Source organism: Diabrotica virgifera, chromosome 4 (genome assembly GCF_917563875.1).
Source record: "Diabrotica virgifera virgifera chromosome 4, PGI_DIABVI_V3a".
Lineage (NCBI taxonomy): Eukaryota > Metazoa > Arthropoda > Insecta > Coleoptera > Chrysomelidae > Diabrotica > Diabrotica virgifera.
The window spans coordinates 172,510,173-173,065,311 of NC_065446.1; the positions used below are offsets into that span (position 1 = coordinate 172,510,173).

The window sequence follows — 555,139 nt, forward strand, 5'->3', positions numbered from 1 at the left end:
ATCGTTTAGTGGATTTTTCAGATCAGCTAGAATTTTCAGATAGAACTTAGCGCAAAGTATTTTTCTTCTTGCATCTAATGAAATTTCTCCACTTTCTGCTAACAAAGCATTAGTGGGGGTAGATCCATACAGCCCGTGATGATTCGTAAAGCTTTAAACTGAATTTTATCTAATGTTAAGAGTGGGGACTTACTACAGGGTTTTAATATTGCACATGAATAATCCAAATGGGGTCTTACGATTCCTTTATAAATTAATGAGAGTGTATGGGGGTTTGCTCCCCACCAGGTTCCACATATTGCCCTCATTATATTCAAACCTTTTTGAGCTTGTGTTTCGATACGTTTAATATTTTCAATCCAGTTAAGTCGATTATTGAATATTGTCCCTAAATATTTAATCGATTCTCTAATAGGAATTTTCTCTCCCTCTATTTTTAACGGAATAATATTGGTGATGTTTTTCTTTTTGTTAAAAATTACTGCAGAGGATTTACCATGGGACAAGGGTAGTTTATTTTCTGTTAACCATTGAGTTATGTGAGTAAGACATATTAGTTAATCTTATGAGATTATTTATATCTTCACCAACTGTTATGAGGGCTTAGATCATCTGCATATTGAATTAGCCTGAAATTAGATGGAATAATGTCATGTAGCGCTTTGGTATATATGTTGAATAGTAGTGGGCTCAGGGGCGATCCCTGAGCCAGCCCTTTATCAGTGATGTTGGGTCCAATTATTTGGTATTCCCTATCTCGGATATAAATATTTCTGTTATTTAAGAATTCAAAAATGAGGTTATTATATGTATGTGGTATTTTTAAATCCACCATTTTTCTATATAAAAGGTAAATATCTATATTATCATAAGCAGCTTTTAGATCAAGGAAGACCGTTAAAACCGCTTTCCTCTCAGTAAAAGCATTAAGTACTATGTGGGAAAGCGCTACATGCGCATTACTACATCCAGTTTCTTTGCGAAAGCCCAGCTGGTAGCTAGGTAAAACACTATTATGCTCTACGAACCATTCTATTCTATTTTTAATTATGTTTTTTAGAATTTTACCTACACATGAAGGCGATTGGTCGGTAACTTTCAGGACTGTTTGGACACTTAGTAGGTTTTAGGAAAGGTAAAATTAGTGTTTGTTTCCACTGCCATGGTATCTTACTTGTTTTTAATATATTATTGAAAATTTTTATCAAATGGGATTCTGCTATTGTGGGTATGTTTTTTAACATCGAATAAGATACTGTAGCGTGATTAGTGTAATTACTTCTAATTACAATAAAACTAGCTGTTCGTAATTTATATACGACTTTATTTTTATTTATACAAGTTTACTTTACAAACTTTAGCTTAAGACTAACTCTATTCACAAAAATTATGCCTTATATATCCTAGTCGTTATTCTCGATCATTCCGGGCTAAGCCAGCTCTCCGACTATCGTGTGACCTTCCAACAACCGCGCATCGGTTCCACGTATAGCGTGCTTCGATCTAGACTTTTCTCGGCTTACGCCTTGCGGCTGGTGACTCATTGTTTTGCTACATTGCTCCCCTCTTAAGATCTGAGCGTCCCGATCAGCAACTCTAGATGAAGGCCCAGGATGGCGGAATCTACACGACTCTCCAGCTTTGCATACACCCTTCAAGAAGAAATAACAGTCTACTGTCTTTGAAGGATCCGACATCTTCGGGTTCATGCAACACACAGTAATTCGTACGCCAGTTTCTCTGAAGACCACTTCAAGCATGCTTCTCACAATCTTCCAATCCAGATTTTCTACTGCATGGCCTATTTTTGGTAAAGCCAAATCTTTGATGTCATAATTACACACGATTTTCTTCAAATTACATAGAGCACGCCATATGTTCTCATAGCTTGGCGTGTCCGTATAAGACTTCCTGGTCACTATATACAGCAAAGATCGAGGACCATCTTCCAATCGCAATACTCTTCCAATTTTAGGTTGTTGATTCCTTAACTCGTCCAGGCGGCCGAACTTTCTATTGAATACGGACGAGATTCCTTTAGTCATCTCGAGGTCTTGGGCAACACAGTGGGCTAGAGAGACGTTTTCTGGAACACCAAACAGATCTTGCTGAACTTCTGTGGTCACGCCGAATCTAGCACTCTTTCTTTCTGCGTAATTTGACATAAATTCCTTAAAACTTGGCTGTGGTGCATCTTTCATCTCCTGTTGGAGGACTCGGGCTTCCTCTGTTTCATTTGAGCCAGCATATGGTGCAAGACGATTTATGTGAATAACTTTTGGTTTACCGTTTGGTAACTTCTTAATTCTGTATATTACGTCATTTATTTTCTTCTTAACTTCATACGGACCTTCCCATTGTCTTTGCAGTTTAGGACACAGGCCTCGACGACGTTGTGGATTATAAAGCCAGACAAGATCACCTACTTCGAAGCTTTCATTCTTGCAGCGAGAATCATATTGATCTTTCATTCTGTCACTGGCTATCTGGATGTGTTGTCGGGCAAGTTCATGAATGTTGTTCATTCGTAACTTCAGGCGGTCTACGTATTCTTCGCCTGCAACATATTCCTCGGAAGGTCTGTAGCCAAACTCTAGGTCGCAGGGCAAACGAACTTCACGACCCAACATCAGGCAGGTTGGTGTTTGACCTGTAGTTTCATTCACGGCCGAGCGGTAGGCCATCAGGAATAAATGAATGTGTTGGTCCCAATCTCGCTGATGTTCAGATACAACTTTGGACAAGTGTTTACCCATCGTTCGGTTCATCCTCTCGACCATTCCATCTGATTGAGGATGCAGGGGTGTTGTTCTGGTCTTATTGGCACCAATCAATTTACAAACGTTTTGGAAAAGAGCTGACTCAAAGTTTCGCCCTTGGTCGGAGTGGATCTCCAAGGGAACACCAAATCGGCTGAAGAATTCTTCAACAAGTACCTCTGCAACGGTAGCAGCTTCTTGATTCGGTAATGCATAGGCCTCGGTCCATTTCGTAAAATAGTCCATGGCTACCAGAATGTATTTATTTCCAGCATCGGTTTCTGGAAATGGACCTGCAATGTCGATTGCTACTCTTTCCATAGGACTTCCAACATTGTACTGTCTCATGGGTGCTCTCTTTTTACCAACTGGACCATTACCGGATGCACACAGTTCACATTTCCGGCACCATCTTCTTACATCATCTTTACAGTTCACCCAATAGAACCGTTCTCGAACCTTTTGCAGAGTCTTCGTAATACCAAAGTGTCCACCTGATGTACCGTCATGCAACTGACGCAATACTTCTGACACTTTACTTTTAGGTACAATCAACTGAAGCTTAGATTCTGTACCATCATCGTTCTCAAAGGTTCTGTACAGAAGATCATCTTTTAGTATCAGGCAATTCCATTGGCTCCAGTAGGCCTTGACTTCCGGACTACATGCACTAATGTTTTGCCAACTAGGTCTCTCACCTCGACGCATCCAATCCAATACTCTTTTTATACATGGATCGTCTTCTTGGGCTTCTTGTAACTGTTGTGGCTGCCATTGCTCATTAACGACGGTGGTTCGTCTCACGGGGCAAAATCGTTCCTCTAATTTGGCACAGTGATTACAATTTGCACTGCATGGTCGTCTCGAAAGGGCATCAGCATTTGAATGAACTCTTCCGGCCCTGTGTTCTATCTCATAATCATATTCTTGAAGTCGTTCCAACCATCTTGCCATCTGGCCCTCTGGATTACGGAATTGTATGAGCCATTTTAGAGCAGCTTGATCTGTTCGAAGAAGGAACTTTCTGCCGTACAAGTATTTATGGAAATGTTCGCAAGCCTTCACTACACCCAGCAGTTCTCTTCTGGTAACGCAATAGTTTCTTTCTGGTTTCGACAGGACTTTGCTGAAATAAGCGATGACTTTTTCCTGTCCATCCTGGATTTGTGAGAGAACAGCTCCTATGGCACTGTTGCTAGCATCGGTATCCAAAACAAATTTTCCTGCCTGTCCCGGGTAGCTTAATATCGGTGCACTGATCAGAGCCCTTTGTAGTTGTTCGAAAGCTTTTTGACACTCCTCACTCCATGTATATTCTTTGCCCTCCTCCGTCAACTTTGTTAGGGGCTTGGAGATATTGACAAATCCTTTGACAAATCGTCGGTAATATGTACATAGGCCAAGGAAACTTCTAATTTCATGTTTATCTTTTGGTACTGGCCAATCTTTAATTGCATCAATCTTTTCAGGATCAGCTGTTACACCATTACTCGATACAATATGTCCTAAGTACTTAACTTCTCGTCGAAACATGTGACATTTCTTCGGACTTAACTTCAAGTTCGCTGCCCTCAATCGTTGAAAGACGTCTATTAGATTCTTGGCATGTTCATCAAAGGACCTTCCAACCACAATTACATCATCCAAGTAAACCAGGCATGTTTTCCATGTTAGACCTCTTAAAACTGCCTCCATTAATCTTTCAAATGTGGCAGGGGCATTACATAAACCAAACGGCATAGCCGTAAACTGCCAAAGCCCTGATCCTATCGAAAATGCGGTTTTCTCCCGATCGGCTGGCTCCATGTCTACTTGCCAATATCCACTTTTTAAATCGAGTGTGGAAAACCAACGAGAACCGGAGAGAGTATCCAATGTATCGTCTATTCTGGGCAAAGGATAACTATCTTTTTTTGTTACCGCATTGAGCTGGCGGTAGTCGATACAAAAACGCGTTGAACCATCTTTCTTCTTTACCAGAACTACTGGTGATGTCCATGGACTGTTCGATGGTTCAATTACCCCTTGTTTGTCCATATCCTTGATAATCTCTTCGGCTTCATCTCTTTTCGCAAATGGAAGTCGTCTAGGCCGTTGTCTGATTGGCTGAGCGTCTCCGGTATTTATTTTATGCGTTACTATGCTTGTTTTTCCCTTATCCTTCGTGTCAATAGCAAAAACATCTTGATACTCTATCAGCATAGATGTCACTTTTTCCGTTCGTTCATGATCAAGATCTTGGCATCTTTCAATGATCATCTCAACAAGCTCCTTTGGATACTTCGCCTTCGATGATTTCTCATTGGTATTCACAGAGCAAATTGAAGCCACGGGAACACACTGCCCGATCAAAGCTCCTCTACTTAACTTGATAGCAGTTTCACTTAAATTCATAACTCTTACAGGGATCACATCTCGAACTTTTACCAAAGTTTTCGCCGTTAGGAACTCGACATTATCCACATCTTCGACCATCCTTAAACTTCCCTCTCGGCAGTGTCCATCAAGCATGGTCATCAGAATTTTCTCACTATTACCGGGTATGGTTACGTCGCATGTAGTAAGTAAGCGGATGACATCTTCTTTGTCGTCGTGAAAGGGCAACTCTTCACCATTGATCTTGAGAACTCCATTTTGAACATCCAATATTGCCCCCACTTTCCTTAGTACGTCCATCCCCAATATGAATTCGTCGGAGATCTCGGCAATTAATACTTGATGTTCAACTGTGGTCTGGCCAATGGATACTGACATATTAGCCTCGCCATATGTATTAATTAGCTCACCAGTCGCTGTTCTAAGCTTTACTGTTGCAGGTGATAATTTATTATGGTCTCGTACTACATCTGGACGTGCGATAGTTCTCGTTGCACCTGTATCCACCAAAAATGATCTACATCTATTACTGATACGACCTTCGATGTATAAGTTGTGGATTCCACCGGAGGACGTAAGGTTGACAGTTACTATGGGGGCTCTAGTTCTCGAGGTCGGCAGTTGCCCCTTGGTGTCGACCCGCTCTAGTTTTCCGACGGCTGTACGATCTTCTTACAATTACGACGAATGTGGCCTACGTCTCCACAATTCCAACATCTAGGCTCGCGTCTCTTTGGCATCTGATTACTTAATACTCTCCGTATCATTTCCTCCAGACGTTCATCGTTGTGTTCGTCACTTTCTTCAATGGTTCTTACTCTATGGCCTCGTGAAGTTTGACTAGCCGTTTCGTGTTCCAATGCAATAGCAAGTGCTTCATCTAAAACTTTCGGTCTTGCTAGTCGTAAAGCTTTCTGTAGTTCATTATCTTTCAGCCCATTGACGAAGGTATCTACTGCAATTTCTTCTAAAACGCTGTCTGGCACCTCTGGATAAGCCAACCGCACCACACGAGCCACATCTGCTTCAAATTCTTGCAGATTCTCACTTGCTCGTTGACTTCTACTTCGCAGTTGTGCTTTGTATACTTGTTGTAGATGGGCATCTCCATAGCGTTTTTCTAGACGAGTGAACAAGGTCTGGTAACAATTTTCTTGACCCTTGGGAATTGACCTTAATATATCTGCAGCATCACCTCGTAAAGCAGCAGTCAAGGAAACAGCCTTTTCTTGTTCGGTCCAATGATTGGCGGTCGCAATAGCTTCAAACTGTCTAAGATATATGGACCAAGAGGACTTTCCATCAAATGGAGGTAATTTGAATCTCATATTATGCGACGTTTCGTCTCTCGGTAGTTCATCTTTCACTAAAGGATCTAACGTTGCTGCATTAACTGATGGTTGTACTTTTGTATCGGTTATCCTGCTCTCTAGCTGTTTGATCTTTTCTTCTACGGTCTCTACACTTTTCTGCATCTTATCGAATGTTCTAGAAACTTCTTCAAATTTCTCATTGTTCTGTTTACAAACTTCTTCTAGTTTTTCGTTGTTTTGCCTACAGACCTCTTTAATTATTTGAGAAGTCTCATCGAATCTTTTAGCAACATTTTCGAATTTCTCGTCGCTTTTTCTACTAACTTCTTCAAGTTTCTCGTCGCTTCTTCTACTAACTTCTTCAAGTTTCTCGTTGTTCTGTCTAGAAGTTTCATCGATCTTTTGAGAAACACTTTCAAATTTCTCGTTGCTTATCTTAGAAGTTTCATCGATCGTTTCAGAAACAGTTTTTAATTTCGATAAGATTACTTGTTCTGCTGACTGGAAGTGGAATGTCTTTGGGTCTTCTCCGTTCTTCGTGAGGACATCCTCGAGTCGTGCTTGTAGGACTATCTTGAGCCCACTGCTGTCCAGATCCCGTTCCTCGAGCTGTTCACGGAGCTGTTTTACTGTAAGTTCTTGTAGCAACATCTTTGGTCGGCACACACGTACTTTCCAAAATGTCTTTTAACAGTCTTTCCGAATACCGAACAATCAACGCACTTTAACTATTCCCGACGAATAAAGTTCAAAAGTCTTTTAAAGTCTCTCTGTAATTCACTTATTTATATCGCACTAAGTTAACCGAACACCGACACCAACTGTAGCGTGATTAGTGTAATTACTTCTAATTACAATAAAACTAGCTGTTCGTAATTTATATACGACTTTATTTTTATTTATACAAGTTTACTTTACAAACTTTAGCTTAAGACTAACTCTATTCACAAAAATTATGCCTTATATATCCTAGTCGTTATTCTCGATCATTCCGGGCTAAGCCAGCTCTCCGACTATCGTGTGACCTTCCAACAACCGCGCATCGGTTCCACGTATAGCGTGCTTCGATCTAGACTTTTCTCGGCTTACGCCTTGCGGCTGGTGACTCATTGTTTTGCTACAATACCTTATCCATACCAGTGGCCTTATCTTTTTTTGAGTATATTATATTAGTGTACTCAGTGTAGGTTATTTGCTCAACAGTTTCATTGCTAGGGGGTCAGAAGTTTAAACCAGGGATCTACATTGCATGAAGTTAAGTTATTTAGAATTTTTATTGAGGTTTCGTTATTGGGAAAAGTTACATGGCTATTAGAAAAATGAGTTTTAAATTTTTTAATTGTGTTCCAAATTTTTTTAACTGGAGTTTCCCTCGTAAGTGATCCACAAAATCGTTTAAAACTAGATTTTTTTTAATTTGTAATTGTTTTTTTACGAAAGCTTTAATTCTATTACAGTTTATGTAATTTTCCATGGTTTGGTTATCTACATATGTTTTGATTGCTTTTCGTCTATTTTTTATTAACTCATCGCATTCGTTGTCCCACCATGGTGCCCCCTTAGTTTTATTTCTAACTGTTATGTAAGGGATATTATCTTCTGCACTAGAGTTGACAATATTATGCCATTCATTATAATCCACTTCATGTCGATCAGACAGCTTAGTTTCTATAGTGCCCATGTATTTTGGCCAATTTGCTTTTTTGAAGTTTCTTCTGGTACCTAAAGACCGCGTCCCACCATCAAATAATTTGATCAAACTGAAAGTGACAGTTAGTGACGTCACATCCTGAGTGTTCATTGTGGATAATAGGGCTTTTCATTCACAGTCATTTGTTTCGAGCTTCTGTCATGTGTCACTAAATATTAATATATCTACGTCATACGTTATTGATATATCCAATGATACAAACCAAAGACGTACGACGTAGATATATTAATATTATGTGACACATGACAGAAGCTCGAAACAAATGACAATCGATGAAAAGCCCTATTGTAACGTCCCTGGTTTTATGGCCGTCAGCCGGGTGACTGTTGTTCGTCGCGGTAACAAATTCTTTCCGTGTAATTCGATATGTTTTTCGTCGGCGGCTGATAATAAAAATGTTTATGACACGCGATAGGAGCAGGTGCATTTTGGAGGATAGTAAAAGGGATTTATGATTTCGTTTGTTGGGTGTTGAAACTTCTAAGAGACGAGAGAAAAACAGATTCGAGGATTTTATGGTAGTGTTATTTTGTTCTTTGGGGAGTGCGCTGCGAAGAACGGTCAAAATAAAAGACGATTGGAATGTTTTTTTTGCTCGGCTTGTGTGTAAGCGAACGAAGGGTAATTTTTTTCTTGTTACGGATTAATTCCTTGAGGAAAGGGGTGCGATCGGAACTACTAGTGATCTGCGGAAAAAAAATACGAATTCGCGTAATACAGTACTAACTATGTCCGAAGTTGTCGTCTAGAGTGTAGACTTGGAACACTAAATGGCGGATTAGCTGGGACCCGGGAGCAGTAAGACAGTGGCGGATACTAGAGGTGGTGTCTCATCGCCATCGCAGAGGACGTCAACCAGTTCGTGTGTTTGCTGAGACTTCGGAAGTCGTAGATTTAAGGTAATTGACTTTTCTTATTTCTTAGTAGGACCTTAGAACATTATAGACGGTATCGTACAATGGTGGCAGCGGTGGGATAGATTAGTTATTAGTTGTCGTGGACATTGGGCTGTCTACTCGGGGTATAGGTGTGACGAGAACCAAGCGAAAGGCACGGTGCCGACGGGTGTAAGACTGGGGTTTTGTTTTGTCTCTAAAAACCATGGCGGAAGTTGGTGACGAGGTAGATAGGTTGAAACAAGAGTTAGAAAAGGCGAGAGAGGAAGTATGCAAGTTACAAGATGAGAGACAGAGGGTCGCACAAAACGAACTGAACTATTTGAGGAAGGAAATGGAAGAACTGAGAATGGCCGGAAATAGGAGGGTGGAAATGATAGGTGCCAGAGAGGTGAAAGAATGGTGTGGTAGCGAAGGAGAGATGAGTGTAGAGGAGTTTGTTGAGAGAGTAGAGATGTTGCAGCAAATTAATGGGTGGACTGAGCAGAACACAGCTGATTTGGTGAGACGAAGAATGATTGGCGAGTCGGCAGAATTTTTGCGAAATGCGACGAGTCAGAAGCAAGAGGGATGGACATGGAAGGAGATAAAAGGGCTGCTATTGCAGCGGTTTGGGGTGAAAAAAGACAGAGTGGAGGAAATGGCGAAACTAATGAACATCCGACGGAAGGAGGGGGAAAATTATCGGAGATTCGCTGATAGGTGTAGAACAGCGGCGCGCTATGTTGTGAAAGAATATGAGAAAGAAGAGGAAAAGCAAGTAGCGAATGAGATTCGAGAGGAGATGATCTTGGGAGTATTCATGGAGGGTTTAAATAGCGAGGTACGACGTGTGGTGAAGGCTAGGAAGGGAGTAAATACCCTGACGGTGGTATTGGATATGTTGAAGGACATAGGAGAGGAAGGTGACCGGAAAAGAGTAAGGAAGGTGAAGAAGGAACTAGAGGAAGAAGAAGCAAACAGCAGCGGTTCTGAGGAGAGCTTTGCGACGATAGTAAGCAATAGCAGCGAGCGAAGAGGAATTCGGCGGATCGAAGGTGGGAAGAAGGAAGGATTTGTAAAGATGAACCGCGCAGATGCTATAGTAGCGGGCGGGAGTAAATGGCATGATAGGGCGAATCCGGCTGGAGAAGTGCAAGGAGAGCGGCAGAGATCACTGCGCAGAGTACCGTACACCCCATGTAGAAGGTGTGGACAGGTTGGTCACTGGACACGGGAGTGCACGATACATCTGGGCAACCAGAAGAGTGGAGAGTCACGTTGGAAACCGGAAGAAGGAACACGGGTGGGGAAAAGGGCGAGCAACGAAGAATGCTTTCAGTGTGGGCGACTGGGGCACTTTATAAACACATGTCCACAGACCATATGCGATAATTGTGGATATGGCGGTCACGTGTGGAGACAGTGCCAAAATACTGGAACATCCGCGAGGAGGGGCCCATTTTCGCGGCGACAACGGCCATGGGAATCAGATAAGTCAGACAGGGGGGTGGAAGATTATGCGAGCCTAGCCGGAAGACGGGCTGAAAGCCGTAGCGTTTCCCCAAACTAGGTGGCCCTCCAGGTTCCCCTAGCTTGGAGATGGCCCAGAAAACTGGAGGGGGATATATTGGGAAAGCGACCGTAACCGCAGGGGGAGTAACATCCTTGATAATTACCGCCGATTTTCAAGGGGCTAATAGAAAAGTTTTAGTGGATACGGGAGCCGATGTAACCTTACTGCGAGAAGCTATGGAGGGTGTACCAGTTATCACCGGCCGAAGCGAGACCATTACGGGGGTGACGGGGGTATGTCAGCGCATCCAGGGTAAGCAGAAGCTAAACGTAACCATCGGTGATACCGCAGCCATACATGAGGTATGGATAGTCGATGTGGACTGTGGAACTGAAGGTATATTGGGACTCGATCTGATGAAACGACTTGGACTGGTGATCGACGTTAATAGAAATGAATTGCGGACGAAGGAGGCCATGATACCTGTTATACGGAAAGTCACTCACGAGATACTGGGAGGTAAAAGGAGAAAAGTAACATTTGATTTACAGCGAAACGAAATCAAGGAGTATCATGTGGAGACAACAATGAAAAAGCTAGGAAATGACGGTAGGGGGGTTAACCGTAAGGAAACTTCTGCTCGACGAACATTAGTGATCGCAGCGGATAGTCATGGACGCTTCCTGAAACCACTTCTTCAGCGATGGATTGGAGATGAATGGGAAATCGAGGAAATGGTTTGGCCAGGTCATGGTACTGTAGATATTATTAATGGTATTATACTGTAGATATTATTAACGATAAAGCGTACAGCTGATGAAAGTGGAATACGTGGTGGAATAGAATTGAAGAATCGTTTTAAGTTACTTGAGGCAGAGGAGGATAATATCCCCATTATTTCGCACCAAAGTGAAGAGCATAGAGAGAACCAGAAGAAACATGTCGAGTTTGTACGGGAATATTTCAAAGAAACAAAGGAAAATGGAAGGAGCAAGGAAGACGAATTTGTGTGTTTGCAGAGGACTCAGATTCAGGGAGATCATATGGATGAAGGAGAGTATTTTAAAGTAATAGATGGCGAGATTCAGCGGGCACCAAAGGATCGGCGAATAAGAGCAATTTGCGGCGGAGTCTGTCAGAAAAATTGGGAGCCAGCTGAAGTGGTACTAAAAAGTAGGGCCCACCTGCCAGCCTGGAGCGAAACTATACTAAAAGCCAAAATTAGAGGACCGAACCAACCAGAGGAAATAATTGTCGAGCAGTTTGGACACCTACCATCAGGTGTTAGAGTGAACCGAGTGATGGCAACGCGAATGGGAGATAATGTATGGGTGAAGTTCATAAATTGTAACCAGGAACCCGTGGAGCTAAGTTCGGGAAGAGTCGTAGGAAAGACGGCAATAATCACTCGAGATAATACCAAGATGGTGAGACAGGTGAGAGTTGAATCTCAAGGGTCCGACTTCACAGAGGAAATTCACGAGAAGTTGGCCCACTTGTCAGTTGGGCAGGAAAAAAATATAGGGGAGATATTGCTTGAATACCGCGATGTGATGGATGCAGAGACGGAGGGGGAATTCTCATGTACTAATCAGGTGCAACATAAGATCATCACGGGGGATGCTGCCCCGATAGCTAAACCGGCTTATAGAGTGCCTTTCCGCTTGCAGGACGAGATGAGACGGCAAATACAGGATCTTCTGGACAAGGGTATAATTGCACCGTCGACTTCACCATGGGCAGCGCCAGTGGTGTTGGTAAAGAAAAAGGCTCTGGAGGGGGAAGAGGCAAAGTACAGGTTTTGTACTGATTTTAGGGGGTTGAACGCGGTGACAAGGGCGGACACCTATCCCCTTCCCAACATAAATGAAACATTGGATCGGTTGGGAAAATGCCAGTGGTACACGACCATTGATCTAGCCAGCGGGTACCATCAGATTGAGATCAGACCAGAGGACCGAGAGAAGACTGGGTTCAATACGATTGATGGACACTATGAATATAACCGGATGGCGTTTGGACTGTCAGGAGCACCAGCGACGTTCCAGAGATTCATTGACGCGGTACTAATGGGAATAAAGGGGACGGAGTGCTATGTTTACTTGGACGACGTAGTGATCTTTGCAGCGGATGAGACGGAACACAATAGGCGGTTGCGAAATGTTTTACAGCGGCTACGTGAAGTAGGTGTTAAAGCGAACCTTAAGAAATGTCAGTTCATGATGAGTGAACTGATATATTTGGGTCATTTAGTCACCAGCGCAGGTGTAAAACCTGACCCACAGAAGGTTGTAGCAATACGTACATATCCGCGGCCGAAGACTGTGCGAGAAGTACGCGCCTTTCTGGGGTTGACGGGATATTATCGGCGGTTCATAAAAGGGTATGCGGAAATAGCTAAGCCGCTAACGGAACTAATAAGAGTGGAAACTACGTTTGAGTGGACCCCAACTAGAGTGGAAGCGTTCGACCGACTAAGAGAGAGTTTGTCGAAACACCCCGTATTGCGCTATCCAGATTTTGAACTGCCATTCATCCTAGCGACTGATGCGTCGGGACTAGCTTTAGGTGCGGTTTTGTCACAGCGACTTGGAGGAGAAGAGCATCCGATAGCCTACGCTTCAAGGCAACTCAACACGGCGGAAAGAAACTACTCGGTAACGGAGAAGGAACTTTTAGCGATGGTTTGGGGAATCGGTCAGTTTAGGTGCTACTTATACGGGCGGAGGTTTAGCGTAATCACCGATCATGCGCCGTTACGTTGGACGTTGCAGGTGAAAGATCCGTCGTCTAGACTAGCGAGATGGCAAATGAAACTGGCCGAGTACGAGTATGAGGTAGTGTATAAGCCGGGAAAGAGACACGTAAACGCGGACGCTTTAAGTAGAGCCGTAGCAAATGTTAGGCGCGATGAAGATTACTCAATAGATCGGGAGTGGATCAAAAGAACTCAAGAGTCCGATAACGAGTGCCAGCGCTATGTCAACAGTGGTAGCGAGGAATATCGAAAGGATTTGGACGGCGTACTATACAAAGTGACGGGCGGTAGGTGGCGAGTCGTAGTACCCGAAAAAATGAGAAATCGGGTGTTGAAGCGGACACATGATGAACCGAGTGCGGGACATTGTGGGGTACAGCGGTCACTTCAGTGGGCGGAGTCGCAGTTTTACTGGGAAACCATGCAAAAGGACGTAAGAAAGCATGTTGAGGACTGTAGAGAATGTGGACGGACGAAAAGTGTAAATAGGGTGCCCATTTGTGAACCATACCATACGTCTAGACCTCTCGAAATGGTAGGAATGGATATAGTGGGTCCTTTGCCACAAACGCAGAGAGGTAATAAATATCTCTTGACGTACGTAGACCACTTTACGCGATATGCTGAGGCGATACCCATAAAAGACTTATCGGCCGAAACTGTGGCGCGTGTTTTTGTGAACGAGGTCGTCCTTCGGCATGGAGCGCCGGAGCGGTTACTGACGGATCAAGGGACAAATTTTGTTTCGGAGCGAATGAAAGAAGTTTGTAGACTATTGGGAATCAAGAAGATTCAAACCACGGCGTATCGGCCCCAAGTAAATGGACGGGTGGAGCGATTGCACCGAACACTTATTGGAATGGTGAAGCATTATGTGAACAGTAAGGCACGGGACTGGGACGAACATATAGGACTGGCGCTAATGGCTTACCGGAGTGCGAAACATAATGCTACGGGCTTTACCCCAAATTGGTTAACCTTTGGGAGGGAAGTACATATTCCTTTTGACTGTGACGTGGGACCGAGAATAGATGACCGAGGAGAGTTAAGCTACCCAGCGGAACTGCGAAGGCGACTGGACGAGGCTTATATATTAGCAGCAGAACAAGCGCGGAAACTAGAACAAACTAATGCCGAGAGAATGAATCGGGGAAGGCACGAGAGAAATTTAAAGGAGGGTGATTATGTATATATTCAAAATCCGATCGTGCCCAGCGGAGTCAGTAAGAAGTTTTTCAAACCATGGAGTGGGCCATACAAAATCATAGAAAAACGCGGGGCTGTGAACTACGTGGTAGATAAGGGCGACGGTAAGACCCAAACTTACCACATAGATCGGCTAAAATATTATAAAGCCTGGGAAGATCCAGACGTATCGGAAGAACAAATCGGCAACCAAGCAAAACCTACGTTATCCCTTCCGCGAATAATAGAAGATGGAGTAGAAGAGAGACCCAGAATGACCGACGACGAAGGAAGCGACGAGGAAGGAGAAATTGTATGGGGTTATGCAAGAGAACCAGAAGTTAACGACGATGACTTAGGGGGTACGGCAGATATTGGAGACGTTCCGGACGAATCGAGAATGATAACCCCAAGAACGAGAAGGCCTCCACAACGATACACTCCAACCTCCGATGGAATTAACGAAAGTGAGTTCTGGACAGATGACTCCGGTCTCAGTGAAGAACTGCACGACTTACAGCAGCTTACGGACACCAACAGTGAAGAAGAGCAGATGGTAGCGGCAGAAGTAGGGGAAAGTTCGGGTGACGAGGAAATCCTAGACATAATTAACGAAGCAACCGTGGAGGAACCTGGGTTATCAAGAGGAGGCCGGCCTCAGCGAGAGAGGCGAAAACCCCTTAGATATCGTATAGAGGATTGAAAAGGATTACCCTTGGGGCAATCTTTTTATGTGGAGGGGAGTGATGTAACGTCCCTGGTTTTATGGCCGTCAGCCGGGTGACTGTTGTTCGTCGCGGTAACAAATTCTTTCCGTGTAATTCGATATGTTTTTCGTCGGCGGCTGATAATAAAAATGTTTATGACACGCGATAGGAGCAGGTGCATTTTGGAGGATAGTAAAAGAGATTTATGATTTCGTTTGTTGGGTGTTGAAACTTCTAAGAGACGAGAGAAAAACAGATTCGAGGATTTTATGGTAGTGTTATTTTGTTCTTTGGGGAGTGCGCTGCGAAGAACGGTCAAAATAAAAGACGATTGGAATGTTTTTTTTTGCTCGGCTTGTGTGTAAGCGAACGAAGGGTAATTTTTTTCTTGTTACGGATTAATTCCTTGAGGAAAGGGGTGCGATCGGAACTACTAGTGATCTGCGGGAAAAAAATACGAATTCGCGTAATACAGTACTAACTATGTCCGAAGTTGTCGTCTAGAGTGTAGACTTGGAACACTAAATGGCGGATTAGCTGGGACCCGGGAGCAGTAAGACAGTGGCGGATACTAGAGGTGGTGTCTCATCGCCATCGCAGAGGACGTCAACCAGTTCGTGTGTTTGCTGAGACTTCGGAAGTCGTAGATTTAAGGTAATTGACTTTTCTTATTTCTTAGTAGGACCTTAGAACATTATAGACGGTATCGTACAATAATAATGAAAAATTTTAATTTTAAATAAAGTACAAACAAGTTAGACAACTCAATACAAAAATTTGATCAAACTAGACTGATAGTGAGAGAACAGATTTTTAGAATTTCAAAAAAACTGCAATTGTGACGTCACTTTGACGTACTTCCTCAAGTACGTCAAGTTTGCTCAAACTGTTTGATCAAATTATTTGATGGTGAGACGCGGCCTTAATGTGCTGCCTCCATTTGAGGATTGTGTTTGGTTAATTTCACATATAGTTGGGAAATGGTCACTTTGTCCAGTATCTGGGTGTACCCACCAATGACACTTAGATGCTAAATCTTGAGTTACTATGGTAAGATTAACTGCTGATGGATTCTGCCCTGGTTGTACCATTCTGGTGGAGGTACCATCATTCATTATAACTAAATTGTTCTTCATCAACGAATTCCATTATTATTTTCCCATTATGGTTGTTACCAGCACATCCCCATACCTGATCATGTGCATTTAAGTCTCCCATGATTATATAAGGTTTGTGAAAATCTTTTTTAATTTTATTCCATGTTGATTGTTTTATTTGCTGACCTGAAGGGTTGTAGATATTAATTATATTTAGGCCAAATTTTGGTAAGTTTATACCTATCACCTGCATATTTGATGTTCTGTCAGAGTTGCTCACTCGTATACTAGTGTGTTCAAAACTATCTTTAATTAGGATCATAATGCCACCATATCCATCATATCTATCTTCCCTGTATAAGAAATAGTTTTTTATATTAAATATATACGTGTTATTTGTCCATGTTTCATTTAATAAGGTTACATCTGGTTTAAGTTCTTTAATGAAGGTTTTTAAATTATCATAATTTGGTTTAATACTTCTAATGTTCCACTGCATGAGAGTGAGACAGCCTTGCATTTGGAATTTTTTATTTTTATTTTGATCCATAAAATGATGGGGGTGATGAGTTAATATCTAAATAGCCTGTGTCAAACGTATGTGAGCCTGTGCTTTTAAAATTACAAATTTGTGCAATAAAATTGAGAACATGTTCTATGTCTGAATTATTTAATTTACTAGCCATATTCATAATATCTTGAAGGGACTGAGAGCTTTCTCTGAAAACGTTTTCAGAGGTTTGTTTATTGGTTTTATTAAAATTTGGTGAATTTGGGGTACTGTATGCCATGGAGGAAGTGGATGCCAACCTACCATTGGGGTTTAATATATTTTCGTTGTGTAGATCTTTATCATATGTCCCATTATCTTGTGCTCGCCTTTTATTTCCTTTAAGTGTGACACTATAAGTGCTGGATTTTTGTTGATTACTGACGTGTGTCGTTCTTCTAGAGTTTAATGGGATACTTTGTGGTTCCAGGTTTTTAGTGCCTTGAAAGGCAGGGAAATCACTCGGATGGTTAATGAAATTATTGTTTTTTGTTTTTGGAATTTTTTCAGAAGCCTCAAAAAAAGATAGATTTTCTAAAGACATCATCTCTCTAATTTTTTTTTGTCTCGTAAATTCGGGACATTGATGGCTTGTGCTATTATGCTCAATACTATTACAGTGAACACATTTCATAACACACGTTTCATTTGGTTCATGTATTTTAGTACAGTTAATGCATTTACTATTTTTTGTTTTGCACAGATTTTTGGTGTGCCCGTAATTTAAGCAGTTATAACACTGTATAACTGGCATTATATATGGCAAGACTCTATGTTCTATACCGCAGATCAATACTCCCCTCGGTAAAGTAGTCCCTGTAAAGGTATAACAAACAGTTCCAGTTGGGAGAAGTGTAACCACCTCCTCACTTTGGCTGCCCTGTTGAGATATCTCATCCATTTTTTGCTTAATTCTTCTATTAAAACGTTTGACATAAATAATTTTACAATTTTTTGTATTGGGTTCTGAGTATTTCAACAGGGTATCCTCTGTGAAGTCTCTATTGATGAATTTCACAATACCTTTACAGGTTACATTCTTATTAGGGATGAACAAGTCATATCCTTTATCTTTTAACGTATTTGAGTCCAAAAAATCATTTGCCGCTTTTCTGTTTTTAAATTCCACACTGATTCTATTTATCCCCTTTTTATGAGTTTTAAAGATTTCATTTAATTTTAGATCATAGATTTCTCTAGCTATGGCCAAATAGTTATATTTCCCGATATTTAAATTTTCATTATTGGATTCTATATAGACTTCAAACGGACCTTTATCATAAATATCATATCTAGATGGGATGTTATTTAAATTTATACTTTCTTTTTTATCATTCACAAGTATTTGTTTTTTGTTATTTCTTAAATTATTATTACTTAGATTGCCTATATAACTCGTATCTGTAGTCATTGGAACATCAAAGTTATCATTTTTTTCGACTAAATTTAAATCTGGGGGCTTATCACCCCCAGACGTGTCCCCCATTTTTAAAACTAGTTTGCTTTATTTTTTTTTTAATTATTCTATTAAAATGTTTTAATTTAGGCTATTAAAATTATAATTTATAAAGGATTTTATTAAAATACCTGACTTTCAAAAGCTGGCAGCAATTCAAATTCTGACACCACTACCTTGTCAAAAAATCAATCAAACTTTAAATTCCAAATTATTAGTTATTTTTATCCAAATTTTCTCAGAATTAACTTCGGAATATAGTTCTTGCAGCTACGTGACAAAAATTATGGCAGTACTACTTTTTCTGTCTCAACGAAACGGCTTTTTCAGAGAACTCTGATATAAAAGTATTTCATTCAACTTTGACAGTTTTTCCAATCTGTAATCTGCTACCTAGTAGCCAGTGTTGCCAACCCGACCAATATAATATTTGCCAAACCTCTGTTAAAATTTTGCTAAAATTATGCTAATTGCTTTATAATAGGTGCGTTCGCGGGTACAGTTGACAAATTGTCGCCGACAATTTCTAACCTCACTTAATATAAATAATATCGTTAATAGATAAATAAACAAGGTATATTTACTTTTAATTAATATTAATAACTAATTATTAAATTATAATAGGTAAATATACCTTGTATATTTATCTATTTACGATATTATTTTATATTATTTTAAAGTGCGCATGCGTTTTCTGACAATTTATCCAATTTTCTGACAATTTCAGGTACCCACGAACGCACTTAGTAATGCTAAAAATTATGCCAATATTTTTTAATACCTATCAAATAAAATAATAACACGTCATTTAACTTCAAATGTTTATTAATCAAGGAAACGAACGAAAAATAATATTTTATTCTTTAATTGATTATGTTTTCAAATAAAATGTTGATAGGTATCTTGGTCTTCATCCGCAACTGATGTGCATGTAGACGTGGAAGCCTGATTATCCAAACTGTAACTCTCCCATAGAGAAATAAAACAAGTTGATAAAACAACTTGTTTTATTTCTCTATGAACTCTCCTTGGTACCTATAGACCGCAGTACGTTATCAGGAACTGTATAAGAGTAACAGCATTTCCCTGCTCTCTTCAGGCCGAACTTGATGTATAAAATGGCATTTAAAGTTTTTACAGACAACCGGTTGCAAAGCTTGGTTTTGACAACATGCATTTCTCATTTGACTGAAAACACATTCAATTTCCGCATTGGAATATGGCAGTGATAATAAGGATATTGCTAGTTGAGATAATTCTTTAAAGGGGTTATTACCAGCTGCATCTTTATAATCAATTACTTCATTTCAGAATTCTACGGTGGAAGATGTGCATTCCCATTTAATGTGAACTATGTTTCTCCATTGAGACAAGAGCCTATCTGTTGTAGATGCATCCTTTTTGAATTCTTGTGCAATGTCGATAATAGAAGTGTTTGTAATTTGTTTTAACCTTTAACTACCCGCGCATCAAGTTATAACATAACTACACGCGTGGCGTACTTTGTACGCCACAAGAAAATACACTTAAAAACAGCGGATTGGTTTAATTTTTTTTTTGAAAAAATACACTTAGTTGTTTGTTATAAACCTTATTCGGCATCAGTGAATACTTGGAGTTCCTTTTCAGTAAGCCAATTGGGATTTATAACTGGAATCATGGAATAACTGGATTCCATGATAAATAAAATTACTAATAAAAATTTTTTTTAAATGTGATTTTTTACAGGAGAAAAAGTATTGTTTACAAAGAAAAATATATTTTTTGCCATAATGACTAAAAAACAATTAAAATATGTACTTATATTACGACTTATAGTAATATAATCCTGGGGTATATTGTCCACCACCGGAAACAACAAATAATAAAATGTAAATTGCGATCTTTCCAGAACGCCGATTATAACGAAACTAAAACCAAATTGTAAAGCACATTCCAGTGATAGGTTAGAAAAATAAGTAAGGTCAAAAATTAAATTTTTAAATATATTTCCAGTAGAATTCTTATATCTGGCGTACAAAGTACGCCAGTGCGTGTCCCAACAAACATTTTAAGTTGATTTAACGTTTCATCAGCTAATTTTAGAAGCTTGCATGTTGAACAAAGGTAGTCGATTAGTTTGTTTATGCATCTGTTCAGTTTCTAAACAGGCGAAAAAGGAGAGGATAATCAGCTTAAAGCTGAATAAAGTAGCATTTATAAGCGCTTCTTCAACTTTTATATGGCTATTCATATTGCTACTGTACCACTTCTGAAAAATGAAGAAATATACTTATTCAGTTTCTAAACAGCTTTACTTTCAGCCTTTGTTCAGCTGCTTTTGGCCAATTTTCACGTGTTATATAATTTGTTTCCTTGCTGAAAAGTAGCTTTTGCAGATATTATACAGTCTATTTTTCAACTATTCTTCAGCTTTTTATAAATAAAACAAAAATGTTTTTTTTTTATATATATTTATTACGATTTATTATCGACATTATAGCTTTCTTTTAACTTCAATTTCACACTTATTTTATTATTTTATTTAAAATCGTAATACTTACTTTTTTTATTTTATAGTGTCTTCTGTGCGATTTGAACCTGCTACCTTTCGATCCATATATCACTGCCTATCCCACTGAGCTAATCTGGCACTTACCAAAAATGTGTATTTTATTGTATAAATGAAAAGCTTTGGAAGCTGAACAACAGCTGAAATAAATTTGAAGAAGCGATGTTTATTTGTCGAACAAAAGCTGAAAATAATTATCGGAATTTTAGTTGAATAACTTCTGAATACTTGCTACAAAAGTAAACAACGCCACATTCACTAAATTTTAGCTGAATTGAGATTGATTATTAGCAGAACAAAACACTCCTGGGATTTACCGCGAAAATACTGTCTTGTCTGTAAACGGAGATCAAAATTTATTTGTTTTTCGTATTTTTATAATGATTTTTGCGTAAGTTTTAAGTCAAAATGAATAATTGTAATCCAGGTAAGTACGTTGTTTATTATTTATTCTTTAAGTATATAAAGTGTTTGTAAAAATGGATATTAATAATTATCAATATTATACATTTAAAAAAAGTTAGGTTAATTATTTTTTACATTTAGTATTAAACTTATTTTATTATGAAATATTTTGGTCTTAAATAATTAGAATAAACCTGGGATATATTTATTTATATAAGGAGACTGATATTAACAAACTACTAATAAGTTACAAATCTTCTTATTAAAATAATGGGTAAATAAAAAGTATGTATACTTTTATTATTATAAGAACGTAATATGAGTTGCCTATGCATTGGATGAAATTTAAATCTTCTTTTTTTCTACTTATGTATGTAATATTGTAGTTAATATTTGAAATTTTAATTAGTTTAATTTATTACAGAACCCCATTTTAAAATCATTGAGACGATAGAAGCTGGAAGGTCGGTCTTAACTGTTGTTCCACACAAGTGGATAAAAAACAAACTTTTATTTTGGCCACCAAAAAACGTGAAAAATCTGATAAAGGATGTCAATTCTACTCCAGACATTACGTGGAATAAAATAATATGTCGCATCAAAAGAAATTATTATAAAAATCGCATTGCAGCTGAAACTGAACTTTTAGAAATGTCGGGAGGTTCGGCAACGTCTTCAACTGATTCCGAGGTTTTAGGAGAAATGAAAGAAAAAAATAAAGTAAGAAACACAAAAAAGGTCACTAGTCAACAAAATTTTGAAACTTTGTTTGCATCATCATCGTCAAAATTTTGTTCGTTTCAACCAATCATACCGGAAGAAACTCCTGAGCCTGTTGTTGAAAGCGAAAATATAATTTTGGAAACCAATTTTTCGGATGAGGCAATTATTTCTCCTGAAGCAATTGCAAATGCGCAGTTTTTAAATGTCATCGAACAGGTAAGTTTTTATTGGAAACATTTAAAATTATTACTTTAATTACTTTTTTTTTGCACCCTTAATTATAAGCCTTTGATTGGAGAAGAAAGTAAAAACGACATTATTAACAAGTTGAATGACATTCAGCAAAAATTTAATCAGTTTAAAAATGATATAACAGAGTGCGTAAAAGATATGTTGGTGAAGGCAGTTGCGGCAATTAAATCAGATTTTGATGCCAAATTATTGTCAGCAATGCAGAATTTTAAAAACAATCATCAGGATGATGACAATATTCAATTTGAATTTCATGCCGTTTCAACCTCACAGGAGTTAAGTCAATTAGAGGAAAATCTCAAAGATCCAAATTATGAAAAGAAAGTGGAAGTTATATTATTTCAGTTTTCATTTAATCCTTTAAATTTAATGTTGATATTGTTTTCTAGAGAAATTATTTTAAAAAAATTATTGGTAATATTCCTGATACTAGTAATGGTTTGGATACCTGCTATATAGTATTGTAGATTATTTTTTTGAGAAAAAAATTATGGTGCAGTGTTCGTGGACGGGAGGAAGTAGAAGCAACACTGAAAAATGTTGTATTAAAAATTGCAAAAATATTTTAGAAGTGTTTTTTACAATAGTCCAAAGTTCCAATAAAGATTTTTCGAAGGCATTGTTGAAAAAATTTATAATTGGAATTACAAGAAATGCAAAGAAGCGTAGTTTAACTGGAGGCATCCGCCAATCTTCAATACAGAGAAGAAAAAAATCAATGGTTAAAAAGCAACGTGTAAGTGGAAACAGAAAAGGTGTTGCTCAAAGACAAGGTAAAGGTACCTATATTAAAAAAATGTATAACATAAAAATTATTATTTCAGGCGAAAATGAAATTTTTAATGAAAATGAGCAATCATTTCATGAAGAAAAAGAATATGATGAAGATAACGATGAATATGGTATGGAAGAATATGAAGCTGACGGTGAAGATGCTATAATAGAACATGACGAGGTTGAAGAGGATGATAATAATGATACAGACACGGACTAAAAGAACATTTTTATTAAAAAAACTTTTTAGTTTACATTCAAGTTTTGTTTATTTTTTAATAGTGTGTAGAAGAGGAATAAAAACAATTTTACTTTCATTGTATTTTATAACAACCATTTTACAAACAACATTCTCTAGCAAATAAAGTTTCATATTATTTAAATTTGTAATGTTGCAAATATATATGTGTAAATTTGATGATCGAATGGGATAACTAAAGAAATCTTCTTTTTTCTTAACAGATTTTCCATGTATGAATATTTTACCACCTGTTTCTGATGCAGAATTCATTTGAACAATGTCATTGTCATTTGTTAAAAACCATGAATTTTTGAAAACATTACTTAAACAAAAATTATGAGAATAAATGTAGCACTTGATAACATTCCCCCTTTTCTTAATTTCTGGCTGTAAACTTGTCTTTTTTGTATCATTGCTCAATATTAAATTTCTTTCTCGAATTCTATTAACAATTTGCTGCAAACTGTTATTTCCTTGGCGCAATAATTTTTTTAGTTGAAATAATGTATTCTCAAATGGGTAGGTACGTAGATATTGTAAAAAGTTGTCCAAATCTATTAACATCATCAACCACATATTCTAAGTTATGAATGTTGCTTGTAATAAATTGTACGCCATAAATAATCTTAAAATCATCTATATATTTTTCAAACATTAATTGGGCAACCGAACGATTTTCAGCATACATGTCAGAAGAACATATTCTAACAGCACCAAAAAGAAGTAAAAAATGTTTATAAATGTCAGTGTTCAACACATCTTTTAAACAGTGGAGTAACTAATCTGACCTGCGCCCCAATGTAAGTATTCCTCGTGCGCCCCTATTCCCAGACTTATTCTCCACCCCCCCCCCCCCCCAACCTCCAACGAAACTAACAACGACATTTCTCCAGAGAAAGATTATACAAAGAAATATAACAGTAATTTTAAAGTTAATTATTAAAAAGTTATTACTCAAAAAATTAATTGAAAGTAAAATTAAGCGGCTATCTTAGTGTAAAAGCACGAAATTCGTATTTTTACACTAGGATGGCCCCTTAAGTTACTGAACATTTCCAAATACCAATAATATAACTGAAGTAAGGATCACATTATATACTTACAATTAATTAATGTACTTTTTAGGACGACAAAATATACACTACTTACTTTACTCAACATTTTTTATTTATTCAGTGCCCTATACAGTATCGTATACATGATATCGCAAGCAACAATATAATGTTTATGTTCCGTTTCTCAAACTTTGATTAATTTTACCAGATCATGCATTCTTATAGTCAAACCTACCTACAGCTCATAGGAACAACACTGTACGTTAATTCCTATTCCCTGACAAAGCCCCTGCGGCTCTTTGTTTCTAGGAACAGTTTTGCTAACTTTTCTACATCTAAAGACCGAGCTCTTTCATGTTCAATACTAATTACACTAAGATCACACAGTCTAGTATTGGACATAGAGTTCCTTAAGTAGTTCTTTATTATTTTTAGTTTAGAAAAAGTTCTTTCACTACTTGCAACAGTTACGGGTAATGTAAGAAACATTCTTAATGCTGTACTTACGTTTGGGACACTTGATGCAATAAATTTATTCCTAATCAATAGATAATCAGCCAAGTGGCTGATTTTGCTTATTTTATTACTTTTGATATCGTCTTTGACTACATTTCTAAAGCAAATTACTTCATTGGTCAAAGCATGAGTCACATCAGATTCATATTTTTTACAAAACTCAGAGGCTGACTTTACAAGTTGTTTGTCAGAAAAATGTAATAAATTATCTTGGTTTAAAAAACTGAACGTGTCAGTTATACATACCATAGATTTAAACCTTTCGTTTAACTGTGAAATAAGAATATCAACAGCTCTCAAAAATACCTTAACTTTAAAGCAATGCACAGGATCACTAAACTCATAGTCACTAGAAAGTTCGTCAAAAAAAGTATTTACTTTTCTTTTGCATTTGGAGGTCATTGAGGAATCAATATTCCACTTTGCAGCTAACTTTCTGGCTTGATCCAGGACATCGTCGAATTCTCCTCGCAGTTCGCTCACAGTCTATAAACACTTCTGAAGGAGATTCTTTGCATCATCTAGATTAACATCGGATCTCTGTAGGGTTTTCGATGTAATCTGGATTCTTTCTAAAATTCGACTTTGAAACACTAACATCAAAACAAAATCAAATGAAGACATTTGCTTTATAAGATCATTTGCTTCTGCAACTTCATTGTTCTTGTTCTAAGTCAAAATTATTTTTGTTGGACTGACACATGACAGGGACACGTTGTCCTAGTTACTAAAATAATACTAAAATATTTTACCTGAATAAGCTAACAACGATAAATAAACAAAAGCAGTTGTGATGAGAAAGCCATAAACACAGATGTGCATCGTCGCGCTGAGGAGATAAGATAACGATAATAGTAAACAAAAAAATCACCAACATTCTGTCGTGATTGAACGGAATAAAATACCACGAATATTTTTTTACATTTTTTATTTTTGGGAAGCTACAGGGAGTTTTGCTTCAACATATTTTTTAGCTAAAATTTTTCCAGAATATCAGTTTTTTGCGCCCCCTAAGGCCTGCGCCCCAATGCACCGCATTGGTTGCATTGGCGTTAGTTACGCCACTGCTTTTAAAATAACAATTCCAATATAATTAAGAAAATTGCGCCATTCTACTCCTTTCCAGTATGCCAGGCAATCTAATCCTCTTGTGGAACGATGAATTTCAGATGGAAGTTTCACAGATATTAAATGTTTGGAGATCCTCTCAATATCACGAGCACATAGCTTACTTGAGAAACCCATAGAACCATCTTTCCATCCTGTTAGACAACGCTTCATCACACCTAGCTCTAAAAGATGTAGTTCATCTGCTACTATAAAATCCTGCACCATGTCAACTTCGGAAATTTTCAAAATTGGTGACTCTTGCCCTTTATGGTGCTTACCATAATGTTTACTTTTGAATTTTGCATCAGTTCTAAGAGGACATTTTATATCAGGAAATACAACAGTTCGAGAAAGATAAGAATATTCGCCTTCAGTAGTGCATTTAAGGCATCCATTAATCCCATTGAAATTGACTACACCTGTAAAATAAACTAGTCAATTTAAGCAATAATTTAAAAAAACAGATACCTTTAATAAATGCCCGTGCAGGTGAATCGCAGATAAAGCATCTAATTTTTATGTGAATCATATGCCCATTAACACAGAGTCCATTTGATTGCAGCCGCTTAACATCCTCAACAAAAGGCTCCAAAAATTCATTTATATCTAGAGGCTTGTTATTTCCATGGAAAATGCCAACAATAATAAGTTGTATATCAGGCATTTCATATATGCTACATAAAATTGGCCAAAACTGACGTTTGGAACTTTTATATATTGGCAACCCATCTATATTTACATTGAGCTGTATTAACATGTCTTTTGACAAGTTTTTAAAAGTGTTCGTTAGACAAACGTCAAGACCTTGATGCCAATATTCTCCACCCTGTATAACTTTACAACTTTTTTTCGTATTTTGTGGCGTTTTTAATAATGTTCTAGCATCGATAAATAAACTAGAATCATACTGTCTCTTGATTATTTGTAGGAGATCTTTTAGAGCTGCATGTGTAATATTATGTCGGATTGCCCAATTTCCTAATTCGGTACTTGAACAAGGCAATAATTGCGTTTCAGTATCTTCTGTTTTAAAAATGTCTTCATCAATAAACTGGTCACCATCATCTGATGTTTCACTGGTTTCCATTAGATTATCGTCAAGATCACTTGATGTGCTAGAAATACACTCCTGTTCTTTAGAACCTATGTAACAAATTATTTTTTATTTAAAATATACTCACAAAATTAAAACAAAATTAAATGATCCTGATGCTGTGTCGTTAGCTTTTGAATGAGAAGAAACACTACTTGGTGCATATAGATTTTTTTAAAACTCTTCATAATTTGAACAGTTTACCTTTAATTTTCGGTAATAATGGCCAGATTTTTTATTTTTTTTAAATTTTGAATTGATTTTTTATCCATATTTTTTAAATATTAGATAAGTAAAGCACAGTGTATATCTTTTATCTAAATAATTAAAATTATATAGCAAATATAAGCAATTGTATAATACTTAATAATCATCAGCTGCAGAAGCCATTTTTCATCGAACTTAAGTATACACCTTTTGCAACGAATATGAACGATTTAATTAAATTAAAGCTCCTTTTCAGCTTTATATCAGCTTTTATAAAGTTGGTGATTAAAAGTACTTACAAAAGTTCTGGACAAGCACTATTTCAGCCCAGAATATAACTGAATAGAGAGGGTTGAATAATGTATTATGAACTGACTTAAATAGCGCTTCCCCAGCCTCTTGTTCAGTTTTTTTTACATTGTTGATCAAAAGTAGACAAAAATTCTGCAGCAGCGCTAGTTCAGCTTAGCATTCAGCTGAATAAGAAATGCTGAATACTATAATACAAAATGCCTTAAATAGCGCTTCTCCAGTCTAATATTCAGCTTAAGTCAATTGGCTGCAAAAGGGCTTACAAATAACCTGAAGCAGTGTTTGTTCGACATATTAAACAGCAAAATAGCTTAAACAGCCTTTGTCACTTTTATCATTATAATTCCCTATAAATAAACACAAAAATACCACTTGAAGCAGAATGCTTGTGCAGTGGTCAATTTGGTTCATTATGTAACAAAAATATCCTGAGTAGGTACACACTATCTTTTCACAGGCAATACAATAATATAATATCTATTACTTAATAATAAGAGAACAAAGAAAAAGCAAAGAGCATTACATTGTTTTTTGAATAATTAAATAATTAAAGAAAATAATTATATTTCAAAATCTGGAAAAAATTTAAAAATACAGCATCCCTACGATGTATTTATCAAAAAATAACAGCAACAAATGAGAAAAAAAAACACAATTAAGTACAACAACTATGAGTCCAATATTCAAACACTTGTTTTATTTTCTAACTTCAATTAATTCATGTATTACTGAAAGAGGCGTACCTATAATATATTTCTTTAATTTATTTTTAAATTGTTTTATATTCTTGACATTCTGAACATTTATGGGTAAAACGTTAAAGGACCTTATGCGACTACTAATCAGCTGCAGTACTCAGTATTTAGCTTGACCAGCTATTATATGTTCGTTGGGGTAGTTAAAGGTAAACAACATAAAAATATGCCAAATCTAGCATAAAATAAGCTAAATTGGCAACGCTGCTAGTAGCTGCTACATAGCTACTGTCACTGTCATAGATAAATAATACAGTAATCCCTCTTCAACCGCGGGGGTTACGTTCCGAAGAGAAAGGTGTGGTTGGTGAAACCGTGGTTGGCGAGGGATCCACGATCCAAAGAAGAATAATATTCTTATGTCATATTATGACATATACATAATCCCAATTTGGATACGTATATTAGTACATAGAAAGAAATATGATGAAATTGCATATTTATCTGTGAAATAGTATTATCATATCAACAAAAATGAAGACGCTGAGATCTGCGTCTACATTCGCCGGTATTTTAAACCTTCCAAACTATAAACTAATTGCCATAATATTACTACTAAGAACAAGCGCCAGTGGCGTATCATGAGTAATTTAACGCGACTGGTCAAATTATAAAAAATGTGTAAAAATAATTCGCGAACTCAGTCGACTATAGGTGGCAGTGCAGTTGCATGAAAATGGCCGATGTAATTGGGATATCGTATTTTTCTATAATTAATATTGTTATTGATGTAATTAATTAATATAAATAAATTATTTATTAAATGAACACATCCGACAAGCTTTCAAACGACGTCCATACATAGGTTAACGGATGATTGGTTTATATTTTGATCCCAATTCCTCTAGTTCCAAATAAGCGGCAGCACCCTCGCTTGAGCTCGCGAATAAAACATTCTCATTAATGATTCAACAGATATCGCAACCGCGGATAAATGAAACCGCGGTTGATGAGTCCGCGGATAACGAGGGATTACTTATATTTACCGTATTTTGGCTTTGGCTACTGTAGCCTGTAGCTGTGCTGTAAAGTGTAAACCGGTCAATATTCATTTTGAGTCGTCTAGCCATCTTTGTCTCCGTCATATGAGCGGTATCGCTTCGTAAAAAGAGATAGATAGACCACCGATAAGTGCGTTCGCGGGTACCTGAAATTGTCAGAAAACGCATGCGCACTTTAAAATAATATAAATTATATCGTTAATAGATAAATATACAAAGTATATTTACCCATTATAATTTAATAATTAGTCATTAATATTAATTAAAAGTAAATATACCTTGTTTATTTATCTATTAACTATTAATTTTCGGCAATTTATCCATTAATTGTCGGCGACAATTTGTCAACTGTACCCACGAACGCACCTGAAGGCTGTATGACACTATGCATTTTCTTGTATCATTTCTAATATCGTTTCTGATATGTCAAAAAAATGTCTAGTTTCATACACAGATACAAGAAACGATATCAGAAACGATACAAGAATTTGTGTCAGGCACAGATTCTTGTACAATAATTGCGCCAATTTCTGCGCAAAGAGCAAAAACGTAAAACCTGCTGGTAAAACTTCTAAATCTCATAATGGCGGCTGAAAATGAGATCATACGATTTATGTCTTGATAAATTTATTTGTGTTTTGTAGGTATTATTTATAAATATTTTATTGATACTTAATATACCGTTTGGTATGGACTACTGTTCTACTAATAACCATATATTTAGAATAACTTTATTGGGTTTCATAATTGCATAATTTTTTAATAGAGGAAAAATTAAAAAATTATAATGCAAATATTTTAGCACAAATATCAAAACAAAATAAAAAACACAAATAATCAACAGTCAACGTAAAAATTCTAGTTATTATAACATTAAAATATTTGTTTTTAAAAGTTTATAAATTTTATAAAATCCTTAAAATCAGCTGTAGACGCAGTACTACCATACCAATGTAAGGTGACAGGGTGACAAACAAAATTTCGACCAATCACGTGCCGAATTTCATACAGTTTTCGATACAAGAACTTGCATAGTGTCATACAGGGCACAAATGTACATACAAGAAATGATACAAGAAAATGTATACAAGAAACGATATCAGAAACGATATTAGAAATGATACAAGAAAATGCATAGTGTCATACAGCCTTAATGATCGACTGCCCGCGCGTTATGCTTTTTTGCTCAGTATGCCTTGTCTACGGTTAACATGTCTCTAGTTTTACGACAATTCTTCTGTGAAAAGATTACATCTTCATTCACATTCACAACAAGTTAACAAAACGGCAAACAAAAATAACGAAGCCAAAATTATCAAATCTGACGAGACAAACCCATCTCTACTTCCATGAGGTTCCGTGTCCGTGAATTAAGACGTAAACTTTGCAAAACTGTGCTCTGTGTGCGGTGTCTGTGCTTTACTGCTTCTTACTTCTTACTTCTAACGTTTTGCTTTTGTCAACGTTCTAATTCTAACCTCAATCAATAGCTGTATGCTGTATTATTTATATGATAAACAATCAGAATCAATATTAATATGATTTTAATATAATAATTAAAATAATTTTGAAATAGTATATAGACATCAAAAACAATTTTACACTTATTACCAAGTGCTAATTATCAAATTTAATATGACTTCAATTATAAAACTGCAAGCTTTGTCAGGAGCCAAAGATGAATCTCCCCCATGCTATATTCTTCAAATTGACGAAGTGCGAATACTTTTAGACTGTGGATGGGACGAAAAATTTGACATGGAATTTATTAAGGAAATAAAAAGGTGTGTATTTATTTATCATTTAAAATCTACAGTGCCAGTTGGCCTACATATTTAAAATATTTTCAGTTGAGTCTATCAGAATTATTTCAGTAGATTCAGATTTTATAATGCTTTTTATAACTCATTAGGAATATGTTATCCGCGTTCTAAACTTACTATCTACTATCTATTTTTCATTTAAGCGCTTGTTCACAATGGACGTAACCATAAGATGAATGTAAACCGTTATAATTTCGTAAACCGTAATTTGTACATAATTTTATGCAGCGTTCACAATAGTCTATTGTGAATGCTGCATAAAATTATGTACAAATTACGGTTTATGTTCATCTTATGGTTACGTCCATTGTGAACAAGCAGTAACAGGTTCAGTACCAAGCGGCTCTTATACTGCCGTGCTTAGCAAAAACGCTGTATCTGCAAAAATGTTTTTCTAACCCAAATGTACATATCTATCTTATTTGCTTACTAAAAATGACGTAAGTTAAGAGGAAACAGTAGCGATCAACAGGTAGCGAAAATGCATTCCAAGATTGCGGCTGTAATTTTGAATATTTTTTCGAGATATTTGGCAATATTCGTAACATAATAAAGATTGGCGGTACAGAGCCCAATTTGAAAAGTATATTAATATGTGGAAATTACTCTGTAATTAAATACAATATTAAAAAAATGAGCCTGTACCGCCATTAAGAAGAACAAAAAAAAAACACTTTCTTCAAATAAACTTTTTTATCTGACGCCTAGATTTTGTGTCATTTTGGAACTACTAATGAAATAAAAAGAATGGCGGTACAGAGCCCAATTTGAAAAATATATTAATATGTGGAAATTACTCTGTAATTAAATACAATATTAAAAAAACGAGCCTGTACTGCCATTAAGAAGAACAAAAAAATACACTTTCTTCAAATAAACTTTTTTATCCTATGCCTAGATTTTGTGTCATTTTGGAACTACTAATGAAATAAAAAATTTTAATAGTTCCAAAATGACACAAAATCTAGGCATCGGATAAAAAAGTTTATTTGAAGAAAGTGAATTTTTTTGTTCTTCTTAATGGTGGTACAGGCTCGTTTTTTTAATATTGTATTTAATTACAGAGATAGATAGATAGATAGATAGATATTTATTCATTTAAATAGGTTACCCTAATATACAATAAATGTAGAGAATAGATATTACAAATCATTTACAAAAATCAAATATAACTAAGCAACATCAAATGAAATTAAACAAACTTTAAATAAATTTACAACATATAATACCATACAATACCCACCCATAAAATTAACATAATAAAGTATTACATCACTTGTTTCTAATATACAGCTTAAGTTTGGTTTTAAAAGATTTTAGTGACATTGTATTTTTTAATTCACCTGGTAGAGCGTTAAACTCATTAAAACCCCTGAATACTAATGAATTCATCGTCATTCTATAATTTGTTTTTGCTATGTAAATATTCCCCATATTCCTTGTAGAATAATCATGCACATTTTTATTGTACACTATAAACTGCTTAAAGTAATCTGGAGCTACATTATTAAGTATTTTATAAACCAAAATCATTGTATAATAATACAGTTTCTCTTCAATTGTGAACCAACTTAAAGCCTGTAGCATATATGATACAGGTGTAAGTCGATTTGTTTTCAATATAATTCTCATGCCACGATTTTGTAGTTTTTGTAGTTGATTGAGTTTATTTAAATTAAACATATACAATATAGTTGCGCAGTACTCAAAATGTGGCTGAATAATTGAATTAAAAACTGTAATTTTAGCTGGAGTCGATATATTTTGTGATATTCGGCTAAAAAAATATAGTTTTTTCGTTATTTTACGGACAATATAATCAAAATGATGATCAAAATTCAAACAACTGTCAATTTGAAACCCCAAATATTTAACACATCTTACAATATCAATCTTTTCATTTTTTACTTGTAGCAGAATGTTATCCTTATTTAATTGGCTATATTTGTATTTTGTTGTAAAGATCATTGCTTTAGTTTTGGAAATATTTAATTTTAATTTATTTGATGCCAAGTATTTAGCCATTTTTTCTAATGTATTATTCATTTTTTGAATCGCTACTTCAAGGTTAGTATCACTACAAGCTACAAAAGTATCATCCGCAAAAAGATTAATAAATTCACTTTCTACATATAGGTCTATGTCATTTAGATACAATATAAATAAGAGAGGCCCCAATACGCTGCCTTGTGGTACCCCAACATTGATATAATGTTCAGAGGATAATGCCCCATCAAAACGTACTATCTGCTTCCTATCACTAAGATAATCACTTAGCCATTTGTGTACTTTACCTACAAACCCATAATTTTGTAGTTTTGTTAGGAGTATTTGGCGATCAATGGTTTCAAAGGCTCTTTTAAAATCAAGAAAAACACCTACTATGTATCGGTTTTTATCAATATCGTTTTTAAGTTTACAGAGAGTCAATTGTAAAGCTGACTCACATGAATGTTTCTGTCGAAAACCGGACTGATTATTTATTAAAATTGAATTTTTTCCTACGTGTTCTAGTAGTTGGTCATAAACTGCTATCTCTAATATTTTACCATATATTACCAGATATCTCTAATATATACCAGAGTAATTTCCACATATTAATATATTTTTCAAATTGGGCTCTGTACCGCCATTATTTATTATATTACGAATAAGTGTGACAAATATCTCGAAAAAATATTCATAATTGCAGCCGCAATCTTGGAACGCGTTTTTGCTACCTGTTGATCGCTACTGTATCACCTTACACACCTCGTCTTATGCCGTGTCCTGTGTAAATGTATACGAATTCTTAAACTAAAATCGATTTTACTCGAATATGATGTCTCTGCAGATACAGCGTTTTTGCTAAGCACGGCTATATAGTTGCCGTTCAATTATTACGTAACACAGGTTGGGGGGTTAAAAATCTTCAAATATTGCGTTACGTAATACGTGAACGCCCCATTAACGCGTTACTTAGGCATGGAGGGGGGTCAAAAACCTTCAAAAACCGTGTTACGTAATATGTAATACATTTTTCCCATAGACCAGCACCTCACCCTTGAGTCGAGGATTGCACTGCACATAATGGCAATTTAAATAGCTGTGGTCTATGAGTATGAAACTTAAATAGTCCCTTAGTAGCTAACGGGTTAAACTAATTTTTTGCAAGTTTTTCTAATTAGGTTATATGCAATTACAGTTGAACTCGCTTATTGGAATAGCCTTCAAGCTATAACCAGTCATTTGGGGAGTAAATAGAAACGTTTCGGGACCTCAAATTTATATTCCTTAAACTGGGATATTCCTATAACCGGTATTCTAATGAGAGTAATGAGCAGATTCGGCTATACCTACTACTTATATTTATTCTCTGATATTTTCATCAATCTTGGACACTTTATCATTTTTAAATTTTTATTTAACGTAACTTTTGGAACGTCGAAGGGAGCCAATAGAAGAAATAGGTAAAGATAAGACAAGAGAAGGTAGATAAGAGAAGAGAGAGAAACAGATAAAAAGATAGATAGGTAAAGTTACCTAAGATAAGAGAAGAGATACAGGGCGCCACTTAACTTTTTGGGGTTGAAAGGGGAAAATTAAGAAACCTTAGAAACGAAAACAGGTAGGTAAGAAAAGATAATGAGGTTCTGAGACCAAATACAAGAAAAGATATAGACAGTTAATTAGTAAATATTTAGCGGTAATTTATTATCAGGGAATTTATTATGAGTAGATAAATAAAACTAGTAAAATAAATAAAAAACAATATATTAAACAAATGGCTCACCAGAAGGGTGAGTCCAAAAAAAAACACAAGAAATAAAGAGAAAACAATGTATATACACCCATCAAAACTGCACCAACAATTAATGTGTTGTGGTGTACAGTTAGAAATAAACAAAAATTATGATGGAATAAATACAAGTAACATATTATAACAAAAACATGCACAATTAAAAACACAGTAAAGAGAGCCTGGTTATGAATTAAAAAAACAAATCAAGCATCTATAATGAGAAATCTCTCTTTACTGGTTTAGGGCTTATCTCGAGATAACGGATATGGTAACCTTAATGATTGATAGAAAATATAACGTACAAAGATATAATAAAATTGAATGCAAAGCATACAAAGTTAACAAACGTTTACTGTTCAAAAATCAAAAACCACCCTGCACTTGGTTTCATAAACAAAAAGCCAATCGCAAAGCTATTAACGAATTAGTGAATGTTTGTACTTGGTTTTGATAATGAAAAGTTTTATTAATGAATAAAAGATTGTATTGATGAAATCGCTGATGAGATTCATCGGAGGTTAGCCTTAACCACAGATGAAGATATGTTGAGGTAGATAGCCCTTAGATTGCTCTATTTTTGGAAATAGTTTTAGGTAGAATTATTAAGACACTTACAGTTGCTCTGCCTCTTAATCTGCACTGACTATATTATTTACTTTACTTAGTAAGCAAACACTGAAGTTATTTGGTAATTGAATCTAAGCGGATGTTAGATCCAATTACAGATACGATACGAGAGTGAATATCACTCAGATAAGATATATTGTAGGTAAGGTAGATTGTAGATAAGGTATTAGATACTAGACAGACGTCTGTACCCCACGATACTCAGCCACGAAGTCCTCTCGCAATCTTTTCGATGCTTCTTCCTTAACCCGCCATTACACGCGCTATGAGGAAATCCCTCACCATATTTGTTTATAACCAATGAAATTGTGTAAACTAATACGATAACCTTAAGCACCCAGGAATGCCTTTAGCATGGTTTATGAGAGGGTATGAAAAAGTTATAGAATATTTCAGGCGGCCAGTGTGCTGTGTGATAGTTGAAAGAAGAGACATCCCTCTTCAAGTGAGGGAATTCCTCACTGCGCGTGCAATCACAGTGAAATCACGTTTCTATTAACTCAAAGAAACTTTTAGGTTTTTATTTAATATTTAGGTAGGTTTAATTAAAATATTATTGTTTGGATTAGGTTAGGAACAGTGGCACACCGAGGGGGGTTTGGGGGTTAAACTCCCACCCAGAGCATATAGAAATATATATAAAAGAAAGTAGGAAAATGTAACTTGTCTTTCACAAATAATACAAAAAACTTTCGGTGCCCAAGACAGAGGAAAATTCTAGGTGCGCCACTGGTTAAGAACCCATTTTTAAATTTACCTATTCTAATTGGGAAATAAGCCACAATTTAACTTGAAAAATTGATTTTATTGACGTTTCGAATTCCACCTCGGACGTCGTTATCAAAATACAAAATATTAATAGTTAGTTACATAAATGCCACAAAGAAATAACTTCAGAACAGTTTTTAATTTTAATTTGTATTTTTAGTAAAATGAATTCGCGTAAAGAACGTTAATTTCTTCAGTGGCTTGCTGTCCTTGCTGAAATTGAAAATTAAGAAAACTTGCTTTTGATCTATATTATTTTTACTTTTGTTTTGTTAAATTAATAAAAAAAATTGGTTTACGAGACTTTCTATAATATGTGAGTACAACCCATTTTATATTTTTACTTGTTGACATTCATTCTTCCTCGAAATAAGTCGAATTTATGTAGGTGAGGGCGACGCTCGTACGCGTGCAACCACGTCACAATAGAAGACGCGTGTAACGGCAGGTTAAAAGAAAGTGGGGATATCTCCCTCTCAAAAAATCGAACTTCAAAAAAAGGATCCGACCTATTTGCGTTTTTAGGTAAATTAACGGTACATCATACAGATAGTGCAAAATGAAGTCAAAAGACCTAACAGTTGTTTTCAGAAGGGAAAGTGATTTCTTTGAAATATCACCGAAACGGAAAGTAACCAAAAAACCGGGTAATGCCCTTACCGCTTTGAATAGGATGGAATACCTAACGGAATTTTGGTAGTAAACCTTTGGGGAGGTTTCTTAACGGAACCTCTTATACTAACAGATAACAATAACACCATAAATATGATGCTCTGCGTCTATTTCCAAAACATTGTGTATCGGCAAAAATGCAATAAAAAAATGGTCCCGGTTATAATAATGGATCCAGTTATTTGCGTTTCTCATACCGACAACGAAATGTGCTAGTACCGCTAAGTTTCTACCGTTATGATAGCCAATTTTAGCTAAGGGTAGTTATTTACGGAAACGGCCATAGGCGTACCTGTAATGAGTACTAGTGGGTTTAAAATTTAATCCAACGGGTAAATTAATTATTAACTAATCCTAGTATATAAAAAAATGTTACAATTTGACTCACTACTACTGTCCAGTGGCGGCTCGTATCACTTTAAGTAGGTAGTGGCAGAATTCGGGCAGCTGCCTAAATTTTTAGTGACGGATTCACGATATTGTCAAAAAAGGTATAAAATAGAAATTTAAAAAAATAGGTACGGATACTTTTAAATTATGTAGGTATATACCATTTCTGGGGTGTCAAGAAATTTAAACATTTAAAATGCATTCAGTGATTGATTTGACATCATGTCTGTCCAACAAATAAAATCCAAAATCTCTCAACTTATCGCCCTTTGCACAAATATCGGAAAACTATAACCAACTGAAATTCACCAGCAACGCGACGTCTGTCGTTTCATCTACGAGGCACTGAAGGAGTTCATTTTGTGTTGTTTTGAGGTACATGCTTTTAAAGATTTGGAACTTTGAATATGAACCTAAGTCGTTGTCTAATTCGGCTAACATTGAACAATTCCATAAAGATGATTCTATTTTCTGAATTTTCCTTTTCTTCGTGATTTCTCAAAACTAACTCGAAAGCTCCACAAAACCATATAGATATAATTTTTAATTTGATTCAAAACATATCGATTCTTTATCCACTTCTTGTTCATTGTGTTTAATTAGACTATCACGATAAGCTGAATTTAACTCGGGTTTTATTAATAATAAAAAAATTTTAAATTACTTAAAAATATAATAGTTTATAATAAAAAGTTTAATCATTAAAAATGTAATAATTATAAATACAAAAACGAGCGAGCGAGCGCGTAAAGAAACTCGAAAATATAATGTACTACCCTGTACGAGAATCTTTTTGCATCTACGATCCACTATTCACTATGATAACGCTATGATCATAGTAAAAAATATTAGATCTTCCTTGTCGAGCCAGGCACGAATAGTCTCATTTAAACGTGTATTAAAAGTGCAATATAGCTCTATCTCTGTCACTTACATAGAATGCCCGTAAAAACTTTCTCTTTTCAGCTGAGCCATCTAAGCTTTTGGGACTGGCACGATGCGATCATCGTGGATCATCCCGTCCGCTGTGAGTGGCGAAAGTTGTACTACACTGCACAGTTGCCAGATTTTATATAATTTATAAAGAGAAAAGAAATACGCACAAAAAATGAACGGCCATTAAAACGGTTTGAAGATAAAAAAAATATGTTTCTGCATAAAAATAAGGTAGTGCCATGGCTCCATGGCTCTACCTCACCGGCCGCCACTGCTACTGTCTTGGTTTTAATTAAAATAAGGTGACTGGTCTCCAATTCAATATATTGTTTTGTTTTTGTTCTATTTATTTCTTATTATATTGCATACAGGGTGTTTGGTAAAGAATGGGCCATAGCTTAACCTCAGATTCCTTAGGTCAAAATAGGTTGATTTAAGCTAACCTACCTTAGTACGAAAGTTGATAATAACCGAAATACAGGCTGTCAAAGTTAAACTTTGGTAAACACCAAATTTGGTAAACGGGGGTTTTTTTGATGTGAAATCTAAATTCGCCACCAAAAATAATGTATTACCCAGAGGGTGCCACATACGCCTTTCAGCACTCATTGAATAGGTTCTTTTCCCAACCCTGAAGAGGACAAAATCCTAAACGGGGACAATCATTGATCGTATTTCCACATAGCAATTTCTCTATACACGCAAATCAAACAATGATAGTAGTAGTAGTTCTTTTCCCAAAAAACCCCGCTTACCAAATTTCGTGATCCCATGTCTGTCAGGAAATATTTAAGAATAAATAAAATAAAAGTTTACCTTTAACACCCTGTATTTCGGTTATTATCAACTTTCGTACTAGGGTAAGTCGGCTTAAATCGACCTATTTTAAGCTCAGGAATCTAAGGTTAAGCTATGGCCCATTCTTTACCAAACACCCTGTATATGTTACAGTTCAAGTTGATTATCCAGTTGGAGTTGACTATTCCTAGTTCAAGTCAACTCAAACGGCTGGTTTTAGTAAGAGTTGATTATAAATATAAAATGAAGATTTTTATTCAACATTTACTAGTAAAAATAGACTCCAACTAGAAAAAGTATACTCTTCCCAATGCCATTTAGTAAGAGTTGATTCACACAAACAACCGATTCTAGAAATTAAATGTTACTGGATGTGTTCAAATCGTGATAAGTAGTTTTTTTTTTTGGCTTAAACTATAGTCATTCAGCCAGTCCCAATCAAAAGTAAATCTATTAAAGATATTGCCAATTAGTGAAACATGGTTATTATAATAATATTACAAAATTTTTCTTCTTATTTACCTACTCATTACAGCTAATGTATATACTATGTTAATAAATATTATTATACTACTTAACCCCTTCGGTACGGTGATGCACCCGTGTGCATCATGCTTGACTGTCCGCTCAGTACGGTGATGCACACGGGTGCATCATGAGTTTTCGTTCGCCATATACGGCAGGCCACCATCTGAATCATATTTCAGTTATTTTTGTTCCATCCGAATTACCTTATTCAAATCTAAAAGTGGGTAAACCACGCCCAAAAGTGGGTGATGTCCAGAAGGAGATTAGATTTAGTTAATTTGATTGGTGATAAAGTGATAAGGTTGTTTGGATGTTTGACTGATGGGATTGTGTGGGAGGTGAAGTTACTGTGCTGCTATTTACAACTTACCTTACTATCCCTTGCAAGATAATTCGGATGGAATTTCCCAGATTAGGAGACTGGGGCGATATCAAGCACAAAATAATCTGGGGAATTCCATCCGAATTATCTTATTTATCTTTTTTAATAATTTTTGTTTAAAATGGCATTTTATGAATAAAATTTAATTTAACTCACATACTATGTAGAATAATAAATTTAATAAAAATAGTTTTATTCCTAAAATTAGTGTTATTATTCCATTAACTTTAATTAGTTGTAGTGTGATACTGTATTTTAAACGACCGCGCGAAGCCGCCCGGTAAGCGCTCGAATACGTATATAGGAGCCGACTTGCCGAATGACGATCCGGCACGAAGGGGTTAATGTTTATCAAGAACACATAGTGTATACATTTTACAAATAAAAATATTAATGTTAATATTAAAATAAATGCAGTCTTTTTTGTATTTTTTTTTGTCACTACGATAAGATGTCAACCCGGTTCAACCACTCGGAGGTTTAAATCCTCTTAGTAATTTTTTTTCTTTAAATTTTTTTTTATTAATTTTTTTTTATTTTTTTGTTTCATTTTTTTATTATTTTTTCTTTTTATTTATTTTTTATTTTTTTATATTTTTTTTAAACATATTTTACAAATATATATATATATATATATATATATATATATATATATATATATATATATATATATATATATATATATATATACATACATCCTACTATCAATTTGGCATCGATACATTATGCATTTACCATCGATTTGGCATCGTCTTGCAAAGTGGCATCTGTATATCGATGCCACTTTACACTACCTTAATAACTTTATTCCTGTACTTGCTACCAGAAGTCTAATCAGCTCGGTAGTTAGAGATTTGATTCCTTGATGTTACTTTAATATATCAGCTTTCCTTGTTTACCTCTTACTAAGTTATATAAGTTTATTCCATAAAATGTTTGAGTCCAAAATGATCGTACAGTGAAAATATTATATACATTTAGTTCAGTGTTTTACCGTTTTGTCGCTGCCGTTATATACATGAAAACGTATATCCCACTTTCATTATCAATCATTTTGGCATCAGAAATTTGGCATCACTGTTGAATACAATATTATTCACAACGAAAAATAGACAATTTGAGAATGTATATATTATTTTCATAAAGAAATCAGTCTGGCATCATGTTTTATTGTTTTCACCCAATTTTGAAAAAATGTGAAAACTTTGTATTATCCACGTCCGTCTGTCTGTAACCACAACTCCTCCGTCAATATACCAGCTAGAATGACAAATGAGGTATCAAATGAAAGCTGATAATCCAAGGATGGTACTAAAGGTGAGATATTTGACCTTGGCGGTCTGTCCGTCGGTCTTTACGACCGCGAATATAACTCCTCCATCATTATACCAGGTAGAATGACAAATGAGGTGTCAAATGAAAGCATATAATCCAAGGATGGTACTAACGGTGAGATATTTGACCTAGGCTGTCTTTCCGTCGGTCCCTCCGACCGCAAATATAACTCCTCCGTCATTATACCAGGTAGAATGACAAATGAGGTGTCAAAAGAAAGCTTATAATACAAGGATGGTACTAAAGGTGAGATATTTGACTTAGGCGGTCTGTGACTCGGTCCCTCCGACCGCGAATATAACTTATCCGTCATTATACCAGATAGAATGACAAATGAGGTGTCAAATGAAAGCTGATAATCCTAGGATGGTACTAAAGGTGAGATATTTGACCTAGGCTGTCTTTCCGTCGGTCCCTCCGACCGCGAATATAACTCCTCCGTCATTATACCAGGTAGAATGACAAATGAGGTGTCAAAAGAAAGCTTATAATACAAGGATGGTACTAAAGGTGAGATATTTAACTTAGGCGATCTGTGCGCCGGTCCCTCCGACCGCCAATATAACTCCTCCATCATTATACCAGGTAGAATGACAAATGAGGTGTCAAATGAAAGCTTATATTCCAAGGATGGTAATAAAGGTGAGATATTTGACCTAGGCTGTCTTTCCGACGGTCCGTACGACCGGGAATATAACTCCTCCGTCATTATACCATGTAGAATGAGAAATGAGGTGTCAAATGAAGGCTGATATTCCAAGGATGGTACTAAAGGTGAGATATTTGACCTACATGGTCTGTTCGTCGGTCCGTCCGACCGCGAGTATAACTCCTCAATCATTATACCAGGTAGAATGATAAATGAGGTGTCAAATGAAAGCTTATAATCCAAGGATGGTACTAAAGGTGAGATATTTGGCCTAGGCAATCTTTCTGTCGGTCCGTACGACCGCGAATATAACTTCTCCGTCATTATACCAGGTAGAATGACAAATGAGGTGTCAAATGAAAGCTTATATTCCAAGGATGGTACTAAAGGTGAGATATTTGACCCAGGCTGTCTTTCTGTCGGTCCGTACGACCGCGCATATAACCCCTCCGTCGTTATACCAGGTAGAATGACAAATGAGGTGTCAAATGAAAGCTGATAATCCAATGATAGTACTACAGGTGAGCGATTTGACCTAGGCTGTCTTTCCGCCGGTCCGTACGACCGCGACTATAACTTCTGCGTCTTTATACCAAGTAGAATGACAAATGAGGTGTCAAATGAAAGCTGATAATCCAATGATGGTACTACAGGTGAGCGATTTGACCTAAGCTGTCTTTCCGCCGGTCCGTACGACCGCGACTATAACTTCTGCGTCTTTATACCAAGTAGAATGATAAATAAGGTGTCAAATGAAAGCTTATAATCCAAGGATGGTACTAAAAGTGAGATATTTGGCCTAGACAATCTTTCTGTCGGTCCGTACGACCGCGAATATAACTTCTCCGTCATTATACCAGGTAGAATGACAAATAAGGTGTCAAATGTAAGCTGGTAATACAAGGATGGTACTAAAGGTGAGATATTTGACCTAGGCGGTCTGTCGGTGGGTCCGTCCGACCGCGAATGTAACTCCTCTATCATTATACCAGCTATAATAATAAATGAGGTGTCAAATGAAAGCTTATAATCCAAGGATGGTACTAAAGGTGAGATATTTGAGCTGGGTACTCTTTCTGTCGGTCCGTACGACCGCCAATATAACTCCTCCGCCATTATACCGGGTAGAATGACAAATGAGGTGTCAAATAAAAGCTTGTGGGTGAAAACCTAGGACTTACGAAGTCCAATTTAAAAATAGGGCATATCAGAGATATGCCTTAGACATCATAGAAGACAATGACACAGAAAAATCAAACAAGCAATATGTCAAAAGGGCCTTAGTTATGTATCTTCGGTCCTGTTGGTCCAATCGTGATGTATAGCACCTCAAATGATAGGATTTGACAAACAGAATACAATGAGAGAAAAATCAAATACAACCTCATGTCAAAAGGGCCTTAGTCGCGTATCTTCGGTCCTATAAGACCAATCGTGACGTACGGCATCTCAAATAATAGGACTTGACAAATAAAATACAATGACACAGAAAAATCAAATATAGCAACAAGTCAAAAGGGCCCTAGTTATGTATATCTAGTCCTATTGGTCCAATTGTGACGTACAGCAGCTCAAATGGTAGGGTTTAATGAACAGAATACAATGACACAGAAAAATCAAATACAGCAATATGTCAAAAGGGCCTTATTTACGTATCTTCGCTCCTATTGGTCCAATCGTGGCGTACAGCACCTAAAATAACTGGATTTGACTAATATAATACAATGACGTATGAAAATCAATTACAGCATCATGTCAAAAGGGCCTTAGTCTTGTATCTACGGTTCTATTGGTTCAATCGTGACGTACAGCGTCTGAAATGATGGGATTTAACTGGCAGAATAAGATGGTGTAGACAAATGAAAATGACGGCATGTAATAACACTTTAAAATTGTAGAAATAAAATGGATTAACACACATGGTATGACATATTAGGTGAGAGTATTTAACAAATAGAATACGATTACATACGTCCAGTTTTTGACAAGCGAATTCTCTACATATGATAAACGCGAAAGGGCCCCAACGTTCACTGCTCGACATAGGCCTCCCGTTCACTGCATATACCCACTGCTTTCTGACGCTGTGACTTGAGAGGATAGGATTTAACGAATAGAACGACAAAGAAGACTAAACAAGGCAGCTCACGGGAAAAACACAACTGTCCGTTTTATACTCTACAGGGAAGCATCAAATATTCAACGTAAGAATATATTAGAGTATAACGGTATGATAAATCTTTTTCTTCTTTTTTTCATTTTGTGCATTCCGTACGTTTTTTAAACATAATCAGGAGAAGTTGTTGAATTTCTGAAGTCTATAAAAGAATTTCTTAACAAACCTTTTTTTAATTGTGTTATGGATTATTTTTAAGAATGTGTTTAAAAGGCAGTTCGCAGGCTTATTGTTCAATGGTCTTATCACTTTCAAGCGCCTGTCTTTTTTGTAGGACTATTAATTGTTACTTGTGATTTCAACCATTCTAGCGGGGCAATGCCTTTTCTATAACTGAAATGAATATTGTTATCCATTTAATTTTTTTCCTCAATTAATTGAATGCCTCCTACTGGTGTTTGGTCTAAGCTTACCGCTTTTCCCCATTTAAGCTAAACTGCTCGTCAAAAGTTAGGGATATAGAAAATTATGCTCATTTTCATAGCTAATTTTTTCGAGAACAGATTAACGGATTCCACTATTTTTTTTTAATATTTTAGATTTTTCTTTAGTATTTACACAGTTGTGCAAAGGTTTACACAAACTTCTTTTTTGTACTTATACCGAGTGGTAGGTATAAGTACAGAAAAGAAGTTTGAGTAAACCTCTTGATAGGTATTAGTTACGTATCTTCACTCCCATTGGTCCCAACGTGTCGTACGGCAGCTCAAATCATTGGAATCAGCCAACAGAATACAATGACTAGGGAGCGGATTTATATGCGATCAATTTTGATGAAATATTCGCATATATATGCGGTAAAAAATTACGAAATATGCGCAAGATATGCACAAAAATTCAAAAAATGCGCATTTCGGGAAACCACAAATTTTCTGTCTTATTTAGTAATCTTATTTATTATTTTTCAAATAAAATCATTTTTTATATATGCAATTTATTCACAGTTTTTACAAAAACTGCTACCAATAGTTACCTATTTAAAATAAAACAACAATATCACTATAAATATATCTTCGATTATAATTCACTACAATGTGTTTTTCCAAATTCTTTACGAGGAAACATATTCTTTGATCAGACAAAATATTTTTATAACTTGAAAAACTCCTTTCAACATCGATAATTGGTGCGTATTTAAAATAACTTGTTAATTTCCGTTAGAAAATCGTAAAACTTTGGCTAAAGGTGTAAATTCTCTTAACAATAGAGGATTTAAAAAATCACCAGAATTATAGGTAGGTACCTACCCTAATAGCACAAGGACGTCCAATGGACGTCCTTCACGGACTTTAGGGACGTCCATTGGACGTCCGTTTTCGTCCGAGGAACGTCCTTTATACGTCCTATTTTGGTCCAAATGTCGCGCTACCGAACGTCCATTGGACGTCCATCTAATGTCCGAGGGGACATATATTGGATCTTAATCGGACGTAAATTGGACCTTAATCGGACGTCCTAGGGGACGTAAATTGGACCCTAATCGGACGTAAATTGGACCTTAATCGGACGTAAATTGAACCTTAATCGGACGTAAATTGGACCTTAATCGGACGTAAATTGAACCTTAATCGGACGTAAATTGGACTTTAATCGGACGTAAATTGGACCTTAATCGGACGTAAATGGGACCTTAATTGGACGTAAATTGGACCTTAATCGGAGTAAATTGGATCTTAATCGGACGTCTTAGGGGACGTGAATTGGACCTTAACAGGACGTCCAATTTTGGTCCAAATTCCACGTTGCCAAACGCCCAATGGAGGTCCACCTAACGTCCGAAGGGACGTTCGGTGGACGTCAATTGGGCCTTCATAGGACGTCCCAGTTTGGTCCAATGTATTGCTGCCGATCATCCATCTAACGTCCTGGGAGGACGTTCGGTGGACGTCTAGAGACGATATTTATACCTGTGGAGAATGTATTGTGGGAAATAAAAAATATATTTTTTAAGGAACTTATATTACATCTTATATTAATTTACAATTATTGGATATTAGATTATTTACATTAAATTATAATTACATTTCTCCAAGAAATTAACGCACCACCTTAAAAATGGGCCATTTTTGATGTCTCGAATTTCCTAAAGCCATTGTCCCATCTAAGTGATTTTTTTAATAATATTATAGCCTAGGCTATATGGGCTACCTCCATAAGCTTGTCATGCACGGGGAGCTATACTGTAATAATATTATATCACATCGCTGAGGGAACTCTACATTACATATACTTCTCGAATCAAAACTTTTATTCTCTTAATATTATTACTTAAAAAATATATACTACATTCGTCTCGCTAAACTCGAAAAATAACTTATAAACCATAAAAATGTCCAAAAATATAAATGACATAAATGAGAATTGGCACAATTATTATTATGGTTTTAAGTTGATTTTTCGGATTTAACTACAATATTATGCAAAAAATTATGTTATATCGCAGATTTAAAATGGGTTTATCTCGAAAACAGTTATATTAAGTTTAGCGAGATGATTGTAGTACACTTTTTTTAAGTAAAAATATTAAGAGAATAAAAGTAGACTGGTACGCAGTCTGATTTTTGCATAAGAGTTTAATGAAATGGTAACAAATCAATTGGAAGTTCTGTCCGACAAAATACATGGAACGTTTTCGGTAGTCTGATGTTCCAAGTTTTTAACCTGTTCCACAATTAAAACTTCCCCGGTTCCAGTATTCCCGTACATCAAAGTTTGTCCGACTAGACACCGTGAAGCTATTAACAAATTTTCAGCTTGCTGTTAATCAACTTTTTTTATTACGCGGGATCCAGGTCTATAAATGAATACAATAAATAAGTAGGTAGGTACATATTATACACTTATTTATACGAGTACAATTAATAGTAGAGCTGGTTTTTGGGATGTTACAAGCAGCATTTGCATTTCCACAGAGATACTTATGACAGAAATAATAAAATACCGAGACGGACTATTATTATAATAATTTACAATAGGACCCGAGGGCCGACGCTATAGGGACAGGTAAAATTTATGACTGAACAATTCACCGAGCATCGATACAAGCAATATGTACCGGTCGAAGGTTATTTTTTATTGTGCCAAATGGACGTATATAGTACCTACCTTTAAAAATCGAATACACAAATTAAAAGATATTTAACAACCATAAAGATTTGTCAAACTCTATCACCGACTTCATGAAAACAAGTATTACTACATTCTTTGATGGTTTTTGCTGTAAATTTTAAAGGATTGACATGAAATTTGGCATACGCATAGCTAACATGCCAAAGAAAAAAAGTGATATTGTGCCAATGTGTGCTATTGCCCTGGGGTGAGTTTCACTCTTTCTCTGGGGTGAAAAACGTTCAAAATAAGTCCGGACTTCGATAAACTGATTAATATTAAGCAACCTTTATTCCATACTTACAAAGTATGTGTACTTACAAATTAGTATGTGAATTTGGGGGGTGAGTTTCACCCCGAGGAGGGGTGATATACAAAATATAGATAGATACACAAAAGATATACAAAAATGTTTCAAAACATCGAAAAAATGTGGTAAAATGCAAATATACATATCATATTATGATAAAATTGCGATTTTGGCGATTTGCCTTTTTGGATAGAATGATGATGATGTTGATTAGGATAAAACTGCGAAGAATTTTTTTATCGAAATATAGTAAAAAATATGAAAAATATACCAAAAAGCTTGAAAAAATATGTAAGTATGTAAGGAAAAACATAAATAATTAAATAAACTTTTGACAACACAACACAAAAGTTTGAAACACTCACTATTTGGATTGGTTGTCCTGGCTTGTGATTTTCTTCTTTGCAGATGACGCTCACGGATCGATGTCAATGTCCAACGGACGTCCGAGCACGGACGTCCAATGGACGTCCAAAGGACGTTCATATTTATTCAACACGTAAGTACGTCCAACGTCGGACGTCCGAAGGACGTTCATTTATAGTCCATCCGCATTAGGACTAAAACTGGACCTATTTTGGGCACACGTACGCTCAACTTCAAAAAGATGCTCTCAATATTCATCTGTAGTAAGGATATAAGGATACATTGATAAAAATTATATTTTTGCTTATTAGAATTAACCACCAAACTTCTATCATCTTGGTAACGGGAATAATAAAACATTATAAAGTCCACTTTACATCAACAATAATTGAACAAGAAATTGACGACAAGTTATTCAAGGTCAAATTTGGCTTATACAAAACACAATTCTACTTCCAATTTTGCCGTGAATAAACAGAAAATAAAGAAATTTGACAAAATAAAACATATCCAATTGTTCTATTTCATCAAATTCCTTCATTTTCTTTTACAAATCATACATTTTGTACTCGTCAAATTTGGCCTTGAATAACTTAGTCAATTTCTTGTTCAATTTATTGTTGATGTAGAGTGGACATAACGAATAATTTACCGATCAGATTTTCACACTTTACATAAAAACAAAAACATGTATTAGATATTAAACTACATATACAGTTTTGAATTAAATATGATTTATAATCTTTTCCATTTAAACTATTTTATTAACATAATTAAGTTAATATTTTATTAAATAATTTTGCTGTTTAATCCCCTTATTGGTAGAATATGTCCAATATGGACGATTGGAAAAGGTCCGTATTTCGTCCGAGTACGGACGTCCAAAGGACGTTCATATTTATTCCACCCGAAGGACGTCCAACACCGGACGTCCGAAGGACGTACATATTTAGTCCACCCGAAGGACGTCCAACGCCGGACGTCCAAAGGACGTACATATTTAGTCCACCTGAAGGACGTCCAACGCCGGACGTCCAAAGGACGTACATATTTAGTACACCCGAAGTACGTCCAGCGTCGGACGTCCAAAGGACGTCCGTTTATGGTCCATGGACGTTAGGACCAAAAATTGACCTATTTTGGACGTCCAAAGGACGTCGTGTGCTATTAGGGTATTAAATATAACAAAAGTATATAAAATTCGGATTTCCGGGTAAAACATCCTTCGTCATTTTAACATCCTACAATCATTTCATAACGGCGGCGTATTATCCTATAAGTACTTTGTGTAGAGATCGTTTATTTTCTAAGAAAAAATGAAAGGCGGTTAATGAGCTGTCTCTCTTGGTTCTCGAATTAATACAGACCACAGCCTGTGCGTGGAAATATTTTGTCGAATTAAAAAATTTAAATTTTGTTTTGGACTAATGAAATAAAACATTTTAGTAGTTCCAAAATGACACAAAATCTAGGCATCGGATAAAAAAGTTTATTTGAAGAAAGTGTATTTTTTTGTTCTTCTTAATGGCGGTACAGGCTCGTTTTTTTAATATTGTATTTAATTACAGAATAATTTTCAAATATTACCTAATATATTTTTCAAATTGGGCTCTGTACCGCCATTCTTTATTATATTACGGATACGTGTGCCAAATATCTTGAAAAAATATTCAAAATTACAGCCGCAATCTTGGAATGCGTTTTGGCTACCTGTTGATCGCTACTGTATCACCTTAAACAATTTTTTAGCCATCGGAGACATATGTCAGACGACCTCCAAAAAAAAAAAATAAAAAAAACAATTTTTTAAACAAATTCACAAAAATAATTTTTTCATTACGAACGATTTTTTAGATAAGTTGGGTTATTCTGAGCAAAAAAGGTATCTTGAGATTTTTCTCTAAAATTGATTTTTGTCGAGTTATATGGCCATTTTCGCATTTTTCAGGTTTTAAATCGCGTATAACTCGACAACAATCAATTTTAGAGAAAATTGACAAGAGACCTTTTTTGTTCAGAATGTCCAAAATTATCTAAAAAAAAATTGTTCAAAGTGAAAAAATTATTTTTGTGGATTTGTTTAAAAAATTGTTTAAACAATTTTTCGACCACGGCACCTTGTGAATATGTTATAAGGACCTCTTTTTGAGTAAGTTTGTGCAAAAAAATCGAATCGGAATAATTTCAATAACAGGGGCGACGATAAATCCGGGACTATAGCGCTAATTATTAATAATTAAAAATAACAGCTTTGTAATAAAATAATGACAAAAATCTCTTAAGGACCTTGAAGCAAGGGTTTGAAACTTGATCTGCTCACTTTTTAATTTCATAATAATAACTTTTAATCGAGTTATTAAGACTTAAAAATGGCCATTTTCGCATTTTTCAAATTTTTAATCGCATATAACTCGACAACAATCAATTTTAAACAAAAATGGCAAGACACCTTTTTTGCCCAGAATGACACAAGTTATCTAAAAAAAATTGTTCGAAATGAAAAAATTGTTTTTGTGAATTTGTTTCAAAAAAATTTTTTAAACAATTTTTCGACCAATGCACCGCCCGGCACCCTTTGGATATGTTATAAGGACCTCTTTTTGAGTAAGTTTGTGCAAAAAAATCGAATCGGAATAATTTCGCTAGCGGGGGCGACGATACTGCCCGGTCTACTTTTGATGCTGATGGTGATAGAATAGATACTTTTTATATAACAAAAATAAAACTTTTTTTAAACTCTTTAAAAAATTTGTGGCGGGTTTTCCCCGAAAAGTGCGTTATTTTTTGGACATTTTACGTTGAACTAGTCGATTTGGAATTTGACGAATAAGAACCAACTTTTGATTAGCTCCAACTCTGTTTTTATTGTGTGTCCAGACTTCATACATACATCATTTTTTTTACTGTTTTATAAGCTTTATATTTGCTAGGAATAGTTTTTCGATCAAATACTTACTTTTTGATTTATTTGCGAAAAACCATCTAAAAACAAAAGTTACAAGGAATTTAATTAGTTTATCCACTTACGGACTTATTTGGACCTATATTTTTTCACACTCGAGAAGGGGGTGGTACTCATCCCCAGAAAAAAAGCACACACTGGCACTCTGATGTTCATTTCGCGAAATATCGCAGGGTTCGTATTTAAAATTTTTAATTTACTCCTCACCCCTTTCCGTGGGGGTTCGTTTTTGGTATCATTCGATAGACTTTTGAAAAATATTGAACACGCATTTTTTAGTTTTTCGATCTGACGTTCATTTCGCGAAATATTCGCTTTTTTGTGAAACTTTGTGACTCGCCCATCATTTCTTCAGATTTGGGAACACTTAATAATCGGAGGGGGCCAAGTCAGGAGAGTAAGCCGCATGAGAAAGTAATTAGAACCCCAACTCGAATTTTTGCTACTGTCACAACGCTCTTGTGAGTCGATGTATTGTCTTAGGTCTTGAGAACACTTTTTTTTCTGCTTATGGAGTCGTTTTTCATTCATCACATACCGGAACTCACCACATAAATTTTGAAGACCCTGACATCAAAACTGTATTAAATTATATGTGATCTAAGTAAGTTAATGAAAAGTCAGAATAGAGTAGAACACTTATAAAAAAAATTGTAACAAGCAATTGGACATCGTAAGTTCTAATTTTTCACAAAAAGTGACCGGAAGTTGAACCGGCAGTCGATATTTGAACCCTTCGTGTAACTTTTTGTCAGCTGATATGACGGATGAATTTTGTTCACCTACAGATATGGACGAACAGACAGGCATGAAACCGGAAGTATGTATTTGTTCTGGTCTTTCTTAGTCGTGTTGACCAATAGTTTGTACTATTTCGACGAATTTAAAACAGTACTTTCGGTTGCAACTCTGGAACAGGCAGTCCGAGGTCAAACTTCTCACATGTAATATCATATTTTGGTTATAGGCTTTCATTTGACACCTTATTTGTCATTCTTTCTGTCCTACTAATAGACGAGTTGTGTTTATTGACGGACAGACATGGATAATTCTAGGTTTTCACATTTAATGATAAAAACAATAATTATACAATTCAGTTAACCTGACTATATCATTGTGATAATGACTTCTTATCTAAAAGTGACAACGGCAATAATTGCCGTTGTAATAATTATTATTCCATTCACTCACGATAAAATATCGCAAAACCTCCAGATTTTAAAGAACCGCTTGGATTGACATAAAATTTGGCACACACGTAGCTAAAATGCCAAAGAAAAAAGTGAGATTATACCGATATGTTCTCTTGTCCTGGATGTGACTTTCACCCCTTCTTGGAGGTGAAAAAACATACGTGCAAAATAAGTCCGGAAGTGGATAAACTGACTAATTCTAATTCTAAGCAAATTTTGTTCTATAAAAGTTTTAGGTCAATACTTTTCGAGGTATGTGCGAGTGAATATGTTTATTTTTCATAGAAAAACACGTTTTGGACGGATTTTCGCAAATAACTCAAAAAGTAAGTATGTACATATTTTATCGAAGAAAATATTCCTAGCAATAATATAGCTTATGAAAAAGAGGTGTCAGTATAAGGTCTGTAGACCCAGTAGAAGCAGGGTTGCAGCTAATGAAAAATAGGTTCTTATTCGTCAAATACCAAATCGAATATTTCAACGTAAAATAACCAAAAAAATAAAGCACTTTTCGGGAAACACTCATCATAACTCTTTTAAAGTGTTTAAAAAAAATTTTTTTTGGTGTTTTTAAAACAGTTTCTAGCGTGAAAAGTAAGCAAGTTACGCTGAAAATAAAATCGTTCCCTTTTTTTGGCAAAAGAAAGTCATGAAAATTAATTGTTACCGCTTCACACGTTACTTTAGATAAATGTATTGTTTATACAGGGTGTCTTCGAAAATAGTGCGTTCCTTTAAGGTGTGGATATAATACACAATTTAGAACAAAAAGGTGTTGTAACATTTTTTCCTAAAGTTAACCGTTTCAACAAAAATTACGTTGTTCTCCATAAGAGTAAATTTTTATTTTCATAAATTTATATGACCTGGCAACATGGCGTAGAAGAACCTGTGACTGTGAAATTTAATCTAATGGGACGCCTTGTTTATTTACTAATTGAGTATCAATTTGCATATCAAAATGTATTTTCGTTTTTTGGTCAAACGGCTGAATTTAGAATAAAATGTTATATGACTTTTTTGCTCTACATTGTGCTTTCTATCTATACCTTTAAGGAACGCACTATTTTCGGGGAAACCCTGTATATGATCTGTAAGTTGCATTGGTTCAAAATGCTTATTTTTGAAAGGGGTTTTGTTGAAAGGCCTCGAACGAATCACTAGTCACGAGTATGTATATGCAAATTTTGAACAGCCATATCTTAACCAATTTTTGTCTTCCAGAAAATCAAAAAATTCCAAATATTTAAAAAAGCAACACCTACATTTTTTACTCTTTAAGATATTTGGTATCACTAATAATTTTTAAGTTATTTTGACAAAAGTCTTTTTTTCAAAATTAAAGATTTAAAAAAATTTACTTTAAAACCAAATTTTTCCACAAATAAGCACTTTGAACTGATGAAACTTACAAACACAAACAATACATAAAGTTACTTGTGAAGTGGTAACGATTAATTCCATTTGGGCTGTTAATTAGAGGGAGTTTTTAGAATATTTTTAACCAAAAAAAAAGGAACAACTGTATTTTGAGCGTAACCTGCTTACTCTTGCTGCTGGAACCTTAAAAAAAAATAAACGTTTTCTTAAACACTTTAAGAAAGTTGTAATAAGTTTTCCCAGAAAAGTGTTTCATTTTTTTTATTTCACGTTAAAATATTCGATTTGGAATTTGAGATATAAGAGATTATTTTTCACTATAGTCTGTTTTTAAACAAGAGGAGTCATTCAAATTTCCCGCGCCGTACACCTTGTTTGTAATTGGTACAACCTCAGGCAATTTTACTCATATCAAATTTTGACACTATTGGCATTTCATAGGCTAGTTTATTTATTTTATCAGCAATTTTTGTATTTTCTGCGTTCTTCCTTTTATTTTTAGATTTTTAGTCAAGATTACCGTCAAAGGCCGATATGATCAACCAAAAAAGAAGATTTATCTGATGATATTTCTAGTGACTTTCTTGGGTGTGAATCTGCCATTTAGTTTACCTACTCCTCTTGGTTTTAAAACAAAGCTTAGCAATAACTCTGCTTCTACTGGGTCTACAGACCTGACACATATACCATTTTTTCACTTTTTTATAAGCTATATTTACTATTTGCTAATTTTTTTTCAATAAAGTACCTACTTTTTGAGTTATTTGCGAAAAACCGTATAAAAACGTTTTTTTTTTTGTTGAAAAATGAACATATTCACTCGCAAATATCTCTAAAAGTATTGACTTAGTGAAAAACGCTATAAAATAGAAGTTGCTTAGAATTAGTCAGTTTATCCAATTCCGGACTTATTTGAACGTATTTGTTTTCATACCCTATAACCGACGAAACTCACCTCCAGATCAAAAGCACATATCGGCACAATATCACTTTTTTTCTTTAACATATTAGCTATAGGTACGTGTCCCAAATTTTATGTCAAACCAAGCGTTTCTTCAAAATTCTGACCAAAAACCCTAAGTAAATTAAACGAAAATATAAAATGAATTTTTCAAACAAATATTTTAAGTCGGTATGAGAAATTTTAATTTAACAGATGAAATCAAATAAACACAATTCAACTCGTAAAATATTTAGACCCTTGCTTGGTAATCCAGCTGAACAGGTAAAGAACCTACTTTTTATGTAGTTTATAATCTGAGAGGATGGAATATTTTACCAAAATATTCCATCCTCTAAGTTTACAATAGACCTTTTCTACCTGTCCTCAAAAGATCGGTATTTTTAACTCGTGGCAACGTCGAAAAGCGGCAAAATGATGGGAAATACACATTTTTATGTGGTGGAAGTCAAAATGGTTATGAAGTGTAAAAATTTTTGTATATAATTTAAATTTTTAAAATTAAAATTTTAGAAAACTGAGAACGATACAGGGCGTTAAAAAATGCGCTCAACAAACATACACGAATTAAAATTCGAAAATGATAGTATTTCTTGGTGATGCCAAATGACTGCAACATGAAAAGATGACATAATGATAGCGGGATGTATATATATATATATATATATATATATATATATATATATATATATATATATATATATATATATATATATATAGAACTGGATTCGAAATCCGATGTATTTATCGACCGTGCAAGTATATTCTATAACACTATAAAACAGTGTTGAAATTATCGGGAATTGCGGTCTGTGGCTTAGATTTAAGCCACAGACCGCAATTCCCGATAATTTCAACACTGTTTTATAGTGTTATAGAATATATATATATATATATATATATATATATATATATATATATGAAAGGAAACGGCGATTGCATTTTATTTCACTTCGACCACCACCGATATTCTACACGACGTGTTTCGAGCTCATGTCAAGCTCTCGTCAGGAACATCTAGGTGGATGGTCGAGGTGTAAGAAAATGCTTTTGGCCTTTCTGGTAATAATAAAATAACCAGACTTCAGTACACTTGGTACGACATCTATATGAATTAAACGAAAAGATTTCTCTGATATACAGAAGAAATCCTTTCCGTAGCGGACGCGAAAATGTAAATTTCAAAGTCTTCATAAAAGACGATGAACAACAAAAGACACCTCTTTGTGTCACAGATTTGTCTACAAAGCCACGTTATTCGCTACACATTCTTCAATAACGGAGAAAAACCGTGATATGAAAGGAAACGGCGATTGCATTTTATTTCACTTCGACCACCACCGATATTCTACACGACGTGTTTCGAGCTCATGTCAAGCTCTCGTCAGGAACATCTAGGTGGATGGTCGAGGTGTAAGAAAATGCTTTTGGCCTTTCTGGTAATAATAAAATAACCAGACTTCAGTACACTTGGTACGACATCTATATGAATTAAACGAAAAGATTTCTCTGATATACAGAAGAAATCCTTTCCGTAGCGGACGCGAAAATGTAAATTTCAAAGTCTTCATAAAAGACGATGAACGACAAAAGACACCTCTTTGTGTCACAGATTTGTCTACAAAGCCACGTTATTCGCTACACATTCTTCAATAACGGAGAAAAACCGTGATATGAAAGGAAACGGCGATTGCATTTTATTTCACTTCGACCACCACCGATATTCTACACGACGTGTTTCGAGCTCATGTCAAGCTCTCGTCAGGAACATCTAGGTGGATGGTCGAGGTGTAAGAAAATGCTTTTGGCCTTTCTGGTAATAATAAAATAACCAGACTTCAGTACACTTGGTACGACATCTATATGAATTAAACGAAAAGATTTCTCTGATATACAGAAGAAATCCTTTCCGTAGCGGACGCGAAAATGTAAATTTCAAAGTCTTCATAAAAGACGATGAACGACAAAAGACACCTCTTTGTGTCACAGATTTGTCTACAAAGCCACGTTATTCGCTACACATTCTTCAATAACGGAGAAAAACCGTGATATGAAAGGAAACGGCGATTGCATTTTATTTCACTTCGACCACCACCGATATTCTACACGACGTGTTTCGAGCTCATGTCAAGCTCTCGTCAGGAACATCTAGGTGGATGGTCGAGGTGTAAGAAAATGCTTTTGGCCTTTCTGGTAATAATAAAATAACCAGACTTCAGTACACTTGGTACGACATCTATATGAATTAAACGAAAAGATTTCTCTGATATACAGAAGAAATCCTTTCCGTAGCGGACGCGAAAATGTAAATTTCAAAGTCTTCATAAAAGACGATGAACGACAAAAGACACCTCTTTGTGTCACAGATTTGTCTACAAAGCCACGTTATTCGCTACACATTCTTCAATAACGGAGAAAAACCGTGATATGGAAGGAAACGGCGATTGCATTTTATTTCACTTCGACCACCACCGATATTCTACACGACGTGTTTCGAGCTCATGTCAAGCTCTCGTCAGGAACATCTAGGTGGATGGTCGAGGTGTAAGAAAATGCTTTTGGCCTTTCTGGTAATAATAAAATAACCAGACTTCAGTACACTTGGTACGACATCTATATGAATTAAACGAAAAGATTTCTCTGATATACAGAAGAAATCCTTTCCGTAGCGGACGCGAAAATGTAAATTTCAAAGTCTTCATAAAAGACGATGAACGACAAAAGACACCTCTTTGTGTCACAGATTTGTCTACAAAGCCACGTTATTCGCTACACATTCTTCAATAACGGAGAAAAACCGTGATATGAAAGGAAACGGCGATTGCATTTTATTTCACTTCGACCACCACCGATATTCTACACGACGTGTTTCGAGCTCATGTCAAGCTCTCGTCAGGAACATCTAGGTGGATGGTCGAGGTGTAAGAAAATGCTTTTGGCCTTTCTGGTAATAATAAAATAACCAGACTTCAGTACACTTGGTACGACATCTATATGAATTAAACGAAAAGATTTCTCTGATATACAGAAGAAATCCTTTCCGTAGCGGACGCGAAAATGTAAATTTCAAAGTCTTCATAAAAGACGATGAACGACAAAAGACACCTCTTTGTGTCACAGATTTGTCTACAAAGCCACGTTATTCGCTACACATTCTTCAATAACGGAGAAAAACCGTGATATGAAAGGAAACGGCGATTGCATTTTATTTCACTTCGACCACCACCGATATTCTACACGACGTGTTTCGAGCTCATGTCAAGCTAAAATATATATATATATATATATATATATATATATATATATATATATATATATATATATATATCCAATCATGTTACTCCGTGAAGGAGCATAGGGCATCCACGAAGCTTCTCCATTCTCCTCTATTTCTGGCCATGGTTGCTATTTCTCCCCAGGTTTTCTTCATACTTTTGTGGTCTTCTTCGACGGTACTCCTCCATGTTTTGGTCGGGCGTCCTCTGCTTCTTCGTCCTACTGCATTCCATTTGAGTGCCTGTTTTGTTATGTCTGCATTTTATTTCCTCAGTGTGTGTCCCAGCCAGTTCCATCTTTTCCTCTTTGTTGTTGTTCTGATGGGTTCTTGTTTAGTTTTTTTCCATAGTGCTACATTTGTTATGGTATTGGGCCAATATACCTTTAGAGTTAGTTATTGCCCATGTTTCACTCCCATAAAGTAGCACAGTTTTCACGTTACTATTAAATAGCCTTATTTTAGTATTTTGGCTGATCTGTGTTGATCTCCATATATTTGCGAGGGTTCCAAAGGCCTGTTGTGCTTTTCGTATTCTCTGTTTAATATCTGCTTGAGCTCCACCTTTTGCACTGATTATACTGCCTAGGTAGCAACATTTTTGAAACGGTTTTATTTCTTGTTGGTTGATGTATAGTTTGTCACAGTTAGTTACTCCTATTCTCATCTCTACTGTCTTGTTCGTGTTGATTTTAAGACCCACTTCTGACGATTTCACCTCTAGCTTCCTTAACATGATCTTCATATCATCTATTGTGTTCGCTACGAAAATAGATATCATCTGCGTATTCCATATCTGCTAGTTTCTTGTTCTGAAGGTAGTTCCAAGGATCCCATTTTTTCTTTCAATTGTTTTTTCCAGTATATGATTAAGACATATATTGAAGAGCAAAGGTGACAGTATGCAACCTTGTTTTAAACCTACTTCAATTGGTATTTTATCTGTCATTTGCCCTTTATGCAATACCTGACATGTTGTTTGCTGATACATCATTTTTATTATTCCAATGATCTTAGGAGGTAATGTATTTAGCCTTAAAATTTTCCACAGGGCTGTATGTTTTATGTTGTCAAAGGCTTTATCAAAGTCTATAAAGGCCATTATCAAGGCTGCGTTCTTCTCTATAGTTTCGTTAATGATGATTCTTGCCGTCGAAATTTGGTCTATACAGGATCTTCCTCTTCTGAAACCCGCTTGTTCTTTTCTGAGAGTTTTGTCTATTATATTGTTGATTCTTTGATGAACAATAAATGCTAATATTTTATTTAAGGAACATAACAGCATTATTCCTCTCCAGTTTACGCATAGCTGTACGTCCCCTTTTTTTGGAAGCTTGACTATAATTCCATTATTCCATTCCTTAGGTAGGATTTCTTCAGCCCATATATCTGCCAACAGTGGTGCTATTAGCTCCACGGTTCTCTCAGTGTCCGCTTTCCACAGTTCTGCTGGGATATCGTCCATTCCCGCTGCTTTGTTGTTCCTCAGGTGCCGGATTGCTTCAGCTATTTCTTTTTTCGTTGGAATTTCCTCGTTTATCCTTAGATCATTTTCATTTGGCTCTACGTCGTTACGGTCTTGGAACGGCGGCTTATTTTCTTCTTCTGTCATAAGTTCGCTATAGTACTTATGCCATCTTCGTGTTTGCTCTTCAGTTGTTGTAAGCGGTTGTCCTTGTTTGTCTTTTAGTGGTTTGTCACTGTTGAAGTTCTTATTTGCAAGACGTTTAGTGGTTCTATATAGCTCTCTCTGATTATTTGTTTCGGCTGCCTCTTCTGCTAAGCGCTCCATCTTCTATGTCCATTTTCTTTTGTCATTTCTAACGCTCTTTTTTACTTGTTTATTTGTATCTCTGCATACTCTTTCGGCTTTTAAGTCTTTCCTCTTTTTTATCAGTTGCCATGTGTTATCACTTAGCCACTCTGATTTCTTTTCTTCGTTGTAGCCCAACACTTCTTGTGCGGTTTGGTGTACAGCCTCTTTGATCATCTCCCATTTGTTTGCTATATTTGTCTGTGTATTGTTTACAGTTTCTGTGTTCAACTTTATTTTGTTACTCCACATTTTTTGGGTTTCACTGTCTTTCAGTCGTATATTGTATCTTCTTCGTTTGTTATATTGTTTACTCCCGCGTTTTGCCTTAATTTTTACTTTTATTTCTGCTATTAGTAGGTGGTGATCACTTCCTACACTGCTGATCTTTTATTTCGTACATCTAGAAGGCTACTTCTCCATTTTTTATTAATCAAAATGTGGTCTATTTGATTTTGCGTTTTATTATCTGGTGATATCCAGGTTATTTTGTGGCAGTCTTTGTGTGGGAAAATCGTTCCTCCAATGACAAGATTGTTTTCTAGGCTAAGTTCTATGAGTTTCTCTCCCTTGTTGTTTCTATTCCCTAGTCCATGTGTTCCCATGCATGTTTCCACTCCCTTGTTGTCTTTGCCAACTTTCGCGTTCAGATCTCCCATGACTACTAGTATATCTCCTTTGTTCACCTTTCCGATAGTATCTGTTAATTGTTAATAGAAATTTTCTTTCTCATCTTCTGCGCTTACCTCTGTCGGTGCGTAACATTGAATAATGGTTATCTTTCTTATTTGAGAATTGAATTGCGCTACTATTAGTTTGTCTGATATAGCATGCCATTTTATTAGTCCTCTTTTTGCCTCTTGACTTAGAAGGATCCCAACTCCATTCCTCCTGTCTTCTTTTATATCGTTTCCTGAGTGTAACAGCACTCCTCCGTTTGATATTGTTGTCTCTCCTTGCCCAGGCCATCTTATTTCAGATAGCCCCATAATGTGTATCCTTAATTCTTCCATTTCTTTTACTACTTGCGATAGTCTTGACGCTTCATACATGGTCCTGACGTTCCAAGCTCCGATTCTGTAACGTTTTTTGAGATGAAAGGTATTATTGGGTTTGTTTTGCTTCGCTTCAGTTTCATTGATTTTAAAGTTTAAGGTGAGTGAGTAATCAGCTCTCTGCACTCGAGAGTCCGTTTCTTCTTCTGTTTCCTGATTGTCCTCTTCATTTTGCCAATAATCTGTTTTATTTTTGTATGATTTTTGCATTCTATCTGATAATTCATTTTCTTCCTCGTTTTTCCAATTTCTTTGCCTAATCGTCATCATAGTTCTGGGTTTCGTTTCGGCCTTTAGTTTTTTAACTTGTTTGCCTCGGTGAGTTTCTGGGACCTATGATCCCACTTCATTTTCTTCCCGTTCACTTCTAATTTCTGATAACCCACTTTTACGATAGCACCTTTTTTCTTTTCTTCTCTGGCTATATCTCTTATACTTTTCTGGATTTTTTGTTCATTTCTTGTAAGTTCCGAGTCTATGAAAACGTCTTTCCCCTTTAGCTTTGCTTTTCCTTGGAGTATCTTTATTTTGTCATTCCATTCTACCATTTCGACTATGCATCTATCTTGTCCTATCTTCTGCGCTCTACGTATCTTTGTTTTCAAAAGAAGTTCTGTCTGAAACATTTTTTTAAAGCTTATTCGAGTGTATCTTCATTATCGGTATTCGTTGTAAGTCCAGTTATTGTTAGGTTGTTTCGAATTTTTTGTTTTTCCATCCTTTCCATCTTGTCCTCCACTTCCTTTATTTTGTTATGTAGTTCTTCTTTTTCTCTCGTCCATTCTTCCTTCATTTGGGTGATTTCCTTCGCCATGCTTTTCATTTCCTCTCGGTTTTTCTGCAGCTCTTTTTTGGTGTCCTTTATGTCCCCTCTCATTTCCCTGATGTAATTTTTAATTTCTCTCTTTATTTGTGCCATATCCTCATGTAGGTCTTTTTTAAGATCGCGCAGCATTTGTTTGATTTCATCCATGCTGGATTCTGGATGTTTTGCCTTTTCTTTATGTTGAGGTGATCTGGCTACTAATTTGCTTTCTCTGAGAAATTCCTGCTCTTCTTGTGACGAGTTATGCTCGTTCCTGCCCCTCTTCATGTACTAGTAAAATACCTAATTAAATGAAGAGAAGAAATGCCAAAATACTAAAACATGGAAAAACAGATTTGTTTATTTATTAATTTGTTAATTTATTATTATTAATTATTAAGCTGGCCCTGTATCTGGTTAACAATGTTTGTCTATAGTTTTAACTTCTTGGCCGCTTCGTAAATTAGGTACTTTTTTCTACAAATTAATCGCAAATTAATTACTTTTATCTAAAAAATTTTTACACTTCGCAAGCGATAATGTCACCTCTCCGGTCGACCCGTCAGAAGAAAAATGACCTTCTTTTGCGCTTTTATTTATATATGAAATTGAAATTATCAAAATTGTTGTTTACTTAAATATAGACTTTTAATGCACATACTCTAAGGCTTTTACCACTCACAAACTAAGCGTACGTTCAGAGTGGAGCGTAGAAAGAGTGCGAGCAAAGAGCAAAGCGGAGAAATCAAACTACTACTGGCAAACAGAGGTACACAGAGTGCTAGCAAAGAGCAAAGCGGCGAAACTAAACATGTTTGATTTCTCCGCTCGCACTCTTTGTTATTTCTCCGAAAAATGAATCTCGATGTCCTGATAGCTGAAGTATTTCAAAGAAAGCTGTTATTGGATCAGAAAAATTCCCTATTCAGATGACGACGATGACTTTTTAAATTTATAACTTTATGCAATTTTATAATTAAATAAATATTATGTAACGTAATAATTATTATTAGTTCTACAGTGTGGCAAAACCAAATGGAATAAATTCATTATTTCGTAAACCGACGACTAAAAAATCCGGAAACAGGTCGATTTTTATTTTTAAATTATGATTTTTTGGCATTTACACACTAGTGACGTCATCCATCTCGAAGCTGAAATAAAAAATATACATGTGGACCAATTTAAAAAAGGTCATTTCATTGTTGTCTTCTTATCGGCGTGAGAAATACAAAATAAGATTTACTATTTTATTTGGGCATAAGCCATAATTCGAGTTTGAAATCAAGTTTACTTGACGTTTCGACTTTCACTTAGGAAATCGTTATCAATATAAAAAAAACATTCATAAATTAAAAATTTAACTTTGTTTCTGCTGAAGCAACGCAGTTGGAACAAGCAGAATATTATAATTGTCACCGGAAAGCGAAAAAGGTAACGCACAACTTGGAAGAACCTATAGTTTTCTAACTTCGTTTCTGGTGGAGCAATGGAGTTGGAACAAGCAGATATATTATAACTGTGTCACCGGGAAGCAAAAAAAGTAACGCACAACTTGGAACAACATATAGTTTTCTAACTTCGTTTCTGGTGGAGCAACGCAGTTGGAACAAGCAGATATATTATAATTGTATCACCGGAAAGCGAAAAAGGTAACGCACAACTTGGAAAAGCCTATAGTTTTCTAACTTCGCTTCTGGTGAAGCAACGGAGTTGGAACAAGCAAATATATTATAATTGTGTCACCAGGAAGCAAAAAAGGTAACGCACAACTTGGAAAAACCTATAGTTTTCTAACTTCGTTTCTGGTGAAGCAATGGAGTTGGAACAAGCAGATATATTATAACTGTGTCACCGGGAAGCAAAAAAAATAACGCACAACTTGGAACAACATATAGTTTTCTAACTTCGCTTCTGGTGAAGCAACGGAGTTGGAACAAGCAGATATATTATAATTGTGTCACCGGGAAGCAAAAATGTTAGAAAACTATAGGTTCTTCCAAGTTGTGAGTTACCTTTTTCGCATCCCGTTGACACAATTATAATATATCTGCTTGTTCCAACTCCGTTGCTTCACCAGAAGCGAAGTTAGAAAACTATAGGTTCTTTCAAGTTGTGCGTTACCTTTTTCGCTTTCCGGTGGCAATTATAATATTATATCTGCTTTTTCCAACTGTGTTGCTTCTCCAGAAACAAAGTTAAATTTTTAATTTATGAATGTTTTTTTTTATATTTTCAACTCAGGTGCGCCAAAACCAACAAACCACTCGCAAACCCGTCCAAATACGTATTGCGAACCATCAAAGCTTTTGTTGAAAAACCGACAGAAGTTAGATTGTGGTGCGCCGCGCCGTGTGCGTGCCGTTTGTGCGCCACTTGAAAACACGTACTAATCCGACGCACATGCTGCTCGCACACCGAGAAGAGCGCATATGTATACCTACCTTTACGATAAATTCTCTAACATTTTCCGCGAGTTAGGAAGTACCACGTTTTCATTGAGGAGTTTTCGAAAAAAAAAAGAAAATAACTTTCCATGACTGCCGAGTGGGAAAGAACTAAACTCTCGTCTCGCGAAACTACCAGCTCCCACTCTGGTTTAGCACTTCTTTGCTCTTTGCTCGTACTCTTTCTTCGCTCCACTCTGAACGTGCACTTTTTGATGTTGTTCTGAACTATTTTCTTGTGGCATTTTTATAATCAAGTATATTCAAATGGGAAATAAGCCACAATTTTACCTAAAAATGATTTTACCTAAAATCATTTTTATATGTACAGTATAATATACTTATGCACTTTTTGCTCTTTGCTCGCACTCTTTCTTCGCTTCACTCTGAACGTACGCTAAGAGATGATGTTTAAATTTTCGGATTTGTATTTCCTACGTAATTTACACTTTAAATCAGAGCGATTTTACTTCGAACTTTCCGTTTCACTGCTAGTGCCGGACTCCTATTTTACAAATACCTAGAACTAATTACAATAATATTTTACTATCCAACAAGAAAGATACCAAACAGTCAAAAAATTTCTTTTTATTCAGTGACAGAATAAAGAGAATATTTACAGGGAGTGGGATGTTCTGGTCTATAATTCTTTTAATTAGGTGATTGATTAGGTGTTTATGCTTCTTGCATTCAAAAAATATGTTGTTCGAGTCACTTTTAACCTCACATTCTTGACAAATATTAGAATCTGATATGTTTATTTTAAATAAATGTGCAGAATAACATGCATGTCCAAATCTAATTCTACCGATGGTGGATATTATGTATTTGCGAGGGAGGGTGAAATTCTTATACCAAGGTTTTTCCGGAATAATCGGTTGTATCAAACTGTATTGCAGTTTGCTATGACCATAGCAAGTCATTTGCTACCAGACTTTCACCATGTAATCTAGTCACACCACAGCTCAGATGTTACCTGGGGCATAATTTTAAAATAGTTTAAACATCCATGCTTTAATTGGCATTTTTAACTGATGTTTCCTTAACGGACCACTTATACAGGGCTATGACCCACATATTTTTGTACTATATCTTGGTGGTTAGCATGTAAACTTCACGTAAGCACTGATGATGACTGGTAAATCAGTCGAAAACTAGTTATATGATTGTGATGTAGCCCTTTTTAGGGATTTTAAATATATACCTTTTATAAAGGATTTACTATTTTTTTTATGGTTATTTTTTTTTAGCTTAAGTTTCTGCTTCTCATATGTCTACTCAGTCTAAAATAGCATTTGTTTGCTAGGATTATCCTTCGCTTGATTTCTTCCATCATAACGTTCTCCTCGGTGATGAGGAAGCCTAAGTATGTGAATTTGTCCACCACTTCAAAGGTAGAGTTATCAACCGTGAATTGGTGACCGATGTTTCTGGCTCTATTGTTGGGTGTTAATGCCATCATCTTAGTTTTCTCCTCGTTTACTTGCAGGCCCATATTTTTTGAGGCATTTGAGAAGGTAGTATACATTTCTTCTAGCTTGCATGTTGTGCGGACAACTAGGTCCACGTCATCTGCATATGTCAAAATTTGGGATGATTTATTAAAAATATTTCCTCTGTTGTGTATTCGGGCTTCTCTGACCACCTTTTCCAGAGCTATGTTGAAGAGGAGACACGCCAGCGCATCTCCCTCTCGCAGCTCAACATGTGTTTCAAACGCCTGTGATTGTTCGCCCTGTATTTCGACTTTGCAAACAACTTTACGCATTTTAGGCTTAACCAATCTTATCAGTTTATCAGGGATGTGGAATTCATCCATGGCTTCATACAATTTATTTCATAGGCCGATTTAAAATCTACGAAAAGATGGTATGTGTCGATATTGAATTCATTTGTTTTTTCCAGTATTTGCCTTAGCACAAAGATCTGGTCTGTTGTTGATCGACTAGGCCTAAAACCACTTTGATATTCTCCAAGAAGCTCCTCTGAATGTGCACTTAGGCGACCATAGAAGATACTCGAAAATATTTTGTAAGCTGTGTTAAGGAAGGTTATTCCCCTAGAGTTTCTACATTCCAATTGATCACCCTTTTTGTGTAGCGGGCAAACGATTCCAATACACCACTCTTCCGGGATTTGTTCCTCATTTCAGGCTCTCAGTATTATTTTATATACAGGGTAGCGAGAAAGTATGGAAACACGATAATTTCTCGGAAACCGCTAGAACGATTTTTGTAGATTTTGGTGGGTAAGATCTTCTAATGCGGCCGATATTATAGTGGTAATTACATTGTTGTCAAATTTTCCATTTTTCTGGAAATATAATGAACTTTCTTATTTCAAATGGAATACCTGTAATTTTTTTGCGTTTTGACGTCCTTAAGAAATAGTAATTATTTTTTATGTTATATTCCCTATACCTAAATGCCATAATTTCGAAGTTATGGCTACATTTATTAAAAAAAAAATTAAACAAATTATAAAAATCATTTTTTTCGGCCCGGGTAGACATTATTTTAGGTTCTTTGGATCATTGGGAACAAAAAAGGTCTTTTGTAATTTTTCTCTAAAGTTAATTGTTTCCGAGTTATAAACAATTTAAAACTAAAAAATATTATTTTTGAAATCGCGAAGTGCCTAAATTAAAATTCAAGCCTTATTTTATCAGATACCGATAAGTAATTTGGCATGATTTTAGTTTAAAACACTGTTTTTTAGTTGTTAAACCAGTCCGATCGCCCGTCCTCTCATATGCGCTTCATTAACAATTAAAAAAACAATGTTTTAGAATAAAACGTGCCAAAAATTATTATAGGTACCTGACAGAAGAAGGTTTGAGCTTGAATTACGGTGTTTCATAATTTCAAAAATTATTTTTTTTACTTGTGTTATTAAACCTTGAAAATCGTTTTTTTTTTCAGTTTTAAATTGTTTATAACTCGTAAACCATTAACTTTACAGAAAAATTACAAAAAATATGGACAAAGCTTACATACAGTCAAAAGAAAAACATAATATAAATAACAAATAACAACTACAATTTACTAAAATTAGATAAATCGTCAATAATGTACAGTATAAGATATAAAAGCCAAGACAAAAACAATTTATAGCAAAATATATATAAATTGCAAATTGAACATACAACAAATAAAATAAAATAGGTACAACATAAGAAACTGACAAGTTTATGCTACTGCGTATGGAACCCAATTTTCTTAGTTATTCATTAAGAAATTCTTCTATTGAATAATATGGTCTTTTGGATAGATAGGCTTTTGTCATTTTACGGAACTTTGGGAAATATGTTGCAGATTTAAGTTGTAACGGAGGATGATTGTACAGTTTCTTTGCGGAATATAATATACATTTCTTTACTAACTCAGTGGATGGAATCGGTAAATAAATATCAAAGATTGAATTTCTGGTGGAGTAAAGATGATTGGGCCTTGATGGAAAGACATGAAGGTGTTTTCGAATTAAACAAACCGTTTCTAGAATATATAAAGATGGAAGTGTTAAAATTTCGTGATCTCTGAAGTAACTTCTGCAATGTCTAGATCTTCTGAGGCCAAACAGATATCTTATTGCTCTTTTTTGCAATGTAAAAAATGACATCAAATTGAGCAGCTGTACTAGAACCCCAAAAAGGATGACCATATCGAAGATGAGACTCGAACAACGAAAAATATGTTATTTTAGAAGATGCTAAATTGAGTTCCCTTGAAACAGATCGTATTGCATAGCAAGCTGAGACGAGTTTCTTACTTAACGAATCGATATGAAGGGACCCTTTGAGGTTGCTGTCTAAAAAAATACCAAGAAATTTTACAGAATCAACGGTACTGATCTGGCTGTTATTAAGAGGCAAAGGTTGAAGAGCTCCTTTATAGGATAATGCTACTGTTTTATTTACGTTAAAAGAGAGTAAATTAGAGTCAGACCAGGTCTTTATCGTCAGTAGATCCGAAGTTATAGTTTCATGAAGAGATGCAATAGTTGAGTTGCTCCAAGTGATACTGGTATCATCAGCAAAAAGAAAAATTTTCCCATTGATTTTTAATGTTCCCAATGTTCCAAAGAACCTAAAATAATGTGTATTCGGGCCGAAAAAAATGATTTTTATAATTTGTGTAAAATATTTTTTTTAGTAAATGTAACTCCTAACTAATATAACTCCGAAATTATGGCTTTTAGGTAAAGGGAAAATAACATGAAAAATAATTAGTATTTCTTAAGGACTTCAAAACGCAAAAATATACAGGGTGTTCCATTAGAAATAAGAAAGTTCATTAGATTTCCAGAACAACGGAATATTTGACAACAATGTAATTACCACTATGGTATCGGCCGCATTAGAAGACCCTTACCCACCAAAATCTATAAAAATCGTTTTAGCGGCTTCCGAGAAATTTCCGTGTTTCCATACTTTCTCGCTACTTTCTCACTTCCTGGAGATTTATTATTTTTTAGGTTTTTTATGACATCCCGTACTTCTTGAATTGATGGAGGCTCTAATGGTGTATTGTTGCTTGCTCCTGGGGGTGGTTGATTTGGATCTTCTACTTCGATAGTAAGTAGTTCTTTATAGTGTTCCACCCACCTTTTCAATACACATATTTCTTCTTTTGTATTGAGTATGTGCCCCTCCTTATCCTTACATAATCTTAGCCTTGATTTGAATTCCTTGCATTATTCAGAGTTTTATAGAATTTTATTGTTTGATTTTCCTGTTTTAATGTCTCAAGTTCTTCCAGTATTCTATTTTCACAAATTCCCTTTTTTCTTCTATGAATGTGCTTCTATTCTCTTTTAAGGTCTTTATATTTTTGTTGTTTTTCTCGGGTTCTTCTTTGCTGCATCAGTTTATATGCATCATTCTTTCTTCTTGTAATGCCCTCACACTCAGCATCGAACCAGTCATTGTGTGATGGTGGTTTTTCTGGCCCTAGAATATTATTTGCTGCGTCTTTAATATTATTTTTACACGTTTCACAAAGTTGAATTACATTCTTCAAATCAACTCTTACTGCTCCTTTTAGTTGGAGTTGACTCGAACTAGGAAGAGGAAAAAAATAGTCTTATAAATTGTAAAAGTCGCAGATTAAGGATGTACCAGAAAGAACTTTCAACAAGAAAAGTTTCAGATTTAAATAACTATTTACCATTTTAATTTTATTATAATGGTAAATTTAAAATATTTTCAATTTGTTTAAGAGATGTCTCGGGATCGCGTCCCAATGGAAATTTCAATGATCTTTGAAATTCCCCTTAAATAGATGGTCAAGCTGTTTTTCGATTTAGAGGTGTGCACGCTAGCGCTATTGAGGAAGCCTGCAATAGTGGAAACAGCTGTCCAGCGATTGTGCATCCCTTTGAATCGAAAACAAGCAAAACCATCTTTTGTTTAGGAATAGTCAACTCTAACTGAGAATCAACTTGAACTGTAACATATACACTGCGCGTCAGAGATCATTTTTGATGTCTCGAATTTCCTAAACCTGTTGTCCGATTTAAGTGATTTTTTTAATATATTATAGCCTTATTCTTTAACAATACCAGTGTAATAATATTATTTCTAAACAGGTAAATTTTCATTGTATACCTATTGGAATATGTTTTTGTAATGTTGTCCATCTAAGCTTTAGGTTCTTGTTTTGTTTAATTTTGCTGGCCTTGATGTTATAATAGTAATATTTGAAAACCAATTGGCAGCAATGAGAATATGATATATGATTGTATAAAAAAATATAAGTAGGTTGTAGTTGTTGATAAAAAATATGAATATAGAAGTTGAATAAAAAAAGCAGTTTTTGTTCGAAGTCAAATCCTAGTTCTTTCTTGAATTTAAACAACATATAAACTGTAATATTGGATGTACCAATCAAACTGTGTTTTTTCTTAATGTTCACAATACCCTGTGGAATATTCTAGCCTTTATAAAGTACTGAAATTAAAATCCAACTATAGCATCAGGTTTTCTTAATATCCTGTTTTTTGATTCATTCGCTTATGTTGGATAATAAAAAAAGAATGCGTGTGTACTTTGTACGCACGTAAGAAGTTATATTTCTATTATATGATTCCAACGGAATTAATATGTACCTTAAACAGTTTATTTATATTTTATTTCAATATTAAACTAATTTTACTACTTACTACTTTCCAAAAATTTTCGAGTTATTTGCGCGTGAATATGTCCATTTTTCAACAAAATAACTATATTTTTAGACGGTTTTTCGCAAATAACTCAAAAAGTAAGTATTTTGTCGAAAAAAACGTTCTTAGCAAAAATGTAGCCCGTAAAAAAGTAAAAAAAAGTACGCGTTAGGTCTCTGGACCTCGTAAAACGAGAGTTATAGCCAATGAAAAATAGATTCATATTCACCAAATTTCAAATAGAATACTTCGAAGTGAAATATCCAAAAAATTAAGCACTTTTTGGGGAAAAACCATTATAACTTTTTTAAAGTGTTTAAAAAAAGCTTTATTTCTGTTTTTATAAAAAGTTTCTAGAATTAAATTTAAGCAAGTTACGCTCAAAATAAAATTGGTCGCTTTTGTTTTGGCAAAAAAAATCGGGAAGACCACCCCCTAATTAGCAACTTAAACGAAATTAATCGTTACCGCTCCACAAATTATTTTACTTATGTTGTGTTTATATGATCTGTAAGTTTCATCGATTTAAAGTGCTCATTTTGGAAAAATAAAATTTGGTTTTAAAATAAAATTTTTAATAATTTTAATTTTGAAAAATATGCTTTTTTTCAAAATAACTTAAAAATTGTTAGAGATACCAAAAATAAACATTGCTTTTCTGAATATCGTGTATTTTTTTGTTTTTCTGTTAGACAAAAATTTATTGAGATTTGGTGTTTCTAAATTTGCATACATTCGTGATGAGTGACTCGTTCAACCCCTTTTAACTACAGCCCTTTCAAAAATAAGAATTTGCACCGATGAAACTTACAGATCATATAAACAATACATACACGGGTCAAGAAACTTGTGAAGTCGTAACGATTAAGTTCATTTGAGATACTAATTAGGGGATGATTTTCCCGATTTTTTTACCAAAAAAAAGGGACTAACTTTATTTTGAGCGTAACTTGTTTACTTTTGATGCTAGAAATTTTTTTTATAAAACAAAAATGAAGCTTTTTTTAAACACTTTTAATAAGTTGTAATGAGTTTTTCCCGAAATGTACTTCATTTTTGGTTATTTCACGTTAAAGTATTCCATTTGGAATTTGACGAATATGAACCTATTTTTAATTAGCTATAACTCTGCTTCTACTAGGTATAAAAACGTGATATATACACCATTTTTTAAAATTTTTTACATGCTATATTTTTGCTAGGAATGATTTTTCGACAAAATACGTACTATTTGAGATATTTGCAAAAAACCGTTTAAAAGTGTGGTTATTTTGTTGAAAAAAATGAACATATTCACTGGCAAATAACTCGAAAAGTATTGACTTAGTGAAAAAACTCTATAGAACAAAAGTTACTTAAAATTAGTCAGTTTATCAATTTCCGGACTTACTTTGGACGAATACTTTTTCACCCCCAAGAGGGGGTGAAAAGCACCCCCGGGGCAAAAGCACATATCGGCACAATATCACTTTTTTTCTTTGACTTGTTAGCTATGTGTATGCCAAATTTCATGTCAATCCAAGCGGTTCTTTAGAATTTAGAGGTTTTGCAATATTTTACCGTTAAAGAACGGACTAATACCAAAAATTAAAAAAATAAAATAATAAAACACACAAACACATTGAAAAATGCCCCAAAGAAATGATTTCTGAACAATAATTGTTGGCAAAAATTTTAAATAAATACACATTTTCTGAAAAAAATTATATAACAAATATTCTTACAATCATAAATGTATAAAAAAATAAAAAAATAAAAACTTGCGTTGGGATTCGAACCCGCGTTATTCGGCTGCTTAGGATTTGAAGTCGAAGCCTCTACTCATTTAGCCACTTACACGTACCTGTCATGTGCGAAGATAGGCCAACTGAACGTTTTACTGTTTGACAGTTCTAAATTTAATATAATTAGTTTGATTTTTGTGGAATTAAAATACAACAAAACATAGAGTAAGAAAACAATATATTAGTAGATGAAGATTGGTAGAAATTTTATTGGTAATTAATTTATGTAAATCAAAGCATTCCCTACTAGATATGTACATACATTTTCCAAATAGGTAAGTACCTATGTAATTTTTATTACAATACATACTGAAACATTTATAATAATTACGTACCTGTTGCTTTTAAATACTATTTAAAAAGTCACTACAATAAATTATAAACTTGCTTGTTTCTCTGTCCTAACAACAATAAAAACTAATATACACAACATTTGTTTACCCATAACCGACATATTGAACAATTGTTGATAGGTCATTGTAATTACCCAATCAGAGCCCGTATAACGTTTGAGCTGCGCTCAGGACCAAGACTTTTGATGAATTCGCGCACATATAAATTTACTTCCGACGTGCCTAAAGAAGTATAACTTCAAAAAGTTAGGAACTTTCCATGTTCTTCATCAATACAGGGTGTTTCTAAATAAGTGCGACAGACTTTAAGGGGTAATTTTGCATGAAAAAATAATGACCGGTAACTTTATAAACATATGTCCGCAAATGCTTCGTTTAGGAGATATGGGATGTTGAATTTTTTCTTACAAACTGACGATTTATTTATTGCTCTAAAACCAGTTGAGATATGCAAATAAAATTTGGTAGGTTTTAAGAGGTAGCGTAATTGTGCATTTTTTGACATACAATTAAGAATTTTATATTCACCATTGGCGTGCATACGGGTCATATTATCCGGCCACATTACCGCTTGTACCGGGTTGTAGCTCAATAATCTAAATGCGCGTAATTTAACAGTTTATTCTTAAAGTGTATACGCTATACGACTTATATCCGCAATATGGTCTATTTTACTTTTTCTCTAAGTGTAAGCAAGTAAAGGGTTGTTTGGGGGTGATCGGGATGAGCTCAAAAATCGGAACTATCACTTCGAAAGCTCGTAATTCTGCCACAAAGATTGATACAATATCCCTATTTGTAAGTAGTTGGGGGCTCAGCCCCCCCCCCCGAAATTTTTGACTTGCGGGGGGGGGGGCATCTCAACAGCGGTTCATAATTTGCAGTTTCTCGAATGTGCTCTCTTTAATCACAATGTCGTTTTATGAATAAATGTTTTTTATTTATTTATGAACGATACACTAATCCCGCAACCTCTGGTTTTGAATTGTGCCGGATTAGTGAGATGCTACTGTATTCCATAGTTTTAAAATATTTTTTATTTTATTTTTTAGGCATGTTCATACTATAGACGCAGTGTTACTGTCTTATCCAGACATATATCATTTGGGAGCCCTTCCCTATGTAGTTGGAAAACTGGGTTTAAATTGCCCAATTTATGCAACTATACCTGTATACAAAATGGGACAGATGTTTATGTATGATTTATATCAATCTCAGTACAATATGAAAGAGTTTTGCATTTTTTCACTGGATGATGTTGATACTACATTTGAAAAAATTATTCAATTAAAATATAATCAAAATGTACCATTGAAAGGTATGTATAATATTCATAAATTAAATCACCCAACATTAATTTGACTTATACATATACCTACAAAGTAAACTTTGGTGTAAATAAATAACATCGCAAACATATTTAATTAAAATGGCAGCAGCTCAGTATCTGATAAAAAACCTACAGTATTTTTTTTCAAAGATTTTTAACGACCCCTTTCATTAAAAAACCTAAAAATTATCCACATTAAATAACCATATTCCACACCTTGATATTAAAATATCAGATATATTTAGTAAACTCTCTTCTTTGGATGCTAACAAAGGGCCTGGACCAGATGGGCTATCTACCTTATTCTTAAAAAAATGCTCCTTTATTCTTTCAAGACCTCTGTACCACATGTCCCATTTCAAGCTCTCCCTCCAAACTGGAATCTTCCCCGACTACTGGAAAGACAGCTTTCTAAAGCCCATCTTTAAATCCGGTGACAAAACCTGTGTAACAAACTATCGTCCCATCACTATAATCAGTGCAATCCCCAAGGTATTTGAAAGTCTGGTATGTGACATTCTAACCCCTCTATTTGAACCTCTACTAGTACAACAACAGTTTGGGTTTAGACCGCGAAAATCTACAGAATTAAATCTTCTTAGTCAGGTGGACTTCTTGCTGGACACCTTGGAGAAGGGGTATCAAGTGGATACGATATACACTGACTTCTCCAAGGCATTCGACAGAGTACCACACAATATTTTGTTGCATAAGTTAAAACTGATTGGCATTGATGAGCCTTTATTGTCATGGTTCCAAAGCTACTTATTTGATCGTAGACTGATAGTTAAAATTGGCACTTTTCTTTCTAAAATTATCCAAGTTCCATCAGGAGTGCCCCAATGCTCTCACCTTGGGCCGCTCTTGTTTAATATTTTCATAAACGACATAAATGAATGATTCGCAATCACTTTATTTTTGCTCTTTGCTGATGATCTAAAATTAAGCTGTGTGATTAAATCCCCAGAGGATTGTGAAAAACTACAGTACGATTTAAATAACTTGCTAGAGTGGTGTAAAAGAAATGGCATGGAACTTAATCCAACTAAATGTAAAACTATGACTCTTTCCCGTTCCAGAAATGCTATTGTTTTTGACTACAATATTGGTCACTATACCCTCGAAAGAACTTCCCTTTTTAAAGACTTGGGGGTCACCCTTGATACAAACTAACAGCTTTCTCATCATCTGGAAAATGCTATTAATAAGGCTTTCCAGATGCTTGGTTTTATTAGAAGATGCACCCTGGACTTCACAAATATTACAGCTTTAAAAACCCTCTACTGTGCCTTGGTCCGTCCCCATCTTGAGTATGCCTCCTGTGTATGGTCTCCTTTTTATGGAGTCCATACTAATGCTCTTCAGTTAGTTGAACATAAATTTTTAAAGCAAATTGCCTATAGACTCAATATCTTGGACAACTACAATGATGCAGATATTCTTAATATCCTGAATATGGCACCGGTCACTGCTCGTCATAAGAGAAGGGATCTCATCACTTTCCACAACATCCTACATGGAAAAACTGGAACTCCAGAGCTTCTTCAAAAAATTAATATTCATGTCCCACTAAGAACAACCAGGGCTACAGTTAGTTTCCATTACCCAATCCACCGTACTAACTCTAACTATGGGCTTAACAACTTCCTCACTAGAACTGCCAGACTAGCAAATCAGCACCTTAATAGAGATGTTGAAAAAGTATCTATTCATTACAAAGTACTCGTTACTTACGAATACCGAAAGTAACGATTACTATACAGAGAGGCAAATCGTTACTTTGATTACTCTGATTACTTCGTACCAATCGTATCAGAGCGAGTAACGACTATTGTATCTACTTTGATTACTTCGTACAAATCATATCAGAGCGAGTAACGACTATTGTATCTACAACCAGTACACTTGATTACTTTCTACCAATCGTATCCCAGCGAGTAACGGACGGGACCGGTAATTTACGAGTGTTATCGAATATCGTTATCGGTATGAAGCGTTTTAAGGGTGTGAGCCTCAGAGCCTCACACTGTGAGGGTGAGGAGAAGATAGAAGATGAAACAGAGGGATGTATAATGGAGGTAAAATATGTAATGTATGTCATTAACAAAGATCGAATGCGACAACCCTACATTTTTATCTAGATCTATATCTATACCTAAACAAAATACCTACCTACTGAGAAATACGATTCTCGATATGATTACCGGTACTCAAATACAAAAGTAATCATAGTAATCAAAGTAACGGATACTGTAAATGATTACTTTATACAAAAGTAACGATTTATAACGAATACTCGAAAGTAACTATAATCAACATCACTACACCTTAACATTGACCTTTTTCAAACTTATAGCAAGTTCCTGAGTCAGGTTTTAGTAAACATTAACTAAGACTTATTGTGCTGTAAAAATAATAATAATAATAAACTCAAAAGTGACTTATGTCCGCCGACCACACTAATTAATGCCCTTAGGTATGATTAATTATTTGTGTAATTTGTATTGGTAACATATTTTATTTATATTGATAATATGTATTTTTGTTCTTTATATTGTATGTAATTTATATTTTAATCTATTGTTTTTTTTCTGTAAATGGTTGTAACCGTATATAAATAAAAAAAATACTTTAATTCAAACGGCAAAGAGATAATAATTTATGTATCTGCACTATCCATAGATCTGTACGGATCTAGAATGTACAAACCCTGTAGGCCCCAGGAATTCTTAGTTATCCCGATTGTTTCCAGGTGTTCCTGACGTTCTTCTAGCCACTGTTTCTGTAGTTGTTCTCTTTTCTTCTCTTCATCCCCTCTCCGCAGCGAATCCTTTGCCCACCTTCCGTCAGCCATTCTCCCAATATGATCTAATCAACTAAGTCTCTTTGTTCTGACGATCTGGCTAATTTCTGTTTTCCGATACATCTCCCTGATCTCTGCATTTGTTCGTCTCCTCCGAATGTCTTCGTCGTCTTTTATTCCCCCAAATATCTTCCTTAGGACACTCCGCTCCCGGATGTTCAGCATATTTTCGTGATTTTGTTCATATCATTACCCATGTTTCTCTTCCGTAAAGGACTATCGGTTGGATAACTGTTCAGTATAGTCTCAATGTTGCCTCTCTGCAAATGTTTTTTGCTCTTAGTAGTTTGTGTGGAGCTCCGACAGTCTTCCTTCCTCTCGAAATTCGCTTTTCAGTTTCTTAACATTCTTCCACTTTATCTGTTAAAGTTACTCCTAGATACTCAAACTCCGTCATCTTTTTGAAGCAATACGCTTTACTTTCGTTGCTTGTGGTAATCTTCCGTTGTGTCTTCATACAGTGCGGTGGAATAAGTGTTACCCCTCCCCCTGTTAACTTGTTTATTTTACGAATATAAGCAAAACGCTCGGACAGGTCGATTTTAAACTAACCATAGTATATTATAGCATCAACGTTTCGAACTTTACGCGACTCCTCTTCAGGTGACAGCCATAACTTTGATTTTTTTAAATGGGAAAGTACATCATGTGACACCTCATTTAACCTTCGGATGACCAAGCGGGAGAAATTGTGACCCCAGCGTATGTTTTTCTTTAATAAATTCAAAAGTATTTTTAATTTTTAACTCATTTTTTTTTATTTGACTTTAATATCATTCTAGATATCCTCATATTTTGAAATAAAATAATTCCCTATATTTTACGAATAAAAAATATATTCTGAAGTTGATGTTTAGTAAAATAGCGTCTATTATGTGTAATTACAAGTAGTTTTACGCTAATGACGTCGACTTTGCAAAGTAACAAGGCACTTACTCAACATACACACTACACATGACACTAATACTCATGTTGTGACTGGCTGAATGACATAAAGCCCATACCAAAAAAAAAATTAAAAATAAAAAAAAAAACTTTCTTTTTTTGTTAATTGCCATTTTTGACATTTTTGACCTTTGGTCATTTCCCCCCCCCCCCCTTGGTCATCCGTGTAACAAAAAAAGGTTGGTCATCGGAAAGTTAAAAGCTCTTAAAATACTGATTTCAAAAATGTATAACACTTTAATCCTGTTTGAGAGCGTAGGCGCAAAATTTCGGTCGAATTCTTTGTAAATGTAATTTTTTTCGAATCCTGAAAAAACTAATAAATATTTTTGAAAAATTTAAACGCAGACTGAAATATTACAGTATTCTCGATAGTCCAGAGTCCCTGAGAACTCCTATAATGTTTATTTTAATAAGTGACAGTGCTGAAAAAAAGAGAAAATTTAGTGTGATTTTTAATTTCAAATATATCATTCAAAAGAAACTTTTTGTTTATTCTAAGGGACTGTCAGCCCTCGGTAATAATCTAATCTTTCATTCTGCGTTTAAATTTTTCAAAAATACTTTTTATCAGTATTCGAAAAAAATAAATGCGTTTAACCTTCGGATGACCAAGCGGGGGAAATTGTGACCCCAGCGTATGTTTTTCTTTAATAAATTCAAAAGTATTTTCAATTTTTAACTCATTATTTTTTTATTTGACTTTAATATCATTCTCGATATCCTCATATTTTGAAATAAAAAAAAACCCTATATTTTACGAATAAAAAATATATTCTGAAGTTGATGTTTAGTAAAACTGGTAGATTAACTGCAGGTCCCTTCTCTTGCAAGTAGGAGAAAACAAAGGGACCTTTTGCTATTATTCAAGATCTTAAATGGTATATGCAGTTGTTCTCAACTACTTAATAAGATCGCACTGTTTGTACCACCTCGCACCACTAGACAAGTGCGAACATTTTATGTACCATTCCACAGGTTTAATTATTCACTTTTTTCGTTCGTACCCAGAGTCTTGAATTTAGCAAACTCCCTTTACAATTTACAACTGTTCGACAACTCCATCAGTCGTTTTAAAAGAAATTTACATGGGATCAATATTTGAGTGAAGCGTCTGTAATTTGTTAACTTGGTTTTATGATATTATTTCATAGTACATATTTACTTCTAATATTATATTTATATTTCTGTATGTCTGTTTTTTATATTATATTATGTTATTGTTTTTTTTTTCTGTACACTATGTATTTTTGTAGAATTGGGCTTGCCCGTAAAATAAATAAATAAATAAAAAAAAATACCGTCTATTATGTGTAATTCCAAGTAGTTTTACGCTAATGACGTCGACTTTGCAAAGTAACAAGATACTAACTCAACATACACACTACACATGACACTAATACTCATGTTGTGACTGGCTGAATGACATAAAGTCCATGCCATAAAAATAAAAAAAAATAATAAAAAAAACTTCATTTTTTTGTTAATTGTCATTTTTGGCATTTTTGACCTGGGGTCATTTCCCCCCCCCCCTTGGTCATCCGTGTAACAAAAAAAGGTTGGTCATCGGAAGGTTAAAAAGAGTTCGACCGAAATTTTGCGCCTACGCTCTCAAAAAGGATTAAAGTATTATACATTTTTGTAATCAATATTTCAAAAGCTGTTAAATGAGGTGTCACATGATGTACTTTACCATTTAAAAAAATCAAAGTTATGCCTGTCACCTGAAAAGGGATCACGTAAAGTTCGAAACGTTGATGCTATAACATACTATGATTAGTTTAAAAATCGACCTGTCCGAGCGTTTTGCTTATATGTATTCTTAAAATAAACAAGTTAACAGGGAGGAGTACCACTTATTCCACCGCACTGTATATATCACTCTGTCCCATTGCCATATACTTTGTTTTTTGCTCATTAATACTCAGTCCATAATTCTTAGCCTTCCCTTCAAAGAGTTTGAAAATCCTTCCCTTTCAGTTCTTGCCATTAACAACACATCGTCCGCAAAGGCCAGAACCTGGTTTCTGTTGTCAAAGATCATACCTTTCGTTCGTATTCCATTCGCTCTCAATATTGATTGAAAGAGTACTATAGTCAGCGGATCCTGAAGAGTACTGTAGACAGCGGATCCCCCTGCTTTAATGCCCTTTTTTTCAAATTTTCCTGTTAGGCTTCCTTATATTCTTACTCTATTGTCGGTCTTCATTAAAGTCATTTTTACTAGTCTGATCATCTTTTCCGGAATTCCAAGTACTCTTAGGGACTGGTATAGACCTTATCACAGAATCGTAAACTTGTTTGAAATTTATAAAGAGGAGGTTTAGCTTCAACTGTTGCTCGTACTGCTCTAAATCATTTTCAACACGAATTTTTGATCGATGGTGGATCTGCCCTTTTTGAAATGTCCCTGGCATTTACCAGTCTTCTTCTTATGACTCTAGCGAGTATGTGACATCTAGAAGAGTGATAATTCAGTCAATTTGTACTCTACCAGCGTAGTGGGAAAGTGTTGGGAGTAGTTCTGATTTCTTTCATTATATATGTATTTTGGGCTGCTGAATCCGAATATGAGGTTTGCGGACAAAATTTCGTGACGGAACATTGAGTAAATCGCGAAAAAAGCGAAAAATTTCTGCTTTTTCCTGCCTTTTTGCTTAAATCTTGAAAACTATTAACTTTTAGTAAATGGTCTGTTAACAGAAATTAAAGTACTTAAAATTCTCTACAAATATCACTATCTACTTTTTTTTCAGACCAACCGTTCGGTCTACAGTGCAAGTTGAAAATTGACAATTTTTAACGGTCTCTGCAAAACCCACTTTTTACATTTCAAAACTTTATTTTTTATTAGAAAAATCATTTGATAAATTGCTCCTAATTTTCTGCACAAATAATTAAAAAGAAAAAAAAGGTCGAAATTGTACAAATTCAGTATCACAAAACTTCACAATCACTTTGATGGCATCGTGTCCTGGTTCAGAGTCTGATTGCTCCATCGTCAGCTTCAGGGGTCGTTCTCCTGGAAAATAAAAGAGGTAGTGAGATACTGACTTCTGATCATAATGAGATGAATGGAGAGATGAATGATTACGAAATAACTTACGAGATTCTACATACCTCTGTCTTTTTCTTCAGTCTCTTCTACGTCTATATCAAAGCTATTTGCCGGGAGCTCAGTGTTGTCACACAGTCCTTCGCATGATGTGCAAATTGGGGAACAATGGAGGCCCGCCTTCCTGCATCCACAATTGCGTTGGCAGCCCTTTTTACATTTACAAGAAATATACCGTAGTAGTGAGTTTGGTGCAGGATCCAAAGTGGTTGGCACTGGCACGAGACCACTAGTAGTGTTTTTCCAACCCCACTCACTTGGATCTTTTTGTTGCTCGTCAGGTGTGGCTTGATTTAAAGATAACCATTGCTGCACCTGATAGTAAACTCTAAGTGAATGTTCTCGTGCAGCAGATTCGGTAGGGGGTAATGAGGCAATGTTGGTCTTATTTTTGTATGATGAAGATACTTATTGCCTGTATCTCAAATCGTTCAGACTCGGGGTTGCAAAAAAACATGTTTTTTTAATTTTAAACAAAACAAACGTTTTTTTTTTGTTTTAAACGCTTTTTTTTGTTTTAAACATATTTTTTTTTTGTTTTTAGATTGTATGTTTTAAACAAATAAAACTTGTTTAAATCACATGTTTTTTTGTTTTAAACGTTTTTTTTGCTTTAAAAATGTTTTTATTTTTAAATTTTATATTTTAAACAAATAAAACTTAGAAGAAAACATTGTTTAAATCATATTTTCCTAAACATAATATTAATTGAAAGTGTTTGATCTATTACTATTATTCTACTAAATAATAGATAAGAAAACCAATTGCAAAATTAGGAGCTATTGCCTAAGGAACCCCAGACTATTTACTATTTATAAATCCGCATTACAAGTTGGCTATTGCAATAGCGTCCATTGTCAGTTATTTTGTGCTGTTTCTGGTGGTGCTTAGTGTTTTTTTTTTTAAACATGCAAGTGATTTGGTGACCCCAGCTCATTTTTTGGCAAATTTGCTTGATCATCGCTGTATTAAAAATAAACTTATCATCCATCCATTATAAATTATCATCCAGAAGCATTTCAGATTATTATTATTACCAGGCAAAGTGTGTACCCTTTACTCCATATGTTTTCTAAAACCTATATTGAGAATGTAAAACCATTGGCATGGTGGCGTTCTAAGAAAAATATAAATAGGTATACTACAGCATTGAAACTTGCTCAACAGCTTCACACAGCTGTTGGATCGTCAGCCAACATAGAAAGACTCTTCTCATCATAAGGTTTACCATTCCAAACTACGTAATCGGCTAGGCAATATCAAAGCTGCTAAGTTGGTTTCAATTTTTAAAGAGCTTAATTCCATCAGTGATGACGTGACTGATTTAAATTACAAGATTACTATGAGTCTGAAACAGTTTTGAGAAATTGATTAACTCTTCTTTGCAAAATATTTTCAGTTATCCAATTTTTTGTGTTCAGATTATTAATAAATAAATAATATATATGTTAAAAAGTTTATATAATGTATTTGAGAATTTTTTTGATGTTATATTAATAAAGAAAATGAAAAAAATCACTTGTTTAATTTAAGTGTTTTAAACAAAAACTGTTTTAAACATAAGCAAACGTTTAAAACAGTTGATTAAAACAAAATGTTTAAAACAAAACAACCCTGTTCAGACTGGTCTCTTTTTCCTTCCATATAGAGCTATGCCATATGAGAAACATGTTTCCTGCTGTAGCAACCGCATCCTGATGTGCATTAGGGTATTTAAAAGCCTCCATGGTTTGGTGCAAGTCTTTGTTCTTCTGCAGGACTTTAAGGAATTTCAGTTTCCCCTGATTAAACAATGCGGAAGTAGTATCACAACCACTCATCGCACGACATGCGATCCTACATTGTAGGAATAAGATATGGTCCTTAGGATTTTTTCAGCAGCCAGATGAGGGTTGTAGAAGCTTTGCGAAACATTTCCTTTTCCTGGTTTCAGAAAAAATATATTTTTGTGTTAGGACTACACAAGCCAATCAAAATGACCAGAAGGTCGATATCTTCCCCCACCACTGTCACATGTCCACTTGACGGTGGCATCTCAAGAGCTGTCGTAATAATTAGAATATCAGCATGCTCCACAGGATGGAGGATGTAAATTTATCAAATGACAGCATTCTAATAAAAAATAAAGTTTTGGAATGTAAAAAGTGGGTTCTGTAGAGACCGTTAAAAATTGGCAATTTTCAACTTGCACTTTAGACCGAACGGTTTGTCTGAAAAAAAAGTAAATAGTGATATTTTTAGAGACTTTTAAGTACTTTAATTTCTGTTAACAGACCATTTACTAAAAGTTAATAGTTTCCGAGATTTAAGCAAAAAAGCCGGAAAAAGCAGAAATGTTTCGCTTCTTTTGCGATTTACTCAATGTTCCGTCACAAAATTTTGTCCGCAAACCTCATATTCGGATTCAGCAGCCCAAAATACATATATAACGAAAGAAATCAGAACTACCCCAAAACTTTCCTAGTCAAAACACAATTTGATTGAATTATGATACCGCTGCAGTTTTCGCACAATGCTTTATCTCCCTTCTTATGAATGGGACATACTATTGCCTCTCTCCATACCTACATCCGGCATTTCCCCTCGCTCCCAGATTTTCGTCAGCAGGCTACATAACCGCATTATAAGTGCTTCTCCTCCACGCTTGATTAATTCTGCAGTAATACCATTGCTGCCTGAACTTTGATTGTTTTTCATGCTATGTATGATTTCTCTTATTTCTTCTACGGTTGAAGTCTCCATTGTTTCTGCTGGGTCGTTAACTTCCTCTACCATTTCCACTTGCCCCTCGTCACTTCCATCCGGTTCTTGATTAAGCAGCTCTCTAAAATGCTCGTGCCATCCACCTAGTTTCCCCTGCTTATCTCCTAGTAGGTACCCTGCTTTACTCTTGTAGTAATTCTGTTTTTTTCCACATTGGTCCCTGCTCCTTTTCACCAAATATTAGATTTTAAATAATTATATTTTCCAAATAAGAATAGCTTTTCCAAAGTGTTTCGTAAATTATAAATGTAGTCAATATAACTAATTACCCAATATTTGTAGGTAAAGGTTATGGTTTAACAATTACACCCTTACCAGCTGGTCATATGATTGGAGGTACAATATGGAAAATAATGAAAATGGAAGAAGATATAATATATTGTAATGATTTCAATCATAAGAAAGAGCGACATTTAAATGGTTGTGAGCTCGATAGACTGCAAAAACCTTCCTTACTTATTACTGATGCGTTTAATGCTACTTATCAACAAGCCAGAAGAAGGGCTAGAGATGAAAAACTAATGAGTAAGTCTATCATTATTTTTATTTCTTAAAAATATTTATGAATAATTTTTAACAAATTTGTGAGTATTTTTTTTTCTTTTTTCTCCTTAACGGACTGACCATTTTGACCAGAGTAATTATTCCATTCATTCTTATATTTTTATAAGGTTATTTTGATATTCTTCCCCTTTTAAACTCATGATAAACTGAGTAGTTTATCATGGTTATACAATTATTCCTTACAGTTCATCCCAAACTGAGTAGTTTATCCCAAACTGAGTAGTTTATCATGATTATACAATTGTTCCTTACAGTTCATCCCAAACCCTTTTTTCAGTGCGTCATAGATTATCGAATTCTCTCTAGCGCATTAAAGTTGGAAGTGACAGAAAAAAATTACCTCCGAGCATAAATCGGAGCAATTGTGGAGGAAGTAGAAGAAATCCTCCACAATTGCTCCGATTTATGCTTCTTTACCTTTTCATAACCCCAGTTATCTGAAAGAGTTAAATATATCATCACCAAGTCCTGTGAAAACATAAAAATTTCATTTAAAGTAAATAACACCCTTAACAAGAGTTTAACCAATACTATGGATCCAATCCATTACGTGAACCGTAGTGGTGTATACAAACTCTCTTGCGCAGACTGTGATGCTACCTACATCGGCAGAACCTACAGATCTCTTGCCACCAGATCCCTAGAACACAGTAAGAGAGATACTACTTCATATTTTTCGCATCACCTTAAAGTCAACAAACATGAACTTAAGATTCCTGAGGGTATCCAGTTGATGATACACAATATACAGCAGAAAAATACTATCCGATTAGACTTGTATGGAGATTTGGAAATTATCAGGGACTTGAAGACCAGTCCCAATAAGACAAACTTCCCTAAACTGAAATTTTACTCCCATTCTCTGTCAGCTATTTTCTTAAATTCTTTCACTGCATCATTTTATTCTTCATATTTTAACCTTTTCTTATTTTACCTTTATATTTTTCAATTTAATCTTCAATTTCTTCTTTCACTCCCCTACATCTCCAAATTCCTTTACACATTAATCAATTTTAACTCTACAAACCTCCATTAACATTAACATAACTGTCATTTTCTTATCCTCTTATTCCTTCCTTTCTTCCCTTACTTATTATTCATTGACATTATCGGTTTGATTATTTACCACGACGGTTTGCTTTCTTCATTCTTTGGTCGTTTCCAAGTATTATGTCATTTTCCCCTTAATTTAATCTATTTTTGTATATATAATCTTTAGACCTTCTACCCTCTCGGGTGTAGGTATATTCTATTTTTGTACAATTCTTTTATTTGTTTTTACTTATCTTTAAAATTTAATCTCAGACATCCCACTTTTTAGTTATTTCAACACTTTTACATTTTATAATTTCATTCACTTCACTGTTTATTTTTTAATTTTTTATATTCAGTTTGTGTATTTTGTATCTGGCTGGCACACTTCTTGTAACCTTTGGGTTTATTTATACATCTTTCTCAACTTTGAATTTCCAAAAATTTAAATAATTCCTTGTCTTTGCATTTTATAATTTTTACAATACATTCCTATATTTGACTATAACCACACTAGAACCCCCCACATTTTCACATTCCGTTTAATAATTTTCACCCCATAATCTCGTAATGCATTATGTTTTATTCTCTAGTATTCTCAAATATACTTATACCGTTGACTAATAAATATACTGTATTTATCAATCAACGCTTATACACAATTAATTTCCCATTAGATTTATAAAACCAACATTACACTTAAAATAAATATAATTTTGCATACTCTGATTTTAACTAATTTTTCTTTTTTAATTCACCATTCAAACTTTCACTCTGATCTCTATAGGTTCCGTTTACTCTTACATAATCATACTCACTTAATAATTATCATAATGATAATTAACATAATTGACTACAATCAACTGATTGGCGTACGAATGAGGGGTGTTGTTATTTGATGGTTGTTAAGGGGACTTAATTATAATCAACTTCTTGATTAGCGTTCGAACAACCGGCCCTTATAGTAATAGTCACAATAATTAAAAGGAAAGATTTTAAAATTTCTAAAATCAAAATTAAAATATAATTTACTTTCATTTCAATACATACTCAAACTTAATTTTCCATATTTACATTAGATCCTAACCTTGGTCAAGACAATAAAAATTGCCTTCCTGGATGTCAATGTCATCGACATTTAAAGTATTTCCGCATTTTTAAAACATTTGGCAGACTAGCGTGGTCCAAAGCAGACGTTTAAAACTATGTAAAAGTAGAGTATTCACATGTTTCTAGAGGCAATCCATTGCCATCAGCTTTAAGTCGCATTATTTTCTTTTATTTATAATGTAGATTGAACATTTAATCCAACCAGTATTTGGCATTGTGGCTATTTTGCAAGGACATGGAAAAGTAATCTTAACCACATTTTTCAATTTTTTTAACAGTCAAAATTTCACCCGTTTTCCAATTTTGTTGCGTGAAATTACTTGCTTTTAGGTTCAGTGATGATACTCTGATTCGGAATGAAGTCCGAAAACGTTCGATCTGAACAATGAATGTAATCCTTTTGGATTTTTAAAATTGTAATTCTTAATTAAATTTTATACCAACTACAAGAGCGAGTTTTTACTTCACATTAAAAGTTACTTAACTAGATGGTATACAGCCAACTTTCGGGAACTATCCCCTTTTATTTATTTATTTTTTACTTACATATTAATTTACACACGAAATATTGTTACAGCCAATATTCTTCAAACTCTTCGGAACAATGGTAACGTACTTATAGCAGTAGACACGGCAGGCAGGGTTCTGGAGTTGGCTCACATGTTGGATCAGCTATGGCGTAACAAAGAATCTGGCCTATTGGCCTACTCTTTAGCGTTTTTAAACAACGTCAGTTATAACGTTATAGAATTTGCCAAATCCCAGATAGAATGGATGAGTGATAAGTTAATGAGAAGTTTTGAAGGCGCCAGAAATAATCCCTTTCAATTTAAACACTTGCAGTGGTGTCACAGTTTAGCAGAATTAAGTAAAGTTCCTAGTCCAAAGGTTGTTCTTGCAAGTTCACCCGATTTGGAAAGTGGGTTCTCCAGAGAGTTGTTCCTGCAGTGGTGTTCTAATTCCAATAACAGTATTATATTAACAACAAGGTATTTATGTTTTAACAACTACTTTATGTTATATACAGTGGTGGTGCCTTCATAAGTGCACATGTGCACGTGCACTCTCCTCCCACAATTATTTTCATACATTTATATTTAAAAAACTCATACAGAAGTAAAAACTTCAAATTGTATACTGGTATAAAATCGTTTATTAAAAACTCTAAAATGTCATCAAATGGATTGCAAAACGTTTTCGTTCTAATTCAGAACATCTTCAGTGCCTAGAATGAAGTATTTCCACGTTACATTAAAGCAAAAAGGTTAAAATTGTGACTGTTAAAAAGAAAAAAACATGTGGGAATAATTACATTCTGCTGAGTATTCCTACATGTTTTTTCTTTTTAACAGTCACAGTTTTAACCTTTTTGCTTTAATCTAACGTGGAAATACTTCATTCTAGGCACTGAAGATGTTCTGAATTAGAACGAAAATGTTTTGCAATCCATTTGGATGACATTTTAGATAGTTTTTACTTCTAGTAAACTTCCAGTATACAAAGTTTTTACTTCTGTATGAGTTTTTTAAACTATGGTATACAGCCAACTATTGGGATTTTCCAATTGATTTTATTTATATTTAAGATCTACCATTTTATAAATAATATTTTTATAATCATAATAATAGTAATTGAAATCAGAAATCACAGATTCGAGAATTTATAAGTAATAGGCAATATTTGCCCACAACGAGTTGTGTATCTACAATACATACTTTGACTACAAAGAACAACATAAATATACATTCACTAACACAAGGGGCCATAGATCGATGATTGACTATATGATAACCAACAGAAAAATTCACCCACGGGAAGTACTTGACGTACGCACAATGACGTCTGCGAATGTGGGAACGCAACACGGAATAGTCATCTGTAAGTACCGCCACGCATACATAATAGAGAGAAAGAAACCACCTAACTACATCACCAAGTTCAACATAGAATCCCTACAAGACGAAAGTACTAAGTATCTCTACCAAAAAAGACTTGAGGAAAAGATCAATCTTAACCCTATTGAAATTACAGACAATATAAACGAAGCATGGGAAAAAATAAAAAATCATATAACTATTAGTGCAAAAGAATCCATTGGAGAAAGAAAAATTGACTTAAACAGCGGCAGAAACCAAAAACCATGGTTCACACAGGAATTGAAAGATTTAGCAAAAGAGAAGAAAGATGCATACTTAAGATATTATATTAACAATAGGACCCCAGAAGAGTATCAAAGATATAAATCAGAAAGAAATAGAACAACTAATAGAATCAAAGATCTAAAACAAATATATTGGGAAAAAATATCAAATGACATGGAACATGATTTACGAGGAGGTCAAAGGAAGGTATGGAACATGTTGAGTAACAGGAAACAGCCGGTTACCGAAGAATTACAAATTAACGCAATAAAACCAGAAGATGGATAACTCATTTCGAGAATCTATACAAAGATTTTAACGATAATAATGAAGTATGTACAAAGAAATGACCTACAAAACATTCACCAAGAAGAAACAGAGAATGACAACATCACCCAAGAAGAAGTACACGAAGCAATCAAAAAATAGAAAATCTCCAGGTCTGGACAATATACCCAATGAATTAATTAAATACGGGGGTACAAAAATAATAGAAGAGATAACGACATTATTCCAAAAAATTTTAACAACATGACAGTACCAGAGGAATGGAGAGAGAGTATAACAATACTACACGAAAGGCGTAAAGACAGATCCTACGAACTACCGAGGAATTACACTACTCAATTCTACATCAAAACTATTGACAACGATTCTATCCCAAAAAATATACAAGAAAGTCGGTGTATCGGAAGAACGACAGGGTTTCCGCCCAAGCAGATCTACAATAGACACTATTTTCATCATACGACAGTTAGTTGAGAAATCAATAAAATTTGACAAGCCCATGTTCACATGCTTTGTAGATCTGAAACAGGCATTTGATAGAGTACGATTGAAGGACGTGCTCACTATCATTGGAAAGAAAAACGTAGGTCAGAGGTATAGAAACATAATCAAAGAGCTCAATAGATCCAACAAAACACGAATAAAAACCACACACGGGCTCACGGAAGAAAGCAAAAGCAATGTCGGCATTAGACAAGGGGACAGCCTCAGTCCATGTCTATTTAATTTAATAATGGATGAAGTTATAGGTAGTGTTAACAAAATGAATCAGGGATACAAAATGGGTAACCGAACCATGAGAATACTTTGCTTCGCAGATGATGCAATCTTAATAGCCGAAAACAAAGATGGCTTACAACGCCTACTACAAAAATTTAAAATAACCGCCGAAAAGTATAACCTGACACTGTTCACAAAGAAAACCCAATCCATGGTAATATCCAAGAACCCAATTAGATGTAAATTAGTAGTGGACGATCATATAATCGAACAGGTAATGGATTGTAGATACTTGGGTGTGGAAATATCTAGCGACAGGCATTTGTGGCAAGAAGCAAAACAACAGGCAACGAAAGCAGCGAGAATATCTGGTTTCCTGAGGGATATAATCTGGCGGAATAAATATATGAGCACCGAAAGCAAAGTCCGCATTTATAAGACATGTGTTAGACCCGTACTGACATACTCAGCTGAGACAAGGGTCGAGACAACAAAGACCAAACAAATAATGAGAACAATAGAGATGAAAACTCTAAGATCCATAAGAGGTATCACACTCAGAGATAGAATACGAAACGAAGACACATTGAGAGAGCTAGACGTTCAAGACGTAGTGAGATGGACAAGAGCATGACGACACATGTGGAGAGACCACTTAGATCGGATGGACCCTTAACGTATGGCGCAATGGGCGAAGATACAGAAGCCCAACACCAAGCGACCCATAGGAAGACCCAAAAAATGATGGTACGAGAGCTGGAGCTCTGGATCGCAGCAGAGACTGTAACAGAAGAAACAGGACATAGTCCTATTACAAGAAGAAGAAGAGGTAATATTTAATTATTTTTCCAAATAGCCTTCGACACAATTAAAAATGATAAAATAGCGACAGCACTTGCCCATTGTAGAATAGATTACAGGTACATTCGTTTGATCCATAATATCTATAAACATGCAACAGCGAGTGTGCAGCTCCATCAAGAAACTAACAAATTCAGAATCGAGAGAGGTGTTAGACAAGGAGACACAATGTCATCGAAGCTTTTCACGACTGTCTTAGAATATGTGTTTAAAAAACTGTTCTGAGCCAACGAGGTATAGCGGTACGCTTTAATTACTATTTTTGCTAATTTTATTTTCTTAATTTTTGATAACTTTTCTCAAAACGAAACGGCATTGATCATTTAAAATCCACATGTGATATACAAACCATATGCCGTTGATTTCGAGAAACGAAAGGTTATCCCTTAAACGGATTGTGTAAGATTAATGTTTCTTTCAAGGAAACACTAATAGGTTACGATGCCCCAGATCGCCACACTCTTTATGTCAACTTCTTAAAATACAAAAAAGCTTCTCATCTCTTAAAAGGCAGAGGTAGTAATTTATGGGCCATCTGGCCATTATAGCAAAACCAGTTGACATAATGACATAAAGTTGTTGGTCCGGCAACACAGTCACTACACAGCATGCAAACTATGCAGACAAACCCTCAGCTCGCTGACAATCAACCCTCGTTCGAGATATAAGCAAACACACCGCTTGTTCACCCTAAATAAATAAATATATTACTGTTCGTCGTTACACTTATTTTCATTACTTTTAATTAATTCCGTCAACTCACCTACCGGAATAGAGGGAATACGCATAGATGCAAAGCAACTCAATAATCTCCGGTTTGCTGATGATATTCTCATAATCGCTGACGACATCAACGAAGCAAACGAAATGCTCACAGACCTTGCGAAAGCAGCTGAAGAAGTTGATTTGCAAATAAATAAAGACAAAACCAAAATGATAACTAACTTGGTGTTAGGAGGATCAATAAGACTCGAAGACAATATCATAGAAGAAATAAGTCAATATTGATATCTCGGACACGACATAATTTCTAGAGACAATCAGACCCACGATATAGATAAAAGGATTGGTCTAGGCTGGGCAGCATATGGCAGATTGAAAGACGTATTCAGCAGTGAAATTCCTTTAAGCCTTAAGAGGAAAGTATAGAATCAATGTGTTCTTCCAGTCATTACGTACGGAGCTGAAACACTACCATTAACCAAACCAAGGGTGTCAAAGCTTAGAATAGCACAGCGAAAATGGAAAGATCCATACTAGGAATAACACTTGCAAATCGAGTGAGAAATTTAGAAATAAGGCAAAGAACGGGTGTGCAAGGTATCATTAAAAGAATTACCAGATTAAAATGGAGATTAAATTGGACATATAGCGAGACTGCAGGATGACAGGTGGACAAAAAGAGTGTTGGTCCACTGCATGGACAGAAGAAGCAGAGGCAGACCACCAACGCTGGACAGACGACATAAAAAGAATAGATGGTAGATGGATGCAATTAGCACAAGATCGAACTTCCTAGAGATGTGCTGAGGAGGCTTATGTCCTGCAGTGGACAAGAGAAGAAGCTGGATGATGATGATGAATTATTTTTACTCTATTTCGACATGCGTAAGCTTCATGGATTCGAGACATGAGACACAATCTCCCGTGCACTGCTCTTGTGTGCTATTACGAGTATAGCAATGAATTTTCATAGGCCCAAATACCACGTCCAACTTCACCGCAATAGTCGATCGGTTAGGTAGACGATGTGCTCAAATTCGCTGTGTTCCTAGATCCTCTTCTGATTGTAACGCATACGACACATTCATTTATATTATGCTGTGTTGCTTATAAAGTTCGAAATAATATTAAGAATGAAGGGATTTGTGAATATTAGCGTGGAATATTTAAAATCAATAATTGAATTTTCTTCACTATCTTTAGAAGAAGAATTAAATAGGAAATATACCGAGACAACATTCACACCAGAAGAGAAACCGAGTTAGAAGACATTGACGATAATCAATCCAGGAATAGACGCAAGAAGATGGCGCAAGAAGTTGGCAGATTATTCAAACTAAGGAAGTTTGTGATATTATACTATCTAAAATTAAAAGAAGGTTTTTGTTTACACGACAAATTAAAAATTGAATTGGAATTTATTTATAGGATTTTAAAGAACTTAATAATTTTAATCTTTCAAGTATGTACTTGTTACGACGCCAATGACAACCGCAGAAGCAGAACGATGTTTCTGTACATTGAAACGTATCATCATTTTCCTTAGAACTACCAACTACACTCGCAATGTTGTCAAGAAAAAAAAATGATGAAAGAAATTCCAAATTTTAATGAATTGGTTATTGAAGAATTTATCTCCAAAAAAGGCAGGCGACTTGACTTTCAATACAAAACTTGCTTGTAACATTTAAAAAGTAAATTATAATTTTAAGTTAATAAAATACATTCTTTATTTGATTTCTTAATAAGGTCCTTTGTTTTTGACAATTTGACAACAAATTTTTGTCTACGGAAATAGGGTTCAAGCGGAGGCCCACGGTGTTATCTATTTTATATATCTTAAATGTGTGCACTGCCAATACTTTACATTAGGCGCCGCCACTGGTTATATATTATGGTACTTCTCAGAGCTTTCTTTCAGTGCGTCACTGTTTTTCGATTTCGTTATAACGCATTAAGTTGGAGGTGACAGAAAAAAGATTCGTCTGTGATTATACACATTTATACGACTTGTGGATAGGTTTCGCTATAATCGAAAAAAATAATTTACCTTTTATTATACAACTATTATAATATATATGTTACAGTTCAAGTTGATTCTCAGGTAGAGTTGACTCCAACTAGTTGGAGTCAACTCCAACTGAAACGAGCAGTAAAAGTTGATTTTAAAAATTTAAATCAACTTTTACTAGTTGGAGTTGACTCTTCCTGGATCGATTCAGTAAATGTTGATTATACGTATGTTCATTTTTGATGAGTGTGCGTTTCTTTGTTTTGACCGTTTCAACTACTTATTAGTACAGTCTGTATCGTCGCCCCCGTTAGGTAAATTATTCTGATTCGATTTTTTGCACAAACTTACTCAAAGAAATACATCCGTATAACAATCCTTATAACAAATACACAGGGTGTCACGCGGTACCGCGGTCGAAAAATTGTTTAACCAATTTTTGTTAACCATATTCACAAAAATAATTTTTATCTACTCTATCTCATATTATGTAAAGGTAAAGGTTTTATTGTGTGAAAATTGTAAATATAGATAGCAGTACATGAAGGGTTTAAAGTGTGTCTGCAGTAACAATGTATTTTAAACGGGTTTTACTTTTTCGCACTGTTTTTTAGCACACTTTCATATAATTAAACATCCTTAACTTTCGCCTTCGGGAGGAAATCAGACACGCCCTTGCAACGGCAACTGAAATGCTCACAAAACAGCGACCACAGAAGCAAACATGGATGACAGAGGAAATATTGGATTTAATGGATGAAAGAAGAAAATGCAAACAGCACAAAGCAATGTACAAAGTATTAAATAGAACCATTAACCCTTAAACGCCCAACCTTTTTTAGGTTCCATGTACGCCCAAGGGTGGGTAAAAAATGTCCACCTCGAAAATAGCTAATATTTTTATTGAGAGTTGTTGGAAATGGATTAAACTTAAGAATCTTATGCTTAATAAACACAACATCTTCTAAAATATTAATATAAACAATTTACAAACCTTACAACAAAATTACAATGTACATCAAAATTAGCATACCAGTAAAATCCAGTAATTCAGATTTGTCGATTTTCTCCACATTCTTCCTTTCAGCCTCCTCATTGGCGGATAATTATGTCGATTATGTAATTATACATCGATAATTATATCGACTATGTTCCTACCAACGAGAAATTATATAGAAACCTTTAGTAATAAGTTTTACCAATGGTGTACTTTTTATGCTCACCCATATTTAACTCAAGATAATAATTTTATTTTCAAAAATATCGGTGGAACCAATTTAACATTCGATAAAAGGCTGTCTTTTTGACAATAAATAATTTTTGGAAAATTTTTAAATACGTAATAAATATGTTACAAGGGAATACGCATTAGGTGGACATTTTTTACCCACCCTTGGGCGTTTAAGGGTTAAACAAAAAATAAAAATTGCAAAAGAAAAATGGATAACAGAACAATGTGAAGAAATCGAAAACTTATATAAAAAACATGATGACTTCCATCTGTATAAGAAACTCAAGGAATTCACAGGCACGACATACTCACAAGGACCAAATAATCTAATCAACGCAGAAGGCAAACTGATTTCAAGCCCTGAAGAACAAATAAACATGTGGGAAGACTACATAAAGAAACTCTTCTATGACATCAGAGAACCTCCTACATTAAATACCGAAAACGACGAAGGTCTTCCAATACTGAAGTCCGAACTAAAATATGCTCTACGTCAACTAAAAAACAACAAATCTGTAGGAAAAGATGAAATACCAGCTGAGCTATTGAAGTTAATCAACGAGGAAAACTTAGACCTTCTTCTTGGACTATTTAATAATGTTTACAATACAGGGACTATCATTAAAATATGGCTTGAATCAGTCTTCATACCACTGCCTAAAAAGAAGAACGCCAAATTATGCCAGGACTTCCGCCTTATAAGTCTATTTTCTGAAGCTTTTCTTGCGTATCATACAGAACAGAATATATTATAAAAAATGTGATGAGGTCACCGGTCAAGAACAATTTGGCTTCAGGAAAGGTCTGGGGACACGAGAAGCAATATTCTGTCTTCAAACTCTGGCACAAAGATCAGCAAGCAGACCTTTTTATCTGTTTCATAGATTTTGAGAAAGCGTTCGATAGGGTGAAGCACAAGACCTTGATAGAAAGATTGAACGACATCGGAATCGACAAAAGAGATTCTAAAATTATAGAGGCTATTTATTGGAATCAGACAGCAATCGTAAAGACCAATGGTAATACGTCAAGGCCAATTGAAATACAACGAGGTGTTAGACAGGGTTGTGTGCTATCACCCATACTTTTAACGTCTACTCTGAAGTAATATTTGCGAACTCTTTATCGCACTCTTCAGAAGGAATCAGGATAAACGGTCAGAGAGTAAATAACATCCGCTATGCAGACGACACAGTATTAATGACTGATTCGGACCATAGTCTGCAGATACTGTTGGATAGGGATACTGAGAACGGCTTACTAATCGCGGCAGGTAAAGTAACATTCTTCTTTCAATACAACAAAGTGTTACTTTACTGCCGATAATGAGGGCAAATGAGTACAATAATGAATGATTTTAGTGACGTTTGGCGATAAACAATGATTTTAAGCAAATTCGCAAAAATAATTTTTTCACTTCGTACAAAATTTTTTTTAGATATTTGGGGCTTTTTTCTCTAAAATTGACTGTTGTTGAGTTATTAGCGACTTAAAATTTGAAAAACGCCAAAATAACCATTTTCAAGGTTTAATAACTCGGTTAAAGATAATTATTGTGAAAGTCGAGCGAGCGGCAGTGGAGTAACGGCATAATCGCTGGCCTCATACGCCAGTGCACGTGGGTTCGAGCCCTGCCGTCTCACCGGGGCTGGGAGAGCACGTTAAGCCGTCGGTCCCCCTGGGCTAGTGTACATCGACACTAGTTACTTGAAACAGGGTTAAAGATGTAATTGGCGCCGGAACTGTCCGAAAGGCAAAAATGCCATACGATATTATATATTATGAAAGTCTGAAACTAAATAAAAATCAAAGATTAAAGCTACCTCTCTAATGCCTGGTTGCACCAACAGATCTTAAGCTCCAGCGTAGCTAAGCTCTACTTATAGATAGGGCCTCCTTGAGTATCACGTAAGTTGTACCATAATTTTAGATTCTGACCTTATTATCAATTATATCTATTATTATATTATGGCATCTTTATTGTAATATATTATAATTATATTATATTAATTCTAATGATATTCTCGACTTAAGCTTAAGATCTGTTGGTGCAACCGGGCATTAGATCCTGAAGAAATTTTTGTCATTATTTCATTAATAAGATATTATTTTTAATTATCAACAATGAGCGCTAAGCGTGTATTGAGGCGGCCGTCAATGTGAGTGCGAGTGAGATTTACCATTGGACGGCCGTAATGATGCATCTCTTTAGCACTCACCATTGACGGCCGCCTAATACGCACTTAGCGCTCATTGTTAATAATTAAAGATAACAGCTTAGTAATAAAATAGTGACAAAAATTTCTGCTGGATCTTGTAGAGGGGGCTATAAACTTTGATTTGGTCACTTTCTGACTTTCATAATAATGGATTTTAACCGAGTTATTAAGCCTTGAAAATGGCTATTTTCGCATTTTTCAAATTTTAAATCGCGTATAACTCGACAACAACTAATTTTAGAGAAAAATCACAAAATACCTTTTTTTGCTCAGAATAACCCAAATGATCTAAACAAAATTATTCGAAGTGAAAAAATTATTTTTGTGAATTTGTCTAAAAAAAATTGTTTAAACAATTTATCGATCAAGGTACTGCCTGGCACCCAGTAGATTTGTTATAAGGACCTCTTTTGAGTAAGTTTGTGCAAAAAATTCGAATCGGAGTAATTTACCTAACGGGGGCGATGATACAGTCTAGACTAATTTGAACATATTCAGTAACATTTAATTTCTAGAATCGGCTGTTTGTGTGAATCAGAATCAACTTTTACTGAATGGCATTGGGAAGAGTATACTTTTCCTAGTTGGAGTCTACTTTTACTAGTAAATGTTGAATATAAATCTTCATTTTATATTTATAATCAACTTTTACTGAAACCTGCCGTTAGAGTTGACTCGAACTAGTAAAAGTCAACTCCAACTTGAACTGTAACATATACAATCTATACGACTATACAAATCAGAGAACACAACTTTTTATAAATACGATTAACAATATTGATTTGTTTTTATACCAAATTGCAAATAAAAGAGTTATAATGCAAAGACCTTTTCATATTTGGCTGATTACGATTCTGACAACTGCCAGATTTAACTAAAATTTTCCGACATTCTTAAAATCGTATATGACGTCAAAATCAATGATACACTGAAATAAGGCTCTGAGAAGAACTTTAATAACTTTAAACGGATGCACTTATACAGTGTGTCTGCGTAACTTGGAACCATATGGGAAACTTTTTTAATATCAATTTTACGAAAAAAAGGTATTCATCATAAAGTGCTCTGCATAGTCTAAAAGATGCAATCATCAGATATCAAATTTTACCAATAAAATTAAATTTTGTCAAGTTTATACGAGGTATGTCCAAAATATGAATTTCGCTCAAGAGTAAAGTGCCTTTATATTTCACAATATTAAAAATTATTAACAAAAGTTGTTTGTAATTAAAAATTATGTTATAATATGTATTTAGACTCTTCTGATTGCAAAAAAAAATTTGAAAATTTTCCTCAAATTACGGATACCTAACATCATTTTTATTTAAGATAACTCCGATATTATTAATTTTGCGAAAAAAAGTTTTTCTTTATAAAAATGTCTGGATAGTCGATAAATTAAGATGCAATTATAAGATATCAATTTTTTCAATTTTATACGAGGTATGTCAAAAATATGAATTTCGCTCAAGAGTAAAATACCTTTATAGTCTACAATATTTCAACTAGCAGGATTCAATTGCATATTGAAACAGTTTTTAATTCAGAACAACTGTTTATAATAACAAATTTCAATATTGTGAAAAATAAAGGTACTTTACGCTTTAGCGAAATTCATATTTTTTTATATACCTCGTATAAAATTGACAAAATTTAATATCTTATAATTTTATCTTAGTTGTCAGACTATGCAGAACATTTTATAAAGAATAACTTTTTTTCGTAAAATTAATAATAACGGAGCTATCATAAATAAAAATGATGTTGGGTGTCCGTGATTTGAGGAAGACGTTCAAAAAATATTTTCAATTAGAAGAGTATAAATGCAGATTATAACATAATTTTTAATTACAAACAACTTTTCTCAATGGCAATTTTCGATATTGTGAAATATAAAGGCACTTTACTCTTAAGCGAAATTCATATTTTTTGACATACCTCGTATACTGTTGATAAAATTTGATATCTGATGATTGCGTCTTGGGTTTTAGACTATGCAGGGCACTTTATAAAGGATAACTTTTTTTCGTAAAATTGATATTAAAAAAGTTTCCCATATGGTTCCAAGTTACGCAGACACACTCTATATAAATTTAAATAAAAAATGCAAGTGTAGCTTTAATTTATATAAAAATGATTCTAATAAATAACTTTGAGTAGACTCGTAGTTATTAAATACACCATCTAAATATTTAACTTAGACATGCCACAAGAAAACAGTTTCAGAAGCTTATTAGGTAAATAGATATTGTATCCAATTTAATTTCTAATATTTACATCAGAATTTTCTTTTTCTAGAACATCCCCTGGTACTTTAGCTAGAGACTTAATTGACAACGGAGCAGAAAGAAATATAGATTTAACGGTAGAAAGGCGAGTAAAACTCGAAGGCGTAGAGCTTGAAGAATATGAAAAACGACAACGAGCGCGAGGTCAAAATGTAGAAAAGGAGTAAGTAATAATGTTATACTGTATCTTTATATGTATATTAAATAAAATAAAAACACGGGATATGGCACTCCGGGAGAGACCGAGGAGGGGAAGCATAGATTTTTAAATTTTATTTTATTTACAAGAATAAAAAACCGCTAAACGCCGTAAAATGAGTGGCGCATACGATATTCCAGCTACAAAGGAGATGATATGAATATTAGGTACACTTCCCGTCATATAAAACTGGTACACTTTTTTCCCAATGTAAACCTGTGTTCAAACTGGACACAATGGTTCGTGAATAACTTCATTGTTGCCTTCACAGATACCGGAATTGCACTAAATCTAAATACAAAAAAAAAATAACGTTTAAAAATATATAAAGTTTTGAGATAAGTATTATTTTTATCATTAACAATTGACCATCATTGAAGAAACCTGGGAAAGCTTGGCCGAAGATGAAAATTTATCACTAAATTTAATTAACTCAGTGCCCAGAAGATTACAAGAAGTGATTAATAATAATAGAGCTATGACAAAATATTAATATTTCAACAGTTTCGAATTGTAATACATATACTTAAATTCCGCACTTGTTCACTGTAAAAGTTATTCATTTTGTATTAATTTCAAATTATTTTTTTTATTTTTCCAGTGTGTTTTATTTATTCTAGTATCCCACAACTCAATACGGTTTTGTATTTACAGTACAATTTACGAGAAACCACTTACGCTTCTCGATTTGAAATTAAACATAATAGTTTAAAGTTATGTTTAGATTTATTAATTATCATTATTTTTAAATTGAAATATTTTCATAAATTATAATAAAACACGAATAAATGTATGGGTATTTAATTGAGATGGCTAGCAACGTTGCCCTAGAAATTAGAATGACATATTTGACAAGATCAACTTACACAACTTGAAAAACGCGATTTTCGGTTATAAGAGTTGTACCAGTTTTTTATGACGCGAAGTGTACGTGGCGCGAAAATATATTTTCATTTTGGTGAAAAATGAAATTCTATTTTTATTTTAAAAGGTGTTTCCATAATATTTACTAAATTTGAAGTAAAACGCGCCACAAAAGAATAACTTTGATAGAGTTTGTATTTTGAAGCTCTTTTGTGGCGCATTTTACTTCAAATTTAACAAATATTATGGAAACATCTTTTAAAATAAAACTAGAATTTTATTTTTCACCAAAATGAAAATACATTTTCGCGCCGCACGTACCTAGTATTCATATCAGCTCCTTTGTAGCTGAAATATTGTATGCGCCACTCATTTTTACGGCGTTTAGCAGTTTTTTATTCTTGTACCAGGAGTTTTTCAAAGTTATTTATAAATTAAATGTATGAAGTTGAATGGAATGTTTCTGGATTCCACGTTAAGCGTTATAAATGGTCGCCTTTATAGCATTATCTCTTAAATGATCTAGTGTCCATCGAATGTACACTAGATTTTTTAAATATATAACACCAGTTTATAGTGTCCTGCGCCTTCAGGTTCCTATTCTCCAGCAGCGTCGATCTGTCCAATCTCCTGGTCGGAGATCTCTCTCAGACATGGCTTTCTGGATTCCACTAATCCAGGTTGTTTTCGGTCTGCCCCTTTTCCTTCTTTCCGGGGGTGTTGCCATTCCATTATTAGCTTTGGGAGTCGATGTTCCTCCATTCTTTGTACATGGCCATACCAACAAAGTTGTTTTTGTTGGACTTCTTTATTTATGTTTATCTATGTTTTTATGTTTTTCTATTCATAATATCTCGTACCCGTTCATTCGTTATATGTGAGAGTCTGGAGATGCAGGCCGATCTTCGCCAGAAGTTGCCAGGTTTCACATCCATACAGTACCACGCTTTTAAAGATGCTATTATAAAGCTGTGTTTTATTTTCTTTTGATATGGTTTTTGACCAAAGTAGTGAGTTCAAAGCTGCTATTACCTTCTTTCCTTTCATAATTATTCTTTTCTCTATTTCGAATTCTGTCCTTCCACTTTGTTGGATTCTCGTTCCAAGGTATGTATACATAATCAGAGCTTAACTCGATAACCATATCATCCTCTAGTTGTAACTCACTTTTCTGTCCTCCTATACACATATATTTGGTTTTCTTTATATTAACGTATTGGTCCCATTTTTTGTGTTCTCGAAACAGCCGGTTTGTCATAAATATTAGATCATCTTTATCCTGGGCAATCACCACCTGATCGTCAGCAAAATGCAGTGTGCATAGTGTTGAGTCGTCGTTTAGCTGTATCCCCATTCCAGAACACGATTTCCGCCACTTATTCAAGACCTCATTTATGTAGATTTTAAACAGTGTTGGCGATAAGCTGCATCGCTGTCATAGTCCCTTATTCACCATGAAGCTATTGGATAATCTGCTGTTGATTTTTATGTAGATTTTACACTAGATTTTTTTCTATTCGAAATACATAGTTTGAAAAAATATTGGGTTGGCTGGTATATGAACTCGGATTGCCCTATCAATTTAGCGTCGTAACCACTACAACTACATAAACCATTTCGGCGATAATGGTTAAATGGATTATACCTTTGAAGCTCTTTCTGAAAGGCTTAACCGATTTTGATTATTAAACATGAGTTTGAAACGTATTGACAAGTAGTATCTGATGTATCTAAGGTCAAGTATGATAACTGAAGGTATTGCAGGAATTATTGAGCTTGAAAAACCGTTTTTCCCATAAGAAACAGATTTGATCATACTTATGAAGCCTATAACTTAAAAATTCGAATTTTATCCAGATATGTGGTATACACCGTTAGATGCGTCTGGAGTCCCCTTACAAACGCTCAGTTATTGGCTCAATTCGTAGGTTGAAATTTTGAGTAATTGTCGAAATATCAAAATTTTCAAAGTTTAGTTCTTCACTTTTTCGGCTATACTGAGCCGTGTGTAGGTATGATCTTGACCGCTTAGGCACCATTTGAAAGCTTAACTCAACGCTATTGATTTGGTGTATTTGCGGTTTTCCTGTCTCTCCTTGAACCTAAGATATATACGCCCAAAAAATATGCCATTTTTTATGTACCTAGCCCTATAGCTGGCTTATGGGTGGTCAAAAGTCACAAACTACACCGGTTTTGAATCGGCCCTGACCCCCTCTTGAAACATAAAAAAAACCGGATCGGTGTAACTTTTCCACACACATACATACATACGTACATATCCACAAACATTTTTCCCTTTTTAAATAAAAATTGAGTCATACTTCTGAGTTCGGTAAAGTTATACTTCTGAGTATTTTCCTAAACTAAGATGGGATTTGGCCCAATTTTCAATTCAGTCAGATTTAGAAAATCGAAAATTTCATGTATATTATAGTGTCGCATGTAGGGGTATTGTGCGCCACTGGCGAGAACTGCCGTTATCTGGTAATTGTTTTGTTTTATTTTATTTTAATTTAATTTATTTTAATTGATTTTATTTCTTTTAGTTTTATTTATTTTATTTTTTATTTATTTTGTTATATTTAGCGTAAGAATCTGTATTTTTAGAAAAAAAAAAATTTCAAATAAGAAATATCTCTTTCTCAGAGGAACCTTTCAGTGCGTCACAGTTTTTCGATTTCTTTCTAACGCATTAAGTTGAAAGTGACAGAAAAAAGCGTACGTCCGTGATTACAGTCATTTATAACATTTATTCTAGCTGTTGATAACAAAAAATGATTTACGAATTATGTATATACGATTATAATCTATACAGTTTATAAGACTATACAAATCAAAGAAAATACCATTTTATAAAGGCAATAAACACAATTGATTTGTTTTTATATGTACCAAATTGCAAATAAAAGGGTTATACTGAAATACCCTTTTCATATTTACGATGATTACGATTCTTACAACTGTCAGCTAAAATGTCATGTTATAAATGAGTATTATCACGAACTTACCTTTTTTTCTGTCATTTGTGACGCACTGAAAAATGCCTCTGAAAAGGACCATAGTTGCGATACTTTGGAACAAAAATATTTATCAGTTTTTCGTAAAATGACCCGTTCTATCAGAAACACTGTTTGAAGCGACCGGCGATTGTGAATGTCAGGCGCGCGAAATAAATTTTTTTATAAAATTTGTATGAACTCATCGGTAAAAATTTGATATCTTTTCGTGCATTTTGCCGCAAGTGAAATCAGTTTCTATAAAGCTGTTATGCAGGGTGTTTCATTGAGAAACGGAAATACTTGACTGGGGAATAGAGGTCACTGAGGTGGTTCTAGATTTACTAAATTTATTGCCTCACCGGTTTTTTAACCGAGTTACGATTTTGCCCATTTGTTTCTGGGCCCATAACTTTAAAACCACCACACCAAACAACCCAACTAATAATGAGAAGAAAAATCCAGATTCGGACTAAAAAAAATTATAAACTAATTGTGACCTTGAAACAACACCCTGTATGTTAAAATTTTCAAAATCCGTTTGTATATTTGAAAAAAGCACAAAAAACTAAGTTTAATAGTTCGCTTCAATTTTTTGGCCAGACTTTGATTTGAAAATTATATTGAAATTCTTAAGAACGCTCGAGATTAAAAAGCAGGTATTATTAACTTTTAACAATAAATTATTAAAGTTAATGAACAAATACTCGTTTTAAAAATAATCAATACTTATTTACTACATTGAAACGACTCATTTTGTAATTACAAGAAAAATACAGGTCCGGATTTACAATTTACAAAAAAAACACCCTGTATATTGAAATTTTCAAAATACGTTTCATATCTGAAAAGAGCACAAAAGTGCGTTTATAGGTTAAATATAGAATTTTTCGCAGAAAATTTAATGACTTTAATTTTGAAATTAAATATATTGAACTTTTTAAGAACTCTGAAATTAAAAAGCAAATTTTTAAAGCACTTGTAATAATAGATTATTAAAGTTAATGAATAAATACTTATTTTGAAAATAATCACTAATTATTTACTTGATTGGAACGACCCACTTACTAATCGCAAGAAAAATTCAGGTCAGGATTAACAAAAAAATATATAACATGAAATTTCGATTTTGAGTTGAAAAGAATTAGCTAAGAGAATAGCTAGCTGAGCCTTGAATCGTTGCTGGAGCAGTTCGGACGGCTGTGTGAAGTGAAACACCAATTCTCAAAGATACAATTTAATTTAACCACAAGTTAAACCATAAACCCGGAAGTGATACAAATATGTTACCAGTTACACAGTATGAAAGCTAATTACTTTATTGAAGCTACATATTGACTGAATGAATGTATGAGAATGAATGACAATAATAAGTGCTTTTCTTAGTGGCAACATGATTCTGGGTCAGGCCCCACACACGTCATGTTATTACAAAACTAAAGATCAAAAGATTTTTATTAAATCATCAGCATTTATGTGCAATGTCCAAAATATATTGTTTACGTTTCTTAATAATTAACTAAATTAGCAGGCCGCCGCACATGCAGAATACAATAACAAAATTGCGTTAATATGGTATTGGGACCGTGCAAGTTCGGAAGAGCGACATCTGGTTTCATAGCTCGGCAACATTTATAGCACTTTTAATTATATTGGCCAATTATATTAGTCCTAGTTACTGGATAATTGTCAAGGCCATAGCCCAAAAAAGAATAAGAAGAAAAAGTAAGATTTAGGTTATGTTATTAAAAGGTAAACAGCGTACTACAAGCAAAATATCATTAATTAAATTCACTTTAATAATTGCATAATATCATACCAATATATAATTTTTACAATTTATAACATATCACTTGCGAAATCCCATTTTCTTCAATGACAGTAGGTATGAAATATACATCAATTTGACAATTTCAATTAACAATATGAATTATTATTTAAGAAAAATTTTAAGAAACTTACAAGATTTCTCCACTATTAGCGCAAGATCGTTTCTCGTATCCCCTCCAAGTACTTGCACACCGCGAATACAGAGTTTTAGCAAAAAACGTTGAATTTAAATTTTCACATTACAAACAATCACAAACGTGTAAAACTGTTTCTTTTCTATTGCACAAGTACATTTTTCGGAACACAACTTCGGCCACAAACTCCACCTATTTCCTTCTTCGTGTAAACATTTCCCGTATCATGAGATTGTTTGTAATGGGAAATGAGCATTTTTTGGTATATTTTAAATGCCTCATACTTGTTGCCAACCTCAAAATCGAAATTTCACAGCGACCAGTCAATGGAAGTAATAAAGTTTATTGACCTCTGACGAGAATCGTAAAAAGGCAAAACCCGCGCAACGTTTATTTATTTAACAGCTTTAGATAAACATTTGCGACAAAATTGACATTCAAAATCGCCGGTCGCTTCAATCGTTGTTTCTGAAAGAACGGTTCATTCTACACAAAAAGTACTTATAAACATTTTTGTTCAAAATTATCTCCGTTACATGTCGTGTTTAAAACATTTTTTTCTAGTCGTACAGATTCTTGATAATCCGCTTCCCCCCTCTACGAGGCCGAGTCACAGCATATAAAACGCAACAGAAGTGACACACTAGAAGGCGGGAAATGTTCGCGCACTATTACTGCGCAGATCGTCGGCCATTTTTCGCCAAAAAGTGTAGAAAATCGACAGTGTTGCCGATTTGTACATAATTTTCAGATTTACTTAACTTTTATGACATTCTGATAATAAATATTTTTTAACGTAATTTTATACGTATGCCTGTGGAAATTATGTCAATAATTGGGACATAACACAAAATATTGACGATGAATGGCGATTGTATTGTTAATCTTTTTTAGAAATTCCAGAAAATATTCAAAAAGAATCTCTTACGGGTAATAAAGTTAGTGCAAAAACTGATACTGCAGCAATGCAGAAATAAAAAAAAAATCACGTTTTCTTAGATATCGTTGTCTGTCGACGTTTAAATGCGATCTGTGAGCAAATATTAAATTAGTGTTGGCAAAAGTGAAGGAGTAAAAGAATGTTACTCCTTTCAAACAGACAAAAAATGTTAAATTATTTTAATCACATAAAGTCTTTATTTTTACAACATGAGGATGAGGAAATTTTATTTGAAAGCGTTCCAGATGTAGTTTTATTATATTAATATATTACATATAATTTTGTTACAAGTATTTTTGAATTAACAAGTTGAATAAAATAACTTTTTTCTTAATGTATTTTTATTGCCCTTAGAGACTACCAAGATCATAAATTTTAACATAATTTTTGGCAAAATCTGATCATTTTAGCAGTGGCTTAATATAATTTCATATAGTGACATCGGCAACCCTGATGAACGAACACATCACATCACCACTGAGATGTACTACGCGAAAAATGGCGACTCTGTACTTTTCAACTTCAAAGGCGGCATCGGGGAGTGTCCTTGCTGGTCTAATTTATTATGCTGTGGCCGAGTTTTAGAGAATAGGCCGGGTGTGGAACTGGCAAACTTTTTGCATCTTTTTTGGGGTTCCCGAAATTGACATTCTCAACAACACTCAGCTTGTTCGTCTCGTTTTTAGAGATTAAATATCTGACGATTGGACTAGTTATATGTATCTTTCTTTTTAATAATTTTATAACAACAACTAACCACTACCTTAGGGAATAAGCTAACATCGAGAATAATGTCTCCAATAAGCTCTAAATAATATTGTAACCTCTAGTTAACATTCGAACACAATTACAAATAGGGGTGGCAACGATGTATGGATTTGGTGGATATTGATGTTTGATATTTAATGTACCTATCGCCCACAGAGGATTAAAATACCATATTTGCACGTTATAAACTTATAATAAAATTTTAACATATAAATTAAATCCGTACATTTCTTAAATACTCAGTATACTAAACTAAAGAAATAATCTACATAAACAAGATGCTTCGACCAGTCTTATCTAATTTGAATAATATTAAAATATTTATAGGTACTCTAAAATGTTTTCCAACATTCCAGGTAGTACAATATAATCTTTTTACAATTTTGTACAATAAGACAAGCTGCCTCAAACCTCATAAAATTGTTTCAATTTTAATATTTCTCACGTAGTAACCATTATGTGTGAGCAGATTTGGGAACAGTATAAATATTGTTTTGTAGTTAATAAAATGTGAAAGAATAATGGCTCCATGCAAAAACAATTTATTTTATACATTTCAAAGTAGATCTAATAAATAAATCTACTCTAAAATGTATAATTGTCTGAATTGTCAATATGAATGAGTCAAATAAAATTAAATTATTAGAGAAGAATTTTTTACCAAACAACAAAAACAAAATTTGTTTAATTGCTTAATGTTCAGTATTTTGATAACGATTTCCGAAGTGGACACAGGGCCTATTTTACCACTAGGCCCATGAGGCCCCTGCCTCGAGCCCGCATTTTAATGGGGCCCGAAAAGATCACCAAAAGAATATTTTTATTGAAAAAAACAAATTAAATTTTCAAAATTCTTTAATTTTACGAAAAGGAAATGATAACAAATTTGGTTAGTTATATTCATAAACCATAAACCATTCTTGTCATAAAACTGCAATAAGAGTAAGTAGATTGCCTTGTCGGAATTTTAAAAATAAGCAAAATTTAAACACCCCTCCGAAGGATTAACAAGAGGTACGATTTACAAGAGTTGTCACGTATTTGTCGTAATATTTATTCAAAATGCACTTTTAATTTAATATACATACATATGGTTTGATGTTTGATGCCGTTTTTTGCAAAGATAAAGTATTGATTGCTTGTATTAGTTTTCAGTCCTGTTCTTTTTAAGTTAGCTCAACTAATCTATTCATTAATCAGTACCTAGTCGTTTGATTAAATTTCTTTGAACACTTATTTTTCTTAACTAAGTAATCGTTTCGTTATTATCATGAGTTACAAACATTTAAGTGGCAGTGAAAAACGAAAAAAAAACAAAAATCAAGAAAACAGGAACGGCTGGCACAAAAAGATGCAATATTATCATATTTTACAACCCACAACAGTGTGCAAAAAGGAAGTTCATCCTCCCATCCTGTTCTTCTTCTTCTACGGCACTACAGCCAAATTGAGCCTTGGCCTCCTTTATTTTTCGCCTCCAGCCTTGTTTATCTGTCGCTGCTCCCCTCATACATGGACTCCTAAAAATGCTTGTGCATCGCTGCTTACTGTGTCTTCCCAGCGCTTTCTTTGCTTTCCAACCGGTCTCTTTCCCTGCATCCAAGCGTTCAGTGCTCTTTTTGGTAGCCTAACCTCTCCTATTCTTATCACTTGTCCGGCCCATTGCAATCTTTGTTTTCTGATGAAGTTTGACAGGGGTGTTTCCTTATAAAGTTGATAAAACTGGTTGTTGTATCGAATTTACAGGTCCTAGTTTTCTCCTCAGTACTTTACCTTCGAATGTGTCGAGTTTGTTTTTGGATATTTCTTTCAAGACCCATGCTTCACTGCCATAGAATGCTATTGGTCGAATTAAGGTTTTATAGATTCTTGTCCTTGTATGTCGGTGGACACTTTTAAACCGAAATATATGGGAGAGGGCAAAATAAGCTCTGTTTGCCTGTGTTATTCTCCTCCGTATTTCTCTATCTTCTAATCCATCGGCATATATTTCTACTCCCAGGTATAATAATAATAATAATAATAATAATAGCTTTATTGCCCAACAGTTTCCCATTTATAGGACAAATACAGAAAAAAAATCACATAATTCATTAGTATAACATCTACAAAGTAATAGTAGAGACCTAATCTAAGTAAAGAGAAGCCATTTTTAACAAATCATTAAGAGAGCACGAAAAAATATCACAATGATTGCAAATACTATTATAATTCTTACACATGACAAAAAGAGGCGATTTAACTAATATATTTGTTCTTGCTCTTGGACACTTAAATAAAACGTTTGATCTAGATCTAACTCGAGGAACGTTGAAATTAATTTGTGCTAATAAATCACTACAGTCAATACTGTTATGTAATAATTTATACAAAAATGTTAATGAACTAATTTCTCTCCTTAATTCTAAACTAACCATGTCAACTCTACAACATAATGTATTATTATCACATCCACGGTTAGGATAGATTCCATCAATTTTAAATATCAGATATTTTATAAGTTTTCTCTGTACTTTTTCAATATCTTTTGTATAACAATTATATATAGGATACCAAACTAAACTGCAATACTCTAATTTTGGACGTACTAGAGAATAGTATAATAATTTTATTGGTGTTATGTTGGTGAAGTTTCTGCAATTCCTAATAATGAAACCGTACATTCTCATAGCTTCAGAAACTTTTTGTTCAATATGCAAATTGAAAGTTAACTTGCAGTCAAAAATGACACCTAAGTCTTTGAGGCTATTACATTTTTCCAAAACAGAGTTCTGAATTATATAGTTAAAGTTAATTGTCGTCAATTTCCTGCAAAAACTCACTACTTTACATTTTGCAGAATTTAATAGTAGTTTGTTATTAGTACACCATGTATCAATAGCAGTTAAATTACGCTGAAGTTCTAAACAATCGCCAATAGTATCGATCTTACAGAAAATTTTCAAGTCGTCCGCAAAACACAATTTTTTACAGTTAATTTCTTGAAACAAATCATTAATATAAAGTAAAAATAATAACGGTCCTAGATTGGAGCCTTGCGGAACACCAGACTTAGACAGAATTAAATCTGACTTAAAGCCATTATAGAATACATACTGTCTCCTTCCTATTAAATAACTACCAAAGAATTTAATTAAATTAACAGAAAATCCTAAATTTGATAACTTGGATAATAAATACGGATGAACCACCTTATCAAATGCCTTCGAGAAATCTGTATATACGACATCAATTTGTCCTTGTTCATCTAATACTTCAGAAATAAATTGTGTCATCACTACCAGGTTTGTGACGGTAGATCGTTTATCTATGAATCCGTGTTGAAAAGGTGCAATATAGCCGCGAACACACGGATATATACGATTATACAGAACAATCTCGAAAATCCTTGAGAAGTTACACAACAGAGAGACAGGTCTGTAATTAGATATATCAGATTTAACTCCATTTTTAAATATAGGACATACTTTTGACTCTTTCCATATTTCAGGATATTTTCCAGTTTCCAAAGACAAGTTAAACAGTTTTTGAAGCGGTTTGACAAATATTCGTGTACAATCTTTAACTAGAAATGCTGGAATCTTATCTGGACCAGTCGTCATTTTATTTTTTAATCTTTTAAAAGCTTCCAGAATTTCATTTTCTTCAAATTTCAAAAAATTAATGGTTGGTAAATTAAAACCCTGAACGCTGATGTCCTCTGGTTCATTATTGTCAGTAGATACATATACTTTTTCAAAAAATGTTTTAAAAGCGTTGACAATATCCTGGGGATTATCAAAAGTATTTCCCTCATAGCACATTTCACCTGGAATTCGCGATGACTTATTTTTAGTATGTACATAAGACCAAAATGATTTTGTTTCAATGGTAATACTGTCTTGAATGTTTTCAATGTAATTGTTATATGCAGTTTTAATTTGCTGTTTAATAACTTTGCGCAATCTTTTAAATTCTATGTGATATATTTCGTTTCCTGTTTTTCTATACTTTTGACGGTTTTTGGCTTTGAGTTTAATATTTTTAATAATATCTGAGTGATACCAATTTGGATACTTATGTTTATAATTTTTGTATACCGGAACATATCTATCAACTATTGTATACAATATATTATAAAATTGCTTTAATGCTATATTTACATCATCGTAATTATCTAAAAAGTCCCAATTAGTTTGTAATAGTTCAGAATACAGAGAAGTGAAATTTGCTTTCCGAAAATTATACATTTTCGAATTAGAATTGGGTAAAAACCTAATTTCCTTTTTTCCCAAATTATTAATCTTTATCATAAGTGCAGGATGATGACCATCTTCTTTAACCAGTGAAGAATTATCATGAATAATATCACATTTCTCTGATGACATTACTAAATCCAACAAACGACCTAAGTTATTAGGCACATCATTGTATTGAACTAAATTAAATAAACTTAAAAAATCTAATACAGTTGATGTTTTTTTATCTAATCTGCTTTGATCTACAAACTTGGGTACATTGAAGTCACCTAATATAACAATGGTTTCATTAAATATATCCAGTTGTTCTAAACATTCAAAAAAGTATTCGAAGTCTTCAGAACTTAACTTATCAATAATATAAAGAACTAAAACATAAAATTTTCTATAACCAACACAACATTTTACAGCTAACATATCGATTAGGGGAAACTGTAGATCGTATGTGGATACATCGATAACAGACGATTTAATCTCCGTCTTCAGCGCTAATAAGACGCCTCCCCCAGTGGTTTTATCTACAACATCAAATTTTCGATCCTTTCTATACACATCGTATTGATCAGGAAACAACTCTAGACTGGACACATCCTTGTTCAACCAGGTCTCACTTAAAGCAATAATGTCATATTCACCCTCACTTACACTAGTATAAAACTCTGAAACTTTAGAGTTAAGACCACGTACATTCTGGTAATAACATATAAGTTCACATCCTACAACACTGTCGGGCTCTATTGGTTTAAAGGCACTACCTTGGGTATACCATTGATATACTTGATTTTGAAAGATCCATTTCCACTCGCATTCATGTTGTTTAGTTCAACCTTTACATTGTTGTAATAATTAATTTGATTTCTAGTTCGATCAAATGACATTGACACATTTTTGTAGTTCCCATTTCTTAGAAATTTAGCTTGCCGTATTAAAGCAAATACATCATTTTCATCATCTAATATGACCTTAATTGGTCGAATTCGCCCTTGGTTAACTTGCCCAAGTCTGAAGAGCTTAATGTTGGCAGTATTCACATTAGGACTTACGCTTGAGATTATTTTTTGAACTTCAGACTTATCGCTAATCTTACGATGATCCTCAGATAGTTTTTGATCCTGTTCCGGCACACCAAAGAAAATAACATTTCGTTTTCTTTTATTTCGTTCGTTGATTTCTTGTATTATTTCTTCCATTTCTAGTGGGTTCGAAGAAGATTTCAAAATCTGGTTATCATTTTTTAGGGCTTGTATTTCAGCCTGAAGTGAGAGAATTAATGATTTTAAGTCCTTAATCTGATTACCAATTTGTCTACAATTTATGCAAGACCAGTCACATCCCTTCTCTTCATCATTAATCAGTTCAAGCTCATTTGCACTAATGTTAACACAAGTATGTCTAAATACTTTAGTACACACCGAGCATTTTAACATTAAATTTGGTTTGTATGATTTGCTGCAGCAAGAACATATTAAATTTGGCGGCATATTTCCGAAAATACAGCTAACGATACGCTTATGTTCCTCCAAATACTTTAAAAAACAACAAGAAACAAAAAACAGACTGGAATGTGTTACCTTACTTTATGAATTCTTGTAATTAGCAAGCAATTAAAAATTATAATATACCTGTTCCAAAACACTAATTGCAAATCACTTTTTAGACTAGTAAAAAGAAATCACAACAAATATCAAATATTAATACGTTGATTCGGTTATTAAAGAGATTCGATGTTGCTTCGATCGTGTCTCAACTGGTATGTAAACTTTCCAGCCGTTTCAATGTCATCTTCATGTATAATGTTTTGTGAGACTGTAGTTCTTCTCGTCTGTATCATTATTTTTGTTTTTTTTTCTGTGTTAATTTCCAAACCTAGCCTTTTCGTTTGCGTTTTTAACTCTGCGTATGTTTCTTATGCTCCTGTTGATGTTGTACTCATAATATTAATATCATCGGCATAAGCGGCCAGTTGAACGGTTCTGTTGGTCAGTAGCCTAGCATGATAATTTGCCTAACCGCATACTCAAGTGCCAGGTTAAACAATGTTGGGGCCAGTCCATCTCCTTGCTTCAATCGCTGCGGGATTTTGAAAAAGTCTGTCAGGTGGTTTTGTGCTCATACACATGCCTGAGTTTCATCCATTGTGTCTTTAATGAGCCTAATTAGCTTATGTGGTATTGCGAATTCAGCCAAAGTAGGTATAGTATCTTCCTTTCGACTAAGTCGTATGCCTGTTTGAAGTCTACAAACACGTTGTGAACATCAATGTCGTGTTCCCATGATTTGCTAAAGACCTGCTTGACTGTAAATATTTGGTCCATTGTTGATCTTCCCCGTCTGAAGCCCGTCTGAAACTCTCCAGTAATATTTTCTATTAGTGGTTGGAGCCGCTGGTTTATAATATACTATACTTACGTGAGGACTTTATATTATGCTGTATATAGTATAGATAGAGAAACTTCACGGTAGTTTTTGCACTTCAAAAAATTTTTAATTATTGGAATATAAATTTTATTTATTGCAATATATATTAAATATTAAAAATGTTATTAATTAAAAATTGAAATTTTAAAAATTTAAATTTTTGGTGCAACTATATTTCTATTAAATAATTAATACAGTTAAAAAAGTTATTATTATTACTATTTACATAAATTTTTGTTAGGGGCCCGAAAATTAAGTAGTGCCTCGGGCCTGATTTAAAGTAAAATAGGCTCTGAGTGGACACAACAAAATAGCTTCACAACAATTATTATTTTTTATGCTATTTAATTACACAAGAATATATCGATATATTTTTCCGATATATATCGTATATCGATATCTTCATTCGTTGTATCATAATGGTACGACATCGATGTATAATTTGTTTTGGTCATCCCTACGCACAAACAGTGTAGTACAGATTTAAATATTTTTTTAAGCCGTAACTGCTACTGACAAAAAGTTTTCTCGCAACTGCTATTGACGGGTCACTGTGACCCAGTTTTAAAATTCTGTAATAAAGAAAAAACATTAAATGCTTCATTTATTTCAAGTCGTAAACACTTTTTTATAGTTTTTTTATTGTAAAATAAATTATTATTTACAACTTGGGCATATTTTCAGAGCACATTGTAAAAATATAGGTAATTTGCCCACAAAACACTAAGTATGTAATATGTAACTATTTGTTGTCCGGTAAAACCGGTTGTGCATATCTTTCTTTTAGATGTATTTTGGACTGGCAGTGACGTAGGTGTGTCGTTATATCTACTCTAAGGATATTCGCAGCGAGGCATCGAAATTTCCTGAGTACATTTAGGTTGTAAAGTTGGGCTACTCGTTTTGACCCAATACGTAATTATTTCGAATTTGACAAGTTCAACAAAACTACTGACTTTGCCTTTATAGGTACTATACACTGACTGACCAGAGAATAGGTGGACAGATAGCTCCCTCACCATCAAACTTAAATGGGTAGGGTGTATTAAAACTATTACTGGGTCACGCTGACCCTGTCGGTAGCAGTTACGGATTAAGAAGAATATACCAAAATTGTAATTCTAGTATTCTTATAATCTAATGTAATTTTTTTTTTATTGGTATGATTTTCTTAACGTTTTTTACGAAAAAACTTCATTCATTGTAAGGATCGTTCTTATGTTTATATTACTTTCAGAGATGCAGATTCGGACTCTGATTCTGACATAGAAATGTCTGTTATCACCAAAGGTAGACATGACATAGTTATTAAACAAGAGGGAAAAATAAATGCCGGTTTCTTTAAGGTCACGAAAAAAATGTATCCCATGTATCCCTTCCACGAAGAAAAAATTAAGAGCGATGAATATGGAGAAATTATAAAACCTGAAAATTACAAATTGGCAGATGTGGCTGTAGAAGGAGAGGACAATAAAGAAAATGTATTGATAAAAAAGGAAGTGGAGGAAGAAATCAGTAAGTACATACACGGCTTTTCAAAAATTTCTTATAATGTTTACTGTTGTGTGAAATAGTGATCTACCATACGAAAATTCTTTAGTAATAATGGTGTTTTTCTTGTGCGTCGACCATGTTTATCTTAAATTTCAAAACTAATTCTTAGTTTCAATATTCCTATTTTTTATTTCTCATAATATGGCCTAAATGTTCAACTTCCTCTTATTGATAATGTTAATAACTGGAATTAGTCCAACTGCTGTACCTTTCAACATTTTTTGTAGTGCTTCTGCAACTTGCTAATTTGTTACGTTGCTCAGCATTGGTGTTCCTATTTCTGATATTTCTACTGGTTTAGTGTCATATTCTTCATTTAATAAATTGTCAAAATATTCCTTATTAACCCTAGGATGCATACGCAAATTTTTCTACGTTGTGGCATAACATGAGTCTCGCAGACTCGTTTTGTAAATAAAGTACTAAAATAGATATTTTCTTTAATTGTTGTCAAATATTTATTTAATATTTCTTTATGTATAATAATATAAGCATAAACAAATAATAAATACCTTGTAAGGAACTACTCAATACAATTCTTGCATATTAAAACACTGTGTTCTTTGCAAATTGGACACTTACACTTCTGACAAATTTGTGTGCTCGCAATGTGTGAAGGACACTCGGAACATCTCCTTTTCTTTCTATGAGCCAAATCTATCTCTAAATTTTCTTGAGGAAACTCTATAAAATTACCCATATGTCTTCGGATTGTGTTTGTAATTTTAGAGTTTCTAGCCCTTCTTTTCATAAATGGTAAAACTAACTCATTTACTAAATCTTTGAGAAAGTATCGTCTTTTATTTGTTTTTCCTGCAGCAAAATTTTTATTTTGATTTGTATAAAGTAGAAACGCGTTAAGAGCTGCTACATCCATAATATTGTACCAAACGACAAGAGGCCAACGTCTAGTTTGACGCTTTACCGTGTAGTTACCGATCATCTGGTCCATTTTATCAACCCCACCTTTTGTTTGGTTGTAAAATTTGATAATTTCGGGCTTCTTTGCATGACTCTCAATATCTACAGATTGATCATGGTGCGTTGAACTGAAAAGAATGACAGCTTTATTTTTCTTTGGCACGTAACTTACCAAAGTCAAATTATCATTGAATCCAAAAATAGAGGAAAAAACGCATCTTTCTTTTGAATCTTGAAATTCGTAGCTCTTTCTTATTTTTTCGTAATGTCCCAACACAAGTTATTCCTATAGACAGTAAATGCTGTGCTAAAGGGATGCTAGTAAAAAAGTTGTCAATTGTCAAGTTGCGACCAGAACTTTTTATGGAAGCGGTCAAGGACCTTACAACATTTTCCCCCCTACGTTTTGTTGAATATTTTCACCAGGTTGACGACCTAAGTATATCTGCCCATCAACTGCATATCCTGTTTTATTTTCACAAAGCCAAAAAAATTTAATGCCATATTTTGCAGGTTTCGATAGCATGTATTGAATAAAATTACAACGACCTCTAAATGTAAGTAACTGTTCGTCAATGGTTACATCCAATTCTGGTACCATAACTGTTCGGCACTGTTTCACAAACAACTCCCATACATACCGAACATAAGTAAATTTGTCAGTTTCCAACCTAGTTGTAAAACGATTTACTGCCATTGTAGCTTTATACAGTGGATTTGATGATTTATCTAAGAACAACTCTCTGACAGGCGTATCCCATTTCTTCTCGACACCAGCCAGTAGCAGCAGGCCAAAAAATGCGTTCATTTCGTCTTTTTCAATTTTTGGCCATACCTTTCCCTTGGCCTCCAATATTCGGTTGGCTTCTCTATTGGTACATATTATTATTTCTTCAACCGTTTCAGCAGTCACAAATTTATTCCAAGCATTTTTCGGAGACAACATTTCGTTTCTTACTTTCGGTCCCGCCGTGAAACGATATAGATTGTGAATTTCTATTCTTCCTTGCAAAGGAGGCGTGGATCTCCATTCAAAATTGTTTCTGCTAATAAATGATGTACCTGCTGTTTCAATTGTTGAATTATTTTGATTCAAGTTCATATCATCACTACTCGAAGAATTTTCGGAATACTCGTCTGAACTATCTTTGTATACTGCAGGCTGCTCGTATTCTTGATCAGCTTCCGATACTTCACTTTCACTAGTTATGGAATCGTTGTCATCCTCCTCATACCACGTACGTAGGATTTCCTCATAACTATTATCGTTGGGGTGAACGGATCTTTTTCTACTCGAGGATGCTATAATGCTGGCCTGAAAATATAGAGTATTTTACTTAAAAGCCAACTTTTTGCATTTGAAAATACAATTTTTGTATACTACTTCTGTTTTGATAATCTGTAAAAACAAAAACACAGAAGATATAACATGATTTTCCCTTTTTGATGAAATGTGTAAATGAATTTTTGTATACTACTTCTGTTTTGATATCTGTAAAAACAAAAACACAGGAGTCTATCGCAAAAGAGCACTCGTTATATAAAATGATTTTTCTAAAAAGTAAGCTCAAAAAATATTTATTATCAATTTTCTACTACCTCACTTGTAAAAATAAATTTTACTTTTTTATAAAAATAAAATTGTGGATGAAAATATTGACTAAGTAATAAACTGATTAAAAATTAGCGCACTTGAATAATGATCCGAATAACACAAATATAAACTATGAAAGCAGACAACGTACTAACGTTAATACCTTGACACTTCAAAACGTGACTAAATTCCTTTTTCTTAGCTTTACTTACAGTTTAGGCAATAGATAAATATGCGTAATGGAATAGTACCGAAGGATCGCGGTGATTCACGACAAACCTTTGACCACTAATTCGATAAGAGTCTCCCGGACTCATGGTATGCATTATGGGGGTATGAATGGAAATTATTTTTTTTTAGTTTTTTTGTGCATACTATTTAAATTTTTATACACTAACAAACAGTCATACATGTGAAAAACGAATTCCTAAATCGGCAATGATTGGTATGAATTTAATCACATTTTACGAAGATGTAAATGTACGCTCGAGTCTCTTAGACTCATGTTATGCATCCTAGGGTTAAGTAGCTCTGTATCATTGTTGTCTCTGATAATTTAGTCCCATTACAATCTTTTGCTTTATTTGTATTTTTGATATAATAATTTCAGACCTTTTGTATCAGACCTATTTTCTCTTCACCCTTTATACAGTTCTCGTTTATTTTTAATTGGACTGCGTTTAACCATCATACTTATTACTAATATTTTTCAATTGCAGCGTGTCCAATAATACTAGCCATATTTCTCTAGGTTATATTAGGCCACCTGTATTCCAACTTTTTCAGCTTCTATATTTACACGGAACACACACACCTACTCATTCACTTTTTCTTCTTTATGTGCTTCATACTTTAAGGACATTGGCTCATCATGGCTTTATCACGGCCCATTTTTTAGCCGATGCAGCGGTTCTGAAGAGTTCTATTATTTTTCCACTCCAGTGCTTTAAATGTTTCTAGGACGTGTGTCGTCTCCGTGGTCGTCGTTTTCCTTCCACTTTCCCTTGTAGAACTAATCGCATGAACTCACTATTTTTCATTTCTTAGTATATGACCAAAGTAGCTCATTTTTCTTTCCTTCATGGTGTTGAGTATTTGTTTTTCTCTTTTTAATATTTCTTAATGTTTCCAGGAAGGGAAAAAATTGTACATCATAGTGTGTAATAGTTATTTTTTTACGACCGTTTAATAATATGCTCATTATTCACTATTTTTGAATAGATAATAACACCCCTTACCTTACCCGTGAGTAATAGTTCATTACTCACGGGCTGAAGTTACTCAAGGGTCATTACTCATGGGCTGAAGTTAGATTCAAGTGGCGCATGCCACTTTTAATATTAATCCTATATAAACTCCAAATAAAAGTACTTAAATTTGTTTATTTAATACAATAATCATTGATTACCTTCGAAAAATGTTTAAAAGTATTTTAACTGTAACAATATCAGTATATTCTTAACGTTTATATCTTGTTGACTGAAAACTTTGACGTTTATCATTTATTTTAGGGACAGTGACATTAGCGCATTTTTGTTTGTGTTAATTGGAATTTATAACTGATATTGTGTTGTGTTTATTTCTTAAGCTATATTATATTAAATAGGTTATAACATATTATATATAGTTATATTATTATATTATCTATAGTTAAATGTAAATATACATTATAACTTTATGAAATGCGTCCACCGATAATAGCCACTTCCTATTTATTAGTATTAGATCCATTCACAGTAGGTACAAATTTATGCTCATAATTTTTCGGAAACCAATATAATTTGGATTGACTATTTCTTGTTGTATTTTTACAATACTTTGGTAATAGTAGGCAATCAATTATTTAGCCACGTACTAGGGATAAACAGCATTTAAGTATTTTTTTTTTAATTATTATAATTTAAATCTCGAGTAGTTGATAATTATATTTTTCGCTAATTAAAATAAAAAAGGTCGTAGAAAAAGTATAGTATTCTACTTGCAAGTAATAGCTATTACTCACTCTAATGAATTACGACACTCGCCTACGGCTCGTGTCGCAAACTTCATCATCGTGAGTAATAGCCATCACTACATGCTCGTTAAATAATATACTATTATGTACCAAGTCAGTAAAGTTACTCTTTATCGAACGAGTCTAATATTATGAGCAGAGCGAACCTAGCGAGCGAGGCGAATAACAGACGAGTTCGATAAAGAGTCTTTACTGACGTGGTGCTTACAAAATTTTATCGCCAGCAATTTGATATTGGTTTTAATACTTACTTACAATTTAGGAATTTTTTAAATTTTAGACGTAATAAAAATTTCATGACAGTGATGACAGGTGACTTCTGCATGATGGCCGCTTTCGATGTTTAATCGATAGTTATCAATATTGAATAATTCTAAATTCTAAATAATTCTAAATTCTAAATTTTTAAACATTTTTTTAATCGATATTTATCAATATTGAATAATTCTAAATCATATAAGTGTTGATTTATTTTATATGAATATAATTACAAAATGCTACAGAATTTCACTTTTCGGCATCAATTTAATTAACAATGTCGTAAATGTTGTACAATATTTTTAATAATTAAAGTAAATATGTAAATTGTAAGTTAACTCAAATAAATAAGCGATTACTGCCATCGACCACTTACATTCAATTCCGATTAATCGCGGCAGGTAAAGTAAAATTCTTATTTCAGTACAATAAAGTGTTACTTTACTGCCGCAAATGAGGGCAAAATAATGAATGACTTTAGTTACGGTTGGCGATAAAAAGTATTTATTTCCTTAGCTAAGCGCTTTCGACAAAATTGTCATCATCGGAGCTAATTGTCAATAGAAAAAAGAATGCCTATGTACGCTAGTTGCCATCCGTGTATCCAAAGTAATCCGTGTAATCCTTCTAAAATGAACGGTTCCAAAGTTCGGAGGTAGTATATTATAATTGGTCCAAGAAAAGGCCTAACCCAGACATCCAAAGTAAAAGTTTTCCTCCAACACCAAATTGTTCTATATGGTCCACATATTGTTCAGTAAAAAATTACACCATTTTGAGCGTCCGGTTTGGGGGGGAGATGGGGGAGAAGTCGGTAAATTAGTAGTTTCTTTACGTTTTTCGTCAATATTTCTAAAACTATGTTTAAGCGTGAACAATGTGCGATACAAAACCGTTCTACATCAAATTTAAAACAAAAATGGTCCTATCCATAATTGTTATAAAATCAACGGTTCCAGAGTTACGGAAGGTGAAATGTGGAGGTTTTCGATACTTTTTATATTTTTTGGGCAATTTATGATGATTTTGGCTGGTGAGGCTGACGTTTCTTCAAAGGCTTATCACTAACATACCATCGGCCACTGCAAGTAGCAAATCCTTTTAAAGAAAATTTCTTTCAATCAATAAAAATATAAATTGCCCAAAAAATATAAAAAGTATCGAAAACCTCCACTTTTCACCCTCCGTAACTCTGGAATCGTTGATTTTATAACAATTATGTATAGGACCTTTTTTGTTTTAAATTTGATGTAGAACATTTTTGTATAGAACATTGTTTACGCTAAAGCGTATTTTTAGAAATATTGACGAAAAACATAAAAACTACTAATTTACCGATTTCTCCCCCCCATCTCCCCCCCCCCCCCAAACCGGACGCTCAAAATGGTGTAACTTTTTACTGACCAATATCTGGACCATATATAACAATTTGGTGTTGGAGGAAAACTACTTTTAATGTCTGGGTTAGGCCTTTTTTGGACCATTTATAATATACTACCTCCGTAACTTTGGAACCGTTCATTTTAGAAGGATTATGCATAGGACCTTTTTGTTTCAAATTTAATGTATTTTTGTATAGAAGGTTGTTCAAGCTAAACCGCATAGTTTTAGAAATATTGACGAAAAACTTAAAAAACTACGAATTTACCGATCTCTCCCCTTCCCCCCAAAACCCGATGCTCAAAATGGTGTGACTTTTTTCTGAACATTATGTGGACCATATAGAACAATTTGGTGTTGGAGGATAACTTTCACTTTGGATGTCTGGGTTTGGATCTAGTTATTACCATACTATTAGTAGTATTTCAATACAATATAAATAAATATACAATATAATACAGTATACAAGAACCTCTACAAATTTACTTGACCCCATAAGACCCTGCATATTTTACGCTTCTATGAACCTGTATAAATCAAAATGGAGAAAATGAATGTGTCTATCGCTACTTTCACCATCCAACGCGCACCCTGGTCCATAAATTTTGGACAATTCGTTCTATGTCGACAGTCATATATAATTCTGGATTAATTTGTTATAATATACACTGAGGGACAAAGTTATGGAATACATTTTTTTCGATAATGGGCATTTTTAAGACAAATCCCGAAATTTTTTAATTCTATGAAGTACTTGAGTCGTTTATTTTTTAACTTTAATTTTAAACTATTTATGGAAAATTAGCCCATTATATAACCTTTTAACTTTTATATTAACGATAAGACATAAGCCGTAAATCATTTTCTTCTTCCTCCTTATAATCAATTCTGCTTGTTCATTTGCGGATTGATATCTCTATGGAAGGTTGTCGCTCCATCTTTTGCGCGGTCGGCCGATACTTCTTCTAACGATTGGTGATTTATCGCTTTGCTATTTTGACCACACGTGTCGCCTATATTCTGCTTATGTGGTTATTCCATTCCTTGTTTCTATTTACTATTCATTCGTTTATACACTGTACGTTACACTGTCTTCTAATGTCTTCACTTCCCTTTCGATCTTTCAGCGTATTTCCTGTAATTCTTCTCAGTACTCTCATCTCTGCAGTTTCTAGTAGTCTTTTTGTTGTGACTGTATCGGGTCTTGTTTCTAATGCATTGTGTCATTATTGGTCGTACACTGGCTTTATAAATTCTTGACTTCATCTCAGTCGATTAATATGTCGGTTTCGCCATATATGTCATTGGCAGGATGTCTATCCTGACAGCCTATTTGCTTTTTATACTTGATTTCTCACTTCTTTGTCCAGGTTTCCGTGGCTTGACAATGTAATTCTAAGGGTATTTTATTTCCATTACTAGTTCAATACTAATACCATAAATTTCTATTTTACATCTGATTGGTTATTTACTGATTACCATTGTTTTAGTTTTCTAAGATGAAATTGTCATATTGAATTCTTTGCTTTTATGTTAAATCTGTGGACTAATCTGTGCAGACTATCTTCTTCTTGAGCTATCAATATTGCGTCGTCTGTGTAACAGAGTATTTTTAAAAGTAAATGATGGTTTTGCTTGTTTTTGATTCAGAGGGATGCACAATCGCTGGACAGCAGTGGCGGCTCGTCAGAGGAGGCAAGGGAGGCTCAGCCTCCCCATAAATTTTTTACACACTCTATACTGTTTTGTTTATCATGAATCGCGAAAACAACAATTACTCCCACTATTATACAACGTGTAAATTCCATATTATCACTAATTATCCATACGTACGGAGTATTAGCATTAGAACGCATGATCGCGTCTCAGTTTTATTACATATTATTGTAGGCAGGACCCTGGGTTATCCCGAGATGCACGAACGGAGCCGAGAAGCCCAGCATTCTCCGTTGCTAATGCTCCGTGCAGCGCAGCAGGCGTTTACGGAGACCCGGTCTCCTAACAGTGGCATCTACGGCGCCATCACACGCTGCCCGGAGATATACCAAGGGAGGCAGAACAGCTTCTCAGCTCCGTTGGGTGGTTGGGTGCGTCTCGGGACAACGAATTTTAGGATCCTGACTAAAAATAATGAAAAATCTAAAAGTGCGAATTTTGTTATGAAATTTGGTATGTGGGGTTATACTAATATTTGGAACAACTTGCTCAAATAACTTTTTCCGATATCTCTAACTCAAAGCAAAATATCGGTAATTTATCGTGTTTTTGAATTTGCAGTAGGCCGCGTTTAGAATTAAAAAAATTCAGTTGAGTATCTTAAAAAATTTGAAGCTTCATTATGTATGGACTGCAAAACTTCAAATCTGTATTTATTTTGATATGCATAGGTATCTATTTACAAATAGATGGAATTGTTAATAAATAAACGACACAAACTTTGGTATTAAACTTTTACTATTAGACTAACTATTTTTAAAATGATGATATCATGAAATTATGAATTAGGATGATATTATGAAATGTAAATAAAAAATGGTCAAAAGATGGGGCCTTAAATTACATTTTTTGGCGCATTTTTTTGCTAGTGCAAATTTGTCTAGATATTTTACAGTTAGGTATAGCCTCCCCTATTGTAAAAATCACGAGCCGCCACTTCTGGACAGCTGTTTCCACCGTTTCAGGCTTTTTCAACAGCGCTAGCGTGCACTCCTCTGAATCGAAAAACAGCTCAACCATCAATTTAAGGGGAATTTGAAAGATCATTCAATGCTAAGCTAATGAAAGATCATTCAAATTCCCATTGGGACGCGATCCAGCGACATCTCTTAACAAATTGAAGAGTCTCAGATGCAGAATCCACCATTAAAATGGTAAATACTTATTTAAATCTGAGACTTTTCATGTTGAAAGATCTTTCTGGTACATCCTTAATCTGCGACTTTAACAATTTATAAGACCGCAGACGACGAATATAGAAAACAAAAAGGATTCCTTGCAATCACATTCCGTTTTCACCATTTCCGTTTTCACCAGAAAGAACTTTCAACATGAAAAGTCTCAGATTTAAATAACTATTTACTATTTTAATGGTGGATTCTGCATCTGAGACTCTTCAATTTGTTAAGAGATGTCGCTAGATCGCGTCCCAATGAGAATTTGAATGATCTTTCAAATTCCCCTTAAATTGATGGTTGAGATGTTTTTCGATTCAGATGAGTGCACGCTAGCGCTGTTGAAAAAGCCTGAAACGGTGGAAACAGCTGTCCAGCGATTGTGCATCCCTCTAAATCAAAAACAAGCAAAACCATCATTTACTTTTCTATCTTTACTCAGATTTGAGTACTAGAAAGTTCCTCTTCTGTCCTTTTCCGAGACGAATGAAAACGGAATGTGATTGCAAGGAATCCTTTTTGTTTTCTATATTCGTCGTCTGCGGTCTTATAAATGGTTAAAGTCGCAGATTAAGGATGTACCAGAAAGAACTTTCAACATGAAAAGTCTCAGATTTAATTTACTATTTACCATTTTAATAGTGGATTCTGCATCTGATACTCTTCAATTTGTTAAGAGTATTTTGACTTCTTAGTTTCCCATTCTGTATCCTCCTATTCATTTATAGATCATTTTTTGTGATAATTTTTACTTATCGATTTTTTAAATAAATTTTAATGAACAACTTTTTCAGCTGAAATACATGAACAGCCAACAAAATGCATAGTACTTCAGAGAACTGTACAAGTTAATTGTCAGGTACATTATATCGATTTTGAAGGTCGCTCAGATGGAGAATCCCTTATGAAAATTTTGTCGCAGCTCAAACCTAGAAGAGTAATAGTCGTTAGAGGTGACGAGGAAAATACATCGGTCATAGCAAAACATTGCGAAGGTATAAAAGCCAGAGTTTTTACGCCATCTCGAGGGGAAATTGTTGATGCTACGAGCGAAACACATATTTACCAAGTAAGTGTTTTTGTGTATTTATGTATTTTTAACATAAAAAAATAATACAAATGTCCATTGAGTATCACATACCATTTGAAGGGTTCATGGGAAAAACATGATAAGCGCCAATTTAATAATTTTGAGATTATAAAAAATTTTAATACGTCTAACTGGTCCCTACAAAATGTATAAATTTTGCTGGAAAATAAGCTGTTAAATACCACGATATTGCCTCTTAAAAATATGTATACAGGGAAAGAACTTGATATTCACCAGCCTTCCAGGGAAATAACTTGACAAGTCCATTTGATTGCGTCAACGTTAACATTCATGTTTTATCCATGTCTTCATCTTCAGAGTATTTTTCACAACTCCTCCACAAATAATTATTTTATATTCGAGTGTATTTTGAAAATAATGTTTTTAGTTTGTTACATATTCACTTTAAATATATGAATATCATTTTCTACATAATCATTTATATCAATTTTCATATTAAAATATTTCTGGTTTCCAAAGTTTAGTATTTATTTCAAATCCTATTTTCATTAGTAAACCTAGAAACCATAACTATTCCATGTTAATATAGCAGTTTTCAGTTTAAATAAGTATTTTCAGAGTTTTCTTAAATGGAACACCCTGTATTTTAGTATTATAATGAGATAGTATTTTATGGTATTTTTTTATTTCTTAAGAATTCCCTATACCTAAATGCTTTAATTTGTGAATTATTTGTGATTCTTTATGGCAGGGGAGCCCAAGCGGGGATTTTTGCAGTTACTCGAGCGGGCCAGATTATCATATGGGGAGAAACTTGGTACCCTGTAGATGTACCTCTACCATATATTGGCTCTAAACACAGGGGAGTTCGTTAAGGGGGCCTGAAAAAAAATTTATCCTTAAAAATACTCGAAATTGTCAAATTAAGGTAAGGTACATGCACAATAGTGTATATTTCAAAAATCTGACTATTTGAGAGGGGTGTAAGGAAATGGGCGAGTCAAAATTTTCACAAAAGAAATCGAATATTTCGCGAAATGAACGTCAGATAGAAAAACTAAAAACTACGTTTTCAATATTTTTCAATAATCTATCGAATGATACTAAACGTGACCCCCACGGAGAGGGATGGGGGGTAAATTTAAAATTTTAAATACAAATCCCGCGATATTTCGCAAAATAAACATCAATCGAAAAACTGCAAAATACATTTATTCAATATTTTTGAAAAATCTATCGAATGGTACCAAATACGAGCCCCCATGGAGGTGGGGTGGGGGGTTACTTTAAAATCTTAAATAGGAGCCCCAAATTTTTATTGCAGATTTGGATTCTTTACTTAAAAATAAGCAACTTTTATTCGAAACATTTTTTCGAATTATGGATAGATGGCGCTATAATCGGAAAATACTCGGAAAATAGAGAGACGGCTATTGAAATACTTGGGAAAACGTCAGGAGAGAAGTTTGAGGATAAAGAGACTTGGTGGTGGTCAAATGAAGTACAAGGAAAAATAAAAGAGAAGGGAAAATTATATAAAAAGTGGCAAGAAACCAGATCGGACATAGATCTTCAAAACTATATGGTCGCCAAAAAGGAAGCGAAAGTAGCAGTAGCAAAAGCTAAAGCAGAAGCGTATTGAAACCTATACGATCAACTTGATACCAGGGAAGGCGAAGCAAAGATATATAAAATAGCCAAACAGAGAGCAAAGAAAGCAAGAGATTTTAATCATATTAGATGTATCCGAGATGAAAATAATAAAATACTAATTCACGAAAAGAATGTCAAAAATAGATGGAGAAAGTATTTTGACAGTTTATTAAATGAAGAATTTGACAGACAGGCTGTGGAGTTAGCGGAGACAGTAACAGCAATGGTTACCAGAATAACAAACGAGGAAGTGGCTCAAGCGCTTCAAAAAATAAAGAAAGGAAAAGCAGTCGGACCAGATGATATTCCTGGGGAAGTATGGAGAGCATTGGGAGAGACAGGAATAACTTGGCTAGCAGGTATATTTAATAGAATTATGGAAGTTGGACAAATGCCAGACGAATGGAGAAGCAGAATATTAGTACCTGTCTACAATAACAAGGGAGACGTACAACAATGCACAAACTACAGGGCTATAAAACTACTTAGCCACACCATGAAAATATGGGAGAGAGTAATTGATAGACGGATACGTGAAGAAACCGAAATATCCGATAATCAATTTGGCTTTATGCAGGGCAGATCAACAACAGATGCAATTTTCATTGTAAGGCAACTGATGGAAAAATACAGGAATAAAGAGACCAACGCTCATATGGTATTCATTGATCTTGAGAAAGCATATGATAGAGTTTCTCGAGAGATTCTGTGGTGGGCACTCAATAAGAAAGGAGTCCCTGGCGAATATGTAAAGATTGTGAGAGATATGTATGAGGGAGTAACGACTAGTGTTAGAACAGGTGTGGGAGAGACTGATAAATTTCAGGTGAAAGTAGGATTGCACCAAGGCTCGGTGCTTAGTCCTTATTTATTTTCATTAGTTTTGGACCAGATAACAGCGAAACTACAGGGTAGTATTCCATGGTGCCTAATGTATGCTGATGATGTAGTGTTAATAGGATATAGTGAAAGAGACTTAGAACAAAAACTGGAACAGTGGAGACAAGCTCGGGAGGAAAAAGGTTTAAAACTTAGTAGGACAAAAACAGAGTATTAAAACAGAGTATTTAAAGATAGAGTTACTACAAATAAAATGGTATCTTTGGATGGTGAAATGATTGTGAAAAGCACTAGTAATGGAGAAGTAGACGGAGATGCATGCAGTAGAGTTAGGGCTGGATGGATGCAGTGGAAAGAAGCGAGTGGTGTGTTGTGTGACAGAAAAATTCCAATGAAGCTGAAGGGAAAATTCTATAAAACAGCCATAAGACCGGCTATGATGCACGGAACTGAATGTTGGGCAGTGAAGAAGAAAGAGGAACAACGAACGCATGTGGCGGAAATGAGAATGCTTAGATGGATGAGTGGAGTGACAAAGAAGGATAAAATTAGAAATGAGTATATTAGGGGAAGTCTAGGTGTGGCACCAATTGATACCAAAATGAGAGAGCATAGGTTAAGATGGTTTGGTCATGTTCAACGTCGAGACGTTAATCACCCAATACGAAGAATAGCTGAAGTGCAGATTCCTGGGAGGAGTAGGAGAGGAAGACCAAAGAAGACCTGGGGGGAGACGATAAGGCAGGGCATGTTGGTAAAGGGAATTAACATTGATATGACCCAAGATAGAACTGTGTGGAGAAATGCAATTAGGAAAGTCAACCCCGCATAGGGATAAGGCAAAGAGAATGATGATGGCGCTATAATCGGAAAATGTTGGAAATGGAAAATTAAATAAAAAAATGGAAAGTCCCCACTAAAATGGAAAATTTTACTTAACTTTTTTTGGTTTAAGGACTTAATAATCACAACCTAATAGGTCCCCACGGCGCTTGAGTGATTGCACATTTAGCATACTTTGCGGCCCTCCCTACCATTAAGGGGAACGGAGCAAAATGCAAAATTCTGACGCATGTCAAAATTTTCAATGTGTTTTAAATGTATTCATTTTTTCTAACCCTGAAAAAACTATAAATATTTTTGAACAATGTAAACGCAGAATGTGAAAGATTACATTATTACCGAGGGCCGAAAGTCCCCGAAAACTTCTATGTTTATTTTAAGAAGTTGCAGGGGTGAAAATAAAAGAGAAAATTTAGTGTGATTTTTAATTGCAAATATATCATTCAAAAGAAACTTTTTATTTATTCTAAGGGACTTTCGGCCCTCGGTAATAAAGTAGTCTTTCATTCTGCGTTTAAATTTTTCAAAAATACTTATTAGTTCTCTCAGTTCTTCTCTAAAATACATTAAAAATTTTGATATGTGTCAAAATATTGCATTTTGCTCCATTCCCCTTAAGCCAAACATTAATTGCTACAAAAATTACGTGAGATTTTATTAGGTAGCCGTGAAAATATTCAATCAAAAATAATTTTTCGAAAAATAATACATATTAATCTAGACTGATCCCTAATGTATTAATATTGAATGATATATCAAAATACCTACGTGGTTACGAACATGTTGGTGCGTAAAATATTAATAAAAACATACTATATTCTACCTAGTTGGCTATGACACTAAATTTGCTTAAACATTTGACATTATACTATTTTTATAGGTCCAGTTGCTTTGTTACCATTACTAATATGAATTTTTTCAAGAAAAACTGATTAATATGGTTTTTTTTTCTAGAACTGTATAACAAATATGTGCCGATAGCAATAAGAATTTATCATTAGCAATTTCCTGATAGACGACATCAAAGAAGAGAAACTTTTGAAAGTTAACTAGAACGGTTTCAACGGACTGTACAGTTAGATTACGAGAATGAATAAAATGAATTAAATCTAATCCTTATCGTCACTGAGGCTCTGCATAGTAGTACGACCGTTTTAGTACACTTTCAAACGTTTCTCTTCTTGGTTGTCGTCGTCTATCAGGGAATTGCTGATGAAAAATTCTTATTACTAGTAGCACATTTTTGGTTTTGTGTATGTTTAATATGTTTTTAGTATCATAAAATGGGTTAATGGAACTGTAATATTACTGAAACATTTTTAGGTTAGATTAACAGATGCACTAGTATCACAGTTAAGCTTTCAAAAAGCCAAAGAAGCAGAGGTAGCTTGGATTACAGCGAACGTAGTTCTTAAAGAGAGTCAAGCAGACGCTAAGCGTGTTTATGTGGATGATGAACCAATGGAAGGTAAACTATTTCTTTTGAAATATCTTATGAAAATTCATTTAATCTAACAATAAAACACTGAAAACTTTTGTTTTCAATACTTCTTCTTATTGCGCGTCTCCTTTCGAAGGTTGGCGATCCAAATGGCAATTATAGCTTTGGAAACTGCTGCACGAAAAATTTCTGCGAGTGAGCGGTCAAACCATATTCTCAGGTCCTTCGGCCACGAGATATGGCGTTTTCCATACTTCCACAAAATTTATTATAAATTAATGTTACTACAGCTGTTTCGGCAGAATGACTTTCTCAATTGATATATTTTACTACGCGTCGGCGTCGACTTGCACTTTAAAGCAGGGGTGGGCAAAAGCCGGATGCGGCCCTTTCGCTTACTTTATTCGGCCCGTTGAAAAATCCCGCAAGCAATTTTTTTTAAACTCGTAAATGCAATTTTGTTGAAATCGACAGTGTTAGTGCGACAGTGTTAGTGTGCGTGGTGTTCCTATACATAATAAAATATGTAAATAATAAAGAATATTATAATTCCGAAGAGCTGTAGCTGTTACCCTCTCCCTACTCGAAAGTATGCAACATAGTTTCACAAAGCCAGATTCTACTGACTACATAGAATTGAATGTGCACTTCTCACACTATTTGAGACAGTGATGTTTTGGTTTCAGCCAGGATATTTGTTGTCTCCAAGGAACCCATTTTCCTTCGATTTTATCCTTCACATTCGGCTGCAATAACTCATACTTATTATTTTTAGGTATGTGCCCCAAATATGCTGTCTTTTTCCTTTTAATAGTGGTCAAAAGTAATCTGTCTCTTCCCATTCTGTGCATCACCATTTCGTCCGTAATATGATCTGTTCGTGATATTTTCAACATTCTCCTAAAACGCACTTCTCTAAAGCTTTCCATCTTTCTCATTAAGTCAACATTAACAGCCCACGCTTCGGCACCATAAAGAAGAATATGTAGTTAACATTTAACATAACAGAGAAGGATAACATTTTACTATTAATTTAAGCTTTATTAATTTAACTAATTTTAATAAATTTTACAAAAAATTTAAATTTATTTGATAATTACAATTTTTACATACATTAGATTTAGAATATCGTTTACAAGTGAATGCACTACATTTTGTACATTTCGTAGACGTATACGATTTAGTTTGTTCACTGTAACAATTATTGCAGCATCTACCACGTTTAGAAGGATTTTCGACTTCTTGGCGAGGAACTGGTTGCTTCGGAAACATTCTGAACAGAAACTCGGTTATACCACCTAGAAGTATGCACTATTCACAACAAAGTGCGATAACTAACTAATTGTACGTGAATTTCATGAGACGATGATGGGACTCAATTCTAAATCCTGACCCACTACTTTGTGCCGTGTAATTTGGGTTGCTTATATGAACGTAAATCGGCGAAATGGGCATATAAAGGCCGCGTTCCACCATCAAATAATTTGATCAAACTGGTTTGAGCAAACTGAAAGTGACAGTTAGTGACGTCACATCCTGAGTGTTCATTGTCGATAATAATGAAAAATTTTAATTTTAAATCAAGTACAAACAAGTTAGACAACTCAATACAAAAAATTTTATCAAACTAGACTGATGGTGAGAGCACAGATTTTTAGAATTTCAAAAAAACTGCAATTGTGACGTCACTTTGACGTACTTCCGGAGTTTGCTCAAACTGTTTGATCAAATTATTTGATGGTGAGACGCGGCCTTAATGATTAAAGTTTTGCTGTATTAACCACTTTAAAAATTCACATTGTTAGGCATGAATGAATCAAATTAATATATAGTACCTTTTTTGTAATATGATTAATTTGATGAATATGATATGTAATTTAAAAATGAAACTGAAAAGTTATTGTATGTACTATAAAGAGTGATCTGTAGGTACCTATAACTGTGGCTATGCTTGACTTAAATAAAACAATTAAGTAGATATAAAAAATCACAAATTTTAGTAAAGGGAAAGTATCATAAATAAAAATACCAATGTTGAAACGTACTTAAATAACAAATATTTAAATAATAAAAATGTACCCAAATTCTTGGGTAAATTTTTTTCTTAATCATTCACCTTTTTTGTACATTTCATATTTTTAACTTGGTATCGGAGCTAATGGGCCGTATTTCAAAATTTAAATACTTAATTCTAGGTATTTAAATACTTTAGACTTTAGAGCATTTAAATACCAAGTATTTATTTATAATTATAGAGTATTTAAATACTTATCAGTTAAATACTTACTCTAAAGTCCAAAGTTTTAAGTACTTACAACAAAGTATTTAAATTTTGAAATACTGCCCATCAGCTGTGATACCAAGTTAAAAATATGAAATGTGCAAAAAGAGTGGACGATTAAGAAAAATTGCCCAAAAACTTTCCCAAATTTAATAAAATTTGGGAAAGTTTTTATATATCTAATCATTGTTTTATCAAGCATAATAGCCACAGTGTAGGTAATACAGATCACTCTTTATAGTAATAACTTTTCAGTTTCATTTTTAAATACATCTACAAAAAAGGTACTACATATTTGATTCATTCATGCCTTACAATGTGAATTTTTAAAGTGGTTAATACAGGAAAACTTTATTATGTATATGCCCATTTCGCCGATTCAAGTTCATATAGGCAACCCAAATTACACGGCACAAAGTAGTGAGTCGGACGCTAGACACAACTGATGATGGGTACCCACTGAGGATTAACCAATAAGGGGATTTTAAAAAGATCACGTACATAGCATATCCCGTTAACACTTTACCTGGAAAAATTGAGTTTACGCAGCAAATTACTGCGACTCGTACGGCTTAAGGTTAAAAGAATGATTATTATGAGCTAGGTGAAGTACGTAGTAGAATCTGTTTTAAAGCACTTTTGTGTTCAAAGTTCATAGAGTAGAAGGTATTGGGTTTTTCTGTGGTGGTCGGAAGACTCAATTCAGGGCTTTATTATGCAGCTTATTTTGGTTTAAAATCTTGTTAATTGTTTGTTCGTTGTACACATTGTTTACTGCTATTTGCTTAACAATGTTCAATTCTATCTCAAAGTTATTTTTTGACATGGTAATTTCTGTCAATCTATGTAACATGCTATGGTAGACTATTTTATGTTGTGTAGGATGGAATGATTAAAGTGCAGATACATAGTAAAATACATCACTTCTTCTCTACATCAGAAAGGCACTCTGTCGAAACAGCTGTAGTGATATTAATTTATAATAAATTTTGTGAAAGTATTGAAAACAAAAGTTTTCAGTGTTTTAATCTTTTATAATCTAACTTATACACTAAACATCAAAAATTAACGCACCACCTTAAAAACGGAACATTTTTGATGTCTTTTATTTCCTAAACCTGTTTTTCGATTTTAGTGATTTTTTTAACATGGTATAGCTTTATTCTTCAAGAATATCGATGTAATAATATTGTTGCCAAACAGATAAGTGTCATTGTATACCGGGTGTAACAATGATAGTGTGGTTTTTCCTCACAGTTTCTAACACCCTGTGGAATATTCTAGCGTATATAAAATATTGAAATTAAAACTCAACTGTAACCTTAGTTTTTCTTATCATTTTGCTTTTTGATTCATTCGCTTATGTTGGATATTAAAAAATTTAGGTACTTTAACAACTAGCAATGTTCTCCATCAATACAGGGTGTTTCTAAATGAATACGACAAACTTTAAGGGGTAATTCTGCATGAAACAATAATGATCGTTTGTTTTATAAACATACGTCCTCAAATGCTTCGTTTCCGAGATACGGAATGCTCATTTTTTTTTCTTACAAACTGACGATTTATTTATTGCTCTAAAACCGGTTAAGATATGCAAATTAAATTTGCTATGTTTTAAGAAATAGTTATTGCGCATTTTTTAGCATACAAGTAAGAATTTTATATTCACCATTGGCGTGCATACGGGTAATATGACCGGGTAATATGACCCGTATGCACGCCAATGGTGAATATAAAATTCTTAGTTGTATGTCAAAAAATGTGCAATAATTGTATCTTAAAACCTACCAAATTTCATTTGCATATATCAGCCGGTTTTAGAGCAATAAATAAATCGCCCGAAAAAATTCAATATCCCGTATCTCGGAAACGAAGCATTTGCGAACATATGTTTATAAAGCAAACGATCATTATTTTTTCCTGCAGAATTACCCGTTGAAGTTTGTCGCACTTATTTAGAAACACCCTGTATTGATGAAGAACGTTGCTAGTTGTTAAAGTACCTAACTGTTTTATTATCCAACATAAGCGAATGAATCAAAAAGCAGAATGTTAAGAAAGCCTAAGGCTATAGTTGAGTTTTAATTTCAATATTTTATATATGCCAGAATATTCCACAGGGTGTTCCAAACTTTGAGGAAAAAACACACTATCATTGTTACACCCGGTATACAATGACACTTATCTGTTTAGCAACAATATTATAACATTGATAGTCTTATAGAATAAAGCTATAATATTAAAAAAATCACTAAAATCGGACAACAGGTTTAGGAAATACTAGACATCAAAAATGTCCCATTTAGGTGGTGCGTTAATGTTGATGGTTTGTGTATTTTATATTTCTATTTAATATTTTAGTCGAAGATGTGGACACAAGGATTTTGACGCTGGAACCTGTACTAGAAGGAGATTGTCATGATCCAGTTTTTATAAACGAATTAAAATTATCTGAATTTAAACAAGTTTTAGGAAGGCACAACATTACTTCGGAATTTTCAGGTGGTGTCTTATGGTGTTCCAATGGAACAATAGCTGTGAGGAGGGTAAGTTGAAAAAAAAATAAGAAGGAATAAAACAAATGGGTTACATTTAGTATTACTCGTTTTTTTTAAATAAAACTATTATTTTCACAAATAATGTAATAAGTTACGTTACTAAATAATTTTAAAATGATAAGTAATTATTAGGATTGAGATATTCATCTTGAATTATTTGATTAACTAATTGATTAACCTTTTCACTGCGGCTAGTTATAAAAGTAGTATGGTCTCTGGTACGGCTGTTTCATGCCTGTGCTGATCAATCCGGTTGCCGCAGTCAGTCGATGTAGTACTATGACGTATACATACGGTTCGCGCAGTGTATCAATACAGTGTATTCAGGACTGTATTTGCAATTTTGTAGAAGTAACTGTTAATTTGTTGCTGTTAGATTATTGAAAATTAATAATTGGTCCACGTAACAGACCTTTTTCAACAGTTTCAACATTTTGTTTTTTGAAGATTTTTCCGACTTTTATTAGGAGTGGCAAAACCGGATATATGTTCTGCAATTTTCGGCCCTCATTTGCAATTATTTTTATGGTAAATGCTACACACACAAAATCTTGAAAATGCAGCCCAAAATCTCAGATTATTTACTGTTACATATTATTTTTATTAGATTATTTATCAAATTACCAGTCATACTCTTGTGCTTTTTTCAAAGTCAATAATAGGTTTATCAGCAGCTGTAATTCACACAAATGACTTCTTAAACTAAAATGAAATAAGCTGATAAACACTATCCTACATAAATACGGCCAATCGGAATCCTAAGATTTTACAAGTAAATCCTCCAGAGTGCGTGCCTGTATACAAAGGTGCGGATTTGTACGGCTCCCGCAGTAAAGTATAAAATTTTTAAATGTATTGTAAATTTTGATATATTATGCCTAACTCTCTTCTATAGGCAACTTACAATACGTAAACAATATCTGATTCATACGGTTGCCGCAGCGAATGCCGAAAAACGTTACGCGTATTTAGCCGGTTCCCGTTGTACGGACACGAAATTATTTTACGTATATGTCCGGGTCCCGCAGTGAAAAGGTTAAGGATTAATTAGGAATGAATTTTTCCTAATTTTAGTATTGATAATATGTGTATTAATGTTTCAAAACGATATCAGCTTCTCACACTAAGATTTTTAAACGAAATGTAATATTCAATGTTTTTTTTTGTAATAATACCTTTGGCATTTTTAACTAATACACTATGGTCAACTGATTCCAATGCGAATTCATCTTCAGAAATCACATGCTATGATTTTTTTCTGACAGGTATTCTACGTTAAAGTTGATTTCATGTATGTAATTGAATTACTTAACTTCCAATAAAGTCGTCCCAGGAACGTAACTCAAAAATATTGACAATATCATTTTAAAGTCATCTACTTTAAAATATATACAGTGCACTGGAATAAGTGTTACCCCCCTTATTAACTTATTTATTTTTAGCATATAAGCTAAACGCTCAGACAGGTCGATTTTTAAAATAATCATAGTATATTATAGCATCAATGTTTCGAACTTTACGCGATCCCTCTTCAGGTGACAGACATAACTTTGATTTTTTTAAATAGGAAAGTACATCATGTGACCTTATTTAAAAGCTTTTGAAATACTGATTACAAAAATGTGTATTACTTTAATACTTTTTGACAGCGTAGGCGCAAAATTTCGGTCGAATTATTTTTAAATGCATTAATTTTTTTCGAATCCTAAGAAAACTAATAAGTATTTGTAAAAAATTTAAACGCAGAATGAAATATTACAGTATTATCGATGGTCTAAAGTCTAAAGTCCCTGAGAACTTCTATAATGTTTATTTTAATAAGTCACAGGGGTGAAAAAATGAGAAATTTTAGTCTGATTTTTAATTTCAAATATATCATTCAAAAGAAACTTTTGTTTATTCTAAGCGACTTTCTGCCCTCGGTAATATTGTAATCTGTTATTCTACTTTTAAATTTTTTAAAAATACTTATTAGTTTTCTCATGATTCGAAAAAATAAATACGTTTAAAAAGAATTTAACTGAAATTTTGCGTCTACGCTCTCAGAAAGGATTAAAGTATTATACATTTTTGTAATCAGTATTTCAAAAGCTTCTAAATGAGGTGTCACATGATGGACTTTGCCATTTAAAAAAATCAAATTTATTCCTGTCACCTGAAGAGGGATCGCGTAAAATTCGAAACGTTGATGCTATAATATACAATGAATATTTTTAAAATCGACTTGTCCCAGCGTTTTGCTTATGTGCTAAAAATAAATAAGTTAATAAGGGGGTAACACTTATTCCAGCGTACTGTATACTTCTGAATTATCAATATAAATGAATCAGACAAAATTAAATTATTAGAAGAATTTTTTATTAAGTAACAAAAAAAATTGTTTAATTTATTGATGTTTTCTATTTTGAGAACGATTTCCGAAGTAAATCGAAAACTCAAATAAACTGAATTTTAAAGTAAAATTATGGCTTATTCCCAACAAAAATAGTTAACTTCATTAAAATTAGATTAAATATTGGTGTATTTTGTTTTAGGTGGAGTCTGGAAAGATTATGCTAGAGGGCTGTATATCTGAAGATTATTATAGAGTTAAGGATTTATTGTATGAGCAGTATGCTATATTGTAATTTTTAATTAAAGGAATACATTCTATTATCTTAATACATTATTTATCATCAAAAGTTGCCCTTGTATATAGTGTTGCCCAAATGCAAGACCAAAACGAGACTTGGTTTTGGTCTTGCGCCAGTACACCTGGTCTTGGTTTTGGTATTGCGCTCCCTTACCATTACACATCCTTTTCATAGATTTCAAGCAAGCCTTTGACAGCTTAACAAGACCCGACCTAATAGAAGACATGAAAAACCTAGATATACCAATGAAACTTATAAAACTTACGAATATGACAATGGAACGATCGACTGCAGGAATAATTATAGATAACGGTATCACCAAAAATATGGAAATAGCAAGTGGAGTACGACAAGGCGACTCTCTATCAACGTCACTATTTAATGTCGTTATAGAAGGAACAATAAGAGCTACAAAAATAAAAGGTACAATTATAACATCGACGTCGCAACTTGTGGCGTATGCTGACGACATAGCATTAATTGGCAGAAACCTGAACAGTTTAAGGGAAGAATTTACGAAGTTATGTAAGGAAGCATCCAAGAGAGGTTTAGAAATAAAACAAAATACCTAATATGCTGAAGAAAAAATCCAGTTCATGTGACAAGTTTAAATATTGGTGAATATGATTTTGAAAAGGTAGAACACTTTAAATATCTTGGAGTCTCAGTTAATGGAACTAATGATAGAAGCATCGTAATCAGTGAAAGAATCCAGGCAGGAAACAGAGCCTACTATGGAAATACAATAACTTCCTCAAAGATAAGAAGCTTACTCAGAATACAAAACTGAAAATTTACAAAGCAGCAATTAGACCAGTCATCACATATGGTGCTGAAATAATTGTGTCTGTCCCAGAAAGAGGAAGAAAGATTGAGGATCCTAGAGAGGAAAATAATTCGGAGGATAGCAGGCCCACTAAACTTAGGTAATAATGAATTTAGAAAACTCCTGAACCACGAAGTAAGAGAACTTCTGAAAGGAGAAGACATCGTCAGATTTATCAAGGCATAGAGACTCAGATGGATGGGACATATAAAAAGGAGAAATCCAGAAGCCGTCATCAAGAAAATTTCCAAATGGAGACCTGTATTAGGCAGAGCACAAGGAAGACACAATACTAGATGGGAGAACCAGATAGTCGAGGACCTTAAGAAGATGGGAGTCAGTGAATGAGTTTGGGTAACCATAAGCAAAAACATGAACGAATGGAGAAAAATTGTAGAAGATGCCAAGTCACACAACCAATTGTAAAACCAAAATGTTAATGCGGATTGATTCATCGCGACAAACGAATCGAAAGAGCCCAAAGAGGGCGGCAATCACTCCTCTAGGAGTGTGGATGCCATGATGATGATTATAGAGTTAAGGATTTATTGTATGAGCAGTATGCTATATTGTAATTTTTAATTAAAGGAAGACATTATATTATCTTAAAACATTATTTATCATCAAAAGTTGCCCCTGTATATAATGTTGCCCAAATGCAAGACCAAAACGGGACTTGGTTTTGCGCCAGTACACCTGGTCTTGGTATTGCGCTCCCGGTCTTGGTCTTGCAGCCAGAGTCTTGCAAGTCTCGCAGTTGCCCATTAGCTTATTACATAACGAGCGATCCACAATTATTGGGATCAAAGCTAGCCGTGCAAAAAATTACGTATGTCTTGTTTTAATCTGAATTTATATCATTGGTTTATCAATTAATTTTGATTAACATTATAAAATATAAAAAATCAGTCAAAACCAGAACTTTAATCAAAAATAAAAAGAATTAACAAAATTATAAGTAACAATAATAAATAAAATCAAACAAGATCTCTACATAACCTTACTTTTCTTGTTAAGTTGACGTACACTGCAAAGTTGACGTAAACTGGAAAGTATATCTGAATTAAGAATAGACATGCACTGTATAGCTATCTCTGTCGTTCAGAGCCTCCTATGGTGACAATAATTTTGGATCACACGTTAGCTTAGAACAACGTAACAGAGTAGATATATTTTAAGCTTGAATATCAAAGCTATAGTAAAGACAAACAACAATCTAAACAACTGACACCGGGTGGGGTTTGAACATTTGAACCCACGATTTAAGCGATCCGTGCCTATGTTCTAACTAACTAAAGTTTATTAGAAACTTATGTAATTTTCGAGTATTTGCCATTCACTATCTGTGATTTGAGAAGCATTCAATTCGGTGACAGACGTGCACAATATGTTAATGCCAGTTCTCATTTTTAAACAAAATCTAATCATATCATGTGTGCAATTCCATCTCGTTGGGTTGGACAGTTTTTTTTCATGGAAGCCGTCTCTTTTGAACCGATGCGATCGTACTGCAGCCACTTGGCTTACTGTACATCTTCCATTCATTTATGAAACCCATTCCAGAATTCTGAAACCCTGTACCAGCTTGTACAGGTCCAGTGGGTGGGTGCCATATATACACACACCGGCAAAATTAGCCGAACACCTTAAAAATGGGACCTGTTTGATGTCTCGAATTTCCTAAACCTGTTGTCTGATTTGAGTGATTCTTTTAGTATGTTATAGCCTTATTAGTTAAGAATATCGGTGTAATAATATTGTTGCCTGACAGGTAAATGTCATTTTATACCGGGTGTTACAATCATACTGTTTTTTTTCTTAAAGTTCGGAACACCCTGTGGAATATTCTAGCATATTATATAAAATATTAAAATTAAAACTCGATTGTAGACTTAGGCTTTCTTAACATTTTCTTTTTTGATTCATTTGCTTATATAAAAAAGTTATGTGCTTTAACAACTAGCCATGTTTTTTATCAATAAATCCTCACAGTAGGGGAGGAAAGTATGCTAAATTTGCAGTTACTCGAGCGTTATGGCGACCTATTGGATTGTGAAGAGTGGGTGCTAAAACCAAAAAAAGTTGAGTTAAGTTTTCCATAAAGTGTGGGACTCTCCATTTTTTAATTTAATTTTCCATTTCCACCAATCGTTTTTTCCGATTATAGCGCCATCTATCCATAATTGGAAAAAATGTTGCGAATAATAGTTGCTTATTTTTACGTCAAGGATCCAAATCTGCAATAAAAATCGGGGGCTCCTATTTAAGATTTTAAAGTAATCCCCCACCCCACTTCCGTGGAGGGGGGTCGTGTTTGATGCCATTCGGTAGATTTTTGAAAAATATTGAATAGGTCCATATTGCAGTTTTACGATCTGATGTTCATTTCGTATTTAAAATTTTTAATTTACCCCCCACCCCTCTCCGTGGGGTGTCACGAGCCCCAACGGAGATGGGGTGGGGGATTTAATTTAAAATCTTAAATAGGAGCCCCCAATTTTTATTGCAGATTTGGATTCTTTACGTAAAGATAGCAACTTTTATTCGACACATTTTTTCGAATTATGGATAGATAGCGCTATAATCGGAGAAAAATGATTGTTTCAAATGGAAATTAAATTAAAAAATGAAAAGTCCCCCACTTTATGGAAAACTTAACTTAACCTTTTTCTGATTTTAGCACATACTCTTCACAATCCAATAGGTCCCCATAACGCTCGAGTAACTGCAAATTTAGTATACTGTCCTCCCCTACTATGAGGATTTATTGATGAAAAACATGGATAGCTGTTAACGCACATAACTTTTTTATTATCTCACACAAGTAAATGAACCAAAAAGGAAAATGTTAAGAAAGCCTAAGTCTACAATCAAGTATTAATTTTAATATTTTACATATTATGCTAGAATATTCCACAGGGTGTTCCAAACTTTAAGACAAAAACAAGCGTTTTTTCGACAGGTAATACCTATGAGAACAAATTGTAACTATTTCCTGAGTAGGATCTGGCGGCCATTTTTATTTATAAACAATTTAGTGTCAATAACGGCCTTTTTTCAAATCAAGGAAAAACAGTGGACCTTATGGTTACTTTAGAACAAACATCTTAGAGAGCATGGAAAACGCTTTAAAATGACGTATTGCAAAGGTTGATATACTTATTAATTGTTAATATAATTGAGAAAAAAGGTCTAAATTGCAAAGAAATTAATTTCGCAATAACTATTGTAAAAATTAGTGTACAGCTTTGAAATTTTTGTCAAATGATGGTTCTTTGGTGCGTAATATGGGACAAAAATTTCGAAGCGAATCATTCAATTGTTTATATTTTATTCAAATTGTTTATCCCAGAGAGCTTTTTTTGCAACAACATAAGTCAGATAAACATAATGTTAGAACCATTCTGCAGGTGTCAAATAAAAGAGCATAATAAGCTAAACTTTCAAATTTGTTTAAAAAAAAGTTAATAAAAAATGCACTTATTAGTAATAAATAATTATGCAAAAGTCTCGTCAATTTTTCCTTATAAACAATTTGAATAACTTTCTTGTTATGGCCGGTACAAAAGTTTTTTTTTTCACATTCTAAAAGATGGCATTTTTACACGAACCTAAAAAAAGTTAGCCTAGGTCAATTCGGGCCAAAGTTAGCAACATTTTTTTAAAAATTCATAGCTAATTTGTTTATAATAAATAAGGATCGAAAATAGCGCTCTATGCTTTTTTTTCCCTGGAAGCCGTCTGTTGTGAACCGGTTGTACTGCAGCCACTTGGCTTATTGTACATCTTCCATTGTTTATGAAACCCATTCCAGAATTCTGGAACCCTGTACCAGCTTGTACAGGTCTAGTGGGTGGGTGCCATATAAATTTGGAGTCATTTCGATGTCTCCGAAAAGTGTTTGCCGCCTCCGATCCAATGCCTCACAGTCATGCAAGATATGGTTGACTGTTTCAGGTTCTCTGTTACATATTCTGCAGCTCAAGTCTCCATGAAACAGCCCCATTGTATGTAGGTGACCCTTAACTGGCGCATGTCCAGTGAGGAAACCTGTTATGACTCTGAGCTGATTCCTGCTTGTTTTTAGCAGTAACTCAGCTCTACTAGCACATGTCCGTCCGATATACATCTTGCCATGTGTTTGACCGGGTACACTCTCCCAGTGTGAGTTGTGTTGGCTTCGGATCCAGGCTTTTTTTCGTTCGCGGACGGTGCTTTTTGGCACTCCTACGGCCGGCTCTGGACCCAGGTATTTTGTAGCTGATGCTCTCTTGGCAAGTGCATCAGCTCTTTCATTGCCGTATATGCCCCGATGACCTGGAACCCATACCAGTATAACACTGTTATGTTGTGCCAGTCTATCAAGTTCTTGTCGACATTCCCACGCCAGCCTAGAGTTCACCTTAGGGCTTATAAGAGCCCCAATGGCTGCTTGGCTATCTGTGCATATGTTAACCCGCTGCAGTTCGAATGCCCTCAGGTTGTTTTCTCTTGCACACTGCAAGATTGCAAAAATCTCTGCCTGAAATACGGAGGTACATTCCCCCAGTGGAATAGAAATGTTGAAATTTCCACCACTATAGAATATTCCTGCGCCCGAACCGTCTGCAGTTTTAGACCCGTCCGTATACCAGGTGCAACCCTGCAGTCTGTGTCGATAGTTTTCTCTGTCCCATTCGTCTCGTGGGCAAATGTCCACTTGAAAAGGTACTTCAGGCATATATCTTGATGTCATATGGTCAGAAATCATCATCCATTCGGCATCATTAATTTCATTCGTTATTTTACTATGTCCTGATTTAACTGGTACGTTGCTCAGGTTTTCTCGCAGTCTATAATAGCCCATTCTCGCCTCACCTCTTATTGTTATATGTAAAGGAGGGAGATCCAGTAGTGCCTCCATAGCTGCCGTAGGTGTGCCCCTCATAGCCCCCGTGATCCCGAGACAAGCAAGTCTTTGCACCTTGCTTAATTTGATGATGGCACTTTTTGCTGCACTTTTGGCCACCATACCACTGATGCATATGTAATTGTGGGTTTTACCACCATGTTATAAGTCCAATATACCATGTCTGGTCTCAAACCCCACATTTTTCCATGAGTACGTCTGGCTACCATTAACGTAGATATCGCTCTCTTCGTTATTCTTTCTATCTGCTGATTCTAAGTAAGTCTTGAGTCTATTATTATCCCGAGATACTTCACTCACCAGATTTAAATGTACACCATTTAGACTTAGAGGACCCAATTCCTCTGAATTCCTTCTTTTAGTAAATTTCATGATTTTGGACTTTAGAGGACTGATGTTAAGCCCTACATTTGAAGTCCATTCTGTAACTACGGTCAGAGCCTATTGCATTCGATCTCTGACTGTACCATTAAATTTTCCGTGAGCTAAGATGACTAGGTCATCCGCATAGCCCAGGACGTGATGCCTATCGTTGTCGAGTCTAGCTATCAGGCCATCCATGACCAGATTCCACAATAGAGGAGATAAGACTCCCCCCTGTGGGCAGCCTCTGGCTACCTGAGCTGACACTGTATCCCCTAGCAACGTAGCATATATCACACGGCTTCTCAGCATGCAGTCTATCCATCTACAGCTTGTTTCGTCTATTCCTTTTAGACGGATCGCCCTTGTGATCGCTTCGTAGGAGGTGTTGTCAAATGCTCCCTCAATATCGAGAAATGCACCCAACATCACCTCTTGGTTTTCTAGAAGGTACTCCACTCTCTGTACAAGATGGTGCAGTGCCGTTTCTGTGGAGACTCCCGCTCGATATGCATATTGTCCCCGATGTATCGGACTTTCAACCAATACACCATCCCTGATATGCCTATCGAGCAGTTTTTCTAAGGTCTTCAGTACGAATGACATCAGACTTAATGGCCGCAGAGACTTGGCCCTTTCCTGTCCGATTTTGCCCGGTTTGGGTATAAAAGCCACCCTTATCAGCCTCCATGCTTTTGATATGTACCCCAGCCCAAAACTAGCCTGCAGTATCTTACACAATTTTTTGAAAAGAAGGTCGTTTCCCTTCTGTAGAAGTATTGGATAAATCCCGTCCGGACCCGGTGATTTATATGGCTCGAATGAGTTTATTGCCCATTTGATTTTGTCCTGGTTTATAACTTCTTTTGCCACATGCCAGTTTTCCCTAGAACCATAATTCATGATATCCAGTCCGGTTTGCCATGTGTCTAGTGGTATCAGTTTTGTCTCAGACTCAGGAAAGTGCACCCTGAAAAGCTCTTTCAGGGTGTCTTCACCATTCTGAGTGTATTCACCTGACTCTTTTTGGAGCGAGGGAATACTTATCTGAGGGTCCTTTGAGAGAACTTTATGGAGCCTTGCCATTTCTGAAGTCCCTTCTATCTCTTCACAATGCCTTCTCCACGATTCTCTTTTTGCCCTTCTCAGTTCCTTATTGTAGTCAGTCAGAGCTTTGCGATAATCGCCCCACTCGCCTGACCTTTTGGCGAAATTAAATTTTCGTCTAACCTCTGTCCTTTGATTTGCAAGATTATGATTCCACCAGGGAACTTTCCTGTTGGAATTCCTCACTATCTCCGGACAGTTGTCTTCGAACGCTGACGTGACAATCTCTTGAAATTGTTCGGCTGCCATGTCTAGGTCCATTGTATGCCTTATCTTCCCGTTAATCCTGCCTAAGCTATATTCTATGTCTGCTTGATATGCTTCCCAGTTTGTTTTACGAGGATTACGATAAGTTTCCTTGATAAGCTCATTGCCTGTCATTTCAAAACAAATGTGTCGATGGTCTGAAAAGGACACCTCATCTGACACATGCCAGTTTTTCACAGTTCTAGCCACGTTAGTCGTGGCAACTGTTATATCAATCACCTCCTTCCGTCGTGAAGTCACGAAGGTTGGTTTGTTTCCTACGTTTAATATGTCTAAATTATGTTGCATTATAAACTGCAGTACTGACTCACATCTTGCATTGGTGTTTGTACTGCCCCAAGTCAGATGGTGCGCATTCGCATCACAGCCAATGATTAATTGCAATCCATTTTTCCTGCAATCTCTCACTAGCTGCTCCAATTCCCTTGATGGTGGTTGTTCGGGATCATCATATGGGAGGTATGCTGATCCGAAAACTATCTGCTTCACCCCTCCTCCATCTATGATCTTCATCTTTACCGTGGTTAAATCCCTGGAACAGTGATTTATCAACGGCAGTGTTTTGATGTTTCGTTTGACTATTGTGCAAGTTCTCGGGACATCGGCAGATCGGCTATATATAAGCTCTCCACCAATACCCGTTAGACCTCTTATTTTGCCCTTGTAAACCCAGGGTTCTTGTATCAAGGCTACATCAAACCTTCTCATGGCGACAGTAAGTTCTGCCGAAGCTGACTTACTATGCTGGAGATTCGCTTGCAGGATTCTGATTGGAGCCATCAATGCCTCTGATGGTTTTGAAGGATATCTTTTCAAGTCTGTAATACGCCTTGAAATTAGCAGCCTTCAATGTTTTATAGGAGACCTCGTCGATCGTGTATACGAGGATTTGCATGTCCTCTCCGACCTTCCGATTTTTCAACAACCAGTCTTCCGTCTTAAGGTCTTTATTTTGCCTCTCTAAACGGGTTCTGACTGTTGATTCTTCAGCCTCTTTCTCGGGGATGCGGGCGAGGACCATAGGGCGTTTGGGCATGTGGCTGGGATCGACCACATTTAAGTCGACTCCCTCCCACAGACCCTCCATAGTCCTTACCACCTCAGTAGTCCATTTTTTGGTATGTTCGTTAGCACAGTTTACCCACAGAGTACCTGCGCTAAACGATGTTTTATGGAACTGTAGCAGTTGATTTTGACTTCCAACAGGAGCCTCATCCACTGCTAGCTTTAGTTTGTTGATGATCAGGTCTGCGTGAGCCTGATCTAGTTGAGTATCCGGATGGTGCCTGTGTGCCACCGCTATCCTGAATACTTTTGTGACATTGCTGTATGACCTAGTCTGCTCATGAGAGCTCCTTGGTCTCTTAGCAACCCTTTGTTGCGGGGGGGTAATGGTATTCTCCCGCGGTCTCTTTTTACCCTCGGGTTTTACCAGTACTCCCGTTTTGTTTTTATGGGGATTTGCTGTGGTCCATGTCCCAGCAGCCATTTTTGCCTTTTTCGTCATCTTTCTTTTTTGAGCTCCAGAAAGGCGTTTTTTGCTACTTTGTGCAGAGTCTGTTCCGCTTGGAACAACTTCTGGCTCAGTATTTGGGACAGATACAGAATCCACGACTGAAGTCGCCTCTGTGTCCGTTCCCGTTTTTGTGTTTGTTTTTTCAATCTCGTTCTCCATATTTGTTCCCACGAGTTGGGACGAAATGCTGTCAGGCACGGCAGTGCGCCCTTACCGTGCTAAGGCTATAATCCCCCAGAGTTCGCCATCTCTCTAGGGCATCGCTTTAGATACACTTTACTCCCTGTACCATGCATCCCGTCGGCACGATGGTGTTACACCTTAGGATTGGGAGGATGGATCATTTGGCGTTACCCAGGGCGCACCACGTGGAGGCGATCCATCGCTACACCCCCTCTATGCTTTAAAAAAAATTTTGGTTTTATTTTTTCTTCAAGGGGGTCGTCAATAAAGCTTCAAAAATGAAGTACAAACTCGACCGCTTGCAATCAACGCAGTAGAAGCATAAAATCCGTGCGACCTAAAATTGAAATATCAACTTCAAAATCCTACAGTTTTTTGTATCTTGGGAACTAACCAATGGATTTTATTGTTTTTTTTAATTTGTATGTACCTACTTTTAGCGTACTTTACAAATATGGAGTCAGTTAACTGACTCCATGAATCGATTCATAAATTATGTAATAAACAATTTAATTTGTTTAAAAAAAATTATTTTTTCAAAAAAAAATTTTTTATCATGTACCTAGGTGCACAACTATAATGCTATGTATGTAATAATTGATAAAAAATTGTAATAAATATATATGTATACAGAGTGAGTCTGTAATTTGGAATAAATTCAATAACTCAAATACTGATTGTTTTTTTGAAAATACTCAGACCTGTCAATTAGTATTTCAAATCTAAATTTTTTTCATACAATAATAATGTATACCTTCATTATTTGGTGGTGTCCCAATTTAGAGATATGACGCCATCGTTGATTTTCTTAAATACCAACACTTTTATTTTGATAGCTATTTAGATAGGGCGTGTAAAGTTATACATAACTGCAAAATATCAAATTTTATTTACTACTATTTACGAGATAATAAATTAGGTTTGTGTTTGCGTGTTTTTAATAATTTAGATGTGTAGGTACTGTGCATATATATATTTCATGTTATTTCAATTATAACGTAGTTTATCTGTAAGTATACCGTATTTTATTAATTTTTACAATATTCTCCGGCTAAGTCGGATCGGCGGCGGTCCCGATTAATCCGGGTTATCGAAGTTCCACTGTACTAATGGACAGTTGTGAGCATTTTTCAAAAAAACAATTATTAGTATTTGAACTATAATATAATTTTTTATTAATTTTTAATTAATAACATAATTTTGTTATTTTTTCTTATCTTGTATATGGTAGGGAATAAAAATTTGATATTTTGCAGTGTTGCCATTTACGAAAATCAACGATGACGTCATATCTCTAAATTGGGACACCCTCTATACATTATATGTATGTATAGAGGATGTATAGAGTATGTAAAAAATTTCGATTTGAAATACTAATCGACAGATCTGAGAATTTTTCAAAAGAAAAAAAAGCAATTAGTATTAGAGCTATTGAATTTATTCCAAATTACAGACTCACTCTGTATAAATTACTATATAAAAAAGAAAAATTTTAATAAAAGTGCGACGTTTACTCTATAAATTTGTTTAGAGTTGCAGTAATTTGAATCTTTTAATTGACTATTTAACAAATCATAAAATCATTAACATGCCTTAAAACCCCCTCTGTGGCTCAGTGGTAAGAGCGCCTACCTTTGGATCGAAAGGTCCGAATGGTCGAATCTCACCAGGGTCAGAAATTGTTTGTTTATTATAATTTAATAAATGAAAATAGTTTCTGTCCTTGTGGAATCGGTACTCACCGGAGGGACCGCAGACGTTCGGATACAATTAGCATGTCTTTGCAAAGATAATGACGTCGACTTTGCAAAAGTAACAAGACACTTACTCAACACACACACTACACATGACACTAGGTACCTAACTGCAAAAATTCACCGTACCTACCATGCCAATGGCCATTAGTTGTCGAGGCATTAGCTAAATAAAAAAAGCATGCCTTAAATTAAAAATACATGTGAAACCGTTATGAGACTATTATAAAAACAAACATTTTTTTTTTCAAATAAGTACAGTGTTTTACATTTATAATTGTCCACCTAAAACACGGTAAAAAATTAATTGAGGGACCGCAGACGTTCGGATACAATTAGCGTGTCTTTGCAAAGATAATGACGTCGACTTTGCAAAAGTAACAAGACACTTACTCAACACACACACTACACATGACACTAGGTACCTAACTGCAAAAATTCACCGTATCTACCATGCCAATGGACATTAGTAGTCGAGGCATTAGCTAAATAAAAAAAGCATGCCTTAAATTAAAAATATATGTGAAACCGTTATGAAACTATTATAAAAACAAACATTTTTTTTTCAAATAAGTACAATGTTTTACATTTATAATTGTCCACCTAAAACACGGTAAAAAATTAATTAAAACTTTTTTTGTTTAAACAAATTAAATTGTTTATTATAATTTACGAATCAACTGACTCCATATTTGTAAAGTACGCTAAAAGTACATGCAAATTAAAAAAAACATTAAAATCCATTGGTTGGTTCCCAAGATACAAAAAACTGTAGGATTTTGTTGATATTTCAATTTTAGGTCGCACGGATTTATGCTTCTACTTCGTCGGTTGCAAGAGGGTCGCGTTTGTACTTCATTTTTGAAGCTTTAGTGACGACTCCCTTGAAGAGCAAATAAAACCAAAATTTTTTTGTGAATACTTCGTGTCTTTGAAAGCGAAAGAGCGCTATTTTTGATCCTTATTTACTATAAACAAATTAGCTGTGAATTTTTAAAAAATAGTTGCTAACTTTGGCCTTAATTGACCTAGGCTAACTTATTTTTTAAGTTCGTGTAAAAATGCCATCTTTTAGAAAGTGTAAAAAAATTTTTGTTCCAGCCATAACAAGAAAGTTATTCAAATTCTTTATAAGGAAAAATTGACGAGACTTTTGCATAATTATTTATTACTAATAAGTGCATTTTTTATTAACTCTTTTTAAACAAGTTTGAAAGTTTAACTTATGATCTTTCATTTGACACCTGCAGATTGGTTCTAACATTCTGTTTTTCTGACTTATGTTATTGCAAAAAAAGCTCTCTTGGATAAACAATTTGAATAAAATTTAAACAATTGAATGAATCGCTTCGAAATTATTGTCACATATTGCGCACCAAAGAACCCTCATTTGACAAAACTTTGAAAGCTGTGCACTAATTTTTACAATAGTTATTGCAAAATTATTTTTTTTGCAATTTATACCTTTTTTCTCAATTATATTAACAATAAATAAGTATATCAACCTTTGTAATATGTCATTTTAAAGCTTTTTCCATGCTCTCGAAGATGTTTGTGCTAAAGTAACCACCAGGTCCACTGTGTTCCATTGATTTGAAAAAAAAGGAAAAAATGCCGTTTTTTAAAGGAAATAGTTACAATTTGTTCTCATAGGTATTACCTGTCGAGAAAACGCTTCAGTACCCTGGCTGTTCGAGTATCACGAACAGGGTATATTTTTGGCTTATTAACCTGGCCTATATCAACTAGCCATGTTATTCATCAATACAGGGTGTTTCTAAATAAGTGCGACAAACTTTAAGGGGTAATTCTGCATATAAAATAATGACCATTTACTTTATAAACATAATATGTTATGCGGACATATATGTCTGCAAATGCTTCGTTTCCGAGATACGGAATGTTGAATTTTTCCTTACAAACTGACGATTTATTTATTGCTCTAAAACCGGTTGATATATGCAAATGAAATTTGGTACGTTTTAAGAGGTAGGTATTGCGAATTTTTTGACATACAATATAATTTTATATTTACCATTGGCGTGTATACAGGTAATATGGCCCAGAATTAGATGTAAATCACATTGCTAAATGTAGTACCTAGGTATACAAAAATGGATTCAGACCAAATAGAGCCACTACCACAACAATATATATTCATAATAAGGACGATTCAAGAAAAAGCTTATAAATGCGACATAGAACTATACAGAGTAAGTTATATGTATGGAACGCCTCAATAATCTCGGAAACAGCTTGTAGATTTTTATAGATCTTGGTGTATAACGAACTTGTGATGCGGCCGATATTACGGTCGTATTTACATTGTTATCAGATCTTCCGTTTTTCTAGAAACTCTGTATATTTTTTGCCTTTTGAAGTCCTAAAGAAATACTGATTATTTATTATTTTTCCACCTACCTCTAGCGAAAGTATACTTTTATGGACCTGATTGTAGGGAGCAAAGTTGTACTTTTCCTCCCTAGTGAGGAAAAGTAAAAGTGACGTCATGGTATTTCATTCATGAAATATAACTTATTGACGCCCTGTACAATATCTATTTTCTATTACGTAAGAATCTATACATTTTAACGTTTATTTAAAAACACTCTGTATTTTGCAGAATGGTAAAAAACAGTAAATTGTTATTCTGATTTAACAATGTTTACATTAATAAATTTGACAGTTGACAGTTATATTGTACCTCTCCTTCTAACACATTGTATCGAGAATCTATAATGACATTCAGTGTGAATATAGGCACGGAAGAGGAGGACAACTGTAGCAGCTTTACTATGCGTAAGAGTGAAACAGCACTAATCCAAATAAAAAAGATGGTGTCGTCACTTCGCTCTGAATGACACTCTCTCTATGCTAATATTTAACTCTATGTTTAGTTCTAATAAATTTTGTTGCTTAGTTACATAAATAAATTAAGTAAAAATGAAAAAATGACTTGTTATTTGAGGAAGGTGGAAAAATCATATGTATAACATGGGAGTAAAGTACCTTTTCCTCCCTTGAATGATTACTGCCCTCCGTTACGCGTCGGGCAGTAAACTTCATTCTAGGGAGGAAAAGTAGTACTTTCCTCCCTTGTTATACAAATAGCTATTTCATACAATATTCCCTATATCTAAATTCCATAATTTCCGAGTTATATAGGTACTTACTACATTTACGTTATCTTCGTTGAAGTTACAATAATACATAATGAATAAATTCGTTTGATTTAAATAATCAATCATTAACATAATATATCCTAATAACATAACAAGGTCTACTGCCAATAAATTAGTAAAAAGCTTAACGAAACTGGTGCAGTAATAGCTATTTGTATAACAAGGGAGGAAAGTGCTACTTTTCCTCCCGAGAATGAAGTTGCTGCCCGACGCGCAGCGAAGGGCTGTAATCATTCAAGGTAGGAAAAGGCACTTTACTCCATTGTTATATATATGATTTTTCTACCTTCCTCAAGTAACAAGTCATTCTTTCATTTTTAAATAATTTATTTATTTAACTATAACTAATAAAATTTTTTAGAGAACTAAAACTAACAAGTAGGTGCATTATAACTGTCAGCTGTCAAATTATTAATGTAAACATTGGTATTCTTTTTCTCATGATCATCTTTCAGTGCGTCACAGTTTTTCGATTTCTTTCTAACGCATTAAATTGTATGTGACAGAAAAAAAGGCACGTCCGTGATTACAGACATTTACAACATTTATTCTAGTTATTCTAGTTGTCGATAGATGGCGCCATAATAAAAAAATATTTTTTTTTTAATTAGATAATAATATTACAAATATAATCTGTATAATTTATAAGACTATACAAATCAAAGAAAATACCATTTTATAAATGCAAGAAACACATTTGATTTGTTTTTATTCCAAATTGAAAATAAAATGTGACAACTGTCAGATTTAACTAAAGTGTAATGTTATAGTATTTTTACTACAAAAACGTTATTACGTAGGTCAAAATTTTTGACGTAAGAGAACTGTCAAAACATTAGAATGTGACTTTTCATTATTGCCATGATTATTATAAACATGGCAATAATGAAAAGTCACATTCTAATGTTTTGACAGTTCTCTTACGTCAAAAATTTTGACCTACGTAATAACGTTTTTGTAGTAAAAATACATACATAGCCACCTTTACTTTACAAGCCATGAAGTTGAAATTTGGCAACATCTAAGCTTAGACCGGTTAATTCTGACAGTTCTCATTTATTTTTAAATGTTTTTAAATAATATTCACTGTATTTACAGAAAAACTCAAACATTTTACAATATTTCGTGCTCCAAATTATAAAGAATATTAAAAGGTATGTATTAAGATGATTTTAGTTCAATATAATATATTTTTATATAATATATTTTATAGTATAATATAATATATTATAATTATATATAAACGTAAGTTTATATAAAAATATTATTTTTATATAAACTTACGTGCATATATAGAAATGCGTCCACTTAAAATTTTTGTCATTTTTGATGTCTTATATTTACTAAACCTGTTGGCCGATTCAAGTGATTTTTTTAATATGTTATAGCCTGATTCTTTAACAATACCGCTGTAATAATATTGTTGCTAAGCAGTTAATTTTTTATTGTGTAACGGGCATTTATAAAATAGTGAAATTAAAACTCAACTTATAGCCTCAGGTTTTCTTAACATTCTGTTTTTTATTCATTCGCTTATGTTGGATAATAAAAATAAGTTAGCTACTTTAACAACTAGATAATATGTCTTTTATCAATACAGGGTGTTTCTAAATAAGTGCGACAAACTTTAAAGGGAAAGTAACAAAATTCAAAATTTTGACCCCTGTCAAAATTTTCAATGTATTTTAAATGTAATCATTTTTTTCGAATCTTGAAAAATCTAATAAGTATTTTTGAAAAATTTAAACGCAGAATGAAAGATTACTTTATCACCGAGGGCCGAGAAAGTCCCTTAGAATGAATATTCCATAGGGTGATGCGAACTTTGAAAAAAAAAAGACAGTTTAATTCGTACACCCGGTATATATACAATGAAAATTTAGTTATTTAGCAACAATATTATTACAGGGGTATTGTTAAAGAATCAGGCTATAACATATTAAAAAATCAATTTAAATCGGCCAACAGGTTCGGGAAATACGAGACATCAAAAATGACCAAATTTTTGAGTGGGCTGATTTCTATGCACGCAAGTTTATATAAATTTCTTTAAGTTTGGTATTTTACATACGGCATACCTACTTATAATTTTTGTTTTGTAGATGCCAAGCCGTTGCTGTGTGCCAGAGTGCAAAGCAATTACGATAGCAGTCTTAAAAAGAATGAACAACCAGAAAGCACTTTTTTATTTCCAAAGGATCCAAAGCTGCGAGAACTTTGGTTACAGTGTATCCACAGGAAAAATTTTGTTATTGGAACATCAGCGGTAGTATGTGCCAAACATTTTTATTCTGATGACATCGAGAGAGTTAGAGAATGGGTAGATAAGGAAGGCAACAAACATGTAGAGAAATTAACGAATCCTAAGTTAAAACCTTCTGCAGTTCCTCGCATTTTTCCAATTCAGGATGTTTCTAAATAAGTGCGAAAAACTTTAAAGGGAAAGGAACAAAATGCAAAATTTTGACGCCTGTCAAAATTTTCAGTGTATTTTAAATGCAATCATTTTTTCGAATTCTGAGAAAACTAATAAGTATTTTTGAAAAATTTAAACGCTGAATGAAATATTACCGAGGGCCGAAAGTCCCTTAGAATGAATGAAAGGTTGTTTTTGAATGACATATTTGAAACTAAAAATCACACTAAATTTTCTTAATTTTTCGCCCCTGTAACTTATTAAAATAAACATAGAAGTTTTCAGGGATTTTCGGCCCTCGGTCCTAACGTAATCTTTCATTCTGCGTTTAAATTTTTGAAAAATACTCATTAGTTTTCTTAGGATTCGAAAAAAATTAATCCCATGTATATTCTTGTTATTGGTTTTTTTTTGTATAATAAACGTTACTTACAAGGAAGTACTTTTAATTTTATTTTGTACAAACTTCTAATTAATAATATTTTCTTGTTCGACTCAAAAAATACTATAAATTTTACCAGAATTTCTACTTTAAAATTGTGTTTTCAAAAGCGGTAGTCCGAAAGTCGGACTACGCACGTCATCAATTGCGATGTTGCCTTTTTCTCTTCATGGCTTGTAACGTAAAGGTGGCTATGAATGTTAGAATAAATGTCATAAATGTGTATTATCACGGACTTACCCTTTTTCCTATCATTTGTTACGCACTGAAAAATGCTCATGAAAAGGACAATAACTCAAAATAACAATTTACTGTTTTTTACCGTTCTGCAAAATACAGGGTGTTCTATAAATAAACGTTAAAATGTATAGATACTTACGTAATAGATAATAGAATATTGTATAGGACGTCAATAAGTTATTTCATCAATCACATATCATGATGTCACTTTTACTTTTGGTACTTACGACTTTGGTCCCTATAATCAGGTCAGCAGCAGATTCTCAAAATGTATGTTTACTTCAATACAACTGTTGTATTGAAGCCATGAAGATTGTTACAAGCCATCCGATTTCTAAAACTTTGTACCTAATACATTTTGTAACATTTCTGACTGCTCAATTCTTCTTATCTGTGGTAGGTAATCCTATCTTTTAGTTCCTGAATATTGGCAGGTTTTGTTTTATAAACGATTTTTTTTTAAGTTTCCCCATAGAAAATAATCTAAACGATTCAATTCGGGTGATCGTGGGGGCCATTCGATAAAACCGCGCCTTTCAATCAATCTTCTGGGAAACGCATTATTTAGATATTGCCTCACACCACACGCACCTAGTGATGCAGAGCACCATTTTTTTGCAGGCAAATATTGTCGTTTGGGATATTGTTATTGTCTGAACGTTTCGAAATGATATGAAATTTCTGAATTAAAATGTAATTGAAAATACTTACTTGGATTTGGAAATAACCAAGAAAACTCTGATGTAATACTAGTTTCCAATAAATCTAAATACGACGGACTTTAAATTTCCCTCAATGAAAAAGGCACCAATTATTTTGTTGTCGCCTATTATTCGAGCTCATGCTCATGCATAAGGCTTTTTTGGATACTGTGTGTGGCACTCAAGCATCTAACGAGGATTGTTACCTGACCAGTATCTACAATTCTGCCGATTTACGTTTATATTAATTAAAAAAGTGGCCCAATCACAAAACATATAACATTACTTAAAAAATTTGGATCATTTTTATTCTAACATTTTTCCATCACTATGTCTACAAACTCTTTACGTCTATCGAAATCAGCATCTGACAACTCTTGAACTAAATTTATTTTGTTTGGATGGAATTTCTTTTCACGTAAAATTTTTTCATTATTATATTAGCCGGTTCATAATATTACACGTATGCATTATAGTCCAGGGCGCATCTGAGATGGATGTTGAGACGTGACTCATATTTTTTGCAGAAATTGTTTGGAAATAACTCTTAATAATAACAGAGTTATCCTCCCACACAAAAAGGTCCGGAACATTGTTTAAATATTCAAAATGTAAAAAAAATGAAGAAAGAATTCGATTTTTTCTTCGTTTTTTGATTATAACTTTAAAAGTATTCATTTCCGAGAAAAGTTTTACTAACATAAAAGTTGCGTAATTAAATTTCCTATTATATAGGATTGGTTAAAAATTTTAAAAATTGTCACCCTTGTTGCAAAATAGCAATACTTGCGAAAAAAAAACATAAAAAACCAGTATTTGTGTTTTACTTTTTTCAACCATTTATGCTACACTTAGGACCTTCATATTTCTCCCAGAAAAACAATATGATATCATAAAACAATACTATAAATTTCATCAAGATCGGTTCAATGGATCTTGCAAAAAAAAATTTGCAATCCAGCTTTCGCAAAAAATATGCAATTTTTAAAAATTTTACAGGATTAAAAATAAAGCAGATAGCAAGTTGAATTTTTTTACATATAGAAGAATACTTTACCTTTCATTTGCAATTTGCAGAATTAAAATCGGTTAATTAGCACGGCGTCAGGAATTTTTTTAAATAAACATTAATTTTTGGTGCTACGGGCAGGATAACGGATACGTTTGCTCTGATTGGGCAAACCAATGACCTGTCAAAAATGATCGAATATTGCGGCTGTGGACAAACAAACGTGTTGTGGTTAATAATTGTTAAGTTGTATAGGTTTTATTGTTGTGAGAACAGAGACAATAGTAAGTTTATACTTGTAGTGACTTTTTAAATGGTTCTTAAAAGCAACAGGTACCTACTTAAATGTAAATACTATTTTAGTATTGTAATGAAAAATTATATATTCTATTTGGAAAATGTAAAATGTTCGATTTACACAATTTGATTTTAAACAAAATTTCTACCAATCTTTATCTAATATATTATATTCTTGCTCTATATTTTGTCGTATTTTAGATAATATTTTAATTCCACAAAAATCAAAATAATTTGATTAATTCAGACAATAAGCAAATATTATGACCAACTGTCAAAAATTTTAAAACGTTCAGTTCGCACTGAACGTACATTTTAACGTGCTTCACTCACAACCTGCGATTTCAACGCAATGGTAGGAAAGGAAGATATAAACAAGGACGTCGCTGGTAAGGAAACTCTCCACACAATTATGAATATTAATGGGATAATGCTTTGTAACCTAGCAGCAGCAACACACACATTTACAATGAGCACGCACTTCAAACACAAAAAAGAACATAATGTAACATACCAGGATCAACTGAGGGTAATCAAATCTATCATATTTTGATTTCAAAAAAGTGGAGGAGAACAATTCAAGATGTCAGGTCGTATCGTGGTGCAAATTCAGATTCTGACCACTTCCTAGTAATAGGAAATATGGAAATGAAAATAATTAAAGACACAAAGAAATACACGCAAAGAAACAATTGTAACGTAGGGAAACTAGATTCGGATACTGTTCAGAAAGATTATTCTAACGAGTTTGAAGCAAATTTAATAGTTTCGATTAATGTAAAGCTTTATAAATATATAAAATCACAAAACAAGAAGAAACCAACAATTAAGATTGATGCCAAAATATGGGAGAAATACTACGAAGAGTTATTTAAGGCGCGAGAAAGCTCTCTCGAATATACAGAAGAAACATACCTTGATGATAAAATCGAAAAGCTGTCATATGAGAACGTTTTACGTGTGATAAGTAATCTAAAACAAAAGAAAGCGGCAGGCCCAGATGAAACCCCAAACGAGCTAATAAAACGAGGCGGAGAATAACTAAAACGGAAAATATACGACCTAATAATAAAGATTTGGGAATTGGGAAGAAGAAGAAGAAAGAATGCCCGAAGAATGGAAAACTGGAGATATTTCCGATTCTAAAGAAAGGGGACATCACAAAATGCAACAACTATAGAGGAGTAGCACTGTTAAACAGCTGCTACAAAATATTGACATCGTTAATCTTCCAAAAACTCTCAAAATACATTGAAACTAAAATAGGAGACCGGATTTGGAGAGGGAGGGTCAACAATAGACGCAGTTCACATAATCACACATAACAGTCAATTGAGAAATGTTACGAACATGATATCGACTTACACATCCTTTTCATAGATTTGACGCTGACGACATAGCAATTATTAGCAGAAACCTAAACAAAGTATCTCATCTTAATTTCCTCGGCATCCTGTACGATTTATAATTTTTGAAAATCTCGGGAGGTTGTAACCAAGGAAAGTATTCTACCTGTTGTCAAGCTGGTGGTATGGGAACGATATTTATTGTCGTTTTCTGTGCTACTTCGATTTATAACGTACTTTGTTTTTTACTGTTGTTCTGAAGCTATTTCCTTGTGGCATTTTTATAATGAACTATTTTAAATGAGAAATAAGCCACAATTTTACCAAAAACATGAATTTAAGATGTTTGTTTTTCGGTAGATGACTCTAGTACATCCGTGACATTTCGTTCTTTGCAATTCGGCAAGGCCCAAAGTGTGATGCCTGGGGAAATCGGAGAGAAGAGGATATGGGACTACTGATGAGGAGGAAAAACCTCCGAAACCGGTATAGACTCTTCCTGCACTCTCCGATTTAACCAGAGCATTATGCAACTGCTGCATTTTCGTGTTTCCAAAGAAATTGAAAATGTTTATACATTTTGAAACCCAAACAGTTTAAAGAAAGAATTTACGAAGTTATGCAAGGAAGCATCCAAAAGGGGTTTCAAAACAAAACAAAATACGTAATATGCTCAAGAAAAAATTCAGGTAATGTGGCAAGTTTAAATATTGGTGAATATGAATTTGAAAAGGTAGAACATTTTAAATATCTTGGAGTCTCAGTTAATGGAACTAATGATAGAAGCATCGTAATGAATGAAAGAATTCAGGCAGGAAACAGAACCTACTGGAAATAAAATATAACTTCCTCAAAGATAAGAAGCTTACTCAGAATGCTAAACTGAAAATTTACAAAGCAGCAATTAGACCATCAGGTCTAATTGCTTCTAGAATATCGGCACCACATATGGTGCCGAAGCCTAAGTAATATGTGTCTGACACAGAAAGGAAGAAAGATTGAGGATTCTAAAGAGGAAAATAATTCGGAGGATAGCAGGCCCACTAAACTTAAAGGTAATAATGAATTTAGAAAATTCATGAACCACGAAGTAAGAGAACTTCTGAAAGGAGAAGACATCGTCAGATTTTTCTGGAATGGGACGTTTCATTGCCGCCGGTTCATCGCTGCCTTTTCGATGCCGCCGATTCATCGCCAGTCCATTTCATCGCCAGTCCATTTCATCGCCGTCCGTTTCATGGCCGTTCGTTTCATCGCCAGTTAGTCAGTTGATTTTGTATTATGGGAGTTGACACGACACGACGTTAAATTCAGTTCAAAACTTATGACAATTAAAAAGATAAAAAATATTATTATATTAATTTACTGTTCTATTTCTACTTCCTCTAAATTTGATACTAAATAGTACTAAACTTGTAGTGTTAAATGTAGTGTTAGGTTAGGTTAAGTCATTTCCTAGAATTCCTAATTAACATTAAAAATAAATAATAAATGTAACTGTCGAAAATTGGTCGGAAATTCGGAATTAGCGATTAACTGAGTGGCGATGAATCGGCCGGCGATGAATCGACCTACGATTAATTGGCGGAATCGAAAGGGCAGCCTCTACTTATCTCCTAATTCAAAGTCTACCCTATGCCGATGTGCGCTTCTATCTTGGGGCTGGTTGCCCTTCTCGGGGGTGGAAAATTTTTTGGTTATAATAACCACGGAGGTGGCTAGAGAACCTAATTCTAAGCAAAAACTGTTCTATAATTATTTTTTGAAAACTCAATACTTTTTGAGTTATTCGTGGTTCAAAATTGGCCATTTTCATTGAAACATAACACCTTTTCGAACGGTTTTTTGCGAATACCTTAAAAACTATGCATCTAACTAAAAAAACTGTATACAATATTTTTAAAGCTTATAAAAAAAACAAAGAGATTAGTTCCATCATAAATCTTCTAGTTATAATACAAAAAGAGATATGGTAGGTGAAAAAAGTTTTTTTTGTGCATGCTCAAATCGGTTTATTCAACTTGAAATAAAAGAGAAACGGTCGATTTTAGTTGTACAATGCTACCAATACATTTTGTAGTTATTGAAAAGACCTTTAAAATGAGCAATATTAAAGGCCGATTACATTTAAATTAAGCAAGATATCCTGTCAAAAAAAATTGATGACTAATGTATTTTAAGAAAAAATGAGAAGTATATTTAACCCCTCATCCACCAGAATTTTAATGCATCATTTTACTTCTACAATACCTTTTATTATAGTATAGTGTTATTTCTATGTTCAAAAAGATGGACGGGTTTAAAATGAATGGTTTTTGAAAAAAATAAAATCAATTTATAGAGCGCATTTTTAAATTTCCTTAAAAATCTTCCTTTTTCTACATGTAGCTTGAAAATGATAAGAGATGCAATAATAAAAAACAAAAACAAAATTTTTATCTAACAAATGCCTACATTTTGGTGTGGCATCTTTTTTCGCATCTCTTATCATTTTCGAGTTGCATGAAGAAAATGGAAGATTTTTAAGATAATTTAAAAATGCACTTTGTAATTTGATCTTATTGTTTTCAAAAAATATTCATTTTAAAGCCGTTTAACTTATAGAACATAGAGATAAAACCATAGTAAAAAGTAGTGTAGAAGGAAAACGATGCATTTAAATTATGATGGATGAGGGGTTAAATATACTCATTTTTTATTAAAATACATTAGTCATCAATTTTCCTTGCTGCATATCTCGTTCAGTTTGAATGTAATCGACATTTAATATTGCTCATTTTAAAGGTCTTTTCAGTAACTACAAAATGTATTGGTAGCGTTATACAACTAAAATCGACCGTTTCTCTTTTATTTCAAGTTTTTTTTTTTTTATTAAAGAAAAGTTACCGCATCCACCAACAGGTTATTAGCGGCATTACTAGATAAACAAAGGTTAACAATGATTTTTAACAAATAACAAATAGCTAGATTTGGTACAAAAATATTGATTTAGATTAGATAGTAAGTCTTTCACTGGACAGTTTTCTCCTGATAAAGCTGGTAGGGTGTTTGGTAGATTGTTTATTGAACGTTCACTTTGATATTTTGGACCCTCAAATGACCAATCACTTTTTGTAAAAAAAAAAACGTTTTGAGATCACTACATACACACTTGCGCACTAATTCAGATTCCGCACTTGATTGCTGCTTTACGAGTACTTCTGTCTGCCTCTTCATTGCCGATAATTCCTATATGTGATGGGATCCATATAAATTTCGGAGTCGTGTTGGTTTCTTGTGCAATTTGTAGTCCAGTTTTTATTAGTTTCTCTAAAGGACTTTTAGGATACAGATGCTGTATTGCAAGGAGAGAGTTGGGCGAGTCGGTGAGAAACAGAAATATTTAAGAGGTTTGCATGTTTTAGGGCACGATTCAGAGCAAATAGTTCGTTGAAAGTAAAAAGGAGAATATAACAATAGATAGAAACCAGCTGCTAATCTATGATGACTGTGATGCATCACTTTCTAATCCGGAGCTCACCTCTCCAAGATGAGCAAGTATTTTTTTATTCAAGTTGGTCAGCCTTGTTTTTATTGATCTTTCTTTTAAGTAGGGACGGATTTTCTTTAACATGTCACTGAGACCTCTCAAATCAGAAGTGAAGTCATTGATTTTGATTATGGGGTTCGATAAGCCAGCTATGCTCTCTAGGAGGATGAATAATTGATCACAGTTCAGCGGAAATGGTGGTTCGTGATTATTGATAAATGTTTTGGCTGGATGTAACATGCTAAAAATAGATACATTCGAATGCGTTGTTTCTTCAAGTTTAGATGTCTTTGGTTTCTTTCGAGTTGCTGTAGGTTTTGGTACTACAAATGGGTTTTTTTGAAGTGCAATATCGGTTTCTGGAGAGGCGACTTCACTTATAGAGCGTTTTAAATGAGTTTCTTTGTTTTCGGTCACTTCTGTATTTACATTTGGAAATTTTGACTCAGTATGTTGTGAAAAGGTACTTTGGTGTGATGATGTGGTTGGAGCTTGATTAGATTCAGACGTTTCAGGTTGGTTATTTGTACTGGTAAGGGTTTGCGTAGGAATTGATGCTGTTACTGTTTCTGCAGCCGAATAGGCTACAGTTGTAGTCTTTGAAGTTATAGAACTTTGTGGAGTTTGTTGTGTCGCAGATATATTTTTAGGTTCGGTGCAGACTGCTGCCACGTGTCCTGGTTTTTTGCATTTGAAGCAGACGTTTCCATCTTGAGAAATGAATAATGTGTAGTTTGTGTTTTCGAATGCTATTGTTACGGCGCTTGGGATGGTTAAATTGTGAGGGTTAACATATACTTGCCGTCGAAAGCTTAGGATATGGCTATACTCGGGAAGATTTGCACCGATTTTTAGAAATGTTATGGGAGATACAAGATGTAGACCGATTTTTTGCAGTTCTTTTTCAAGGACATAGTGTGGAATGGACGGGCATACTTGTGACATAACAATTCTTTCGGCAGGTGTTATAAGTCGTCTAGCCTTTAAAAGTTCTCCTCGGATAGTGATTTGACCATGCTTATCTAAAAACTCATCTAGGATATTTTTGTTCGCAAGATAAATGCAAACTCGGTTGTTGGAAAGGCGGGAGGCGAAAATGATATTTTTAGGTTGAATAATGTTACCAAGAGGGATTAGGTAGTCATGAAGTGGAGTATTTTCGATTGAACTAAAGACTAGTGCTAGCTGTCTAGACGGAAATTTAAATTGATTTGTCACTGCTGAGTAGCTTTTCGGTGAAATTTGGTTTTGTTGAGATTGTTGATCCATGCTTGCTTCGGTGGATATCATTTTAGAAGAACAGGTATCACCCGCAAGAGTGAGTGGGGCCCTGTCCCCCTATTGGGAAAACCGACTCCAGTTTTGTCAGTATAAATCGCAATAAAATTGAAAATGTGTTTAAAATGTTACTGGTATATACAATTATTGTATATTATAATACAATGAAATATTTATTATTTCAAAAATTTACGTGAAAAGTCGATAATATGCCATATATCACTTACTGCTTTTTTGTTATGTACCACTGTCACAAAAACTTAACTTGTATATAAATAAACTTTTATTTATATTTACTTGTTGAAACGATACATTTTCTGTTAATTGCTTTTTGATAACTACCTAGCTCGTCTTCGATACGATGTTAACGGTACGAAGGTTCAAACTCTTCTCTTTATTTCAAGTTGAATAAACCGATTTGAGAATGCACCAAAAAAACAAACTGTTCTCACCTACCATATATCTCTTTTTGTGTTATAATAAGAAGATTTATGAAGGTACGAATCTCTTTGTATTTTTATAGGCTACAAAATATTTTATATAGTTTTTTTTTGTTAGATGCATAGTTTTTGAGGTATTTGCAGAAAACCGTCCGAAAAAGTGTCATTTTTCAATGGAAATGGTTAATTTTCAACCACGAATAACTCAAAAAATATTGAGTTTAAAAAAAAAAAACTAATAGAACAGTTTTTGCTTAAAATTGGGTTCTCTAGGAACTTCCGCAGTTATTTTAACCAAAAAATTTTAACCCGGCATGGGGTGGACTTTGTTTCTTGAGCTATTCTCTATTCACTGTGAAAATATCAAGTAAATCGATGTAGTAGGATGGAATTTGGAGCCAAATAACCTCATTGACTGCCCTAAACCTAATTTTTGATTGGAATTTTGCTATTTTTTGGCAATTTTCACTCGTAATATCGATAGTTTTTATTATAATAATATATGTTATGAGTATTTTAAAGATATGAAAACTGGTGTGGAGAAAGAGGACCGAAATAAAAAGGGGATGGTTCAAAAATTATGATCCCATTGTTTATATCTTTGCCGTAAATGCCGGTCAACTTTGACCGGTTGTATCTCAGGAACCACTCATGACAAATAAACGTTTTTTCTTTTAAAAGAAGCCTCCTGCCGCTTTTTTTTCAGTACCGTTTTCATGATTTAATTTAATTTAATATTTCCCGCGATATTCTATTTGTTTTTAAGCCAAACAATTGTTTATAATTTTAAAATATTCCTGAGGCCGCTTAAATAGTCCAATTTCAATTCTGTACATTAGATAGGTACAGTGTCTTTTTATACAAAAATCATAGTTATTCTTATGTATCATAATTATTGTGGTTATTATAGCGACCGTAAATTTTTAATTAACAATTTAATTGTTGGAATTTATAGGAATAAAAAGCAGATTTCGAGCATATAGTTTAAATCTTGCCCAAGTATAATCTCGCTAACTTAACATCATCAGGGGCATCTGAAATAAGCCAAAAGAACGCCATTGTAACAAAAGAAATAAGTGGAAAAAACTTTGACAAAAAATCAAAGTTGATGTTAGACAAAAAAAAATACAATAACGTAGACTTACTTCGTCAAAAGAGGAAGATATCCCAGCAAAATGTAGATAACATTTGTATGGCAAGAAAGTAATTTAAAAAATTTTGCAACTAATAAATAACATTAAACACACACTGGACGAAGGACCAAAAGTTAGAAGAAGGATCAAAAATTAATTAAAATTTGCCGGAAATCTTGGCAAGAAAAATGTAAGAACAATGAATGACAGTTCCTTATTTTGGCGATAGTGTTCAAGTAAATGATAAGTGATTATGACATTAAGATGACACCTGGTGCACCAAAGTTGCGTTTTTGGCAGATATTTTTGGGAAATTGTATGTTTTAAATAAGGGCATGCGGGGAAAGCAAGAAAACATCCTCACCTCTACTGATAAAATCAGTTCCTTCCAGCAAAAGCTTTTACTGTGGATAAAGAAAGTTGAAAATCAAGTCACGGGGGACATGTTTGAGTTAACGAACAATTGCAATCTAAAACCAAATCTGTCAGACCTTTATTGAAAAGTCTTAGTAAGCTGAATGACAATATCAAAAAGTATTTTCCCTCCCTCGATACGTCATCAATGGACTGGGTGCGAAATCCATACATCGAGTCGGCTTATGACAACATTGTTCACTACTGATGAAGAGGGTGAACTGATGGATATAAAAAACGACCGTGGACTTAAAGTACAATAAACTAGTTGAAGAAGCAGAGGCTCAGTCAAAACTGAATCATTTTGGATTCCCCTCTTCAATGAATATCAACTGGTCACAAAGAAAGCTATGAATGCAATAATACCGTTTTCAACTTCTTATATCCGTGATGTAGTTGAAATTGCGCATTATCAAAACGCGCGTCAAGCGCCTGTCACGAGAACTGGGCCTTAGGCTATCATGGAAGAGTTACCTGAAAAATTTTCAAATTGTTTCAATACCTACACCTACCCAAAAATATCGCTAATTCCCCGTTCCCATTACAGGCGCTTAACGCGCGTTTTGATAACGCGCGATTAGGGGAGAATGGGGGAATGGGAGCCATCGGGTAATGAGAGCCTCCCAGTTTTATTTAAATTACGCGCTTTTAAATACTTACTGACACTGGCGACACGTTCCCGACAATGCAGAGAAGCAGCGCAGCGACATCGTTGCAGATTATGTTTATTCAGTGCAGAATTGTTTGATTCTTGTGTGAGCATAGTAGACTTTTTGCAGTAATCGTTATAATACACGTGGTTTACAAAATTCACGGTAAGTCGGTCCCAATATGTTTTTCTTAAAAACTATTTTATGCAAACTAAACTTAACTACCTAAAGAATAACTGCATGGGATTTGTGTTTTTAATCACCTGGTTTTGGTAATTTTTTTCATAGGTTAAAATTTTCTAAACAAAACGGATAATGGGAACCATTAGGCGGTTAGTGGCTCCCATTACTCCATTAGTGACTCCGATTGCCCGATTACCTTCAAAATATTTTTTTTATTTATTTATTTTTTTATTTATTTATTTATTTATTATCCTAACAGACCTGTAAGGTCTAATTACAAGGATAAAATACAATAATTTTTCTAAAATAAATATACAATAACATAAAAAATAAAAATAACAAAAAAAAACAAAATAAGTAGTAAATCTAACATATCAGATAATACAAACGATTCTTATATACTATCCATAAGACTACACTTACTAATCCTATGCCGATAAATTAATAATTTGTCGTAACACTATTCCCCGAAATACATTTTGTGAGACTGCCCAATCTAAATCAGTTAGAGTATTGATGTTATTAGCTAGTCGAAACATGGTCACCAGAGGAGCCCTGGTGGTAGTAGATAATAGTGGAATATTAAACATTACCATATTGCGAGTTAATCTTAATGGTACATTGAACCTGATCAAAGCTAGAATTTCAGGTGAATTAATTTTATTATTAATTATTTTATGTAAAAATATTAAAGCTGTAAGTTTCCGTCTGTCTTCTAATGATAATATTTTAAACTCATTTCTAAGGCGAGTGGTTCTAACTTCAGTATAATCTGGTCGTATGTGATATTTTTTAAAATAAATATATCTTAAAAATTTATTTTGAATTTTTTCCAGTGTATCTAATGCAGTTTGATACTCACCAAACCAAATATGAGCTCCAAATTCTAATTTTGCCCTTACTAAAGTATAGTATAAAATTTTAAGAGTTGCTATATTTCTAAAATTAAAGGTTTATCTAATTATAAACCCTAGTAATCGGTTTGCAGACTTCGTGATATTATTTATGTGGCCAGCGAAAGATAATAAATTATTATAGGTGATGCCTAAATCTTTTACCTCTGTACAACGCAGTAAAGTTTCTTCATTAATTTTATATTCAAATATAATAGGATCTTTTAAACGTGTTACGGTAAATATACAGCATTTTTTCACATTAAAGTATAACTTGTTGCAATAGCTCCATTCAAGTAAATTATTTAGATCTTTTTGTAATAATACAGAGTCTCTAACAGTTTGTATGCGTTTGTAGAGTTTTAAATCGTCAGCAAATAGAAGACATTCTGAATGTTTCAAAACTGATGGTAAGTCATTAATAAAAAGTACAAATAAAAGAGGCCCCAGATTAGAACCTTGTGGCACTCCCGAATTAGCTTCAAATTTACCTGAGGTATTTCCATTATGTTTAACTATAAAAGATCTGTTTTGCAAATAATTTTTTATTAATTCGATAAAATTCTTTGATAAACCAAACTTATTTAATTTTGATAATAACACGTCATGGTCAACCGTATCAAATGCTTTACGAAAGTCTGTATATACAGTATCTAATTGGGACTTTGATTCTAAAGTTTCATATGCTCGATTCATGTAAATAAATAAGTTTGAACTAATAGATTTACTGGCTACAAAACCATGTTGCTGCGATACTAAAAACTTTTCGACATAATGATATAGACTAGAATAAATAATTTGTTCGAATAGTTTAGCTGGTGCACACATTATCGATATCGGTCTATAATTTTCTACATTCATTTTATTACCTGCTTTGAATATAGGAGTTACAATACCAGTTTTCCATATTACAGGATAGCTATTAGAGGAAACTATTAAATTAAATATATGAAGCAATGGTTTTTCTAACCATTCACCACATGCTTTAAGAATATACGGCGGAATCCCATCAGTCCCAGCTGCTTTCTTAGGTTTTATCTTTTTTACTCCATTGTTGTACTCAGCATAGGTTATGAATTTTATTACAAAGTTGTCACTATGTACAGTATTTTCAGGAAAATTGAGATTATATGAGGCTTTAATTGATGAATACACAGATGAAAAGAAGTCTGCAAATGCATCTACAGTCTTTTCCTCTGTTATTTGTTCCCCTTTAAATGTGTAATTGCTGAAACTTGAGATATCTTTTTTCTTACTATTCACATGATTCCAAAAATAATTAATATCTGTAGATAAATTATTTTCAATATTACTTATATACTTACGTTCCTCTAACTTAATCAATTTATTGACCCTACTCCTTAATTCCTTATATTTATCTACATAGTAATTGGAAACAAGCTTTAATTTTTTATATCTATCTTTTTCTTTTAATAAATCTCTAATTTCTTTAGTAAACCAGACCGGATATTTTTTTAAATTTACATATTTACAAAATTTCGGTACACAATCGTCTATTAACTTGTTCCATATATTATAAAATGCATCTAACGCTACATTCACATCTGACTGTTCCCTAATCACATTATCCCAGTTTGCATCTCTAATACTTACACTTAACCTAAGAAAGTCACATTTTTTATAATTGTACTGAATTTCTGTTAAATGCTGATTACTTAGTTTTGGCTTTGATTTAGTTTTAATTACAATATCCAGGGCAGGATGGTATAAATCTTCTTTAACAAATGGGAGACAATCTCTACTGACTGTACAATTATTCCAGTTACTATCCGAGCTAATTACCAAATCTAATGTCCTACCTTGCAAATTTTTAATATTATTATAGAGCTTAAATCCATTGTAATCAAGAAAGTCTTGTAATTTTTCAAAAATGTCATTAGAGATGTTATTGTCAATATGTATACCAGTTACACTGGGTATATTAAAATCCCCAAAAAGGTATATATTTTCTTCATCCATTATATGAGATTGTAAACATTCAAATGCGGTCTCATACACATTACCCCCGCTTCCCGAAGGTATATATATAGAACAAAAGGTGTACTTGCAACTATTGACCTTAAACTTAACTATAACAGCTTCAAATAAAGTGTTATATTTTATTACATTTAAAATTTTATAATTTTTTCTAAGTGCAATAAAAACTCCACCACCTGTGGATTTTCCTGTCAACTGAAGGTTCCGGTCTGATCTTATTAAGTTAAAAATTGAAGTGTCTACTACTTCACCATCCATTACTCTATCCTGTAGCCATGTTTCGACAGCAATAATAACATCATAGTTGTCATTCAAGCAATTACTGAAAAAATCGCTTAATTTAGTGTTCAGTCCTCGGCAGTTTTGATAATATATATCAAGGGTGGATATCGTAAGTGTTTTACATCACGAGCTCTTAATCATAAAGTTTAACTAATGTAATAAATATGAATCATATTTTCTTTAAATAGAAATAAGACGAGATACTAACGACAAGAGTAAGAAAAGGAGTATGAATTTTACAAAGATAGAAAATTACACGGTTATAACCTAAACATAAAAATATATTCACAATCAAAACCAACCCAACAACCCGAATCGAAACACTAATAACCCATAACTAACATTCGGCTTCACCCAAAAATAGATACAATTTTCTATACTATAAACCTAAATAAAATAATAATACTGCTGCATAAAAATTAAGAATAAGTAAATAAAAAAGATTCCTTAATTTCTTCCAAATTAATAATTATGATAATTTTATATCCGACATAAAATCATACATTTTCGAACATATAAATTTCTTATCGCATAATAGACAAGTAGAAATTAAAAATAAATAAATACCTCATTACAGTTTACCAGTTTTTTAACTTAATCGCTTTAGTTCAGATCATGTATATCGTTAATCACCATTAAGTTGTTGTCACTTCTAACAAAAATTTTTCCATTCCTAGACCAGACAGATTGGTTACCATATTTACTTTTGGCAGAACGTAGCAGTTGATAAGATTGACTAGTCAAATTTTCGTTTAAATACATACCGGAATTTTTGAGCACTTTTCTTGAATTGAATAATTCATTCCTTTTTAATACTGTCACAAATTCAATTATCACTGTTCTAGGTTTAGGCTGATCTTTATTAAATTTTCCAATCCTGAAAATATTGTTAATTTCCCAATGGGCGCATTTGATCTTCATACCTTCATTAAATATAGTAAGTGCCTTGGCTAACAGATTTTCATTTTCCTCTTCTTTAATTCCGATCATAGTTAACGAGTTCCTTTTGTAATTTTGTTCAATTTTTTCCATTTTACTTTTAATTATATCAACTTCTTTATTATTAGATTGTATCATGGTTTCAACTGCTGAAAGTTTGGTAATGGCACTATTTAATTTTTCTTCTAGGCCGTCCATTTTTTTGGCAAGTTTCTCTGTGTTTTCATTAATTATAGCAGTTAATCTCGGCAATAACTTATTAATCACAGCATCGATTATACTATCCTCAGATATAGACGTGCTTCTAGTTGTTTTACTCATAGTTTGAGATTTTCTAAACTAGCTGGCAACTATGGCTTGAATATATGTGAGTCGTTATCAAATAGGATGTAAGTCAAATTACCTTTTGCAGCTTCTTTAGGGATATCACTTTATATCCTAGACTTTCAACTAATAACAAACACCACGTACAACCAAAAACCAATAAGTTTTATATCGGAAATACCACTTAAAACACCGAAAAAGTAAGAGCTCGTTTAGTCGCTGTTCACTCCGACATGCTTGACTTATATCTCTTCATGCGTTTATTACAGATGCCGAGAAATCTAGAAAAGCAGACTGTAAAGGGTTCTTGGAGTTTAGAAGATTTATAATTTACAAAGAGCTACCCATTTAGTAAATAACGGATCATCTCTCAGAAGAGCTGCAGAGCAATGTGGAATACCTTACCCCACTTTCCAGAAAAGGTTAAAGGGAAACCAGCAAGATACTCATGCAAAAATGGGGCGAAATGCTGTTTTATTAAAAAACAGGAAGAAAATCTAGGTGCGCATTTATTAAAACTTTCCAATATGTTTTACGGCTTGACTGGATGGCAACTACGTGGTTTGGCGATTGAATGTGGAGAAGGTTTGCAAATAAATCACCCTTTTAATAAGGAAAGACGATTAGCCAGATAAGATTGGATGGAAGGGTTTTTGAGACGAAACGGTAATTTAACTTTCAGGAAGGCGGAAGCAACAAGTTGAAACAGAACTAAAGGTTTTAATAAAGAGGAAGTCTCTTTATTCTTTACAAATCTACAAACTTTGTTGACAAAACATGAATTTGACCCAAACCATGTTTAGAATATGGATGAAACAGTCGTATCTGTTGTGCATAATCCCAGCAAAGTTTTAGCAGCGAGTAACCAGAAGAGAGTTGGCACAGCAACAAGTGGGGAGCGTGGAAAAAACAACACAGTGATCTGTTTTTTATTTTCCCTAGAAAACGCCATTCACCTCTTCTCGAAAAGGACGGACCACCTGAAGCTCTATACCTACCACAGTACACCCAGCGACTGGACAAAAATGACGAAATGTTTGTTCTCTGGTTAAAGCATTTTGCACACTTTACAAATGCTCAAAAAGATAAACCCGTTTTAATAGTATTGGGCAACCACTGCAGGCATGCTACCTTAGCAGCCTATAACTTTTGCAGAGAGAATAATATCATCATGCTATCGCTTCCTCCACATTCCTCGCATAGGATGCAGCCGCTAGATGTAACTTTCTTCGGCCCTCTTAAAAAAGCCTATCATTCTGAATATGATTCCTATATGAAGTCCATACATCTAAGTCAAATTACAGTGTATGACGTGGCATCTTTATTTAATAAAGCATATAGTAGAGTTGCTTTAATAGAAAAATCAGTCTCCGGATTTCGAGCAAGTGGAATTTTTCCCTTGAGCCCCAACATTTTTACAGACGAAGATTTTTTGGTGAATATCACTATCCCTATGCAAGTTGTACAAGAAGCATCGCAGAAAATAAGAAAAGAAAATAAAGGGTCTGATAAATCTCCTCGAGCACAGTCACCTATGGCAGGATGTTCCACATGGTCAGAGGAAAATGGAGGTTGTCGTTTGTCGTCCAACTTTATTGCCCGCAGTAAGAATCTCATCACTATCAGAGAGCGAGGGAGATCCTGTTAGCCATTAGCGAGATCAATCTTCTAAACCAGATTGCTCCAAACAACAAAACGTATTGACTGATATCCTTAACAAATCTTCACCGTCGCCGTTAGATACCAGAAAGAAACACAAGTGCCTGCAAAGAAAAGGGCGAGAGCGAAACAACATTCTGAAATTCTACAGTAACATCAATGAAAAGAGTATTGGAAGAAAAAGAACAAAAGAAGCAGGATAAAAAAAGAATGTGTGTGTACTTTGTACGCACGTAAGAAGATATTCTTCTATTATATAATAGGTAATTTAAACGAAGTAAATATACTTAGAAGGTTATTTGTATTTTATTTAAAAATCAAACTAACTTTCTTATCTACCACTTTCAAAAAATTTTTATTAAAACAACCAAAAATAAAAAAAAATATGAATCGCCCAGGAATTGAACATGCAACCTTCCAATCTCAGTGCTAACGCATTTCCCACTACTCCAGCGAGGCCCTAGAATTAGACATGTAAGTTTCGGATATAATTACACATGTAAGTTTCGGATATAATTACACAACACGGCGACATATAGTGTAAAAATGTTATGCTTACATAATATTTTATTATTTTACTACAGGGAAACACAAATCCAAAAACACAAGAATTATAATAAATAATACATTTCCTAAAACCACTAATATATTCTTTTAATGACTTATTTGCACGGTTACAGATACATACATACCTATCTTGAAAGATTAGCAATGAACTACATACTGTCAGAACTACATACTGTCAGTGTGCGCAGGCGCGCGGATCATGTACAATTTTACCCTCAATCGATTCGCCGCTAAAGAAGAATATCTTCAAAAAGACTGAAAAAACAAAAGTAAAAACACAAACGAAAAAAACAAAAGTAAAAACACAGACAAGAAAGCCAAAAAACCCACAAGTAAAACGATAAATGATCAAGGGTAAAACGTCTTGAAGACTCATCGGATGAAGAAAATGCCAGTGATAAAGACCTTTGTGATGATAACTCGGATAATGAAGATGAAACAGATTTACGTTTTATCTGTTATGATTCTGGGAAAAATGGCGAACTGTGGTTCACTGTACAGCTTGTGGTCGATGGGTATATGCAGATTGTTCGGGGGTTAGCACAGCTAAAGATTATCTCTGTGACTTTTGTTTAAACAAAATGAGTTGAAACAAGTTGAAAATGCGAGCATTATCATAACGAAAACTTTGTTTATATACGTATTTAAATTCATAACATAGAAAATTGCTATTACGAAAAGCTGTTTAGAATTAAAAATTATGTTTTAATCTGCAAGTATATCATTCTAATTTAAATATTGTGAACTATAAAGATACTTTACTCGAAATTCGTATTTTTTACATACCTCGTATAAAATTAATAAAATTTGATTCATGATGGTTGCATCATAAATCTTAGACCAAGAAGAGATTTTTATGAAGAATAACTTTTCTTCGTCAAATTAAAAATACAAGAGTTATAAATGAAAATGATGTTGGTATCCATAATTTGAGAAAATTCGTCAAATATTTTTTTCCATTAGAAGGATGTAATTTCATATATCAGAACATACTTTTTTATTCCAAACCATATTTTAAATAACAATTTTCCAATATTGTAAAATAAATAATACATACATGATAAAGATACTTTTTACTGATGAACTTGACTTGGATCAACAGACCGAACGAGTCTCGTAAATTCCACAGGTCTGCGCCACGCTTCACGCAACCGTATTTGCGTACTTGTGTTTTGAGTTGTGTGGTCGTACCAAATTTAAATATAATCGTTTCTACAAGGTTTCTACTGATTCATTATAAATATAGTATATGTATTATTGCTTTCAAAATACATATACTCAAATTGTATTTTTATATATTTATTACACATATTATTTTATATAATAATTAAATTCACTATAAAATGTCATTTATATTTTATTAATAGGGCTTTTCATCGATTGTCATCTAGACGTTTCACGTAAATTGTCAAGGTCAAGACAGCAAATTAGTTACCATTCCAATCCAGAGATGTCGCTATCAGTCAATTCTCTTGTCATATTTTGAACAACTGACAGTTGACAATTAAATTAATTTGTTATTTACTTTTTATTTTACAGTTTGTGGCGGCTTAATTATTTTATTATAGTGGTGTTACGTTTTTAATTAGATTTAATCACAATTTTAATCAAGTGTATTAACCTCCTCTCCATTTTTATGAGTAGAATTTTTAGTTTACATTGATCATCCCGTGTTGTGTTTCTCCACATTAAAAAAACAATATAATAGATCCTGAAACAGTTTATTCCAATAGACAAGTGTGTTATCAACATTTCGGACTTATGTATTTTTGGAAGTTTGTAAAAGATTATAAGGTAATATTTATCTAAACAATCATCCTACAAGATTCTTTCAAAAATTTTCATTCAACTCGATACACATCAGTGCTTTCACGTGACACATAGTAGTAGTGTTTAGCATTTTGAAAACAAATTGGAATATTTGAAGTTTTCAGTAAAATATGGAATAAAACATTGAATTGTCTTTCTGTTCTTTTAATTTCCTGGGAAATTTCATCAAAAATCCCGCAAAATTTATAATTTGAAATTCTCACCTAACTAAAATTTTTCAATTTAGTTCCCATTCCAATCAAGAGATGGCGTTAATTCGATCCGAAAGATTAACATGGTCGTGAAACGTCTATGAGTATGTATGGTTTGTGATTGTCATTTGTTTCGAGCTTCCGTCATCTGTCACATAATATTAATATATCTACGTCATACGTCTTTGGTTTGTATTATTGTATATACCAATAACGTATGTCGTAGATATATTAATATTATGTGACACATGACAGAAGCTCGATGACTGTGAATGAAAAGCCCGAAAAGCCCTATAGCTAAATAATTTAAAATTTAGTTTGACATTCACGACACGAAGTGTCAAAGTCAAATGTAAATAACCTAATATTATGCTTTGCTTAACAAATCGAGATTAAATAATAATTCAAAATAACCAAATATTGTTAAAATTATTCAAATTCATTAATTAGAAAACGTCACATAATATAGGTACCTTGTTGTGCATTACGTTCAATGGTTTTTAATTTCAAAAATAATTTATATACGTACAATATATTTATATAACCTGAATTTACAATTAAATTAAAGGAATAAACGGTTTACTTACACAAGATCAGTGGTGTCATCGTGTGGGAACGCGTGGGAACGCCGTTCCCGCACTGGTTAAGAAAAGAAAAAAAATAATAAAGAATTTAGGTTTTGTAAACAAAAATTAGCAGTGCGTTCCGGCACTGCGTTCCCGCACTGCTAATTTTGCCATGACACCACTGCACAAGATTCGATATTTTTGATGTATTAGAAGATATAAGATGTAAGAAGGTAGATTGATTTTTTTATAGTCACACAAAAATACGACAGCGCTTGTTCAATTCTGGAAGAGAAATGTCAAACATTTGTAAAACTACTAGATAATTATTACTTAGTCTACTCGTAACTTATTGAGTTTGATGTTTAGCTTTTTGAAAAGTAGCCTACTTCCTAATCAACCATTTGAACTGACGTTTAGTGCGTCTGTAGGAGATAACCGGATTGTGACGTCACATTTTTGACTTTGAGGTCGATTATCTCGAAAACGGTTAGAGATATCGAAATGCTGTTTTCAGATTTGGATTCAGAAGGCAAAACTACATAAGAATCCATCGATATACCTGCTTTAAGTATTGCAGGAGCGGCGACGCAATAACACACAGACTTTTGCAAATTTATAAACGAAAAGTTTTCGTTGAAAATGTATTACTATTTTTGTTATGAAAATTAAAAATTTAATACAGATAAAACTTCAAATAAATTGTGGTTCCTATATTACCCGACCTATTGCGGCAATTGGGGCAATTCATAATCACTTTAACATAACTAAATAAATTGAAACAAAAATAATAGCGAAGGATAATTAACATTTTAAACTAGCTCTTAACCTGGATCGACTTTTTATATAATCTAAAATTTGTTTTTTTTTTATCTAAGAATATAGTTAAGTGGTTCCCATTCCCCCATTCTCCCCTACAACTACATACATTTTACTTGAGACCACATGCCAACGCGCGTTTTAATGACCTAAAACGCGCGTTAGCATGGGAACGGTCAAATCGTAGTTGTAGTTGCAATCGCGCGTTATCAAAACGAGCAGCGCCTGTCATGTGAACGGGCTCTAACAGTTCTCGGACCAATAGATTTTTTAGTCAATTTTCAAATTGCCCGTGTTGAGCTAGCCCCCCCCCCGTACTTGCAAAAATTAAAAAACAAATAGCGCTGATTTATGAGCTATTTATGAGTTCTCATATTCCGCATTAAAAATTTTGAACTCGTTACACTGAGCAGTAATTTAATATTTTAGTGGGGGGGGGGCGGCTGAGTCAGCCCCCCACTACTTAAAAATATAGGGATATTGAATCAATCTTTGTGGCAGATTATATAGATATAGTTTCGATTTTTGAGCTCATCCCCTTCACCTCCAAACAATCCTTTAATTGATTTAACTTAAGAGAAACATGCTGAAAAAGATTAAAATATATCGTATCGCGGATAAAATTCCTATGGTTTATATACTTTAAGAACAAACTCTTAAATCACGCTCATTTCGATTATTGGGCTACAACTCCTTCGCAAGAAAACCACCCCATCTTCCCGGCTTAAGAGAAAGTTGTACGTAAAATGCATTAAATTAATTATTTGGCGACTACATAATATCATTTAATAATTTATGAGTTCCCAAAATACGGGCATTTAGCGCGTTGAATTGCAATTCCGTTTGTATAGTGCAGTCACTGAAGGTAAAAATCAACTATTACCTTCAATTTCGGTGAACCTTCATCGATTTTCACGAAAATTTGTTGAGTGGTTAGAGAATACCTCAAGAAACAAAGGTAACATCGTGCCACCTTGCGCCTTTACCTTGAGGGTGGATACCGCCCCTTCCCGGAGGTGAACATTCTTTTATTAAAAATAACTCCACAAATCGATAGAAGGACAAATTATAAGCAACATTTGTAATACATATAAAGTTATTAAAATAAGTTAATACTTTTTGAGTTATTAAAAATCAAAGATTTTAATTATTCATGAAAAAATGCATGTTTTAAAGCGGTTATTCGTAAATCACGGAAAAACTGTAAGTTTTTACAATAAAGTTAATAGTAGTTTAATTCGTATAGCTTATATTCTGAGAATAAACTCTTAAATCACGCGAATTTCGATTATTGAGCTCCAACCCCTTTGCAAGAAAACCACCCCATCTTCCCGGCTTAAGGAGCTTGCACTTAAAATGAATTAAATTAATTATTTGGCGACTACATATCGTCTAATAATTTATGAGCTCGGAAAATATACGCATTTCAATTATTGAATTGCAATTTTCTTTCTATAGTGCAGTCACTGAAGGTAAAAATCAACGATGACCTTCGATTTCGGTAAACCTCCATTCATTTTCACAAAAAATTGTGAGTGGATAGAGGATACCTCAAGAAACAAAAGTAAAATGGTACCAACTTGCGGTTTTAGCCTGGGACGATGTCACCCCTTCTCGGCTCTCGGGGATGACAATTACTTTATTTAAAATAACCCCACAAATCGATAGAGGGACAAATTCTAAGCAAAATTTGTTATATAATGTTATTCAAATCAATCAATATTTTTGAGTTATTAAAAATCAAATATTTTAATTTTTGTGAAAAAAAATGAAAGTTTTAAAGCGATTTCTCATAAATAACTCAAAAACTGTAAGTTTTTACAAAAAAGTTTTCATCACTAAAATTGAAGATAATAAAAAACATAATAAATTCCTTACTTGAAAAACCATTGAATGTTAATTTAATGTAAGATGTAAGTTATACGTAATTGAATGTATATTTTTTTCTGTGAGTATTCAAATCTAATAGGTCTGGATCCCGCGTATGAAAAAAAAGTTGATTAATAGCAAGCTGAAAATTTGTTAATAGCTTAAGGGTATCTAGTCGGCCAAACTTTGATATATGGGAACACTGGAACAGGGGAAGTTTTAATTGTGGAACAGGTTAAAAATGTGGAACGGTCAGACCACGAAAACGGCACATGTATTTTGTCCGACAGAACAGACTTGAAACTCTTCGAACAGAGATTAAACTCTCATGCAAAAATCAGACTGCTATTTATCATCAAATGGGCGTTTTAATGAGTGGAACATGTAGAATATGTCAAATAACAGGAATTATGACAGGTGATAAATAGCAGTCTGATTTTTGCATGAGAGTTTAATCTCTGTTCGGAGAGTTTAAGTCTGTTCTGTCGGACAAAATAAATGTACCGTTTTCGTGGTGTGACCGTTCCAAAAGTTTAACCTGTTCCACAATTAAAACTCCCCCCGGTTCCAGTGTTCCCATATATCAAAATTTATCCGACTAGACACCCTTAAGCTATTAACACATTTTCAGCTTGCTATTAATCAACTTTTCTTTCATACGCGGGATCCAGACCTATAATGATCAAAGCTTAAATAACGGCAAATGATGCATTTTATAACTTGCTAAATACTTGTCAAAGTACTTAGAAATACCTATCAAATGAGCTCCAGAAGAAGTTGATAGCATCAAAATTTATACTCTAAAAATTTTTCCAAAAAAATTATATTGTTTTTTTTTAATATATATCAGGCACACGGGCACATCCAACTATTTAAAAGGTAATTTCAAGAGCTCATCATCATCATCAGTGGCGTTACAGCTCTTTATGAGCCAAAGCCTTCTTCAGAACAATCCTCCATTCGCCCTGTCTCCTGTCTCTGGCAACTCTTTAATTTCAAGAGCAATAAAACTGTATTACATTTAATCTTTCAAATACTTTGTTTTTTTAAGATAATAGGTTAAAGGGCTCCAGCTCCAGTTACAATGTTCTCGCCCTAAAATTTAGGCTTAAACGTTTCTATCTTGGTTATTTTGATTCATAAAGAAATCAAAAGACAATTAAAATCTTTGCTAATAAAAAAACTCAAATTTCGTTAAATTTCGTCAAAAATTTTGATTTTTTTAAATCATACACATATACTTATACTCTGGGCTAATTAGCAAAATTCATGGAAACGTTATTTACCAGCAAATTTATTGCTGGAATCGAATTATAAGATCCTATATACTAATAATATAGGTATGCAAAGTCCGCAGATAGTGTGCTACTTTTTTTATAAACAAAATGGCGCCGACAAACCGTATTTTTTTCAATTATTGCTCTATAACTCCGAAGATTTTAACTTTTTACAACAAAAACACCCAAATAAAAATTCACCGCAGTTAAATTCTGCATAGAGATATGTTTTTCACGATTTGCTCCAACGAAAATTTTCCTCGGAAAATGCGGGTTTTCCTAACAAAAACTCTAATTTTCAAATAAAGTTTTAGGTAAGTAATTATTAATCAATAATTAAATAACTTAGTGACATCAAAGTTTTCTTGGTATAAATTGTAATTCCAGAAGCCGGTGAAAATTAAATGAATATTTTAGCAACAATTCAATTGTTAATTAACAATTTACGATCGCGATAATAACCCAAATAATCATGATACATTGATCAAACTTATAAAGATTATAATGATAATATAAAGATGAGATGCTTATTTAATATTTTATCGACAAAATATAAATTTTTCTTTTTTTTGCATAATCTTTTAATTTTGAAAAAAAAATAGTTATAATACGCTGGTCTAATTAGTAAATTAGTAAAGTACAAAGAAAGGTTATTTACCAGCAATTTTATTGCTGGAATCGAATTATAAGATCCTATATATTATTAATATAGGTATGCAAAGTCCGCAGATAGTGTGCTACTTTTTTATAAACAAAATGGCGCCGACAAATCGTATTTTTTTCAATTATTGCTCTATAACTCCGAAGATTTTAACTTTACACCAAAAATACTCAAATAAAAATTCACCCCAATTTAATTCTACATAGAGGCATGTTTTTCCCGATTTGCTTCGACGAAAATTTTCCTCGGAAAATGTGGGTTTTCCCAACAAAATCTCGAATTTTCAAATAATTTTTTGGGCCAGTAATTGTTTATCAATAATTATATAGCTTGGTGAAATAAAAGCTTTCTTGGTATAGATTATAAATTCAGAAGCCGGTGACAATGAAACGAATATTTTAGCAACAATTCAATTTAACAACCAAAATAATCATGAGACATTGATCAAACTTAGAAAGATTATAAAGGTGTGATGCCTATTTAATATTTTGACAAAATATAATTTTTTCATTTTTTTGCATAATCTTTAAATGTTTCAAAAAAATTGTTATAAACAAATTAACATTTCTCAGAAATTGTTTATTATATTCTAATTTTAAAAAATACTTAAAATGCGTATTTCATAGGTCTTGAAAATGAATGCTTTAAAAAAATTTTCCAACCATTTGCAAAAAAGTTATGAAACAGCAAAGTAAATATACGATTTCTCCGTTGTTTATAATTTGTTTTAATTGTTTCAAAGCTTAAAAGTGAGTCTATGGTACAATCTAATTACTCACAAAAAATGTCAAATATTAGTGCAATGGTTATATTTTAATCAAAGATTAAAAATACTTTTTTTTTTTAATTTTTAGCGCAAAAGTAGGCCTGATACAGAGTCGGAGCTAAAATGTTCACTCGAAGCGACTGACACGCAGCATACATTATTTATTAAAAGTGTACGTCGCGCGGCCGATCGTCGCTCCGAGTGAAAATTTTAGCTACAGTACTGTATTAGTCTGCTTTCGCGCGTGTAAATTACAAAAAAATATATTTATAATCTTTAATTAAAATATGTATAACCATTAAACTGATAATCGTTATTTTTTTGTAAATAATTAGCTTGTACTTTAAACTCACTTCTACGCTTTGAAAGAATTAAAAAAAATTATAAACACCGTAGTAATCGTATGTTTATTTTGCTGTTTCATAACTTTTTTGCAAATGGTTGCAAGAAAGTTTTAAAACATTCATTTTTAAGATATTTGAAATGCGCATTTTAGCTATTTTTTAAAATTATAATATAATAAAAACTTTCTGAGAAACGTTAATTTGTTTATAACTATTTTTTTTAACATTTAAAGATTATGCAAAGAAATAGAAAATTTATATTTTGTTATAAATGTTAAATAGGCATCTCATCTTTATAAGATTTCAAAGTTTGATCAGTGTATCATAATTATTTTGGTTATTATTGCGACCGTAAATTATTAATTAACAATTGAATTGCTGCTAAAATATTCGTTTAATTTTCACCAGCTTCTGGAACTATAATCTAAACCAAGAAGGGTTTGAAGTCACCAAATTATTTAAGTATTGGTAGATAATTACTTATCTAAAACTTTATTTGAAAATTAAAGATTTTGTTGGGAAAACCCGCATTTTCCGAGGAAATTTTTCATCGGAGCAGATCGGAAAAAACACGTCTTTATGCAGAATTTAATCACGGTGAATTTTTATTTGGATGTTTTTGTTTTAAAGTTAAAATCTTCGGAGTTATAGAGCAATAATTGAAAAAAACACGATTTTCGGGCGCCATTTTGTTTATAAAAAAATTTGCACACTATCTGAGGACTTTGGATACCTATATTATTAATAAATAGGATCTTATAATTCGATTCCAGCAATAAAATTGCTGGTAAATAACTTTTCCAAAAAATGCCCTATTCTCCGATAATCAGCCCAGACTATTATATTTTTTAAAAATATGCATTCTAATTCGGTCAAAATGTTTAAGGTCATTACTTTATGCTAAAGTAAAGAAAGTCTTACAGGGATTACTAAGTATTTCAATTTTTGTGGAAATGGCGTTCGTTTTATTTTTCACTTTTTACGAAACAATTCGAAAGGGTCCTATTATTTTTATGTTCACTTGCTTAATTTTGATGATATCAACTTCTTTCAGTGCTCATTTAATAGGTATTTCTGAGTACTTTGACAAATGTATATTAAGTATATTTTATAAAATGCATCGTTTTCCCGTTAATTAGGCTTAAATAATTAGATTTGAGTACTCGCCGAAAAAAAAAATACATTTAGTTACCTCTCACTTTGAATTAATAATAAAAAGTTTTTCAAAGCTTTAATTTTGGTAATGATAACTTTTTTGTAAAAACTTATATAGGTCTGGATCCCGCGTATGAAAAAAAAGTTGATTAATAGCAAGCTGAAAATTTGTTAATAGCTTAAGGGTGTCTAGTCGGATAAACTTTGAAATATGGGAACACTGGAACAGGGGCAGTTTTAATTGTGGAACAGGTTAAAAATTTGGAACGCTCAGACCACGAAAACGGCACATTTATTTTGTCCGACAGAATAGACTTAAACTCTACGAACAGAGATTAAACTCTCATGCAAAAATCAGACTGCTATTTATCACCTGTCATAATTCCTGCCATTTGACATATTCTACATGTTCCACTCATTAAAACGCCCATTTGGGGATAAATAGCAGTTTGATTTTTGCATGAGAGTTTAATCTCTGTTCGTAGAGTTTAAGTCTGTTCTGTCGGACAAAATACATGTGCCGTTTTCGTGGTCTGACCGTATCAAGTTTTTAACCTGTTCCACAATTAAAACTGCCCCTGTTCCAATGTTCCCATATATCAAAGTTTGTCCGACTAGACACCCTTAAGCTATTTACAAATTTTCAGCTTGCTATTAATCAACTTTTTTTTCATACGCTGGATCCAGACCTAATAATTTTTTAAGTGATTTACGAAAAACTGCTTTAAAACATGCATTTTTTCACGAATAATTAAAATCTTTGAGCTTTAATAACTCAAAAAGTATTAACTTATTTTAATAACTTTATATGTATAACAAATGTTGCTTATAATTTGTCCTTCTATCGATTTGTGGAGTTATTTTTAATAAAATAATTTTCACCCCCGAGAAGGGGCGGTATCCACCCTCAGGGTAAAGGCACAAGGTGGTACCATGTCACCTTTGTTTCTTGAGGTATCATCTAACCACTCACCAATTTTCGTGAAAATCGATGAAGGTTCACCGAAATTAAAGGTAATAGTTGATTTTTACCTTCAGTGACTGCACTATACAACAGGAATTGCAATTTAATGAGCTAAATGCCCGTATTTCGGGAACTCATAAATTATTAAATGATATGTAGTCGCCAAATAATTAATTTAATGCATTTTACGTACAACTTTATCTTAATCCGGGAAGATGGGGTGGTTTTTTTGCGAAGCGGTTGTAGCTCAATAATCGAAATGAGCGTAACTTAAAAGTTTGTTCTAGAGTATATAAATAAGCCATAGGAATTGTATCCGCGATACGATATATTTTAATTTTTTTCAGCAATTAAAGGGTTGTTTGAGGGTAAAGGGGATGAGCTCAAAAATCGAAACTATATCATTTGAAGAGCTCGTAAATAGCTCGTAATTCTGCCACAAAGATCGATTCAATATCCCTATTTTTAAGTAGTGAGGAGTGAGGCTGACTCAGCCCCCCCCCCCCCCACTAAAATATTAAATTCCTGCTCAGTGTAACGAGCTCAAAATTTTTAATTGAGAGCTCATAAATCAGCGCTATTTGTTTTTTAATTTTTGCAAGTGGGGGGGGGGGCAGTTCAACACGGGTTTTCAAATTGTGATTTTTGAAAATAAACAAACTTTGCTGATAACTTAAAACGACAAGTCAAATAAAAAATCAGAATTCAATCCAGCCACTGTACACTGTATGAATGAATAACAGAATAATATCAAAATGCATAAAGGAACTCCTCACAAGTTCAATTTAGTTTATATTTACACTGTCAGCAATTAGCGAAAGAGCGAAAGAGATAGCATTACAGCCGTCAGACAACGTATCCCCTCCCTTTAATATTCATTCATTCATCGGTAGACTTTGGAGACGTGAGTTTCTCGAGTCGTTATTTTAAAACTTTTTCTTGTGTATTTGTGCATTTCAGTGACTTTTTTGTGTGAAAATTGTGATAAAAGTGTGATACCTGTTGTTTGCGAGAAAACGTGGACCCAAGTAGATGCAATGTAAGTTTCGTACATATTTTTCAAAAAAGTTTTGAGAGGTTAGTTCAGCTGTGTTTGTTTTCTAACCAAACAAACTTGTGTTGTGGGAGGCATAGATATATAATACTCTAGATTGCGCCCTGCGATCTTAAAATGGGTGACGATTGCGACAGAGATAAATGAGCCTATTTGGTCGGTAGTCTCTTTTTAATTTAAGGGGAATATCGACGACGTGAATATCCCACTTTATCGAGTAATATGTGTTGACAGTTGGAGCGGGTGGTGACGGGAAATGGTCTTTGGTCTTCGGACGTGGATAATCGTGGTTCGAATCCCATAGCAACTTTACTTTTTTTATTTTTATTTAATCAATATTGCGTTTATTAGATATTTTTACATCTGAAAAATGGACCTACGTAAATCTAGCAGATAATAAATGTATGTATAGTAAGTTAATATTGGAATACATAATTTGCGAACTGCATAGTAAAATAAAAGTCATTCGTTAATATAAATTCGTCCTTATTCGAATGATGTGAATGTTTGTTTTGCTTCTACTTTTTTAAAAAATTGTAACAATAGTTTCATAAATAAAAATAATGTCTAATTACTTATAATTGAATCGGTCATTTCAAAAACAGCAAAGTCCACAATTTTCAGAAACTAACTTTTTGAGAGGAATAGACTCCTTTAAGATAAAAGTTGTGTGCAAAAACGATACCAGTCCAGTAAAAACATTAGGAACAAAACTACAATAACTCTGAATTTTGATGTCATCCATTTCATCCATCTTTCGACTATATAGTTAGTTTTCTGTGCTCTTCTGTAAAATTAGGAATATGTGACTCATGTTGTTTTTGAAATGACCGATTCAATTAATAAATCGATGGTACATTATGTTGATATTAATTATTGGTAATTTTTTACGAATATTTTTAACAATTACTTTATACTATTCTACAATTAACTTATTAAAAAAAATAACATTGGCTTTTATATTTTTAAAAATCTATAGGTACCTACACAGTTTTTCTTATTTGTTATATATTTCTTTGCATATATTTACTTTAGAGATGTAATAATATCTAATAAACGCAATATTGATTAAATAAAAAATAAAAAAAGTAAAGATTGGTATGGGATTCGAACCAGGATTATCCACGTCCGAAGACAAACGACCAGTTCTCGTCGCCATCCGCTCGAACTGTCAAACCATCTAAAATACTCGACGACAGAGTAGGATAGTGACGTCGTCGATACTCCCCTTGAATTAGAAAGAGACTACCGACCAAATAGGCTCATTTATCTCTGTCGCAACCGTCACCCATTTTAAGATCGTAAGGCGCAATCTAGAGTATTATATATCTATGGTGGGAGGCTGGCACAAGTGAACTATGATTTTTAGAATATTTTTGTTTTAAATGCGAGCTGTACAATTTTATTACTTTTTATGAAACAAATTTTCGAAAATTTTTGTAATGTTTGTTTAAGCGAGTACCTGAAATTTTTTATTGCACAGGTGCCAATTTGCGCTGATTTATCATATTGATGCTACTGGATCTGCTTAAAATGTTTCTGAAATCATTGTGTTTAATGTATTTGGCTGCTTTCCAATTTTTCGTGTACTTATTGAAGTTTTGCCATGACTGAAAATGGTCCCTTTACCTATTAGTTGTATTCCATAACTATTTGAATACCTATAATTTTTGTTAATCTCTGACTTATCAGTTTCTAAAATAACTCTGATAACAATAATTTCTCCATACCTAATACCATAAAATTGTTACTGATAAACTTAAGTAAGGTCACTAGAGAATTTCATTTAAAAGATAGGTACATTTGTGTAAACTTAAACTGCAGAAAATGCATTTTGTTCATTTGTAGGTAATTCTATTAAGTATTGAATAAAATGTTATCATTCATATTATTTTAATAAGAAAATATATTTAAACAAATATAGGTACAACCTTAGATTTAGATACATACTTAGTTAAACTTTTATTCTTTCTTTCTTTCTTTCTCCCCTTCCTTTTACTGTATCAGGGTGTCAGATTTGGGCTAGCTATTTTAATTTCCATTCACCCATCTCTTCCATTCTTTTCTATTTCCTGTCTGTCATTATTTTCAATTCCTCCAGTGATTTTTGTTTAACTTTTTCTGTCTCTACTACCTACTTGCTCTATCCCTCTTTTTCTTGGTCGCATCTTTCTTTTACAATGTTCTTTGCTTTGTGGGCTTTTCTTGTAAATCTGTTGGGTTGCATCCTCGTCAAATGCCTATACCAGTTCATTTGTCTCTTTGCTATTTTATTCATTATTGGTTCTTGGTTGGCAATTCACCTAATAGTCTCCATGTTTAATCCATCCCATTTTGCCTTTACAACTATCCTTCTTAGGTGTTTTATCTCTATTGTAGTTATCCTGCTCTTATGTTTTTCCAGAATTGTCCAGTTTTCATTTGCATAGAGCACAGTTGGTATCACTATTGTGTTATATATTTTTATCCTTGTCTCTCTTGTAAGTTCTCTTTTCCCCAGTATTGGAGCTAATGCATAGTATAATTTCCTTGATATCTTTGTCGTATTTGTTATTTCCCAGTCTATTTTTCTGTCATTAGTAATTATATTTCCCAGGTATTCGTAAGTTGTAACTATTTCTAGTTCTGAGTTTTTACATTTTATCTTTAGTTCATTATTTTTCTTATCTTCTTTGTCATTGATTATCATTATCCTCATATACCTTTTTCCTCGTTTATTTCCATTTTTAATTCTTCTACTTATTTGTTCTAACTTTTATTCAAATCACTTATTCATTTTGTAAATGCTATATTTACTACAATTGACAGCTGTTTTATGTAATCATGAGTTATTTTCTCCATCCCAACTGTCTTGATATTGTCAAATTCTGATTGCTGTTGAAGGCAATACTTCTCTTCCCATTTATTTACAACCACAATCCTAATACTTAATCCAGTATTATTTGAAGATTCATAATCTGCAAGATCTAAAAAAACTGGTGCTCTAGTCACAGTTTAATGCTTAAAAAGAATTCTTTTAGCCATATATCTGTTGCTTATAGACCATTGCTTTACAGTTGAAGCTATTTTTGTTTGTATGAAGATAGGGAGTGCAGAAAATTCCATGTATTTCTTTTCCTTTAACCCTTTCAGCTCCGCTTTAATATTTCCAACTTCAGCAGAAACAATTTCCTGTCCCAGCAGAAATAGTTTTGGTTGAATACTTACGTGCTGTATACGCATCCATGGCACTGATCTGTAGTCATATTTGGATGCATGTACGCATCTCTAGAGCTGAAAGGGTTAAGACAAATGTATACAAAATTAGTAAAAGATTAAGCACATTCTAAGGCCCTACTTTCCTTAGGTCAATCACTCACTATCAGGTACACCTGAACTCCTGAACAGTTAGACCTGTTAGGTGTACCTGATAGTCTGTGATAGGAATAAGCTGTTCAGGTCACCTAAGAGGCTAGTTATTCACACCACACACTGTCAGGTACATCTGACAGGTCTAACTGGTCAGGTGTACTTGATAGTAAGTTGATACCGATAACTTAGATGCATGTATACATCTCTAGAGCTGAAAGGGTTAAGACAAATGTTTACAAAATTAGTAAAAGATTAAGCACATCCTAAGGCCCTACTTTCCTTAGATCAATCACTCACTATCAGGTACACCTGAACAGTTAGACCTGTTAGGTGTACCTGATTGTCTGTGACAGGAATAAGCTCTTCAGGTCACCTAAGAGGCTAGTTATTCACACCACACACACTGTCAGGTACATCTGACAGGTCTAACTGGTCAGGTGTACCTGATACTAAGTGGTCAGCCTAATATACTTAATACTCAATCATTTTCAATTGGAGGGGGTTAGTGTTACCTATATTAAAATTTAAAGTGTATAATTTGCTATTGAAGTGAGATTATCTATTAATTTCCAAAAAATATGATATGGGCCATTCCACGAACATATGCCTGTTTTGGATTACTTCGACAACGAATATTTTACTGTGCAACATAAGAAGTACGAAAGTAAATGGCGCTAATAATTATTCCAATAAACAACAATGTAATTTGCAATTTACTTTCGTTCTTCTTATTTGGCACAGTAAAATATTCGTTGTCGAAGTAATCCAAAACAGGCGTATGTTCGTGGAATAGGGTATAATAGTAATTTGTTACTAAACCTTCGGAAATTTCCCCTGATAAACTGAGAAAAACACAAATATTTTAAGAGATACTCTCCTTTATAAAACATGTGTCAAAATATTACATTTATAAAGTATGGCAAATTCTAGGAGATGGGAAAACCCAACATTTTATGGAGTCTATCATTAGAAAGGAAGATAAACAAAATAGGAACATAGAATTATGAATGAGCTGTAACATGACATTAGATTAGCTATAATGTATGTACAGTGTTAACGGGCCTTTTAAGCCCATTGCTGGATGGATAATTTCCATAGTGTTCTGTTCTTAGCTGTTAGCTTTCAATATCTGATTCCTATCTCTGTGACATCTTCCATCACTACATCTCTCCATTTCTTTCTTGGTCTTCCTCTCTTCTTTTACTGTCTGGTACTCTCCAACCAATATTTTTGACTTGTCTGTAATATCTTTAGCTATAATATCTTGATAAAATTTGACACATATAGACACATACATAAAACAAATGTTCTACTTATACCAGTCTATAACATTTTAAAGCAAAAACCAAAGGACAAAATGCCACTAAAATATAGCCACTCTCCTTGAACTATTCTTCTCCTCAAGAGCCGTTGTCAGGGTGTGGAGATACTCTAAATGTTGTTAGATTTCTGTCCCCAATGGTTGCTATCCTGTGCCAGGTCCAGGTCACAGGATGGTTTCGTATAGAGATTTTCCCACCAGAGTCTTCTTTTGGTCTGCCTGGTGTTTTGGAAATCTTTCTCTTGGTCTTCAGTCCTCTAACTTTCTTTCTACTAACCATGGTCCCATTGCTTGGTTTACTTTTTTTAATGTTCTGTCTTTTACACGAATTTCTTCCAAAATTGACAGTTTGGTTCTGTGTTCTGTTCAGGACAAGCATATAATTCTTCTGGCCCGAGGACTCAGAGATGTTCTGAAATCTTCTGCCTCTTTGGTCTAGCAAACATAAGTACTCTACATGATTAATTCTAACATCCCGATATAATTATTCAGTGGAATATAAGTTCATAAAACACTAATTCTGACAATCTAAAAATCCTTATAAAAACCTCAATCCAGATATAATCCTTGTTAGTGAATCTTGGCTCTCAAACCAACATGTTGTAAGATGTAGAGGTTATCAAATAATCAGAAAAGGTACAGGGATGGCTATGGCGGATTAATTACTCTTATCAAAACAATATTGATTATAGGAAAATTCAAATTGAAAATCCCGATTATTCTTATCTCATCTAAGAACAGTATGTCCTTCCATTCTGCCAGTTTAATCAGCATATTCTCGCACAAAACCAAGTCTAGCTTTATGGTGTTGTGGGAGCAGCTCTGAAGCGCGAGCTGGACGGAAAGCCCTCAAATTTCCTTCTGCCAGTCTTCTTCTATAGGGCTTTTCATTCATAGTCATTTGTTTCGAGCTTCTGTCATATGTCGTATAATCCGTGTATATTAATATTATACACAGATTATACAACATATGACAGAAGCTCGAAACAAATGATAATCGATGAAAAGCCCTATTGATACGTTCACTCACACTAACATTTCTCACCTCAAAAAGACACGCACGAGCTTCAGGAGTGGTGCCAAAGCGATTTCTCAACACGTTGCTGACAATAAATCCGTCATCTCGAATTATAGTGCATCAATGTCGCCCTTGACTTGGCCTGCGGATTAGGGTGGTTCGAAAAAAACTTTTTTTTTTATTTCAGATCGCTATAGTGCGCAAAAGTTGCCATTGGTATAGACTTGAAAAAAGCACTAATTATTATTTTTTTATTAAGAGGAAACAGTAGCGATCAACAGGTAGCGAAAACGCGTTCAGCGAAAAAAATACACTTTCTTGAAATAGATTTTTTACCCGTTGCCTAGATTTTATGTCATTTTGGAACTACTAATGAAATAAAAAATTTAAGTAGTTCCAAAATGACACAAAATCTAAGCATCGGATAAAAAAGTTTATTTGAAGAAAGTGTATTTTTTTGTTCTTCTTAATGGCGGTACAGGCTCGTTTTTTAATATTTTATTTAATTACAGAGTAATTTCCACATATATTTTTTATAATATATTTTTCAAATTGGGCTCTGTACCGCCATTCTTTATTATATGACGAATACGTGTGCCAAATATCTCGAAAAAATTACAGCCGCAATCTTGGAACGCGTTTTTGCTACCTGTTGATTGCTACTGTCTCTTAATTTGTCTTCCGGTCGCGCAATGCCATCGAAGTTAGCAAAAATTGTTAAAAACCTTAATTTTTCATATATTTTTTTAACAGGCCAGATGGTTTTAATTGCGTTCCTATACCATGAATTAACTACTAAAAGTATGTAAAATCAATATAAATGCACTTATTATACATTTGTTTCATATCTTCCGGTCGCGCAACATAATACAAAATGAGTAAAATTAGTAGTTTTTATAAAGTTTGACTGTTTGGTACAATTTAATCATACGACTTTTAGAGATGGTATAGTTTAATTTAATTACAATAATATATTTAAAATCCAAGCATATAAGATAAATTTTGATATTCAAGTGGAATTCGGTCGCGCAGCTTCGTCAAAAACAGCAGACTACTGAGAGACGAGGCGAAAGTGACGAATGCCAGCGAAGCGCGCGCTGCCACAAATAGAGATACATGTGGGGATATCTCTACAATGGAGTATTTGTCTTCTCTATTACAACGAACTGCCATTCCACCACCTTTTCCAACACTTAGATGAAAATACAACAGGCCCAATAGGATATTCCGGACCAATTGGAAAGGCCCTACCGGATTGTGAAAGACTACCACTTATTGATTTTAATCCTATTGATTGTGAGATTCCAAAAGTTGACAAGCGTATTCTTAGCAAGCATCAATAATTGTACTTGCTTCAGATATCAGAAGTTATCAAGTCAGGACATTGTTCAGAAGACGTATCAGTGGGTACGTGATCCTATCCCAACGTCACATTCAAGATGGCTTACTACTGCAAACCGAGTTTTGCGTTTATACATCATATTCCAGAAAGGGAGCGTTCAAGTATTACGTAACGCGATTTTTGAAGATTTTTAACCCCCCCCTCCCTACGTAACGCACTCTTATGGAAGTTTAACTATTGCGTAACGCAATTTTTGAAGATTTTTGACCCCCCCCCCCCCAACCTGCGTTACGTAATACTTGAACGGTCCCAAAGCCACTGCGCATCCGCTAGGAAAAGTATTCTAATTCGAATTTTTTGCACAATCTTACTCAAAAAGGACCCCTTTTAACAAATTTGCATGTTGCCAGGACCAAAAGTTGGTCAAAAATTTTTTAAATGTTTTTTTTTTGTTTTTTTCCTAAAATTATTTTTTTTGCATGGAACAAAATTTTTTCAGGTTTTTTGGATCATTCCAAACAGAAAAGATCTTTAGTGACTTTTCTCTAAAGTTGATAGTTTTTGACATATAAGCGATTAAAAATTGAAAAATTGCGAAATCGGCCATTTTTAACCCTCAAAAACTATGTGAAAAACTAAAAATTTGAATGTTGCCAAGGTAGGTAGATATTCTTTAAACATCGATTGATGAAATTCCGAAGAGTTTTTTGCAATACAATATTCAAAACTCCTTTGTTTTTTAATTGCTATTCAAGCGTGCGCGACACTGTTTTTCACCGTTGCATGTGTATGCAGTATGGTGCAAATGAAAGGAATAAATTCGTTATTTCGTAAACCGGCGACCTTAAGGAAAAATCCCGAAACGGGTCGATTTTTATTTTTAAGTTATGATATTGTGGCATATGTGGTATACTAGTGACGTCATCCATCTGGGCGTGATGACGTAATCGATGGTTTTTTTAAATGAGAATAGGGGTCGTGTGCTAGCTCATTTGAAAGGTTCTTCAATTCTCTATTCAGTAATATTAACATTTACATAATTATTTATACAGAGTGTCCAATAAATTAATTTTTTGTCAATTTTCCAAATGATTTAATTTAATAAAAATTTTTTGGACACCCTGTATAAATAATTATGTACATGTTTATATTACTGAATAGAGAATTGAAGAACCTTTCAAATGAGCCAGCACACGACCCGTATTCTCATTTAAAAAAATCATCGATTACGTCATCACGCCCAGATGAATGACGTCACTAGTACACTATATTATATGCCACAATATCATAACTTAAAAATAAAAACCGACCTGTTTTGGGATTTTTCCTTAAAGTCACCGGTTTACGAAATAACGAATTTATTCCTTTCATTTGCACCATAGTGTATACACATGCAACGGTGGAAAATAGTGTAGCGCACGCTTGATTGGCAATTAAAAAACAAAGGGGTTTTTGATATTGTATTGCAAAAAACTCTTCGGGATTTTATCAATCGATGTTTAAAGAATATCTACCTACCTTGGCAACATGCAAATTTTCAGTTTTTCACATAGTTTTTGAGGGTTAAAAATGGCCAATTTCGCAATTTTTCAATTTTTAATCGCTTATATGTCAAAAACTATCAACTTTAGAGAAAAGTCACTAAAGACCTTTTCTGTTTGGAATGATCTAAAAAATCCAAAAAAAATTTGTTCCATGCAAAAAAATAATTTTAGGAAAAAAACAAAAAAAAAACGTTTAAAAAATTTTTGACCACCTTTTGGTCCTGGCAACATGCAAATTTGTTAAAAGGGGTCCTTTTTGAGTAAGATTGTGCAAAAAATCCGAATCGGAATATTTTTCCTAGCGGATGCGCAGTGGCTTTCTGGACTATCAGTGTGTCCAACCCTTCTGAAAATCTTAGAGAGATTGTCACATTCATTCTCAAATGTTATAATATGCCTATGTGATTTGCCACAAAAATAAACCACAAATTCACAGATGAGCCTAGACATGATTACAAAATCATTGAATATTCAAGGTACTTACCAGAAGAGCTTCTTCAAGTTGTTGATCCCGTTTTACAACGGAATGCTTACTTTGCCCATCCCGAAAATTTACTTTTGGCTATGGTAACTGATGACAGAAACCATATCCGAGAGCTGGGCTTTAGGCGTATCATGAAGGAAAAGCAAGCAATATCTTAAAGTGACTCTATCAGAATCTTAAAACCACCAAACTTAAACTTTGAAGTTAAATAGTATTACGAAATTATCAAATGGAACACCAGTACACTGACTCCCCTCTACTGCTAAGAACATTGACTAATGAAGAGATAAAACAGTATGTGAGCAATGACTTCATGCCTGTTATGAGTATAGATACTTTGCCATGCCATACACAGGCAGTTGAAAGATGCGTTAAACTAGTGACCGTAGCTTCAAGTAAAGTGTGTGGACACAGTTCCAGAGTATTGGAGTACTGGACACAGCCAGTACTGTCTGGCTACATTAGAACCACATTATTGCACCGCTCAGCGATGCCAACGATTAAAATCAACAACAAATGGTAGTCTTTCACAATCAGGTAGGGCCTTTCCAATCGATCTGGATATCCTATAGTGCCTGTTGTATTTCCAATATGCAATATGCATTTTAAAACAAGCTGAATATGCACAATTAACATGCAAATATGCATTTATATATGCACTTATTTTTATATGAATAATTTTATGGTTTACGTTAAATACATAAATAAATAAAAAATAATAAAAATAAATAAATAGGTTTGAATTTAAACCAAATTGTATTATTATTTCTTAATATATTTTTTTAACTTCAGGTTTTGTGACAAATAAAACGGCAAAATATTTTATTTTGACCACAAGATAAATAAGAGTACAATAAAATAAATGTACATATTTTTATTGTTACAATATTGATTCATATTTTCTAAACTAATATTATAAAAAGAGTACAATAAAACAAATTTACATATTTTTATTGTTACAATAAATAATCATATATTGATTCATATTTTCTAAACTAATATTATGTCTTCTATCTGTTAATATTTGTTTATAGGCAGAAAAAGATCTCTCAACGTCACAAGATGTAATTGGGGCATATTTAAACTTTGCTATTAGAGACGGATCCATATTAATATTTTCATCGAAGTTTCCAAAATTGATTATATTATTTATTGAACGCAATAAAGTGAAACCCTCATTTTTGTTTAAAACGTCATCAAGTTTATCTTTAATTTTTACTCCAATTTCCCCATTCAGATTTGTTATTTTCTGTTTAACCGAATCAACAATAGACATACTATTGTGAAGACATAAATTTTGAGCCTCTAATTTTGTAATTGAACTTTCAATGATATCGAAATTCGATTTTATATACAACAATTGATTTTTAATAGACTTTTCTTTAAAAATATTTTGACAGTTATCAATAGCGGTACAAGTCGGATCAAAACTTGAAATAACGCTTTTGATGTCGTCGTAGTGTTCAGATAAAAATATAGCACTTTTAAGCCAAGTTCCCCATCTGGTTAATACTGGTTCTGGTGGTAAAGGAATATCGGGAAGCATCTCCCTATATACCTGTACACGTAGTGGTGCTTTCAGAAATACTTTTTTTACATTATTTATTAAGGTGTTTACATTGGGAAATTCAATTCTAACTTTCTCTGCAACTCTGTTTAGGCCGTGCGCCAAACATGTACAGTGAATTAAATTAGGGAAAAAGATTTTAAGATTGGATGCAGCTTTCATCATATATGAGGCGGCATCACTAAGCATTAATAATATTTTTTCAAATGGTACTTGATCAGGTAAAAAAAAATTTGTTAGGGATTCGTTAACAAATCTAGCTATTGTAGCATAGTTTGTTTTTTCCAAACATTTTACACTAATTAAGTATGAGTTTTTAAAATCGCCAGAGTCGTTAAGAACTCCAACAATTAGATTCGCAATTTGTCGACCCTTTGTATCCGTTGTTTCGTCGACGGAAATCCAAAGATATTCGGCTTTTAACTGATTTTTAATACTCGTCATCACATCTTTGTAACATGCACTGACATATTTTTTCCGAAGAGTTGAAGAACTTGGTATTTGAGCTGGTTTATCTTTAATCTTGCAATAAGTTTTTAAAAAGTTTTGACACGATTTATGTTCTAACTTGTGCAGAGGGATATTGCAGTTCAAAAAAAAAATGGCATAAATCCTTTGCAAAGGTTTCTTGCCCAACTGACGTATTCTGAATCTGCAAACTGTTCTGTAGAATCTGCTGGCGAGGTTTATTATCATTTTTTGATAGCTTAGTTTGGTGAAGTGAAGTTTTTATGTGTTGAACTACTTGGAATTTCTTTTGACATGGAATCTGGAATATAATGATAATGATGTTTTAGATGTTTTCGTAAATAGATACCTACATTAAAATGATCAAACTTTTTAAACCTCCCCCAATTTTTTTTTATTTCTCAAAGTGAAATTGAAATCGTCAAACAATAAAGTACAGTCAGTGTACCGTAGTATACAGGGTGGGCCACTCTCAACACCTCGCTCTGTATAAGCCAAACCGTTGCGAACTTTAAAAAACAGTTTTTGAAGAAATGGGACGGTTTGTCATTTTAGAATAGACAGACACATAGATGTGCAAAGAAGTTTGATAAGTTTAAAAATCTATTGAAGTGGAGAACTTACCTTTTTATCACAAATGGTGCAAAACATACTTTCACTGTCGATAACTTTTAGATGATTGTTACTTCCAATCCAACTTCTGAGAAGACTTGATTTTTCCCTTGCTACTTTAGGCATTTTCACAATAATAATAAAATGATTTTTTTACACAGTATAGTCAATAACTTGCAATCACAAAAGTTGAATAATCGGCGATTGATTTAAGACTAACCATTCATAAAATAAAATAATCTATCCTACCCTTAAAATGCTTAAAATTTCGTTTTGGTTGGTTTTCCCAGAATAATTCATAGTTGGCCGACACCAGCAGAAAGTACAGGTAATATTTGTAATGTTATTCAAAATATAATCGGTATTTACTTAGGTAATTTGTAAATTCTGAGAAGTCTATAAATCTTAAATATCCGGATAATGATACCTGCAGCTATAAATAACGCCCATTATGTTTATGGGTACAACAACAAAGGAGCTTAACAGCAAAATATTTACTTTCACATTTTATTTTAATGGATGTTGATGTTACTAATATATACCTTATTTTTAAATGGGGTAGAGTAAATTCCCATCAAAATATGCATTTATATGCTCTTAAATCTCCAAATATGCAAGGCATATGCATTTATGAAAAACATGAGAAATATGCAGCATATATATGCATATGCATTTTGCATATAATCCAGTCTTTAACTATAACTTTTCTATAACCACTCCTATGTGTGTTATCTCTGTCGAAAAGTGTAACGACCTTATTTATTCGTTTTAAAAAAAGCAATTATTGCTCAGCTGCGTGTTATATCCAATAATTTATTGCAATCTGATGTACTACCATTAGTCCTGTCGCCAGGGGGGGTACAACGGCCTCCTGTATTCAGATGGACTTACCCAAGTTTTTTTTATGTATTTTGACCTGTAGAACACGAATTTTTTGGGTAACAGTTGATCCGGATGTCGATAAGATTGTTATAAACCAAGAAGTTGAGGAATCACATAACAGCGATTTCTCGCAAAACAAAACATTTTTTTGTATTTTTTGGGCCATTCTAACCAAAAAATGTTCCTACAAATTTTTTCGTAGGATGCATAGTTTTCGAGATAATCGCGGTTGAACTTTCAAAAAATCGAAAAATTGCAATTTTTGAACCCGAATAACTTTTGATTAAAAAATAAAATAGCAATTCTGCTTACCGCATTTGAAAGTTCAAGTCAAATTATATCGGTTTTAATTATTTGTATTGCTAAAAATTTATTATTTTATTGGTAAAAAAAGCTACAAACACCTAGTGTTTGAGTGATGTTTTCAATGATTTCTCATTTAAAATCGAACGAGTAGGTAGAATAGGTAAAAGTGCAAGCGGGTCTATTTCTACGTAGCATGCATTAAAACGCATGTATTAGGCACGAGAAACACTATGTGTTTATACCTTTTTTTAACAATCAAAAAATAAATTTTTAGCAATACAAATATTCAAAACAGATAAAATTTGACTCAAACTTTTAAAGGCGGTAAGCAGAATTGCTATTTTATTTTTTATTCAAAGGTTATTCGGGTTCAAAAATTGCAATTTTTCGATTTCTTGAAAGTTCAACCGCGTTGATCTCGAAAACTATGCATCCTACGAAAAAACTTGTAGGAACATTTTTTGGTTAGAATGACCCAAAAAATACAAAAAAATGTTTTGTTTTGCGAGAAATCGCTGTTATGTAATTCCTCAACTTCTTTGTTTATAACAATCTTATCGACATCCGGATCAACTGTTACCCAAAAAATTCGTGTTCTACGGGCCAAAATACATAAAAAAAACTTGGGTAAGTCCATCTGAATTAAGAAGGCCGTTGTACCCCCCCTGGCGACAGGACTACATCGAAACATTGATTCGCTCGTTACAGTGTAGTGCAATTATTATCGCATAATTTATTTTATGTTGCATAAATTGAACTAAAACACCAATTTTAAAACGTGACAGCACACGTTTGCTGAAAAGAAAATAATAATGAGTGATGGTTATACAATTTGAAAAATAAATATGATAATTTTGGGTTTTTTATAATTATTATAAAACATAGCATATACGCTGTGAGCTTCGCTGGTGTCGCTCCTGGCGGATTACTAATCAACTTTCACTGGTAATTTTTAAATTTATTATTTAATTGTTATCGCTTAATATTTACAACGCAAAAAAGTAATTAAATTATAATCGATTTTTTTAAGATTTTGCTAATCATTTTGACGTTCTATTGATAAAATATGAATTTCTTACTTCGGATACTTTCACAATTATCGTATAGATGGCGGTAAGATTAATATATTAATTTATAATTAGATATTACGGAACATTAAAAAAACTTAAATTCAGTATTTAAAACGTATTGTATATTTAAGGTAAAAATATATAACACAGCTTTGACAAACTAATACTTTTTATAATTAATGTTTTTAATTTTAATTTTAAATTAATCACTTTGACATTTATGTCAAATTTCCAGTAATCGTTTACAGACTTGTCACTACTGGCGCTCGAGAATTTGTAAATATCCCTTCTACGTACGAGCTCACAGCGGATACAATTTATCACTATTATTAAATAGAAAAAAAATGTTCACTGGATATCGAGATATGTACAGTTGTAGTTACAAAATGCTATTGTGAATTGATTATTATCTATTATGGCGGTTTTTACTAACAATCACAAACGTCTTTTTTACTGTTAGTACGTTTCTGCTACCCGCTACCTTAGTAACTAGTGTCTTAGATCTTACTATGTATCTACTATTTAGGCATACTATCTGCGAATATTATTGAGTCGTCTACACAGTGCCGGATTTAGGGTATTTGCGGCCCTAGGCCAAATTTAGTGTTGCCCAAAATCGGTCTTGGTCTTGCAGTCTTGGTCTTGTTCTTACGTTTTCGCAAGACCAAGACCAAGACCAAGCCCGCCTAATTTTAGCAAGACCAAGACCAAGACTTGCCGTGCAAGACTTGAGCAAGAACAAGACTAAGCCTGCGAGACTCTTGCGTCTTGCAGTTAGAACTGAGGGTCGTTTTAGGGAGTATATAAGTTCGGCTATATTCTTAGATACTCTATGAGAAACAAAAAAATTTGTAACAAAAATTTTGAAAATTGGACTTATGCGCATTACGAACAATACCATAAACATACATAGCGAATCAAAATATCCATTAAAAGAAAACTCGACACATTTGACATGTACTGAGAAGTCATTATTATAATGTAAAATAAAATTTTTTAGTTATACAATCTTTATCAGCAGCAGTGGCGTAGCTAGCCCCACAGGGGCCCCGTATCAAAGATTTTCGCGGGGCCCTTTTCAAGAACTGATATAAGGTAGTGCTAGAAAATGTTCAATGGAACACCGTACTTATGTGAATGTGTACTCTTTTGTATGGTGTCGAAGGTTAGACCTTAACGGATACCCTTCTCAAAAAGCTGGAAGCCTTTGAAACCTTGGTGTATCGGAGGATCCTACGAATAAGTTGGGTGGATAGAGTTCGTAACGAAGTTGTTATAACATCGGAGGGGAAAAATTACGGGAAGTCATCAGAGCAGTAAAAACTCGCAAACTTGAATATTTTTTTGGCCATGTTATGAAGTGCTATGTTCTATCCGTATTATACTACGGGATGGAAGCGTGGACACTGAAGAAAATTGACGTGAGAAGACCGGAGACATTCGAGATATGGATGTACCGAAGAGTGCTGAAGATCTCATGGGTATATAGAATAACCAACCTAGAGGTAATGAGGCAGACGTATGCATAAGGAAAGAGAAGTACTTCTAACAATTAAGAGAAGAAAACTGAGATATATGGGACATGTGATGAAAGGAGATAAATATCTAATACTCCAGTTCATTATATAAGGAAAATCCAGGAAAAAGATTTATAGGAAGCTGATAGCTGATTTAACTCATGGCTGAAGAATCTTAGGGCATGGTTTGGATGTAGTAACAACGAATTATTTAGAGCCGCACTCTCAAAAGTAAAAATCGCTTTGATGATTGCCAACCTTCGAAGCGGAGACGGCACCTAGAGAAGAATGCGCCACCGAGAGAGTTATAATATACTCCATTTAATAATAAAAGGCAAAGGAGACGGAAGAAAAGAGCCAGGTCGAAGAAAAACGTCATGGCTTAGAAACCTAAGAGAGTGGTTTGAGAAACTCCAGCTTCCATTTTCCGAGCTGCCGCCAACAAGATTACTATAGCCAATTTGATAGCCAACACTCGATAATCGAGCACGGCACATGAAGAAGAAGACATGTGTGAATAATTTTATTCCACTTTAAAATTCCTGAAATTCAAATACTCATCAGTACGAACTAACCAGCATTTGAAAGAATTACTAAGAAGTGCTGTCACCATTTATTCATTAAGATTTAAAGAATTATCAAAAGAAGTAAAATAAATTTATAATATTTACATTTAGTACAAATAGGTTGTACTTTTATTTACACGTGTTCAATAAATATTCTGTTTTCTGTAAAAATTTTTTTAACACCTCTTTTTTGCATAACTTTTTAATACGCATTTAATGACGGCTTCTAAAAAAATTCATATTTCTATCAAAGAATATCAAGGACCTTGGCCACCCCTGTTACAGACGTCAATTAGATAAGAATTATTGTTTCATTAGTAGATAGAGATCTAGTACCTACTTACCATTGCAATCTAAATCACTTTGAGAATCTGGTTGATGGAAAAATGTAGAAATTTTGGGTACCTTCTTCAAAACTTCTACTTTTTTTGTTTCATTTTTCTTTTCATCGCTCCACTCAGCTACTCTCTTTTTATTTCACTCATTTTTTTCACTTCACAATATTTTCAGAATTTAAAATTTAAACTTTCTGAATCGACTGCACAAATTGAACCTAATAAACCTAATAAACTCTAATAAACCAAACTCAAAAAATAGATTTGAAAACAGATTCAGTTTTTTCAACAACACTTGTTCTTTTTATATATAAGCCAAGGGTGACGGACAATGAAAAAATGGGCTAAACAATAAATAGATTAAGTACACGAAAATCTACCCAAAACAATATAGACACTTTTCCAAATCGTCAAAGATTAAGCGATAACAAAAATTACGATTTGGCCATTTTACAGTGTGTCACCGCCAACAGTGAATGAACAATGAAAAGTAACTTGAAAACAAAAACAAAGCTTCTTTGTTGTTATGGAATACGGCGGCAAATATGGAATACGACATAGATATTATGATTTACAATACAATATTATAGATACAGAATCCATTACACGAAAAGGTCGACATACAAACAATACACTGTTTCAAAGCGTTTTCTTAGTGAAATTGTAGAGTATTTTGTTCAATTTTTTAAATGGAAGTTTTGTTTCGACATGCAGCGCCGGGGCCCCGTATAATAGATACGGCGCGGCGGTAGCTACGCCTTTGCTCAGCAGCCGACTTATTTGCTCTGAAATTATTAATTGTCCTGGTTTTGAGAATAGTCGTCTTCTAATCATATTCATATAACACAACATTCCTGCGTTGCGACGCCTATAGTAATATCGAATATTGTATCCAAACTTTTTAAAAATATGTCACCTTAGCACTTATATAAATTTACATAAAACGGGGCATTTTTAATGTCTCAAATTTCCTAAACCTGTTGTTATTTAAATTTAAGTGATTTTTTTTAATATTTGGTCTTATTCTATTCTTTATAAATACCTCAGTAATAATATATATTGTTGGTAGACAGGTCAATTATTGTCAGTTTATACCGGGTGTACCAATCAAACTGTGTTTTTTCTCACTCTGTGGAATATTCTAGCATTATGCTAACTTATTATTCTAGCATGCAATAATAGCATACTGAAATTAAAGCCCAACTAAAGCCTCATATTTTCTTAATATTATGTTTTTTATTCATTCACTTATATTGGATAATAAAAAAGTTAGGTACTTTTTTAACTAGCCATGTTTTTCATCAATACAGAATGTTTTTAAATAAGTATGGCAAACTTTAATGGGTAATTTTAATGGGTAAACGTTTACTTTATAAATGCTTTGTTTACCAAATAGGGGGGGGGGCGGTTGAAATTTTTCTTACAAACTGACGATTTATTTATTGCTCTAAAATCGGTTGACATATGCAAATGAAATTTTGTGGGTTTTAAGAGGTAGGTTTAACTTTAGTTAGTTAGAACATAGACAGCGATCGTGGGTTCAAACCCCACCCGGTGTCAGTTGTTTAGGTATTTATTAATTTGGCTAGTCTTTACTATGGCTATGATATTTTAGCTAGTCTTTACTATGGCTATGATATTCAAGCTTAAAATATACCTCTCTGTTACGTTGTTCTAAGATATGCAATAGGCTAATGGGCAACTGCGAGACTTGCAAGACTCTTGCTGCAAGACTAAGACCGGGAGCGCAATACCAAGACCAAGACCAAGACCAGGTGTACTGGCGCAAGACCAAGACTGTCTAAGTCTCGTCTTGGTCTTGCATTTGGGCAACACTAGCCAAATTACCCCGAGCGGACCCCGATAACTTCACGATTATGTAATTAAAGAATACAGACTTAATAATAATAGTAATAATTAACACTTTTATTTTAATTTTACTTTTTAAATTTCGTAATACAAAGTATAACATAAATAAACAGAAATGCCTCTAATATTTTATTTGAATACGGACACAAATAGGTTGAAATGTATTCACTAATTAAATAATCTTGGTTTGCAAATTTGGTTAAAATTCCGAAACAGCTCTAACGACAATTTCTATATTTATAGAAATTTCGAAAAAGAAAATTTATAGAAAGAATGCTGAAGATCTCCTGGACAGATCACGTGACCAACAACGACGTGCTGAGAAGAATGGAGACTGAGAGAAAACTCCTAAATATTGTAAAAAATAGAAAAACGAGATATCTAGACATAATTCACAGAGGAGAAAGATACAACTTTTTACGACTCATAATGGAAGGGAAAGTGGAAGGAAGAAGAGGTTCAGGAAGAAGAAAATGCTCCTGGCTGAAGAACGTGAGAGACTGGGCAGGTATGGACACACATTCGATACTAAGAATTTCACAAGATGGAGAGCAATTTGCTGTAGTTATAGCCAACCTTCAGTAATGGAGAAGGCACCTTAATAATTTAAGAAGAAGATATAAAATACATAATTCAAAATGTTAGCAAACAGCAGTTGTTTGTAAAATTATTAATATTGCTAAAATTATTATATTATAAATTAGTATTTTAGTTAATTGTTGAAAAGACATTATAAATAAAAGAACAGGCAAAATAATATGAACTGTACTAGTAATAGGCTACGGTACTGAAAAATAAAAATAATAATGCCTGGTTGCACTAACAAATCTTACGATCCAGCTTAACCCAGCTCAGCTTATAAATAGGGCTAATTTAAGTGACGTTGCACCATAATTTTGAATTCTTATCGATGCAATCCACATGACAATCCATTGTGGTAAGCTGAAAATTAATCTAAGGGTTTGCTCACTACGGAGACCAAAGGATGGTATCCTATCCTAGAGCATGGTATCATACTCTTCATATTCGTGAATTCTAGTATTTAAAATAATGTATTTATTTTACCTGGCGATCGAAACTATATTATCGATCGCTATGTAAAATAAATGCATTATTTGAATGACAAAATTCACGAATACGAAGAGTAGGATACTATATGCTCTAGGCTAGGATACCATCCTTTGGTCTCCGTAGTGAGCACACGCTAAGACTCAATGGCGCAACGCATATGTTTCTTTAATGCACGCCTTAATCTTAAGATCTGTTGGTGCAACCAGGCATAAGAATACAACAAATAATCTTCGAGATCATTCAATTCATTATTCTCTTATACTGAAAATCGTCATTCGTCAATGTCATGTTCTTAAATTCTTAATTTGTATAAAGTTGGATTAGTGATTAACATTGAAACTCACACCACTCCATACTCATAATAAATATCATATCTAAAGACTCACTTTCTAGCTTTTTTGGCTGCAAAATCTTTAATCAAATTTTTAAAGTCTAAGGCTACGGCTCCACGGGCGAGAAATTGACGCTAGCAGTAGCAGTAAAATGAACTTAAGGTTCCGCGGAACGGAATGGGAATAGCCGAACTGTACCGACTACAGGACTTGTGCGTAGTCGGTTCAGTTCGGCTACTCCCATTCCGTTCCGCGGAACCTTAAGTTCATTTTACTGCTACTGCTAGCGTCAATTTCTCGCCCGTGGAGCCGTAGCCTTAGGCTTGAAAAATCTCAGCATTTCAAACAAAACTAGCCAAACTAGACAATCTAGAATCTTCGTCAGAAGTCGAGTTCCTCAAGTAGTTTTTAATTCTTTTCAACACTCTGAATGATTTTTCTCCAGATGCATTAGATGTCATCATGCATAGTAGAATGCACAAAGCCGTGTCCATATTCGGAAATAATGTTGTTAACTGTTTTTCATAAATGAGTTTCAGATAGGTACTCCAAAAGTGTATTCCTCGGAGGCTTGGTAATCTTGTTGTCATGAGATTCTCTTTCTTCATCAAATATACCTTCAACAAAGCCTTTGAACTGTACAAACTCTTCTCTAAAGTCACCAACCATGTCGATTTGATACTTTTTAGTCAAAGTTGAAACTTTTACCCATTTCTTCATTGGAAATTGACGATAAGTTGTTTAAAAATTTAAATTTTCATTAAGACTGAAATAAACTTCGGACCTTTTAATTCAATTTTGAATAAAGCGTGTCAATTACAACATTGAGTGTATTAATCTTTAAGTTTTCTTTGCCAGTAAAGTGGGGTTCAGTGGATTCATCTTCTTTGTCTTAGCCAAGGAGAGCTTTTCTTTTCGGGCGTCTTTTTATTTCAAAAGTAGAGGTTTCATTTTTAGACAACTCTTTTCCTCTTTTTTCATAGGATTCAAAGTTGTCTCTCAGACTCAATGCGTACTCCTTTAGAGATTTGTATGTTGCAAGTCACATTTAAGTCGGTAGCAGTTGTTGCAATGTTTTGCTACTCTTGTCAAAACATTGTAAAATATCGTACCACGTGTTTAGTAGAATGGTAGAATAGCCATTCTCTTATTTGAAAAATTGTTAACTGATTTCAATTCAATTAGTAAACATTTTTTTACCAAAAAAGTTTTTTTTACAAAACGCTGCGGCCCCCTTTTGCTTGCGGCCCTAGGCCGCGGCCTAGTCGGCCTAGTGGTAAATCCGGCACTGGTCTACATATAAGAAATTATTCATACCTCCCCCATTTATTAATCCTCCTCTTCCTAAATGCCTTCTCTATTGAGGTTGGCGATCAATATGGCAAATTTCTCTCTGTTCTGGGCTTGATGGATTAAGTCATTCCCTGTTGTGTTAGTCCAATCTCTGATGTTTCGGAGCCAGGATTTTTTCTTTCTTCCTATACTCCTTTTACCTTTGATTTTGCCTTCTAATATTACCTGAAGCTGCTCAAATTCCCTATGGCGCATTATGTGTCCTAGATATGACGTCTTTCTAATTTTGATTATATTGACCAGATGAGGACGTGTGTTCATTATTTCCAGTACTTCTTCATTTGTAGTTCTGCTGGTTCAGCTTATTCTTAGCATTCGGCGGTACATCCACATTTCGAATAAATTCAGTTTGTTGATGTTATACTGTTTTAATGTCCAGGTCTCACAGGCATATAGTAATAGAGACCACACATAACACTTTATTGTTCTCAATCTTATTGTGACTGATAGCTTGGGGTTACAGAGCATTTTACGCATGTTCATGAAGCCAGACCTTGCTATTTATTAATAAGCCTTCAAAATGAACTATCCCGGCTAAATCCAGGAATTCTTTTTGTATCTCTTCTGAGTAGATATTAAAAAAGAATAGCAATAAAACAGGTCTCTGTCTGACGCCTTTCTTTATCACGACGGCGACGTCTTAGCTCAGTTAGTTTTCTGTCCTGATTTTTGCTTGTTTGTCCATGGGCCATTATTTTATTTTGGGACCTATGCTGAATAGATTTGACAAAAAAAATATTTTTTAAATATATTATCTTTTGTTAATATGTCATACTGTGATAACAAGATTATTATTTAAAGTATATATTACAGCTATTTGCAGAGATGCTTTTTAATTTTTTCTGATTTTATTTGATTGTTATATTAGGCGGGGTATAGAAAAATCACAACTGTGTTACTTTCTAACAAAATTAAGTTTTATTGTTAGTAGCATCGTTTATCTCAAACATAAACCTATTACATGAACATAAAATAGGAGGCCTTTAATCGTATATCGTTAAATCATGCAAAATCTCAGTCTGTTATCTCATTTTACGGTTAAGTTTACCACTTTGTCACCTAATTTTGATTTAAGCAGTTTTAATTTTTCAAAATATGAGAAAATAATAGCAGTTTAAGCTTATAATTTATAAAGTCAATTCAAATATTTCAAATAATCAAAAACGAATAAAAGTTGAATATCTGTAAAAGTAGGATTAGTAATATACCCTTTAACGTCTTACAAAAATAAGGGACAAAAAAGTAACGCAGTAGTTTGATGAGTAACATAGTGGTAAACTTTTCCTATCTTGATATTTTTATTTGCCTTAAACTAATAAAAACAGAATGAAAACAAAAATAAAACATATCAAATCAAACAAATCTTCTCTGTGAATAAAAAAATCAGAACCTCTAAAATTAATAACCATAAACAATATACATTAGTCTGTGTCTGTTCAGTCTCATTTTTCAAATACATTTAATGGCACATCAAATTCGTAAAATTCACGTTTACCCTTTTTTGTTATTTTAGGATTTGGTAAAATTTCTGTAATATTTTCATATGGTTCATATGAAACATCCTTTTCTATAAGTTTAAACCTCTTTCCTGAATCGTCAATTGATTTTAAAAACATAATCTTGATATCTCCTTCGTCGTCAACATCACTTTGGGCGACACCCAGATAAGAATATGATTTTTTGTTGGATGAAACTTTAACTAGTATGTAAACACCGAAAGATATTTTTGATGGGTGTAAATTTTCTTTTTCAATTAATTTTTTATCAACTGAATTAGAAACTGAAGCTTCTTCTTTTTCAAGTTGAAGATTTGAAAGAGACTCATCATCATCTGAGCTAGAAGTTGGAGAATAAACCATTTCGTGATAACTCTTTCTGGGATTGGTCACGATGTTAGATATATCAGTTAGTACTTCATTTTCGTTCATAAATTCAAGCGCATTTCTTTCAGAACTTTTATTATTAACAGTATCATCCACGTCATTTCCTTCAGACATTTGGCTGATAGAGCTGGATGAAATAGGAATTGGCTGATATGTTTGAGGTGACAAGCAGTCGCAAAGACCCCTTTGACAAAAGCAACTTAGATCACGGTAGTACAATTTACCAGCAGTTTCCGAGAAAACTTGATGTACCTGCATCGTACCGCGAAGAGGCACAATATCCTTTGGAACAGTCTGCTCCACCTTTTCAATATCGGTATCGGTTATGAAATACAACTGAATTTTGCTGCAGTCTTTTAAAGCGAGCAAAAATTCTCTGCATCATGGATGTCTAAGCCAGAAGAAACTTTTTGGTCTGCTGTTCGTTTAAGGTAGCCACCGACACCATCAGCTGCGCCCTTCCCGTGCCCTGCTTCAAAAAAGTTCCAGGTGATGCGATCAAAGCTATACTCCTCAAATATTTTTGTGCAGATGAAATAAAAGTTTATCTTCTGCCTATACTGCGTAGCAGGACCGTCGGAGAAGACGTGGATTGTTGTTATGTGTGGATGATTAGCTTTTAATGTGCTAATTACTGGGTGAAGATGTGCCCAAATGGCTGCAGGATTGTGAGAATTATTTGGCGACACACTGCAAAATGAACTAACTTGTGCTTTGTTCGCTTCTTGTGGTTTTATATACAAAACACCAGTATGCAATGTAATTTGCTTGCGCGATCCTCCAAAATGATGTGATTGGATTTCTTCAAAGTATTTTCCATTGTAATTCTCACTGAAGTCGACATGTAGAAGAACTTCGTTATGTTTTAAGTCATCAATAGCCAATCGGTAACTTTTGTATTGCATTTTAATATTATAAATATGTTTCTTTATCGCTGTCATTGCCACTTTAAACTTGTCTATCAATTCTTCGACAGTGCCTTCAGTAATTTCTTTTATGTTTTTCGTGACTTTCTTGCGGTTTCCGGATTTGTCAGTAATAATCTCAGATCTCCGAACCCATTGTTGCCATTTAAGAGTTTGTGACTGATTTTGTGTATTATATATTATGTCTTTGGTACTGCAAGATGCGCAACCATTCGTCATACAAAGTCTGTTATCAGTTGCACATACAGTCTTCTCAATAACCTGGGTCATGTTTGACTCTAATATGATTTTCTTGCTGTAAAGAGCATTCAGAATGTATTGTGTATTAATATGCATCTTACACTGACAGGTATCCCTGTCACCAACTACTGGTGGCTTTATGTAGAATGGTCTGTGCTTGGAGAAGTAAGAGTATGAGCAGTTCTCGTCAGGATTTTCTCTCTTGAAAGAATTAAAAAGATTTTTCATTGTATCGAGCAGGTACCTCTTCTGCATTTTACTCTTTTTGTAGGTCACGGTTTCTCGTTTTCCAGCAGTGGTTCTAGAAATGTCATCACGATCATAAAACATCTTAATTTTTTTTGCCAGAGTAGCCTGTTTTGGTGCAATCTGTGGTTTCTTTAGCTTAATAATACCGAGACTGTCTTTCACAATAGCGAGTTTCATTTTTGAATTTCGTATAATATCTCCATAAAAAATTCGTCGTATTGCTAACCGATCTCTTACGGTCTTTATTTTGGAGTAATGGTCTCTGATGGCGTTCGACAAAGTTGCGTACTTTTTGTCTCCGTCCTCTAGTTTATTTGCTTTGTGTTTCTGTCTTTGGCATCTTTTCTTGTACTTGTTATATTTCTTTTTCAGCATCTCGTTCTCTTCCTTTAATTTTATATTTTGTCTGTACAATGCAGATCGGTCTCGTCTTACTTGACGTCTTCCTCGAGAGTGTGGAGAAACAGGAGTTCCTGCTCGTGGTGTCGAATCTGGTGTGTTATTCAAAATTACTTGTGCTATTTTTTGGCGCTCTTGACGTTTCTTGTTTGCTTTCCTCCATTTACGCTTTGCATCTCTATGTTCTCTCTCTGTCATATCTTTAACAAGTTTTTTATTGGAGTGATATCTTTCAAGATGTTTTTTTTTGCTATCAGCATTTTTGATCGGGTCCTGTTTCAATTTCTCCCTGTAGCGTCGTTGTTTTTCAGCCGGTGTTAAAGCCATTAGGTTGTAAATAGTAACCTGTAACAAAATAATCCTGAAATAGATTATTTTAACTATTAAATGGGTAAATTTTAAGTGAAAACTTGAAGTTTAACTACTGCGTTACTATAGCTACAACTGCGTTACTTTTCGCGGTAACACAGTGTATACATAACACAGTTGTAGAAATCATACGTATTTTGAGGTTATAACCATGTGGTAATGAATTTAAAAAAACGAATTGAGCCATTCAAATATTTACACATTCTCATATAGATGCAACTAATAAAATAAATAAATATCTAAAAAACTCACCTTTTTTCAATGGTAACTCAGCAGTCTGACAATAAACACACGCACCTCTCCTGACAACTCTCAGGCGACTGACTTGGCCGGTTTCACGGCTACGCCCTTCCCCCTGCTTCCTGATAATATTTAATGATTTGTCAAACCAACATCGAAGCAAAGGCGCAAAAATTTGAATTTAACGACTCGATTTCTAATGGTAACATAGTGTTCATAATTTTTTACTTTGCCGCGGGGACATAACAAATAATTTGACGTAATTTAAAAACTGTCAAAGAAAATTATACTTATTATTGTTTAAGTAAAGCTCAGATAACTTATAATTAGCATAAACATTCAAATTTAGTAGCGCCATGAAGAGTTTTCTAAGTAATTTCAATGTATTTGAAGTAAGTTGATTAGAGGGACAGCGAAATTTTATAGGGAAACAACTGCGTTTATCAAAAATACAACTGAGTTACCGTTATTTTGGAAAAAGTATAACATTTCGTTAATAACTGTACATATTTAAGATGAGTATAATATCAGTAACGTACTAATCATGTTGTTTTTTAAAAATCATTGCTTGCTTTGATAATAATCGTGTTTGTTCGAGAGGGACCGGTTATTGGACCCAAAATAAAATAATGGCCCCCATAATATATGCTTTTTGCTGTTTGGCCATGATATAAGTTGCTGATTAGTCTAACATCGCTGTGCTGCTCAATGCCAGTGCTTCTTATTATTATCATCATCAGTGGTGCTACAGCCCTAGTTGAGTCTCTAGCTTTCCCAGTCCATTTCGCTAGTCATTTCTGTCCATTGCCAACCGTTGCCAATTTGCTACGTCGATCTTCCTTGCCTCCTCATCCACACCGTTCCTTCATCTCATTCTTGGTCTAACTCGACTCCTATTTTTCATTGGTACCGCTAATAAGGCCTTAAAGGCCCCCATTCACATTGAGATCGGTATCGATACATGTCGCACGTCATAGGCGTAACCAGGATGATCCTAAGGGGGGGGATCCAACTACTGGAAGGTCTCTGAGGGATATGGTATTAAGCGTGTAGAGCTCAAAGTCCATCCCAATGGGGGGGTTATAACCCCCAAACCCCCCGGTTACGAATATGTCGCACGTATCAGTATCGCTGTAGGTACCAGTATCACAACTTTATCTTCGTCTACTACAACTTTATCTCCATTTTTATCACTGTTGTGAAACTGATACAAATCTGATGATATGTGTATCGCAACTTGTCGCGATACATGTATCGATACCGATCTCAAAGTAAATGGGGCCCATAAGAGAAAAATATCTCACTCATCTTGTCTCCTAACGTTACTATAACAGAGTAGCTGTATGTAAAAAGAATTTATTGAGTTTCTTATTATTTTTTATATTTGATTGTTCTCTTGCTTGGCTAAACTAAGTAAAAAAAAAATTACTACGAGTATACATTCTACATTCATTATGTTTTCGAGTTCGGCTCGGCTCGAACTATTTGAGCCGTGACACTAGCCATGAGCTCAATCTGCAGCTCGAAGTTCAAGCTGAGCTTCTATCCCAAGCTCAAACGTTCGAGCCGAGCTCAAGCTGGTCAAAAACTCTGCTCGGCTCAGCTCGAGTCCATCCCTACCCCGTTCATAAAATATTCAATTTCCGCTCATCATCATCATAAGTGACTCGACAATCCGTTGTGGATCTTGGCCTGCTCACAAAGAAGTCGCCACTCCTGTCGATTCCTGGCAACTTCCCTCCATCTTCTGACCCCTAGAATTTTTAGGTCTTCTTCCACATCATCAATCCATCTTTTTCGTGGTCGTCCTCTACTTCTTGTGCCCTCTGGTTTTGAAAATGTTAATAATCTCTTAGTGTATTCGTGGTCTGACATCCCAGCATTATGTCCAGCCCATCTAAGTCTCTGCACTTTAACGAATTTCACAATATCTGGATCGGTGTATAATTGATACAGTTCAAAGTTGTATCTTCGACGCCATAGCCCATTTTCATTTACTGCCCCAAAAACCTTTCTAAGAATTTTTCTCTCAAAAATACCAAGAAGTCTTTCATCACTTTGAGATAGGGTCCACGTTCCAGCTCCATATATCAAAACCGATCTTATTAAGGTCTTGCATATATTGAGCTTTACTTCACGTTTTTTATTTTTTAAATGTTTATGGAGACCGTGAATTTCCGCTCAATAAATTGATATTTCTCGTCTCTTAAAAAAGTGATTAATTCGTTTAAAAGGCATATTTTTTATACCGTGCATGTTGAAAGGCCGTAAACGTATTTTAGAAGAAAAATATAAATACTCTAAAGATTCACCTTAGATGTTGTAACAGCTCAAAAAATATTCTAGATCTAGACAAACAAATACTGAAAATGCTCATTATATCTTCGTGTCCCTAATTTTGAGATGAAACGAGGTATGTATTTATATAGGAAGCATTTATACTCCGTCTAATATACTTACCGTTGCACGTCATCCGCGTCATAGCCCGTGACGTCACATGATATTAACACGAAGTATTTATGCGGTAGTTGTGTTCTTTTTTAGAATCATTTTGCCGAGTACACTGGAATTACAGCCACTAGACAAATTTTATTATATACGCGTAGAAATAATATTTGAAGATTTCTATTAATGTTAACTTAAAGAAATACACAATAATATATTTCATTTAATTTGGATAAATATCGATTATAAAGCGTTTTTATGAAGCTAATTTGTTCGGAACACACTGTAACTGTAATCGAACGAAAGTAACATTTTGGCATACATTGGCAACATTTATTTGACAGTTGCGGTATTGACACTTCAGATTCGTTTTTATTCTTTACCATAAATATTTGTTTTATTATATTTGTTTTTATTATTTAGTTTAACGTAAGATTATAAATTAATTCTTGTTTTCTATTTCTAATGCTTTTATTTACTTACATTGAATATTAATTTGCTTTGTTGTATAATCCATTTCGCAAAAATTATCAGTAGTAATTGCACAAGAGCTCTGAAATTCTATATTAATTTCAGAGGTCGAGTGCAATTTGTTGCGATTATTTCATGAATAAAACTGTTCAAAACCAAAATTTTATTGTAATTTATTTATGTAAGTACCATTAAACACACAGTTTTTATAAATATTTGACGATTGAAAGTCATCACTTTTATAATTTTTAAAACATTAATTGCCATTAATGTCACTGAATGTATTTTTTCGTAGCAACGAAGGGCATCTGACGTTATATACTTAACGACGGGAGATTATCAAAAATTATCGATTTAATTCAGATTTCTGTAGCTTTCTATTGGTCAGAATCTCCTAGGAATGAAATAATCTGATATATTTGATTTAAAATGAATTTAAGAATTTTTTGTAATTGGGCAACAACTTAGATCTCTGACGTAAATAATGACGTGAAACGGTAGGTATATTAGACGGACTGTATATACTAATAGACTAGGAGCCGGTATAGGTGAAATTTGCTAATCATTTTGGGCAGAATAAGACCCTATAACTTAAATAGTAGAACCTAAAAGAAAACGTATGAACACTGTGCCGTCACTTTTTAGTGGCACATGCGTCGACAGTGGCGCATCAAACTTTCCACTTATGGACGGGATAAATAAATTAAAAGTTACCCTCCTTCACTCCCAGAATTCAATTTTTTTCATTTTTTTAAGTTCTATGTGATTAAATAATAAGACTCCTCGTAATTTTAACTCACCACCCCTTCCGCTTTGTACCATCATCAAAAACTTAATTTTTCCTTTTTATTTTTTTTAGGTGGGATGCAATTAATTTTAAAATTTCAAAAAATTTATAGGCATGGTTGAGCTAAAAAACATGCCCATTTTTTATAGATCCGTAGGTTGAGTGTACAAAAAAAAATTTTTTTTTTGGAAAAAAGCGTATAACTTTTTTTGAAGGGGGCTGGAGATCTAATTTTTTTATATATTTTGTGTATTTTATCAAACACTATATTTCACATTTTTTTTAGATTTTTCCGTAATGTTCGCCACCTTCAAACATCCAAAAAACTGTTTTTGTGGGTTTGAACGTGTTTCTCCCATTTTTAAATGTTCTAAAGTTACTTCAATTTACATATAAACTATAAAAAACATTGATTTGATCTATTTTGAAGTCTATAAACTAGAGAAAATCGTCAAAACGCAAAAAATAGTTTTTTGGATTTTTGAAGGTGGCGAACCTTACTAAAAAATCTGAAAAAAATTAAAAACATAGTGTTTGATAAAGTACACAAAATAGAAAAAAATTAGACCTGCAGCCTTCTCAAAAAAAAGTTATAAGCTTTTTTCCAAAAAAAAAAATTAAAGATTTTTTTTGAGGTTATGTATACTCAACCTACGGATCTATAAAAAATAGACGTGTTTTGTAAAAGCCTCAACTATGCCGATGCATTTTTTGAAATTTTAAAATAGATTGCATCCCACCTAAAAAAAATAAAAACGAAAAATTAAGTTTTTGATGGTGGGGGAAGGGGAAAGGGGTGGTGGGTTAAAATTACGCTGAGTCTTATTTTTTAATCACATAGAACTTTAAAAAAATGAAAAAAATTAAATTCTGGGAGTGAGGGAGGGTACGTTTTAATTTATTTATTCCGTTCATAAGGGAGCGTTCAAGTATTACGTAACGCAATTTTTGAAGATTTTTGACCCCCCTCCCCCAGGTAACGCACCGTAACGTTTTTATGTACCCCCCTCCCCCTACCTAAACGTTACGTAACACCCAAGTCACCATTTGAACCTAAATGGAAAACTAGGTTGCGAAAAGTACCGGAATTATTATTTTAATCGCATTTGAGGTAATAATAAAAACTTACAATCATCATCCAGCCTCAAAAGTCCACTGCTGAACATAGGCCTCCTCCCCTCATTTCCAACCACGTCTATCCTGCGCCGCTCTCATCCAGCTTTTATTTAGCTTTCTTACGTCGTCTGTCCATCTTGTAGGCGGTCAACCGGCGCTTCTCTTGTCTTCTCTTGGCCTCCATTCCAATAACCTTTTTGTCCATCGCCCATGTGTCATTCTCGCTATGTGTCCTGCCCATCTCCACTTCAAACTAGCTATCCTTTTGATGACGTCAGTCACCTTTGTTCTTCTCCTGATTTCTTCGTTTCTGATTTTGTCTCGCAGAGTTATTCCTAACATTGACCGCTCCATTCTTCTCTGCGTTACTCTTAGTTTGGTAGCCGAGGCTTTAGGTAAGGTAAGTGTTTCTGATCCGTACGTCAATACTGGGAGGACGCACTGATCAAATACCTTTCTCTTTAGGCATATGAGCAACTCACTCTTAAAAGTTTCTCTCAGTTTTCCAAATGCTGCCCACCCAAGAACGATTGTTCTTTTTAGTTCATGTGTCTGGTTATCCCTGCCAATCGTAATTTCATGTCCCATGACATGAAATATGTCCAAAACTTAGAATAATAATCTTTTATTACTAATTTTACATTTACATGTACATTTTCCCTGTTTGGCCCCATCCTTACATACATTTTTGACTTCATCCTTTATTGTTCTTCTCATGCATTCTTCTATTTGATCTTCTTTAATAAAAACTTAAAATAAAATAACATATTTATTATTTCAATATTTTATTGTGCTTAGTAAAAATTTTTGTATAACAAATAATATACGATGTTGCCAGTAGTTTCGGAAAAATAGTGAAAAAAATGTGTAAAACTTTTTGTTCTTCAACGTCCTGTATCGTGAAAACGCATGCCGTTACAAAAATTTTATACTAAGCAAACCCCAATTATTTTTCAGTTTTTCACCTATCTTAGAGATCGTGTTACCTTTTTCTGAAACTCTCTGTATATGTAAGAAGGCACTTATGGAATAAAATTATTTCTGTCCATGTTTTAATCAATTTTAAAAAACGCTGGGACCCGTAGATTTTAATATATAAAAATGTGTGCTTTTTAAACATAAATTTAAATGTACAGGGTGATTTATGCAAGACTACCGTAGTCCATAAGCTTTATTTTTTAACACCCTGTATATTTTTATATGTTTAAAAGCTGCTTAACAATCTGAATTTATGGTCTTTATGAATAATACAGGGTGATCATTTAAAATTATAATGTATGGAAACCACTTATGGAATAAAATTGTTTTTGTCGTGTGTCATTATTTTAGAAAATTATAAAAACGCTAGGATACGTCAACTTTTAAATTCAACTATGGACTATTTAAACATAAATTTGAATATACAGGTTGATTCACTCAAGTCTAGCATAGTCCATTATCTTTAATTTTAATTAAACACCCTGTATATTTTTGTTTTTAGAAGCTGCTTAACAACCTCATCTCAAAAATGTGTATTATATAGGGTCTATTATGAATAATGCAAGTGAAATTTTGAAATTCACTTGAAATTTTTGAAATTTTGAAATCACACTTTAAATAAGGGTACTATTTTTTTAAATATCTATCAGTTTTCTAAACTAAGCATCAATATAGTGGGTTTTGTATTTAATGCTTTTTATTTAAAGACATTTTTAAATAATTTGAAAATTTGCGTATTTAAAACATTAATGAATACCTACTGCAGAAAACGATTTCAGAAAACATACAAGATTTATGAACATGTAGTTCCCTTCTGCAACCTCTTAAATAACATCTGTATCTTTTAATCTTTTGTTGTGGAGACAGGTCCATCTAATTATTGGAAACAAATGTTACTGTGCTTCATCTGTGTTACAAATTTTAAGGTTTTTTCACTTGAAAACGTACTATTATGTATTGTCCTCTTGTCGGAACATGAACGGAGCGTGAGAGTGCAACATAAAACAATTCAGGGGTCTATGTAAAACATAAATGAAATTCCGTACTTTTTTTCATTTAAGTTAAAAAAGAATCCACAAGGAAAAAGTTTTCCTGTAGTTGGCTTTATACCATGTAATACAAAAAATAGTAAATCCTTTATAAAAGGTATATATTTACCTTAAAATATATACCTTTTATAAAGGATTTACTAATTTTTTAAAAAAGAATGTTACGTAACGCGCTGTTCGAACCCCCCTCCCCCCATGTAACGCGCCGTAACGTTTTACAAGACCCCCCCTCCCCCCAAACTGCGTTACGTAATACTTGAACGCTCCCTAAGTGGAAAGTTTGATGCGCCACTGTCGACGCATGTGTCACTAAAAGTGACGGCACAGTGTTCATACGTTTTCTTTTAGGTTCTACTATTTAAGTTATAGGGTCTTATCGTGCCTAAAATGATTAACAAATTTCACCTATAGCGGCTCCTAGTCTATAAGGGCCAGTATTAAAGTCTTAATCGACATAATGTAAGTCACTTACTGTCACTTGCTGTTGCGTTTAGTAAATTTAAATTTCCGACTTATCATCGACTTATTGCGTATGCTTTAAATGATGACGCACGGGTAAAGATTCGCGGACTCAACTGTATTCACGAACATTTTAACAAAACAACCTACTATTAAAAATAGGAAAATCCAAACGTTTAAACCATAAATTCTCTCTTCTGGGCTATACCATACCCAAAAATGGCGACACCTGTATAAAGATTGAAAAAAGAAACAATTCATATTCTTCTTCTTTTTCTTCTTTTTGTGTAAACATGACTCTGTCTGTTTTTCAATGTGCCTCCAGTAAGTTGTCATTCCATCGTTTTCTTGGTCTTCCCACTGATTCTCTTAATATTGGGGAACCGTCTCTCGGCGTCCTTACTACTCTATTTGTTGCCATTCGGCTTATGTGGTCATTCTATTCTATTCTTCTGTTTCTTACCCGTTCAACGTACAATTCAAATTGCTTTTTAATGAACATGAACATAATGAACAAAAGTTTTCGATAATAATATATATAGTATGCGGTCTACCGCAGCGTTTATTAACTCTAAGCTAGGGTGACCAAATCATAAACTTGAAAAAAACGGGACACATGCAAGGATCAGTAGCGCACCTAGAATTTTTATCTGGGGGAGGGGGGTTGGGCACCGAAATTTTTTTGTATTGTTTGTGAAAGACAAGTTACATTTTTCTACTATTCTTTATATATTTTTCATATGCTCTGGGGGAAAGGGGGGTTTATCCCCCAAATCCCCCCTCTGGGTGCGCCACTGCCAAGGAGGGTTTGGAGGTGATACCCAAATAGGTAGGGGCGATTGAAACATGTTTTTTTAGCTAATTTCGGACCTATAAATCCTTTTCAATTTACCTTTGAATATGTAATTTACGTACGATCAAGACTGCGAAACAGACAGAACACTAAAAAACTCCGGCAGAATGACATAGATAGATCAACAACCCGTCAAAGCAAAACAGGGAAGAATACAAAATAGCGAGAAACAAAGCCAACTCAACAAATAAAATGAAGAAAAATGACTGGTTTCGCTGGAGGATATTGAAAAAGACAGAGAAAACCATAAAATAAAACAACTTTACAAAAAAGTCAGAGGAACAAAAAATACGCCCAGCATTAAAACAAGAAGACTAAAAATCAAAAAGGAGAAACCGTATTTGAAGGCAAACAGATCAGCAGAATATGGGAAAATTATTACGAAAAAATGCTATTCACTGTGAAGGAAACACACTGCAATGAAGAAGTAAGGTGGTAGAAAATAACGACGAAGTAGAAATTTTCACAGAAGAAAAAGTACAAAAACAAAAAATATTAAAAACCTAGGAAACGGAAAAGCATAAGGAGAAGATGAAATAGCAGTGTAATTAATAAAATACGGAGGAAGAGAATTACAGAAAGAAATAAACCAGCTTTACAACGCAAATACGGGGCATTTAGACGTCCCGAGAGACTTTTTCGGGACCCCGGGACAAATCGTTAAAAAACGGGACAATCCCGTTTTTACGGGACGTTTGGTCACCCTACTCTAAGCGGACTTAAGAATTATATTTTAATTTTACAAATAATCCTTTGCTATTATAATAATCTCTATTTACTATTTTAGTTGGGAATAAGTCAATTTTGTGGCTTATTTCCGATTAAAATGTGTATAATAGGTCTGGATCCCGCGTATGAAAAAAAAGTTGATTAATAGCAAGCTGAAAATTTGTTAATAGCTTAAGGGTGTCTAGTCGAATAAACATTGATATGTGTGAACACTGGAACAGGGGCAGTTTTAATTGTGGAACACGTTAAAAATTTGGAACGGTCACAGCACGAAAACGGCACATTTATTTTGTCCGACAGAACAGACTTAAGCTCTTCGAACAGAGATTAAACTCTCATGCAAAAATCAGACTGCTATTTATCACCAAATGGGCGTTTTAATGAGTGGAACATGTAGAATATGTCAAATGACAGGAATTATGACAGGTAATAAATAGCAGTCTGATTTTTTCATGAGAGTTTAATCTCTGTTCGGAGAGTATAAGTCTGTTCTGTCGGACAAAATAAATGTGCTGTTTTCGTGCTGTGACCGTTCCAAATTTTTAACCTGTTCCACAATTAAAACTGCCCCTGTTTCAGTGTTCTCATATATCAAAGTTTATTCGACTAGACACCCTTAAGCTTTTAACAAATTTTCAGCTTGCTATTAATCAACTTTTTTTTCATACGCGGGATCCAGACCTATAACGAATATGGTAGTTGTTATCTATTAGTTGTTACAAAATGCTCTACTTTAATATAATATGTAAAAATCCCTTTTAGGTAAATCAAAATTTATTGTCTTATCCTCAACCTAGTTTCTTAATCGAGCATACGTGGGGGCAAATACACACCTTACATTATCGATGCAACAAAAACGACGAAACGTTATCCGTATGTGAACCCGAAACCAAGAGGCCAATGATTTAAAAAAAATTGTAACCCAATCTCGTAAAATATGAGTTCTGCTGGTTTTACAAAGACAACAGGTGGTCTGCACACTGCAACAATATTTTCACTCCGCATCCCTTGTTGAAGGCTGTGGGTGTTCAACCCTTGCGGTGTTGTCAGATTGTTTAATTTTCCGTCGTTTATTAGACTTGTTGCATTAATCATTGATTTCTGATTCAGATAATAATTTACAATTATGCATTTCCCCCCTTTTTCAATCCCCTTTTTGAAGAGTCGGAATATTTTAATTTAAATATAAAATTTGGAACTAATTCGATTTAAATCAAATTTTGTAATTAAACTTAGTGAAAAGAAAAGAGAAAATTGAGTATAATTTTTAATTTCAAATATCTTATTCAAAAGAAATCTTTTGTTTAATCTAACTTTAGACCATCGGCAATAATCTAACCTTTCAATTCGATTCGAAAAAAAAGAATGTGTGTGTGTACTTTGTACGCACGTAAGAAGTTATACTTCTATTATATAATTTCAACGAAATAAATATACTTAACAGTTACAATACAAAAAATTAACAATAATTACCAAAAATTAACCAAAACTTAACAATTCCAAATATTAAAAAAAAAGAAAAAAGTATGAATCGTCCGGGATTTGAACCCGCAATCTCGCGATTTCTCGATCTCTGGTCCAATGCTCTACCAACCAGGCCATCGAGGCGCATGTTACTGACGTTTCAGATATACATAGTTACACATCACGGTGACAAGTGAAATATAAAAATAGATGTTTTATTATTTTACGCCCAAGGAAGACAAATCCAAAGACACAAAATTATAATAAATAATACATTTACTAAAAAACACTAATATATTATTTTAATGGCTTATTTGCGCTGATACATCATTTGAAAGATTAGCAACTAAACGTCATACTGTCTGTGTGCGCATGCGCGCAGATTTATGAAAAATTTTACTCTCAATCGCGCCTAAAGAAGTATAACATCAAAAATGAATGCATTTGAAAAGCGTTGTAAGCAAATTTTGCGCCTACGCTGTTAATATTAATTTCTGAGTCATTTTCCATACCGCCCCTTTAATTTTTTCGTAAAACTTGCACAAACAAGTTTACAATATTTTTGACTTATTCCAACAATTTACTTTAACTTTTGCACTTACTGATTGGCTACTATCATGATCGAAAATGTCTTGCGTGAATTAATCATATCATATTACCTGAGCATAGATGAAATAATAAAAAAAAAGTAAGCACGAAAAAAGGATGATACCAAATGGGAGAAAAACAACTTCAAATAATCTTCTGTGCAGGACGCTTCACCAGTGGTAAAAGGACCTGGTGAATATCTCTTGTCCTTCACACAAGAGGGGAACCAGCTTCTATAGTGGTTGATATAATTAGACTCTGATATTCTTTGTCGAGTCGAAGCAAGGTGTAAATCGGTGTTGAAATGATTCAAATACGTATGGGATAATTATTTTATTTAACACAATCACTATTATTTACAAGTACTATACAATATAATTATTATTGAGTTTACTACAACAGAAAAACATAAAACATACATACATGTGCTATGTACATAGAACTGATAGTAAATTGAATCGCGATTTAAGAGTCAAGTATTTGATTAAAAGAGTGAAAGAAGTAATTCGCGTGAAAAACCGAGTAATGATAATGAGAAAATGCGAGCCGTGAAGTGAGAATGTACATAATCATTCGAGAGAAATTCTGGGTCGAGTTAAAAACGCGTCTAGTGAGTCAATTTACTATCAGTTCTATGTACATAGCACATGTATGTATGTTTTATGTGTTTTTGTTGTAGTAAACTCAATAATAATTATATTGTATAGTACTTGTAAAAAATAATAGTGATTGTGTTAAATAAAATAATTATCCCATACGTATTTGAATCATTTCAACACCGATTTACACCTTGCTTCGACTCGACAAAGAATATCAGAGGCTAATTATATCAACCACTATAGAAGCTGGTTCCCCTCTTGTGTGAAGGACAAGAGATATTCACCAGGTCCTTTTACCACTGGTGAAGCGTCCTGCACAATCTTCTATACAGGCGACGCAATACCAACCTTTTAAAGTGAAGATGATAATATACCGTATGTTGCACCAATTTAACATAACCTCCAGAAAATTTAACACGTTAATGCATGGTTATAACAGCAAATCTACTAAGATGTAAATTAGAGCTGGACGGTCAGATAATATAACAACTGGAAAACTCGAAACAGAAGTAGAAGATCAAGCGAATAGAGCAAACAGAGCCGCATGATGCCCGAATAAAATAGTATGGAGAAATAAACCCTTGGAAAAATCGATGGCAAGACACTCTGGGACAGAGCTAGAAGTACAAGATATACGACGGAGTTGCAAAATGGAAAACATCAAAGGAAATCAAGAATTCCATTCTTACCCATTCATGGGTAAGGGGAGAAATGTAAGAGGAGAACATCAGTGGAAGAGAAGAGAGACTGGAACGATATCATATTATAAGCCGAATTACAACAAATAGAGTAGTAAAGATGATGAGACTGTTCCCCAATATGAAGACGATCAGTGGAAAGACCATGCAAACGATGGAACAATTTACTGGAGACATATTGAAAAACAGACAGACAGAGCCATGTTTACACAAAAAGAAGAAGAAGATATAACCGTTGGCCTGGAGAAGTAACCAAATAAGTTTGAGACAATTCTGGAGTGGCGTTTAAAAACTTGGCTGGAGATGATTTGAGAATGTTTGTGCTTTATTTCTTCAGTCTTATCCCAGTCACCATCTTCGTTTCTAAGGCTTAATTTGGGTTGTCTGTTAAGCCTTGTTTCCATTAGTAGAATTAGGGGTCAAGTAATCTGGGCAAGTACTAACTATTCTTGCCGTTCTACCGATGAAAACGTAATTGGACGAGTAAAGTACTAGATAACTAGATTATAGTAGAGCAGAGTATGCAGAAGTAAAGCCTTGTTTTCATTAGTAGTTAGCGGTCGAGTAAGCTGGGCAAGTACTAACACTAACTATCCCTGTAGTTCTACCAATGAAAACGTAAAGTACTAGATTTATAGTAGAGTATAGAACGTAGAGTTAAACGGCTGCTCTAGTAAGTAGACTAGTTCGGCTAAAAAGCATGCTAGTGTACTCGACTTAACTCTACTAATGGAAACAAAGGCTTTACAGTGAGACTTTCAAAAAATTCGTATACTACTTATCTTTGCATTCTTGTTTCCCACTTTTTTCTCTTCAATTGTGTGCCAAGATTTTTATATGGTACGTGTATAGTATATAGCACAGAATTGCTTCGATATTTTTATATTTGTTTTGAGTGAGTGAGTGTGCGTGAGGAAGAGAGATAGAGAAACGGGAGAGTCAGGGTTTCATTAATTGGATTTTGAATATTGACCCTGCATAGATTCTATTTTTATATTTGAAAGTGTGTAATATTTATTTTTATGATACGCATGTTCCATTATATCAATAAATATTGGAGACTGGTTCGAAGAAAAGTCAAAGGCTGGTCTTCTAGTCTTAATCTTTAGTCTCAGTCCAATCTTACTTTATTGGCAGCAGCGCAGAGAAGCTCTATACTAGTATTAGTTTGAAACCACGTTCTCAGATTTTTTAACCAGGAGATTATTCTTCCAATTCTTCAGGTTTCTTCTTGATGTGTCTATTTGTGACGAATGTTGGCGATCATTATAGCAATCTTTATATTATCTCCATCAGCGCGGAAAAGCTGCACAAATGTTGTGTTGAACCTGGTCCTGAGGTTCTCTAACCAGGATGTTCTTGTTTCTGGACCTCGCTTTCCAAAAAATTTTCCTTGTAGGATAGTTTGTAGGAGGCATATCTAATATACAAAGTCTAAATTCATTTTGTATAATGTTTCCGAAGTATTTTAACTTTCAAGATTTGATGGTGGTCACTAGAGCTCTCGGTTATTCTTCATTCTTCTGAGGACATTTTCCATTCTTCAGGTAATAGAAGCCGCCCCCCGAAATGATGAATGAGGATGGCAATCAACACCAACTAAATGAAATCATCATCATTCTCTTTGCCTTATCCCTATGCGGGGTCGGCTTCCCTAATTGCATTTCTCCATACAGTTCTATCTTGGGTCATATCAATGTTAATCCCCTTTACCAACATGTCCTGCCTTATCGTCTCCCCCCAAGTCTTCTTTGGTCTTCCTCTCCTACTCCTTCTAGGAATCTGCACTTCAGATATTCTTCGTATTGGGTGATTAACGTCTCGACGTTGAACATGACCAAACCATCTTAACCTATGCTCTCTCATTTTGGCATCAATTGGTGCCACACCTAGACTTCCCCTAATATACTCATTTCTAATTTTATCCTTCTTTGTCACTCCACTCATCCATCTAAGCATTCTCATTTCCGCCACATGCATTCGTTGTTCCTCTTTCTTTTTCACTGCCCAACATTCAGTTCCGTGCATCATAGCCGGTCTTATGGCTGTTTTATAGAATTTTCCCTTCAGCTTCATTGGAATTTTTCTGTCACACAACACACCACTCGCTTCTTTCCACTTCATCCATCCAGCCCTAATTCTACTGCATGCATCTCCATCTATTTCTCCATTACTCTGTAATACCGATCCTAGGTACTTAAAACTATTGCTTTTCACAATCATTTCACCATCCAAAGATACCATTTTATTTGTAGTAACTCCATCTTTAAATGAACATTCCAAATACTGTGTTTTTGTTCTACTAAGTTTTAAACCTTTTTCCTCCAGAGCTTGTCTCCACTGTTCCAGTTTTTGTTCTAAGTCTCTTTCACTATTTCCTATTAACACTACATCATCAGCATACATTAGGCACCATGGAATACTACCCTGCAGTTTCGCTGTTATCTGGTCCAAAACTAATGAGAATAAATAAGGACTAAGCACCGAGCCTTGGTGCAATCCTACTTTCACCTAAAATTTATCAGTCTCTCCCACACCTGTCCTAACACTGGTCGTTACTCCCTCATACATATCTCTCACAATCTTTACATATTCGCCAGGGACTCCTTTCTTATTGAGTGCCCACCACAGAATCTCTCGAGGAACTCTATCATATGCTTTCTCAAGATCAACGAATACCATATGAGCGTTGGTCTCTTTATTCCTGTATTTTTCCATCAGTTGCCTTACAATGAAAATTGCATCTGTTGTTGATCTGCCCTGCATAAAGCCAAATTGATTATATCGGATATGTCGGTTTCTTCACGTATCCGTCTATCAATTACTCTCTCCCATATTTTCATGGTGTGGCTAAGTAGTTTTATAGCCCTGTAGTTTGTGCATTGTTGTATGTCTCCCTTGTTTTTGTAGACAGGTACTAATATACTGCTTCTCCATTCGTCTGGCATTTGTCCAACTTCCATAATTCTATTAAATAGACCTGCTAGCCACCTTGTTCCTGTCTCTCCTAATGCTCTCCATACTTCCCCAGGAATATCATCTGGTCCGACTGCTTTTCCTTTCTTTATTTTTTGAAGCGCTTGAGCCACTTCCTCGTTTGTTATTCTGGTAACCATTGCTGTTACTGTCTCCGTTAACTCCACAGGCTGTCTGTCAAATTCTTCATTTAATAAACTGTCAAAATACTTTCTCCATCTCTTTTTGACATCCTTTTCGTGAATTAGTATTTTATTATTTTCATCTCGGATACATCTAATCTGATTAAAATCTCTTGCTTTCTTTGCTCTCTGTTTGGCTATTTTATATATCTTTGCTTCGCCTTCCCTGGTATCAAGTTGATCGTATAGGTTTGAATACGCTTCTGCTTTAGCTTTTGCTACTGCTACTTTCGCTTCCTTTTTGGCGACCATATAGTTTTGAAGATCTATGTTCGATCTGGTTTCTTGCCACTTTTTATATAATTTTCTCTTCTCTTTTATTTTTCTTGTACTTCATTTGACCACCACCAAGTCTCTTTATCCTCAAACTTCTTTCCTGACGTTTTCCCAAGTATTTCAATAGCCCTCTCTCTAATAATATTGGCCATTTTTCTCCAAATTGTGTTAGGGCTTCCTTTCATGTTCCAACATAATTTTTCTACTATTCTTTCCCTGAATAGACCTTCCGTCTCATCTTTTAGCATCCACCACTTGATTTTTTGTGGTCCTCTCCGATATTTTTGTTTAGTTTCGCTTTTTACTTCGATGTCCAAAACAAGCAGCTTATGTTGTTGGCTTGCTGTCTCACTATTACCTTGCAGTCCTTGCATTCACGTATGTCTTCTTTCCTTATCATGAAGTAGTCTATTTGGGATTGATGTTGTCCACTTTTGTAGGTAATAAGTTGAGTTTCTCTCTTTTTAAAGAATGTGTTAACAATCGCCATATCCAATGCTGTAGGATACAACACCAACTAAATGAAATAAATAAATAAATTAAGAAAGCGCATATCATCTGTTTTTGGTTGACATCTGTTAAATATTTATTTGAGTACCTGGTTATCGTCAGATAAAAAAGTAGATAGCGAAATATAATTACCAATAAAAAAAAATGCCAAATCTAGATTAGATAATATGGAAACCTAAAATACCAAAATAAATTAGAGTCGGCAACATTGCCGAAGTCTTAAATGATATTAAATTTATTACTTCAAACCCATGACCCATGTAGGACAGAGATTTTTTATTTTCTAACGGTCTAGGACTTTTTAAAAATTATACCAATATGTATTAGGTGTTTTAATTTTGTGTCGAATAATGTAGGAAATAGACGTATGTTAGGTGCCAATATAGTATGCGGTCTACCGTCGCGTTTCTGCTGCTAAAGCTTGCAGTCTTCCGAGGGATGCGGTGTATAACGTGTATGTAATATATATTAAGGTACGTATCCATATAAGGGTGATCCACGCTCGGTGTAGCTGCTCAAATGGATACGGCATGCGCTCCCCTACATATAAACGGTTGAATCGAAGATGGTGAGCGCCGAGGGGCGATCACCAACGTATTCACTATGTGTAGCTGCTACACCGAGCGCGGATCACCCTTGTATGGATACGTACCTATACAGGCCCGGCAAAAAATCTTTACAAAATGACTAAAACGGTTAAATCAGAATTATTATTTTAATTTTACAATAATACTTTGTCATATCAATCTACTATTTTACTTGGGAATAAGCCTCAAAACTGGCTGTCTCCACGAACATACTTATTGTTATTGTCTATTGATTTGACGTAGGTATATTTTAAAGCCACATTACAAGGTATTCTACTTTCATGCACCAGTGCGGGAAAGTGCAACTTTCGGAAAGGAAATGCGTGAGGGAAAGTGGCTGTTTTAGCACGGCCGTAGAAAACTAATTAATACATTTAAACAGCATTAGAGCCGAAAGTTTGCGCCTATCCCCTTAAGAGTAAACAGTAGCGCGTCATCAATATTTTTGTTTTTCGAAAGTTCTGCGAACTTTCAACAGTGAGGCAACAGTGCGTCGGTAATTCGACATTGACACAATTGACAGTGACATTTATACTATCAAAAATAATTAAATGATCAATTGACTTACCTTAAGGAAAATTGATCCATATTATATGAGTATTGCCGTTCGAAGAATTACAATAATTACTTGTAGTCACAATTTTTTATAAGCTCGGTTATCACGATTTTAAAGCAAATTCCCTAAGTACGGCTCCTACTTGTTCATCCAGCGCTGTCCATCGTGCTCCAGATTACGATATCAACTTCTCATTACTACAATTTTTCTGAAAATTCTAGATCACCCTGTACGGGTGGGGTTATAGGGTGGGTTTGTAATTCTTCGAACGGCAATACTCATATAATATGGATCAATTTTCCTTAAGGTAAGTCAATTGATCATTTAATTATATCTCGTATTGCCGTTCTCGAATTACAATAATTACTTGTAGATGTTCAAAGACAAAGATCTAGTATTTTCTACAACTTATATTTTTGCAACACCAAAAAACATATAATATAATACCTCCTTTTCTCGTTTTTCATACGGAACCGGGGCTGCAAGCGCCGGCAGTTTAAAGACATTGACACACCTGAAGGACCAGCTTTAGGTTGATTAGATTTATGTGCAACCAGAGCTTTCGAAGCAAGGTACTGTGGGATCTTATGCTTCTTCTTAATGGTGGACCCAAACGTTGTGCTTCATTCAAACTGTTTAGCTGGTCCGGAAAAAACCTTCCAAACAAAAACTCGTCTATTGGACAAGCATCTAAAATTTTCTTTACCCCGCTGTCTAAAAAAAAAAATTATTAATTTACTTACTGGAGTCATCTAATAATTTCAATAATTTCTTTAGTTTTCTCTTTTTTGAAATTTTTTTCATTTTCACAATAAACACTGTCGAATATCACCACACATAAAAATACGTCTAACACGAGCGCACTAAAAAATTGTAGTAATGAGAAGTTGATATCGTATTCTGGAGCACGATGGACAGCGCTGGAGGAACAAGTAGGAGCCGTACTCAGGGAATTTGCTTTAAAATCGTGATAACCGAGCTTATAAAAAATTGTGACTACAAGTAATTATTGTAATTCGAGAACGGCAATACGAGATATAATCATTTTTATACTCATAGGCGCGAAATGTTGCCGAGTCAGTCACGTTCGATTTCTTGTTATAGAAAATCGATTTTTAGTATATCGAATGGACACAAAATCTAGGCATGGGATAAAAAAGTTTATTTGAAGAAAGTGTATTTTGTTGTCTTTCTTAACCTTTAACTACACGCGCTGGCGTATTTTGTACGCCAGATATAAGAATTCTACTGCAAACATATTTAAAAATTTAATTTTTGACCTTGCTTATCCCTCTAACATATCACTGGAATGTGCTTTACAATTTGCTTTTAGTTTCGTTATAATCAGCGTTCTGGGAAGATCGTAATTTACATGTTATTATTTGTTGTTTCCGGTGGTGGACAATATACCCCACGATTATATTAATATAAGTCGTAATATAAGTACATATTTCAATTGTTTTTTAGTCATTATGTCACAAAATATATATTTCTTTATAAACAATACTTTTTCTCCTGGTAAAAATCACATTTAAAAAAATTTTTTATTAGTAATTTTATTTATCATGGAATCCAGTTATTCCATGATTCCAGTTATAAATCCCAATTGGCTTACTGAAAAGGAACTCCAAATATTCACTGATGCCGAATAAGGTTTATAACAAACAACTAAGTATATTTTTTCAAAAAAAAAACAAATCCGCTGTTTTTAAGTGTATTTTCTTGTGGCGTATAAAGTGCGCCACGCGTGTAGTTATGTTATAACTTGATGCGCGGGTAGTTAAAGGTTAATGGCGGTACAGGCTCCTTTTCGCAATATTTTATTTAGTTATAGAGTAATTTCCACATATTAACATATTTCTGAAATTGGGCTCTGTACCGCCATTCTTTATTACATTACGAATATGTGTGCCAAATATCTCGACAAAATATTCAAAATTACAGCCGCAATCTTGGACCGCGTTTGTTGCTACCTGTTGGTCACTACTGTATGCTCTTAATATCAATTACAGTTTTAATACCTGTATCACAATGGCCTTCACTGTCATTATGATAAAGATTTTTAACCAATAGAATCGGGAGATGACGTTCTGTCTCGAAGGTAGCACATACGCAATGAGCAATGTCAAGTCAAATTCATACGCTCTGACAGTTCACAATATTTAAATAAATTGAAAAATTACCCTAGAGAGAGAAAAGTTTAAATTTCTTTATTGTGTTATCTGTATTTTACTGAACTTCACCAATACCATTAACTTCATAGAAACAGCATTGGATATTGCCATGAGCAAGATCAAATGCAATACTAAGAAATGTGCTGGCAAATGCACTAGTATAACACCAAAAGTGAAGAAAAAATTGAAAAATTTCAAGATTAATTTTTTACGAGAATATTTATTAGACGATAGTGATATTGAAAATTTAATACCACCTGAAATAAATATACGAGCAAAAATAACGTCAGAAAAGTTACTGCCGGAGAAATCGCAAAAAACTTACAGAACGGTATTTTCGTAATTTTTGGAGTGGAGAATTGACAATAAGCTAAACAGTTTTTCCGAAAAGGCTTTACTTGTTTATTAGACCATATGTCTAAGATTTATATAAATCATGTACCTTATGAATCCATTACTCAACATTATCCCTTAACCATCCATGTGCGATTTCGTTACACTAAATTGACTAAATAACCATAAGGCGTCTGACAGACTGCCTTGTTGGACTTACCCAAGTTTTTATATGTATTTTGACCCGTAGAACACGAATTTTTTGGGTACCAGTTGATCCGGATGTCGATAAGATTGTTATAAACAAAGAACTTGCAGAATTACACAAAAGCGATTGTTCGCAAAACAAAACATTTTTTGTATTTTTTGGGCCATTCTAAGCAAAAAAATGTCATTGCAAGTTTTTTCGTAGGATGCATAGTTTTCGAGATAAACGCAAATGAATTTTTAAAAAATCGAAAAATTGCAATTTTTGAACCCGAATAACTTGCATGCTACGCCTAACATGCGTTTTAATGCATGCTACGTAGAAATTGCCTGTTTGAAGGAGCTTGCACTTGTACCTACTCGTTCGATTTTAAAATGAGAGATTTATTGAAAACATCACTCAAGACCTATGTGTTTAATAGCTTTGTTTAACAATAAAAACATTAATTTTTAGCAATGCAAATAATCAAAATCGGTATAATTTGACTTGAACTTTCAAATGCGGTAAGTAGAATTGCTATTTTATTTTTTAATCAAAAGTTATTTGAGTTCAAAAATTGCAGTTTTTCGATTTTTTGAAATTTCAACTACGTTTATCTCGAAAACTATGCATCCTACGAAAAAACTTGTAAGGACATTTTTTGCCCACAAAATACAAAAAAAAATGTTTTGTTTTGCGAAAAATCGCTTTTGTGTAATTATGCAAGTTCTTTATTTATACAATCTTATCGACTAGGGCTTCCAATCCCGCAATACCGAGATCTCGGTATTGCGGGATCCCGCGTCATTTTCCAATCCCGCGTGATGCGGGATTAGAGGCGCGGGATCCGCGGCATTTGCGGGACTGAAAAAACCGTACATTACTGCTGTAGCTATGCTCAAAATTATTAAAAAACTGGAAAAAAATTATTCAAGGTTAGCTTCAGAATTAGCTTTGTCTTTGCGCCGTATTTTACAACGACGTAGAAATGTGACGGCACTACTGATTTATCTCTAAAAGCCTTGTAGTCCTGTCGCCAGGGGGGGTACAACGGCCTCGTTAATTCAGATGGACTTACCCAAATTTTTTTTATGTATTTTGACCCGTAGAACACGAATTTTTTGGGTAACAGTTGATCCGGATGTCGATAAGATTGTTATAGACCAAGAACTTGAGGAATCAAATAACAGCGATTTTTGGCAAAACAAAACGATATTTTGTATTTTTTGGGTCATTTTAAGCAAAAAATATTTCTACAAGTTTTTTAGTAGGATGCACAGTTTTCGAGATAAACGCGGTTGAACTTTCAAAAAATCGAAAAACTGCAATTTTTAAACCCGAATAACTTTTGATTAAAAAATAAAATAGCAATTCTGCTTAGCGCCTTTGAAAGTTCAAGTCAAATTATGTCGGTTTTGATTATTTGCATTGCTAAAAATTTATTGTGTTATTGCTAAACAAAGCTACAAACAACTAGTGCGTGAGTGATGTTTCTATGATTTCTCATTTAAAATCGAACGAGTAGGTAGAATAGGTACTAGTGCAATCAAGACTATTTCTACGTTACATGCGTTAAAACGCATGTAAAAGCACGGGAAACCCTACGTGTTTATAGCTTTGTTAAACAATAAAAAAATAAATTTTTACCAATGCAAATAATCAAAACCGATATAATTTGACTTAAACTTTCAAATGCGGTAAGCAGACTTGCTATTTTATTTTTTAATCAAAAGTTATTCGGGTTCAAAAATTGCAATTTTTCGATTTTTTGAAAGTTCAACCGCGTTTATCTCGAAAACTGTGCATCCTACGAAAAAACTTGTAGAAATATTTTTTACTTAAAATGGCCCAAAAAATACAAAATATTGTTTTGTTTTGCCAAAAATCGCTGTTATTTGATTCCTCAAGTTCTTGGTCTATAACAATCTTATCGACATCCGGATCAACTGTTACCCAAAAAATTCGTGTTCTACGGGTCAAAATACATAAAAAAAACTTGAGTAAGTCCATCTGAATTAACGAGGCCGTTGTACCCCCCCTGGCGACAGGACTATTGTGACGATGAAACTTTTCATCTCCCACCGAAAAGTTTACTTCGCAAAGAAATGAATGATTTTGTAACGGGAATGAACTTCAGCCTTTTAAATTCATCTGAGAGCCATGATGACGAAGATTCTGATCAAGTAAGGAACACGTGAGAAACAATGTATAGGTTTTATCATGGGGTTCCGATCTTGATCTTACATTGCAACAGGAGTTAGAATTACCTACATATCGTCAGCATGTAATGCGAGCTAATACACTTGAGTCCATTATTAAAATAGAAATGGCTGTCTACGAATCGGGGAAGTCAATGGGAAAATATCTTACTTTACATATAAAGCCTAAAAAAGGAATACCATCGACGTATGGAAGCCGAAAGAGCATTTTCTACTGCTGGCTATATTGTGTCTAAAATACGCAGGAGTTTGGCAGATGACAGTTTAGATTTACATATTGGCTCGTATGAATAAAAATGGGAATATAGTTTATACTCCAATTTTGGAGTACATACTCCACGCGGTAGTATCTACTCTTATGTACGGTGAGTAGAAACTCATCACATCAACATAGTTTTATTATTTTTATTCATATGAAATAAATGTAGTATAAACTTATACTTTATGCTCATACTCATGAGAACGTACTCGGAGTTTATACTCCGTATTTATTCATACCATCCAATATGTTGTGTTTCCTTTGCAAATATTTTTAATTGAAAGCTGTAGCTAAATACCGAGATTGAACTCAGGCTGCGGGATTGGAAGCCCTATTATCGACATCCGGATCAACTGTTACTCAAAAAATTCGTGTTCTACGGGTCAAAATACATAAAAAAACTTGGGTAAGTCCATCTAAATAAAGGAGGCCGATGTACCCCCTGGCGACAGCACTAAGAGGTATGTTCCATTGAAGTTGTTGTTCTTGACGTGGACTTTATTACAGTTTATAAACTCTTGACAATTCTAATTTTTGTTTGAGTGTATCTGTCTACCAAGTTGCGTTTATAACTACTGTTTATCATCATCATTATCATCATTTGGCTCTAAAACTCTATGTGAGTCTTGGCGGCGTTTACTATTTCCCTCCATTGTTGTCGGTCCTGAGCAGCTATTTCCCATTGCTGTACTCACATTTTGCGTAGATCGTTGGCTACTGCGTCCTTCCATCTCTTTCTTGGGCGACCAACTGACCTTTTTCCATCGGGCCTTTCCCAGAATGTGGCGTTTAGAAGTCTTTCGTCACTTGATCTTAGTACGTGACCCGCCCATCGTATTCTGTTTGATTTAATGTAGCGTACTATGTTTTCATCTCCGTATATTGTCTGGAGTTCATCATTGTGTCTTCTTCTCCATTCTCCTGTTGTCTCTTCTCTGCAAGGCCCATAGATAGTCCGCAGTATCTTTTTTTCAAGTACCAGTAATTTTGTTGTTTCCCGCTGATTCAGAGTCCATGTTTCGCTTCCATACGTTATTGTGGGACGAATTATTGTCTTATATACTCTTATTTTTGTTGGTCTTGAGAGTATTTTCGATTTAAGTAGGGTCCTTAATGAGTAATATGCCCTGTTTCCTGCAATAATCCTGGCTGCCACGTCCTTTTCATAGTTATTTTCAGATGTTATGATCGCTCCCAGGTACTTAAATTATTTGACGACTTCAAAATTGTATTCATTAATTGTTACGATTTGTCTAACCCTTGGTCTTGGGTTCTTCGTAACCACCATGTACTTGGTCTTGTCCTCGTTGACCTTAAGACCAACTTCCTTGGCTCCGTTCTCGAATAGGGTGAAAACTTCTTTTGCATCTCTGGTGGATTGTGCAATTGTGTCCACGTCATCCGCAAAGGCTAATAGTATTTTTGATCCTTGGGCGGCAAATCCGTTTGTCAGTTGTGGCTGAGCTTTCCTTATTGCATGTTCCAGTGCGAAGTTAAACAGTAGGGGGAGAGAGGATCTCCTTGTCTAAGCCCGGTGTCAATGAGGAATTCCTCCGACGTGGTGCTGCCAATTCTGATTCGTGCGGAAGCGTTCTCCGTGCTCACCTTTGCTAATCGTACCAGTTTTCCAGGTACTCCCATTTCTACCATAGTCTCCCACAATGCTTCTCTGCTAACAGAATCGTAAGCTTGTTTGAAGTCCACGAAGATTTGGTGTACATCGCGGTTGAATTCCCAGTTTTTTTCCAACACCTGGCGTAGGACGAAGATCTGGTCTACAGTCGACCTTCCCGGTCTGAATCCGCTTTGGTAGTCGCCTATTATTTCCTCTGCGTATGGAGTTAGTCTTCTAAACAGTATTATGGATATAATCTTGTATGTTGTATTAATTAACGATATTCCTCTATAGTTCCGACATATTTGTTTGTCTCCCTTCTTGTGAATAGGTATTATATGGCTTTCATGCCAGTGTTTCGGTATTTCTTCTCTTTCCCAGACTTCTCTTATAAGATGATATATCTCAAGATGTAGTTTGTCTCCCCCTTTTTTTAGTAGTTCCGCCTGTATGCCGTCTGGGCCTGGGGCTTTATGGTTTTTTAGGGACGAAATTGCGGACTTTACTTCAGCTAGTGTGGGCCCTGGTATTTCAGGTTCGGCTAACTGGTACTGTCTTTGTTGCCCTGTCGTTGTGGGGTTTTCTGTATTTAAGAGTTGCTCAAAATACTTTCTCCATTGGCGGCTTATCCCTTCGTCGTCTGTGAGCAATTGTCCTGCATCGTCTTTTATAAATCTTGGGCTGTTGATTGTGTTGCCCGTCATTGTTTTTATGTCCCTATAAAACTGTCTAGACTGACCGGTTCTATGTTCCTCCTCGAGTTGCTGTATTCGTGCTTCTAGGTACTGTTTCTTTTTTCTTCTCAAAAGTCTTCTCGTTTGAGTCCTTACTCTGTTGTAGTCTTCCCTGTTCTCTTCTGTAGGTCGCGTTAGTAGCTCCAGCCTCTTGATTGCTTTCTGCTGTAAGCTTTGTTCGCACTCCTGGTCAAACCACTGGTTTTTCTTCTTGTTATTCTTTTGTTTCCCTATAGTTTCCGCTGCGGCGCTTTCTATGGCGTTTTTTATATTTTGCAATTTCTGGTCTATGTTGATGTTTCTTCTTCTTCCAGTGTCTGCAATTTATTTTGGATCAGTGACTGATATTGGCGTTCATTATCAGGTAGATCGAGCATTGAAATGTCCCATCTGTTTCCTTGTTGGCGTTGCTTTGGATGTCTCGTGTTTAGCCTTGTTCTCATTTTTATTCTGACCAGGAAATGGTCAGAGTTACTTTCTGCTCCCCTTAAACTGTGTGCGCCGATGATATTGCTAGAGTGTCTTCCGTCGATGAGCACGTGGTCTATCTGGTTTCGTGTGATTCCGTCATTTGACACCCAGGTTACTTTATGTATATTTTTCCTTTGGAACTGTGTAGTTTTTACTACCATATTGTTGGCTACAGCGAACTCTGCCAATCTTGATCCGTTATCATTGGCGTTATCGTGTAAGCTATGTGTACCGATCACCGCTCTAAGATGGTCCTGTTTACCTAGTTTGGCATTGAAGTCTCCCAGTATGATTTTGACGTCGTGTCTGGGTGCCATTCTGTACTGTTGTTATAGAATTTCATAAAATTCCTCCTTGTCGTCTTCATTTGCTTCTTCAGTTGGTGCGTAAACTACTGTTTATCCCGCTTATTATTATGATATTCCTGTAATAATTTCTAGCATCTTCATTTTTATCAGAGTATCCTTGTGTGACGTTTCATCTTTAGCTTCGGTGCAAAGGTATTAAGAGGCTACAGTAGCGCGTCATCAAAACGGAAAACGCGTTCCAAGATTGCGGCTTTAATTTTGAATATTTTGTTGAGATATTTGGAACACATATTCGTAATGTAGTAAACAATGGCGGTACAGAGCCCAATTTGAGAAATATGTTAGTATGTGGAAATTACTCTATAATTAAATACAATATTAAAACAACGAGCATGTACCGCCATTAAGAAGAACAAAAAAATACACTTTCTTCAAATTAACCTTTTATATCCAATGCCTAGATTTTGTGTCATATTGGAACTACTAGAATTTTTTATCTCTAACAAGACATCGAACATATTATAACTAACTATCTGATTAGGTAACTTAAAGAAATAGTCACTGTCATTTTGACAAACCTGCGTCAAATTTCTAAGTGTAATAGCACGATTCTCTTATCTGTTCTGTTATCTGTATTATCTGTATAACTGTATATCGATATCTGTTCAGTGCAGTAGTGTATTATGTATATTTGTTAGTGTTAACCCATAGGGAAGTAGTGTTTATTTTATAATTAATTTATTATATCTTTCTGTAATAGAACTAAGTTGTTGGACTATTTAAAAAAATAGATCATTGTGAATTGTTAGTTTAACTTATAGGTAATTATATTTACGTAAAAATATTTCGAATTCTAATGCGAGTATATAAAATTTTAGGAGGATTTTTTCTAAAAATATCAATAGTTTAAAAAAATGGGAAAAGTTCATTTAAAAATTCTATTAAAAAAAGGTTGAAACTAGTTCTGAAAAAAGAGTGCTTTTTTCTCTCTATGAACATCTTAATAAAATAAAACGGCTCTTGTTTCGCTTCACAACGAAATGATTATTTATTATTGTTTTATTATTATTTCGTGCAAATATCTATGTTAACATAAAGTCTTCACCCATTTTGGTTTATTTTTATTAATATTTATTTACTAATAATTGTTTTCTATTACATCCATTTAGCGCGCCTGATTATATTAACAAAATATTGATCTTAGATAATGTCAAATATTGCCACTCTTACCAAAGTTTCGCAGAACTTACTAAGCTCTTAATAGTAGGCTCTTAATAAAATATAATTTAATAATTAACCCGACACTTTGTCTACGCAACTTTTTATAATCTTATCAATTTTGTAGACATGGGATAAATCTTCAGTGACTCTAGTTGCCGTGTTTTGTTACAATTTTAGCGGATGTTATGTAATCAAACCTACTTGAGTACACACTAGAGTGTATGTGTGGGTAATATTTCCAAGAAGTTGTATATAATTTTTTATCAGAATTAAATGTGTTGCACCTATCATAAAAAATATTTTACACTTCAAATTATTATCTGGTTATGATTGTCTGAAAATATTCTTGCATGTCTCAACCTTAATTACTTATTATCTACTTAGTACTTAGTAAATTAGTACATACTTGGAAATTAGGTATGTACTTTCGTATTTCCAGTGGGAAATAAGGAATCGTACATACTACAGTGGGTGATCATATTATTAGAGCCACCTAATAAACTTCAATGTTTTAGAGGAAGGGTATACAGGGTGAGTCATCAGGAACTGTACATACTCCTACCTTGTATAGAGGCTCCTATGGTGAATAACAAATGACCATTAAAAAGTGTCTGCTCCCGTTGTTTTTTAATATACAGGGTGAGTTTCGCATTTTGAAAGAAAATTTGTATTCGTCATAATTTTTGAACGGTCATATCGATGTGTCTCTTATTTTGGTCAATCGTTACACTATTACCACCTAATCAACTTAGTCCAGTGCCCATCTGTTTTGAGATGGACGTTGAGAGGTGACTCAAATTTTTTTGCAGAAATTGCTTGAAAATAACTCAAATGATAATATTTGAGTTATCCTCCCTCTCAAAAAGGTCCGGAACATTGTTTAAATAATTAAAATGTCAAAAAATGAAGGAAAAATTCGATTTCTTTCTTCGTTTTTGGATTATAACTTTAAAAGTATTCATTTCCCAGAAAAGATGTACTGACATAAAAGTTGCGTAATTAAATTTACTACAATATAGAATTAGCTAAAAGTTGAAAAAATAGTCACCCTTGTTGCAAAATAGCAATAATTGCGAAAAAAACCATACAAAAACAAGTATTCGCATTTTACGTTTTTCAACCATTTATGCTACACTTATGACCTTCATATTTCACCCAGAAAAACTTTATGATACAGTAAAACAATACTGTAAATTTCATTAAGATCGGTTCAATAGATTTTGCAAAATAAATTTTGCAATCCAACTTTCGCAAAAACAATTCATTTTTTCAAAATGTTACAGGACTGAAAATAAAGCAGATAGCAGGTTGAAATTTTTTTTACGTATAGAAGTGTACTGTACCTTTCATTTGCAATTTGCAAAATTAAAATCGATTAACTACCACGGCGTCAGGATTTTTTTTTAAATAAACATTAATTATTGGTGCTACGCGCAGGACAGCGGTGTTCGATTCACATGAAGTTGATTTCCACCAAAATTTCTTCCAATTTTCATCTAATATATTATTTTCTTACTCTATATTTTGTTGTATTTTAGTATTTTAATTCCACAAAAATCAAACTAATTTTATTATTGTTTGTGAAATATTGTTTAAACAATTGTATATGTTTAAAAATAATAATTTTTTATTCTCAAGTTAAAATATATGAACAAAGAAAGTTTTTGCTAAAAAAAGTGTTATTTCAAAGGATAGAGTGTGTGTTTTTATTTTGAAATAAACAAATTTATTTATTTATATCGAAATGTAATAAAAATTAAAATGTATCAATAATTATCAAAGGTCGTTGGAATGCCCAATCAGAGCAAACTATCCGGTGTCCTGCGCGCAACACCAATAATTAATGTTTATTTAAAAAAATTCCTGACGCCGTGGTGGTTAATCGATTTTATTTTTGCAAATTGCAAATGAAAGGTACAGTACACTTCTATAAGCAAAAAAATTTTCAACTTGCTATCTGCTTTATTTTCAGTCCTGTAACAGTTTGAAAAAATGAATTTTTTTTGCGAAAACTGGATTGCAAAATTTATTTTGCAAAATCTATTGAACCGATCTTAATGAAATTTACAGTATTGTTTAACTGTAACATTTAGTTTTTCTGGGTGAAATTTGAAGGTCCTAAGTTTAGCATACTTGGTTGAAAAACGTAAAATGCGAATACTTGTTTTTGTATAGTTTTTTCCCAATTATTGCTATTTTGCAACAAGGGTGACTATTTTTTAAATTTTCAACCAACTCTATATTATAGGAAATTTAATTACACAACTTTTATGTCAATACAACTTTTGTCGGAAATGAATACTCTTAAAGTTATAATCAAAAAACGAAGAAAAAAAATCGAATTTTTCCTTCATTTTTTGACATTTTGATTATTTAAACAATGTTCCGGACCTTTTTGAGAGGGAGGATAACTCAAATATTATTATTTGAATTATTTTCAAGCAATTTCTGCAAAAAAATTTGAGTCACCTCTCAACGTCCAAATGTACTAATATTTTTACAGATGCGCCCTGGTCTAACTGATTTATTTTCAAACTAGAAAAAAATCAGGTCCGGCTTTAAAAAATTAGTTCGTTTGGGTCTATAAGAGGTACGAGTATGTACAGTTCCTCATGACTCACCCTGATGCCATTGTTTGTCAGTGCTGCCCAGCCTAGCTTGCAACTCGTGTGCCTATTATTTTGTATTCTTGGTGTTTAGAGTTATAATAAACTTTGTGAGTTTCCATTGCTCTCTAGTGATATTCTGCCAGTCCTATACTATATTTTATGAATTTAGTAAAAATTGCGCGTTCGTTACAGTAGTTGTACCAGAACATCATGGGAAATCCAAAGACATCTCACCAAGGAAAATAGCAGAAATAAAAACTTTAATATTCAATACTAATCACTCCAACAGAGACATAGCATCCATTTCTAAAGTTTCAAAGGCAACGTGGACCGTATAAAGAAAAAACGTACATACCATTATTAAACAAAAGTAAAATTTTCTGAGGTGGCTCTAATAATATGATCACCCACTGTATGCTCATAAAAGATTGATGACATCGAAATTATTAGACAAAAGATACAAAATGACTATGTATGTAACATAACATTAACGTCCACACACGCCCTCACCTCTGGCCACCTGACTGTTGCATTCCCGGGGCTGACAACGTTGGGTCTGACTATTGGAGCGTGTGTAGGCCTGTCGCACGACAAAAATGAAAGGCCTCTTGTCACAAAATGTAAATTTTGGGAAACAAGAAAAAACTGTTTAGGGTACATTCCATGTCAAATCACTCAGGCTAAAAATTTTGGATCTCCGATTTGTCTGAAAATTGGTATATAGCTTCTGCGGGACGTAAAAATAAGATATTTAAGGTCAAAAAATCTTCTTCTTTTTTTCTCAAAATGTTATTTTATGCGATTTTACAGTGATTTGATGTTTATTTAAACAAATTTGCATTTTCTGTCGTAAAGTATCAATGAAAAACATAATATTTTAATAGAAAGGACTCAAAAATGTCATTATATGGCATTATATCAAGTTATTTTGAATCAAAACAAGTTTTTGATCAAATTTTATAGTGTAAAAAACGTTAAAATACCGTTTTTTACATTTTCCTCCATTCCCAAAATACATCATCATCGATTTGGCTGAAAATTTGCCCACAGATAGACAAAAGATAGGACTTTAAGTAGTTAGAAGGATTTGAATTATATTCCAATACAAAAAAAGTTACATGCAGTAATATCAGACTCAAAAGTATATATTAGTCCAGTCGGGATAGCATTTGACCTTGAATGCCGAGCTGCCCAAAATTTGATTTTTCTGATCTTTAGGGGAGTCAATAGTAGCCTAAATTTAAAATCACGAATGAATTCCTCCGTTACGTTAGCCGCCATCTTGATTTTAAAGGAGAACCTGTTTTGCTCAATATCTCCGCCATTTATAACTTTTCGACAAAAATGGTAGGAACTGAAATTGTTCCAAATAAATCGTATTTACAATTATTACAATTTCTTTTTAACAATTTTTGTCGTGAGGTCGATATTTTCGAGTTAATTGTACTTATAGTAGACGCCTATATTTTTGACTATAATATTGCATGTAACTTTTTTGGTATTGTAATATAATTCAAATCCTTCTCACCACTTAAAATCCTATGTTTTGTCTGTCTGTGGGCAAATTTTCAGCCAAATCGATTATGATGTATTTTGGTAATGGAGAAAAATGTAAAAACGGTATTTTAACGTTTTCTACACTATAAAATTTGATCAAAAGCTTGTTTTGAATCAAAGTAACTTGTTATAATGCCATATAATGACATTTTTGAGTCCCTTCTATTAAAATATTATGTTTTCCATTGATACTTTACGATAGAAAATGCAAATTTGTATAAATAAACACCAAATCACTGTAAAATCGCATAAAATAACATTTTGAGAAAAAAGAAGAAGAAGATTTTTTGACCTTAAATATCTTATTTTTACGTCCCGCAGAAGCTATATACCAATTTTCAGACAAATCGGAGGTCCAAATTTTTTTTTGCTCCAAAATTGAGTGATTTGAAATGGGAATGACCCTTAGTTTTATAAAAAAACGATTCTATAATTTTCTGATTTTTCGAAACATCTTAAAGACCTTAAAACTCAAAAAAAAATCATGTTCGTTACACTTTTTAAAATCAATATTGTATTTTTTATTATTGAAAATGGCTGATAAAAGGCTTTTCATAAACAAAAGTGTTGTTTTACGGGGAAAGTTTTGATTGCTGGATGAATTTACACCGTGTTTATTTATAATTAATACTACTTTATTAAAACAGTTCTAAGACAATATAATTAGCTAAAATTAATTGCCATTTTATACGTTTTTGCTCATTTTTTGGTTGCAACTGTAGACCATTGGGCAAGCTCATTGTAAAACCACTTGTGTTCTTGAGGGACGTACTGCAAAAGTTTCTTCAGGTCATTAATTTTTTCTTGATGAATTGGTACCTTTGATTCATGAGTTTTTCTTGCTAATGAGGAAGGGTAGGATGGCTCAGCAATAGACAGTGGATTAGATAATAATTTGAAGGATTTGCTAAGAAATCCACCTATAATATCAGATACAACAACCACTTCTTTTTTAAATCTTTCGCAAGTAAATTCATGGTAGGAAGAAATAGTAAACTTTTCCTTTTTTTTTGTTTTTCTCAATTTTACTTTCTTCTGAAACAGTAGGTTGCCAACAGTGCTTTTATTTATGAAAAGCCCCTTGTCATTGACATGAGGTTTTTCATAAATAAACAATAAATAAGTTACACGAAAATTAAAAAAAAGTGACATGAGGTCTTTCATAAATAAGCGATTCAAATTTTAATGATCTATTTGCAAAACGTTGCATTTTTTGTACTCCCAATATTATAACCTTAAGAAATTAAAAAATACCGCCTATACACATTATACAGGGTGTCCAGAAATTCTACCGACAAACGAAGACAGGAGATTCCTCAGGTAATTTTAAGACAATTTAACCAAATTCACCTAGTCCGAAAATGCTTTTTAAGGGAGCTAGAGCTGTTTGAAAATGGCGTCTTGTAATTAATTTTTCTTAAATACCTCCAGAACGCTTCTAGTTAGAAAAACAAGTATTGGTATGCATATTTATCTTCCAGAGATAAATCGATTCCATCCATTGCGAATTTATAGTACCGGTCATAGACGCCCGTTTTAGGTAGCGTAACGGTTATTTTATCGCATAATTTTTTTGTCTTTAAATTTTAAGCATTTTTTACTTTGGATTATTAAATTGTGAGGTATACTAGTACTAAAAGGTGCTCTTGATTTAAGTCGGTAGGACACACCGTTTTCTAGAAAAATCAATTTGAAAATTTTTCGTCTCTTGAATTTGAAAAGAAATTGAAAAAAAAATTCAAAAAACGGTATATTTTACAAACTTAAAGCAAGAGTAACTTTTACTACTAGAATACCTCATAATTTAATAATCTAGTGTCAAAAACGCTTAAAAATTAAAGACAAAAAAGTTATGCGATAAAATAACCGTTGACCTACCCAAAACCGACGCATATGACTAATACTTGAAATTCGCAAATAATGAAATCGATTCATCTCTGGAATATAATGAAAGGTACAAGTTTTCGTTTTTCTAAATAGTTTTTTTGAATTATTTTTTTTTTTATTTAAAGAACGAAACATTTTAAATGCATTTTTCTAGAAAACGGTGTATCCTATCGACTTAAAACAAGAGTACCCTTTAATACAAGAATACCTCACAATTTAATAATACAGAGTCAAAAATGCTTAAAAGTTAAAGACAAAAAAGTTATGCGATAAAGTAACCGTTGCCCTACCTAAAACGGACGCCTATGAGCGGTACTAGAAATTTGCAATGGATGGAATCGATTTATCTCTGGAAGATAAATACGCATACCGATTTTTGTTTTTCTAAATAGAAGCGTTCCGGAAGTATTTAAGAAAAACTAGTTACCAGACGCCATCTTCAAATAGCTCTAGCTCCCTTAGGAAGCGTTTTCGGACTAATTGAATTGGGTTAAATTGTCTTAAAATTATCTGAGGATCATTTTAATGAGTTTCTGGACACCCTGTATTCGCGGTGTGCAAGTACTTGGAATGGATACGAGAAACGATCTTGCGCGAAAGCGGAGAAATATTGCAACTTTTTTAAATAATTCATATTGTCAATTGAAATTGTTAAATTAACGTACATTTCATACCTATTGTCATTGAAGAAGAAAAATTGTATATTGCTCCACAATATTGATATGATATGCAATTATTATAAAGGTAAATTTAATTAATTGTATTTTTACAATTTTTACATACAATTGTTTACGTTTTAATAACATAACCTGCATCTTATTTTTTCTTCTTATTATTTTTTTGGACTATGGCCTTGACAATTATCCAGTAACCAGAACTAATATAATTGGCCAATATAATTAAAAGTGCGAATAAATTTGCAGAGCGTAGAAACCAGGTGTCGCTTTTCCGAACTTGCACGGCCCTAACTTGCAATAGAGCTCAAAGTACACAACCAAATGGGTGGGTTACAATCCCCAAAACCTCATCCTGGTTACGCCTATGATTTTATGTATACTATACTTACGCTGTTTATTTCGTTCTTTCTATATTCATTTAGGGGGTGGGCGCAAAATCTTGGTCTAATGCAAATTAAATGCATTATTATTTTTAATTCTGAGAAAGCTAATACCTAAGTATTTTTGAAAAATTTAAAGGGCTATCCTAGTGTAAAATACCAAATTTATATACTTTTTTTGGGAATTTCTAAAATAAAAAGTGCTGTACATGTAATTTCTAAAATAAGAAGTACATGTAAAACAATTTTCATAAAAAAATATTGAAAGTTAAACGATTTATGCGCCATCTACTAGCGCCGTGAAAATAAAAACATGGCCCCACTGCTGCAGTGATTGGGACTAATAGAGATCCTGAAACATAAAATTTCAAAGTGGTTATTGAAATATAAGTTATTTCCTATACCATCACCTACGATTTTTGAAAGATATTAAAATTTGGAAAAAATGACGAAAAGTTGATTTTTTTTAAATTAGCTAAAACATTTTCAGTTTCAAAAACAGCCAAATTGACATTTTATCCGATCAAAAAACCCCTAGTTGATGGTATAGAAAATAACTTATATTTCAATAATAACTTTGAAATTTTATGTTTCAGGATCTCTATTAGTCCCAATCACTGCAGCAGTGGAGCTATGTTTTTATTTTCATGGTGCCATTAGATGGCGTACCTATACATCGTTTAGTTTTCAATATTTTTTAATGAAAATTGTATTATATGTACTTCTTGTTATACTAAATACTCATGCAAATTTGTTTCACGCGAAACAATTGGTACAGTACTTTTTATTTTAGAAATTCCCAAAAAAGTATATGAATTTCGTACTTTTACACTAGGATAGCCCCTTAAACGCAGAATGAAAGATTACATTATTACCGAGAGCTGAAAGTTCCTGAAAACTTCCATAATGTTAATAATAATTTTATTAACATATTAAATAATATTATATTAAATAATTTTATAATTGAAAAATTGATATTGAAATTTTGAAAATAATTTGATATTGAAAAATAATTGAAAACTTCTATAATTTTAAAAAGTTACAGGGATGAAAAAAAAGTGAAAATTTATTGTGATTTTTAATTTCAAATATTTCATTCAAAACAAACTTTTTGTTTATTCTAATTGACTTTCGGCCCTCGGTAATAATGTAATCTTTAATTCTCCGTTTAAATTTTTCAAAAATATTTATTAGTTTTCTCATGATTCGAAAAAAAAATGAATGCGTTTAAATAGCATTGGACCAAGACTTTGCGCCTACCCACTTACATACAAACGCACAAGTTTAAAATTATAAATAAAAGAAAACAAAAGACTAAGTTTTCAATCTAATAGCACATAAAACAACACCCAAAAATGTTACTCTACATCCTACCAGATTGAAAACAATGGGAACCTTCTCTGGTAACACCTTCGAGGCTTCTACAATTTGCAAGCCATAACGGATGCTGAGACTAAGGAAGATGAGGGAATTTTACAATTTATAGTTCACGTCCCATCTGCTCAGCGCGGTAAAGTTCCAACGAGAATGGTTCCCTTCGTACTCCAATCAGAGTAAACATGTAAATCAAAAATGAATAACCATTTTCAATTTCGTTGCAACACGAAACTACAGCCCCATCATTATTCCAGTTCAATCAGAGAGTGCAGCAAGCAGCAAGCACCTCTAGCGGTTTCGAAACTTAGTCTCTCATCAGGAGGCGCATATGCTGCTCTCTCTGACCCAAACAGGACAAACCCCGGCGTGCAGTCACCGATTGCAACGAACGAAATGGCAGGGATGCCCTCGCGGCAACTTCTAGCAAAAAACCAAGTTTTCAATCTAATAGCACATAAAACAATATCCAAAAAGGTTACTCTACATCGTACCAGATTGAAAACAATGGGAACCTTCTCTGGTAACACCTCCGAGGCTTCTACAATTTGCAAGCCATAACGGATGCTGAGACTAAGGAAGATGAGGGAATTTTACAATTTATAATTCACGTCCCATCTGCTCAGCGCGGTAAAGTTCCAACGAGAATGGTTCCCTTCGTACTCCAATCAGAGTAAACATATAAATCAAAAATGAATAACCATTTTCAGTTTGTTGCAACACGAAACTACAGCCGCATGATTATTCCAGTTCAATCAGAGAATGCAGCAAGCACCTCTACCGGTTTCGAAACTTATTAGTCTCTCATCAGAAGAATTGCAAATTGTAGAAGCCTCGGAGGTGTTCTAACTAAAACTAACAAGTAGGTACAGTAGAACTGTTGACTGTCAAATTATTAATGTAAACATTGTTAAACCAAAATAACAATTTTACTGTTTTTTACCATTTTGTTTTACCAAAATTGTTTTCAATTTTTGCATCACTTTTGTATCAGTAAACAAGTAAACATGAGTATACAGGGTATCCAGTAACTCTCCCGAAAACTAAGACCGGAGATTCCTCAGATTATTTCATTCATAGGAGATTCTGACCAATAGAAAGCTACAGAAATAAAAATTAAACTGATAATTTTCCCTTGTTATTAAAAAATACATTCAGTGAGATTAATGACAATTAATGTTTTAAAAATTATAAAAGTGATGACTTTCAATCGTTAAATATTTATAACAACTATGTGTTTAATTGTACTAATTTGTACTTACATAAATAAATTACAATAAAATTTTGGTTTTGAACAGTTTTATTCATGAAATAATTGCAACAAATTGCACTCGATCTATAAAATTAATATAGAATTAAAAAAACGACTAAGTTTTCACTCTAATGGCATATAAAACAACATAATGCTATTCTACATCCCACCAGAATGAAAACAATTTCGTTCGTTGCAATCCGGGACTGCACGCTGGGGTTTGTTTTGGTTGGATCGGGGAGAGCAGCATATGTGCCTCCATATGAGAGACTAATAAGTTTCGAAACCGGTAGGGGTGCTTGCAGCACTCTCTGATTGGACTAGAATATGGTTCGGCTGTGTTTTCGTTTTGCAACGAAATTGAAAATGGTTATTCATTTGTAATATAGAATTTTTGCGCTCTTGTGCAATTACTACTGATTATTTCATTCATAGGAGATTGTGACCAATAGAAAGCTACGGAAATAAAAATTAAACTGATTTTTTTTTAATGATTTTAACTTCCAGTCGCATAGTAAGATATTTGATCACGTGTTTAATTCTGTCCAATCAGATTAAAATTATACTGAGAATTATCGACTGTAGAAAATTACCGATAGAATTTTTTAAGTAGACTGTTTCTGTTTAATAGCAACCAGTTTCCTAGTTTTGACAACTGTCACATTTAAGAAAATATCCATAATATACGTATTAAAAAATAATCTTACGAATATCACACGACAGTAAGAATAAATAAGAAAATAATGCTTCATTTTTACTCAAATTTGTTGTCATTGGGCAATAGCCACTCGAGCCCTGCGGGCTCTCGTGTCTATTACCAGACAACAAATTTTCAACAAAACTGTCGCATAATTTTCAATTTATTCTCACTCTCTTGTGATATTATACCCGATCGTTTTTGATTATTTCATTCATAGGAGATTCTGACCAATAGAATGCTACAGAAATCTAAATTAAGCTGATAATTTCCCGTCGTCAAGTATATTACGTCAGATGCCCTTCGTTGCTATGAAAAAATACATTCAGTGACATTAATGACAATTAATGTTTTAAAAATTATAAAAGTGATGACTTTCAACCGTAAAATATTTATAACAACTGTGTGTTTAATTGTAGATACTAATTTGTACTTACATAAATAAATTACAATAAAATTTTGGTTTTTAACAGTTTTATTCATGAAATAATCGCAACAAATTGCACTCGATCTCTAAAATTAATATAGAATTTTAGAGCTCTTGTGTAATTACTACTGATTATTTCATTCATAGGAGATTCTGACCAATAGAAAGCTACAGAGATCTAAATTAAATTGATAATTTTTGATAATTTCCCGTCGTCAAGTATATTACGTCAGATGCCCTTCGTTGCTATGAAAAAATACATTCAGTGATATTAATCACAATTAATGTTTTAAAAATTATAAAAGTGATGACTTTCAACCGTAAAATATTTATAACAACTGTGTGTTTAATTGTACTAATTTGTACTTACATAAATAAATTACAATAAAATTTTGGTTTTTAAAAGTTTTATTCATGAAATAATCGCAACAAATTGCACTCGATCTCTAAAATTAATATAGAATTTTTGCCCTCGTGACACTTTGACATAATTTCACTCGCCTTTGGCTCGTGAAATTAAAACTGTCCAAGTGTCACTCGGAAAAAATTCAATAATTTTAGAGCTCTTGTGCAATTACTACTGATAATATCCCGTCGTCAAGTATATTACGTCAGATGCCCTTCGTTGCTACGAAAAAATACATTCAGTGACATTAATGACAATTAATGTTTTAAAAATTATAAAAGTGATGACTTTCTACCGTCAAATATTTATAACAACTGTGTGTTTAATTGTACTAATTTGTACTTACGTAAATAAATTACAATAAAATTTTGGTTTTGAACAGTTTTATTCATGAAAGAATCGCAACAAATTGCACTCGATCTCTAAAATTATTATCGAATTTTTGCCCTCGTGACACTTTGACATAATTTCACTCCCCTTCGGGTCGTGAAAACTGTCAAAGTGTCACTCGGGAAAAATTCGATAATTTTTTATATATATATATATATATATATATATATATATATATATATATATATATATATATATTTCGGGCTGGGAAAATTTTTTTGAATAGAATCGAAGATCCAAACACCAGCTCTTAGAAATGTGTTTCGCCCTCTTCAACCTCTATGGGCTCATCGGTGAAGATGGGAGGTTGAATATCTTCAGACACATTCCAATCAAAAAACAACATTCGATTCTATTCAAAAAAATTTTCCCAGCCCGAAGTAGTGGATGTGTGAATTGTTCGTAAGGGGATTTTTCCGCATTCTCTATTTCATTTGTTTGTTTTATATATATATATATATATATATATATATATATATATATATATATATATATATATATATATATATAATGTTCTTGAACTCCTAAGTGGAGCATAGAGCTTCAGTGAAAACGCGCCATCGGGTTCTATTTTGCGCTAGGGCCTTCACCTCATATACTACCTCTAAAGTTAATATAGAATTTTAGAGCTCTTGTGCAATTACTACTGATTATTTCATTCATAGGAGATTCTGACCAATAGAAAGCTACAGAAATGCAAATTAAGGTGATAATTTTTGATAATATCCCGTCGTTAAGTATATTACGTCAGATGCCCTTTATATCAACTGTGTGTTTAACAGTATTAATTTGTACTTACATAAATAAATTACAATAAAATTTTGATTTTGAACAGTTTTATTCATGAAATAATCGCAACAAATTGCACTCAATCTCTAAAATTAATATAGAATTTTTGCCCTCGTGACACTTTGACATAAATTAAAACTGTCAAAGTGTCACTCGGGAAAAATTTAATAATTTTAGAGCTCTTGTGCAATTACTACTGATACTTTTAAAACAATTTAACCAAATTCATCTAGTCCGAACATACTTTCTAAGGGCGCTAGAGCGCCCTTAGAAATCTCTGAAGATGGCGTCTTAGAATTAGTTTTTCTTAAATATCTCCAGTATTTTACCGACTTAAAACAAGAGTAACTTTTAGTACTAAAATACTTCATAATTTAATCATCAAGTGTCCAAAATGCTTAAAAATTAAAGACAAAATATTTATGCGATAAAATAACCGTTGACCTACCCAAAACGGACGTATATGATCGGTACTAGAAATTCGCAATTGAGGAAATCGATTTATCTCTGGAAGATAAATAAACGTTTTTGTTTTCGTTTTTCTAAATAGATTCTTTTATTCTTCTTTTAATTCTTCTTTTTTCAAATGCAACAAACGAAAAATTTTCAAATCGACTTTTCTAGAAAAAGATGGATCCTACCGACTTAAAGCAAGAGTACCTTTTAGTACTATAATACCTTACAATTTAATAATCAACTGTTAGAAATGCTTAAGAGTTAAGAACAAAAAAGTTATGTGATAAAATAACCTTTGCCCTACCCAAAACGAACGCCTATGACCGGTACTAGAAATTCGTTATCGATGGAATCGATTTATCTCTAGAAGATAAATAGGCTTACGAGTTTTTGGTTTTTGAAGTTATACTTCTTTAGTAGTTCAGTAGTTCCAAATGTAGTTCGTTTCTAATCTTTCAAGATATAGTATTTTTACTACAAAAGCGATATTACGTAGGTCAAAATTTTTGACGTAAGAGAACTGTCAAAACATTAGAATGTGACTTTTCATTATTGCCATGTTTATAATAAACATAATAAACAATGAAAAGTCACATTCTAATGTTTTGACAGTTCTCTTACGTCAAAAATTTTGACCTACGTAATATCGCTTTTGTAGTAAAAATACTATATGTATGTATCAGCGCTTTCAGCGCAAATAAGTCATTAAAAGGATATATTAGTGTTTTTAGTAAATGTATTATTTATTATAATTTTTGTGTCATTGGATTTGTCTTCCTCGGAAGTAAGATAATAAAATATCTATTTTTATACATTTTTATACTTCACTTGATCTATTTGTCACCGTGATGTGTAATTATATCCCAGCCGTCAATTACAAGAGCTGGATAGCATAGTTGGTAGGGCATTGGACCAGAGATCGAGAGGTCCCGGGTTCAAATCTCGGACGATTCATATTCTTTTTTTTTTAATTTTTGGTATCGTTTTAATAAAAAAATTTAAAAGTGGTAGGTAAGAAAGTTAATTTAATATTTAAATAAAATACAAATAACCTGTTAAGTATATTTTTTTCGTTAAAATTATATAATAGAAGTATAACTTCTTACGTGCGTACGAAGTACACACACATTCTTTTTTTAAATCTAGGCGTTCTGTAGGTATTTAGAAAATACTAATCACAAGACGCCATCTTTAAAGAGCTCTAGCTCCCTTAGGAAGCATTTTAGGTCTAGGTGAATTGGATTAATTTGTCTTAAAATTATCTAAACGATCTCCGATCTTCGTTTGCCGGGAGAGTTTCTGGAGAGTATATCTTGCTAATGAACAGAATAGGGAACTTGCATACATTTTTAAATTCGAAAAAAATGTTATAAATCACAACAGAACATAATTTAAAACATGTATCAAAGATAAAAAAAGTTTTGTTTGTCTTTCGTTTGGCCCCTAAAGACGATTAAAAATTCAAATTAAAACAGGTGGCCCAAAACGCGTCGTGACGTCACTGGGTTGTACGTTTACATTTTTCCAATAAAGTAAACAGAATTTTAAATTAGACGTTATAAACGTCAGTAGAAAACATTTATGTGACGTTACAAGTGTCTTTGATCGTTTGAACTATTCATAGAAAATTTGTACTTTTACAAAATGGTTTTATTTTCAATAGTAAACCTTCGTTCCTTTCCTTCAAAAAGAGTATAAAACTCCAATTTTAACAAACTGGTATATATTATTACAATGACATACGATAAATGTCATTAGAATATAAATATTTTTGACCTATTCCACGACGATGAGCTGGCCAAATACCCAAGTAGGTGGAGGCTAATAGACTAATGAAGGAGAAGAAGAATATACCTAAATATAAGGTTGTGTCTAGGTATACGCTAACGTGTACGCAAATAAAAAAGTTACAGTGTCAGTGATTTCTTATTTTTTATTGCTTTAGTGTTTGTTTTTAAATTAACTATGGAGTGTGGACAATTATTTAGTTCTTTTAATGAGTTTAAGAACATTTTAAAACAGTACGAAAAAGATAAGAGACTATAAATTAATATATATTTTTTTAGTTATAAATGAAATAGTGTTACCGTCCAAGATTAAAATAAAATTAAGACCTAAAGCTTTCACAATAATAATAATTAACTTATTCTGAAGCTATTATCCTTGTGGCATTTTTGTAATCAACTATTCTAAATGGGAACTAAGCCACAATTTAACTAAAAAATTCATTTTATTAACGTTTCGACGTCTTAACCGGATGTCGTTGTCAAAATACAAAATATTATTAAATTAAACAAAAATGTTGGTGCTTAGTAAAAAATTTTTCTAATAATTTATTTAATCCGACTAATTTTTGTATTTTGACAATGACATCCGATTTGGACGTCGAAACGTTAATAAAATAATTTTTTTAGTTAAACTGTGGCTTATTTTGCATGTAGAATAGTTGATTATAATAATTCACTTACGTGTAAAAATTATTTTAACAATATTTTGTACCTACATGTCATGTCAACTAAATACATATAATTATTTTGCTAACCTAAATATATACTTTTATATACAGAATAAGCCAAATAAAAACGGAACATACGCAGTTAATACAGTGTATCGGAACTACGTTTGAAATAGTCTACCAATATAAAAGTTTGACAAACATAAATCATAGCAACTCAACTACCTGTCTTCTTTTAGGCTAAGGCTACGACCAGACAAGCAACAATTTACGGCGCCATAAGAGCAGTAAAATGAAGCGCGAAAATGGGTCCTGGTAAGAAGGATCTGGGTCCAAATTTGTAGCTCATCTAACCACAAGAACGACCGAAACACTGTATTTACATCTCGCGACACGCCGTAATTTACATCCCCATCTGGTCATGATTTTTACGGCCGCTTCATTTTACTGCTCTTACGGCGCTGTAACAGCAGTAAAATGAAGTGGCAGTAACTGCAGTAAAAACATGGCCAGACGGGGATGTAAATTACGGCGTGTCGCGAGATGTAAATACTGTGTTTTGGTCGTGGTTGTGGCTACATGAGCTACAAATTTGGACCTATGTCCATTTGTTTGCGACACGACGCTGAAGATGGACCCGTTCGATATTGCTTCGCGATATTTTGCAGCTCAGTCTGGCCATCCACTACACTCACCGCGGGACCAATTTTCGCGCTTCATTATACTGCTCTTATGGCGCCGTAAATTGTCGCTGGTCTGGCCGTAGCCTTAGCCTAAAAGAAGACAGGTAGTTGAGTTGCTATGATTTATGTGTGTTAAACTTTTATATTGGTCGACTATTTCAAACGTAGTTCCGATACGCTGTATTAACTGCATATGTTCCGTTTTTATTTGGCTTATTCTGTATATGTATAAGTACATTGATTTATTACAATTAAGTTTAAAACATCTGAATAGTTCTGCTTCCCTTCCCTTAACAAATATTTCTCTATCAAACAAACACTAAACATATCAAAATAGCATGTACCAAAATATATAGTCACTGCGCAAGCTAAATAATGACGTCACTGGCTTGATGAAGTTTAATTCGCGTCTACCTAACTTTTTTATTTACGTACACGTTAGCATGTACTTAGACACAGCGAAATATAACCATAATCAAAACTAATGCAAAACTATGTGAAGTCACGGGCCGTTTGAACTATTTTATACCGCAGAAGACTTTAAATATGTATTTCTAAGTTATTACGAGTTTTTGAAGCGTGAAATTTTGGAAATCTCATTTTTAAACAAAACTGAACATTATTATCTAATAAAAAAAATGTGCAAGTTCCCTATTGGTGTTAGTCTTTACAGGGCCCCCGTAACCGGGCGTGCAACGCGTGCGACGCACGCGGGCGCAGACCCAAAAGGGCGCCAAACCGAAGGTTTGGCAAATAAGAAATATTTATTTTAACGAGATATTCATTTTTTATACAATTTTAATTTTACATTTTTAACGAACATCTGGAGAAATTTCAAAAATAAAATAAATATTGTGTTATTAGTAAAAAAAAATTAAAATCTTATTTTATATTAATTTGGTGTTATAATTTACTATTTTTTAAAACAGTATAATATAGGAATACCTATTTTTAAGTACTTATTCGTAAATAGTAAAAAATTGTTTACAGTTCAAACCTTGTCGGGTTGTAATATTCTGTCCAGATTTGAAACTTGGAAACTTTGGATTTTTGAAATTAACATTAATTCATAAACATTTGGCATTGAGGTTTTTTGAGACGAGGAATTCAAATTTTGAAAAATAAATTTTGACGGTGGATCGGTTGGATTTTGGGTTAAACAGATTTTTTAATAATTTAATAGAAACACCGAATTTGATAAATACATGTTATAAAAAGGCAAAGATTGTAATATAAAAATAATATGTACCTTTATATTTATTTCTAAACTACCGTTTTGAAGTACCTATGTATTTTGTATAACACCAGCAGCAAAAGGCTCATTTTGGCGCCCACCAAATAGGGGCGGCCGCCTGCAGTGCATCACTTGCAGGCCCGTTATCGCCGGCCCTGTGTGGCTCAATGGTAAGAGAGCCGACCTTTGGATCCAATGGTTCTGAGTTGTGAATCCCAGCTGAGTATAAAATGTTTCTTTATTAAAAATCAGTTAATAGAAATAATTTTTATCCTTGTGGGATAGGTGAAGGGAGTGCAGATGTTCGGATCCAATTAGCGTCTCTTTGTAAAGACAATGAAGTCGACTTTACTCAAAAGACAAGACATTTACTTAACACACACACTACACATTACACTATACTCTGAATGTGAAATCAACTGTACCATGCCAAATTACGGAGATGAAAATGTTGTTGAAGGAATAATTGCCCAAGCGGGAAAACTGGCAGCTGATGAACAAGGTTTTCCTTCGTTAAATATCGTGAGACGAAAATATGAACCAACATTTTTCGATTATGAACATAGAAAAGAAACATTTCATGATCCAAAAACCGCGTTTAAAATATTATTTTTTTTTAGAATAATTGGTCAAATTCATTAAATAGTAGATTTGATACAATGTCTTATTAAGATAACGATTGTTGGTTTTTTCAGTGATATTTTTACATTAAGTAACCATGATATTTTAAAACATTGTTTGCTCTTCAACAAAAGATTGATCAAGTAAAGATTGATGCAACTGATTTATTTAGCGAGATAAAAGCTTTATAATTAGGTTCTTTAATTGCCTAACTCATCAGATCCACTTGATATTCTTCAATATATATTTGAAAATAATCTAACTTCATCTTTACCAAATATCACTGTTTCATGAAGAATCATCCTCACTTTACCGGTGTCTGTTGCTTCTGGTGAGAGATCATTTTCAAAATTAAAATTAATTAAAAATTGTTTGAGCTGTACTATGGTACAGGAGAGATTATCTGGTTTGGTAATATTAACAGTCGAGCAAGAGCTCGTCAATAAAATTGACTTTAAAATGCCGTCAAATTTAGAAAAACACCCATTTAATTCAATTTAGATTTAAGGGCGTTGGCGCAAAATTTCGCGCCAATGTGTTTTAATACATGCATTAATTTTTTTCGAATCCTGAGAAAACTAATATGTAAGAAATTTTTGAAAAATCTAAACGCAGAATGAAAGAAGGCCGAAAGTCCTTGAAAACTTTTATATAGTTTACTTTAATAAATTACAGGAGTGAAAAAAAAGAGAAAACTTAGTGTAATTTTTAATTTCAAATATCTCATTCAAAAGTACTTTTTGGTCAATCTAAGGTAATAATGCAATTTTTCATTCTGCGTTTAAATTTTTCAAAAATACTTATTAGTTTTTTTAGGATTCGAAAAAAATTAATGCATTTAAAACACATTGGCCCTAATTTTACGCCTACGTCCTTCACTAATATACATATTAACGTTTTATTTGTTTTTTACCATTATCAGTAAATTAGTTACAAGAAAAATAAAATTTGAGTTCTTGCAATTTTTGTTGTTTTATTACGAGTAAAAAATAAAAATTATAGATTTATTTCATAATTGGATATAGGTAGATTTAAAGGGCGCCAAAATATATCCAGCACGCCGGCGCCGCTCAACCTTGCGGGGGCCCTGAGTCTTTAACCATCTTGAATTTATAATCCCGGGATATAATAAAAATACATAAAAACAACTACCTCAGTTAATATCGTATCATAATTATTATAATCAACATTTAGATAAATAACATTTTACTTAGTCCTACCATAAATATTGATACAAGGTATTTAACTAATAGTCTGGGCAGATTATCTGAGAGTAGACAATTTTTGGGAAAAGTTATTTACCAGCAATTTATTCAGTATATGTTACAGTTTAAGTTGATTCTCAGTTAGAGTTGACTATTCCTAGTTCTAGTCAACTCCAACCAAAACGAGCAGTAAAAGTTGATTTGAAAAATTTAATTCAACTTTTACTAGTAGTCCATTGAAATGTTACATTTAGGGTTGCATTTCTTAGAGGAGTCAATTTTATTTTTTTAATGTGTAGGGGGATTCAGTAGAAGCTTAAGTTCAAGTTTTTGGGGTCGCCACCCTTGTCCCCCGGCCGCCATATTGGAAAAAGCGGTGCAAAGGGCTTTCGCGCTGTATCTCCTAAACTAGCAATCCTACAGAAAATTTAATTACACATAAAATGTAGCAAATTAAATTTTCTACAATTTTATGTCTATTACTTTTTATCGTCAAGTGACCAATAAAAAAGTTATAAACAAAAAGAGAAAATTTTGTAAGAAGTTTCCTTTTGGAGGTTATAACTTTTTTCCGTTCATTTCACAATAAAATAACATCATAGCGATTTTGTAGAGGATTTTTCATTGAACAATTTTCACTATAAAGTTGTTTAATTTTATTTATTATCTAGATTTTACAGCGCTCCAATCTTGACCAAATTCTCGAATTCTCATAGGAATAAAATAAAAATAAATATTTTTCTATCCATATATTAGGCGAGCGGCATCAGCCGTTATGCCGACCACGAAAATTAAATTTTGATATCAAAAATCGTTTTTATTTGGGATTAGGCTCATTTTACCATTTAGTACATTTTCTATATTGAGCCGTTGTACGCTCTAGGTTTTTTAAGGGTGATAACTACCCCTAATTATTGTAAAAAATTATAAAATAACATTTTAAACTTTAATATGGTCAAAATTTAGTTCCTATTAGTTAAATCATCAATGTTTTATGCTTTAGGATATTTTAGGATTTGCATAAAAATTTGGGATTAGGATCATCTCACCCTGTACTTCATATTCTATATCATGCCCAAGGGCGTTGATTATTTTTAGGGGCTACCCTTATTGTCAAAAATTATTTAAAACATTGTAAACCGTAATATCGGTAAAATTTGGTTTTGATTGGTTAAATAATGACTGTATTATGCTTTAGGATATAATATCATAATACTTCAACCCTTAAAAATCACCCTTAATATCATTGCAATTTTTATAAGTAATTTAATAGATCTATACAGAAAAAAAGTAGCATTACGTACAAAAACATTTATTTATGCATTTGACGAAAAAAGCTAACCTTTAACATGCCGTATCTCAGTTTGTATTGGTTGTAGAAAAATTATAAAAAAAGGATTTTGTTTCTGTTTCTAAAAGATACAATTTTTAATGTTACAGTTTTTTTATTCACTATATATTTTTTGAGTTATTCTCAAGAAACCCTCTAAATAGTCGATTTTTTTGTCGAAAAACTGTTACTTTCAACCGCGAATACCTCGAAAAATATTAGTTTTACGAAGAAAACGTAAGGAACAATTTTTTTAGAAGTGCATTTTCCATCGATTTCCCTGGTTAAAATGTAATGAAAAATTCCCGCCCCCCGAGATGGGGTGGTAACCACCTCTAAGGTTTCATCGTACAGCGGCATGATATAGAAAATGATCCTTGGGCTATTCCCTACCTTCTGTGAAGATTTCAAGTAAATCCATGATAAACGAAAAAATTGCGAGCCAAACTGCTTCATTTCCTGAACTAATATCCAGTAACATTTAATTTCTAAATAGAATCGGTTGTTTGTGTGAATCAACTTTTACTAAATGGCATCGGGAAGAGTATACTTTAACTAGTTGGAATCTACTTTTACTAGTAAATGTTGAATAAAAATCTTCATGTTATATTTATAATCAACATTTACTCAAACCAGCCGTTTGAGTTGACTCGAACTAGGAATAGTCAACTCCAACTGGATAATCAACTTGAACTGTAACATATATATTAATAATATAGCTGGTTAAGTGTTTCGTGATAATATAGGTATGCAAAGTCCGCAGATAGTGTGCTACTTTTTTTATAAACAAAATGGCGCCCGAAAATCGTGTTTTTTTCAATTTTTGCTCTATAACTCCAAAGAGTTTAACTTTACACCAAAAACACCCAAATAAAAATTCACCGTAATTAAATTCTGCGTAGAGACGTGTTTTCCCGATTTACTTCGACGAAAATTTTTTTCGGAAAATGCGGGTTTTTCCAACAAAATCTTTAATTTTCAACTAAAATTTTAGATAAGTAATTGTTTATCAATAATTAAATAACTTGGTAATATAAAAGCCCTTTTCGTATAGATTATAATTCTAGATGCCGATGGAAATTGAATGAACAGTTTAGCAACAATTGAATTATTGATTAAAAATTTACGGTCGCTATAATAACCACAATAATTATGATACATAGGAATAACTATGATTTTTCTATAAAAAGACATTGTACACTTCGCGTCAAAAAAAACTGGTACAACTCTTATAACCGAAAATCGTGTTTTTCAAGTTGTGTAAGTTGATCTTGTCACAAGTGTCATTCCAATTTCTAGGGCAACGTTGCCAGTTCAACGAAAATATATCAAACTAGGTAAAAACGGGACTGTGCGACAGACCGCATTTTTTAATATACTAAAAACTAAAACAATTGTAATTATCTGTCATCTCAATTAAGAGGAAACAGTAGCGATCAACAGGTAGCGAAAACGCGTTCCAAGATTGCGGCTGTAATTTTGAATATTTTTTCGAGATATTTGGCACACGTATTCGTAATATAATAAAGAATGGCGGTACAGAGCCCAATTTGCAAAATATATGAATATGTGGAAATTACTCTGTAATTAAATACAATATTAAAAAAACGAGCCTGTACCGCCATTAAGAAGAACAAAAAAATACACTTTCTTCAAATAAACCTTTTTATCCGATGCCTAGATTTTGTGTCATTTTGAAACTACTAAAAATTTTTATTTCATTAGTAGTTCCAAAATGACACAAAATCTAGGCTTGGGATAAAAAAGTTTATTTGAAGAAAGTGTATTTTTTTGTTCTTCTTAATGGCGGTACAGGCTCGTTTTTTTAATATTGTATTTAATTACAGAGTAATTTACCCATATTAATATATTTTTCAAATTGGGCTCTGTACCGCCATTCTTTATTATATTACGAATACGTGTGCCAAATATCGCGAAAAAATATTCAAAATTACAGCCGCAATCTTGGAACGCGTTTTCGCTACCTGTTGATCGCTACTGTTTCACCTTAAGTATCCATACATTGATTCGTGTTTTATTATAATTTATGAAAATATTTCAATTCAAAAATAATGATAAATAATAAATCTTGATATGACTTTAAATTATTATGTTTAAGTCAAATCGAGAGGCGTGATTGGTTTCTCGTAAATTGTAGGACAAAACTGCATTAAGTTGTGTAGGATAAATAAAACACACTGGAAAAATTAAAAATTTAATTTGAAATTAATACAAAATGAATAACTTTTACAGTGAACAAGTGTGTAATTTAAATATATGTATTACAATTCGAAATATACATTTTAAACGTTATTTTTTTGTATTTAGATTTCGTGCAATTCCGTTATCTGTGATGGCAACAACGAAGTGATTAACGAACAATAATTGTCAGTCTGAACACAGGTTTACATTGGGAAAAAAAAAATATACCAGTTTTATATGACGCGAAGTGTACCTATCTAATGTAATTTACAGAATTGAAATTGAACTATTTAGTCCTGTCGCCAGGGGGGGGGGGTACAACGGCCTCCTTTATTCAGATAGACTTACCCAAGTTTTTTTATGTATTTTGACCCGTAGAAGACGAATTTTTTGGGTAACAGGTGATCCGGATGTCGATAAGATTGTTATAAACAGAGAACTTCAGGAATTATATAACAGCGATTTCTCGCAAAACCAAACATTTTTTTTTGTATTATATGGGTCATTCTAAGCAAAAAATGTTCCTACAAGTTTTTTCGTAGGATGCATAGTTTTCGAGATAACCGCGGTTGAACTTCCAAAAAATCGAATAACTTTTGATTAAAAAATAAAGTAGCAATTCTGCTACTTTATTTTTTTATTGTTAAACAAAGCTATAAACACATAGTATTTCCCGTGCCTAATACATGCGTTTTAACGCATGCTACGTAGAAATTGCCTCGCTTGCACTTATAGCTACTCTACCTACTCGTTCGATTTTAAATGAGAAATCATTGAAAACATCACTCATGCACTAGGTGTTTATAGCTTTGTTTAACAATAAAATAATAAATTTTTAGCAATCCAAATAATCAAAACCGATATAATTTGACTTGAACTTTCAAACGCGGTAAGCAGAATTTTGTTGCAATTTTATTTTTTAATCAAAAGTTATTCGGGTTCAAAAATTGCAATTTTTCGATTTTTTTAAAGTTCAACCGCGTTTATCTCGAAAACTATGCATCGTACAAAAAAACTTGTCAGAACATTTTTTGCTTAGAATGACACAAACAATACAAAAAGATGTTTTGTTTTGCGAGAAATCGCTGTTATGTAATTCATCAAGTTCTTTGTCTATAAAAATCTTATCGATATCCGGATCAACTGTTACCGAAAAAATTCGTATTCTACGGGTCAAAATGTATAAAAGAATTTGGGTAAGTCCATCTGAATAAAGGAAGCCGTTGTACCCCCCTCCCCTGGATACAGGACTAATTTAAGCGGCCTCAGGAATATTTTAAAATTATAAACAATTTTTTGGCTTATAAACAAATAGAATATCTCGGGAAATATGAAATTAAATTAAATTATGAAAACGGTATTATAAAAAACGCGACAGGACGCTTCTTCTAAAAGAAAAAACGTTTAATTGTGATGAGTGGTTCCTGAGATACAACCAGTCAAATTTGACCGGCATTTACGCCAAAGATATAAACAATGGGATCATAATTTTTGAAACATCACCTTTTTATTTCGGTTCTGTTTCTCCACACCAATTTTCATATCTTTAAAATACCCATAATATATATTATTATAATAAAAATTCCAATCAAAAATTAGGTTGGAGAAAATGTAATCTCAAAGTTCAAAATCGGCATACGTTAAAAAAATGCATTTTCTCGGCTTCCCATGGAGCAATGTTCTTCATTCTTTTTTTGTTCCCAAGTAATTCGAGTAGAGCCATCTAACTAACGCATTATTAAATGTCAAAAGTTACTTTTGTTTTGTTATAATAAATTAATTTATTCATTATGACAAAAATTTTTAATTTGTTTAAATAAAGATTGTTTAAATAATTGTACAGCTTTCAAATGAAAGTATTTGTGTTTTTAACGTTTAAAGGTACACTTGTAGTAAGTTTATCTAAAAAAAGCCTACAACTGAAAAAATATGTAGTTTTCTTTTCTTATAAATAAATTAATATATTATAACAAAACTGTTCCGTCTCCTTATGGTTTAGTTAATTCTTGTTTCGATTTTATTTTACATGTAGATGCATATCAGAACATTCCTAAAGCTTGGGTAAATTATTTTCCAGAAATATTGATCTGTAAACACCTCTAGCAATCAATAAAGAGTTCTATCGAAAAGTGTCGCCGAATATTATTTTAATTGCTAAAGTAATATTTAATTGCATCGTATATTCACGGTAAACTAATCGTGAAACAAACAAAAACAAAAGCAAGTTTGACATTTAATAATGCGTTAGTTAGGTGGCTCTACTGGAGTCACTTGGGAACAAAAAAAAAGGACAAAATTGCTCCATGGGAAGCCGAGAAAATGCATTTTTTTAACGTATACCAATTTTGAACTTTGAGATTACATTTTCTCCAACCTAATTTTTGATTGGAATTTTGCTATTTTTGGCAATTTTCACTTGTAATATCGATAGTTTTTATTATAATAATATATGTTATGAGTATTTTAAAGATATGAAAATTGGTGTGGAGAAAGAGGACAAAAATAAAAAGGTGATGGTTCGAAAATTAACTTTGAACGGTTGTATCTCATGAACCACTCATCACAATTAAATGTTTTTTCTTTTAAAAGAAGCGTCCTGCTGCTTTTTTTCCAATACCTTTTTCAAGATTTGATTTAATTTTTATATTTCCCGAGATCTATTTGTTTATAAGCCAAAAAATTGTTTATAATTTTAAAATATTCCTGAGGCCGCTTAAATAGTCCAATTTCAATTCTGTAAAGTACATTAGATAGGTACAGTGTCTTTTTATACAACAAGCATAGTTATTCTTATGTATCATAATTATTGTGGTTATTATACCGACCGTAAATTTTTAATTATTAACAATTCAATTGTTGCTAAACTGTTCATTCAATTTCCATCGGCTTCTGGAATTATAATCTATACAAAAAGAGGTTTTATATTACCAAGTTATTTGATTATTGATTTACTTATCTAAAATTTTAGTTGAAAATTAAAGATTTTGTTGGAAAAACCCGAATTTTCCGAGGAAAATTTTCGTCGAAATAAATCGGGAAAAACACGTCTCTATGCATTATTTAATTGCGGTGAATTTTTATTTGGGTGTTTTTGGTGTAAAGTTAAAATATTTGGAGTTATAGAGCAAAAATTGAAAAAAACACGATTTTCGGGCGCCATTTTGTTTATAATAAAAAGTAGCACACTATCTGCGGACTTTGCATAACTATATTATTAATATATACAATCATAAGATTCAATTCCAGCAATAAAATTGCTGGTAATAAATAACTTTTCCTTGTATTTTGCTAATTAGCCCAGAGTATTTGATATAAATACTGGTTTGATTTGATACATTTTTGCACAATTTCCTGCATTCAATAAAAGTTTCGTTTGAATTTCAGGTTGTATATGCTATATATCAAGTTGTAATGGCTTACTTATCATGAAAATGTCAAATGGAAGCTCTGGAAGCCATTTGTTCGCCGGTCGGACAGTATTCCGGATATTCTGCAGACAATTGGCTGTACATCTTCCATTAACTTTTATATAAACCCTGCAACATATCAGTAATATTTGCAGAAGCTGCTTTACTGTGCTGAAGGTTAACTTGCAGGACCCTGATTGGGGTCATTGAAAACTGCTTGGGACAAAGGGATCGCCCCTTTTTCGATAACTTTATTATTTTTAAAAATTTTATTGAAAAATCCTTTGTAAAAGATATAATTTTTTTTATTAAAATCCCTTTAAGAGCAAAGCAAACAGTAGCGATCAACAGGTCAACAAACGCGTTCCAAGATTGCGGCTCTAATTTTGAATATTGTGTCGAAATATTTTACACACATATTCGTAATATAATAAAGAATGGCGGTACAGAGCCCAATTTCAGAAATATGTCAGTATGTGGAAATTACTCTATAACTAAATAAAATATTGAAAAAAGGAGCCTGTACCGCCATTAAGAAAGACAAAAAAAATACACTTTCTTAAGTTAAGCTCTCAAATGGTGTCTAAGCCGTCAGGATCAGACATACACACGGCTCAGTATAGCCGAAAAACTGAAAAACTAAACTTTGAAAATTTTGGTTTTTCGACAATTACTCAAAATTTCAACCTACCAATTTCGCCAATAACTGAGCGTTTGTAGAAGGACTCTAGACGAATCTAACGGTGTATACCTAATATTCGGGAAAATTCGAATTTTTAAGTCATAGGCTTCATAAGTATTATCAAATCTATTTCTTATGGGAAAAACGGTTTTTCAAGCTCAATAATTCCTGTAATAGCTTCAGTTATCATACTTGACCTTAGATGCATCAGATACTACTTGTCAATACGTTTCAAACTCATGTTTTGTGAACAAAATCGGTTAAGCCGTTTAGAAGTTATTAAGCTACAAAAGATAATCCAATTAACGATTATTCCCTAAATGGTTTATGTAGTTGTAGTGGTTACGACGCTAATTTTATCTGGCAACGGGCAATCCGAGTTCATTTACCGACCATCCCAATATTTTTTTTTCAATCTATTTCGAATAGAAAAAAAATCTAGTGAACATTCGATGGACACTAGATCATTTGGGAGATAATGCGACAAAGGCGACCATTTATAAAGCTTAACGTGTAATCGAGAAACATTGCATTCAACTTCATACATTTAATTGATAAATAACTTTCAAAAACTCCTGATACAAGAATAAAAAACCGCTAAACGCCGTAAAAATGAGTGGCGCATACAATATTCCAGCTACAAAAGATCTGTTATGAGTATTACATGGCGGGAAAATGTATTTTCATTTTGATGCAAAACAAAATTCTAGTTTTATTTTAAAATATTTTCCATAATATTTGCTAAATTTGAAGTAAGCGCGCCACAAATGAGTTTCAAACTTCAAACAGTATCAAAGTTACTCTTTTGTGGCGCGTTTTACTTCAAAATGGGCAAATGTTATGGAAAAATCTTTTAAAATAAAACTAGAATTTTGTTTTGCATCAAAATGAAAATACATTTTCGCGCCACGTAATATTCATATCAGATCTTTTGTAACTGGAATATTGTATGCGCCACTCATTTTTACGGTGTTTAGCGGTTTTTTATTCTTGTGTAACTTTTACAAAGGATTTTTCAATAAAATTTATGTGATTGATGGTATACAGCCAGCTTCTTTTTCTTGTGGATTTTTATTATTTTTGATTCAGAGGAATCACCCATTTATGAACCCACTTATGTGTAATTTTTTGTCTTGTCTTCATTTTATTGGCATAAGTTCTGGAGCCAACACTTTTCCCCCTGTGCCATGCATTCTCTTTACAATTCGGGGTTAGTTAGCCCAGTAGTCGCAAAACGAATCTCATCATATGAGAAATCTGTTGGGTTGTGGTTGTCTGGTGATTTGAGCAGGAGCTTGAGCATTGTGTAGGTGGGCATAGGTATATGTGTATTCTTTTTTTCATAGGCATCTTTCAGTGCGTCACAGTTTTTCGATTTCTTTCTAACGCATTAAATTTTATGTGACAGAAAAAAGGCATGTCCGTGATAACAGACATTTATAACATTTATTCTAGTTGTCGAGAGATGGCGCTATAATCGAAAAAAATATTTACGAATTATATAATACACTAAGAATCAAAATTAACGCACCACCTTAAAAATGGGACATTTTTGATATCTGGTTTTTCCTAAACCTGTGGTCCGATTTTAGTGATTTTTTTAATATGTTATAGCTTTATTCTTCAAGAATATCGATGTAATAATACTGTTGCTAAATAGATAAGTGTCATTGTATACCGGGTGGAATATTCTCGCGTATATAAAATATTGAAATTAAAACTTAACTTAGCCTTAGGCTTTCTTAACATTTTTTATTTTGATTCATTCGCTTCTGTTGGATAATAAAAAAGTTAGGTACTTTAACAACTAGCAACGTTCTTCATCATAATTGTTTCTAAATAATAATAAGTGCTACAAACTTTAAAGGGTAATTCTGCATGAAAAAATAATGACCGTTTGCTTTATAAACATAATTCCGCAAATGCTTCGTTTCCGAGATACGGAATGTTGATTTTTTTCTTACAAACTGACGATTTATTTATTGCTCTAAAACCAGTTGAGATATGCAAATGAAATTTAGTAGGTTTTAAGAGGTAGTTATTGCTCATTTTTTGACTTACAACTAAGAATTTTATATTCACCATTGGCGTGCATACGGGTTATATTACCCGGTCATGTTACCCGTGTGCACGCCAATGGTAAATATGAAATTCTTAATTGTATGCCAAAGAATGCGCAATAACTTCCCCTTAAAACATACCAAATTTTATTTGCATATCTCAACCGGTTTAAGAGCAATAAATAAATCGTCAGTTTGTAAGAAAAAAACAACATCCCGTATCTCGGAAACGAAGCATTTGCGGATATATGTTTATAAATCAAACGGTCATTTATGCAGAATTACCCCTTAAAGTTTGTCGCACCTATTTAGAAACACCCTGTATTGATGAAGAACGTTGCTAGTTATTAAAGTACCTAACTTTTTTATTATCCAACACAAGCGAATGAATCAAAAAGAAAAATGTTACGGAAGCCTAAGGCTAAAAACGCTTTTCTTTGTTTACGAGTGACTAAAATTAAAAATATAAAAAAATCAACTAAAAGGCAAAAAATAAAAAAAATTAAAAAAATTAAAAAAATTGAAAAAATCTAACACATGCGTCAGACACGCTTTTCTTTAACGAATGTGTTAGATTTTTAATTTTTTTTTAATTTCTTGCTTTTTAGTTTATTTTTTTATATGTTCAATTTTAGTCACTCGTAAACAAAGAAAAGCGTTTCTTAAAAAAAATTTCATATTTTTTTATTTTTTACTTTTTAGTCTTACACTTTTCAAACATTAAAATATATCGTCATGTTTATTAAAATATGTATAAAACATATTTTGATGTACAAACATGAAAAGTAGTCGGAATCGGCAAAAAATTGAAACTTTATTGTTTATTTATGAAGCATAACGTAAACAATTAACGTAAAAAGTGAAATTATGTGTAGTTCATACAATTAGCTACAATCTGTAAAAGTTTCAAGTTTCTTCATTGTAAAAAACAAAAGAATGTAAGCATTTTCCGTTATAATCGTTTTTTTTATTTGAACAATTAATAACATCAAAAAAATTTTTATTGACTATTCGTGTATTGTTCCCGCGAATGCATATGTCTGCAAATTTTCAATCATTTGCATTGAAGAAAAGGCAGTCAAAGAACGTCTAAAGATTTGATGCAAACTATTGAAGTAACGAAAAGCGTTTAATAAACACCATTGATTTGTTTTTATGCCAAATTGCAAATAAAATATGACAACTGTCAGATTTAACTTAAATGTCATGTTAGAATAAAATTTATTTTATATAACGTTTTATAATGTTATATAATGTTTATATAATGTTATAAATGTGTATTATCACGGACTTACCTTTTTTTCTATCATTTGTGACGCACTGAATAATGCTCATGAAAAGGAGCATACCTGATATAGCGTATTCCAATTAAGATTTTTTCAAGTATGCTATATAGTAAAATCAGTAATTATTAGTCTTGATTATTTAAATTGATTAGCAAATATTCAAATTTATAGTCTCATTAGCTAATGTTTCTTTCAGATGGAGCTGGAATCGTTCGAAAACTCTTTCGATTACGGCCTTGAGGATGAAGATTTTTACGAAAGTCCTCCTTTGAAAAAATCTAATCAAAGGAAAGTTACATTCAACCCGCAGGTTTTCTCAAAAGTAAGTGTTATTTACAAAATTATTTTTTATAAAAATGTGCTATAATAGTATATTTATGTTTATGTTGCTAAAACTATGAACATTAAAACTCTCTATTAATTGGTACTTATGTACGTTCTTCAGATAAAGGTAGAAATTAATTATTGGTGTCCATACTCAATCATGGTACATTCGTTTCTGAAAATAAATAAGTCGAAGCCATTAGATTGAAGTTGATTAGAAATTTACAGGTGTGCCAAAATAGATAAAAGTACAAAGTTCACTTAGATAAAAATATGTTTATTACATTAATATCACAAAACAAGTGGGTAAATTAGAAATTTCACTCAACATTGTTTTAATGAAAAAAAAAACGAATTAAAAAAGTGGATGTAAAGATCATATATGGGCAATATTTTTACTTTTCGACCACTTATAAGGGGGGGGGGGGGTTCCGCGTATTTTTACCAAAAATACTTCTTTTTGTCCTATATTTGAAGAGCTAGGTATGTCTTTGAGTCCAGTGGATTTTAGCTCACAAGGTCTCATTTTTCTTGTTATAATGTCAACTTTTTGATGGAATAATTTTCAAAACCTTAAAAGTTACGTTTTATTTTATAAGTTAAGAAGAACGAAAGGAAGAATTACAAAAATTATGAGCTTTTTGCTCCATAAGTAATCCAACGTAGGTAAATTGTCGTTAATGATTTCTCTAATATGTTAGATTATAACAATATGTAAATTTTAAGCGTTTGAACAAACCTTTGGGTGGTCGAGAACTAAAGTTATGGTAGTTTTAATTTTAATTTTAATCTGACGTATAAAATACGTGAACGTTAGTACTGCTGCCAATATACAGCGACCAACTAGTCACCTCCGCAGCTTTTTTTTGTGTAGACATGATTCTGTCTGTTTTTCAACGTGCCTCCAGCAAGTTGTCATTCCATCGTTTTCGTGTCTTCCCATTGATCGTCTTCCTATTGGGGAACCGTCTCTCGCTGTCCTTACTACTCTATTTGTTGTCATTCGGCTTATGTGGTCGTTCCATTCTACTCTTCTGTTTTTCACCCAGTCATTAATGTTGTCCACCTTGCATCTCCGTCGGATATCTACACTTCTAGCTCTATCCCAAAGGGTCTTAACCATGGATTTTTCGAAGTGTTTTCATCTCTGCTGGTTCTAGCATTATTTTGGTCCTTTCTGTGTCAGGTCGTGTTTCTGCCGCGTATTGGTCTGATGACTGTTTTGTAAATTCTGCCTTTCACTACTTTTCCGATATTTTTATTTCTCCATATTGTTTAATTCAGGCAACCTGCGGCTCTGTTTGCTTTATTCGCCTGATCTTCCACTCTGTTTGAAGTTTTTCGTAGCTATATAGTGTGATGCCTAGATTTTTAAACTCAATCACTTGTTCTATTTATCTGACCCTGCAGCTTTAATTTACACCTTAGTAGATTTGCTCTTATAATCATGCATTTAGTCTGTTTTTGGGGAAATTCACATGTTAAATTTTCTAGCGGTAATATTAAATTGGTACAGCATACGTTGTAAATCGTCTTTACTTTGAGAGATTAGTATTGCGTCGTCTGCCTAGCAGATTATTTTAAGTTGTTTTTCTCCCATTTGGTATCCTTTTTTGTTCTTACTTTTTTATTATTTCATCCATGATCAGGTTGAACAATAGAGAACTCAGGGAGTCTCCCTGTCTTATCCCATTGCCAGCTTCAATTGGGTCAGTTAATTCTTCATCTACTTTTACTTTTATTGTGTTGTTCTGGTAGATATTTTAGATCGTTTTAATTATTCCTAGAGGTACCTCTCTTTCGTACAATAAATGGATAACGTCCTTTAATTTGACCCTGTCAAATGCCTTCTTAAGGTTCACGAAATATAAGTATGCCGGGTTGTTGTATTCTAACGATTTCTCTTGAACCTGCCTCATTGTAAATATAGCGTCGGTGCATGATCTTCCCGACCTTGAGTTAAATAACGATGCACGTATTTAATATGTCAGATTAAAGTTAAAATTAAAACTGCCATAACTTTAGTTCTCGACCACCTAAAGACTTGCTTAAACGCCTAAAATTTAGGTTTTGTTATCTACTTTAATAATTCGTTAAGTTCTAATACTACAGAATAATCAAAAAGATGAGAAAAATCATTAACGGCAACGTATGTTGGCTTAGTTATAGACCAGAAAGCTTCATAATATGTACTTTTTGATTCAATAAAAAAATACAATCTAAAGAAAAAAAGAAGTGTCTTGTATTCAATTAACATCTTGCGTAAATTTTGGATACCCTTTATACAGCGTGTCGCATTTAAGATGAAGACAGTACTATATTTCGGCTATAAGATAAATACACATTTTTTAATAGTAGTTCCTTGTTCCTTGACGGTAAAATATTGCAAAACCTATAAATTTTAAAGAACCGCTTAGATTGACATGAACTTTGGCATACACATAGATAACATGTTAAGTGGGTTTCACCCCTTCTCGGGGATGAAAAAATATACTTTCAAAATAAGTCCGGAAATGGATAAAATGACTAATTCTAAGCAACTTTTGTTCTATAGCATTTTTTCGTTAAGTTTATACTTTTCTAGTTATTTGCGAGCAAATATGTTCATTTTTCAACAAAAAAAAAACGGAATGGGACGTTTCATCGCCGCCGGTTCATCGCTGCCGTTTCGATGCCGCCGATTCATCGCCAGTCCATTTCATCGCCGTCCGTTTCATCGCCAGTTAGTCAGTTGATTTTGTATTATTATATGGGAGATTAGGGAGATGACACGACACGACGTTAAAAGTTCAAAACTTATGACAATTAAAAAGATAAAAAATATTATTATATTTACTGTTCTATTTCTACTTCCCCTAAATTTTATATTAAATAGTACTAATTTTGTAGTGTTAAATGGAATTTGTAGAAATATATATGTTCAAATTTATGTAGTGTTAGGTTAGGTTAGGTTAGGTCATTTCCTAGAATTCCTAATTAATACTAAAAATAAATAATAAATGTAACTGTCGAAAATTGGTCGGAAATTCGGAAATAAATCAGTTAGCGATTAACTGACTGGCGATGAATCGGCCGGCGATGAATCGACTGGCGATTAATCGACCGGCGATGAATTGGCGGCATTGAAAGGGCGGCGAAGAAGCGTCCTAAACCCAAAAAAAACACGTTTATAGACGATATTTTGCAAATAATTCAAAAAGTTAGCATTTTATTGAAAAAATATATTTTAGCAAAAATATAGCCCATAAAAAAGTTAAAAAATAGTATATGTATGAGATTCCTAGACCCAGGAAAAGAAGAGTTGTAACTAATGAAAAATAGGTTCATATTCGCCAAATTCCAAATCGAATATTTCAACGTGAAATAACCAAAAAATTAAGTACTTTTTGAGGAAAACTAGTTTAAACTTTTTTAAAGTGTTAAAAAAAAGCTTTATTTTGTATTTTAAAAAAGTTTCTAGCAATAAAAGTAAGTAAGTTACGCTCAAAATAAAGTTATTTTTTTTTTTGTAAAAATATCGTGAAAATCACCCCTAATTAGCATCCCAAATGAAATTAATCGTTACCACTTTACAAGTTTCTTTATATACTCGTATATATGCCAAACCCGATTTCAGGATAAACTAGTTTGGCCTAGGCGAAACTAGTTTGTCCTGAACGCGTTAGGATAAACTAGTTTGGCCTAGGCCAAAGAATGCTTTTTGATGCTAGAAACACAAAAATAAATATTTTTTAAACTCTTCAAAAAAGTTGTAATAAGTTTTTCCCAAAAAGTGCATAATTTTTTGGCTATTTCACGTTGAAATATTCTCTTTAAAATTTGACGGATATAAACCTATTTTCATTAGCTACAACTTTGCTTCTATTGGTTCTAGAGATTTCATACATACACCGTTTTTTCACTTTTTTAGAAGCTATATTTTTGCTAAGAATGTTTTTTCGATAAAATACTTGCTTTTTGAGTTATTTGCAAAAAACTGCCTAAATACCTACGTGTTTTATGGAACATATTTACTCGCAGATAACTCGAAAAGTATTAACTTAGTGATAAAATGCTGTAGAACAAAAGTTGCTTAGAATTAGTCAGTTTATCCATTTCCGGACTAATTTTGAACGTATATTTTTTCACCCCCGAGAAGGGATGAAACTTACCCCCAGGGAAAAAGCACATATCGGCACAATATCACTTTTCTTGACATGTTACCTATGTGTATGCCAAATTGCATGCTAATCCAAGAAGCTTTTTAAAATTTGGAGCAAAAACCGTGAAACACAATGTACCTCTAACTATTTCAACTGAAAGGGCCTAACCGGGTAAGATGATGAAAAGTGCCCCCAACTCGATTCGAATTACATATAGGTCACCGTTTAGCATATATAGTGAAACTAACTTTCTGAAATTTTTAGCACCCTAGGTGGTTATGTGACCCATCTACAGCCTAATTAGGGTTGTTATGTTTTTATTTTTTATCTCAGCCGCATCGAGAACTAGCGAAAAAATTTAAATAAAAAAGTTGTAAGCTTTAAAAAGTTCTGTCCGAAATTTTTTTTTATTTTTGGCGGGAAATTTAAATTTTAGAACGATTTTAAAATTTTAAATAAGTATAAAAAAATAACTAAGACATTCGTTTTCACGAAAAAAATATATAACGTGTATTTTTGCATAATGTTTCACTCTGAATTTTTTCAAATTTTTAAAATTGGTGAAACGCACCTTTAAAAATAAAAAACCGCATTTTTTCGTTTTTTTTTTTCGTTTTTTGATACAATTTTATCAAAAAAGGTAACACCGTCACTAGAATAGTTAAAAAACTGAAAAATAATTGGGGTTTGTTTAATAAAAATTTTTTGTAATGCCATCCATTTTCAAGATACAGGGCGTTGAAGAAAACAGAATTTTACACATTTTTTACGATTTTGCCGAAACTACTGGCAACATTGTAATAAAATTTGGCGAGTTTTAAGAGGTAGTTGTTGTGCATTTTTTGACATACAATTAAGAATTTTATATTTATCATTGACGCGCATAGGGTTAATGGTCTGAACTTTTTAAAGAAAAAAGATAGTACGCCACCGACATATTTCAAATTAACAATCGTTTTTGAATTCCTCGTTCAATTTGTGACAAAAAATCTATCTTCTTATTTTTTCATACGACGCGCCATTTTTATTCAAAAAATAAAACATCTTAACCCTTACAAAGTATTCGAACTTCTATGAAATAAAATACGAGTACTATTATGCTTCTTTTCATGAGCATTTTTCAGTGCGTCACAAATGATAGAAAAAAAGATAAGTCCGTGATAATACACATTTATGACATTTATTCTAACATGACATTTTAGTTAAATCTGACAGTTGTCACATTTTATTTGCAATTTGGCATAAAAACAAATCAATTGTGTTTATTGCATTTATAAAATGGTATTTCCTTTGATTTGTATAGTCTTATAAATTGTACAGATTATATTCGTAGATATATTATATAATTAGTAAATAATTTTTTTTTCGATTATAGCGCCATCTATTGACAACTAGAATACATGTTATAAATGTCACCGACGAAATGTAATCACCGACGTGCGTTTTTTTCTGTCACATACAATTTAATGCGTTAGAAAGAAATCGAAAAACTGTGACGCACTGAAAGATTCTCATGAGAAAAAGATAGTAGTTTCTACATCTACATAAACTCGTGCATCCATTATAAAAACTAATTCGAATACTTTGGAAGCGTTAATATATTTTATTTTTTGCAGCAAAACGGCGCCTCGTATGAAAAAATGAGGAGATAGTTTTTTTATCGCAAATTGAACGAGGAATTCAAAAATGATTGTTAATTTGAAATATGTCAGTGGTGTACTATCTTTTTTTCTTTGAAAAGTTCAGACCAATACCCCTAAACGCGCCAATGATGAATATCAAATCCTTAATTGTATGTCAAAACATGCACAATAACTACCTCTTAAGACCCGCCAAGTTTTATTACAATGTTGCCAGTAGTTTCGGCAAAATCGTAAAAAATGTGTAAAATTTTGTTTTCTTCAACGCCCTGTATATTGAAAATGGATGGCGTTATAAAAAATTTTTATTAAGCAAACCCCAATTATTTTTAGTTTTTTACCTACACCAGTGACGGTTTTACCTTTTTTGAAAAATATGTATAAAATTGTATCAAAAAACGAAAAAAAAAACCGAAAAAATGCGGTTTTTATTTTTAAAGGTGCGTTTCACCAATTTTAAAAATTTGAAAAAATTCAGGGTGAAACATTATGCAAGAATACACGTTATATTTTTTTGTGAAAACGAATGTCTTAGTTATTTTTTTACACTCATTTAAAATTTTAAAATCGTTCTAAAATTTAAATTTCCCGCCAAAAATTAAAAAAAAAATAAAATTTCGCACAGAACTTTTTAAAGCTTACAACTTTTTTATTTAAAGTTTTTCGCTAGTTCTCGATGCGGCTGAGATAAAAAATAAAAACATAAAAACCCTAATTAGGCTCTAGGTGGGTCACATGACCACCTAGGGGGCTAAAAATTTCAGAGAGTTAGTTTCACTATATATGCTAAACGGTGACCTATATGTAATTCGAATCGAGTTGGGGGCACTTTTCATCATCTTACCCGGCTAGGCCCTTTAAATTTTAAACACAGCTTATTGCGACTTCACAAATAGAGTAAATTCTCGACATTTTGCTTCGCGTTAGAGATATTGGAAAAAGTTATACATACCAGGACCATAAAATTCATGGCGGCTGTCCCGAGGTGCATCTAAATTTATATGATGCATCTCAGGACAGCCAATTTTAGGTTTCTCTGACTACAAAACTGAAAGTACGAATTTTGTTATACAATTTGGTTATGTGGGGTTAGAATAATATTTGGAACAACTTTTTCAATTAACTTTTTCCGATATTTCTAACGCGAAGCAAAATATCGAAAATTTATCCTGTTTGTGGAGTCACAGCAGGCTGCGTTTAAAATTTAAATTTCAGTTGAGTATAAAACATGAACCTATAACCTGCGTGACCGTGCAAAACTTCAAATCTGTATTTTATTTATTTTGATAGCCGAAGTATAAGGCTGTCTTCAGCTTAAATTCGACACACTATCATCACTCTGTAAAATACAACAAATTGTTTAATCTACATTATTAGCATTTGCTACTAATTACCTAATATTATTTATTGTCACATGTATATGAAAAACAATATATTATACAGCAATGTTTAAATACTTAGTGTTCTAGTTCTTATCAATTATTGCGGTCGGAATAGATTAACACTTATTGTAAACAGTCATTAAATTCTAAAATAATCAATAAATTACTTTCACATTGTGGTCAACGAAAAATTTAATTGTATTTAAATTTATATATTTATATCGTAATTTATTTATTTATATCTTAATTTATTTAAATTAAGTTTGTTAATACGTAATTTGAGATATCCGAAGTAAATTCTTTTATGGCTATTTTTTTGAAATTTCTCTTGAACTTAACCTTTCTATGTTAACTTTTCTTTTAAGAAATGTTGCAATGGAAACAGCAGATGATAATAGAGTTTTTTAATAATAATATATTATATTTGTATTATAAAATATCAAAGATAAAATAACCTTGGTTAAATGTTAGGGAAAATGAGGTTAAAGCATTGTTATAAGAAAAAGAAAAAGAACATTGAGGTTAACAGTACATGTACCAGCATAAAAATATAAAAAAAAGTGCTTTTTAGGATGTCCTGCGCAGAATCACGTAACACATTACATATATTACGAAAATGTGACAATGTAATACACCAAACTTCTTGTATTAATATTGTACACGATAATTTCATGTAAATTTTTTTGTCATTTTCTGTTAACAAAAAAAGTCTAATCTAAAACAGTCTAAAGATTTGGCTGTTGAAAGTTTGCATACACTCGTGATTATTGACTTGTTCAATATCTTTCATGTACAGCCGTTTCAACAATAAGCACTTTTAACCGGTGAAACTTACAGATCGATGATGAACAATACACCAGTAAAGTAAATAGTAAAGCTAAAACTTTGTCTTTTAAACTTATGCCCGGTTGCACCAACAGATCTTAAGCTTAAGTCGAGAATATCACAAGAATTAATATAATATAATTATAATATATTACAATAAGAATACCATAATATAATAATATATATAATTGATAATAAGGTAAGAATCTAAAATTATGGGGCAACGTAAGTGATACTCAAGGAGGCCCTATCTATAAGTAGAGCTTAGCAAAGCTAGAGCTTAAGATCTGTTGGTGCAACCAGGCATAAGTCTTTTAAATAGTAAAGGTTTAACAATTAATTTCATCTGGGATGCTAATTAGAGGGTGATTTTCACGATTTTGTTTTACCAAAAAAAGGGACCAACTTTATTTTGAGCGTAACTTGCTTAGTTCTGATGCTAGAAACTTTTGTAAAAAATAAAAATAAAGTTTTTTTTAACACTTTAAAGTTGTGATGAGTTTTCCTCGAAAAGTGCTTTATTTTTTTGTTATTTGACGTCGAAATATTCGATTTGGAATTTGAAGAATAAGAATCTACTTTTTATTAGATACATTATTTATTCTAGTAGGTCTACAGACTTCATACTTGCACCATTTTTTTTACTTTTTTATAAGTCATACACTCACCGGCACAAAATTCCGCCACCCAAAATTTTTAATTAAGCTTGACAATCTATAATTTTCTTATTTGTACTCCGATTTTCAAGATTTTTGCATCAGTTTGTAGGTACATGTATTAATATCGTTTGTTGTTATTCCGGTAACAAAAAAAATTTGCTTAGATGGCATTATACGGGGGTGAATGGAAGGGTTGTATTTTCTCCTAACTTTTAAAAAATTCTGTGGAAAAATTGGAGAGCTGATTTTGTTTCATACTCCTTTTGTATTATCATGGAGGTATCACTAAGGTTTGATTTTTTGAATTATCCGAATATCTCTTTTCTTGTAAGAGCTGTAAATAAAGACACTGCTTTGAAGGTTTTTTTAATTAAAAATATCAAACGCACTAAAATTAACAAAACAAAATTAACAGCAAAACAAAATTCAATAGCGGGTATGTCCACCTCTTGCAACAACGACTGCTCACAATCTGTTTGGCATCGAATACAAATGTGTTATCCTTGCCTGGGGAATAGCTCGATATTCCTCTACCAGGGTCATAACTGTACCAAATTTTCTGGAGGCCTAGGATGACGGTGAATAGCTTTTTTAAATTCATCCCATAAATGCTCAATAGGATTGAGATGTGGGCTGCATGCGGGCCATTCTAATATTATCAATCCAACCTCTATTTTATGAGTCCTCAAAAAATGGTATAGCTCTTACAAGAAAAAAGATATTCGGATAATTCAAAAAACAGAATTTTTAAAGTTAGGAGAAAATACAACGCTTCCGTTCACCTCTGTATAATGCCATGCAAGTAAAATTTTTGTGTTACCGGAATAATACCAAACGATATCAATAGGTACATGTACCTACAAACTGGTGCAAGAATCTTGAAAATCGGAGCGCAAATAATAAAGTTATAAATTGTCAAACGATGTAGTGCCTGTATTTTTACTAACTTACTTTTTATAAGTTTATATTTTTGTCGATAACATACTTATTTTTTTGTTATGTGCGAAAAACAGCTTAAAACGTGTTTTTTATGTTTAAAAATGAACATAAATGGACATATTTACTCACAAATAACTCAAAAAGTATTGACTTAATGAAAAAACTTTTGACATGTTATTATGTGTATATGTCAAATTTCATGTCAATCCAAGCGGTTCTTTAAAATTCGAAGGTTTTGCAATATTTTACCGTGAGTGAATGGACTAACGATCACACAGCCGGACGACTGTATGGCAGGGTAATTGACAGTACGTTCTGATCGTCACAGGCCGTACCTTTCCGTCGTATGACCATCCTACCCCCACCGGTTTTCGTGGTCATTACAGCTCCATACAGTAGTTATACTGTTATACATAGTGTGACCAACTCCAATTTAGTCAAATTCGGGACAAGGCTGAAAAAACTACCTAAAATTCGGGACTTTTCAATGAAAATCGGGCCATTTTTTTTGAATACATATAAAACTTGATTATCATAATTTTATTGAGTATTTAACATTTTTATGTTGACAAACATTTTTTTTGATGGAATGGGTTGTAGTGATAATTACATATTTGTTAGTTTTTGACGTTTCGACTTCCAATCCGGAAATCGTTCTCAACAAACAAAAAATTAGAAAATCAACTAATGTTGGATTTCCATGTAAATTGAACCTTGGGTTAAAATATAATTATCATTATTTGATATTCATGTTTTTAAATCGTCTTTTCAGAAGACGATAATTAAAATACAGAAACCGGAAAATGTCCAGATTTTGAGTTTTCGTAGAACTTTAAATATGATGATATAAAATGCATGCGTTTTGGATGTGGTATTAGTATAAGAGTCTAGAAATTGTAGACTTTTTTTCGTCCCGTCATGTCATTTCAATTTGATGTGAATTCTTAGAACAGTAATGTGTTAAAAATTTAAAAATGGAATTTTGCCAAAATGTTGAAAATTCGGATGGCCCGGAAGCCTCGTCCGGGACGCCGGGACACGACTTCGTAATTCGGGCCATGTCCCGGATTTTTCGGGCTAGTTGGTCACACTAGTTATACACCTCTGTATTACAGACTATTCGTATTCTGGCAGCGGGTCGCTTATCGTTTGGTGTTCAACTTTTGATGTTGTTTTTAGTTGAGATTACGGTACCATAATAATAAATGTCTTTTTTCTTTTTTAAAATTGTGACGTGTTTACGTTCACTGCTGTCTATCAACGATTTTATTGTAATTAGATCTTCCCCCAAACAGATAGCCACAATAGCACAATGACGGTTATTGAAATGTTCTGAAACATTACGCGCAGAGTACTTTTCACTATCAACTGGCAATATAGACTAATGTAAAATCGGAAAGGAGCAGGAAGCGAGCATGACATGTGTGCTCATTCCTTTCCGATCCCGCACCGACCAAATTTTTGGAGCAATATCGGACCGGAGTACGATCGGAAGTCAGATGCATGTACTGTGTGTCCAAGACTTTATTCTGGTAGCTCGTGGATATTGTGTTATTTCGGCTGTCGATGTCGTCGTTCGTCTATTTTAAAGCTCCTTATATTGTAGAGCGTTATTTATCATTCGAAGACATTTTAAAGAATGAAAGATTTGAAGTTGAGATTTTGGGCAGTTTGTAATATTTTTGATATGTACCTACCTATCATATGAGGCCTATAGAATCAAAACCTGCTAGATCCATTTTTTGAAATTTTTCAAGAGACCAAAAACACATTAAAAATGTAAATTTCCCAAAAAATATCCGGCATTTCTTAATAAAAGTGGCATCAATAAATGTCATAAAATGACACACTAATTTGGTATAGAGTCATTTTTCTGCATGCCCCTTAACAGCTTCAGAAATTTGTACTTTTCGTTTGGATTTAGCAGATTTTAGTACTTATGTATTTTATTGTTCATAAAACTATGGAAATAGCAGGGTTATATTCTACGTTAAAGTTCCAGTGGTATGTTGAAGCGGATTTAGTAGGTTTTGAGCTGAAACCTTATGCCTGTAAATTAATAGATACTTGAACTTTGAAATTCTGTAAAAAAGAGAAAACGAAAAATTTAGGATTTAACAGGTTTTGATTCTGATGGGTTCATTTATTATAATCCAAATAATAATTTGAATTTTGATTACGTTACGTTCATTTTTGCAAGATTGAAGTAACCTATGTGTGTCTTGGTATGAACATAATTTGTAATGATTTATCACGCATTTCAATGTTCAAGGCATATTTGAACAGTTGTATATAATGTTGGAGTAGTTCTAAGAGCATTCGTAAATGATTCAGATTTCTGTATCATCAGTAGATATTGTCATACAATTTTGATCATGATTATGAATTGTAAATAGATAAGAGAATTTCAAGGACGCTATTGTAATAAAATACCATTTAAAAAAATGGTAATCCCATAGTACAAAATTTTATTTTGGCTTGAAGTTTTTCAATAAAATTGGACCTCCTGATAACATACGTTGATCTCTATGATCCAGGCTCAGGCGCGCAGGCGGTAGGATGTCTGTAAAATGAGTACCTTGGGTAAAACCAGAGGTAATAATAGGCGGTTCAAGCGTAGCACTGGCCCTGTTACCTTCTTTGAATACCGTAGCCCCTAGAGACAGCAGATTACCGTTTAGCTGTGAACCTAAAGCCGCGTTATCGGTATAAAAAAGGTATCGGTATTATTATTACAAAATTTTTCCATCGGGCATCGGTGCTTTAACATTTCGATATCGTCTTGGAAGAAATTTACCTCGACTCTGTCAAACTACCCCTTTACGGGACACATCACTTCAAGATCGTCGAAAATCTTCTCCCCTAAGGTCTTCTTTGAGTTTTTTGGGAACAGACTGTGGTCACTCGGTTTCAAATCTGAGGATATGAAGAATGCTCCACAATTTCGAAATTTTCGAAAATTTGTTCTGAATCTTTTTGTCCCTAGTATATCGATGTTCATCCATTCTCATGTACCTATTAATAAAGTTGTTCTTATCCTTGCGAGAAGTGTCCAAAAACTGATGACAAATGTCCTTTCTGGCATGTTTCTGATTAGCTGACAGCATTTGGTAAACCCATCTTGCCGTTAATTTCGTCATATCCAAAACATTGGAGAGTAATGTTGGTTATAACCTATGATTGAGAGTCCTCCACCATTTTCATCTTCACAGATATCTCTTAATCTCAAATTGAAGAGTCTCAGATGCAGAATCCACCAATTTAATACAAATTAAAATGGTAAATAGTAATTTAAAACTGAGACTTTTCGTGTTGAAAGTTCTTTCTGGTACATCCTTAATCTGCGACTTTTTCAATTAATAAGACCGCAGACCGCAGATTGGATCAAAATGTTTTATAGAAAACAAATGGTGCAACGTTTAACATCTACGTTATAAATCCCCAAAATAACGCTAATTTTTGGAGATACTGATCATTTTTGGTGAATGGCTAATTTTGGTCTTACTTTATGTTTTTGATGGTGCTGAAAACGAAAATCAAGTTTATTTTGAATTTTAGGTGGGAGAACATGGTCAAAATCGCAATTTTGCCCTAAAAATCAAAAAATGCTAAACCATGTTTTTCTTAAAATGAAAAGTTGCACCATATTTTTTCTAGAACACATCTAGACCTAAAACTCCCCATAAAACTTCTTTGAACTCTATGGTTTAACATAAACGACATCAAATATATAAATTTTAAATTTTGTCACTTAATTTTTGCGATTTAACTCTGCAATTCACGAATCTGCACCGTTTAATTTTTAAAAATTCATAACTTTTATAAAATAAAGACGGAAAGACTAGTTACTTTCATAGTCTTCACAATGGTGAGAAATATATGCTGTAGCAATTTTAGAAAAAAATATATTAAAATGGAACAGAGTTGTAGTGAGTTCCACGTAAAAATTCGTGACTTCACTTTTTTTTCATTTTTAGGTTAAAATTGCGATTTTGACAATGTTCCCTCACATAAAATTCAAAATAAAACACTTTTTCATTGTCAGCACCATCGAAAACATAAAATAAGACCAAAATTAGCCATCCACCTCCCATGGTCAGTATCTCGAAAAATAAGTGTTATTTTGGGGATGTTTAACGTCTATATTAAAAGTTGCGCCATTTTTTTTTCTATTAAACATTTGTAACTAAAACTTTCCAGAAAACTTCTTTGTACACTATGTTTTAACATAAACGTGATTAATAAGATAAATTTTAAATTTTGCCTCTCAACTTATGTGATTAAACTTTGCAGTTCACGAATCTGCACCTTGTACTTTAAAAAATTCATAACTTTTACTAGAATAAGACTAAAATTTTAAAACAGTTACCGTTGTCTTCAAAAAAGTGAGCAACATAGAGTGTACCTTAGAAAAAAATATTGAAATCGACCAGAGTTGTAGTGAGTTAAACTCAAAAAAACGTGATTTCACTTTTTTTATTTTTATGGTAAAATTGCGATTTTGACAATATTCTCCCACCTAAAATTTAAAATAAATTTCATTTTCGTTTTCAACACCGTCAGAAACATAATCTAAAACCAAAATTAGCCAATCACCACCCATGGTCAAGTCAGTATCTCGAAAAATAATCGTTATATTGGGAATTTCTAATGTCGATAATAAAAGTTGTACTATTTTTTTTCTATAAAACATTTTGATCTAAAACTTTCCAAAAAACTTCTTTGTACTCTATACTTTAACATACACGTGATTAATAATCACGTTGCAGTTTAGAAATCTGCACTTTTCACTTTAAAAAATTCATAACTTTTATTAGAACAAGACTAAAAGCTTGAAGTAAGTACCATTCTCTTAAGAAAGGTGAGAAATATATACTGTAAAAATTTTAGAAAAAAATATTAAAAGGTAACAGAGTTGTAGCGAGGTAAACGCAAAAAACGTGATTTCTTTTTCTTTTATTTTTAGGTTAAAATTGCGATTTTGACAATGTTCCCCCAACATAAAATTCAAAATAAACCTCATTTTCGTTTTCAGCACCTTCAAAAATATAAAGTATGAATAAAATTAGCCATTCACCTCTCCGTGGTCACAACCTGGTCATTTTAGGGTATCTCCCGCTCGCCTACCAATCTAAATTAAAATTCTCACGTGTTAAGTTTTAAGCAAAGATTAAAAAATACACTTTCCAAAATTTGAAAAAAAAAACATTCCTAGTACATTTTAAGTTCTTAAACATAGAATGGAGACAGTCGTTGAAGAGTTTGAAAATTCTTCTAAATTAATAAAGAGAATATGAAATACCATACAGTATCCTCCTACAAATTTTAAATTTCAATCACATACTATTATTTATACTTAATTTAAAATTTTGAACCGTTGAAGTTTAATATATGAGTGGATTATAAAGAAAGATGGACACATCATCGTTCACCGGAAACGTGGTACGTTGGTCCGTGATTGCAAGAACATTTTTTAACATCTACCGGAAGTCTAATAAACATCGTTACATAATTATCAAAACTCCAAACGCAAACTTGTGGTGTCACCTTCAATTTAAAACGAAAGAGAAATAAAAAGTGTCAAAAAGTCATTAAGAGTTATTCTAGGGTAGTGTTATTTTCGAGAGAGTGATGGATTACTGAAGACTATTTCGAGAATACGGTTACTTTTTATGAAAACAACTGTATTCAGAAACATTTGGTATTTCACACTATTTTCACATAATTACGTGGATGATTAGGGTTGTCCACATACGAGGTTTATTAAAACAGGTGACTTCTTATTAAAAAGAATCATCAATATTTATCTTGTCTCCATTGAAGTGATCTTCCTTGTATATAATGCACTTTTCTTCTTCTTCTTTTTTTTCTATAGACATGACTGACTATGTCTGTTTTTTCAATGTGCCTCTGGTAAATTGTCGTTCCATCATTTTCGTGGTCTTCCCACTGATCGTCTTCCTATTGGGGAACCGTCTCTCGCTGTTCTTACTACTTACTCCATTTGTTGTCATTCGGCTTATGTGGGCATTCAATTCTATTCTTCTGTTTCTTACTCATTAATGTTGTCCACCTTGCATCTCCGTCGTATATCTGTACTTCTAGCTCTGTCCCATAGAGTCTTACCATCGATTTTTTGAACGGTTTTCATTATGCGTATGTCATTATTGATCGGACGACAGTTTTGTAAATTCCTCCTTTCATTTCTTTTCCGATATTTTTATTTCTCCATATTGTGACCTTCAGGCAACCTGCGGCTCTGTTTGCTCTATTCGTTTGATCTTCCACTTCTGTTTCGAGCCTTCCGTAATTAGATAGTGTGATACCTAGATATTTAAACTCCATCACTTGTCCTATTATATGACCCTCCGGCTCCAGTTTACATCTTATTGGATTTGCTGTTATAACCAGACATTTTTTCTTTATTGGGAAATTAACAGGTTAAATTTTCTGGCGGTTATGTTAAATTGGTGCTGCATACGTTGTAAATTCTCTTCACTTTAAGAGTTAGTATTGCATCGCCTGTATAGCAGATTATTTTAAGTTGTTTTTTTCCCATTTGGTATGCTTTTTTAGTTCTTACTTTTTTATTATTTCATCCATGATCAGGTTGAACAATAAAGGACTCAAAGGAATCAAAGGAAAGGTCTTATCCATTGCCAGCTTCAATTGGGTCAGTTAGTTCATCTTCTATTTTTACTTTTACTGTGTTGTTCTGGTATAATATAATGGTAATATAATGGAGTATAGTGATACGCTTTAATAGCGATTACGCTAACGCATTATCTTGGTGCTATATCCATAACATTTTGGTAAATAAATCATCCAGGCGGTTTTTTAGTATTTTCTTTACGCAAACGACGCATATCTTCAAGTTAATACTCAATATGTATTCACCGTAACACGTTCTGAAAAGAAGTATCATAATGTATCCCGCCGTTATAATCGATGCAAATCGATTTTTCATTTTTGACCGATTTTGGCGTGCCTTGCTTCTTTTGGCACGTTCCTCGTAGATGATTGGTTTTTGGTTTCAGCGTTATAACTATATACCGATGTTTCGTCACCAGTTCAGTTCCTTTTTGGGCAAATCTGGATCGTCTTTGATGTCTTTCAGCAGCTGCTGAGCGATGCATATTTGTCCGTTGTTTTGGTCAAAATTCAGCAATTTCGGAAGCAATTTCTGTGCTACAGATTTCATGCCCAAAATATCTGACAAAACTGCACGGCATGAGCCAATCGATACACCAATATCATCAGCAACTTATGTAATAATGATTCGACCATTCTCTACACCAATTTTCTTTATTTCTTTAATGTTTTCATAAGTTTTTGACGTGCTGGGAACTCCAGAACGGGCATCGCCATCAACGTCGTCCCAGCCTTCTGCGAGGAGCGTTTACTACTTCGTGACCCGTCAAAATGGCCCGGTCAAAACAGCCCCGTCAAAAAAGCCCCGTCAAAATAGCCCGGATACAAAATAGCCTCGACAAAATAGCCCGTAAACAAAATAGCCCCGACAAAACAGATCGCGCACAAAATAGCCCTGGTCAAGACAGCCGCGGCTAAAACAGCCCGGCGAAACACCCTAATAAAAAGTTTTACCTTTTAACGGAGTACCATTTATTTTAAATCACTATTCTAATTGGGAAATAAGCCAAAATTTAACTTAAAAAATGATCATATTAACGTTTCGACTTCCACTTCGGACGTCGTTGTCAAAATACAAAATATTAATAAATTAAACAAAAATGTTGTTTCACAATAAAACACTGAAAACTTTTGTTTTCTATACTTCCACAACATTTATTATTTACAACTATGTGACTACAGCTGTTTCGGCAGAGTGCCTTTCTCAAGTGATATAATTTACAATGTGTTTGCCTTTTTAAGTCTCTAACTGAAGAGGTTGAGGAGTGGGGCGGAGGTAAATTCCTCACCAACCAGTAAAAACATATAATCCGACAGGTATTTTCCTCACCAAATTTAAAGGTTCCTATTAATCCGGTAGGTATTTTCCTCACCAACTCACTCAGGTAATAAAATAAAAATATAGGTTTAATTTAAGAATGTCTATTATGAAAGCATCTGAAATCCAAATACAAGACATTAATTTCCTTACATTATAATAATAGTTTATAATATAGATAATATGCAAGACGTATAAATTATTATTTGATATTTACTATAATAAGACAGACACTTTACAAAATCCATTCTAGTCATTTGATTAGACTGATATCTTATTAATAAATTTACTACATTTTTCAATTACAGTTTAACTTGTTTATCTTTGATAGGTTTTGCAATATGCAAACTTTAAATTTTAACATACGTAACTACCTGAAATTCTTTAATTTTTTCAAAGAAAATATATATGGATGGATGCGTATTACAAAACGATAAATTAAAATGCGAATGAAAAGATTCGCAAGCATTCGTAATACGAATAACAGAAGAATTTGCCTCTGTCCACAAATATGGGGAGAATATGGCATTTTCGTCTATATAAGTTTCAACTAAATAATCAACATATCTATCTTAAATTTCATTTACTGGTTTGCATGACATTAAATCAAACACAAAACAATCTGATACGTCTTCTGGTTTTATATGTAAAGCCAAAAGTATGTTTGATCCACTTGCCTCTTTCAGAATCATTTTTATATTCTGATATTAAATCAAGAGACCAAGATATTTCTATACCAAGCTTAGTGTAGGTGAAATTTACAACCATGTATTTTAGTGTTCGGACACATTTCAATAATTACATTCCTTTTCAAAATCTTCAAAAATTTTACTAACATTAAACTCAATTTTGAGAGCTTTAAAAATTTCTGATTTTAACAAATAAAAAATATTGTTGTAAATTTCTGTTTTTTTGTTTGGCAGTAAACAGTATAATAAAGAAATATAATGCCCATTAATTAGCCCATGAATAATGAATAATTGCAATGTGCCATCCATATAATAAAATTCAATGTGGCTAATAGTCTTATATTTGTTTCACAACTAAATACAATTATCCTACTTTTGACACAGTTTATAAAGAGAAAATTTTCCCTCTTGGTTGTTTTTTGAGCACACCCCGTTACAAATTCTTGAACCTCATCAATATTGGAAGGAAGTCGACCAGGCATCATTTTTCGTCGATAATTATATATTTTTTCTTATGTAATTGACAACAATCGTAGTAATTGTTTCAGACAAATTAGCTGCAAGTGCTTGGCGTATAATTTTAGCTGGTTTTTCAATTCTCTTCTGCTTTACGTTCAATAGTTAGAAACAATTTTTCGATTTAACTTCTGACAATCTGGTTCATGATTATGGTGTCGGCGACTTCTAGATATTGTAAAAGTTGCACCAATAGTAAAAAATTTCGCACTACAAGTTGTTTTATCCTCCAGAACACTTATTCACTTTTTAAAACTTTCACTTTATAAAAAATAAAATTTTCAAATTGTACCAATACCGCAATACCGCGTAAGGTTTACCGCGATCACTTTCTATTAAACATGCCATTTTTGTCAAAATTCCAATTGTGACTAAAAATAAAATGCTATAATTAATTAATTAATTATTATAATTACAGGTACCTACTGTAATTTAATAGTAGAAAAATAATTCAATTGAATGCCTTTTAGTAAAAGCTAACTGAAATAACCATTTTGGTCTTGGTGAGGAAAATACCTGTGGGATTATGACATACCCTTATAAGCGCAGGCAAAAGATTATTTTGGTGAGGAAATTACACCCGCCGGAGGAGTGGGGAGCTGTTTGTCTCGAGTTGGTCTTTCAGAATTATATCTGTATTTTTCAGTTTATTAATTTCCATAGATTCTAAAAAAGATAGCTTAAGACCTTTATTTTGGATATGCAGAATTTGAAACTCTTCATTGAAAGAATGATTATGATCTAGAAGGTGAAGTGCGTATGTAGAAGTGTCTGTTTTTCTATTGTTGAAAGCCCTTTTGTGTTCTGCTATCCGTTTGTCAAAAGTTCTGCCAGTTTGACCGATGTACGTTTTCGGACAGTCACCAAAAGTTAGTTTGTACACACCACTCTGTAGTTGCTTTCTCTTTCGGCTTTTATTGTTCTTAATATATTAGCTTAAGTTGTTGTTAGTTCTGAAAGCTGGTATTATTCCTTTCTTTTTTATGTATCTGGCTATTTTTGTTGTTATCTTGCCAGTATATGTGAGAGAGCATAAGGAACTGGGTTCTTTCTGTGGTGGTGGATACACTAATTTCAGGGCTTTCTTATGGAGTTTTTGATTTAAAATTTTATTAACTGTTTGTTCGTTATAGCCGTTGTTTACTGCTAAGTAAACTTTAAATCAAAAACTCCATAAGAAAGCCCTGAAATTAGTGTATCCACCACCACAGAAAGAACCCAGTACCTTCTGCTCTCTCACATATACTGGCAAGATAACAACAAAAATAGCCAGATACATAAAAAAGAAAGGAATAACACCAGCTTTCAGAACTAACAACAACTTAAGCAAATATATTAAGAACAATAAAAGCCGAAACAGAAAGCAACTACAGAGTGGTGTGTACAAACTAACTTGTGGTGACTGTCCGAAAACGTACATCGGTCAAACTGGCAGAACTTTTGACAAACGGATAGCAGAACACAAAAGGGCTTTCAACAATAGAAAAACAGACACTTCTACATACGCACTTCACCTTCTAAATCATCATTCTTTCAATGAAGAGTTTCAAATTCTGCATATTCAAAATAAAGGCCTTAAGCTATCTTTTTTAGAATCTATGGAAATTAATAAACTGAAAAATACAGATATAATTCTGAATGACCAACTCGAGACAAACAGCTCCCCACTCCTCAACCTCTTCAGTTAGAGGCTTAAAAAGGCAAACACATTGTAAATTATATCACTTGAGAAAGGCACTCTGCCGAAACAGCTGTAGTCACATAGTTGTAAATAATAAATTTTGTGGAAGTATAGAAAACAAAAGTTTTCAGTGTTTTATTGTGAGATAAAATGAACTTCCATCAAGTAACGGTCGAATCCATCAATTATTTAAAAATGTTGTTGCTTAGTAAAACAACTCTTCTAATAATTTAATTTAATCTGACTCATTCATATCGGCAATTACGGCAATTCAGACATATGTATATTATACATTTTAAAATAGAAGACTTTAAAATGATACTGCCAATATTTATGAGTTGCGTTCCACGAACGACTTTATTGAAAGACAATTCATTCGATTACATGAAATCAACTTTAACTTATGAATATCCGTCACGTGATTCCATAGTAAATCACGAGGAAAAACCAGGAAAAATATTCCATGTTTTTGCATTGTAAGAACTAGACCTAACAGAAATAGGGTTCGAGTTCGACCTTTTTTGTCGGGACTATTTTGTCGGGGCTATTTTGTGGGCGAGCTATTGTTCCGGGGCTATTTTGTCGGAGCTGTTTTGTATGCGGGATATTATGTCGGGGCTGTTTTGTCGGAGCTTTTTCGACGGGGCTATTTTGACGGGGTACCTTACTACTTACATCATACATTTTTTCCTCAGAGTAGACGTGCCAAATGCCATAGGATTTTCAGATCTTCGGAGAATATCAGCCAGATTTTAGGCAAGAAATATCAACTATCGACCAGCTATTCACAGTTAAGAAGGTTTTAAACAAAGCCTGGGAACATGATATAATAGATGTCAGTCATATACAGATACAACATAAGATAACAGACCCATGTCAAATAACACAAGAATTAAAGCAGGGTGATGGACCAGCACCAATACTCTTTAATTTAGCACTGGAATACGTGATTAGAGAAACGTTAGAAGGTAGAAACAACACCCTTATCAATAAATCAATCCAAATGGCAGTCTATGCAGAAGACAAATATCATGAGCAGAACCAAAGAAACAGGCGAGAATACGTATATGAAACTTAGATCAGATGCTAAATAAATAGGCCTGAAAGAAAGCAACACGCCCCTACCTGATACTTGACAACTTGGAAAAGTATATAGTTTCATCTATTTAAGAGACAACATCACAAAGGACAACATTGACGATGCAGAGCTTAGCAGAAGAATAATCCTAGCCGATACAGCATACTTTACTATGAACCTTACAAGACCATAATCCCACCGATAGTGAGCTATGAATGTGAAACTTAAGTATTGACTCAAAAATCTGTAAATCGCATAGATATCTTTGAAAGAAAGGTACTGAGACGAAAACTAGGCCCTATAAATGAGAACAACGGGTGGCGAATCAGATACAATTATGAAATATATAATATACATATAGAACCACCTTTATCTCAGTATGTCCGCCTACGGCGCCGGCGTCTCCAGCGGATGCGGTCATGCAGGTCATGTATTTAGGATGGAAGAAAACAGGCTTACAAAAAACTGTTGCATGCAGGGGGAACAGACCTATTGGAAGAGCGAGAAAGCAATTGGGAGGATGATGTGGATGAGAACGTAAGAAATCTCCATGACAGGGGATAGTGGAGGAGAATTGCTACAGACCGTATAGTCCAGGCTGTATGCTCGCCCCGTTATGTAAATTATTTCGATTCGTTTTTTGCACAAACTTACTCAAAAAGAAATCCTTATAACAAATCCACAGGGTGCCAGGCGATACCGATCTCGATAAATCGTTTAAACAATTTTTTTAAACAAATTTAAAAAATCAATTTTTTCACTTTGGAAATTTTTTTAGATTCTGTGGGTCATTCTGAGCAAAAACGGTCTCTTGCGATTTTTCTCTAAAATTGATTGTTGTCGAGTTATCCGCGAACTTGAAAAACGCGAAAATGGCCATTTTCAAGGCTTAATAACTCGGTTAAAAATAATGACAAACATTTCCTCAGGATCTTGTAGGGGGGCTTTAAATTTTGATTTGGTCACTTACTGACTTATAATATGTAATAATTTTTAACAGAGTTATTAAGCTTTGAAAATGGCCGTTTTTGCGTTTTTCAAATTCGCGTATAACTCGACAACAATTAATTTTAGAGAAAAATCACAAGATACCTTTTTTGCTCAGAATGACCCAAAGAATGTGAAAAAATGTGTCAAAAGTGAAAAAACTGATTTTTTGAATTTCTTAAACAAAATTAGATCCAGGTCTAGGAGGTTTGCTGAGGGAGACCAGGGCTCGAATTGGGCTGTAGATCTTTTGGGACTATACTGTTTGGAGTTTGGGACTATTATTATTATTAAATTAATTTAAACGTGTTTTGAGAACCATTTCGAAACGAAATAGAAACGTCAAAGTAAACGCATTTTTAAACTGAATAATTATTAGACTAAGTTTTCACTCTAATGGCATATAGCATATCCCACCAGAATGAAAACAATGGGAACCTTCTCTGGTTACACCTCCGAGGCTTCTACAATTTGCAAGCCATACGGATGCTGAGACTAAGGAAGATGAGGGAATTCTACAATTTACAATTCACGTCCCATCTGCTCAGCGCGGTAAAGTTCCAACGAGACTGGTTCCCTTCATACTCCACACAGAGTAAATGTACAAACATTTACTCTGTGTGGAGTATGAAGGGAACCAGTCTCGTTGGAACTTTACCGCGCTGAGCAGATGGGACGTGAATTGTAAATTGTAGAATTCCCTCATCTTCCTTAGTCTCAGCATCCGTATGGCTTGCAAATTGTAGAAGCCTCGGAGGTGTAACCAGAGAAGGTTCCCATTGTTTTCATTCTGGTGGGATATGCTATATGCCATTAGAGTGAAAACTTAGTCTTTTGCTAGCAGTTGCCGCTAGGGCATCTATGCCATTTCGTTCGTTGCAATTCGGGACTGCACGCTGGGGTTTGTTTTGGTTGGATCAGAGAGAGCAGCATATGTGCCTCCTGATGAGAGACTAATAAGTTTCGAAACCGGTAGAGGTGCTTGCAGCACTCTCTGATTGGACTGGAATATGGTTCGGCTGTATTTTCGTTTTGCAACGAAATTGAAAATGGTTATTCATTTTTTATTTACATTTACTCTGTGTGGAGTATGAAGGGAACCAGTCTCGTTGGAACTTTACCGCGCTGAGCAGATGGGACGTGAATTGTAAATTGTAGAATTCCCTCATCTTCCTTAGTCTCAGCATCCGTATGGCTTGCAAATTGTAGAAGCCTCGGAGGTGTAACCAGAGAAGGTTCCCATTGTTTTCATTCTGGTGGGATATGCTATATGCCATTAGAGTGAAAACTTAGTCTTTTGCTAGCAGTTGCCTCTAGGGCATCTATGCCATTTCGTTCGTTGCAATTCGGGACTGCACGCTGGGGTTTGTTTTGGTTGGATCAGGGAGAGCAGCATATGTGCCTCCTGATGAGAGACTAATAAGTTTCGAAACCGGTAGAGGTGCTTGCAGCACTCTCTGATTGGACTGGAATATGGTTCGGCTGTATTTTCGTTTTGCAACGAAATTGAAAATGGTTATTCATTTTTTTTTGAATAATTATTGTTACTTTTCATTGAAGATATTTATAACATATCTTCAATGATACATACCACAAGAAATATCATACCACAAGATAAAATACATACCACAAGAAAACAGCTTCAGAACAATACTCTTTTTCTTTGTTTCGGAATTACTATTGTGATACTTTATCCAAAGTTCAAAAATATTTGAGTACACCACTCAACAGATTGGTTTTGGTTGATCGATAATTTTGCACATTTATCTCTATCCAAACAAAAAAATAATTGATATAACTGAGATGTTATTATCGATAATAAATCTAGAAATCATGGCTGGCGTAATGCCTACTCACGAGTTTCCGTTTGAGACTTTAAATACGATATATCTACTTTTCCGGTGTAACTGTTGCTTTCAATAGTTCCACTCATTCATACTAGTCATTAGGGGAGAAGCTTTACCTAATATACCTGCTCTAAATTTGAATCTGTAATATTCACGGTCGAGTGAAAAATAGGTGGGACCGTGTACATCTATACGTTATTTTCGTCTAAGGTGGAACATTTAGAATACAGGAAATGCGTGTGCCATCCATTCTAGAAGGCCATCATTAAATTGTCAACATCAAGAGAATCGGCTTTCGGAAATCTATAAGTACTTGATTTGTTTCCGGACGGGGTCTCTTCTAAATGTATACGCCTCAAAGCAGATGAAGTAAATTATGTATTATATTAGAGTGAAAGAGTCAAGTGCACTTTTACTCAAAATAACGCATATAAACAGGTGCTCTAAAGTAAAATTTTGTTTTATGAAATATCAACAAGTCAAAAGTATGTATGTATGTATATAAACAGTGACCTGAAAAATATATCGTATTTTAGAATAGAGCAATATAAACTTTATAAGTGAAATTTAAAACGAAAATGGAACTCTCTTATCTAATTACTCATGACGAAAGTATGCATATATCTCTCTCCTGTGGCGCTAAGCCCAAGTAGGGCCCTGCCTCCCTCCCCCCAGCATCCGGCTCCAAGTATCTCTGTACCTGGCTGCTCTTCTCCAGTTATCCACCCTCATTATGTCTTTAGCATCGGTTCTTACTTCGTCTATCCACCTCTTTCTTTGTCTTCCTACTGGTCGACGTCCCACCATAGTTCCGCTAACTGTTCTACTAGGTTTTGTCATTATTCATTCTTATAAGGTGACCTGCCCAGTGCAATCTTTGTACTAGGCTTGTTCAATTGAAACGTATCTTTAACCCAGAAAAAAATTATCGGCAAACACATCTACAAATAATTACCACTATATTTAATGCACATAATATAATATGTCGTTGTTTCACCAACCGATGCATACCCTGTTTAACAGTGCCGGTTTATCCACTGGGCGCTTGGGGCGGGCGCCCAGGAGCCCGGGCCCGGAGGGGCCCGTTCCTTTTAATTATAAAGTCGCTAAATAATTTACATATTCTCCGAAAAAAATCTCATACGCCAATACACTGCAAACGCCTTTGTTCTATTGTTACATCTCTTCACGCCTATACACAGTGCCGTAGCCTAGCCCCACAGGGGCCCCGTGTCAGTGTTTGTGGCGGGGCCCTTTTCCAAAAACTACAGAAAGTTGTCAGATTTTGCCATGTCATTGATTAAAAACTACCCAGGTAGTGGGTAAAAACTGTGTAGGTTATTAATCAATAGCCATGTCTCGAATTGTATCCAAAATAATCGCACAAACGGCGTTTTTTTAGTTTCTAATAATTTCATTTTGAATTGTGGGGCTTAAATAATAATTTATCTCACGCGGCTTTAAAGTAAGTTCTTTTAAAATAGGAACAAAATAAGTCCTTTTAAAATAGTTAAACGAAAGACAAAAAAATAGATATACATAAATCTAATTTATAGATAAAGAATAGATTATTCTCGAAAATGCCAACACCCAAACAATAGGTACACATTCTTTCAAACATTCAAAAGTAACGCGATTACAAAAATTGCAATTTGGCATTATACAGTGGCCTCTAAGGCTAGCACTCCACTTGCGATTTGTAGTCGCAGCGACAAAAAAATCGCTGTCGCACAAAATCTAGAGTCTAGAAAATTGGTCGCTGTTTTCAGAATCGCGAATTGAATGCTATAAGGATGTAACATCAGCTTTTAGATGTTTTTTTAATCTAGAGATAAAGAAGAAGTCAAGACTTCAATTAATACTTTATGCGAGAAACATAAAAACGATGTTGATGAAACCAAAGAGAATTTGCATAATGAAATTACCCATTTTTTAACGTTATGCCAAAATTTGAATAAACATCATACAATTTATGAAAAATTTGATTCTTCCAGGATGTAAAAGCAACTTTTTCCAATATTTATTTTCCTGCAAATTTATTTGACGATACCAATTTCTAATGCGTCAGGTGAGCGGACTTTTTCGGCTTTAAAAAGAATAAAAACATATTTAAGGTCAAATTTGGGTCAAGAAAACCTAGACGTATTATCACTATTGTATACAGGGTGTTTCATTAATAATTGTCCATATAGTAACTGGAGAAACCTTAGTACAAAATACGAAGATTTAACCTAAAACACTTAAATAAAATGTGGTTCCTTAATGAGTTACAGGGTGTTTTATCTAATAATTTAAAAACTATTTTTGCTCAACATTTTAAAATTATTCGACGTATCCCTTTCATACTTGGCAGCAAGTATAGGTACTATACAAACTACTAAATTATGTTAAACAAACGTTTCTGTCTATTACTAAAGGCGTACGACGGGGGAAAGTGAATGGTTGACCCTTTCCAAATTCTACGCCACTGGCGGAATTTCTATTTTAGTTCAATTTTTGGATTCTCCAATACTTTCTATGAAAATAATATACTCTTCATTCGTAACGATAAAGTCATTCGTTTTCGAGATCTTTGAAGTTAAAAATGAAACGACACGGTTATTTTGATTAATGTATTGTGTATTTTAATTTCAAATATCTCGAAAACTTATCATTTTATCGTTATGAATGAAGAGTATATTATTTACATAAAAGGTATTGAAAATCAAAAAATTACACTAAAATAGCAATTTCGTCAGTGGCGTAGAATTTGGGAAGGGTCAACCAGCCACTATCCCCTGTCGTACGCCTCTGGTAGTAGCTAGAAACGTGTATTTATCTTAATTTAGTAGGGTGTACAGTACCTACACTTTCTGCCAAGTATGATAAGGATACGCCAAATAGTTTTAAAGTACTGGGTATAAATAATTTTTAAATTTTAATCATATGAATCGTAGCATAAATTAATCAAAATAAATGTGCCGTTTCATATTTAACTTCAAATATCTCGAAAACTAATGACTTTATCGTTACCAATGAGGAGTATATTATTTACGTAGAAAGTATTGGAGAATCTAAAAATGGCACTAAAATAGTAATTCCTCCAGTGGCGTAGAATTTGAGAAGGGTCAACCATTCACTATCCCCTGTCGTACGCCTCTGGTAGTAGCTAGAAACGTTTGTTTATCATAATTTAGTAGAGTGTATAGTAGTCGCACTTTATGCCAAGTATGAAAAGGATACGTCGAATAGTTTTAAAATGCTGAGCAAAAATAGTTTTTAAATTTTTAGATAAAACACCCTGTAACTCATTAAGGAACCACATTTTATTTAAGTGTTTTAGGTTAAATCTTCGTATTTTGTGCTAAGGTTTCTCCAGTTACTATATGGACAATTATTAATGAAACACCCTGTATAGAGAATGAAGAACTGGAGAAACTGAATTGTAATAATATTATATGGCAGTTTGCGAATGCCAAGTCAAGAAAAAAAGTTATCTAATTTTTGTCTTTATGTATTTTTTAGAATATGTTGTTTTGCTTGTCATATGTGTTGTTTTGTGAAACTTTCTGTTTTTTATTTATGTTTTTAAATGTATTTTTTGGACTGTGAAATAGTACTAGCAAAATCACACATTAAAAGTGTATTGCAACAACTTCATAACAGCCTTTCTGGAGGCCATTTTGGAGTCAAAAGAACACCGGCCAGAGTTCGAGACAGATTTTACTGGATAAATTATCGCCGAGATCTAGAAGATTGGTGTAAGAAATGCGATTTATGTAACGGTACAAAAGGCCCTAAAACAAGAAGTTGCGGTAAAATTGCACAATCTATTTCCGGAGTGCCTTTTGAACGAATTACAGTATTATTTGCAATGGATTATTTTTCAGCGGCTTCAGTAGCAGAATTCATAACACGTCGTTTCAAGGCATGGAGTTTCTTTAGAGTTGCCTTCTGATTAAGGACGAAATTTTGAATCAGAATTATGACAAGAATTAAAGAAGTGATTGGGTATTAATAGTGTGACCAACTAGTCCGAAAAATCCGGGACATGGCCCGAATTATGAACTCGTGTCCCGGCGTCCCAGACAAGGCTTCCGGGCCATCCGAATTGTGAACGTTTTGGTAAAATTATATTTTGAAAATTTTAAATAATTCACATTAAATTGAATTGGTGAGACGAAAAAAGTCGACAATTTCTAGAGTGTAATACTAATACCATGTCCAAAAGGCATGCATTTTATATCGTATTGAGTTCTACGAAAACTCAAACTGTAGACTTTTTGTCGTTTATGTATTTTAATTATTATCCTTTTTTAAAGAGGATTCAAAAACAATAACAGTTCATGTATAACCTACACATGAATCAGCTGTCCGAGACATAGGCCGCATGCAACGATGTATGTAATGTTTGCTGACAAAAGTTTTTTTTTTCGGTTTTGTCAACTATTTTCATCAGTTGATTTTCTAATTTTCCTTTTTGAGAACGATTTCGGGATTGAAAGTCGAAACGTCAAAAACTAACAAAAATGTAATTATTACTACAACCAATTGTGGATTAATACCATCAAAAATATGATTATCAACATAAAAATGTTAAATAATCAATAAAAGGATGATATTGAAGTTCCATATTAAAAAGAAAATAGCCCGATTTTCATTGAAATGTCCCGGATTTCAGGTATTTTTTTCAGCCTTGTCCCGAATTCGACTGAATTGGAGTTGGTCACACTAGGTATTAAGAAAACTCGCACTACGCCTCTCCATCCACAATCAGACGGAATGATCGAAAGACATAGAACTATTTGTCAATACCTTTCAATGTTATTTTTGTTGCTGATAATAATCAAAAATATTGGGATATTTTAATTCATCTATTCCTCTTAGCCTACAGAAGTTCCGACCATGAAGCAATCTCTTATTCTCCATCGATAATAATCACCGGAATAAAAATGAAGCTTCCTCAAGATCGTATTTTCGGAAGATTGAGAAGAATAACCTTCATCCCTGACGTAGATTGAGAACCACTCACTTACGGATATCGAAGAGGATATGGCATACAGGCCAGAACTGAAGGCCGTTATCGAAAACCGACACACACTAGAATCAGTTCGTTATCTGACGACCTTTTTCTTCAGGTAAAGATCTGAAGGGAATCGCAACTCTTGCCACACACAGTGCCGTTATCGACGAGAAAGCATGTCCCTCTCACGAAAAAAAGCGTGTGCGTTAATAATTGTGCTAGAAAGCCAAAAGAAAAAGAAAAGAGCGTACTGGGTTAAATACTGCCTCATGAAAAGAAACAGGTTATCTCACATGGCACTTATGGCAGAATTAAAGCTTTCCTGTACGGAAGATTATAAAAAGTATTTAAAAATGGATGAAACATGTTTTAAAAAGCTATTAAAACTAGTGACACCTTTAATAAAGAAACAAAATACTAGAATGAGAAGTGCCATTAGTGCGGAATAGAGCCTAACTGCAACATTAAGAGTTTTAGCAACCGGTCACAATTTTGAAGACATGAAATACACAACTCTTATTTCACCTCAAGCATTAGGGGTTATACTCGTAATCCCGGAAACATTAATTGTTGATACGCTTTCTCTCTTAAATCCCGATTCGCGTAACATTTATCTTTTACCTTCCATAGGCAAAAATGTGATTGATAAATATCAATAAAACTCAAAAACTCAGGATTATTTGCGTTTTTGTTTGCCTTTTTCTCTTTAAAAAATCCGATTTGCCGATCGATGCTAGTTAAGTTAACGAACTGCAGTCCAGATGTCACACACTTGCAGTTTTGTGAAGCGATCGCGCCAACGACTGAATGATAACTGCATGTGGGTGGTAATTTTGACCTTCGGTTAAGGGCATGTCAGGCGCCAGGTCTCTTCGTTATCCGTAAAGCGTCGTTTAAACACAACGATAAGTCACAGCAACTAGTTGTGATGACAAGTTGAAACGCTGTTTAGACGCTGCGATTCAATGCGATACCACCTTCAACCCAACTCCAACTTTGATAAGTTGTGCGATGCACCGTTTACACACAGTGATAAGTTGCAACAACTCGATTGACCTTGATAAGTTGTTTGATTTATCGCTGTGTTTAAACGACCCTTAAAGGATCGTTTAAACACAGCGATAAATCAAACAACTTATCAAGGTCAATCGAGTTGTTGCAACTTATCATTGTGTGTAAACGGTGCATCGCACAACTTATCAAAGTTGGAGTTGGGTTGAAGGTGGTATCGCATTAAATCGCAGCGTCTAAACAGCGTTTCAACTTGTCATCACAACTAGTTGCTGTGACTTGTCGTTGTGTTTAAACGACGCTTAAGTGAGTGGCCAGCATTAAAGAGAAACATTGGAAAACCTCAGCGCATCGCCCTGTCGTAATTCGATGTGCGTTTCAAACGCTGGTGATTGTTCATGTTCATCCTGTATTTCTACTGCAAACAACTTTAAGCATTCTAGTCCAGTGATTCTCAATCTTTTTGAGTCATGTGCCACAAAATACTTTTAATTATTTTTGGTACCACTTAACTGACACTTATCTAACTAGGAAATCTAATTAACTATAACAGTGGTGATTTTGGCTGTTTTGCGTTTTGTGTACCACCACAAATAATGATATGCACCAGCAGTGCAGTGGTACATGTACTGTTACGTTTTGATTTTGCACTTAGAGATTAGACTATGTTGTTTTATGCAGTTTTGTTAATTTTCATTCACTTGGTCGTATATCTACAATTCATTTGTAGGTCTGTTGTACTAACTTTTGGTTATTTAAAATAGTTAGTAGACTTTAAAGGATACTAAAATAGTTTATTGTTCACAAATAACTTCATTACAATAAATACATCATATTGCTGTCAAGAGTCACTTCATTTGATGCTATGTTTAGTCCAGAACCCATTGTAAGCGATAATTTCTTCTGAATATTACCTAAAATTGAAATAGAATCTTTTAGTAAAGCGATTGTTTATTTGAATATCTTTAATCAAAGTTATAAATTCCAATTAAGTTGCAATACTCACTATGTATACTGAGAACTAGCAAATGTTGGATTTGTTTTGCGATAATTTATAATAATATATAGTTTTCCGTTGCATTGTTTTCTAACAATTATAATCTCATTGGGGCACCGAAATCAACAGTTGGAACCTAGAATAAAACAAACAAATATATTGTAATTTGTCGTTTGTCGAATGGATATTTAAAGCAATTCGGTGACCGTAATTTTAACTAACTTATCTGCTATTTTGGAGTAGTTTATTACTTCTAGGCTGCAAGAATGTTAACAGTAGCATTATTTGTTATTGTTCGCTAAAATGTAGGGTTATAACAGCTGATTGAGTATCGACGAGTGACATATAAGTATGTATTGATGGTTATCGACTTTACCAAATGAATTGTTAAAGTTTTACGATAATTAGCGATTGTTATGAGTTTTTGTATTTTATTTATACACTGTGTCCGTAAAGTATGGAACAAATTCTTTTTTAGCTAAACAGAGCATTTTAAGAAATAATCCTGAAACACGTCGATTTTTTATTTTAATTTACCGTATTTTAAAATAATATTCTAATATACAGGGTGAATTACTTTCGAGTAATGACGTCACCGTTAATTTTTTTAAATGGAACACCCCCATTTTGTCTCAATTTTCGGATTACTCTAGCTGAGCTGATTCCAAAAATGTATCACATGTTGATTCAAATTGGTACAGGGTGGACAAAAATACAATAGTTTTGTGTGTGTTCTTAATATAACGCGTTAGTTAAATTAACAATATTATCAAAAATACTTATTGTATTTTTGATATTTTAATTAATTTTTGATTTTAATTAATTTTTGATATTGTTTAATTTAATATTTTAATTTAATATCAAAAATTAATTAAAATTTAATAATATGAGCACACACAAAACTATTGTATTTTTGTCCACCCTGTACCAATTTGAATCAACATGTGATACATTTTTGGAATCAGTTCAGCTAGAGTAATCCGAAAATTAAGACAAAATGGGGGTGTTCCATTAAAAAAAAATGACGGTGACGTCATTACTCGAAAGTAATTCACCCTGTATATTAGAATATTATTTTAAAATACGGTAAATTAAAATCAAAAATCGACGTGTTCCAGGATTATTTCTTAAAATGCTCTGTTTAGCTAAAAAAGAATTTGTTCCATACTTTACGGACACAGTGTATATGATATTGGGAAATATTATGATATTGGGAAATTAGGGAAATTATTCCAAAATGATTGGAAATGTTTCTACTGTAAAATATTTGGATTTGTGTGTTATGGGGAATTGTTGATTAAGATTTCAAATTACCGCCTTACTGTGGCTATCGTTTTCTGGAACATGGAACGTCCTAGCGGACGACACCTGTTTCCGAAGAGAAATTGTTTTTCGTTGCGAAGAGAATTTGGATGTGAATGTGACGTGCTGTAGGTCGTTATAAGGCACATGGTTCATGGTCGATTGGTGGATATAAAACCATCCCTTTTGGTTGTCAGTAGGGGAATAAAAAACCTGTAACCATTCGAAGAATTTTTACCTGTGTTGATGACTTGTTAGTTATGGTTTGGAATTGGTAGAAGGTAGAATTAATATCTAATAGAGGAGTCGTTGTCAACGAACAACCGGCACTGAACAATCCTTGTAGTGGAAGGTAGGCTTTGAATCTTGTGAATATAAAGTATTAATTAGGTATAATTTTGTTTTAGGGTTGTCAATGTACTTTTATCTTCAACTTGTACTTTTAGTCGTAGATTTATTTTTTTATTCTTGTTACCAGTATTCTGATTTTGGCTTGCTGTATGATTTGATGAGCATGTGCTAGTAAAATTTCAAGATGTATTTTTTGTATTATCACTTATCAAAGCTGTTGTACCACGTAGAACTTGGAAACTTAAGAAGAGTTTAGTAGATCACAGATAAGTAGACATTTACCTTGGGAAAGGAGTATCCAGGTATTTATGAAACTGTAATTGAGGGGTGTAAAATCAAAGGCGGCAATCTCCACTTTTTCATGTTTTGAGTTAGGGACGCCATTTGTTGCGTTTTTTTATTATCTTTTAGAAAAAGTATTTGTAAAAACCAAAAGGGGTCTTAACTGTATACAAATCGCACTGAAAAATTCATGTCAGGATCAAAAGCGGCAATATCCATAGCTGAGTGCGTACCAAACACGGCAATCTCCGCTGCGGGCCACTAAGAACCACGTTGCGCTCGCACGTGATCAACTGTGAATGTCGTGAACTCTGTCGAAACCTGTGAATATATACCCGATCTTCCGCATATTTTGGTTTACGTATCAAAATATATATTTCTTCACTAAGTAACCGGCACAATGATGTTTAATTAGTTTCAAAACTGGTAAAAAGCGGCAATCTACAAACAAAAATATTTAAAAAAAGGAAAATAAATAATTTCTTAAGCTCCTCTTTCTGGACATCCGATCACAAACCAAATTTTATATGATTCTTATCAGTTTTATTGCGTTAATTTAATTTTGCTAGTTTCTACAGTTTTTTGCGGTTTCTCAAAATTATGGAAATAGGAGATTGCCGACTTTGATTTTACACCCCTCAATTACGTAATCAGTCGATGCAGATCTACACTGAGAGACAGTGTGTGTCGGTGATGTGTTTAAGGTTATAAAGACTTACTTATATTATTATTTACGATTAAAAATACTTAAAATAATTTGACTAGTCTATAAAATTTTACATATATGTTAATGTTTCTTTTACTTAAAGTACACTGAAATAAATTATACCTTGTGCGCTCCTAGATATTCATATGTTGGAGTATTTCTTTTCCTACTTAAACAAATTTTATAAATACATTTATACATAATAGTAACCAAGTCAGAACTGATAATATTTTATTTAACGTTCAAGAAATATCTTAGATTCTGATAAATATCTCGCTACAAAAAATATGGTTTCGGGAAATAAATATTGGTGATATTTTTTTATATATTTTCTTAATTTGATTTAATTATAAATATTAATAGCGCGTTTAAATTCATGTTTGTTTTTCTTTTCTTTATTTCTCAAATCACTGTTCCATTTTATTTTGCCTTTCGTTTTTTTATATATATGTGTATATATATTTAGTTTGTAATAAAGGTCCAAATAAGTAGTTATACTTGTTATTTCTCCTTCATTTGGTAGATTAGTGTGAGGAAGAATAACTTAGCATTTGGCCCTAGAATTTACCTGGCGCCCTTGAATTATATCAAAGAAATCTTTTAAAATGAATCCACTTCCGTCTCCACTGAGTGAGCCGGTGCCAAATGCCTTCTGCCAACTGACAAGCAGGACCATTTGAAATTTATATCTTACCATCAATTTTATATCAATTTTACGAGGTAACAGTACCACAGATTGAGAACCGATGCGCGATGTTCTAGTCCTTAAAAAAAATTAAAAATACAAGATGCATGTTTTATACTCGAATTGCGTAGAATATTATTGACAGTTTTATTGTATTTAAGCATTTGACAAATTTATAATGGGAAACAGTGTACCACGTTTTTCAAAATATATTATACAATACCTCTTATCTCGTTAACTTGAACCAAAACAGATTTATGGAGGACGTTTCCATCTGTATGATCAATCTAATACACAATAACACGGGCTTTCGAATCTTAATCTGTCACTTTTGGTTTTAATGAATAAAAATAAATCTCTATTTTTAAATCAATTGACCAGAAAAGTTACAAAGTACACGAACACACGAAACCCGCGAATATAAATCAAGTAAATGAGGGTGAAAGCTAAAAAATAACAGATTTTTTTGTTAACTCTAGTTATGGAGCGTCAATAAGGAGGGTGTTATTTTTAAATCGGTACATAAAACTATTAAAAGCTTGTTTTAAGTTAGTAATAGAACATAATTGAGATTTATTAGTTCGAAAGATTTTTCGGTAATATTTGCTAAATTTTAAGTCAAACCCGTCATAAAAGAGCAAGCTTACAGTTTAAGACTATTTTGTTTGTAGTTTTACTTCAAATTTAGCAAATATTATGGGAAGAATCTTTCAAAAAAAAAACTAGAATCTTATTTTGATCAAATTGAAAATACATTTTTGTCCGAAAATACAATACTGATTGTCCGATTAAATTTAGTATCGTAACCTCTAGACAATTTCGGCGATAATGGGTACGTGAATTATAATTTTGGAGCTCGATAACTTCTAAACGGTTTAACCGATTTTGATCACTAAACACTCGTTTGAAACGTATTGATAAGTAGTGTCTGATCCACTGAAGGTTAAATATGATATCTGAAGGTATTATAGGATTTAATAAGCTTGAAAAACCGTGTTTTCCCAAAAGAAATAAATTTGATCATACTTATGAGGCCTAAACTTAGAAATTCGAATTTTCACAAATATGACGTATACACCGTTAGAGGCGTTTGGAGTCCTACAAATTTTCAGTTATCGGCGCAATTCGTAGAAGGAAATTTTGAGTAATTGTCGAAAATCAAAATTTTCAAAGTTAAATTTTTCAGTTTTTTGGCTATACTGGGCCGTGTGATGTCCGATTCTGATCACGTAGGCATCATCGTTTGAAAGCTGAACTCAAGCGCTACTGATTTAGTGTATTTTCGGTTTTGTCGTCTCTCTTTGAACCTGAGGTACATTCACCTAAAAAATATGTCTTGTTATACCTACCCAATCGTATAGCTGGCTTATGAGTAGACAAAAGTCACAAACTACACCGGTTCTGAATCGGCCCCGACACCCTCTTGAAACATAGAAAAAAAATTCAGATCGATGTAACGTTTCCACACACATACCCACACATCCACAACCATTTTCCCCTTTTTAAACAGAAATTGAATTAAATTTCTGAGCTCGGAAAGTTTTCAATGGTTTAACCTATTTTCAAAATTAGATCTGCGCTGGCAAGTTATTGAGCATTACTATTATAAGAAACCGTAGAGCTCGGATTAAACGGATTTAAGTATACCTCGTCCAATTTACTTACCGTTGCACGTCATCCGCGCCATAGCCTGTGACACGATACCAACACGAAATATCTAGGCGGTAGGTGTGTTCCCCTTTAGAATCATTTTGATTCTAAAAAAGAACACACCCACCGCCTAAATATTTCGTGTTGGTATCGTGTCACAGGCTATGGCGCGGATGACGTGCAATGGTAAGTAAATTGGACGAGGTATACATATTTGAAATTTTGGGGACGAGCCCGAAAAACAGACCTCAAATGGGTAGTACCGTAAAGCTCACACCCTTGGACCAAATTGGATGGTTGACATATTATGGAACTGGTGGGTCTTTTCTAAACTTTAAGATGGAATTATACCTATTTTTCAATTCAATCAGGTTGACAGTATGTAGGAAGTGTGCGCCACTGGCGAGAACTATTGTTGTCTGGGATATTATATTACATATATCTATCTAATTAGCCTTCTTCGGTTCATCTTTGGACATAGGCCTCCCCAATCCTTTTCCATCCTTATCTGTTTGTCGCTACAGTTACCAAGTTACCACCTAGAGCCCACGTGCCTCTTGATATCATCTGCGTATCTCATTTGAAGCCTTCCTCTGCTTCGTTTATACTCCCACGATCTCCAATTTATAAGAATTCTGTTTTGATGTTTTGTTTACAAGAATTTAAGAACCACACACGAACTCACGAAGAAATCAAAATCAATGTCGGCATTGGGCAAGGGGACAACCTCAGTCAGAAAAGACAAAGGCCGAGACAACAGAGACCAAACAAATAATGAGAACAACAGAGGTGAAAACCCTACGATCCATAAGAGGTATCATACTCAGAGATATAATACGAAACGAAGACAGGTTGAGAGAGCTAGGCGTTCAAGACGTAGTGAGATGGACAAGAGCACGACGGCGCATAGGGAGAGACCACGTAGATCGGATGGACCCTGAACGTATTGCAAAATGAGCGAAAACACAGATGCCCAACACCAAGCGACCCATAGGAAGACTTAAAAAACGACGGTACAAGAGCTGGAGTTCCGGATCGCAGCAGAGACTGTAACAGAAGAAACAGGACATAATCCTATTAAAAGAAGAAGAAAAAGAAGAATACAAAAAGAAGACCGACGGAACAAAACATTATATTGCATAAACAATATAATTAACTATTTAATAACTTACAATAATTATTATTTCGGGCCCGTGCAGAAACATACTAGTCCTGGATCCCACGTACCAAAAAAAAGTTGATTAATAGCAAGCTGAAAATTTGTTAATAACTTAACGGTGCTATATCTAGTCGGACAAGCTTTGATGTACGGGAACACTGGAACAGGGGAAGTTTTAATTGTGGAACAGGTTAAAAATTTGGAACGTCAGACTACGAAAACGTCCCATGTATTTTGTCGGACAGAAAACCAATTGATTTGTTACATTTGACATGTTCTACGTGTCGGACTTATTAAACTGCCCAGTTGGTAATAAATACCAGTACCAGTCCGCTTTTTGCATGAGAGTTTAATGAAACGGTAACAAATCAATTGGAAGTTCTGTCCGACAAAATACATGGGACGTTTTCGTAGTCTGATGTTCCAAATTTTTAACCTGTTCCACAATTAAAACTTCCCTTGTTCCAGTGTTCCCATACATCAAAGTTTGTCCGACTAGACTCCGTTAAGCTATTAACAAATTTTCAGCTTGCTGTTAATCAACTTTTTTTTGTACGCGGGATCCAGGTCTATACTGGCATACCGAGTCTATACAGGCATACCAAGATTCATGTTTTAGGGTCGAACCTATTAGAGTATTATTGACAATTATATTTTAATTAAGCATTTGATAAATTTATAATGGAAAAAAGTATACAGCGTTTCTAAAAATTAATTACACAATATGTTTTGATTAGACATTAAAACAGATTTATGGAGGACTTTTCCATCTGTAATGATCATTCTAATACACAGTAACACGGGTTTTCGAATCTTAATCTGTCACTTTTCGTTTTAATGAATAAAAATAAATCTCTCTTTTTAAATCAATTGCCCAGAAAAGTTACAAAGAACACGAACACACGAAACCCGCGAATATAAATCAAGTAAATGAGGGTGAAAGCTAAAAAATAACAGATTTTTTGTTAACTCTACTTATGGAGCGTCAATAAGGAGGGTGTTATTTTTAAATCGGTACATAAAACTATTAAAAGCTTGTTTTAAGTTAGTAATAGAATATAATGGAGATTTATTAGTTCGAACATCAAAGATTGTGTGTTTCTTTGAGGGTTGGCCGTGGATCTCAGTAAATAGATTTTAAATAAGGTTTCCGGTTTATCGTAAATTTCAGAAAGTTTGAAGAAAAAACAAACACATTTCCCATTACTAATCTCAGCGACTACATAAATGGCACTAGTCTGGACAGATTATCGAAAAAATGCTTTTGCTATTTTATTGCTTGAATCGAATCTTAAGATTGCGCATATTATTAAATAGATATGTTCTCAGAAACTTACATACTCCAAGATGGCTCAAAGCAGATGTACTAGGTAGCGACCATAGCCTAGTATTATGTAAAATAGGAATCTTTATGAAATAGGTACTTCACACCCAAGAGAGCAGCACCAACACAAACAAAAATCACAGTCCAAAGACTAAATATGGAATCCATAGAATACTTTAACAGAAAAAGAATATCACAGAAGATTGTTATGAATGAAATATAACAAAACGATAACGTCGAGGAAAGCTGGCAAAAACTCAAAGATAACATAATCAACGTTGCAACAGAATCACTTGGAGAGAGGAAAGTAACGAATACTAACATATCAAAAAAGAAAACCTCATGGTTTAGAGAGGAAATGAAGATAAAATGTGAAGAAAAGAAGAAAGCCTTTTTATAAAAGTGAAGCAGAACAAAACAAACACAGCAGGCATACAACCACTACAAACGAATCAGAAACGAAACGAATACTTTATTGACATTACACATACACACAAACGAAACTAGTCAGAAAAATAAAAAGGGAACACTGGCAGAATTTCACAAAACTGATGAAACACGACTTTTACGGAACACAAAAAGAAGTATGGAGAATGACCAGAGGACAAAAAGAGATGAACGAATTAATAAAAACGAAACACATTCAAAAGGAAACATGGGCAGACTACTTCCGATCTCTTTTTGCTAAAGGCGTCGATAATGAACCACCAACACCTGAAGTTACGACAAGCGAAGAAATAAACATCGAGGAGGCGGGAGAGGTAAAGGAAACATTAAGAAAATTAAAAAATAGAAAACCTCCAGGTGAGGACAGAATATCGAACGAACTCCTAGAGTATGGAGGATAAGATCTGACTAAACAACTATTAAAACTAATTCAACAAATAATAGAACAAAACAGAATACCACAAGAATTGAGATCAAGCATCCTAATACCTCTCTTCAAAAAAGGAGACAAACCGGACACCGAGAATTACAGAGTAATTAACTTAATAAATATAACATTAAAATTAACAAAGTGATAACATACAAACTGAATGAAATTAAAACAACAAGGTTTTAGGTCGGGAAGATCATGCACCGACGCTATATATTTATAATGAGGCAAGTTCAAGAAAAATCGTTTGAATACAACAAACCGGCATATTTATGTTTCATGGACCTTAAGAAAGCATTTGACAGGGTTAAATTAAAGGACGTTATCCATTTGTTATATACTCAAGAGTGGTATCTCTAGGAATAATTACTGCCGGTTGTTCGAACGCTAATCCAAAATGGAATCAACTGATCATTATCAAATATTTAATTACTGTCAATGTCAACTTTGATTGGTCTGCTGAAAACATAATTGATTACAATTATGAGATTAATTGATTAATTAATCAGCTATGTTAATAATTGTTATGTTAATTAATAATTAATTAATCCATCAATTATGTTAATTATCATAATGATAATTGATTACAATCAACTGATTGACGTACGAACAACGGATTTTGTTATTTGATGGTTGTTAAGGGGACTTAATTATAATCAATTTCTTGATTAGCGTTCGAACAACCGGCCCTTAGACGATCGAAAACATCTACCAGAACATAAAAGTAAATGTAGAAGATGCACTAAAGCACTTGAGTGCTTTATTGTTGAACCTGATCATGGATGAAATAATAAAAAAGTAAGTACTAAACCAGGATACCAAATGGGAGAACAACTTAAAATAATCTGCTATGCAGACTATTCAATACTAATCTCTCAAAGTGAAGAGGGATGTTCACAAAAAATTTAAGTCATTAAAACGATTAAGAAACACCCTAGGAATAATTGTCTAAAATTTTAAGAAAATTAAAAAAGCCTGTCTATGAAAAAACTTCATTAGAAATCTAGCATTATTTTAAATTTCAAGAAAACGCTTCTGACGTCACTGGTCGTATACCCCAGCGCGCGCCATATCCACAGTGTATTCTTTCGGTAATGAGCTTAATAAACTCCAAACAACGAGCTGAGACTTCTTTAGATTGGGTGGAAATTTTTAGAAGTGCTGGTGCAAAACCATCGCCACTTGACGTTGTGGAAATAGATCAATCCTACTTTTTTTTTTAAATTAGATAAAAAAACTACTAGATTTTAAAAAAATATTGAACACATATTTTTTTAGTTTTTCGATTTGACGTTTATTTCTCAAAATATTTGCTGTTTTCTTGTGAAACTTTGTGACTCACTCATTTCCTTACGCCCCGCTCAAACCGTCAGATTTTTGAAATATACACTGTTCTGCATGTACTTAACTAACCTTATCTTAATCTGACGATTTCCAGTTTTTCTAAGGATATATTTTTTTCGGACCCCCTTAACGAACTCCCTTGTATTAAGATCCAATATATGGTAGGGGTACATTTACAGGGTACAAGGTTTCACTCCATGTGATTTTCTGACGCGCTCGAGTAACTGCAAAAATCCCCACTTGGGCTCCCCTACCATTAGGTTTGATACCAACCTCGGCTAAAAAATGGAAATTTTCTTCAAGATTTAAAAGGATTCTGTGGTGACTTTTTAACTTGATTTTTTTTTTTTTTGGACTTAGCCCCTTTAGGCCAATAATGTTTGGTGGTTTGACCAATTAAGGCTTATGTTCTATTTTGCATAAGATCAATATAAGTTTAATTTCTTGTGTGTGTCTAATTAATTACCCAAGTAACTGATCTAATCAACAGAGTTCATGATAACTATCAATAATTGATCAATAACTGGTTTTAAAGTTTAAACTTCGTTTTGTACGAAATAAACATTTGGTGACTTCGCTCTTTATGGACCTGTACCCTTCGTTTATAATTATCTATAAAAATTAAGTTTTTCTACTTACAGCCGTAACTCTACGACTGCTAGAACTAAACTCCAAGAATTTTTATCCGCTTTTAAACCACTCATCAGCGGCAAAAAAACTGTAAAACCGTGGAATTTTGAGAATCAACACCGATTTTAATGAAAATTTGGGTTTAAGCTCTGTTGACACTCTTCTTCAAAATCTACCTTATGCCGAACTGCGCTTTTGCCCTGGGAGTGAAAACAACCCCATCTAGGGGACGAAAATTTTGTAATCAAAATAACTATGGAAATCGATAGAAAGACCAATTCTGAGTAAATTTTGTTCTATAGAATTTTTTTGCAAAATTGACACTTTCCAAATTATTTGCGATTGAAACTAACATTTTTCATTGAAAAAACTCACGTTTTATAACCGTTTTCATGATTACCTTAAAAAAAATTAATTTTATTGAAAAAATCGTTGAGAACAAAATTGTGGCTAATAAAAAAACAAAGAGATTCGCATCGGAAAGACCTAGCTAAACCCAATAAAGACTGACTCTTTAAAGGATGGTTATTTTCGAAGAACCTCGAAATGGAAAACCTTCAATCACAAATAACTAGAATGTGGTGCAATTTTTTGGGAAAACTTAACAGACATCTTTTAAAGTTTATTAAAAAATTTTTCAAATAAGCTCTGACAAAAGTTTTTTGCATAAAAACTGACTGACTTATGACGAAAATAAAGTCGCTCTTTGCTTTTTTCTTTTTGAAATATAAACATTTAACCCTTGTCGTTACAATCCTTAGAAATGAATAGCTTCCCACTTGAAATTAACTTTATTTAGGTATAGTTGAGACGATCCATGTGATTCGACCGGTTTGGAATGCTTAGTTTAGAAAAAAATAGTTGATTATATCGAAAATGACCTTATTATAATTAAAAAAAAATTCATTTTTTTTTAAATAAACCTAAAAGTATTCATGATACAAAGATTTTAAAAAAATAAAAATTTTCAGTAAAAGAAATTCTACAATTAATATTTGAAACATTTTTTCATATTATGAATACTTTTAGATTTATTTAAGAAAAATGAACTTTTTTTTTTTAAATGTAATTTTCGATTTAATCAACTATTTTTTTTAAACTAAGCTTTTCAAACCGGTCAAATCACATGGACCGTATCAATTATACCTTAATAAAGTTAATTTCAAGTGGGAAGCTATTCATTTGTGTTAGGGTTGTAGCGACAAGGGTTAAATTTTTACATTTTAAAAAGTAAAAAGCAGAGAGCGACTTTATTTTCGTCATAAATCAGTCAGTTCTTATGCAAAAAACTATTGTCAGAGCTTATTTGAAAGGTATTCTAATGAACTTTAAAATATGTCCCTTGTTTTCCCAAAAAATTGAACTACATTAGAGTTATTTGAGATTAAAGGTTCTCCATTTCGATGTTCTTCGAAAATAACCATCCTTTAAAGAGCAATAACGCAGTCGTTATTCGGTTTACATAGGTCTTTCAGACGCGAATCTGTTTGTTTTTTTATTAGCTACAATTTTGTTCTTAATGATTTTTGCTATAAAATTAAATTTTTTTAAGTTATTAATGAAAAACGGTTATAAAACGTGAGTTTTTTCAATGAAAAATGGAGAGTTTCAATCGCAAATAACTTAAAAAGTGTCAATTTTGCAAAAAAAATATAGAACAAAATTTACTCAGAATTGGTCACTCTATCGATTTCCATAGTTATTTTGATTACAAAATTTTCGTCCCCTAGATGGGGTTATTTTCACCCCCGTGGCAAAAGCCTGGTTCGGCATAGGGTAGATTTTGACAAAGGTTATAATTACTAAGTCCAAATTTTCAAGGAATTCGACCTTAGTTCTCAAAATTCCACGAGAAAATGGCTGTTGATTGGACTATTTTGTTGAACAGCAAAAATGGATTAAAAGAATCACAGCCTAATCCAAAATAAATTATCATAAACAATTGTTGTTCTAAATTTATTGTAAGAGACATGTTATGTCTAATAAATGATAAGTAGAAATTCCGCAATAACTGCAGTTTATATTTCTGTGAAAACGTACGATTATAATTTTTCAATGAAAATAGTGAGATACCGGAAATAATTTGTTTTAATTAAAAGATTTTTGTTTTAAATGTTGCACCAAACAATAATTATAATCTTTTATCAAACTATTTTGCCCAATTTTTCAAAAATTCGTGTCGATGGGTTAAACCCGTTGTTGCATAACACGATTTATTTGTATTATCTCAATAATTTTATAAAAGTAGTATTTGCATTTCACTAAATGATAACTAAATACTATAGATTATAGATAATAGTACCTATGTACGTTCTTTAACGGAAAAATAATATATTGCAAAACCTCTAAATTAAAAAAAACCGCTTAGATTGACATGGAATTTGGCACACATATAGCTAAAAAGTCAAAGAAAAAAGTGATGTTGTGTCGATGTGTGGTTTGGCCCCGGGGGTGAGTCTCACTTCTTCTTGGGGGTGAAAAAATATACGTCCAAAATCAGGGAAGTCCGGAAAGGGATAAATTGACTACTTTTAAGCAACTTTAGTTCTATAAAGTTTTTTCATTACCTAAGTCAATACTTTTTGACTTATTTGCGACTAAATATGTTCATTTTTCAACAAAATAACCACGTTTTTAGACGGTTTTTCGCAAATAACTCAAAAAGTAAGTATTTTGTCGAAAGAAACATTCTTAGCAATAGTATAACATGTAAAAAAGTGAAAAAAAATGGTGTATATATTAGGTCTCTAGACCAAGTAGAACCAGAGTTATAGTTAATGAAAAATGGGTTCATATTCCTCAAATTCCAAATTGAATATTTTAACGTGAAATAACCAAAACATGGAGCACTTTTTGGGGAAAACTCATCACAACTTTTTTAAAGTGTTTAAAAAAGCTTTATTTTTGTTTTATAAAAAATTTCTAGCATCAAAAGTAAACAAGTTACGCTCAAAATAAAGTTGGCCCCTTTTTTGTTGGTAAAAAAATCGGTAAAATCATCCCCTAATTAGCATTTCAATTGAAATTAACTCTTACCACTTCAAAAGTTGCTTTACTCGTGTATGTATTGTTTATATGATCTGTAAGTTTCTTCGGTTCAAAGTCCTTATTTTTGAAAGGGCTGCAGTTGAAAAGGCTTGAAGGAGCCACTAATAATGAGTGTATGAACATTTTGAACAGCCATATCTTAACCAATTTTTGTCTTAGGTACAGAAAATCAAAAAATACAAAATATTCAGAAAAGCAACTTCGACTTTTTTTACTGTTTGAGATTTTTGGTATTTCGAATAATTTTTAAGTTATTTTGAAAAAAAAAACTTTTTTCAAAATTAAAAATTTAACAAATTTTAGTTTAAAACCAAGTTTTTTCAAAAATATGCATTTTGAATCGATGAAGCTTACATATATAAACACAACATAAACAAAGAAACTTGTGAAGCGAACAACGATTAATTGTATTTAAGTTGCTAGTTAAGGGGTGATTTTCCCGATTTTTTTTTGCCAAAGCAAAAGAAACCATCTTTATTTTGAGCGTAATTTGCTTACATTTGATGCTAGAAACTTTTTTTTATAAAGACAAAAATAAAACTTTTTTTAACATTTTAAAAAGTTGTAATGAGTTTTCTCCAAAAATGGCTTCAATTTTTGGATGTTTCACGTTAAAATATTCTATTTGGAATTTGGCGAATATGAACCTATTTATCATTAGAACTTTGCTTCTGCTAGGTCTAGAGACCTCATCAATACACCATTTTTTTCACTTTTTTACAGGCTATATTTTTGCTAAGAATGCTTTTTTTTGATAAAATACTTACTTTTTGAGTTATTTGCGAGGAACCGTCTAAAAACGTGATTATTTTGTTGAAAAATGAACATGTTCACTCACAAATACATATCTCGAAAAGTATTGACTTAATGGAAAAACTTTATGTATAGAACAAAAGTTGCTTAAAATTAGCCAATCTATCCATTTCCGGACTTGTTTTCGACGTATATTTTTTCACCCCTAAGTAGGGGTGAAACACCCCCAGGGCAAAAGCACACATCGACACAATATCATTTTTTTTTTCTTTGACATGTTAGCTATGTGTAGGTATGCCAAATTTCATGTCAATCTAAGCGGTTCTTTAAAATTTACAGCAAAAACCGTGAAATAATGAACTACCAAAGTGAAAATTCGCCTTAAATGATTTTCTTTGCAATATTTTTCCCGGTGTAGTATTTTTAACTCTATTATTGGGGATATATTATAGTTGGTTCGCTAAACTCAGACACAACTGGCTAGTGATTTTAGTAAGTAATTTTGTCAATATCAGAATTTGCAATTTTTAAGTACATACTTTATTTCCACGTTTCATATGATAAGTTGTAAACAATTATAATCTTTTATCAAACTATTTTGCCCATTTTTCAAAAACTCGTGCCACTGGATTAGCCCGTTGTTGCATAACACCATTTATTTTAGGTCTGGATCCCGCGTATGAAAAAAAAGTTGATTAATAGCAAGCTGAAAATTTGTTAATAGCTTAAGGGTGTCTAGTCAGACAAACTTTGATATATGGGAACACTGGAACAGGGGAAGTTTTAATTGTGGAACAGGTTAAAAATTTGGAACGGTCAGACCACGAAAACGGCACATGTATTTTGTCCGACAGAACAGAATTAAACTCTTCGAACAGAGATTAAACGCTCATGCAAAAATCAGACTGCTATTTATCACCAAATGGACGTTTTAATGAGTGGAACATGTAGAATATGTCAAATGATAGGAATTATGACAGGTGATAAATAGCAGTCTGATTTTTGCATGAGAGTTTAATCTCTGTTCGGAAAGTTTAAGTCTATTCTGTCGGACAAAATAAATATGCCGTTTTTGTGGTCTGACCGTTCCAAATTTTTAACCTGTTCCACAATTAAAACTGCCCCTGTTCCAGTGTTCACATATATCAAAGTTTATCCGACTAGACACCCTTAAGCTATTAACAAATTTTCAGCTTGCTATTAATCAACTTTTTTTTCTTACGCGGGATCCAGACCTATTTGTATTATCAATAATTTTATTAATTTTATAAAAGTAGTACATATGTGCATTTCACGAAATTCCCCGTAACTTATTTTCTTTGCAATATTTTTCCCGGTGTAGTATTTTTAACTCTATTATTGGGATATATCACAATTTGCAATTTTTAAGTACTTTATTTCCACGTTTCATATGATAAGTTGTAAACAATTATAATCTTTTATCAAACTATTTTGCCAATTTTTCAAAAACCCATGCCGCTGGATTAAATCGTTGTTGCATAACACGATTTATTTGTATTATATCAATAATTCTATGAATTTTATAAATAGTATTTGCATTTCACTAAATTCATATTCATGATATGATTTATTTTGAACTATTAATACTAGTTTTATCTAGTGCAAATTCCCCCTACCTTATTTTTTTTGCAACAGGTTTTTTGTTATAGTATTTTTTACTCTATTATTGGAAATATATAACAATTTGCAATTTTTAAGTACTTTATTTCTGCGTTTCATGTGATAAATTGGGTTTACTCTGGGCTAATTAGCAAAATTCATGGAAAAGTTATTTACCAGCAATTTTATTGCTGGAATCGAATTATAAGATCCTATATATTAATAATATAGGTATGCAAAGTCCGCAGATAGTGTGCTACTTTTTTTATAAACAAAATGGCGCCGACAAATTGTATTTTTTTCAATTATTGCTCTATAACTCCGAAGATTTTAACTTTACAACAAAAACACCCAAATAAAAATTCACCGCAATTAAATTCTGCATAGAGATATTTCTGCATGGAGCTAAGAGTTAGGTTGGCTAGGTGCTACGTTTTCTCGACTCTGTTTTATGGAATGGAAGCTTGGACCTTGAATGCTGCATCAATGAAAAAACTAGAATCATTCGAGCTGTGGGTGTACAGAAGAATTCTGAAAATATCGTGGACAGAACACGTTACAAACAAAGAGGTTCTGAGAAGGATGAATAAAGAAATGGAAATCCTAAATACCATCAAAACAAGAAAATTGGAATAAATCGGACATATTTCACGTGGAGAGAGATACAGCTTGCTCCAATTGATTATGCAGGGAAAGATTCAAGGAAAGAGAAGCATAGGGCGATGCAGAATATCGTGGCTGCGCAACCTGAGAGAGTGGTACGGATGTACATCAAATGAACTTTTCAGAGCAGCCATCTCTAAAATACGAATAGCTATGATGATTGCCGACCTCCGCCGCGGAGATGGCACTTAAAGAAGAAGAAGAAGAAGATAGAGATATGTTTTTCACGATTTGCTCCGACGAAAATTTTCCTCGGAAAACGCGGGTTTTCCTAACAAAAACTATAATTTTCAAATAAAGTTTTAGGTAAGTAATTATTAATCAATAATTAAATAACTTAGTGACATCAAAGATTTCTTGGTCTAGATTGTAATTCCAGAAGCTGGTGAAAATTAAACGAATATTTTAGCAACAATTCAATTGTTAATTAACAATTTACGATCGCAATAATAACCAAAATAATCATGATACATTGATCAAACTTATAAAGATTATAAAGATGAGATGCTTGTTTAATATTTTATCGACACAATATAAATTTTTCTTTTTTTTGCATAATCTTTAAATTTTGAAAAAAAATAGTTATAATACGTTGGTCTAATTAGTAAAGTACAAAGAAGGGTTATTTACGAGCAATTTTATTGCTTTAATCGAATTATACGATCCTATATATTATTAATATAGGTATGCAAAGTCCACAGATAGTGTGCTACTTTTTTTATAAACAAAATGGCGCCAACAAATCGTATTTTTTTCAATTATTGCTCTATAACTCCGAAGATTTTAACTTTACACCAAAAATACTCAAATAAAAATTCACCCCAATTTAATTCTACATAGAGGCATGTTTTTCCCGATTTGCTCCGACGAAAATTTTCCTCGGAAAACGTGGGTTTTCCCAACAAAATCTCGAATTTTCAAATAAATTTTTTGGGCCAGTAATTATTTATCAATAATTATATAGCTTAGTGAAATAAAAGCTTTCTTGGTATAGATTGTAAATTCAGAAGCCGGTTAAAATAAAACGAATATTTTAGCAACAATTCAATTGTTGTCAATAACAAACAAAATAATCATGAGACATTGATCAAACTTAGAAAGATTATAAAGGTGTGATGCCTATTTAATATTTTGTCGACAAAATATAAATTTTTCATTTTTTTGCATAATCTTTAAATGTTAAAAAAAATTGTTATAAACAAATTAACATTTCTTAGAAATTGTTTATTATATTCTAATTTTAAAAAATACTTAAAATGCGTATTTCATAGGTCTTGAAAATGAATGCTTTAAAAAAATTTTCCAACCATTTGCAAAAAAGTTAGGAAACAGCAAAATAAATATACGATATCTGCATTGTTTATAATTTGTTTTAATTGTTTCAAAGCTTAAAAGTGAGTCTATGGTACAATCTAATTACTCACAAAGAATGTCAAAAATTAGTGCAATGGTTATATTTTAATCAAAGATTAAAAATACTTTTTTTTTGTAATTTTTAGCGCGAAAGTAGGCTTGATACAGAGCCGGAGATAAAATGTTCACTCGAAGCGACTAACACGCTTAAACTCGCGCGAGTTGTGTATGTGGGCGGGTAGCTACGGTACTGTATTATTCTACTTTGGCGCGTGTAAATTACAAAAAAATATATTTATAATCTTTAATTCAAATATAACCATTAAGCTGATAATCGATATTGTTTTATAAATAATTAGCTTGTACTTTAAACTCACTTCTACGCTTTGAAAGAATTAAAAAAAATTATTAACACCGTAGTAATCGTATGTTTATTTTGCTGTTTCATAACTTTTTTGCAAATGGTTGCAAAAAAGTTTTAAAGCATTCATTTTCAAGATATTTGAAATGCGCATTTTAGCTATTTTTTAAAATTATAATATAATAAAAACTTTCTGAGAAACGTTAATTTGTTTATAACTATTTTTTTTTAAACATTTAAAGATTATGCAAAAAAATAAAAAATTTATATTTTGTCGACCAAATGTTAAATAGGCATCTCATCTTTATAAGATTTCAAAGTTTGATCAGTGTATCATAATTATTTTGGTTATTATTGCGACCGTAAATTATTAATTAACAATTGAATTGTTGGTAAAATATTCCTTTAATTTTCACCAGCTTCTGGAACTATAATCTAAACCAAGAAGGCTTTTAAGTCACCAAATTATTTAATTATTGGTAAATAATTACTTATCTAAAACTTTATTTGAAAATTAAAGATTTTGTTGGGAAAACCTGCATTTTCCGAGGAAAATTTTCGTCGGAGCAGATCGGGAAAAACACGTCTCTATGCAGAATTTAATCACGGTGAATTTTTATTTGAGTGTTTTTGTTGTAAAGTTAAAATCTTCGGAGTTCTAGAGCAATAATTGAAAAAAACACGATTTTCGGGCGCCATTTTGTTTATAAAAAAAGTAGCACACTATCTGAGGACTTTGCATACCTATATTATTAATATATAGGATCTTATAATTCGATTCCAGCAATAAAAATGCTGGTAAATAACTTTTCCCAAAAATGGCCTATTCTCCGATAATCAGCCCAGACTATTTGCCCATTTTTCAAAAACTCGTGCCGGTGGATTAACGAGTTGTTGATTAACACCACTTATTTGTATTATATTAATAATCTATGAATTTTATAAAAAATATTATTTGCATTTAATTTATCTATTTATTATTAAGTTAATTTTGGATTAATACTAGTTTTAGCAAGTGAAAATTCCCTTTCACTTACTTTCTTTGCAATATGTTTTTGGTAAGTATTTTTAACTCTATTATTGGAGATATATCACGTTTTACAATTTTTTAAGTACAGTAGAACCTCGATTATCCTTGCGCGGATTATCCGGGCTACGGATTATCCGTGCTATGGTTTTCCATTACTCAAATTAAATTTTTGAGGTTTTATCGAAATATCGTTAACACTGGAAAGGTTACAGTATGGCAACATTAGCAGGAATCTATGAAATGAAAGGCAAGCAAACAATACAAAATTCTACAAAATTTCATATCTAAGTCTGACTCTTTAAAAACATACGTGCAAGTAAATCATTTTCTGATTGCGTATTTGTGTTCAGCAACACCAAAAATCTCCCGCAGGGCCCCCGTAACCGGGCGTGCAACGTGTGCGACGCACGCAGGGGCAACCCTAAAATGGCGCCAAAACCGAAGGTTTTGCAAAATAGGAAGTATTTATTTTAACGAGATATTAATTTTTTATACAATTTTAATTTTAAATTTTTCATGAACACCTAGAAAATGTCAAAAATAAAATATTGCGTTATTACTGAAAAAATAATTAAAATCTTATTTTATACTTGGTGTTAATAATTACTGCTATTATTGTATTTTAAAAAAATATAATATGCAAATACAGTAGAACCCCGATTATCCGTGCTCCTCGGGACCGAAGGGTGGCACGGATAACTGAAAAGCACGGATAATCCGAACATGTATTTCTTATGTATAATACATATATGTACGTATACACATATATATGTATCTACCATAAAAAATAACAGAAAAAAATAAATCTTTCATTATGAGTCTCTCTTTCGTCATATATAGTTTCCGTCAAGTGATTTACGATGACGCTATTTTGATAAAACCTTAAAAACGCAACTTGAGTAATAGAAAATCATAGCACGGATAATCCGCACCCGGATAATCGGGGTTCTACTGTATATATATTTTGCAATATCCGTAAATTGTTATACTTTGTTTAGAGATCAAAACTTTTTGGATTGTAATATTCTGTACAGATTGGAATCTTTCGTGGATTTTTGAAAATAAAATAATTTCATAAACACTTGGCATTGGGATTTTTTTGAGGGGAGAAAGTAAAATTTTGAAAAATAAATTTTGACGGTGGTTAGGTTGGGTTTTGGGTTAAATACATTGTAGTTTAATAGAAATAATTTTTTAATTTGATAAATAATTGATGGCGTATTTGTATAAAAAGTTATAGATAATAATATAAAAATATTATGTAGGTACCATTCAAGGTTCATAAATAGACAGGTTGCATGGTAACTTTCCACCAATCAGCGTCGAGAATCTAATGGCGGGAGTGACGTCACCCAGAATGCTGCATTCAAATGCATTCACTTCACTCATTGAAATGAACTCGGAAAGTATTGAAAATGTGTATATTTAAAAAAAAAATACGTTTGCATTTTTAATGACTATTTATTTCATATATTCTTTAAAAAATATGGTAGATACCTGTAGAGTTACAAAAATCATAGAATATAATTGCAATTAAATATATGCAGTAGAATAGCATTACTACTTAATTAAAGCAGAAGGAGATTCTTTCTTGTGTATATATGGGACTAAATCATTCAAATATCCTAGGTATATTAATAATGGGTTGAATACAATTTACTTTTTTAAATGATTTTGAGTAGGTATATAATAATTTTGAATTGGGGATAATGCATGTAGTACATTATTATAAATTACTCCTAACATGTAAACCATGGTGAAAAAGAGATTCAACTAAAGATTTATGTATCAAAATTAGTAGTTTTTCCCTTAAGTTTAACATAAGAGCATCTGATTACGTTAGGTACTGGATTATAATATCTAAAACTATGAAAACATTATGATTCCATTCAATAGGTACCTGTGAAGTTTTACATTAACATAAATTATAAAAAAATACAATTTCAGTGCAATAAAGGGAATTTTCCCCATTTTATATATTCATTTAGTTTATAATTGTTTATTCAAACGATCTTCAGATGGCTGCAATATTTGTTATAATTTTATATGAAATAATTACATATAATAGATCTATTATCTATACTTTGAGTTAATTAGATATATTGTTCAATAAGTCTAAGCTGAAGAACCGCAAGAGACATTACAGAACTGTAATGTCTCTATACAAGAATGTCCTTTACTATACAATACAGCAGAAAGAAAATCCAGTAAGTAAGTAGGTACTTAATATAAACACATTAAAATGTATCTTAACACTTGTAAAAGAGTTTTGGGTTTAAGTTATTATACTAAAAACACTTAATGATATCTATAGATACATTATATCTCAAGATATAAACACAAATTAAAACACTAACGATATTTAATAACAAAATATAGCCTCCAAACCAACAATTCGTAAAATTGATCGTCTGGGTGACGTCACGATGACAATATTTCATTTGTCAATGTCAAAGTTACCATACAACCTATGGTATAGGGACCTTGGGTACCATTATATTAATTTCTAAACTAACTACCATTTGTTAAATTCTATGAGCAAGTAGACTTCTAAAGCAGAAGAATTCTAAAGCAAGTTTTTTACTATTAAATATCCAATCATTTAAATTTATTTGTAAATAGTGTGATTATTTGGTATGTTTATTACAGATTAATATTGTAAGCATAATGACCCAAAGTGTAACAATTAACATTAAAGTACTTATGCCAAAACTATTTAAAACACATACCATTTTAAACATTTCAGAGATGAAAATGTTTTTGAGGGAATAATTGCTCAAGCGGAAAAATTAGAAGCTGATCTTGAAATGGAACAAGATTTTCCTTCGTTAAATATTGTGAGACGAAAATATAAACCAACATCTTTCGATTATGAACATAGAGATGAGAGATCCAAAAACCGCGTTTAAAATATTATTTTTTTTAGAATAAAATTAATCTAGTTCGTTAAATAGTCGATTTGATATGATGTCGGATTATGATTTTTTTTTTTTGGTTTTGTTAGAGATATTTTTACATTAAATAACAATGATATTTTAAAACACTGTCTTGCCCTTCAACAAAAGATAACTGATCTAGTAAAGCAAATTGATGCAACTGATGTATTTAGCGAAATGAAAGCTATATACAGTACAACCTGCCATATCCGGAACTTCCCATATCCGGACGGTTCTACCGAAATCTACCGAGAAAGGCAGTCCTGCTGTTGGACAACGCACCAGCTCATCCCGACGCAAAAGAACTAAAAGATGGCGAAATAAAATGTCTTTTTTGCCCCCAAATGTAAAATCCCTTTGTCAGCCTATCTATCAAGGTATTATAGAATCTATAAAACGTGTCTATCGACGAAAGTTATTGACTATATTCAGAGACTGTAAAAGAAGTGATCTTGATATCCGGATTTTTTCATATCCGGATCGGTCTGTCGCCACATTGATCCGGATATGGCAGGTTTTACTGTAATTACAGTAGAGCGTCGATAATCCGAACCCTGGTAATCCGAACGATGGCTAATCCGAACGCAAAAAAAATTATAAAATTAAAAAATATGATCACGGACCGAATTTTTGGATTTAATATGACAATATGGGCAAAATATGACCGCGGATTTTTGTTTTGTTTATGCAGAAGTACATACAATATACCTATTTGTTTATTATGCAGGTGTTTTATTCCTTGTAACTAAAACGTATGTGGGTACATAATATGTACTATATTTATGAGCTTTGTATGTATTTTGAACATATGTTCGATAATCCGAACAATTTGATAATCCGAACTACCCCTGTACCAATTAGTTCGGATTATCGACGCTCTACTATATGTACATACTTTTGTTACCTAACTTATCAAATTCTCTTGATATTCTTCAATTATGTATATTTGAAAATAATCTAACTTCATCTTTACCAAATATCACTATTTCATGAAGAATTATCCTCACTTTACCTCTCTCTGTTGCTTCTGGTAAGAGATCATTTTCAAAATTAATTAAAAATTATTTGAGGTCTACTATGACACAGAAAATATTATCTGGTTTGGCAATAGAGCTTTTGCTATAGGCAAGAGCTCGTCAATAAAATTGACTTTGAAGATATTATAAAAAAAATTTGCTGCAGATCTAGAAAAACACCCATTTAATTCAATTTAGATTTAAGATACCGATTTCTAGTTTTAACTAATATATTAACGTTTTTGTTTGTTTTTTTTTGCCATCACCCGTGAATTAGTTACAAGAAAAATAACATTTGAGTTCTTGGAATTTTTGTTGTTTTATTACGAGTAAAAAATAAAAAATTATAGATTTATTTCATAATTTGATTATAGGTGGCAGATTTAAAGGGCGCCAAAATATGTCCCGCACGCGGGCGCCCTGATCTCCTTTGTAATTTGTTTGGATCAATTTAGTGCCGAAAACCCTCGAAACTCCAGATGACATGCCTTAGCAGTTAATCTGGGCACCAGGTGCTCGTATTCGTCCTCAGCGACCCCAAAAAACCCCCGAGTAACAAAATCTGGCCATTAATTCACTTATTTTGACATGTTTATGCACTTCTGGATGCATTTTATGCACTTTAAAATTCAACTAGGCATTTCTACCCATTTTTCTATTATAGACTTTTTCTTGACATCATATCTATTTAAAAATCGATTTATTTTTTCTTAAAGGCCCACTGGTCTATTAGATGACATTGTCAGGACAGCGCTGTATAATATAATTTGGAACTCTTTAGAATTTTAAATTTTCTCTACGATTTTGGTGTAGATTTCATTGTATGTTAGGTTGGTATTTCTGTATAGTCGATATGTTTATATCAATAAGCTACAATAATTGCAAATGTACCTGTTAGACTGTTAAAGATTGTAGTTTTAACATTGGTTAGATATATTTACAATATTTTACGGACACTAAAAATAACTCGTATACCTACAAGCTAATTTGGGCCTAAAGGTATATAAAAGATATAATTTGTGTTCAATACAGACAAATTATTGCCGTACAGTTAATTTTTTAACTGTACTGCTAGATACTACGCGTTTTTGATAAATATCATGTAGTTGATAAACAAGAAGAGGTATTCTAGAAATGGTAAACATCGTAGAGACTTGTCAGTCGTAAGATAGCTTGTTGTGCTATCCTGTGTTTCATTCGGAATTTTTATAGTGAAATAGTGAGGTAGCTTACTGCAGAATATTCGCTGTCTCGACGAATCAGTTTTTACATTTTTCTCCTCGTTTATCATTATAATCGTCATTTGTACTACAGCGCTAATTGAGAGTCAATCTTGCTTAGAGTGTTTCACCAGTAGTTTCTGTCCATTGCCAACCGTTGACAATTTTCCGTGCCAATTTTGATAATCCAATCTCAATGAATTTTAATTTTACAATCAAAAATTTCCTCTCTGTGTAACAATAAATAATTAAAAACCAAAAATAAAAATTTAAACTAAATATTCAAAATGCCCCCCGTTTACTTAAATACACTGTATGATCCGGTTTCGCAAAGATATATTAATATATAGGCTATTGATTATGTTCAAAATAAGAGAGCTAAAAGGAACTACAAAACCGCGGAGTGCTACCATTTAAATGGGTGCGTTTTTGAGAAAGGGGTGAATTAGTCCATAGGCACAGGGTGAACTAGGGTGAGTTTTATGCACTTTGGGTACAAACATGTGTACAGGAAAATTGTTCCTGGTTAAATTTACTATCAAAATCTCACATTTTAAAGTTAAAAATATTTTCTTTTACAAAAATATATTCAAAAGAAAAGCAAGAAAAAAAAAACACGACAGAAAGCAATTTTGTTTTTTGCCCCATAACTTTTTTCCACGGGGATATAGGTATAGGCATTGCTGCAGCGAAAAATAACTTCCATCCTTCCTCTTTAAAGTGAAATTTGGTAAAAGTCTCTAGAAATTACACTTTCCGAAATAGGATTTTTCAAAATTCGCCGCTCACAGCATTTTTGGGCCATTTTCCCCATTATTTCGCAAATATTGTCCTGTAACTTTTTTCTACGCATTTCTTGGTATATGCAATGGTACATTTAGTAGAAAGAGAAGTCAATTACCTTTAAAATCGTCTATTGTATAAGGTTGTGCGGCACTTTTTAAGCAAGTTATGCTTTTTCAAGTTTTTCTACTTTTAATGATTTTTGATATTTTTTAATGATTATTTTTAAATTTCCCATTATGACTTTTTTTCTTGTACATTTAGGTATATACATTGTGGAATAAAAAAAGCTTATTTTTTTTTACTTTAAAATGCTGTATTGCAAAAAAATTCTAGGACTATTTTTAAAGAAAATATCCGTAAGATTTCTAAGGGTATCCGTAATTTGAAAAAAATTTTAGCACCCCGCGGGTTTTTCATATTTAGAGGTCCATTAACTAGATGAAACAATAAAACCCCGTTAACGTTGTAGTTCCTTTGTAAAATACATAATCAATAGCTTAATAGTTCTTCCATTATAACTTTGCACATGCATGAAATTATTCACAAATTACTTTTTATACTAGGTCTCTGTTTTAGTCGCAGAAACTAGTATTGCAAAACTGTAACGCTGTCCATAGAAACCACAATGAGTTAAACAAGCGTAAACCATACGGCATGTCTTTGACACCTTGTTTTCTGTGAATTTTGACGTTTATCATTTTTAGTGACTGACATTAGCGCATTTATTGTGTTTATTGGAATTTATAACTTATATTGTGTATACCATAACAAAGTTGTAGATAATGTATAATATAACCATTGTTTATATAGTAATGGTTGGTCAACCTAACGAGTAAAGGGTATAGCGGGATAAGATGGTCAAAAATGCCCCCGCACCGATCAGCCCCGTTACTTATGTTTTCGATAAAGGATATAAAATTATGCCCTTCTGCAAATTTTTAGCTTCCCAGAGGTCCTAGAACGTCTTAAATCGAGAAAAGAAGAATTTTTAGGTTTTATTTTTTTGTGAGCGCAATTTTACTTAAATTCGGATTTTTGTAATAAAAATTTTTTGAAATTTGAAAGCCCAGGAAAAATTTTTGAAATTTTCAAAAAAATTTTAGATTACGATAATATGATTTGGCCAACTTTTAAATAGATTTTTTTGTGTACTTTTTGCCGTTCTTTTGAATGGCAGAGGCAGAATTTTTAATATCTGAGAGGAAAGAACGAAAAAATCGAAAAAACCGTTTTTGGCTGTCTTGAGATGCATCTCGGGACAGCCAATTTTAGGATTTAGGATCCTGGCAACAACTGAACTAAAAACCTAAAAGTGTGAATTTTGTCATAAAATTTGGTATGTGGGGTTATAATAATATTTGGAACAACTTTTCCAAATAACTTTTTTCGATAACTCTAACGCGAAGCAAATCGAATCGCATATCGAAAATTCACCCTGTTTGTGGATTCGCAGTAGGCCGCGTTTAAAATTTAAAGTTCAGTTAATTTTTTTAAAAATTGTGAACGATCAACCTGTATGACTGTGCAAAATTTCAAATCTGTATATATTTTGATAGCCGAAATATAGGGGTGTCTTCATCTTAAATGCGACACACTGTATCTTATCAATTCGATCATTTATTGCAACTAATATAGTCGTATTTTTTATAGATTCAAAATATACAATCAAAATACTGACTAATTCACTAATTTTATCATAAAAAGTTCAAATTGATTGCATTGAAGTATTGAACCAATTTATGCGTATTAATATATTATTATTATAATTATATAGTTTTATGTATAGAAACCCTCAAGTATCTCGGAAACGGCTTGCACGATTTCTATAGGTTTTGGTGGGTAGGGGGTTTTCTAATGCAGCCGATATTACAGTGATAATTACATTGTTGTCAGATTTTTCGTTTTTCTGAAAATCTAATGAACTTTCTTATTTCAAATGGAACACCCTGTATATTTTTTGCTACATTTATTAAAAAAAATAAACAAAATATAAAAATCAATTGCTTCGGCCCATGTAGACATTATTTTACGTTCTTTGGATCATTGGGAACAAAAAGGCATTTTGTTATTTTTCTCTAAAGTTATGTAATCGTTTTCGAGTTACAAACAATTTAAAATCGAATAATGACGATTTCAAGGTTCAAAAACACAAATAAAAAATATTATTTTTGAAACTGCGGAGTACCCAAATTCAAGCTAAACCCTTCTTCCAGGGGCTCGCTATAAAATTTTTTGGCACGTTTATTCTAAAATATTGCTTTTTAATAAATAATGTTAATGAAGCGCATATGAGAGGACGGGCGATCGGGCTGCTGTATTAACAATTAAAAAACAATATTTTAGAATGAAACAAGCTCAAATTACGTACTGTTAACTGATAAAATAAGGCTTTAGCTTGAATTTCTGTACTTCGCAGTTTCAAAAATAATATTTTTGATTTGTTTTTAACCTTGAAAATCGTCATTATTCGATTTCTTTTCAGTTTTAAATTATTTATAACTCGAAAACGATTAACTTTAGAGAAAAATTATGAGAGAACCTTTTTGTTCCCAATGGTTCAATGTTCAAAGAACGTAAAATAATGTCTACCCGGGCCGAAAAAATTGATTTTTATAATTTGTTTAAAAAGTTTTTTTAAATAAATGTACCTAGCAATAACTCCGAAATTATGGCTTTTAGGTATAGGGATTATAACATAGAAAATAATTAGTATTTCTTAAGGATTTCAAAACCCCAAAAATATACAGGGTGTTCCAATTGAAATAATAAAGTCGAGGATAAATGTTTCCATACATTAAACTCACTCTGTATATTATACAGGGTGTAACAAAAATACAGGTCATAAAAATTTAATCGCATATTCTGGTACCCAAAATAGTTTGATTGACCCTAACTTACCTTAGTACAAATGTGCACATAAAAAAAGTTACAGCCCTTTGAAGTTACAAAATAAAAATCGATTTTTTCCAATATATCGAAAACTATTAGAAATCTTTTATTGAAAATAGACATGTGGCATTCTTATGGTAGTAGTATCTTAAGAAAAAATTATAGTGAAATTTGGACACCCCATAAAAATTTTATGGGGGTTTTGTTCCTTTATACCCCCATAAACTTTTGTGTACGTTCCAATTTAATTATTATTGTAGTACCATTAGCTAAACACATTATTTTAAAAACTTTGTTGCCTCTTAGTACTTTTTCCAAAAGTCAGTTTTTATCGAGATATTTTAAATATTTGTCAAATCCACCACATATTTGTATATGGCTAAGTACGATTAACAAAACCCCCATAAAATTTTTATGTAAACATATTAAAAAAGAAGCCGCAACTCGATAAAAACTGCCTTATCGAAAAAATACTAGAAGGCAAAAAAGTTATAGAAATATTGAATTGAACTAATGGTACCACAATAATAATTTAATTGGAACATACACAAAAGTTTGGGGGGGTTTAAGGGAACAAAACCCCAATAAAATTTTTATGGGGTGCACAAATTTCACTATAATGCTTTTTTAGGATGTTCCTGCTATAAGAATGCCACATGTCCATTTTCAATAAAAAATCTCTAACAGTTTTCGATATATTTATTTTGTAACTTCAAAGGGCTGTAACTTTTTTTATGTGCATATTTGTACTAAGGTAAATTAGGTTCATTCGAACTATTTTTGGTCTCAGAATATGTGATTTAATTTATGACCTGTATTTTCGTTACACCCTGTATTATATTAGTACACATTAATTGGTTTAATACTTCAATGCAATCAATTTGAACTTTTTATGATAAAATTGGTGAATTAGTCAGTATTTTTATTGTATATTAGTCAGTATTTTGATTGCATATTTTGAATTCATAAAAAATACGACTATATTAGTTGCAATAAATTATCATATTGTTAAGATACAGAGTATCGCATTTAAGATGAAGACACCCCTATGTTTCGGCTATCAAAATATATACAGATTTGAAATTTTGGACAGTCATACTGGGTGATGGTTCACAATTTTTAAAATATGGTGTATTCCACGACGAACATACGACTGTTTTGGATTATCGCGACAACGAATATTTTAGTGTGCAACATAAGAAGGACGAAAGTATTTTGCTCTAATAATTACTCCAATAAACAACAATATAATTTGCAATTTACTTTCGTTCTTCATATTTTGCACAGTAAAATATTCGTGGTCGCGATAATCCAAGAGGGTCGTATATTCGTGGAATGGGGTATATAATTATAATAATAATAATGTTTATTTACTTCTCAGTATGCTCTCATATATAACAATATTATAATAAAATAATTCAATATTAACATAATTACAAATTAATTTTAAGTTAAATATTTTCACATATAAATAAATAGTAAATAAACCAAAAGAAGAAATTCCCTGAAGAACCAGAGGTTGTGCTCAGGGATTACATTATTCAAATATTAAACATTAACAATACAAAAACGCATAACAAATATTAAAAATTAACAATACATAACGCATAACAACTTATAATGCATAACAAATATATTATATATTAGTAGTTATATTATAAATTTAAATATGCAACTGAACTTTAAATTTAAAACGCGGCCTACTGCGAATCCACAAACGGTGAATTTTCGATATGCGATTCGATTTGCTTCGCGTTAGAGATATCGAAAAAGTTATTTAGAAAAGTTGTTCCAAATATTATTATGACCCCACATACCAAATTTTATGACAAAATTCACACTTTTAGTTTTTTTTTCAGTTGTTGCAGTCAGGATCCTAAATCCTAAAATTGGCTGTCCCGAGATACATCTAGAGACAGCCAAAAACGGTTTTTTCGATTTTTTCGTTCTTTCCGCTCAGATATTAAAAATTCTTCCTCTGCCATTCAAAAGTACGGCAAAAAGTACACAAAAAAATACTATTTAAAAGTTGGCCAAATTATATATTATCATAACCTAAAAATTTTTTGAAAATTTAAAAAAAATTTCCTGGGCTTATTTTTTATTACAAAAATCTGAAAAAAATCAGGTTGTTTTGTATTCAAAAGATACATCTTGAATTTTTTCAGATTTTTAAAGTAAAATTGCGCTCACAAAAAAATAAAACCTAAAAATTCTTCTTTTCTCGGTTTAAGACGTTCTAGGCCCTCTGGGAAGCTAAAAATTTGCAGAAGGGCATAATTTTATAACCTTTATCGAAAACATAAGTAACGGGGCTGATCGGTGCGGGGGCATTTTTGACCATCTTATCCCGCTATAGCCTTTGTTTGATTCTAATTGAGACAGTCACCAGATGTCACCATCATTTCTGGCAGGGTTGCAATGTCACGCGTAACTACGATAATCAAAAATGCATAGACACCAAGTTGGATACGACCGTATTCATAACACACCAACTCGCATACATATTAAGAAAAATAAATATATGGAAGAATATATTTAGAAATTGAATTAATGAAAACTTTAAGCACCAATATTTGTAAAAGGCCTGCTGGCAAAATCATCATATTTTCAGGTCTAGAATCTACAACTCAGAGATTGGAAATTCTTAATGAATCGCTCTGTATTTTGACATGACCGCTAACCCTTCCATTTATAATCGTCTTCACATACTTATTGATACCAAAGGTATTATAATTTCTGATATTAGATATATAACAAGCTCCCAGACTAAAACTTGTACTGCAGTCGTCCATATTCTGCAATATGTGTCCCGACTTGGACGTCTTGGCTGAAGTTCAAACAACTTTTCGCTTCTATTTCTGGAGACGCCGCTCACACCGTTATTATGATTATTTCTTTTTTCCTTTAATACCAGGTGACAAAGAACAAGCTGAAATATTGCATAAAAATTGCTATGATTTACCTATTTTATTGGGGTTAGCTTGCCAAATGAGTGAGATACATTGGCATCGTTTTGCTGTTCGCTTTCATCGAAAATTAGTCATGAAATCGTACAAAGAAAATTGGTCCATTATGAAAACCTGTGATTTGAGTATGAGTGAAAATTATAAGTCTCGTACATGTTTTTTTTATATCCGTTAGAATATCAATACTGAAATTTTAAAAAATTTTGACAATCAATATTTCATATGGCAAATTACGTTGAAATACTTATTTTGATTATTTCATTCATAGGAGATTCTGACCAATAGAAAGCTACAGAAATGCAAATTAAGGTGATAATTTTTGATAATATCCCGTCGTCTAGTAGTAGTATATTACGTCAGATGCCCTTCGTTGCTACGAAAAATACATTCAGTGACATTAATGACAATTAATGTTTTAAAAGTTATAAAAGTGATGACTTTCAACCGTAAAATATTTTATAACAACTGTGTGTTTAACAGTACTAATTTGTACTTACATAAATAAATTACAATAAAATTTTGGTTTTGAACAGTTTTATTCATGAAATAATCGCAACAAATTGCACTCGATCTCTAAAATTAATATAGAATTTTTGCCCTCGTAACACTTTGACATAATTTCACTCGCATTCGGCTCGTGAAATTAAAACTGTCAAAGTGTCACTCGGGAAAAATTCAGTAATTTTAGAGCTCTTGTGCAATTACTACTGATAATTTGTTAAATAAAGAATCCCAAGAAAATTCTTGAAGACCACGTTGTAGGTATTACATAGCATAGAAAATATTATTATTGTAACATTAATATTTTTATACGTTCTTTTAATGTTTTATTATGATTTCTTTCTTTGCTATACTCGTCTGGTCATATACAATATACAGTGCGCTGGAATAAGTGTTACCCCCCCCCCCCCCGTATTAACTTATTTATTTTTAGCACTTAAGCAAAACGCTCGGACAGGTCGATTTTTAAAGTAATCATAGTATAATATAGCATCAACGTTTCGAACTTTACGCGATTCCTCTTCAGGTGACAGGCACAACTTTGATTTTTTTAAATGGGAAAGTACATCATGTGAGACCTGATTTAAAAGCTTTTGAAATACTGATTACAAAAATGTATAATACTTTAATCCTTTTTGAAAGCGTAGGTGCAAAATTTCGGTCGACTTATTTTTCAATGTATTCATTTTTTTCGAATCCTGATAAAACTAATACGTATTTTTGAAAAATTTATTAGTTTTCTCAGGACTCGAAAAAAATAAATGCGTTTAAAAATAATTCGAACGAAATTTTGCGCCTACGCTCTTAAAGAGGATTAAAGTGTTATATATTTTTGTAATCAGTATTTAAAAAGCCTTTAAATGAGGTGTCACATTATGTACTTTCCTATTTAAAAAAATCAAAGTTGTACATGTCACCTGAAGAGGCATCGCGTAAAATTCGAAACATTGATACTATAATATACTATGATTATTTGAAAAATCGACCTGTCCAAGCGTTTTGCTTATGTACTAAAAATAAATAAGTTAATAAGGGGGTAACACTTATTCCAGCGCACTGTATATGTAGTATCTCTCAATATAAAATAATCATTCCATAAATGATGTATGTTTTCGTTTCAGGAGTGTTCAAGTATTACGTAACGCAATTTTTGAAGATTTTTGACCCCTCCCTCCCCCCATGTAACACCCAAGTTTCTATTTGAACCTAAATGAAGGTACACTTCGCGTCATATAAAACTGGTACACTTTTTTTTTTTCAATGTAAACCTGTGTTAAGACTGACAATTATTGTTCGTGAATCACGTCGTTGTTGCCATCACAGATAACGGAATTGCACTAAATCTAAATACAAAAAAAAACGTTTAAAATGTATATTTCGAATTGTAATACATATATTTAAATTCCACACTTGTTCACTGTAAAAGTTATTCATTTTGTATCAATTTCAAATTGAATTTTTCCAGTGTGTTTTATTTATTCTACACAACTTAATGCAGTTTTGTCCTATAATTTACGAGAAACCAATTACACCTCTCGATTTGACGTTAAACATAATAAGTTAAAGGCATGTCAAGATTTCTATCATGTCTATCAATATTTTTGAATTGAAATATTTTCATAAATTATAAAAAACACAAATCAATGTATGGATACTTAATTAAGATGACGGAAAATTACAATTGTTTTAGTTTTTAGTATATTAAAAAATGCGGTCTGTCGCACAGCCCCGTTTTTACCTATGGTAGGGGAACGCAAGCGGGGATTTTTGCAGTTACTCGAGCGCGTCAGATTAGCATATGGGGAGAAACCTGGTACCCTGCAGATGTACCTCTACCATATATTGGCTCTTAACACAGGGGAGTTCGTTAAGGGGGGCCCGAAAAAAAATTTTATCCTTAAAAAAACTCAAAATTGTCAGATTAAGATAAGGTAAGTTAAGTACCTGCAAAAGAGTGTATATTTCAAAAATCTGACGAATTGAGCCGCCGAAAATGGCGTAAGGAAATGGGTGAGTCCCAAAGTTTGACAAGAAAAAAGGGAATATTTCGCGAAATGAATGACAGATCGAAAAACTAAAAAATATGTGCCCAATATTTTTTAAAAATCTATCGAATGATACCAAACACGACTTCCCACGGAGAGGGGTGGGGGGTAAATTTAATATTTTAAATACTAATCCCGCGATATTTCGCAAAATGAACATCAGATCGAAAAACTGTAAAATACACTTATTCAATATTTTTGAAAAATCTATCGAATGGCATCCCCCGTGGATGTGGGGTGGGGGGTTACTTTAAAATCTTAAATAGGAGCCCTCATTTTTTATTGCAAATTTGAACTCCTTACGTAAAAATAAGTAACTTTTATTCGAAACATTTTTTCGAAGATAGATGGCGTTATAATCGGAAAAAACGATTATTGAAAATGGAAAATTAAATTAAAAAATGACAAGCGCCCACTAAAATGGAAAACTTTACTTAACTTTTTTTGGTTTTAGGACCTACTCTTCACAACCCAATAGGTCACCAAAGCGCTCGAGTGACTGCACATTTATCATACTTTGCTCCCCTACCACTAGTTTGATATAATATTTTCATTGAAGTGGCAACGTTGCCCTAGAAATTAGAATGACACTTGTGACAAGATCAACTTACACAACTTGAAAAACACGATTTTCGGTTATAAGAGTTGTACCAGTTTTTTTTTACGCGAAGTGTACAATCCAGGGGTTCGCCGTAAAAAATAAACGAAAGTTGGGAGATTTTGATTCCGTAGTTTTTTTTATTTAAGTTAAAAAACAATGCGCCGTAACGTTTTATAAGACCCCCTCCCACCTAACTGCGTTACATAATACTTGAAGTCCCCCTTATATGGCATTAGTTTTTAGAATATTGCAATATCCAAAATAATTCCTCTTTGAAGCTCATTCCTGGTGGTATCTAATAGTCTCCATCTCAAGTCATAGTGTCATTAAAAAATTAACACTTCTGATAACGTTCTGCTGTAATATATCATTGGTTATACTGCAGTAGTATATGGTTAAAAAAATAAAATAAAAAAAAAATTTCTACAAATTTTCTTATCTGATTGAATTAATGAGCTGTTAGCCTCCTGCAGATGGAAAACGATCCCAATAACAATAAATAATTATTATAATCTAATTGGACTTTTATAATTGGACAGTTTTATTGTAAAAATAAAAGAAATTTCTAATATCTATTGAAAAGTATTTATTTTTTCTCTATACATACACTCTATATTTGTTTTCCAACAATAAAACACTGAAGACTTTTGTTTTCATGATTTCCACAAAATTTATTAGAAATTAATGTCACTACTGCTGTTTCGGCAAAGTGCCTTTCTTAAGTGATGTGTTTTTACTATGCCTCTACTTTTAAGTCTCTAACTGAATAGGTTGACGAGTGGGGAGCTGTGTGTCTTAAGTTGATCATTCAGAATTATATCTGTATTTTTCAATTTATTCATTTCCATAGATTCTAATAAAGATAGCTTAAGGCCTTTAAAAAATGATTATGATCTAGAAGGTGAAGTTCTTTGCCGAATCTGTTTTTCTATTGTTGAAAGCCCTTTTGTGTTCTGCTATGCGTTTGTCAAAGGTTCTGCCGGTTTGACCGATATAAGTTTTTGGACAGTCACCACATGTCAGTTTGTATACACCACTCTGTAATTGCTTTTTCTTTTGGCTCTTATTGTTCTTAATGTATTGGCCTAAGTTGTTGTTAGTTTTGAAAGCTGGTGTTATTCCTTTCTTTTTATGTGTTTGGCTATTTTTATTCGCATGTTTGTTTTGCAGTCTGGTAATTTTTAAATCTAGAAAAATTATCGACTGATTCTGTTCTGCTTCATTGTAAATTCAATATTATTATGGGAGGACTTAATGTATGATAAAAATTGGTCAAGTTGCCTGTTTGTTCCTGTAGGCAGTGTTTCTCAACCGCCAGTCCATGGACCGGCGCCGGTCTGTGAAAATATGTTGCATTTCCGCGAATTTTGCGCTCGGATACAGTGACATCCAACAGAAAAAGTGCGTTGGCCTGTGCACTGATGAAGCAGCTAATATGACAGGAAAGCACTGTGGTGTTGCTAAAAAAATTCAAGAAGTTTCGTCCTCAGATCTCATAATTACACATTCATTGTGTCATACATCGTCAACATTTAGCAACGACAAATTTGTCTATCTATCTAATCAGCCCTAAACATCCATCCTTCCATCCTTGGATATAGGCCTCCTTTTCCTTCTTCCATGCCTCTCTATCTTGGGCAATTTGCATCCAATTTGACCCAGTGTCTTTCTTTAGGTCATCCGACCATCGCATCTGTGGCCTTCCCCTTTTTCGTTTGTGGTTCCACGGTCTCCAATGTATAATCATCTTAGTCCATCTTTCATCCTTCTGCCGTAGGGTGTGTCCGACGAACTTCCATTTAAGCTTTGCTACTTGGGTAGAGACATCTTTCACTTTTGTTTTGTTACGGATCCATTCGTTTCTTTTCCTGTCTGATAGTTTAATGTTCAGCATTTGTCTTTCCATGGATCTTTCTGTCTTTGCTATTTCTTCCATATTTTCTTTTGTAAACGTCCATGTCTGAGAGCCATGTATTAGAACAGGGAGTATACATTGATTGAATACTCTTGTTTTTAGGTATTGCGGGTATTTTCTGTTCTTTAGAATATAAGACAGTTTTCCGAATGATGTACAGGCCAATCTTATTCTTCTATTTATTTCTTCGGTTTGATTTTCTTTATTTAACCTAGTGATTTGTCCTAGATATATAAACACTATTTTACTTGTTCTATTCTTGTTTGTGCCACTGTAATGATTAGTTCTTCTTGTTGATTGGTCATGGTTTTTGTTAGAAATTTGTCACTAGCACTAAATGATGTTCTTTTGCGAATTTATAAGAATCGTGAATTTTACGTGAACAGCGATTTAAATTCGAGATTACCCCCTCTGTGGCTCAGTGGTAAGAGCGCCTACCTTTGGATCGAAGGTCCGATTGGTCGTGAGTTCGAATCTCACCAGGGTCAGAGATTTTTCGTTTATTATAAATTAATAAATGAAAATAGTTTCTGTCCTTGTGGGATCGGTACTCACCGGAGGGACCGCAGACGTTCGGATACAATTAGCTCTCAACATACACACACATGACACTAGGTACCTAACTGCAAAAATTCACCGTACCTACCATGCCAATGGCCATTAGTTGTCGAGACATTAGCTAAATAAAAAAAAAATCAAGATTATTTGCAATACTTTGCCAAGAAATCGAGGCAGAACATTACTTCTAACTACAACTAATAACTATTACTTCATGCTGAAGTAAGATGGTTGTCTCGAGGCAAAGTATTGACAAAACTATTTGAATTAGGTACGAACAGAAGTGAAAATATTTTTATATGAAAAAAAATCTTCATTATCGAATTATTTTTCCGTTACAGAATGGGTCGCAAAACTAGCCTACCTGAGCGATATATTTTCTTACGTTAACGATTTAAATTTAAGCCTTCCGGGTAGTACAACAAAAATATTTAATTTGAACAGCAAAATAGATGCATTTAAGAAAAATATTGTGTTGGTTAACGCAAGTTAAACAAAATAATTGTCAAATATTCTCTGCTTATTTAGATTTCCTAAATACCAAAAAAGAATTAAATTATATAAAACTTAATGCAACAATTTGTATCCATTTACAAGCATTGTATGATGGGTTTGAAAAGTATTTTTCCACAGACATCGGTGTACCTACTTGAGAGTAATTTATGGATAACAAATCCTTTCATAGAATATGAAAATCTTTAATTAAACAATGAAGGGAAACAACATATTTTAAAATTGGGTTCTGACTTGACGTTAAAGGTAAATTTTTCGACAATGACTTTCAATGAATTTTGGATCAGAATGAAAGAAGAATATCCCAGTCTTCACAACCAGGCTATGAAGATGTTGCTCCCTTTTGCCACAACATATTTATGTGAAGCGGGATTTTCGACAATAACGACAACTAAAAACAAATAAAAGCGAGGAATCGGTTGTCGATAAACACGTGACTTCGATTAGCACTAACCAATTTACAACCCGAAATGGACACTGTTATACACAAGGAACAGACAATCCCATTAAACTGTTACAAATTTTGTGAAAATAGTTTTTGTAATTTTAGTTTTCAATAATAATTTACTAAACATGTAGGTAATGCATAGGTATATAAGTATTACCGGTCCCTGATAAGGAAATGGTTGAGAAACACTGCTGTAGAGCATACTAGTTATAATATCATCTACGAATCTCCACCAATATAAGAACTTTGAATACCGGTGGTTTTGAAATCGTTGTTTCTTGATGGTATATAAAAATATTTGATAGTAATGGGCTTAGAGGATTCCCATGGTAAGTCCTGCATCGTTGTTTGTGTATGTGTATATTTGATTATAAATTCAAAGTAGTCCTGATTTATGCAAATTTCAAGAAGGTGTAAAACTTCGGATGTAATGATTGTATATAAGATCCTTTCTAAAGAGCTGTAGTGATGTTAATTGTTAATAAATTTTGTGAAAATATAAAAAACAAAAGTGTTTAGTGTTTTACTGTTAGATAACATTAATTTACATCAAGTTCCTAACGGTCGAATACATCAATTTTTTTTTTTTCTATTTAAATCAATAAACACGCCATAGAAAATTATAAACATCAGAACATTAAATCAAACATCATTAGAACTTATTTATAATGATGTTTGGTTATGGTTTTTTGATTTTGATGTAAATAATTGTCAGTAGTAATTACACAAGAACTCTAAAATTATCGATTTGTATCCCGAGTGACACTTTGACAGTTTTAATTTATGCCAAAGTGTCACGAGGGCAAAACAAATCGATAATTTTAGAGAGCTCGAGAGCAATTCGGTAAGATTATTTCATGAATAAAACTGTCTTTTTAAATCATTTTAACTATTCTTATATTTATTATATTCAGGATCGTGATTTCTTCCAATATTCCTAACAATGTTTCTCCATTGGTCTCTATCTTCAGCTGCTCTAAGAGTGCTGAATTCTTTATTTGGTCAGACCATCTAGTTGGTGATCGTCCTCTTGATCTTCTCCCCGGAACGTTTCCAGGAACAATTAATCTCTCCAAACTGTCGTCACCTCTGCGAACCACGTGACCAAAGAATTGCAGAATTCGTTGCAGACATGTTGTGGACAGCCTTTTTTTATTATTGAGTTGGTTTAGAATGGAAACGTTTGTCCTATGAGCTGTCCAAGGTATGCGCAGCATTCTTCTCCAGCACCACATCTCAAAGGCATCAATTTTTTGGAGCCCGCATGCGCGAAGAGTCCAAGTCTCTGCTCCGTATAGAAATATTGAGAATACAAGGGCATTATACCAGTCTCTTCTTGATATTTTGAGAGATAGATCTGTCTTTCTAATCTTTAGTTAGGCGACTCATCGCATTTTTTGCCATACCAATACGTCTCCGAACTTCTGCTTCTAAGTTACCATCGTTAGTTATCTAGACCCGAGATAGACAAAGGTGTTTACTATCTGGTATTCCTGTAACATGTTAGTCAGTTGAATAGTGTCGAATCTGTCGACCACCATTATTTTTGTCTTAGCTTTATTGATTTTCAGACCAACTTTATTGCTTTAGTACTCAACTCTTCACAGAATATCAAACATGTCTTGCTCATTTGCTGCTATAAGTGTAGTGTCATCAGCAAATCTTAAATTGGAGATTTTCCTACCAGCTACTGTTACTCCACCAGTCCATCCTTCTAAAACCATCCTCATGACATGTTCACCATAGATGTTAAATAAGTCAGGTGACAACACGCATCCTTGTCTAACACCTCTCTCGGTCTTGAATTGGTTTGAGAACTTCTGATCTAGTCGTACTGTCGCTATATTGGGCTGGTTTGTTCCCTTGTACCTTTACCCTTTACAAACTCCGCTTGATCCTGAGGTAGGTATTTGGTAATGTAGATAGGTTTTTAATCTGTTTTTGATGATATGCAACAAGATTTTACTAGCATGTATTATTAGTGACAGTGTGCGGTAGTTTTCACATCTGGTAGTAGTTCCTTTTTTGTGTAGCGGGATATAAATTGAGGTACACCAATCACATGGCCATTTTCCTGAATTACAAACAGCGATACAGATGGAATATAACTTTCATCGCAGTATAATATTGTTCAATAAAATCTCACAGCAAGGTTCAGGAATCTGTTTTCTTGTGACGCGTCTAATTTAAGTATTATGGTTATATGGGATTTAACCACAATTATTGGTGTAATAAAAATCATATTTTTAATTAACTAATGTTCTGACGTTTCGATTTCCACTAAGGAAATCGTTCTCAAAAAAGAAATAAGAACATTATTCTGAAAAATACTGGGAACATTTTATAACCTGATTTTTTTGGTTATGAATTTCTTTTCAAACAATGAAATTTGATCTCAATCTTATGGACTATTTATAGCAATCTATGGATGAAAAAATTGTTTGACAATTATGTTGTCCTAGCTGGAGTAGCAAATTTGTTGTTGTTTGTTATTTTGTGATAATTTGTTTGTGTAATCTGTATCGTCGATGTGATTGTTGAAAAACATTAAATTTTTAATTTTGTTCATGGTTGCGCTGTGCTTTTCAATGATTTGTTCTTCAACTTCCTTTATTCAACTATTATTGGCATATTCTGGTTTTTGACTTCTTTTAGTATTGCAACCAAAGCCTACTGCATTCTGCTGATGGGTTTGTTACACATTTTTCTTCGTTAAGTAGAATGACTGCTTCTTCGACTTTTCTCTTTTTCATATATATTTCTTTCATGATTATTGATGCCTTTTCATTGTACTCTGTGATTGTTCTACAAGGCATGTTTGCATGTCTGAGATTTCTCTAAGTCTCTGTTTTTGATATATCTGTTTCATGCCCGTTTACCCTGACACTTAGTGATCTTGCAGTTTCTCCCATGTAGAAATTGTTGCATTCACATGGTATTTTGTAGATGCAGTTTTTGGATCTTTCTTGGGTGTTGTTGGGTTTGATATTTGAATTTATAGTTAATATGAATAGTTAATTAAAATTTAATTTTCATTACACCAATAATTTGTGGTTAAATACTATATAAACATAATACTTAAAATCTCATACTTCATTGGGTTTTCTCGTGCCGTTTTTTAAGTAGAAATCAAACGAATGTAGACAATACCTTTGTAGCTACTATGAAATCCAGGTTGTTTTTACCAGCGTTATAAATATGTACAAATGTGTTATCTATTTATCAACGTCTCATATTTTATGTATGCTATGCAATTTGATGACAATAAAAAAGTAAGTCGATTAGATGGACAATTTCATAATACATTGCTTTTAACTCGAATTACAATAAATAAGTCGCAAATAGAAAATTAAATTATTGAATATTTGTTATTTCTCACCTATATTATATCTATCATTAGACCAGAGTAATTAGCAAATAAAAATCCTTTTTCGTGACACTCTATGATACAGGTATCTAATAATAACTGCTTTTGATAAATTTGGTGATAACAATATGTAATAATCAAAATAATATGTATGCAAAAGATTAGTAATTTTTTTTAGTATAAACAATATAATATAAACAATGTAAGATCGCTATTTGATTTTAAATACTAACAGCGAAGACCGGTAAATTATATGAAAAAGTGACACAGTTTTCTGAAAAAGGATAGAAAGTCTTTTAAAATACGAGTTTATAATAGTTATTAATTTATGAAACAGTTCGTAAAGTATGCTTTTTGCGAACGCACGCTATTTTTAGAGCACGAGCGACAACGGAGCGAGTGCTATACATCGCGTAAGTTCGCAAAAAGTACTTCACGCACAGTTTCATACAATATTTTATCTACGATAAACAGATAGAAAAACTGTAACTCTTCGTCATTGGAATTCATTTCTATTCTACAATTTTTAGAACTTTGATATTTAAAAATCCTAACTACTTTCAAACCACAAAACTGTCAAAAATTTTGTTGTAAGTCATTGCTCATATTGTCATCACCATGACAACGCAAAAATTAAGGATATTTGATTATATGAAAGTATGCCAAAAAACCCATTGAAAGTGTGCGAAAAAGTAAATCCCATTTAAAATACATTGTTACTTCACGCACACTTTAAACCCTTCACTCACTGCTATCTATAATTTAATGGCAGTTTTCACAAACTAAAAACTTATACGTAGTATGACATAGAGTAGATAAAGTTATTTTTGTTAATTTGTTGCCTAATTATTGCAAAAATAGCTTCAAAAGGCGATTTTTTGAAAATTATTAATAACTTTTCTAAAAATTCACAAAAAATATTAATTTCGTTTGATAATCAAAACAGTTTTTAATTCCAAAAAACTTTTCATAATAACAATTTTCGATATTGTTAAATATAAAGATACTTTACCCGTGAGTGAAATTTATATTTCTTGACATACCTCGTATTACATTGATAAAATTTGATATCTGATGGTTACATCTTTAACTGAAAGGTATAGAATAAAGAAGATGCAGGAAGACAAAAGGAAGAACCTTACTGGGAGGTAAAGTGTCAGCAGAGGTATCCAGAGATAACTCATCTTATCTTCTCTTCTATGGAATTTGGTCATGGACCAGACATGGAGGACTCATCACCAAGAGACACCATGCCTGGCTAGGCGGACAATCTGGTTATCTGCACATATGACAAATTTTACGGCACAGTTAGAGATGCAAGAGGATTTGACTGCCGTCACAGAGTGTACGTCACAGAGTCCAAAATCATGAAATTTACCAGAAGCAAGAGTTTGCGGAGATTATATCCTCTAAACTTGATTAGCAAAAATCTAACTTATGAGCGAAGTAAAGTACTTTTGAAGGTAATACTTAGTGTAACCAACTCCAAATCAGTCGAATCCGGGACAAGCCTGAAAAATATATCTGAAATCCGGGACTTTGCAATGAAAATCGGGCCATTTTTTTTTCAGAAGACGATAATTAAAATACTTCTTCTTCTTCTCATTGTCCTTATACCCAACAAGAGCGTCGGACTTTGCTATCACCTACCTATCTTTTACCCATTTTTTCCGCGCCTTCCGGTCTGCTGCCATTTCCTTCATCTGTTGCAGTTTTCCCTCTCTTGGTCCCGATTTCCTGGAGTTGTTCCATCCACCCCTTTCTAGGTCTGCCCCTTCTCCCTTCCCCTGTCTTTTCACATCTGTCACCGACTTTACTAGTCTGTTCTCGTTCATAGTTTTATGTCCAAATCAATTCAGTTTTCTTTTTTCAATTCTTTTCTCTATTGGTTCCTGTCTTAGCACGTTTCTGATGTTTTCGTTCCTTTCCCTGTCCAGCTTCATCTTTCCAGCTATTTTGCTCAGCCACTTCATTTCTGCTGCATTTATGGCACTTTCATGTCTTTTATTTGTAACCCATGTCTCGCTTGCATATAGAAGAGTTGGTACTGTGATTGTATAAAGGCGGGTATACATATGCGCTCTGTTCGGTGTGCGAGCCGCTCGCACGCAGCATATTTGTTAGATTAGTACGTGTTTTCAAGTGGCACACAAACGGCTCGCACACGGCGCACCACGATCTAACTTCTGTCGGCTTTTCAACAAATGCTTTGATGGTTCGCAATACGTATTTGGACGGGTTTGCGAGTGGTTTGTTGGTTTTGGGGCGCCTGAGTTAAATATTTGTTAGTAATGGAGTGGTCGGAAGGAAATATCAAACTTATTGATGTTTACCGTGGAAAATGAAAATGGGATGATGACATTGAATATATTTAAACATGTTAGCTTGCAACCCCCAACTTGCAACCTACTTGCAACCATCTTGCAACCAACTTACAACCAACTTGCAACCAACTTGCAACCAACTTGCAACTCAACTTGCAACCAATCGGAATAAAACCAAACACTTCTCGATGAGAATAGGAGAAGCTACTCCCGACGTCGGCCGATATCGAATCTGATCTGATCGGAGAAAAACGGATCCAATGTAGGCACCCACATTTAATACTAATTTATCTACAATTACTAAATGTTCGTAAGTTTCCTCTGGATCGCGGAAGGTTCGTCAAAATGAAAAATTTTAACGAACATTAACCGAGCCACGAACGCGCGGCGCTCACACGGCGCGGAGTTGGCGGGGGGTATGTATCTCCGCCTTTATATACATGTATTTTTGTTTCCTGGCTGATTTCCCTTCTTCCCAGTATCGTATTATTAATCACATAATATATTCTCGTAGCTTTCTTTGTTCTATTTGCATTTTCTAAGTCTAGGTTTCCGTCGTTCGATAAAAATTAAAATTAAATTAAAATACAGAAACTAAAAAAGTCCACCGTTTTAGTTTTCATAGTACTATAATACCACGATATAAAATGGCGTTTTGGATGTGGTCTTAGTTTTACACTCTAGAAATTGTCGACTTTTTTTTGTCCCACCAATTCAATTAGATGTGAATTTTTAGAAGGATAACGTATTCAAAATAGAATTATTTTACCAAAACGTTGAAAATTCGGATGGCCCGGAAGACTTGTCCGGGACGCCGGGACACGACGTTGTATTTCGGGCCACGTCCCGGATTTTTCGGACTAGTTGGTCACGCTAGTAATACTAGATTCCAGTAGATAAACTAATCAGCAGATAAAATGAACAACCGTTATAGTATCCAGACACAGATGAAACCGGTTTATTATACTCAATTCTTTGTCAGTTATGAAAATATATTGTACTTTAATTCGAGTAGACCAATAAAAATCTAAAGAGATTCCAATAAGAATAGAAGTACGACAATGATGTATACTGTCCCCTCTACTTTTTAATAGCTGTTCAGAAGAGATGTTTATAGAGGTAATACTAGAAGACATCAATGAAGGCATATCAATTGGAACACTAGTGAATAATCTGAGAAATGCAAACGATACAATACTCCCTGCGAAGAACCAATCCATACCGCGAGAGGTAGGGAATGGTTCTGAACACACAAAAACAAAAATCATGAATATCAGTAAGAACAAGATTGAAGACGAAACAATCTACGTTAAAGGAAAAGCTTTAGAGAAATTACCTAGATCAGGGCTTCCCAAACTGTGCGTCGCGACGCCCTGGGGCGTCGCGGCGTTGTCCCAGGGGCGTCGCCTGTCAGCGCGGACTTTTAATACAGACAATATATTTGTCTGGATAGTATGTATGCATTTGACTACAAGCTCTCATCAAAACCAAGGTTCCAAGTGTAAAATGGACACATTGTGTCATACATAGAGAGGCCTTAGCAGCAAAGAACATTACACCTGAATTAAGTGTTGTGATAGATAGCATTATTAAAGTGGTGAACTACATTAAAACATGACTCGTGAAATCAAGTCTTTTCCATAAACATTGTGAAGAAATGGAGGCCGAGCTCACCTCTTTAATTTATTATTGCAACTCTCGTTGGCTGTCCAAAGGCAACGTACTCGCACGTGTATATGTATCTAAATGTTGATTGACTGTTTTCCTGCTTTACAAGGTATTCTACAAGAAAAATCGATAGAAATCCTCGGTTCCTCTTTAAAAAATATGTTTACACAACACATGTTATCATTGAACGAACACTGAGAAATGTTTTCCCAAAAATCTGGAGCAATATGACTGGGTCAGACAGAATCTCTCCCTAGTCATTCACACCATCGACACTTTCAACAGAGGAAGAAGAACAACCGGCAGAATTGTCCTGTGATTCCAGCCTAACGCTTCAACACGACAAGGACCTGTTTCAATTTTGGAGCTCAGTTTCTCATAATTATCATGCCATCAGCACTGCTGCATTAAAGGTTTTATTACCATTTGCGATTTCGTACTTGTTTGAAACGGGCTTTTCTGCAGTTGCAGTAATTAAAAACAAGTACAGGTCAAACATAAACTTAGAAAAAGAAATTGGAGTGACAATTTCCAAATTGGAGCCCCGGTTTCATAAGCTATGCTCAAAAAAGCAAGCACGTCCCTCACATTAACCAGCCAGTTACATAAATAAATATCCCTTTTTATTTTTGTGCCTATGTTTTGATTTCTTTCTTAATTTCTATAAAAATTATAAATAACCTGTTACTAGGCTAGTACTATAATTGGTAAGTATTATTGGAGGTTGAGTTGAGGGGCGTCGCAAAAAAAAATAGCAAAGTCCCAAGGGCGTCACAGTACGAATAAGTTTGGGAAGCCCTGACCTAGATACAATTATTTGGGATGTGAACTAAATGAAAAATGCGACTGCGGAAAATGGACTCGACTAAAAACCTTGTCAGCTTTGAAATGTGGTTACTCTGGGCTAATTAGCAAAATAAAAGGAATAGCTATTTGTATAACAAGGAAGGAAAGTGCTACTTTTCCTCCCGAGAATGAAGTTTACTGCCCGACGCGTAGCGAAGGGCAGTAATCATTCAAGGGAGGAAAAGGCACTTTACTCCCATGTTATACATATGGTTTTTCCACCTTCCTCAAATAACAAGTCATTTTTTCATTTTTACTTAATTTATTTATTTAACTAACCAACAAAATGAAAAACTAACAAGTAGGTACAATATAACTGTCAACTGTCAAATATAAGTCAAATTATTAATGTAAACATTGTTAAATCAAAATAACAATTTACTGTTTTTTACCATTCTGCAAAATATAGGGTGTTTTATAAATAAACGTTAAAATGTATAGATACTTACGTAATAGAAAATAGATATTGTACAGGGCGTCAATAAGTTATATTTCATGAATGAAATACCATGACGTCACTTTTACTTTTCCTCCCTAGGGAGGAAAAGTACAACTTTGCTCCCTACAATCAGGTTCGGAAAAGTATACTTTCGGTAGAGGTAGGTGGAAAAAGTTATTTACCAGCAATTTTATTGCTGGAATCGAATCTTATGATTGTATATATTAATAATATAGGTATGTAAAGTCCGCAGATAATGTGCTACTTTTTTTTATAAACAAAATGACGCCCGAAAATAGTGTTTTTCAATTTTTGCTCTATAACTCCAAAGATTTTAACTTGGCACCAAAAACACCCAAATAAAAATTCACCGTAATTAAATTGTGCATAGAGACGTGTTTTTCCCGATTTACTTCGACGAAAATTTTCCCCGGAAAATGCGGGTTTTTCCAACAAAATCTTTAATTTTCAACTAAAATTTTAGATAAGTAATTGTTTATCAATAATTAAATAACTTGGTAATATAAAATCTCTTTTCGTATAGATTATAATTCCATAAGTCGATGGAAATTGAATATACAGTTTAGCAACAATTGAATTGTTAATTAAAAATTTACGGTCGCTATAATAACCACAATAATTATGATAGATAAGAATAATTATGATTTTTATATAAAAAGACACTGTATTCTTTTTCTCATGATCATCTTTCAGTGCGTCACAGTTTTTCGATTTCTTTCTAACGCATTAAATTGTATGTGACAGAAAAAAAAGGCACGTCCGTGATTACAGACATTTACAACATTTATTCTAGTTATTCTAGTTGTCGATAGGTGGCGCCATAATAAAAATTTTTTTTTAATTAGATAATTATTACAAATATAATCTGTATAATTTATAAGACTATACAAATCAAAGAAAATACCATTTTATAAATGCAAGAAACACATTTGATTTGTTTTTATTCCAAATTGAAAATAAAATGTGACAACTGTCAGATTTAACTAAAATGAAGTTATTTACCAGGAATCGAATCTTATGATTTTATATATTAATAGTATAGATATGCAAAGCCCGCACATAGTGTGCTACTTTTTTTATAAACAAAATGGCGCCCGAAAATTGTGTTTTTTTCAATTTTTGCTCTATAACTCCAAAGATTTTAACTTTACACCAAAAACACTCAAATAAAAATTCACCACAATTAAATTCTGCATAGAGACTTGTTTTTTCCGATTTACTTCGACGAAAACTTTCCCCGGAAAAAGCGGGTTTTTCCAACAAAATCTTTAATTTTCAACTAAACTTTTAGATAAGTAATTGTTAATCAATAATTAAATAACTTGGTAATGTAAAAGCCCTTTTCGTATAGATTATAATTCCAGAAGCCAATTGAAATTGAATGAACAGTTTAGCAACAATTGAATTGTTAATTAAAAATTTACGGTCGCTATAATAACGACAATAATTATGATGCATAAGAATAACTATGATTTTTTCATAAAAAGACACCATACCTATCTAATGTACCTTACAGAATTGAAATTGGACTATTTAATTTGGCGGCTTCAGGCATATTTTAAAATTATTAAGAGTTTTTTGGCTTATAAACAAATAGAATATCTCGGGAAATATTAAACTGAATTAAATTGTAATAACGGTATTCGAACAACAGCGGCAGGACGCTTCTTCTAAAAGAAAAAACGTTTAATTATGATGAGTAGTTCCTGAGATATAACCGGTCAAAATTGACCGGAATTTACGGCAAAGATATAAACAATAGGATCATAATATTTCATCATCACCTTTTTATTTTTGTCCTCTTTCTCCACACCAATTTTCATATCCTTAAAATACTGATAACATATATTATTATAATAAAAACTATCGATAATACGTGTGAAAATTGCCAAAAATAGCAAAATTCCAATCAAAAATTAGGTTGGAGAAAATGTAACCCTCAAAGTTTAAAATCGGTATACGTTAAAAAAATGCATTTTCTCGGCTTCCCATGGAGAAATTTTCTTCATTCTTTTTTTGTTCCCAAGTAACTCGAGTAGAGCCATCGAACTAACGCATTATTAAATGTCAAACTTGCTTTTGTTTTGTTATAATAAATTAATTTATTTATTTCTAACACAACATTTTAATTTGTTTAAATAAAAATTGTTTAAATAATTATACAGCTTTCAAATGAGAATATTTATGTTTTTAACTTTAAAAGGTACACTTGTAGTAAGTTTATCTAAAAAAAAGCTTACAACTGGAAAAATATATGTAGTTTTCTGTCCTTATAAATAAATTAATCTATTATAACAAAACAAAAGCAAGTTTGACATTTAATAATACGTTAGTTCGATGGTTCTACTCGAGTTATTAGGAAACAAAAAAAGAATGAAGGAAATTGCTCCATGGGAAGCCGAGAAAATGCATTTTTTTAACGTATACCGATTTTGAACTTTGAGGGTTACATTTTCTCCAACTTAATTTTTGATTGGAATTTTGCTATTTTTGGCAATTTTCGCACGTATTATCGATAGTTTTTATTATAATAATATATGTTATGAGTATTTCAGAAATATGAAAATTGGTGCAGAGAAAGAGGACAAAAATAAAAAGGTGATGGTTTGAAAATTATGATCCAATTGTTTATATATTTGCCGTAAATTCCGGTCAACTTTGACCGGTTGTATCTCAGGAACCACTCATCATAGTTAAACGTTTTTTCTTTTAAAAGAAGTGTCCTGCCACTGTTTTTCGAATACCGTTTTCACGATTTAATTTAGTTTAATATTTCCCAAAATATTCTATTTGTTTATAAGCCAAAATATTGTTTATAAATTTAAAATATTCGTGAGGCCACTTAAACAGTCCAATTTCAATTCTGTAAAGTGCATTAGATAGATATAGTGTCTTTTTATGAAAAAATCATAGTTATTCTTATGCATTATAATTATTGTCGTTATTATAGTGACCGTAAATTTTTAATTAACAATTCAATTGTTGCTAAACTGTTCAATCAATTTCCATCGACTTCTGGAATTATAATCTATACAAAAAGGGCTTTTACATTACCAAGTTATTTAGTTATTGATTAACAATTACTTATCTTAAAGTTTAGTTGAAAATTAAAGATTTTGTTGGAAAAACCAGCTTTTTTCGGGGAAAGTTTTCGTCGAAGTAAATCGGAAAAAACATGTCTCTATACAGAATTTAATTGCAGTGAATTTTTATTTAAGTGTTTTTGCTGTAAAGTTAAAATCTTTGGAGCTTTAAAGCGAAAATTGAAAAAAAAACAGGATTTTCGGGCGCCATTTTGTTTATAAAAGAAGTAGCACACTATCTGCGGACTTTGCATACCTATATTATTAATACATACAATAATAAGATTCGATTCCAGCAATAAAATTGCTGGTAAATAACTTTTCTTTGTATTTTGCTTATTAGCCCAGAGTATTTATACAACTGAAATTGGACTATTTAATCGGCCTCAGGAAAAATAGAAATAACTCGGTAAATATTAAATCAAAATAAATCATGAAAACGGTATTGAAAAAATAAAGAGAGGCTTCTTTTAAAAGAAAAAACGTTTAATTGTGATGAGTGGTTCCTAAGATACAACTGGTCAAAGTTGACCGGCATTTACGGCAAAGATACTACATATTTTCTCCAGTTGTAGACTTTGTTAGATAAACTTACTACAAGTGTACCTTTTAACGTTAAAACACAAATATTCTTATTTGAAAGCTGTATAATTATTTAAACAATCTTTATTTAAACAAATTAAACATTTTTCAAAAGGTACATGGCAACCACTCCCATGGTAAAAGCGCCTTTCGGCATCATATAGATTTTGATCCTTCGACTATCCACTACTTACTACTTATTCTCAAATTTTTAAGCAAATCGATCCATTCTGTAAAAAATGCAAGGTTTTGTCCTATATAAAGCTTCATTTCTTTTACCAATAATAATTTTTCATCTTTCCTGAGATTCCAATTCAGTAAATTCTCATTGACCAAGGTACACTTCAATATAATTGTTTATATAAGAAAATTCAAGTTAGCAACAATTTTGGTGATGCAATTTCCAATATCAGTATTATGAGATATTTTGCGACATAAAAATCATTGTTATTGATGATAAAGAATCGTGGTTTAAACAAACAAATGAATGAGATAACAGAAGTAGGGCAAGGCAGTGTACAAAATCTTTATGATAAATAGGGATTTAATTAAAAATTATAACAATGATAGTTAAAGGGAGATTGAAAAACTACAAAACTGATAACCCAGAGGAATTAATCGCAATTTGTGTTCCGGTCAGTCCACGAAATTTTCGGTTTATAATATATTACAGAATTTAATGTACAGTAGAACCCCGTAAATCCGAACCCCGCGAATCCGAACTTTCGGCAAATCCGAACCAACGGAAAGTGAAAAAAAATTAAAAATTCAAGACAAAAACTTAAAAACATGTTTATTATACATATTAAAGCCAGAAAATTGGACAATGTAGGATTACTAGGACTTTGACATTTAAAATTTCTTAAAAATAAATATTATACTTTAATATTATATAGGTTTATAAAGTGTTTATAAAGGTTAAACACAAACTTACTTTGGTTCTCTCGGCCAAGCCGCACACCAAAGAAACATGAAACGAAAAACATGAAACATGAAACGAAAAACATGTTTCATGAAACTAAAACACTGCTAAACAAGTCTCAAAGTCCGCCTATCAATGAAACGAGTGTGATTCATGCTCATGACACATTTTTATTTTCGGAGAGTTTCATAAATGGCCGGACGTATATTTGTTTAGCATTGGTTTATTTCCATGAAACGTAATTTACGTTTCATGTTTCTTTGATGTGCGGTTGGGCTCGCAGTCAACTTGAGTCCAAAAATATTGTCCATACTCTTGCGAAAACGTTTGGCTACTCAAAATCACAATGAAAGCTTTGAACTACTAGTTAAGGCTAACTTTCGGATAATCCGAACTTTTCGGAATCCGAACAGGCTGTCCCCCCAATTAGTTCGGATTTGCGGGGTTCTACTGTATAGTTATTTTTATAAGTAGTGCGAAAAGTCATACTTTTCCGCACGCGATTGCAGTTTGTCGAACGACGCGAAGGGGAGTTCGGCAAGCAGTCGAGTGCGGAAAAGAGACTTTCCGCAAGAGTTAGGAACAATATTTTTTCTACGAGCGGTTAAAAAATGGCCAAATCTTAATCAATTAATTGAATTAAAAAAATAACGCTAATAAGTTATAATAATCCCGAATTTATATCAATACAGGTTTTAATATTTTAAAGTCATAGCAACGATGTCAAACAAAGCGATTATTGTCAAAAAGCACGTCACACACTTTAAAATTTCCACGCATCTTTACTTACGAATTTTAAAATAATTCAGTGATTTAGATGGCATCAAGTGACGAAGAACTACCCCAATCTATTCTCGATATTGTCAATAATCTTGATCTGTTACCGGAAAAATCAGCAAACAGGTACAAGGAAGAATACAACGTTTTTATGAGTTGGTGTAAAGAAAAAAGTGTAAATATGCATGTAAACTCAGTGCGGAAAAGTAAAACTTTCCAAAGTAAAACGCGTGCGGAAAAGTAGACTTTTTGCACGCTCGTAGAAAAAAATTATATCGATGCTATAAACGTGACTAATTAGTGGAGTCAATGGAGTTTTTACTTACGGAAAAAATCAAACATGATACATTTCAGAGAAATAAGGAAAAAAATATCCTGTTGGTGACACAACCCTCTCCAGGCCGAAACCAAATTTGTTGAGTAGTATGGACATCTATAATATTAACATATATGTTTCCTGCAGCCGATTTTGATAATATACATAGTTATAAACAAATGAAGATCAAAAAATGGTAAATTTTCGCTTTTTTCGTCTATTACTAAAAAGTGAAGCATTCTAAACAAATTTGAGAATAAGAAACTCATAACTCATATAAAAAACTTTAATATGGCTTTCACTGAATATGTTTATCCTTATTTGTTGCTTAGAAAAGTGCGAAATAAGTCATAAATTTTGACATTATATAAATGTTCAACTTATGTAAAAATTAAGTTAGAACCTTCTTATTACACGGAATGCTGAGAATTCCGATGCTTAAATCATACCCTAAATTTCAAAGCAATTGGTCAAATAGTTTAAAAATTATTTAATTTGTTTATCCCAAATTAATTCTTTTTGCAACACTATAAGTCAGAAGATGATGAAGTTACAGTAATACTTTCGATAGTTTATGGAAGAAGAAGATTTACACTATTAAGTTAATTTAAAAAAATTACAAAAAATAATTCTAAATATTGCAAAATTATTTTGCAAGAACATGTGAATTAAAAAAAGGGGGGCAACTTCGTCCCTAATTGTCCTAGGACAATTGTTTTTGCAAAATAATTTTACTTTGTTTAAAGTTACTTTTTGTCATTTTCTTTTTAATTAAGTTAATAGAAGAAATGTTCTTCTTTCATAAACTGTCTGAAGTATTACTGTAACCTCATAATTTTCTGACTTATAGTGTTTTTGAATTTGGGATAAACAAATTAAATAACTTTTAAACTATTTGACCAATTGCGTTGAAATTTAAAATATAATTTAAGCACAAGAAGTCTCAGCGTTCCGTGTAATAAGAGGTTCTTAATTTTTACATAAGTTACGAACATTTATAAAATTTCAAAATTTATGACTTATTTTGCAATTTTCTAAGCAACAAATAAGGATTTTACAATTTTTTATATGGTTTATGAGTTGCTTATTCTCAAATTTGTTTAGAATGCTAGACGGAAAAAGCGAAAATTTACCGTTTTTTGATCTTCATTTGTTTATAAATATGTATATCATCAAAATCGGCTGCAGGAAACATATAAGTTATTTATAGATGTCCATACTACTCAAAAAATTTAGTTTCGGCCTGGAGGGGATGTGTAAACTTTTTAATAATTTCATTAAAAAATGTATAATAAACAACGTTTAAAAAAATTCTACTCCTAAAGTGGGTGCTTAATTTTTTATTAAACAATTACACTGCAAATTAGTTGTCTTTTTTAATACATACCTACGAAAACAAAAGTTATAGAAAAAAAACTGATTTGGCCTCTGTGCGGTGCGGATATGTGTGTCCCGGCCGTTACTGTGAAAATATCAAGTCGATGTAGTAGGATGGAATTCGGAACCAAATATCCCTCATTGACTGCCTTATCTACTTTATTTCTATTTTTGTGGCATAATAAAAAATTTGCTGTAAATAGTTGTATCTTTCCTCGTTTGCCTCTGTCCCTTTTTCTATCATTAGGTGTAATTGTTTCACTAGCACAAACTGTATAAATGCATACCAACTGTTAAAGAATGATTTACCTGTTTCGTGTCTTAAAAAATGTAATAATGATGAATTACCTGCATCGCATGTTGATGATTAAACACACTACTGTCTTCATATATCTCGTTTATCCATTTTAACAATCTGAATATAAAATAGGCATTATTAGTATTAAGAAACTGAAAAATCGAAAGTATCAGGTCCGGATAAATTCTGAAAATTTTTTAAAATTTTAAATTTTGCCAAAAAAAATAAATTTTAGTAATATTAAATTCAATCATGTTATTATTTTAAATGGGCATAAGCTCACGTCGTAATTCTCCGGACAAAACTTCACAGGTCCAATATTAAATATCTCTTTATTACACCATTATACTCCAGGGAAATAAGGCAAAAATATACCATGTTCGGGACACTTGAGCAGCCAGGTTGCAAATGGGTTGTTTGGATACTATATACCTAATACATTATACATACAAAAATTCCCGTCACAGTTCGGACGAGAAATTTAGTTATTAACAAATAAGTGTCAAAAATGGCAGTTTTTTTCGTTTAAATCGCTACGGGTAAAAATAGGGTAATTAAATATCTTATTTATAACGTTATTCTCGTAGTAGATGAGCCAAGGTTTAAAATGGCAGTTTTTGAATTTCGGTTCGATCATTTGTTGCTTCAGAAATTGCAAAATAAGACTAAAATTTCGAAAATAAAAAAATTGCTATAACTTTTGTGAAAATGACCTTAAGACTTTCATATTGCACGAAAAGTTGAGACAAACAGTCCATATAATGCACAAAAAATTTTAAGACGATTCGTCAATTAGTTTAAATTTTTTTTCAATTTGTTTATCCCAATGAGCTTTTTTTTCGCAATAATATTGTTCAGAAAATAGTAATGTAATAGCAATTATGTGAAAACCACATGAAAGAAGAAAAGTCATGATTTCAAAGTATTTAAAAAAATCATTAAAGAGTCATTTTTATCATTCCGAAAACATTTTACTAAAGTAGGGTCATTTTTAGTTCATAAACAATTTAAATAACTTTGTTAATATTGACTCTAGATTAAAACTACTTTGGGATTTAAAAACCTGGTATTTTTATACGAATTTTCAAAAAAACACTTTTTGCCTAGGTTAATTACAGTCAAAGTTAGCCACTTTTTTTATTTAATTGACAGCTACTTTGTTTATAATAATTAAGCAACCCAACTAGCGCCATTTCGAAGTTGAAGGTATATAGTTTATGTGTAAAAGTTTGAGTAAACTTTAAACTTCAACAGAGTTGTTAATAAAGCTTTAAAAATAACGTTCTAACGAAATCGATTTGTGGTCGGTGGAAATAAATTATTAAAATCCGTGCACTCAAAAAATGAAACTGATTCTTCAAACATATGCTGCGATTAATATCTCCAGAGCTTGTTGATGGATTTTAATCATAATTTTTTTAAATTGTATGTACTCGTAGTCTTGTAGAGTACGTTATGTACGTAAATCCCCACCTAACATTTCAAAATGTTAGGGGGAGTTCTCCTTATCACTCAGGGATATGAAAAATAGATTACGACGGATTCTAAGCCAGGCCGCACATCAAAGAAACATGAAACGTAAATTACGTTTCATGGAAATAAACCACTGCTAAACAAATATACGTCCGGTCATTTATGAGACTCTCCGAAAATAAAAATGTGTCATTAGCATGAATCACACTCGTTTCATTGATAGGCGGACTTTGAGATTTGTTTAGCAGTGTTTTCTTTTCATGAAACATGTTTCTCGTTTCATGTTTCATGTTTCTTTGGTGTGCGGCTTGCCTTAGACCTACCGAATATACATACAGTTCGGTGGAATAAGTGTTGCCCTGTTAACTTGTTTATTTTAAGAATATAAGCAAAACGCTCGGACAGGTCGATTTTTAAACTAACCATAGTATATTATAGCATCACCGCTCACTAATTTAAAAGCTCTTAAAATACTGAGTTCAAAAATGTATAATACTTTAATCCTGTTTGAGAGCGTAGGCGCAAAATTTCGGTCGAATTCTTTCTAAATGCAATCATTTTTTTTTCGAATCCCGAAAAAACTAATAAATATTTTTGAAAAATTTAAACGCAGAATGAAATATTACAGTATTCTCGATGGTCCAAAGTCCCTGAGAACTCCTATAATGTTTATTTTAATAAGTCACAGTGGTGGAAAAAAGAGAAAATTTAGTGTGATTTTTAATTTCAAATATATCATTCAAAAGAAACTTTTTGTTTATTCTAAGGGACTGTCAGCCCTCGTTAATAATCTAATATTTCATTCTGCGTTTAAATTTTTCAAAAATACTTATTAGTTTTCTCAGAATTCGAAAAAAATAAATGCGTTTAAAAAGAGTTCGACTGAAATTTTGGGCCTGCGATCTCAAAAAGGATTAAAGTATTATACATTTTTGAAATCAGTATTTTAAAAGCTGTTAAATGAGGTGTCACATGATGTACTTTACCATTTAAAAAAATCAAAGTTATGCCTGTCACCTGAAGAGGGATGGCGTAAAATTCGAAACGTTGATGCTATGATATACTATGATTAGTTTAAAAATCGACCTGTCCGAGCGTTTTGCTTATATTCTTAAAATAAACAAGTTAACAGGGGGGGGGCAACACTTATTCCACCGCACTGTATATAATTTCATAAAAATCGGTCAAGCGGTCTCGGAGGAGTATGACAACTAACACTGTGACAGGAGCATTTTATAGATGTAAATATATAGATGGATATTAACAAATAGGGGTTGGTGATGGAAAAGTGTAAATTAAGGGTTGTATGTATTTTTTAATCATACATCATATAATGTTGTTCTGAAGCTATTTCCTTGTGGCATTTTTATGATTAATTATTTATATGGGAAATATGCCACAATTAAAATGAAAAAAATAATTTTATTAACGTTTCGACGCCCAAATCGGGTGCCGTTGTCAAAATACAAAATATTACTAAAATAAACAAAAGTGTTGTTGCTAAGCAAAAAAATTCTTCTAATAATTTATTTAATCTCACTCATTTATATTATATTTATATTTATATTACTCATTTATATTTATATTATCTTAGCAACAACACTTTTGTTTATTTTAGTAATATTTTGTATTTTGACAACGGCACCCGATTTGGGCGTCGAAACGTTAATAAAATTATTTTTTTCATTTTAATTGTGGCTTATTTCCCATATAAATAATTAATCATACATCATATAAAATTAAAATAGACAATTTTGTCCAAAAAAATTTTAAAAAATGTCAGGGGCAACCCTCTTATAACTTATGGATATGAAAAATGGATTAAAACCTATTCTCAGTCCCATAGGATACACTTGTAAAATTTCATAAAAATCGGCCAAGCCGTTTCGGAGTAGTATGGTAACTAACACTGTTACAGGAGAATTTTATGTATATTGAAGTAACTGTGAATTAAGTAATAAACGTGGCTAACTTTGACCGTAATTAACATAGGCGAAAAGTTTTTTTTTTGAAAATTTGTGTAAAAATACCAGCTTTTGAAATTCCAAGGTAAACTTACTCTACAGTCAATATTAACAAAGCTATTCAAATTGTTTTCAAGCCAAAATGACTCTACTTTAGTAAAATGTTTTCGTAGTGACAAAAATTACTTTTTAATGATTTTCTTCAATAATTTGAAAACAAGACTATTGTTCTTTCATGTGGTTTTCACAGAATATCTATATAATTATTATTTTCTGAACAATAACATTACAAAAAAAGCTCTTTGGGATAAACAAATTGAATAAAATTTAAACTAATTGACGAATCGTCTTATAATTTTTTGTGCAGTATATGGACTCTTTGACTCAACTTTTTATGAAATAATATAAAAGTCGTAAGGCCACTTTCGCGAAAGTTATAGCAAATTTTTTATTTTCGAAATTTTAGTTTTATTTTGCAATTTTCGAAGCAACAAATGATCGGACCAAATTAAAAAACTGCCGTTTTAAACATTGGCTCATCTACTAAAAGAAGAATACTATAAATAAGATATTTAATTATCCTATTTTTACCTGTAGCGATTTAAACGAAAAAACTGCCATTTTTGACCCTTATTTGTTAATAACTAAAATTCTTGTCCGAACTGTGACGGGCATTTTTGTATGTATAATGTATTAGGTATATAGTACCCAAAAACCCATTTGCAACCTGGCTGCTCAAGTGTCCCGACAAAAACCTTATTTCCCTGGAGTATTAATTTGAGTTTTATGGATGTTAATTTACTTAATGATGAGTAGGTATACTTTTCAAAGATGCATGAATATGCATGTGGATGTGCATGTTTGTTACGTTAATTTTGACAAAGTATATGAAAAATTAGTCCAAATTCTAAAGACAAAAACGGACAAAAAAAAGGACTTACGAATAATAATAAACCTCTACTGGCATCAAATTGTAATAGGTAGATAACGAACTCAGTCCAGAAGTTGAAATCAAGAGAGGTGTTAGGCAGGGATGTATTATGTCTCCATTACTATTTAATGTATATTGTGAATCCATTTTTGAGGAAGCATTACTATCTCAAAGTGAAGGAATAATATAATTAACGGAACATGTATTAACAACATAAGATTTGCAAGTGACACCATAATTATGGCAAGCTTTGCTGAACAACTCCAATTAGGTACTACTAAACGGAGAAACGGTTTCTGTGAGAATATGGACTAAAAATGAATATAAGAAGACCATATATCTATCTCTATCTAATCAGCCCTAAACATCCATCCTTGGATAAGGACCTCCTCTTCCTTCTTCCATGCCTCTCTATATTGGGCATTTTGCATCCATTTTGACCCAGTGTGTTTCTTCAGGTCATCTGACCATCGCCTCTGTGGCCTTCCCCTTTTTCGTTTGTGGTTCCACGGTCTCCATTGTATAATCATCTTAGTCCATCTGTCATCCTTCTGCCGTAGATTGTCCGGCGAACTTACATTTAAGCTTTGCTACTTGGGTTGAGACATCTTTCACTTTTGTTTTGTTACGGATCCATTCGTTTCTTTTCCTGTCTGATAGTTTAATGCTCAGCATTTGTCTTTCCATGGATCTTTCTGTCAAATATGGAAAAAATAGCAAAGACAGAAAGATCCGGAAGACCATATACATGATAATAACTAAGAAAACGGATATTTTATACAAATAGGCATAGTGATGATCAAAAAAAGATCGGTACTTGCTTTTCTTTATGAAAAAATCAGTGAAAACAACCCCCTAACTAACCTCCTAATTAAAAATTGGTCTTCACCTTTCTGCAATTCCTTTTATATTTGTATTATCAATACACCCAAGAAGTTTGACCCATTTAAAAGGCCTAATTTTAGAAAACTTGGTGTTGGAAGAAAAATTGATTTTTTGCAATTTCGTATTTTTCACTATTTTCTTCAAAATATCTCCGAAAATACTAGAGATACGAAAAAAATGCAACATTACTAAATTTTAGCTTTTTTCGTAACTAAAATTTCCTTGAGCATAGATTTTCATTACAGTGAATAGTTATTTAAAACCACTATCTACGAGCAATAACCCCCTTATCGAGCCCTTTAAACCCACCTCAATTAAAAACTAAGGGAGCTTACGGAATTTAATTTACATAGGCTTATAGCTCTTCAAAAATCCAACAAAATTATTTTTGAAAAAACTTTTTATCGCCAAAAATAAAGGAGCTATGCTTATAAAACAAATTTTTTTTCGAAAAATTCGAATAGTCCGCTTATAGAGCATTTTCAATGTATATAATATCACAGAACTAGTTCGTATACTGGAAGATGACTAAAAAACTATTTGTATTTGTACATATTTGTGAATTCGTATTTTTGTGTAAAAAAATGTTTTTGTAATTCTTTAATTCTACTTTTTTTCTGTATAGATCTATTAAATTATCTACTTATAAAAATTGCAATGTTATTAAGGGTGGTTTTTAAGGGTTGACATATGATATTATATCCTTTAGCATAAAACAATCATTATTTAACCAATCAAAACTAAATTTTACCCATATTAAAGTTTACAATATTTGTATATAATTTTTGACAATAAGGGGTAGTTTACACCCCTAAAAATAATCAACGCCCTTGAGCATGATATAGAATATGAAGTAGAGGGTGAGATGATCCTAATCTCAAATTTGTATGTAAATCGATGCAAGTCGAAATTATTCTTTTAGGATAAGTCAATATTATATAAATATAGCTCCAACAAGGGTGGTTCTTAGGGTTAGGATTGAAATATTAAGATATTATATCTTAAAGCATAAAACAATCATTATGTAACTAACAAGAACCAAATGTTGACAATATTAATGTTTAAAATGTTATTCTATAAATTTTTACCATTAGGGGTAGTTTTCACCGTTAAAAACCAAAGGCGTACAACGGCTCAATATAGAAAATGAACTAGAGGGTGAAATGAGCCTAATCCCAAATTTTTGTACAAATCGATGGTGGACGAAAAAATTGCGAGGTTTTGCCATTTTTTCAGTTTTATTTCCTCGACTATAGCTGTACAATTACTGTTTGTGTTTTTCATCTATATTCAACATTTCTTTTTAAGTGGACCTGTAAGCTTTTGCAAGCCACCTCCTCATATGTATTTTTATTCAGGTACGCTTGAATCCCTAAAATATTTGAATGCTGTCATGAATATTATTTATTGTTATCAGTTTTCGTCTTCTCATTTTAAACTATTAGCTTTTAGGACAAAAGAAACAAGAATAATACCTAATAATACGAGCAAAAAAGTTCCGAGTCGTAGAGCATTTTTTTTATTACTTCAAATGAAACGAAGGAAGGCACGAAAATCTATTGAATGAAGAATGAAGTCATTAACAGTCGTTCGAAAGCGACAGTAAGTGCAGTCGCCTATCGTAAATCTGTCAACGTATTACCAATGGCGTATACTTTTTAATTTAACCTCCCAACTTGGCATGACTAGGGGCATTGTTGTTTGGTATATAACTGTAGCATGAAGCTGGCATAAATAGGGTAATTTTGGACATCTTGGGTATTAGTGCACCCTAATATGTCTGTGTAGATTTTGGCATTGGATCCGACCATCACTTGTAACACCGTTGCCGTATCCTCTATTTTTTCATACTATCACGTTATAATTTTTTGTGATATTATATTTGTGTGTGAAATGTATCATTTGTGTATTTTAGGTATATTCAATATGTTATGTATAGATAGGTTTTTACTTAATTATTTTAAATCATTGTGAAGTTTAACTTGCTAGGAATCTTTTAATATCGTGTAATGTGTTAAAAGTATGTAGTTTTGAAACACCAATTAAGTAAAGTTTATTATGTTGTTGTTTTCACCAATTTTGAAACAAATGTGAAAACATTGAATTATTTACGTCCGTCTGTCCGTCCGTCCGTCTTGTCCGTCCGACCGCGAATATAACTCCTCCGTCACTATAGCAGGTAGAATGACAAATGAGGTGTCAAATAAAAGCTTATAATCCAAGGATGGTACTTAAGGTGAGAAATTTAACGTAGGCTGTCTGTCCGTCTGTTTGTCCGACCGCGTATATAATTCCTTCGTCACTATACCAGGTAGAACAACAAATGAGGTGTCAAATAAAAGCTTATAAAATTCCTCACCTTTAGTACCATCCTTGGATTATAAGCTTTCGTTTGACACCTCATTTGTCATTCTACCTGGTATAGTGAGGAGTTATATTCGCGGTCGGACGGGCAGGCGGACAGACAACCTATGTCAAATTTCTCACCTTTAGTACCATCCTTGGATTATAAGCTTTCATTTGACACCTCATTTGTCATTCTACCTGGTATAGTGACAGAGGAGTTATATTCGCGGTCGTCAGACAGACAGACGGACAGACAACCTAGGTCTAATTTCTCACCTTTAGTACTATCCTTGGATTATAAGCTTTCATTTGACACCTCATTTGTCATTCTACCTGTTATAGTGACTGATGAGTTATATTCGCGGTCAGACAGACAGACGGACAGACAACCTAGGTCCAATTTCTCACCTTTAGTACTATCCTTGGATTATAAGTTTTCATTTGACATCTCATTTGTTATTCTACCTGGTATAGTGACGGATGAGTTATGTTCGCGGTCAGACAGACAGACGGACAGACAACCTAGGTCTAATTTCTCACCCTTAGTACTCTCCTTGGATTATAAGCTTTCATTTGACACCTCATTTGTCATTCTACCTAGTATAATGACGGAGAAGTAAACGTTCTTATTCTATTATTCTTGTAGGAACATTTAACATTGATTGAAATTATGAAAGAAATGGCATGGCAACACTGTGACGCACAAACATAAGATTCAGCTGTGCCTTACATAGGGTGCACTAATAGCCAAGATGTCCGAAATTTTTATGTCAGTCTTAAAGACTGCCAGTAACTGTTGGCACACCCTCCTTATTTTTTTGCTGTTTTTATTGAATGCAAAATAGCAACAAATACAAAAAGGGGGAAATCAAGCCTTTTCTTATTCAACTAGTGATTTGCCCGTCGCTATGCGACGGGGAATACAATCAATTGCCTTCTACAGTCACCTATCTCCTTCCAATTTTTTCTGACACCCTCCATTTCTTTCTGATTCCCTAAATTTTTTCTGACACCCTCCAATTTTATCTGATACCCTCCATTTTTTTCTGACTCTTATTTTTTGTATATATTTTTTATTTTATAACTCGAGAAAGACTGAATTGATTTGGCTCCTTTTGATTTTGAAATATTTGTATAGTCTAAGGAAGAAGATCTTTACAATATCCCATCAGCTATCAAATTTTATTAGTTTTATAGGAAGTGTTAAAAAATGTGCTCTCACGACTACGCCATAAGAACCGACCTCCGGAGCACCTTCTGCCCAGGGGCACTGCTAAGACACGTCATCTGGAGGCTCGATGGTTATCGGCACTAAATTGATGCAAACAAATTACTTGAAGATTTTTGGGTCGCTGAACACGAATACCATCAGAACCGACATACGGAGCACATGGTGCCCAGTGTCACGGCTAAGGCAAGTCATCTTCTGGAGTTTCGAGGATTTTCGGCATAAAATACGGACTACCTTGTGCCCAAGGTCACTGCTAAGTCATGTTATCTTCAGGAGTTTGGAGGTTTTCTTGGTCTACAGAAGAGTTGGCGAACAGTATGTCAGTTGTAACCTCATACACAACGTTAGTTTTGGTAGCGGCGGCATAGTGCTACGGAGCGGCATTGCTTTGAAAGGACAGAACACGTGGATGTGGTTAGGCGAATGCCAACTGATATGTACATTCAAAACATTTAAGTAGATCATGTTTTGCCGTTTGAAATCCATATTGGAGATGGCATATTCATATTGGTGTCAATGCACGTCTTCATGTCGCTAGCATAGTCAGTGCCGGATTTAGGGTACTTGCGGCCCTAAGCCAAATTACCCCGAGCGGCCCACGATAACTTCACGATTATGATGTAGGTGCCTATCTTCTAGAGATGTTGGCAACCACATTGACCCATCTTAATCTATTTACAGCAGCTCGAAATAGATCAGTTGACGTTAGACCAGTCCACTTCCTAAGATTGGCCAGCCATACGTCTACGTCCATGGCCTCTCTTGTCCTCAATCTTGCCTTGTAGAATCAACTGTAGTAGTCGGTATTCATCATTACGCATAATGTGCATAACATAACTGTTCTGGAGAACAGTTATGTTAGTTGTGTGGTGTATATATGAGACCCTCAACATACGTCGGTAGCACCCCATTTCAAACGCCTCTAACCGTTTAAAGGCATCTTCTGTAAGACTCCAGCTTTCAACTCAGTAGAGGAGGACACTAAAGACGTAACATCTAAGAATTCTTATGCGTATATTGATACTTAGACAAGTTGCAGAGAATCTTCCTAAGACTCTTAAAAGAGCGTCTGGCTTTTTCAATAGGAGAGTTTTTATTTCGTAGCTATGATCCCAAGTATCTTTAATGTTACAGCCCAGATAGCATACTTTCTGTACCCTTTCTAGGGGGGTATTGTTTACGGTAATTTGGGCGTGTATGTTGGTGTTCTATTTTTCAATTTTTTTTAACTGTTTATATTAATACATAACGCTTATTTTAATTTTACTTTATAAAATTGGTACAACATGCAAAGTAACAAAAATTAATAGAAATTCATTCCACTAATGTTTGATTTGAATACGGTCAGTGGCGGCTCGTATCACTTTATGTAGGTAGTGCCAGAATTCGGGCAGCTGCCTAAATTTTTAGTGACGGGTTCACGATATTGTCAAAAAAGGTATAAAATAGAAATTAAAAAAATAGGTACGGATACTTTTACATTATGTAGGTATATACCATTTCTGGGGTGTCAAGAAATTTAAACATTTAAAATGCATTCAGTGATTGATTTGACATCATGTCCGTCCAACAAGTAAAATCTCCAAAATCTCTCAACTTATCGCCCTTTACACAAATATCGGACAACTATAACTAACTGAAATTCACCAGCGACGCGACGTCTGTCGTTTCATCGGCAATCACTGCAACACAAAGATAATTTTCAATTTCTTTCCTTATTTCCTCGTTATAAACATCTAAGATGCACCGAAGGAGTTCATTTTGTGTTGTTTTGAGGTACATGCTTTTAAAGATTTGGAACTTTGAATATGAACCTAAGTCGTTGTCTAATTCGGCTAACATTGAACAGTTCCATAAAGATGCCTCTATTTTCTGAATTTTCCTTTTCGTCGTGATTTCTCAAAACCAACTCGAAAGCTCCACAAAACCATATTTTTAATTTGATTCAAAACATATCGATTCTTTATCCACTTCTTGTTCATTGTGTTTAATTAGACTATCACGATAAGCTGAACTTAACTCGGGTTTTATTAAAAATTTAAAAATTTTAATTACTTAAAACTATAATAGTTTATAATTAAAAGTTTTAAAATCATTAAAAATGTAATAATTATAAATACAAAAACGAGCGAGCGAGCGCTTAAAAAAACTCGAAAATATGGACCGCGTTATGTAATAGCGGATTAAGCGCCAAAATGTAGTTTTGAGATAAATCGGTTTAAAGATTTTAAATTTGTTTTTGGTACTATTTCTAAAATATTGTACTGACATGTTTCATATTTAATATATTAATGCAAATGTAAATAGACTTTTACATGTGTTTAAAATTTTTTAAAAATAATTTATATTTTAAAAGTTATTCGATCAAATGTTGCTTAAGAGGAAACAGTAGCGATCATCAGGTAGCGAAAACGCGTTCCAAGATTGCGGCTGTAATTTTGAATATTTTTTCGAGATATTTGACACACGTATTCGTAATATAATAAAGAATGGCGGTACAGAGCCCAATTTGAAAATATAATAATATGTGGAAATTACTCTGTAATTAAATACAATATTAAAAAAACGAGCCTGTACCGCCATTAAGAAGAACAAAAAAATACACTGTCTTCAAATAAACTTTTTTATCCGATACCTAGATTTTGTGTCATTTTGGAACTACTTGAAATAAAAAATTTTAGTAGTTCCAAAATGACACATAAAATCTAGGCATCGGATAAAAAAGTTTATTTAAAGAAAGTGTATTTTTTTGTTCTTCTTAATGGCGGTACAGTCTCGTTTTTTTAATATTGTATTTAATTACAGAGTAATTTCCACATATTATTATATTTTTCAAATTGGGCTCTGTACCGCCATTCTTTATTATATTACGAATACGTGTGCCAAATATCTCGAAAAAATATTCAAAATTACAGCCGCAATCTTGGAACGCGTTTTTGCTACCTGTTGATCGCTACTGTATCACCTTAATACGTTAATGATTTGTTATGATATGCATGAGTTAAGATCCGAATACCGGATTAAGAGACATATTTGGCGCTTAATCTGATGTTTCTTGACAAAGGATGTCTTTTAATTCGATATCTTAAATGTTAGTAAATATGTTATGTTTTGTAATAAAGAATTGTCCTTCACATAACATTTCGAACATTTGTACTTATGGTAGTGGTCTTTTCGGGCCGCTGATCACCGCCCAAAGAAGCAGAAGAAGAAAAAGAAGATTATTAAGCTTCTTGACAAGTGACGACCGCGCATCACTGTTTTTTTTTTCTGTGCGTGTACTGATCACAAGTGTTTTCCAAATAGTTTTATAAAAATTATTAGAAAGTGTTTAAAATACCACAAAAGTCATCAGAGAATAATTATGTATCCCGAAAGAGGCGGAAATATGAAAATTTGCAACAGAAACTGGTAGAGTTAAGGTATTTATATGATATTTTTGGGTTTTATCCCAAAAGACCAAGTTATTTATAAGATATTTTTGAATTATTTTATGTTAGATAAATTAAATTATGTGTGAATAGATCGAACTATAATTATTTAATATTTACGAAATGACAATTTTAATCAAATTCAAACTTGGGTTCCTTTTTTGTTGTTATCAATATATTTTCTCTGTTGTCATAGTTACTATATCTCGCCTTCTTCCCTATTCGAAATACTCAAAACGTCAATAGTATTTGTCAAAACACACAGAGATGTAACAGGCGCTATGTTGCCACACTGCACTGGTTTTCCTATTATTGTTTAGTTTGTAGCAAAACGTCCGACAGACATGATATTATGCAAAAATTTATATTGTTTGTGTCAATAAGGATACCTTAAGGTAGCCCAAAGTAATACAGACTACATTATTAGGGGTTTAACAATAAAATTATAGCCCAAAGGTTTAAAATAGAACAAAATAAAGGGTTTACCAATAAAATTAGAGCAGGGGTGCTTTTAAGCAGCCCAAAAAATCTTTATGATTATTTGACCTGCCTCTATTTTTCAGAGGTACTCTACAGTAGTCCAGAAGTTTAGAATAGAACAAAATATATTAGTTTAACTGCTTTTGTAAATTTCACTTCGATTTCACGTTACAAGCAAGTTTACTTGCACTAATTTATTTGTCTGGTTTTGTGTTCAAACAATAAAACTAGAGCAGAGGTATTTTTTAGTAGCCTAGACAATCTTTATGATCATTTTATCTGCTTCTATTTCTCAGAGGTATTTTTACAGTAGCCCAGCAGTTTGGAATACAATAGAATTATATTTATTTCACTACTTTTGTAAATTCTACTTCGATTTAAGATTACAAGCAAGTTTAATTACACTAAGTTTTTTGTTTGGTTTGTCTTCAAACAATAAAATTACAGCAGAGGGTACTTTTTAGCAGCCCAGACAATCTTTATGATTATTTTATCTGCTTCTATTTCTCCGAGGTACTTTAATGTAGCCCAGAAGTTTAGAATACAATAAAATGTATTTATTCAACTACTTTGTGCACATTTTGCCTAGATTTCATATTACGAGGGTAGTAAGTTTACTGCTTACATTAAATGTTTGTTTGGTTTGTCCTCAAACAATAAAACTAGAAGAGGGTACTTTTTTTAGTAGCCCAGAAAATCTTTATTTTGGGCTACTCCTATTTCGCAGAGTTACTTATAGTAGCCCAGAAGTTTAGAATAGAATAAAATATATTTAACTACTTTTTGCACATTCTGGATTAATTTTTATCGTCTACCTTGATATTACAAAGTTAGTAAGTGTACTTACAATAAATTTTTGTTTGGTTTTGTCAAAAATATTAAACAAAGATACAAAATCAGCTTTATTAAGTCATCTCGAAGTCATTACGAAGCCACAAAAGACCACTGTTTATCCAAAGACTGTACCACAAAGCCAAGCTGCTGTTTCCACTCAGCATCCATCAAGAGTTCTTTCAGAATCTAGCAACTTTAATCAGCAGCGTTTAAACTTCAATCCAACCTTGAGCAGACCAAGAATTGGACAAAGTCAGTACTCAAATCACCCTCTACTAGCATCGAGATACAAACAATCGAACAGACAGCAGTACTAAAAGCAAATGAGAACAACCAGGATGTCATACTAAAGGTCAATAAAAATTAATAGGGTAATATGGCTAACTGTATTAAAATATGGAAAGGGATTACTTCAGATAAGAAAGTTTTAAGTTGGGTCTAAGGTTTTAATATTTTATTTAAAACAACGCCCTCTGAAGAGAGAGCACCAAAAGTTCTCATAGACCCAAACTGGTCGTATGACAAAAAAAAAAAATTACTTGAAAAGTAATTAAAAATTACTATTTCTCCTTCTTCACATACAAAAGGACAATTTATTTTTCGTAGTTTTTTGTGCCCAAAAAGGACGGAAATCAGAGATTTTGTTTTGAATTTAAAACAATTGAATTGCTTTATAGAAGCCACATATTTTAAGCTGGAAGACTATAATAGGTCAGTCCTCAAGCTCATTTTCAAGGGTTATGGCAAAAATAGATTTAAAAGTTGTCTACTTTGCTATTCCTGTTATATTTAATATTAATATGTTAATATTCGAAAAAAATGAACACAATGCCGTGGTAATATTTTCCAAATCTATCTTTGTCTTACAACGCACTCAGCCGAATATAATATTGTCAGCATATATTGTTAGTCAGACACTGACAATCAGTGACAATTTTAAATATTTGACATTGCATCGGGAATATGTTGAGTTATTGATTAAATATTATTGATATATAGTGTATTTGATAAATAATTGATTTAAGACGTGAACTTAATAAAAAGTTATTTATTGTGTATTATTTGTGGAAGATCCAAGCAGAGAATACATCAGGATAATATATTATTCTGTGATCCAAGTATTTTGTTGTTAAAGATGTTCAAAATTGTAAGCGTTCCATAACAATGTATTATTAAAAAATCACTTTAACACTTTTCCTCTTTTCTCGATTGAGTATTAGTCTTTGTTGTACAAATAAATTATTACAATCACTGAATACATAGTTAGTGAAAAAATTATCACATTTATTAACTGAATTAATAATTCAGAAACTAATAATAACTAATTATTAATAATAAAGACAGAAAAAGTAGGGATACACGTAAAATATTTGCGAATTATGTACCCATAGCCTTAATTAAACTGTTTACCGTTTGGTTTGAATAATATCTCGGCTTTTATATTTACAAAAACTTTAAAACCAGCCCTAAATAATCTAATAACAGGAGGCTTTACTTTTGTAAATTTTTTAGAGGACCATTTACCAATTTCAAAATCATATTTAAAATGTAAAGAAAATATTGTTTAAACATTTTCTATGTTTTTTCTGCTTGGGATTTACTATAAATAAAAAAAAAGGAAAGTATACTTTCACCCACACAAAATATAACTTTTCTTGGTTTTACGTTTGATTCGAACCTGATATATTTTGCACCTGCTGACAAAAAAAAAAATATCTAATAGTATTCAGAACATCAAAAATAAAAGTACATGTAAAATAAGATCATTTGCAGCCTTAATCGGTCAGTTTGTAACAGTTCGTCCATTTATGGAAGTTAAATATGGAAAATTATACTAAAAAAAAAATATATATAAATAAATAAAAAAGAAAAGTAGCCTCTTTCTTAAACTAATAGTTATAACACTAAAATGACCATACCTAAATACTTAAAAACGATTACAATTGGTGGTTAAATAACATACATACATAGTGAGCAAAATATAAAATAATCCAATTATGTACTTGAAATATTTTGCGATGCATATATCTTTTAGCATGGCGGGTATGCTGCATTGATAACAAAACTCATGGTTTTTGGAGTCATGAACAACAACTACATATAAATGTACTTCAGTTACTAGCAGCATATAGTGGCTTGAAATCCTTTTTCAACGAATATAGGAATTGTAACATTTTGCTAGGAATAAATAACGCAACAGCTGTGTCTTGCATTAACAAGATGGGTAGTGTACAGTACTCAACATTTGCAGATAAGTTTAATAATTCTGTGAAAATAGGAATTTAAAAATTATTTTTGCATCTATAACAGTAAAAAAAATGCTTTTGCCTGACTCGGAATCAAGATCTTTAAAAATAGAAACAGAGTAGGTATTCTTTAAGTGATAATTGTGTTACTATAATTTTTGAGCAGCTTCTTATTCCAGAAATCGATATGTTTGCCACATATCCTAAAAAAAAAATGTGCAAGGTATGTAATTTTGAACCCTGACCCCGGATCAGAGAAAGCCAATGCCTTAACTCTAGATTGGCATGGATTTAAATTTTATGTTTTTCAGCCTTGGTACACAACCTTTGACCACCACACCTTACACAACCAAAAAGATAATTATGGACCTGATAAAAATTTAATCTAGAATTTTTTTTTGGGCTTTTATATCCAGGACATCCTTTGGGTTTCCATATTCTTGTCAGGCAAGCTTTTTAAGAAAAGGCATTCCTGAGGATTCCATCCCATCTATTACAACAAATCACTAAATCTGTATGATACAGTTTTCAAGAGATGGCGACGGTTTAGTATAAAATAATAACCATTTTGCTTATGAATTATCAAATTTTAATTTTATTAAATCTATCGTAGAACAGGATTATAATTATAGCTCGTATAAACATTCACAGTGCTGCATTGGCGTTGATAGAAGATATCCTAGAATATTATAAAAACATTTTTAAATTTTTTTACAAATGTATATATAACCTCAAACCTTAATTGCCCAAATATTAATTAACTTGGGACCCTCTACCAGTATTACTTTATTTAGAAACATTATTTCGTCTCACAAGCCTTTCCCTGAAAGATCTTACTTACAAACTTGTAATGTTGATTGCACTCACTTCAGTTCAGAGGTTGCAAACCCTGTACCTAATAAAAATTCAGAATATTTTCATGGATCAAGATAAAATTGACATTTTGATATAACATAGGATAAAGACTTCCCCAAAAAATAATAATAATAATAAATAAACAAATATCAACCTATTTAAAACAAAAAACACAGTTGAGAGTGTTTAGAGATTTCTAAAACTTTCGTCCTCAATCGGAAGACAATTTGTTTATAACTAAAAACAAAAAAAAAGGGACGTATAAAGCAACATCTACCCAGGCGTTGAGTAGATGGATATAACATTTTTTTAAATTAAAAATATAGACACTAATATTTTTAAAGTGTATAGTGTCAGACATGCATCTACCTCAGCGGGAGTTAGAACTGGATTATAGAAGATATTAGAGAGACGGCGAGATGGACAGAAAATTCTCAAGTATTCAATATTTTTTATAATAAACTTCTAGCAAAAGATTACGGACTCTTTGCAAAACCGTATTGTCTGGCGAGTTCATGTAATTGTATGTAATTGTAATTATATTACATGTGTAGGTTACTAATATTAGTAAGAACATTAATTTTCTTATTATGTTTATTTGTACCTGGTTGAAGGTACACATCTCATATAATTAAAATATAAACATGAATCTTAATTAATAATTGCTCTAATATGTTAGTTAGGTATGTATACATATGTATATATTTTGTGTAAAGTTTCTAAAAAAAAAAAAAAAAAATTGCTAAGTACTATTCATTTTTGGATTGCAATGTACTTTTGTTTATTTATCGCACAATATTGTTTAATCTTTCAACAGCCTACCATAAGTACAAATGTTCGAAATGTTATGTGAAGGACAATTAATTGATTGGTTGACTTACCTGTTAAGGAGGGACAATCATAATTGTTCTATCTTACATTTCGAACATTTGTACGCTCCCCCCCCCCCCATTGATTCTTTTGAACCCACCCATGTCTTGTGCGATAAAAATAAAATAAAAAAAAAACAGTGATGCGCGGTCGTCACTTGTCAAGAAGATTAATAATCTTCTTTTTCTTCTTCTGCTTCTTTAAACTGTGATCAGCGGCCCGAAAAGACCACTACCATAAGTACAAATGTTCGAAATGTAAGATAGGACAATTATGATTGTCCCTCCTTAACAGGTAAGTCAACCAATCAATTAATTAACCGACTATTCATGGCGCTTGATTCGTTATTACCCTTACAAAGATGCGGATTTTTGTTTATGACAATGGATTATGTACCATTATTGGCGTTTAGTTCGATATTACAAATCCTAGTGTAGGATTTTTTTTAATAAAATAAAAAATGTCGCTTAATACAGGCATTGCAAAACAGCTTTTTTAATTTTTTTTTACAAAAAACATATTTTTATACATAGATTTGCACCCTAGCTGCAAGATGGCACTATTATCTCGATTTTGGACTTTTGGCGGTTAATCCGTTATTACATAACGCGGTCCATATAATGTACTAAGAGAATTTTTTGGATCTACGACGATCCACTATTCACTATGATGAGCATAGTAAAAAATATTAGATCGAGCCAGGCACGAATAGTCGTATTTAAACGTGTATGAAAAGTGCAATATAGCTCTATCTCTGTCACTTACATAGAATGCCCGTAAAATCTTTCTCTTTTCACCTGAGCCATCTAAGCTTTCGGCACGGGGCACGATGCGATCATTCTTTCCACTGTGAGTGGCGAGGGTTGTACTACACTGCACAGTTGCCAGATTTTATATAATTTATAAAGAGAAAAGAAATACGCACAAAAAATGAACGGACATTAAAACGGTTTAAAGATAAAAAAATATGTTTCTGTATAAAAATAAGGTAGTGCCATGGCTCCATGGCACTACCTCACCGGCCGCCACTGAATACGGTACATAAATAGGTTGAAATGTTATATTCACTAATTAAATAATCTTGGTTTACAAATTTGGCTCAAACCCCAAAACAGCTCTAACAACAATTTCTGTATTTATAGAAAATATATAATTCAAAAAGTTAGCAAACAGCAGTTATTTGTAAAATTATTAATATTGCTAAAATTATTATTTTATAAATTAGTATTGCAGTTAATTGTTAAGTTTAAATAACATTTGTTTCATTCGGGGGAAAAGTACAGGTGACAACAAAAGACTAAAAAGAGCTGAGTTGAAAAGTAAAAGAACAAGCAAAATAATATGAACTGTAATAGTAATAGGTTACGGTACTGAAAAATAAAAATTTTAAAAATACAACAATAAATAAACTTCTATAATAGATCGTTCAATTCTCACATTATTCTCTTATACTGAAAAATGTCATTGTCATGTTCTTAATTTGAATGAGATTGAATTAGTGATTAACATTGACACTCACTAGACTCCATACTCATAATAAACTCATATCTAAACTCTAAATACTCACTTTTCAAGCTTTTTTTGCTGCAAAATCTATCAAATCGTTAAAGTCTAAGGCTTGAAAAAGCTCAGAATTTGAAACAAAACCAGTCAAACTAGACAATCTAGAATCTTCGTCAGAAGTCGAGTTCCTCAAGTAGTTTTTGATTCTTTTCAACACGCTGAATGGTCTTTCTCCAGATGCATTAGATGTCATCATGCATAGTAGAATGCGCAAAGCCGTGTCCATATTCGGAAATAATGTTAACTGTTTTTCACAAATGAGTTTCAGATACTCCAAAAGTGTATTCCTCTGAGGCTTGGTAATCTTGTATCATGAGGTTCTCTTTCTTCATCAAATATGCCTTCAACAAAGCCTTTGAACTGTGCACACTCTTCTCCAAATGCACCATCTATGTGTCGATTCAATACTGTTTAGTCAAAATAGAAGCTTTTCTCATGATTTCTTCATTGGAAACAGTAGCGGTAATTATTAATTAATTTTGGAAAAAAAAATTATAAAAAATTTTTTACCAAAAAAGTTTCTTTTACAAAACGCTGCGCCCCCCTTTTGCTTGCGCTATTAGTCGGCCTAGTGGTAAATCCGGCATTGAGCATAGTGAAGACTTACCTTGATGAGATTCAATTTAAAAATTATACTGGCCAGCATAAAACCAGATCAGATTGAAATCCGATTATAGCATTTATAAGATACTTTAAATTCGTCGCATTCGGAAAAGAAATCCTATTCCTGTGATACATGGGGGCTAAGGATAACAGCACAAAATAGGGATAGTTTGTTTTGGATAGTGATAATAATCGTTCAGGCGAAGACAATATCATACATTCGTCTGAAATTTCCACACACGCGCCTTACAATTTGCAAATGGTCAGCAGATTACTGCAGAATGAAACTTATTTTGCGATTTATTTTATAATATATTACAAATTTACTTTGTATACTACGTCTCTGATCCGGTATACTAACGTATATACGGTACGTCCTACGTCCAGAACGCCTCTTATCGTATTCAATTCACTTGCGTTTGGGCCCACTCTCGTATGCACGGGGCCATATCCCTCAAGCCAAGCGTTTTATGAATAAATTGTTTGTTTATTTATGTATTCCGACGTTGTCGCTCCGTTAACCAGGCTCCATTCATGAAATGTAAAATAAATATTCACCAGGAGATCTTACCGTACTTCTCTATCTTAACATTTGTCACTCTTGGTGTTCTATCTAGATTATCTGTGTTTTTTTAAACGGGTATTTATATATCTACCTACTGAACGTTTCTTCTCGTACTTGCATGTAGCTGAAAATGGTACAATGTTAGGGTAAATATGGTTATGGCATTTGGTATTGTAAAAATTGGATGACATGATTTTTTTACTGAAAAAATGAGATGTGAAGGCAAAAACTACGTGTGATTAGGAATGCTGATTGGACTGCGTTATCTAATAGCGGATTAAGTGCCAAAATGTAGTTTTGAGATAAATGGGTTTAAAGATTTTAAAATTGTTTTTGGTGCTATTTCTGAAATATAGAAATGACATGTTTCATATTTAAAAGGTTAATGGAAATATAAAAAAACTCTTACATGTTTTTTAAATTTTGTAAAAATAATTTATATTTTAAAAGTTATTCGATCAAATATCGCCTAATTCGTTAATGATTTTTTAAGATGTGCATGAGGTAAGATCCAAATACAGGATTAAAAGACATATTTGGCGCTTAATCTGATGTTTCAGAATAGTATATTGTGCAACAAGTGCAGAAAGGTACTAATTTCTCACGAGTTTGAAAAGTTGCGGTACGAGCGCAAGCGAGTGCCGCAATTCAAACGAGTGAGAAATTACCTTTCTGCACGTGTTTCACACTATACTTTTCCTACAAGCACAGTTTTTCCTAAAAATAAAAATCACAATTTCCAAACGACGATTAATTATAATAGGTACCTATGTGATAAATTTTAAACTGTATTTAATTAATACCTACTAATCAATTTAAATTCCTTATACCTAAATAAATTGCACAGAAATCAGTTAAAAAATTAATGCACTGCCTTAATTTGTTTAAATTTAAACAATTATTACACATTATTGACATTATATTTATGCAGTCACGGATTTACACAAAACCTACTTCATTCGACGTCTCTTGCACAGGTTGCTAAATCCTTATTGGTTATTTGATAATTATAAAATGTTTAATAAGAATAAAATTGTAAAATAAAACAGTTGTAACATCCATAATTTAGTTTCTATGCTATAGTTAAATATAATAATTGTCTTATAGGTTATATATTTGTCTAAAGTTTAACCACGGATGTAAACAGAATATAACGTTACTCAGAATGCGGTAGTCCACGGATGTAAACAGAATATAACGTTACTCAGAATGAGGTAGTCAACTGTGCAGAAAAGAACTTTGCGGCACAGAAACGTCACTTTGCGGCACAGAAACGTCACTTTTCTGCACACTAACGTCAAATATCTTATACTGTGAGAAAATATCAAGTTTGCTAACATAAAACCGTGCAGAAAAGTGCACTTTGAATAGTGGTTGTAGAAAATAGTACGTGTTATAATAAGGTTTTATTGAATTTTTCGCTATACGTATAAAAAGTTATACCTTTTACATAGAAAATACACCAAAAACAATCCACTACGATTGGTCTTCAATATCGAAATCCAATGATCCATTAAAGCCGTCAATGTCATCTTGAATGCCTTCATTTCCTACATAGACCAGTAAGGATCTGTGAAAAAACGTCTATTTTTGGATGTGAAAGGTGGCATTCGGATTTTTGCAGATAAAGTTAGGTGACACCTTCAGTAATAATAATTGACTTATGCTCCTTCTCAAATATGCCCGGAACATTAATAAAAAAATTAAAATATTTAAAAATTTCGAAGAACGTCGATTTTTTTCTGCTTTCTTTGCTTATAACTTTAAAACGATTCGTTTTGGAACAAAGTCGTACAGAAATAAAATAAAGATAATTGAATTTTGTATGATATACGACTGGTTTAAAATGTCTTAACGTATTACCTTTTCTGCAATATAGCTATAAATACAAAATAAGGGGGCAAAATACACCTGTTGTTATTCAATGTTTTTAACCACTTTGGTGGCACTTAGAACCTTAGTAATTCGCTTAGGAAATTCTTTGTAACATAGTTAAACCGTGTACCAAATTTCATTAAAATCGACCTAATAGATTTTGCATAATAAATTTGCAATCTAAATGTTTTTTAAAAAGTTCAAATTTTTTAAAATCTTTCTGAACAAAAAGTAGACGATTTAGAAGTTGTTTAATTTTTTTACATATAAAGACGTGCTCTACCTATCTAATACACTTTACAAAATTAAAATCGGATTATTTAAAGGGCCTCAGCCATGTTTTAAACTTATAAACAATTTTTTGGCTTATAAACAAATAGCTTTGTTTAATAATAAAAAAATTTATTTTTAGCAATGAAAATAATTAAAACCGGTATAATTTGACTTAAACTTTCAAATGCTGTCAGCAGAATTGCTATTTTATTTTTTAATCAAAAGTTATTCGCGTTCAAAAATTGCAATTTTTCGAATTTTTGAAAGTTCCACTGCGTTTATCTCGAAAAATATGCATCCTACGAAAAAACTTGTAAGAACATTTTTCGCTTAGAATTACCCAAGAAATACAAAAAAATATTTTATTTTGCGAAAAATCAAGGTTATGTAATTCCTCAAGTTCTTTGTTTATAACAGTCTTATCGACATCCGGATCAACTATTACCCAAAAAAATCGTGTTCTACGGGTCAAAAAATACATAAAAATCTTGGGTAAGTCCATCTAAATAAAGGAGCCCGTAGCACCCACTCCTGGCCACAGGACTAATTTGTTTATAAGCCAAAAAATTGTTTATAACTTTAAAACATTGCTGATGCTGCTTAAACAATCCGATTTCAATTCTGTAAAGTGCATTAGATAGGAGGAGTGCTTCTTTATATGTAAAAAAATTGACAAATCTTTGTATGTTCTAGTTTTTGTTGTGCAATATTTTAAAAAATTTTAATTTTTTAAAAAAAGTTTAGATTGCAAAATTATTATTCAAAATCTAGTAAGTCAATTTTAATGAAATTTGGTGTACGGTTTTAGCACATTACAAAAATGTTCTAAGCGAATTAGGAAGGTTCCAAGTGTAACCTAAGTGATAGAAAATCATTGAATAAAGACAGGCTTGTTTTGCCCCCTTATTTTATATTTATTGCTATTTTGCAGCAAGGGTGATAAATTAAGACATTTTTAGCCAATCGCATCTGATAGAAAATTTAATTATCTTTGTTTTATTCCTATACGACTTTGTTCCAAAATGAATCGTTTTAAAGTTATAAGCAAAAAAAGTAGACAAAAAACGAAATTTTTGGAAATTTTTAAATATTTTATTTTTTTTTTATTAATGTTCCGGGCATATTTGAGCAGGAGCATAAATCAATTATTATTAACGAAGTTATCACCTAACTTTATCCGAAAAAATCTGAATGCCACCTCTCACATCCACCTAAAAACAGATCCTTACTGGTCTAACAATGTTTTTAAGTTTTTAGCATCCAATGGAATAAGTTCCAATAACGAATTCTTTATCTGGTTACATTTCTTCTGACTCGTTCACTTATGTCTACTTCTGGAAAATTTCCACCGTGATTTTTGCTAAAATATAAATATTTTAAAAGGATGTTCTTTCAAGAGCAGTATTTTTTAGTTTGAAGCCAGTTAATCGAATTCCCATCTATATCATCCTTTCTATTTACAATATTATTTAAATATCGCAAACTCCTTTAAACTCTTCTTTTTGTACCATTTGAACCGTTAATTTGTTTCGTGTTCTGCAATTTTTGATAACGGTTATATAATCGTCTGGAGTACCTATATAACCGATTTTGGAGCTTTAGTGCTGACTCTATGTCCCCAAATTCGGTGTCATTGGGCATAAAACTCTGTCCTGATACTAGAAAGCGCATCGTTATTTTTTTTAAAGATGGTATAAGCTCAAGCGCAGATTTTAAAAGCATTACAATTTTAATATTGAGGTTTTGTCCTCCGCAACTTTTAGACTCTATCAATTCAGTTATTTGAGGTGTTTGGTTCTCTTGCAAATATTTTAAATAAATTGACCCAAACATAGAAATGGCCTCGCCTCTTGTTTACCACAGTTTTAAAGCCACAGCTCTCTTTTGTAAAATACGTTGTTCGTTCGTTGGAATTCGTGGTAAAGGTAGGGGTTTTTTCCAAATCAAAAGTCAGTACCTCCACATTTTGTTCATTTTTAGCTTTTTGGAGATCTGAATTTGTGAGATTTCTAGCCGCTTTTGCTTAATCTTGATGAGTCTCGGTCTCACAAATTGTTTTCTCTCTTGCTCAGATGCAGAGCAAATTTATCGCATTTATTACATGTGTCATTTTTAAGTCATTTTCTTTGCAAATTAAAATTGTCATAAAATATGCGTTTATAGGAAGCAAAAGAAACACTATCCCGATGTTCTTCTTTACATATATAAGTTAAACATTATGTCTACTAAGGTTACATCACTAGTTAAAAAAAAATCGTTCACTTTGATTTCTACAATAATGCGACATATATTTTGGAAATTTGCTGATGTGATCAATAATTTTTTATTTTTGATCTTCAGGCATTTTTCGATGGGTAGCTGTTTTTTCTCGTCTATGGTCTTTAATGACTTCTGTTGAACAAACTTTTTTTAAATACCAGTCAACTCTTGCCGAGAATATTCTCAAAGTATGAATAAACATTTTTGAATACATTTATTTATTTTAAAATAACGTATTGTTCTTTGTTTTAATTTGTTTTAAAACTCGAATTTTGTTTTAAAATAACGAATTACCCGACAAACAATGTCGCTTAATTGGATCTCTTGAAAGCTAGAAAATATGTTTTAAATATGGGTTTAATTTTGAATTCTATGTGGGGGAATATTGACAAAATCGCAATTTTACCCTAAAAATAAAAAAATGAAAGCCGTTGATTGCGTTTATTTCGCTACAACTCTATTCGGTTTTAATATTTTTTTTCCGAAATTTTTACAGCATTTATATTTTTCACCTTTCTGGAGGCTATGGGACCTGTTGCAAGCCTTCAGCCTTTCTAACGAAAGTTATGAATTTTTTAAAGTAAATGGTGCACGGTAAAGTAAATGATTTGCAAAATTAAATCGCAAAAGTTGAGTGGCAAAATTTGAAATTTAGCTTTTTAATCATGTTTATGTTAAAATACAGTCGAACCCGCTTATTAGAATACCGGTTTAAGGAATAAATAAATAAATTATAAAGAAAATCATGTTAATAAATTACAAAATTTTAATAAAAATTTTTTTTAAGTATTTGTTGGTAATTTTTCGCATAAGTAGGTATTTATAATATGTATCAGGGCGACAGAGACGCATCTTAAATGTGACACGCTACGGCTTAAAAGTCGAGTGGAGGCGTATACTTAACAATTAAAAAACAACGATCTATATTGAAATAAGCCTCGATTACTCATTGGAATCTTGAAATTAAATGTATACACTTCAATTTAGGTACTTATCCACCTGAAATCTAATAATTTACATTTTACAACTATTATATGAGTTTTCAAGCATCAAACATACGTGTTTTCACATTTTCAGATTTTAAATCGCTTATAACGCGAAAGCTATCAACTTTTCAGAAATATGAAAAGAGACCTTTTTGGTTTAAAATCACCTAGTATGGTATAACTAGACCCAAACCCAGACATCAAAAGTGAAAGTTATTCTCCAACACCAAATTGTTCTATATGGTCCACATAATGTTTAGAAAAAAGTCACACCATTTTGACCGTCGGGTTTGCGATGGAGAGGGGGAGGGGAATCGGTAAATTCGTAGTTTTTTACGTTTTTCGTCAATATTTTTAAAACTATGTGGTTTAGCATGAACAACCTTCTATACAAAAATGTTTTACATTCAATTTGAAATAAAAAAGGCCCTATGCATAATCCTTCTGAAATGAACGGTTCCAAAATTACGGAGGTAGTATAGTATAATTGGTTCAAAAAAAGGCCTAACCCAAACATCCAAAATATAAGTTTTTCTCCAACAACAAATTGTTCTATACGGTCCACATAATGTTTAGTAAAAAGTTACACCATTTTGAGCATCCGGTTTGCGGGGGAGACGGGGAAGATATCGGTAAATTCGTAGTTTTTAAAGTTTTTCGTCAATATTTCTAAAACTATGCTTTAGCGTAAACAACGTTCTATACACGAATGTTCTACATAAAATTTAAAGCAAAAAAGGTCCTATACATAATTGTTACAAAATCAACGGTTCCAGGCTTACGGAGGGTGAAAAGTGGAGGTTTTCGATACTTTTTATATTATAATATTTATAAAGAAATTTTCTTTAACAGGATTGTGTTTTGTAAATAAAATTGAGCTATTTCAGTGGCCGATGGTATGTTAGTGATAAGCCTTTGAAGAAACGTCAACCTCACTACCCAAAATCATCATCAATTGCACAAATAATATAAAAAGTATCGAAAACCTCTAATTTTCACACTCCGTAACTCTGGAACCGTTGATTTTATAACAATTATGTATAGTTTTATAGGACCTTTTTTGTTTTAAATTTTTATGAAGAACATTTTTGTATAGAGCATTGTTTACGCTAAAGCATAGTTTCAGAAATATTGACGAAAAACGTAAAAAAAACTACTAATTTACCGACTTCTCCCCCATCTCCCCCCAAACCGGACGCTCAAAATGGTGTAACTTTTTACTGAACAATATGTGGACCATATAGAACAATTTGGTGTTGTAGTAAAACTTTTACTTTAGATGCCTGGGTTAGGCCTTTTTTGGACCAAATATACTATACTACCTCCGTAACTTTGGAACCGTTCATTTTAGAAGGATTATGCATAGGGCCTGTTTTATTTCAAATTTAATGTAGAACATTTTTGTATATAAGGTTGTTCATACTAAACCGCATAGTTTTAGAAATATTGACGATAAACGTAAAAAACTATGAATTTACCGATTTCTCCCCCCCCCCCCCAAACTCGACGCTCAAAATAGTGTGACTTTTTTCTGAACATTATGTGGACCATATAGAGCAATTTAGTGTTGGAGGATAACTTACACTTTGGATATCTGGGTTATGCCATCTTTTGGATCAATTGTATCAAAGAAACCTAAAAATATATTTTTTGGGGCAAAAAGGTAATTTTAAATTTGTTAAAAAAATTATTTTCTTTAAAACAACTCTTTACAAAATTCAATTAACAGTGAGAAAAATGATATTATGGAGTGAGTTTAGTGCATCTCATTAGGCAGTTGAGATATTCATATGTTAGCTGAGATTTGAACAGATTTTTAATAAAGTTCATTCTTGATACAGCGTCTTCGCACACATAAGTTGAGCCAACAAAATTTCATGGCCAAACATTTTCAAAATTGCCATTCTGAATTTGCCATTGCTATTTTGAATTTAATGGCGGTCCGGACAAAACTAACCCACGGTCCGGATGCGGACCGTGGTGACCCCTTGGCCTAGAAGACCATCGCCGACATGATATTTGTATGTAACGATCCCAACAACCTCCGAGTAACGCGTTTGCACTGATTTTAAATCAATTTTCTACAAAACTCCAGGAGACGAGGCCCATCCTGATCACCAGATGCATCGTAGTCATGGATATTGGTAATCATAAACCCCAAAAAGCCACGATTAACGACTTTGCACACTTATATTGTATCTAATTTTCACAAAACTTCAGGAGACCAGGCTCTTTTCTTGTGCGTCGGCGACCATCGCCATCATAATATGCATGTGCGGGAAAGTGTAACTTTCGGAAAAGAAATACGTGCGGGAAAGTGGCTGTTGTAACACGATTGTAGAAAAATAGTTATTTTCCTAACAAGTGCAGAAAGTCATTCTTTTCCGCACGCGACTGCAGTTTGCCGAACGACGCGAAGCGGGAGTTCGGCAAGCAGTCGAGTGCGGAAAAGAGACTTTCTGCAAGAGTTAGGAACAATATTTTTTCTAAGAGTCTTTAAAAAATTACCAAATCTTAATCAATTAATTATATTAATATGAAAATACATACACAAATTAATTCTTTGACAAGGTTGTCAAAACCAAACTTTCAATATAATTAGTTAGTATGACGACGATCTTGGTTTCCATGACGATGATTCAAAACGACTGTTATTGTCTACCGATTTGACTTTCGAATATTATGTCAAAATAATTTTATTTCATCGAATTGTCAGTAGTAATTGCACAAGAGCTCTGAAATTATTGAATTTTTCCCGAGTGACACATTGACAGTTTTAATTTCACGAGCCTTCGGCTCGTGAAATTATGTCAAAGTGTCACGAGAGCAAAAATTCTATATTAATTTCAGAGATCGTGTGCAATTTGTTGCGATTATTTCATGAATAAAACTGTTCAAAACCAAAATGTAATTGTAATTTATTTATGTAAGTACAAAGTACCGTTAAACACACAACTTTTATAAATATAATATGACGATTGAAAGTCATCACTTTTATAATTTTTAAAACATTAATTGTCATTAATGTCACGGAATGTATTTTTTCGTAGCAACGAAGGGCATCTGACGTAATATGCTTAACGACGGGAGATTATCAAAAATTATCACCTTAATTTGCATTTCTGTAGCTTTCTATTGGTCAGAATCTCCTATGAATGAAATAATCGCGTTAATTTCATTAAAACAGGAACACAATAAGATATATTTGAAATAAATTAGTAAATAAGATCTAACTATTAGTTTATTGCATGTATGATAACTTAAGGCCATAACATATCTAAATTAACACGCGTGCGGAAAAGTAAAAACCGCGTGCGGAAAAGTAACACGCGTGCGGAAAAGTGAAACTTTCTAAACTAAAATGCGCGCGCGAAAGTAGACATTTTTGCACGCTCGTAGAAAAATACATTTTTCTTGTTCATAATGCAACTTTCATTTCGTCATTTGTTCAAAAATTGTGCTAAGACTAAGAATCGAATGCGCAAAGTTGCATTAAGATTGAGTAACTGCAAAAATTTGGCGAGTTTTGGGTTTGTTACTGCTTCCTTGCCGCGCCGCCTCGTCTATAATGATTTGTTTATTTTTTTATTACATCCGCTTTGAAATAAAATATGCGTTAATATTAATTTATGCTGCCAAGAAAAAGACGTTCAGATACTGTATCAGTACTATTAATTTCTGCGAATTGTATATTTTCAATTTAAAATATGCAATTTCCGGACCAAGCGCAATATTAATATAATATTTTTAATAAATAGATTACTTCCAATTCCGAAATCATTTAATATTTATTTATTGATTCCGGTAGAACGACGTGTTTTTTTATATAATGTCTTGGGTTAGCCAATTATTGGCCACACTACGGGTGGTAAGTTAGTTTATCTGTGATTGCATACAACAAATTTAACGAAACACATATTACATACATAAAATAATTAATTATGTTTAATTAACATTTTTCTGTTAATCAAATGTTTTGTTTAATTTTTTTTCTATTTTTACGTTTTTTCTATTTTTTATATATATTTTTATTTTTTATTTATATACCTTTTTATTGATTTTATTATCTATTTTTATGCGATTTTAATATTTTTTTGGTATGTATTATTTGTTATATATGTATATTTTTTCTGGTGGGTTGATTTGTTCAACTTTTTAAAAAAATATAGAGCGGAACATGATTTTATACTAAAACTAAATATAGATTCAGAATTTACTATTCATGACTGGCTTCGAGGTGGTTTCAACCGTATAGGTGTTGATTAAATTTAATTAAAATTAAACAAAATTAAATAAATTAAATTAAACTTAAATAAGAATAAATATAATTAAATAAACTAAGTAGAATCGGATCGAATGTACGGCGCTCCGCAACACTTTTTCCCAAGCTCTTTTTTATTCTATTTTTATACTTTATTTTATTATTCTTTTTTTGATTTACAGATTTTTTATTTACGGTTTTTGATATTATTACCTAAGCGTATTATAATCGAAATTTCCTTTTCTGTAAGTGCCTTCTCCCAATCGGAGGTTAGATATCACTCTCGTTAATATATCTACCTCTGCTCTGAAGAGCTCTATAGAATTGCATTTAAACCAGTCCCTCAAATTCTTTAACCAGGACACTCTCCTTCTTTCTATACTCCTTCCTCCTCTTATCTTTCCCTGTATTATTAGTTTTAGCAGTTCATATCGCTAACCCCTCATTACTAAGGTGACCAACTATTTTTTGTTCAAAAAGAGTACACTTTGCAAGTATTTCATAGGTGAAAAAAAAGAAGAAAAAACGATAAAAACTACCTATTTTTTTTTAAACATATTTTTCTTCGGAGTGGATTTTTTTGCTGAATAAGGATGTTCGTCTAATAATGTAGCCACATCATCCAAACAACTTTCATTTTGCATATTAAATTTGACTGTTAAGACGACAGATAATGTTTTTACAGAAAGTTGTAACTTCTCACTGCTCCAATAATCATTCCTAGTGAAAACACCCTTTCGACAGCAGCATTAGTGCCTGGACAGCATAAGGAAATTTCTATTAAAACTTTTAAATTTTTATGTGGGATATGTTCTACTCTAAAATGCCGAAAGGTTTCTACCCATCTTTTGTCAAGTTCTAGTTTCTCATGGTTCCATTTCTTCAATTTTTCTTCATTTAAATATAAATTTACTCGCCCTGACAACGGCAAGCAATATGCGTGCGTGAAATTCAAATCACTGTCAAAATAATTTTTAACATTTAATTAATAAAATTGAAATAAAATAATCTAAAACAATGTTTTAGAAATACAAATGAGTATAAAATTATACAAATGAGTACTTTCAGAGTACAGGATTTGAATAGAGTACGGTTTGTGAAAAAAGAGGTAAATGAGTACAGTTGGTCAACTTATCATTACGTGTACCAGATATTGTTACAAGTTTCATATTGTGATAACTTCTAAGTCGCCCAGTAAATGAACGGGAAATACGGCGATACCGTGTAGTTTTCAGGGGCAACTCCGAATTACATGAAAATTTGGATTTAGGTTCTACTTACCTTCCACTTCAAAGTTGAAATTGTGAGGTTGGTTGCTTTTACTTGGGGGGTGATAGTCACCCCTTCTCGGGGGTAAAAAAACATACGTTAAAGGTAAGCCTGGAAATGGATAAATTGACTGATTATAAGCAACTTTCGTTCTATAGAGTTTTTTTATTTAAGTCAATACTTTTCGAGATATTTGCGATTGAAAATATTTATTTTTCGACAAAAACTACGTTTTCAAACGGTTTTCTGCAAATAACTCAAAAAGTAAATATTTTATCAAAAAAAATATTCTTAGCCAAAGTGTATGTAGCTTATAAAAAAACTAAAAACATGGTGTATTAGTTAGGTCTATAAACCGAGTAAGAGCAAAGTTGTAGCTCATGAAAAATACGTTGTTGGTCGTGTAGTTCCAAATCGAATATTTCAACGTGGAAACGTAAAAAGTTTCTAGCATTAAAAATAAGCTCAAAATAAAGTTAGCCCTCTGTTTTTGGTAAAAAAATCATGAAAATCTCCCCGTGTTTAGCTCCCTAAATGAAATTAATCGTTACCGCTTTACAAACAATTTACTTTACTTTTCTATTTCTTATAATATGACCTGTCAGTTTCACCGGTTTAAAGTGCTTATGTTTGAAAGTGCTACAATTGAAAACACTTGAACGAGTCACTATACAGGGTGTAACAAAAATACAAGTAATAAATTAAAGTACATATTCTGGGACCAAAAATAGTTCGAATGAACCTAACTTACATTAGTACAAATATGCACATAAAAAAAGTTACAGCCCTTTTAAGTTACAAAATGAAAATCGATTTTCTCGAATGTATCGAAAACTATTAGAGATTTTTTATTGAAAATAGGCATGTGGCATTCTTATGGCAGGAACATCTTAAAGAAAAATTATAGTGAAATTTGTGCACCCCCTAAAAATTGTATGGGGTTTTCTTCCCTTAAACCCCCCAAACTTCTGTGTACGTGCCAATTAATTTATTATTGTGGTACCATTAGTTAAATTCAATATTTTAAAAACTTTTTTGCCTCTTAGTATTTTTTCGATAAGGCAGTTTTTATAAAGCTTTTTTTAAACACTTTAAAAAATGTTATTCGATTTGGAATTAGACAAATAAGCACGTATTTTTCATGAACTACAACTTTGTTTTTATTCGGTTTATAGACTTTGCTAATACTCAATTTTTTTAGCTTTTTTTTAAAAGCTACATTTTTTCTAAGAACATTTTTTTCGATAAAATATTCACTTTTTGAGTTTGCGGAAAACCGCCTGAAAACGTAGTTTTTTTGTCGAAAAATAAACATTTATAATCGCAACTATCTCTAAAAGCATTGACTAACATAAAAACTCAATAGAACGAAAGTTGCTTATAATCAGTCAGTTTATCCGTTTCCGGGCTTATCTTGAACATATGTTTTTTCACCCCCGAGAAGGGGTGACTGTCACCTTAAGTAAAAGCAACCAACGGCACAAATTCAACTTTGAAGTGGAGGGTAAATAGAAGCTAAATCCAAATGTTCATGCAATTCGGAGTTGCCCCTGAAAATTACACTCCAAAACGGTCATTTATTGGACTATAAGTTTAATAATAAGTTTCTTATTAATTTTTATTGTGTTTATTATTTCGTATTATTTGCACATTTCTAGCAATACGTCCATGTTAGTTTTCTTCTGTCTCCATACTATTCTAAGCATCCTCCTGTAATACCACATTTCAAAGGACTGTAACTTAATATAAATTTACAGGGTGTTAAATGTTCTTAAACACATTTTTTCAATTTTGTGTATCATATTTACAATTTTTCCTTTTATTATCTAAGCCTATACATACCTCGGTATACCTATTATAGCCTATATATTCGTAGACATTTTAATGTCTGCTTATTTTTTGGAAAAATAATTGTATTTAAATTGACAGGTAAAGGACAGGTCAACTAACTTGCCATAAATTTATTATGTTAATACTTAAAACTATTAAAGAATAGTAAAAAGCAGAATCGTAAAAAAAATTTAAAGATCGTTCAGATACTGTATCAGTACTATTCCTGTGAATTGGTTATTTTAAGTTTAAAATATTCACAGTTCTGAATTTAAAATAAGTCCTTTAATACTTTTTTACTAGGAAATAGCTATTTGTATAACAAGGGAGGAAAGTGTAACTTTTCCTCCCGAGAATGAAGTTTACTGCCCGACGCGTAGCGGAGGGCAGTAATCATTCAAGGCAGGAAAAGGCACTTTACTCCCATGTTATACATATGGGTTTTCCACCTTCCTCAAATAACAAGTAATTTTTTCATTTTTACTTAATTTCTTTATGGAACTAACCAACAAAATTTATTAGAACTAAAACAACGAGTAGGTACAATATAACTGTCAACTGTCAAATATAAGTCAAATTATTAATGTAAACATTGTTAAATCAAAATAACAATTTACTGTTTTTTACCATTCTGAAAAATACAGGATGTTTTATAAATAAACGTTAAAATGTATAGATACTTCGTAATAGAAAATAGATATTATACAGGGCGTCAATAAGTTATATTTCATGAATGAAATACCATGACGTCACTTTTACTTTTCCTCCCTAGGGAGGAAAAGTACAACTTTGCTCCCTACAATCAGGTCCGGAAAAGTATACTTTCGGTAGAGGTAGGTGGAAAACACATTTATCCATGTTTCTCAAAATGTGGTGTATAGGTAATAATAAATGCGTCTAAATATTTTAATTAAAATGTTTTTAATAAATGTTGTGGTTTATCGTGGAGAGAGTAAATTATTAATATTAACTTGTAACACTACACCTATTTGGTATCATTAGATAGATTTTTAAAAAATATTGAGCACATATTTTTTAGTTCTTCGATCTGTCATTCATTTCGCGAAATATTCTCTTTTTCTTGTGAAACTTTGGGACTCACGCATTTCCTTACGCCCGGCCCAAATCGTCAGATTTTTGAAATATACACTCTCTTGCATATACTGAAGTTACCTTATCTTAATCTGACAATTTCGAGTTTTTTTAAGGATAGATTTTTTTTTCGGGACCCCCTTAACGAACTTCCCTGTGTTAAGAGCCAATATATGGCAGAGGTACATCTGCAGGGTACCAGGTTTCTCCCCATATGATAATCTGACGCGCTCGAGTAACTGCAAAAGTCCCCGCTTGAGCTCCCCTACCATAGGGTTTCGTAAAAATATACAAAAATATTCTATTTCTACTTACCTATATAATTTATTTACTGCTCGAAACGTTTTAATTACACAGTATCATTTTTGTTAACATCATTCTCCCCAATCGTGTGTTTATTGAATTAATCCAATGCAGCTAATGTATTCCGATTGATTAAATTTATTTCACGGATAATGATAATAACTAAATACAATTTAACTAGCAGTAAACAAACATACTTAAGAATATTGGTTGTTACGAAGCGAATCGGTTAACCCTTCTCGTCTATTAATAAAGACGTCATCAATCTTTCGCCTCTTAAAAACCATGCGGGGATCTATATAAATTTAAACGGAATTTCTTTAAATCCACAAAGACAATTTATATGAAATCTCAGTAAATGGATCTTTAAATACTTTCGCTATGCATCATCAAGTATTTGCAGATAAATACCATTTTAATCATATTGAGAAAGTTTGAAACACACTTGTGTTTGAGTGTGTTTCAAAGATCTACATCTTATGTTTTTAAACATATATTTTACTTACTTTAAGTAATTAGGGAATTAAAACTTGAGACTGTCATTGTCGGATTTGCCGTAGATTTACGCTCCTTCTATGTCTAGGTCTCGAATGTTGTTTTTTGATTGGAATGTGTCTAAAGATATTCAACCTCTCATCTTTACTGATGAGCCCAGAGAGGTTGAAGAGGGCGAAACACATTTCTAAGAACTGGTGTTTGGATCTTTGATTCTATTCGAAAAATTTTTCCCAGTCCGAAATGGTGGATGTGTGAATTGTTCGTAAGGGGATTTTTTCACATTCTCTATTTCATCTGTTTGATATTGAGAAAGGTGACGAATGATACGAAACATTAAACACTCATTCATTAAGCATTAAAATCCTTAGGGATTGTAGCTAACGCCATGGCATTCAAAATCCTATTCTTGGGTAAGCTGGATTACTCTTCTATGCCATTTATAGCTTGCTGTATTTCTTTGCTGCTGTCGTGATTTTTTTCCATTTCTTCTTGTCCTTGCACTGACCTTTACAGAATTAGCTCTTATATCTTCTTCTACATCATGCAGCCATCTTGTAGGTCTTCCCCTACACCTGTGCCATAGTACTTACTTACTTTCCGTGTCCGGAACACCAACAACTTTAAATTCTGTATTTCCAATGGTTGGCCACATAGACGGCCCTGTCATTTGCTATAATTAAGTCTTCTGTGCAGGTCTCTCTCATCTCTGTGCATGATAGTAGATGCCGGCTGGTCTGAACCGCGCCACAGTCGCAGGTATCGTCCTCCTGGTATCCCCATTTTTTCAGGTTACTAGCACAACGTGAAACGTCGATTCTTAGTCTGTTTAGCGCTTTCCAAGTCGGATATAAGCAGCCATTTCCTCTGAGGGAGGAAAATGTGTCGCGGTAGCTGACGCTTGCCATAGATGTATTCGGCGCGTCTCTGGCGCTTCAGGAAGCTTTTCCGAGATCTTAGTCTGCTTGGCTGAGTTTGGTGGTCATATAAGGGGTGTCTTCGGTCCGTCTTCTGCTTTTTTCGTTCTACCTCTGACGTGACCTTCCTCCTGATAGGTGGTGGAGCAATTCCAGCTATGGGGTATACCTCTTCGATAGGTGTCGGTTTCAAGCAACCCGATATTATACAAACCGTTTCATTTAGAGCCACGTCGACGTTCTTTGCGTGAGCAGAGTTTGCCCATACTGGTGCTCCAAACTCCGCGGCCGAAAAACATAATGCTAAGGCAGAAGTGCGGAGTGTGTGTGGTTGTGCTCCATAGTAATATCCAGTTAGTTATCCTTCTTAACATATCTGAGCGTGGGTGTCTCTGTACATGTCCTATCCATTCTAATCGAAGAAATTTTATGTATCTGACTATATTTTCTCCCTTTAATTCTTTCGGCAATTGTTTTCATTCTTATTTCTCCCTCTCTTGTTACATTGTGGACCACTAGCGTTCTCATTATTTTTCTTTCAAATTTCACAAGGCTATCTTCCTCTTTCTTGTTAATCGTCGTTGTTTCCGTCCCATATTAAACAACAGGTCTTCTTAAGGTCTTATATAAGTTCACTTTTGTTTTCTTACTTTGACACTTGCTTCTCAACATTGTTCTATTTATTCTATATATTTTTTGCCTTTCAGGGTTCTTTCTTCTGTTCTTTCTTTTCCGGTTTTTCCTATTGTTATTCTTAATTACCTAGCTAAAGGTGGATACAGTTTCAAATTTATGCTTCTGTGTTATTACATATTTCTGAGTTGTTGTGTCGTCTTTCCCTATCGTCGTGTATTTTGTTTTGTGCTGGTTTATCTCTAGCCCCATTTTCTTTGCTTTCATATCTAATTTTTCAACTGCTTTTATAAGTGTCATCTTTGTCTTCAGTATGATGACTAGATCATCTGCATATTATGTTATTATGTACTTGAAGTTGAGAGTTAATCTGTAATAATGTTTTTGTTTGCAAAGTTTGTCCTCCTAATTATTGCTTCCATTATCAGGTTAAACATTGTTGGTCACAGAGTCACCTTGTTTCACGCCTTTGTTTACTATGATCTCCTTAGAAGTTGTTCCGTTAAAACTGTTCTTTGCTGTGGTGTTCTTTAGGCTCACTGTTAGCATATATCTTAATTTTTCTGGGATTCCAAGATGTTCTACTTCTACCTCTTCCATCATTTTCGTCCGTTTAATTGAATCAAAAGCGCTTTTGAACTTTATTAATATTATGTGCATTTCTCTGTTGTATTCTCTCGATTTTTGAATTATTTGCTCCACTGTATGTATGGAATTAACAATAAATTGTCGATCTCCCCGGTCTGAACCCTTTCTGGTATTCCCCTAATATTCGTTCAGCGCATGTTAAAGAAACGACATTGTGGTCGTCAGTCGTCATATCTTCTTTATTGAATTACAGTAAAACCTCGATATAACGGACTAATTGGGGGGACGGTATGTCCGTTAAAGCCGAAAGTCCGTTATATAAAAATAGGTTTAAAATCAATCAAATTTTTTTTTTAAAATATATGCCGTAGTACTTTAGATACAGTGTACAAATCTCTAAGTTAGGAGAGGAATTTGTTTGCTTTTTTACTTCTCGACTTCATCTCAAAACTTTCTACAATATACTCGTTTGGTTGCCAAAATTATTCACTGAATAATGCGTTGAATAAACTATGTATTTTTTGGAGAAACGATTCAATTAAAGTTACCATCTTCTGAATGACGAATATTTTCAGGAGGATAAGCAGGAGTGTTGTCTAAAATCAATAAACAATTCACCTCTATCGGCGGTATTTTCAGTTTCTTCTCTTGAAATTTTCTCACTGCAGGTACAAATTCTTTAACAAAACCAATTTTTGAAAATATCTGTGGGAACCATGCCTTATTAGAGCGATAATATGAAACGGGTAGATGCATTATATCTTTGACAGCTCTTCATAGATTTACGAGATTTGCCAATAATTACAACAGTAAATCCATGCGATCCATCGGTTTGAGTACAAACTAGTGCCGAGATCCTTTCCTTGCTAATTTTTCTTCCAGAATTCGATTTTTCTTATTTTTTGCATTCAATTTTTTTTTTCATTCGATCGGATTTTTTGTCCATTATATCCGAAGTCCGTTAAATATAGGTCCGTTCTATCGAGGTTTTACTGTAATCCAATATAGCTAATGTATTCCTATTGATTAAATTAATTTCACAGATAATTATTATACCAGTATACAATTTAACTAGGAGTAAAGCAAGATACTTAAGAATATAAAGTTGTTACGAACCGAATCGGTTAACTCTTCTCGTCTGTTAATAAAGACGTCACCAATCTTTCGACACTTAAAACCATGCGGGGATCTATATAAATTAAAAAAAAATAGAACTGAATTTCTCTGAAGAAAAATAGAACAGAAGAAGATGAATATATCTGGAGGAGGCCTATGTTCAACAATGGTCAAATCAGGGCTGATTGATGATGATGATAAGTTTTAAATGCATGTTAAATACGTGCTATGCATCACAAGTATTTGCAGATAAAAAAAAGCATTTTAATCCTATTGAGAAAGGTGACGAATGATACGAAACATTAAAAAACATTCATTCATTAAGCATTAAAATCCTTAGGGATTATAGCTAACGCCATTGAGTTAAAAATCCTATTCTTGGGTGAGGTTAGTGTTGCTCAAAATCGGTCTTGGTATTGCAGTCTTGGTCTTGTTCTTGCGGTTTCGCAAGACCAAGACCAAAACCGCCTATTTTTAGCAAGACCAAGACCAAGACTTACCGTGCAAGACTTGAGCAAGAACAAGACTAAGCCTGCGAGACTCTTGCGTCTTGCAATTAGAACTGAGGGTTGTTTTAGGGAGTATATAAGTTCGGCTATATTCTTAGATACTCTACGAGAAACAAAAAAAATTGTAACAAAAATTTTGAAAATTGGACTTACGCGCGTTACGAACAATACCATAAACATACATAGCGAATCAAAATATCCATTAAAAGAACACTCGACACATTTGACATGTACTGAGAGGTCATTATTATGCGCGTTACGAACAATACCATAAACATACATAGCGAATCAAAATATCCATTAAAAGAACACTCGACACATTTGACATGTACTGAGAGGTCATTATTATAATGTAAAAATAAAATTTTTTAGTTATACATTCTTTCTCAGCAGCAGTGGCGTAGGGGTCCCGTATCAAAGATTTTCGCGGGGCCCTTTTCAAGAACTGATGAAAATGTAAGTGCTAGAAAATGTTCAATGGAACACCGTACTTATGTGAATGTGTACTCTTTTGTATGGTGTCGAAGGTTAGACTTTAACGGATACCCTTCTCAAAAAGCTGGAAGCCTTTGAAACCTTGGTGTATCGGAGGATCCTACGAATAAGTTGGGTGGATAGAGTTCGTAACGAAGTTGTTATACATCGCAGGGGAAAAATTACGGGAAGTCATCAGAGCAGTAAAAACTCGCAAATTTGAATATTTTTTTGGCCATATTATGAGGTACTATGTGCTATCCGTATTATACTACGGGATGGAAGCGTGGACACTGAAGAAAATTTACGTGAGAAGACCGGAGACATTCGAGATATGGATGTACCGAAGAGTGCTGAAGATCTCATGGGTAAATAGAATAACCAACGTAGAGGTAATCAGACAGACGTATGCATAACAGTTAAGAGAAGAAAACTGAGATATATGGGACATGTGATGGGAGGAGATAAGTATCTAATACTCCAGTTCATTATGTAAGTAAAATCCAGGAAAAAGATTTATAGGAAGCTGATAGCTGATTTAACTCATGACTGAAGCATCTTAGGGCATGGTTTGGATGTAGTAACAACGAATTATTTAGAACCGCACTCTCAAAAGTAAAAATCGCTTTGATGATTGCCAACCTTCGAAGCGGAGACGGCACCTAGAGAAGAATGCGCCACCCAGAGAGTTATAATATACTCCATTTAATAATAAAAGGCAAAGGAGACGGAAGAAAAAGGCCAGGTCGAAGAAAAACGTCATGGCTTAGAAACCTAAGAGAGTGGTTTGAGAAACTCCAGCTTCCATTTTCCGAGCTGCCGCCAACAAAATTACTAGAGCCAATTTTGATAGCCAACACTCGATAATCGAACACGGCACATGAAGAAGAAGACATGTGTGAATAATTGTATTCCACTTTAAAATTCCTGAAATTCAAATACTCATCAGTACGAACTAACCAGCATCTGAAAGAGTTACTAAGAAGTGCTGTCACCATTTATTCATTAAGATTTAAAGAATTATCAAAAGAAGTAAAAAAATTCTGTAAAAAATTTTTCAGCACCTCTTTTTGCATAACTTTTTAATAGGCATTTAATGACGGTTTCTAAAAAAATTCAAATTTCTATCAAAGAATATCAAGGACCTTGGCCACCCCTGTTACAGACGACAATTAGATAAGAATTATTGTTTCATTAGTATATAGAGATCTAGTACCTACTTACCATTGTAATCTAAATCACTTTGAGAATCTGGTTGATGGAAAAATGAAGAAATTTTGGGTATCTTCTTCAGAACTTCTTCCTTTTTTTGTTTCATTTTCCTTTTCATCGCTCCACTCAGCTACTCTCTTTTTATTTCACTAATTTTTTTCACTTCACAAAATTTTCAGAATTTAAAATTTAAACTTTCTGAATCGACTGCACAAATTGAACCTAATAAACCTAATAAACTCTAATAAACCAAACTCAAAAAATAGATTTGAAAACAGATCCAGTTTTTTCAACAACACTTGTTCTTGTTATATTATATAAGCCAAGGGTGACTGGACAATGAAAAAATGGGCTAAACAATAAATAAGATTAAGTACACGAAAATATACCCAAAACAATATACACACTTTTCCAAATCGTCAAAGATTAAGCGATAACAAAAATTGCAATTTGGCCATTTTACAGTGTGTCACCGCCAACAGTGAATGAACAATGGAAAGTAACTTGAAACCAAAAACAAAGCTATTTTATTGTTATGGAATACGGCGGCAAATATTATAGATAAAGAATCCATTACACGAAAGGTCGACATCCAAACAATACACTGTTTCAAAGCGGTTTATTAGGGAAATTGTAGAATATTTTGTTCAATTTTTTAAATGGAAGTTTTGTTTCGACATGCAGCCGACTTCTTTGATCTGAAATTATTAATTGTCCTGGTTTTGAGAATAGTCGTCTTCTAATCATATTCATATAACTCAACATTCCTGCGTTGCGACGCCTACAGTAATATCGAATCTCGTATCCAAACTTTTTAAAAATATGTCACCTTAGCACTTATATTTCTCACAGAAATTAACGCACCACCCATCTTTATTTATACGTCCATGGCACCATACCACCTTAAAAACGGGGCATTTTTAATGTCTCAAATTTCCTAAACCTGTTGTTATTTAAATTTAAGTGATTTTTTTTAATATTTGGTCTTATTCTATTCTTTATAAATATCGCAGTAATAATATATATTGTTGGTAGACAGGTCAATTATTATTGTCAGTGTATACCGGGTGTACCAATCAAACTGTGTTTTTTCTTACTTTATATATGCTTTGTTTACCAAATAGGGAGGGGTTGAAATTGTTCTTACAAACTGACGATTTATTTATTGCTCTAAAATCGGTTGAGATATGCAAATGAAATTTTGTGGGTTTTAAGAGGTAGTTTTAACTTTAGTTAGTTAGAACATAGACAGAGATCGTGGGTTCAAATCCCACCCGGTGTCAGTTGTTTAGATATTTATTAATTTGGCTAGTCTTTACTATGGCTATGATATTTTGGCTAGTCTTTACTATGGCTATGATATTCAAGCTTAAAATGTACCTCTTTGTTACGTTGTTCTAAGATATGCAATAGGCTAATGGGCAACTGCGAGACTTGCAAGACTCTTGCTGCAAGACCAAGACCAAGACCAAGACCGGGAGCGCAATACCAAGACCAAGACCAAGACCAGGTGTACTAGCGCAAGACCAAGACCAAGACTGCCTAAGTCTCGTCTTGGTCTTGCATTTGGGCAACACTAGGTGAGGTGGATTACTCCACTGTGTCATTTACAGCTTGCTACAGTCGGAAAAATGAAAGAATACCCATGAACGGTCACATCAATCACTGATTTTGTATTTACTGTCTTTTTACATCACAAATGTTTGTTATTTATAGAAAAAGACAGCAAATACAAAATAAGTGATTGATGTGATCGTTCATGGGTATTCTTTCATTTTTCAGACTGTATGTGTATTTGCTGTTGTCGGGACTCTTTCCATTTCTTCCTGTCCTTGCACTGAACTGACTTTAACAGTCATTGCTTTTATATCTGCTTCTACATGATCCAGCCATCTTCTTCTAGGCCTTCCCCTACACCTGGGCCATAGTGGTACCAGTTAGTGTGGGTGTCTCTGTATATGTCCTATCCATTCTAATCGAAGAGATTTTATGTACATGTCTTTATGTACAGTGTCGTTCTCATTAGTTTAAATTTCACAAAGCTATCTTTCTCTCTCTTGTTAATTTTCGTTTTTTCCATCCAATGTGTAACAACAGGTCTTATTAAGGTCTTATATAGGTTCTTTTTTTTTCACTTTGAGTCTTACTTCTTAACATAGTTATTCATTCCATATATATTTTTGCCTTTCAGGATTCTTTTCTTTGTTCTCTCTTTTCCGGTTTTATCTATTATTACGTACTCCCAAGTAGCTAATGGTGGATACAGTTTCAGATTTATGGTTCTGTGTTATTAGAAATTACTGAGTTGTTGTGTCGTTTTTCCTACCGCCATGCATTTTGTTTTGTGCTGGTTTATCTCTAGCCCTATTTTCTTTGCTTCCATATCTAATTTTTCAACTGCTTTTATAAGTGTCATCTTTGTCTGCAGTATGATGACTAGATTTAGATCGTCTGCATATGTTATTACTTGAAGTTGATCTGTAATAATGTTTATGTTTGCAAAGTTTGTCCTCCTTATTATTGCTTCCAATATCAGGTTAAACGTTAAACATTGTTGGTCACCTTGTTTCACGCCTTTGTTTACTTTGATCTTCTTAGAAGTTGTTCCGTCCAAACTCTTCTTTGCTGTGGTGTTCTTTAAAGGGGTGATACACACGCGAGTAAGTACGCGAACTTACGGCTCGGGACCTTTTTCGCGCGTGTATCACCGCAAGTACGCGTACTTTAAGTCCGCCGAGTAAGTACGCCGTCGATCCAACAAGTTTGAAATCTTACTCGTAACCCGTACGTGTATCACTGCCAGGAGCCTTGAGCCATCATGTTATTGCGTTTAAAGTTACACTTATATTTTCACTAATTAAGCAAATTGCCTAGAAATAATTCAATCGTTTATTGTTGAAAGGAGACAAGTTAAATTTTATAAGTTTTGAGAAAACCGTAAAACACTATTTTAAGCTATACTAAATTATTTTGATTATTTGTTTTTGAGTAAACTTAATTATTTATAGGCTGTTTTATCCACCTGATGAAAATATTACCATCTTATCTATGATATTTTGTTTGTTTATGCCTACCTTGTATTAAATTAAAATAGATAAAAAACAAGTGCTATATTTTACATCATGATTTTGACAGCTTACTACACTTATAAAAAATCAAATTATTCTTCTATTTAACAAAACCTGATCAAAAATAATCAAACTCTACTACAAAACATAAGATTTCAGCAAAATTAGGTACACAGAAAATAAAAAATTTAACCACGAGGACAGTTTCTAAATTTTTTGCTACCGACGGCGACCGCGATCTTTAAAACCGCGTACTTTAAGTCTGCCGTGTATCACCGACGGCGAGCCGAATAAGTCCGTGATCTTTAAACCCGCGTACTTAAAGATTGCGTGTGTATCACGCGCTTTAGGCTCACTGTTAGCATATATCTTAATTTTTCGGGGATTCCAAGAACTCTAAAGCGCGTGATACACACGCAATCTTTAAGTACGCGGGTTTAAAGATCGCGGACTTACTCGGCTCGCCGTCGGTGATACACGGCAGACTTAAAGTACGCGGTTTTAAAGATCGCGGTCGCCGTCGGTAGCAAGAAATTTAGAAACTGTCCTCGTGGTTAAATTTTTTATTTTCTGTGTACCTAATTTTGCTGAAATCTTATGTTTTTTAGTAGAGTTTGATTATTTTTTTGATCAGGTTTTGTTAAATAGAAGAATAATTTGATTTTTTATAAGTGTGGTAAGCTGTCAAAGTCATAATGTGAAGTATAGCACTTGTTTTTGATCTATTTTAATTTAATACAAGGTAGGCATAAACAAACAAAATATCATAGAGAAGATGGTAATATTTTCATCAGGAGGATAAAACAGCCTATAAATAATTAGGTTTACCCAAAAAACAAATAATCAAAATAATTTAGTATAGCTTAAAATAGTGTTTTACGGTTTTCTCAAAACTTATAAAATGTAACTTGTCTCCTTTCAACAATAAACGATTGAATTATTTCTAGGCAATTTGCTTAATTAGTGAAAATATAAGTGTAACTTTAAACGCAATAACATGATGGCTCGAGGCTCGTGGCTCGTGGCAGTGATACACGTACGGGTTACGAGTAAGATTTCAAACTTGTTGGATCGACGGCGTACTTACTCGGCGGACTTAAAGTACGCGTACTTGCGGTGATACACGCGCGAAAAAGGTCGCGAGCCGTAAGTTCGCGTACTTACTCGCGTGTGTATCACACTCTTCTCTAACTCTAGCTCTTCGATCATTTTCGTCCGATTAATTGTATCAAAAGCTCTTTTGAAATCTACTAATATTACGTGCATTTCTCTGTTATATACTCTCCTAATATTCGTTCAGCGCATGTTAAAAAAACATCGTTGTCCTCAATCGTCTTTATTGAATTAATCCAATGTAGGTAATGTATTTCGATTGATTAAATTGATTTCACGGATAATTATTATAACCATACAATATAACTAGCAGTAGAGCAATATACTTAAGAAAATTAGTTGTTACGAACGAATCGGTTAACCCTTCTCGTCTATTAATAAAGACGCCATCAATATTTTCACACTTAAAATCATGCGGGTATCTATATAAATTAATAAAAAATAGTAGAACGGAGTTTCTCTAAATCAACGAAAGAAAGACAATGTATTATATTTATGTAACATCAATTTTAAATACATTTTTTCTACAAATATGTTAAAAATTCAATTTTTAGCACTCCATAGGAACCTTAAAAATGTCACTTTAAAGCACTGGGTGCTTTAAAATTTTTAAGGCACTGCAGTTAAATGTGAAATGTCAAATTTTCAAAGCAAACGTCAAAATATTTATATTTCATTTATTAACATTAATATTAATAACACAATTGGCGAAATTTGAAAAATGAATTTCTTGCACCGCAGTTTTACCGTTTGTAGAAAAAATATTGTATGATATACGTGTTAAAACGTGTTAAAAGTACATTTTTAAGGCACTCATGTGAATTGCAGAATTCGCTCATTCTGCAAACCTTCACATGCGTGCCTTAAAATTGTACTTTTAACACTTAGGTATATCATAAATAACTATTAAATACTTTTGCTATGCATCATCAAGTATTTGCAGTTGATAAAAAAACATTTTAATCCAATTGACAAAGGTGACGAACGATAGGAAACATTAAAAAGATAACAGTAAATAATTTCTCATGTAATTTATTCTGTTTATGATATCGCCTACTGAATTTGAGGGAATATAATAGATAGATATTTTAAGTTTTAAGGATTTATTTAATAAGGATTTATTCCTACTATACAGGTCTCTGGTGGAAAAATGTAGTGGAATTTAATCTAAAAACTTATTTGTGCTTCGTAGACTACTCGAAAGCGTTCGACAATCTAATGCGCATAAAATAAAAAGAATTGGACATTACCGAACATGCAATACATCAACACAAACAAAGGAACTTGGACCATCAAAAAGTCTGACTCACTAAGTATAATGTGGGTATAAAATTGCACATACCCTGGAGAGCAAACCGCACAAATATCTCAATTTTAACAGAACTTAACATCACCACCAGTCTTACCATAATCATGCATGAACTTAAATTTATATTGAGTTATTTTGAACACATAACCAGACAAAGGGAAGGTATGGAGAGATTGGTGGTCGAAGAAAAAGTAGATTGTAAAAGAATTCTAGGAGGATTGCCACTTCAATTTTCAGACCAAACCGGTCTCTCTCTCTCTCTCTCTCTCTCTCTCTCTCTCTCTCTCTCTCTTTCTCTCTTCCGCATCACAGGTAGGTATATTTGTTTAATTAGTCGATTTCCATCGATTATAAGACGAATTTCATGGCTGAAGAACCTGAGACACTGGTTTGGATGCAGCTCAAAACAACTATTTAGAGCTACTGCCTCAAAAATTAAAATAGTTATGATGATTGCCAACCTCCGTAGCGGAGATGGCACCTGAAGAAGAAGAATCGATTATAATTATGTGTTACCATTTTGTTGTTGTATTTTGTAATTCTGTAATGGCCTCCACTCTTCTAAGACATCTCATTTCTCTAGTTTGGATACTAGAAGTGCCGTCTCTCATTTGGTGATTGGATATCATCGGTGTCGGAAAGTTGGTCGAGAACACTTCGTCGACAACATTTGGTCGACAAACAGTTGATCGAATGGATTTTTTGTCGACAAAGACCCAAAGGGAATAATGGTGACAAATGAAGGATTATGGATTATTGCTTTTTGATCTTTGATCAAATTTGACTTGTCCGAAAATGCTCCGTTTGCAAGTGCGCCGACACCAAAAAGAAGAACAGTACAACATCACTAATTAAAATATCGGTTTATATTTGCTGTCTACTCTCACACCGCAGCCAATATTTTTATTAAATTTAAAAATAATTAAAATTTAGAAAAAAATTAACAAAACCCCCAAAAAAATTCAGATATGTATAATATAATATTCCAGTTGACAAAATAAAAACCAATAATCCGTCGTTTGTCACCATTAATCCCTTTATTCTAAAGATAAATAATAATTTGTCCACGAAAAATCCATTCGAACAAATGTTTGTCGACTACATTCGATGAATTCTGCATTCGACCAACTGTTTGTCGACCAAATGTTGCCGACTAATTTTCCGTCGACGAAGTGTTCTCGACCAACTTTCCTAGACCCGGTTATCATCATCACTATGTTTACTCTATCTACCGCTGCTCTGAAGGAACTGCATTTAAATTAGTTCCTTTAATTTTTTCAACCATGATACTCTCCTTCTTTCCATACTCCTTCCTTCTCCTATCTTTCCCTCTATTGTCAATCTTAGCATTTCATCGCTGTCCCCTCATTACCTGTCCTAGATATTGTAACTTTGCCCATTTCTCGCAATACTTCCGTGTTCGTTTCTTTTTTGTGTCCATGCATTTACTACACATTAATGTCACTACAGCTGTTTCGGCAGAGTGCCTTTATCAGGTGATTTATTTTACTATGTGATGTTACATTTTAAAGTATTTAATGAAGGGGTTGAGGAGTGGGGAGCTGTTTGTTTCAAGTTGTTCATTCAGAATGATATCTGTATTTTTCAATTTATAATCTCCATAGATTCTAATAAAGATAGCTAGGTTATATGGCCTATATTTTAAATATGAAGAATTTTGAAACTGTTCATTAAAAGAATGAATATGATCTAGTGCGTATCTAGATCCGTCTTCCTATTGTTGAAGGCCGTTTTGTTTTCTTCTATCCGTTTGTCAAAGGTTCTGTCAGTTTGACTGATGTTAGTTTTTGGACAGTCACCATAATATGTCAGTTTGGATACAGCACGGATAGCAGAACACAAAAGGGCTTTCAACAATAAAAAAACAGATTTTACATACGCACTTTACCTTCTAGATCATAATCATTCTTTTAATGCAGTGTTTCCCAAACTTATCTAAAGCGCGACCCCTTTTTGTTAAAAAAATTGTTCACGACCCCCTACTCATCACCCAAACCAAAATAGCGACAAAAATAGCATGCCTAATTTACAACTGATGGTTTCTCAAATTTTATTTTACTTTACTGTTTAAATTCAAACTAAATACATTTAAAAAATTCAACAATTATTTTAATAATTGCGATCTGTCCCACTATTACACTAGTAGTACTTCTGCCAGACTAGCATTTACAATAAAAATAAATAATAAAAAGTCGACTGCACATTGTACACCGCGAAATTTTTGTGTCTACATCGCAATACTTTTCCATGATATTCGCGAAGGCTCTACTCCTTACTTCGCTACTAGATGGCACTCTGGACGTTCTCGTAACCTCGTTTTGGCTTTATATAAGCGGCGATGTGCAATGAGACCTCAGTTGTGGCGGAAACAGCACGTTGTGGCGAATGCAGCGGTATTAAGTAATGAGTAAATATTTTGCGACTTACGTATTCTCGTTTACGTATTTACTTTTACGATAAATTACAAATTATGGATAAGTTTTTAAAAAGAAGTGCAGAACCATCTACGTCTGAAAGTGGCAGTAATAAAAAGAAAAACAGACTTTACAGTGATGAATATCTTAAATATGGTTTTACCATTATTTCCAATAAACCACAATGTGTTATTTGTGGAGAAGTATTGTCAAACGAAAGCATGAAGCCATCAAAGTTACTTCGACATTTAAATAGCAAACATCCAGATAAAAAAGACAAACCCGTAGAATTCTTTGAAAGAAAGCTGAACGTCCTTCACAAACAGCAAGATACTTTTCAATTGGCAACCACTACTAACGAAAAAGCTTTATTAGCAAGTTATAAAGTTGCTTATCGCGTTGCCAAAACTAGTAATCCGCACACAATTGCTGAAAATCTGATTTTGCCAGCAGCTGTTGAAATGGTACATATAATGATTGGTGAAAAAGAGTCTGCAAAGTTAAAAACAATACCTCTGTCAAATAGTACTATCCAAAGAAGAATTAGTGATATGGCAGAAGATATTCAAGCGCAAGTTGTGGAAAATCTTAATAAATGCACGTACTTCTCTCTTAAATGGACGAATCCACGGATATATCTAACTGTGCCCAATTTATTACGTTTGTAAGATATGATACAAATAATGGCATTTAAGAAGATATTTTATTTTGTTCCCCATTGGAGACCAATACCACTGGAAAATGTTTATTCGACAGTTTTGTGAAACGCACAAGTAAATATGTTATTGACTGGGGAAAATGTATTGCTATATGCACAGATGGCGCTAAAGCTATGACAGGACATCAATCTGGTCTTGTCGTCAGATTACAAGAAATAATGCCTAATGCCACATGGAGACATTGTTTTTTACATCGAGAAGCTCTGGCGTCAAAAGCTTTACCTCCTGAAATGGACTGTGTTATGAAATCCATCATTAAAGTTGTAAATTCCATTAAAGGAAAAGCTTTACAGACCCGTATTTTTCGAAAAATCTGCGAAGACATGGGTGCTATATTTCAAAATCTTCTTTATCACACCGAAGTAAGGTGGCTTTCAAGGGGCAACGTCTTAAAAAGAGTATTTGACTTAAGAGCAGAGCTTTTAATGTATTTGAAAGATGAGAAGTCCCCATGTGAAAATCAATTTTCCGATCCTATTTGGCTTTTGAAACTAGGTTTCCTTGCTGATATATTCGAACAATTAAATATTTTGAACAGTAATTTGCAAGGTCGCGACATTAATATAATTACAGCCACAGATAAAATTAAGGGGTTTATAAGAAAAATCGGTTTATGGTCAACTTCACTTGGCCAAAAGCAGCTCGATTCATTCCAGTGCGTTCAGGAAATTATAGAAAATGTATGTTACAGTGCTACAAATTTTGAACAAGTTTATGCAGGCATGCAAGTTACTTTGCTTAATTTAAAACAACAGCTCTGTGATTATTTCCCCGAAGAAATTCAAAACAGTTACGACAGTTGCAGATGGATACTGAATCCGTTTTTAGCCGATTCCTTTCAACATGCTGAAATACCAATAAACATGAAAGAACAACTTATTGAAATATCAAGTGATGGAATGTTGAAGCTCCAATTTTTTTTCCCAGAACCCGGACGAATTTTGGACCAAAAAGATGCAGGAATACCCTCAGTTGGCGAATAAAATGTTTGGTTCCATTTGTAACATCATATTTATGTGAGTTAAGTTTCTCGTCTATGACTGCCATTAAAACAAAAGTGAGAAATCGTCTCGTACTTGAAAACGATATAATTGTGTGTGTCTCAAATACACAGCCTAGATTTGAAAGACTAGTTTCAAAAAAACAGGCGCATGGGTCTCATTAACATTGTAATATTTGACTTTATTTTTTTCTTTTACTTTTAAGGACTTTTTAAGGACTTTTAATATTTAGTTTTATGTTTCGTTTGATAATTAATTGTTAATTTTTATTTACGGCTTTATTAAAATAAAAATACATGATTTAACAAAGTAGTGTTTTTGTCTTATTTTGGAAATTTCCGGCGATCCCCCTAGTACCTCATTGCGACCCCCCAGGGGGTCGCGACCCACACTTTGGGAAACACTGTTTTAATGAACAGTTTCAAATTCTTCATATTCAAAATAAAGGCCTTAAACTATCTTTAGTAGAATCTATGGAAATTACTACCAACTTGAGACAAACAGCTCCATACTCCTCAACCGATTCAGTTAGAGACTTTAAAATTCAGCATCACGTAGTAGTCCAATAAATGACCGTTTTGGAGTGTAATTTTCAGGGGCACTCCGAATTGCATGAACATTTGGATGTAGCTTCTATTTACCCTCCACTTCAAAGTTGAATTTGTGCCGTTGGTTGCTTTTACTTGGGGGTGACAGTCGGGCGACTACGAATTCCCCCACGCTACCGAGGTACTTGGATAATATTTTTGTGAACATATATAGTTTTTATTTTACTTTATTGTATTCAAAAAGGAACCCAATTCCCAAAGCATGAGCGAAAATTTTAAATGATTAAATAATGAAACTATAACAATATAATCGAATAAAGTTTATTTATAAATATACATTAACTTATATACAATAAAAAACTACAGTTAAACAATAACAATGCTTAATTCTAATGTCTGATTAGTGATTAAAATAAGTAAGAGTGAACACTATATTTTAGATTTTAAAAGTTAGCTGCATAATAATTGCAAACTGACTTAATGAAGTCTAATTTAGTAATGTTTTGATTAACGTAATATTCATTTAGCAATTTAGCCTATTTTCAATAAAATCAACTTTTCTTTTTGCCGTTTTATCAAGTTTTTTTTTCGAATCTATGTGCAGTTCTAATTTTCACATATACTTCTGCTTGAAAATTTAACAAAATGTCTGTAAATTTAAATATGTCAGGATGTGATTTATAAAAACATTCGTTAAATTTCGGGTGAAATGATTCACATGCGTTTGTAGTAAATATAAAGGCGGAGATACATATGCGCTCTGCTCGGTGTGCGAGCCGCTCGCGCGCAGCGTATTCGTCAGATTAGTACGTGTTTTCAAGTGACGCACAAACGGCACGCACACGGCGCACCACGATCTAAATTCTGTCGGTTTTTCAACAAACGCTTTGATGGTTCGCAATACGTATTTGGACGGGTTTGCGAGTGGTTTGTTGGTTTTGGCGCGCATGAGTTGAATATTTGTTAGTAATGGAATGGTCGGAACTGTCGGAAGGAAATTGATGTTTACCGTGGAAAATCATTATTGTGGGATCCTCAATAAAGAACCATTTAATTTAAAGAAACAACTTAAATCCGATCTGAACGGAAATAGAAGCTGAAATAAAAAAATGTACATGCGGACCTTTTTAAAAAATGTTAGTTCATTGTTGTACCAAAAATAACATGTATTAAAAATAAGATTTATTATTTTATTTGGGCATAAGCCACAATTCGAGTTTGAAATCAAGTTTACTTGACCTTTCGACTTTCACTTCGGAAATAGTTATTAATATCAAAAAAACATTCATAAGCAGATATATATTATGTGTCACCGGAAAGCGAAATAGGTAACGCACGACTTGGAGAACCTATAGTTTTCTAACTTCGTGTCTGGTGAAGCAACGCAGTTGAAACAAGCGGATATATTATAATTGTGTCACCGGAAAGCGAAAAAGGTAAGGCACAACTTGGAAGACCCAATAGTTTTCTAACTTCGCTTCTGGTGAAGCAACAGAGTTGGAACAAGCAGATATATTATAATTGGGTCACCGGAAAGCCAAAAAGGTAACGCACAACTTGGAAGACCCAATAGTTTTCTAACTTCGCTTCTGGTGAAGCAACGGAGTTGGAACAAGCAGATATATTATAATTGGGTCACCGGAAAACGAAAGAGGTAACGCACAACTTGGAAGACCCAATAGTTTTCTAACTTCGCTTCTGGTGAAGCAACGAAGTTGGAACAAGCAGATATATTATAATTGGGTCACCGGAAAGCCAAAAAGGTAACGCACAACTTGGAAGACCCAGTAGTTTTCTAACTTCGCTTCTGGTGAAGCAACGGAGTTGAAACAAGCAGATATATTATAATTGGGTCACCGGAAAGCCAAAAAGGTAACGCACAACTTGGAAGACCCAATAGTTTTCTAACTTCGCTTCTGGTGAAGCAACGGAGTTGGAACAAGCAGATATAATTATGTCACCGGAAAACGAAAAAGGTAACGCACAACTTGGAAGAGCCTATAGTTTCCTAACTTCGCTTCTGGTGAAGCAACGGAGTTGGAACAAGTAGATATGTTATAATTGTGTCGTCGGAAAGCGAAAAAGGTAACGCACATCTTGGAAGAGCTTATAGTTTCCTAACTTCGCTTCTGGTGAAGCAACTGAGTTGGAACAAGTAGATATATTATAATTGGGTCACCGGAAAGCCAAAAAGCTAACGCACAACTTGGAAGACCCAATAGTTTTCTAACTTCGCTTCTGGTGAAGCAACGGAGTTGGAACAAGCAGATATATTATAATTGGGTCACCGGAAAGCCAAAAAGGTAACGCACAACTTGGAAGACCCCATAGTTTTCTAACTTCGCTTCTGGTGAAGCAACGTAGTTGGAACAAGCATATATATTATAATTGGGTCACCGGAAAACGTAAAAGGTAACTCACAACTTGGAAGAGCCTATGGTTTCCTAACTTCGCTTCTGGTGAAGCAACGGAGTTGGAACAAGTAGATATGTTATAATTGTGTCGTCGGAAAGCGAAAAAGGTAACGCACATCTTGCAAGAGCCTATAGTTTCCTAACTTCGCTTCTGGTGAAGCAACCGAGTTGGAACAAGCAGATATATTACAATTGGGTCACCGGAAAGCGAAAAAGTTAACACAGGGCTTGGAAGAACCTATAGTTCTCTAATTTCGTTTCTAGTGAAGCTACGCAGTTGAAACAAGCAGATACATTACAATTGTGTCACCGGAAAACGAAAAAGGTATCGCATGACTTGGAAGTACCTATAGTTCTCTAATTTTGTTTCTGGTTGTAGGAACAAGCAGATATATTATGGTAGGGGAGCAAAATATGCTAAATGTGCAGTCACCCGAGCGCTTTGGCGACCTATTGGGTTGTGATTATTAGGTCCTAAAACCAAAAAAGTTAAGTAAAATTTTCCATTTTAGTGGGGACTTCCCATTTTTTAATTTAATTTTCCATTTCCAACAATCTTTTTTCCGATTATAGCGCCATCTATCCATAATTCAAAAAAATGTTTCGAATAAAAGTTGTTTATTTTTATACAAACAATCCAAATCTGCAATAAGAAATGGGGTCTACCATTTAAGATTTTAAAGTAACCCCCCACGTCACCTCCGTGGGGGGTCGTGTTTGGAACCATTCGATAGATTTTTCAAAAACATTGATAAAGTGTATTTTGCAGTTTTTCGATATGATGTTTATTTTGCGAAAGATCGCGGGATTTGTATTTAAAATTTTAAATTTACCCCCCACCCCTCTCCGTCGGGGGTCAAGTTTGGTATTTTTCGATAGATTTTTGAAAAATATTGAACACGTAGTTTTTAGTTTTTCAATCTGACGTTCATTTCGCGAAATATTCGCTTTTTTTTGTGAAACTTTTTGACTCACTCATTTCCGTACGCCCCGCTCAAATCGTCAATTTTTGAAATATAGACTCTTTTGCATGTACTTAACTTACCTTATCTTAATCTGACAATTTCGAATATTTTAAGAATAGATTTTTTTTCGGGCCCCCCCGAACGAACTCCCCTGTGTTAAGAGCCAATATATGGTGGAGGTACATCTACAGGGTACCACGTTTCTCCCCATATGATAATCTGACGCGCTCGAGTAACTGCAAAAATCCCCGCTTGGGCTCCCCTACCATTATATTTGTGTTGCCAGGAAGCGAAAAAGGTAGTTCCCGAAATGTTCCCAAACTGTGGCTTATTCCACATAAAATAGTAAATTGCATAAGATGACACAAGAAAATAGTTTCAGAACAATACCAAAATAAGATGTAGTAGAAGTACAGGACAGAGACATGATTATCTACAATTACTAAACGTTCGTAAGTTTCCTCTGGATCGTCAAAATGAAAAATTTTAACGAACAATAACCGCGCCACGAACGCGCGGCGCACACACGGCGCGGAGTTCGCGGCGCGGATATGTATTTCCGCCTTTAGAGATGATGAATTTGAAGCCCACATGTAAGGTGGAAATGTTTAATTTTGTTTGTTACCAAATAAATCACAGCAATCGTTCAAAAGTACTTTTGATACATTAATAACAATATGTACAGATTTGAATATAAATTTCAAACCGAAGCGAATAATTATTTCTGATTTTAAAATAGCAATTCAAAATGCAGCCAAGTTACATAGTGTGGCCTAAAATTGTTTTTCGGCATTCCTTATTTAGATGCATATGATGTTGGTGACTTTTTTTCTGATGAACTTTTTAATAATATGCCAGAAGATAACAGTTTTGCAATTTTGTGATTACCTAGTTGATAATTATTTAACGGAAGATTCAACATTTCCACCTTACATGTGGGCTTCAAATTCATTATCTCTTATATTTACTACAAACTACATATTTAAATTTACAGACATTTTGTTCAATTTCCAAGCAGAAGTATATGTGAAAATTAGAACTGCACATAGATTCGAAAAAAAACTTGATAAAACGGCAAAAAGAAAATTGGATTTTATTGAAAATAGGCTAAATGAATATTACGTTAATCAAAACATTACTAAATTAGACTTTATTAAGTCAGTTTGTAATTAATATGCAGCTAACCTTTAAAATCTAAAATATAGTGTTCACTCTTACTTATTTTAATCACTGATCAGACAGAATTAAGCATTGTTATTGTTTAACTGTAGTTTTTGTTATTGTATATAAGTTAATGTAGATTTATAAATAAACTTTATTCGATTATATTGTTATAGTTTCATTATTTAATCATTTAAAATTTTCGCTCATGCTTTGGGAATTGGGTGCCTTTTTGAATACAATAAAGTAAAATAAAAACTATTATATATATGTTCACAAAAATATTATCTAAGTACCTAGGTAGCGTGGGGCAGTTCGTAGTCGCTTTTAATCCTACTATAAAACTGAACCCATTAAAATCTAGGTAGCGTGGGGGAGTTCGTAGTCGCCCTTAATGGGCCCAGGTAGTTCGTGGGGCAGTTAGATAACGCCGTGACAGTCACCCCTTCTCGGGGATGAAAAAACATATGTTCAAGATAAGCCCGGAAATGGATAAATTGACTAATTATAAGCAACTTTCGTTCTGTAGAGTTTTTTATGTTAGTCAATACTTTTCGAGAGAGTTGCGATTGAAAATGTTTATTTTTCGACAAAAAAACTACGTTTTCAGGCGGTTTTCCGCAAATAACTCAAAAAGTGAATATTTTATCGAAAAAAATGTTCTTAGAAAAAATGTAGCTTTTAAAAATGTAGCTAAAAAAATGGTGTATTAGTAAAGTCTATAAACCGAATAAAAGCAAAGTTGTAGCTTATGAAAAATACGTTCTTATTCGTCTAATTCCAAATCGAATATTTCAACGTAAAATCACCGAAAAATTAAGCAACTCTCGGGAAAAACTGATTAACACTTTCTAAAGTGTTTAAAAAAAGCTTTATTTTTATTTTTTACAAAAGTTTCTAGCATCAAAAATAAACGAGTTACGCTGAAGAAAAGTTGGCCCCTTTTTTTGGTAAAAAAAAAATCGTGAAAATCTCCCTCTATTTAGCACCCTAAATAACATTTATCGTTACCGCTTTACCATTGACTTTAAATGTATGTATATTTTTTATATTATCTGTCTGTAAGTTTGACCGGTTTAAGTGCTAATTTGTGAAAAAATTCGGTTGTATAGTAAAAAAAAATTTCTAAAAATTTTGGAAAAATTTCCTTTGTACGAAATAACTTAAAAAGTATGAGTCATACGAAAAATCTCAGTAAAAAAAATTAGGTTTTGCTATTATAAATATGATAGTTTCATTTTGCTTTTCGCAAGACACAAATTGGTTTGGAAATGGCTATTCAAAGTTTGCATACACTCATGTATAATGACTCGTTCAAGCCTTTTCAACTGTAACACTTTCAAACATAAGCACTTTAAACCGGTGAAACTGACAGATCATATAAGAAATAGAAAAGTAAAGTAAATAATTATTTGTAAAGCGGTAACGATTAATTTCATTTGGGGAGCTAAGCACGGGGAGGTTTTCATGATTTTTTTACTAAAAACAGGGGGCCAACTTTATTTTGAGCGTATTTTTAATGCTAGAAACTTTTATAAACAACTAAAATGAAGCTTCTTGTAAACACTTTAAAAAATTTTACATGAAATTTTCCAGAAAAGTGGTTAATTGTTCGGTGATTTCACGTTGAAATATTCGATTTGGAACTAGACGACCAACAACGTATTTTTCATGAGCTACAACTTTGCTGTTACTCGGTTTATAGACCTAACCAATACACCATGTTTTTAGTTTTTTTATAAGCTACACTTTTGCTAAGAATATTTTTTTATGTAATATTTACTTTTTGAGTTATTTGCGGAAAACGTTTGAAAACGTAATTTTTTTTTGTCGAAAAATAAACATTTTCAATCGCAAATATCTTGAAGTATTAACTCTATAGAACGAAAGTTGCTTATAATCAGTCAATTTGTCCATTTCCGGGCTTACCTTGAACGTATGTTTTTTACCCCCGAGAAGGGGTGACTATCACCCCCCAAGTAAAAGCAACCAACGGCACAAATTCAACTTTGAAGTGGAGGGTAAGTAGAACCTAAATCCAAATTTTCATGCAATTCGGAGTTGCCCCTGAAAATTACACGGTATCGCCGTATTTCCCGTTCATTTACTGGGCTATAGGACAATAAATCGCTTGAGAAAGGCACTCTGCCGAAACAGCTGTAGTGACATTAATTTGTAATAAATTTTGTGGAAGTATAGAAAACAAAAGTTTTCAGTGTTTTATTGTGAGATAAAATGAACTTCCATCAAGTAACGGTGGAATCCATCAATTATAATACATATGTTAATCCTTGTTAAGTTACTATTTACTACCTACATCATGTATTTGGTTTTAGTAAGCGATTCAAAGACGGTTCTGTATGTATAATCGTCTGTGTGTTGTTTCTCCAATAAAATGTAAATTAAAGCGCATTTCGATGGTCTATTCAGATGTGTTTTATGTTGATGTACACAATTTATATTGTCATTTATTAATTAGTATTTGGGACGTTGTGGCATTTGTTTATGTGCGCTTTTTATTCGATGGATCAGTGCGTGGGAAAGGTCCAATGTATTAAAACTTACATACTAAATTAACCACTTTATTATTGTAGGAGAATCGCTATCGTGTCGTTATTTCCATAAGCTTCTTTTTCGATAGTATACGCATCAATCGAATATGCAAATCTACACTTAAAAGGTGATTCGTTTAGAGGTACTTTTTCAAAAAGAAAAATAATGAAAAAAATGGATTTACTTTGAAAATCTTTATTATCATACAAAAGAACTATTCTTTACAATTATTTTTTAAAGATAATTTCTTTCAAATGTTAACCGTGGCCAGGCGTGGATACAGGGGCAGGGTCAACGGGTCCATGGACCCCCCTTTTGTATTTCATCTATAAGTATTTTTTATTATTTATTATTTTTTTCTGTTAACTCTCAAGCCATCAGTACAACACTAAATTACACGACAACCGCTTCCAAAGAATTGAAAGAAGCCATAAAATCTAATAAAACACCCTTCTCCTAAAAAATAATCTGCAGGCGCATTTGTTTGGGTACCGGTGGAACCATAAACAACGGAAATATTTTCTCAATTCAAAGAATAACAAAAATGATATTTTAAATGCAAATAATTACACTGGGTATAAACCTTATCTCATGAAAGTCACGTTTCAAAGGGTACCCCCCGTTAAGATAGGCAAAATGCCCTCACTCTCAGAATTCAATTTTTTAAATTTTTTTACGTTGTGTGCAATTAAAAAATGAGATAACGCGCATTTTTAGCTCGCCACCCCCCTTACCCCTCCCCCCACAGCGAAAAACGTAGATTTTTAGATTTAATTTTTTTTCGTTGGGTTGCAATCGATTTAAAAATTTCAAAAAATTCACACGTGTAGCTGAGGCTTTTACAAAGCATGTCCATTTTTTAGGGACCCTTAGGTCGTGTGTACATAACCTCAATTTTTTTTTTTTTTTTACTTTTTTACAACCTATAACTTTTTTTGGAGGGGGCTGCAGGTCCAATTTTTTTTGCATTTTGTCCGTCAGGTGCGCCATCTTGAAAAATCCGGAAACAGTTTTTTTAGGGGGGTTTTGGGGATTTTCTCCATTTTATAGACTGCAACATAGATCAACTCAAGGTTTTGTTATTAGATTATGTATAAATTAAAATAACTGAGTATATTAGGATATTCAAAAATTGGGCGAAACACTTTTAAACCCCCCAAAAACCATGTTTGTTTAAAGTTTGTTAAGGATTTTTGTGGGTCTAATTATATTTTTTGAGGTCGATACAGCCTGAATATTTTTTTTATTTTTTTACGTTCTATATGATTTTAAAAAATTGGGACTCACCGCAATTTTAGCCCACTTCCCCTATTCCGCCACAGCCAAAAATATCAATTTTTCGATTTTATTTTTTTTTTAGTTGGTTTGCAATTAAATTATAAATGTTGTTCTGAAGCTATTTCTTTGTGGCATTTTTGTAATTAACTATTCTAAATGGGAAATAAGCCACAATTTAACTAAAAAATGATTTTATTTTCCATCTGTAATGCGATAGAGAGAATTCGATAATCTGTGACGCACTGAAAAAATGGTTTGGGACGATCTATATAAATAAGTCAGATTAAATTAAATTATTAGAAGATTTTTTTACCAAGCAACATTTTTGTTGTGTTAATATTTTGTATTTTGACAACGACGTCCGTGGTGGACGTCGAAACGTTAATAAAATAATTTTTTAGTTAAATTGTGGCTTATTTCGCATTTAGAATAGTAATTATTAAATTATAAATTACAAAAAATTCACACGCACAGCTGAGGCTTTTACAGGACATCTATTTTTATGGACCCGAAGGTCGAGTGTACATACTCGTATTATAACCTCATGTTTTGTTTGTTTTTTAATAGGTACGTATAACTTTTTTTTGGCGATGGCTGCTAATTTTTCTTGTGTTTCGTGTATTTTACAAACCATCTACGTTTGGCTCATAATGCAAATAGTCCACGCTGTATGCTTGTCCCGTTAGGTAAATTATTCCGATTAATTTTTTGCACAAACTTGCTCAAAAACAGGTCCTTATAACAAATCCACAAGGTGCCAGGCAGTACCGCGGTCGGAAAATTGTTTAAACATTTTTTTAAACGAATTCAAAAAATCAATTTTTTCACTTGGGACAAATTTGTTTTAGATTCTCTGGACCAAGCTGAGCAAAAGAGGTATCTTGTGATTTTACTATAAAATTGACTGTTGTCGAGTTACATGCAATTTCAAATTTGAAAAACGCGAAAATGGCCATTTTCAAGGCTTAATAACTCGATTAAAAATTATTATTATGAAAGTCATAAAGTGACCAACTCAAAGTTTAAAGCCCCCCTGCAATAGCGTAAAGAAATTTTTGTCATTATTTTATTACTAACTATTATTTTTAATAATTAAAAATGAGCGCTAAGCATGTATTGAAGCGGCCGTCCGCGAGAGAGAGATGTACATGTACTGTTCTTACGATGTCAGTTGGACCAGTATAAAAACAAAATTCGACACCGATTGTCGGCACCGTTTGTAAAACATAGGCGGCGCAATAGAAATTAATGAGTAAACTTTTATTTTTAAATTATGGTTCAATATTTGTTAAACAGTAATAATGTTGTTAACTGTTCACATTTCTTTATGAAATTGACACCAAAGATAATTAAAAATACATAATACAAATGAAATTTAACGTGCTTATTAATTTGAGAACTAAAGAAATAAGACTACACTTTGAATATACACATAAAATACATGAAAAGGAACAATTCCTCTTCCAGTCGAATTGTCTAATTCATGACTAATAAAGAGATCACTTTTACTACTGTATAGTATTTTTACTACAAAAGCGATATTACGTAGGTCAAAATTTTTGACGTAAGAGAACTGTCAAAACATTAGAATGTGATTCTTCATTATATCCATGTTTATAATAAACATGGCAATAATGAAAATTCACATTCTAATGTTCTGACAGTTCTCTTACGTCAAAAATTTTGACCTACGTAATATCGCTTTTGTAGTAAAAATACTATACATAGGACATATTTTTGACAAGTTGAAATATATCACTATCCGTGTGTTCAGAACTTGATTCGACACTTGTCGTGTTTATAACTACCACACCAATATTGGAAAAGAAGTGAAAGGCGCAATTTACACAACAGTTATCAGACCAATAATGACATAAATACGCGGCAGAAACACGACTTGATACAGAAAGGACAGAAAGAATGCTAGAAACAGCAGAGATGAAAATACTTTGAAAAATCGATGGGATATGGGAAGAGGTAGAAGTGCAGATATACGACAGATATGCAAGGTGGACAACATCAATAACTGGGTAAAAAGCAGAAGAGTATAATGGAACAACTACATGAGCCAAATGACAAAAAACAAAGTAGTAAGGACGGCGAGAGACGGTTCCCCAATAGGAAGACGATCAGTTAGGTCTGTATCCCGCGTATGAAAAAAAAAGTTGATAAATAGTAAGCTGAAAACTTGCTAATAGCTTAAACGGTGTCTAGTCGGATAAACTGTGATATATGAGAACACTGTAACAGAGGCAGTTTTAATTGTGGTTAAAAATTTGGAACGGTCAGACTTAAACTCTCCGAACAGAGATTAAACTCTCATGCAAAAATCAGACTGCTATTTATCAGCTGTCATAATTCCTGTCATTTGACATATTCTACATGTTCCACTCATTAAAACGCCCATTTGGTGATAAATAGTAGGCTGATTTTTGCATGAGAGTTTAATCTCTGTTCGGAGAGTTTAAGTCTGTTCTGTCGGACAAAATACATGTGCCGTTTTCGTGGTCTGGCCGTTCCAAATTTTTAACCTGTTCACAATTAAAACTTCCCCTATTCCAGTGTTCCCATATATCAAAGTTTCTCCAACTGCACACCCTTAAGCTATTAAAAAATTTTCAGCTTGCTATTAATCAACTTTTTTTTCATACGCGGGATCCAAAACTAAGTGGGAAGACCACGAAAACGATGGAATGACAACTTACTGGAGCCACATTGAAAAACAGACAGTCATGTCTACACAAGAAGAAGAAGAAGGAAAAGAAGAAGAAGACATTAATATTGGTGACAAAGCAAGATAATATTTTTATTTTACTTGAACTTGAGCTACACAATTTTTCCAAATGTCACTTTTGACTTGTAAGTATATATATATTGTATTAAAACAGAAAATAGTGAAGAATTACCAAGAATGATGGAAGCACTAGATAGTGAATCGACAAAGATGGGACTGAACATCGCTTACAGTAAAACAAAAGCCATGACCAATCAACAAGGAGAACCAATAATTACAGTGGCACAAACAAGAATAAAGCAAGTAAAAGAGATATTCTAGGACAAATCACTAAATTAAATAAAAAAAATCAGACCGAAGAAATAAAAAAAAATAATAAGATTGGCCTGGGCATCACTCGGAAAACTGTCTTGTATTCTAAAGAAAAAAAAATACCCCCAATACCTAAAATCAAGAGTCTTCAATCAATGTACACTCCCTCTCCTCATATATCGCTCTTAGACATGGACACATACAAAGGAAAATATGGAAAAAATAAAAATATGAAACATGAAAAATTCCATTAATTACATTATCCAATCAGCGGACTGAGCAAATTGACGTCATTAAATCTCGCATAATATATGGGACATCCTGTATAAACAATACAGTTGCAGTATAATACAATACAATAAAATTTAAAATTGATCATTAAAAGTATATAATACTTACAAATGCAATTTAATGTGCTTATTCATTTTTTAAGTACTAAAGAAATGAGACAAAAAATGTATTATAAAAATAAAATAATTGTAAGTTATGACGACGACACTGTTTATTTAGTGTTTATATTGCTTGCCGCCTTTGAAACATGAGAAGGTATTTTGACCAGATAACGATATGATTTGAGCCTAAGCACTTCCGAACAATTTGACCAATTACTCTTCAGTATTGCCCAATAAGATACGTTAGAAAGTAGTAAGCCACACCCGCGTCCATGTGGACTAATACAAGGAGTGATCAATTTTGAAGCAAGCAAATGTTTATATGGTTTATCTTTATTTCTATGCTCTTGGTAGAATTATTGACCGGACCCCAAAAATGCTTCTGGTCCAACTGACATCGTAAGAACAGTACAATATTCATTGGACGTTTTAAAAAAATATCAATTGGAAGTCAAAAATACGTTTTAAAAATAAAAAAATTTTAAATTAATTGCAACTTTAAACAAAAAAAAAAAAAAAATAGAAAAATTGACGTTTTTGTGGGGTCAGGGGGAGGGGGTGGTGGGCTAAAAATGCGATTAGTCTTATTTTTTAATCACATATAACGTAAAAAAATGAAAAAAAAATATTTAGGCTGTATCTATCTCAAAAAATATCATTAAGCCCGCAAAAACCCTTACATAACTTAACAAAATATGGTTTTTGGGGGGTTTAAAGGTGTTTTGCCCAATTTTTGATAATCTTAAAATACTCATTTATTTCAAATTATACATAATCTGTTAACAAAACCTTGAGTTGATCTATGTTGCAGTCTACAAAATGGAGAAAAACCCTAAAACCCCCCTAAAAAAAAGTTTTCCGGATTTTTCAAGATGGTGCACCTGACGGAAAAATCTGAAAAAAATCAGAGAGATAGATTTTGATAAAATACACAAAATCCAAAAAAAAATTGGACCTGCAGCCCCCTCCAAAAAAAAGTTATAGGTTTTAAAAAAGTAAAAAAAAAATTTGAGGTTATGTACACTCGACCTAAGGGTCCATAAAAAATGGACATGTTTTGTAAAAGCCTCAGCTACACGTGGGAATTTTTTGAAATTTTTAGATCAATTGCAACCCAACTAAAAAAAATTAAATCTAAAAATCTACGTTTTTTGCTGTGGGGGGAGGGGTAAGGGGGGTGGCGAGCTAAAAATCCGCGTTATCTCATTTTTTAATTGCACAGAACGTAAAAAAATAACCCTTTGCACAATAAAGATATAAAAATTTGTATTTTACTAGATAATCCATGCGTACCTACCCATTGATGGTAGAAAGGTTAATCTTTATGGTAAAGAACGACCAGTGAGAAATAGTCGTGAATTATCTATCAATCCTTTTGATACCGTAGGCATCTGGGATTATATAGTGTATTTTATCCTTAGAGTAAGTGTGAGTCGTATGGCTAAATCTGGAAAATATAATATTTGAGCAGTGTTGCCACAGGTCTTGGACAAAATTTCGGGAGACTGCTCCTATTTTTCGGTAGAAATCCTCAAATTTCGGTAGATTTCATTTTTGCTCTTTTGCTATCACATTGCAGAAAAATGATACTTTAGGTACGAGTATTCAAAAATAAACTACATTCCTCGTAATTATAATGAACAATAATCACCATTCATCATAAAAATCATTCAAAGTTCAAATTCGGTATACCTTAAAAAAATGTATTTTCTCGGCTTTCTAGGTATTATAGAGCAATTTTCTTCATTTTTTTTTTAATCCAAAGTAACTCGAGTAGAGCCGTCTAAGTCTAAATAACGCAATACTAAATGTCAAGAATGCTTTAGTTTTGTTATAAGGAATTAATTTATTTATAATAAAAAAACTGCATATTTTTCCTGCTGTAGACTTTTTAAAAAAAAACTTAACACACGTGTACCTATTAACGTTCAAAATACAAATATTCTGATTTGAAGCTGTATAATTGTTTAAACAAGTTAAACATTTTTGTTATAATAAATAATAGTTATGTTATTGCTACATTCCATGTCAAATCACTCAGGCAAAAAATTTTGGATCTCCGATTTGCCTGAAAATTGGTATATAGCTTCTGCGGGACGTAAAAATAAGATATTTAAGGTCAAAAAATCTTCTTCTTCTTTTTTTCTCAAAATGTTATTTTATGCGAGTTTACAGTGATTTAGTGTTTATTTAAACAAATTTGCATTTTCTGTCGTAAAGTATCAATGAAAAACATAATATTTTAATAGAAAGGACTCAAAAATGTCATTATATGGCATTATAACAAGTTATTTTGAATCAAAACAAGTTTTTGATCAAATTTTATAGTGTAAAAAACGTTAAAATACCGTTTTTTACGTTTTCCTCCATTCCCAAAATACATCATCATCGATTTGGCTGAAAATTTGCTCACAGATAGCCAAAAGATAGGACTTTAAGTGGTTAGAAGGATTTGAATTATATTACAATACCAAAAAAGTTACTTGCAGTAATATCAGACTCAAAAGTATATATTAGTCCAGTCGGGATAGCATTTGACCTTGAATGCCGAGCTGCCCAAAATTTTATTTTTTTGATCTTTAGGGGAGTCAATAGTAGCCTAAATTTAAAATCACTAATGAATTCTTCCGTTACGTTAGCCGCCATCTTGATTTTAAAGGAGAACCTGTTTTGCTCAATATCTCCGCCATTTTTAACTTTTCGACAAAAATGGTAGGAACTGAAATTGTTCCAAATAAATCGTATTTACAATTATTACAATTTCTTTTTAACAATTTTTGTCGTGAGGTCGATATTTTCGAGTTAATTGTACTTACAGTAGACGCCTATATTTTTGACTATAATATTGCATGTATCTTTTTTTGTATTGTAATATAATTCTCACCACTTAAAGTCCTATGTTTTGTCTATCTGTGGGCAAATTTTCAGCCAAATCGATTATAACGTATTTTGGGAATGGAGAAAAATGTAAAAAACGGTATTTTACCGTTTTCTACACTATATAATTTGATCAAAAGCTTGTTTTGAATCAAAGTAACTGGTTATAATGCCATATAATGACATTTTTAAGTCCCTTCTATTAAAATATTATGTTTTCCATTGATACTTTACGATAGAAAATGCAAATTTGTATAAATAAACACCAAATCACTGTAAAATCGCATAAAATAACATTTTGAGAAAAAAAGAAGAAGAAGATTTTTTGACCTTAAATATCTGATTTTCACGTCCCGCAGAAGCTATATACCAATTTTCAGACAAATCGGAGGTCCAAATTTTTTTTTGCTCCAAAATTGAGTGATTTGAAATGGACTATTAACATTTATAACTTACTGCAAAAATATGGGTTTTTTGCAATTCTCTCCAATTGTTTATGTAGATCAAATTAGAAACTATTAAGATCTACAATATTTATTTGAAACATTTTTCTCTAAAATCTACAAGGAATGTTTTATAGGCAAAAACATGATTTTTTACACTTTGTAATCGTTTAAAAACAAAACAATGTCGGATATTGAAGCAAGTGAGAACGAGGAAAATTTTTAATGTTCTTTAGTTATGTCGAAATACTGTAAGGTAAAAAGATTTTAATATAAATACTATTTTTAGTTTGGAACTATCTTCTATATCAAAATAAGCCACAATCCTTCAGTATTCACTATTCAGATTCAGGTAGATACATTTTACTCCCAAAATCATAATATAAAAGGACAAAGGACTGGTCATAACATTGATATCGGTAAACCCGTATCTGCTGGTTCGCACATTGTGTCACAAGCTAGTAAAAGCAATTCAAGACTTCTTGAAAATTGACTAAACTCTGTTGCCAAATCTATCCGCTAAAAAAAATTGTAATAATTTTGATTTTTCGATAGAAAAAAAATCGGCAGAATAATTTGAAAATTAAGAATTTTGATTTTTCGGTAGAAAAAAAGGAGAATTAAGCAGATCGGTAGATTTGACAGGTATTCTATAGATCTACCGAAAAAGATCTACCCTCCTATTATGAATTTCTAGATCCGCGCCTGACCGTGGCTGTGGTTAAGATGGTCCATTGTGGACCAAGGTTTGTTCGTTTGACCTTCGTTTGACGAGCCGAGCTTCGAGCTCAAGCCGGTTTGCTTCTTGCGAGCTGAGCTTCGAGCCGAATCAAACTTTTTCGAGCAGAACCGAGCTTTCCTTAACGAGCTTGTCAATATTTTAGTAATACTCTAATACTTTTTCTAATTCATTTATTTCTGCTACGACTCATACTTTTGATTGAGGATAAGTAATTCAGACTACAAATATATATTTTCAATATACAGTGTGTCCGTAAAATATGGAATAAATTCCAGACCAGCTCGGCTCGGCGCAGCTCGAAATATTCGAGCCGAGCCGACACGAACCACGAGCTCAACCTGCAGCTCGGAACTTCAAACCGAGCTTCTATCTCGAGCTCGGCTCAAATTTTCGAGCCGAGCTTAAACTTGTCAAAAGCTCGTTTCGGCTCGATTCCATCCCTATTTAACACTGGCTCCTTTTCATACTTTGGGTAAATATTCAAAGAGAAAAGAGCGCTGCCTTCAAAAGGTACATCTAACACTAGCACCATATGCTTCACCGGAACCGAACATCTAATTTCTATTCTTCTTCTTTACGTGCCATCTCCGCGACGAAGGTTGGCAATCATCATTGCTATTCTCACTTTTGATACTACAGCCCGAAAGAGTTTAGTTGAGCTGCATCCAAACCATTCTCTGAGATTTCTCAGCCAGGACATTTTTCTCCGACCTATGCTGCGCCTTCCTTGAATCTTTCCCTGCATAATTAATTTTAGGAGTTCATATCTGTCACCACGTGTTATATGACCCAAGTATTGAAGTTTTCTTATTTTGATGGAATCCAGTATCTCCCTGCTGTTCTGTATTCTCCTTAGTACTTCCTAATTGGTTATTCTGTCTGTCCAGGAGATTCTCAGCATTCTTTGATACGATCCACATCTCAAATGCTTCCAATCTATTGAGGTATTGTTTATTGAGAGTCCATGTCTCCACACCATACAAAAGAACAGAAAATACATAACATTTTAGTACTCGCTTTCTAAGATTTAGGCTGAGGTCTCTACTACATAATATTTGTTTCATATTAGTGAATGCACTTCTAGCCTTTACTATTCTAATTCGAATTTCTATGGTATAATCGTTTGTTTCACTAATGTTTGTCCCTAAATAGTTATAATTCTGAACTCGTTCTATCGTCTTATTATTTACGTGTAGATTGATGTTTCTAATACATTTCTTTGATATAACCATGAATTTCGTTTTCTTTATGTTTAGTGACAAACCAAATTCTTCACTCGTTGCAACAACCTTATCTAAAATTCTTTGTAGATCTGTAATAGTTTCTGCTATTAGTATTGTGTCATCGGCGTATCTAATTTCACATATGGGTAGGCCATTTATTTTTATGCCTGAGGTCTTCAGTCTTCGTTATTGGTTCTTGGTTGGCTATTTTCCTAAAAGTCTCGTTGCTGAAGCTATCCAATTTTGTCTTTCCAACTATCTTTCTTGGGTGTCTCATCTCCATTGTATTTATCCCACTCTTGTTTTTTTTTTCAGAATTGTCCGGTTTTCACTTGCATAGAACATAGGCGGTATCACTATTGTGTTATGTATTTTTGTCCTTGTCTCTCTTGTAAATTTTCTTTTTCCCAGTATTGGGGCTAACGCGTAGGTACTATAACTTGTTTGCTCTATTTGTTATTTCCCAGTCTATTTTTCCATCGTTAGTAATCATACTTCCCAAGTATTCGTAAGTTGTAACTATTTCCAGTTCTGCGTTTTTACATTTTAACTTTATTTCATTATCTTACTTATCTTCTATGCCGTTGGTTATTATTATCTTACTGTTATCCTCGTTCATTTCCATTTATAGTTAGTTCAATCTCATTATCTTCACCTACCTTGCCTATTTTTGTTTGATAATCCTTCTATTCTTCAGAAAAGAAATATGACAATGATGTTGAATTATTCTATAGTCAATTAAAACAGACACTTAACAATCTAAAAAGGAACGAAATCACATATATTATTGGAGATTTTAACGCGAAAATTGGTCAAGGACGAAGATCTGACCTGATAGGTGGATATGGACTAGGGGAGAGCAATGAAAGAGGCGATAGATTATACCAGTTCTGTCAAGAACATGACATGATAATCGCAAATACATGGTTCAAATTACACAAAAGAAGATTATATACATGGAAGGGACCAGGAGATAACTCGCTTCATATAATTAGAAATCAGATAGATTATATTCTAGTAAACAAGAGATTTAAGAATGGTGTCAAGAGATCAACGACATATCCTGGTGCAGATATCGGTTCAGACCATAACCCTCTAATAGCTGACATCCAAGTGAAGCTCAAAAAAGTCGAAGAAAACCCCAAAACACCAAAATTACATATATCAGCATCCAACAAAACGCTAATAGAAAATGACCTGAATAATCAGCTAAAGAATTCAACAAATGAAAACAATACAGAAATATGGAACACGTTTAAAGATCTTACCTGGAAAGTAATGGAAAAATATACGACAACGATGCAGAGGCACAAAAAACAACAATGGATGACTGATGAAATCCTGGAATTGATGGAGCAGAGAAGAAAACTGAAAGATAACAAAACAGAATACAAAGAAAAACAAAAACTAATTAAACAAAAAATAAAGGTAGCTAAAGAAAAATGGATGGAGGATAAATGCAAGGAATTAGAAAAGTTGAATGAAAAACATGATACGTTTAATATGTTTAAAAAAGTTAGAGAAGTAGCTGGTCTTTATTATAAGAAAACTCCACATAATATAACCGATTCGTCGGGAAAAATGATAATAGACGAACACGAAATCCGGACTACCTGGTATAATTATATAAATGAACTGTATAATGATGATAGACCCGAAGAACTGGACACTTTAGATGAAGGTGAAGGACCAGAAATACTAAAATCAGAAATACAACATGCTATAAAATTGGCAAAAAACAAGAAAGCCGTTGGTCCCGACAACATACCTACAGAAATGTTGAAGCTCATAAATGAGGAAAACATTGGAATACTAGTTAAACTTTTCAATGATGTTTATTCGACTGGTGATATCCCTGAAGATTGGTTAAAGTCCGAATTCATAACCCTACCAAAAAAACAACGCCCGAAAAACTGTAGCGACTATAGAATGATAAGCCTTATGAGCCACACCTTGAAAATCTTTCTACGTATCATCCACAGTAGAATCAGAGATAAATGTGAAGAAGACCAGGATGAAACACAATTTGGCTTCAGAAATGGACTGGGAACCCGGGACGCACTCTTTGCACTAAATGTGTTATTGCAGAAATGCCGAGATCAAAGGAAAGACGTCTTTGCTGTATTTATTGACTATGAGAAGGCCTTTGATCGAGTACAACATCACAAATTAATTAAAATACTAAAGGATAAAGGAGTTGATAGTCAAGATGTACGAATCATAGAAAAATTATACTGGCGTCAAACAGCGACAGCTTGCATAAATGGAAAATCAACAGAAATATGCAAAATACAAAGAGGCGTCAGACAGGGTTGTATACTGTCCCCACTGTTGTTCAATTTGTATTCAGATAGAATATTTAAGGAAGCGCTGCATAATTTGGAATGGGGTGTGAAGGTTAATGGAATTCTGATAAATACAATCAGATATGCAGACGATACAGTTATTTTAAGTGATGATATGAATGGATAACAACACCTTTTAAATGCCATTGACAGAGTGGGAAGAGAGTTTGGCCTAAATATAAACTGTTCAAAAACAAAGTATTTACATGGTATTTAGCCGTTTGGCCCATCAAGATTCACGGTTATATGTTGATGGTCATATGATTCAAAGAGTACCCAGTTTTAAATATCTTGGTTGCCATATTACTGAACAACTAGATCCAGATAAAGAGATAAAATGTAGAATCGAGATAGCCCGCACGACATTTTTAAAAATGAGGTCATTCTTCTGTAATGATACCTTGCAACTTCAACTTCGAAAGCGCATGATTAAATGCTACATTTGGTCAGTCCTCTTGTATGGTGTCGAAGCATGGACATTAAAAATATCCACCATTAACCGTTTGGAGGCCTTTCAAATGTGGCTGCACAGACGTATTCGAAAAATACCATGGACGGCTATGCTGACAAATGTGGCAGTCCTTAAGAGAGCAAATGCTACCCGCGAGCTGCTTGATAACATCAAATATAGAAAGATGGCCTATTTTGGACACGTAGTAAGGGGAGACCGGTATAATATTCTTCAACTTATTATGATGGGTAAAATCGAAGGACGCAGAGGAATTGGTAGAAAGCAGGCCTCTTGGTTGAAGAATATCCGGGAGTGGACAGGAATAAAGAAAGCAGAACACCTATTTAGAATAGCTCGAGACAGAGACAGTTTCGCCATGTTAATCGCCAACGTCAAGGGGACTTTATAGGGCACGTTAAGAAGAAGAATCCTTCTATTAGTTCTTCTCTGCTTATTTACTTTATCTCTGTGATTTCTTCGCCTTCATTTATTGGTTTATTTCCATGAAACGTAATTTACGTTTCATGTTTCTTTGATGTGCGGTTGGGCTTAGGAGTTTATTTGGATTTTAATTGATGTATCTTGTAACGTTTCGTTAACTTCTAATTATCTTTATAGTCATTTTATTTAATTTTAATAACGTTTTTATTGAATTATACTTAAAAACAATAATGTCTAACTAATATATATCTTTTCCAAATATTTCAATATTGGAAACTTTAACGAAGTAAAGTTGGCAGTCATCTAGCGGTGAAACTAAGAAATAACTTGACGTCTGGCTTTTGGCTAGCGGAAAAGGATTGGAAATTGGCACTTAATGTTGGAGTGTGGAGAAGAAAAGGGCGAAGGTCCTCGTATGATTTACGTTTTAAAAAGTTTCAGTGTTCAATATTGTTAATATATTTTAATTATATCATAACTATAATTATCCAAAGTTGGTGAACCAAGGAGACTAATTGCAGATGTTTCTATGAGGATTCTTCGCCCTTCCATGAAGCTTAAATAAGACTCTCACAACACCGAGAGGAACCACCTCCAACCCTCTGAAGTCACAAGAGACAAGCCTAAGGTCTCCAGTCTCCAGTTTTTTATAAGGAAGTTTCTGCACCTCCAGGAGGTCAACTTAGTTGGCAGTTAGCATCACCTTTGTGCTAACTTCACTGATAAGGGTTTTCGGTGTATGCTGTGAGAAACACTTTTGGGAGCCATATCTGGTTCAGTGGGTTTGTTTTGGGAACATATATATTTACAGTGCAATAGTTATTCGCCGATACCATTTTACACATTTTTATTAATATTCAGAACATTTAAATCATACACTTGCACATACCGTGACTATATTTATATTGTATTTATTTTTCCTCTCTTAATATTATCTATACATAACTTAATAGCGTTCCCACACCTGTATGACTCTATGTAAAAGAAGATAATTTGGGCCCAAATAACTTTTTTCCCATACAGTATACAGTAGTTCCTTACATTTATTGTTTTCTAGTATTATTATTATTAGGCTTGTTTCTCATTATTTTCTTTTCATAACCATATATTTTAATATTATTAGCTTGTTTCTCGTAATTTAAATTCAAAATTTTGTTTGCGTAACTTAAATTCATTTGTATAGTAAATTATATTCAATCCCTACTCATTATCCCCTCAGGATAGCGTTTAGTTTTACTTGTTCGATATTTAAGAACCACCAGTTAGAAAAAGGATCTTTGCATCCAGGACTACGTCGGTTAAATTAGGCTGGTTGCCCATCCAACTCATTGGGTTATATATTTATATTATTTATCTTAGGTAGGTATTTTGATTAGTCGTTTTCCTGTAGTATTTAACGTTGCTGTACGTATTGCAATCGTACAATTATTTGGTGAAGGTTGTTATTTAACCTAGATGTAAGTTGGGGGTACGCTCCATATAAGAGCTACTCCAGTACTAATGTAACCATAGTTTTATATTTATATTCAGATAGGTAATTATTTCGAATTGTCATTTTAGAGTCACATAGTTTCACTTGTCGTAACTCAGAGGTTGTCAAAAATCTACGTAGTTATATTTAATAAATATTTATTTGTTTTGTATATCAATTATTTTTTTCCCTCATTTTTGGAATTTATTGATTTAATATATTGAATATTTTACAGCAGTGTAAGATACCTGGGAGATTGTCAATTCCAATCTTCTGGCGCCCGCAACTTAGTCTATTTTATTTATCCCCTATATTCTTCTATTTTTATTATATTATTATATTTATTCTATCTATTTTCTAAGCATTTATTTTTATCTTCATATTTCCCTTCCTAGTCATCACCCCTATCTATTTTAATCTACTGTCTTCGACAGGCATGAAAATTGGCCGTATCCATCCTTGAGTGTCAAGTTGTTGTTCACTTGCATATCTAGCTAGCCTAACACCATTCAGTCCATCTGTCTATTCTTACTTTTATTATCAGTTCATCCCACTTACTCCTTTCATCTTATCATTTTCTTCCTAGTAATACTACTGTAAAGTAGTATTTAGTTACAATCTCTTACTGCGTTTATTTTCTTTCGCTTTCCTCACTATATGTGTCGTATTGTCGTAAAAAAGTTTCTATTATTTGTTACGTATCCTTTCTTGTAGTTCTTCTCCAAATTATTTCCATGATTTGGCTTTTGCTTGTGTAACTGTCTTTTTTACCAATCGTTCCTGTCTGTAATATTTTTCTTTATCTTCTTTTAATCAATCCCCTTTCGATGCCATTTTCCCATGCCATTTTCTTCTTTTTTTTTTATTTCTGACTTCACTTCTTTATTCACCACCTTGTCCTTTTCAATTGTTTATTACAAATTTTTATTCCACACACTTCAGCTGCTTTTTTCTTTAATAGTCACTGTAAGTATTCCATCTTTCTTCCATTGTCCATGTTTCTTTTTGGCCCTCAATCTTTTATTAGTTTCCTTCTTGTAAAGTTCTCGCTCTCGCACACTTTCTATCTTGAGTTTGTACTTTATTTTCTTGTACTCTTTTCTGTCCACCTCCTCTATTTTTCATTCTCCAGTTTTGTAGTGACCATGGTCATCCTGTGTTGTGTGGATAGTTCAGGTTAATTTTCCGTTAAGATGTGTTGTATATTTTGTTCTATATTTCCCGTATAGACTATAAATATAGTCGATTAAGCTCTTCGCATTTCCCTCTTCAGCCATAAATGTATAGTTGTCTTCAATGGATTGTTCACTGAATGTGTTTCCCATTATCAGGTCATTCGTTTGGCAGAATTCTAGCATTTTAATTCCATTTTTTATATAAAGTTTAATTTGAAAAAAGTCATAAATGATTCCACTTAATTCACCATGATAACTATGCCGGCCAGTAGAAATAAGCAATTCCATGACCTAATTAAATTAAGTTCCGATTTTTTTATAATTATACAGGGTGTTTCATTAAGAATTGTCCATATGGTAACTAGAGAAACCTTTCTACTGAGAGTAACTGGAGATTTAACCTAAAACACCTAAATAAAATATTCCTCCTTACCGAGATACAGAGTGTTTTATTACAAATATTCTAAAATTATTTTAGCCCATTGTTTTAACACCTTCCAATATTTTTTGTTCAAACCTGACACACAGTTTACACATGTTAGGATACTCTAACTAGTGTTAAAAGATAGTTTTCTGCTGTTACCAAAGGCGTGCTGTAGGGATATATACTTCATTTTCGCCCCTTTTCCCCTCACAATCTACGCCACTGTCGTAATAATCATTTTAGCATGGTTTTTGATTCCTTGTTACTTTTTACATAATTATCATCCTTTTGTATCATTGCGATAAAGTAAGTAGTTTTCAAGTTATTTGCGTTTAAAGATAATGGATTCCATAAATGTACATTATTTTAAACTACATTCATGAGTTTAAAATATGTACATAATCTTATTGAATCCATTACATTAAAACGCAAATAACTTGAAAACTACTTACTCTTACAACAGTGGCGTAAATTGTAAGGAGAGAAAAGGGGCGAAAAGGAAGAATATATCCCCACAGCACGCCTCTGGTAACGGCAGAAAACTATGTTTTAACACTAGTTAAAGTATCCTAACATGTGTAAACTGTGTGTCAAGTATGAACAAAAAATATTAAAAGATGCTTGAAGACTCTGTATCTCGGTAAGGAAGAATATTTTATTTAAGTGTTTTGGGTTAAATCTTAGTATTTTGTGCTAAGGTTTCTCCAGTTACGATATGGACAATTTTTAATGAAACACCCTGTATATTCAGAAATCATAGTTTAACTTAATGTTCAGTTAAGTTCCACAGCTTAATGCTTTGAACAGTATTTGAAATCAGTTGCAAGTTGCAAGAATTTTTTAGTAAATGGTTTTATTGGACAGGAGGATTGTATTGAAAATGAGTACAGAAGAAAACGTGGGCAGTACTTGTATTATAAATAGAATGAAATATTTATGAATGATTTGATCAGACACGGTCTGACGTGACCTTGGTGTTCTAGACGTGATGAAGAATGATGAGAGTAGAAATTCGAACTGTTGAATGAACAAGGATATAGAGGTGTTGAATTATATAAAGAAGTTCCTGTGTTCGTTATTATATTGCGCTAGTATCATTATTTTATGAAACAGCTATTAAAATTGAAATATGTATTTGTTTCTATTGAACTAAATCCGGAAAAATCGGACCTGACAATCGGTTTCAAAAAAAATTATTTTTAAAAATTTTGAAAATGTGTAATAAACAGGTTATTATTAGTAGGTTATGACCCGCAACATGATCTTTTATGAAAGACCAAAACTACATATCAACTGAGGCCTTGTATGTCACATTGTAAGTTGTGATTGGATCTGCACCATTGAGAATTTGATCTATTTCAGAAACACCTCTCTTAGATATCTCGAATAAATTGGAAGAAGTGTTTGAAAAATAAGAAAGGCAACTTTCGTATGCACAAGATATGGGTTGATCCAAAATTTGTTTAATTTCAAGAGATGGTCGAATAGGCATTCATCAATCAGCCAATCGCGTCCACTGCTGGACATAGGCCTCCCTCAGTTCTTTCCAGTGTTCTCTACACTGGGCCGCTTGTAGCCAATTTCTCGCTACTCTTTTTGCGGCGTCGGTTCATCTAATCGGCGGTCGCCCTCGGCTTCTTTTATAGTTTCTGGGCCTCCATTCCACTACTCGTCTTGTCCACTGTCCATCTTGAGTTCTAGCTAAGTGTCCTGCCCAGTTCTACTTAAGCGTCGTGATTCTTCCGATGACCGATTCTTCCATTTTGGTTTAGTATGTGGTCTCGAAGGCTCCCTTCCATACAGGGCCGGTTTTAGGGTTTTGAGCGCTCCGGGCAAAACAAAATTTGGCGCCCCTTTATACAAGAATATACAGAAGAAAGGCAAAAAATCCAAATTACACAATAAAGAACTTTGTAAAAATGTATTTATTTAAAAAATAATACAAAAGTTATATACGTGCAAATAAGCATACCGACCACATTTCGTCGGCGTACTGTGAAAAATCCGTAAGTCCAAAATATTCAATTTTAGGCTTTTTATGGCATCTGTTAGCATTATCCAAAAGCTATGGACAGCTCTGTTTTCTTCTAATATACTTTGCTAGATTTTGCTAAAATTGTGAAAATGAAATCTGCGTAAGTCTGTTAATGTTGACAACCATAATATGAAATCTGCACAAGTTCGCTCTTGTTAGTGAGTAAATTGTTCATTTATCGGATGAACCACGAATTTAGTTCAAATAACACTTCTCGTTGTTTTTTTTTACGATTGTGATACTCTGATAATTTTTTTGAAGACTAATAGCTCTTTTAGCCTGAAATTTTATTAATATAGTTTTTTACCATAAAATTTATTAACCAATATTATTTATTACGTAGATACCTACTTACCGAAAAAATTTTTAACTTAAAAATAATAAAAATTTAAATTAAGTCCACGAAAAAAAAATACGTACCTATTCAAACTTTTTTATATTTCACTTTAAAGCACGTATAATGTGTGTGTATTATACTACTTCAAGTATTGTTAGTTAATGCAAAGTTTACAAAAATTATTTAACCTTTAACTACCCGCGCATCGTTATAACATAACTACACGCGTGGCGTACTTTGTACGCCACAAGAAAATACACTTAAAAACAGCGGATTTGTTTAATTTTTTTTGAAAAAATACACTTAGTTGTTTGTTATAAACCTTATTCGGCATCAGTGAATACTTGGAGTTCCTTTTCAGTAAGCCAATTGGGATTTATAATTGGGATAAATAACTGGATTCCATGATAAATAAAATTACTAATAAAAAATTTTTTTCAATGTATTTTTTACAGGAGAAAAAGTATTGTTTACAAAGAAAAATATATTTTTTGCCATAATGACTAAAAAACAATTAAAATATGTACTTATATTACGACTTATAGTAATATAATCCTGGGGTATATTGTCCACCACCGGAAACAACAAATAATAAAATGTAAATTACGATCTTTCCAGAACGCCGATTATAACGAAACTAAAACCAAATTGTAAAGCACATTCCAGTGATAGGTTAGAAAAATAAGCAAGGTCAAAAATTAAATTTTTAAATATATTTCCAGTAGAATTCTTATATCTGGCGTACAAAGTACGCCAGCGCGTGTAGTTAAAGGTTAACCATTACTGCGTATGATAGGCGCCAGTCTTTAGTATCACTGACTAAATATTCATAATTTGGTTTAACAATTTGATCGTCTATGTTTCGGGGTCTATGATCGGGTAGATGGTTATTATACGAGATACTCCTTACAAATTATTTAACGAAAGACTTTTAGAAATTAAAAACATTTGTCTGCAACAATGTTGTGTGATAAAAGCCATAAAAAATCGTAGGTCTCATTGTTTTTATAGTAAATTTTTGTTTTTGTTTGTTAATATTTTTTGAGATAATATGAATTCTCACTTGTCAAATAGTTCTCTTATAAATAATATAGCAATTATTCAATCAATGGCTCATTAAAAATGATCAATTTTAATTTACAAAATCTAAAAAAATAATGAATGAAAAAAATATTTTATTTCTATATCGGCGCCCCTCAAGCCCGGCTTGCCCGCCCCTTTATCCGGCGCTGCGTCCATAGCACGTTCCATGGCTCGTTGCGTAACTCTTGAGTTTATTTGCGGATTTTTGCGTCAGTGTTAAAGTCTCTGCTTTATAATTGCATTTTTAGAATATGGCTTAGTTTGCTAAAATGCTGTCCACATCAGGCCTATTCGCCTCTGTATTTCATGTCTTTGATTGTCTCTGCTTATTTTGGTCTCGTATCCCAGATATTTGCAAGTGTCTGTTTGTTGTATGGTATTATGGCCAATAATTATATTTCCGCTCATTACGAGATTTATCGTAAGTTTAGATTTCTCAAAGTTTTTGAATCCTTCTCTCTCAGACAGAGTTTTAAGCGAACGTATCGCAGAAATTGTATCTTGTAAGCTATCTGCGATTAATACAACGTCATCTGCAGACCTTAAATGATTTAATCTTTCTTCATCTATATTGATGCCCATAAGTGTTCTTAAATACTGACTCTTGAACTGCCGTGAACAATTTTGGTGAAATATTGTCTCCTAGGTGAAAGATCGTTGACTAAAAGTTTTAGCATATCATAGAGGATATAAAACGCATTTATATTCCAGTGTCGAAAACCTTCGAAAGTTTTTATGAAATAAGCAAGGTTCAAGAAAAAAAAACCTGTAAGTAAACATGGATATGATATAAATATGAATAAAGGACATTAACATTAAATTACAATTATTTTAAATTATCGTATTAGTAACAATAAATAAAAAATTACAAAAGTGTTCAACTATAATATAATAAATAAATCGAAAAATTATTAACATATTAATATATTTTTTATTCATGGTCATTAGCATCAAAACAATGAACAATATGTTTTTCAAAATTTTCTTGTAAAAAGCTGTCTTCTATCTGTAGTAGACACATTATTTATACGTAGAAAAAGTTCTTTCAACATCTGCAGATGTGCTTGGTGCGTAGGTATTTAAATTTAGACAAATGTAACGATACTACCGAAAAGTATTTTACAACAATATAATAAATTTGGGCTTTCTGCAGACAAATATTAGTTTATTACATGGACTGGTATAAGGGATTAAAATTCTTAGGGTTTATTGAATTATTAGGGTTTTATACCTCTGTATACTTATGGAATTTTGCTTATGTATACTTATGGAATTTTTGGACAGGAAGTAATACATGAAATTTAACTATAGTTTATCATAAGAAACAAAATAGACAAAGATAAGCAACATATCTTTAAAATAAGCATTTTTACTAAAAATCCTAATAATAAGCAAAAAAAGCAAAAAAAAGCAAAATGCTTATAATCCGGACTTACATAACTATTAAATGGGATTTATTTTTCGCACTGTTTTTTTGGCTCACTTTCATATAATCAAATATCCTTAACTTTCGCGTTGTCATGGTAATGACATGAGAGCAATAAATTACAACAAAAGTTTTGACAGTTTTGGGGTTTGAAAGAAGTTTGAATTTTGAAATGTCAAAGTTCTAAAAATTGTAGAATAGAAACATATTCCAGTGACGAAGAGTTGCAGTTTTTTTATTTGTTTATCGTAAATAAAATATTGTATGAAACTCTGCGTGAAGTACTTTTGGCGCACTTACGCGATATATAGCACTCGCGCCGCTCGTGCTCTAAACATCGCGTGCGTGCTCAAAAAGTGCTGCTTCATAAATAACTATTATTTGTATTAAATACTGTTCATTACATGCATTTCCCATATTTAGCTTTAAAATAGTAAATGATCTATTTTATTGATTATACAATACACCATAATAATATTGTTAATTAATATAATTCGGCAAGTAATGAAAATCGATTGACATTATTAATAATTATTATAATAAAAAAAGTATAGAGATATCATTTGTATAGTAACAACTAACAAAGAAAAATATCTCTGAAAAATAATGATGTCTAACCTCTTAATGGTTGATCAAAAATGTACGAAAATATGGCGGATGCCTTTTGTATGAAAAGGCCTTTTGGAGTTATTGGTGGGGGTATGTAGATATGTCGACGGAAACTAGGAATATGTTTAACCCTCGTAAGGCGGTGCTTAGATTCTTACGTAAACAACGGTGCGGGGTGCATTTGCACCCCATCTGTATATCCATTTTTTTATATGTGAACGTCGGGGAAATGAATTTGAAAGATAATTAGGACTTATTTATTATAGTACGAAACATAATTTTACAAAAAAAGTACTCATTTCTTCTTAAAAAAAATAATTATCGTCGCACGACACACACATGGATTTTTTCACAGAATGAGCAACACAAAGTTTTTACGCACAATACTTGGAACAATTCCGGGACTTTCGGTCTTTTTTCTCTGACTAAAGTAACACCGACCTTGTCCCGTAGCTCTGTTAGCTCCAGGTAGAACATCAGGAACGTCCAATTCAGGATACGAAATTTGCATCATTTGCACCCAAAAGTCATTTTTTCAAAAAAGCATGTAAACGCAAAGAGTTTTAAATGCTGTAATGGGTGGAATACGTTCAGAATTGAATTTAATACGAATAAAAAAATGGACAAAAATAAAAAAAAATATTAAAAAAGATAGGTGAGAAAAACGAGGTCTGCGGTGCAGCTGCACCCCGCACCGCCTTACGAGGGTTAAAATAGGTAATATGTTTGTATTTCGGTGGTTCTTATTCGCAAAAATGACATTGATAAAGTTAATTTTAGCCCGAAAGTTACAAGTTCTTTCTCTATCATCTTATGCGGGATAGTGGATAGTGGGAGATACATCATTTGGATATTCAGAGTTTTTTACTTGGAGTAATTAGTCGACGGACTTTATTTGTGCATTGTATACAGTGTTAAAGCCTTCATTGTTTGAAAAAAAAATTCATCATTGACTGGGATAATTCATTGTCATTCTGAGTATGTAACATCAGATTATATTTTTAAAAATTCCATTTTCGTCCATTATATCGCATAATCGCATTCATTCTATTCATTCATTAAGCTTTACAATCCCTAGGGATTACGGCTGAAGACATGTAGTGTTGCCCAAATGTAAGACCAAGACGAGACTTAGACAGTCTTGGTCTTGGTCTTGCAACAGTACACCTGGTCTTGGTCTTGGTATTGCGCTCCAGGTCTTGGTCTTGGTCTTGCAGCAAGAGTCTTGTAAGTCTCGCAGTTGCCCATTAGCCTATTACATACCTTAGAACAACGTAACAGAGTAGGTAAATTTTAAGCTTGAATTATTTATTCGTTAACAATATCGCTGTAATAATATTGTTGCTAGAATGTAAATTGTCGTTGTACCTATAGGTACCGGATACCGTAGTAACCGTACCGGTACAATGAGTGTCCCAATCAAACTATGTTTTTTTCTCAAAGTTCGCATTATCCTGTGGAATATTCTAGCCTTTATAAAATACTGAAATTAAAACCCTACTACAGTCTGATATTTTCTTAACATTCTGTTTTTTTACTCATTCGCTTGGATAACAACAAAGTTAGGTGTTTTAATAACTAGCCATGTTTTTCATCAATACAGGCTGTTTTGAAATAAGCATGGCAAATTTTAAGGGGTAATTCTAAACAAACCGATTACACGTAGGTATGCGCGTCATTGGTGAATATTAAAATCTTAATTGTATGTCAAAAATGAGTAATAACTACCTCTTAAAACCTGCCTAATTTCATTCGCATATCTCAACCGGTTTTAGAGCAATAAATAAATCGTCAGTTTGTAAGAACAATTTTAACATCCCCTATTTCGGAAACGAAGCATTTGCGAACATACGTTTAAAAGCAAACTATCATTACTTCTTCGTGCAGAGTAATTACCCCTTAAAGTTTGCCATACTTATTTAAAAACACCCCGTATTGATGAAAAACATGGCTAGCTAAAAAAGTACGTAACTTTTTATTCTCCAACATAAGAAATGAATCGAAAAACAAAATGTTAAGAAAATATGCGGCTATAGTTGGGTTTTAATTTTAATATTTTATAAGCTAGAATATTCCATAGGGTGATGCGAACTTTGAAAAAAAAACACAGTTTGATTGGTACACCTGGTATACAATGACAATTTACCTGCCTAGCAATAGTATTATTACAGCGATATTGTTAAAGAATAAGGCTTATAACACATTAAAAAAATCACTCCAATCGGACAAGAGTTTCGGAAATTCAAGACATAAAAAATGACCCGTTTTTAAGGTCGTGCGTTAATTTCTTGGAGTAGTGTATATCACCAAACACAAAGGGTAAGAAAAGAACAGTCCATTGATAAAACAAATGACCAATTTAATTTATCTACAGAAAAAACTGCTATAAATGTGCTTTTGTCCTGCATACATTTCACTGTAATATTTCTTTGTTCAATGCCTCGGTAGACAGTATATCGTTATTAAATATTTTGTTATTTTGTTTACACGGTATGTATAGCCGGCATTATCTGCATTAATGTGTCTCGTTATTAATACTTTGAAGTATTAGCTGCATTCTTTCAGCAAATTTTGTCTAACTGAATGAGGTCATTTCACAATCAACAGAGAAAATATACATAATAGTCTTACTATTCTATGTACCGATAAGATGTAATAGGTATATTTTTTATCAACTACAGATTTTTAACGACATTATTTTCGGCATCGCAAGGTCGCAACGCAAGAATATTAATTTATGAATCAAGGCCGGCTTTTCTCAAAACCTGGACAATTAATTTCAGAGTGAAGATGTCGTCTGATGGGAAAGAATGTAAAAATATTTTATTTTTGCATTGTAATAATGATCTCTGAGTACGTGTCAAATGTGTCAAGTCTTATTTTAATAGATATTTTGATTCGCTATGCATGCTTGTGGTATTGTTCGTAATGCGCATAAGTCAAATTTTCCAAATTTTTGTTAAAAATTTCTTTGCCTCATAGAGTATCTAAGAATATACCCGAACTAATATATTCTCTAAAACGACCCTCAGTTCTAACTGCAAGACGCAAGAGTCTTGCAGGCTTAGTCTTGTTCTTGCTCAAATCTTGCACGGTAAGTCTTGGTTTTGGTCTTGCTCAAATTAGGCGGTCTTGGTCTTGGTCTCGGTCTCGGTCTTGCAAAAACGCAAGAACAAGACCAAGACTGCAAGACCAAGACCGATTTTGGGCAACACTAACGCCATGGCGTTCCAAATCCTATTCTTGGGTGACGTAGATTACTCCTCTATATCATTTATAGCTTATTGTGCATATTTCACTGAACTTTCCAGTCTTTAACATTCATTGTTCTTATATCTTCTTCTACATCATCTAGCCATCTTCTTCTAGGCCTTCCTCTATACCAGGGCCTTAGTGGTGTTCAGTTAGTTATCCTTCTTAACATTTGTGAGTGTGGGCGTCTCTGTATATGTTCTATCCATTGTAAGTCAATAGATTTTATATATCTCGCTAAATTTTCCCTCTTCTTCTTCAATTTCGGCATTTGTTTTTATTCTTCTTTCTCCCTCTCTTGTAACATTGTGGCCCCAGTATCGTTATCATTATTTACCTTTCAAATTTCAGAAGGTTATCATCCTCTTTCTTGTTAATCGTCGTTGTTTCCATTCCACATGCAGCAATAGGTCTTGTTAAGGTCTTATAGATTTATCTTTGTTCTCTTACTTCATGTCTTGCTTCTCAGCAGATTTCTATTCATTCCATATTTTTTTTTTCGTTTTTCAAAAATTTTTCCCCTGTTGTCTCTTTTCCGGTTTTTTCTATCGTTACTTCCAAGTAGCTAAAGGTGCATACAGTTTCAAATTCATGGTTCCGTGTTGTCGTCATGTATTTATTGTACTGGTTTATTTCTAGCTCTATTGTCTTGCTTCCTTATCTAATTTTTCGATTGCTTTTGTTGGCGAAGTTTGTCCACCTTATTATTGCTTCCAATATCAGGTTAAACTAGAGTTGCACAAGTTTCCTTCTGCCAAATAATTCAAGTCAAGTCAAACTGGTCAATGGTTACAGGCTGAAAATTCAAACTGTTTGTCAAACTAGTTTGAAAGAGTTTGAAAAATAATTTATTTTGTAGATATATACTTTTTTGTCGACATAGAAATGTTAGTTGTCAATTAAGATAACAAAATTAAAAATACAATGGGTCCCATATGAAAGTAACTTGATACGGGCAGCGATTAAGTCAAAATAGAGACGTACCTTCAAGAAACGCGTAAAATTGATTGCTGGCAAGTTTCGTTTTATCGGTTTTATCGTTTAATCGTTGATAATTTTATGCATTCTATTCACTTTTTTATATTTTTATTTGAGTGTTACTAATAGATTACAACAAAAAATTCGTTGGATGGTTTTTTTATCATACCAAGTGTAATTTAATCTACTTCAACAAAAATTTATGAAGAAACAACAAAATATAAATATATTTTGACAGAGTAGGTTCAATGAATTTTTTGTAACTTTTCATCAGATGTCGTTTTAAAGAATTAGTCCCACTATTTGTCATTTTATAACGATGTTCTATATTTTTACATAATATTCACTTTGCAATTTTCATTGTTTTGCAAATGCTTGCCGCAACATCAAATAAATCAGTATATTTCTTTTTCTTAATTAATTCTGTTTCGTCTACAGATTTTTTTCTCTTAATTTTTGCAGTGGGAATTCCTTCAAAATCAGATTCAATTTGTTCTGGTACGTATTCTGATCCGAAAAAGGTTCAGGTTCTGACATTATCGCACAAAGCACACAAAAACATGCCAAGCATATTTGATTTCAAGCCAAACCTAAAGATATCGAAATCAAGTCAAGTCAAACTTTTTCACAAAAAAGGTTTGGTTGTCAAGTCAAGTTTGTTGAGTAAAATCAAACTAGCTTGACTTGATGCATCTCTAGGTGAAACAGTGTCAGGGAGATAGAGTCACCTTGTTTCACGCTTGTGTTTACTTTCATCTCCTTAGAAGTGGCTCCGTTGAAACTGCTCTTTGCTGTGCTGATCTTTAGGCTCACTATTAGCATACTTATGTCTTAATTTTTCTGGGATTCCAAGATGCTCCAGATTTTCCGTCATTTTCGTCCGAATTATTGTATCATAAGCGCATTTGAAATCTATGAATATTACGTACATTTCTCTGTTATATTCTCTCGATTTTTTAATTATTTGCTCCACTGTATGTATGGAATTAATTGTCGATCTCCCCATAACGCATTATATTGAAAAATGATCATAAGGCGTACGTCCCACCTCTATGAATAACACCTAAGTAATCAATCGTTTTTCACGGTACTTACACGATGCCGAGGACTATATCGGGCGAAAGCTTTATAGTTATTTGTGAAATTATCTCCTGTACCTTTGTATTAAAGAAAAAAGTTAATCGAATACACTCGTTGTTGCTAGTAGCAGTATCGAGCATCTTTTAATACCGCTTGAAGCATCTTTTAAATTATGAGTAACAAGCCTGAGTGGTTAGACGTAAGAAATTTTCTTGTCGTGCAAGTAGACACGGCGTCGAATTCCATCGGGTGAAACTTTGTGATTTACGCAAGCAATTAGATGTGTGTGGACTCAGAAGCCCACAAGATCAAGAGTTTTACTGATCAAAATAATGACTACTTCATTGTCAAAGCTGATGTTTAATAAAATGATCTTTCACTGAATATTTTATAATACGTAAACCACAAATTCTAAATCCTCTAGCTTCTCTATACATAGTTGATTATCCAGTCTATAAAATGTTATGCACAATGTTGGTGACAACGCATAGCCTTCATTTATTACCTAATTTATAGTAAACGAAAAATTCCTGACCCTGGTGAGATTCGAACTCACGACCATTCGGACCTTTCGATCCAAGTAGGCACTCTCAGAGGCGGCTTTACCTATTGTGCAGGGTGTGCGGTGCACACGGGCGCCGGGATGTTAGGGGCGCCGAGCACCAAAGAGCGGACCCTTTACTTTGTTTCAACATAAAATATGAAATTTTTTTAAATATGAGGCCGAAGATGAATCAGTAACTGACGCGAAAATACATTTTAAAGTAAACTTTTACTATTACCTGTTAGATACCGCAATCAAATTACTAAATTTGATGAAAGCTTCGAACTTTTAAAGCAAAATAATGACACTTTTTCGTTCCTTCAAGAATTAAAACACTGCAGTAAGTGGAGCACCGCATACTGCAGACTTTTTATCGGCAGATAGTTTAGTCGGGATGGGCTGTTAGTGCGCATACTGAGCCAACTAAACAGTCGGGTTGGTGAAGAGGGCGCACACTATCAACAGCCGACCGACTATTCTCGAACGATTTAGTACTAAAGTTCTTATTTGACTGTTAAAGTTAGTAGTCGCACAATGAAAAAATTATCCAGACATGTTATTATCGATCTCATATAACATATAACGGAGGAGGAAATCCAAGAACAGATTCCGAGAGTATTGAGTAAAAGTAACAGACGTGATCCAGAAGATTGTCATGTTAAAATGGAACTGGGCAGGACACATAGGAAAAATGGAAAACAACCGTTGGACGAAGAAAATTCTTAAGTGGCGACCAAGGACTAGCAAAATAAGTAGAGGCAGACCTCAATCAAACAAGATGGACTGATGACATCAAGTGAATGGCTGGTCACGAATGGATGTAAAAAACAACAAACTAAAATGAATGAATACAGCTAATAATAATATAATAATAATAATAAAGGACTTTATTTAAGGGGAAAAAATTACAGTCAGTTACAATAATAAAAAAAAATGTTCCCTATCATGTCCTGGTTTGGCGCAAGTCTAGCTCAAGGCTACTCAACTGAACCAAACCAGAACCCTAATACATTTATATTTTTTGTCACTTACATGATAAGTTACACAAAGGCTTTTATGTTAATTTATACTGATAAAAGAAAATTACGGATTGACAATTAATAATAACATTGAATAAATATTTTATTTGGTCTACAAATTAGCTAATAAATTAAAATTTAATAATTTAGTTGCTTTTTTAAGATTTAAGATTACTTATTATGACATATTTAACAGGTATTTTTTATATTTGACTTTAAAGGTATTTATATTTAATGGGAGGAAATCATTAGGAATGGAATTAAAAATTTTAACAGCATTATATGAGAAAGATCTCTGAAATATAGCGGTGCTATGTTGAGGCATTGTTAGTTTAATCCTGTTTCTGATGTTAAGGTTATGTATATCGTTACGAAATATAAGGCGTTCCCTAAGCGTAGTTGGTGAAGTAGGATTATTTATTATATTTAATAAAAAGGTAGCAAAATGAAGAGTTCTTCGGTCATTCATTTTAAGCCAATTAACATCCTATATAAATGTGATATATGATCAAATTTGCGCAAACCATAAACAAGCCTGATACACGCATTCTGGACTTTCTGTATACGGTTTTTACTGTCACTGTCTAAACAAAAACCATAAATAAAATCACAGTAATTAAAATTAGATAAGACGAGAGCTTCACATAAATTTTTTCTTAATTTTTTGTTTAGGACATGTCTATTATTATATAATATTTTTAGAGAACAAAATGATTTTTGAACTAATTTTTTTACATGTTCTTTAAATCTAAGCTGTTCATCTAAAATAACGCCCAGGTTTTTGTTTTTCTCTACAAAGTTTAGTTTGGAATTATTAATTAAAACACTTAAATTTTTTTTAAGAAACTCTGTTTTACTTTGATTACCAAAAATCATAACACAGGATTTGTCAGGGTTTAGCTTTAAATTATGATCCAAAGAAAGTTTATAAATCATCTGAAGATCCTGATTAAGGCACTCCTGAAATTCTTTATAGTGCTCTAATTCAAAACATACATAAATCTGGGTATCGTCAGCAAACGCTTGCAGTTTGCAATATTTTATAGATTTCAATATATCAGACGTGTAAATAAGAAATAGCAAAGGACCCAATATCGAACCCTGAGGAACGCCAGCAAGTATTTCTGCTCTATTAGAATACTTATTATTAGAGAAAATTGACTGAAATCTATTGCTTAAATAAGATGCAATGAGCAAAAATGATTCTTCGCAAAATCCATAGTATTTAAGTTTAGCTACCAGCAACTCATGGTTAATAGTATCAAACGCTTTAGAAAAATCCAAAAGTACCAAAGCAGAACACATTTTATTGTCATATGCTCTAAAGATATCATCCAAAACATTCGTTAGTGCTACTGATGTTCCAAAACCTTTACGAAAACCACATTGTGAGTTTGGAATTATGTTGTTCATATTAAAATAGTCATACATTTGTTCATAAAGTACCTTCTCAAATATTTTTGACAGAGCAGGGAGAATACTTATAACTCTAATGTCATTATAACTTGTTGGGTTAGATGACTTTGGGAGTGGCCTTCCTACAGAAATTTTCCATTGGTCTGGAAAATAGCTTATCTCGATGCAACAGTTTATAATATGTGTTATGTATTTATCAATGAACGGACTACAGTATTTTAACATAAGAGGTGAAATTTCATCCATATCGGTTGCATTGCTTTGTATTGAATTAAGAACTTTATTAACTTTATGTACAGTCACCATTTTAAATGAAAATTTTAAATTTTCTTCATAAGTATTATTGTCATAAAAGTTAATTTTTTCAGTACAGTTGGATTTTTGTTGTAAGAACGTCGCAAAAAACTGGTTGATGTCATTAGGTTCAGATAAACTAGAAGGTATTTCATTATTTTTATTGGGACATATGCTAAGATTTTTTAAAGCTTTCCACTGCTGCTTTGTATTACCCGTAAAAGAGTCTATGTACTTCTTCTTTTCTCGTCTGACTGCGGCAACCGCCAAATTTCTCAAACGCTTGTACTCTATCCAGTCCAATTGAAGTTTGGAGTTTTTAAATTTTTGCAGTGCTCGTTCTTTTTGTTTTAAAATCATTTTTATGTTTTCCGTTAGCCATAGAGCTTTGGGTTTGGTTACTAATGAGTCTTTAAAAGGTGCATGAACATCAAATAAACTTATAATTAAATTGTTAAAAATTTCAACTTTCTTTTCACTATTATTTTCATAAATTATATCATCCCATGGCAATTGTTGTAAATCGAGTAAAAAGTTGTCCAGTCTAAAGTGCTTAAAAGAACGATGTTTTATAATTTTGGGTGTTTTAGTTCTTTTATGCAAGCTTAGGTCAGAATAGGTTAGTTTATGATCAGAAATAGTATCTGCCGAAAATACTCCAGATTTAACGACTAACGATTTATTGGTTAAGAAAATTGGATCTAACAGTGTGCTCACTTTTCCAGAGATGCGTGTAGGTTCATCAATGATCTGCTCAAAATTATAATTTTCAAAAAGAGGTATCAATGGATTTTGAAGATTGAAGAGATTAATATTGAAATCACCTAAACAAAAAATGTCGTCAACAACTGGATAAAGATATGAAAAAATGTTGTCAAAATCAGGAATTAAACTATTAAAATTAAGCTTAGGTGGCTTGTAAAACACACATATTCCATAAGTTTTATTCAATATTTTTAATTTAAATACCAAAAACTCAAGTTGCGCATTAATACAAAAATCGAAATTTAGAATTTCCACGGAATACTGTGTTTTAATGTAAGCCGCCACACCTCCGCCCCTACCTAGACGATCTTTTCTAATAAAGTGATAGTTATGAATATTAAAAACAGCTGTATTATCCATAGAATTTAACCAAGTCTCCGATAACAATATAATATCAAAATCTTTCTCTTCAATTAAGTTTTTAAATTCATTAAAATTGGAAAATAAAGAGCGAACATTCAGATGACCAATTCTGAAATTATTTATTGCCATTATATACTAATTACTATGATGTTATTTATTTTATAAGTGACAAAAATAGCTTAAAACCTACGTTTAACTATATTGGCTCTAAATATGCTTTTTATCAGCTAATATGAAACACATGTGTCACATTGCTAGAACAGCTTATAATGAAAATTAAATAAGATTATAAACAAACAAAAAGGTAAATAACTGGATGATAAACCACATTAGTAGTAAATTATCAAAACATGGTCTATATAAAAAGGAAAATTCATTAGGTATTACTTACAGTTTTGACCAGTAAACAATATTGATATATATATCACCAGAACTATTTTTTTAATCGATTAATATCGGATTCATCCGAAATTCTATGAACGACATTTTCACAATTAACATAAACATTTCCATTAATCACCCACGCACTTTTAAATGAAAAAGCCTTAATGGCTTGATTAAGTAGTAACAACCTCGATTTTGTCAAATCTTCTTTAATAGATATGCCCGAGTTTTTCAGATGTTTTTTGTTCTTTAACACAGATAGACGAGCTGTGTCCGAAGCGAACCTCACCATCACTGCAGCCGGCTTATTACCTGGATTCTTATCATTAACACGATAGCACTTTTTTAGATCGCTATTTTGAATGTTTATTTTTAATTTACTATTAAATAAGTTAATTACTTTAGAACGAAGATCTTCACCATTTTCAGCTTTTATTCCCAATATGCGCACGTTCATATTGCGCAGTGACTGTTCCTGTGAGTCTAATATTTTGCGCAAAACTAGGTTATCCTTCTGCAGTTCCTGAGATATGCAACGAAGTGATTCAATTTCATTTCTTTGAGCAGAAAGCCGTTCTTCAAATTTTGCTTCGACCGCTGCGGCTACCTTTTCGACGATTTCCTGAAGAAATTTTTCATTGAAAATATTGATGATTGTTGTTTTAATTTCGCGCAAGTCAGTTGATGACAGGCCCATTGCAAATGGCTACAAATCACAACTAAATCACTTTACTTTTCTACAACAGGAAAACACAGAGGTGGATGGCACTAACCAATACGTCAATCCACAGTGGGCACCACAAGGCACTTTTTAGCACAAAAAATTTAATTTTCCGTAATCTGGCTTGTTTATAATTCTGGAAAACTTTCCTAGCAACCTCGACACGTGTTTTGCTATTAGAACGCCATCTAGTATCTCTGATGCTAGAGGAAGGCTTCCTTCTGACGATGGATTGAATAGCTGCTGATGATGCTGATGATGAATTCTCAGTGATAGATTATTTAGTGGAAAATTCTACACAATGTATTCTAATTTACTTGATTACCCAAAAAAGTTTTTCGCTTTTTATCGGATGATCTTAGTCACCTTCAATGAACTAGTCATGCTAATTAGGCCATGCAGGTTTCTACAATTAACGATTGTGAATTGGACGATGCCATTTTTTCGCAAAATATTCAAAAAATATTCGCACTGCACAAGTATTGGATAACAAAACTAGGAGAGAATTGAACTATCGACCGATAAACAATCGTCGTGTGTGCGCAAGTTCTAGTTAGCTCACACTGATTAAACTGTCGGCCGATATTTGGCCGACAAATTACTTTGAAGGCAAACTATCTGCCGATAAAAAGTCTACAGGGGCTCTTTTGGGTAGGTTGTTCTGACGCCGTGAATACCTATTGGCTCCCGATATTATTTAATATTGGAATATTTACATCTGGATTTTTGTTTACAATGTAAGTGTACCTAATACCCTATGTACTAGTACTAGGAATAGGTAGGTACCTATTCGACTATTCCATTTTGACTGCGCGTCTAACAAAGGGCGCCAGAGCATAGACTGCACACGGGCGCTACATGGGCTAGAGCCGCCTCTGGGCACTCTTGTCACTGAGCCACAGAGGGGGTAAAGCACAGCCTTGTTTTATTCGTTTTTATCATTTATTTGTGAAGATAGCCCACATGTTTCACTCTTGCTGTGACTCGTTGTAAAAAACACACTGGCAAACAAAATATCTTTACAAAAAGTTTTCAACTTCAGAGCACAGGCGCAAATATCTTACGGTTATCCAGGGTTGGCAGGTTTAAACCAACATGCTTAAAACCTTGGTTTAAACCAAGGTTTAAACCAACTGGTTTTTTTCTTAAAATCCTAAAGTCTTTCTTTAAAAAACCAGTTGGTTTAAATCTGTTTTTCTTTATTTTTATTTTTTTTACTGAGCCTCCAAACTGGTGTTTTTATTTGAAGTTTTTACTACAGCTGCCGCCCGCAAAGGAAGAAAATTAAGATAAATAATTTCTATTTTTTTTACTTTCGAACTTAGTTATTTTGAATATTATAACGTTTGATGATGTTTTTTGTGTTATATTAATTTTTTGTGTGTGTAAATAAAAGTTTGGTTAATTTTATAAAATAATTTATTCATTTTTAAATTTTTTAGCCTTCTAATACTTTGTATCAAAAAAACCTGGTTAAAACCAAATAAACCTGGTTTAAACCAAAAAACCTGGTTTTTTTGGTTTTTTCCCTGGTTTTTACCAACCTTGCGGTTATCCCTACTTTTTCTGTCTTTACATGGCAAATTACATGTAGTAAAATTCTCACTGGTATAGATATGTAAACATTACTTGACAATGTCATCTTTAACTTTAAAGAGATGGCTTTTGCATGTTCTTGGATAACTGTTACTTGTATGTGCCTTTTATTAATTCAGTTAATTAATATGATTATTTCATTCATAGGAGATTCTGACCAATAGAAAGCTACAGAAATCTGAATTAAATCGATAATTTTTTATAATCTCCCGTCGTTAAGTATATTACGTCAGATGCCCTTCGTTGCTACGAAAAAATACATTCAGTGACATTAATGACAATTAATGTTTTAAAAATTATAAAAGTGATGACTTTCAATCGTCAAATATTTATAAAAACTGTGTGTTTAATGGTACTTACATAAATAAATTAAAATAAAATTTTGGTTTTGAACAGTTTTATTCATGAAATAATCGCAACAAATTGCACTCGACCTCTGAAATTAATATAGAATTTTTGCTCTCGTTACACTTTGACATAATTTCACTCGCCTTCGCCTCGTGAAATTAAAACTGTCAAAGTGTCACTCGGGAAAAATTCAATAATTTCAGAGCTCTTGTGCAATTACTACTGATAATCATTTCACTAACTATGTATTCAGTGATTGTAATAATTTATTTACTGTACAACAAAAACTAATACTCAATGGAGAAAAGCGGAAAAGTGATAAAATGATTTTTTAATAATATATTGTTACTATGGAACGCTTACAATTTTGAACATCTTTAACAACAAAATACTTGGATCACAGAATATATCCTGGTGTATTCTCTGCTTGGATCTTCCATAAATAATAAACAAATAACTTTTTATTAAGTTCACGACTTAAATCAATTATTTATCAAATAAACTATCAATATTATTTAATCAACAGCTCAAAATATTATTCCCGATGCCATGTCAAATATTTAAAATTACCACTGTCTTGTCACCATATTCTATTCAACTCAGTGCGTTGTATGACAAAGATAGCCAATCTTCGATTTGGAAAATATCACCACGGACATGGTGTCCATTTTTTTCGAATCTTGAAAAAACTAATAAATATTTTTAAAAAATTTAAACGTGTAATGAAAGATTAAATTATTATCAAGGGCCGAAAGTCCCTTAGAATAAATAAAATGTTTCTTCTGAATGAGAGATTTGAAATTAAAAATCACACTACATTTTCTCTTAGTTTTTCACCCCTGTAACTTATTAAAATAAACATTATAGAAGTTTTCAGGGACTTTCGGCCCTCGGTATGAACGTAATCTTTCATTCTGCGTTTAAATTTTTCAAAAATACTTATCAGTTTTCTCAGGATTCGAAAAAAATTTATCCCATTTAAATAGCATTGGAGCCGAAACTTTGTACCGATCCCCTTAATAAAATATAAAATAATGTTAAATTAAAAATTTTATTGGGACCATTTTCTGGTTACACCCCCGTGGCTTCTCAAAATGCAAGCCAAGCGGATGTTGGAGCTAGGAAGATGAGGGAATTCTATAATTTGCAATTCACATCCCATCTGTCGAGCGCGGAAGAATTCCAACGAAAATAAAACCCTACATACTTAGATAGGACTACATATTACTAGTAGAAATAAATATGAATAACTATTTCCATCTCGTTGCAACTTAATGCAACACGAAGCCAAAGCCGTCTTATATTTCAGTTCGTTTAGAGAGCGAGTTCGTTTGATATATAGACTTGTTTTCATCTTCATTTTTGGAATCATTTTCTACACTCTCTAACCAATTTCCCTTGCGTCTACAATAATTACAAGTGGTATTCTTCTTTAAGTCTTGTATATTTGTTTTCTTTTTATTGGTGGCTTCCAGTTTACTTTGTAAAGCCTCTACTTGTAAAGCAAGGCGAGATATTTCAGAGTCATCATTATTTATTCTCTACAACCTTGCTGCTAAATTTTCAAAAGTTTGCTGATCACTAGCTGCAGAGTACCAGGCAGTGCGAAAGGCATTAAATCTAGGACCAAACTATTAATCCCTTTGGAACAAACAGCACTATTACTAATAGCGTTGATTGAAATATTGATACCTCAATCAACGCTAATAGTTTCTTTAACATCTTTTAACTGTCCAATAGTTTTATTGTTAATATTATGCTCTGCAACTTTTGCGTTCTCATGCATTTTATAGTCATAATTTTTTTTTGCCATAGTAACTCTCTACATATTTATATATTTCTGTCGTTTGTTCATGTATTGTTATCAGTCTTGATCACATTTGTCATCCCATTCTTTCCACTGTTAGTTTGGTATCCTCGTTCTCTAACTGTTCAATTCATAACTGACAGCAGTTTCTCTGTTTTAAACAAAATGGTTACACTAAATTTCCAAAGTTGAAAATTGGAGACATCAAATTTGGTAATATTCCAGAATCAATTTTCATAGCTGAGGATATTTTTGCGCTTCACTGAATGTTTATTTTGTAATTGTACGAGTCTAACGTAGCGAAAAATAAACAGGGAGCCCCTCAAGACTTGAACGTGAACTAACGAAACTTTTTACCTCGCACCGGCTACTTCTCAAATCTCTAAATACGGTGTCTAGGCCCGTAACCTCATGAATAAAATAGCTCTACTGTCATACTGTCAGTTGGTAAAAAGCGTATTCATCTATTGGCCTCAGAATTGAGAACCTCAACAAAAACCGTTTAATAGTTTTGACAATATTGTCAAACTAAAACAAAAACTCTTCTTTTCTCTATCTTGAATATTACATATTAGTTCATTTTATTTTTATTATGTTATACATGTTTAATTTTATTTTTATTACTGAACTCAAAAAGTATACAATCATAGCGCGTTAGTTTGTAAGCTACTGTCTAAAATTCGTTTATTGTTAAATTAAAAAAGTTTTTTTTTATTTTTCAGAATGACGATCCTGAATATTTGACTCCGTTTTCTGTAATGAAACAAGAAATATTTGATGAAAGCGATGAAGATCAAGCTCCAAGGGCTATGGGTTCTATTCAGAAAGTACCATCGATCAGTGATTTATCTGATCCGGAAGCATCTTTGGGTGAGTTTTGTTTTATAATAATTAGATATACATAGAAAGATATTCAAATACTTACACTGTTCTTAAACGTTTTAATTAATCAAATTATTTTAGAGGCACTGATAAGGTACGATTCCGAAAGTGGCTGCAGACTGCAAACCGCAGACTGCAGCGACAGTGTCGTCTGCGGTCAAACCAATTCCGAGCAGAACTGCACTGCATCTACATAATAGCGACAACAGCATTGCACGATGGGAATTTATAGTATGTATAATATTAAAAGTCTTATAAGTAGGATGCCAGACGCAATGAACAACGATGAATTAATGTTATATCTTCTGATGGAAGAAGAAGATGACGACGATCTTTTACTTTTGCATTATCAAAGAAAAAGGAAGTCAACTAGGTCTCTATTTAAAAATAGACAATTTGAAGGAAGCTTGCGTCGTAAATAACTGAATATTTTGCTACACAATTAATTAATTGCACTTCTTATTCATTTGAAATACTCATTTTCAAAAGAAATTCAATTCTTTTCACTTTTCAGTCAATTTGGAAGCAAAAATACGTGTTGTCGCTCTGCGGTCGGCGACACTACTGGTTCTGGTGTAGAGATGTTGAAAACGTATGTATTCGTTACAAAGTATTCGTTACTTACGAATACCGAAAGTAACGATTACTATACAGAGAGGCAAATCGTTACTTTGATTACTTTGATTACTTCGATACTTCGTACTAATCGTACCAGAGCGAGTAACGACTATTGCTTCTACTTTGATTACTTCGTACCAATAGTATTAGAGCGAGTAACGACTATTGTATCTACAACCAGTACACTTGATTACTTTCTACCAATTGTATCCCAGCGAGTAACGAACGGGACGGGTATTTTACGAGTGTTATCGAATATCATTACCGGTATAAAGGGTTTTAAGGCTGTGAGGGTGAGGACTGAGAAATACGATTCTCGATATGATTACCGGTACTAAAATACAAAAGTAACAAAAGTAATCATAGTAATCAAATCATTTTTATCCCTTAAACAAATCGGTGAATGTCGTTGTTATATCGGAATACCTCCATACAAAATACCTACCTACTGAGAAATACTATTATCGATATGATTACCGGTACTCAAATACAAAAGTAACTAAGGTAATTATAGTAATCAAATCATTTTTATCCCTTAAACAGATCGGTGAAGCTCGTTATTGTATGGGAATACCTATACAAAATACCTACCTTCTCAGAAATACGATTGTCGATATGATTACCGGTACTCAAATACAAAAGTAACAAAAGTAATCATAGTAATCAAAGTAACGAATACTGTAAATGATTACTTTATACAAAAGTAACGATTTGTAACGAATACTCGAAAGTAACTATAGTCAACATCACTATTCTGGTGCAGTACTGCGGTCTGCGGTGGCGACGTTCTGCGTGCGGCGGCGACTCGACATACAGCTCATAAGAAACCATATGAACCAGTAGGTCTGTCGCTGCGGTCTGCGGTTTGCAGTTTGCGGTTTGCGGTCTTGTTCGGAATCGTCCCTTTGCAATTGCGCATTGTGTTGTTTTTTGTTAATTTTTGGCCAAATGTTATATTTGGCCAAATATTCAAAATATTTATTCAAAATATTTATGCATAATATTCAAAAACCTCAAAAGAGTCGCTTCAATTCCTAATAATATGTCTTATCCTGTATAAGTTTTATGATACACTACACAGGGTGTAGCAAGAAGGCAGGTCATAACTTAAAGCACATATTCTGTGACCAAAAACAATTCGATTGAACCTAACTTACCTTAGTACAAAAATGTGCTCATAAAAAAAGTTACAGTCCTTTAAAGTTACAGAATGAAAATCGATTTTTTCAATATATCGAAAACTATTATAGATTTTTATTGAAAATGCACATGTGACATTCTTATGACAAGAACATCTAAAAAAATTAACAGTGAACTTTGAGCACCCACGAACATTTTATGGTGGTTTTGTTCCCTTAAATCCCGCAAATATTTGTGTACGTTCCAATTAAATTATTATTGCGGTACCATTAGTCAAACGTTGTTTTCGAAACTTTTTTGCCTCGTAGTACTTAACATTTGTAAAATCCACCACATATTTGTAAATAGTTTTTAGTACGATTATAGAATATTTCATAATATTATTAGCAGGTTTCTATAGTTTTACTTAACCATTTAAAAATATGTGGTGGATTTTACAAGTGCTCCAAATATCTCTATAAAAACTGGTTTATCGAAAAAATACTAAGGCAAAATAGTTTTAAAAACATTGTGTTTAACTAATGGTAATGGTACCACAAAAATAATTTAATTGGAACGTACACGAAAAAATCGATTTTCATTTTGTAACTTCAATGGGCAGTATCTTTTTTTATTTGCACATTTGTACTAAGGTCAGTCGAACTATTTTTGGTCCCAGAATATGTGATTTAATTTATAACCAGCCTTCAAAAGTATCCGTTCTATTATATTTAAAAAAAACATTAAACCGTTCTCATAGAATTGCCGTAAACATAGCTAGAAATAAATTTAGGGATACTACCCATAGTACCTACCCATAAACGCTGACTGAAAATTTTCCTGGAATATTATTGTAAACAAATTGTCGATGTTGGATGTGCACGTGTATTAATTCTATACATTAGCAATACATTGCCTGCCTTTTTGCTACACCCTGTATCCTTGAAATATTTCTTATAATAATTCAAATTGTGATTAAGTTAATAAATAAACAAGTAATCCACGCACCAACATATTTGGAAAGAGTGTCCTGATTAATACAATTAAAGCTGTGAATGTAAATGACTTTATAAAAGTTAAGGACATAATTTTTAATATCCGGTTTTTCAAGTAGCGTATTAAATGTCAGCTTTTTTAATGATGCTTTAATGAAATAAAATCCGTAACAACGTCGAAACAAAGGAAGAACGCCGGAAGTGGGGAGGGTGTATCTTTCAACCCACATCTTATTAGCACTTATGTAAGGTATACGCTTTACTTAATTTTGCCCACTGCTACCAATTCAGATGTTTTTAAATTGACACTATATATCAAAAACTACATAATCCATAAGTTTTGTAAATAATATTGACTAAATTAAAGATTAATGCAGGGCCCCCGTAAGGGCTCCTGGCGCCTGTGTGCAAAAAAGGATTTTGTCGCCCCTTAAGGCATTTTGGTTCATGTTTATTTATTTATTTCTTTGAAGGTAGGTTAGTATTTTGGTAGGTGCTTGAAATAAGGCACAAAACTGAACTTTAGAAGTCATAATAAGTTTTAATCGGTTTTCCCCGAAAAGTGCTTCATTTTTAAAATATTTCACGTAGAAATATTCGACTTGCAATTTAACGAATAAGAATGTACTTTTCATCAGCTTCAATTTTGAATTTACTAGGTCTATAGACTTCATGAATATAGGTACAATATTTTTCGTTTTTTTATAAGCTACATTTTTGATAGCAATATTTTCCGATAAAATACTTAGTTTTTGAGTTATCTGCAAAAAACCGCCTAAAAGGTGTTTTTTATTTTGTTGAAAACTAAATATTTTCACTCGCAAGTAACTCGGGAAAGTGTTGATTTAGTTACAAAAAACTCTATATAGAACAAACGTTGCTTAGAATTTTAGTCAGTTTTAATAAATTTATCCATTTCCGGACTTATTTTAAACCTATATTTTTTCGCACCCCGAAAAGGGGTAACTTTCACCTCCCAAGCAAAAGTAACCAACGGCACAAGTCAAACTTTGAAGTGAAGGGAAGTAGAACCTAAATCCAAATTTTCATACAATTACCTTGTGACCCTAAAAATTACACGGTATCCCAATATTTCACTGGGCTATAGGTACAATAGAAAAATAAAAAATAGCTCTTAATTGTAGTAGCGATATTTTCCGAGACTTTGCTTTTGCTTTTGCAAATGCATTAACCCTTAAACGCCCAAGGGTGGGTAAAAAATGTCCACCTAATGCGGATTCTCTTGTAACATATTTATTACGTGCTTAAAAATTTTTCAAAAATTATTTATTGTTAAAAAGACAGGTCTTTATCGAATGTTAATTTGGTTCTACCGATATTTTTGAAAATAAAAGTAATATCGTGAGTTTAATGTGGGTGAGCATAAAAAGTACACCCTTAGTAAAACTTGTTACTAAAGGTTTGTATATAATTTCTCGTTGGAAGGAACATAATCCATATAATTATCGACGTATATTTACATAATCGACACAATTATCGGCCAATGAGGAGCCTGAAAAGAAGAATGTGGAGAAAATCGACAAATCTGAATTACTGGCTTTTAATGGTATGTTTATTTTGATGTACATTGTAATTTTGTTGTAAGGTTTTTAAATTGTTTAAATTAATATTATAGATGATGCTGTGTTTATTAAGCATAAGATTCTTAAGTTTAATCCATTTCCAATAACTAACAATAAATATATTAGCTATTTTCGAGGTGGACATTTTTTACCCACCCTTGGGCGTACATGGAACCTAAAAAAGGTTGGGCGTTTAAGGGTTAATTACATCGCTAAAATTTATACCATCAAAAATTTCTTGTTCAATTGCTAATATTGCTAGCTCAGGCAATCTTTCTTGAAGAATTGCCGTTAAATGATTTTTAACTTTGAAAAAGATCCCTCGCCAAAAGCTACAGATTAGGAAATGTCAAAAGAATTCTTAGTGAAATGCATACGTTTGAAACGGTGGAGATTAAAATTGTTTTCAAATATAATATATGGTAATATATTTAAATGGTCAGTATCACCAAGTAATGAAAATAACTTTAACGCTTTATTTTCAAAACAAATGATTGGAGTCTATATCCTTATTATCCTGATCTGTCAGTCGTTTTTCAAGAACAAAACAACGTTTTAAAAGATCGCTGTCACTTAATTTAAATATGTTTCATGTATATTTATAGATAATAGATACCTAATCCTATTTAATTCTTCAACTTTTGTTTTACAATGATTTTTTTGCAATTTTTTTTCTTCAATTTGTGACCCTGGGTTTTGGCTCCCCAAAAGGATGGCGCCCGTGTACATTGCACACTTTGCACATATGGTAGCGGGGGCCCTGGATTAATGACTAAATGAATGCTTTCAGCAAACATAATAAACATGGAAGAGGTGTAAAACCTAAAAAAAAACATTTATTTCTCAAAAATTAAATCAAAACAAAACAAGAAGTATGAAGTAAAATAACTAATGTGGAAAATAAAACTAAGGCAAAAAATGGAATTAATATTTGAGAACCACATTAATCGCCGAGACAGAAGACGATCTCCAAAGATTAACACACATCTTCAATACAACAGCCAAGAAATACAATATCATAATATCAGCAGAAAAAACCAAATGTATGACAACATCTAAATACCCACTACGATGTAAAATCGAAATTGATGGGAAAATAATAAAGCCGGAAGCAAGGGTTAGATATCTGGGAATAGATATAATTTAGATATCTGGGAATAGATATAACCAGTTACGGAGATGTTGAAGAGGAAGTACGACAACAAAGCTTAAAAGCAAGTAAAGCGGCGGGATCTCTTAATGACACAATCTGGAAGAACAAACACCTAACACAAGACACAAAAGCAAGAATCTATAAAGCAGCAATTAGACCTATATTGACATACACGGCGAAGACAAGACCTGACACATCTAAAACGAGACGACTACTAGAAGCAACAGAGATGAAAATACAGAGAAGAAGTATTGGCAGACCAAGAAAAAGAGGGTGCGATAACTTAAACAATTTAGGAGACTAATATTGAAGAAGAAACAGGCTTTAAAGCCTACATACAAGAAGGAAGAAGAAAGAAGAAGAATATTTGAGAGCACTCCAAGCAATATTTTGGAGTTTCAGTATACATTTTGCGTTCTTTTACAATCTTCACTTTTTCTTCAGATTTTTTCGCTTTTTATCTTTTACCTCTGGCTTTGTTACGTGGTGACCTTTTTTTAATATTTGTTACTTCTGGCTGATTTATTTTCAAAACGACATCTGGCAACTTCTAAACGCAATTGTTTCAAAAAATTATTTGTTATATCATATGGGAACGAGTCTCGCCTGATCTTAGAAGAAGATGGTGACGTGGTAGACAAAGAAGCAGCAAGTGGAAGCAATAAAACTGGTAAGTAATATACAAAGGCTTGCATACCATTATGGGGGCCATAAGATAACTCCTACAGCAGCGTTGGAAGTCCTGCTGGATCTACCACCACTTGATATCTTTATACAGGGCGAAATCAGATCTGTGATGCTCAGATCAATGTACTATAGTCAGCACCACATAAGCCAGGCCCGTAATAGAAAGTTAATCGATGAGCTAACATCAAATATCGTAATGGCGCAACCCATCGATGCAACAGCTACGAGATATAGCTTTGACAGTAAATTCTAAGCTAATATACCGAAACCATCGGATGGCAGTTGGAAAGATAAATGTAGATCAAGGCGTGCTTTCTCTCGATGGAGAGGAGATAGAACGAGTAAACCATTTTAAATACCTTGGCAGTTGGTTAAATGTAAATTGCGATTGTGACGTAGAGATAATAATGGTAGGGGAGCCCAAGCGGGGATTTTTGCAGTTACTCGAGCGCGTCAGATTAGCATATGGGGAGAAACCTGGTACCCTGCAGATGTACCTCTACCATATATTGGCTCTTAACACAGGGGAGTTCGTTAAGCGGGTCCCTAAAAAAAAATCTATCCGTAAAAAACTCGAAATTGTCAGATTAAGATAAGGTAAGTTAAGTACATGCAAAAGAGTGTATATTTCAAAAATCTGACGATTTGAGCCGGGCGTAAGGAAATGGGTGAGTCCCAAAGTTTCACAAGAAAAAAGCGAATATTTCGCGAAATGAATGACAGATGGAAAAACTAAAAAATATGTGCCCAATATTTTTTAAACATCTATCGAATGATACCAAACACGACTTCCCACAGAGAGGGGTGGGGGGTAAATTTAATATTTTAAATACGAATCCCGCGATAGTTTGCGAAATGAACATCAAATCGAAAAACTGTAAAATACACTTATTCAATATTTTTGAAAAATCTATCGAATGGCACCAAACACGACCCCCCATGGATGTGGAGTGGGCGGTTACTTGAAAATCTTAAATAGGAGCCCTCATTTTTTTTTATTGCAGATTTGGATTCCTTACGTAAAAATAAGTAACTTTTACTCGAAACATTTTTTCGAATTATGGATAAATGGCGTTATAATCGGAAAAAACGATTGTTGAAAATGGAAAATTAAATTAAAAAATGGCAAGCGCCCACTAAAATGGAAAACTTTACTTAATTTTTTTTTGGTTTTAGGACCTACTCTTCACAACCCAATAGGTCCCCAAAGCGCTCGAGTGACTGCACATTTAGCATACTTTGCTCCCCTACCATAACCAGGATTGAAATGTCACGTAAAGCTTTTATGACCTGGAAACCAGTTTTATGTAACCGAAGCCTGTCGATGAACATTCGCAAGAAGGTCCTAAAATGTTACGTGTGGTTTATATTATTGTATGGTTGTGAGGCATGGACGTTAAAAATCACAATGCTAAATAAATTAGAAGCATTCGAACTATAGTGCTATCGACGAATCCTAAAGATATCGTGGGTTTCGCACACTTCCAATGAAAATGTTTTCCAAATGATGAATTCAGAACGTCAATCTGCTCATAAACATCATAAAGAAAACAGAATACTTCGGCCATATAATTAGAGGACCTAAATACCATCTACTTTGTCTTAGAATACAAGGAAAAACGGAGGGAAAGAGATGTATTGGTCGAAAGAAACTTTCACGGTTGCGTAATATTAGACAACGGTGTGGTTCAACGGTAGAAGAATTATTTCGCGCAGCAGCCGATAGAGAGGGGTTTCAGGGAATTGTAAACATAATGACGGCCAACGCACGTCTGAATACGGACGCGGCACCTGAAGACTGGAAGGAAGGTGTACCCATACAAGCGAAAGCTACCTGGTACACTGATGGTTCAAAAATATCGGATCGTCTAGGAGCCGGTATATTAGGGACAAAGCAAGGTATGAATTTTCCGGTAAGTCTATCTAAGAATGTCACGGTGTAACACCCGTGTTGAGCTGCCTCCCGCCCCCACTTGCAAAAATTAAAAAACAAATAGCCCTGATTTATGAGCTATTTATGAGTTCTCATATTCCGCAAATTAAAAATTTTTAGCTCGTTCCACTGAGCAGGAATTTAATATGTTAGTGGGGCGGGGGGCTGAATCAGCCCCCCCCCCCCACCACTACTTAAAAATAAGAATATTGAATCGATTTTTGCGGCAGAATTACGAGCTATTTATGAGCTCTTGAAATGATTTAGTTTTGATTTTTGAGCTCATCCCCTTCACCCCCAAACAACCCTTTAATTGATTTAACTTAAGAGAAAAATGCTGAGAAAACTTAAAATATATCGTATTGCGGGTATAATTCCTATAGCTTATAATATATTCTAAGAATAAACTATTAAATCACGTGCATTTCGATTATTGAGCTACAACCCCTTCGCAAGAAAACTACCCCATCTTCCCGGCTTAACCCTTAAAGGACGGACTTTTGTTTTTATTAAAAAACTGAAAAAAAGTTCGTGATTTATGTTTTATTTTGAACAAATATTAAAATTATAATAAAAAAATAAACAATTGAAGTAGTTTTTATAAAAAAAAGAAGATTGCCATATGGCAACCGTAGTCCTTCCTACTACCTATATTATAATAAACATAAAAAATTACTACAACTATGAATAATAATAAAAACTATAAATCATTTAGTGTGAATTTGCACATTGCACGCTAGGCATAAGCCAACGTTACATTTAGAGCACATCGTTCTCATTATAGACTTGCACCTTATATCTGCACATTTCTTTTTCTTATTTTCCGGAGTAGATACCAGAAAATGGCTAAGATTATAATACCTAATATCATGTCATATTCCACGTTCCAGTAGTATTTTTTGCCAGGTAATTCGTTATATCCAGTTATGATCAAAATTATTATAAAACATTTCATGTCGTTGATCGTAATTTGGGGATTGCTAGATTTTTAAAATGTGCATAACTCGTAGATTCTGTAACCAATAGTTCGATTAATTCGTCATCACAAAACTTTTCGAAAAGTTCAAAGGGCGTGGAGTTACTGTATACTTCGCAGCTGGATGCTGGAAATTGCCTAGCAGTTGCTTCCAAATCTCCCTCTTTGTCCCAGTTTACCTAAAATAGATAAAACTTTATCACCAACATTTTTCGTAAAAATACAAAATATACCTTGGTAGCGTCTATTTTCTCCATTGCAAAATCCTTTTCGTTCGAATTGCGAACCTGAAGCTCGGCTGGAGCTCGTAATTGGCTTGCTGGTAAATTATCTACCATACCACCATTATCCTCATCAGCAGAATCTTCATCGGTCAATTCATTTGTGTCTGGTGGTTCAATGTAGATTCCCTCCACATCTAAATCGTCCGCGTACGTACGCCATTTGTAACGCCTCTTCTAGAGTAAAGCCTCTTCTAAAATAAAATAAAAACATTCAATAATAGGTACTGAAAGAGACTCTGGTTACCATATGGCAATTTCGGTTTTTCCCGCCCTAAAATAATTACACACTAAAAGAAAACGGCAAACTAATGCAACATTTTTAAAATCTAGTATATTCTTATAAATAAAATCGTATACTAAACAAAAAATAATTTATATTAGGTATTAAAAAGTTACTTACACAAATCTGATGTCCATTTTCTTGCACCAACAAAAATCGGATATATACACAACGATGTTAATCAAACAAACACTAACTTGAGACTGAACTTTCAGTACTACCTTAAAATATACTTATTTTACTATTTAGAACAGCATGCGCCATCTGCTTTTTAATAGAGAAACCTACTGAAAAAATTATTTAGATCACTGCTTACAATGGTTGCCATATGGCAACCATAGTCTTTTAAGGGTTAAGAGAGAGTTGTACTTAAAATACATTAAATTAATTATTTGGTGATTACATATCGTTTAATAATTTATGAGCTCCCAAATTACGCGCATTTAGATCAGTAAATTGCAATTTATTTTGTATAGTGCAGTCACTGAAGGTCAAAATCAACGATTACCTTCAATTTCGGTGAACCTTCATCGATTTTCACGAAAATAGGTCAGTGGTTAGAGGATACCTCAAGAAACAAAGGTGACATGGTGCCACCTTGCGCCTTTACCCTGAGGGTGGATACCGCCCCTTCTCGGGGGGTGAAAATTATTTTATAAAAAATAACTGCACAAATTAATAAAATTACAAGTTAGAAGTAACATTTGTTATATAAAGTTATTAAAATAAGTCAATACATTTTAAATTATTAAAGATTTTATGTTATCAAAGATTTTAATTATTCGTGAAAAAAATGCATGTTTTGAAGCGGTTTTTCGTAAATCACTGAAAAACTGTAAGTTTTTACAAAAAAGTTAATAGTATTTTAATTCGTATAGCTTATATTCTAAGAATAAACTCTTAAATCACGCGCATTTCGACTATTGAGCTACAACCCCTTCGCAAGAAAACCATCCCATATTGCCGGCTTAAGAGAGAGTTGTACTTAAAATAATTTAAAATAATTATTTGGCGACTACATATCGTTTAATAATTTATGAGCTCTCAAAATATACGCATCTCAATTATTGAATTGCAATTTTCTTTCTATAGTGCAGTCACTGAAGGTAAAAATCAACTATGACCTTCGATTTCGGTAAATCTCCATTAATTTTCACGAAAATTGGTGAAGGGATAGAGGATACCTCAATAAACAAAATTAACAATAACAACTTGCGGTTTTAGCCTGGGGTATATGTCAGCCCTTTTCGGGGTTAAAATTACTTTATTAAAAATAACCCCACAAATCGAGAGAGGGACAAATTCTAAGCAAAATTTGTTATATAATGTTATTAAAATAAATCAATACTTTTTGAGTTATTAAAGATCAAATATGTAGTTTAATTTTTGTAAAGGAAATACATGCTTTAAAGCGATTTTTCATAAATAACTGTATGTTTTTACAAAAAAGTTTTCATCACTAAAATTGAAGCTAATAAAAAATTTAATAAATTTCTTACTTAAAAATAATGTTAATTTAAAGTAAGTTATAGGTAATTAAATGTATATTTTTTCTGCGACTATTCAAATATAAGGATTCAAGCTTAAATAACGGGAAAGAGATGCATTTTATGTAACACTTACTAAATACTTGTCAAAGTACTTAGAAATACCTATCAAATGAGCTCCAGACAAAGTTGATAGCTTCAAAATTTATACTCCAAAATTTTTTCCAAAAAAATGAATTTTTTTTGAATAACTCTGTTAATTTTTATATCAGGCACATCCAACTATTTGAAAGGTAATTTCAAGAGCTATGAAACTGTATTACATTTAATCTTTCAAATACTTTATTTTTTTAGAATAATAGGAAATGGCTCCTGTTACATTGTTCTCGTAGTAAAATTTAGGCTTAAACGTTTCTATCGTCGTTATTTTGATTTATACAGAAATCAAAAGACAAGTAAAATCTTTGCTAATAAAAAAAACTCAAATTTCGTTATCTATCATTTTTTACGTGTATCGAGTATTGTTGGAGTTATTATCAAAAGCAAATAATTTACGAAAATTTGAAAAATTTTGATTTTTTAAAATCATATTTAAAATAATAACTCCAACAATATTTTACTTTACTTTAAGTTTAACTCTCTCTTAAGCCGGGAATATGGGATGGTTTTCTTGCGTAGGGGTAGTAAACTACTATTAACTTTTTTGTAAAAACAGATTTTCAGTGATTTACGAAAAACCTCTTCAAAACATGCATTTTTTTCACGAATAATTAAAATCTTTGATCTTTAATAACTTAAAAAGTATTGACCTATTTTAACAACTTTATATAAATGTTGCTTATAATTTGCCCTTTTATTGATTTGTGCAGTTATTTTTATAAAATAATTTTCACCCCCGAGAAGGGGCGGTATCCACCTTCAGGGTAAAGGCGCAAGGTGGCACCATGTCACCTTTGTTTCTTGAGGTATCCTCTAACCACTGACCAATTTTCGTGAAAATCGATGAAGGTTCACCGAAATTGAAGGTAATCCTTGATTTTTACCTTCAGTGACTGCACTATAAAAAATAAATTGCAATTTACTGATCTAAATGCGCGTAATAGTATGGTATAGTTAGACCCAAACCCAGACATCCAAAGTGAAAGTTATCCTCTAACACCAAATTGTTCTATATGGTCCACATAATGTTCAGAAAAAAGTCACACCATTTTGAGCGTCGGGTTTGGGGAAGAGAGGGGGGAGAAATCTGCAAATTCGTAGTTTTTTACGTTTTTCGTCAATATTTCTAAAACTAAGCGGTTTAGCATGAACAACCTTCTACACAAAATTGTTCTACATTAAATTTGAAATAAAAAAGGCCCTATGCATAACCCTTCTAAAATGAACGGTTCCAAAGTTACGGAGGTAGTATAGTATAATTGGTCCAAAAAAAGGCCTAACCCAGATATCCAAAGTAAAAGTTTTCCTTCAACACCAAATTGTTCTATATGGTCCACATATTGTTCAGTAAAAAGTTACACCATTTTGAGCGTCTGATTTGGGGGGGAAATGGGGGAGAAGTCGGTAAATTAGTGGTTTTTTTAAGTTTTTCGTCAATATTTCTAAAAATATGCTTTAGCGTAAGGAATATTCTATAGAAGAATGTTCTACATAAAATTTAAAACAAAAAAGGTTCTATACATAATTGTTATAAAATCAACGGTTCCAGAGTTACGGAGGGTGAAAAGTGGAGGTTTTCGATACTTTTTATATGTACCGATTTCTCCCCCTCTCCCCCCCAAACTCGACGCTCAAAATGGTGTGACTTTTTCTGAACATTATGTGGACCATACAGAACAATTTGGTGTTGGAGGATAACTTTCACTTTGGATGTCTGGGTTTTTGGTATAGTTATATCTTAAATATTGCCCAAAAAATATAAAAAGTATCGAAAACCTCGACTTTTCACCCTTCGTAACTCTGGAACCGTTGATTTTATAACAATTATGTATAGAACATTTTTTGTTTTAAATTTCATGTAGAACATTTTTGTATGTAACATTGTTTACGCTAAAGCATAGTTTTAGAAATATTGACGTAAAACGTAAAAAAACTACTAATTTACCGGCTTCTCTCCCATCTCCCTCCCAAACCGGACGGAATGGGACGTTTCGGCGTCGCCGTTTCGGCGTGGCCATTTCGGCGTGGCCGTTTGGGCGTAGAGCCGTTTCGGCGTAGGCCGTTTCGGCGTAGGCCGTTTCGGCGTCGGCCATTTCGGCGTCAGAAATTTTATTTTAGTTGACTAAATACCTACATTGAGGTTTATTGGTCAGGCAATTTTTTGGAAAAAAATCTTTTAATATAGTTATTTAAATACATTGGAGTTCATTGGTCACACAATTTTAACATTAATGGTCAAGTAGAAAAATAAACTAAATATATTTCTTTTATAAACATTTTGTTATATTTTATTCTGCAAATACCTATATTGGATTTTTTATTAATGCATATTAATAATAATTGCTGTTCTCTTAATTGTCCCAGAGCTAATTAGATGATAACTGACATTTTTCAACTTTAATTAGACATACATTATATGGTATATAGACGGAGAATTTTAATATTGTTAAAATATCTTTTTTAAGCAAAAATATTTGCAGAATGTATATTTTTAAAAAAAATTAAATTATACAATATTTTCTTGAAAGGAATCTGCTTTTAAAATATTTACCATTAGTTAGTATAATAATAGTTATCCCTATATTTATTGCAGTTTCTTCGAAAATTTAAATACAAAATTCTATAAATCACATAATAATGTTATTAACATTTCCTCGAAAACTTAGGTAAAACTTCAGGTAAATTATGGCCCTCCCTGCGGTCGGGCCATAAACTTTACCTTCAGGATTAAATGTACTACTTCAGTCCCGCGGTATATAATGTACTATTATTAGGAAATACCTCGAACAGAGATCAGTTTAAGAGTTTATGTAGTGTCTTATAATATTTCATAGTAGTATTTATACGATATACAGACGAAGAATTTTTAAGCTATGGAACGAAAAATTTTATCGACCAGAGGAAGAGAGAAATTTACCACTGATGGTTTCATGTATGTTTTTGACGCTGTTAGTAAAAGCGATGAATCCCTAAAATTTTGGAGGTGTGAGAGGAAACAAACGTGCAAAGCAAGAATACATACAAGAGATGGTGAAGTCATCAAGAAAGTAAATGTTCACACTCACGACTCCTCGGCGATGGACGTGGAAGTAGCACAAGTTGTTACAAAAATGAAAAAGCGTGCTACAGAAACAAACGAAGGGACAATAGTGGTAATCAATGAGTGCCTGAGAAATACAAGTCAAGCTTGTCATGGTCGGCTCCCAAACACTGGCGCGATGAGAAAATTCATCAGACGAAAACGTAACGAAGTTCATGCAGCCCCATCAAATCCGACAACTGTTGAAGAGTTAGTAATTCCCGAGTCTTATCGTGTTTACACGTTACAAGATGGTGTAGAAGAAAATTTTTTATTAGCAGATGATGGAGAAGGATTGCAAAGAATTTTGATTTTCGGGAGAGAATCGTGGCTGCAACATCTACAGACCTCAGATGTGTGGTATGGTGACGGTACATTTGCTATAGCACCATCTCTATTTTTACAAGTATACACAGTTATGGCCACAAAATATAATGGAGTCCATCCAATATTTTATGCCATGCTGCCGAATAAAACAAGATCCACATATACCCGTATGTTTGAATTGATCAGACAAATTGTACCAAATTTGCAACCCAGAGCAATCCATTGCGATTTCGAACAGGCGGCATTTAAGGCAATGGAAGATTGTTTTCCAGGCGTCGACATCAATGGATGTTTTTTCCATTTGGCACAAAATATGAAGAAACAAGTGGCTGCTATGGGATATACGAGAGAGTATAATGCTGATCCACAATTCGCTTTAAATTGCAGAATGTTGACAGCATTAGCATTTGTTCCTATCGAACATTTAGATGATGCCTTTGCCGTTCTAGCGGAAGCTCTACCTGCTGAACACCAACCACTTGTAGACTGGTTTGAAGACTACTATATTGGACGTATGAACAGAAGAGGAAATGGCAGAAGACCAAGTTTATTTCCCCAAAGGATGTGGAACCTCTACCAGAGAACTCTGGATGGAGAAGACCGGACAAATAATCACGCTGAGGCCGCCCATAGAAGACTCAAGATGGAATTGGGAGCAGATCATCCAACCATATGGAAATTTATAGATGGCCTGCGTCAGGTGCAGAAAGGTCGAGATGTCTATTTCGAGCAACTTGTGGCAGGTAATCTCCCACCATTGAAATTAAGAAAATACAGAGACGCAGATGATCGCATTTCACGGCTTGTGGGAAATTTTGATGCAAACGGGGATGTTTTAGAATTTTTAAGAGGACTAGCACATAATTATAATATGTAAGTAGGTACTTTATTTTAATTAATATTTCGTGAATAAGTTTTGTAGGTTAAATATAAATGTCTTGTATGTAAGTATAAATGTTTCAGAATTTTTAATTGGACTAGCACATATCTAATTATAACATGTAAATAATAACTAAAATAAAATATTCATTTTTCCAAAATCTTGTTTATTCATTTATTTATATATAATATCTACAGCTAGAAGCCAATTACAGATATTACATTAACTATGAGCTAAATAACAAGCACACACACATAAGTATAAAATTGACATATACAAATCTACCATTAATATTAAAATTTTGTGATCAATGGACTCCAATGTATCTACTTAAATAACTATATTAAAAGATTTTTTTCAAAATAATGTCTTACTAATAGACTCCAATGTAGGTATTTAGTCAACTAAAATAAAATCTCTGACGCCGAAATGGCCGACGCCGAAACGGCCTACGCCGAAACGGCTCTACGCCCAAACGGCCACGCCGAAATGGCCACGCCGAAACGGCGACGCCGAAATGTCCTAGACCCCAAACCGGACGCTCAAAATGGTGTAACTTTTTACTGAACAATATGTGGACCATATAGAACATTTTGGTGTTGGAGGAAAACTTTTACTTTGGATGTTTGGGTTAGGCCTTTTTTTGGACCAGTTATACTATACTACCTCCGTAACTTTGGAACCATTCATTTTAGAAAGATTATGCATAGGACCTTTTTTATTTCAAATTTAATGTAGAACAATTTGGTATATAGGGTTGTTCATGCTAAACCGCATAGTTTTAGAAATATTGGCGAACAACTTAAAAAACTACGAATTTACCGATTTCTCCCCCCTCTCCCCCCCCAAACCCGACGCTCAAAATGGTGTGACTTTTTTCTGGACATTGTGTGGACCATATAGAACAATTTGGTGTTGAAGGATAACTTTCACTTTGGATGTCTGGGTTATGCCATCTTTTGGATCAACTATACTATACTATAATTTGGGAGCTTATAAATTATTAAATGATGTGTAGTAGCCAAATAATTAATTTAATGCATTTTAAGTACAACTCTCTCTTAAGCCGGGGTATTGGGGTAGCTTAAGATGGGGTAGTTTTCTTGCGAAGGGGTTATAGCTCAATAATCGAAATGTACGTGATTTATTAGTTTATTATTAGAATATATAAGCTATAGGAATTATATCCGCAATACGATATATTTTAAGTTTTCTCAGAATTTTTCTCGTCAGTTAAATCAATTAAAGGGTTGTTTGGGGGTGAAGGAGATGAGCTCAAAAATCAAAACTATATCATTTCAAGAGCTCATAAATAGCTCGTAATTCTGCCGAAAAAATCGATTCAATATTCCTGTTTTTAAGTAGTATGGGGAGGGGGGACTCAGCCCCCCCACTAAAATATTAAATTCCTGCTCAGTGGAACGAGCTCAAAATTTTTAATTTGCGGAATATGAGAGCTCATAAATAGCTCATAAATCAGGGCTATTTGTTTTTAATTTTTGCAAGTGGGGGGGGGGGGGGGGGGGGGGGGCAGCTCAACACGGGTCAATGTAACGGCAGTTCATCACTACATGGAAGAAATATAAAGGCAGAAAAGAGTGTACCGTTCAATTGCCATTTTCACGGATAGCCAGGCAGCGGATAAAAGCTGATTTATCTTACGACGGGACGTGGACGGCAAGTGCCGTAGAACAATAATTAGAAGGCGCCTATCCCCGTTGTCGTCCCTTTCCGTTGTACTATAAACTTACCAATGCGTTTCATATCACACGATTCTTCAACGTGTTCCGTAAGACAACCAACCGTGCCTCCACGTCCCGTCGTGGGATAAAGCAGCCTCAAGGCACTCAATTCTGTATAGGTTAATTCTAGTATGTATGGGTAAAGAAACTAGGAGACCGTAGTAAGGTTGGACGCAGCGAATTGTTCAATGGCGATTAAGAGCAAGTAAGAGAAGTAGAGGCAGACCTCAGACCAGATGGACTGATGACATCAAGCAAATAGCTTGCCAAGAATGGATGCAAAAAAAACTACGAACAGAAATGAATGGACACACCTAAGACAGGCTTACATCCGACGGTGGATGGAGTAACTGTTGATGATGACAATAAAATTAAAGTCATGTTGAATGAAACAATATATTGCTCAATCAGTCAATGTGGTCTATAAACAGACGATCAATATATTAATCTAGGCGCCAGAGGGGTCACCGTGTCCTTTTCAATTCTGATGGACAAACTCCACGGTTTCTTATGGATTTTTGTCTGTTGATTACGAATTTCAAGGGTGGATTTCGATCCGAGTGGTCAAAAAATTGTTATAAACAACTTAATTGTTTATAAATTGTTTATAAGGCTCTGGCTCATAAACTAAAAGAGATAAAAAAATGTTTCAAATAAAATTTATTCCTTAATAAAAAATGAAGGAAAAACGTTAACTCAACTTAAATCCAACAGTTAGAACTCAAGATATTGTAAAATTAGTGCACAATGCAAATTGAAAATTGCAAAATAAGTATTATTCGAAGCTCTATCGATCGTAACTCCGATTCTACACACGAAAATGAGCCTCATAAGGTCTCATTTTAAAGCTTTATTAATAGGCTTCCAAACAAAGTTTGTTAAATTACGTTATCTTCATTTGTTTTAAAGTTATACTCGTTAAAATTATAATTTTCTTTAAAAAATTGTACATTAATTTGTTTATAAGGGTTTCAAGCAAATTTGAGCTATAAACATTTATACTTTAATTAACAATAATGATAGAAGAACTCAAAAGGAACATTTTGAGCTTACGAAAATGTTTGTAACTTTATTTTTAGCCAAGATATCGATATTTTAATAGCGCAAGCTCTGAGGCTCAAGATCGGCTCACAGCGTAAAGTTGTTCTGAAGCTATTTCCTTGTGGCATTAATTATTCTAAATGGGAAATAAGCCACAATTTAACTAAAAAATGATTTTATTACCGTTTCCACGTCCAAATCAGACGGCGTTGTCAAAATACAAAATATTAGTAAATTAAACAAAAATGTTGTTGCTTAGAAAAACATTCTTCTAATAATTTAATTTAATCTGACTCAAAAGACTTTAAAATGATATTGTCAATATTTATGAGTTGCGTTCCTGGGACGACTTTACTGAAAGATAGTTAAATCTTTAGTGGAAAATTTGAATTAGGGTTTTTTAGTTTCATGTAATCGAATGAACTATCTTTCAGTAAAGTCGTCCCACGAACGCAACTTATAAATGTTGGCAATATCAGTTCAAAATACTTTAAAATGAATATGTTAGAATTCAGTCAGATTAAATTAATTTATTAGAAGAATTTTTTAATAAGCAACAACATTTTTGTTTAATTTATTAATATTTTTTATTTTGACAACGACGTCCTATTTGGACGTCAAAACGTTAATAAAATAATTTTTTAGTTAAATTGTGGCTTATTTTCCATTTAGAATAATTAATGCCACAATGAAATAGCTTCAGAACAACTTTACGCTGTGAGTCGATCTTGTGCCTCAGAGCTTGCGCTATTAAAGTATCGATATCTTGGCCAAAAATAAAGTTACGAACATTTTCGTAAGCTCAAAATGTTCCTTTTGAGTTCTTATATCATTATTGTTAATTAAAGTATACACGTTTATAGCTCAAATTTGCTTGAAACCCTTATAAACAAATTAATGTACAATTTTTTTAAGAAAATTACAACTTCAAACGGGTATAACTTTAAAACAAATTAAGATAAAGTAATTTAATAAACTTTGTTTGGAAGCCTATTAATCGACCTTTAAAATGAGACCTTCTAATCCTCATTTGCATGCGTAAAAGCCGAGTAAAGATCGATAAAGCTTCGAAAAATACTTATTTTGCAATTTTCAATTTGCATTGTGCACTAATTTTACAATATCTTGAGTTCTAACTGTTGGATTTAAGTTTAGTTAACGTTTTTTTCTTCGTTTTTTATTAAGGAACAAATTTTATTTGAAACATTTTTTTTATCTCTTTTAGTTTATGAGCCAGAGCCTTATAAACAATTTATAAACAATTAAATTTTTTGTAACAATTTTTTGACCACTCGGATCGAAATCCACCCTCGAAATTCGTAATCAGCAGCTAAAAATCCATAAGAAACCGTTGAGTTTGTCCATCAGAATTGAAAAGGACACGGTGACCTCTATTTGGCGCCTAGACTATATGGTACAATATCTATTCTGCAATATATTGACAAATATACAGTTGAGTTCACGAGTCTTTACCCGTGCGTATTTAAAGCATACAAAATAAGTCGGAAATTTACTAAACTCAACAGCAAGTGACAGAAAGTGGTTATTATCCCGATCACGGGTTATAGTATAAAATTTGACGTTATCAAATAAATAGAATCTCAAATTTAAGTTTTGCTTTAAAATTTTAGTGCATAATTACAGCTACATTTGAAGTAGCTTAATAAATTCTGATATAATCATTGAATAATAATTAAATAAACAAATTATAAAAAAATTCAATAACATATTTTCTTTTTGTTATTTTATTCACTTTGGCGGAACATTAAACACAAGCATTCCTTAACTCTGTCAACAATGAGGTTAGCTTTGTACGTTGTCAAAATTTATCTTAAAATAATATAAACTTATCATAAAATTTCTAACTCCAATATAAAATTAGTTGTAAAAACAACTGTTTGTATAGGTACTATAAAAAACCTAAAATGCAAAAATTCGACACAATAACAGCAAAAAATTCAAGAAACTGACAGCCACAAAAGTAAACAAACCAAAACGTCAGAAATTGTTTAAAATATGTGAAAACATCCCAAATCGTTCTTTGTACCTATCTCTTTTCAATGCACTGAGTCTAAATCGTTCATAAAAATAACATGTGTTTTTACTTAATAACAGGCGGCAGCTGGTTTGTCATTAGTTTCATGCGTGAAAGAGAATGATGCTAGATAAAAAGTATGTGTTTTATCTCGCCAGGTATTAATGACGCACAGGAGCGTCATTTGAAATTTTGTTTGGGGGGGGGGGGCAAGCACTATATATACAATACATTATATATGATGTTATGATGAATATTGATGTATTTTTTGTAAATATCAGTCATTTTCAGGGCCAGGGGGGCAAATGCCCCCCCTGGACGCCCAAATGACGCCCCTGATGACGCACGGGTAAAGACTCGAGGACTCAATTGTATTGACCGTCTAGGGGCCCGCTTAGTAAGACTTGTATTGATGTATTCATTTATAAATATAATTTAGTACGTATTGTATCTAAATTTTTAGTATTATAGACCTAAACTAAAGGCCTACACGCACACGCGCCACACAAACACACGCGCAGTCAAACATATGCGCACACAAACATACTAGCACTCTTTACGTAGTGGCTTAACAAGCCGGTCAGATCAGACACCACAAATTCTTTAATTTAACAGAGATGCCACCGTGCTTCGGAGGGCATGTAAAGCCGTCGTTCCCGGCTACGTAAATACTCATTAACACTAAAACTTGAGCGATAGAGTTACACGAATGGAAGATGTATAATAAGCTAGTTGGCTGGAGTATGACCGATTATAAAAACAAACGGCTTCCGGCCAAAAAAAAATTTGAAACAATATGCTGCTTTTTGAATTTCGGGCAACACTATTAGTTATACCGTAGGGCTTTTCGCTCAGCTTTTTTGCTTCCTTGCATTTTAATGTATGCCTTATAAAAGCACAAAAAACATTCAACCAGCAGTTGTTGCTTTGTTATTATAATCACATGTAAATAGTCTAAACTGTGACATCCTCATTAGCTTTTTCAATTTAGAAACGTGTTTCGCCCTTCTCTCTTTTTAATATAACTCTTGCTACAGCAGGTAGCACAATGGCAGTATATCATTAAAGCCGCCTTTTAGATTTTCTATACTACTACATACATTAGTTTACGTTGGTCACTTCAATATTTGTTACTTATAGCGGAACTTTGTAAAATAATAACCGCAAGTTCGAATAAAACAGTATTTTTTTTGAAAAAGACTGTGTAACAATATTTAGTTTCCTAGCGGGACGCTTTCGGCTTACAAAGCCACCTTCAGAGCTATGCTACAATAAAACTCTTATACAGTCGGAAAAATGAAAGAATACCCATGAACGAACATATAAAACACGATGTATTTTCCTGTCACCGTGTCACAAAGAAAATTGGCCAGCGCAATTACATGCAATAATAATTATTACATGTACTTGCGCTGGAAAATTTTTTGTGTGACACGGTGACAGGAAAATACAGCGTTTTTTATATGTTCGTTCATGGGTATTCTTTCATTTTTCCGACTGTAAGTGTTAAACATTTTGAAATGAAAAACACACAGAATACTGAATCGATATCTGTTCTATAAATCGTTAATTGTTATCTTTCAGATAGAATATATTATAGTGTATAAAAAAGTTTCGATAATGTTTAATTGGCATTATTCTTTCTCGTTATCAGATTTTCCAACAAATTAATTCATTTATTTAATGCGTATTTTTAGTAATTCTAATTAAGTACCTACTTATCAGGCACTTGGTTGGTTCAAGTTCTATGCAGAGTCATTGAAAAAAAACGTAATTAAAGGAGACTATGGAATAACTTATTTCTAACATAGTCACCAAGTCACCATGCATAGCATAGTCATCAGATTTTTTTGGGTTTCTGAACACGAATACGCGATTAGAACGGACCCCCATAACACCTGATGCCAAGCGTCACTGCTAAGGCACGTCATCTTCTGGAGTTTCGAGGGTTTTTGGTACTAAAATGATGCAAACAGATTCTTCTTCTTCTACGGCACTACAGCCCAAATTGAGCCTTGGTCTCCTTTATTTTTTTGCCTCCACCCTTGCTTGTCTGTGGCTGTTCTTCTCCATACACGGACTCCTAAAAGGGCTTGTGCGTCGCTGTTTACTGTGTCTTTTCAGCGCTTTCTTGGCTTTGCAACCGGTCTCTTTCCCTGCATTCTAGCATTCAGTGCTCTTTTTGGTAGCCTAGCCTCTCCCATTCTTATCACATGTCCGGCCCATTGCAATTAGGGTGCAGACAGGGGTGTTTTCTTATAAAGTTGATAAAGCTCGTTGTTGTATCGACTTCTGAAGATTCCGTTTTCCCTCACAGGTCCTAGTATTCTCGCAAACAGATTACTCGCGGATATTTTGGGGTTGATAAACACGAATATGACATCAGAACCAACCCTCGGATTGTTCCCAGTGGGACTGCTATGCCTGAGTACTCTGTTTGCATCAATTTAGTGCCGGAAAGCCTCGAAATTCCATAAGATGGCATATTCGTGTTCAGCAACCCCAAAAACTCCCGAGTAGTTTAGTGCCGAAAACTTTCGGAACTCCAGAATATATACCTCAGCAGTGACCCTGGGCACCAAGTGTTCCGGAGGTCAGTTCTGATGAAATATTCATGTTCGGCGACCCCAAAAACACCCCGAGTAACAGATTATGGCAGTAATATACTGATTTTGATATGTTTCAGCACTTTTGGGTGCATTTTATGCAGTGTAAATTTAACTATGCATTTCCACTCCCATTCTTCTATTGTAGACTTTTTTCCTGATGTCATTTCGAACACAATGCAAAAAGTTGAAAGTCAATAGGTGCTGTATTTAAAAATCGATTTATTCCGGTGTTTTTAGTTCTAAAGGCCTTCGTCTAATAAAGGAAAGAATAACTTTACCAGCTGATATTAAATTAATAGGAAATTCTATGCAGATTACGTTAGCGCAATTTGAACACTACGAAAAAAGCTTAAAAGACAAAAGATAAAAAATTAACATAAACAATATTAAATTATTACAGCAAAAACCGTATTATCATAATGCAATACAACTATTTTAGTAGGGGAGCACTGGATGCTAAATTTACAGTTACTAAAGCGTCATGGGAGCCTATTGGGTTGTGAAGATTAGGTCCTAAAAACCAAAAAAAGTTAAGTTTCCCATTTTAGTGGGGATTTTCCAATTTTTAATTGAATTTTCCATTTCCAAAAATCGTTTTTCCTATTATAGCGCGATCTATCCATAATTCGAAAAAATGTCTCGATTAAAAGTTACTTTTTTTACGCAAGGAATCCAAATCGGCAATAAAAAATGGGGGATCCTATTTTAAAGTAACCCCTCACCCCACCTCTGTGGGGGGTCGTGTTTGGTATCATTCGATAGATTTGTGAAAAATATTGAATACGTATTTTTCAGTTTTTTGATCAGATGTTCATTTCGCTAAATATCGCGTGGTCCCTATTTAAAATTTTAAAGTTACCCCCTACTCCCCTCTGTGGTGGGTCGTGTTCGGTATCACTCGATAGATTTTTGAAAAATATTGAAAAGTATTTTTTTGTTTTTCGATTTGATGTCAGTTTCGTGGAATATTCGCTTTTCTGTGAAATTTTGTGACTCATCCCTTTAGTTACACTCAAATCGTCAGATTTTTCAAATATACACTGTTCTTCATGTACTTAAATTACCTTATCTTAATCTGGCGTCGTCGTCGAGTTTATCTAAGGATAATTTTTTTTACGGACTGCCCCCAACGCACGCCCCTGTACATATGGTAGGGGTACATTTACAGGGTAGGTACAAGGTTTCTCCCGATGTGATTTCTTGACGCGTTTTAGTAACTGCAAAAATCCCCGCTAGGGCTCCCCTACCATTTATAATGATTATGAAGAATACAAAGATCAAAGAAAGTAGATAAAGATTGTCGGACATTAATAAATATTAGATAGAAAATGAAATCTGAATACTTAAAGTATAAAAAAAGAATGTGTGTGTACTTTGTACGCACGTAAGAAGTTATACTTCTATTATATGATTTCAACGAAATGAATATACTTTCAACAGGTTATTTGTATTTAAAGATTAAACTAATTTTTACTTACTACTTTCCAAAAATTTTTATTAAAACAATACTAAAATAAAAAAAAGTTAGATAACACACAGATTCGAACCGGGGACCTCTCGATCTCCGGTCGAACGCGCTACCACCGAGCTGAACTCCCTTTGCTCTGACAGCTTACAAGATTTCTCATATGCTGAATTCGCTCTATCGAGATTCACATTGACACTGACGTTAGTAATTTCTTTTTTGAAAAGTTCAGCTGTCAGAAGTGACTGGAAATTACTACAAAACCAACGCACCTGCTCATATCCAATATTATTAATAGTAAACAGACATAAAAATAACATAAACCTTACGCCAATCAATAATTATTTATTTACACTATTATAATGTATTGATAACAAATGGAAAAATTATTTATTGTACAAAATAAAAATATTTTGTAGAAATAAACTTCACAAAATTGTATGAGATTAGTAGACACTCCCACTATGTCTAATAATTCTTCTTTTTTTCATGAAAGATTAAGTAGATTCGAGTTGATTTTAGCAGTTAATAGTGTGAAGTAGGAATTTTTGTGTTTTATGTTTCCTATTCCGAATGTATCAAAAAAAATCTCGCGAGAGCGAATGTACTATACATACTGACAAATTTAATAGACCAAGTGAGGTATAAAAATACTTTAAAATTTAAAGTAAATATACTTACTATTATAAAATATTTTATTCCCGAGGAAGACAAATCCAAAGACACAAAAATTATAATAAATAATACTAAAAATAAATATTTACTAAAAACACTAATATGTATATTCTTTTAATGACTTATTTGCGCTGATACATACTTTTGAAAGATTAGCAAATAACTATATACTGTCTGTCTGCGCATGCGCCAGGGAAGTATAAAATTTCACCCTTGATCGTAAAGAAGTATAACTTCAAAAATATTTACTCTTTGCAAGTAGGTATTCAGTGATGAAAAGCATATTTTATTAAGTTGTGAGACAAAAGAGATGAAACACTGCCAATAGTTTTACAATGTAAAATGTAATGAAAAGGCCGTGCGCCCCTACAGTTATATATTATATCTACATTTTCTAGCTTCTATATTTCTTAAGATATTTTTACCTCAAGTTTTTAAATGTATTTATCGCATACGATTATTATTTTCTGTAGACATAATATTCTATTATTTATTTTTATACTACTGCCGTGGACTGATAAATCTACTGCACTGTGTTAAAAATACGTTCCTTTCATGTGCGCCACCTGTTAGCAACTCTGAATAACCAAGAATAGCGGAGCTCATGGTGCGAATTGTGACGAAGAAACTTGGTTTACTGTATGGTAGGTTTTACGTTCAGTCGATAGAGGGCAGCAATAGGTCACCTTATTTTATATAAAGTGAAAATACATTTTTTTATAGTTTAAATTTAGAATAACTTTATTACCTATTGTTTTATTATGATTATGACCAAAAATAATAAGAATTGTATTTTTTTGTACATGCTTGGGTAATAACTTTTATTCTATGCAGTCTATTCAGCTGTGTCTATTCAGTCTATGCAGCCTTTTCTTATCTGGGAATGAATATTATCAATGTTCTCAAAAATTTATAATGCAAGAATAATTTGTGGAAAGATGATTTTTAATAGTTATTTATGATATAAGTATTAAAAGTACAATTTTAAGGCACGCATGTGAAAGTTTGCAGAATGAACGAAGCGAATTCTGCAATTCACATGAGTGCCTTAAATATGTACTTTTTGACACGTATATCATACAATATTTTTTCTACAAACGTTATAAATTTATAAAATACAATATTTTTGGTAATTGCTGAAACCATGAAACCTATGACCTGTAAAAGGTAGAACTGGTTGTCTACACTCGAGGGTAATGTCTAAAAATTCTTAGCGAAAATATTATACCGTTACATAAACTTGTTTTTTCTACAAACGTGTTAAAAATGCAATAATACAGTTTAAATTAAATTTTAAAAAACTTTTTAAACCACCTTTTTCAAATTGCGCAAGTTGTACTATTAATATTAATGTTAATAAATGAAATATAAATATTTTGACGTTTCACAATTTGACAATTCACTTTTAACTGCAGTGCCTTAAAATTTTTAAAGCACTAGTGCTTTAAAGTAGCATTTTTAACGCTCCTATGGAGTGCGTAAAATTGCATTTTTAACACGGTTGTAGAACAAATATTTCATTTAATATTATCATAATATTATTAATAAATAAATAAATTTATTATATTACTTACTTTTAAATGAGAGTACAAAACAAAATAAGTTGTTAATTCGCTACTGATGCGGTTAATACTAATATTAGTTTCTTTCTATAATATCTTACCAAATACTATAAACAAAATTGTTGTTCTTGTTCTTCTTCGGAATTCAAGGGATTACGCATTTGTTACCTTTTTCGGCCAAATACATATGCTGAACATTAACTAACAGACAGGAAAAGAAACGAATGGGTATTGGCTCCGTAACAAAACAAAGGTGAAAGATGTCTCAAGCCAAGTAACAAAGCTTAAATGGAAGTTCGCCGGACATACCCTAGGACAGAAAGATGAAAGGTGGACTAAGATGATTATACATTGGAGACCGTGGAACCGCAAATGAAAAAGGGGAAGGTCACAAATGCGATGGTCAGATGATCATGAGAAGATAGAGATTAGAGATGCATTGGAGAAGAAAGAGGATGCCTATGTCCAAGGATGAATGTTTAAGGCTGCATGATTAGATACCAAATAGTTCCATGGTCCCCGATCTTCTGGCTGTATGACCGAAGTCATTTGGGTATGCTCGGTTTACTTTTTCTAATAGCCTGTCTTTCATATGAAGCTGTTCCACAATTGACAGGTTTGTGTTATGTCCAGGACAACTGCTATGTTAACTCGACTATGTTATGTCTAGACCGACATTTCGAATACTTTGATCTTACTTCTATCGATTTTTCTGAGAGTCCATATTTCAGCTGCGTATGTAGCATTAGAAAAATAAGGGCATTGACCAACCTGAGCTTAGTATTCCGTGTTATATTGTCTTTACACAGTATTTACCTATTTCAATTAATTTAGCTGTTGGGGTTCGAGAGGTTCGGGCCCTTACTTTTTTAAGCTTGATTTCTGAGGATCAATCGCCATTGTTGGTTATCAGGGAGCCAATCCCTTAACCGAAACCTTTTTAACCGAAACAGCGTTTAACCGAAATGGCTATATATAATATATAGCTACAAAACATCATTGTCAAAGGAAAACACAAAAGAAAATAGAAGATTAAAAAAACATTTTAAAACCATATTCATTTTCCTTAAGTTTATTGCTTTGTTCTGTATTTACATATTAAAGAAAACATTACGAAATCACCTCATAGAATTTTTTAAAACCAACTTTGACCAAGATTACTATGTACCTAATTTGATACAAGAAGAATACAAAAAACAGTGTTACTTTTAACCAAAATTCTTGTTATCCGAAACGGCCTCCCCCTCAGTTATTTCGGTTAACGGAGGTTTTACTTTATACAAATTATCTACTACCTAGTTGGAAATTCGCGACTTGGTGTTTGTGTGGTAGATTATTATTTGCCCTATCTAGGATCATTAATTTTGTTTTTCCGGTGTTAATCTGAAGTCCGAATTTTTTGTATATCCAGCTTAATCGTTCGGTGATGGTGATTACTTTGATTTCATTCAGTGCTAGTATAAGTGTGTCATCTACAAATCGCAGGTTACTGATTTTTCTGCGTCATATAGTGATTTCTCCATCCCATTCGGCCAAGTACTTTCCTCATTATACAGGGTGTAACAAAAATACAGGTCATAAATTTAATCACATATTCTAGGACCAAAAATAATTCGATTGAACCTAACTTACCTTAGTACAAATGTGCACATAAAAAAGTTACAGCCCTTTTAAGTTACAAAATGAAAATCGATTTTTTCGAATGTATCGAAAACTATTGGAGATTTTTTAATTAAAATGGACATGTGGCATTCTTATGGCAGTAGCATCTTAAGAAAAAATTATAGTGAAATTTGGACACCCCGTAAAATTTTTATGGGGGTTTTGTTCCTTTAAACCCCCCAAACTTTTGTGTACGTTCCAATTAAATTATTATTGTAGTACCGTTAGTTAAACACAATGTTTTTAAAACTTTTTTGCCTCTTAGTACTTTTCCGAAAAGTCAGTTTTTATCGAAATATTTCGAATATTTGTCAAATCCACCACATATTTGTATATGGTATTATGGAGACTTCGTAATAATATGAACATTTATTTAGGATTTACATTTTAAGGGATATTTTGAACCATATTAAAAAAGAAGTCACATCTCGATAAAAGGTGCCTTTTCGAAAAAATACAAAGAGGCAAAAAACTTTTAACAACACTGTGTTTAACTAATGGTACCGCAGTAATATTTTAATTGGAACGTACACAAACATTTCGGGGGTTTAAAAGAACAAAACCCCCATAAAATTTTTATGTAAACATATTGAAAGATAAGCCTCAACTCGATAAAAACTGCCTTATCGAAAAAATACTAAGAGGCAAAAAAGCTTTAATAATATTGAATTTAATTAATGGTACCACAATAATAATTTAATAAGTACACAAAAGTTTGGGGGGGTTTAAAGGAACAAAACCCCCATAAAATTTTTATGGGGTGCACAAATTTCACTATAATTTTTCTTTAAGATGTTCCTGCCATAAGAATGCCACATGTCCATTTTCAATAAAAAATCTCCAATAGTTTTCGATATATTCGAAAAAATCGATTTTCATTTTGTAACTTCAAAGGGCTGTAACTTTTTTATGTGCATATTTGTACTAAGGTAAGTTAGGTTCATTCGAACTATTTTTGGTCCCAGAATATGTGATTTAATTTATGACCTGTATTTTTGTTACACCCTGTATATTCGGAATATGTGTTGTATAATAATGGTGATAGTATGCAGCCCCGTCTAGTTCCTTTCTTTATTTTGAACCGATTTGAATATATTCCGGGGACTTTATTAACTTTGGATGAATTTATCTCATACAAATTTCTTATTCGATGTAAAATCGAAATTGATGGGAGAATAATAAAGCAAGAAGCAGGGTTTAGATATCTGGGAATAGATATAACCAGTTACGGAGATGTTGAAGAGGAAGTACGACAACAAAGCTTAAAAGCAAGTAAAGCGGCGGGATCTCTTAATGACACAATCTGGAAGAACAAACACCTAAGACAAGACACAAAAGCAAGAATCTATAAAGCAGCAATTAGACCTATATTAACATACACGGCGGAGACAAGACCTGACACATCTAAAACGAGACGACTACTAGAAACAACAGAGATGAAAATACTCCGACGAATATCAGGGAAAAGTCTGTTGGATAGGGAGAGAACCGAAAACATAAGAAGATGATGCAATATAGAAGACATAAATGGATGGGTGACAAAACGGAAACAGGAGTGGAACGAACACATTAGTAGAATGGCAGAGGATAGGATAGTACGAATAGCACGAGATAAGTCACCAAATGGACGAAGAAGTATTGGCAGACCAAGAAAAAGATGGTGCTATAAACAATTTAGGAGGCTAATATTGAACAAGAAGCGGGCTTTACAGCCTACATACAAGAAGGAAGAAGTAGAAGATTTCTTATTAGGTTAACTAGGTGGTTAGGTGGAAGTACCTATATTTTCGGTTATACTCCAGAGGGATCCCATTTAACTGAATCGAAATCGTTTGTGTAATCTACGAAACAAAGCAGCATTGTTATTGTTATATTGTTTTCCCTCGCTTTTTTATTATCTGTCTGCTGTTCAGTACCTGCTCACTCGTTCCTTTTTCTGGTACGAACCCGCATTGCTCTTCGGCTATTTCAGGACGTAGAAAGTTCTTTAGCCATTGATTGATTTTATATGTAGCAGAATTTTGCTTGCATGAGGCATAAGGTCAATGTAATTGCTGCATACGGTTAGTGTTCCCATTTTATGGATAGGGATAGAGATAAAGATTGATTCGAACCACTCATCAGGCCATTCCCCTATTCTCCATATCGTGTTGCACATATCCGTCTCATGTTTAAAGTCTCCGCTGGTATATGCCATCGATAGAGATGCATCAAGTCAAACTAGTTTGATTTTATTCAACAAACTTGACTTGACTTGAAAATCAAACTTTTTTTGTAAAAAAGTTTGACTTGACTTGATTTCGATATCTTTAGGTTTGACTTGAAATCAAACTTCTTCAAACAGTTTGAAGTTTGAATGTCATATTGGCAACATGTTTATTTCCAATTCTAATTGAGAGCGTAAGGATTTTGTTGTGACTTATTTGGATAGGTCTGAATCTGTATTCTGCTATTCCGCAAATTAGTTTGTAGTTCATATTTAGACGTCCATGTTTGGCTTGTTTATTACGTTCGTTTTGAAGTGTGTGGCTTTGGGAGATAATATCTGAATGTTAATATTTTTCGGTTCAGAATAAGTACCAGAACAAATTGAGTCTGATATCGAAGGTATTCCCACTGCAAAAATTAAGAGAAACAATCTGTAGTCGAAGCAGTATTAATTAAGAAAAATAAATATACTGATTTATTTGATGTTGCGGCAGGTAATTTCAAAACAATGAAAAGTGCAAAGTGCATACATACTTCTATTATGTAAAAATAAAGAACAGCGTTATAAAATCACAAACAGTGAACTAATTATTTAAAAGGACAGCGTTAGGCATAACTCGACCAAGCGCCATTTCTTTAAAATCGAGATAACAGCGGATTCTGGTGACACATAGCTAAAACTGGTTTACTGTAAAGAGACCGAAATCATTAGACCGAAAGCAGTAGACCGAACTCATTAGACCGAAAAGCACTTTACCGAAACCTCACTAGACCGAACAGCAGAAGACCGAAAAACAGTTCTTTTTACTTGTCGCAGTAAAAGAGATAAGACTAATGTAATTACAACTAAATGTTATTTGGATGGTTATTATAAACAGTTAAAATGGTGTTAATGTCACTCTACCCTTAATCTATTTTTACCTTCACTAATTTGTTTAACGGATGAAAATTATTTCATATCAGACTGCACAGAGTAACAATTTACACAGTCTATATATAAAATAATACAAAAAAAATACAATAAACAAAAAGACAGATATACAAAATCTTAGCATAATTTACTGCAAACTTTTTAAATTTATTTACCATTTCGGTCTAATGCTGTTCGGTCTAGTGAGGTTTCGGTAAAGTGCTTTTCGGTCTAATGAGTTCGGTCTACTGTTTTCGGTCTAATGATTTCGGTCTAATTGTCGTGTACCCTAAAACTATCTTGGAAAAATCCCTGTTGTCACGTTAACGGTTACTAAGAAAAACAAAAATAAACCAAGCGAAATTCTGTCTATTAAGGGTTTTTAGTTTTGCATAACAAGACTCTATTCATAACTGCCATTCTTAACTGCCATTCATAACTGCCGTATATCCATAACTGCCATTCATAACAGTTTCGCAATAGACTAAGTGCCGACTTTGGTCTGTTTATGCTAAATTTTGTCCCCATTAGTGTACACATTAATTTTGAAGTTTCCGTCAAAAAATGATGGAATTTTTTTAAAGTGAAAATGTTGTGTTTATATATATGTAATTAAATTGAAAAATACAAAAAAATAATCTTTATAAAATATTATGTCTAACGTGCTATGTATACTAAAAATATAGTATAAGTCATAAAATGGACCTTTCGGGATTCTTCTATATTTTGAATTTTTGAATGTTTATTAATCATTTCTGTACTAAGAGTATATATAAATCAATAGCCTATTTTTCATGTATAAATATTGATTTTATTCCAACAGTACAACTTTTAATTTCAAAAGTCTGCTTTGTAAGGTACAGGTCAACTTCTACTTCTGCTTTCACTTACGCTTTACGCAGCTTGACTTATACTTTTAGTACACACCACATGTTATGTTTGTATTGAAAAAATGTAGATAATCCAAGTTTGACCATAAAATTTCAAGGAATTAACATCCTTAAAAAGGGGTTGGTAGGGAAACAGATTTTTGAGGTTCTTTGTTTTCTATTCTTTTTAACTTTCCTGAACCTTTTTTTATGACTTTCGTTCTGTCGTTGAAGACAGTGCCGATGTTTATTGTTATCGGTTATAAAAGCAGAAAATTATAAAAATAGTTAGATCCCATTTAAATCAAAAACTGTTAATTTAGTATTTTTTTATTTAATTTTGTTGTGCGTGCTAAAAAATAGTTTACTGTGAAAGTGTAAGTGTTCTATTGTACATGATTTTTAAAAATGAGTAGAGGGAAACAAATACTAAAATTATTGGAACTAAAGGAATATTTATATGGCACTCAATGTATTATTAAATTTCTTATCTTAATTGGCAACTGACATGTCTATCTTAGATATAGCAGACTACCCTGCTATACTCCCAAAGCCGCGTGCGGTATAAAACGGGAGACTATTATTATTACATGTCTATCTCAACAAAAAAGTATATAAAAAAATAAAAAAAATAAATACAGGATCCTTTGTAAAAGGTATATTTAAAAGGCCCTAATAATGGTTACATTACAAAACAAAACGTTTTCGGATTAACAAGTAATCCATCATCAGTGTTAAGCCAATAACATGCATGCGTGAGCCACCAAAAAGTTATGGGTAAAAACCCTGTAAAAGATACAGTTGACACTCAATTTTCAATATGTGAGGTTCATCCCTTTCATATCACATCCACGTGGGTTAGACTCCTTTGTTGCCCTGGGTAATATCCAGGAATATTTGCAACATCTAACTATTTTAAACATAATATGTAGTATAATATAAGGTCTTATACCTTTTAAAGGGTTTTTACCCATAACTTTTTGGTGGCTCACGCATGCATATTATTAGCTTAACACTGATGATGGATTACTTGTTAATCCGAAAACGTTTTGTTTTGTGATGCAACCCTTATTAGGGTCTTTTAAATATACCTTTTACGAAGGATCCTTTATTTTTGTGATTTATGGTATACAGCCAGCTACAGGAATTTTATTTTCCTCGTGGATTGTTAAAAAAGTATATCTACGAAATAAATTATTTTTCAAACTCTTTCAAACTAGTTTGACAAACAGTTTGAATTTTCAAACCTGTACGATTGACCAGTTTGACTTGACTTGAATTATTTGTCAGAAGGATTGACTTGAGTTTGACTTGAAATTAAGTCAAACTCAAGTCAAATTCAAACATTCAAGTCAAACTTGTGCAACTCTAGCCATCGATACCTGGGGTTTTCTTGCTTCTTAATTGTACCTACTTTTAACATAATATAAAACAAAAAAAAAACATTTATTTATTCCATATTGCTATATGGAGTAAAAACGTGGACTCTCAGAATTACAAGAATGAGGTGTATAGAAGAAGCCTTTGAGATGTGGGTTTTTCGAAGGATGCTGAACACGTGACCAACAATGAGGTGTTGAGAAGAATGGGCACTGAGAGAGAACTCCTAAATATTGTTAAAAACATAAAAACGAGTTATCTAGAACATATTTACAGAGGAGGAAAGATACAACTTTTTACGACTCATAATGGAAAGCAAAGTGGAAGGAAGAAGAGGTCCAGGAAGAAGAAAACGCTCCTGACTGAAGAACGTAAGAGAGTGAATAGCATGGACACACATTCGATACTAAGAACAGCTCAAGATAGAGAGCAAGCTACTGTAGTTATAGCCAACCTTCAGTAATGGAGAAGAGACCGTAAGAAGAAGAAGAAGGTAAAACAAATTTCGTATGGTTAGTGTTTTCATGTTTATAAAGTCATATTTCGATATTGCAAGTGTTTATTATTGTTATTTATATTGTTTCTTTTTATTTTATGATGTTTTTAGGTATTCTTCACATGAACTAGATGTTTATATTTATTTGTAGGGTAGAGTTGCATTTTTTTTCTCAGACCTAGAGATAGATATAGACTGAGAATGTTAATCCCATTCTTCACCTATCTATTATGCTATATGCTTTATTTATTGTTCGTCATGAATTCTTATGTAACTCTTCTATCCATCTGATGAACGCCACTGTTGCACAGAAAACTCAAGACGATTTATAGGTTCACTATCTCCTATGCTCTTGCCCAACGTTAATGCATTCCAGATGATCGTACTTCTTCTCGCTCCGTCGTTAGTAACTCTTGTACGTCAATAAAGGACAGACGAATTTACTTTTAGCAAAATATTAATAGAAACTGGGACAGGTGGCGCTGAAACAAGATTTTAAACTTTTTATTGAGGATTGAACTCGTTAATGTTGCTGTTTTTTGTTTTTTCCAAGTATTTATTCCTTTAAGTTAAGTTGTGATTTGCGTACGTTATTTCTGATTTTACGCACTACTGCGAAACGCAGTGTAGGAGGCCTTTGGGCAGTTTTTAAATAAAATCAGACTTACCGTTTACCATATTCTAAAACGCTATTAATTGCGACAATTGCGTAGAAAATCTCTGACATATCTCTTATTTTTGATGAGTTATGTGGGGAGGGGATAAATCAAAGATTATTACAGATGCTATTTTCCCACCGGCAATATTAAATATTGAATAAGTGTATAAAGTTTATACTCCATGATCCATGATAAAAGAAACATGAGGTTTAACCTAAACCGTCTACACACGCCCTGACAAAGCCGACTGACACGACAGAATTCGCCGACCAATCTTGTGGGGGTCATTTCTACACATATCCTGACAAAACTATCTGACAAATCGTAAAATTATTATTTTACTTACAAATTTGAATGGCTCTGAATTTCGCCGTACCAAGAGGATAATTTTAAAAGGAAAAATCTTTTTTTATTACTGTTCAAATAAATTAGAAACTTGCCACAAGGAAATACGAATTCGGCACAAAAACTGTATACTTTACTAAATTAAGAACAAGTGTGTACAACGAGCACCAAAAATACTATGCCTAATAATAATTAAGGTGCGTTTCTGCTTTTACTATACTGCAAAAATGGACACGCTGCAAACTGTACGCGCAACTGCCCAGCGCACTTTTGGGAACATCCATATACTACGTCGTAAAAATTTTTGACTTTTTAATACCCTCCTCCCTTCCGTCGTAAAGCATCATTTACAGTCGACCCCCCACATGTCGACGTCGCAATTGCAACTCATGACCCCCCCTTTTAGTGATTTTTTTAAATTGCATGTTATGTTTATTTTGACAAAAGACACCACTTTTATCGGAGTTCGTATGCTTTCTTAACCGGTGGCGCCCAAAATCCCGACAGTCAAAATCCCAACAGCCAAAATCCCGACGGCGAAAACGCCGACACGCCACAATCCCGACACGCCAGAATCCCGACATGCCAGAATCCCGACAGGCCAAAATCCCGAAATGCAACAATCCCCGCATAAGTAAAAATTCCGACCACTACATTTTGAATATTTATTGTTTCCTTTTCAAATGCAATACCAAATCATATTATAGAGTATTGAAATTGAAAAATGATTACTTACTAATAAGTACAGGTACTAATTATTATGTATTTTAAAAGAAAAAATTATTTAAACACTTCATTTTATAATACAAAAGCTATACTTACTGAAATGGAAGGTTGTAAGTGACATGACAATATCTATTATATGAAAGTAAACTTGAATTCAGGATTTGATTATAGTACATATATTATTGGAATTATATTGGCAAAAAAAATAATTTAATTCAAATACCCATGTTATAAATTTTATTTAGAAAATTAGTTCATATTAAATGGTAAATACTTTTTTTAGTAACAAAAAATAAAAAACAGTAATTATATGTTAAAAAGAAACTTATCAAACCTGTCGGGATTCTGCCTTGTCGGGATTTTGGCCTGTCGAGATTCTGGCGTGTCGGAATTTTGGCCGTCGGGATTGTGGCTGTCGGGATTTTGGCTATCGGGATTTTGGGGTAGACCCTTTCTTAACTGCCATCATATCTTGATACTTCTTTTGTTTTGAGTTCGATGCCATTTCTTATGGTATACAATGCACTAACTAAATAGAACACAATATTTTTTCTTTCTTTAGAATTGTTTCACATAGAGTATTCTGTAAATAAATGAACCAAAAGTTTAATATTTATTGCTTCCAGACGTTGTCCTGTATAGAAGCGTTTGTTACCTATTACCTGCCTTATACTTTTAATAATATTGCCCTCTGGCAAAAACTAGAAAAGATTATATTTAGACAGCTACAAATTTAAATACATATATCAAACGACGTCGTATGTGCACTCATATCTCCCTCCCCGTGTCGGATACCGTCGTAATAAGCAAAGTCCCCCCTCCCCCTTTTCTACGACGTAGTTTATGGATGTTCCCTTTTGCATTTCGTTGAATTGCTGCCTATGGGTACAATTTTTTATTCCGCATACTAATAACTTATGTACATACTTGTATGTTAACGAATAAGGATAGAACCAAATAAACAACCTATTACGAATATGGTAATTTTTTTTTGTAAAATTATCATTTTACTTACATTTTTTCTAAACCTAATGTGTAAAGCCGTATTTTTAAAATTCTAACGTTATAATTGGAGTAAAAATGCATCATATTAAAATATACAGCACCAGGTAGTCAATTATATATGTACTCTATATTATAGACATAGACCCTAGCATAGTTAACACGTAGTTTGTGTCCACCGCTGTACAAAAGCCACCCTTATAGATTATTAACATTTATTCATCCTTGTTGGAGTCAGAGGTCAGGCCAAAAATGCTACACACGTCCTGACACGACAAATTTGGTCAGGATTACTCATGTTTGTCGTGCTACCAGCCTATACACGCTCTAACAGTCAGACCCAACGTTGTCAGCTCCGACAGTCAGGTGGTTTTGTCAGAGCGTGTGTAGACGTTATTAAGAACATGCATCAGTTCATCACTCTTCATCAGTCAACTCAAATATTTCTGTACTGTATCCGAGCCTTTGTAATCAGTTCTATGGGCGCGTTTCTTTTTAACCGGAGTAGGTTGCTGGCTTTACCTTCCAGCTCTCTTCTTTTAACCAGGCGTAGAACCCGCTGCTGTCCTGCTATGAAGGTAATATGATCGATCCTGCTTGATCGATCTAATGTAAAGTGTCAAAAACACGATACATTGCATTTTGGCTAAATTCTATTAATTTACTGTATTCTATATAAACACTCAGCATATAAGTTTAATTTTTGTAAATATCCAGTTTTTGTTTATAAATCTTATAAATAATCTAGGATACCGTTAAAACCATCCAGCAAAGGCAAACCTTTCGAATTCTATTTTATTTTCCGTTGTTGATCAAGATGTAAAAGACATTCTACGTGTGTTACCCTGTTAAGAGTAAGCTCTTTTTTGTACCTTTTGTTTCTCTTATTTGTATCTTTTGTTTCTTCACATACTTATTTGATTTTGCAATTTCTCATCTAATTAGGGTCCCATTGGGAATCCAAATTCCTTCTAATTCGGAGGTCATCTAGTTTCTTCCTAATTTAGAGACGAACTTTATCCTAATGTGGAGGTCACTCGCAACATAGTTTGGAGCCCCCTTTTGTGTCTTAGTTTGGACGGAGGCCTCTTTTTATTCAGCTACAAATCTACCTCTATGTACTTTATGTATGGACGATATAGTCTAGGCGCCAGAGGGGTCACCGTGTCCTTTTCAATTCTGATGGACAAACTCAACGGTTTCTTATGGATTTTTGGCTGCTGATTACGAATTTCGAGGTTAATTTTCGATCCGAGTGGTCAAAAAATTGTTATAAACAATTTAATTGTTTATAAGGCTCTGGCTCATAAACTAAAAGAGAGAAAAAATGTTTCAAATAAAATTTGTTCTTTAATAAATAACGGAAAAAAATACTAAATACTAAATACTTGCATCGAGAAGTTAGCGTGTGAACCTTTACGCTGTGAGCCGATCTTGCGCCTCAGAGCGCGCTATTGAAATATCGATATCTTGGCCAAAAATAAACCTACGAACACTTTAGTAAGCTCAAAATGTTGCAAAAGCATAAATGTTTATAGCTCAAATTTGCTTGAAACCGGTATAAACAAATTAATGTACAATTTTTTCAACAAAATTTTAACTTCAAACGGGTATAACTAATACAAATGAAGATAAAGTAATTGAACAACCTTCATTTGGAATCCTATTAATTAATCTTTAAAATGAGACCTTCTAAGGCTCATTTGCATGCGAAGAAGCCGAGTTACGATAGATAAAGCTTCGAAAAATACTTATTTTGCAATTTTCAATTTACATTGTGCACCAATTTTACAATATCTTGAGTTCTAATTGTTGGATTTAAGTTTAGTAAACGTTTTTTTCTTCGTTTTTTATTAAGGAACAACTTTTATGTGAAACACTTTTTTATCTCTTTTAGTTTATGAGCCAGATCCTTATAAACAATTACATTGTTTATAACAATTTTTTGACCACTCGGATCGAAATCCACCCTCGAAATTCGTAATCAGCAGCCAAAAATCCATTAGAAACCGTTGAGTTTGTCCATCAGAATTGAAAAGGACACGGTGACCTCTATTTGGCGCCTAGACTAATACCTATATTATATTGAATACAAAAATTATTTTTATGTCTAATATTTATGTTTTTTTTGCGAAACCCAAGTAACAGGCGACTGAATCTCGGATATTTCAAACATTAAAAACATACGTGATTTATCACCCATTAAAAGGTGTTATTACACAGGTTATTACGCAGGTCTAGTCTGTGATTAATAAATAAATACTTAAAGGGAGGGATATGGAAAGAAAAATATCAGTTCGGAAATGTTATTTTTTGTGGCATAGACACATTTGTCATTCAGCGAGTTTCAATAGATTCTTTAATCAGACAAATACACAATGCTATCACTAATACGATATTGAAGGATAATTAACCGAAGAAAATACACAATAGAATAACAGGGCTACTCGCTTCTCACATAGGGGTCCATCAAGACATTTTTAGTAGACTAACAATACTGAACCACGAATAAGGTAGTCATATCTGGCTTAAACAAAGGAAGCAAATAAAAACTTCCATAGGGTCATTAAAAATTACATGTAAGAATGTTATTGGATATAATTGGTAGGTATAGGTATATCCACAATAATTTATCCCTGACATTTTTCCTAATTACGCAAAAAATCACTATTACTTGCAACGCTCTTTCCAGAGATAATTTATAAAATTAAATAGAATAAATCGAATATCTGGGCCCCATGAGAAATTAGCAGAGGCTTGTTGATACTCGTTTTTGTGGAAAAAAAAGTTTGTGGAAATGGGACAAGGGGGACGAACAATTTCTTGACTTCTTCTGAGGAAATGACAAAACCTGAGGAAATGGTTCAGCACGTCTACATCGTACTATTTCGAATAACTGTCCTCAAACTAAGGATAACCATGTTAATCGCCAACATTTGGAACCGATAGGCACCCAAGAAAGAAGCTATTTTCCAGTATGAACCTTGTAACCGTTGATTATGCCTGGATCCACTACTACAAACAGAAAATAGAATAAACAGACGGCAGTGAATTGAAGCTGAAAAAGTGCTCCGAAGTTAGTGATGAGCAAAACAAGAACAAGACCAAGACCAGGCTAGTCTTGGTCTTGGTCTTGGTCTTGTTCTTGCAAGCTTGGTCTTGGTCTTGCAGCTAAAAGGCAGTCTTGGTCTTGGTCTTGGTCTTGCACTAGTTGGTCTTGTTCTTGGTCTTGGTCTTGCTGCAAGAGTCTTTCTGGTCTTGCTTTTTTGGTAGTAATAATTTGAACCAAACAATTTCCAATAAAATGTACATTGAAATAAATAATGATGTGAAGAATGAAACTATCTATTCTAGTAATAGTAGAAACTATTCTGTAATTTGTTATCCTGCAGTTCTTTAATTTTATTTAAACTACATTGCTCTCGTAGCACGAGTTATTCGCACTTTTTATTTTCACATATTTTTGGATTGAATACCTATTATGACATTTAAAAAGTTGAAAATATTCGGATGTGGGTAGTAAAAACTAGAATTTAAAACACACTGAAATGATTATACATACTGGCCCTTTCTGGGGAAAACCTAGATTCTTCCAAATAGTTTTTAACTATGAAATCAGTAAAATTCTTTACGCGTTAGTCATCCGGGATTTTCACAAATAATTCAAATTCCAACTTTCGTTGATTGTAAAAAATTAATCCAAAAAATAATTTTAAAAATTTCCCAGTATTAGAATTTTTGTCATTATATTCAGAAACTGAACCTAAGCTTTGGATTTTGCGATACCAAGCTTGACACATTACAATCGACAACCAGTTATTTTTTATTCAGGTCACAATGCTTTCACAGCATTGTGAATCCCTTTTCAAAATCTATTATGATATTTTTTTGTATTAATTTTAAATTTAACGACTTCATTTTTCCTCGATTATGCGAAAAGAATTGAAATAAGTGTTAGTATTTTTATTAGACAAAAAGCGAAAACTACTGGTACATAAAAACCGTTTTTAATGGCATTTTTTTTAAATGGATTACCCTATCGATAATTACATTTTTTTGTCTTGTACTTTCAATAGTCCTTGAACTGTCGCCGTTTGAAAACTTGCCTTCTGGACACTTTTAAGGTTGAGAAAATGCAAACCGTTTGACTTAATCAAAACGACTTAAAAATATAACCAAACTATTATGTATTTTAAAAACTCGACATTCTTTAAGGTTTATTACAATGTCAGTATATATTATTGAACTAAAAAAATAAAGTTAAATAATAAAAAACCAATTTCGCAAAAAAGTGCAAGAGTCTTGCAGGTTGGTCTTGGTCTTGCGTAGTCTTGCAAGGTTCGGTCTTGGTCTTGGTCTTGGTCGTGAATACCTGGTCTTGATCTTGGTCTTGCAAACCAAAAGGCGGTCTTGGTCTTGGTCTTGCAAACCAAAAGGCGGTCTTGGTCTTGGTCTTGCTGCAAGACCAAGACCGATACCAGTCTCGCTCATCACTATCCGAAGTGGCCAAGAGTGGCTCAAATGGTCGGATAGGTTATGGCCGTTTTGTTTTGGAATTGTAAAGTCATACTTTTAATTGACTTTTAATTGAAGCAGAAACTTAGTGAAAAACGTATAAGAAAAAGTGTTGTTTCTCGAAGACAACGCACTGGCTCACAAGAGTTTTTATGATAGGAGTAAAAATTCATGAGTTAGGTTTTGAATTACTTTCTCATCCGACTTATTATTCTGATTTGACCTCTTTCGATTGCTGCGTGTTCCCAAATCTGAAGAAATGGCTGGTAAGTTAAATATTCAACTTGAACGAAGAAATAATTGACGAAACAAACGCCTTTTCAGAGCTTCCAAAATCGTATTATTCGGATGGCATAGTTGGAAAAGAGCTGGAATTGTTGAATTAGCTAAAAGGAGACTACATAATTAGCTAAAAGGCGAGACAAAGGTCACTTATCAGACCACCTAGTACGGCCTTGTAGGTTTTGTAGAAGGTCGCTTTATTATTTATAAAAGGTTTTTTTGATAATTTTAGCATTTCCATGACACGAGTAATTTTTTTTGCTTCAATCGTTGCTCCCAGAACCAGTCACATAATTTGATAAATAAGTAATCTGGTCGTAAATAAATAAGGCAATAAATTCCTCACAAACCTTTGTGTAACTGAATATTTACTGTAATTCGGTCGTTATTTTTCTAGGGACTCTCCAAATTGTTCACTATTTATAAAAGGAATTAGCAGAAAAAGACACAATAGTAAAAGAAAATTGTGTTTATTTATTTTGTTTTTTTAATCTGTAATCCTGAATTTATCCAGAACAGTTTTGACGTCTTTCCTTCTTTTCTATTTGTTAGAAATATTATTTAGTTAAGATCTGATTTTTATATTGTTCTGAAGCTATTTGTTTGTGGCATTTATGTCATTTATTATTTTAAATGGAAAATAAGCCACAATTTAACTTACAAAATTATTTTATTGACGTTTCGATTTCCAACTCGGACGTCGTTATCAAAATACAAAATATTACTAAATTAAACAAAAATGTTGTTGCTTTTAGTAAAAAAATTCTTCTAATAATTTAATTTAATCTGACTCATTCATATCGGCAATTCAGACATATATTATTCATTTCAAACTAGAAGACTTTAAAATGATATTGCCAATATTTATGAGTTGCGTTCCTGGGACGACTTTATTGAAAGATAGTTCATTCGATTACATGACGTCAACTTTAACTCAAGAATATCCGTCACAAAAAAGTCATAGCATGTGATTTGTCTTTAAACAGACAACCACATGCAATGGTGACGTGTATATGACAAGTATCATGAGGTTTTTTCCTGGTTTTTCCTCCTGATTTACTATGGAATCACTAACGCGAGAATTTTACTGTCACCATTGCATGTGGTTATCTTTCTAAAGACAAATCACATGATGTGACTTTTTTGTGACGGATATTCTTGAGTTAAAGCTGATTTCATGTAATCGAATGAACTATGTTTCAATAAAGCCGTCCCAGGTACGTAGCTCATAAATATTGGCAATATCATTTTAAAGTCTTCTACTTTGAAATGTATAATATATGTCTGAATTGCCGATATGAATGAGACAAATTAAATTATTAGAAAAATTTTTTTACTAAGCAACAACATTTTTGTTTAATTTAGTAATATTTTGTATTTTAAATTATGGTTTATTTCCCATTTAGAACAATTGATTTTTATAGTAATCTTTGGATATTGTAAATTCTTATGTTTTCAGCATTGTGCTAGATTGCTAGGTATATGTATCTATTATCTATATTCACTATATATTGTTGTTTTTTTTTTAATTTAACTCTTGCTCTTTGTGCAATTTCTATTCTCATTTGTTTTTTTTTTGTGTTTTAATTACGAATATTTTCAACGCCTAATCTCAATAAATTAAGTATTATTCTAAAAATTCTTCTGAGTTTTTTAGTTACAAAGTTTCCAACTTCTGAAAAAGTAAACTGTTTTTTATTTTGAATTATTAGCAACAACATAAAAAAACCATCTACGAAAATAACCATATTGATATCGTTAGAATGATACCGTCATAAAAATATATTGTTTGTGAATATGTTCAGTATATTTATATTCAGAGACAGTTCTTAATGAACAAACGGCCAGTCTAATCCATTGTGCATATACACACACACTTCACTTGTCAATTGATCATCTGTTCATCTTCGATCGTAAAAGTTACGAAGTGATGATGTCACATCCGTTCATAAATTTTCAAAATCATGGGCGTGCCTTTTTGGCATCGTTTAATATTATGTTCCATATAAACACCAAGATTTTAAAAAGTCTAAAATACTAGAAGCATTTTCCGGATAGAATTCAAATTAAATATAGATCTAAAAAAAAGAATGTGTGTGTACTTTGTACGCACGTAAGAAGTTATACTTCTATTATATGATTTCAACGAAATACATATACTTTCAACAGGATATTTGTATTTAACGATTAAAGTAATTTTTACTTACTACTTCCCAAAAATTTTTATGAAAACAATACTAAAAATAAAAAAAGTAGCTAGCACACGGATTTGAACCGGGGACCTCTCGATCTCCGGTCGAACGCTCTACCACTGAGCTATACTCCCTTTGCTTTGACAGGTTACAAGATTTCTCACACATACTGACAAATTTAATTGACCAAGTGAAGTATAAAAATACTTTAAAATTTAAAGTAAAAATACTTACTATTATTATAAAATATTTTATTCCCGAGGAAGACAAATCCAAAGACACAAAAATTATAATAAATAATACATTTACTAAAAACACTAATATATTCTTTTAATGACTTATCTGCGCTGATACATACATAATTTGAAAGATTAGCAACGAAGTACATACTGTCTGTCTGCGCATGCGTCAGGGAATTAAAAATTTCACCCTCGATCCTAAAGAAGTATAACTTCAAAAATATTGATATCGATCAAAGAACCATAATATATTAAGTTAATAAATGGTCTCTATTCGAATGAGGACACTGACTACTGATACCACAATAAATTACAAGCCGTCAACAATGCTTTTAATACAAAAATTATGACCCTCAAAAAAGAAATAAATTAAAAATTGAAAAAGGCTGATATGTTTTTGTACACACTAGAAATGAATGAATGGGAAAAAACTATTTTTTCTACAACCGTGTTAAAAATGCAATTTTTAGCACTCCATACGAGCGTTAAAAATGCTACTTTAAGGCACTAGTGCTTTAAAATTTTTATGGCACTGCAATTAGTATTGACCGTATAGGCAATTTTGATGTAATGTCAAAAAAATATAAAAGTGGAATGTCAGTCAAGTTCAAGTAAAAGTTTTTGTAGATATTGTCCTATAATTACGTTTGTAGAAAAAATATTGTATGATTTGCGTGTTAAAAAGTACATTTTTAAGGCACTCATGTGAATTGCAGAACTCGCTATCGCTCATTCTGCAAACTTTCACATGCGTGCCTTAAACGTGTACTTTTAACACTTATATCATAAATAACTATTTGAAATGTGTAAAATCTGTGTTCCATAGAGTGTATATTGGGACAATTCTGCTATTGGGAGTGATCAGTCTGTTGGAATCAGATATTGTTGTATGTTAGAAAATGCATCATTTTCCCGTTATTTAAGCTTGAATACTTAGACTTGGGTACTCGCCGAAAAAAATATAGATTCAATTACCTATAACTTACCCTAACTTACTTTCAGTTAACATTAAAAGGTTTCCGTAGTAAGAGGTTTATTTCATTTTTTATTGGCTTCAATTTTGGTAATAATAACTTTTTTATAAAAACTTATAGTTTGTGAGTTATTTATGAAAAATCGGTTAAAAACATGCATTTTTCTCACGAAAAATTAAAATCTTTGATATTTAATAACTCAAAAAGTTTTTATTTATTTTAATAACTTTATATAACAAACTTTGCTTATAATTTGTCCCTCTATCGAATTATGGGATTATTTTTAATAAAATAATTTTCACCCTCGAGAAGGGGTGGCACCCACCCCTAGGGTAAAAGCGCAAGTTGGCATTATGTCACCTTGTTCCTTGAGATATCCTCTAACCACTCACCAATTCTCCAGCAAATCGATAGAGGCCCAACGAAATCGGAGGTAATAGCTCATATCCACCTTCAGTGACTTCACTATTAGGGAATTTGGTGAAAGCAACCCTCTTAACATTGGAGTGTAACATAAGAGTGCAGAACTGAGTATCAAGAATTTTCCAGACACAGGTAGGACTTCGACAGCGAGAGAGTCTATCATGCCGTCTCTGTTTAACATTGCTCTAGACTCTAGACTAGAGAAAGCTATTATAGAATCTGGAATAACAACAAGAGGAACCATTTAATTATTAATAGGGGTGTACAAATATTAGCGTACTGGATGACGTCGGTATATTAGCCAGAAGATAGGCGGACCTGGTCCAATCGTCCTCGGCATTGGAAGTAACTGCAAAATGAATGGGGGTACGCGCTAATACTAGTAAAACTAAGTATTTAAAGGTCGCAAATAATATGCACGTAGCAAAACCCGAAGTTTTAACATATACTTTCGAGTAAGGGAGTTCATATGTAGGCTCACAAATCATCATCATCATCATCAATGGTGCTACAGTCCTATAAAAAAGCCTCGACCTTCCCAAGACTATTATGCCAGTCAGTTCTATCCATAGCCTGTTGCCAGTTTGCTGCGCCTATTTTTCTACCATCCTTATGTACACCATCCTTCCATCTGAGTTTTGGCCTACCCCTATTTCTACCCACAGGTTGTGACATAGGGATTCTTCTAGGAAGGTTGTTCTGCTGTGATCTAGATGTCCTGCCCATCTTAGTCTTCTTATTTTTATAAGAGATACTACGTCTTTACCACCAAATATATGTTTATTAGTGATGTAACGAATATTCGTATTCGCATTCGCGAAATTTGTGCGAATGTTTTGCGAATAAGAAAACCAGAAAAAAAAATTTAAGATAATAATAAATCAAAATCTATTCACTTCAATTAAAAAAAACTGAATATTCGCATTCGCATCCGCATTCGCGAATGTCGGTAAAGAGCAGATATTCGCATTCGTATTCGCGAATGTTCAAAAAATGACATTCGTTACATCACTAATGTTTATATCTGTGGTATATCTCGTAGTATACTTCCTCCTCCAGACACCATTTTCACAGATGCCACCGAATCTTCCTCTCAGGATCCTTCATTCAAATATAAGCAGAGGCTCACAAATCACCCAAAGTAATACAATACCTAACTGCCGAAATTAACAGACGTATATATCTAGCAAATAGAGCATACGAATTACAGAAACTTTTAACATCAAACATAGTCACCAAATCTAGCAAACATATCTAGCAAATAGAGCATACGAATTACAGAAACTTTTAACATCAAACATAGTCACCAAAAGAACGAAAATAATGATATACAGAACTCTTATCAAGCCCGTTTTCACTTACGTGTCAGAAAAAAGGATTATGGCATAGGCGCTATAATTTTGGTGTGGTGATGACATCGTACGAAATTGGAAAACCAAGGCAAAGGATGAGAAGGAATTGAAGCTGATTCTGGAACAGGCCAAGACTCATCATGGATTGTAGATCCAATGGTGATGATGAGGATAGGCTAGGGTTATTAATCTAGTAGGTAAAGTTTTATTATAAGATATAATTTTCAATGCTTTTTGAAGCCATTTTGATTTTATCCCGTACATACTATATATAGTCTAAGAGCTGAGAGCGGATTTTGTGCGTGATAAGTAATATGGAAAAACTATATGGGGATATGTTGAACTAGTTGTGTACATTACTTTCCCCAACGGCCGGAAACCAGTGTGGGGGCCGAGGGTAGATATAAGGGATCAAAGTCGCGGTTTTTATTATTTTTTTTTGTGACGCTCATGATCGAGATAGTGCACCAAAATTCGGGAATAACTAGGTCATGACGTAACTACACTCGGGTGCAAAATTAACCGGACACCTTAAAAATTGGTAATTTTTGATGTCTCGCAATTCCTAAACCTGTTGTCCGATTTAAGTGATTTTTTAATATGTTATTGCCTTATTCTTTAGCAATACCGTTTTAATAATATTGTTGCTAAACAGGTAAATTTTCATTGTATACCGGGTGTACCAATGAAACTGTGTTTTTTCTCAAAATTCGCATCGCCCTGTGGAGTATTCTAACATTTACAAAATACTCAAATTTAAACCCAACTATAGCCTCATGTTTTTTCAACATTATGTTTTTTGAGTCATTCGCTTATGTTGGACCGTTAAAAAGTTAGGTACTTTAACAGTTAGCCATGTTTTTTACCAAAACAGTATGTTTTTAAATAAGCATGGCAAACTTTATGGAGTTATTCTACATGAAAAAATAATGACAGTTTGCTTTATAAACTTATGTCCGCAAATGCTTAATTTCTAAGATAGAGGGTGTTGAAATTTTTCTTATAAACTGACGATTTATTTATTGCTTTAAAACCGGTTGAGATATGCAAATGAAATTTGGTGGGTTTTAAGACGTAGTTATTATACAACTTTTGACATACAAGTTAGAATTTAATATTCACCATTGGCGAGCATACGGGTAATATGAGCTGTCATATTACCCGTATGCGCGCCAATGGTGAATATTAAATTCTTAGTTGTATGTCAAAAAATGTGCAATACCTACGTCTTAAAACCCACCAAATTTCATTTGCATATCTCAGCCGGTTTTAAAGCAATAAATAAATCATCAGTTTGTAAGAAAAATTTCAACACCCCCTATCTCAGAAACGAAGCATTTGCGGCCATACCGTTTATAAAGCAAACTGTCATTATTTTTTCATGCAGAATTACCCTTTAAAGGTTGCCATACTTATTTAAAAAGACCCTGTATTTATGAAAAACATGGCTAGTTGTTAAAATTACTTAACTTTTTTTATGGTCCAATGTACGCGAATGAATCAAAAAACAAAATGTGTAGAAAACATGAGGCTATAGTTAGATTTCAATTTCAGTATTTTGTAAATGCTAGAATATTCCACAGGGTGATGCGAAGTTTAAGAAAAAAACACAGTTTCATTGGTACACCTCGTATACAATGAAAATTTACCTGTTTAGCAACAATATTATTAAAACGGTATTGTTAAAGAATAAGGCTATAACATATTAAAAAATCACTTAAATCGGACAACAGGTTTAGGAATTGCGAGACATCAAAAATTACTCATTTTTAAGGTGTCCGGTTAATTTTGCACCCGAGTGTAATTAAAATCTTCAGGGACGGAAACCTGCCTGGCCGACAAAGGGGTGATGGAAGGGGTGAGTATAAAAATTATAATTGGGTTTTTTGTGACGTTTCTGATCGAGATAGTGCACCAAAATTTGGGAATAAGTAGACCATGACATAACTAAGTCAAATCCCCAGAGCCGGAAACCAGAGTTGGGGACGAGGGTAGTTATATGGGGTCAAAGTCCCGGTTTCTATTATTTTTTTTGTGGCGCTCATGATCGAGATAGTGCGCTAAAATTTGGGAATAAGTAGGTCATGACGTAACTAAGTAAAATCTTCAGGGGTGGAAAGCTGCGTGGCCGACAAAGGGGTGGGGCCGGAGTGGATATAAAAAATATAAGGGGTTTTTTGCGACGTTCGTGATGGGGATAGTGCACCAAAATTTGGGAATAAGTAGACCATGACATAACTAAGTAAAGTCTTCAGAGGCGGAAACCAGAGTGTGGGGACGAGGGTAGATATAAGGGGTCAAAGTTGCGGTTTTTATTTTTTTTGTGACCCTCATGATCGAAATAGTGCACCAAAATTTGGTAATAAGTAGTTCATGGTGTAACTAAGTAAAATCTCCAGGGACGGAGCGTTGCGTGGCCGACAAAGGGATGGGGACAGGGGTGAATATAAAAATTATAAGGGATTTTTGTGACGTTCATATTCGAGATAGTGAATCAAAATTTTTGAGTAAGTAGATCATGACGTAACTAAGCAAAATCTCCAGGGGCGGAAACCAGAGTTGGGGATGAGGGTAGTTTTAAGAGGTCGAAGTCGCAGTTTGTATTGTTTTTTTGTGACGCATCACAACATTTGTCCCCCACGCAGCGTTCCGCACCTGGAGATTTTACTTGGTAATGTCATGATCTACTTATTCCCAAATTTTGATGCACTATTTTGATCACGAACGGCAAAAAACCTCTTATATTTTTATACTCACCCCTGCATACCACCCCTTTGTACCCCAAGCAGCGTTCCGCCCCTGGAGATTTTACTTAGTTACGTTATGACCTACTTACTCCCAAATTTTGGTGCACTATGTCCATCATGAGAGTCACAAAAAAAATAAAAACCACGACTTTTACCCGTTATAACTACCCTCGTCACTCGTCCCCCACTCTGGTTTCCGGCTCTAAAGATTTTACTTAGCTATGTCATGGTCTACTTATTCCCAAATTTTGGTGCACTATCGCCATCACGAACGTCACAAAAAACCCCTTATATTTTTTATATGCACCCCTGCCCCACCTTTTTGTCGGCCACGCAGCGTTCCACTCCTGGAGATTTTACTTAGTTACGTCATGACCTACTTATTCCCAAATTTTGATGCACTATTTCGATCATGAGGGTCACAAAAAAAAAATAAAAACCGCGACTTTGACCCCTTATATCTACCCTCGTCCCCCACTCTGGTTTCCGGCTCTAAAGATTTTACTTAGCTATGTCATGGTCTACTTATTCCCAAATTTTGGTGCACTATCGCCATCACGAACGTCACAAAAAACCCCTTATATTTTTTATATGCACCCCTGTCCCACCTTTTTGTCGGCCACGCAGCGTTCCACCCCTGGAGATTTTACTTAGTTACGTCATGACCTACTTATTCCCAAATTTTGATGCACTATCTCGATCATGAGCGTCAGAAAAGAAATAATAAAAACCGCGACTTTGACCCCTTATAACTACCCTCGTCCCCCATTCTGGTTTCCGGCTTTGGGGATTTTACTTAGTTAGGTCATGGTCTACGTATTCCCAAATTTTGGTGCACTATCTAGATCAGGAACGTCACAAAAAACCCAATTATAATTTTTATATTCACCCCTTCCCCCACCCCTTTGTCGGCCACGCAGCGTTCCGCCCCTGGAGATTTTAATTAGTTACGTCATGACCTACTTATTCCCAAATTTTGGTGCACTATCTCTATTAAGAGCGTCACAAAAAAAATAATAAAAACCGCGACTTTGACCCCTTATATCTGCCCTCGGCCCCCACTCTGGTTTCCGGCCGTTGGGGAAAGCAATGTACACAACTAGTTCAACATATCCCCATATAGTTTTTCCATATTGCTTATCACGCACAAAATCCGCTTCTACCTCTCCGACTATACGCACGCATATACATACACACACAAATACATACATACATAATCTAAACCTTTCTACCTAACGGTGTAAGGTGTTTAAAAATACATTTCATACATCTACATAATATACAAATCGTCTCCACTCTTGCTTATTCTTGGCCCTTCGTTTCGCTTCAGTCCACGTTGTATTTTTCGTCCTCAGAATTTTTACCAGTTCATCGTTCCAGGTTTTCTTTGGTCTCCCACTTCCTCTCTTGTTTTGTACTTTTGCCTCCCATATACGTTTTACCTGCCTACCATCGTTCATTCTACACAAATGTCCAAACCATTTAAGCTTGTTCTTATCTAGTATTTGTGTTATTGGTTCGACTTGTAGTTCTTCTCTCACAATGCTGTTTCTTATTCTATCACGTCTTGTAATTCCTTTTACTTTTCTTAGGTACTTCATGTCCATGGAGTTTATTCTGCTTTTCGATGATTGTGTTAGCACCCAGGTCTCACTACCATAGGTAAGGATTTGCCTGAAGATTGTTTTATATACCATCATCTTTGTCCTGCTGCTTACTTCTCTCTTTCCAATGAATGTTCTGTTTAAGCTGTGGTACATTCTGGACGCCATGGTTATCCTTTCGTTGACTTCTTCTTCTGATCTTCCTCCATTCTCTATTTTCACACCCAAGTATTTATATGTTGTTACTTGTTCTAGTTTCTTGTTATTTATCTCTATATTTACTTGTTTATCCTCATTCCCCATGACCATTATTTTTGTTTTCTCCATGTTTATTTTCATATTTCTCTCTTCCAGCTCCTCTTTCCACATTATTAGGTTCCTTTTGAGGTCATCTTCGCTGTGTGCTAGTAACATCAGGTCGTCTGCAAATGCACATACTGAAATTCCTATAGGTTCTAGTCTGTGGTAACCAATGTGTAATTTGCGTGTCTTTGCTTCCATTACTTTTATGATGTCATCCATGAGTACGATGAATAGTGTGGGGCTCAGTACTCCTCCCTGCTTCAGTCCACCATTTATCTCAAAAATTTCAGAATGGGTATTATCTTTCCTGATGTAGCATTTGTTATGTTTATATAAGCTTTGTATAGCCTGCCTCAGTTTGGGTTCAATGGGCACATACTTTGTATTGTGAAACCTTATCGAATGCTTTTTCTAAATCTATAAATGCTGCATATACTTCAGTTTTAGTAGTTCTCGTTTTTTCTGTTACTTGTTTGATCGTAAATATGTGGTCTTGGGTACTCCGGCCTTTTCTGAAACCACTTTGTGGTTCTGCTAGGTTGTGTTCAACTATTGAACTAAGTTTTTTGTTTAATATATATTCGTACGATTTTGACACCACACTTAACAACGTAATACCTCTGTAGTTGCCGCAATTTCTTGTGTCCCCTTTCTTAAAAATGGGCAATATAATTCCAGTTTTCCAATCTTCTGGTACAGTACCCAAGTGCCAGGCTTTGTTGAGAATTTCTGTTAGCATCTCTAACCCTGACACCCCTAGATTTTTCAGCATTTCTGGTGTGATCTTATCATGGCCTGCTGATTTTCCTACTTTTAGATGCGAGATGGCTTCCAGTACTTCATTCTTATCGATATTTTCGTCTTCGTCGTCGTGTTCTACGTTGGGGCTGCTCTTTTGTTTATGTGACTCATTACTGGTGGTTGTTCCATTTAGTAGCTCTTGGAAATGCTCCTTCCATCTTTTCATAATTTCGTCTTCATCTGTCAGTAGTACATTACCTTTTGATTTGATCTGCCTTATGTTTGGTTGTTTGTCCTTTCGTAGGTTCTTCAAAACTCTGTAGAATAACTTCTGGTTTCCTTGGCTATTTTCTTCTAATTTTGTTCCAAATTCTTCCCAGGATCTCTGTTTGGCTCGGGTTACTAATTCTTTGACATTAGTACGTTGTTCTTTATATAGCGTGTAATTATTGTCTGTTCTGTCTCCGAGGTATTGTTTCCATAAACTTTTCTTTCTTTTCACTTGATCTTTAATTTCTTCGTTCCACCACCTTGTCTGTTTTATATTTTTATTTACTACTATTGTACCACATGTTTGTTTTGCTGCCTTTAGCATTATTAATCTAGTAATGTAGGGTTATTAATCTAGTAGGTAAAGTTTTATTATAAGATATAATTTTCAATGCTTTTTGAAGCCATTTTGATTTTATCCCGTACATACGCACGCATATACATACACACACAAATACATTTCGTAATAACGCCTAACTGGATTTGCTACACACCCACATCAATAACGTTACGGCAGCCACTGAATTAAAGGTAGAATCATTTCATTATGAAGAAAGATTAAGAAGCAGTCGACTTTATTAGTATGCAGTTGGAAGTATACGCTTAAATAGTATTTCCGGTCGGAGAAGTTGAAGGCACCTCACTGGACTGATACAAACACTTACTATCGGTCGCATAATACTTCTTGATCATACAAAGGACAATACGATCAGATCATGACACCTATTCTTTGGGTAGTACTCTTATTTATTGATTCATGTGATGGACTAGTTCTTGGTTGTTAGAATAACATGCTACTAATTCATGTAAACAGATTTAGAAAAAATTATAAACTTAGAAAACATTATCATCTGAAATTTAAATTAAACCATCATTTTTTTTTTGTATTGATTCTTCATTTCTTAGATTTTTGTCTTTGATATTTTTGTCTCATTCAAAAATCTGACCAAGGAAAATAAATTAATAAAAAAAAATAAATTGGAAACAGGCAATTCTGTTTTTCTCATGGTAGGGGAGCAAAGTATGCTAAATTTGCAGTCAGTCGAGCGTTATGGGGACCTATTGGTTTGTGATTGTTAGGTCCTAAAACCAAAGAAACTTAAGTAAAATTTTCCATTTTAGTGGGGACTTTCCATTTTTTAATTTAATTTTCCATTTCCAACAATCGTTTTTTCCGATTATAGCGCCATCTATCCATAATTCTAAAAAATTTCTCGAATAAAAGTTGCCTATTTTTACGTAAAGAATCCAAATTTGAAATAAAAATTTAGGGGTCCCATTTAAGATTGTTGCGTGATTGTTGTCCCATACGTGAAGTTACGGGTGACTGACAAAGGCGGTATGCAACGTCTTGCTTGTTGCTGTACGTAACCTACGGCATTTATTGGAGACCACAGCCTTAGTGGTAACATAATTTATAGTAATATGTATTTGCTAAATGATACCTACCATTCGTCAAAATGATGGGAGGTAAGCGTGGGAAAATGATGGGATTACAAAAAAGGAAAAATTCTCAAATAAGATGGATTTACATTCTCAAGAAATATGAAACATGAACAAGGCATGGCAACACTAAATAGACCAATAGAACCGAAGGAAAAGGCGTACATCTTTTTTAGTCAAGTCAGGTAGACTCAGGCAGACATCATTTCCGTACGCATTCAAGATTTCTTTGCTATTCATCCGTCCATGCATACAAGTCATAATACATTTTTAAACGCTTTTCTTTAGTTCAATCGTTTGGGTCAAATCTGTAGATGTTAATTTGACTGCATTTTCTTCAATGCAAATGAATGAAAACTTGCAGAATTATGCATTCGAGGAAACAATACACGAATAGTCAATAAATTTTTTTTATGTTTATTAATTGTTTAAATAAAAATGGAAAATGCTTAATTTTTCTTGTTTTTTACAATGTAGAAACTTAAAACTTTTACAGATTGTAGCTAATTATATGAACTATATATAATTTCACTTTTTACGTTAATTGTTTACGTTATGCTTCATAAATAAACAATAAAGTTTCATATTTTTGCCGATTCCGACTACTTTTCATGTTTGTACATCTACAGCGTGTCTACTTAAGTTGGAAACATATGGTAAACTTTTTTATTATTAATTTTACGAAAAAAAGTCATTCTTTATAAAAAGTTCTGCATGCCCCAAAACCTAAGATTCAATCATCAGATATCAAATTTTCTCAATATTATACGAGGTATGTCAAAAAATATAAATTTCGGTCAAGGGTAAAGTACCTTTATTTCTGTCAATATCGAAAATTCTTATGATAAAAAGTTATTTGGAATTAAAAAATACGATCAAATATGCAATAACATGCTTCTAATTAAAAAAAAAATTTTTTTCTCAAATTTATGGATACTCAACATCGTTTTTAATTATTACAAATATGATAACTCGTTTATTATTCATTTTACGAAAAAAAGTTATTCTTCATAAAAAGCTTTGCATGGTCTAAAATCTAAGACACAACCATGATATATCAACTTTTATTAATTTTATACGAGGTGTGTCAAAAAATATGAAATTCGCTCAAGATTGTAGTACCTTTATATTTCACAATATTTCAATTAGAAGGATGTAATTGCATATTGCAACATAGTTTTTAATTCTAAACAACTTTTTTACTAACCGTTTTCAATATTGTGAAAAATAAAGGTACTTTACTCCTGAGTGAAATTCATATTTTTACACATACCTCGTATAAAATTAATAAAATGTGATATCTGATGATTGCATCTTCGGTCTTAGGGCATATAGAGCTTTTTATAAAGAATACCTTTTTTTCGTAAAAGTAATAATAAAAGAGTTATCGTATGTGAAATAAATAAAAACGAAGTTAGTATCAATAAATTTGAGAAAAATTTGGAAAATATTTTTTTTCAGTTAGAAGCATGTAATTGCATATTTGATCTTAGTTTTTATTTCCAAACAACTTTTCATAATAATAATTTTCGATATTGAGAGGAATAAAGGTACTTTACTATTGATCGAAGTTCATATTTTTTGACATACCTCGTATAATATTGACAAAATTTGATATCTGATGATTGAATCTTAGGTTTTAGAGCATGCAGAACTTTTTATAAAGAATAACTTTTTTTCGTAAAATGAATAATAAAAAAGTTTCCCATATGTTTCCAACTTAAGTAGACATGCCGTATATACATATTTGTACATCTTATAAACATTCTAAGCGGCGACGATTTTGAACGCTCATATCTTTGTTTATATGAACATCGGCGCTTATTCGTGTCAAATTTCAATACGATACGAAAAAAAAAACTTCAACCAAAACTCGCACTCAAAAACTTCAACCAAAACTCGCACTCAAAAACTTCGTGTTTTTAACGTGGTCGTAGAAAAACCACCGGTAGAGACGTTTCGTACTACAATTAACATTAGAATTCGTAATTCGCGAGAGATTAACAGGGTCTACACCGTGCAATAGTAAAAGCATTAGAAGAGATGGAAAGACTGCGAAAACTGTAATAGGTGTAAATGATGATTTTGATTTAAGAAATCATACACATCCTTTTTTTAAACATGACGATATATCTTAATGTTTGAAAAGTGTAAGACTAAAAAGTAAAAAATAAAAAAATATGAAATAATAGTTATTTATCATATAAGTGTTAAAAGTACAATTTTAAGGCATGCATGTGAAAGTTTTCAGAATGAGCGAAGCGAATTCTGAAATTCACATGAGTGCCTTAAAAATGTACTTTTTAACACGTATATCATACAATATTTTTTCTACAAACGTCCTCACAACGTTTCTACAAACATTCTCAATTACAGGACAATATCTACAAAAACTTTTACTTGAACTTAACTGACATTCCATTTTTATATTTTTCCTGACATTACATCAAAACTGCCTATACTGTCAATACGTAAATCATAACAACTATAGAATAACATCTTACTTTTATTGTTGTATATTCTAACAAATTTTAGAAGTTTTTCTACAAACGTGTTAAAAATGCAATAATACAGTTTAAATTAAATTTTAAAAACCTTTTAAACCACCTTTTTCAAATTGCGCAAGTTGTACTATTAATATTAATGTTAATAAATGAAATATAAAGATTTTGACGTTTCACAATTTGACAATTCACTTTTAACTGCAGTGCCTTAAATTTTTTAAAGCACTAGTGCTTTAAACTAGCATTTTTAACGCGGAGTGCTAAAAATTGCATTTTTAACACGGTTGTAGAAAAAAATTTAAGAAACGCTTTTCTTTAGTTACGAGTGACTAAAATTAAAAATATAAAAAAATCAACTGAAAAGGAAAAATTAAAAAAAAATCAAACTTGAAGGATTAATCGAAAAAAACTGTTAGGACAGATTAAATATACAAAAATCTCACACATTCGTTAAAAAATTGAAAAAATCCAACTCATTCGTTAAAGAAAAGCGTTCTCATCGAATAAACGGTTTGAGGATAGATACTTTTTTACTTTTCACGCCCCACGCTTTTCTTTAATGAATGTGTTAGATTTTTTAAATTTTTTAACGAATGTGTGAGATTTTTGTATATTTAATCTGTCTTAACAGTTTTTTTCTAATAATCCTTCGAGTCTGATTTTTTTTATTTTTGCTTTTCAGTTGATTTTTTTATATTTATAATTTTAGTCACTCGTAACTAACAAAAAACGGTTCTTAAAAAAATTTTTCATATTTTTTTATTTAAAGAATAATTTATCAAAAATGAATAACCATTTTCGATTTCGTTGCAAAACGAAAACCCAGCCGCACCACATTCTAGTCCAATCAGAGAGTGCAGCAAGCACCTCTACCGGTTTCGAAACTTATTAGTCTCTCATCAGGAGGCACATATGCTGCTCTCTCTGATCCAACCAAAACAAACCCCGGCGTGCAGTCCCGGATTGCAACGAACGAAATGGCATAGATGCCCTAGCGGCAACTGCTAGCAAAAGAAGTTAACCAGAGAAGGTTCCCATTGTTTTCAGTCTGGTGGGATGTAGAGCAACATTATGTTGTTTTATATTAGTCTAGTAAAATAAAATTACACTACATGTAAATCAAAATGTAAATTCGTACAGGTTGAAACAAATTTTATATCAAAGTTTATGTGGGTACAAAAGATATTTTCAAGAAAGTATCCAAATCATACAAGGGGATCATTGTTTAAATAATTAAAAAGGGGTCATTTTTGCAAAAAAATTACTTTTTTAACTGCTGAGGTCATTCAATTACTAATGAAGGTCTATAGGATTTTTTCTGTAAAGTTGAAGGGTAAGTCTTTCACATAAGACTTACTAAATTAAATTTGACCCCCTATTTATTTAAATAATTGTATATAAATCTTTAAAAACAAATTTGCAAAAAAATATTTTTAGCGTTTTAGATAAGCACTATAAAATATCTTATTTTACAGACTAAGTTGCGCTATCTTATCAGTATTAAGCAAAAAAAAATTGGTCCAAAAATATTTAATATTTTTTGAGATATTGAATTTGTTTATTAAACGTTACTCTATTTTCTATTGCAAAAACGCGGTTGTTGCCAAAGAAATATTTACCTGTATTAAATCTTATTAATTTTATTTTCATGTATATTTTCGATAAATGTATGTATTATGATATATTCAAATTTCAATTAAACTTCCCCCTAAAATGGCATTTGAAAATTATTCAAATTTGTTTATAATTTGTTTTTTTAATAACGTCGCGGGGATTAAATATTTTGAAATGCCGTTTCGATAATTGGGTTCCTGTGAATTTTTCACTAATTATCAAATTTTTTTGTCTTTTTTTCCTCTTCTTTCTTTTTTCTTGGAGTTACATTATTACGGGCCCTTTTAGGGTTAAGTTTCATTAAGAATGTCGAATCTCTAAGTTGTAGATTCTAGACATAAAAATATGAAGATTGGTCTAAAATCACTTAAATAAAATGTGGCTACTTACTGAGTTACAGGGTGTTTTATTTAAAAATTTAAAAATTATTTTTACCAATTACTTTCAAACTATTTGACGTATCCTTATCATACTTGGCAGACAGTGTGTGTACTATACAGTCTACTAAATTGTGATAAATAAAAGTTTTTAGCTACTACCAGAGGCGTACGACAGGGGATAGTTAATGGTTGACCCTTCCCAAACTCTACGCTACTGAGGGAATTACTATTCTAGCGAAATTTTTCGATTCTCCAATACTTTCTATGTAAATAATATACTCTTTACTGGTAACGATTAAGTCATTAGTTTTCGAGATATTGGACGTTAAAAATGAAACGGCATAGTTATTTTGATTTATTCATTCATTTATTTTAAACTTCCAATATCTCTCAAACTGATGACTTTATCGATACCAATAAAGTTAATTACATACAAAGTATTGGAGAATCGAAAAATTTCGCTAAAATAGTAATTCACTCAGTGGCGTAGAATTTCGGAAGGGTCAATCATTCACTGTCCCCTGTCGCACGCCTCTGGCACTAGCTAGAATCGTTTATTAATCACAATTTAGTAGGGTGTATAATAGCCATACTTTCTGCCAAGTATGATAAGGATACGTCAAATAGTTTTAAAGTACTTGGTAACAATAATTTTTAAATAAAACACCCGGTAACTCAGTACGTAGCCACATTTTATTTAAGAGATTTTAGTTAAATCTTAATATTTTTAGGTCTAGAATCTACAACTCAGAGATTCGACATTCTTAATAAAATTTAACCCTAAAAGGCCCGTAGTAATGTAACTCCAAGAAAAAAAGAAGAAGAAAAAACGACAAAAAAATTTTGTTAATTAGTAAAAAATTCCCAGGAACCCAATTATCGAAACGACATTCCAAAATACTTAATCCCCGCGACGTTATTAAAAAAAAACAAATTATAAACAAATTTGAATAATTTTCAAATGCCATTTTAGGGGGGAGTTTAATTGAAATTTGAATTTATCAATACATTTATCGAAAATATACATAAAAATAAAAATAATGATATCTTAAGCAGGTGAATATTTCTTTGGCAACAACCGCGTTTTTGCAATTTAAAATATAGTAACATTTAATAAACAAATTCAATATCTCAAAAAATATTAAATACTTTTGGACCAATTTTTTTTTGCTTAATACTGATAAGATAGCGCAACTTAGTCTGTAAAATAAGATATTTTATAGTGCTTATCTAAAACGCTAAAAATATTTTTTTGCAAATTTGTCTTTAAAGATTTATATACAATTATTTAAATAAATAGGGGGTCAAATTTAATTTAGTAAGTCTTATGTGAAAGACTTACCCTTCAACTTTGCAGAAAAAAATCCCATAGACCTTCATTAATAAGTGAATTACCTCAGCAGTTAAAAAAGTATTTTTGTTGCAAAAATGACCCCTTTTTAATTTTTTTAAACAATGATCCCCTTGTATGATTTGGATACTTTCTTGAAAATATCTTTTGTACCCACCTAAACTTTGATATAAAATTTGTTTTAACCTGTACGAATTTACATTTTGACTTTTTTTTTATTTTATTGGGCTATATGCCATTAGAGTGAAAACTTAGTCTTTTTTAATAATTTATCAATAAATTTTTGATATATGTATTATGTATTTATTTTCAATAAAAGAAGGGTGATTCTAGAGATTGTAATTGATTTCGTCAGATCGTCTAGTGTGGACTATTGTCACCCTAATTAGCAAACCTCGTAACTCCATTTTTACTCAATTTGTAAATATATGCACCATGTGTTTGTAGATTAATTCTTTTTTAACCAAATTAAGTAATTACGTCTTTTAACTAAATCCTGCAACTCCACCTAAATGTAGAAACTATATACGAAAACGAAAACCTTGTAACTCCATATCAGCTTTTTTTGCGTCTCCTGAACAATTTGTCGTTTTGGAGTTACAAGTTTTGCTAATTAGGGTGACGATATATGTTTTTCCACCTACCTCTACCGAAAGTATACTTTTCCGGACCTGATTGTAGGGAGCAAAGTTGTACTTTTCCTCCCTAGGGAGGAAAAGTAAAAGTGACGTCATGGTATTTCATTCATGAAATATAACTTATTGACGCCCTGTATAATATCTATTTTCTATTACGAAGTATCTATACATTTTAACGTTTATTTATAAAACATCCTGTATTTTGCAGAATGGTAAAAAACAGTAAATTGTTAGTTTGATTTAACAATGTTTACATTAATAATTTGACTTATATTTGACAGTTGACAGTTATATTGTACCTACTTGTTGTTTTAGTTCTAATACATTTTGTTGGTTAGTTACATAAATAAATTAAGTAAAAATTAAAAAATGACTTGTTATTTGAGGAAGGTGGAAAACCCATATGTATAACATGGGAGTAAAGTGCCTTTTCCTCCCTTGAATGATTACTGCCCTCCGCTACGCGTCGGGCAGTAAACTTCATTCTCGGGAGGAAAAGTTACACTTTCCTCCCTTGTTATACAAATAGCTATTATCTGTTGGTCATTAAATGCAAACGTAAGCTCAGGAGCATTTTTGAAAAGCGACGTTTCCTGGCTAGTTAAGCTGCTCGCCGTTCGATCATTCGTTACGCTTCGTTTGAAGAAGTAATTTTCGGTTAATTAAAGTAACAAAAAGGTAATTAAGTGCAATGGACGCTAGATAACGATTTTGCGAGAAGAAGACTACTTGTTCGACCAGCTTTTTACCAAGATCTTTAAGATGATGCTGTCATAAATTGTAATTTACCAAGAACATAAAAATTATAGGCTTTGGACGGTTTATAAGTTGAAATAAAATTATTGTGTCCTTGAAATTGTACTGCAATACATACATTGATGTCTTTGATTGTGTAGGTATTTGGTATTGGAAGCTTTATAAAATCCCATAAATTAATGTTATGTCTATAATTGGTATATAAACTGCTCGTCAAAAGTTAGGGATATAGAAAATTCTGCTGATTTTCATAGTTGATTTTTTCGCGAACAGACGGATTCCGCTATTTTTTTATTTTAGCCTTTAGTATTTACACAGTTATGCAAAGGTTTACTCAAACTTATTTTTTGTACTTATACCGGGTGGAAGAAAAAAAATATGTTTTTCTTGTGTTAAGTTTGTGTTTTAACCGAAACAAAAGTTTGAGACACCTTGTAGGGAGAAAAAGGTGAGTATACCCCGATATTATGTTGTAGTCTCATATTTTTTTGAATACTTTATTTTTTTAATTTCTCTGATATCTTTAATAACAAAGAAACTAGACGGTATTACTCTTTAATATGTTTTTCTATGTTTCACATGTGTAATGTGACGGATGTCGTCAGTTAAAACACATATTAAAGAGTAATATCGTCTAGTTTCTTTGTTATTTAAGATATCAGAGAAATTAAAAAAATAAAATATTCACAAAATATGAGACTACAACAAAATATCGAGGTATACTCACTACTCACCTTTGTGCCTTTTTTCTCCCTACAAGGTGTCTCAAACTTTTGTTTCATTTAAAACACATGTTAAATTACAAAACCGTATATTTTTTTATTTCTAAAGATATCAGGGAAATTCAAAAAGAAAATGTTCACAAAACATAAACATAAAAGTACAATACGATTTCGATATATACTCCCATTTGTACCTCGTCCTTCCTACAGGGCGTCTCAAACTTAACATAAGAAAAACATTTCTTTTCTTCCACCCGGTATAAGTACAAAAAAAAAGTTTGAGTAAACCTTTGCATAACTGTTTAAATACTAAAGAAAAGTCTAAAATAATAAAAAAAATTAGCGGAATCCGTTAATCTGTTCACGAAAAAAACTACTATAAAAATTCAGCAGAATTATCTAGATCCCTAACTTTTGACGAGCAGTTTATTAATGTCTATAAATATGGTCTTTTATTTAAAAATAAAGCCATGTGTTTACTTTTTATTTATACTTGTTATCGTATCAACATAATATTATGTGAATTTTATATTAGTTTCTGAACTATTTGTAATAGTCCACTGCGCATCCGCTAGGAAAAATATTCCGATTCGGATTTTTTGCACAATCTTACTCAAAAAGGACCCCTTTTAACAAATTTGCATGTTGCCAGGACCAAAAATGGGTCAAAAATTTTTTAAACGTTTTTTTTTGTTTTTTTCCTAAAATTATTTTTTTTTGCATGGAACAAAGTTTTTTTATGTTTTTTGGATCATTCAACAGAAAAGGTCTTTAGTGACTTCTCTAAAGTTGATAGTTTTTAACATATAAGCGATTAAAAATTGAAAAATTGAAAAATTGCGAAATCGGCCATTTTAACCCTCAAAAACTATGTGAAAAACTGAAAATTTGAATGTTGCCAAGGTAGGTAGATATTTTTTAAACATCGATTGATGAAATCCCGAAGAGTTTTTTGCAATAAAATATTCAAAACTCCTTTGTTTTTTAATTGCTAATCAAGCGTGCGCGACACTATTTTCCACTGTTGCATGTATATTACATTATACATTATGGTGGAAATGAAAGGAATAAATTCGTTATTTCGTAAACCGGCGAATTTAAGGAAAAATCCCACGACAGGTCAATTTTTATTTTTAAGTTATGATATTGTGGCATATATGGTATACTAGTGACGTCATCCATCTGGGCGTGATGACGTAATCGATGATTTTTTTAAATGAGAATAGGGGTCGTGTGCTAGTTCATTTGAAAGGTTCTTCAATTCTCTATTCAGTAATATAAACATTTACATAATTATTTATACAGGGCGTCCAAAAAATTTTTATTAAATTAAATTATTTGACAACAAAGAAGAATGTATGTAATTTATTTAATTCAAAATACATTGTACTGCTTTCATTTTTTTAACATTGCTTTTTTAAATTAAATGTTCAAACTTGCAGGTGGCTGGAGGGAGCTGGCTTGAACATTGAATTTAATCGAAAAGCAATGTTTATTTGTGAAATAAACATTTTTTAGTTTTCGGGTAACAGTAAAATGTATTTTGAATTAAATAAATTGCATACATTCTTCTTTTCTTTTCAAATAATTTAATTAAAAACTTTTTTTGGACACCCTGTATAAATAATTATGTAAATGTTTATATTACTGCATAGAGAATTGAAGAACGTTTGAAATGAGCTAGCACACGACCCCTATTCTCATTTAAAAAATATTCGATTACGTCATCACGTCCAGATGGATGACGTCACTAGTATACCATATATGCCACAATATCATAACTTAAAAATAAAAATCGACCTGTTTCGGGATTTTCCCTTAAAGTCGCCGGTTTACGAAATACCGAATTTATTCCTTTCACTTGCACCATAATATATGCACATGCAACGGTGGAAAATAGTGTCGCGCACGCTTGATTAGCAATTAAAATACAAAGGAGTTTTGAATATCGTATTGCAAAAAACTCTTCGGGATTTCATCAATCGATGTTTAAAGAATATCTACCTACCTTGGCAACATTCAAATTTTCAGTTTTTCACATAGTTTTTGAGGGTTAAATGGCCGATTTCGCAATTTTCCAATTTTTAATCGCTTATGTGTCAAAAACTATCAACTTTAGAGAAAAGTCACTAAAGACCTTTTCTGTTTGGAATGATCCAAAAAAACCTAAAAAAAAACTTTGTTCCATGCAAAAAAAAATAATTTTAGGAAAAAAACAAAAAAAAAAACGTTTAAAAAATTTTTGACCCACTTTTGGTCCTGGCAACATGCAAATTTGTTAAAAAAGGTCCTTTTTGAGTAAGATTGTGCAAAAAATCCGAATCGGAATATTTTTCCTAGCGGATGCCCAGTGGCTTTCTGGACTAATAGGCTCTGGACGGTTTGTAAGTTGAAATAAAATTATTGTGTCCTTGAAATTGTACTGCAATACATACATTGATGTCTTTGATTGTGTATATATTTGGTATTGGCAGCTTTATAAAATCTCATAAGTTATGTCTATAATTATTGGTATATATTAATGTCTATATATGGTCTTTTATTTAAAAATAAAGCCACGTGTTTACTTTTTATTTATACTTGTTATCGTATCGGCTTATAAAATATGTGCATTTTATATTAGTTTCTGAACTATTTGTAACTATGAATGATGAATATTTTTAGCTAATAACTTTTTCAGAAATATTCTTTAGATTATTTCATTCATAGAGGTTCTGACCAATAAAAACCTACAAAAATAAAATTTTCAGCAATTATTTTTTAATGATTTTAATTTCCAATCATGTAGTAAGATTTTTCATCACGTGTTTAATTCTGTGCAATCAGATTATTATTATTGGGACCGTGCAAGTTTGGAAGAGCGACACCTGGTTTCATAGCTCAGCAACATTTTTAGCACTTTTAATTATATTGGCCAATTATATTAGTCCTGGTTGCTGGAAAATTGTCAAGACCATAGCCCAAAAAAAGTATAAGAAGAAAAAGTAAGAATAAGGTTATGTTATTAAAAGGTAAACAATTGTATGTAGTAAATAAAATTAATTATTAAAATGCAGTATTACAAGTAAAATACCTACAATTAATTAAATTCACTTTAATAATTGCATATCATATCAATATTGTGGAGCAATATTAATGCCCGATTTCATAATGACAGTGAGTATAAAATATGTCACTATGACAATTTCAATTGACAATATGAATTATTTAAGTAATATGCTAAGAAAGTTATAAAATTTCTCCGCTATTCGCGCACGATCGTTTCTCGTATCCACTCCAAGTACTTGCACATAGCGAATATTGGGAATAATCTACTTACATTATTATACTGAGAATAATTTTTAAGTACCTATTTTGTTTCTGTTTAATTACAACGAGTGTTATAGTTTTGACAACTGTCACATTTAAGAAAATTAACCAAAATAAGCTTTTAGCTCTGTCACAAGGGAAACACAAATCGGCACTTTTAAGCGCTAGACTATAATTCGGTAACATTATTTCATGAATAAAACTGTATTTATAAATAATTTTAACTAATATTTTATTGATATCTTCGTCTGAATATTTGCTAAACCAGCTCAGGCTGTTCACTTTGACAAGTTGTAAAACATTAGTTGTGATAAATGTCACTGAATGTTTATTTACAAAGACTTGAATTTTGTATTTGAGTATTAAAAAATAATCACACGATAGTAAGAATAAATAAGAAAATAATGCTCCAATTTTTTTCTCAAACTTCTTCTCATTCTATATTATATTCTCTTCCTTTCATAACACTTATGATGATTTCATCCATGTACTAAATAAATCGATTGGTTTGAAATCCATTTGATAAAAATATGGAATAAAATTGATTCTTCAACAGTACCTACGTTTGAAAACATTTTATAATTGATCTGGAGGCTGACATTCAGATCTAGTGTTTGCTGGTATCAATAATATTAGTTTAAACTTACTATTCTAATTGGGAAATAAGCCACAATTTAACTTAAAAAAATAATTTTATTAACGTTTCGACTTTCACATCGGACGTCGTTGTCAAAATACAAAATATTAATAAATTAAACAAACATGTTGTTGCTTAGTAAAAAATTCTTCTAATAATTTAATTTAATATGACTTATTTATATCGGCAATTCAGACATATATTATACATTTTAAAGTAGAAAACTTTAAAATGATATGGCCAATAGAAGATAGTTCATTCGAATACATGAAATAAAAATAGACTAAATGCATGGTTGTAACAGCAGATCTAATAAGGTGTACATTAGAGCTGGAGGGTCAAATAATGCAACAAGTCATGGAGTTTAAATATCTAGGCATCACACTATCTAGCTACGAAAAGCTCGAAACAGAAGTGGAAGATCAGGTGAATAAAGCAAACAGAGCCCCAGGTTGCCTGAATGAAACAATATGGAGAAATAAAAACATCGGAAAAGAAGTGAAAGGCAGAATTTACAAAATAGTCATCAGACCAATAAGGACATACTCGGCAGAAACACGACCTGATACAGAAAGGACAAAAAGAATGCTAGAAACAGCAGAGATGAAAACACTGCAAAAATCGATGGTAAGACACTGTGGGATAGAGCTAGACGGAGATGCAAGGTGGACAACATTAATAACTGGGTGAAAAACAGAAGAGTAGAATGGAACGACCACATAAACTGAATGACAACAAATAGAGTAGTAAGGACGGCGAGAGACGGTTCCTCAATAGGGAGACGATCAGTGGGAAGACCACGAAAAATATGGAATGACAACTTACTGGTGGCACGTTGAAAAACAGACAGAGTTATGTCTACGTAAGAAGAAGAAGAAGAAGAAGAAGAGAAGATTACATGAAATCAACTTTAACTCAAGAATATCCGTCACAAAAAAATTATAGCATGTGATCCGTATTTAAAAAGACAACCACATGCAACGGTGACAGTAAAATTCTCGTGTTAGTGACTCCATAGTAAATCACGAGGAAAAACCAGGAAAAAACCTCGTGGTACTATCCCGACATTACAAGTACATATTTGGTCTTACATTTAGTTTACTCTTAAAGCTAACACCAAATTCTGACTTTATATGTATGTTATGTTAAATTATAAAAAATATTAATAATACATAAATATATAAATAATACCAAAATATAAAATATGTACTAATCTCGATATGTTATTGATTTACTAATCGTGGTATTTTCTTTCTATTGACTTCCTCTTTTAGTATGGGTAACCACATCCAACTCCATTCTACCGACGAATTTGCGACACAATTGGTTTCATTTAGCATAATTAGAGCCGCTTCTTTGATTTTTCTCTTTTTACTATCTGTTTCTTTCAGGACTATACTTGAATCTCTCCACTGAACTCTATGTTCATTATCCCATGCGCAAATAAATAAGACCAAATACTTACAATGTCGGGATAGTATCACGAGGTTTTTTCCTGGTTTGTCCTCGTGATTTACTATGGAATCACTAACACGAGAATTTTACTGTCACCGTTGCATGTGGTTGCCTTTTTAAAGACAGATCACATGCTATGATTTTTCTGTGACGGATATTCTTGAGTTAAAGTTGATTTCATGTAATCGAATGAACTATCTTTCAATAAAGTCGTCCCAGGTACGCAACTCATAAGTAAATATTGGCAATATCATTTTAAAGTATATTATATGTCTGATTTGCCGATATAAATGAGTTAGATTAAATTAAATTATTAGAAGAATTTTTTACTAAGCAACAAAATTTTTGTTTAATTATAACAAAAATTATACGTGTTTAAGACTGGCTGAATGACCATAGTCCAAGCCAAAAAAGAAAAAAAAAATACGTGTTTAAAAATATTGATTTTATTTTTTATTTGAGTTGGAAAGTTACTGCCTGTTTTGTTGTCATTCTTTCGAAGAATGAACCTTTTTACTGAAATTTACTTTGTCAACTATGAACTAAATGCCAAAGTTGAAACTAGAAATCAGTTTAAGTTTTTCTGATAGCATATCTGTAATTTTTACATTCTCACTTAGTATTTAGTATCTGTTCCAATTGAAATGATTATTAGATACCTAATTGGATACTCTTTGTCAAAGTGCAGTCTTTTATAGCTTAGAATTTTATTTTTATATACCTACCTATTTTCCGGTAATTATTTAACGAACTCATTAGGCTCCTGTATTTTCTTAAAACCATTAAATTCAACAAAACGATCAGGTGTTGCTTAACGTTTACCGGATGCAGTGTTATCCTTTTACTTATTTGCAATTTTCTGGTTAATTTCTTATTTTTTGTTAGTATAGTAAAATTACCGTTACTCCAATAAAAGTGGGTACTAGAACACATATTACGATGCTGCTAACTGCAGCGGAATGAATCAACTAGTGGCTATTAAGTCAAAACTGTTTTTGTGTACAAGAAGCGTTGAAATGATGTAAATACCTACATTTTTATGACGTTTCAAAAACGTGGGTACTTATTCAGTAGTATGTAGTTACATATTTATTTTTTTATTTTGTATATATTTTTTGTTGCATCTAAAGTTTATTGCCATCCATCTCATCAGAAACAATAACCAATATGTATAATCCAGGTAAAATAACATACCTATGTAAAAGACGCCAAGTGCTGAACGACTTTTTTGTTCACTTAGCAAATGATAGGTTTTAGGAAGAAATTGTCAATTTTCAAAACATAGGTAGGTGTAATGAAAAACTCAAATTCAGATTCCAAATAATTTTAATATAGATTTTTCTGTATTAATTTGTTATTTTAATTTAGTAAGATCTTTGCTCTTTATTCTTGCTGTACAGAGACTTTATGTTGGTTTCAAATTTGGTAAGCTTCAGTATTAAGTCTCCACGTGGCGTTATATCCAGCCGATTTTTTTACCAGTAAATCATTTACAGCACTATATCCACATCCAGCTAAATATGAAGAACTCGGTAGCAATAGTTTTCTTGCACATTTAGTTGAGTTTGGGTATTTCATTTCTGTTTCCCCACAAAGCCATGCCATCGCTTTATATTAAAAAATAAAGTTTATCTGATTCTACATATGTAATATATTAGCCCTAGGCCTTCAAGGCCTGTTGAGCTTATTAAATAAATTTACCTGATTCATCATTTTGCAATTCTACGAGTCCTTTTTGATACTGCGTATTTGATATATCCATGATAGAAAATCAATTTGTTTTAAATTAGAAAACGTTTCTTTTAAATCAGCCGATAGAATATTCAGATGACTGCCAATAAGAAGTAAAGCGGTATTCACTTCACATTTTTGTAGCCATTAAAACTGTTCAAAGTTTTTGTTGTTAATATGTTTCTGACATAACTCAATATGGGTAATTAGGTACCTACACCAAATATCTTCGCTTTTGCATCGACAAGAATTTTATTTGTTGCTTGAAGTTGCTTAGTTAATATATTTAGTTTTTCAAAGATTTCGGTTCAATAACTCACATATCCTTTGCCACCGATTGTTAACAGATACTTGATCAATGGTCAACATACAATTACTAAAACAATCGGAACTTGATAGCTTCTGATCATTTTCTTTGATTATGTAAAGTAATGTCCAAATCAGTTAGGCCACTCAGGCTCTCATGGCCTCATTTCAAGTGCGTCGGATAAAAAATGACTAAGTATCAGACAGTTCCATAAATATTTTCAAGCAGTTCCCTTCAGATAGCCATCTTACTTCATTAAGAAATAAAAGTCTCACGGGGTCTGCATTTTGTTCTTCACAAAATAACTTGAAGAGACGCTCACATTTGACATTAGATTTAATAGCATTAACACACTTTCTTACGGACTGTAGTACTTCATACAGAACAGACGAGATGTTTTTAGCTATCAAGTTTTCCCTATGAATAACACAAGGTACAATAATCATTTATGGATTCACATCTCTCATCGATTTTAAGCAGCCATTTTTCTTGTCCATCATATAAGGAGCACCATCAGTAGCACAAGATATCATATTCTTCATTATTGTGCTTTCTAACCTTTTACAGAACAACATTTCTTCAACAAAATGCCCTGTCTCAATATATCTCATGTAAGTTATTAATGCTGCTTCACTGTCTCTCAAAGTTGGTTCATCCATTTGCACTAAGAAATTTCTTGTTTCCAGCTTTTCAACAAGTTGTTTTTCAATATCTTCACCCATTTCGTCTATTACTCTGCTAACAGTATTGTTACTGAGTGGCATAGTTTTTACATTTTTGTTATCTTTTTCAAGAACTGTTTTAAGAAATGCTGTTATTGACGGTTTCAGCAATGAATAAAGATATTTGATAACTAGCCTCAAGAATATGATTATTAGATTAAGTATGAGCACTAAATAGAGAATTTAATGGTTTTCACAGAAATCTAGCATTGCATTTAAATGACCCCATAGCAAAATGGTTAAACTCGTGTCGAGCCCATATACGAATTGCCCTCCTTAACTATCAAATTGCCCCCCTGTGGGGCCTGGGTCCCACGTTGGGAAACACTGTGTTAATGCAAATATGTATAATCTGAGGTCAATCAATCAAGACATGTTATTTAAATCTCGTTTAGGCCTAAGCCTCTTCAAGGTGAAGTTTTACGGTAGTGTGGAGAAGGACATATAAGAGTTCTGCATGGTGGAGAAGCAAATATTGCTAGTGGAGCGGAGGGCTAGTTATATTTATGTAGCTTAGAAGCTAAGAGATGTAAGGTGAAGAATCTCTGCTCAAACCAACCAACAAGCGAAGGGTACCTTGGATGTTACCACCATAATCGTGACCAGACGTCTCGTAACGCGACAATTCATAACGGACAACTCGTAACGGCGACAGTTCGTAGCTATACAAATTCGTAACGGACAATTCGTAACGTCAAAATTGAATTATTCAGTTTATTTTTGTTAACGTGGAAACTAACTGTTATTACAGTTATAATTGAAATTACGTTTATCAATTTAACGAATCAGTACCGGTATAAACATGTTTAACACATTTTATATTTCGTGTTTCAGGATATAGAAATCTTTAAACACAAACAAATATTTAAATACATACAAACTTTTAACAATATTTTTAAAAGTTTATCCCTCTTTTTGTTCCTTAAATTCGCATATATCTAGACAAAGGAATAATAAAGTAATTCGTGAAATTTTTAAGCCGACAACCGTCTTTAGACATTCCCAACTTTCTAAATAAACATTTTGTAAAGGAAATATTATAATTACCTTATTAAATCCCTTAAAAATATGAAATGCCTTAAAAATGATATAAACATAATTTCATTTATAACTATAATAACAGTTAGTTTCCGCGTTAACAAAAATAAGTAGAATAATTCAATTTGGACGTTACGAATTGTCCGTTACGAATTTGTATAGTTACGAACTGTCGCTGTTACGAATTGTCCGTTACCATTTGTCCGGTTACGAACTGTCGCGTTAAGAGATGTCATGGAACCCAGCTTAATATAGGAACGGCTCTTAGACTAGCGTTTATTGGATGCAGCTTACGTTATCTGCGATATTTGAGGGGGATTTCTTCTAAAGCCTTCTTCTAGCTTACTCATCAGAAAGTTAGTTTCCGGCCAATTGTAGAAGATTGGATGGAAGGAATGGAAATTTGTTGCTGGGACGCCTGGTGAGTACCCATGTGACCATGCCGGTGGCATGGTGTTTTGAAGGTCTCTAGCTGTTGTGTTAGAGTTATCTATCGTACACAGTAGTTACATATTTTTTGCTGAAAGAATGAATTCTCTCCTGTATGGTGAGAAGTTTAGCGAGTGGATTTTCTCAAGCACTTTCTTAGGATTTTTCTTTCTGTTGTCACGATGGTATTATTGTGGCATGTGTTTAGTGACGCGTAGGGACATTCCCGGTAATCGATAATTGGCCTAAGGTAAGTTTTATAGGTGTGTAGAAGAGTTCTGCTTGATGTGCCTCCAAGCCTTCTTATAACGCTCCCAGGAGCCTAGCTCTATTCCTTAATCTGTCAAGGGTGTTTTTGACATTAAAGTTCCAGTCCTGCTAAAATGAACTCCCAAATATAGTCCACCGATAATCTGAATTCGAGTATTTCTCCTTGGAGGGTTATCCTAGCATCCTCTTCTCGGGTGCTATTAGAATGTCTGAATGCAATCTTTTGAGTTTTAGTAGGGTTGAATGTAACTCTCCATTTGTTACACCATTTTCCGATTTTATTAAGCTGGGTTTGGGCTGTATCAAATACAGATGTATATGTCTCATTCGTCTCATTGTGACGTATGCAGTGCCTGCAGTTAAGAAGACGGTATCATCAGCATATAGTAGGATAAATTCGGTCCTATTAATGGGATAGGAGATGCCACTATTATAGACTGTGTATAATATTTTAGCTAAAATTGAACCTTGTGGTACTTCAGTTTGTGGGGTGAATGGTGTGGATAGTTGGTGGATAGATAGTTTGAAAGATTAATATAGATCAAAAGAGTTACGTTGTATGTCGCGCAGCATCCGATATAGATATGTTTAAGAAAATTATAAACATAATGACGGCCAACATCTGAAAACGGACACAACATCTAAAGAAAAACACGAAAGTTATGAGTGACATAGTTGTGAGTGACAACGAAAGTTATGAGTGACATAGAAAGTTATGAGTGACATACCTAAATTATAATGACCTTTATTGTAAATTTGTTATTGGCTGATAACATTAAGTACATTATTTTCCTTTTACATCTTTTACAATCTACTGTAGCTCCTATCTCTGTGAGACCCAAATACCTTTAATGATCTGTTAGTTGGCCTTCTGTGTAATAAACCAACAGAGCAGTTAGTTATGATCAAACAGCCTCGCATGTTCGTGTCGATCGCTTATTAGCGATATATATTGGTTACCATCAGATCACCTGTAAATTTAGTACCGCAACTCCTTAATTTTCTCTCGAGCAACATCATAAGGATCCTCATTTCGAAAAATAAAAACGTGACGTTACAATTACTGGCTGACCCAAAGCTGTATCGTTATTATCAGTGGTTCGTGTTTTACTTCCGTTTAATTGGTTGTTATAATAGTTCCAAAGTGCATGGTACATAGCTTATGTCTGATTTAATGAGTTAAATACAGCTATATCAATAGACACGATTTTAGAAGATTAGAACTAGGTGCATACATACAAATAATTAAAATTTAGAACTAGCTCATTATTAAATACAGTATTAAATAATATTACTCACCAGCAAAAATAATTTAGCACATTATTAACAATAAAAATTAATGGTAGGGGAGCCCAAGTTACTAGAGCGCGCCAGGTTATCACATGGGGAGAAACCTTGTACCCTCCCTATAAATGTACCTCTATCCTCCGCCATATATTGGTTCTTAATACAGGGGAGTTCGTTAAGGTGGGTCAAAAAAATATATATTAGAAAAACTCGAAATCGTCAGATTAAGATAGGGTAAGTTAAGTATGTACATGCAAAACAGTGTATATTTCTAAAATCTGACGATTTCATTTAGTTTTCCGATCTGACAGTTCGGAAAATTAAAAAATACGTTCTCAATATTTTTCAAAAATCTATCGAATGATACCAAACACGACCCCCCACGCAGAGGGGTGGGGGTAAATTTAAAATTTTAAATACGAACCCCGCGATATTTCGCGAAATGAACATCAGATCGAAAAACAGAAAAATAAACGTATGCAATATTTTTGAAAAATCTATGGAATGGCACCAAACTCGACCACCCACGGAGGTGGGTGGGGGTGGGGCTTACTTTAAAATCTTAAATAGGAGCCCCCCTTTTTATTGCATATTTGGATTCCTTACGTAAAAATAAGTAACTTTTATTCGAGACATTTTTTCGAAATATTAATAGATGGTGCTATAATCGGAAAAAACGATTGTTGGAAATGGAAAATTAAATTAAAAAATGGAAGGTCTCCACTAAAATGGAAAACTTAACTTTTTTGGTTTTAGGACCTACTCGTCACAACCCAATAGGTCCCCATAACGCTCGAGTGACTGCACATTTAGCATACTTTCCTCCCCTACTGTAATATTTTTTACAAAACGAAATTAGGAAAAAATTCTCTACAACGAGAAATTGCAAAATTTTATGAAGGAGAGCCATCTGATTCTTATAGAAGCGACAAAGGTTAATATAACAATGAATATCGCAGAAGCAGAAATTGCGAAGGATGAAATAAAACACAAAATAAAATCGTAAAGAACGACAAACCAACAATTTGGAATTTTCTCAGAATTAATACAATTACATTTAAACTTCTCAGTTGAAATATCTGATGGTATCAAGTAACTTCCTTTGCCAATTGGGTACTGCGATTTCACAAAAAAATTAGTTTTAGAAAGTCTAACCTTTTTAGGCATACCTACAGGTCAAATTTTAGCGCGATGTGGCCATTAGTATATTTTTGACCTACAGCTACATAAAATTGAAGTGTTTGGCAAAATGAGGCATAATGAAAAAACATTATTTTCGATCCCTCATTAACATTATTATTTGAGACATAAAACGGCGAAGAAAATAAAAGAAAAGCTGGATAAATATTGTGGGACTAATGCTCCTTCAGACTACAGTGTCAAATTTTGGTTTCATGAATCTGGTAGTGGCCATATGCCATATATCTACATTGGATGAACCACGTACCACGTACTGGACAGCCCACCGATGCAGTTACACCGGAAAATGTGAAGGGAGTTCAAGAAATGATTCTAGATGATCGTAAAGTGAAGATGTGTAAATTGGCAGAGGCTACAAATTTTGAATATGAAAAAATTATCCTGCAGACGGGTGCCGCGTTTGCTTACCATTGACCAAAAACATGATCGTGTGACCACTTCTCAGCAGTGTTTGGATCTTATGAAATGCAATCCGTCGGATTTTTGGCGCCGATTGGTGAAACTTTGATCCGCTACCAGAGAACAAAATGAACGCATTTTAAAAAAATCGGTTTTAGTCTATGAGATGTGCACAGTAAATTTAAGGTGGATTTACAAAAAAATCTTATGTATGTCTTTCTACCCACTTTATAATGCTAAAAAAATCACGGCTTCTGAATTTCCATGCATATTTTTTCTATAATTCTCATTTAAAAATTCTTTTTTTAACATGAATTTTCAAATATATCCTCCATCTTGATTGTTCTGTCCTTAACGTCATGTCACTTTTCTACCAATGTTGCCAGATTTTCAAAGATATTCTCTTGCAAAATTTTGTAAAAATGTAAAATAAATAATAAAATTTTGAAAAAACTACATATTATTTTGTTTCAATTTTGTCTTCATCAGTTATGTTTATATTAGTTTCGGTTAGATTATTTACATTTTTACAAAATTTTGCAAGAAATAATATTTTTTGAAAATATGGCAACATTGGTAGAAAAGTGACATGACATTAACAAGGAAACAATCAAGATGGAGGGATATATTTGATTATTTCATTCATAGGAGATTCTGACCAATAGAAAGCTACAGAAATCTGAATTAAGCTGATAATTTCCCGTCGTCAAGTATATTACGTCAGATGCCCTTCGTTGCTACGAAAAAATACATTCAGTGACATTAATGACAATTAATGTTTTAAAAATTATAAAAGTGATGACTTTCAACCGTCAAATACTTATAACAACTATGTGTTTGATTGTACTAATTTGTACTTACATAAATAAATTACAATAAAATTTTGGTTTTGAACAGTTTTATTCATGAAATAATCGCAACAAATTGCACCCGATCTCTAAAATTAATATAGAATTTTTGCCCTCGTAATACTTTGACATAATTTCAATCGCCGTCGGCTCGTGAAATTAAAACTGTCAAAGTGTCACTCGGGAAAAATTCAATAATTTTAGAGCTCTTGTGTAATTACTACTGAAAATTTTTGTTAAAGAAGGAATTTTTAAATGAGAATTGAACTAATTATAGAAAAAATATGCATTTAAATACAGATATCGTAATTTTTAGAGCATTATTATGTGAGTACAAAGGCATAGGTACATAATAAAATTTCGCTATTTCACCTCAAATTTAGCGTGCACTTTTCCTAGACTTTTACCAAAAAATCAAAGACTAAAGACCCCATAAATGAAAAAGTCCTAGGATATAGACCAAATAGTGCGTTTATTGATAATATCTTCTGCAGCCTGTTTGCATCCACTACTGGACAAACGCCTCCCAAATAGTTCTCCATTGTTCTCTGTTTTGTGTTATTTAATGCCAGTTTCTTCCCAGTTTTGTTTTGGTGTCGTCCAGCCATCGTTTTTAAGATCTTTTTTTACTACGGCTGTGCCCGCGTGTCTCCATGTATAATGTTTCTCTTCCACCTTTCATTGTTTTGCCGTGCCACGTGTCCTACCCAGTTCCATTTCATTTGATGATATCAGTAGATTACAATATTTAAGAAGAAGCAGTATTATAGGTGAACAATAACACGTATTTGCACTGTATTGACTTTAAAGAAGCCTTCGATAATATTAACCGAAAGGAAGTGAGAAAGAAGTCTTCCTGAAGAAGGAAGAGAACTTCCTGTTGGGAAGTGCTTAGACAAGTCATTTCTATGAAGGAGATTAATCTTTGTATGACCCAATATAGAAACTTGAGGTGATACTTCTATAATTAGAAAAGCGATCCTAGTTGAATTTGGTTGGTGGATTATGTAGTAACATGTGTTATTTTTTTAATGTCCGACTGGTATATTATTTGACCAATAATGACATGATTTCGAGGTCAGTTAAGTATGAGGGCGTTATTTTGAAAAACATAACGCCCTAGGGTATTAAATTTAAATAACTAGTTACATACTCTCAAGTTGACAAATAACAACCTATGTAAAACTATGGTTACCATATTACGTTACGACTATTGCTGGTAAATGTACTTATTTGAAAACTAATTAATTTAAAATTCATTCAAATTCTTTGCATATTAAGAATATTTAGTCGGACATTACACGTTGAAGGCACCACGGGTATTATAGATAATAACGCTTTCGGTCAACGTATATCCCTCGGGCCAAAGGCCCTCGGTATACAGGGTGTTTCATTAATAATTGTCCATATAGTAACTGGAGAAACCTTAGCACGAAATACGAAGATTTAACCTAAAACACTTAAATAAAATGTGGTTCCTTACTGAGTTACAGGGTGTTTTATCTAAAAATTTAAAAACTATTTTTGCTCAGCATTTTAAAACTATTCGACGTATGCTTTTCATGCTTGGCAGAAAGTTCGACTATTATACACCCTACTAAATTATGATAAACAAACGTTTCTAGCTACTACCAGAGGCGTACGACAGGGGATAGTGAATGGTTGACCCTTCTCAAATTCTACGCCACTGGAGGAATTACTATTTTAGTGCCATTTTTAGATTATCCAATACTTTCTACGTAAATAATATACTCTTTGTTGGTAACGATAAAGTCATTAGTTTTCGAGATATTTGAAGTTAAATATGAAACGGCACAGTTATTTTGATTAATTTATGAAATGATTCATATGATTAAAATTTAAAAATTATTTGTACCCAGTACTTTAAAACTATTTGGCGTATGCTTATCATACTTGGCAGAAAGTGTAGGTACTGTACACCCTACTAAACTAAGATAAATAAACGTTTCTAGCTACTACCAGAGGCGTACGACAGGGGATAGTGGCTGGTTGACCCCTCCCAAATTCTACGCCACTGAAGAAATTGCTATTTTAGTGTAATTTTTTGATTTTGCAATACTTTTTATGTAAATAATATACTGTTCATTCGTAACGATAAAATGAATAGTTTTCGAGACATTTGAAATTAAAAATGAAGCAACACAATACATTAATCAAAATAACCGTGTCGTTTCATTTTTAACTTCAAAAATCTCGAAAACTAATGACTTTATCGTTACGAATAAAGAGTATATTATTTTCATAGAAAGTATTGGAGTATCCTAAAATTGAACTAAAATAGCAATTTCGCCAGTGGCGTAGTATTTGGAAAGGGTCAACCATTCACTTTCCCCCGTCGTACGCCTCTGGTAATAGCCAGAAACATTTGTTTAACATAATTTAGTAGTTTGTATAGTACGTATACTACCTGCCAAATATGAAAAGGATACGTCGAATAGTTTTAAAATGCTGAGCAAAAATAGTTTTTAAATTTTTAGATAAAACACCCTGTAGCTCAGCAAGGAACCACATTTTATTTAAGTGTTTTAGGTTAAATCTTCGTATTTTGTGCTAAGGTTTCTCCAGTTACTATATGGACAATTATTAATGAAACACCCTGTATACGCCATTGACCTCAAGCGTAATTATCCTTATACTACCCTTGGTACCTTAATAACTATAACAGCATTCCATTGGGACCTTCACAACATATGATAAATGCATGTTAATTTAAGATATTAGTGTGTGTGTTAGACCGTCCGCACATGGGGCGACGCTCGAACTACTCGACTCGATTCCAGTCACGTAGGTCGTAGGTCTCTCCCCGCCAGTAAAGTTCCTTCGTTGTGGCATTGAGCTCCGTACACGGAGCGTTTAGGATTGCAAATCTCCTCGTCTTGTACGGCTCTCGTCGCATACGATCCGTAGTGCACGAGAAAGTTCGAGTGAGACGCACGTTTTTAGTCATAATAGGTAGATTATTTTATTTGTTTCCTTCGTTTTTTGTTGTTTTTTGCGCTGAATGAAATTTTACTTTTATTTAAAGATCGGTGCATGTTATGTTCGTTGATTGTAATACTATTATTAGCTTTGTGGAAGTATATAAATATATTGTTTGTAATGTAAAATTCTGAAAACATTGAACTTCTGTTTCTAGGTGTTTAATATAAAACTCGTTGGGGAAGTAGAAAAATACCCTCAATTTTATAATGCTTATTGTATACAAATTGTACTAAAAATGTAACAATACCGTACTTTTTATAGATCGAAATAGTCGTTTTGGTTAATATATAAAAATGCGTTCTTCCTGGTTGGAAGATGTGAGCAAACTGAATCGACAAGTGTGTGCGGAGAGCAATCGCTTGTGCCGCAGGGTTCGTACAAGACGAGCAAGACGCGCGAACTTAGAGACGTGTCTTCGATCGATCCATGTGCGGACGGCCTTCTGTTTCCTATAATTTAAGTATTAATACAATGTAGACTGCTCCTATTATTGTAGTATACATTCATTCTCTGTAGTATCCTGTCTGTCATGTTCATCTTAGTTGTGAATTCTTAACCCTTAACTGGTGACCATGCGTCTCACAGACTCCGCACGTTTATTAACGCGTCTGCGTTTCTCGCCACACATACGTAGCAACCTGTAATTCGGTGTACCTTTCTAGCTTTTAGAGTATATTCGAATGTGTTAATGAGGGGTACCTCGCTTGTCCCGTTTTCGAAATATTTACGGCGCGGAGTCTACTAGACGCAAGGTCACCATTAGTGTTATTTTAATGTGGATAGTTCTCGTAAAGCTATAAGAGTATTAGACGATGATTTCGAAGAAGTGTGCACAAAATGGTATAATGAGGCGAACAGTGATGATGATGTGGAAGAAGGATATTATATAGAAAGTAATAAAACTTGTATAAATTGTACCAGGGTAGAATAGATTTTTAACGTTTTTTGTGATTTGCAGGTTTTGTGCAGAATTGCAATAATGTTGTTTTTAACAATTTTTTATATAAAATGTACCTATTTTTAAACATACATATATTATATTTGTTTGTATATGTTTAATTTTTTTTGGAATATGACTTTAAAAATTTTGTGTTATAAAACATGTTACCATTTTTTCTGTTTTTGTTATAAGTCCTACAGTTTGATTTTTTTCTTTTTGGCTAAATTAAAATTACATTACAATATTGTTTTATTATTAAAAACTGTTTTATTGCATTTTTTAGGTGCCAGATTGACAAAAACAGTTTTTTTTAGCCAGGAGTCTGTTAGACTCATGGTCACCATTTATGTAATTAAAAATAGGGTCACCAGTTAAGGGTTAAGTGATTCCAGAACTGCGAAAATTACAATCGGCATTTTTGTAGTTCTGTAATATCTCTAACTCTAAAAGTTATGATTAGTTATTAAAAAAAAAGCCTAAAAACAACTATGTGAATGTTACGAGTTAAAAGAGTAGTTCTGCCTTTTTATGCTAGAAAAAAAGAAAATTGAATAAAACTGAGATAAATATATGATTACTTTCGTTGTACCTCAATTTTAATATTATAACTACGTTGTGGCTTGGCTTATAGAGAAACTCATACAAATAAAGAGACTTGTTGAAACAAGTTTAAATTAAATTTCAGCTTTTATCTTTAAAGTGATTTCGATACAGAAATTTGTAAAAGAAATCTCATTTTATGTTAGTTTGGTTGAGAATCTTTTTTTTTTCTCTAATAAAATTATTATTGCAGCGAATAATGCTTTAGTATATTTTATAGTAATATGTAGGATGTATCGTTTAGGATTTATTAGAAATGTGAAGAGTGTATACAGTAATTATGTGTTTAAAAGAGCACTAGGCAAACTACAGACCGATAACTCTTCTTAACGCCACCTGCAAATTATTTACAAAAGTACTAACGGATAAGTTAATATCAATACTCCATTAAAATGTTACATTTTTTAAGCCATACCTTGCATTTGTTAGAGGAGTCAATTTTATTTCTTTAATGTGTAGGGGGGATCAGTATAAGCATTTCAGTTTATAAGTTTAAGTTTTTGGGGTCGCCACCCTTGTCCTTCGGCCGCCATCGTGGAAATGGGGTGCAAAGGGGTTTCGCGCTATATCTAGTAAACTACCAACCCTATGAAAAATCTAATTAAACATAAAATATAGCAAATTAAATTTTCTACAATTTTGTTTCTATTACTTTTTATCGTCAAGTGACCAACAAAAAGGATATAAACAAAAATATGTAAAAATTTTTTAACAAGTTTCCTTTTGGAGGTTATAACCTTTTTTCAGTTCATTTTAAAATAAAATAACACTATAAAGTTGTTTAATTCTATTTGACAATAAAATACTGAAAACGTTTGTTTTCTATACTTCCACAAAATTTATTACAACTATGTGACTACAGCTGTTTCGGCAGAGTGCGTTTCTCAAGTGATATAGTTTACAATGTGTTTGCCTTTTTAAGTCTTTAACTGAAGAGGTTGAGGAGTGGGGAGCTGTTTGTCTCGAATTGGTCATTCAGAATTATATCTGTATTTTTCAGTTTATTAATTTTCATAGATTCTAAAAAAGATAGCTTAAGGCCTTTATTTTGAATATGCAGAATTTGAAACTCTTCATTGAAAGAATGATTATGATCTAGAAGGTGAAGTGCGTATGTAGAAGTGTCTGTTTTTCTATTGTTGAAAGCCCTTTTGTGTTCTGCTATCCGTTTGTCAAAAGTTCTGTCAGTTTGACCGATGTACGTTTTTGGACAGTCATCAAAAGTTAGTTTGTACACACCACTCTATAGTTGCTTTCTCTTTCGGCTTTTATTGTTTTTAATATATTTGCTTAAGTTGTTATTAGTTCTGAAAGCTGGTGTTATTCCTTTCTTTTTCATGTATCTGGCTATTTTTGTTGTTATCTTGCCAGTATATGTGAGAGAGCAGAAGGTACTGGGTTCTTTCTGTGGTGGTGGATACACTAATTTCAGGGCTTTCTTATGGAGTTTTTGGTTTAAAATTTTGTTAACTGTTTGTTCTTTATAGCCGTTGTTTACTGCTATTTGTTTAATGATGTTTAGTTCTATCTCGAAGTTATTTTTTGTCATGGGAATTTCTGTCAGTCTAACGTTTGTTTTCATCAATCATGCTATGGTAGGCTGCTAATTTGTGTTGTGTAGGATGGGATGATGAATTGTGTATAGTTGTGTCAGTATGGGTAGGTTTATGATATACGGAGAACTCATGTTTGTTTTGTAGTCTGGTAATCGTTACATCTAGAAAGTTTATGGAGTTATTCTGTTCTGTTTCTATTTTAAACTCATTATTACTATGAAGTGAATTAATGTATGATAGAAATTGGTCAAGTTGCCTGTTAGTTCCTGTAAAGCATACTAGTATAGAGAATAACTCCATAAACTTTCTAGATGTATCGATTACCAGACTACACAACAAACATAAGTTCTCCAAATATCATAAACCTACCCATACGCACTTCACCTTCTAGATCATAATCATTCTTTCAATGAAGAGTTTCAAATTCTGCATATTCAAAATAAAGGCCTTAAGCTATCTTTTTTAGAATCTATGGAAATTAATAAACTGAAAAATACAGATATAATTCTAAATGACCAACTCGAGACAAACAGCTCCTCACTCCTCAACCTCTTCAGTTAAAGACTTAAAAAGGCAAACACATTGTAAACTATATCACTTGAGAAAGGCACTCTGCCGAAACAGCTGTAGTCACATAGTTGTAATAAATTTTGTGGAAGTATAGAAAACAAACGCTTTTAGTGTTTTATTGTTAGATAAAATGAACTTCCATCAAGAAACGGTCGAATCCATCAATTATTTAATTCTATTTATTTATATACGTTTTACAGCGCTCCAAACTTGACCAGATTCTCGAATGCTCATAGGGATCCAATAAAACCAAAAGTTAGGCTTACTTTTCTATCTATATATATTTTTTATTCATACAATTTATTATGATTTTAACATTCCTATGCTAATATTAATCTGTTTTTGACCTTTCTCCCCACTATAAAACTTATAACCCTAAGCATATATAGAAAAGGCCCACGAAGTTTTTTGAGGACAAATTCGCCATTTCAGAAAAAGAATGACGCATCCGCAAAATGCAAAATTCTTAAGCAAAAAAACGATTTTTGATATCAAAATCATAAAGTATGATCAAAATTAGCCATTCACCACACCGTGGTCAGGATCTCGAGATTTAAGCGTTTTTGGGGTGTGCCGCTTGTCTATGCGGCACATAAAGAAAACAACTTTTTTTCTATTGTATATTTTGACTTGAAATTTTCCAAACAACTTCTTCATGAAATATATTTTATTGCTGTGTTGGTTAAAATTATAAACTAAAAAGTTTGTCACTCAACTTTTTTAAGTAAACATGAGACTAACGAAATATGATGACAAAATGTTTAAAAATTAACAACTCCTTTTTTAATGTGTTAAACATTTTGGAAAAATTTCATTGTTATCTACATACTTCAGAGATGACACAGTAAAATTTTCAAAAGGAAATATTTACAGCGACCAAAGATATAGCGAGGTAAATTTGAAAAATCATAAAATTTGATTTTTGGATTTTTTGTATAAAATTTGATTTTTGAACATGTTCCATCACCTGTAGATAAAAATAAACTTCATATTCGGATTCAGCGACCTCGAAAACATAAAAATAGACCAAAATTGGTCATTCACCTTAAATTTGATTTTCGTGGTCGGTATAACGGTTGATGCCGCTCGCCTAATATACGGATAGAAAAATATTATTTTTATTGTATTCCTATGAGAATTCGAGAATCTGGACAAGTTTGGAGCGCTGTAAAACCTAGATCATAAATAAAATTAAACAACTTTATAGTGAAAATTGTTCATTGAAAAGTCCTCTACAAAATCGCTATGATGTTATTTTATTGTGAAATGAACGGAAAAAAGTTATAACCTCTTACAAAATTTTCTCTTATTTTTGTTTATAACTTTTTTGTTGGTCACTTGACGATAAATAGTAGTCTAAGAGCTAGAGCCGAAAAATCATCGTCATAAGTAATATGGAGTTTGACATGTGAAATGTGTCTATTGTATATTGATAATTGTTACCCCTTTCAGGCTGACACCTCAGTGGATACAGGAAGTAGCAATAAGGGATGAAAGGGGAAAGTTAGTGTAGTCATTAAAGGTTTTCACCTCCTATTTTGTTAAACCTCCATCGATTTGCATGAAAATTGGTGACTAGTTAGAGCATACCTCAAGAAATAAAACTGATTTGGTGCCAACTTTCACTTTTACCCGGGGGGTGGATACCACCCCAACTCGGGGGTGAAAACTATTTTATTAAAAATAACGCCACAAATCGATAGAGGGACAAATTTTAAGTAAAATTTGTTATATCATGTTATTAAAATAAATCAATACTTTTTGAGTTATTAAAGATAAAAGATTTGTCTGTTTAAGAGCATATATGCGTGAAGTTACGGATGATAAAAAGAACATATTAATTAATTGTATGTTACTAAAATATTATTTTTATATTATTTCTATATTATAAATTTAGCAAAAGTGTATTCGAATATATCAAATGTACCCATTATTGGACACCCCAGTTTCTGAACATATTCAGTTTATATTGATAAAACAAATTCAATTAAATATCGAAATAATTTAAAAATAATATTTTACTAACATACAATTAATTAATATGTTCTTTTTATCATCCGTAACTTCACGCATGTGCTCTTAAATAGACAAATCTTTGATCTTTAATAACTCAAAAAGTATTGATTTATTTTAATAACATGATATAACAAATTTTACTTAGAATTCGTCCCTCTATCGATTTGTGGGGTTATTTTTAATAAAATAGTTTTCAACCCCAGGAAGGGGTGGTATCCACCACCAGGGTAAAAGTGCGAGGTGGCACCAAATCAGTTTTGTTTCTTGAGGTATGCTCTAACTAGTCACCAATTTTCATGCAAATCGATATAGGTTTAACAAAATAGGAGGTGAAAACCTTTAATGACTGCACTAACTTTCCCCTTTCATCCCTTGTTGCTACTTCCTGTATCCACTGAGGTGTCAGCCTGAAAGGGGTCATAATTGTCAATATTCAATGGACACATTTCACATGCCAAACTCCATATAACTTATGACGATGATTTTTCGGCTCTAGCTCTCCATCTATAGTAATACATAGATATAAAATTGTAGAAAATTTTATTTGCTACATTTTATGTGTAATTAAATTTTCTGTAGGATTGCTAGTTTAGGAGATATGGAGCGCAAGCCCTTTGCACCCCTTTTTGCAATATAGCGGCCGGGGAATAAGGGTGGCGACCCCAAAAACTTGAACTTAAGCTTCTACTGAACCCCCCTACACATTAAAAAAATAAAATTTACTTCTCTAAGAAATACAACCCTAAATGTAACATATCAATGGACTACAAAACTTATCAGGTTTTTAAGGACTCTAATGTTTTCCTTAACTTTCTCCGTCTGTTTTCTTGCATAACTACACAATTTTGGTATGAGTGGCACATAGTAAGAGCCTACTATGTAGTATCTGCTATTTCTAAATAATTAACCAACAAAGATATTGAGAATGAGACCATCTGCGACAATGGTATGTGAGAATAAGGTTCAATAACGAGTTGTATCAATATTACAAAAAACCCTCTATAGCAAATTATACAAAAATAAAAAGATTGCGCTGGGCAGGTCACCTTATAAGAATGGATAATGAGAGAACACCCAGTAGAACGCTTAGTGGAACTATGATGGGACGTCGTCCAGTAGAAAGACCAAGAAAGAGCTGGATATACGAAATGAGAACCGATACTAAAGAGATATCGAGGGTGGATAACTGAAGGAAAGCAGCCAGGGACAGAGATACACTTAAGGTTCCGCGGAGCGGACTGGGAAAGGCCGAACTGAACCGACTACAAGCACAAGGAAACATCTATAAACTACGTCGTAGAAAAGGGGGAGGGGGGACTTTGCTTATTACGACGGTATACGACAGGGGGGAGGCGGCCATCCTACGTCGTTTGATGTTCACGAATATAAAAAATATACCATATTTTTTAGAATCAAAAAAATTAGTATATTACATACTTTTATTGCATCCTTTTCATTTCGTTTTTATTACTCACAGCCTAATAATATTGCTAGCAGTTTTGTACAGAATAAAAAACAATAAAACATTGTTCTATGTCTTTAAACAAACGCTTCTATACAGAACGATGTCAGGAAGAAATAAATATTAAACTGTTCATTTATTTACTGAATACCCTGTGTGAAACAATTCTGCAAGAATGAATAGAAATTAAGTATTCTATTCTATACTTAGACGAGGCAACGAAGCATTAAACCTAAGAATTTTGTGCAGTAAGATGAATCGTCATGCAACTGTTTGCATTCGATTCGTGAGAGTGTCAGGCAATTTTGTGAGCTAAATTGAACTCCGGCAAAAATTTTAGTGCATGAGAAAAAGCATCTTTAAAGTTCATCTCGAAGAGATGGAAAATCAAAAATTTAGGACTCAGGAAATATTGACGGAAATGAGTTCAATTTTTATACTTGGGGGTTTTGAAGGCCACTGAACACGAATTTTATGACGGCGATGGGCTCCGAGGTACCTGGTGCCCAGGGTGGAAATCGTCGCCTGGGACGACCGAATAATTCGCGGGACGATCGAATCATTCACGGAATGAAGATTGGATCGAAAAATTGAAAAATAACTATTCAATATTTTTTAAAAATCTATCGAATGACACTAAACACGACCACCCCACTTCACCTCCTGGAGGTGGGGATAACTTTAAAATCTTAAATAGAAACCCCATTTTTTATTGTAGATTTGGATTGCTTACTTAAAAGTAAGCAACTCTTATTCGAGACATTTTTTAGAGTTGTGGATAGATGGCGCTATAATAGGAAAAACAGTTTTTTCGTGATACCATAGGTAAATTATAGAAACGGTCTAATATCTCGAGAAATACACGTCCAAATAAAAAACCAAAAAATAAGTCTTTTATATTTTTTAAGAACCTATCGAATAACATAAAACACGACCCTCCACTCCACCTCTTGGAGGTTGGGTGGGGTGTAACTTTAAAATCTTAAATAGGAGCCTTCTTTTTTGTTTGCAAATTTGGATTCCTTACGTAAAAATAAGTAACTTTTATTCGAGACATTTTTTCGAATTATGGATAGATGGCGCTATAATCGGAAAAACACTATTTATTAGCGCCATCTATTAACAATTCTAAAAAATGTTTCGAATAAATATTACTTATTTTTTCATGAGGAATCCAAAGCTGAAATAAAGCATGGGGATTCCCATTTAAGATTTTAAAGTTAACCCCAACCGCACCTCGAGGGGGTGGAGTGGAGAGTCGTGTTTGATGTTATTCTATAGGTTCTTCAAAAATATTAAATACGTATTTTTTGGTCTTTTATTTGGAACTGTATTTCTCGAGATATTAGACCGTTTGTATAATTTACCTATGGTATCACGATAAATCATTTTTTCAGATTATAGCGCCATCTATTCACAATTCGAAAAAAATTCTCGAATAAAAGTTGCTTATTTTTACGTAAGCAATCCAAATCTGTAATAACAAATGGGCGTTTCCTTTTAAGATTTTAAAGTTACCCCTACCCCACCTCCAGGGGATGGAGTGGGGGGTTGTCTTTAGTGCCATTCGATAGATTTTTGAAAAATATTAAACGCGTATATTTCATCGATCATCCCGCGAATTATTCGATCGTCCCAGTCAACGAGCTCCACCTTGGGCACCAGGTACCTCGGAGACCATCGCCGTCATGAAATTTGTGTTCAATGACCTCCAAAACCCCCAAATATAAAAATTGAACTCATTTTCGTCAATATTTCCTGAGTTCTAAATTTTTCATTTTCCATCTCTTCGAGATGCACCTTGAAAATGTATAGACCTGGATCCCGCGTAAGAAAGAAAAGTTGAATAATAGCAAGCTGAAAATTTGTTAATAGCTTAACGGTGTCTAGTCGGACAAACATTGATGCACGGGAACACTGGAACAGGGGAAGTTTTAACGGTGGAGCATGATAAACATGTCGTCCTGACAAGTTTATGATGGTGAAAAATAGCAAGTTGTTTTTAAGTTTATTCAATAGCCAACGATATATAATATATGAAAAAATGTTTGTCCGACAAAAAGGTTGGGCATTTTAACGAGTCCGACACGTAGAACATGTCACATCACAGGAATTATGTTGGTGATTAATAGCAGTCTGATTTTTGCATGAGAGTTTAATGAAAGGTTAAAAAAGCAATTGGAAGTTCTGTCGGACAAAATTAATGGGAAATTTTAGTCGGACATTCTAAACATGTAAGATATAGACAAAAATGTTGGTGATAAATAGCAAGCTAATTTTGATTTGTTTATGTACAAATTATATTTTGTAACGCAAAAAGTTATATGTCGGACAAAAAGTTTGGGCAAATCGAAGGAAATAAATAAAAAACATTTTTTCAGAATGACTTAGTCACATATTTATAAAGCTATTTTAGTTATACATTATTATTTATATTCACATATTTGCATGTGCATATATATACATGCACACTCTAAAAACAGTGAGGTAGGTATCAATTCATGTATATATTGCAAAACAATTATTTTTTTGGGTGGAGTTTGTTCTAGATATTCTCAAAATGATAATAAAAAATGTCAAAGAACATGTGAAAGCAATCTCTTAGGGTTTTCTAATTAGGCGCATCAGAAAGTACAAAAAATTTCCTACAAAAAACGTTGTATACATTTTTTTCCATACTCAAATCTTAGCCCTGTAAACGACATTGAAAAATGTGAAGAGAATAAAACTTCGGTGCTTATATAATAAGAATAGACGTAAATATGACACAATATGCTTAGAAGTATGTATTAGAAGGCTGCATTTGTCAGTGTGACACTTTGTGCTATACAAAGTAGTATTTGAAAGTACATGGTCTCTGAGTTTCTGTTTGCCACGTGTGTTGGAAATTAAAATTTATATTAACTATGCAGTGTTTTTGTGTCTATTTTTGAGTGTCAGTTTAAATTTTAAGTCGCCAAATCAAAAGTGAAACCATTCAACGGAACATTTTTGAGTAATTTTCGTACATTTTACAAATTTAGTAAAATACTTCGTCATCAATTCAATGAGGTTCAGTTGCCAGATAATTGTGAAAATTCTATTGAATATCATTCTTCGTGCTATAATGCTTTGCTTGATTGCAAAAGGGTACCTAAATAAATTATTACTAAAATTGTATAACGTAATTTTCCTCAAATTTCTACAAATGAAATATTAATGTAATTAATATGTCACATGGCTAGAAATAATTTGCTGCCAAAATAAATCGATTAGGTTAAAATTTGAAGTTACGATTGCAATTTATTATGAATTATTGTCAAAAGTGACAGTTTTTCTTAAATGGAAATGTATTCATAGACATAAGGGTAGACAGGGAATACAGTGCAAAAAGTCGATAGGTGGTCTATCTATCTCTTTTTACCAAGCAATCCCGCGCATGTGGCAGACAAAGATAGCTAGACCACTCAATCCATAATATAATTTGCCTGATCTAATATAAATGTATTACAGTGAGGTATCTAAATGATGTTGAGATAAATCGAAAGATATCGATTGTAATTGATTGCAGGTACTTTTGACATAGAATAATCACCCCTTATTGAAATTTCAAAAATTATTTTTTTAAATTGTCCGACTACAAAATCTACCCCTTATTTTTTTCCGACAACAGTCATTCTTGGTAAGAAATAATTTACCTAATTAAATCTCGTCTTTGTCGGAAAGCTATTTATCACCAGCATTTTTGTCTATATCTTACCTGTTTAGAATGTCCGACTACGAAAACTTCCCATTAATTTTGTCCGACAGAACTTCCAATTGCTTTTTTAACCTTTCATTAAACTCTCATGCAAAAATCAGACTGCTATTAATCACCAACATAATTCCTGTGATGTGACATGTTCTACGTGTCGGACTCGTTAAAATGCCCAACCTTTTTGTCGGACAAACATTTTTTCATATATTATATATCGTTGGCTATTGAATAAACTTAAAAACAACTTGCTATTTTTCACAATCATAAACTTGTCAGGACGACACGTTTATCGTGCTCCACAGTTAAAACTTCCCCTGTTCCAGTGTTCCCGTGCATCAAAGTTTGGCCGACTAGACACCGTTAAGCTATTAACAAATTTTCAGCTTGCTATTAATCAACTTTTCTTTCTTACGCGGGATCCAGATCTAGTATTTTCTCATGCACAAAATTTTTTGCCGGAGATCAATTTAGTTTACAAAATTGCCTGACACTCTCTCGAATTGAATGCAAAAAGTCTAACTGTATTTATATACATTATTTTTATACCTAATAAAAGAAATGGCATTTATTTCAAAACAAAATAAGTATCAAGATTTATATGATGCAGTTAAGAATGCATAGGAACTCTGATAAAAGTGTTGTCTTTTGTCCCAATAAAGCTAATTAGATGTACAGTGAGTTGAGAGAAAAAAGTACGCGGATATTAATGAGCTATAATATAATAATACTGATTTTAATACATTCGTAAATAAACTTTGAGAGCTAACTTTAAAACATCCAGAAATAACATGGAATTAAAAAAATCACTAAAAAGGGTAGTCATGAGTTGCAATTTCGACGTGGGTATGAGGGGAGGGGGTGCCAACTAGAAAAAAACTAGGTTTTTACTGCCGCGATAATTTACGGCGTTTACCGTGCCCATTGGTTTGACTACCTCTTCCACCAATTTGGAATTTGGAATTGGTGGAGGAGGTAGTCAAACCAATGGGCGCCGTAAATTATCGCGCCGTAAAAAGTCGCCCGTGTGGCCAAAGCCTAAGTCAGAGATACTTGAAAGTGGATGCTGGGGGAGACCAGGACCCGACTTAGGCTGTAGTAGGAGAGAGAATCAACAATACCCTTGTGCGTCCCAGAATACTGAAACGATCACCTTGATCGCTAACGCCACAGCTCTGAACTTGCGTGATGGGGGTGAACCCCATGCTTTCACTCCTTGTTCTGAATTTTTATTTGAGGATCATATCATAATGTTGAACTAAGTTACAATAAGAATTTGATATATCAAGAACGATACAAGGGCGAAAATAGACAGTTTAAGAGATGACTCTACTAGATTTCTTCACAAATTTCGTTTAGCTCAGAAATCGGATGAACATATTATATTAACGGCACAGCAGGAGAACTGTACGATACTATAAAACACAGAATTACGAAGTATCATTAGAAACCATTGGTGTTATTAAGGATAGGACGAAATGCAGAAATTCATCATGGACAGGCAATTTAATCCAACCAATAGAAGAAAATAAAATTTTGTATCTGAAATGGTTAAATAAAAAGGATGATGATAAGCGAAAGAACTGTAATCAATATACATAAGTGTATAGTGAAATTTTGGCTTTTCAATTCATCAAAGGGGTAGCAAACTTTTGCTGAAATATACAAACTTTTGTAAATTTCGTGTGGCGCAAAGAAGAGAAAAAGATATTATCAAATCGTTTTCATTTATGGCCATCAAAATAGATGGTAACTTTAGACGCTAACCACTTAAAGTGGGAAATAGCAGGAAACATTCGTTGGATGTCTCACGTTTGAATTTATTTCATCCCTTGTATTAGCAAACTTTTATGATTTATTTTAAGGAATTTATTTCTTTTAATATTCTGCAAACCATATGAGGCGGTAAATTTGTTAAATCGTTGTCAGTTGCAATGGCAATTCATTCCTTAAAAATCTTGAAATTTTGTACGAATTGGATGTCTCCGTTTTTTATCAACTTTTTTTAAATATGAGTCCTTTCACACTATAACACTCCCATGTATTTAGTTAACCTTCTTCACAACAGATTCAAACTAAAAATTAATTGTGTGATAGGGATTTTATGTGGAGCGTATATAAAATAAGATGGAAATAACTTAAGTTACAGTTGAGTGAATATCCGTGTGTCCGAGTGACCCGTGCGTCATCATTTAAAGCATACGAAATAAGTCGATGATAAGTCGGAAATTGAAATTTACTAAACGCATGTCACTTGCTGTTGCGTTTAGTAAATTTCAATTTCCGACTTATCATTGACTTATTTCGTATGCTTTAAATGATGACGCACGTGTAAAGATTCGCGGACTCAACTGTATATTACATAGGTTCAGACATTTTTAAAGCTGCATACGTAATTATCTCCGTTTGGTATATAGCCCGATCAAAGAACAAGCTGACCCCAAAAAAATAAAGGAAGGATGAAAATTTGGGAATAGGTAGTTGAAATTGTCTATTATTATATAAGAAAAAGTTTACAATTCTACATCCCCTCCATTTTTCAAAAATGGAGGGGAATACCCCATCTCTCGAAGGTGAAAAATATACATTCTAAATAAGTCCGGAATTGGATAAAATAACTAATTCTAAGCAACTTTTGTTCTATAGATTTTTTCCCTAAGTCTATACTTTTCGAGTTATTTGCAAGTGAATATGTTCATTTTTAACAGAAAAAAACATGGTTTGGGACGGTTTTTCGGAGATAACTCAAAAAGTAAGTATTTCAGCGAAAAAAATATTCTTAGCAAAAATATAGTTTATAAAAAACTGAAAAAATGGTGTGTGCTTGAGGTCTGTAGACCCAGTAGAAGCAGAGTTGTAGCTAATGAAAAGTAGGTTCTTCTTCATCAAATTCCAAATCGAATATGTCAATTTGAAATAACCCAAAAACGAAGCACTTTTCGGAGAAAATTCATTTCAACTTTTTTAAAGTGTTTAAAAAGGTTTATTTTTGTTTTTTTTTAACTTGTAACATTAAAAGTAAGTGAGTTACGCTCAGAATATTGTTGGTCGCTTTTATTTTTTGGTAAAAAAATCGTGAAAATCAGCCCCTAATTAGCATCACAAATAAATATTATGATTACCACTTCATAAGTTACTTTGCTTATGTATTATTTATATGATCTGTAAGTTTCATCGGTTCAAAGTGCTTATTTTTGAAAAAGCTGTAGTTAAAATGGCTTAAACTAATCACGAGTTTAGGCAAATTTTGAACAGCCATAGCATAACCAATTATTTTTGTCTAATAAGAAAACAAAAAAAAGCAAAAATATTCAGAAAAACAAAACGTACATTTTATTACTCTTTAAGATTTTTGGTATTACTAATAATTTTTAAGTTAATTCCATGAACAATTCCATTTTTTTTTCAAAATTAAAAAAAAATGTTTTATTTTAAACCCAATTTTTTTCAAAAATGAGCACTTTGAACCAATGAAACTTCTAGATAATATAAACAATACATAAGTAAAGTAACTTGTTAAGCGGTAACGATTACTTTTATTTGAGAAGCTAATTAGGGGGTGATTTTCGCGATTTTTGCACCAAAAAATAAAATGGACCAACAATATTTTGAGCGTAACTCACTTATTTTTAATGTTAGAATTAAAAAAAACAAAAATAAACCTTTTTTTAAAAACTTTAAAAAAGTTATAATTAATTTCTCCCGAAAAGTGCTCTGTTTTTTGGTTATTTCACATTGAAATATTCGATTTGGAATTTGACGAAGAAGAACCTACTTTTCATTAGCTACAACTCTGCTTCTACTGGATCTGCAGACCTCACGCGTACACCATTTTTTCAATTTTTTAAGCTATACTTTTACTAAGAATATTTTTTTCGCTAGAATACTTACTTTTTGAGTTATCTGCGAAAACCGTCCAAAAACATGTTTTTTTTTTGTTAAAAATGAACATTCATTCGCAAATAACTCGAAAAGTATTAACATAGTGAAAAAACTCTATAGAACAAAAGTTGCTTAGAATTAGTCATTTTATTCAATTCCGGGCCTATTTTAAACGTATATTTTTTCACTCCCGAGAAAATATTTTTCACCCCGTATTTCCCAATTTTTGTAAAATGGAGGGGATGTAGAATTGTAAACTTTTTCTTATCTAATAATAGACAATTTCAACTATCTATTCCCAAATTTTCATCCTTCCTTTATTTTTTTGGAGGTTTTCGTAAAATTTTGTGTTCCCTGATCGGGGTAATACAAAAAAAAACGACTGCAAAGATAACTTCGACTTTTGAAAAAAAATTCATTACCCAGATTAATTTTACTATTTTTCATTTATTGACAATTTTTGATCTGTATACTTAAACAATTTTAGCCTTTTTAAAAACCTTTAATAAAGATGAAACTTACGCCGCTGGATTTTAATTCCTGCGGATGCTGTGCACTTGTAGAACATCTTGGAGAGAGCGACAAAATATAAATCCTCGCATGCGGTTGTTCATGTGGGGAAAGAGACGAAGAAACGGCCAATATGAATGGAACGGTCGCGTGGCTCACCTGTGACGTCACCGCTTGCTAGGAGCACATCAAAGAATACGCTTGGAGCGTCAAACCTGTTTGAACCACCTGGGGCAGTAGATAAGTGACCTAGGCGCCTTCTTTGGGGGCGATTGCTCTGATGAATTTCAAATAGTGAAGTTGCTACACACATAATTATTGGTCTGGTACGATGCATTAGTAACGATTGACGCAATAGAACATGAAAAAAAAACAAGTTTATAATAATTCTTCTGATTTACGCGTTTTATTCACTTTGTAAAGATTTTCATTATAGTGTGCAAACTCTTCTGAGAAAAGAGTAAAAAGATTATTATGGTATTGTTTAGCCACATAGGTAGGAATACAGTGCCACCAAAAAAATCTTTGAAGGTACGTATTCATACAAGGGTGATCCGCGCTCGGTGTAGCAGCTCCACATAGTGGATACGTTGGTGATCGCCGCTCGGCGCTCACCCTCTTCGGCCCTCGTAGAAGAAAAACTGGGTATTAAAGTAAACTCAAACAAAACTAAATATTTAGTCTTTAGTCGTAACTGAAAATTAGAGTTGCACAAGTTTGACTTGAATGTTTGAACTTGACTTGAGTTTGACTTAATTTCAAGTCAAACTCAAGTCAATCCTTCCGACAAATAAGTCAAGTCAAGTCAAACTGGTCAATCGTACAGATTTGAAAATTCAAACTGTTTGTCAAACTAGTTTGAAAGAGTATGAAAAATAATTTATTTAGTAGATATACTTTTTTGTCGAGATTGACATGTTAGTTGCCAATTAAGATAAGAAAATTAATAATACAATGAGTGCCACATAAAAGTATCTTGATACAGGAAGCGATTATAATCAAAATAGGGTAAATTTTTTGAAAATGATTTCTGTATGCTTAGAATTGCTTGCTGGCAAGTTTCGTTGTATCGATCTACCTTTTTTATATTTGAGTGTTACTAGATTAAAACAAAGAATTCGTTGGATAGTTTTTTTATCATACCAAGTGTAATTTAATCTACTTTGAAAGCTTTCAAGTATTATGTAACGCAAGTTGGGAGTAGGGGGGGGGGCATGTAAAACGTTACGGCGCGTTTTATTCACATTATTTAGAATCACAATCTTCCAACTTTTCAACTTTCCTTTATATTTTACATAGAATCCCTGGATTGTATTATATTGCCCCCTCACGCTCCGCTCATGTTACAATAGGACAATAGTATTCAAGTGAAAAAACCTTAAAATTTGTATTAACCAGATCAAGCACAAAGCACAGTAACACGTGTTTGCAATAAATAGCTGGACCTTTTTTCACAACAAAAGATGAAAAGATACAGATGGGATAAAGAGGTTGTAAGAGCTTCAAAAATTGCGTTACGTACGGCCCCTTTAACAAAAATTTATGAAGGAACAACAAAATATTATATTTTTGATAGAGTAGATTTAATGAGTTTTTTGCGATTTTGCAATGTCGTCTTAAAGAATTAGTTCACTAAGTATTTGTCATTTTATAACGCTGTTCTTTATTTTTACATAATACAAGTATGCACTTCATTGTTTTGAAATCACCTGTCGCAATATCAAATAAATCATTTTCTTAATTAATTCTGCTTCGACTACATATTTTTTTCTCTTAATTTTTGCAGTGGAAAAGAATACCTTCAAAATCAGACTCAATTTGATGTGGTACTTATTCTGAGCCAAAAAATATTCACGTTCAGATTATTTCACAAAGTGTACGATTCAAAACGGACGTAATAAACAAGCCAAGCATATACTTCTTAATATGAACTACAAACTAATTTTCGGAGTAGCAGAGTACAGATTCAGACCTATCCAAATAAGTCAAAACAAAAGTCGGTACGCTCTCAATTAGAATTGGAAATAAACACGTTGCGCAACATGATATTCAAACTTCAAACTGTTTGAAGAAGTATGATTTCAAGTCAAACCTAAAGATATCGAAATCAAGTCAAGTCAAACTTTTTTAAAAAAAAAGTTTGGTTTTCAAGTCAAATCAAGTTTGTTGAATAAAATCAAACTAGTTTGACTTGATGCATCTTTACTGAAAATAGTAGTAAAACCGGACCACAGAATCCCTGTTTTTGAAATTTGAATTGGCTCAATATGCCTAAGTGGAAACATTTGTGCATTCAAATAATCCGCACAGGTCCCTTTTGTCCTTTCTTATCTGTCCCTACTTAGATAATTACCATGAAAAGTATCGGGTGTCGCTAACATTCATCCAATAGGCTATTTTATAAAAATTGTGGTGGAACCAAAGAAAATAATTAATGTGTTGTTAGGAATAAACTGCTCGTCAAACGTTAGGGATATAGAAAATTCTGCTGATTTTCATAGTTGATTTTTTCGCGAACAGACGGATTCCGCTATTTTTTATTTTAGCCTTTTCTTTAGTATTTACACAGTTGTGCAAAGGTTTACTCAAACTTATTTTTTGTACTTATACCGGGTGGAAGAAAAAAATGTTTTTCTTGTGTTAAGCTTGAGACACCCTGTAGGGAGAACGAGGTACAAATGTGAGTATACATCAAAATAATATTGTAGTCCTATGTTTTGTGAACATGCTGTTGTTTGAACATGCTGTTGTTTGAATGTCCCTGATATCTTTAGAAACAAAAAAAATAGACGGTGTTGTAATTTAACATGTGTTTTAACCGAAACAAAAGTTTGTGACACCTTGTAGTGAGAAAAAGGCACAAAGGTGAGTATACCCCGATATTATGTTCTCATATTTTTTGAATACTTTATTTTTTTAATTTCTCTGATATATTTAATAACAAAGAAACTAGACGGTATTACTCTTTAATATGTTTTTCTATGTTTCACATGTGTGATGTGACGCATGTCGTCAGTTAAAACACATAAAGAGTAATATCGTCTAGTTTCTTTGTTATTAAAGATATCAGAGAAATTAAAAAAATAAAGTATTCACAAACTATGAGACTACAACAAAATATCGAGGTATACTCACCTTTGTGCCTTTTTCTCCCTACAAGGTGTCTCAAACTTTTGTTTCGGTTAAAACACATGTTAAATTACAAAACCGTCTATTTTTTTATTTCTAAAGGTATCAGGGACATTAAAAAAACAAAATGTTCACAAAACATAAGACTACAATACGATTTCGATATATACTCCCATTTGTACCTCGTCCTCCCTACAGGGCGTCTCAAACTTAACATAAGAAAAACATTTATTTTCTTCCACCCGGTATAAGTACAAAAAAAAGTTTGAGTAAACCTTTGCATAACTGTGTAAATACTAAAGAAAAGTCTAAAATAATAAAAAAAATTAGCAGAATCCGTTAATCTGTTCACGAAAAAATCTACTATAAAAATTCAGCAGAATTTTCTATATCCCTAACTTTTGACGAGCAGTTTATATGGATGAGGAACGGATTTTTTAAGTTTGTTTTTGTTATTAGTCGGTTGTAGTAGATTGATACAACTCTCAAAAATATCCGAAAATCGGTTAATTATACGGCGATTCGCAACACTGGTCGTAACAGACATCCAGATACAGAGCTTCAATTAAATGGAGTCTAAGTTGAAAAAGTTCACAAAATTGCATATTTGGGAACTGTCATAAAGGATCAACTAGATCCAGATAGAGAAATAAAACGCAACATGACTAAAACCACTTTTATGAAAATGAAGACATTTATTTGCAATAATCATCTCAGTTTACAACTAAGACAAAGAATGTTAGGTGCTATATTTGGTCTGTACTTTTGTAAGTGGTGCAGAAGTGTGGACACTAAAAGTATCAAGCATAAACATAATTAAATGCATTGGAAATGTGATTTCATAAACAGATGCTGAAGATACCTTGGACAGTAAGAAAAACTAATGAGGAAGTACTAAGGACGGTCAACAAAGATAGAGAACTGCTAAAAACTGTTAAAAAATCGGAAACTGTTTTATCTGGGACGTATTATTCTTCTTCTTCTTATGCAATCCACTAATGGATGTTCGTGATCACGTTTGACCATTTTTCTCTATCCCTTGCAGTATGTATTAGGTCTCCTATGTTTTTTAGTCCTGTCCATTGTTTGACATTACGGAGCCATGACATTTTCTTCCTGCCCACTCCCCTTCTTCCTTCGATCTTTCCTTCAATTAAGGTTTGCAGAAACTGATATCTTTCATTTCTAATTATGTGTCCCAGGTATGCCGTTTTTCTCTGTTTAATTGTGCACATCAGTTGTCGTTCTGTACCAATTCTTCTCAGGATTTCTTCATTTGTTATTCTTGCGGTCCAGGGAACTTTAAGGATTCGTCGATAGATCCACATCTCAAATGCCTCTAGCTTATTCATTGTGTTTATTTTTAAAGTCCATCCTTCCATGCCATATAGGAGCACCGACCATATATAGCATTTTGTGAATCTTAATCTTAGGTTTAGGTCAAAGTCAGAGTTCGTAAAGACGTTTCTGAATTTCATGAATGCACTTCTGGCTCTTTCTATCCGACATTTAATTTCCATATCCGACATCCAGTCTTCACATAGCCAGGTTCCCAGGTACTTAAACTTTCTTACGCGCTCTACATCTTGGTTGTTATATGCTAGTCTTGCATTTTGATGTGGACATAATTGACGGCTGATTATAAGGAACTTTGTCTTTTTTATGTTGATGCTAAGTCCCATGTTCTCGCTATGCTCTCCAATTTTATTAAGAAGGTTTTGGAGGTCTTCTATATTGTCTGCTATTAAGACCGAATCATCCGCATATCGTATATTATTGACCCAGGTACCATTCACTTTGATGCCGCTTTCGCATTCCTCAAGAGCTTCTTGGAAGATACTTTCTGAATATAGATTGAACAGTAGTGGGGAGAGAATGCATCCCTGTCTTACACCTCTGAGAATTTTTTGAGCTTGCGTTGTTTCATTGTCCACCTTGACGACAGCTGTTTGATTCCAGTAAAGAGCCTCTATGCAACGAATGTCTTTTTGATCTATGTCGAGTTGTTTCAGTATATGTACGAGTTTATGATGTTGTACTCGATCGAAGGCTTTTTCATAATATATAAAGCACATCATTACATCTTTCCTTTGATCGTAGCAGTTCTGAGCTAGCACTTGGGTTGCAACTAGTGCTTCCCTGGTACCCAGGCCTTTTCGAAATCCAAATTGTGAGCAACCAATAACCTTATCGCATTTTGTGGAGATTCTGTAGTGAAGAACTTTGAGGAATATTTTTAAAGAATGGCTCATCAGACTTATCAGTCGGTGCTCTTGACACTTTGTTGCGTTGTTCTTTTTTGGCAAAGGGATAAAGGTAGATACAAGTCATTGGACAGGGAATTTTCCTTTTTTATAGATTTGGTTGAAAAATCTTTGGAGTATCGTAATTCCCTCTTCATCTAACAATCTGAGTAACTCAACAGGAATTTTATCAGGTCCAACTGCTTTCCCGTCCTTCGAGGTATTTATTGCTCTAGTAATTTCTTCAATTGTGATCTCGGGACCAGATAGGTTGTTAATATCTATCACTTGTTTCTGAACGACTTCTATCTCAGGCCTCTCGTCCGCAAAGAGATTTTTGATGTATTATACGTATTATACGTAGAGATGCATCAAGTCAAACTAGTTTGATTTTATTCAACAAACTTTTGACTTGAAAACCAAACTTTTTTTAAAAAAAAGTTTGACTTGACTTGATTTCGATATCTTTAGGTTTGACTTGAAATCAAACTTCTTCAAACAGTTTGAAGTTTGAATATCATATTACGCAACGTGTTTATTTCCAATTGCCGACTTTTGTTTTGACTTATTTGGATAGGTCGGAATGTGTACTCTGCTAATCTGTATTCTGCAAGAGAAAAAAATCTGTAGTCGAAGCAGAATTAATTAAGAAAAATAAATATACGGATTTATTTGATGTTGCGGTAGGTGATTTCAAAACAATTAAAATTGCAAAGTGTCATCATCATCATTCTCTTTGCCTTATCCCTATGCGGGGTCAGCTTCCCTAATTGCATTTCTCCACACAATTCTATCTTGGGTCATGTCAACGTTAATCCCCTTTACCAACATGTCCTGCCTTATCGTCTCCCCCCAGGTCTTCTTTGGCCTTCCTCTCCTACTCCTTCCAGGAATCTGCACTTCTGCTATTCTTCGTATTGGGTGATTAAAGTCTCGACGTTGAACATGACCAAACCATCTTAACCTATGCTTTCTCATTTTGGCATCAATTGGTGCCACACCTAGACTTCCCCTAATATACTCATTTCTAATTTTATCCTTCTTTGTCACCCCACTCATCCATCTAAGCATTCTCATTTCCGCCACATGCATTCGTTGTTCCTATTTCTTTTTCACTGCCCAACATTCAGTTCCGTACATCATAGCCGGTCTTATGGCTGTTTTATAGAATTTTCCCTTCAGCTTCATTGGAATTTTTCTGTCACACAACACCCCACTCGCTTCTTTCCACTTCATCCATCCAGCCCTAATTCTACTGCATGCATCTCCATCTATTTCTCCATTACTCTGTAATACCGATCCTAGGTACTTAAAACTATTGCTTTTCACAATCATTTCCCCATCCAAAGATACCATTTTATTTGTAGTAACTCCATCTTTAAATGAACATTCCAAATACTCTGTTTTTGTCCTACTACGTTTTAAACCTTTTTCCTCCAGAGCTTGTCTCCACTGTTATAGTTTTTGTTCTAAATCTCTTTCACTATTTCCTATTAACACTACATCATCAGCATACATTAGGCACCATGGAATGCTACCCTGTAGTTTCGCTGTTATCTGGTCCAAACTAATGAGAATAAATAAGGAGTCAGCACCGAGCCTTGGTGCAATCCTACTTTCACCTGAAATTTATCAGTCTCTCCCACACCTGTCCTAACACAAGTCGTTACTCCCTCATACATATCTCTCACAATCTTTACATATTCGCCAGGGACTCCTTTCTTATTGAGTGCCCACCACAGAACCTCTCGAGGAACTCTATCATATGCTTTCTCAAGATCAATGAATACCATATGAGCGTTGGTCTCTTTATTCCTGTATTTTTCCATCAGTTGCCTTACAATGAAAATTGCATCTGTTGTTGATCTGCCCTGCATAAAGCCAAATTGATTATCGGATATTTCGGTTTCTTCACGTATCCGTCTATCAATTACTCTCTCCCATATTTTCATGGTGTGGCTAACTAGTTTTATAGCCCTGTAGTTTGTACATTGTTGAATGTCTCCCTTGTTTTTGTAGACAGGTCTAATATACTGCTTCTCCATTCGTCTGGCATTTGTCCAACTTCCATAATTCTATTAAATAGACCTGCTAGCCAACTTATTCCTGTCTCTCTCAATGCTCTCCATACTTCCCCAGGAATATCATCTGGCCCAACTGCTTTTCCTTTCTTTATCTTTTGAAGCGCTTGAGCCACTTCCTCGTTTGTTATTCTGTTAACAAATACTGTCTCCGTTAACTTCACAGGCTGTCTGTCAAATTCTTTATTTAATAAACTGTCAAAATACTTTCTCCATCTCTTTTTGACATCCTTTTAGTGGATTAGTATTTTATTATTTTCATCTCGGATACATCTAATCTGGTTAAAATCTCTTGCTTTCTTTGCTCTCTGTTTGGCTATTTTATATATCTTTGCTTCGCCTTCCCTGGTATCAAGTTTAAAATTGCAAAGTGTATACTTGTATTATGTAAAAATAAAGAACAGCGTTATAAAATGGCAAATAGTGAACAAATTCTTTAAAACGACATTGCAAAGTCGCAAAAAATCCATTAAACCTACTCTATCAAAAATATAATATTTTGTTGTTCCTTCATAAATTTTCGTTAAAGTAGATAAAATTACAATTGGTATGATAAAAAAAACTTCCAACGAATTCTTTGTTAATCTAGTAACCAGAAATAAAATTAAGCATTTATGTTGACTTTCATTAAATATAAAATATTGTACCCACACCATGAAATCAGGCCCGCCGAGAGGGCGGTACAGCCGGGTACATTTTACCGGGGCCCGGCGATGTAAGGGGCCCGGCGTCGACCAGACCAAAGACGTAATTTTTCCCGTTTTTTTTGTTATTGACTTTATGTGCATAATTCACTTAATAATCGGTTATATTTAATATGACCTTTACCTCTATTATTGTATTTTGAAATATATTTTATTGCTTTATTGCTTATACGTTGTTATTTCACATATCATACGTTGTTCCGGTGCCGGCGCACTGCTTTCATTTATCGTCTGCTAGGGTTGAAAGCATTAAACCACTAGCACAGAAATTACCTGGAATTAATAAAGCTCTAGAAGAAGTAATTAAATTTAAATATAACATCGGTGTACACATAATATACACATATATTATATGTACTAATGTCATCGATTTGGTTTAAAATTTTAACAGCAATAAATCACATATTTTGGCCATGTTATGCGACACCCAGAGAGATATAATATATTCCATTTAATAATACAAGGCAAGGTAGACGGAAGAAGATGGCCAGGTCGAAGAAGAACGTCATGGCTTAAAAACCTGGGAAGAATGGTTTAACATATCCTCTGCATCCCTTTTCCGAGCTGCCTTCAACAAAATTACTATAGCCAATTTGATAGCCAACGGTCGATAATCGAGCACGGCACATGAAAAAGAATAAATCACAGGAGTCAAATATTACAGTGCAGTCAGCTAACTTTGGCTATATATGGAGATTAAAAATATATCAGATCAGGGCTTCTTTAGATGCTGATTTGTAAACAAACGACCACATTTGAATGTCAAGTGGCATTTTGATTTTTAAAGAAAACTTGTGTGGCATATTCAGTAATAATAACTGACTTATCTTCCCTTTTTAAGAAGCCAAGAATATTAATAAAAGAATATTTAAAAATTACTAAAAACATTGTTTTTTTTTTCTACTTTCGTTGCTTATAACTTAAAAAGGATTCATTTTAAAGCAAAGTCGTGCGGAAATTAAATTAACGATAATTGAATTTTTCGATACGGCTGGTTAAAAATATTTTAATTTATTACCCTTGATGCAAAATAGACATAAATAGAAAACATGGGAGAAAATAAGATTATTTTTAATCTGATTTTCAACCACTTAAATTGCACTTAGTACCTTCATCATTCGCCCAGAAAATTTTTGTCATATAATAAGTCCACCAAATTTCATTAAAATCGATTTAATGGATTTCGCATAATATTTCTAAACTAAAAATGTTTAAAACCTTGCACAACAAAAACTACACCATATAAAAGTTTTCCATTTTTTTTAAATACACTGCGCGTCATAGAAAGCGGGAACCATAAAAAATGGGTCATTTTTGATGTCGCGTATCTCCTTAACCTGTTGTCCGATTTAAGTGATTTTTTGAATATGTTATAGCCTTATTCTTTGTCAATATCCCTGTAATAATATTTTTGCTAAACAGGTAAATTTTCATTGTATACCGGGTGTACGAATCAAACTGTGTTTTTTTCTCAAAGTTCGCAACACCCTGTGGAATATTCTAGCCTTTATAAAATACTGAAATTAAATCCCGACTATAGCCTCAGGTTTTCTGAACATTCTGTTTTTTGATCCATTCTCTTATGTTGGATAATACAAAAATTATGTACTTTAACATCTAGTCATGTTCTTCATCAGTATAGGTTGTTTGTAAATAAGTGCGACAAACTTTAAGGGGCAATTCTGCATGAGGAAATAATGACCGTTTGCTTTATAAACTTATGTCCGCAAATGCTTCGTTTACGAGATACGGGATGTTGGAATTTTTTTTACAAACTGACGATTTATTTTATTGCCCTAAAACCGGTTGAGATATGCAAATGAAATTTGGTAGATTCTAAGAGATAGTTATTGCGAATTTTTTGACTTGCAATCAAGAATTTTATATTCAATATTGACGTGCATACGGATAATATGACCGATCATATTACCCGTATGCACGCCAATGGTAAATATAAAATTCTTAATTGTATGTCAAAAAATGTGCAATAACTACGTTTTAAAACCCACCAAATTTTATTTGCATACCTCAACCGGTTTTAAAGCAATAAATAAATCGTCAGTTTATAAGAAAAAAATCAATATCCCGTATCTCGCAAACGAAGCATTTGCGGACATACGATTATAAAGCTAACTGTCATTATTTTTTAATGCAAAATTACCCCATAAAGTTTGTCGCACTTGTTTAGAAGCACCCTGTACTGAAAAAGAACATGGCTAATTGTTAAAGTACCTAACTTTTGTATTATCCAACATAAGCGAATGAATCAACAAACAGAATGTTGAGAAAACCTGAGGATATAGTTGGGTTTTAATTGCAGTATTTTATAAATGCTAGGATATTCCACAGGGTGTTGCGAACTTTGAGAAAAAAACACAGTTTGATTCGTACACCCTGTATACAATGAAATTTTACCTGTTTAGCAAAAATATTATTACAGGGATATTAACAAAGAATAAGGCTATAAGATATTCAAAAAATCACGTAAATCGGACAACAGGTTTCGGAGATACGCAACCTCAAAAATTACCCATTTTTTAGGATGCCCGTTTTCTATGACGCGCAGTTTATAAAAAAGCACTCAATTATCTAACGTACTTTATAGAATTCAAATATAATGATTTGGGCCTCTATGTCAGATTTACAAAAAATTAGAAATTCACGATCTCCATTATTGAAGAATCTAAATTAGTTCATCATCATCATTCTCTTTGCCTTATCCCTATGCGGGGTCGGCTAAAGAATCTAAATTAGTTGCCAGCAATTATGAAATAAATCCAGAATTTACATCAAATAAAAAACATAATGCAAAAGCCTGCGAATTTTTTTATGATTTGCCTGGGCCTAGTAGTAACGCTACTGATAATTTTGAGCCCAGCGCAATATTTCGCTGTGAAATATTTAATATTGTCAATTGTTTAATATTATTGTATTATTTTTGTAAGTTAAACAAAAGATTTAATGCGGTAAACGAAATTCATTCACTATTTAACATTTTGTGGACATTCCGAGATAAAGATGACAATATTGAGAAAAAAATTGATAAGGACATCAGTGAAGAATTGATAGATGAAATGTTTCGTAAATCTTATCTTTCTCCAATAGATTTACTTGTTAAAGTTAAACATCTCAAATTGGAGTCATTATTTCCTGCGTCGTTATTGCGTTAAGAGTATTTTACACATTACCGGTGATAGTTTCAGAAGCGGAAAGAGCGGAAAGATCCTTTAGTTGTCTTTCTTGCATAAACAATGCTAAGGGTGCGTTCACTACGGAGAGCAAAGGATGGTATCCTAGCCTAGAGCAAAGTATCCTACTCTTCATATTCGTGAATTCTTGCATTTAAAATAATGCATTTATTTTACATAACGATCGATAATATAAGTTTCAATCGCCAGGTAAAATAAATACATTATTTTAAATGCGAGAATTCATGAATATGAAGAGTAGGATACTCTGTTCTAGGCGAGGATACCATCCTTTGGTCTCCGTAGTGAGCAAACCCTAAGAGATCTATAATGAAACAGGATTAGTTAACTGGCCGAGCAACTTTGTGCGTTAAGAATGATTTGATAAAATCATGCGATTTTTTTAAAATATAGACATCTTTGCCAATCGGAAAACTCAAAAAGCACCTGTATTATAAATATTTTCACTATTAATATAATCAAAATTTAATCAAACTTATAGTTGAAATGCTTCTTATTAGGTATGTATTTATTATTAAAAATTTTATTTCTAGAAAAATTAAACAATTTTTTTGCTCTTCGCTTTTTGCCGGGGGCCCACTCTTCACTTCTTACAGGGGCCCGACCATTCCTCTCGGCGACCCTGCATGAAATACCAAGAAATATTGCAACCATATTGTATTTTGTTTGTGTCCTTTATCAGAAACTCTCGTGTATAGAACTCTTTACCTACATATTTTTATTTCGTAAAAATAGGATATCTTTGAGTGCGATGACATCCGGATGAGAACACAGGGCCGCGTTTAGGTCAATTGACGCCCTAGGCAAATCTCTAGTATGCCGCCCTACAAGCATGTACCATTTTTGCAAAAAAAAATTGCAAGCAGATTTTTTTTATTTAAATAAGAATATATAAAAGATGTCATTCCAGTTCGATCACATCAGATTTCTTTCTTGAGTTTTCTTTGGAAAATTCATCTATAATGTCGTCATAATTTATCGCCTTTGTTACGTCACTTTCTATGGATAAAATCGACAAATTGTTAAGACGTCCTTGCGTAATACTTCATCGGAAATTATTTTCATCACTATTTTAAATTCTTGGCATTTTCAAAAATGACCTTTCAGCGGACACGTTGGTTGGCAACTGGGAGGCACAAATAAATGCGCAAGGCAATATCAAAATTAGGGAAAATATCTTTCAATCCACTTTTCTATTAATATTTAGATACATCAATTATTGGTGATTGGTGATTTTATTGTGGTATCGAAATAAACCTTTAAGTGAATGCATTCATGTATGAATCATGTAGGTATCTATTAGTGCAGACAGTGCGGGTATTTGGCTCCGAATTCCATCCTACTGCATCCATTGATACTGATACCTACAGCTCAAGAAACAAAGTCTACGCTATATCCTATGATGCCTTTAACTTAGGGGTGGTTCCCACCCGTTCTCGGGGGGTGGAAATTTTTTTTATCAAACTAACACCGGAAGTGGCCAGAGAACCTAATTCTAAACAATAACTGTTTTATAAATTTTTTGAAAACTCAATACGTTTCGAGTTATTCGTGTTTAAAAATTTGCCATTTTCATTGAAAAATGACTCTTTTCTGAGACTGTTTTTTTGGGAATACCATAAAAATTGTGCATCTAACGAAAAAAACTATATAAAACATTTTTGTAGTTTATGAAAAATCAGAGAGATTCAATTTTCTGCACAGTTGACTACCTCATTCCGAGTAACGTTATATTCTGTTTACATCCGTGGACTACCGCATTCTGAGTAACGTTATATTCTGTTTACATCCGTGGTTAAACTTTAGACAAATATATAACCTATAAGACAATTATTATATTTAACTATAGCATAGAAACTAAATTATGGATGTTACAACTGTTTTATTTTACAATTTTATTCTTATTAAACATTTTATAATTATCAAATAACCAATAAGGATTTAGCAACCTGTGCAAGAGACGTCGAATGAAGTAGGTTTTGTGTAAATCCGTGACTGCATAAATATAATGTCAATAATGTGTAATAATTGTTTAAATTTAAACAAATTAAGGCAGTGCATTAATTTTTTAACTGATTTCTGTGCAATTTATTTAGGTATAAGGAATTTAAATTGATTAGTAGGTATTAATTAAATACAGTTTAAAATTTATCACATAGGTACCTATTATAATTAATCGTCGTTTGGAAATTGTGATTTTTATTTTTAGGAAAAACTGTGCTTGTAGAAAAAGTATAGTGTGAAACACGTGCAGAAAGGTAATTTCTCACTCGTTTGAATTGCGGCACTCGCTTGCGCTCGTACCGCAACTTTTCAAACTCGTGAGAAATTAGTACGTTTCTGCACTTGTTGCACAATATACTATTTTTGGTTCATGCTCAAATCGGTGTATTCAACTTAAAGTAACAGAGAAATTGTCGATTTTAGGGGTATAATGCTACGAATACCTTTTGTAGTGCTTGAAAAGACCTTTAAAACGAGAACTGTTAAATGTCGGTTACATTCAAACTAAGCGAGATATGGTGCAAAAAAACTTATGACTAATGTATTTTAAGGAAAAAATGAGAAGTATATTTAACCCCTCATCCATTAGAATTTAAATGCATCGTTTTTTTTTCTAGAATACCTTCTACCATCATAGTGTTATTTCTATATTCAAAAAGTTGGACAGGTTTAAAATGAATGGTTTTTGAAAAGAATAAGATCAAATTATAGAGTGCCTTTTTAAATTTTCTTAAAAATCTTCCTTTTTCTCCATGTAATTCGAAAGTGATAAGGCGATACGTAAAAAAATACCTTAAAAAAATGTAGGTTTTCTTTTAGATAACAATTTTATTTTTCTTTCATTACTGTGACTCATTATCATTTTCGAGTTACATGGAGAAAAAGGAAGATTTAAAAAAAAATTAAAAATGCTCTCTCTAATTTGATCTTATTTTTTTCAAAAATCATACATTTTAAACCCATCCAACTTGTTGAACATAGAAATAATACTATAGTAAAAGCTATTGTAGAAGCAAAAAAAACGATGCATTTAAATCTGGTGGATGAGGGGTTAAAATATACATACTTCGCATTTTATCTTAAAATAAATTAGTCATCCTTTTTTGTTGCACCATATCTCGCTTAGTTTGAATTCAATCGAAATTTAACAGTGCGGTCGTTTTAAAGGTATTTTCAGGCAGTACTTACAAAATATGTAGATAGTATTATAGCCTTAAAATCGACCATTTCTCTGTTATTAAGTTGAACACACCCATTTGAGCATGCAAAAAAAATTCTTTTCACCTACCATATCTCTTATATGTTATCACTCTTATATGTTATCACTAGAAGACTTATGAAGGAACGAATCTCTTTGATTTTTCATAAGCTACAAAAATGTTTTATATAGGTTTTTTCGTTAGATGCATAATTTTTAAGGTATTCGCAAAAAACCGTCCGAGAAGGCGACATTTTTCAATGAAAATGGCAAATTTTCAACCACGAATAACCCAAAAGGATTCAGTTAAAAAATTATAGAACAGTGCGGCCGCCGCCTTTGCGGTGCTGCCGACGGTCCAATAATCCCTAAATTTACAACTTCTGTCCTTTTTGAATGAATAGTGTTAAGAAAATGCAATTTGTTTTCTAGAAATGAATGCCCATTTATATTTCATTGATAAATGTACGATGTACTTAAATGTTATTCGATTTTAATTTTTATATACAAATATTTTTTGTACAGTATTTTGCCGCCCTCTCATAATTTGCCGCCCTAGGCAACTGCCTATATTGCCTAATGGATAAAGCAGCCCTGTGAGAACATCTGTTGATTTTTTGACCTGTCTCTGGCCCTTCGGAGACTTGCCTTGCCAAATTAAATGCACTGACACCAAATTTAATATTTTTATTTTGAATGAAAAATATCCCTTGCTTGGCAGAGCGAAGTTTAGTTTTTTATGCATTATGTAGGGGTAGTGTCTACAAGGAAATGAATCACTTTCGTCATAATTTATTATCAATAATATTAATCAAGTCAATAATCAAGAAATCAAGTCAAATTAAGACTATTATATACCTAATAGGTAATATGTAGCAATTACAAAGCAATAACAATTTTACCTGTTATTATTCTTAGGAAATCCAAATAAACTTATTCCTCTTCCTGTCGCAGATGAACATCCGTGAAACACACACTAGTAACCAGAAATTTTAACGATAATGCTACTATATAATTATATAAATGCTTAAATAAACTTTTTAAGTTGAGTATTTACCATATCCAAGGGGAAAAAGTTTTCCTGTGGTTGGCTGTATACCACATATTACAAAAAATGACGAAGTCCTTTATAATACCTACCCGCTTTACATCAACAATAAATTGAACAAGAAATTGACCAAGTTATTCAAGGCCAAATTTGACGTGTACAAAATGTATGGTTTTTGGTACAAAACACAATTTGACATCCAATTTTACCCACAGATCACTTAAAGTGTTCTGTAACTTTAATGTGAATCAAAAGAAAATGAAGAA

At 33.2% G+C, this 555,139-nt stretch overlaps 5 protein-coding genes and 1 long non-coding RNA gene across 7 annotated transcripts; 4 read left to right on the forward strand and 2 right to left on the reverse strand.

Moving 5' to 3' along the window:
• Positions 1 to 9,260: 9,260 nt before the first annotated feature.
• On the forward strand, positions 9,261 to 10,607 carry LOC126883741 (uncharacterized). Its single transcript, XM_050649403.1, has one exon. It carries the CDS (start codon positions 9,261 to 9,263, stop codon positions 10,605 to 10,607), a length of 1,347 nt encoding a protein of 448 aa, XP_050505360.1.
• An 11,097-nt stretch (positions 10,608 to 21,704) lies between these two features.
• Positions 21,705 to 22,990, forward strand: LOC126883441 (uncharacterized). Its single transcript, XM_050648988.1, has 2 exons — positions 21,705 to 22,198; positions 22,268 to 22,990. The coding sequence occupies exons 1-2, from the start codon at positions 21,911 to 21,913 to the stop codon at positions 22,691 to 22,693; spliced, it is 714 nt and encodes a 237-aa protein (XP_050504945.1). The 5' UTR covers positions 21,705 to 21,910; the 3' UTR covers positions 22,694 to 22,990.
• Positions 22,991 to 25,876: 2,886 nt separating this feature from the next.
• LOC126883742 (uncharacterized) lies at positions 25,877 to 27,123 on the reverse strand. Its single transcript, XM_050649405.1, has 2 exons — positions 26,399 to 27,123; positions 25,877 to 26,349 (listed from the first exon to the last, which is right to left on the reverse strand). Exons 1-2 carry the CDS (start codon positions 27,015 to 27,017, stop codon positions 25,877 to 25,879), a joined length of 1,092 nt encoding a protein of 363 aa, XP_050505362.1. The 5' UTR covers positions 27,018 to 27,123.
• A 3,661-nt stretch (positions 27,124 to 30,784) lies between these two features.
• LOC126884016 (probable cleavage and polyadenylation specificity factor subunit 2) lies at positions 30,785 to 136,673 on the forward strand. Its single transcript, XM_050649791.1, has 10 exons — positions 30,785 to 31,082; positions 73,189 to 73,454; positions 83,435 to 83,677; positions 86,436 to 86,847; positions 98,351 to 98,503; positions 113,968 to 114,245; positions 124,137 to 124,411; positions 129,053 to 129,197; positions 133,816 to 134,000; positions 136,547 to 136,673. Exons 1-10 carry the CDS (start codon positions 30,934 to 30,936, stop codon positions 136,637 to 136,639), a joined length of 2,199 nt encoding a protein of 732 aa, XP_050505748.1. The 5' UTR covers positions 30,785 to 30,933; the 3' UTR covers positions 136,640 to 136,673.
• A 46,121-nt stretch (positions 136,674 to 182,794) lies between these two features.
• Positions 182,795 to 445,554, forward strand: LOC126883743 (uncharacterized). Its single transcript, XM_050649406.1, has 4 exons — positions 182,795 to 182,973; positions 265,409 to 265,534; positions 445,198 to 445,345; positions 445,439 to 445,554. The coding sequence occupies exons 2-4, from the start codon at positions 265,409 to 265,411 to the stop codon at positions 445,552 to 445,554; spliced, it is 390 nt and encodes a 129-aa protein (XP_050505363.1). The 5' UTR covers positions 182,795 to 182,973.
• On the reverse strand, positions 296,677 to 384,955 carry LOC126884017 (uncharacterized). Of its 2 annotated transcripts, none has more exons than XR_007697806.1 (3): positions 337,815 to 337,888; positions 296,910 to 297,036; positions 296,677 to 296,817 (listed from the first exon to the last, which is right to left on the reverse strand). It is a non-coding gene; the product is annotated as an uncharacterized LOC126884017 (long non-coding RNA). The 2 variants fall into 2 exon arrangements; XR_007697805.1 differs by lacking the exon at positions 337,815 to 337,888 and adding an exon at positions 384,893 to 384,955 and having other exon boundaries at positions 296,703 to 296,817.
• Positions 445,555 to 555,139: the final 109,585 nt, after the last annotated feature.

What these genes read in the sequence shown, in the direction of transcription:
- LOC126883741 (XM_050649403.1), top strand. Translation starts at nt 9,261, where the DNA reads ATGGCGGAAGTTGGTGACGAGGTAGATAGGTTGAAACAAGAGTTAGAA.
- LOC126883441 (XM_050648988.1), top strand. Translation starts at nt 21,911, where the DNA reads ATGTCGGGAGGTTCGGCAACGTCTTCAACTGATTCCGAGGTTTTAGGA. An exon ending in TTTTAAATGTCATCGAACAG is followed by an intron (nt 22,199 to 22,267) that starts GTAAGTTTTTAT and finishes CTTAATTATAAG; the next exon opens with CCTTTGATTGGAGAAGAAAG.
- LOC126883742 (XM_050649405.1), bottom strand. Translation starts at nt 27,017, where the DNA reads ATGGAAACCAGTGAAACATCAGATGATGGTGACCAGTTTATTGATGAA. An exon ending in TGCACGGGCATTTATTAAAG is followed by an intron (nt 26,350 to 26,398) that starts GTATCTGTTTTT and finishes TTTATTTTACAG; the next exon opens with GTGTAGTCAATTTCAATGGG.
- LOC126884016 (XM_050649791.1), top strand. Translation starts at nt 30,934, where the DNA reads ATGACTTCAATTATAAAACTGCAAGCTTTGTCAGGAGCCAAAGATGAA. An exon ending in TTTATTAAGGAAATAAAAAG is followed by an intron (nt 31,083 to 73,188) that starts GTGTGTATTTAT and finishes TTTATTTTTTAG; the next exon opens with GCATGTTCATACTATAGACG. An exon ending in GAACAATAGCTGTGAGGAGG is followed by an intron (nt 134,001 to 136,546) that starts GTAAGTTGAAAA and finishes ATTTTGTTTTAG; the next exon opens with GTGGAGTCTGGAAAGATTAT.
- LOC126883743 (XM_050649406.1), top strand. Translation starts at nt 265,409, where the DNA reads ATGGAGCTGGAATCGTTCGAAAACTCTTTCGATTACGGCCTTGAGGAT. An exon ending in ACCCGCAGGTTTTCTCAAAA is followed by an intron (nt 265,535 to 445,197) that starts GTAAGTGTTATT and finishes TTTATTTTTCAG; the next exon opens with AATGACGATCCTGAATATTT. An exon ending in TGATCCGGAAGCATCTTTGG is followed by an intron (nt 445,346 to 445,438) that starts GTGAGTTTTGTT and finishes AAATTATTTTAG; the next exon opens with AGGCACTGATAAGGTACGAT.